The sequence below is a fragment of the Mchenga conophoros genome, linkage group LG8 (genome assembly GCF_057382185.1).
Source record: "Mchenga conophoros isolate Kocher_MC1m ecotype Shallow Benthic linkage group LG8, M_conophoros_male_GT1.1, whole genome shotgun sequence".
Taxonomy (NCBI): Eukaryota; Metazoa; Chordata; class Actinopteri; order Cichliformes; family Cichlidae; genus Mchenga; species Mchenga conophoros.
The window spans coordinates 29,728,176-30,140,675 of record NC_140533.1 but is presented as its reverse complement, the minus strand read 5'-3'; the positions used below and the strand labels follow the sequence as shown (position 1 = coordinate 30,140,675).

The window sequence follows — 412,500 nt, the reverse complement described above, 5'->3', positions numbered from 1 at the left end:
CCCAGGAAGAATAAAATATTCAGCTACACTTCATCTCTCCATTGACTCCCATGCATTCATACATTTAACATTTAGCCGGCCGCAGCCCTCTGGGGGCCCAAACATTATTCTGCTGTCAGTCACCCTGAAACACGGCCAGTAATGAGATTCCATCCAAAACCAACCTGCAGCATGAGAGGGAAATCACACCTACGCCCGCTAAATGATTGACAGCCCATCGTCCTCCCATAATCCCACGCTGCAGACACCAGAGACCCTCACAGACAGGAGATTGTACCCCCCCAAAAAATTTCTCACATCAGGTATTCAGAGCGAGAGCGTGTAAAGATGAGAGCTAGTTCCATCACCACCATCATCAGCAGCTACAAACAGGCAGACAGATCGACGGCGAGCTTTTTAAAGATGTGAACGTGACTGAAGATCATCGCATTAAAATGTTCTCACAGTCAGCGCTCAGAGGGGGATCGTCCCATCATCGATGACCCTCCAAAGCTCTTCACTCAGAACAAAGAGCCAGACGAGGTTCAGCCTGTGGGCTGGGCCCCTTTGGAGGCCGTGAGGGGAAATAACCTGCACAGAGTAATGGTTTACCGACGGGAACGCCACAGGATGCTCGACGGAGGAACAGTAGGCAGAAATCAGGTCACTGGTCTGAAACTACGCCTTCAGAGGATGAAGCAAAAACATCTGGGAGGGGAAATGTCTGTGCAGGTTCTCCGTCATCCAGGTCTGGATTATTGGACTTGACTCAGAGGTCCAAAACTAAGTGATGATCGCAGAAGTAAAAATGTGAATCGCTGCATGCAGAAAGCAGAAGGAAGCTGCAGCTCTGCATCCTGTCAGACAGTCGTCATGTTTGCAGATGATGCTGCGCTGTTCGCACCTCTGAGAGCTAATGGCTAAACGTGACACTGACAGGTATCCTGCACCGATGGCTGCGTTCACCGGCAGCAATAAAAAACTGACTCACGTCATTGTCTCGTTTACTGAAAATGAGACACATTTAATAACAAGTTCTCATTTATTGACACGTCACAGTGAAGAGTGTTTTTCTGTTTTATCCGGTCGTTCAGTCTGACGTCACTAGCCGTGTCTGGACCTAAACTCCGCTGCAGGTCCATATATCAAACGATCACTGTGGCATTACTGAGAGTTGAAAAACTGTCTAAAGTCTTTCATCTTTAATAAAATGATCAGCGTTCTGCTCTACCAGGTGTAACAATTGAGTTTAACATCCAGGCATCCATGAAAACGGAATTTATGACATTTAACGGAGTTAGAAGTTAGCAGGGAGTTAGCTCGCTAGCTTCTATCTAAATACAATATAGCATGTCCTGACTGCGGGGTTTTGGAAACAAATTAAAACGTACAGCTCTGCTATCACTTCCAGCATAAATGAAGACAGAAAACTAAACAGCAGTGACGTTTGTAGGGTTACTGAAGTTGGGCTAGCTGCTATATAATGATGTGCTACGTGACCGCTAGCGACACAGCTATATTAGCATAATATAAACAAGCTAACTTTTTTTCCACTGGATAAAAGTTAACGTGAGTGTTCTCGGTGGTCAGGAACAAATGTAATCGCATGGCAGGATGCTGTAAAAGGACCAAACTTCAGCCAGGAGAACAACTGAGATAATCCATCCACAATACGAGGTTAGTCATTCATATACTGCTGCATGGGCTGGGCTGTAGTTACATCCTAAGGTTTTAAAAACTGAGCTTAAATAAATGATTAGCGGTAATAAAAGCCGAGGGAGGTCAACAGTGATCACTGACTGTTTTAGGAGCTTTTTGAGATTAAATAGAAGAAAATACAAAACATAAAACATGTTAACAACACAAAAGCCATATTAAACGCAGACTACTTTAGGCCCGGAAGTAGGATTCGTCACGTCATCAATTAACAACCGGATAGTTGTTTTAAATCATCTTTATTTTATACAGCATTTCTGTGCGCACACGTACGAGTGAAGAAGGAGTTACAGTTGGCGGAAAGAACATGTTAAACGAAGCAGCTGTAAAATTCCTGCATATGTTTTATTGTTATTATTGTTGTTTTCCAGCTTCTGTCCTGTATGCAGAGTCCTAATAAACTAAAAGCAGTATGATCCACATTTAAGATATTTTTTATATATATTTTAAACGTTTGCTTAAAAATGGAAGCTGGAAATGAAAGGAAGAGATTAATTTATTCAAGTACATTGTCTAACCTTTAATGAGCCAAAAATCTGTGCGTGTTCAAAGACTTTAAACCCGTGGCTGCATCCTGCATCTTCCGACTGCGTGTCTGCTGGCTTTACTTCCTGTCTTTGTCTTCCTTTCCTTTGTGACGGCCCACCCTGCGCTCACTCTGTTCACCTGTCGGTTTTTTGGTGCATTTCTCTTTTCTGCCTCCTCACAGTTCATTTTTGATGCTCCTTTCTTGCACTTTTGTGCACTGTTTATGCGCCTTGTAAATTAACGCTTATCTTTAAAGCTGCGTTCAGCTTTTAATTCAGTTCAGGTCGACATGCTGACAGAAACCAGCGGTGGGTTCTGGAGTGAAGGAGAAGAAATGAAATGCTGTTGTGTTAGTTTTCTTGAAGTGAGAGCGAACGAATCGCAGTGTTTGTGCTCTCTCTGCAGTCTGACCCTGACATGTTTCCTGTTCACTGGACGCCGCCAAAAACACAGGAGACCTTCCCATCATGCATTTCAGCTGGCAGAGGGAGAAAAAAGAGCTGCTGTAAAAATCTCCACTTCTCTTTTCAAAGAGCTGCTGCAGTCACATCCATCCCTCCATCCATCCATACTCCCCCCTCCTCCGTCCACAGGGGAGAGGGGGAGGGAGGATTGAGATTAATACTCAGGAGGAGGACAAGAGCTGAGGAGAAGGAGGAAGAGGAGGGGGAGGTGAAAAGAGAAGAGCATAGCGTATGATTCCTCATGGGAGGCCAGGAAGGAGGGGAGGGGGAGGAATCTGAGAGGAGGATGAAGAGGAGGCGCAGGCTCAACCACATCAGCCCAGTAGCTCTACACGTCATCCTGTTTGAATGATTTAAAGCCGAGCTGCATTTAATGTTCACCTTTCATTAGCCCTTAAATTCACAGAGCTACTCAGCGTGAATCACGCTCCCACCGCACATAATCAGCACGTTCGTGTCACAGCTCACTTCACTTTTATTGATGTGGCACCAACAGTCACTTTACACTGTAAGGTAAAGCCCCAACAACAATGAGCAAGCACTTTGGCGACAGTGGGAAGGAAAAACTCCCTTTTAACAAGAAGGAACCTCCAGCAGAACCAGGCTCAGGGAGGGGCGGGGCCATCTGCCACATGGAAACATGATTGGACGAAACCCTGAGGAACGCCAGCATGAACCTTACTGTGTGACACAACAAGCTTCATTCATACTGTGCTGCTGTGATGTCACTACAGGTATGCTAACCTGAGCCTGGCAAAGGTAACTGACCAATAAACAAACCCAACCAGTCTGCTGTTTCTCACTGTGTGTGGCACCAAACTGCCTCTTCATCCAGATACGAAACCAGCAGGTGGATCAACAGAGTCACCTGAACGCAGCAGATCAGCTGACGTCTTTCATCACATCCTGCTAAAAACCTTCACGCAGGGGGCGCTACTCAACCTGCAGCTCCTCCTGTGTCTGTGACTCGGCTGGTGCTCTCTGGCGACTGATCGAGAATCTGCCGCTCGGGCAGAAGACAACCTTTAAACGTACGCGACAAGGCTGACAGGAATGCGCCGCGTGTCATCGGTGTCTGTTTGTCTTTGTTGCATCTGCTGCATGTTTGTTTGCGAGCGCACAAACAGTCTGACAGGTGTATGTGAGTGCGTGATGCTTCGTATCTGTTACCTGTCGATGATGACGGGGTCTGACGGCGTCTCGTTCCTGTTTCCACAGCTCTTCTTATCGCAGCAGCGGCTGACACGCACACAGAGAGACAAAAATGAAAGCAGACCCGTCAGTCACTGCAGAGCCTCGTATTTCTTTCAGACAGCTCAGGTGAGACACCTGCACACGCCCACTCTGTATGCAGGGAACAGGCTCCATCAGGGCACGAGTCACCGTGGACGTGAGGATACTGCTCTCAAACATCGAGACTTTTATTTGAAGCAGAGAAGAAGAACTACTCAGATCTGGTCGGTGTTTTGCGGCCTTACCTGCACATGATCTCGTGCGTCAGCAGAACTCGGCACATCTCGGGGTTTTTGTCCTGGCCTTCATAGATGATTGCCTGCACACACACAAACAGGTAAAGTGAAGATCACCTGTTGCGCTTCATCATGGCCCCGCCCACTGGCCTGCAGCAGAAACAGCTCCATTAAAGCCGGTTTCATTCGTCTCAATTAGAGCTCATTATTAGCGATTAGCCTGAGTGAGAGTGAGCGGGACACAAACATTTGATCCTCTGAATGTTTCATTACAGCTGCAGCCTGCAGATATTCACATGAAACAGCTGGAACCAAACGCATGAAACGCCTCTCTGTCACGGCGAGCGCCGGCTGACGGCGAGCTCGTTAAAGCGCGCTAATTGAATGAGTCGTAGGGTTCAAACGCTGCTGCTGCTTTTCATTAGAGACAAAACTGAGTGACCCGGCTGCTGATGGAGCGCTTCTCTATCACACAGGGACCACGCCCATCAGCGCCTCCTACAGACCACAAACGATCCTCGGTGCTGATGGAGTACGGCCCCCCGTCTGGCCTCAGCTATGAGCCTGGCTTTACACGGTACCACAGAAACCGACAGGGGACGTAACAGTGTCCATCTTTTCCAACCAGTCAGGATGAGCCTGATCGGAAAGCAGCAGGCGAGCGGGACCACACAGAGCTGACAGACACGTGCTCGCCACATTCCCGCCATCGTTTCAGACGATGAGGAAACTGCTCAGACGTGAAGGCGGCAGATGGCAGCGGCTCCTCACTCTCTCCGATCACATGTTTATTCTGGAAGTGGCGTGCTAGCACGAGTCTTTAACAGCTGATTTATTGACACTCAGAGACAAATGCAAACAAGCTGCGACACGACGTTCAATCTCTAATAAACTCAACACAGCGGCAGACCGAGCGCCATCAGGGCGCCGATTCTCAGGCGCGAGTTTGAACTTGGAACCGTCGAACAAACGCGAGCAACAAACTCTGTGATCAAAGGGTCTGTTTGACTTCAGTGGCTCAGCTTCCTGTTTGAGAAAATCCTGAAATATATCGAGGAGGAGGAGGAGGAGGAGGGGGAAGAAGAGGAGGAGGACGAGGACGAGGAGGAGGAGGACGACGACGAGGAGGAGGAAGAGGAGGAGGACGAGAAGGAGGACGAGGAGGAGGAAGAGGAAGAGAAGGAGGAGGAGGAGGAAAAGAAAGAGGAGGAGGAGGACAAGGATGAGGAGGAGGAGGAGGAGGAAGTGGAAGAGGAAGAGAAAGAGGAGGAGGAAGCGGAAGAGAAAGAGGAGGAGGAGGAGGGGGAAAAGAAAGAGGAGGAGGAGGAGGAGGACGAGGACGAGGAATAGAAAGAAATGAGGACGAGGAGGAGTAGGAAGAGGAAGATGAGGAAAAGAAAGAGGATGGAGGAGGAGGAAGAGGAGGAGGGGGAAAAGAAAGAGGAGGAGGAGGAGGAAGAGGAGGAGGGGGAAAAGAAAGAGGAGGAGGAGGAGGAAGAGGAGGAGGGGGAAAAGAAAGAGGAGGAGGAGGAGGAGGAGGAGGAAGAGGAGGAGGGGGAAAAGAAAGAGGAGGAGGAGGAGGAGGAGATGTCTGTCTGAAAGAAGTCGGCCTGAAACTCTGTCCGACACCTCGGACTGCAGCAGGAAGAAAAAGACGCTCTTATTGTGAAACGTCTGATTTTTGAGGTTCATTGATCAGACGAAACAATCGTCGCTGCCGTTGCTGTTATTGATCCTTCCCCTCTCGGTGCACATGCTGATGATCAGTCATCTCACCTGTTTGGTCATGGAGTCGATGAGGCGGACGTACAGGTCCTGCTCCGTCCTCACCCCTGCACACAAACCAACAGTCGGGGTTAGCGTGAGCGAGCAGAGACGGGGCTGTGCTGCTCATTAAAACAAGCGCACCCACCGTTACTGTAGAGCAGCTGCAGCTTGTAGTGGATCCCGTTGTTGGTTTTCTCGCCCGTCGGCTCCTGAAACAAAGTCAGGAAACAAACTGAGGCGTGGGTGCGTTTGGTTTCACCACCTGATGTGACCAAGCAGAAGTTCTGCATGTTTTAGTGCATTAGAGCGCGCTGGTGTGTAACTATTTCAACCTTTACACAAGCGCACACGTGTGAGGTGGCTGAGCCTGCTGCATAATCAGAGGGGAATATTTAAACTGATTATTCTAACCACACGTTGTTTGCTTGATGCTGAAATGAAGCTCCTGCGTTTAGAAAACATGCAAACTTTTGGAAATCGGCCGTGAAACTAAACACACCTCTCAGCTCTGTTTGGGGCTTCATTTTCCCTGCTTGGTGAATCACATTCACACTGGTCTGTCTGCACTGAGCCGAAGCTGTTGGGCTGATAAACATGAATCAACCTTCGGCACAGACGCGACTGTCAGAGGGAAAAACTGCTGCATTAAAATGACGCAAACTGCATTTTATTGTGTTTACTGTGCACACTACTGCCAAGCACACCTGTCACAGGTGCTGTTGTCTATTATACCGCTGTGGACATGTTACGCTGCTGGAGCTGCGGTATCAGTTTGATGAACGAAGCCTGAGCTCGGGATGCGGAGCTGACGGTCTCAGCTGTCCAGATAAATCTGCATTTTTATTTAAATGTAAAAAATATGAAGTGAGGTTCAAATAAAAGCCACGTGTGCGACGCTGATAAAATCAGCACTACTGTGTCACTGTGCTTGAGTTCAGCCTGAATGGCAGTCGCAGCGTTACGGCGCCTGGCAGAGGGTCTCCTTCCTGTCGGGATGCGACTGAGTCTCTAAAGTTCAGATTCCATCTCTGTTCTCCGTCATAAGAATGAGAGCGTCTTTGATTTCTGTCTTTGCACACTGTGCGGTGTGTTTGTTTTATGTCCCAGCTCCTCCCCGCATCCCTCTGAGTCTCACCTTCTCCTTTTCCACAAAATCGACGTAGGTGGTGCGTTCGATCTCGACGGGCTGACCCTGGCGGTCGTACAGAGCCAGCACGAAGTGGAAGAAATTGGACTTCCTCAGGTTGGACGGCGGCTGCTTCTCAAAGTGAGCGCGAGCTAACCCCACCCCGCTGAAAAGCAAAGAGATGGACAGAAATATAAAAGATGCAGGAGGACGAGGTCAGGTTTATTGTTGCAGTCGTCACAGAGCTTCCTGCGCTGTTATTTCAGCAGGATGACAGTTTCTTCAGCGTTTCTCTGTCTGGCTCATGTGCTGAAAAACAACGTATTACAGTAAAATGCACAAAGTGCTTTAAATCCAGGAAAACTTCCTGAAGATGAACAAGGTCAGAGCTCAGATTAGGACTCGCTGAAAAAAAACGCAGGTCGGACGTGATTAATCGCAGCTTCACGCGGTCGTCAGGCCGAGAAACACATCACACATTCACCGTATCAAAGTCTGGACGATGAACACGCGCTCAGCCTCAGCACAGACACACTTCAGTCTGACCAATTACACATTATACTGCAGTAATAATACAGCAGCGCGTTATTAGAGCTGTAGTAAAATTTGTGTTTAATTTAAATAAACACGTTTGAGTCGACTTTAAAAAGCTTCTCACGGGTGAAAATATCCAGAAGCTTTTCCTTGTTTCACGGCGAGAAGGTGACTGAGGAAAAACAAACTCTGCACTAAAAAAGAAAAATTCACATTTCATGAGTTTAATCATAATAAATCAGCTGAAACATTTCTGTTAAAATTAAACGGAGGATTTCGCTGCAGGAAAACCTGCACGATCCAATTTATTCATAAACGTGAGGATAAAAATCTTCATCATTCACCAAACATGCTGCACAACTTTAAACGGTCACATGGACGCAGCTTCAACATGTTAAAGAGAGAAAATCAGGTTCACACAAACTGTGAATCACATGCTCGATTTATTAATATTCAAACTGCAGCTTTGACCTCGACCGCGAACATCATCGCAATATCTCCCAGTGTTAAACCCGGACGGCGGCGCAGAGACAAACATGCTTTCATAGAAACAAGTCGTGCTTTTAATGTGAAATCTTTAAGGTCACAAAATGTTAGAAATGTTTTTGATGAGAATAAACTTGAATTTGTAGTTTATGTCATCATGAACTAAAATCATCGTGTCAGGAAATCTAACAAGAGAAAAGAGTTTGTGCTGAGAATTTAAAAATATTTCTAATAGTTTTTGTTTCATTTTTAAAATTATTTAAATGAATTTCCTGCAGATGTTCAGGTGGATTTAATTCTTTTTGTTCTATTTTTGAACATTAATGTTTATTTTCTCAGAGTGATTTTTGTGGCTCATCCTGAAAAAACTTTGTGGTATTTTCCATCGTTCTAATGCAGAAACAGATCCGACGGCTGAAGCTGCTAACGATGATAAACTGTGACGCTCAGCTGCAGGGCGAGCTCAGACCGCTGCCGACCCGTGCCTCGTTTATTACACGCAGCGCTTTAACCCCAAACCTTCGACGCCATCCAGAGAAACACGAAGTCAGTCTGAGGAAAAATAAAACGAGCTGCTCCTCGGCTCAGACAAACGTTTCACTTTGGGAAACAAACACAAGGAGAAGTCTTTGAGTCAAACTCTGAAAATTTAAAGATCAAATAGAATTATTTGGATGATTTTTGATAAGTGTTTCCTCGCTGTTTTTATTCACTTTAAATAACTCACATTTACAAAAACATTCTCCCTGTTTGTCTGTGAGCTGCAGGAATTTTCCTAAACTTCAGAAACATTTTAAAATCTTATTTTCAATCTGTCTGACCTTCAGAAACATCTAAATAATCTATTTTTTCCCCTCCAGCAAAATAATAATTAGTGTTTTTTCTGCTGAAGATTTAAAATTAAAATCTTTTCTTTGAGCTGCAAATTATTTTTCTTTCGAGTGAAATAAAACTGCTGTGGGTCCGTTGGGACTACAGCTCCCGGAGTCCCTGCGGGGTGGCGGGCAGTTTACCTCTGAGCAGCCGTGTTGGCGTCCACCACACCGGCCGAGTGCATCCAGGAGCGAACGGCCAGCGGCTCCTCCTTCATGTTGGCCGTGGCCCCGCGGGGCAGGTTGTCCTGGATCCCAAACATCTCAGGGGCCCGGATGCTGCGAGCGTCGCTGCTGCAGCTCAGCCGCAAAAACAAGAAGAAGAAGAAGCAGAAAAAGTCCAGCAGACAAAATGTGATCTACAGGACGGAGCGAGGCTTCTGGACGGGCGACATTTTCTTCACCCGCACGTCGAGGTCTAAAACGAGGCGGCGAGGACGAAGAAAAACAAGGAGTTTAAAATTCTGCTGAACTTTTCGTCTGATTTGCAGATTTAATTCAACTTTTCAGGGCAGAAATTTTTTTAAGTTTTTAAGAAGGTTTTTTTTTTATTCTTGATCATCAGTGACAGAAAAAAAGGCCGGAGGAGGAAACGGGAAAAGAGAAATAAAATCCTCAGAGGACGAGAAAACGAGGGGGAGAACAGCCGGGTCCGGACGGCGAATCAAGCAAAGTGTCTTTTTTCTTTTCCCCAAAGAGAGGAGGAGAGAGGAGGTGGGCTGGGATGGAGGGGTGAGGAGCGGAGGAGAAACTCTCAGCCCTGCGGCCCCACAGGACTGGACGGCAAAACCCAAAAACCCCACGGGTCTTCCTCCTTGCTGCTGACGACATCACGGCGGGGGTGGGGCCTGGCCTTATAAGGACAGGAGAGGTGAGAGACGATGTGTGTGCGCGGGTGTGCAAGAGCAAGATGAAGAGAGGGAGGAGGGGGAGGAGGGGGAGGAGGGGGAGGAGGTGCCAACCAACCAGAGCCAGAGAGAGAGGTCTTGATCGCCCCATGCTCTCGCTCGCTCTCTCTCTCAGTCTGAACTGGTTCCTGTTCATCCCATCACTTCGTGTGGCTGTGGTGAAAATCCGCTCAGAGATCCAGTCCTTGTGGTCCTGGGTCTGTTATCAGACCCTGAGCCAGGTCAGCGGGTCCCTGATGGTCTCTGTGGTAGCAGCTCAGGCCAGACGGAGGCTGAAAGACCCGACCGAGTTCAGACTCTCATCCAGGAGGTCAAGGTGGAACTATTCCTGACCCTGATCCAGAACCTGAGCAGCAGTCACCAGGGTCTAGTTCTGGTTCCGCTTCAGGACCAGGTCCCATCCTCATGTTTCTAACACAGCAAGTGTCTCCTGTGACTCAAGTTTGTGACCACTTCCTGCTTGCTCAGAGGGACCAATCTAAGCGCCGGCGGTACCGGAGGTGTTCGCTCGCTGAAACCGGGGTAACGTGAAGCCGGCACAGGTGTTAAAACCCCTGAGCTTAAATAGTCTCGCGCTCAATCGCCAGAGAGCGCTGTGACCTGGACACGAATAGGTTTGGGCTTGTTTTTCCCGTCTCAGAGGCGACTGCTTCAGAAATCCAATTATCTCTGAATCCTAATCATCTCAATCGATCATCTCCATCAGTAAATGTCCAATCAGCCGTCACGGTGCGTTCCTGCGTCCTGTGGTTCACTGAGAACAATCTTCAGTTGTCTGATGCTTCCTTCGCTTTTGTCTCTCGGCTGATTTTCATCACCTTGGTCAGAAACTTCCTCTGAGAGGATCTGACTGTCAGACAAGAAGCGAGGCAGGTTTTTCACAGGCACTCCAGTCTTCAGGGGCGAAGGCCTCCGAGGCTCCGAGGGGTGGACCGACAAGCAGAGGAAGGAAAAGAGAAGAGGAGGAGGAGGAGACAAAACCCATCTGCACAAACGAAGAAGAAGAGGAAAAACACAAGGAGGAGAATGAAATTATTTCCAGGAAATTCAAAGTGAAAATATGATGAAGAGGAGCAGAAAGGGAAGAGGAGAGGAGGTGATCTTTCTCCAGGATGAATGTGAGTGACGAAAATTGTAAACGTAAATAAAAATTTCAGCAACTGATCGACCAATAAACGATCGGCGAGAATAAATAATTATATTTAATAATAATTGATCAGCCTGCAGGTTCAAATTTAACAAAGTGAACAATGAACAAATGAGCTGCAGAGTACGGGCTGGCTGGGTGGGGTGGGGGTGGGGGGGCCACATCCCCGACCCGCTCGCAGGGTGACGAGAAACAAAGGGGGATGGACGTAAACACCCCGCTGCTTCACGTCCACATCAGCTGATGGTTTTTAGTTTTTGATTAAAAATAACTTTGTTTTTAATTTAATTTTTGCTTCTTCATCATCCTGCGGACGAACTGTTAATATGGACGTTCAGTAATTTAGGAGCTCGTGTATTGTAATTACATTAGAGACAGAAAATGATCCTTTAAATGAAATAAACATCGAGTTTCTCTTTTCTTTAAGCTGGAGAATAAAGAGCGGGCCGACGCTGAAGAGGGAAAAGAGTTGATTTAAAGCGAGGCTGTAAATGTGGGAGCAGAGGTCAGCAGAGACGCACTCCTGTTTCCACTGTGAGCTTTTATTTAAATGTGCTTTTATGATCTGATCTACATGAAGACAAACTCGGTTAGGGTCCGAGTCCATTCATCAACCGCAGGCGACCGATCCTGGCGTGCTCGCGCTGATGAATGCGATCGCTTATTCCCCATGTTTGACTTCATTATTGGAGCGTCTGAAGCCGTGACAAAGGTCTCACCTCTCAGTGATCAGGTTTATCAACACTTTATCAGCTTAATGTTTTTTGATTTTCTCAGAAAAATCATTTAAATGTAGGATTAAAAAAGTCTTTCAGCTCAAACAGATGAATCCAGACTGAAGCCTCATCTTTGTTTTTTGTTTGTGCCAAAATTAAAATTAGCTTTTTAGATTTTCTTTGAATGAAAAATGTAACATTGCTTGTCTGTTTTATTTTATTTATTAATCTGAGTGAAATCATTGGATTTCACTCAGATTAGTTAGAATATGTGAATTTAATCTTTTCAGATAAACTCAGATATGTTACCTCGTTTCTTCCTCTTTCTGCAGTTTTCCGAGGCTCAGCGCTGCAGCGAGTGTGTGTGTTACAGCCCCTCTGTATTGTGTGTCAAGTGTTTCCTTTTGTGTGTGTGTGTGTGAGACGCTGGGAGCACTCAGCACACACACATTTGCATTTAAATAGCGACATCAACCAGCGTTCACGGCACAAACCGGCGGGTTTCCCAGATGTCACAGCAAAGTCAGATGGCCCAGCTGTCTCTCTCTCTCACACACACACACACACACACACACACACACACACACACACACACACACACACACACAGCTGACTCTGTAAAAAACACTCCTGCAGCCTGAGCCGGTCTGATCACCTGAGTGTTTCCACCAGCAGCTCTCCTTTACAGGAACTCTGGATCTGTCCGGCTTCCTGCTGATCATCTAGACGTCCAGGACTCGTCCCAGGACCAGAGCAGGTGATAACACAGACAAACCTCTGCAGCAGCGTTAGGAAGATGAATATAACGCATGTTTCAATCTGTCTGTGACGTCTAAACATTTTAACTCGCCGTCTAAATTTCAGTAAATCGTGACGGTTCCAATTTTTCACACGTGCCGATTTTTGGTTCTTTCCCGTTTTGTTTCTGCTGCTTTTATGATCGTCTAAGCAGACGACTCGCTGCACACCTGCACCTGTGCACACATCAATACCTCAGTGTTTTCCAGCTTTATTTAAATTGTTATCGCAGGCTCATCTCAAAGATTCAGTTTTCCTCAAATAAAACATCTGCAAACATCTTACATTAAGTGTTGCCTTTGGGCACCTGTCTGTGTTGGGATCTTGTACAGCCACAAAATAAAAGACCCCGTCATGTCAGGTTATGTTATCACATTTTTCCAACGTTATTCTGACCTTGTTACCTTGTAAAGTTCATTTTATCTTAAGAGACGTACGGTTTCTGATCACTCGGCTTTCAGCGTGATTTCTTCTATTTGAATGAAAAGAGACGAGCTCGGTGTGAATGAGCCAGTGGCTCGAGTCTGACATCAGCCCGCTGTGGATGACGGCATCACCGAAACAGCTCCGAGAAGTTTGCGAAGACTCGGCTGTGCCGCGGTCAGTTTGAAGATGGCAATAAAATCAAAGACAATAATGTATTGAGCCTGACACTAACCCTGAGCTCGTATTGTCTCGTGCACCTCACATCTCAGCTGATCCAGTCAACCAGAGTCTCAGCTGTCAATCAAACTGCTGACTGCATCTGATTGGATAATGGCTGACAGTTCTCCTTTAGGTTCTCAGTCACACTCTACCGGCTTCAGCTCAACTCCTCAGTGTCCTGTCATCACTGACATTACCCTTTATTTTTCATCCGCTCGTCCCCATTTCATCTTTTATGTGGGCTTTTTCCCCTCACCTTCTCCTTTCTCCTCACGTCTCCACTGTATTTTATTTCAATGCGTCTCTATTGTTTGACTCTACTGCAGGTACTGAGGGAGTCAAACAAAAAGAGGACAAAACAGGAGAGAGAGCAGAAAAATGGAAATAAAACGAGAGGAAACAAAGCGCTCGACCTTCAGCACCAAACAGAAAAACACTGTGTGTGTGTGTGTGTGTGTGTGTGTGTGTGTGTGTGTGTGTGTGTGTGTGTGTGTGTGTGTGGGTGGGTGTGTGTGCGCTGCTAAGGGATTTCCAGGCATCCCAGTTCAGGGAATTCCCTCCATCCCAGCAGAGACTTGAGTGAGCGAGGAAAGAGCGACACCAGAAGGAGAAAGCGAGGATACGTTTCAGCTGTGAGTCTGAAATGATTCAGAATAAAGTCCAAGCATCATTAAAGACACGAGTCCAACAGCAGAAACCAAATCAAACTCCACAACACGAGCCATGGAAAATAACCCCAAACTCACCTTCATCATCAGCTTGGTCCGTGATGAAGACAGATGAGAATGAAGCTGCTTTCTGCTACAGAGCAAAGACACTGATCGGTTTATTTATTCAGTTCAAAGTTACAAAAGAAAAGAAACAATAGAAACAGTAGAAACAGTAGAACGATGATGATGACACACTGAGCCTCAAAGCCTCTGACTAAAAGGAAAAACAGCAGAAATTCTAAATCATGTTAACAGGAAATAAGAGCTATTTATTATTATCATTATTATCATTATTATTATTATTATTATTATCATTATTATCATTATCATTATCATTATTATTATTATTATTATCATTATTATTATTATTATTATCATTATTATTATTATTATTATCATTATTATTATTATCATTATTATCATTATTATTATCATCGTTATTATTATTATTATCATTATTATCATTATCATCATTATCATTATCATTATTATCATTATTATTATCATTATTATTATTATTATTATCATTATTATTATTATCATTATTATCATTATTATTATTATCATTATTATTATTATTATCATTATTATTATTATTATTATCATTATTATTATTATCATTATTATCATTATTATTATTATCATTATTATTATTATTATCATTATTATTATTATTATTATCATTATTATCATTATTATCATTATTATTATCATCGTTATTATTATTATTATCATTATTATCATTATCATTATTATCATTATTATTATTATCATCGTTATTATTATTATTATTATCATTATTATTATTATTATTATTATTATTATTGAAGGAATTACAAAGTGAAGCAGAGTTTCATGAAAAGAACCAAACTGATAAAAGAACAGACATGAATAATAATAATATTAAACACTTTATAATAACTGGTGTTAATAAACAATTGTTCATTTTTATAAATATATGATTTATTGTGAGGACACAAAAATGAATTTAGTGTTTAAGAGTGATCCAGAGTAGGGGTGGGTTTTGATGATCGATTCATCGATTAAAATCGATTCTGGCTTGGGTAACGTGATATCGATTCATTCAAATCCTGAATCGATTTTTTTATATAAATTTATTTTGCCTGAAACGCCAGAATCTCAGGTTAAACCTCACAAAATTTCAACAATCACCAAACAGCTAAAACAGTAAATGAGAGCAGGAACACGGCTTCTGCACAAAGACGTGAACACAAAGCGCCGACGCATCAGAATCAGTGAGATGTGACTTTCTCACCGACGGCACGGACACGGTCGCTGATTCTGATGTGTCGGCGGGTCGAGCTTTGTGTTCACGCCCTTCTTGCGCTGATTCTAAAGCTGCAGGTTTGATCTCTCTCCAAACAATATTGACCGAACCAGCAGCAAAAGAAGATCCAAACTACGCTTCACACAAACATGAACTCACTCTGACTTTTGCTGCTTTGCTTCCACCAGGATAAAATCACACTTCATGCACAGCTCTCTCTCTCTCTCTCTCTCTCTCTCTCTCTCTCTGTTTTCTTCATTATTCGCTTGCTTGTTACGCACAAGTCCACTGTTGTTTACAGCCTGTCAGCCGCTGTTTTTTTCCTTTTACTTACTTCTGAAAAGAAAACCTAACTTCTGCCGTTCAATACTGAACAAATTTACACTTTTTAAAATTATACAAAATTGCAAAACGCTGTGTCTCTAATAAAACCGCTGTAACTTTGCTCTGCTTCACGTCAGCAGCATCAGGTAACGTTCATGTGTTCATTAATGGTTTTCTTTACTGCAGAATATCTTTATAAAATCCAGGCCTGGAAAACCACCTTCATGTTTTTCTGTGTTTTATCCTCAGTTACTTTGACACAAAGGCCTCTGCTGTGATGCTCACACCTGTGATAAAGTCTCGCAAGTGTCAGCTTCCTTTTTATAGATATAAAAATATGGAAATGTACTGATGCATGATCTGAATTATAATATTTCTGACTGTCTGAGGCAAAATTTCCCCGATTTAAATAGAATCAAATTGAATCGAATCGATTCTAGAAATCAGTGACGATACCCAGCCCTAATCCAGAGGAACTATGATGCGTCCAGCTGACAGAGGTGGAGACGAGACGGTGTTTCATGAAAACACAAAGAACACTTTAAAGCATGAAGAGGACGAGCAGCTGCTGTGCAGGGAAGCAGGCTGGGGACGTTTCCTGAAACTGATGTGTGAAGGACTGTGGAATCTGATGAAGACGTTTCACTGACTGACTTTTAATTTCAAACATTTAAATATAAATAAAGCAAAATAAAATTCACTGCAAACAGAAAAAAAAACAGTCTCCCTGTTCTTCGTCCCGTACTCTCTGCGAAAACTCCTCTTCAAGTTTCAAACAAGCTCAAAGTTTAGCACTAGAACACAACAGTGTGGCCATGTTGTTCACGTTTGTGCATCGAAATAAAACTGCAGACAAAACATTTGGACACATAACCCGATTAAATCCTCATTTGTCCCAGCACAAGTCCCCCGTGTCCTGCACCTCAAAGTGGGAGGTGACGGTTTGTAATGATGTGATCAGCTTCAGGACCACTCACATCCTCTTTTCTTCTTCAGACATCGTATGAAGAGCTTCACATGAAAAGCTAATCAGCTGACATCACTGCTTGCTGATCCCTGCAATTTAAAGTTTAAGTCAAAGCTTCCCCTTCACAATAAAAGTCCCCATCTCTGTCCTGATGAAGAGGACAAAGAGACATTCAGAGGACGAGTTAGCAGGATACAAACTGAGGTTTGGACATCTGGACCTGCCATTCACAGCTGCATTCATTAACCTCGCTGTCAATTCATTAAAGAAGCGTCAACTTCCATTAGCAGCAATTAAAGATGCACACACACCGTAATCAAGCCTGATGGGCAACGCGCCTGCCAGGCCAGACTAAAGGATCAGTGACCTCACACACAAGGTGGAGAATTTTAGAACTATTATTATTATCATTATTCATTTTAATCACTTTTATAGTTTTGATTACGTCATTACTTCAACAACAATAATAATTATTTTAATTGTTATTTAAGTTTGTTAAAGCTATTGAATACATTCATTCATACTCTTTAAGGTGCTGTGGGTGGTGTTTGTGAGGAGACATTACGCCCCCTGCTGGGCAAAAACTTTATTTCCTCTTCTCCAACATCATGAGTTGTAATTATCTACACTAATTCACAAATGTTTGTTTTTAAATCTAAAACAGAAAGTCTGTGTTCAAATAAAGTATATAAACACCAAGTTTATAAACACATCATTCAAAACAAGAAATCCCAATCAGGTGACCCTCTATGAGCAAGCCCTTTGACAACTGTGGGAAGGAAAAAGCCCCTTCCAACAGGAAGAAACCTCCAGAAAAAAAACAAGGTTGAGGGAGGGGCAGGGCCATCTGCTGCGACCAGTTGGGTCACAGGTGGAAGACAGGAAAGAAGCATACTGTGAAAGCCAGAGATTAATAATCAGTAGCGGTTTTTGTTATGGGCAACACAGGCGGTTGCCCTGGGCGGCAAACAGGCTAGGACCGCCACTGTTAAGAATAACTAATGATTCAGTGCAGGGAGGTCTATTAACACATTGTGAGTGAAGAAGAAACACCCAGTGCATCATGGGAATCCCCCAGCAGCATAACTAAGGGAGGATTCAGGGTCACCTGATCCAGCTTTAGCTATATGCTTTAGCAAAAAGGAAAGTTTGAATCTTAAAAGTAGAGATAGTGTCTGTCTCCAGATGATTTTACAGATTATATTTCAGTCAACTTTAGATTTAATCTCCCATAATCTTGTGATATTTTGTGAACTAAAACTAACTATAATAATATTAAGGTAGAAGAATAAGGAATAAAGAGAAACAGGATCACAATACGGTGAATGCATCACAGCAAAGCAGAACTTTCTACTGAAAAGGGGTGAAGAAGCTCAATTCTGTGCTAAGAACTGATATTCTGCTTAAAAGGGGTGAATAAGCTAAAATGTGTGCTGAAAACAGGTGAAAATGTTGAACTGTCTGCTGAAAACAAATGATGCCATGGCTGAGATTCGAACCTGGCCCTCCTGCTCTGTAAATGGCTGCACATCTCACTGAGCTAAAACACAGCTCACCCCAGCAAACACACTTGTAGTTTGGTCCATTCATTTTAATGGGGCAAAAAATGGTATAAAAAGCCTCACGGCATTCATAGAAAAGGTAGAAGTAGAAAAAGTTGCATTTCCTGCGAAAATGCAGTGTGAATGCCGTGTAGTGGAATCTGATGAAAACAGCTGAAGAAGTAGAACTATCTGCTGAAAAGAAGTGAAGAAACTGAAAATTCTGCTGAAAAGAGGTGTAGAAGCTGTAGTGTTCGCTGAAGACAGCTTTATTTAAAAGGGTATACTGAGTGAGTGTCAAGAAAGCAGAATGAGTGCAAAGAGGGAAGATGTGCTGCAATACATGCCCAAATTTGTGCTGAAGAGAGGTGAAGAAACTGAACTTTCTACAGAAAAGGGGTAAAGAAGCAGAACTTTCTGCTAAAAAGAAGTGAAGAAGCTGAACATTATGCTAAAAAGATGAAGAAACTGAAAATTCTTCCTAAAATGGATGAAGAAGCTGAAGTTTGTGCTGAAAAGAGGTTAAAAAGTTAAACTGTGTGCTGAAAAGAAATGTTGGCAAGCTGAACTGTCTGCTGAAGACAGTTGTAGAAGCTGCTGAAGTCTGAATTGTAATGAATTAGCAAAAATATTAAACAAGCAACAGCTGAAAAAAAGCTGCACACGCTGAAGTTACGTAAGCTTGAACTGTCTGCTGAAAACACGTTGCCATGGGCGAGATTCAAACCTGGCCATCCAGCTCTGAGAATGGCCTCAATGAGGTAAAGTAAGGCTCGTGCCAGAGAGCTAAATCGCTGATCGCACTTGTAATGTGGTCCATTCATTTCAATAGGGTAAAAACAAGAAATTGCATAAAAAGCTTAATATTTCAAAAAGTATAACAGTTATGAGCACCAAAAGATATAGCAGGAACTAGCAGAAAGAGCTTAAAAGAAATAGTTGACAAGAGCTGAAAACTTTCTGCAGAAAACAGGTGAAGGACCTGAAATTTGTGCTCAAAACAGGTGAAGAAGCTGAACATTCCGGTGAAAAGAGGCAAAAAAGCTAAAATGGATATTAGAAAATTTGCTGAAATCATAAAAACATTGCAAAATTGCAATTAATTGGCAGAAATAATTAGGCTGCACAACCTAAAGTTCTGCCAGCTTGAAGTATCTGCTGAAAACATGTTGCCATGGGCGAGATTTGAACCCTGGCCTCCAGCTTTGAGAACAGCAGCTCATCTCACTGAGCTAAAACATAGCTCACCTAAAACCAGTGATCACACTTGTAATGTGGTTCCATGCATCTAAATGGGCCAAAAAAGTATCATAAAAGCTTAATATTTCAAAAAGTATAAAAGTTATGCACACTGAAAGATATAGCAGGCATTAGCAGAAAGAGCACAAAAACTGAGGCAGTAGTTAACCAGCAAAGAAACGGAGCAACTAGAATAATAAGGTAGAAGAATAAAGTTTAAAAAGAAACTGGATCACAATAGTGCGCCTCAGGCACTCACACAATTAAAGCTGGTTCTGCACTCTCTGTGATGATCTGATGGTGGCTGTTGGGACTGACTTTAAACCATCTGATGGAGTATGTCTCCATCTAGTGGAAGACCCGTAATTACAGGTGGAGAACAACAAACTTATTTTGGCAGCTGGATTCACAAACACAGACATGAAACACGCAAAAAAAGGGGGGGAGGCAGGTTCCAGTTTGGATTCAGGAGAAAGACACCGTGATGTTTACAGATATTTTATTTTGAAAAGGTCGAACGTGAGGCGGAAGGAAGTTAGTAGGAAAGGAACAAAAACGTTAGAGGAACAAGTTAGCGCTGCAGACTGTGTTGCTGCCGCAAGCCTGAGAATTAAAGACTGGAACTGAGAAATACTGAAGTTGTCATCATTAATGTTTGAGGCATGCAAACATTACAGACACTATCTCTACTTTCAAGATCAGGCTTCAAACTTTCCTTTTTGCTAAAGCATATAGTTAGGGCTGGACCAGGTGACCCTGAATCCTCCCTTAGTTATGCTGCAATAGACGTAGGCTGCTGGGGATTCCCATGATGCACTGGGTGTTTCTACCTCACTCACTGTGTGTTAACAGACCTCTCTGCATTGAATCCTACTTGTTATTAATCTCTGTCTCTCTTCCACAGCATGTCTTTATCCTGTCTTCCTTCTCTCACCCCAACCAATCACAGCAGATGCGCCCCTCCCTGAGCCTGGTTCTGCTGGAGGTTTCTTCCTGTTAAAAGGGAGTTTTTCCTTCCCACTGTCACCAAAGTGCTTGCTCCTTTCTGATGACAGATCCTACTCCATGACACTTATATTTTTATTTGTGCATCTCTGCTTAATCAGAACTACTACTAATAAATGCATGAACTAGTGTTTCAGCGTCACTCTGAGACAGGATATTTCTAACTTTAGAGATGTTGCACAAATGGAAGAAAGCAGTCTTACATATTTGTTTAATATGTGCTTTGAAGGACATGTCCTGGTCAAAAATGACTCCAAGGTTCCTCACAGCGTTACTGGAGGCCAAGGTAATGCCATCCAGAGTAAGAATCTGCTTAGATACCATATTTCTAAGATTTTCAGGGCCGAGTACAATAACCTCAGTTTGATCTGAATTAAGAAGCAGAAAGTTAGCGGCCATCCAGGTCTTTATGTCTTTAAGACATTCCTGCAGTTTAACTCATTGGTGTGTGTCTGTCTTTGAGTGTGTGTGTCTGCGTGAGAGTGTCTGCGTGTGTGTGTGTGTGTGTGTGTGTGTGACAGGCTAATCGAGTGACTGGTTAAAGACCAGCTGCGATGTTCTGAGCTGTGGGTCTGATGAACAGCTGCTCTGTTGTGATCAGATATTCATGCTCACAGAAAACTGAGTTCTGTAAGATAAAGAATAAAATTCTGTTACTGATCAAACACAAAGACTTCAGACCTCCTGCTGAGCTGAGGGAGCTGCAGGAGTGGTGACGCAGTTTCCTGAGATCTGATTGGTCAGTATGGGCGATTTCATACCTGCTGATGTTCACATAATGTTTTACGATTTGTCTTTATCTTTAATTGTAGATTTAAGTTTGGTGCTGGTTGTTGATAGTCACCATCACACAGATGAGTCAGCTGATCGATGAAGATTCAGGAAACATTATGTCGACATAAACTTTCTGGTAAAGCGAGGGCCGTAGAGGCAGCCTCAAACACAGAGGAGGGACAGGTGAGTAAGGAGGCCCACAGGCTCCCCTGCCTCTGAGTGGGTTAAATACCTGGTTACAGCTCAGAGTGATGTCACCTCATTGGCTGTCTGCTGTCACATGGGAAAGCTCACTGAGAGCGTTGGGGGTCTGGAGGTCCTAGACCCCCAAACACCTTAGTGCTGATGAAGAGGAGGAAGCTCTTTGCCATTTGTCTGGTCTCTGTTTGCAGCTCCATGTCCAACCTCGGAGCTCTCCTTCCTGTCACGTGGATGTTACTCCTCGCTCCTTTACCTCCACTGAGACACAGAAATAAAGGATTTACAGATTTCGCCTCCTGCTGAGACGTCTAAAGTAAGACTCAGCTTCCAGCACAGGTGAGTTACCTGCTGCCTGACAGGCTCAGCTCCAGACAACATGCAGTTCGGCCCACACAGGAAGTGAGTTTACTTTGGTTACACCTGTGAATGCAAGCGTGAGGAGACTACCTCAGGTCACTGGGAGCTGAGGCGACGCTCCAGCTTTCACTCCCACTTTGTGTTCTACAAAACTAAAGAAACCAACAGAGACCTCCAAAGCTCCTCCCCCTCCTCCTGCACCTAAACCTGGTTTCACCTTCAGCCTCTTTGTTCCGGTTTCCTTCCAGCAGAGGGCGTAACAGCTGAGTCGTGAGTTCGATCAGCCAGATTTTATTTCTTACAGATCGGTAGATGGACAGAGAGCAGCGGTTTGCAGCAGAGAGCAGCACAGTCCTGGGTTTTGTATTCAGGGCTTCTCTGTGTTGAGTTTACAGGTCCTCCCCAGGATCTGGTTAATGACCCTGAATTAGACAGTAGAAGAAGACGAGTGTCACCGATGACGTGGGAGTCACCCTCACTGCCCGTCTACATGAGTGTTAAGAATCACTTTTAAAATCATCAACTGAAGAGAAACTGAGCACTTGTTTGGAGCAGAACTACACCTCCCATGATGCCTCAGTGCAGCTCTCCTTGTGTCCCTGCAGAGGGAGGAGAGTGGGAGGAGGAGCATGGGGCGGAGAGGGGCGAAGGGGGAGTTTGGGAAAGAATGCGAGGAATTCATTTCCTGTAGAACAGCTCTGAGAACGAAGGAGGAGACGAGGAGTTCGTGGAGAAGGAGCTCTATCTCCTGCTCTCCTGCTGGATTACTGACTCCACTCTCCTCCCAGCACCTCCCGACTCAGGAGGAGCAGGAGGAGGAGAGGGAGGTGCACGATGGCTGAGCCCCTGCTGAAGAGGACCTTCTCCAGGCTGAGAGGCAGAGACAGAAGCCGCAGGAAGACCGACCCCAAACTGAGCGGTAAGCAGCTGAAACTCACTTTTCCTTCACTTACATGCAGCATGTGAATGCCTCACGCTACCTTTAATGTCAGAATAAAGTTTATGAAGGGCAGTGAACACCTCACGATGCCTTCATGTGATGAAGCTGCTTCCTATCACAGATTAAGGGCACTGTGAGCACGCTCACGGCAAGCTTCCCAAACTTGAGGGATGAACTGCTCTCATCCCTGAAGTGGGCGGGAAACTAAGGCAGAGGACCATTGTTATGAAAGAGCTTGTTTAAATAAAGTTCTGCTGTTGGAATCAGCATTGACCTCATGACCTCAGGCGTCTCAGGTCACATCCGAGTGGGCAAACAGTGTCTGATCAGAGCTGAAGCAGAGCACAGGGAGAGTCTATGTGACTTTTCTGTTTTCATCGCAGCCTTCATCAGGACACATGACCCTGACGCTCTGTGTTTGCGTTCTCAGCAAAGGGTGGAGGTCAGCATGACCCATGAATGAGCAGACGACCTCGTGCTAACACGCTAACAGAGGCCAAGGTCGGCGTCCTCGTCTCTGCTGTCCAGTCCTCAGATGTTTCGGGGTGAATGTCCACGCGTTTCCAGTCAACGTGGCCACCCAAACCATTCAAAACCATCAATCTATATTAGACGTGACCTTTTCACTCACATACCAGTAATTACATCAACAGCTCACTGTGTTGGTGTGTGTGGTGTGTATGTTGTTCAGTTGAATTCAATAGCCCCAAATCACAACAACAACAGTCGCCTCAGGGTGTTTGATATTGTAAGATAAAGACCCTACAATAATACATACAGAGAAAATGCCAACAATTCTATGACCCCTATGAGTAGGTACTTAGCATTAAGAAGGAAAAACCTCCCTTTTAACAGGAACAAACCTCCAACACTCTGGGAGAGGCGGGGCCATCTGCTGCAACCACTTGTGGTGAGGAGAGGAGGACAGGACAAACCTACATCTATTGCAGCATAACTAAGGGAGGATTCAGGGTCACCTGGTCCAGCCCTAACTATATGCTTTAGCAAAAAGGAAAGTTTGAAGCCTGATCTTGAAAGTAGAGATAGTGTCTGTCTCCTGAATCCAAACTGGAAGCTGGTTCCACAGAAGAGGGGCCTGAAAACTGAAGGCTCTGCCTCCCATTCTACTTTTAAATACTCTAGGAACAACAAGTAGGCCTGCAGAGCGAGAGCGAAGTGCTCTAATAGGGTGATATGGTACTACAAGGTCATTAAGATAAGATGGGGCCTGATTATTTAAGACCTTGTATGTGAGCAGCAGGATTTTGAATCCTGGATTTAACAGGAAGCCAAAACAGGAGAAACCTGCTCTCTCTTTCTAGTCCCTGTCAGGACTCTTGCTGCAGCATTTTGGATTAGCTGAAGGCTTTTCAGGGAGTTTTTAGGACTTCCTGATAATAATGAATTACAGTCGTCCAGCCTGGAAGTAATAAATGCATGAACTAGTTTTTCAGCGTCACTCTGAGACAGGATATTTCTAACTTTAGAGATGTTGCACAAATGGAAGAAAGCAGTCTTACATATTTGTTTAACATGTGCATTGAAGGACATGTCCTGGTCAAACATGACTCCAAGGTTCCTCACAGCGTTACTGGAGGCCAAGGTAATGCCATCCAGAGTAAGAATCTGCTTAGATACCATATTTCTAAGATTTTCAGGGCCGAGTACAATAACCTCAGTTTGATCTGAATTAAGAAGCAGAAAGTTAGCGGCCATCCAGGTCTTTATGTCTTTAAGACATTCCTGCAGTTTAACTCATTGGTGTGTGTTATCTGGCTTCATGGACAGATAGAGCTGGGTGTCATCTGCATAGCAGTGTAAATGTATGCTATGTCTTCTAATGATGCTGCCTAAGGGAAGCATGTATAATGTAAACAGAATTGGTCCTAGCACTGAACCCTGTGGAACTCCATAATTAACCTCAGTGTGTGAAGAGGACTCTCCATTTACATGCACAAACTGGAGTCTATTAGATAGATATGATACAAACCACTGCAGCTCTGAAAGCTGTTTCTGTGCTGTGATGAGCTCTGAAACCTGACTGAAACTCTTGTTGTGTCAAACACATCTGATGTTGTGTTGTCTGCTTCTTATAAAGTGTTTTTCTATTCTGAGCACTCAAGCACTTTATACTATGTATGTGTGTTCTGTCTAACATTCATGCTCTGATGGATCTATCAGAGAGCAACTCCGGGTTAGTATCTTGCCCAAGAACATTTGGCACGCAGACTGGAGCAGTCAGGGATCGAAGCACCAACCTTCAGATTAACAAATAACCTGCTCTCCCTCCTGTTCAACAGTCTTTGTGACCTTGTGCATTGTTGGAGCTTGTTTATAACATGTTTCTCAGCTTCGAACAATAAGAAACACGCGCTTTCCTGCAACTGGGGGTGTCGGAGAAGGTGAAGGTACACCTGCACATCTGGAACACCAGCACAGTACACTTTTACCTGAGCCAATCAGCCGTCACGTCACATCCGAGGGAACTCAGAGTGTGGATTTGCTGTGCTGTTTTCACTAATATGTACGTTAGATGCTTTTGTGAACGCAGTGTGTGCGCTGCAGAGCTGCATCAGAGACTGTGGAGAGGAAAAATGTTGCCACATGACCTCGGTTCTCTGAGAGAGTCCTCAACGAGCTTCCTCAGTGCATGCTCAGACCTCCTCCTCACTTTATTTTTAGAGCAGGTCTGCTCTGGATCAAGACTCTGGGCTCAGGGCCGAACTCTTACACACACACACAGAGCAGTGACGTCTTCTGTTTCTATAACAACGGACAAACAGCCAATGAATGGACCGAATGCTCGTGATGTCACTGCGATGTCACTGCTCAGTGCCGCGTGAAAACATGATGTCTCGCGCCGGATTTCTTCTGTGCAGAGCTTCATGCAGGTGCATCATGAGTTCATGGCTGTGTGCTCTTGTCCTGCTGTTTCATCAGCAGTTGCGGCCAAAGAAGTGAAGTGCTGAGACTTTTCCACGTCCGAGTCCTCGCTCTTTGTTGTGGTGAGGGGCAGACAAGTTTTCCATTTCTTTGTTCTTCCGCTCGTGTCCATCCTGATTGTTTTACTGATCTCTCTCTGACATCTGGGAGTCCTTACACTAAAGTAATGATCATTATCCTCTGATAACTTCTGAAAACCCAGAGGAAAAGCTTTAAGTAAACAGGAGGAACAGATGGTGCTCCACAGAGCGATCAATGACGCGACGTGTAGTTACACTTCCAGGTAAATCCTCAGTAGGGTTCAGGGTTCAGACTGAAGCAGTGTCAAAGGTTCTCCTCAGTCCTGGTTTGAAATCATGACCAGATCTAGATCCAGATCCTGGGGACAGTCGCACGTTGTTAGCTTTCTGTAGAAAATCTGGGTCAGTTAGCCACTTCCTGTCATTAGGCCTGTGTGTGGTTTCTTCCTGTTTATCTCTCTGGGATGTTGAGTAAAAGTTTGAGATATGAATCTCAGTGAACACGATGGCTTTATTTCATATTAACATTTCAAACATTATGTGTAAGGACTTTTAAAACCACGCAGGTGAACATGTAAACATGTGGACACAAACATGTAAACATGTGGACACAAACATGTAAACATGTGGACACAAAGATTAAACAGAAAACGAGCTCGATGGCTTCTTCCTTCAGCTCACACATGCTGACATGCACGCTGCGATTCATGGAGCGAGCCGGAGTGAACACATTAAACCAACGCGGAGGTTAGTCTGATGGTTCGAAGGTCATCCTGAAACTCACTCACTGAGTTTCTGATGTAAACATGTGGGTTAAAGGTCAAAGCTGTAGCAGACAATAGGTCAGAGGAGGATTTTCAGGGAACTGTCCCTTTAAGAGCCTTTAAACGAAAGTGTCTGAAACACATCAGTTTGTTTAGAAAGTGTGTGTGTGTGTGTGTGTGTGTGTGTGTGTGTGTGTGTGTGTGTGTGTGTGTGTGTGTGTGTTTGTTTGCAGGCTGTAATGAATAGTGAATAGACAGCAGTGTGTTTGGTTTTAAACACAGAGACTTCATTCACATCTGCACAGTCACAGCTGTTTATTCACCCTACCACCCCTCCACCCCCACCACTCCACTCTACGCCCTAACTCCCCCACCCCCGCCCCACAGTGATCGCTGTTTGTAGGACCGTTGAAATGAAAAACAGATGGACTATTATTAGCGCTCACGCTCTCGTCTCTGATGACAGGAAATGAGGGACAACCTCTGCAGAGTGTCACTTCCTGTCTGGGCCCGTTTTCAGTCCAAAGGGGCTGTGCTGAGAACACAAGGAGAACAGCTAGCCTTCGTGTTGTAGCTTGGTCCGATTCAGTCCACCTTTCATTCCTTTAAAGTGTGAAACAAATGCATTGAAAGGACCCCGCGTGTGCGTGACGATGTTTTAACCTGCAAAGTGAAAGAGAGTGATCCTAACCTCCAGGAGGGATTTCTTTAGTTCATCCTATTTAGCTATGATCCTGATGTCCTTTGGGACTTTGTTTAACTACAGTTTAACTACAGGAAACCACACCAGCCGATAACTGACCCTCGAGAATACTCGAGCACCATCCAAACTACTTTAAAACAGTTTGAGGGGTCCTGAATGCAGTCCTGAATTCGGACTTCTCTTAGATTCTCTTGGTGGGGGTGCCTGAATGCAGAGGACACAGGTTAAACTGCTGACTTTACCCAATAAGAAGTCACAATGGTGCATTCATGGCATTTAACAATTTCACACAAACGAGTTTAACACATGAACTCAGAACACACGTCACATTTACAGATGCTGAAACACACACAGAAACAAACAGAGTGTATTCATGAGGCTCAGACAGCTACTTTGCAGACCGTCACGAGGATCTCACACACACACACACAAACACAGTCCTCGTGCCTATGGTACGACAACTTTTCTCCGTGCCCCTGGTACACTGCGCAGGAGCATTTTGCTACACACACACACGCACACGCACACACACGCGCACACACACACACACACACACACACACACACACACACACACGCGCACACGCGCACGCACACACACACACACGCGCGCACACACACACACACGCGCGCACACACACACACACGCGCACACGCGCACGCACACACACACACACACACACACACGCGCACACACACACGCACACACACACGCACACGCGCACGCACACACACACACACACACACGCGCACACGCACACACACACGCGCACACACACGCGCACACGCACACGCACACACACACGCGCACACGCACACACACACGCGCACACACACACACACACAGGAACACTGGGTCTGCGCTGAGGGCTGGAACAGTAATCTACATGTATAGGATGTGACAGAGAAACGTTCCACTTTCCTTCACAGCAACAGCTGATCATATGACCATCAATAGGAAATCAGCTGAAAACAAAGGTCAGCTGAGAGCGCTTTATATGTCAAAGTAAAAACCCTGTAATATTACAGAGAAACTCCAACATGTCAGAAGGCTGTAGGTGTTGCATACCATGCGAGAGTCAGAGGAGTCATGAAGACAGACAAAGTTGAACTCTGGGATTTCCTGCATTCACTGCAAAGGTAAATCATAAAGTCCAAAAACAGAGGAAACGCTAGCAGAACACTGGGGTAAGGGGAACAAATGTTCTGTTGAAGGACAGTGACAGGAGGGTAACCAAGTGGAGACAGCTGTGCAGATGGAGACACAGCTGAACCAAATCACAGAGGACTAAAATCAAAGCATGAGGAACACTAACTCTCAAAGCAAAAGAGAAGTGAGCTCACTAAATGAGGACGACACAGATACATTAATGACCAAATACAATAATAATATGCAAAGCAAGGCAACCAGGAATCAAAACAAAATATTTCTACAAACCAAAACTCTAAAAAATGCTGGATAATCTGACACAACCATGAGACAAGAGCAGGCGAGCAACTGTCTTAGCAACAGTGCGAAAGAAAAACTTGTAACAGGAAGAAACCTCCGGCATAACCAGGCTCAGGGAGGGGCAACCACATGTGGAAAAATCAGTTTTGCTTCCTATCATCTGATCTGGACCAGTGTGTGCAGACAAACTCCACCTCACCACTTTGATAGCGCCAAACGTACTGATCCAGCCCATAATAATAGCTGTTTATTTACTACAGAGGCTCCAGTCCGGCCCGACAATGTCTTCCAGTCCTCTTCCTCACCATCGTCACCAACACTTACAGACCCCGACCCCCCATCGCCTCCTCGAAACCATATCACAGTGGCGAAGAAACAGCAGTGGGCGCGTCAGGGCTCTGCAGCTCCACCCACCTTCTTGACCTCAAGCTCCACCATCACACTCTCAGACCAGGAGAGACCCACAGGGATATCTCAGGATGCATCTGGGCAGGCCTTGAGCCATAGGCTGGTGCAAGACAAGGTAATAGCACACTATCTATATGATTGAGCCTTCACACTGCCATTCTCCTTTGTCCCTTCTTTTGCTAATAGTCAGACCTTTACTGCTGCTTCAGTTTTTGTTCTGTCCGCTTTGTTCTTGTCCTGCTAATAATTGGGCTTTATCTTCCTAGTAATCTTTAGTCTTTCTACTTCCACTGCTAATCCTTAATCATTGTTCTTCTCCTGGTAATCCTTAGTCTTTGTCCTCCTGGTAGTTCTCTATCTATGTTCTCCTCCTAGTATTCCTCCAGCTACGATGTCCATGGTGGTTGGGTCCCTTGTTCTTGTTCTGCTGCTGTTTATTGAACCCTTTCCTATGTCTCAATTCAGGTGCCTTCATTAATACGTTCCCACGTATTAAAACAATACAGTGCATGCACGTATTTGTGTTAGGCATGGATTTTTAACAGGGAAAACAGAGAAATATGTTCACTTCCCAGAAATAACAGTTGCAAGGTTGTTGGACAGAGATTGTGCTGCTGGTAGATGGACACCTCCTCCTGGATCTGATGGTGGTTTGACTCCTCACTCTATCCCTTCTCTCCCTTCAGTGATGTGTCCACTCGTTATTGTCATGGTTTGCAGATGCAGCAGTGTGCTGACAGGATGTGCACCAGTCTGGCCTGGGATAAGACCAGTGCGTCCTGTGTTAGCACAACAATGCAACAGGAATCCTACTACCCAGCAGGGGACCTCGCTGAATCTCCCTCCACCTCCGTCAGTGCCAAGCTGTCTGGCCAGCGCGCCTACCTGCAGAGCCTGGATCGCAGCAGCCGAGCCTGGGTGCTTTCTTCAGGAAAGACTGCAGATGAAGTGTGCGACCCTCAGGAGGACAGTGGCAGCAACATCTGGTACAACCCGATCCCCGAGGAGGAGGACTTAGGAGGTCTACGCCGGGACGAGGATGTATGGAAGCGGAGGGCAAAAAAAGATGAGCCTAGTGCTGGAACAGACATTGGCGGAGGTTGTAGCAGTGCCAGTCCACTGGAGGACTTTCAGTGCTCCAGCCTCCCCAATCCAAGTGTCAGTCACCATATCGATGACATCAAAGCAGAAAATACAGGTAAGACTTCCTGTTTCACCTGCTGTCACCACATTGCTCAGGTTTTGTCTTCATTGGCGTTCTTCATCTCACCCTGCTTCAGACTCTCCTCCAGACTCTAGTCCCGCCTCCCAAAAGAAAGGGGGTGTGTCAGGAAGTATGATTGACAGGTTGAGGTCTCCTGGTACGGTAAGAAAACTCTCTCTAAAGATGAAGAAACTTCCCGAGCTGCGCCGGAAACTCAGCCTCCGCTCATCTTCTCGGGCCCATCGGCAAACAAATGACAATAGAGGAAGCGGAGAGGAGTCGGCTGGTAAGAGCACGGCATCATTATTGGCGCTCTCCAACCAGAACGTGATCAGCAAGTATCATCTGGACAGCTCCACCTCTCCAGCCCGACCACAGCGACGGTCATCAAGAGGATGCTCAGCCAGTAAAGGAGGTAAACCGCTCGTGGGGGAGAAGAGGTTAGCTCAGATGTAGAGCAGGAACTTTCATGGCTCTGGGCAGGATTCAGGAGTAAACCGATAGTGAGAATGAGTACACAGTAAATACAAAGCGTCTGTGACTGTATTTCACAGAAATCTGTGTATCTTCCTGATATTTCTGACCTTGCCAGAACCACATTAAGGTCATGGATTCCATCTTCATCCATTTTCAATAAAGCGTGGGGAGTCTCAGCCTCTAAGTGAAATCCAGTGAAAAACTACTATAATAGAACGTGTGTCTTCCTGTCAGGGTATCTTAGTGACGGGGACTCCCCTGAACTACTGCCACGACAGCAGCCCTCTCAACACGTGATCACCCAGGATGGGCCCTGTGACGTCAGCTCATTCCAGCTGTACGTGGGCTCCGACCCGCCGAGATGCAGCCAACGGGTGACGGGTTTACTGACTGTCCACTTGCTGGGGCTGGAGGAGATGAAGACCAGCAGGTATAAACATACCTTCAAGCCTTTAATTCACTTCAACACAGAATCTGAACACAGCAGCATCCAGTGGACATTAAGAGAACTGCAGGTCAACAGTCTAAAGCTCAGACTGGCTGTTTTACCAGCAGCTAATTCATGACTGTATAGGGTATAAATCGTCTGAGTACAGGTCTGATATAAAACATTCTTCTAACCTGGATCTCTGGTATCTGACCAACAATATGTCTGCTGGGGTTACCAGCAGACCATACAAGAAGTCTGAGCTCCAGTTTTAGGAATTTACTTGGATGTTACTGAGTACTAATTAGCAGGTCGTCTGTGTCTATGTGATACACCGGACAGACCTGTACAGTCTAACAAACTAATCCACCCTCTTGGTCACTTCTGGCTCCACTGACAACATTTTTCTGTGAATGTTGTGTTCAAGGGGGCCCCCTGTTGGAGGGTTAGGTTCAGATTTGGAGCAGTCATTCTCTGTCTCTCTGGATGTTCGGTCTCAGGTCAGAGGGCAGTAAGGAAGTCTTCCTGGTGATACAGATTGATGGGGTGACGAGAGCGAGGACTGCCCTCCTGATGCTGCGAGGCTCGGCCCTCCCCTTAAACCACACTTTCCACCTGGAGCTAGAGCGAGCCAGGCAGCTCCGCATAGTGGTATTAACACCAGGTAATACAACAAAGCCGCATTCAGGCAGAACCAACGTTCCCTCTAATGTTTCACGTGTCTGAGCGAATGCACAAACTCCCTGAGCGTCCCCTTGGACCACTGTGAGCAACAGCAGACGTGTGCACTGTGGTCACGCCAGCATCGAATAAGTTACATGTTTATTAAAATAATCAAATTACAGCATTTATGTTAGACTACTTTTAATTAACTGCTTTAGCCCACTTACAATGAAAATTTTAAAAAAAAATCTTGTCCATGTGCAGCATGTTAACACTATTGGAAGGAAAAATAACTTGAACTCCAATTTTGAAAACACAACTTTCTATTTTTATTTGATCACGACCCCCCCCCCCCCCCCCCTCCCCTCCCCACACACACACACACATCATCATCATCATCATCATATTCTTTGGGTGTCCATTTAAATCTGCTCACAAATTTTTTTTCTCCCCTTTTTCAGTCTGTGGACCCAAAACAACATCTGAGCAGAGTCCCAACTCAGGTGGTCCAACTAGAAACCGGGTGTGCGGTCTGGGTGGGGTCTCCATCCCCCCTCTCTTCAAAGGTTCATTATACCACATTGTTCATTGTTAATGCAGCTGACACTATGATTATCATTGACGTCTGAATTGTATGCTGAGGATGTGTTTGGTTTGTCAGGGAGTCGCTGTCAGCAGCTCTGTGTGAAGCTGGAGCCCAGAGGACTTCTCTATATCAAACTGTCTCTGCAGGAGAAATGGGACACGCAGGTACATAATCCCACTGCTGCTGCTGATACATGCAGCTAGATTTAACTGGAACCAGCAGGTCACCTGGGCGGGGTCCCATCGTCCTGCTAGTCTGGACTGTTCTTCAAATAGCACAACTCGAAAACTTTGAATATACTAACAACGTATATAATGGTAAAAGTAAGCTTTCACATATTCATTACCAGAGATGGGCAGTAACGCGTTACTTGTAACGCGTTACTGTAATCTGATTACTTTTTTCAAGTAACGAGTAAAGTAAGGGATTACTATTGCAAAAACGGTAATTAGATTACCGTTACTTTCCCGTAGGAACGCTGCGTTACTGCGTTACTAAAACCGTGATTTTTTTGCGAGAATGTCTCACGACAGTGACGTAAGCGAGTGCGACGTTAGTGACAACAGCTGTGTGCAGATCAACAATGGATCATATATCGAGTGCAGAGAGAGTATGAGCGTGCAGCGTTTAAAGCGTGGAAGTACTGACCTTACTTTGAGTTTGATTCCATAAAAAGTGACAAAAACATTAGTGTCCGCTGTGCGTGGGAAGAAAACTTCTTTTTACAGCGAAAAAACCCCTAAACTTCCAACAAGCACCGAGTAGCTACGACGTAATGGGAAACTCACAGAGAAACTCGCGGATTCTTCCACTGACCGCGGCTCACCTGCACCAGGGTAACCCTCCGCCTGCCCCACTCCTGCTTTACAGGTGAAAATAGAGCAACAGGACCGCTGAGTCTTTGACTTTATTTATTTTCTGCTGTGTTTTACTTGCATCTATTTGAAAGACTGAGTGTAAACACACAAAATATTTTATTTTATGTGCTGGAATGTGCAGAAAATAGGTTTAAATGTTAAACTAATTTATTCAACTCAGAGAATGTTGCAGATAATTAAATCTTTGCTTGATGCTTAAAGTTAAAAGATTAAAACTAATAAAACAAGTTTTAAAAAGAGACTTTTCCATCTGATCACATTTTGTATGATGATTATGCAGAAAAAGTAGAATTGGGCTGAAAGATCTATCGCTTTATCAGCTACTCAGGTTGTAAATCGTGTTTTTAAAAAGTAACTAAGTAACTAAGTAATTAATTACTTTTGAAAATAAGTAATCAGTAAAGGGGATTACTTTTTTGGGGAAGTAATCAGTAATTAGTTACTGATTACTTTTTTCAAGTAACTTGACCAGCACTGTTCATTACACATAAAGTGAAATTTTTGAAGCCTTTTTTGTTGTTTTCATTTTGGTGATTGTGGTTGTGATATGGAAACGTCCAGCTTCTCAAGGGTGTGTTCACTCACACAGTCGGTACCTGGTGGGGCTCCTTCACCATCAATGCCTGCTGCAGTGCAGTGTAGCATAGCCACGGTCAGCCTGCAGCTGCTCCAGTATTACAGAAGCCCAGATAGGGGTTCAGGTCAGGTGAGCTGGCAGACCAATCACAGTAGCATCATGCTCAGCAAACCCTCTGGTAGGAGTTGCACCGCTGCTGAAAAGGGAAATCAGCATCTCCATGATGAGCATGAAGTGCTGTGAACTGTGGACCAACCACCGCCGCCGCTACAGACTCAATCATAAATTGTGTGTCTGCAGCCCAACGGCGACGCATCCACCCCGTCCTCTGTGTTTGGGGTTGAGCTCCACCACCTGGTGGAGAAAGAGGGCTCTGCAACTCCCGTCCCCCTGCTGATCCAGAAAACAGTGGCAGAGATCGAACGACGGGGACTGAAGGTTAGCGTGCAAGTCTGCTGTGACAAAGATGCCGCGGCTTCGCCGTCAGCTGATTATGTGTCTGTGTGTGTGTCAGGTGGTAGGTCTTTACAGGCTCTGTGGCTCTGCTGCGGTGAAGAAGGAGCTCAGGGATTGGTTCGAAAGGAACAGCTCAGCAGTTTGTCTATCTGAGGACCTCTACCCTGACATCAACGTAATCACAGGTAAGCACAGCAGAGAACATGTACTTGACCCCTGGCTCCTTACCCTGTCCCTGTGTCTGAGCTAGACTCTGACCCGACCTCTGATCGTCCTCATACTCGTTGTGACTGCACTCACCTGCCTCCTCAGGGATTCTAAAGGACTACCTGCGGGAGCTGCCATCCCCCCTCATCACTAGGACTCTGTACCAGGTGGTCCGGGAGGCCATGACCCTACGACCCCCACCTGTCCAACCTGCAACACCTGATCCCCAACTGTCCCAAAGGACCGTGGAGCTGCTGTCCTGTCTGCCACCTCCAGAAAGGGTAACAGCCAGTACTCCTGCAGTACTACTGTGGTAATCTTGCAGTGCACCAGCAGTATTCTTACAATGCAGCTTCCTGCTGTGTCCTCACAGTCAGCAGTACCTTGACTCAGTCTATCTGATGGACACTAGCCCACAATGTTCTTCCTCATGCTACTCTTCTTCTTCTGTGTGCAGGCCTGCTGTTGGTCCTGCTTCTTCCTGTCTCTGGGACACTACTGTGACCCAGCTGTGAGCCCTCTATGACCGCTCTAGTTTGCAGAGTTGGTGTAAGACAGATAAAGAACACACAGCGTTTACATTTAAAGCAAATGATGAAGGTTTGATTTCGTCTGATCGAGCATGTCGCGCTAGAACTGGCCAGTGACATAATTCCAGTAGTCAAGGAATTCTGCATGCACCAACTGCATTCTCATTGAGACGTTTCTTCTTCGTTAATGCAGAAGCTGCTGTCGCGGTTCCCGGTGCATTGTGGGTAATGTTGGCAGCAGCCTTTGAACAGGAAGAATAGTCTGGAATAATGAACGCATGCTTCCTGTTTACTTCCTGTATGAACACATGGTCCTACAGAGGGGTAGAAAACTGGCAGCTTCAGCTGCAACCTAACACCCTGACCTTTGACCTTTTCGCAACCTGGAACCTTTGAAGTAAAATAAACAGGCTGAATATTTTACATTCGGGAAAATTGAGACGAGTTAATCTGAAATCTGACATCAGGTCAGATTTCAGCAGGTCAACCGCTGAGTTGTCTACTAACTGTCCTCGCCATCTCTCGCTTTCAGGCCACTCTGTTGCTCCTGCTCGACCACCTCAGCCTCGTAGCATCTTTGAGCGCCGCCAACAGGATGACTCATCAGAACCTCGCCGTGTGCTTCGGGCCTGTGCTCCTCACGCCAACCCAAGATGCGTGGAGGGGGGGAGGAGGGAAGACGGGAAGAGGATCAACGAAGGGCTTCTATCATGGCGAGGAGATGGCGAGCGCCGTGGACTTCAAACGGCACATCGAAGCGCTGCACTACCTGCTGCAGCTGTGGCCAGGTAAGCCCTACAGACCTGCCCACATTCCTTACCTTGCCATGGAACCCATCGAGATCGTCCCAATTGTTCTTTGTCCTCAGTGCCGACTCATCGAGCACCAGCCGACGCCAATGCCTCGCCTCCTCCCTCCTCCACCCCTCACCAGAATCCCTTGGTGCAGCAGCAGCGGCATCCTGCGTTGCGCCTGGCTCTACCACAGAGCCCTGAAGAGGAGGTGGTGGTGTCACGGCGAGGGCGTGGCGGTGTGGCCCGGCTGGAGAGTCCACCGCCAATCAACAGGTACGCGGGAGACTGGAGCGTTTGCGGACAAGAGTTTCTGACCGGGCAGGATGCCGATTACGATGAGGTGGCAGGAAGCGAGAGCGATGCAGGTAAAAATCAGCTGATCGTCTACCTATACACATGGTTAACCTGCACAGGTGTCACTGAAACACCTGTTTGATTCCTGCTGGGTCACATTACGGCCTGAGAGGGTGACTGTAGAACTGACAGGTGTCTGACTGACAGCCCCTTCTCCTCTCTGACTCTGCTTCTTCCTCTTGGCTTTTCAGGGAGTGATGATGAAGACGAGGAGGAGAAGAAGAGGGCATGGCCAACAGGAGGGGGCGGAGCTCTGTACATGGATGACTTCCTGGACTTTGACGCTCCGTTTAACTGTCGGCTCAGCCTGAAGGACTTTGACACGCTGATTCACGACCTGGACCGCGAGCTCGCCAAACAGATCTGTCTGTAGAGAAGGAGGAGGAGCAGAAGGAGGAGCAGGAGCAGGAGGAGGAGGAAGATCTGACCTCATTAAATTTCAGATCAGCTGAGTTTTAAAGTGTTTGTCTCTGATGGTTTGAGTTTGTGCTTAAATGAAACTACAATGAAGTTTGTGTGGGAAAGCAGATCAGCTGTTAGCTTGACCTCTGACCTTTTACTCCATACCTGTTTTCAGCAATGAGAACAGAATAACTTTTCATAGCAACAGGGATGAACATTAATGATCGCTCAAAGTTCAGAGTTCATCAAAGAAACTTTTTATAACTTTTTCAGTGAATTATAATTAACGTTGAATTATTTAACGTAATGAAAAAAAACACCTGACGTGTTTATTTTCGGACTTTTAAAAAAGAGAGAAGAGTCATTTTACTCTGCAACACATTTCAAAAGCAAACATTGAAAATAAAAGAAAACATTTCTTGTAATAATAAAAAATAAATAATTAGCATGAAGAGAAAAACCTGAACTAATCTCGGTGCTGGTAAAATATGAGTTTTGTATTTCTCTGTTTTGGGCCTTAAAGAAGAATATTCTAGTTAAAATAAATGAAACAAATAGTTATCTGAAAAAAATGGGAAATGTTCTCATTGCCATGACTTTAAAGTCTTTTTCATTGTGAGAGTGTTTATATTGATTAACTATAAAGTTAAAAAAGGAAACAATTAAATGCCTGACCTTTAAATCATCTAAACTCAACCCTCCATTATCCCATCATCAGGGCTCAAAGTACCAATGTTCTCATTCCTCAAATGATAGAAAATAATCTTTAAATAAGGGGAAACTATAATCTGAAAAAGGTGATCATGGTGATGAAGGTTCTCAAATCAAGTTTCATTCAAAGCGTTTCTTTGGTGAAGTCTGAAGGTGAGGCTACGTCGCTCTTTAAACTGATTAAATCAGCTGCTCAGGACGTCTTGAAGGAGGCGCTGTGCCGAGAACCAAACAGAAATTTATTCCTTATTTGAACCAAACAGAAATTTATTCCTTATTTGAACCAAACGGGAATTTATTCCTTATTTGAACCAAACGGGAATTTATTCCCGTTTGGTTCAAAGAAAGGACTCAAAGCGTGCACGGTGACGGTCTCAGGGTGAGTCTAACGTTGAAACCAAAGTATGTGCCTCAGAGCCTGTGAGCTAACATTAGCTCACAAAGTCCAGTAATCAGTGACATCACCAAACGAGCAGCTCTCGACAGAGTCCGCATGAGGCTTCACAGGGGGGCGGCAGCAGAGCGCCAGGTCAGGTTAGACAGCACGCATACTGGGGTTATTAATAACAACTGCTCTCTGAGATTGTGGAGCTCCGAGTTCAGGCATGCCGTTCAGAGCCACAAACCGTCAACAAACTTTGGGCCTGACTGCAGCTTCAGTGTGAAGAATGGGTTCTCTGAGGCGTGGAGGAGGTACAGGAACCTCCTTTCACAGCAGCGAGCACCGGATATCTGGGTATCAGGGCTGGACTTCGGAGGATCTGGTGTTGTTTGCACTGTTGAAGCCATAATTTCTGTTTTGATGGTACAAAGTTTCTCACTGTGAGTTTGTGAAGTTTGAAGCTCTTTTCTCCTTGTTGTTGCTGACAGTATTATTATTGTTATTATTGTTGTTGTTGTTGTTACTCTGTTTTGCACATCTTCAATAAGCACTTGTGTTTTTTACAATGAAGACGACGTTTGTCTGCAGATGAAGTAAGCAAAGTGATGAAGCACAGTTCCTGTTGGAACAGAACACAGTCTGTATGTCTTATTACCCCAAACAGCTATTAAACACCTTATTAATGAAGCTTCTGTCTGCTGTGGTCAATATCATCACTGCTGTCACTAGACCTCAGTGCACCATTCACATTGTGTTGCACTTCGCTCTCGCTCTGCAGGCCTACTTGTTGTTCCTAGAGTATTTAAAAGTAGAATGGGAGGCAGAGCCTTCAGTTTTCAGGCCCCTCTTCTGTGGAACCAGCTTCCAGTTTGGATTCAGGAGACAGACACTATCTCTACTTTCAAGATCAGGCTTCAAACTTTCCTTTTTGCTAAAGCATATAGTTAGGGCTGGACCAGGTGACCCTGGATCCTCCCTTAGTTATGCTGCAATAGGTGTAGGCTGCCGGGGATTCCCATGATGCATTGGGTGTTTCTTCTTCACTCACTATGTGTTAATAGACCTCCCTGCACTGAAATGGCCTGTATTTGTATAGTGCTTTACAGCGCTCATTAGTTCTTATTAATCTCTGGCTCTCAGCAGCGTGACTTTGTCGTGTCTTCCCTAACCCCAGTCAGTTGCGGCAGATGGCCGCCCCTCCCTGAGCCTGGTTCTGCTGGAGGTATGTTTCTGTTAAAGGGTGTTTTATAAATAAAGTTGAATGTCTCACAGATTAAATCTACATCATGTGACATCACACGTACCTCTGACTCCTCACTAAACATCAGCGTCTTTCTAAAGCACTACAGGCTGCCCCTCTGCAGACTTCCTGAAGTCAGTCAATCAGAACAAACCCCCCTTAAAGGGAAGGCACTAAAACAGCTTGTTTTACGAGAATGGGGGGGGGGGGGCAAGGAGCTGCAACTAGTAACAGACAAAGAAGGATTATTCTGATCTTTGAATCATGCAAAGCTGCTGCTGCAGGACAGTCTAAAAGTCTAATCCTGTCCTCACCTCAGTTTCACGGTCTGCAGAGGAGGCAAACTGTCTGTCAGTCTGTTGATCATGTATGAGGCAGCTAAGGATGAAGCTTCCTCTGAGTTTACCTGTGAGTTTACCTGTTCACTGTGGGAACTGTCAGCCCTCAGTCTGTCTGACAAGACTCAGCGATTTCCTGAGGTCTCTGCAGCTGAAATCTGTAAGTAAAAAGGAAAGCAGCTTCGACCAGCCTGTGGGGACGTTTGTAGGACGGTCGTCTCGTCCATCTTTCAGCAGGTGCAGCTTCACCGCAGAAGACTCTGTCCTCATCAGTCCACCTTGATGACATTGACGGGATCAGAGACACATGAGACAGATCGAAATCATAACTTTGTTTATGTGGTAACTTTAAAAACAGCAAACTCTGTTTCAGGTACATGTGTCAGTTTAAGAGGGGCGGGTGGATGACGTACAGAAGCGTGATTGGCAGTGATCAGTGGCGTCTCTCACTCACTAACACCTGCATTTCTTCCTCTTAACTCACCTGTCAGTCAAAGCTCAGCGTGCATCAGGCCCCGCCCACCTTCTCCATCCCGATAAACGCGCTCTCTCCTTCACTCTCTCGCTCGCTCTATTTGGCGTTTCTCTGATTGGCTGTCAGTGTGACCAGCTGACGGTGCCGAGCGCTGATTGGCTTCTCCCTCTCCCCGTTCTCGGATTGTCAGGGGGCGTGTCGGTGCGCGCGGACAGGCAGTGGTCGGACTTTAAAATGGCGGAAAAATAAACGAAGAAAAAAAGTAAAAAAAACAAACAAACAAAAAAAAAACCGTGGACACGGAGGGAAGCCCCGCGGCTGTCCGGGACGGGCCGAACCGGGCGACAGGTTTCCATGAACTGCACCAGGTGAGCTGCTCAAATATTAAACTGCGCCACAGCCTTCATCCTCCTCTTCATCACCAGTCTGTGAACTCGAGCTGCAGGTCAGCCTGGCACTGATCGATAAGCGATGGTTCTGTCGGTTATTGGTTTCAAACATCGATCAGAAGAACCGCCGGGTCAGTCAGCTTTAAAATCGGAGAAGTGTTGAAATATTCATCACAGAGCTGCAGATTACAAATCAAGTCATCAATAATCTGGCTTTGACTGTTGACCATGCACTCAGTAATCAGATTACTCTGTCAGCACCGCTTCATGTGATATCAGAAACATGCAAACGTACCTGACTCGTGTTAGTCTCATGTTTGTGTGTCCGACATACCTGTTAGCTAAAGGTAACTAAGTAAAGATGCCCAATAATCAATCACTTGGTGGTTATTGGTTTCAAACATTGATCAGCAGAACCAGCCAATCACACTGCTGTATTGAAACCTGGCCCACAGACACACGCTGGAGTTTTTCTCACTTCCTGCATGAAAAAACGTTTGCATGTGACTGATTTTTAGACGCTGTATTAAGGCTCGACTTTTCCCAGCTCTTTAATTTGAACTTGGACCTGCAGTTCTATGATAGCGTCCAGTTTGTGTGTTTTCTGTGTAAAATCACCTCTAAAGACACCTGGGCCTCCTGCGCTCTTCGCCGTCTTCACACAGCCAAGTTTTTGAACAAAAGAAACGACAGGCAGGAAAGAGAATCTCTGAAAACCCACAGTCAGGTCTAAAGGTCAGTCCAGGACTCAGAAATGAGTGCTGGTCCTGTATGAGCACACCTGACGTACCTGCTTTTTAGGCAGTTTTAATGTATTAAGATCACAGAATGTTGACCATTTAATTCATTAACGAGGAAAGAATTATTTGATTGGTCACTTTTTCATCACGATTGATCACGGGCCGTCATCTCGAGCGCTCTGAACTTCGTCTGAGAGGCCATACGTAGTTCAGGTGTTTGGTGTTGCAGAGAGTCGTTATCTTCAGTGACTTTATTCAAATTAATGGAGATTTCTTCTTCTGCACTCTGAATACTGGCCCCCTCTGTCTTCCTCAGGGTCCTCCATGTCCTGAACCCTCACCCCGGGGGCCCATCTCCCATCATGCCCATCGACGTGGCCGTAAGGATCTGCCTGGCCAGCTCACCTCCTCTGCGCTCCTTCCTCGGGAACTGCAACAAGCGCTCCTCATCCTCAGTCGCTCTGCTGCCGCATTGCCGACCGCTGCGACCCTGCCTTACCTCCGCGATGGCGACGGCACCATCAGCGGGCGCAGAGAGCAGCAGCGGCAGCCTGGGGCTGTTAAGGAGGAAGAAGAGGAAGACCGTGGTGTTTGCGGACTCGCGGGGTTTGGCACTCGCCACTGTCCACGTCTACAACGAGTGCGAAGATGAGGCGCTCAGCGAGCTGCTGACCGAGATCGAGGGTGCTGCCTCCGGACTGCACCTGGCAGACATCAAAGGTGACGGAGGAGGTCACTGATACTTAACAACAAACAAATCAGTAATCTATTAATCAATACATTTGTTCTGGAAGCTTCTTTGTGCCGGGTTGCTTACTCACAGCCTGTTTTTCGCTCTTCTTTTTGCATCCCTGAAGCAGTTGGGAAGTCAGAACATTTCAGCTGAGCTTCATGTTCTTTATTGACACCTTTCTTCATCTCCTCCTTCCAGATCCAGCAGATTGTGGTTCTTGCCTGGTTCTGGCCTTCACCCAGCCAGCCGCAGACTACCTAGACTTGAGGAGTCGTCTCAAAGCCCAGCAGGTGTGCTTGGAGACCTGTTCAGTCCAGGAACACCTGCTCTCGGGTACTGTCCAGGTCCGAAACATCTGCTTTGAGAAGTCTGTCTGGGTGCGGATCACCTTTGACTCTTGGTGCTCCTTCCAGGACGTTCGCTGTCAGTACCTGAACAACGTCTACGGTTGCCCCGACACCGACACCTTCTCATTCTCCATCGCACTCCCAGAGCTCCTCAAGCCCTCTGGAAAAGTGGAGTTCTGTATCCGGTACCAGACTCAGGACCAGACGTTCTGGGACAACAACCTTGGGAACAACTATCGGCTGGCAACGGCCGATCGAAACAGTCGGAGCACGGCCGTTAAGAGTCCAGCTGGAGTACCGTTCCAGAGCGACCGCAGCGGAGACAAGAGAGATGAGATCCATTCGGACTTTGATCCGTTTGGAAGCCCTCGGACATCAGCAGGAATCTTTCCTGAATGGCAGAGCTGGGGCCACATAGAGACCACCCCCTACTGGTGAGACTGTCACAAGACACATTTTTAGGTCACACTCACTGGCTTTTATGATGTACAAGATCCACTCCAGCACTAAAGAAACACTTTATCCTCCAGCTGTGATCCAGATGTTTGTAGGATTCACTGCGCACTTCCTCACTTTACCTCACAGGAGTTCTCAGACAGATGTTTACCTCTGGATCTGTCTCATACTCTTTTACCCCATGCACCCAAAAACTGAACCTTTAACTTACACCCTGGTTCCCACGATCCCGGCGCCTAGCCGGATACCACCCGGGGCTCCTTCATACGCAGCACAGAGAGGCAGTCAGGAGGAACCAGGAGTTCCAAAGGGCTTTAAACCAGCATCCAAAGGAGACTTTGAACCGCGAGATGAGCTGACAGGCTTAAGATTCAGTGCTTTCTCAGAAGCTCCCAAAGATCCGTAATCAGCGCCTTACAAACGTTTTTTCCTCTGGTCTGCATGTTCTTCTTCTTCTTTTGGGTTTCACAGGACTTGGATGACCTTCACGTCTTCATGAGCATCCTTCTCTGGAGGACTCTGAAACACCAGCATGGTTAATGTAAGGGTTCCTGAGGGGCTCACCTTTTTTGGGTTGTTTTATATGAACTGAATCGCTTCTGTCGTCAGGACACAGCTTTGAGTTTCCTCGGTTCATGAACTCGACCGTGACGATCAGTGTTGTGCTGTAACAGGTCAGATTCAGGAAGTGTTTTAGCCGTTACTTTAGACGGCACGCACGTGACTCACTGCTAGTTATTATGATGATGGCAGGGTTTATGGAGGCGGAGCTGTGGCCACCTGAGCTGCTGCTGGTTTAGCTGGCACACCCTGTGGTCCGTCTCTGTTCAGACTGGTTTGTCGCTCTCTTATCGGAGATTTTTTTTGTTGCAGTTGTTCGCTACTGTGTCGACTCGGAATCGCTATAGGTATGTCAGTGAGCTTAGACTAACCGTTCTCGAGTCTGAACTTGTTTTAATGCTGAGATCTTGTAATATCTGACCTTTGACCTGTGACTTGGACCCTTCAGGGACTGGACCAGCTTTAGTCAGAGCTGTGCCTTCACGTCTCCCTGTGGGGATCCTGAGTTCCTGAAAATGTTAGCTTCATAGGCTAGTCCTTGAGCTAAAGTCACATGACCTCATACATGACCAGATTCAAGGTTAGCCTGATGACGCCGCAAACTTGTCCGACTGGTCAATGTCAAAACTATGGCTCATCTGTTACCGGGCAGATTTTAGCCATGCTTTTCCCCTCACTGATGTAGCTTTAAACGGTCAAAGGTCAGGAAAGCCTTGTCACGTTTAGTTGTTTTACTCTGACCCTCTGCTATGGGCGGAGTCACGTGACCTTTCACTTCCTCTTTGCTCCTGAAACCTTTACTGAACACTCCAGTGCTCTTACCTGTGTGTGCGTGTGTGTGCATGCGGGGACCATGTGACAAGAAGTAAGAGGGAAATGTGTTTAAAGTGAACGATGATGATGTCGATACTGATGGGCCCTGAAGTGTTTCCTGAAGGGCTTGTGCTGCGTTCAGGTGCTGTCAGCCCTGAGGCTTGGAGTTTTTGTATGAGCGACTGTATCGGGGGGTGGGGGCACAGTTCTGATTGTCCCTAACCACAGAACCCCGCCCTCGGCTCTGACTTATTGTATTTAACTTGGTTAGCTCGTGAGCTAACTAGCTGCTAGCACTGTAGCAAGGCTGTAATGTAATGTGAAATGTAATGATGATGTCTGTACCAGGAAGTGATGTAAGCAGGGAGTGTTTGTCTGTTCCTATTTTTGTGTATCATTTCATAATAAAAGTCTAACATTTGTAAAGTTTGATTCTCGCTTACTTTATTCTGAAAAACTGACATCATATGAAGAGATGAAAGATAAATAATGAATAATTGTTTTAAATTGGGATGTTTTCACCTGAAAGTGTCCTTGTTGTTCAACCAACTCTGAGGGTTTCAGTTAGGTTCAATAAACTCGAACATGCTCTCTGGGACAGGAGGAGGCTGGCGTGATGAGATGTGAGCTGATGGCTGTAAGCGTGATTAACATTCCTGGTTTTGTCTGATTAGAGTCCAGCTGACTGAACCGAGGGGAGAGGACGGTCAGCGAGTCAGAGCGGCCAATGGATCGAGCAGAATCTGTTCAATTAACAGGAAGTGAGATGCACGGTCTGTATAAGTTATTGATCCAGAGTGTGTGTGCGTGTGTGTGTGTGGATAGTTTCCACTGAGGGAGATTTATGCTTATATAAGCTTGTGCGCGCAGACGGGAAGTTAAATCTGGTGCTGTCAGATGCGATGTGGATTACATCGCTGCTGTCACATGACCTCAGAGGCCGTGAAGCTGTTTCTGTGCGTCCCTGGGTTGGCTGTAGCTGTACCACCACCTCTTCCTCCTGAGAGCAGCTTGTGTCCACAGGATGTTTTGAGTCTCATTCTCAGGCTGGAGTCACATGACCCCACACTGCTCATCACTTTCATGAGGTTTAAATATTAAAGAAGTGGAGCTGCTGTCTGACCCCAAGATTAAACTTTATTTAAAGCCTTCTTTCAGCGCTTTATTTTGAAAAGCTTTGTGAGGTTTAAAACAAAGCGTCCTCATCCTGCTGCTGTAGATTCATTGACCTGTAAAATCATCGATGTATCTTTTTGAGTTTTAAGTGAAAACTGATTGAACTGCTTTTTCATTTTTAGAACACTGCGATTGGCTAATGTCAGCGCTGACGGCACTCATCTGTTGCCAGGCAGACTTCAGCCATGCTGAGCCCTGACGTGCAGTTTGAACTTGACAGTAAACTTCAGATTATCCCATTTATATAAGAGGATCATCATCATAATGACTTGAATTCAGGCGTCTGATTGGCTCCTGACCTGAAGCCCATTTACTGATAATTTGATCCTTGGATCAATAATACCCAATAAGTTGACAGCATTGCGTAGACGTCTTCAGCACATGAAGTAAAGTCAGGAAACCATGGAGAAGTGGGAGGAGTCTGTTTCTGATCTGACCAATAAGGGGTCAGCGCTGGGATGTGAGGAGTCTAACTGTTAGCACGCTGAGGCTAACAAACATGTTTGATAAGAAAGTGATCAGTTACTGAGCATTTTTGATGTACTCTGATTACTTTCAGCATGTAATGTTAGTGCAGGTCACCTGTCCGTGGTTCTCCTCCTGAACGAGTTTGAAACATTTAATGAAATATTTTCACTGCTCCTGCTTTACTTCCTTGTTTATTTTCCATTTATCTCCTGATTTATTTACTTCCTGCCCAAATGGAGCAGCTGCTTTTTATCAGGAAGTTTGAGCCTTTTAGACGAGGCTCCATGTTTCTCACTGAGCGCTCTCTGCAGGCAGAGAAGAAGCTAACGTCTGCACGTCTGGAAGAACAGAGGTCTCTGAGGCCCATACCAGGAACGCTGACATCAGAGGCATTCAACATTTACATCAATATTTCAAATTCACATTTTAATGATCCCTGAAAACAAAATCTGACGAACCAAAACAAAGTTAAAAAAAAAAGACAAATTGATCAATAAAACAATCTGATCATCTCTGTATTGCTTCCATGATCCAGCTGATACTCTGACATCACTTCCTGTTGCTGAGCACTCAGAGCTCTTTTCGTGGCTTGTTTAACCCTGAAGATCGCAGAGGTCACGACCGCGACCTGCCTCCAACCATCAGCTGTTTCAAAGGCTCCACAGAAAGATTTGAACTTGGATTTAAAGAGCTACAGCTGATCTGAGACCAGCTGGGCGGTTGTTCCAGAGGTGCAGACACGGGGAAGGCACGGCGCCATTTCAGATGACCTTTAACTGCAGGATGGTCAGGAATGTGTGGACGCAGCAGACACGCTTTGTTCTGTAGTCACCGGGAGTCGACGCATCGCAGCAGTCATGTGACCTCTCTTTTTTGGTACCAGTCTGCAGCTTTTTAGACTCCTTGTAAGAGAGATGAGCGTGCGATGTGTTACAGGAGTCCAGCCTCGAGGCATCAGAAGCAAGTCTGATGGTTTTTAAAATGATTTCTGTCAAATGTCAGATTATCCCAAAGTGTGAATCAAAGCATCCTTCAGCAGACCTAAGAAACCGGTTCAATCATAAATAAATCTCTTCCTCCTCAGCGTGTCTATGAAGCCCGAACCTCAGAAACTTCAGACTCTAATTTTCTTTTTAGTCACTGTGAACTGAACGATTGATTATAAATTGCTACTGAAATGTCTGCATGACACCAAATCATGTGTATCTTTCTTACATGGAGAGAATCAGATTCAATTAATTGTTTGATTGATTTTGTGATGATCAGTGAAGAGAAACAAAGAGATCATCAGGAAGTGAAACACGAAGAGGAGGAACTCTGAAACCTATCAGACAGGAGGAAGAGGAGATGATGAGGCAGCAAACTGCAGGTCTGCTGAAAGTTTTTGTTCTTTTCAAAGCTAAAACAATCAAACTTGCTTTGCCCTTATTCATCATGAAAGTGATGAATAAGGGCGACCGTGGCTCAGGGGGTTGGGAATCGCATCTGTAACCGGAAGGTCGCCGGTTCGATCCCTGGGCTCTCTGTCCTGGTCGTTGTGTCCCTGGGCAAGACACTTTACCCTACTTGCCTACTGGTGTTGGCCAGAGGGGCCGATGGCGCGATATGGCAGCCTCGCTTCTGTCAGTCTGCCCCAGGACAGCTGTGGCTACAACCGTAGCTGCCTCCACCAGTGTGTGAGAGTGAATGAATAGTGGCATTGTAAAGCGCTTTGGGTGCATTGAAAAGCGCTATATAAATCCAATCTATTATTATTGTTATTAATAGAAACAGCTGAGCCTGCCTCGGTGCTGTCATTCAGTCCAGCCATGTTCTCTATCTGTGGGGGTGCACACTGTGCAGGGGGCCTGTCCTCCACCATGGTTCTCCTTGCTCCTCTTTCTCAGGTTTCTCCTGCCTAATGTATTCACTGATCACGTAGTCAGTTGTATAGATACATCTCTAATAATCAGCTATGTACCACAGGCCTTCAAGCTGGCTGTAGTTAAACCTTTACTCAAAAAGCATCTCTAGACCCAGCAGTCTTAGCTAATTATAGGCCAATCTCCAACCTTCCTTTATATCAAACATCCTTGAAAGAGTAGTTGTCAAACAGCTAACAGATCATCTGCAGAGGTTTATTTGAAGAGTTTCAGTCAGGTTTCAGAGCTCATCACAGCACAGAAACAGCTTTAGTGAAGGTTACAAATGATCTTCTTATGGCCTCTGACAGTGGACTCATCTCTGTGCTTGTCCTGCTAGGCCTCAGTGCAGCGTTCGATACTGTCGACCATAATATCCTATTAGAGGGAGGGGGGAGGATGAGAGAAGAAGAGGCAGCTGCAACGTAAAGACGCAGAATAACTCCAGCTTTGTGTCTTTTTCATTGTAGCTGAAGTCCGGGACAAAATGTTCCTTTTTCACCTCAATACCATTTTCTTCTGTTTTAATTTAATTTTATATATTTATATAGCACATTTAATTACAACAGGAGCGTTGACCAAAGTGCTGTACAAGAATACAACATACATAATAAAACAACTTAGAGTATTGATAGCAAACACCAAATATGAATTAACAAATAACTCTCATGCTGTATTAAAAGCCAGTAAATAAAAATGTGTTTTAAGATAAGATTTAAAAGGATTGACAGTGAAAGCCTGTCTGATGTGTAGGGGTAAATTACTCCACAGCTTAGGTGCTGCGACTGCAAATGCTCGACCACCTCTATGAACCAGCCTTGACCTTGGTACAGCTAAAAGCAAAAGATCACTTGATCTAAGAGATCTAAGGGGGGTATAAGTCTGCAAGAGCTCAGACAAATACCCGGGAGCCTGTCCATTCAGGGCTTTGTAGGTCAACAAAAATGTTAAAGTTAATTCCGAAGCGGACAGGGAGCCAATGGAGAGAGGCGAGCACCGGGGAAATGTGTTCACATCCTTTAGTACGTGTCAGAAGACGAGCTGCAGCATTCTGGACCAACTGCAGCCTTGCCAGGCAGGTCTGGCTGACTCCAGCATATAAGGAGTTACAATAGTCCAGCTGGGATATAATGAAAGCATGAATCACTCGTTCAAAGTTTTTAAAAGATAAAAATGATCACCTTAGATAAAAGGCTCAGTTTGAAGAAGGACCGCTGTACGACTGAGCTCAGCTGTTTTTCAAAGGTGAACTTGCTGTCAAATATAACCCCAGATTTTTGGCATGTGATTTGACAAAAGGCTCAAGACTGCGCAGGTTAACATTAGAGGTGCTGGGATAGCTGCTTGGTCCAAAAGTTAGCACTTCGGTTTTGTTCTCATTGAAGTTAAGGAGGTTAGAGGCCATCCAGGATTTAACTTCACCGAGACACTGAAGTAAGGGTTCTAGTGAGGCAGGACTGTTTCCCTTCAGCTGAAGATAGATCTGAGTATCATCAGCATATGAATGAAAACAAATGTTACATTTTCTAAAAATTAGGCAGCATATAAATGGAGAACAATATTGGCCCCAGTATAGATTCACCGCACCTGCTGTTTGATGAGCAGAAAGGTAGGGTGAGCATGGGGTGAAGCTTTCTGTTGACCCGCAGCTTAATAAGATAAGATAACCTTTATTAGTCCCACACGTGGGAAAGTGGTTTTGTCACAGCAGGAAGTGGACAGTGCAAAAGTTATGAAGCAAAAATTAGAATACAATGCAAATAATATACAGTACACAACTGTACAGAATAGAATGAAATAAAATACTATATACAGTAGAATAAAATATACAATAGCATAAAAATAGAATGCAAATTCTATATACAACTGAGTAAAAATACAACTTTGTCAGAAGTTTGTACAGTTTGATGCCGTAGGCTGATTCTGCGAGTCAACATCACCATTTGGCGTAATTATTGGTGTAACACTTTGTGAGTCGCAGGCATGTTCGTCTGCGCAGTCTGAGCACTTGTTAGGGCCCGAGCACTAAAAGTGCGAAGGCCTTATTGTATCTTTTATTGATTTGATTTTATTGATTAGCATCTCAGTGAATACAGAACAAAGATCTACCACAAAGAAAGAAAGCACGAGACAAGGCTAATCAAAAGGTCTTGGCTGAAGCTTTTGCTTATTACGCCAACCCTTTAACAAAAGATCTTTTTGTATGCAGCTCCTGTACACAGGGCTCGAAGCAAAGAATAAAACAAAGCAAAAACAAACAAAAAAAAAAAAGTTTCCCCCTTAGAAAGGTACCTACATCAAAGCAAAAGAGTCAAGAGTTTCAGTTTTATTATTTTTGCTCTTTTCATTCTTGATTTATATATTTTTCTAATATTTTTAAACATGTTTTTAAACCAGGAGAATGAACTCCACCTTTTTAAATCCCTGTCAGAACTATTCCACAGGTTACCTCCTCTAACAGAAACACATCTCTGCTTTATATTTGTCCTCATCTTGTTTTCCTTAAAGAAATCTCTTCCCCTTAAGTCATATTGACTCTCTCTGACTTTGAACAGCTTCTGAGTACTGCGGCAAAGCAAGTTATTTTGTGCTTTATACATAATCTGTGCCATTTTATATAGAATAGAATAGAATAGAATAGAATTCAACTTTATTGTCATTGCACATGCACAGGTACAGGGCAACGAAATGCAGTTTGCATCCATCCAGAAGTGCTTTAGTGATATAGATATATTACAATATATATTAGCAATAATATAGATATGTGAGTATATTACAGAAATGGGTCTATTATGGTATGTTATAATGTACACGGTATGAAGTATGTTGTGAATATTCTATAACTATAAGTATGTACAGGCTGTAGTGAGTACAAGCTATGTACAGGATATGAACAGGATATAAATATGAAAAACTATACAGAATATGAAATAAATAACTTTACAGAATCTGAGATATACAGCTATACAGAAATGGGAACTATGCAAGTTGTAAACAGTTGTAGAATTAAAAATTATTGAATGTACAGAATGATTGTTTACACAGAGCTATACAGTAGTGCAGTTAAGATAAGTGAGGGTGTAGATAGTTTCTACAGAGGTATATAAAGTGCTGGTGGTTGTGAGTGGTGGTTCAGTCCATGTTATTATTGTGTGTTTGAGGGTACAGTTGTCCATTGTGGGTGTGTGTATGTTCAGTCCATGAGTTAACGTGGGTCAGATGTCAGGAGGCAGAGTTCAGGAGTCTGACAGCTGTGGGGAAGAAGCTGTTCCGGTACCTGGTGGTCTTAGTCCGGAGGCTCCTGTAGCGCCTCCCAGAGGGCAGGAGGGTGAAGAGTCCATGTGATGGGTGACTGGGGTCTTTGATGATTTTCCCAGCCCTTTTCAGACACCGCTTCCTGTAGATGTCTTTTATGGCAGGAAGTGGTGCTCCGGCGATGCGCTGGGCAGTTTTCACGACCCTCTGCAACGCCTTCCGGTCCGAGGCAGAGCAGTTCCCGTACCAGACTGTTATACAGTTGGTCAGGATGCTCTCGATGGTGCAGCGATAGAAGTTCACCAGGATGTCTGAGGACAGGTGGTTCTTCCTCAGAGTCCTCAAGAAGAAGAGGCGCTGGTGAGCCTTCTTGACCAGCTTGGAGCAGTTGGTCGTCCAGGTGAGATCCTCGGAGATGTGGACTCCCAGGAACTTGAAGCTGCTCACACGCTCCACAGCCGTCCCCTTAATGTGGATGGGTGGATGTGGGTCAGCATTCCTCCTGTAGTCCACGATGAGCTCCTTGGTCTTCTCGGTGTTAAGCAGCAGGTTGTTTGTGTCGCACCACTCAGCCAGACGATCCACCTCCTCCCTGTAGGCGGAGGAAGTGGATTTATTCAACTAAATCGTAAAATTTCAGGGTATTCAGATTAATAAACACAATGTTAGTTGGTTCTATATAGTTTGATTGGTTTATAATTCTTATAGCTCTTTTTTGTAACTTGAAAATATGAAGAGTGTTCGTTTTATATGCATTACCCCATATCTCCAGACAGTAAGTCATATATGGAAGCAACAGAGTGCAATAAAGTGTGTATAAAGATTTTTTGTTCAGGACATGCTTTGTTTTATAGAGAATAGCAATGGTTTTTGACATTTTTGTTTTCACATGGTTTATATGAGACTTCCAACTCAGCTTATCATCAATCATCACTCCAAGAAATTTTATTTTCATTCACTCTCTCAATTTCAATTCCATTAACCCTGATTTTAGATACATTTTTCATTTGTCTAGTGCCAAAAATAATCAATTTTGTTTTCTTTATATTTAACGATAACTTATTTACATCAAACCAGTTTTTTAATATATTTAACTCCTTTTCCGCTGCAGTCAGAAGCTGTTCTGGGTTTTTACCTGAGCAGTACAGAGTGGTGTCATCAGCAAACAATACACATTTTAACAGTTTGGAAACACTACATATGTCACCTTATAAATACTAACCCCTTCCTCTTTCAAAAGAGTCTCCAAAATTACTGCAACACTTTCCCATTTATTTGGCCCAAATTCCCTGCCAAAAGCACCTCCAATCCCACGGCCCATCTCTAACAATGCAAGAGATGAAACCAACCAGACATCCAGCAAAACATGAAACTGTTCTGGAGTGCTGAGCAGGTTCATTCATTCAAGACGTTAACACCGGTGGCAGCAGTGGACGGACCTCTATTTGCTCCAGCAGCTGTGTGAGAGTCAGCAGATCGCTACAAACTGAAGATCATATGCAAGTTTTGGAAATTAAATTATGAATATTAACTTTGCTTTAAAACACAAAAATTTTAACTCATCTCAACATTCATTCAAACACATGACAAACTAATTGATACACCTGAGTCACTCACTTTCTTAAATCCACTCGCTCTCACAAGCTCGACTCCATCAGTGGCTGTTTGTTATATTAGCCACACTTATACACACTGCATGTAACTGCAAACGCTCTTCAGCCATGTTGATGTGTTACCTATATTGGCTGGAAATGTTCATTTCCAGACAACAGACACAGGCAGACTATGCTTACATGTTACAACACTGGTGAAATTTTTATGTGTAATATATTTGTTCAAGACATTTCTTTGTTATGGGAAACATTTTGAAATCATCATGAGCAACAGGAGCGGTGATTTCTATAACTGCCACAAGTTAATCTGTAGTGGTTTTGGTATCAATGTGACAGGAAGTAAATACGGGCCAGTATCGCCGATACCGATACTTTTCAATTAATAAGGTGGATGCGTCATTGAATTGCTAAATGTGAATTAATTTTCATGACCTTGAGTGGTTTTTGTGATATTTTCTTTTTTATTATTAAATAGTTAAAACCCAGGAAATAATTAGGACAAAGCTTCTAATTAGAAAATGCTTTATTGTGGCGGGGCATGGCCTGCGATGTCCATCTCACCTGCACGCCGGATTGTACCCTGTGCTCTGCTTGTGTTGTTGTAGGTGGTGAGATGAATGAACACAGGCTGCGTCCCATCATGCTTTAAACAAGCTGTAGTTCAGCCTCTTCTTAAAATACACAATCTGGACACAACTGTTCTGTCCAGTTACAGGCCAATCGCAAAGCTTCCTTTTCTGTCTAACGTCTTGGAGAACGTGGTCTCCTTACACGTGCAGGCCCACATTGATTTTAACAAATTCTCTGAAAAATTTCAATCTGGTTTTAAATCACTACATAGCGCTGACACGGCACTTAAGGGTTTTTAATGATATTCTTGTCCTGTTTTTCTTCTCTCGCCCCAACCAATCACAGCAGATGGCCCCGCCCCTCCCTGAGCCTGGTTCTGCCAGAGGTTTCTTCCTGTTAAAAGGGAGTTTTTCCTTCCCACTGTCGCCAAAGTGCTGCTCATAGGGGGTCATATGATTGTTGGGCTTTTCTCTGTATCTATGAAGCGCCTTGAGGTGACTTTTGTTGTGATTTGGCGCTATATAAATAAAATTGAATTGAATGATATTCTTTTAACGCGGGACTCTGGCAGCCCTGCTGCCCTTTTATTGTTGGACTTGTCAGCAACTCTTAACACGGTCGACCACGACATCCTGTTATCACGACTAGAATTTCACGGCTGCCCTAAAAGGATCTGCTCTTGTTTGCAATGCTGTGGTTTCGACTCGCCGCTCCTGTGTCAGTGCAGGCACACTTTGCTCCCCCTCCCCCCTCTTGTGTTTAGATGTTGCGTCGTAATGTGATGTGACTTAGACGCTTTGGGGGTTGTTGTTTACATATTATTTATATTTCCACCAGTTGTTTTTGTTGAGAGTTTTAATTCAAGTTTTTGTATTATAGTTTCTTGTTTGTTTTAATTTGTTTACTGGTTTGCTTGCACTTTTTAAAAGAAGAAAGTGTACTTTATTGGTCCCCGTGGGGAAATCCCTCTCTGCATTTAACCCACTCACTCAGTGAAGCAGTGGGCAGCCATTGGGCGCCCGGGGAGCAGTGTGTAGGGACGGTACCTTGCTCAGGGGTACCTCAAGGTAGCCGTTCAGTGGATTCGAACCACTGACCTTCCGATCATGGGGCCACCACTCTACCTACTGAGCTATCCCTGCCCATTTTTTTTGTTTCTTAAAAAAAAGAAAAAGAATTGATAACTGTGAACCACCACGGCAGACCCGATGGCATTTTCATGCTTCGCAGCATCGTTTATTATTACAATAATCACACGGTTGCTGTTACAGTACGTTCAATGGCTGCAGCTCTCCCGCTGCCAGCCGTACACATCACCACCAACAGCAACACAAGCAGAGCGCAGGTTTTAAGCAGCGAGGTGTGATTGTAGAGGCCGTGCAGGTGAGGTCATATCTGTTGACATATCTCCAAAAATGCACGTCATTGTGGAGAAACTGCACAGCGCAGCACAGTGGTGTTGTATGCGTGAGATCGGATCCACGACTGTGACAGAAAAGCCGATCAGCTGATCATTGATCATTTTCATGATTGAAGTAGCAACAGGAGAGGGAGGGGCTCCATATATCAGTTGTTAAGCTTAATGTGGGAATGCTTTACAAACATTCAGAGATGAACTGTACTGGTATCGGTCCGATCCAGTAATTTAGGTCAGTATCGGACCGATACGTAATATTGGATCGGTCCATCTCTACGCTGAACTCAACCCTGAGCCAATGTCGTTGTATTGATCATCCTCCGGAAATTAAAAACACAGTTCTCCACTTCATCTGTGGAGGACGAGAATATGACTATAGCATCTCAAAGGTCAAAGGGTATTCTCCTTTAACAACCGAAAACTCGGTAATGACCAAAATATTAGGCACGTTCTGCCCTCTTCTGCTTGTGTGACTGAAGATGCAGTTCAGAAATGTCACCACTAGATGGAGGCAAACGAATGTCAAAATGGAACTTGAGCCTCACTGGGCTGAGATTCACATTACAGGGCAAGACAAACAGAAACACACACAAAATAATCATTTTAAAAAGTGAAAACAACAATAACAATGTCCTTCTTGCGATGCATTATGGGTCCTCATAATGGCACCTTTTTTTTCAGTCATAACTCGGCTTCCATACCTCCCACATCTAGCACATGCTATATTGCCCCATGGCATTAATTATCCATAAAATCTCTGTAAGAATAAAATGAAGTTTTGAAGAGTGTTCATATTTAAGTACAGGGTTTAAAAGTAAGTGGAACCTGAACCACATTAAGTGCTAACATCACTAATGTCACATAACTTTACTGACATGTGGCCAAAAGTCATGTGTAAATGTTCTTTCATATTGGAATATGTCTGTGAAGGTTCTCAGTCATCCAGGTCATCGTAGTCTAAGGAGCTTGCAAAGAAAAGCGTCTGGACTTTAAGTTGCTTGAAGACGTTTCACCTCTCATCCGAGAATCATATTGGAACATTTGCATCGTGACATAAAACTCTTACTTACTGTTAAAGGTTTACTCTTCTTTCTTTCTTTCTTTCTTTCTTTCTTTCTTTCTTTCTTTCTTTCTTTCTTTTATATTATCCACCTTATAAACAGTACCTCAAGTGGTTGTTGATCAATGGTCTTGACAATTTGCATATAATTGATGAAGGAACTGACCTCACAGTCCATTGTTCCCTCCGTGGTGCTACTTTCAGTCATTATGCAAATGTCCTGTTTATGAGGTTGAAACCTGCAGTCACCTGATGATGAAACATTTCTCCCACTGAAAACGTCCAGATGAACAGAATCAACTGTTTGGGTTGACTGACCTGGATGATTGAGCATCCATCAGGACAGAAAAGAAACAACCATTACTTTCTTCAAAGCCATGATCTCAAACTCATCTTCAAATAGAAGATTTTCTCCCCATCTGCTTTTATACTTTTTAAAAATAGCTCACCAGTAGATTAATTCTAAGGTACACTGTGGTTTTTCTCCTTTCCTTCCTTTTTCAGAATAGAATAGAATAGAATAGAATAATCCTTTAATTGTCCCACAAGGGGAAATTTGATTGTAACAGCAGCCAGAAAGACACATATACAACAAACAGGACACAGGACAGAAACATACATGATTTTTCTTACATATTTACATTAAGGACAGTGGTTACTATAAACAGAGTACTGTACAGTTATTAAATAAAATAAAATTAACTACAGATAAGAGGCAAAGCAGGTTGTAGTGCTGGTTTTGTGTTGTGTATTTCTCCCATTGTTAGTTTTATTGTTTTGTTCAAGTTAGTTTTTTTATTTTACCTCACCAAATGGACCTATAACAGAAATAAATGGATAAATAATGATTAATCTTAGTTTGACCACATAATGATAATCCCTTCATCTGTGTCTATTCTTTGATAAATCATATAATAACTAATTGGCCTCTTAAATCCTCCCTGTTTTTTTGTCTTCATCCCCTTTCTGTTTAGGAAGGAGGGTTAGCTTCATGACGTGGACATTTGTGACATGGGGGTGGGGGACACCCGTTTGCTAATGCACTAGACCCACAAACAGTGGCAATATAAGACCTTGTTTCCCTTTAACCCTTTATTATCTTTCTGAGAAGACTGAGAAAGGCCCGGCTTCCACCACCGATCCTGACCACCTTCTATAGAGGAACTATCGAGAGCATCCTGAGCGGCTGCATCACTGTCTGGTTTGGGAACTGTGCCATATCAGACTGCAAGACCCTACAGCAGATAGTGGGAACAGCAGAGAAGATCATCGGGGTCTCTCTCCCCTCTGTTGAGGACATCTACACCTCACGCTGCATTCGCAAAGCCACCAGCATTGTGGCTGATCGGACACACCCCTCTCACACACTCTTCACACTCCTGCCATCTGGAAAAAGGTACCGAAGCATTCGGGCACGCACATCCAGACTGTGCAACAGCTTTTTTCCACAAGCCATCCGTCTCCTCAGCAAAAAGGGACTGACTGATAAACACGCACACGCACACATACACTAACATTATCACTCAGCTTAACTCAACTACCTCAAAACATTGAGACTGGACTGACTAATCAACACAAGCGCAAACACACTGACCTACACCACCAAACCATCGCACACACCAACCTGTAAATGCTCTTTTGCACAATATTATTACTGGACTTTCTGCACTAACTTCTGCACTTCCTAATCTTTGCTGCTACACTAAGGAATGTTTACTGTTTCCTGTTTATCCTTAGATAGTTAGATAGTTTTTTGTTAATTTATGTTGTAATGTATGTTAGGTCAGTCTGTCTTGTCTCTGCTAGCCAGCTAACTAGGCCTCTTAGTTAGCTAGTTTAGAGTTTTTCTGTTAAATTATGTTGTAAATTTATGTTGCATGTAGCACCTTGGTTCCTGGAGGAACGTTGTTTCGCCTCACTGTGTACTGTTAAACTGTATATGGTTGAAGTGACAATAAAGCCAACTTGACTTGACTATTGTGAATAAAAAACAAACTGGACAGTTGGGGCAAGGAGCTACCAAAACCTTTTCTGTAATTTTACACATTTATTTAGTTTAATTTAGTTACATTTTTTAAAGACTCATGCTGACAGATTTCTTTCTTTGGCGCACCACTTTTTTCTTTATCATGTAGAAAAACAGTTAAATATGTAACTTCTTTACACTCACATAAAGGGGAGATTCACTGGTCCAGCCCACTCAGGATTAAAGTAGTCTCTATGACGCCCATCTTATAACTCTGCATAGTCACATTTTTGCAACGGGGGGTTCCACACGCTAACTCGCTCACGCTCCAAAAGGCAGGTTGGGTAACAAGGCCGGGGAAACTGTTCACAGAAGAGGGAAGCTCACAACTAGGAAACAAACTCAAGGAGAAAATGCTTAAGAGACTTCACAAAAGCTAGAATCTTAGCACTAATGTGTCTAGCACGTTAGTGCGATCGTGGCTCAAGAGTTGGGAGGTCGCCTTGTAATCGGAAGGTTGCCGGTTCAAGCCCCGGCTCGGACAGTCTCGGTCATTGTGTCCTTGGGCAAGACACTTCACCCGTTGCCTACTGGTGGTGGTCAGAGGGCCCGGTGGCGCCAGTGTCCGGCAGCCTCGCCTCTGTCAGTGCGCCCCAGGGTGGCTGTGGCTACAATGTAGCTGCCATCACCAGTGTGTGAATGTGTGAATGACTGGATATGTAAAGCGCTTTGGGGTCCTTAGGGACTAGTAAAGCGCTATATAAATACAGGCCATTTTAGCACAATCATCTAGCGACAAGAGAATCTGAGCCCCGGCCTTAAATGGCACAGGAACACAACAGCAGAGTAATCGGAGACAGGTGCGTGGACCAAAGCCCGCAGTGATGAGAGAGACATATGTAGACTTACGGGCCGGCTGGGCAGACACAGTGACCATGACAACATTGTTTTTTGGACACCACTCAGACAGCCAGCAATGTGGCTAAACGTGTCATGCAGTGGGGGGCTACAGTACTTCAGATGCACTGGCCATAGAGGCCTGGCTAGCTATGACTTTTCAATGCCAGGGTCTCCAATTCAGCAATCCTGGTCTCCAGAGCTGCAAACAGGCTACATTTATTACAAGTATAGTTAAATATAGTAATTAGCAGGCAATCTGGATAAAGCAGGTCCAGATTACACTATGAAATAAGATGTTAACGCAAAGTTTATATTATATAAGTTATATAAGCAAGTTTAAAGGCGTTTGGCTTGTTGGCACTGTAAATCTGATGCTTCTTCAGTCTGAGCTGTGAGGAAATAAAAATGTTAACGACAAACAACAACAGGAACTTAGAGTCCAACTCTGAACTCTAGAGAGGAGAAAAGTTTGACAGTCAAAGATACAATCTTATTGATTTTAGTTTGTCTGCAGCCACGTTTGTGTTGTACTGTCACACACTAACACTAGGTTTGGATTTTCATTTGAAGCTGCTGTAAACATGTCTGCTTTAGTTTCTGTGTCTGTTTTCAGGTGATAAGGCTGCTCTGAAGTCATTTCCTCCTCTGGGACAAAACAGCACTGATTGGCTGCACAGTTCCAGATGAGACGCACACAATGGGCAATCCTTCTGCGTTTGTTTTTCTACTGCTGGATGTGGGGTGTAACCATGGTGACAAGGAGTTGTCATGGGGATTCTACATCCCTCTCATGTTTTCAGTCAATGACATCATTAAGCTTAAGTCCCACCTCCAGCTACAACCATAAATGACAGCAGACACCTGTGTGTGTTACAGTGTATGTTACTATGTTACCATGTATAGATCTATATGTTACACTGTGTGTTGTGCTTGCTGTGTGAGATACACTGTATGTGTTACAGTGTGTGTTTTATAGTGTGTGTGTGTTTCCATATGTGTCTCTTATAGTTTGTATGTGTGTTTTACCATGTGTATATAACTGTGTGTGTCTGTGTTTATGTGCGTGTTATAACTGTGTCTACGTCTGTGTTACAACTGGCTCACAGGTGGTAACATAGAATGGTGTCAATTGAATGGGAATTACCTTGTAGGCAGTGTTGGGAAGGTTACTTTTAAAATGTATTCCACGACAGATTACAGATTACATGCCGCAAAATGTAGTTTGTAACGTATTCCATTAAGTTACTTAATAGGAGTAATTTATTCCCAATGCTTTGGATTACTTAATATATTATCACTTATTACTTATTACTTTGTGCACCTACATGAATGTACTATTGCTGTGTGATTTATTACTATTATTGAAGGTTACTCTCCACACCAACACCAGCTAGATGTTTAAATCTTACTATAAATGAGTAACAGTAGGTGGACATTAGGTAAGGCTGCACTTCTTGCAGTGATCTCGTGTAGAAAACTACTCTGTATCAGTAATGCTTTCTTTTTGTCTGCAAATAATCATGTGGAACTGCACATGATTATTTGCAGCGATCAGGTTGTTAATGCAACAGCTTGTTAATACGTGGAGAGGCTTTTAAAATTTATCCTGGCTTCTACGGGCAACCAGTGAAGCTGCTGAAGAACAGCTAATATGAGCTCTTGACGGAGTAGAGTTATGACCCGAGCTGCAGAGTTTTGGAGAAGTTGGAGTTTATGAAGGAACTTTTTAGGGAGACCAAATAGGAGGGAATTGCAGTAATCAATAGGGGACGTAATAAGACTATGGACAAGGATGGCAGCAGCATGGGGAAGAAGGAAGGGGTGGAGTCGGTTAATATTACGGAAGTGGAAGCAAGCAGACCGGGTTATGTAATTAATGTGAGACTGGAATGAAAGAGTATTATCAAGTATGACAATCCAATCCAATCCAATTTTATTTATAAAGCACTTTAAAATACCCAGCACAGGAACAAAGTGCTGTACAGAAAATAAGTTAAAACAATAGAATAACAAAAAACAGCAAATTAAATAAATAAAACACATAAGACATAAAATTAAAACAGCCCTATGTTAAAGCAAAAACAAGATAAAACAGCATCGAATCACCTAAAAACAACTAAAATAAAAATAAAAAACCAACATCTCACGTGGTGTCAAAGGCCAGGGTAAAGAGGTGGGTTTTCAAGAGTGACTTAAAAACAGATAAAGAAGTGGCCTGTCTAATCTCTAAAGGAAGCTCGTTCCACCGTTTGGGAGCTGCTACAGCAAAAGCACGATCTCCTCTAAGTTTACGCCCAGTCCTGGGTATCTTCAGGAGCAGCTGATCAGCTGACCTGAGAGAGCGGGTGGGTGTATAAGGCTGTAGCAGCTCAGAGAGATAAGATGGAGCTAGGCCATGGAGAGCTTTAAAAGTAAATAAAAGAATTTTAAAATGAATCCTAAAAGAAATGGGCAGCCAGTGAAGTGAAGCTAAAACAGGGGAAATGTGCTCAAACTTTCGAGTGCCAGTTATAAGACGAGCTGCGGCATTTTGCACCCTCTGTAGATGACTAATATATAATGCACTGACCCCTATATAAAGTGCATTACAGTAATCCAGCCGAGTGCTAACAAAGGCGTGGATCACTGTCTCAAAGTGCTGCCGTGAAAGAATTGGCTTTATTTTTGCCAGCTGCCTGAGGTGAAAGAAGCTAGATTTTACCACGGCCTTAATTTGATTATCAAACTTTAGATCACAGTCCACGTTGACCCCCAGGTTTGTGACAGTTGGCTTAACATACTGTGCCAGGGAATCTACATACACATTGGGGGTCTCAGTGGGGCTGCCAAAACCCATCACCTCTGTCTTTTTATCATTGAATTTTAAAAAGTTAACAGACATCCAAGCCTTAATGTCATCGAGACACTGAAGTAATGGCTGTGTAAGGTATCTGCCTTTTTTCTTTAGAGGGACATAGATCTGACAGTCATCAGCATAAAAGTGGAAAGCAATGCTTTCTCAGTACAGAACCAAGAGGAAGCAGATATAAAGAGAAGAGGAGGGGGCCTAGAACTGAGCCCTGTGGGACACCACACAAGAGGGGAGCGGAGGACGACGCATAGTCACCAAGGCTGACACAAAAAGTTCGCCCCGTCAAGTAGGACCTGAACCACTCCAGTGCTGTGCCCCTAATGCCCACCCAGTGCTCCAAACGAGAGAATAAAATGGCATGATCCACGGTATCAAACGCAGCTGTCAAATCTAAAAGCACAAGAACAACACAGTCCCCAGCATCAGTCGCTAAAAATATGTCATTAAAAACTTTTAAAAGGGCTGATTCAGTGCTATGAAAGGGTTTAAAACCAGATTGGAAAACCTCTAAAACATTTTGCTTTTCCAGGAAGGCCATTATTTTTGTTGTAAACTACCTTTTCAAGAATTTTGGAAAGAAAAGGTAGTTTGGAGATAGGCCTGTAATTTGCAAGAACCATAGGATCAAGAGCAGTTTTTTTAATCAGGGGTTTGACTACTGCATGTTTAAAATCTTTAGGGACAACACCTGACATCAGACTATGGTTTACCAGCTCAAGCACCAAAGGACCAACTGTAGGTAACACCTCTTTTAAAAGTCGAGGAGGGACAGCATCATTTGGAGACCCTGCAGGCTTAAGATGACCAACAGTCTCCTTTAAAAAGGAAAGAGTCACAGGCTCAAACCTGTCAAAGACAGCAGAGCAGGAAACAGAGACTGAGAGGTCGTGAGCATGAGGAGAGATTTGAGCCCTTGTGGAGGAGACCTTCTCGATAAAAAAGTGTAAAAAATTTTCACAGGCTTCTGATGAGGGCTCAATACAGTCAGTATATGGTGCATTAAGAACAGAGTTAATAGTATTAAATAAAACACGTGGGTTGTGGCAGTTTGACAAAATAATGTCAGATAAGTGTTTTCTTTTGGCATCTTTTACAGTTCTTTGATATCGACGCCAACAGTCCTTCAGCATCTGGAATGACACTTGTAGTTTGTCCTTTTTCCACTTGCGCTCAGCTCGACGGCAGTCGCGTCTGACAGCTCGGGTCAAGTCGTTCAGCCAGGGCTCAGATTTAGTTTTAGGCAGTCTGGATTTTAATGGAGCCACAGTGTCCAAAGCAGTCCGACAGGTAGAATAAAACCATGAGCTCAGTTCCTCAGTCTGGCTGCATAAAAAATCCGGGATCTTACAGATCTGGTCAAAGACTGTTGAAAAGTGTTCAGCAGTGGAGGAGTTAAAAACACGACAGCGCTGAGCAGCAGCGCGAGTTTTAACTGAGGCACAGGCAAGAGGAACTTCAAACATCACAGGACTGTGGTCAGAAAACACAGCATCACAAATCTCTATGTTAAAAACAGAAAAACCATGAGATAAAACAAGATCAAGCGTGTGTCCACGTTCATGTGTGGGACCTGTCACACATTGCACCAGATTAAACGAATCAATAAGGTTTAAAAAGCCCTTCGCCATGGGCATGTCAGGACAACACACGTGAATATTAAAATCCCCAGCAATAAGAACACGATCATATTTTGGCATGAATTCAGCCAAGAAGTCAGCAAAGTCACTCACAAAGTCCTTATTGTATTTTGGAGGCCGGTAAACCACCGCACACAACACTGTGTGAGAGCAGCCCAGCTCAAACACAGACAGTTCAAAGCTGGTGAATGACGGGGTTGATAGCTGCTTACATTTAAAATGACTTTTAAAGATCGTAGCTATTCCTCCTCCTCGGCCCAACATACGTGGGGAATTAAAATAGCAGCAATCGCCGGGTAGAAGATCCGAGAAGATGCTGCACTCACCGGCGCTCAGCCACGTCTCGCACACACAAAGAAAATCCAGTCCTCGGGATGTGAAAAAATCCTTCAGGATAAACGTTTTGTTCGCTAGGGACCTAGCATTTACCAGGCCAATCCTGGCGGTAAGCAGCGGATCCCCGTCGCTAGCCGTCCTAGAAGCCCGACACAGAGGCCGCAGGTTCCGCAGATTCACACCACGTCGGCGGGGGCGAGGAGAGCAGGGTTTTCGGGACATCCCATCTAGGCCGATGACAGGTACCAGCCAGGCACAGACAGGTTCCAACGATCGCCGAGAGAAACAGAAGTTTGGCACCACTCCTTGTTTTCTGGACAAGGGCTTAAGAGAATACCTTAAAGAAGCTTTCAGCTTCACCAGGAAGCCAGCCCTTCGACCCCGGCGACGGCACTTTTGCCGGAGTGGTGGATCTGGAACACGGCACAGGTGAGCCGGGATCTCCGATATTAGCAGGGGCAAAGTTTTATGTTCAGCTTGGTTCCACTTTGCCCAGCCTTTGACAGAAGGTCGGAGATCCAGTAGGGTTAGGCGATCATACACCAAGAGAGAGTTGGCATTTATTACAATAGTCAATAAAATCAAAACAAACAAACATAACACTGGCAGTGATAGACGGCAAGCCACACGCACACCGGCGCCATCTTGGATCAATCCCGGATGACACCCAAACTCTTAACCTGAGGGGAGGGAAGGGTGGGAGAATTTTCAATGTTAATGGAAAAGCTGTGGGATTTGGTTAAGATAGATGGTGAACCAACAAGTAAAACTTCTGTTTTATTACTTTGAGAATTGGAGGAGAACCAGGATCTAATCTCAATAAGACAGTTTGAGAGGGAGGTAGGTGGGAGGGATGAATTGGGTTTAGAAGAAAGGTAGAGCTGGGTGTCATCGGCATAACACTGAAAATTTATATTATATTGTCAGAATATATGACCAAGAGGGAGCATGTAAGTAATGAATAAAAGAGGCCCTAATACTGAACCCTGGGGCACACCAGCAGAAACAGGACAGAGAGTTGAAGAATGGGATTTAAGTTGGATAAACTGAGTGCGGTCTGAGAGATAGGAGGTGAACCAGGCAAGGGGGGTATGACTAATGCCAATGGAAGCTCACCGGTTCAGGAGAATATTGTGAGAAATGGTATCAAACGCTGCACTAAGATAAAGAAAGATGAGGATGGATAGGAGACCAGAATCCACTCCCATCAGAAGGTCGTTGGTAATCCTTAGCAGAGCAGTTTCTGTGCTGTGATTGGGGCGGAAACCAGATTGAAATGGTTCATAGAGATTATGGTCATTGAGATGTGAATGAAGCTGGGCGGCAACAACTTTTTCAAGAATTTTTGGAATGAAGGGGAGATTTGATATAGGGCGAAGATTATCAAAGTTATTGGGGTCTGCACCAGGCTTTTTGAGAGTTGGGATAACAGAAGCCTTTTTCAGTGCTTCAGGAACAAGTCCAGTGTTCAGGGAGGAATGAATAATATTGGTTATGAGAGGAGCTAAAGAGGGAAGACAGGCTTTAACTAACACATTGGGTTAAGTTGATGGTGGATATCTGAGATTTTACAAGTGAAAAAAGAGATAAAAGAGTTGCAAAAATCAACAGAATACATGTGGGAGGGGAATGTGTCTGGAGGTTGTGTAATTTTACTGAACAATGAATAGAGGGACCTGGAGTTACCTTCATTAGAACTAATTAAACCAGAGTAGTAAGCAGATTTGGCTGAGGCAATGCCGTCCTTATAGAACAAACACGATCATTGTGCATTTCTTTATGTACAGTAAGTCCGGTTTTCTTGAATAGACGTCGAGTTGGAGTCCTTTAAGCTTTAAGGTGACGCAGGTCGGAGGTAAACCACGGAGCTGAACGGGAAAATGAGACAGTTCGATATTTAAGGGGAGCAAATATGTTAAGAAGGTTATGAAGGTTGACATTATAATGACAAACGAGTTCATGAGGGGTTGAGGAGCAGTGGATAGATGGAAGGTCGTGGACGGCAGATGAAAAAACAGCTGGGTTGATATTACTAATCTTCCTAAAAGTGATATTACGAGAGACACAGGTTTTGGAAGCGGTTATGTTTGCATCAAAAGAAATAAACATATGATCAGACTGGGGAAACAATGTGGCTTTACAATGGGCGGGGGTAATGCCAGAACAACAGACCAAATCCAGGATATGACCTTTAGAGTGGGTAGGAAATGTTATGTACTGTAGAAGCCCAAAACTTTCCAGGCAGGAGGTAAAATCTCTGGAAAGAGGGATTTTATTATTGTCCATAATGGCTGGAAGGCGATGTCCAGGTAGAAGTATAGAGCCACAGGTAGAGAGACAGCCAGGCAGAAACGGAGCCGCAAAAGATCCGTAGCAGAGTACTGGAGAAGAGCTGTCGCCGGGTGATGAACGATGGATAAAAAAAACCCAGGTGAGCCACACCAACACCCTGTGGATCCACATCTTAATCAGGGCCGAGCACTGAGCACAAACGGAGGGACCGAACAACCAGCTGACAGCTGTAGCACAAGCAATAGAAGCCCGCAAGTATTGCGAAAACAAGTCAAAACAGGGTCGCGCCTTAGATACTTGATTCAAATTGTCGTCAGCAACTGAAAAAAATTATAATAAAAATATAACAATAACCAGTGAGCAGCAGCAGCCAGGCGTGCCAGCGTTCACTCAACCGGAAACACCATGTTATGTGTAATTTCTATTGCAAATATTAATCACAGTTAAATTTAGAAGGGATGACAGTAAAAAATGTGATGTCATCACGCGCTGCGTTCTCGACACCGGACTCCCGTGTGAACTTACGAAGTCCGGACGAGTGAAAACGCGACTACGTACTTTATTGATTGAGAAACGGCCTAACAGTCTACAGTCTATGAACTAACCTCAGCTAACGCCAACTAACAATGTTAGCTTGGTGGCAAGTAGCCTTCATTAATAGTAATAAAAATCACACAGCAACAGTAGATCGAAGACACTGCCGTTTCGCCCATCCCATTTCCAAGTAAGAAATGCATTCCTGCCCATGCACTGCCGGCTCTGCTGTCTGACTGACGCCACCAGCATTAACAGGACGCTGACATTAGAGCCTTTTGTGTGTTTTGTTTGGGTTTCCAGCAATCAAAATCAGAGAACCTGTATTAGTCCCAAATGGAAATTAAGTTAAAAGAAAAATAACAAAAGAACTGCAAGTCGTACTCGAACCGGCCGCACTCAGCCACGTGATTTATGGCTACATGCTCATCCAACTGGGTTAAATCTGCGCCCGACTGCGTTTAATCACCAAAACTGAAGAAGGCATAGAGAGGGCATAGCCTCACATATGAAACCGGAAATGACCGTCATGTATTCTGTTTATTTCAGCAAAGTAACTGTATTCTGATTACCACCTATTTAAACGGTAACTTTAACTGAATACAGTTACTCATATTTTGTATTTTAAATTTACTGCCCCTGCAACAAAAATAATGGCAGATCAAAATGAATGTTGGTGGCAATCTTTGGCCCATCTAAAGGCCTAATTATAATAACAATGAAATATTACATCAAATGTATTTTATGGAAAATATTTAAGTTTTTCGTTTTTTTCGGCTAAAAAAACAGCGCGCTCATGTAAAGTAACTGGGATTGAAAGGGTTAAAACAACAAAAATATAATTAAAACTTGATGTGAATATTTTAGAAGTAGAAGGCAGAAGTAGTTTTAAAAGACTGACTCATTTAAAGTGGAAAAAAGGTGGATGTCTTTTTAAGGACCCTCCAAGGGCTAAATACACAACGCTGATACATGGACTCCGTTACTCCCCAACACTGCTTGTAGGCGAACTGCAGTGGGTGCGAAAACCAAATGAAGATTGATAAGGTATGTGCAGCGGATTGGAGTGGAACAGCAGCAGGAACTGGGAAGGCCTTGAGAGGCAGGGTTTTACATACTGTGTGTATGCTGTTGTGTTACACTACATGTGTGTGTTTGTGTTGCCTGAGCCCTCAGTTTCTCTAATTATAACAAAGCCTCGGGTTACCTTATATCATCACAGCGCCGTTCAGCGTATTAGGAAGTTTAAAAATAAAATGTCGATTTATGTTGAACGAGTGATATTTGTTCAAGTGTCTTGTTTGATTGTCGTAACTCCGTCACTATTTAAATTTGACTAATTTCCTGAGATGATGATGATGATGATGATGATGATGAACTGACTGTAGTTCATATAACTAAACTGCTTCTTGATGACTTCCTGTGCCATGCTCTCGACGATGTTTCCGCTTGACGTCTTTCAAACATATTTTTCGTTGATTTCTTAATCCCAAAGCTCTCCATGGTCGATAAGCACCGTCTTTGTGCTTCTGCAGCAGATCTTTGACAGCACATCTGGAAACAGCTGCATGCTATAAAATGTCTGCTGACCCTGTTGAGGCAGGACAACTGTGTCTCTTTGCTGTATTCACTGAAAGCTTCTCAGACCCCTCAGTCTTCTCCTTTTAGACTCCCTCTGATTGTTATTCACCTGCACAGCTGCAGCTTTTCCACTTCATGACTTCAGTTTAAGAGAAAATGTTGTTCGTGAACAGCGATTTGCTATAGTTTGCTCACACATCACATTTATTTTCTGTGGTTCTTTAATCTGGAACGTTTTTGAAAATGAATGTTTTTAACCTCTTCACCAGCACACGCTCATGGGGAAAATGAACCTTATATCTTATGATATAACATCTCCTGCTCACACATTGTTCACTGCAAAATAAATACATAAATACAAAAAAGCCCAAAGTCAAACATAATGAGCGTATTTTTCTGATGAAAGAGTTTCACACACACCTCAACCCTTCAGTTCTATTCTGAAGCTGCTCTGGGGACCATTATTTCACCTCGCTGCCCGATTTCTTTCTGGCTTGATGGAAAATTATTCTTCAGGGCTGAATTACTCATTAAGATCTTTTTTTGTTTCAAAGCAACAGATATTTTATTGAAATGTAATTTCAGATGGAGGCTCTCTGCTTGTCGTTGATTGGTTAATGAGGGTCTGAAAGCTTAACGAAGCATCATGCTCATTAACGGCTGTGATTCTGAGCCAAAAAAAAACGTCGTTACTCCTCTTTGTACGACGGGGATCTGCTTATTCTTTTTTCATAAGCTCAGCCACATCCCTGGAGATCAAAATCTCTTCTTCGAGAGAAGACTGCTCTAAAAGTACATTACAAAGTTGATGAATTGAAACATAATAAACTGAGATGCAGAGAAAAGTAAAGGACATCAAAATTACATTTCTAAAGACACAAAATAGGAATTTCAGCTTAAGAATATCACTGGTACTTTCACCCATGCATTTCTTTGTGAGCTTCAGAATGGTTTTACATTTCAAGCTTACTTTATTATATAAACCTGTGTTTGAAAGTCGCTTTTATCCATCCATCTTCTTCCGCTTATCTGGGGCAGCAGTCCAAGCAGAGAAGCCCACACCTCCTTCTTCCCAGCCTCCTCCTCCAGCTTATCAGGGGGGACATCAAGGCGTTCCCAGGCCAGCTGATCTCTCCAGCGTGTCCTGGGTTCACCCCGGGGCCTCCTCCCAGTGGGACATGCCCGGAACACCTCACCCAGGAGACATCCTTGTCAGATGCCCGAACCACCTCAACTGGCTCCTTTCGATGTGGAGCAGCAGCGGCTCTACTCTTGTGTGAAACTTGTATGAAAAGCCTACAAAAGTGAAAACAGATATAAGATCCCTTGAAAAATTATATAAATGAAACTTGTATGTTTTGGATACTTCCTAAAACAATATATGAAAGTAATGAGAAAGTGGCCACTCTTATTAGTAAATCATAGAAGTTTTTACTATTTCTTTTCCATATGGGTCTCCTTAATTATGTCTATTTTCCTACAACATTAATTTCACCTTCTTCCTCTGTTTCTTCGTCACATCTAACCCTAAAAAGCAGCAGCCTCTTATTACTGTGAGCACTGGCTAGCAGTTTGTTGCTCGTACTGTTGATAGTGCAGCAGCCAACAGCTAGCATGTTAGTTAATCTGACAAGTTTAGCTTATCTCTTAGCTTTTCAGCTCCACTTCTTCCACACTAAACTCTGTTCTGCAGTGTGCATGAGCACAGCGATGGTAGGGTAAGGGGCCAACTGCGTTAAGAGATTTGATCGGGCAATACAGTGACATTAATGTCATTGAACAATTGTGTTTCTGTCCACTGCGCGGCTGTCCTTCGATTGACACATCAGGCCCAAAGTGCATCAGCTCACTGGGAAAATACCCGGTGTGCTAGATTATCAGTTCAGGCCTGCTACCTACACTTCTGTAATTGAGGCATGGTTGGTTAGATGCTTGCTGGCTTCAATGGAAGAACCTTCCAGTGGGATTGTGTTCAGGACAGTTGGAGTGGTTTTGTGTGGTTTGTCTGTCTGTGGTTGTTGGTTTTAAGCTCTGAGTTTGTGTTTAAATGACCAGGAAAACAGCAAGTGGCTTTTTGGCCTGAATAAATTCATCTGTACACAGATCTTCACGTGTAAACGCCAATCCTGCTCATAAATTAGGACGATACATCACAATGGTAACAGCTGGGGAAACTACAACATGCTGTTTCCATGGAGACCATGAAGGAGAGGAGGAAAAGAGGATAATTGTGTTTTAGGAAACACTTTAACTAATCAGCTCTAGCTGACAGTCGGGGTAATGGGTGTGTTTTGTGTTGTCATGCCGACTGCAGCTATTTAAACAGCTTTCATCATCACAACATGACAACAGAGTGAGCGTGGGACACACGGACAGACGAGAGATGGAGATAATAGAGGAAAATAGGAGGTTTGAAAATGCTTCAGTGTAATAGCTGAGCCTCTCTCATGCTCTCTCTCTCTATTATTCTTTAGTTTCAGTCTCCAGACTGAAACAACTCAATTTCACCCCTCACTAACACTGTGTGTATGTATCTGTTAGTGTGTGTTGCAGTGTGTATGACCAGCAGTCATTTAAAACAATGACAAACTGCCAAACTCAGAGAGGAGAAGGAACAAAGAAAAATGATTTTTTACACATTTCAGGGTTTCTGTTTGAAATATTATCACGAAACACTTTTGAAAGCTGCTCATGTTCATGGGCTGGAGGTCGGAGGACTCAGCCTGCTCTCAGTCAAAAGGTAAACAAAAGCATCATTAACTCTGTGCTCATTATCCTCTGAAGCAGCTCCCACACAGCTGCAGTGCAAAACACATCAAGGCTGCCGTGTGCATGGCTCCTGTCTAACAGTGTCAAACACTATATATGTGTAAATGTGTGTCACAGGTTTGGACACGCCCTCTCATTTAACATTTTTTGAATGTTTTTAGGAAATCTGCAGAGGGAGCTGAAGGTTCGAGTTGCCAAACGTCAGCCACAAAACTTCAATGACTTGCAGAGGATCTGCATCGAGGACAAAACCCCCGACATGTAAAACTGACCTCTGTGACTGCAACAAAGGTTTTGCCACCAAGCACCAAAGCATCATGTATTTGTTTCATTCATGAAAATGTGAATAAATCAGTTTTGAAATGCATTTTTCTGGATTTGTTGGTTATTGTTCTGTCTCCCACTGTTCTAATAAAGCTACCATAGAAATGATGGACTGAGCATTTCTTTGTGGGCAAACTTACAAAATCATTCTTCCCTGACTGTATATGCTGATGATGTCAAGTCTATTTTAATGAAAAGTGACTGAGGTGAAGCTTTTTTAATCCAGTGGCTCCAGCTGTATTCTTTGACCTTCCTATTTGGCCCCACATGAAAAAACCAGCATTTACTGGTTTAGGTGTGAAATGGACCTGCTTCACCCTCACATGCCATCACGTAGATCTGCTAACCAGGAGCTTTGACCGTCCCGAAGACATTTTTATAAATCCACAGGAGACACAGCCTTTGCACTTTTGGCTCCTAACATGTAAAAGGAGCTGCCTCTGGAGGTCAGGCAGGCGCCGTCTCTTGCTGTTTTTACCGTGCTTTTAAAAACACGTCTTTTCTCTTTGGCCTTTAACTCAGTGTGAGTTGTCATGTGTGTTAAACTTTTGTATGTCACCATACTGATTTATTCGTTTATTCTTCTTCGCTCGTTAATACAAACTGGGCGTCACAGCGAACGCCGTCCCCACAGATACAGCGGCCAGGGAAGCACAAGTCAAGACAATTCTAGTGGCAAACTTGTCGTTCCAACCATGGTCAGCGTTACAGTACACAGCGAGACAGCGAGACAACGTTCCTCCAACGTTCCTCCAACATTCCTACATATGGCAGACAATCAACACAGGACTACATAATGTGAGAGACAAGTGTGCAAAAAACCCCAGAATGACACAAACACAACAGTGCAATAGAAATGTGCAGCAGTGGCAGTGGGTTTTGCAAACAGTGGTTGGTTGATTTATGAAGGTGTGTGTGTTCATCCAGTCACTGAGTGTTCAGGAGTCTGACGGCCTGGGGGAAGAACCTGTTCCTCAGTCTGGCAGCGAGGGCCCGGATGCTCCGGTACCTCTTTCCAGAAGCCAACAGGCTGAAGGGTGTGCGAGGGTGTGTGGGGTCCTCCACGATGCTGGTGGCTTTGCGGTCGGAGCGGGTGTGACAGGTGTCCGTGATGGAGGGGAGATCTTCTCAGCTGTTCTTACTATCCGTTGTAGGGTGTTGCGCTCTGATAGAGTGCAGTTACAGAACCGCGGTCGTTGATCAATGCTCATGAGAATTTGCATATTTAATGATCGAGGACCTGACCTCCCAGCCCATTGTTCATTCAGTGGGCTGGTGTCAGTCACTGTGTAAAGGTGCTGTTTATAAGGTTGGAAATAGGGCTGGGTTTCTATAATCGATTCATCGATTAAAATCGATCCTGGCTTGGACAACGTGAAATCGATTCATTAAAATCCTGAATCGATTTTTTAATATAAATTTATTTTGCCCGAAACGCCAGAATCTCAGGTTAAACCTCACAAAATTTCAACAATCACCAAACAGCTAAAACAGTAAATGAGAGCAGGAACACGGCTTCTGCACAAAGACGTGAACACAAAGCGCCGACGCATCAGAATCAGTGAGATGTGACTTTCTCACCGACGGCACGGACACGGTCGCTGATTCTGATGTGTCGGCGGGTCGAGCTTTGTGTTCACGCCCTTTTTGTGCTGATTCTAAAGCTGCAGGTTTTATCTCTCTCCAAACAATATTGACCGAACCAGCAGCAAAAGAAGATCCAAACTATCCATCCATCCATCCATCCATTCGCTTCCGCTTATCCTTTTCAGGGTTGCGGGGGGCGCTGGAGCCTATCCCAGCTGTCATAGGGCGAGAGGCGGGGTACACCCTGGACAGGTCGCCAGTCTGTCGCAGGGCCAACACACAGGGACAGACAACCATTCACACTCACATTCACACCTAGTGGCAATTTGTATTATCCAATCAACCTATCCCCACAAGCTGCATGTCTTTGGACGGTGGGAGGAAGCCGGAGTACCCGGAAAGAACCCACGCAAACACGGGGAGAACATGCAAACTCCACACAGAAAGACCCCGGCCTGATGGTGGAATTGAACTCAGGACCTTCTTGCTGTGAGGCAACAGTGCTAACCACCGTGCCACCGTGCTGCCCCCAGCACCCAAGATCCAAACTACGCTTCACATAAACATGAACTCACTCTGACTTTTGCTGTTTTGCTTCCACCACAATGCACAGCTCTCTCTCTCTCTCTCTGTTTTCTTCATTATTCGCTTGCTTGTTACGCACAAGTCTACTGTTGTTTACAGCCTGTCAACCGCTGTTTTTTTTCTTTTACTTACTTCCGAAAAGAAAACCTAACTTCTGCCGTTCAATACTGAACAAATTTAAACGTTTTAAAATGATGCAAAATGCAAAACGCCGTGTCTCTAATAAAACCTCTGTAACGTTACGTTGTGTTGATTAATGGTTTTCTTTTGTTTTTGATGGACTGCAGAATATTTTTATAAAATCCCAGAACAGGAAAATCAGCTTCATGTTTTTCTGTTTTATCTTCAGCTACTTTGACACAAAGGCCTCGCTGTGATGCTCACACCTTTGATAAAGGCTGGAAAGTGTCAGCTTCCTTTTTATAGATACAAAAATATGTAAATGTACTGATCTGAATTATAATATTTCTGTCTGAGGCAAAATTTCCCAGATTCAAATCGAATCGAATCGATTCGGGACCTTGTGAATCGGAATTGAATCGATTCTAGAAATTAGTGACGATACCCAGCCCTAGTTGGAAACCTGCAGTCAGCTGAGACTGAAGAATGTGACGAAACGTTTCTCCCACTGAAAACATCCAGACGAACAGAATCAACTGTTTGGCATTTACCATCCCAGCAACAGGGCAACAATATGAGAACAGGGGTCTGTCACACGAAGCGCTCCTGACATCAGCCCCACAGAGCTGATCAAGACAATAATCCAGAAATACCGATGAGGTGGAGGGCCCAAAACGTCTCTTCACTGACGTTCATCAGCAGGAAATGTAGAACGAAGTTTGCTGCTGCTCGATGGTTTTTTCACCTGACTGAAAGACGTTACTCCGAGTGATCAATAAACACATGAAGTGTTAGTACGGAGGACTTCTCTGTGTTTCCCAGGATTTTTATTTATCCTCCTCTGCACTGATCTGTCCTAGTTCCTATAAATATTTGTTCTGTGACTTTGTTTCACTGCCTCATGTGAAGTTTATTTTAATACTCGTGCCTTCAGCTGGAGTGAGTTTTTTTATGAATGCAAAGCCTCAGTCTCATTTACACCTCCACCAGGGATTAGCAGTTTTACATGAAACGGGTTAAACGTTCTCTGATATCCTCGGCTAATTTGAATTAATTAAATCAGTGGTGAAGCTCCACTCTGCTGCCAACCAGGGAAAATCATTTATTCATTTCTGAAGTTGCCAGTCATTAAGCTTCAGGCTGAATTTCAGTTTGTGCAGATTTGTCTCAGAAAATCAGATCATGTACCGAAAACAGGTTTCTGCAAACTTCCTCATTTTATCCACAGAGATCAGTTTGTCCTTTAAAATAGTGATGAGCTCAGATTTCAGTTTCTATCACAGAAAACGGGAACAAAATAGACACAATCTAGCACCTGATCCCTTAAGTTTTATGTCCTCAGTCATACTCCGTGTGAGATTTAATCTGTGACATTACTAGAAAATACTGCCGTACTGATTCATCAGAACTGTGTGTGCATGTGTGTCGATCACAAGCAAACACTCATTAGTGCGATAATGAAGACAGTTTATTCTGTACGTGTGAGTTTGTTCTGAGCACACGCACAATTTAATCCGACATATTCTGGTGACGAGTGTGTTTATTTTACCTGATATCAGTAATTGTTTCTGACTCGAGCGGCTCTGCTGTAATCTCTGCAAACACACACTGATATTGACAGACGGATTAACTGTCGCCCTTTCAGAGGAGATGCTCGCCGCTATGATCTACCTCATCATACGACATTTTTTTTGATGACTGACGCATGGAAAAAAGACACACCAAGAATCTGTGAATGTTGGCAGATTATTTTAAAGAAACCAAAAAGTTTGGGTTAGATCGGGGGTCTCCAACTCCAGACCTCGAGGGCCGGTGTCGTGCAGGGTTTAGACGTGTCCTTGATCCAACACAGCTGATTTAAATGATTAAATGACCTCCTCAACATCTCTCGAAGTTCTCCAGAAGCCTGGTAGTGACCTAATCATGTGATTCAGGTGTGCTTACACAGGGTCACATTTAAAACCTGCAGGACGGTGGCCCACGGGGCCTGGAGTTGCCCAGCCCTGGGTTAGATTCTGTTTTCTGCCTCAAAGCTTCATTGATTGGGTCACTTTTTTATTATCTTTATACATGAAAAACAACAATGAATGAGTGGGAGATGTAAACATTCACAGATACCTGAAAAAATATCACATGTGGAGAGTTTTTCCTTTTCTTTTAGAAGGTCAGTCGTAGTGGCTCTTGGGTGCACCAGAGAACAACATGGGGTTAGCATCTCGCCCAGGGATATTTGGCACACAGACTGGAGCACACAAGGATCAAACCACCAACCTTCCAGTTGGTGGGAGACCTGCTCTACCAGCTGAGCTACAGCCAATCTGAACTATGAGGCGAGCTCAGCATACCCAGGGCACAGCGCCGCTCTCTGAATTCACTTACACCAGGGGTGGTTTTACCCTGGGTCAGCACACCTGAATCACATGATTAGTTCCTTACCAGGCCTCTGGAGAACGCCAAGACATGTTGAGGAGGTCATTTGAAGCAGCTGTGATGGATCAGGGACGCTGGCCCATGAGGCCTGAGTTCCCCCACCCCTGACTAACACCAACATCAGAAATCAGAATCAAAGGTAAATGGCCTGCATTTGTATAGCGCTTTTCTAGTACAGAGGCGAGGCTGTAGGGGCGAGTCTGGCAGCCTCCGACCAATCACAGTTTTAGATAACCACTGGCAGGAGATCCTGACCCTGCTTCTAGCCCCGCCCATTTCAGTGAACATGCAGGTTAAACTGTTGGCCAACTTAGGAAGTGCTGGGAAGGAGCTACAGGTGAAAGGCGATCAGTACCGGAGGGGGGAGGCAGGAAGCAAAACTGAAACAGTCTTTCAAAGTAAAACAGAGCACAAGAGAAGGAAACACTAACAAACAGACAATGGAAGCGGAAACAAGGTGAGCAAAACAAACAGGTGGGAGGAGACCGAAGACACGAGCACAGAAACGAGACTCACGAAAAGATGCGAGTAAAACTGATGAGGAGGACAACGGGAACCACAAACACGATAACCGCGAATAACTCAAAGCTCCTGATTTTTACGGACCATCGATTATTACACGCACACGCGCGTGAAGGGGAGCGGCTCTTTGATCTGAGAGAAGCTCAGCTCAAATCCGTTTGTACCGGACAGAGGGGGGAGGGGGGAGACTCCGTGACGACGCGGAGCTGCACGCGGGCTCCGGTGTTTTTCAACCATCAGGCATCGCAGTGACACGCGCGGTGTGTCCGTCGGGTCTGTCTGCGTCTGTCTGTCGGTATTTCACGTCATGCCGCGCGCGTGCTTTCACCTTAACCGTATTGGAGGCTGATCTGCGGACCTCCGCGAGCTGCAGCCCGAAGAACGTGACCGGAGAGCAGAGGCTCGGTCCCGCCGGTGCGAGGAGCAGTTTACCGGATAGACGCCGGAGGAGCTCCGCGGGTCGGTAGGTGACTCTTACCGGATTTACCGTGATGTTCCGGTCAGCTGCAGGTCTGCATTATCATCCTCCTCCATTCATCATCGTCATCTTCAGCAGCAGCTGTTCACAGCTGGACTCTGCTGAAGACTTTGACTTCAGATATTTTTCATCACGTTTGTTTTTATTTAAGTCTGACTTTAATAAACAGACATACAAACTCTGTCATTAATGTGTGTGTGTGTGAGGACACCATGTTCACCGTCATGTTACATATAAAATAATATTAAGTGATTATTTTTCAGTTGAATGTTACTATTCAGAAAAGATTCAACAGCCACATTCATGCCTGTGTGTCGGCCTGACAGCACCAACTTCACGGTTCCTAATTCTGATATGATATTTATAGTGATTACTGATCAATACCTGAGTCCAAACACTAATCTGTAATCCAAGTGTGAGAAACCTCAGGCTTACATTAAGAACTTTACAATATACAATGTGAAAAAAGAGTAAAAATCATTAGTGAAATAATAAATGATAACAGAACAGAGAGGAGTGAAATAAAAATGTATTTAATCCAATATGACGGCTTGGAGCTCAGTGTGCGTCTTTGCTGCTACACAAAATCTCATTTTCTTTTTATAATAAAATTCATTTGTTAAGAACAACAATCATGTATTGATTTACAATCATAAAATGTGACTGATGATCGATTAAAATTATAATAAAAATGATAGTTTTTATAACTGATCAGTGAAGGAAAATGTTTGAATCTGCAGTTGATCGTGTGACCTAAACTGCTGCTGCCGACCGTGTCCGTGGTGAAGAAGATGTAGGAGCACAGAGAGGAACCTGTGAGGAACATCAGTCGGAAACACGTTGTGACTGTTTGTGGTTGGACGGATTCAGTAGAAAGAAGCTTCAGCTGATCCTGATTGTAGAGGCTAAGCCTACGCTTGAAGTCTCTGAGGTGTTCGTTGGCGGGGGTGACGCGATGCCACTGTTATGAATGAAACCTGTTACAGTCCAGCAACTCCAGCCGTACTTCTCCATTTAACATCTTTATTCCACTTCCATCAGTTGCATTTGTTGTTAACAGTTCTCTTCATCCAACACCATTCATGAGAACAGCACAGTGGTCACAAACTCTTTGCTCCTTCCCAACAACAACACACCTGCCGTTAATTACGTGCGCTACCTTAAAAACGTTCACATAGACACACCATATGGTAAAACACAAAAGGTAACAACCCATAAAAATGGCTCCTGCTCCGATCAATAAATCGCTAAAGGTTCATCAGTGTTTCAAAGAACAGGAAATGCTCGTGGTTGTCTTTCCATCAAAATGAAATTACTCACAACTCTGACAGGTGTGATGATGATTTTGAGGTGATCAGTATGATCGGATTGATAATCAGTTGGATCAGTAATGGTTTCCATGAAGAGAGTATACTAAATGCAACAGTAGAAACAGTAGAATTATATTCTATTGTTAAAGTGGAGTTCAAACACCAGTTGGAGACTTCAGTTTAACATTTAGTTCTTTAATAACTTTTAAATATTTATTGGTCTGGATTCGGAGGTGTTGGCAGCGATCCGTGGTCTGTCTGGACCAGGGGTGCCCAATCCCGGTCCTCGAGAGCTACTGTCCTGCAGCTTTTAGATGCATCCCTACTCCAACACAGCTGAATCAAATGGTTTGATTACCTCTTCAGCATGCCATCGTGTTTGGCAAAGGCCTGAAAACAAGCCATTCATTTGATTCAGCTGTGTTGGAGTAGGGATGCATCTAAAAGCTGCAGGACGGTAGCTCTCGAGGACCGGGATTGGGCACCCCTGGTCTGGACTGATTTTGGATGAAGATGCAGTGTTTCTGTGGAAGTGTCACTTTGCACTGATGAAGCTGATGTCACGGCTGTTGAAAGCATGTGCTCAACTCGGGTTTGACTCGTTTATGTTTTCTTTTTGTGTATTTTTTATTTGCAGATTGCTAACCTCAGCATTAACTTTTCTTTTCTTTTAGCATACGGTTTGACCCATGTGATCATACTGCTCAGCCCTAATTTGCCCGTTTGCCACTCAGATGGTGATGTCATCATGATGCTGCCAGTCACCCGGTTTAAAGGTCAGCCAGCTGGCATGGTAACCACCACCACACCCTGGCTGTCTGTAAGCACTGACCCCTCCCCCCAGTGGCTGTGGTTGGCCAGCTGGTCAGCTGCAACATACCAGGCCATGCCTCCTTTGGTGTTCTACCCCCCAGCTGTGTGGATACCTGAGCACGCACAACTGATGCAGGTAACGCTGTCTGCACATCCTGCTGTTACACACGTTTCAGTTTCCTACCACAGGCTGCTAACAGAGAAGCTCTTTGTTGAACGAATCCTCCAAAGCTGTCCCAGCACTCTACACCACAGGTGTCCAACTCCAGGCCTCGAGGGCCGGTGTCCTGCAGGGTTTAGATGTGTCCTTCATCCAACACAGCTGATTTAAATGGCTAAATGACCTCCTCAACATGTCCTGAAGTTCTCCAGAGGCCTGGCAAGGAACTAATCATGTGATTCAGGTGTGTTGACCCAGGGTGAGATCTAAACCGTGACACTGGCAGGACGCTGGCCCTCGAGGCCTGGAATCGGACACCCCCGCCCTACACCATCCTCATCGTGGTCTGGTGGAAGATTTGTTTTTAATATCAAGCAATGGCTGCCTTTCCCTCTGCTCTGTTTGAACCTGTTCTGTATAATCATTGTTAGTGTTGCCTGCTCACTCATATCTGGCACTGTTCTTGGTAGTTTGGGTGATTGGTGCTGATGTGCTCAAAGATCACTAGAAAATAATCGAATAAAAAAACCTGACAGTTTCTTCTCTTGTTTATGGGAGATCGTCATAATCAAATAATAATAATTATCAAAGAAAAGAAAAGTGAGAACTTCCAGAATTCTCAGGTAGTCCCGCACCTCCTCATACAGCAGAAGTGCAGACCGCAGAAAGCCTCAGCAGGAAGTGACAGAAAGCTTTTCACAGCTGGAAACGTTTTACTCTGCAGAGTCACGCTGGAGTCTCCTCTGAATTAACAACATTATTGATGAATTAACAGCGCTGAAGGCCCCCTGCCCTGCTGTGGACGAGTCAGGTCACACGGAGCGATGCACAAGGATTTGACTGGCTTAAAACAAGGAAACCAATCAAAAACATTGTCTGGAATTTAGGTTGCTGAATGAACGAGGCGTGTCCAGACGTAGGGACAGCTTCATTGTGTTACATGCAAATCAGTCCAACAGTTTTTCTTACATGTTGACTGCTATATATTCAGCATACACTATTTTAGTGATGCAAATATGTCCGAACGTATCCCCTCACATCAGCATTCGGATGGAATTTAATTAGCTCAAAGTGATTACATACAACAGTGAATGAGCCGAATCATGAGCAGCGCTGACTGATTACAAGACCTTCGTTTATTTTAATGTCTCATGTTTCATCTTGTCCCTGAAAGTGATTGATTTATATGTGAAGTGAAAGGGTTAAGGACATGATTTCCTCACATCGCTTCTTCAGTTTGATCTAAAGTGTCTTTAAGTGAGTTCGGCCTCCTCTGCAGTCTAGAGATAAGATGAAACTTTAATGATCCCTGAGGGCAAAGTGAATAATCGTCTGTTAATTATCGGTGTCGTGTTAATTATCTCGTGCTGCTCTTCTTTAATTCTTTCTGCATAAACTCCAGTGACAGAATTTAACATCTTATCAGCAGACCTTCTGAAGTAATTTTTCTTTTCAAAGCATGTTTGTGTCGAACAAAGAAAACTGTCTGAAATCCTGCACAGTGACATTAAATGGTGGCAAGAAAGGAAGGAGCTGCAGCACTTTGAATCACCTTGTTGTTGAATTGTGCTATACAAATAAACTTGCCTTGCCTTCTGTGCCTGGACTGAAAAGCCGCTGACAGATCTGGACCTCTGTGCTCTGACTGGCCTCTTTTCACTCGTGGACGATGGATGAAGGAGGTTTAGTTTTTATAGTGATAATGGATCTCTGACAGCTCCTTCACCTTGATGAAAAATCCTTTTTCAATAAGAGGATGATGAGTTCAGGTCCTCATTTTATTCTGTCAGCAGCTTCATCTGAAAGTCCTCCACTTATTTCTGCACACAGCACAAAGGTCAGGCAGGGCCAGGAGGACAAATTCTCCGACAGAAGGCTGCACCAGCACCTGTCTACCTGTCTGTGTGTCTGTCTGTGTTGGTGGAGCAGGAAGTTCATCCTAATTTTTTGTGGTTTCAGTGGGAACGTCCAGCAGTTGAAGTCGTTCCTCTCGTCCAGCCGTTTTATCAGTCTTCACCTCTTCACCATCATTGTCATCATCGTTTCCCAAAGGTACGGACGCGCACACACACACACACACACACACACACACACACACACACACACACACACACACACACACACACACACACACACACATACTGGAAAATGCTAATGTTGCTACTGTAGTTGCAGATCACTGATACCTGGTTCTCACCAGAGGAAGTGGGGGTGTTTCCAAGGAGACAGAAGCGCCTCCTATTAACCAATCGGATAATCCCGAGATCACGTAGACAAACCTCTGCGGCCAACCTGCTGTTGTTCCCTCCTCAGCTCTCAGGTAAGACAACACCTGCTGCAGATGTTGTGTTCGTGCTGGCCATCTTTTACAGTTTTATCTGGTGAGGATGCAGAAACGTGACAAACCAGGTGTCATGTGACATTTCTGTTCACTGAGTCATGTGACCTCTCAGTTCTTTACCTGCGATCAGTACAGTTGGAGTCAGGTATGTTTCCTTTATGAATCCACCTGATTATTCTGATCTGTTTGTTTAAACCAGCCCAGAGAGTTTAAGATTACACGCAGTTCATCCAATCAGATCAGGGACCTTCACGTCGAGGCGGGGCTTCTCATCTGGTCCTGTGCATTTAATCTGAAAGGCTCTGTGTAAAGGCCCGGCTAATCTGGAATCGAACCAACAACCACTGGAGGTTGGAGGTGTTTCAGGGATGCTGGATTCTCATTTGCCATGTTGCCATGACAACACGGCTCATTTCTGAGAGCTGAGTGGCTGTAGCTCGCTGCTCCGAGGTGAATGTGTTTTTACTCTCTCTCACACACACACACACGTACTGGTGTCAGTGTAATGGGAAGATGATTGGTCCATTTGAAATTACCCAATGAAGCATGATGGGAAATGTGTGCTATTCAGCCCTGAGACCGCAGGCATGTGTATTGATGAGCAGAAAAACCGTGACAGACATATGAACGAACGAGGTGGCGGTCTTATTTAAAGGTGGTGTTATTAGATAGACTGAATGATGGTAGGCCTATGTGAATGTGAATCGGTTCTGTTCTGACTCAGGTGGTGTCTGCGCTTTGGAATCAGCCTCACAGGGTGGGGTGGCTGTAAACAGTGAAATGTTTAAATGTTGGTTAAACATCAGCCTGCTGATCTTCTCCTTACATGAAGGAGGGTCAGAAGCTCGTATCAACTTCACTGATATTCACAGTGTTATTGCCCCTTGAAGTGGGATCAACTCTTCAGGAGACAAAAGTGAGTGTATACACTCTTAAATTTCTCCGGCAGCATGGCCTCGCCCAAGTAGGTTTGCCCCTGAATTGCCTCCTGCATTCCTGATTTTGTTGGTCTTCAATCCTCATGTCCTCACTTGTCTATACTATGGTGGGAGGTTAAGAAAAAATATTATTTTACTTGTACTTTTCGCTCCACTGCACTATTTGACAGATTTACTGTCCATTGCCCTAATACATGAGCATGGGCTGGGCCAGAAGTAACTGACCAGATGATTACAAAGAACGGCTGGGAGTATAGAGACTGAGGAGGTTGGTGAGATAGTCAGGGGCAAGGTTGATTAGGCATTTGAAAGTAGGCAGCAGAACTTTAAAATCAATACGAAATTTAATAGGCAGCCAATGTAAGTCAGAGAGCACTGGAGTAATACAGGCAAACTTTCTAGTTCCGGTTAGGAGACGATCGCAGCTTTCTGAATGAGCTGTAACCGTTGGAGGTGAGCGAGTTGGAGTCCAGAGTAGAGCGAGTTACAATAATCTAATCTGGAGGTCACAAAGGCATGTACCAGTTTTTCAAGATCTTTGTACGGTATTAAACGATTGACCATGGAAATTTGGAAGAAGCCAGATTTAACCACAGAGGAAACCTGTTTATCCAGCTTAAATGAGCTATCCAGGCAAACACCTAGATTACTTACAGTATCTGTAAGAAAGTAAGCAAAGGGAGCAAATCGGGCAGCTAGCTGGTCTCGTGGAGTGTGACTATCCTACACCATAATCTCAGTTTTCTTCTCATTTAAAATGAGAGAATTGGCTGACAGCCACTCTGTAACCTCTTTCAAGCTGTCAGACAAACGATTCAATGAAGCTGGCAGGTCATCACACAACTGGAAATAGATTTGAATGTCATCAGTATAACAGTGGTAGGAGATCTGATGTTTGTCAAAGATAGAACCCAGGGGTAGCATGTACAAGGCAACACTGGAGGGCCCAGCACAGACCCCTGTGGTACTCCACGGCAAACAGGGCAGTGGCGGATGAGTAGCAACCCATCATGAAAGAAAGTCCTACACGAGAGGTAGGATTTAAACCAAAGTGCAGAATCCTTGATGCCTATAACATGTTCCAGTCTCTCTAAAATCATTTTATGGTCTACTATATCAAAAGCAGCGGACAGATCCAATAAAATTAAAATGGGAGGGCAACCTGAGTCGGTAATTAAAAGAAGATCATTGAAAACCCTCAGCAGTGCCATTTCAGTGCTGTGGTGAGGTTTAAAACCAGACTGAAATTTGTCACTAATGTTATTTGCATTTAAGTAGGCCTGTAGTTGCAAAAGGACAGTTCTCTCTAATATTTTAGATAAAAACGGAAGTTTAGAGATAGGCCTATAATTCACAAGGTCAGTATGGTCGAGGCTAGTTTTCTTTAGGATAGGTTGCACCACTGCATGTTTAAGTGCAGATGGGACATGGCCTGCGAGTAATGATAAATTAGCCGAGCTGAGTTTGAACTTCTCAATTGATCAATTATGCTTTAAGAGTAGAAAGTGAGATTGGTTCAGATTTGTAGAAGTTGGACGGAGATCCTCCAGGAGGACGAGGATTCACCACAGGAAGATGAGGGAGTGAGGTTTTTAGAAGTGAGATTTTCCTCGTAAAATAATTAAAAAATTGCTCACAGAGAACTGGGGAGGCAAAGTCTACTTTATCAGGGCAAGGATCGATCGCAGAATTGAAAATTTTAAACAGGACCCGGGGCTTATGGGTATTAGTCACGATGATGTCGGACAAAAAAGCCGCTTTAGAAGTCTTAACAGAGTCCTGATATATAGTGCGGCTGCTACGTAAAAGGGATACCTGAAGCTTATCTTTTTTCCACCTCCTCTCAGATTGACAAAAGGTACGGCGTAACGTCTCGTATAGAGTCATTTAACTGGAGTTGAGTGGAGGATCTAGGACGCTTCATTTTCACAGGGGCCACTAGGTCCAAGGTGGTGGAGCATGCGGATAACATAGCATTCATAATCTCCAAAAGTTGATTATGTTCATCTGGACATAGCGTTTTGAGGCAGAAATGTTTCGTCACTCATCCAGGTGACTTCTTCAGTCTCAGCTGACTGCAGGTTTCAATCTTATAAACAGTACATTGCATAATGACTGAAACCAGCCCACTGAAGGAACCATGGGCTGAGAGGTCAGTTCCTTAATCTTAATTATGCAAATTCTCATGACCACTGACCAAAACCCACTGATCAAAGACCACTGATCACTGAGTCCCATTCACAGAGTTGGGGAATGGCTGCAATCACAGCATTGTAAGATGGTGACAGATGTACCCTTAGGCCCCTCCTCCATTCAGAGATGGTCTTTCCCTTTTCACGTAAATGGCCTCCTTGACTCCGCCCTCAAACCAGCGTTCCTCCCTGTCCAGGATGTTACATCCTCATCCTTGAAAGAGTGTCCACTGGCCTGTAGGTGTAAATATAATGCAGAGTCCTGGCCTTGTGAGGTGGCTCTGCTGTGTTGTGCCATCCGCTCCGCCAGAGGTTGTTTGGTTTCCCCGATGTTTAAATCCTGGCACTTACCAGCGTACACTATGTTACTCTGTTTGTGTCGGGGACCCGATCCTTGGGGTGGACCAATTTTTGGTGCAGCGTGTTTTGGGGTTTAAAAGCCACAGAAACCTGGTGTTTAGAAAAAATGTGTCTCAGCTGCTCCAATACTCCTGACACGTACGGGATCACTACAGATTTTCGCTTGGGCAGCGGTACCGGTCCGAGGCCCGGAGGTTGGGGACCGCTGATTAAGAGGACCCGAGGGAAGCTCGGAAAGCTAAGCAGAAGTTATTTGGAGAGGAGAGTGACTGCCGTTGGTTGAAAAGAGAGGTAAAACTTCAGTGGTGTGGAAACATTATGGGTTCAGTCAGACGTGGATCAAGTAGACACAGTGTGTAACTTTGCTACAGTGTAGCTGCACCACAGAGCAACACTGCAAAGTTCACTAAACACAGATGTTTACATTTTTCATTTATTTTTTATATTGCAAACATTTGCACTGTTATCAGTATTTGCACTATTTTATATTATTTTTTGACAATCTTTAAAGTCATTATTCAACACATTGTTATTGTTAAATAAATATCGTCAAATAATTGAGATTCAGTGAAAATAATCGTGATTATCATTTTTGCCATAATCGAGCAGCCCTAGAGCTGGGTGTCATCTGCATAACAGTGTAAATGTATGCTATGTCTTCTAATGATGCTGCCTAAGGGAAGCATGTATAATGTAAACAGAATTGGTCCTAGCACTGAACCCTGTGGAACTCCATAATTAATAGAGATGGCACGATACCACTTTTTTATGTCCGATACCGATACCGATATCATAAATTTGGATATCTGCCGATACCGATATGAATCCGATATAGTGTTTTTTAATCAACAAAACTGTTTAAAATATCTTGCTGCATTTTGCAAGTCTGCAAGTTCATACTCAAGTTTAAAACAACAACTACACTAAAGCTATTCTGTTATACCTGTATAAAAAAAAAATATTTCATAGTTCAGCAATACTGATCAATCTAAAAAACTTAGACCTACACCATCCTCCCTATTCTGGTATTTTAAAGAGTACTTAGCGTAAATATTAAGCAACCTAACTAATAGGGTTCCAACTCCCAGCAACAACAAAAATAAATAAATAAAAAATAGGGAACTACCCCTCACGCTCCACCTCATGATGCTTAATCGACGTAATCAACCTTAATTTGATGCAGTGTGAAAAAAAATGCACAGAAATCAATTATTTTTCAAGAAATATTAAATAGATTCAACATCTTTCTTCAACAAAATTGCAGACTGCACAGATGGTACCTTCCCAAAGGAAAAAGTACTATAGCTTACTAGGGTATATATATTAGACTTAATAGTTACTATATACAGTAATTGACTTCTATTCATTTTACATCAAATTAAAACTTTGTGTGTCAGATAATTATTTATTAAAAGCTAGACATTTTAAATGAGAATAAGAAAGAAAAGTATGTCTTTGTGCCCCCTTTTCCCAGTTAATGCCCTATCGGCCCCCCTGGTTAAACTTTGCTAGATCCGCCCCTGCACAGTTACCAGCGTCAGCTATGTAGAAAAAGATCCTGGAGTAGAAAGTAATAATAAATAAATTCTAACAACAGCTTATCAAGCTTAAACGTGCTGCTGTTGTTCAGCCGCTGGTTTCCTCTTTCTGGTGCAAAGTGGGCCAAAAACAAAGACGGACTCGCGACAGAAAAGCCGATCAGCTGATCATTTAAGCAGTTTCACGATTGAAGTAGCAGCCGGAGAGCGAGAGGCAGTCGCTCGTTAAGCTTAACGCAGGAATGCTTTACAAACATTCAGAGATGGACTTACACACTTGCTTTACTTCTCTCGGGATAACTTTGTCGGAGATGAAATGCCAGGTTGCTAGCGAAGCTCCAAATGCTATCCAGACCACCCACAGGTCCCGCATGCCACAGCCGCTCTATCACGTGATGCATACTGCTCCGAGTGCTAACGTTCTGAGGTGAGTTACGGCGTGTTGCAAGTTTTGTGAGGTGCTTTCGTGATATTTAATGGATCGGATTACATTTTTTTATTTTTCTCCGATATCCGATCCAGTAATTTAGGTCAGTATCGGACCGATACCGATACGTAATATCGGATCGGTCCATCTCTAATAATTAACCTCAGTATGTGAAGAGGACTCTCCATTTACATGCACAAACTGGAGTCTATTAGATAGATATGATACAAACCACTGCAGTGCAGTACCTGTAATACCTACAGCATGTTCTAATCGCTCTAATAAGTTCAGCGTTCAATACAATCCACCCCTCACAACTCATCAGGAAACTGACAGACCTGGGCATCAGTTCCCTCATCTGCAAATGGTCACTGGACTTCCTGACCAACTGCCCCCAACATGTCCGGCTGGATAACCGCTGCTCATCTACAATCACGATGAACACCGGTGTACCACAAGGCTGTGTGATGAGCCCTTTCCTCTACTCCCTCTTCACCCACGACTGCAGACCTGCTGATGGTTCCAACACCATCATTAAGTTTGCAGATGACACCACGGTGATTGGCCTCATCAGTGACAACGATGAGGCCGCCTACAGGGAGGAGGTGGATCGTCTGGCTGAGTGGTGCGACACAAACAACCTGCTGCTTAACACCGAGAAGACCAAGGAGCTCATCGTGGACTACAGGAGGAATGCTGACCCACATCCACCCATCCACATTAAGGGGACGGCTGTGGAGCGTGTGAGCAGCTTCAAGTTCCTGGGAGTCCACATCTCCGAGGATCTCACCTGGACGACCAACTGCTCCAAGCTGGTCAAGAAGGCTCACCAGCGCCTCTTCTTCTTGAGGACTCTGAGGAAGAACCACCTGTCCTCAGACATCCTGGTGACTTCTATCGTTGCACCATCGAGAGCATCCTGACCAACTGTATAACAGTCTGGTACGGGAACTGCTCTGCCTCGGACCGGAAGGCGTTGCAGAGGGTCGTGAAAACTGCCCAGCGCATCGCCGGAGCACCACTTCCTGCCATAAAAGACATCTACAGGAAGCGGTGTCTGAAAAGGGCTGGGAAAATCATCAAAGACCCCAGTCACCCATCACATGGACTCTTCACCCTCCTGCCCTCTGGGAGGCGCCACAGGAGCCTCCGGACTAAGACCACCAGGTACCGGAACAGCTTCTTCCCCACAGCTGTCAGACTCCTGAACTCTGCCTCCTGACATCTGACCCACGTTAAACTCATGGACTGAACATACACACACCCACAATGGACAACTGTACCCTCAAACACACAATAATAACATGGACTGAACCACCACTCACAACCACCAGCACTTTATATAGCCTCTGTAGAAACTATCTACACCCTCACTTATCTTAACTGCACTACTGTATAGCCCTGTGTAAACAATCATTCTGTACATACGATAATTTTTAATCCTACAACTGTTTACAACTTGCATAGTTCCCATTTCTGTATAGCTGTATATCTCAGATTCTGTAAAGTTATTTATTTCATATTCTGTATAGTTTTTCATATTTATATCCTGTTCATATCCTGTACATAGCTTGTACTCACTACAGCCTGTACATACTTATAGTTATAGAATATTCACAACATACTTCATACCGTGTACATTATAACATACCATAATAGACCCATTTCTGTAATATACTTGCATATCTATATTATTGCTAATATATATTGTAATATATCTATATCATGGCTAAACCACTTCTGGATGGATGCAAACTGCATTTCGTTGCCTTGTACCTGTGCATGTGCAATGACAATAAAGTTGAATTCTATTCTATTCTATTCTAATAGGATATTATGGTCGACAGTATCGAACGCTGCACTGAGGTCTAGCAGGACAAGCACAGAGATGAGTCCACTGTCAGAGGCCATAAGAAGATCATTTGAAAAAAAACACCTGGACTTCTTTAAGTTGCTTGAACACGTTTCACCTCTCATCCGAGAAGCTTCTTCAGTTCTGAACTGAAGAAGCTTCTCAGAATTATCTCTAATGATTGAAATTTTATTTGTGAAGAAGTTCATGAAGTCATTACTAGTTAACGTTAAAGGGATGGTTGGCTCAACAGCGCTCTGACTGTTTGTCAGCCTGGCTACAGAGCTGAAGAGAAACCTGGATTCTTATTTTCTTCAGTCAGTGATGAATAGTAAGATGTTCTGGCTTTGCGGAGGGCTTTCTTATAAAGCAGCAAACTATTTCTCCAGGCTAAACGATCTTCTAAATGAGTAATGAACCATGGGAGTTTGTGTTTGGTCTTGTTGTATTCTTTTCCTTTTTCTCTGTTTTTCTTTTCTTTTTTCCTTTTAGCAGTTTCTGGTTGGTTTATTCGTGTTGATAGTCCAAGGTCTTCTTAGTATTGGTATAGCTTTTGGATTCTGTTCATGTTAAAGTTTATATTTAAGTACCTGAGTTTTTGATTTAGTGTACCTCACCTCCCCTGTGTTATTTTTATCCAATTATCAAGTTTGTATGTTAGAATGTGCCGTTTACTGTTTCTTTATTTCTTACTTTGGGTTAGTCTCTGTTGGTATTTATCTCACCTGTGTTTCCCAGGTGTTTCCTCTCTGCCGCAAACACCCCTTTGTGTATGTTCAGTTGCTATCTGGTCCAAATATCTGCTTGCATGCCCTAGTGTTACCCGTTTCCATGTTTGCCTTTGTATGTGGTTTCATTTTCCCCTGTAGACTATGTAACTCATTAGCTAACTGGATTTCTGTTTTGTCTTTTGGACTTTTTATCAGCCTAAACGCACAGCTCATCTGTGTCGCACTTAGCCTGGTGGGGCTTAAGGCATTATCGTCCATTTACTTACAAATCAGTTGACAGGTTTGTAAACTTGTAGCTTTAGTTTGTTTACATGAAAAAAATAAACTAAACTGAAGAAGAAGGTGTTGTCTTTATGACTATTGGAGAACTTACGGGATTTACTTTGTGGCTAGCTGCTAGCCTGTACAGACCTTTGCATATCTATAGTAACAAAGCAGATGTGGCTACTGGAAGTTTTTTAACTCAAACTTGCAGCGTACACATGGTAGTTGGTTCAGCTCAGATCACATGTACACCATGAATGAACCCCTCTGGACCAAAATCACCTCCACCAAAGGACGTTGGTGCAGTTGTTTTAGGCCACACTCGAGTGCGCATACTGTGTTCGCATCTGCACAAAAGAGTAATATACAGGGTGAACCAGAGTACGACGAATGAATGAACCAGAAAGGAACCAGAGTATTATGGACTAAACACCCTAAGATTGAGGCTTTGAAGTAAAACTGTGTGTCGGTCTTTGGCTAATTAATAAGCTGGAGTGAAAGATTCACTCAGCCTTCAACTCAGCCTGTACTTTTTGTTAAATCATTTACTAATAGGACTTAGAAGAGAGAGGTCTAATGTCTGATACATTTAACTGTCCTGGTACAGTTGAAAACGGCTTTGTTTGTTTTCTTGTTTAGGTGGTCTGGGCCCAGACACAGTCTCTTGGTGGTTTGAGTTGGGTGTTTATTGCCACAATTCAGCCAAAATAAGTAAAGTCTGAATTTGCAGGTCCATGCCTATTGTAAGTGGGTTATGGTTTGAGAATGGCTTGGACACATACAGCTGCACCAGTCACCCAAAGGATTAGTGCTGTGATTGATTAGGCAATATAACCGTTGTTATATATAACCCAGAGAAAGGCGGAACATTTGAGTGCTATAAACCAGCGGTCCCCAACCCCCGGGCCACGGACCAGTAACAGTCCGTGAGTCGTTTGGTACCGGGCTGCGAGAGTTGAGGCTTGGGTGTGAAATTCACATTTTCAGGGTTTCCATGGGTCTTTTCCTGTGTGTTATGAACACATCTTTTTTCTTTTTGTACCGGTACTGGTTTTATTTTGTTGTATTTATCCGCGACACCTTAAAGGCCGGTCCGTGAAAATATTGTCGGACATAAACCGGTCCGTGGCGCAAAAAAGGTTGGAGACCGCTGCTGTAAACCATAAGATATGTTTGCCATCAACATGCAGGAACCAACTTGGTTATGTTACCATATACCATCCCTCCAGTAAAGCCCTCTGTGCTCCAGAAGCAAGTTAATGTTATTTATAATAGCCACCTTGTAGTCTCTACAGACTGATAACATCCAGGCAATCAAGCTGTGTAGGTGGACGAAACCAACCCCCTCCGTCTTTTGATATCAGATATCATTTGTCCCCAAATAGACTGGTTCAACTTGGGTTGGTTCTTTATAATCTCTGGGATCTTACCGGCTACTTCCGAAACCCCAGCACCAGGAAAATTATTTAGCAAAAGTTCAGTAAAAAAGAAAGGCCAGGAAACTTTTTAAGTCTGACACAGCTCAGGCCAAGAGAACAGAATTCATAAATATTCTGAATGAAGTAATATCAAAATTACTTCAACTTTCACCTGTGGTGCAGTTTTTTACGTTATTGCATTGCACTTTTCAAATGAATACTGAGTTGTTAATGTCCCTCTTTTATTGTATAATGTGGCATTATGTTTCTACATCATCTCCTGCTGAAATTTCTTCCTGCAACTTGTAGCATGATCATCTGCAGATGGTTTGTTGCATTGACATTTTAAGAGGTCTTTGTTGTGTGTCTTTATATTTTTATCTGCTGTTTGTGAGGAGCTTCCTGAGAACAGCTGCTGCCTTAAAGAATAAACTAAGGGGTGCAGGAACAGGTTATTGACTGGCTGCAGCCTGAGTCTGCATCACTGAAATAGACACAGATGTGTTTCTCTTGTCTAAATCCTCTGAGTTCATTTGTTTGAGACGATGTTCAGATGCAGTCAGAGGCTTTTGGAAGCCAACAAATGCAGATTAAATTAGCTTTTATTTAGTCAAACGTGGGTGTGTGTTCGTGTTGTTGATGTTTTCTGGCAGGAGCTCGGTTTCTCTTCAGTTTATAGTTTGTCAAGATTGATTTGTCTCAGATTGACACAACATGCTCACAGATGGAAACCTCCGCAGGAAATTCTGCTCTGCTGAATGTGGAGAGGAAATGAAAAACAGCTGAAAACTAAAAAATGTAATGTCTGCAACAGTGAGCATGTGTTGTTAAAATAATTTCTAACCTTATCATTCATCGGACTGTAAATGGACTGGTTCTTATCTAGCGCTTTTCTACTCTGGCTGAGCACTCACCATTCACCCATTCACACCAGCACTTTTTTGTCTATGCTGTCTCTAAGTGCTTACTATCTAACAGTCACACACATTCATACTCCGGTGGATGCATCGGAGAGCAACATGGGGGTTGGTATCTTGCGAGCATTGTGCTGCATCAAATATCCTTCCACAGATGTTTTATTGTCGCTGCAATGGTGCTGCCGTCAACAGATTTAGGTCAGTGTTTTCCTGAAAGGAGCGCAAACTCGTGGAGGCGGACTGATCTGCTGAAATATAACCATGCCACAAGCACACAGATCTTCATTAAAAGTGTAACTACATGAAACTTCAGTTAAGCCACAATGATATCAGCCACTTATAATGGCTGATTGCGGGGGTTTCCATATGGAGCCTCAGTGATGACAGATTTCTCTCTAATTATTTCAATGATTGTTTACTTCATTGAAGCCGGTATCAATCTGAAATTTATTCATTTGTTTTTCATGCGACTAGTTCTTTTGATTTATCAATTTAGATTCAGGGTGTTGTTGTGCTAAGAAGTATTATTGTAGGGTCTACCTTACAATATATGAGCTTCCTCCGAAGGGTGACTGGCCTCTGCCTCAGAGATAGGGTGAGAAGTTCGACCATATAGGAGGGGCTCAGAGTAGAGCTGCTGCTCCACATCGAAAGGAGTCAGCTGAGGTGGTTCGGGCATCTGACAAGGATGCCTCCTGGGCGCCTCCTGGGCGAGGTTTTCCGGGCATGTCCCACCGGGAGGAGGCCCTGGGGCAGACCCAGGACACGCTGGAGAGATTATATCTCTTAGCTGGCCTGGGAACGCCTTGGTGTTCCCCCGTACAAGCTGGAGGAGGTGGCTGGGGAGAGGGAGGTCTGGGCTTCTCTGCTTGGGCGACCCGGCCCTGGATAAGCGGAAGAAGATGGATGAATGTTTAATCTGAAGTGACTGCTTACACCCTCACTGTCAACCCTCTTTTTTATTCATTGGAAATCAGTTCAGCATTTGAACTCATACATACAAACTCTTCTCAGCTGTTCCTGTCGAGCTTGAATAAAATCTATTTACTAAGCAGAAAGAGCAGAAGACGTGGACACTCAGTTTTTAGGCTTCGTGAAATATTCTTCAATACACTGATGAAGATCAGAAGCATCCATTTCTTATTCTGTTTGCAGATCACATCAGGAGAGACAACACAAAGACAAGAGATGTCGAACCTGAAGACTCTTCTTCTTCCTCGCTCCCACTACACCTGCTGTCTTTGTCTCCTCTCCCTCTCCCCACAGCTCTTCCTCCATCAGGTGAGTCTGATTTGATCCTCATTGTGTAATTAGTGTGTTGGTGGAGTCACAATTGCTGCTTTCGCTAATTTCATAAGCTGTATATGGATCACGTGGTAAAGCCACTTCCTGTTTACAATGCTGTGTGTTTCCTGTCTGCAGTCAGAGTAAATCAAATAAGATAATCGTATAATCTATTGATAACAGGATCTGGTTGTGACACCATAGCAAGTTCAGGTTCTGGTTCCATGCTGTGATTCTGATTGTGCAGTAGGGCTGTGCGATATGACCAAAATCTCATATCCCTAAATAAGACGTATATCGTCCTGACAACGATATATATCACAAAAATTTGACATTTCCTGTTAATTCGCTGAATCTCGGCCAGCTCGACTCATGTGAAGTGTTTTCAGCTGGGCGTCGTTTACCTGGAGTCGAGTGGGTTTTTTTTCTTTCATAGGTGGTACAAGAGGCTTGTCCTGTTTGAGTCTGAGGCCAGTTTGCACCATAATTTGCATAGCTCAGTTTTCTGGTCTGCGTCAGACTTTTCATAAACAAACCATGTCCATGCTACAGAGGTAGGCCCTCGTTTAGGAATAAGGTCCTCGATTTGTTTTGACTGGTCCTTCTGTTTGTCACCATTTCAGTTTATTTGGAAAATCTTAACAGGATCTTGAGCTTTATTGTGAAAGGTTTATGTGGAAAATAAACAAGAGGATGGTGGAGCCACACAATGGTTTTACCGTCGTTGTTGCTAATGACAGCGCATAAAAAGAGTCACTTGTCTATCCGTAGTGTGGTTATAGTACCGTAATTGTCGGGCTATAAGCCGCTACTTTTTGCACAAGCTTTGAACCCTGCGGCTTTTAGTCAGGTGCGGCTTTTCTCTGGATTGTCCGTGATTTTTGTCATATCGTAAGAGGATTTGTTTTGTTTGTTCCGCTGTACGGCACTACGTTGGCTGGCGGAAGGGCATGTGATCAGACACACAGTATCGGGGTTCAAGAGTGGTATGTTGGTCACATGTCCATCCGCCAGGCAACATAGTGCTGTACAAGTAGCGCGAAAAACAAACTTCAAAGTAGCGCTACGCGTTCAGCGGGAGGCGTGGATGACCAGCGGCGATAAACTTGCGAAAAGCAAGTTATGCCCAACTCCACCGGTGGAACCTGACAGCGTGGAAAAGTGTGAAAACATCCACGATCACCAACGGATTTTGAAGGGCTGGACTGCTGCATGATGGAGAGGAGGACACCGCCACGGCCCTTCTGAGGGTGTTCGACACTGACAACGAGGATTTGTTTGGTTTTGTAAGTGACAACAAAGGAGAGAAGCGGAGAGTGGATGACGAAGCCACCCTGAGCCTGTTCGTGTCCGACACTGGAGGAGAGGACTTTGGTGGTTTCAGTGCAGGAAGAAAAGAAAGATGGTGAATGACTGACTTTTCTTCTTGTTAAAGCCGTGTCACTGCACCTGAGCCTAAAAGGTAGGCCGGATCTATTTTTCTGGTGTGCTGTAGGTTATTGTTATGTACTACATTTGTTACTCATTTATGAAGCACAGTACATGTTTCGTACTTGTAATTACCGCTACTTGTACATATACCTAAAAAGTAGGGCTGGGCGATATGACCCAAAATTTATATCTCGATATTTTTTAGCTGGATGGCGATATAAGATATGTATCTCGATATATTTTTTTTAAGCCATAAAGTAAGAACAAAAAGAGAGTTCTTAGTCAAAGCTGTGTCCCAGATGTCACACAGGCACTTTTATTAACATACAGCACAGATGTACATGAAAAATTACTCAAAATTAAATTATGAGCATTCATTAAATAATAATGCTCCATAAATAAAAGAAAACAAGGTTGTTTTTGTGCTAAACAAAGAGCTCACAATTGTGCAGTCAAAATGTAAACTAAAAGACGCTGAGCGTAATAACAAAGACAGACAGATTTCACAGCTGCTCTGTTCCCAAGTTTTACTGTGTGACTGGCAGCCTGGAGTTTGAAATCCGCTTCATAACCACGTCTCTTACAGGTGCCATTTATGGTCCTTATACACACACAATACGGTAATATTACGTTGATGCACAGTACGTATCACTCCGCGAAGCTCTTCGGTAGCCGTAATGCGCCGACAATCTATCAAGCGGTGCAGCTCCGTAGCTGACCAAAGTCGTACTCAAACATTTTTGACAGATTGCTGAGCGCCGTGTTCCACATAAAATCGGTTCGCGGCCATCAAGCACAACCAGAATTCATACATAAGGCGCGCTGTCAACTTTTGAGAGAATGAAAGGACTTTAGGGTTAGCGCTGTTAGCTCGTTAGCGCGGTTAGCTCGTTAGCATGTTTAGCTCGTTAGCACGTTGACGCCGTCCAGCCCCACGCATGGGGCGATGCGCAGTAACTCGTTAACGGAGATTTGCCGTGTCCGTCTTGTCGCTGCCTGCATGTGAAGCGATGGGGGAGGAGGGGGAGTTGTCTTCAGTGAAGGCGAGGCGGAGTAACGTTGCGTAGAGACAAAAGTGGACGAAAGAGAGGCAAACTTGCGGCTCCACAACTATAATTATAACGTAACATAGACTATATCGATATAAAGGATATTGTCACATCTTATATCTCGTATAAAAATATATCGATATGTTTTAAAAACTCGATATATCGCCCAGCTCTACTAAAAAGTTATGCAAATATGTACCCATAACTTGTTTTTCAAAATATTAATAAAAGGGGTGTGTCTCCAAACAGCCATCTCTTTCCTGACAATTCGCTTTGTGCATATTCTCTTACATATGATAAGTCAGCATTGAAACACCTGCAGCTTTTAGTCAGGTGCTGCTAATGTATGTACAAAACAGGATTTTCCCCTGATTTTAGCTTGTGCGGCTAATATTCAGGTGCGCTCTGTAGTCCGGGAAATCAGAATCAGAATACTTTATTAATCCCGAAAGAAATTAGGGTACAAATATGGTAAATATAAGAGAAAAAGAGAACTTTAATACAGCCACTACAGTGACCGTCAAAACCATGAAAAAATAGTACTGTAAACGGTTTATTTTGTAACACCACGAAACAAACGATAGCATATAATATGAAATGATAGATGTTTTCATATCATCATCCAATATATATTGTCATATCGAACAGCCCTGTTGTGCAGATCTCTGCAGGTGTGGTGATATTGAACAGCTTGTTATGTGTCTCCTCTTCTGGCTGCGTTCATCTGTTTTTCAGCTGCTCATCACTGCTGTTGTGTATTTTTCATTTTGCTTATTAAAATCCAGCCGTACTCGATTTGACGCTGTGTATCTGTTCTGGTTTTTTGCAGCAGCGAAACAAATCTGCAGCTCAGCGTGTCATTACTGAAAATAAAGTGACTAACAGCCTCACAGACTCAAAACAGATAATAAACAGCAGTGGGGAGTCTATCGTCCACTGAGGAGTATGAAAACAAATATTTTTCCACAGTTTCTGTCTGACATCAGGTAGCTGCAGTGTGTGACTGATTTTATTAGCATCTGCTGCTGATCACAGTCTTCTTACTTTGACTGCTATAGTCCCTCAAAAAGAAAAAAGAAAATCACATAATAATTCAAAAAAGTTTAGGGAAGTTAAATGTGTACCAGTGTTAGTCAGTCTCAGATGTTTCACTGTGTTTCTGCTGCTGTGTGCAAAATAACAGATTCATCAGCCTTTATAAAATGTAAAGCAGCTCATTACAGTGCCGCGTCTTTCAGCTGTGTTTGATTAGCCTGAGTGTGTGTGTGTGTGTGTGTGTGTGTGTGTGTGTGAGTGAGTGTGTGTGTGTGTGTGTGTGTGTGTGTGAGTGTGTGTGTGTGTGTGTGTGAGAGAGAGAGAGACTGAGAAGATTTCTCAAAGGCATTAGTTAATTTTCTTCCCACAATCCCTTGCTCCTCTGAGCCAGTCCTGTGTGTGCAGCTGTTACGTGTTTGCTACGATGCGTTTAAAGAAGATTTTTTTAAAGAAGTCATGGAAAGCAGTCAGTGTTCACCATTCACATTTTTTAGATTCCAGTCTGAGTTTAGACCATCAGAGAGCAGAAGTGGATGCTGAGCTCTCAGCTTGTATATTCTTGGGCTGTTGAATCATTGGTCACTGCATCCTGTTAAACAGACTGAGGCAACTGATGTGGCTGTACGTTAGTCCTATCGAGAGCATCTAATTCAATTCAATTCAATTTTATTTATATAGCGCCAAATCACAACATAAGTCGCCTCAAGGCTCAGGTTGTTTGGGGTGGAGGGCCCACTCCTGAAGACCTTCTATGACTCTGTGGTGGCTTCTGCTATCTTTTATGGTGTGGTCTGCTGGGGCGGCAGCATCTCTGCTGGGGACAGGAAGAGACTGAACAGGGTGATCCGAAGGGCCAGCTCTGTTCTAGGATGCCCTCTGGACCCAGTGGAGGTGGTGAGTGACAGGAGAACGGCGGCTAAGCTGTCATCCCTGTTGGACAACGTCTCCCACCCCATGCAGCAGACTGTGACAGCACTGAGCAGCTCCTTCAGTGGGAGACTGCGGCACCCACGGTGTGGGACGGAGAGATTTCGCAGGTCTTTCCTCCCCACTGCTGTCAGACTCCATAATAAAGACTTTAACTGATCAAGCACACACATCCATACATGTGCAATAACACTAAGTGCAATAATCCTTTCTGGCATCGTTGTATTTTTACTCAGTTGTATATAGCATTCGTATTCTATTTTTATCTTATTGTATATTTTTATTCTATTTTATTCTACTGTATATAGTATATTATTTTATTCTATTCTGTACAGCTGTGTACTGTATTTATTCTTATTGTATTCTAATTTTTGCGTCATAACTTTTGCACTGTCCACTTCCTGCTGTGACAAAACAAATTTCCCACGTGTGGGACTAATAAAGGTTATCTTATCTTATCTTATCTTATCTTATCTTATAGATACAGAGAAAAACCCAACAATCATATGACCCCCTATGAGCAGCACTTTGGCGACAGTGGGAAGGAAAAACTCCCTTTTAACAGGAAGAAACCTCCGGCAGAACCAGGCTCAGGGAGGGGCGGGGCCATCTGCTGTGATTGGTTGGGGTGAGAGAAGGAAGACAGGATAAAAGACATGCTGTGGAAGAGAGTGATTTTGATTGGCTGCCGTGCAAAATAAGTCAAGACAGGTCGATCCTAGATAATCGATTGCTTGTGTGGACTTGGGGCAGCCAGGTATCCCATAATGCATTTCAAATCACAGGCAGCAATGTTGGTGGTGTAAAGTTTTAAAATACCCGTTTTTCTGTCACCAGCTACACTTTTAACAGGGTTTTAGCCGCGAATGTTGCGCCGTAATCTTCACGTCTGGTCAGGTTGTCAACATAGAACATGTTTGTGCTCAGATGTTTTCAGAGATGTCACTCGCTCTGCTAACAGTAAGCTGACAGAGAGCACCGAGCTTCTCCTCATAAATGAAATGGTGAAGCATTAATTTAACCCCTAAAGGGGCTACACCTTCAAGTATATCATGCATGATATCAACATTTATGTTTTCTGTTGCATGAAATTAGTGAAGGTTATTCAGAGAGGAGTCCTCTTTCACACTTGCTTGGTTCGTTTAGGCTGACATGTTCCTGATAACTGTCTTTGGTGTGCAACTCAACTTTGTCTTCATCATATATCTGTCACGGCTGCCGAGGCGAGCCGTGTGGATTTAGAAGGAGGACCCAAGATGCAGGCAGTGGATGAGATACCGGTGGTTTTATTTACAGAGGTGTAGTGGCAAACAAACAGTGGGGCATAGCAAACAACTAAAGACACCTAAACTGGGAGAACTAAAAATAACAGACCTGGGAGCATATGACAACGGATGATGAATAGCAGAGAGACGCAGACGAGGAACAGGACACCGTGGAACACAGGGTAACAGACTGACACGGAGGAACACAGAGGAACACAGACGACGCCACGAGGAGCACAGGCAGACACCAACTATAAATACACACACCAGGTAATCAGGAAATGGCACACAGGAGGGGACACAGCTGGAACTAATGGGCATAACGAGGCAGACCTACAAAGTAAAACAGGAAACCCTAGACACATGGAACCAGACAAGACATTGAACTAAACAGACAGATTCACAAACAGATGGGGTGACATCATAGACAGAGGCACAGACGCAGACTCAAAGGCAGACTGAATATAACACATAGAACTCAAACCATCATCATCATCATCATCATCATCAACTAGAAAGTGAATACAAACTAAAAGCGCTGGGTCACTGACCCAGGACCATGACAGTACCCCCCCCTCAAGGGCTGGCTCCAGGCAGCCCAACAGAAACACAAAACCCGCCCAAAGCAAAACAGAAAACGACCCAACCAGGGCGGGCGGAGGTGGCCCAGGACGGAGGGACAGAGTCCAAAAAGGCCCAGATGGCCAAGTTCAGGAGGCCGACCATGCGAATGGCAGCGGGGCAGGTCCGGATGCCGGCCACGCAGTAGGCAGTGGCGCGGAAACAGTTCTGGGGGCCGGCTGTGCGGACGGCAACAGCGGCGTGGAAACAGTTCTGGGGGCCGACCGTGCGGACGGCAACAGCGGCGTGGAAACAAGTCCGGAGGCCGGCCACGTGGAAGGCAGTGGCGGCGTTCAGGAGGGCGTCCACGGTGGCGGAGATGCCCAACAGGCGGCCAGGCAGATGACCGACGATGTGGAGGTGGTAGTAGGGGACCTGAAGGCTGCGTGGCCCCTGCAGCCCCAGGTGAAGCGGAGGCTGGACCAGACGAGGCGGAAGCTGAAGCGGAGGCTGGACCAGACGAGGCGGAAGCTGAAGCGGAGGCTGGACCAGACGAGGAGGAAGCTGAAGCGGAGGCTGGACCAGACGAGGAGGAAGAGGCTGGACCAGACGAGGAGGAAGAGGCTGGACCAGACGAGGAGGAAGAGGCTGGACCAGACGAGGCTGATGAGGATGCTGAGGCCGGACCAGGCAAAGCAGCTGATGAGGATGCTGAAGCCGGACCAGGCAAAGCAGCTGATGAGGATGCTGAAGCCGGACCAGGCAAAGCAGCTGATGAGGATGCTGAAGCCGGACCAGGCAAAGCAGCTGATGAGGATGAAGCGGTGGCTGGACCAGACGAAGCAGCTGATGAGGATGAAGCGGTGGCTGGACCAGACGAAGCAGCTGATGAGGATGAAGCGGTGGCTGGACCAGACGAAGCAGCTGATGAGGATGAAGCGGTGGCTGGACCAGACGAAGCAGCTGATGAGGATGAAGCAGATGCTGGACCAGGCGATGCTGAAGCAGATGCTGGACCAGGCGCTGGACCAGATGCTGGACCAGGCGATGCTGATGAGGAAGCGGAAGCTGGACCAGGCGAGAGTAATGAGACTGCAGCTGGTGATGAGACTGCAGCTGGTGATGGGACTGCAGCTGAGGGCTGGACGGGCTCCTCGGGCCCCCCAGCTGACCAGGCAGATGGCTGGACGGGCTCCTCGGGCCCCCCAGCTGACGAGGCAGATGGCTGGACGGGCTCCTCGGGCCCCCCAGCAAAAACAGTCTCAGAACCAGTGGGCACTGGAGCCCCTGGCACACACAGAACAGAACCAGCAGGTGCGGAGACCTCTGGCAGAGACTGAACAGAACCAGCAGGCACACGGGCCTCTGGCAGGAACGCAACAGAACCAGCAGGCACACGGGCCTCTGGCAGGAACGCAACAGAACCAGCAGGCGCGGGGACCTCTGGCAGAGACAGATCAGAACCAGCAGGCACACGGGCCTCTGGCAGGAACGCATCAGAACCAGCAGGCGCGGGGACCTCTGGCAGGGACAGAACAGAACCAGCAGGCGCGGGGACCTCTGGCAGGGACAGAACAGAACCAGCAGGCGCGGGGCCTCTGGCAAACACATAGCGGCCTGCAGCTGCGCAGAGCATTGACCCTGCTCAGGCAGCGACAGCTCTGTGCAGTCCTCAGCTGGCTTCTTAAACTCCAGGGGTCCAGAGTCTAATGGGGGCTGAAACCCAGCCTCTGGGGAGGCCCTGGAGTGCATCTCAGTCTCAGAACTGGCCAGCCTTTGAGGAATGTTGACATTGTTCTTGGGTTTGTCTCTCTGCTTGGAGTACGGAGTTGTTGAACTGTCCGTTATGGGTTGGACTGACATGGCTTGCTGTACAGGAGGAGTAGGTGAAGGTGATGGCTGAACAGGTAGTGGAGCAACTGACACAGGATGCAGGGCTGGTGACTGCTGAACTGAGGATAAAGCTAATGATTCTTCTGCTAACCGGGCTACTGACTGGGCCATGGATTGTAACAGGGTTTGTAATAAGTCTGGCTGTGACTGTAATTGAGCTATGGATTGTGAGGCTGAATGTGGCGGAGGTGGCGACTGGGCTTCTGGCCGGGCGGCCAACTGAGCTTCTGGCCGGGCGGCCAACTGAGCTTCTAAACAGTTTTTGTCCTGTGCCGTACAGAACATCACCCCTGAGTAAACGGTCCCACAGTTCAGACCAACAATACTGTCCTGTCCACTCACCACAGCTGGCTGCTCGGAAATCCCCAGGTCCGACTGTGGCGAGGAGCGTCGGCAGCGTGAGCGCCGTTTCCCCCTCGAAGGCTGGGTTGACGGGCCGGGCAGAACACCCTCCGTCGGACTGGGCAGTGAAGCATGAGCTGCAGGGTGGGTGGTAGCAGCCGGGGGGTGAAGACGGAGTCCATTCAGAATGAAATTCTGTGCGAGCGGGTGAAGTGAGCTGAGCAGCCAGGGGAGACCAGAAACCAAGCGCTGTACCGATTAGCCACGGCTTGGCGAAATTCTCTCCCCTCGTGCTCCAGCCACGCGTTGATTAATTTGTCCACGGAGTAAACAATGTCCTCCCGGAGCTCCTTGGGCGGGTTGAATGCTGCTGGGTCCATAGTGGCCGGTTCGTACTGTCACGGCTGCCGAGGCGAGCCGTGTGGATTTAGAAGGAGGACCCAAGATGCAGGCAGTGGATGAGATACCGGTGGTTTTATTTACAGAGGTGTAGTGGCAAACAAACAGTGGGGCATAGCAAACAACTAAAGACACCTAAACTGGGAGAACTAAAAATAACAGACCTGGGAGCATATGACAACGGATGATGAATAGCAGAGAGACGCAGACGAGGAACAGGACACCGTGGAACACAGGGTAACAGACTGACACGGAGGAACACAGAGGAACACAGACGACGCCACGAGGAGCACAGGCAGACACCAACTATAAATACACACACCAGGTAATCAGGAAATGGCACACAGGAGGGGACACAGCTGGAACTAATGGGCATAACGAGGCAGACCTACAAAGTAAAACAGGAAACCCTAGACACATGGAACCAGACAAGACATTGAACTAAACAGACAGATTCACAAACAGATGGGGTGACATCATAGACAGAGGCACAGACGCAGACTCAAAGGCAGACTGAATATAACACATAGAACTCAAACCATCATCATCATCATCATCAACTAGAAAGTGAATACAAACTAAAAGCGCTGGGTCACTGACCCAGGACCATGACAATATCAGCTGTGCATCTGCTTTGTCAATCATGCAAAACTGACAGAATTTGTTTGCAGAGAAACTTACAAGGTAGCCACAAAGTGAATGAATTCCTTTTATGTTGTGTCTACATCTTCAAATATATTTTTAGCACTTTCAAACTCCTTCATTAATGCTTGAACAGCCTCGCTGTCTTGTGGTACATCCAAGCTACTCAACAAAGCAGCAGTTGACTGTTGCAAACAGTCTACAGTTTTCTCAAGCAACTCCTTTGTACAGTTTACACTTCTTGTAACATCTGTTAAAGTAATATTTGATGAGGCATACATCTGTGCCACAAAAGAAGCAGCACATTCACCAAGATCAGTATAGTTTTTTAACTTTGATACTGCACCTGCTACATCACCGGGCATCTCCAAAACATCAGGAACTACTAGATCATCAGTTTCAACTGAACAGTTTGATGTCTCTCCTTGGTAAGAAGGTTGAACTGAGTCAGCATCCACTGAAGATGAAGTAGAATGAGATCTATGCAGGTGCTTTGAAAATGAATTTAAGTTATAATACATCCTTGGGCAGCCATCTTGGCTACATATAATTTTCAAGTTTAGTCCATCTCATAAGCAGTGAATTTGACGAAGATGCCAAATGAGGTTTCTCACCTCTGTGAACAGAGACTCTCTACATTTTGGACAGGTGAACATTTTACTTGCATCCTTTAATCTGTGCAATCAGCTCCAGTACTTTGGTTTTCCTTTGGGTGGACAGTGGCAGGTCATAGACAAACTCAAAGAAGGTGAAGACGGAGCCAAGCGGTGCTGGATAGGACAAGGACCCAATACAGTTTGAAAAGCTTATCCACAGCACACGTCTGGCCATCATTCAGAGGAATGGTTGCTTTGTCATTCTTGGCAACAATGACGTACTGCCTGGTTGCACTGTTTAGATCCCCGATGCATATCGGCTGGGGTTGGTGTGTTGTGGATGATGCTTCAGGATCACTGCAAAGGCTTGGAGATGGGGAAGTAGAGCTGGGCGATATATCGAGTTTTTAAAAAATATCGATATATTTTTATACGAGATATAAGATGTGACAATATCCTTTATATCGATATAGTCTATGTTACGTTATAATTATACTTGTGGAGCCGCAAGTTTGCCTCTCTTTCGTCCACTTTTGTCTTTACGCAACGTTACTCAGCCTCGCCCCTCCTTCACTGAATACAACTCCCCCTCCTCCCCCATCGCTTCACCTGCAGGAAGCGACAAGATGGACACGGCAAATCTCCGTTAACGAGTTACTGCGCATCGCCCCGTGCGTGGGGCTGGACGGCGTCAACGTGTTAGCTAGCTAACCACGCTAACGAGCTAACCACGCTAACACCATGCAGCCCAGAGGTGCTGCACGGACTAAAATCCTTTCATTTTCTCAAAAGTTGACAGCGCGCCTTATGTATGAATTCTGGTTGTGCTTGATGGCCGCGAACCGATTTTATGTGGTACACGGCGCTCAGCAATCTGTCACAAATGTTTGAGTACGACTTTGGTAAGCTACGGAGCTGCACCGCTTGATGGATTGTCGGAGCATTGCGGCTGAGCCTCGCGGAGTGATACGTACTGTGCTTCAACGTAATATTACCCTACTGTGTATAAGGACCATAAATGGCACCTGTTAAGAGACGTGGTTGCGAAGCGGATTTCAAACTCAATGCTGTCAGTCACGCAGTACAAGTTGGGAACAGAGCAGTTATTGTGCTCAGCGTCTATTAGTTTACATTTTGACTGCACAATTGTGAGCTTTTTGTTATGCACAAAAACAACATTGTTTTCTTTTATTTATGGAGCATTATTATTTAATAAATGCTCATAATTTATTTTTGAGCAAATTTTATGTACATCTGCTCTATGTTAATAAAAGTGCCTGTGTGACATCTGGGACACAGCTTTGACTAAGAACTCTCTTTTTGTTCTTACTTTATGGCTTTAAAAATATATATCGAGATACATATCTTATATCGCCATCCAGCTAAAAAATATCGAGATATGAATTTTGGGTCATATCGCCCAGCCCTATGGGGAAGATAAAGATAGATTTTTAGAGAAGTATTCAGTGAGGTTTAGACAAATGCTTTCCTCAGGTAAATACTGTGTGAACCTCACTGAATACATATCAGTGCAAGAACAACCAAGTGCGTTATAGCTGATTTAAGGCTGCAACGACTGGCACCAACTGGTGGGAGCAGGTGTGTTAACACTACAAGGGCAGTGTAACAAGCCTCATCTAATGAAGAAAAGCAAGGTGTAAAATTATTCAAAATACAGAAATGTGTTATTTAATCAATTATGAGATGTACAACAAAAATGACTTTCTCTTTTGTGAATAGATGAAATCAGAAATGCAGAGGCTTAAGGCACCTCATTTGGCTTATATGTGCAGCCCAAGGCCACATAATTTAAATTCTTTAGTTTAGTCTAGTCTCTAGGAATCCACAATAAGAGACTGGATCATAATAATGCTCCTGAGAAAGAAAGGACAGAGGTATATGGGTAATATACACTCAACAAAAATATAAACGCAACACCTTTGTTACTGCTCCCATTCCCCATGGGATGGACGTAGAGACCTAAAATTCATTCCAGATACACAATATAACCATCCCTCCCAAACAGTGGTCACAAATCAGTCCAAATGTGTGGTAGTGGGCACATCTGCTATATTGAGATAATCCATCCCACCTCACAGGTGTGCCACATCAGGATGCTGATCTGACATCATGAGTAGTGCACAGGTGTACCTCAGACTGCCCACAACAAAAGGCCACCCTGGAATGTGCAGTTTTTTGCGCTATTGGGGGTCTGGGGACCCAGAACCGGTCAGTATCTGGTGTGACCACCATTTGCCTCATGCAGTGCAACACATCGTCGCATGGAGTCTATCAGATTGTCAATTGTGGCCTGTGGAACGTTGGTCCACTCCACTTCAATGGCTGTGCGAGGTTGTTGGATATTCGTGGGAACTGGTACACGCTGTCGTATACGCCGGTCAAGCACATCCCGAACATGCTCAATGGGTGACATGTCCGGTGAGTATGCTGGCCATGCAAGAACTGGGACATTCTCAGCTGCCGTCTGCCCTGAACAATGTGAACCATGATTCATCCGTGAAGCGCACACCTCTCCAACGTGCCAGACGCCATCGAATGTGAGCATTTGCCCACACAAGTCTGTTACGGCGACGAGCTGGAGTCAGGTCAAGACCCCGATGAGGACGACGGGCATGCAGTTGAGCGTCCCTGAGACGGTTTCTGACAGTTTGTGCAGAAATTGTTTGGTTGTGCAAACCAATTGTTCCAGCAGCTGTCTGGGTGGCTGGTCTCAGACGATCTTGGAGGTGAACCTGCTGGATGTGGAGGTCCTGGGCTGGTGTGGTTACACGAGGTCTGCGGTTGTGAGGCCGGTTGGATGTGCTGCCATATTCTCTGAAACGCCTGTGGAGACGGCTTATGGTTGAGAAATGAACATTCAATGCACGGGCGACAGATCTGGTTGACATTCCTGCTGTCAGCATGCCAATTGCACGCTCCCTCATTGCTTGTGGCATCTGTGGCATTTTGCTGTGAGACAAAACTGCACATTCCAGGGTGGCCTTTTGTTGTGGGCAGTCTGAGGTACACCTGTGCACTACTCATGATGTCAGATCAGCATCCTGATGTGGCACACCTGTGAGGTGGGATGGATTATCTCAATATAGCAGATGTGCCCACTACCACACATTTGGACTGATTTGTGACCACTGTTTGGGAGGGATGGTTATATTGTGTATCTGGAATGAATTTTAGGTCTCTACGTCCATCCCATGGGGAATGGGAGCAGTAACAAAGGTGTTGCGTTTATATTTTTGTTGAGTGTACATTATTAAATTGCTAAATTTACTTACAAATCCTTCCCCCTGTCCTGCCACTCGGACACTCAGTGGTGATGATGAGGGTAACTGGAAAACAAAGGTAACCTTTTTTACTTCTGTGCACTTCAACATTTTTAAAGGAAAACATTCATTGAAAATTTTTAACAAAGCACAGTAAGGTGCTATACTTACTAACCACACCTCTCCACCAGATCCCCAATGCAAGTCTTCACAAGAAGCTTCCACGATGGCACTGACAGGGTACCTGTAGTTTCATACTCCTTAAGAATCTGTGGGGCTTTCCTCTTGAGTAGTGACTTCAGGGGTTGACTTTGTTCTTCTGTGGTAATGGTAGACTGTGTGAAGGCAACACCAGACACTTTACCTCTCTGCAATAATCTTCAAAGTCATGACAGCAAATTTGCACAGAGCATAGAAGCACGAGTTTACTCAAAAAGCTGCAGCGGAAGAAGGCGGTTTCTTAATTACCGTGATTATAACGCAATGACTAAAAGAAATTCTGAATAATAATTCAATTGATTTTATCTTATAGTTGCTACTTGGTGAATAAATCTGATCCTGACTAATAGTTAATAACTGTTAAAACACAATTTTTGACTTGGGAAACTGGAGAAATGCAAAGTGTACCTGACTTTGTCTATTCTCCCCAAGACAGGTTTCCATCGGTGGCCCTCCGGCTGACAGGACGATATGGAATCTATCAAAGTCCTTAACATCTACCTCACTGTCAACATCAATATATTCCATGAAATCAGTGTTATACTTTAGCAACCTATCAAGCACACAGCCCATGTGCTGAGCTTGGCTTTGACCTATGATGTCTTTGGCACTGCTGACATGAAGAGTTTTTTTTACAAATCTCTTTCTCAGCTATAAAAGTGGTTACAAGGACTTTGACAGATTCTAAGTTGTCATATGTGTGCTGAAAAAAAGAAACACGTGGCTAAATAAATAAGATAATTTGCTTGGTCAAGTTGCTGTTGTTTGTTTTTTTTAATAACACTGACTATTACTTAGTCAGAAGTTCTGCATGAAAAAGAAACTATATCAGAGCATGTTTCCAGCAATAAGCCTTAAAAAAGAATGTGCACATACTCTAGTTAATCATACTAGATGCAAAAACTGCTTTAACTGCTTAAAAAATAATTATCTCTGTCAATATGAGGTATATTTCATGTTAACCAGTAGCAGAGCTCTAGACTAACTTTTTGCCATGGGCGTACCGGTACGCCTAACTTTAAAAAGTTAGGCGTACTCACAGCCTTGGCCAGCCGCTTGAGGAGGTACACCAGAGAGATAGAAGGCAGGAGAATAAACCAGCTGTTCTCCACAGAACCAGCAAAGGTGTACTCTCAGTGGCAAGGGAACAATAAGAGAACAGCACCACCAAGGCTGGAGACGGAGCAATACTGGAAGAGCATATGGGAGAAGGATGCAACCCATAACGGCAATGCTCAGTGGCTAGAGGATCTGAGGGCAGACCATAGCAACCTCCCTGAACAGGGTCCAGTAACCATCACAGTGGCAGATATCCAAGAAAGGGTCTCCAGTATGAAGAGTTGGACAGCACCAGGGCCCGGTTCTGTGGAGAACAGCTGGTTTATTCTCCTGCCTTCTATCTCTCTGGTGTACCTCCTCAAGCGGCTGGCCAAGGCTGTGAGTCTTTGCTTGGCAGTTTCCAAGGCCTCAGGTATGGACAGCTTGCTGTATTTCTTAGGCACCTTATTTGTCGCACCTTTCTGCAACTCCGTTAGTTGGCTAACCTCTCTCCGTGCTACTTTGATCTTGCCCTCTAGCCTCCTTCTCCATGGAGGGTACTGCCCCTTGTCGCTGTTCAACTTGTAGCCAAGCATCTCACTGATCACTGCTGCCGTATTGTAGATCAGCTTGTTAGTGTCGGTAATCGTGGCTGTAGGTATTGTCCGTAGTGCTGCATTAACATCATCTAGCAGACCTTCTGAGGGTACTTCACGTAATCTTGGTAACCGGCTACGGCGGATCCAGGTTTTAAGCTTGATCCTATTTTTCAGGTCAGTTCCTCTCGCACTCAACGATCCTTCTCCTATCGCACTTGGGGCTATGTACCCAATCTCGGGTGGGGGTGATGATATCTCCCCCCTGACCTGGCGTCCTGACTCCTCCTTGCCGTAGCATTTGTGTTGTACCTCGTCAATCTCTAGCTGTGAGAGCAGTCCCTTCTTTCGAATGTTGGAACACTGAGCTACTAGTTGTTTCGCCGTCATTGTGGATGTTGGGTATCGAAGAATCCATAGGTCCCTCATCCTATTCATGTAGCCCCTTCCGCCGGGGTTACTTGCGTAGTAGCATTCCAACAACGCCCTGTTTTCGTCTCTTGCCCACCGATGCCTTCTTGTTCCAGTAGCCCACTTTTCGTCAGGGTGCCCTGGTTCCTCAACACCTGACGCGGACCTTGTTGATCCGGGCGACGTCCGAGCGGGCATGCCTTCATATTTATCTGTCTCGCTCATGTTGCGGTAGGCTTGCTTAGCATAGGGGGTCTAGCCTTAGGACCCTTACTGGATACAGACGCCCCAGGCAGGAATTGAACTTGCGGTCCAAAGGCGTGTAGTCTAACCACTACGCTATCCAGCTATATATATATATATATAAAACACCCAGCACGCCCCTGCGGGCGGTTTATCCTTCAAGCTCGGGTCCTCTACCAGAGGCCTGGGAGCTTGAGGGTCCTGCGCAGTATCTTAGCTGTTCCCAGGACTGCGCTCTTCTGGACAGAGATCTCCGATGTTATTCCCGGGATCTGCTGGAGCCACTCGCCTAGCTTGGGAGTCACCGCACCTACTGCTCCGATTACCACGGGGACCACCGTTACCTTCACCCTCCACATCCTCTCGACCTCTTCTCTGAGCCCTTGGTATTTCTCCAGCTTCTCGTGTTCCTTCTTCCTGATATTGCTGTCATTCGGAACCGCTACATCGATCACTACGGCTGTCTTCTTCTGTTTGTCTACCACCACTATGTCCGGTTGGTTAGCCACCACCATTTTGTCCGTCTGTATCTGGAAGTCCCACAGGATCTTAGCTCGGTCATTCTCCACCACCCTTGGGGGCATCTCCCATTTTGACCTCGGGACTTCTAGGTTATACTCGGCACAGATGTTCCTGTACACTATGCCGGCCACTTGGTTATGGCGTTCCATGTATGCCTTGCCTGCTAGCATCTTGCACCCTGCTGTTATGTGCTGGATTGTCTCTGGGGCATCTTTACACAGCCTGCACCTGGGGTCTTGCCTGGTGTGATAGACCCCAGCCTCTATGGATCTTGTGCTCAGAGCTTGTTCTTGTGCTGCCATGATTAGTGCTTCTGTGCTGTCTTTCAGTCCAGCTTTGTCCAGCCACTGGTAGGATTTCTGGATATCAGCCACCTCCTCTATCTGCCGGTGGTACATACCGTGCAGGGGCCTGTCCTTCCATGATGGTTCCTCGTCTCCCTCCTCTTTCTTGGGTTTCTGCTGCCTGAGGTATTCACTGAGCACTCGGTCAGTTGGGGCCATCTTCCCAATGTATTCTTGGATGTTCGTTGTCTCATCCTGGACTGTGGTGCTGACACTCACCAGTCCCCGGCCCCCTTCCTTCCGCTTAGCGTACAGCCTCAGGGTGCTGGATTTGGGGTGAAACCCTCCATGCATGGTAATGAAACCCTCCATGCATGGTAATGAAACCCTCCATGCATGGTAAATATATATATATATATATATATATATATATATATATATATATATATATATATATATATATATATATATGCACATAATGTACATGCACGTTAAATATGCATCAATGGCAGACTCATACCTTGGGCCAACATGCCTCCAGTGTGGTCTTCTGGAAAGTACGCAGGCTATAAACAGCGAGCGCAGAGTCTTTGTTAATAAAATGGATGGTTACGCTCATGTAGGGCTACGTATCTCTGCTCGTCCATAGGTCAGAATTCAAGGCATAATGCACGGCCCTGCAAACATCCTTCCCTACTTTGGCCCGGCATGCATCATATAAGCAAGGCAACTCGACTTTACTGAAGTGCTTACGACCGGGCATAACGTACCTCGGATCAAGGACTTTGACGAGGTCACGAAAGCTGTCCTTCTCAACTACATAAACAGGGCCATGCCTTTACAAATATAACGTGAGATGGCTTCTGTGATTCTGTAATAATTTATAAAATTAGGTTAGAAACGATAGAAACGAAGAAAAATGGCATATTGCCCAGCACTATTAACCAGTGAAAAGTAATTATAACAAATATTTATCACAACACTACTAAATGTAGTCTATTAAGTGTGATAACAGAAGACAGAGGGCAACGTCAAACTAAAGTTAATCAGGCTTTAATCCTATTCTGTGCTAGCAAACGAATGGTCGCGGTGAACTGACTACATTTGCGATATTCAGAGCAAGGGCGTAGATTTCGTTTTGGCATTGGTGGGGGCGAATGATTCAGTTTTTTTTTTCCTTTTTGTCTTTGCTTCTTGATAACAAAAGGAGAAATGTACTTGCCTACATATGCTATTCTACATGCTTTTAAACCATTTAAAATTACAATTGATAGTTTTATATGCGAGTTATATAATGCTAAATTATAATTAAACAAATGAATAAGTATTTTAGACTTTAGTTTACTTCAGCCATATTCAATATAAATCAGGTATCATACAAAAATAAAAATAACTTCAAATTCAGCAGGGCTGGACTGGGACAAAATCGGCATTTTGACGAGTGACCAGCCCACCATGGTATTATAGGAAAAGTCATAAATCCTTTAAAGCCTTTATAATAAGCTTAAACCTATACCACCTTCCATATTCTGGTATTCTGAACAGTAACACCTAATTTATAATTACATATACCTATAACTGAAAGGGTTGCCAACTCCCAGCAAAAAAAGAAATGAAAAGAAGTAGGGAACCCCCCCCCCCCCCCCCCCCCCCAACCCACCCTCTGCCTCAAGATGCTTAACTAACAAAACCGATTTAAATTTAATGCACTTATACAACAAATGCACATAACTCTATTATTTTTCTCCAGTAATTAAATACATTCAACATCTTTCTTCAACAGAATTGCAGACTGCACAGATGGTACCTTCCCAAAGTAAAGAATACTATAACTTACTGGGGTATATACTAACTAGACTTAATATTTACTGAATACAATAATGCATTTCTATACATTTTACATCAGATGAAAACGTTTGTTGTAAGATTCAGATAATTATTTAATAAAAGCTAGACATTTTAAATGAGAATAAGAAAGAAAAGTATGTCTTTGTGCCCCCCTCTCCCTGTTAATGCCCTACCTGCCCCCCTGGCAACACTTTGCTAGACCCGCCCCTGCACAGTCACCAGCTGTCAGCTGCTTAGAAAAGGATCCTGGTGTTATTAGTCTCTCAGAAACAGTTCATAACTTCAACTCATCCATGTCACCTAAAAGGTAAACCTGTTTCTCCATCACCTGTTCAGCTCTGATGGTTCAGTAAGGACATCTCCTGGTTTCATCTTCATGTTTCCCTCTCACCACATATCCAAACCGACATCATGACCAGCAGCTTTCCAGCTGTGGCTCCAGCAAACATCAGCTGATACTAGAAATTAATATGAAATAAATTCTAACAACAGCTGATCAAGCTTAAACGTGCTGCTGTTGTTTAACCGACATCTGCTGGTTTCCTCTTTCTTGCGCAGAGAGAAAAGCCGATCAGCTGATCATTGATCAGTTTCATGATTGAATTAGCAACTTTCTAGCTGAAGTAGTGTGGGACAAATCGCGTTCCTTTTCACCTTAACTTTAAAGTTTGACCTCCTCAGCTGTAATTGGTCCAGCCCAGAGTCGATCATGACCAACTGGCCAATCCACCACCTTTCATTTATACTGTTAAAAAAAGAAAAGGAAAAAAAACCCATTGGCCCATAAAAACGAAAAATCACGAGCGGCCCACCGGGCAAATGCCAAGTATGCCCGATGGCCAGTCCAGCCCTGAAATACAGTCATGACAATAAACGAATATGAGTTCAAGGACTTAACAACATTACTTCAGTTACACCAACATCTCTGACACGTTAGCACTAAGGGAACACTGAATGACCTGGTGCTTTATGTCCATCTAAGATTACCACAAAGTAAAAGATCTCTCAGCAAAATTATGCAACATTTTAGCCACACTATCGCCCCGATCAAATCAGTGAGCTGGGATTTTTTATTCTAAGCTACTGTTACGGCAACAGACATTAATCCTACTGGTGTCCCACACAACAACTCAATGTCCACTATGTGAAGCTGCCAAACACAGGCCTTCTCCTCTCGTTAACTGAGATAAACTGCTGGCATATTGGTTTTACATCTATACTGTCCAGTGTCTCCTGGTGGACATACAGCAGCATTGTTTAATCTCATTTGAGTCATTTTTGACTTTAGCCATGTTTTCTGAGAGCACTGAAGCTTCTTTCAGCCTCAACTGAGGATACTGGAATGACTAAAAGCAGCCTGACAACTGTCATGATAATAAATACTAGTTAATCTATAGCACCACATCATCAGTCAGTCACCTGTGAGCTCACCTCTCCACCTCGGTCTGAGCGACAACATGGCAGAGCTGCCTCTGTCACCTGATGAATAACAGTGAGACACTCCACATACATGCAGTCACACATGTGCTTCAAATACAGTCATGAACCAACAAGTCATCATCCAGTTTCACCTGTGATCTTGTGTCACCATTACTCTCTGAGCTTTGTGTTGGTTCTGCTGTCACCTGACAAACAGGACATACATGACAATAAGAATAAAATGTGGAGCTGCTTCAGTGTTTCTGTCAAATTGTGCAGATCTTGACTCATCAGTAATGTTTGTAGGGTGAGTGCATTTTTACAACAATCTGTGCAAACTGCACTAAAATGAACCCTATGAATATGTCAGTGCCATTAGGATGAAATTATTGTGTCACCAACATTTTAACGTTAGACATATAATTTTAACAGCCTCTGTAAACTAATATCCTGGCTGCTCGAGGCTGCCGTTTTCTCCGACAGCTTAAATCAAAATTAGAAATGCTGCTCTAGGAGTGCTGCCTGTTGTGCAGTTAGTTTCCAAAACACGTTATTAATGGGTACATACAATTTTAGACAGATGTGGGCCAAAGCCTAGCATAGCCTGTAACGCTTTTATGATGGGCACATTTTACGAGTGAACTTGAGTTTAAGTGTCTTACAGGTTTCTTTGAAAAACACTTTCTTATATCCAGGTTTTCCTTTTTCCTGCCATCCTCTCCTCCTTGCAGGCCCTCGCAATGCAGGTTTGCCGCTGCTAAAACTAAACAGAGCTCACTGAAAGGCACAGCCAATCACATTGGCCATATTTGTCACATAACTCTTTCTGCACTACTGGGTGAATCTACGCCCTTGATTCAGAGCCAGCGACAATATTGTCATTTTACACAACACTGCTGCGGTTAGTTACTGACTCTGGCGTTGCTCATAGACACCAGAATGCCTGTCGGAGCTGCTGGCTCAGCTAAAACTCTGGTTCTAAGAGCAATTTCTGAATACTCTAATACATAAATAAAGTAAATAGATAAATACATGAATAAAGTAATACATAAAAGTACTACCAAAAACACATTAACTCTAATGAAGTATGGCACTAAAGCCAAGGTCTAATACTAAAATTAAGAGTAGAATATGTTAGCAAGACTGTTACGTTAGCTAGGTATAGTTAAGCAGTAATTAGCTTAAACTCAAAACTCCGACATAACTCCTATATTTTATATAAATTCAAAGTTTCACATTCTTCCAGAAACCCGACACATTTTCAGTACATTAAGATAAACTGGTAAATGATACTTACTGTGAGGTCTGACAACATACTAGGCGACGTAACGTCCATCTTTGCCTCCTTTGTCTCAGTGGCGCGAAAAGATAGCGCCCCCTTCCCGCCGCTGGTATGTCATGTTGCTGGGCAGAATTTGTTTCAATTTTCAGCATGTGTATTCTTACTCATTTAATTTTCTAATTTTACTTCAACTGTATTGCCCTAGTTCACATGTTACGGTCAAAATTAAGCCTGTTCTGTGTGGATATTTGTGGTTATAGTATAGCCACGGCCAGTAATTGGTATGCCATACATATTGAATCTTCCTTCAGAATTTTAGTACACCATACACACCTTGATGTTGTTTTGTTTGTTGAACGTAATGAGGAAAGGATTAAGGAAAACAAACAATAACTAAACATTTTATTTATTCAGTTAATATAGTTATAATACATTGTTAATGTACAATTTATTTCACTAAAGACAGGGCTAACCTCAAATTACTGAGCTGCTAATTTTAGGTCCTGTTGTTAGATTCTGAAAATAACACACAAAATGTGTTAAACTGTGCAACACATCAAGTGTGTTAAGCCTTTTACACATTTTTCCAAAGTTTACACATTTTCTTACACATGTTATGTTAAAATTCACACAAAATGTGTTAATAGTGTAACAACACATTTTTTGTGTCATTTTTTAACACATCCTTTAGGGGGACCTCCCTAAAGGATGACCTCCCTATTTATATCATAGTTTATGATATAGCACTGTTTTGAATATATTTCTGGGTCTATTATAAATTCTAAGGAGACAAATGGTAGAGAGTCCAAGGTATTAACTCCATACTAGGATTTGCTCCTTAAGAGGTTCGTTGACACTCTATTGATCATGTGCCCCAACTAAAAGGCAGTTTAAGCATAAACTTGCTCCTGGATCATAAATATATATCAATACAGAAAACATAATTAGGAGACGTTTGAAGCTTTAAGTCTAACAAAGTACAGCAAAAAAGATTACACCTGACCGAGAATATTAATCTTCTTCAGGAAAAGTCTGTTGGTAGAGAACTGTATGAGCAGCTTTGATGTCACGGCTCATCAGATGTACTGGTGATCAGTGTTTCAGAGGTAAAACTGTTTTTGCATGTGAAACCACCCCACCCACTCGCTGATCATTTACAGTGGGGAAAGAGAAGAACTGAAATCATCAGTAAACACACGCACACACAATGTTTGTCAGTAAACCTGCTGATCTCTGCTGTGTTCAGAAGCAGTTTGATAAAGTGACTCTATAAACTGAGAACAGAGCTTTCCTGAACACACACACACACACACACACACACACACACACACACACACACACACACACACACACACACACCTACAAGATGGCGCTGGAGTGACGGCAGCCTTTCCAAGTAGCTCTGCAACACCGCACCTTTTTTCTTAACTTTAACTTTTTTAGACTAGGCTTTTCAAAGTTTTTTTTTCACCTTCCTCTACTTATACCTCTTAGATATAGCGATACAAGATGGATAATGCACTTTTCAAAACTTCTGGAACCAGCTCCTTCATCTATTCGAGAGCGGAGCTGCTGGCACTAAGAACAAAGGGACAGACCGGCATGCGACACAACATCCCGGCCGAGCTAAAGAGGAGCTACAGAGGCTGCAAAGCTGGAGCGAGGAGAGCGGATCACCGGAGGCGATTCAAACCATCAATCCCGACAGTGATCATGGGCAACGTGAACTCGTTACAGAATAAGATTGATGAACTGTGCGCTCTGAACAACCACAGACTATACCGTGAGTGCAGCTTGTTTATCTTCACGGAGACGTGGCTAACCGAGCTAACGCCGCAGGCTAACGTAGACCTATGTGGTTTCACATCCGTGAGAGCCGATAGGGACACGCAGGCCAGCGGAAAAAGCAGAGGTGGGGGACTCATTGTCTACGTTAACAACAGATACTGTAACCCTGGACACGTCTCCGTTAAAGTTTCGGTATGCCGTCCGGACCTGGAGCTGCTAGCTGTTAGCTTGCGGCCATATTATCTACCTCGGGAGTTCAGTCATGTGATCTGTGTGTGTGTTTACATCCCTCCGAGGGCCGACGCAACAGCTGCCTGTGAGAAAATACACACAGTCACAGCAAGACTTCAGACACAAAACCCCGAGGCTTTCATTATTATATCTGGAGACTTTAACCATGCCACACTGGACTCTACTCTGGCTGCTTTTCACCAGTTTGTGAATTGTCCCACAAGGAGCAACAGGACAATTGACCTACTGTATGCTAATGTGAGAGATGCATACAGAGCCACCCCCCTCCCCCCACTAGGGAAGTCAGACCACAACCTGGTTTACCTACAGCCACAATACACACCCCTCGTCCAAAGGCAGCCTGTCACAACGCGCTCCATCCGGAGATGGACCCCAGAAAAGGAGGATGCTCTGAGGGACTGTTAAGACCCTGGAGCGGTTGGTCCTGGCTCAGCTTCGGCGCCTAATAAGCTCATCACTGGACCCACTTCAGTTTGCCTACCAGCCTGGCATTGGAGCGGATGATGCCGTCATTCACCTCCTACATCGTTCCCTCGCTCACCTGGAGACCGCTGGAAGCACTGTGAGAATCATGTTCTTTGATTTCTCCAGTGCCTTCAACACTATTCTTCCCTCGGTTCTAAAGGACAAGCTGGTGAACTCTGGAGTGGACCATCACCTCACTACCTGGATCCTGGACTACCTCACCGACCGACCACAGTATGTGAGGACTCAGGGCTGTGTGTCGGACAGGGTCGTCTGCAGTACGGGGGCCCCACAGGGAACGGTTCTGGCTCCGTTCCTCTTCACCATCTACACTGCAGACTTCTCCCACAATTCCACCCAGTGCTTCCTGCAGAAGTTCTCTGATGACTCTGCAATAGTCGGCCTCATCACTGATGGGGACGACAAGGAGTACAGAGGTCTGACCCAAGACTTTGTGGACTGGTGCCAGCTGAACTACCTCCAGATCAACGCCAGTAAAACCAAGGAGCTGGTGGTAGACTTCCGCAGGCACAAGCATTCTCCACTGCAACCACTGAACATCCAAGGTATGGACATTGAGGCTGTGGACAGCTACAGGTACCTTGGTGTTCATCTGAACAATAGACTGGACTGGACTCATAACTCAGACGCCCTCTACAGGAAAGGGCAGAGCAGGCTGTACCTGCTGCGGAGACTCAGGTCGTTTGGAGTGGAGGGCCCACTCCTGAAGAAATTCTATGACTCTGTTGTGGCTTCTGCTATCTTTTATGGTGTGGTCTGCTGGGGCGGCAGCATCTCTGCTGGGGACAGGAAGAGACTGGACAGGGTGATCCGAAGGGTCAGCTCTGTTCTAGGATGCCCTCTGGACCCAGTGGAGGTGGTGAGTGACAGGAGAACGGCGGCTAAGCTGTCATCCCTGATGGACAACGTCTCCCACCCCATGCAGCAGACTGTGACAGCACTGAGCAGCTCCTTCAGTGGGAGACTGCGGCACCCACGGTGTGGGACGGAGAGATTTCGCAGGTCTTTCCTCCCCACTGCTGTCAGACTCCATAATAAAGACTTTAACTGATCAAGCACACACATCCATACATATGCAATAATACTAAGTGCAATAATCCTTTCTGTCATCGTTGTATTTTTACTCAGTTGTATATAGTATTTGTATTTGTATTCTATTTTTATCTTATTGTATATTTATTTTATTTTATTCTACTGTATATAGTATTTTATTCTATTCTGTACAGTTGTGTACTGTATTTATTCTTATTGTATTCTAATTTTTGCCTCATAACTTTTGCACTGTCCACTTCCTGCTGTGACAAAACAAATTTCCCACGTGTGGGACTAATAAAGGTTATCTTATCTTATCTTATCTTATGACACCACAGACTGGGATGTGCTCCTGAGCCCACATGGTGAGGACATAGAGGGGGCGACACACTGTCTTACAGACTACCTCAACTTTTGTGTGGACACGGTCGCCCCTGCTAAGACGGTACGGTGTTATCCTAATAACAAACCGTGGGTAACACAGGAAGTCAAAGCTGTCCTCAACATGAAGAAGAAGGCTTTCAGGAGCAAAGTGAAGGAGGAGATGAAAGCAGCACAGCGGGAGGTGAAACGCTGCCTGAGGGAAGCAAAGGACACCTACAGGAGGAAGGTGGAGCAGAAGTTGGAGAGGAACAATATGAGGGAGGTCTGGAATGGTGTGAAAACCATCACAGGCCACAACACCAAGAAAAGCACAGTGGGGGGGACTGTGGAGAAGGCAAACGAACTCAACAACTTCTTCAACAGGTTTGACCAGCCCACAACCCCCCCACCCTCACCTTCACTACAGAGTCCTCTCCCCACTCTCCTGCCTCCCTCGCTTCCCCCCCTTCCTGACACCATGACACCCCCCTCCTCCAATCCCTCTCTCAGCAGCAAGACATCTCCCCCCCTCCCCTCCTCCCAAACATCTCCCAGTGTCACAGTGGATCAGGTCAGGAGGCAACTGAGGAAGCTTCGCCCCAGAAAGGCAGCAGGCCCAGACAAGGTGTGTCCTAGGATGCTAAAGGCGTGTGCTGCTGAACTTGGGGAACCGCTACAACGAGTCTTCAACCTCAGTCTGCGACTGGGGAGAGTGCCCGCCCTATGGAAGACATCCTGCATCGTCCCGGTCCCCAAAAGGAACCGGCCCAATGAGCTGAATGACTTCCGACCGGTGGCACTGACGTCACATCTTATGAAGACTCTAGAGCGGCTCTTCCTCAACCTCCTCCGACCACAGGTACAACATGCCCAGGACCCACTACAGTTTGCATACAAGGCGGGTGTCGGAGTGGAGGATGCCATCCTGTACCTCCTTCACAGAGCCCACTCACACCTGGATGGGGGAAAAGGCACGGTCAGGATCCTGTTTCTTGACTTTTCCAGTGCCTTTAATACCATCCGGCCCTGTATGCTTCAGGAAAAACTGAACAGGATGGAGGTGGACCCCTGCCTGGTGGCTTGGATCTCCGACTACCTCACCGACAGACCACAGTACGTCAGGCTGAAGGACATCACGTCTGACACTGTGGTCAGCAGCACAGGAGCACCACAGGGAACTGTGCTGTCCCCTCTTCTCTTCACCCTGTACACCTCTGACTTCTGCTACAACTCTGAATTATGCCATATTCAGAAGTTTGCAGATGACACGGCCATCATGGGGTGTATCTGGGATGATCAAGAAGAGGAGTACAGAAGTCTGGTGAGGAACTTTGTCGCATGGAGTCACACAAACCACCTGCAACTCAACACCTCAAAGACTAAGGAACTGGTTGTGGACTTCGGGAGGTCCAGAGAAGGTCCACTGCCGGTTCAGATAGAGGGGGTGGAGGTGGTCAACAAGTACAAGTACCTCGGGCTGTGGGTGGACAATAAACTGGACTGGTCATGCAACACAGAGCACCTGTATAAAAAAGCCCAAAGCCGACTGTACTTCCTCAGGAGGCTGAGGTCTTTTAACATCTGCAGGAAGCTCCTGAGGATGTTTTACCAGTCGGTGGTTGCTGGAGTACTTTTCTATGCTGTGGTGTGCTGGGGGAGCAGCACAGCAAAGAAGGACTCATCCAGGCTGGAGAAACTGATCAGGAGGGCTAGCTCTGTGGTCGGCATGAAGCTGGACACTCTGGTGACAGTGGCAGAGAAAAGGACATTAAAGAAACTGATGGACATTATGAACAATGCTGGGCATCCTCTGCACACGGCCATTAACAACCAGAAGAGTCTGTTCAGTGACATCATCATCATCATCATCAACTTTATTTATAAAGCACTTTAAAACAACCACAGCTGACACAAAGTGCTGTACATTGGAACTGTAAAATAAAATTACATGAGATATAAATAAAAAACAAATAAAAGAAGAGTGAAATCATTAATTAAATAACTACTGCATTAAAAAAGAAACTAAGTCTCACTGAGGTTAAAAGCCAAGGAATAAAAGTGGGTTTTAAGACGTGATTTAAAAGTGGACAGTGAAGGGGCCTCTCTAACATGCATGGGCAAATTATTCCATAATTTTGGAGCCACAATAGAGAAGGCCCTGTCCCCTCTGAGCTTCCTCCTGGATCTCGGTACCTCCAGGAGCAGCTGGTCAGCTGACCTGAGAGACCGACAGGGTATGTGGGGATGAAGAAGCTCAGAGAGGTAAGGCGGGGCAAGACTGTGTAGGCATTTAAAAACAAACATAAGAATTTTAAAATGAACTCTAAAAGACACAGGCAGCCAGTGCAGAGAGGCCAGCACAGGGGTTATATGCTCTCTTTTTTGAGTTCCTGTTAGGAGTCGTGCAGCCGCACGACAGGTTGCTTCTCCCCAAGACAAGAACTAACAGACTTAAAAACTCCTTTGTCCCACACGCCATCAGACTGTTTAACTCCTCTCTGGAGGGGAGAGGGAGGGGAAACAGGAGGACAAAGGAGGGGGGAACAACTAAGCTGTAGTGCCTCTTCACCTCACTGTACAATACCTTGTGCAATACTTTTTGTAAATAGTCAACAATGCAATAGACTCAATACTTGAAATGTGCAATTCACTTGTATTTTTATTTTTTATTCCTATTTATTCTATTTATCCCCTTTGTATATTTTATTTATATTTGTCTCTGTATATATGTGTGTGTGTGTGTGTGTGTGTGTGTGTGTGTGTGTGTGTTAGGGTTATTTAAACATTTGTATCCAGAAATTAAACACTGAGTTTCTGTGAATAAACTAAAACACTTTTTATTTAAATCAAACTGATTTCAATTCACCATGAACGATTATTGATCATTTTGCACCGAGCTGTCTGGCTGAACTCAAGCACAGGACTCAGGAATTAAAGTTCAATGAGTTTATTTACAGTGTTGGTGCAGATAGTGCTATATACAAATTATTTTTCAAGTGCTCAGTTCAAAAGTTCAATATGTGCAAACATCCAATGGAATGAAGCTTCAGGGAATCCAATCCTCTGAGTCTCCCGAACAGGATCTCATAACATCATCAATCACCAAAAACTCTCACAACTCCACTGGGCCACAACACTCGGGTGAAGACTGAAGTTAAGCTTAAATAGCAGACAGCTGATTGCCAGCTGGTGCTCGATTGATTCAGGTGGGTCCAGTACTGGGTCAAGATTCCAAGAGGATCCTGCAGTAGTCAAAACACTCACACACAGAGAGAAAGAGAGGGAAAACAAAGGAGAGGTCACCGAGCATGGTTTTGTTCAGGACTGCCGAACCTAGGAACGTTCTTCAGGGCCATACACCTCCCAGTCCACCAGATGTTGAAGAGCCCCTCTCAGTAAGTGAGTGAGACAGTAGACAGCGGTGAGGAGGGCTGTGCGAGTGCATCGCAAAAACACATAAATATGCCTGACACCCGTAAACGAAGCAGCATCTGGCTGCAGTTTAAAGGCTTTTTTGTCTCGGTCTTGGTTTCGTCTCGACTTTGTCTTGGTCTTAACTCGGTCTGTCTTGGTCTTGTCTTGATCTTGGTTTAGGCGGTCTTGACTACAAGTCTAGTGGGGGGAGGTTGGCCAGCAGGCTGCAGATAGAGGATTTTAACTGGGAGACATGATAGATGTTATGAAAGTGCATATTGCACTGAAGTTTTAGGTGAACAGAAACTGAGTTGGAGTAAATGGAGTCCAATAAAGTTTGGAGAGAGTTCGTGAGACTTATCCTGGACGATAGTGAGGTTCTTCGTTGTGGTGTTGGTCTGTGAGGAACTTGTTTTGCTCTTTTTGACACAGACCAGTTGAGTGCTCCAAGTGGATGAGTTAGATGATACTGCACATCAGAACAGCAGAACTTAGTGGGAAGTTAATTTAGGACCCTGACCGGAAACAATATCCACCGGGATACCATAAAGCCAAAACACGTGGTTAGAACCGGTTCCAGACCAGGGGCTCAATCTCCCAGGTAAGTAAACCAACTATACGGGTAGGAGGCAGGCGGTGGATTCTTCTGAGGAGGAGTCAGCAGTGTAGAATTGTCATGACAAGGCATCAGGTTTGATGTTGTTAAAGCTGGGGCTCTAGGTGATCACAAAGTTAAAGCAAGCAAAAAAGAAAGGACCCACCTGATTTTCACTCACTTGGTTGCTTTGACGTATGCAAGGTTCTTGTGATCTGCCCATATGGTAAATGGCCTGTATTTATATAGCGCTTTACTAGTCCCTAAGGTCCCGGAAGTGTTTTACACATCCAGTCATCCACACATTCACACACTGGTGATGGCAGCTACATTGTAGCCACAGCTGCCCTGGGGCGCACTGACAGAGGCGAGGCTGCCGGACACTGGTGCCACCGGGCCCTCTGACCCCCCCAAGGATACAACGACCGAGTCTGTCCAAGCCGGGGCTCGAATCAGCAACCTTCCGATTACAAGGCAAACTCCCAACTCTTGAGCCACGATCGTCCCATAAGATAAACAGGTGCTCAGCCCCCTCCATCTAATTTGCCTATTCCTCCAGTGCCTTTTTGCAATAGTTCCGATTACCGACATCATAATTGCGTTCTGCTGGAGAGAGACGACAAGAGAAAAAAGCACAAGGGTGGGAATTACCTTCCTTGGATTTTGAGAGAATGGCCCAGACTCCGGTATCTGAAACGTGCACAACACAAACTGTTGAGTAGTGTCAGGCTGAATGAATACCGATACAGTGGCAAACTGGTCCTTAATAATGGTGAAGGCATTATTGGCAGCACTGTTCCACACGAACTGCACTTTGGGAGAAATCAGAGTAATGAGAAGTAAAGCAATTTTACCGAAATTTTGCATGAACCGGCGGTAAAATTTGGCAACCCCAGGAAACACTGAAAGGTGCTTTGAGAAGTAGGTGTGGGCCAGTTCAAAACTGCCTGGATCTTTGCTGGATATGCCCTGCTGTGTCCTTTCTCAACCATATGACCTAGGAAGGAAATACTATGGGTGTGGAATTCACATTTCTCAACCTTAACAAAAAGTTTATTTTCAAGGAGATTTTGGACAACCATTTAGATTCTCTCCAAGAGGAGAGGATAATAGATGGATAATGCCACCTACCAGTGAATTGGTGATGTACTTATCCCTAGCTTGAAGCTATGGAAGAGTGTTAGGTACTTCAAAAATGCATAGTTTAATGTGTAAATGAGACTGGAAGCAGAACTTTGCAGAACTTTTCAATTTTGCCCATCAGTATTCCTACTATTACTGCCAGGCCCTGTCTCTTGGCCGATGAAGACGTGTGTCAATCAGATCTCCTTTTTTGCAGCAACAGAGGCACTCACTTGCTCAGTTGTGTCATGGGCAGACACAGCAGAGCTGGATCGGTTGCTCTCCGTTGTCAGAGTCAAAGTTCGGGGTCCAAGGCTCTTCAGGGGAAGCTCCTTCAGAGCCGGAAGCAGTGCAGCACAGGGACCACTGGATTTGTAGTTTTTCTTTGGGTGGAATTCACTTATATGATCTGAATACACAAGGTGATTGTCATGGACCCGGGCCATGTGGGCCCGGTATTCTCGGTTTTTGTATGTTTTGTATTTCATCCCCTAGTCATGCCTTGGTTCCTAGGTTCTTCTGTTAAGATGTTCCTTATTTGGTTACCTCCTGTGTGCCCCTGTGTAACTGTGAGCCCTCGTGTTTTATTCCATGTCTTCCTCAGCCCGTTATGTCTGTGTTTTTCCCCGTGCTCTCTCTCCTCCTGTTTGAACCTCTGTACTTCCTGTTTGACTCTGCCTGTCTCCCGTCAGTGTTATGTTCACCCCGCCCTGTCTCGTTATGGTTATCTGTGTCAGCTGTGTTCCCCGTGTGTTCCCACTTTCCTCGTTAACCCTCTGTGTATTTCTGTCTGCGTCTCCCTCTGTTCGGCGTCGCGTTCTCCCTCATGTTGTGTGTGTTCCTCCCTGTGTTTCTTGGCGAGCTTTGTATTTAGTTTTCCCAGTTTAGTTTCGTATTTCCTACGTTCTGCCTCTCCAGCATTAAAGCTGTAATTTTTGAGTTCATCCCCGTGTCTGTGAGTGTTGCATTTTGGGTCCTCCTCCTGCCTGCCACACAGCGATCCATGACAGTGATTAAGGTATCAAGAGACACAGGAAATTCTTTTGCAGATTTCATTTCATCAGATGTCCAAATATGCTCCTCATGGCGCTCGCTCCTCCATTCCTGCTTCCACAGCAAAAATCTAAACATCCACGGAATCATCCACAACGCTCCACTCACCTTGGCCTTGAGAAAATCATTTCTGGGCCGCTGCGTCTGAGTTGGTTGCCTTGTCGTAAACATTTCTGAACCTTTCTGAAGTCTGCGTAGGATAGATCGAGATGTGACTTTAGGACTGCCTGGGCCCACTGGAGACCTCGGTCCCAGTCAAGAGGCTCGTGGTGAACATGTGACCTTCACCTGCTCTTTGACTGGATCACAAGTCATGCCATCTGGACAGCATACACCATCGGGACAGGACCCACAATCAGGACAGGCACACCTTTACAGGGCGACACGCCATCAGAATATTACATGCTTAGGGATAGCATACACCATCATGAGGCAGTGGGTGTCCTGTCCATGATGTACAGATGTGTTACAAACGTGTCACACAGACGGGCATGTAAAACAGACTGAGTGCTGTTGTTTGGTTGTTTCCCGTCTCTTCATCTCTTCCAGCTGATTAATAAATGAAAGACGCGTGTGAATAAAACATGAAAGAAAAGGTGAAACTGCTGCACTTTTAAATTTTTTAACACAAATTCATCGACTTCCTGTTTAGTTCTAGTTGAAATAAACATCAAAATTGAGCTCAGGGCTGCTGGCTCTGATCATGATTTTGGGTTACTGATCCATCATGTGTAGTCTGAGTATTCAGTCAGGTGACCGCTGTCATCATGTGACACTTTAACCTTCTTGCTCCTCAGAACGTTAATCCCTCCGACTCCATGACTGTGCTTGAATGACACCATAAGGATGAACCACGAGCATCGCTCTGCCCTGCTCCTCTCCTCCTCTCCTCCTCTCTGCTCCCCACCCTTCCTCTCTCCTGTCCTCCTCCTCCTCATAGTTTTATTTCCTCTCATACTTCACTTCAGGATGTCATAAATAATCCTGACCGACTTTCTGTTTTTCAGAATAAAATTAGCAATCACCATCTGCATTTATAGCTTACCCCCCTCCCCCCCAAACACACACACACACACACACACACACACACACACACAAAGAAACACCCAATTTAGTGAATAATTTCACAGCAGGTTTGCTCATTACAACAAGACCAGAGTGGATATCACTGATTAGACATGCAGCACACACACATGCACAGAGTTCAGTGTGTTTGACTTTATTAATAATTAAGGAGGTGCAGTTTGGGGAGAAAAAAGCTGATTTATGACAAACCTTTCACCTCTCACCCTCACAGTATTAAGAAGCTACTCGCCTCTTCATGCTCGTCCTGCTCATTGGTCTCTCTCACTGTGGCCCCTCCTCCTCTTGTTCTGTTCTACTGTCATTGTTGTTGTCAGGGGAAATGTTTGTGTGTGTGTAATGGTTGTCATTAGTTAACAAAGCACTGTGATCGCAGCTCCTGGCCTCTCCTCTTGCTTCGATTGTACCTTCCAGGTGGAGGTGGTCTCATTCACACCTTGAAGATGTCCGTCTTCATGGGTGTCACATGTCACAGACTGTTGTCCCTTCAGTTTCTGTGTGAATGAAAACCCTGACCAAGGAGATGACTTGGAAACCTCCAAGTCACATACTGGACCACCTTAACCGGCTCTTTTCGATGTGGTGTAGCGACTTCCTGCGCGCTCCTCCTGAATGACTGGACTCCTTACTCGATCTCTAAGGCTTAGCCCAGACGCCATTATTCATTTCTGCTGCTCATTCTTTTGGTCACTCCCTGAGCTCGCGGTCATTGCTGAGAATCAACTGTTAAATTTAGCAGCTTTGCCTTCACGCTCCCCTGTCTTCTCATCACATTACAGCATCCGCAGCACTGCCGGCACTTCACCAATCCACCTGTCAATCTTTCATGTCTGAGGGTGAAGAGCCCAATACACTTGAAGCCCGCACTAAACCATCATCATTTGATGCCAACAGGAGACGCCCACCACTTCACCTAGAAATTTTGCATATACAATTTATGAACATAATCTGTGACAAAGTCCAGCCCTGACAGAGTAATACCAGTAATAACTGACCTACTGGCAATCCAAGCTCTCACCATCGTGGTGGTGTGGGGTTGAATGGCCCATGACAGGGGAGAGATACCCCACACTCTCTGAGAATCCCCCGCAGGGCACTGTGAGCCACAGAGTCCATATGTCAACAAGCAGGAACCGCCACTCAAGTCTGCCTGTGCAGATCCACCCTCCTCCACTTAAAGCATTTTGCAGAGTTGTACCAGCCAGGACAGACCCACTAATCCAGAGCCTTGAGAAACTTTATACTCCCCAACTGAGATTTTTTTAAACTACCTCAGAAATCTCTCAGTCAGAACATGCTATATCATGTTTAGGTGGAAGCTAGCGAGCTAACTTCCTGCTAACTTCTAACTCAGTTAAACTTCATAAATCCTGTTTTCATGGATGCCTGGATGTTAAACTTCATTGTTACACCTGGTAAAGCAGCAACGCTGATCATTTTATTAAAGATGAAAGAATTTAGACCGTTTTTAACTCTCAGTGATGCCGCAGTGTTCGTGTGACTTTGGGACCTGAAGCTGACGGAGTTTAGGACCCAGATTACTCTGTGAGACTTCTGACTACTGTAGCCGTAATGCTCAGGCAATCCAACAGCGGTGCGGCTTCGTAGCTACCAAAGTTGTACTAAAACATGATTTGACAGATTTTTGAGCGCCGTCTAGCAGATAAAACCGTTTCAAGGTCAGTAAGCACAACCAGAACTCATGCATAAGGCGCACCGATGATTTTTGAGAAAATTAAAGGATTTTAAGTGCGCCCTATAGTGCAGAAAATAAGGTAAGCTTGACTCACATCTTCTTTCATCATGACAGCTCCCTTCACCTCTGATGTCCTCCGCCTGCCACAAGCTACAGCCACAAATCCTTGCACCCATTCAAAGTCAAATTAATCTGTCCTGCTTTCAGTCAACTTTCAGATGCCACACCTGGTCAAAGTCCTGTGAGCGAGATAGCTCTGTTTGAGTGGGAACCCTGGACTTGTTCTGGTCTGCACTTGGTCATTCTGACACATTTATCCCAAATTTAACTTTAATTGAAAACTGGGAGAGCGTGGATGGAGGATAATAAAGGAGGTTGGAAAATAAAGAAATAAATGGGATTAGAAGAGGAGGAAGAGGAGGAGAAGAAAGAATGAAGAGAGGAAGTCAGAAAATTAGCCCTAGACACTTCAAACAGAACCAAGCTACCTACTGCTGAGTGTGTGAACATCAATGTGGTTTTAGACAAAGCTGCTTCACACGCACGCGCGCACACACACAGAGTTAATCTCCATTCAGATGCAGATGAATCGTCCTTTTATGCACTGACTGAAAACGGGCGAGCAAACCAGCAAAAATGGGGAGATGATGAAAGATGGGGTTTTTTCTTTTTCCCATGATGCACTTCAGTCAACTCAGGGAAAATATTGCTGGTCACAGTAACAACATACCTGTCAGTCACCTGTTATCAGTGTGTGGGTGCTCATGCAAAGCTGCGGTTTCTCTGAAAGCCTGCTGTGTTTTTAATACGGCAGGTTTTTAAAGAACATCGCTCACTCTCCTGAACATCACCAAACTCTGTGACTCTGTTTTAATCAATCTAAAATTTAACCGCCCTCAGAAATTAGTGACTGCGGCAAAAACAACCCTACAAACATTCAGAGGCTGACTTGTCATGGCTGCGCAGCCGGTGTGTTTGATGAAGGGTCTCAAGACCAGTGTTGGTCAAGTTACTTGAAAAAAGTAATCAGAACTAATTACTTCCCCCAAAAAGTAATCCCGTTACTTTACTGATTACTCATTTTCAAAAGTAATTAATTACTTAGTTACTTTTTAAAAACACGATTTACAACCTGAGTAGGTGATAAAGTGATAGATCTTTCATCCCAATTCTACTTTTTCTGCATAATCCATCATACAAAATGTAATCAAATGGAAAAGTCTCTTTTTAAAACTTGTTTTATTAGTTTTAATCTTTTAACTTTATGCATCAAGCAAAAATTTAATTATCTGCAACATTCTCTGACTGGAAGAAATTAGTTTAACATTTAAACCTATTTTCTGCACATTCCAGCTCATAAAATAAAATATTTTTTGTGTTTACACTCAGTCTTTCAAATAGATGCAAGTAAAACACAGCAGAAAATAAATAAAGTCAAAGACTCAGCGGTCCTGTTACTCTATTTTCACCTGTATAGCAGGCGGAGGTTTACCCTGGTGCAGGTGTGCCGCGGTCAGTGGAAGAATCCGTGAGTGTCTCTGTGAGTTTCCCATTACGTCGTAGCTACTCGGTGCTTGTTGGAAGTTTAGGGGTTTTTTCGCGGTAAAAAGAAGTTTTCTTCCCACGCACAGCGGACACTAATGTTTTTGTCACTTTTTATGGAATCAAACTCAAAGTAAGGTCAGTACTTCCACGCTTTAAACGCTGCACGTTCATACTCTCTCCCACAATCGATATATCAAATCAAATTTCAAATTCACATTTTTATTTGTCACGTACACAGTCATACACAGTACGATATGCAGTGAAATGCTTAGACAACTGCTCGTGACCTAAAGAAAAAAAAGGAAAGGGCTATGAATAAGATAGGGAATAAATATGAAAAACTAAAAAGTGTAAATTTAACTAGGAAGGAATAAAATATAAGAATATAAAAAATGAAATAACTGTACAACGCAAATTAGAATGAAGGGTAAATTTAACTGGGAAAGAATAAGATAAAATATATAAATTAAAGTTGAAAATAATAGCACACACTTCTGGAGCTGAAATTGGTTCTCAATGCTGAAAAGACAAAGCTAATGTTGTTTTCAACATGAAGAGATTTCCTCAAACTGTCCCCTTGGTGTCCACTCTTGAGGGAAACCTCATAGAAGTGGTGCATACGTATAAATATCTTGGCTTTTTAATTGATGATTCTCTGACCTTTAAACCTCACATAGACAATCTTGTGAAAAAACTCAAACTAAAATTGGGATTTTTCTTTCGAAACAAATTTTGCTTTTCTTTTGAGACAAAAAAGCGTCTTGTAAATGCTACATTTTTATCTGTTTTAGATTATGGTGATCTGCTGTACATGAATGCTTCCGCCCAGTGTCTTCATAAGATTGACTCAGTATATCATGCCTCCTTACGGTTTATTACAAACTGTAGGGCTTTGACCCATTGTTGTGATCTGTACGCTCGAGTGGGATGGCCTTCGTTGTCCTCCAGGAGGTTTGCTCACTGGTGCATCTTTATTTATAAGGCCCTGCTTGGACAAATGCCCACCTACATTTGCGATCTGCTCACACGGAGAAGTACTGTTTCTTACAGCCTGCGTTCAAGCGATCTTTTATTGCTCAATGTTCCATTTGCCAGAACTGAACTGGGAAAGAGGGCTTTTACTTATGCTGCCCCTTTCACATGGAACATGATGCAAAAAGACTGGAAGATAGCAGATCTTATTTCATTAAATGCTTTTAAGTCCAGATTGAGAGAGCCAGAGAAAAATGTTTTTAAAATGTAATTGTTATTTATAATATGTATGTAACTTTGTAATTTCAACGTGTTGTCGCCTCTTGGCCAGGACTCCCTTGCAAAAGAGGTTTTTAATCTCAATGGGACTTTTCCTGGTTAAATAAAGGTTAATAAATAAATAAATAAAATAACTGTACAACAAAATACACAATATAGAACTATATAAGAATGTATGAAGAAATATAAATAAATAAATATATATACACACACACAATAACAGCAGCTGTACAAGTATTAACTGGAAATGAAGAATATAGTGACCAGTGTTGTGCGATCCACATTATGATCCATTGTTGATCTGCACACAGCTGTTGTCACTAACGGCGCACTCGCTTACGTCACTGTCGTGAGACATTCTCGCAAAAAAATCACGGTTTTAGTAACGCAGTAACGCAGCGTTCCTACGGGAAAGTAACGGTAATCTAATTACCATTTTTGCAATAGTAATCCCTTACTTTACTCGTTACTTGAAAAAAGTAATCAGATTACAGTAACGCCCATCTCTGCTCAAGACACAAGAGAAAACTAAGCTTGATAAAAAGCGAGACGTTTATTTGGCTGAAAAACATGAAGACAAAAACAAAGCGAGGCGAACAGGGGGCGAGAACTAAAACTGAAACCTAAACTAGGAATGACTATGATAATTAGAACATGACAGTGAACGGGAACATGTGAAACGTGGACATGAAGAAAACTAAATCTGACATGCGCATGAACCTGAGGAGGAAGAGAAGAAGGAATGAAGAGAGGAAGTTTCTGTGACCTGACTTGAAATAAACAGACAACCCGAGGACTTAAATACACAAGAGGGTAGTGGAAACACCCGGGGAGACACAGCTGACACAAATGAACACGACGCCACAGAGAAAGTAAAACAAAACACATTGAACATGGAAACACTAGACTCTTCAAAACCAAGCAGGAAACACGGAGAGACGTGACAACACCAGCTTGACAATATGGAACACACAGACATACGCACAACTGAAAGTAAAACACTGAGGACAAGAAAAGACTTGTTATTAAGGAGTTACAGAAGAAACAAAAGCTAGAATGAAACACAACTAAATCCTAACTAATAATAGCAGCACACTATTTCCAATATAACAGAAGAAATCAAACTGTCTGAAACGTGATAAGTATCAATTCAGTCAGTAACATGGAGAACAGAAAATGTCGAGAGCCTGGAGATGCAGTTAGTTTGCCCCAAAAGAAATGATTTGGTAAAGGACTGCAGCTAGCCTCTGAGCCACATAGGCTGTGTGCACAATGCAGCAGTAACAGCTTTAGTTGATAATCAGCCAGAAACACGCATGCAGTGGCCTTTCTTTTCCAGGACAGGGGTACTAAAGGGTTAAAGTGTTTCAGCCATAAATGCAGATGCTGCAGATCCACACACACACACTCTGCCTGCACTGCGTGTTGCATTTAAATGTGACACTGATTTAATTTGTCAGCAGAGAAGAAGAGCAGCAGAAAGGAGGAGAAGATGATGTATCATTCATTGCTGAAGGAAGAACGAACACAAAGATGTTCTGCTTTTCTTTCCTGTCCTCTCTGAAAGATGCCCTCTGCTGGTTAGAGCTCATAACAACACTGACCTGGTCAGCTGATCCTTAAGCCAACACCAACTGAACCCAGATGTTCTGTTGTTCAACATACAAACTAAACACCTCCTGACCAGTCAGCTCGGTGTGCAGATTGAGATTGTCTTGTTAGAGACCGCAGTGACAGTCAGTTTTTGGGCGTCGGGCCAAATTAGGCTCACCTCGGGGGGAGGAATGTCTCACAAGCTGTTTTCTAACTCAGTGATCAGATCAATGAAAGTTTCCAGCTGTTTAAACTATTTGTGGTCTGAGGGTAGCCCTACTGCAAGCTAGAAAGAATAAAAGAAGCTGGAACACAAGCCTTTACCTGTTTGTTTGTTTTTACTTAATAAATATAGTTGATATAAAGCATCAAAGTTGTTATATTTGGTAAAACCAGATTAATGAAACATTTCCTGAATATGGTGAACAGGTTTTTAGTCCACACCTCTGAACTGCCCGTACACTGTCTATGGATCACCATGTTGCCTTTTCCTTGTTTTTGTTTTATATTGTTAAAAAATACATTAAAAATATTGTACATGTACAAGCATTACAGAGAGCCTCATGGCTTCCCAGCATGTACTGGGGCAGGGAACCGATCACTTTCATTTTACTGTTACTGGTCTAGCTTCCCCTAGTATTGACACGTTTGTAATAACATGCCTGATGTGACTGCAGGTGATGCATAAGCTTGTGATTACCGTCACTGTTTTGTTCCTTTGTTTTCTGTGGTGAGGGAGCTTAGTCTCAAATTGTAGCTCTTAATTTATCTGCCATTATCTGTCATCTGTATATATATGTAAAAACAACAACATCCAGCACGCCCCTGCGGGCGGTTTATGACATCCTCTGGTAGAGGACCCGAGCTTGAAGGATTGACCGCCCATATAATTATGCACAGTAATAATCACCTGCACACACAGATATCCCCCTAAAATAGCCAAATGGTAAATGGCCTGTATTTATATAGCGCTTTTCTAGTCCCTAAGGACCCCAAAGCGCTTTACATATCCAGTCATCCACACATTCACACACTGGTGATGGCAGCTACATTGTAGCCACAGCCACCCTGGGGCGCACTGACAGAGGCGAGGCTGCCGGACACTGGCGCCACCGGGCCCTCTGACCACCACCAGTAGGCAATGGGTGAAGTGTCTTGCCCAAGGACACAATGACCGAGACTGTCCAAGCCGGGGCTCGAACCGGCAACCTTCCAATTACAAGGCGAACTCCCAACTCTTGAGCCACGATCGCCCCGTAAAGCTAACAACAAACTAAAAACTACTTCCAAAAACATTCAGCTTTGATATTAATGAGTTTTTTGGGTTCATTGAGAACATGGTTGTTGTTCAATAATAAAATTATTCCTCAAAAATACAACTTGCCTAATAATTCTGCACTCCCTGTATATGTATGTATGTATCATGGCCAAGCTTGAAACCTGGATCCCGTGTAGCCGGTTACCAAGATTACGTGAAGTTCCCTCAGAAGGTCTGCTAGATGATGTTAATGCAGCACTACGGGCAATACCTACAACCACGATTACAATATGGCAACAGTGATCAGTGAGATGCTTGGCTTCAAGTTGAACAGCCACAAGGGGCAGTACCCTCCATGGAGAAGGAGGCTAGAGGGCAAGATCAAAGTAGCACGGAGGGAGGTTAGCCAACTAACGGAGTTGCAGAAAGGTGCGACAAATAAGGTGCCTAAGAAATACAGCAAGCTGTCCATACCTGAGGCCTTGGAAACTGCCAAGCAAAGACTCACAGCCTTGGCCAGCCGCTTGAGGAGGTACACCAGAGAGATAGAAGGCAGGAGAATAAACCAGCTGTTCTCCACAGAACCAGCAAAGGTGTACTCTCAGTGGCAAGGGAACAATAAGAGAACAGCACCACCAAGGCTGGAGATGGAGCAATACTGGAAGAGCATATGGGAGAAGGACGCAACCCATAACGGCAATGCTCAGTGGCTAGAGGATCTGAGGGCTGACCACAGCGACCTCCCTGAACAGGGTCCAGTAACCATCACAGTGGCAGATATCCAAGAAAGGGTCTCCAGTATGAAGAGTTGGACAGCACCAGGGCCCGACATGGTTCACGCCTACTGGCTGAAGAAGCTGACTGCACTCCACGAGCGTCTGGCAGCACAAATGAACCAGCTGCTAGTTAACGAGAGACACCCGGAATGGCTAACTGAAGGCCGGACGGTCCTGATCCCCAAGGACCCCAAGAAGGGACCGGTCCCTTCCAACTACCGACCAATAACCTGCCTCAGTACTACATGGAAGCTCCTGTCAGGCATCATATCGGCTAAGATGAACAGGCACATGGGTCAATACATGAGCGGGACACAGAAAGGAATTGGCAAGAATACCAGAGGCGCAAAACACCAGCTACTGGTAGACAGAACAGTCAGCCGAGACTGCAAGACCAGACTGACCAACCTGTGCACTGCCTGGATTGATTACAAGAAGGCCTATGACTCAGTGCCCCACAGCTGGATACTGGAATGCCTAGAATTGTACAAGATCAATGGGACCCTAAGAGCCTTCATCAGGAACTCAATGGGGATGTGGCGTACAACACTAGAGGCCAACTCCAAGCCCATAGCACAAGTCACCATCAAGTGCGGGATCTACCAAGGAGATGCTCTGTCCCCACTGCTGTTCTGCATAGGCCTGAACCCCCTCAGTGAGATCATTAACAAGACTGGCTACGGATACCGACTACAGAACGGAGCAGTTGTCAGCCACCTCCTGTACATGGATGACATCAAGCTGTATGCCAAGAGTGAACGAGACATCGATTCACTGATCCACACTACCAGGCTATACAGCAATGACATTGGAATGTCGTTCGGACTGGAGAAGTGTAGTCGGATGGTAACAAAGAGAGGGAAGGTAGTCAGAACTGAGGGGATTGAACTACCAGAAGGCAACATTGCAGACATAGAGGACAGTTACAAGTACTTGGGGATCCCACAGGCGAATGGGAACCATGAAGAGGCCGCTAGAAAAGCTGCAACCACCAAGTACCTGCAGAGGGTCAGGCAAGTCCTGAGGAGTCAGCTGAATGGTAAGAACAAGATCCGGGCCATCAACACGTACGCCCTGCCCGTGATCAGGTACCCTGCTGGGGTAATAGGCTGGCCAAAGGAGGAGATAGAAGCCACTGACATAAAGACAAGAAAGCTCCTTACCATGCATGGAGGGTTTCACCCCAAGTCCAGCACCCTGAGGCTGTACGCTAAGCGGAAGGAAGGGGGCCGGGGACTGGTGAGTGTCAGCACCACAGTCCAGGATGAGACAACGAACATCCAAGAATACATTGGGAAGATGGCCCCAACTGACCGAGTGCTCAGTGAATACCTCAGGCAGCAGAAACCCAAGAAAGAGGAGGGAGACGAGGAACCAGCATGGAAGGACAGGCCCCTGCACGGTATGTACCACCGGCAGATAGAGGAGGTGGCTGATATCCAGAAATCCTACCAGTGGCTGGACAAAGCTGGACTGAAAGACAGCACAGAGGCACTAATCATGGCAGCACAAGAACAAGCTCTGAGCACAAGATCCATAGAGGCTGGGGTCTATCACACCAGGCAAGACCCCAGGTGCAGGCTGTGTAAAGATGCCCCAGAGACAATCCAGCACATAACAGCAGGGTGCAAGATGCTAGCAGGCAAGGCATACATGGAACGCCATAACCAAGTGGCCGGCATAGTGTACAGGAACATCTGTGCCGAGTATAACCTAGAAGTCCCGAGGTCAAAATGGGAGATGCCCCCAAGGGTGGTGGAGAATGACCGAGCTAAGATCCTGTGGGACTTCCAGATACAGACGGACAAAATGGTGGTGGCTAACCAACCGGACATAGTGGTGGTAGACAAACAGAAGAAGACGGCCGTAGTGATCGATGTAGCGGTTCCGAATGACAGCAATATCAGGAAGAAGGAACACGAGAAGCTGGAGAAATACCAAGGGCTCAGAGAAGAGCTCGAGAGGATGTGGAGGGTGAAGGTAACGGTGGTCCCCGTGGTAATCGGAGCACTAGGTGCGGTGACTCCCAAGCTAGGCGAGTGGCTCCAGCAGATCCCGGGAACAACACCGGAGATCTCTGTCCAGAAGAGCGCAGTCCTGGGAACAGCTAAGATACTGCGCAGGACCCTCAAGCTCCCAGGCCTCTGGTAGAGGACCCGAGCTTGAAGGATAAACCGCCCGCAGGGGCGTGCTGGTTGTTTTTTATATATATATATATATATATATATATATATATATATATATATATATATATATATGTATATGTGTGTGTGTGTGTGTGTGTGTGTACAAGTAAATAAAAAAACATCTAATAAGGTTAGCAGCTCAGAGGAAAAACTACTCCAGTGCACCGAAAAAGTGGGTTTAGGTAGTTATATAAGCTCTCTGTCCTGTGAATGCCTCGGGAGAGATAAGAGATAATCAAATGATGTAAAGATTTCAGTCACCTCACATTCTCCTCAGCTGAAACCTCAGTTAAACCAGCCTGGAACCAGTTTAAACCACCTTCACAAGCATCGCTGTGAAGTCATAAAACAGCAGAACCGTCATCTACATCCTTAATAAGGATATTGTCAAGTTTCGTAGATTGGACTCACGCGCAGACCACTAGTGTCTTCAAAAGGTGCATTTATTTACAGTGTTTCCTACAGTGGAATTCATATATACACATAATGGTGTCAACGGAAAAAAGGGGTCGGGGTTCCAGGGTCCAGGAGTGAAAGAGGCAGGAGTCCAGGAAGGGAAGGTTTCCATTCAGTCCTAGCACATCTCCTCTCCTTTCCTCTATCTCTCTTGCTCCCGTTCAGTCGCCAGGCACAGGGGAAGAATAAGTCCAGAGGCAATCTATGCACAGGCAGAAAAAAAACATTAGTCTCCTGGTTTAGACATGCTCACAAACTGACTTTACAAAATACAGGACGACTGACGCTGATGGCTCAACGATCCAGCGACGAGTAGAGCAGACTCGCCCTCTTAAGAAGGGTTCCAATCTTTCATGATCAGCGACAGATGTGCTGATCACCTCCAGGTGCGTAGGCCAGGGGCAGGAGCCCATACTGAGCTCCGCCCCGGCAGGAGAAAGAGAGAATGGAAGAGGGCGAGAGAGAAAGGGAGAGCACAGGTGAGAGAGAAAGGTAAACAAAAACAAAGCACCTGACGGCTGTCAGCTGACGAGGAGCGGAGACCATGACAGATATCAACCATCTATTCTCTTCAGTTTATCCTTTTCAGGGCGTGGGGGGGCTGGATCTATCCCAGCTGTCTTAGAGCGAGGGGCAGGGCACACCCTGGACAGGTCGCCAGTCTGTCGCAGGGCTAACACATAGACACAGACAACCATTTGCACCTATGGGCAATTTAGAGTTTCCAATTAACCTATCCTCCCTCCCAGAGTACCCGGAGAGAACCCACACAAACATGGGGCGAACATGCAAACTCAACCCAGAAAGACCCCAACCTGATGGTGGACTGACTCAGGACCTTCTTTCTGTGAGGCAACAGTGCTATCCACTGTGCCACAGTGCTGAATATCAAGGACTCACTGAAACGATCTGTGTTGTGTTGTAGATGTAATGTACTGTGAATGGACCGGCCTTCACAAGCAGAGACGCAAGGAGGCGTGGCATCTCATTCTACCCAATCAGCATCGAAGAGTGACATGGCTCCGGCCAATGATAAGCTGTGAAAGTAGACCAACACCACCCATTCAGGTGAGTATTTATCACATCAATGTTACAAAGTGATCAACACAATGAACACTTTTTGATGCAGATGTGCTTCTAGCTAGATAGATAAACCCTGAACTGAATTATAAACTTAAATTACAACCCCCAAGTTACCTCTCAGCCTGATGGCTGGTGTTGGAGTAAGAGGAGCCAGATAAGAGCAAGATGTCCTGGTTAGAGATGTCTTGAATGTGTTGAACGGGAGTCAGGGTGACCTTATACGAGATGAGCAGCAGTTTCACCTACCTGGAGTTTGGAGGAATTGCTGTTCCTGGTGCTGAGTGGCTGATGTGAGACAGGTGAACAGGTGTTGTGGTCAGAACCCATCTCTCTCACGGTCTTTCAGCAGTGTGTTTCTGGACCTGTTCGTCCCTCTCAGCTCTGCACTGAAAAGTGTCCTGTGTTACCTCTCCAGGTGAGTCTCCAGCTGATCTGTCCATCAGTTTGTCTTTCTGTCCATTCAAGCTGTGCTAATCACATCTCTTCTCTTTCAGGTGATCAAAGAAGTTCAGCCTTTTTTTTCTTCACAATTTTCTTCCAGATTCACTTTGCTGACAAACTACAGACACAGTAAGACAGCGTGTCTCTCAGTATGTCTCTGTTCATCTGTTGTTTGTGTAAATGTGTGTGTCAGCCATAAACAGAAGCACACTGTGTGTATGAAATGCCTTTGAGCCATGAGAGCAGATTGAAACACTGAAATCTTTGTTTACGCGGACGAAATCAACCATGTGGCAAATGAATATTTCACTGTTGATTATGATGTGCTGTATAAAGTAAATGATGGCCATAAATATCTCGTGTCCATCATACACAATAATTCACTCCTGTTTCTGTCTGTGTTTTTGGCACAGATACATAGATATGTTGAAGGCCAGGTTGAGAGCTTTAGCCAGATGTTGAGGTTGATGATCCAAAGCTCTTAGACGGCACTAGCTACCCTGTCTTACATTTGAGTCCTGGGACTGACAAGGCTATCTGCTGCCTGCTTCAGTGAGAGAGGGATGGTGCATGTTGTAATGGAAATTAGGCATTTGTTGGAAACTTAAAGAGAAGATGCCACAGATACTCAGCGAGAAATTAATACTTTGTAAAACTGCCATTCATACCACACTGATATGCAGTTCAGGTACCTCAGCTGGAAGGGTTATACATCTTTTATTTTTATTTTTCTTTGGCCGCCTGTCCCGTTTGGTTCTTTTGCCATCAGAATTATTGTCTGAAGGCAAAGAGAGAAGCCCAATGGAATTACTTTACCAAGTGGACCTTCCCTGCCTTGCCGTATTGGTCCATTTGATTGACCTTTGTTGTTATTATTTATTTATTTTATTTTATTTTCAGTTGTTACAGACAGGACAGACATCACCGGGGGGAGGGAGGGAAACAACAGAGGAATAGTGATGAAGGGCAAAGAAGGGGGGGGGCAAAAAATGTATATCACCTGGATCACCTGTTAAGAGAAAAAAAAAGAGAAAACAAGCAAACAAAAACTAATAAAAAGCAATATAATAAACACAACACCATCGTGGTACTCTATGTGTATATAGCAGTAAATATTAAATATTGAATATTATTGTGCAGCATGTTAGATCAACAGCGTACAGTGTGCTTTGAGGTAGGAGGCAAAAAGGGTGTAGTTTTGAGGCATTGAAGATGATAACAGTGGGTGGATTATATTCTTAAATTTAGTTACAGCGCTTTCAGAAAGACATCTACTGTGATAAAGTCTACTATCCACTGCTGTGTAATCAATTACTGTAAATGTAAATGTTATGTTGGTCCCAACTTTTCTATAAGGCAGAGTAAATCAATCAATCAATCAATTTGATCATTTATTAAGTCATGTCCATGGCACAAAAAGGGTTGGGGGACCCTGGGTTAAATTATCCAGAGAGCAAATAGCCTAATGTACCTCTGAGGGTCCTGACTCTATTGCACAGCAAGTTCATGTTGGTAGCATCCCTTGTCTGTTTCCCTCTGAATGATTGATCAGAAAAATCTGCCCTACTTCTTTCCTGTCTACACCTCAAGGCAGATCCCATTGGAGTACAGATGGAGCTGTGTAAAATGTAAAATGACCTTCATGATCATTAGGTTTTTGTTTATACAGCACCAGTTCACAACAACAGCCATCTTAAGGCACTTAAAGCTGAAGGATGTTAAAAATAAATAAATAGCAAAGCAGGTAGAAAGAAGCCATCAAACATACTGATCATTTGCGTTTAAACTTCACCTGCTGTCTGACAGAGGTAAAGGAGCATGAAGTCATGAATCTATAAGAATTCTTTAAAAAGTGGAAATCAATGATTTTAGAGTAGAACTCCTTCTTGAATCAAATCAGAAGTTAACCCTTTAGTTCACCGTGTTTCAACTCTTGAGCAGTAAAAGTTAGGGTGTGAGTAGGTTTGGTCAGGATTAGGTTAGTCTGCAGAGCAAAACAGATCTGACTTCATCATCCTGTCACTGATCGTTTCTGACATCACGCTCCCATGACCCATGTTTCTGTTGTCACAATGTTTCATCTTCTCACAGAGTATCAAACATTGAGCCTTAGGAATTCTGTTCATCTGTCACATATTTTTAGCTTGTTACATTTTTACTCTCACAGTCAAACTAGGAAGAGAGTTGTTACTGAGCAGATAAATTAGAGTTCAAGGGTCAAAGGAGAGCCATTTGGCTTGTTTGACTGTTTTCCTTGCAGTTCTTCAATGAGTTCACCTGTTGGAGAAAGTCTGTGCTGCCCAGTTCAGATCCAGGTATCCTGTATGGGCAATACGTTTTATTTGTTTTGTTTGTCAGGGAAACGAGGAACGGGTGGAGGAAAGCTTTCCTATCAAGGAGCATTACTGCTGAGGACAAAGAAACCAGAAGACAGACAGGTGAGGATCCATTTAAATCAAAATAAAACTCAGATAATTCTAGCAAAATTACAACCTTTCTTTCTGTAAAGACACAGCTGTTTAACACAAAATCACCTGAAATGGGCATCTTTCCATTATCTGGGTTCAACATCAATCAGGATACTGAGTCACACAAAGCTGGCCACAGTCACACAAACCTGAAACCCAGTAGGCGACCCCCTGGCAACTGTAGGTCTCAAAGGAAATATGTATATTCCTAGACTGGTTGGTGAGTGGTTTTTGGAAGTTGTTAGGTTAAATGGGTCTTAAAGAGAAAGCTCCACCAAAAACCTCCTTAAAATCGCTTTGATCATTTACTTTAGCCCATAGCTTGTCTAGAAGAGATGCACTTGTCTGCAAACATTCACCATTTACTTTAGGAGGAGCTCTAATGAAGCATGAGATAGGACGATGCAAAGTAGAAAAGAGAGAACCTTCTCTATTTTCAGTTTGTGTTACACTTTCTGCAGTGTCATTACCACTTAGGGAATAGTTTCAGTGTTCACAGATAAAACAGCATCCTACAAACTACTAACAACCACATCAACATGCTAGCAACCAAAGCAACTGCAAGGCGTTTTTTTGTGCAGCACCATATACAGTATCTCCTTGAGGTCAATTTCATTCTAGCATCTGCCAGTAACTTTACTCAATCACTCTGGAACTGGTCACAGGAGGGACATCAAATGAATGACTAATGTTCATTTGATGAGGGTTATAGATGTTTTTCTTTTTTTTTCTTTTTTGCAGTCTGAAACAGTCTGAAATAGGGATGCACCGATACCGATACTGGTATCGGGTATCGGGACCAATACTGTAAAATGTGTGTGTACTCATACTCGTAAAAGTTAACCGATACCATGAACCGATACTAACTTATTTCATTAATCAGATGGTGGCATGTCATTTCTGTTGTAGTTCTTTAGATTGGCCACTAGGGGGACATCTCGCGCTAAACAGGCACAGGGTTAGGCGAGTCAGACTGGCGGCTCCAGATAAAAAAAAGAGAAACTGGAGGCTTCTGTAGTTAGACTAAAAACAAAATGTCAGCAGTGTGGACCGGAACAGCCAACTTTAACTCAGGTTTTGGAAAAGTGATGAAAAATGTCAAGAGAAAATCCACGGGCAGTTAAAACAACAGAGGCTCTGACTCATTTTATCGCTCTGGATGACCAGCCAATGCCAGTCGTGGAAAACATAGGATTCTTCTCAGCACACTTGAGCCGCGATATGAAATTCCCAGCCGCCCACACATCAGGGAGATAATGGTGCCAAAACTTTCTGAAGAGGTAAAGACAGCAGTATGTGCGCGATGTCAGTCCTCGGTTTAACGTCACAGTGGACTGATGATCCACGGGCAGATGGGGAGTTCGTCAGTGCCAAATACTTTCGTTATTTTGTTTGTTTGTTTGTTTACAATATGGACACTCTGCAATAATTTAACAGAAGTGCTTATTTTTCACTTGAAATTTTTTTGTGGTCATTTTTATTAAGATTTTATTTTTTATCGGCAGAGAATAAAATAAAACCTGTCTTTCAATTCATTGCATTTGTGTGTGTGTGTGTGTGTGTGTGTGTGTGTGTGTGTGTGTGTGGTAGAAGTATCGGTTTTTGTACTCTGTATTGGCAAGTACTCAGATCCAAGTATCGGTATCGTATCGGTTTGTAAAAATTGGTATCGTTGCATCTCTAGTCTGAAAGTAACGTCTTGATGCATGCTCAATCATCCAGGTAAGTTGATTCTGTTCATCTGGACGTGGCATTTTCAGTGGGAGAAACGTTTCGTCACTCATCCACGTGACTCCTTCCAACCTTATAAACAGTACCTTAAGTGTTTGTTGGTTTTGTTGTTGTTGTTGATGATGATCAATGGTCATGGCAATTTGCGTGTTACGTATCAAGGAACTGACCTTCCAGCCCGTTGTTCACCAGTGGGACAGTTTCAGTCATTGTGCAAATGTCCTGTTTATAAGGTTGGAAACTTGCAGTCAGCCGAGAGTGGATGAGTGATGAAACATTTCTCCCGCTGAAAACGTCCAGATGAACAGAATCAAACTTTTGGGAGTCTGAAAGTAAAGAATATGAAAACAGAATTCAAATATAGCCTTAGATTACTGTGTAAAGCCAAAAACTACAAACAAAAGCCCCATTTTTTTATCTATACTTTGATGCTTGTAGAGCAATAACATTGTTGTGTGTGTGTGTCTGCTGTAGTGTGTCAGTGTGTCTGTACACAAAGAAGAGGATGATGATGAAGAGGAGGAGGACATAAGAGAAGGAAGAAGGAAAGACAAGCGCCCTGTCGCCTCAACTCCTGTGCCTGGGTCCCCATGGTAACCATTGTTCTGTAACATTATTGTTGTCTCGGTCGTTGTGTCCTTGGGCAAGACACTTCACCCGTTGCCTACTGGTGGTGGTCAGAGGGCCCGGTGGCGCCAGTGTCCGGCAGCCTCGCCTCTGTCAGTGCGCCCCAGGGTGGCTGTGGCTACAATGTAGCTGCCATCACCAGTGTGTGAATGTGTGTGTGAATGGGTGGATGACTGGATATGTAAAGCGCTTTGGGGTCCTTAGGGACTAGTAAGGCGCTATATAAATACAGGCCATTTACCATTTACCATTTGTTATTGATGATTATTGATTTTTCAGACATGTTTTAGCCTAAATTCATTAAAAATTCATCAGTGGCTGATCTGGACGTTTCCACTGTTTGTACTGTGACTCCTCTCTGGTGTTACCAAGGCAACCATGAACCGATGCAGTCGTCTGGTTGTTTTGTGTTTTAAAGGTAAGACTGCAAACAAAAAATACAACGGCGCTGAGGATGCTGATTGTACAGACTGTCATCTGTGGGTCTGAGAAAAATCATGCCCCTCAGTCTGTAGCAACTATAACTTCACTTTTCTGTTTTTCAGGTCATGTTTGTGTTACTGTATGAATACAAAAGTTGAATCATTTAATCACAGAATATTTGTCTTGTTTTATTAGAGAATGACAGAGCAGTCATCCATCTTTACCATTATCTTCCACAGCCACTCAGCTCCTGGATTTAGTTGAACCATTTAAGCTCCTGGAGTCGTGAACCTGAAGTTACTGGACACTGTCATATGCCTCTCCCCTGTCCTGATTTATGTCCCTGTCCTGTCCATTTTCAACATTGAAGCCGGTGTACCCGGAGGGAACCCACACAAACATGGGGAGAACATGCAAACTCCACACAGAAAGAGCCCAGGCCTGATGGGGAAATTGAACACAAGATTCAAGATTCAAGAGCTTTATTGTCAATATAGTAGTATACACAGTGTACAGTGTACCAAAATGCTGTTTCACCCTAAGCCCCCCATGGTGTATTTATAAATATATAAAGGATATATCTCCAAGAGATATAAAACTAGGAATTAGAAATAAATAACATGCTAAATTTCGGTAAAATTAAGGGATAAAAAGGTACTAATTACTAACTATACAATTCTATACAATACTATAATGGTAACTATATAATATTAACTGTGCGATAAACAAAGACAGGACAGAGATAATACAAAGTGGAATGTGCAGTAGGTATTGAGCAGTGTTGGGACTAACGCGTTATTAAGTAACGCGTTACAGTAACTACGTTATTATTGTGGTAACGAGCACGGTAACTAGTTATTATTCCAAAATCAGGAACGCGTTACTCGTTACTGGGATTTAGATAGGGTCGTTACTCGTTACTTCGTGTGGTGGCATCGCGGAGCTTCCACAGATTCAGTAACATTAGCAAGTGTTGGAGGCCAGCAGGTGGATGAAGGAAAAGGGACGCAGAAGGAAAAGAGACCCGAGGCGGCCGCCGGTCCAAGTGTGAACTGAACTTCAGGTAAGAAGTTATGACCTGCAGTCTCTCTGGGTCAGATATAAACCAAGCTTAGGTGGAGTTTATTTTCGTTGTGCTGACTTTTTCCTACTGCGTGCTAGCTAGCATGACGGAGTTTCTATACAGCTGGGTGGTGCTATGATGTTACTGATGTTGAACTTTATTTTGTTCATAAGTTATTAGAGTTGCCAACCGTCCCGTCTGGTATTCAGAGAAAATATTACGCGTTTCTTATTGAGGTGAAAAGGAACAGTTTGTCCCGTAATTCAGCTACAATGAAAAAGACACAAAGCTGGAGTTATTCTCTGTCTTTGCTGCACAGCTGCCTCTTCTTCTCTCATCCTCTCCCCTCCCTCTCCTGTTTCTACTTCAATCATGAAACTGATCAGTGATCAGCTGATCGGCTTTTCTCTCTTGTTTATTTATCTCCCACTTTGCGCAAGAAAGAAGAAACCAGCGGATGTGGCGCTAAACAACAGCAGCACGTTTAAGCTTGATCAGCTGTTGTTAGAATTTATTTCATATTAATTTCTAGTATCAGCTGATGTTTGCTGGAGCCACAGCTGCAAAAAAGCTGCTGGTCATGATGCCGGTTTGGATATGTGGTGAGAGGGAAACATGAAGATGAAACCAGGAGATGTCCTTACTGGATCATCAGAGCTGTGATGGAGAAACAGGTTTACCTTTTAGGTGACATGGATGAGTTGAAGTTATGAACTGTTTCTGAGAGACAAATAACACCAGGATCCTTTTCTAAGCAGCTGACAGCTGGTAACTGTGCAGGGGCGGGTCTAGCAAAGTGTTGCCAGGGGGGCATGTAGGGCATTAACAGGGAGAGGGGGGCACAAAGAAATACTTTCTTATTCTCATTTAAAATGTCTAGCTTTTATTAAATAATTATCTGAATCTTACAGCAAACGATTGATAGATTGATGCATATATACCATCAGAACAGTGAACATCACTGTCACAACAGTGTTTGTTTTCATTCAAAGGCTTTATGAGTTTTCCTATAATGGCGGCCGGTCTCTAGTCAAAATGCCCGGGACGATTTATTTGTCGCAGTCCAGCCCTGTATGCAGCTCATCTGCAGTCTGCTGTTACCTACATCTTCCTATTCAGAAGGCAGAATTTCCGAGTTCTGAGTACAATCGAAAGCACCACGACTGCAGTTTTTGTGTTGGATGTAAAAGGCGCACATGACACTGTGACGTAGGCTAGAATCATGGCAGCAGTCAATGACGGTCCAGGCGTGGGATTTCTCTCGTGGAAATGTGCACATTATCTTTTCCTTTCTGTTGGTAGGTGGCACAGTGCACTGTGGCAAGTAAGCAAGCTAGAAGACTGGCAAAGTTATGGAAGCAACACATTAACAAGAGAATTCTGAGTAAAACCAAAGTTACTTTCCCTAGTAACTAGTTACTTTGAAAGTAACGAGTAACTTGAAGTAACTGAGTTACTTTTGAGAGAAGTAACTAGTAATGTAACTAAGTTACTATTTTAAAGTAACTTACCCAACACTGGTATTGAATACCAGTTTCAAGTTTTTGTCGTCCTTGCCTCTCCTTTCGAACCCTCTTTTTTTACTTTTGCATTGCACTCCTCATTCTCTTGGTATTATGCTCATCGCTCTTGTCAGATCGCTTAGCTGTTGGTGGCTCTGCTTTGTCGGGCAGTAAGTCTACCCAGTCCTCCCAGGACCTGGATAACGTCTTCCAGAGGTGGCGTGGATCACAGCAACCTAAGCCGTTTGCGACGCACTACGAGTAGAGACATGGCGCCCATGAAACAGATGGCTCTACTAAATGTAAGGTCGCTGGTGAATAAGACTTTTGTTTTAAATGGCTTTTTCCTCACCTCGGGGCTGGACGTTTTGTTCCTGACGGAGACTTGATTTCGCCCTGGTGAGTCGTTCGCCTTCTCGGAGGTTCTCCCTCCAGACTGTGCCTTCTTCAGCTCACCTAGGCTTACGGGCAGAGGTGGTAGCTTAACCTTGGTTTTTGAAAATAAACATAAAATTCGGCAGCTCCCCTCCCCTACCTCCCCTGCCTTTGGAGTTCAATTATTGGATATGGCCGATTCTTCTAAAACTCTACCGACCGCCGAAATACAACAAGGCTTTTATTCATGACTTTGCATGACTATTAGGATCTGTTCTTTTTAAATATGAAGAGAACTGTTAACAACAAATGCAACTGATGGAAGTGGAATAAAGCTGTTAAATGGAGAAGTACGGCTGGAGTTGTTGGACTGTAACAGGTTTCATTCATAACAGTGGCATCGCGTCACCCCCGCCAACGAACACCTCAGAGACTTCAAGCGTAGGCTTAGCCTCTACACATACATTTACATTCATATACATGTACCCAGAGTACTTCCATACAATACATACCCCATAATCGTTATACCATATTTAATAAGCAAACCTATTTATACTATAGTAAGTATATGTGTGTATCTACCCATCTATCAGTGATGTGGTTACTTTCATATATATCGATGTGCATGTACACGCCGAGGCAGGTTTGAAAGGAGCTGTTAAGTGCACAAAATATGTGTTATACAGACATTCTTTTATTTTTTCGATCTTTTGTTTGTATTCTTCTCTGTGAGACTGAAGCCGCACATAATTAGCTTGTCAGTAAGGATCAATAATCAGAGATGTTTCAGCCCTGTTTGACCTCCACCCTATCAAAAGTCTTCATGGGAGGAGACTCAAGATGGTGCTCAGGGTAGATGATTCACTTCTGAAGATTGGCCCTTATCTAGAGGGCAGTGAGGCTCATAGTATGACCCTCGTTTCGTGATTCACCCATGTGTGCATGTGTGTCTTCAGGTGTGTGGTCTGGACTGGAGATGACAGAGTGTTCTTCTTCAATCCCACAATCCATCTCTCTGTGTGGGAGAGACCAGGAGAGCTGATTGATCGAGACATCAGCCGCATCATCGAGGACCCGCCCCATAAGAGAAAGAAGACCTCACCTTCAGGTCTGACCCTCACCTCTCTATCCTTCACCTGTGTCTCAACTGTCTCACTTCACTCTTTAACTATGGATTTTACATCTTCCTGACAGAAATCAGCTCTAGCTGTCAATCAACTGGTCTCCATAGGAATGATGAAGATGAAGATAATGACCTTAAACACAGCACCAAGAGGAACAGGTGAGTCTAAACGATGCAGGAGGTGAAAGTGTTTTTGTTTATTTTGTTAGTAAAAGTAAAGATGTTGCTTTGCTGATGTCATCACCAACCTGTGGCTCAAGAGATGGACGTTTGTCTTGTAATCGGAAGGTTGCCGGTTCGAGCCCTGGGTCAGACAGTCTCGGTCGTTGTGTCCTTGGGCAAGACACTTCACCCGTTGCTTACTGGTGGTGGTCAGAGGGCCCGGTGGCGCCAGTGTCCGGCAGCCTCGCCTCTGTCAGTGCGCCCCAGGGTGGCTGTGGCTACAACGTAGCTGCCATCACCAGTGTGTGAATGTGTGGGTGAATGACTGAATGTAGTGCAAAGCGCTTTGGGGTCCTTAGGGACTAGTAAAGCGCTATATAAATACAGGCCATTTACCATTTTTACCATCATTGGTTCTTTATTTTTAGAACAGAGGAGTCGATGTCTCTCGTTCCCCATCCAGGAGGGGTTCAGCTCCTCCCACTGGAACTCCGGATCGCTCACTTCAAGGAAATGATGCTGGAGAGAGGGGTAACATTAAACTCAACACACATGCTGTACACAAGCACTCACTGAAGTACAATTACACCTGAAGTACAAATGTTTCACTGGAAATACTGTGAAAACTCTCAGGATACAGCAACATTTTACAGGTAAAAGAAGTGTATCTACGTGCATGAAAGCTGGTGCATCAACGGGACAATTATAAACAGTCACTGCTCCCCGAACCTCTACAGAGAGAGCTAACAGTAGTGATCATCACGTCTGTGTACATTCCACCTGATACCAATGTAAACACAGCGCTCTCTATCAGCGGGCCCACATAATTGCAGGTGACTTTAATGAGGCTAACATAAAGACTGTGCTCCCAAAGTTCTATCAGCATGTCGAATTTCCCACCAGGGGAGAGAAAACTCCAGACCATGTTTACTCCAACATCAAGCGTGAATATGGAGCCATACCCCTCCCCCACCTTGGCCAGCCGACCACCTCTCCCTCCTGCTCTCCCCCAGCCTACACTCCCCTCAGACGCAGTGCCAGGCCCACCACAAAGACTGCTTCACACCATCTTTGAACAGAGGCGGGGGTTTACGACACCAAATCAAATCAAATCAAATCACTTTTTATTGTCACATCACATGTGCAGGCACATTGGTACAGCACATGTGAGTGAAATTCTTGTGTGCGAGCCCCACAAGCAACAGAGATGTGCAAACACAACAACACAAACGAGCAAAATACAAGAATGGCCAACCTGAAACTAATAAATATATGTACAATATATAATAGTATATGCATTTCTGGATGTGTATACTAAATATTTTCCTACGTGTGTGTGTGTGTGTGTGTGTGTATACACATTTTTACAAATTAAATAGTAAAAAAATAAAATAAAATAATAATAATAATAATAATAATAAAATATATAAAATATACAGAGTTGAATATGTGCAAAACAAGTGGCATTTATATACAGTGTGGAGTGCATAATGTTGAAGTTCCAGTAGTGAAGCTGAGGTGTCTATGACGTGTTCAGCAGTCTGATGGCCTGGTGGAAGAAGCTGTCTCTCAGTCTGCTGGTACGGGACCGGATGCTGCAGAACCTCCTTCCTGATGGAAGCAGTCTGAACAGTTTATGGCTGGGGTGACTGGAGTCCTTGATGATCCTCCCCGCTTTCCTCAGGCAGCGCTTCCTGTAGATGTCTTGGAGGGAGGGAAGCTCACCTCCAATTATCCGTTCAGAGCACCGCACTACTCGCTGGAGAGCTTTGCAGTTGTAGGCGGTGCTGTTGCCGTACCAGGTGGTGATGCATCCAGTGAGGATGCTCTCAATGGCACAGTGATAGAAGGTCCTGAGGATGCGGGGGCTCATGCCGAATCTTTTCAGTCTCCTGAGAAAGAAGAGGCGCTGCTGCGCCTTCTTCACTGTTTTGTTTGTGTGTACTGACCACGTAAGATCCTCAGCCAGATGTACTCCAAGGAACCGGAAGCTGCTCACTCTCTCCACAGCAGCGCCGTTGATGGTGATGGGGGTGTGTACTTCTCTGCACCTCCGGAAGTCCACTATCAACTCCTTTGTCTTTGCGACGTTGAGGGTGAGATGGTTGTCTTGACACCAGTGGGTCAGGGCGCTGACCTCCTCCCTGTAAGCCGTCTCATCACCGTTGGTGATAAGACCCACCACTGTAGTGTCGTCCGCAAACTTCACAATGATGTTGGAGCTGTTAGTGGCTGTGCAGTCGTAGGTGTAGAGTGAGTACAGGAGAGGGCTCAGTACACACCCCTGTGGAGCACCAGTGTTCAGTGTGATGGGGGATGAGGTGATGCTGCCCAGTCTGACCACCTGGCGTCTGTCAGACAGGAAGCTAAGGATCCAGCTGCAGAGGGAGCTGCTCAGTCCTAGATCCTGCAGTTTCCTGTCCAGCTTCGAGGGAACGATGGTATTGAATGCTGAGCTGTAATCTACAAACAGCATCCTCACATACGTGTCTCTCTTCTCCAGGTGTGACAGGGCAGTGTGTAGTGTCAGGGCTATGGCATCATCAGTGGACCTGTTGTGGCGGTATGCAAACTGTAGAGGGTCCAGTGAGTCGGGTAGTGCAGAGCAGATGAAGTCCCTGACCAGCTTCTCGAAGCATTTGCTTACGATGGGGGTCAGGGCTACAGGTCGCCAGTCGTTCAATGAGGAGATGGTGGAGGATTTGGGTACAGGGACGATGGTGGCCATTTTGAAGCAGGCTGGGACTACAGACAGAGAGAGGGAAAGGTTGAAGATGTGCGTGAACACTCCAGCCAGCTGAGCCGCGCATGACTTGAGGACGCGGCCGGGAATCCCGTCCGGACCAGTAGCTTTGCGTGCGTTCACCTTCCTGAAGCACTTCCGCACATCCTCCTCAGACACAGTGTGCGCACTGACGTCATCCGCGGTGCGCACACTGTCCGGTCTCATGGTGTTCGCTGTGTCGAATCTAGCGTAGAATACGTTTAGATCCTCACACAGAGAGACCGTGGTCTGCGGTGTGCTGGTTTTCCCTCTAAAGTCTGTGATCGTGTTTAAGTCTGTGACTTAAGTCTGCCATCTATAATCCAGTTTTGAGATCCTTCCCAGACGCCTCAACGCCCACTCACATCCTGGGCCATCTGACCTCAGGAATTCGCATGATAAGGTGGGGCCAGGTTTCACAATGAGCTCACCCGAAACTCTGGCTGATTGGGACCCACACCCAGTTTCACACCTTGGCTCAGGCGATTAGAGGATCATCAGGGGGTCCTTTTGTCCCTCTGTGGGGGGAAACTCCCACTAGGTTTAAATCTGGGACTCTCCACCATTTGACCTTAGAACTGAAGAAGCTTCTCGGATGAAAGGTGAAACGTCTTCAAGCAACTTAAAGAAGTCCAGACGCTTTTCTTTGCAAGCTCCTTTGACTACGATGACCTGGATGACTGAGAACCTTCACAGACATACTTCCGGTTCCTTGGTGTCCTCATCTCTGCTGACATCTCCTGGACAGACAACATCTCAGCGGTCATCAAGAAGGCCCAACAGCAGCTGCACTAAGGCAGACAGTGAGACTTCAGAGTGTAGTCAAGGCAGGACAGAAGATCATCAGCTGCCCTCTAATTCAATTCAATTTTATTTATATAGTGCCAAATCACAACAACAGTCGCTGCAAGGCACTTTATATTGTAAGGTAGACCCTACAATAATACATACAGAGAATGTATTATTGTATTGTATCTCCCTTCCCTGATGGACATTCATTCCTCCCACTGCCTCAACAGAACAACAAACACCATCAAGGACAGTCCCACCCTGGCTTTGACCTGTTCAGCCTGCTTCTCTCAGGGAAGAGCTACAGGTGCATCAGCACAAAGACCCACAGACTGAAGAACAGTTTCTTCCCAAAGGCCATAACCATCAGTCCCACCCTCTGATTTTTCCCATGTCCGTCTGTAAACCACCACTGTGCAATACTAAATTCTATGTGCAATGACCCAAACTGTATTTATTTACATATGTACTTTTTTCTTTTTTACACCCAATTGTATATTTGTAGATTTTATACTTTTTTGTTCCTGTTGATGCTGTTCATATGTATATAGTGTTTTTCTTTCATTTTCCTTTACAATACCCCTGTTTATATTTTGTTCTAATGCCACTGTTGGCATGCTAGTCTGCTACGTACACATATATGTATATACTGTTTTACTTTATATAAGCACACATTCTTTCATTATTATTGCCTCTCCTACAGTTTGATTCCTGCCATGTACAAATGGAGGACAACAATACCTCAGCCTGCCTTTTTTGTGCTTTTCTTCTGTCCGTTTTTGTATAGTAAGATACAAAAGTAGTACAAAAGTATAGTAAGATACATCCTAGTTCCTCAATTTTATCTAGCAGAATATTGAAAATGTAGTGAGGCGGCAAGGTCTCACTATATTTTCATAGTGAGACCTTGCCGACATATATGTCGAGCACAATCAATGGTCTTAGAATTGTCTCCTGGAATGTGAGAGGTGTGGGGAATGCAACCAAAATTAACAAAGTTCTGGCACATTTACAGCAGCTTAAAGGAGATGTGTTTTTTCTTCAAGAGACGCATCTCTGCAACAAAGAAGTGAGGCAACTCAAGAGAAACTGGATCGGCAATATATATCATTCCAAATTTAACGCCAAGGCTAGAGGGACAACTATTCTTATTCGTAATAATATTCTGTTTGAGCAACATAAAGTTATTGTGGATCCAGATGGCCGTTTCACATTTGTGTCAGGAAACTCGCAGGGCTCACTTGTGATACTGGCTAGCGTGTACGGGCCGAACTGGGACGACGACTCTTTTATAGCTAAACTTTTCTCTTCACTTCCAAATTTGGAAAACTATCATCTTATTATTGGAGGTGAGTTTAACTTGGTTCGGGACGCTCTGCTGGATAGATCGTCAACTAAGGCCTGTTCCCTGAATAAATCTGCTAAAACCCCAGAATTTTTCAAAACTCAGCTGTGGATTGTGGATCCATGGCGACATGCGAATCCTACTACTAAGGCATTTTCCTTTTTCTCTCATCCCCACCATACATATACACGTATAGACTTTTTCCTTGTCGATATTAGGTTTCTCTGTAAAATTAGCCATTGTCAGTATCATGCTATCGCCACCAGTTTCTTTTGATGTGGTATTAGCGACCCCGTCTCGACCCATTAAACATTGGAGATTTAACTCTAGCCTGTTGATAAGGGATGACTACACAAATTTTTTGAGGTCACAGTTCTCACTTTTCCTTGAGTTGAATGACTCTACTGAAGTGTCAAGAGGTATTATGGGAAACGTCGAAAGTCTTTGTGTCAAATTTAAAGAAGAAAGAGTTATCTTACACGTCCAGTGTATTGAATAAGATCAAAGATCTAGATGGCAGATATGCATCGAACCCAGATCCTAACCTCTATACAGAACGTGTGAAAGTTCAAGCCAGGCTCAATTTAACCACCACCGCAACAGCTATGGTTCAATTAATTAAGACAAAGCAACGCTTTTTTGAATCCGGCGACAAGGCAGGGAAACTTCTGGCCTATCAAGCCCGTGCCGAAGCAACCTCCAAGCTAATCCCAAAGGTCAAGTCTGCTGCTGGTGACATAATATCGGACCCAGAGGGAATTAATGAATATTTGTTAGTTTCTATTCCAATCTGTACACTTCAAGCTCTCCCCCTCTATCAGAAGAAACTCTCCAAAATATACATTTTACAAGAATAGAGATCTGATGAAGGGATTAGGGGGACCTATTACTGTAGTAGAGGTACAAGAAGCCATTAAATCCTTAAAGACAGGTAAATTGCCGGGCCCTGACGGTTACTCTGCAGAATACTATAAAGCTAATTCTGATCTTATGGCACCATTGTTGAAAGAAATGTATAATGAAGCCTTTTCAAAATGTCAGTTACCCAAGACTTTGTCTGAAGCTACTATTTGTTTAATCTTGAAAAAGGACAAGGATCCTCTGTTGTGCAGCAGTTACAGACCAATTTCTCTTTTAAATATTGATTTTAAAATACTATCTAAAATCCTCACACTTAGGCTACAACGTGTTCTGCCACAAATTATCGCCTCTGATCAGACGGGATTTATGGCCGGCAGGCACTCATATGACAATTCAAGACGCCTCTTGAATATTATCCACACATCGTCCAACTCAATTCCAGAGGTTGTGGTATCTCTTTTTTTTTTTTCTTTTTTTTTTTTTCCTATAAATGTGTTTTTATTTCTCCCAAATGTTTCACAGTCAACAGGATACCAAATGAAACAGTTTCAAACGAGCTTCAAAATAAAAAAAAGTACAAACAACATGAAGCACAGAGGAAACACAAAGAAAACATGGCTGAAGTTCACGTGAATACTGTAGTGGCTCAGTGTGAAAAGATTTAGGAGAATGAAAAATTAAATTAATATGTTAAAGGACGAAATATAAAACTGCAAAGCAGCTGGGGGGTTTGTCTTTCAAAATAAAAGCACCTGGCCATTTTATTTTTAAAACATGTTTCAGGAAATGTTAAGGTTAGACTTCAGATCTTCAGATGTTGGCCTGAATAGTGAGGTTATAATAATAGTGAGGGAAGTTTTCAACTTTTATCCACAACGTTAACAATTCAAAGACGCTGATCTTTCCTGTCACTCTGACTTTTTAAACACTCAGATTTATGTTTCTTTGCTTGAATTTAAATACTTTTTTTTTATTGGAAAATGTCCCGTTGAATTGGTTAATCCAACAACAGCCGACATGCTTTTAACACAGAGGAGCTGAAGGCTCTGTTAGCCTGAGATGTGGTATGAAAGGAAAACAGAGCAGTTGTTATGTGCAGTGCGCTTCTCCTCTAACATTGGTTGGTAATAAATATATATCTAAAAATGAATTTGTTTCTTGGAAATTCACTGAATGGGACTTTTGTTGTGGCTAATCACTTCAAGGGATCTGTACTTACTAGTATAATGGACACTGAGCATGTGCAGTGTGTTTCTCCTCAAAACGTTGGCTGGCGTCTGAGAAAAATCCTGCTGCTATGAACGCTCTGCCAATGTATATATCACAGGAAAGCAAATCATTTTCTTTGACGTTTTACTAAATGTGACTTTTGTTGTGGTTAACCACTTCCAAGAATCTGTATTTACTAGAAGATAACAGAAGTTCCCGTCTTTGACATTAACTTTCAATCTTGTGCTTCCATTTAAAAAAAAAGAAAAAGAAAAGATTAATGGCCTGATTATAACTGATGGCTCCCTTCAGTCTAGTAAGACCAGAATGCCTCTTCCCCACAAAAGCTAATGACAGCACGACGCTGTAGAAAAACAACTCTCTGGGTTCACAGAGGCTGGAGAGACATTTACACAAAGGTGCAAACCCTGATGTCCGGAAAAGAAAAAATATATTCTGCAAGCGTAAGACTGACTCACACAGGACTCTTTATCTCATGCAGTCTTAAAAAGGTTGCGACAAAAGCGTCAAAAATGAGAGATTATCCAGCTAATTAAGCATATCTGCCTCAGAAGAAGAAATACTGATAACGTTTTCTCACCTGCTGCCCAAAATCACATTTATCTTTTTTTTTTTTTCTTTTTTGGCCTGTCCCGTTTGGCTCTTTTGCATCAGAATTGTTGTCTAAAGGCAAAGAAAGATGCCCAACGGATTTACTTTACCAAACTGACCATCCCAGCCTTGCCGTAATGGTCCATTTGATTCACCTTTTATTGTTTATTTTATTTTCACTTACTGAATACGGGACAGACTTGACTGGGGGAAAGAAGGGGAGAAAGAAAGAAGGAAAGAGAAACAGCTGAGAAGAGGGACGGGGGAGAAGGGCAAAAGACAAAAACCAACAGAACGGGCAGAGAAAAAAAATGCATATATCAATCACCTGGATCACCTGCTGAGAAAGAAAAAAGAGAACAAGCAGAAGAGAACAAGAGTAATAGAATAAACAACATCACAATGATATATGGGAATATGACAGTAAATACTAAATGTTAAACATTATTGTGCAGCACATAAGATCAACAGAACACAGTGTGCTTTGAGGTAGGAGCCAAAAAGGGTGTAGTTTGTGGGTGTGATCACCCGTGTGTACACCTGTGAGCATGGACGCGCTTGTTTTTTGTTTTTAAAAGGTTCCTTCATGTAATAATCTGCTAGAGGGTGTGGGGGGGGCCACAGCCCCGTCCTCCAGGGCATGAAGCAGGTATGGAGGAGATCAAAACTCCAGACATCCAGAGGCCCCCAGAACACAAGAGACCAAGGAAGACCAACAGAGGGGCAGCTGCGCCACTGTCCCAGAAAGAGCTGAGGAGAGTCCCAGATGAGGGCTCACTCAGCAGCCGCGGAGCAGAAGCCAGGGGGAGTTGCAGTGACGCGCCCGTGAGCTCCGCCGGCAGCCAGCCGTGCCAGAGTGACCGAGCCCCAGGCCGAGAGGCCGGGGGCACCCCACCTCCGAAGTGGCCCGAGCGAGCCCCAGGCTCCAGGCCCCGATAAGCGGCCGCCAAGGAGTGAGCCGGTGTGTACCTGGACGCCCATCCCCGGACACAAAGAACCACCAACGCACCGATGTCTGAGGGGGTCCGCCACTGGCAGGGGAAGTGGTGGTAGGGGGAGATAGGCCTCCAAACCTTGGAGGGCCTGAGATGTCCCCAGAGAGGTGGCGTCTGATACCCAACCTGACATATAGACACAGACATACAGGCACACACAGATACAAACATCCATTCCCACCCTCATGCTCTCATATGCACTTACTCCACACTCAACCAACGTGGAGACAGACATAAAGAGACGTTGTACACACGATCACACTCCCCAAGCGTACTCTACAAACCGGGTCTAGGTACTCTTGCCCCTGGAGGGGGGAACTGCACCCAGACCCAGGTGGTGTTTCCCTTTTCCCTGCGGTGGGGGGAGGCAGACCGCCCCGACTCCGCAGCAGCAGGAAGGCTCCACACTCCAGACCGCAGTCGGACGGCCAACTCCTCCTCCTAGTCCTAGCCCCCCTGCTCCAGCAGGTCGCAGAGAACGGGGGTGAGAGAAGACTCCGAACCTCCCTCCACCCGCTCATTGTAATGTTGATGCATGTGTGTTCTAAGGTGCATTTAAAACCCAGGAGGGCTTGGAGCTACCTGCCAGAGAGCAGCAGGTAAGCGCATGGTCCCTCCTGCTGGCCCTCAATGTCTACGTGTATTTAAAATTGAGAGGTGGGCAACGATGCCAGGGGTGGGGTGTACACCCTGATGGTACTTTGGACTCCGTGTATCGTGCCCACCCCCAAGATCCTATATGTATGTGTAATGAGAGTGTGAGTAATGTGAATGTCTAAGTTGTGGGATAAAATTGAGGCAGAGGCAGCCAGAAGGGGACAGAGGGGGGGGTAGCCTCCTCTGCACCCTGGTGACATACCCCCACTCCAAGGCCCTGCATGTGTGGGTGGTTGTGGTGGAGCGGGAAGAGGGAGGCAGCTGGAGATGGGGAGAGAAGGAAGGGAGGTTGTGGTATCTCTTGACGCGGAGAAAGCTTTCGACCGCGTCGAGTGGAGCTTCCTCTATGAGGTGATGGATAGGTTTGGCTTAGGGGCTGACTTTATTCTCTGGGTTAAGCTACTATATTCCTCGCCATCCATCTGTATTCGTACTAACAACAACTTGTCTTTGCCTTTTTCACTTGAGAGGGGCACTAGGCAAGGGTGCCCTCTCTCACCCCTCCTATTCGCCATTGCTATCGAGCCTCTTGCAATATGGCTGTGTTCAGAGGATAGATTTAAAGGCATTGCAAGGTCCGGTGTTACCCACAAACTCTCTCTTTATGCAGACAACTTGCTCCTGTACATTTCTGACCCTCTAAACTCATTCCCGGTGCTTTTTGACATACTGGACCAATATGGTACACTGTCAGGATATAAGCTCAATTATCAAAAAAGCGAGTTGCAACCCCTCAATTCCCTGGCCAGAGCCCTTCCCCACTCAATAGTGCCTTTTAAGTGGACAGAAACCGGATTTAGATATTTGGGGTTTTTTTATTTCCTCTTCTATACCTAAAATGATGAGGGAGAACTTCCTATCCCTACTAGAAAATGTTGGGAAAGATTGTGACTGTTGGACTTCTCTACCATTGTCAGTGGCAGGGAGAGTTAACCTGATAAAGATGAGTGTCCTCCCAAAATTCTTGTATCTTTTTCAACAGCATTCCTCCCGACTTGAACTCATCTGGCCCCCTCAAACAGGCCCTAGCCTTTACCACTTTACTAGCTCGGAGGCTTATTCTGTTGAAGTGGAAGTTTCCCCACCCCCCAACTCATAATCATTGGGTGAGAGATGTACTCTTTAACTTAAAGTTGGAAAAACTTAGATTCTCTCTAAAAGGTTCTATTAAGGAATTTAACCAAATCTGGAAATCATTTCTCTTGCTGGTGGACACCATCACTGAGTCTGAAGTGAACTGAGCGAAGCTACATTATAAAGTATTTTTTTTTTATTTCTTTTTTAAATTATTTTTTATATCTTTTTTATTTATTTTTTAAATCTTATTTATACCTTATCTACTTGTTTTTCCTTTTGTTTTGTTTGGTCCCTTCTCTGCTTTTGTTTTCTCTGTTTTTGTTTTGTTTGTTTTTGTTTGTTTTTTGCGGGGGGGTTGTTGTTTTTTGGGGGTTATGCTTGTTACGTATATGGGTCTTGAGATGTGTTTTTGGTTTTTTGGGGTTTTTTTTGTGTGTGTGTGGGCAGAGACTGGTTCTCTGCGGCGTCATGTCTAGTGTGGACCTGGTAGGGGGAGAATTCGGGTTAGGGGGGTTGGAGGGTATAATGGACATACAACTGTTCTGAAATCAAGATTGACTTTGCTGTTGCTAACTTTGTATGTCATTGTTGAAATCAATAAAACAAATTTGGAAATAAAAAAAAGAAAAAAAAGAATAAGATTCCCACCATAAACACGTACCTCAGCGGCATCAATTTCTTTGCCAAGCTGCTCACAGGTTCGCCATGCCCAACCATTATGTCGTCCCAGATATCATTACTCATCAAAGGTCTCCAGCGCCAGTCACCTGCCACGACCCTACACCGCTTACCCCTAACTTCAGATCTTCTACATCGCTGCATCTCTACCCTCCGGCTGAAGTAGCGACTACTTCCTGGCACGCACACTCCTGCTCGCCTTCTTCGGCTTCTTACGCTGTTCCGAATTCACCTCCTCATCTTCGAAATCCCATTCGACTCTTCACCCGTGCTTGAGCGACATCCACCCAGTCTTCGAAGACTGCCTCATTTTCTTCCTCAAACGAAGCAAAACCAATCAATCCGGCAGCCCCACGCCTATATACTATTTCAAAATAAACTCACCTTTAAGTCCCTTCGAATCAGTAACCCATTACCTCCACCTCAGAAAATCTCAGCACGCCTTACCTTCAGATCCACTGTTCATCACCGAATCTGGCCACGCCCCGACCAGGTCATCGTTCCTCTCACACTTTCGCCAAGTGCTCTCGTCTTCTGGGATTCCTCCAAATCTCTTCTCTGGCCATTCCTTTCTCATCGGCGCCGCAACTTCTGCCTCCCGCAAAGGAATCTCTGACCACCTAATCAAGCTCCTGGGTCGATGGTCATCACAAGCCTACCAGTTATACATTCGCAACAATCTCCAAGACCTCCGTAATGCCCAGTCTTCACTCCTGTAGGGGATGATTTCTTGGGGGTTCTGCCCGGCCCGAGAGCCGTCGCCGCAGCACCAGTTTTCACTTCCTCATCCCTCATCGCCCATCGTTACCGAGGATGTGGTCCCAGCTAGTGAAATGGTTATTAAAAAAGGGTAAAAGGTAAATGGCTGCAAATAACTTTGTTGTTTGCAAAACTTGTGCATATGATTTTAAAATTGACAATTTATATTTGCATTTCAAGTTATGAAATATGATTCAATAAACATGTTTGTGGTTGTTACAGTAAAAAATATAACTTTTTCTACTCGGATTTTATGTTTTTTGTCTGATTTTAGATCAATTGTGTTAATACAGTTTGTCAAAATGAAAACATAACTGTAAATTCAGACACGTGAGGCTGTGCTGAAAAGGATGATACCAAACAAGGCAAAGTAAATAGTTTTTGTAGGTGAAATGTAGCGGGACAATCTAAAAAATGGACAATTATACCCTGGTTAAACTTTTTTTTTTAAGGTAACGCAATAGTTACTTTTGAAGTAATTAATTACTTTTAGGATCTTGTAACTCAGTTACTAAGTCAGTTACTTTTCTGAAGAATTAACTAGTAACTATAATTAATTACTTCTTCAAAGTAACTTGCCCAGCACTGATTGTATCAGGTTTTGCTTCCCCTGCTTTGCCCTGATTTGCCCAGCTGTGTTTCCCTTCTGTCTCCCATTCACTGATTGCTCCCTCTGTGTCATCTCCCTGAGTTTCTCCCTCCGTATCAACAGGCTTTAGGTCTGTTTTGTCAGTTCTCCCAGTATAGGTAATCCTTAGGTTCTGTTTATACACTCTACTTTTCTGTTTGTACCATCATCCCACGCTGTGTGTTCCATCCATCTGCCTGCCAGTTTAGTTTCTGTATTCCCAGTTCAGCCAGTTTTTTGTTTTTGTCATGTGGTAATAAATCTTTGTTTTGAGTCTGCACTTTTGGATCCATCATTACTCCTATCCTGCTGGATTTGGTGGATCAGACCCCCACTATCTGAAAAACAATGATCGATCTTCATTCACTGAAAGACAGAATTGAGCTTCATCACAGCCACAATTCTCCGACTTAAAATTATGTTTTACGTGTATCTGTGTCTTTTTTGTATTTGTGTTTAAAATTGTTTCTTTTTCACCTCATGTTGGTTTGAAGATTAAAAAAACTGTATAGATAGCATTATTGATCTTAGTCAATATGTGTAATGCACCTCCATATAAATTAGATTTATTAAGAGTCACCCTGCCAGGATAAATACAGATTGAACCATTAAATTTAAATATTGACCTGTGGCTCTCCTCAGGTGTCTGCATTCTCCACCTGGGAGAAGGAGCTTCATAAGATGGTATTTGACCCTCGATACCTGCTGCTGACTTCAGATCAGAGGAAACAGGTTTGGCAAATTAAAGATTACTTTCATTTCTAACATTTTCATGCAATGTCATGATGTCACGATGACATCAGTGTTACCTGTATGCGTCCAGGTGTTTGATCAGTTTGTGAAGAGCAGGATGAAGGATGAGTACAAAGAGAAGAAGAGTAAATTGCAGAAAGCCAGAGAAGAGTTCAAACAGCTGCTGGAGGAAGCAAAGATCACCAGCAGGTATTCCTCATTCATTATTCAGAGAAGCACTCTTAATTATTCAGCTATGTTCCTGTAAAATATGACCTCACCTCGACTGGCAGCTGTTTATCGACCAGTCGCTGGGACAAACTGGAGATGCAGATGAGGTATTTCTACCAGAATAAAATTCATTGGAGAATGATTCATTAGCACCAAGAATTAGAGAACTAGGCTAATTCAGCTCCGGAAACAGAACTGTTTTATTGTTTGTACAATTCAAGTATTTATCAGATTTTGCATTTTATAACAACAAATACAAGAACCAAAAGCAAGAAGCAAACAAACAAACAAACAAAAACAACAACAAATAAAAATTATCTGCAAAAGTTGTCACCTTTTCCAAATTTTTCCGTAAACAGAAAACTCCACTCCGCCCTATCAAAAGCCTTCTGTGCATCTAAAGATATAGCCAATACAGGATTTGTTATTTCTATTCCGCCACAGCAGGTGTAGTAATGTCATATTATCGGAAGCAGATCTATTCTTGATAAACCCTACTTGATGGATAATTTGTGGTAGTACAAGCCTTGTTACTAAATCCTTGTCGCCTTTTGGGATTAGTGATATCACTGCCTGATTAAAACTTGCAGGGAGCCGTCCATATTCAAACGCGTCATGTAATACTTCAGTTAAAAGTGGACATAGCAAGTCTATAAATCTGTGATAAAACTCTGCCGGGAAGCCATCTATTCCCGGTGACTTTCCAGCTTTCATTGCATGGATACCTTCCTTACATCTACCTCAGTTAGGAGTTTCCAATTTGTCCCTACCCTCTTGTGAAATTTTTATTTATTTTCCTTTTATCAAAGAATGCATTTAGCCGATCCGTACTTGATCAAATATTTTAAAAATCATGTTGATCTCCGAAGAGGATGTAACTAATTTAGCATCGTTTTCATTGCTGTAATAACATTCTGATTGTTCATTTGCTTAAGTTGTCTTGCTAATAGCCTGCCTGTCTTCTCACCATTCTCATAAAAATTCGTTTTAAGATGAGGGGGCATATTCTCCTTTTTTGTTATAAATTTCATGAAGGATATACTTAAACTGACAAATCTCCGAGATCCAGTTCCGGGTCGCTGCTCTTTTTGTTGTTGTATTTCGCCGTCTACTCGGTATATTTGTATTATTTTCCTTTTCCTCATTTTTGTGATTTTTTCGGACTTGTTTCCAACACTTCAACATGACCCCAAGGCTCACCTACACCAGGGACTCCCTCATCCAGCTGCAGATGCAGCTGCAGCCCAGTCTCCGACTTTTCCGCTCGACGGAGAAGATCATAAAACAGCACATCGTAAGAGCAACTGACCCCTGATGGACTCACTCCAGTTTGCTTACCATCCATGCAGAGGTGTAGATGACGCAAAAATCTTCATCTTGGACTCCATCCACAAACATCTGGAGCTCCTGACTCCTCCCCCAGACTTCTGTTTGCTGATTTCTCATCAGCGTTCAACACTCTGCAGCCTCGTATCCTGCCCACTAAACTTTCCACCTGATGAGCAGCTAATCCTGTGGATATTGGACTTTTTGACCAACAGGACTCAGAAAGTTCGGGTCAACAACTCTCTCCGGTCTCCGTTCCACCTCCACTGGCTCCCCCCAGGGCTGTGTGCTCTCCCCCCTTCTCTTCATCCTCTACACCGATGACTGCAGATCCACACAGCCCACCTGTCACCTGGTTAAATATGCTGACGACTCAGTTCTCCTGTCACTGCTGTCAGGCCCCTCACAACACCACGGGTCCACTCTGCAGGAGTTTGTAGAGTGGTGTGACAGCTCCAACTTGAACTGAATGTGAGCAAAACCAAAGAGATGGTGGTGACCTTCTCCAGTAGGCAGAGGGATCTGGCTGCTTCAGTCACCACCACCATCCACGGGAAGCCAGTGGAGGTAGTTGAGGAGCACAAATACCTGGGAACCATCTTTGATAACCTCCTGAAATTCTCTGCCAACACAGAGAGATTCTCAGGAGGTGCCACCAACGGCTACACCTCCTTTGGAGTCAGCACAACCATCATGATGACTTTTTACTACGCCTTCCTGGAAAGCATCATGACCTCCATCAGCTGCTGGTTCCCCTCCCTCAGCCTTCATACAGGAACAGACTGCAGCGCACTGTATCAGCGTGCTCTACAGTCATTGGCCTACCTGTCAGAACTGACAGGTTTTCAGCCAACAGGCCCTCAGACAGGCAGCCAAAATCATCAACGACCCCTCTCACATTCTTCACCCCGCATTTCAATGGATCCCCTCTGGGCGACGCCTCCGATGCATTTCCTGCAGGACTGAGAGGAGGAGGAGAGAATATCTTTTATGTGAATGAGAATAAAAGGTGTATTTTCTTTCCATAGTGTGAACAACCCTCCAAATATCTACCAAACTGAGATCTTCTTTTAACACTAGATTTACTAAACCTGCGCAAATTTGCGTAACTTCCCTCAACCCAACAGTTTCCTGTTTTATTGTGAAGGTCCGTGTCGTATGTGAGTGTGCTCAGTTTACGTTTCCCCTGTCCCGTCAGCCCAGATTCCTCCCAGCTGTGTTGCCCTCCTGTCTCTCATCCCCTGATTACTGGTGTGTGTATTTAAGCCCTGTGTGTTCTCCTGCCTGTTGCCGGTTCGTCTGTGTTCCTCCGTGTCAGTCTGTGTTACTCTGTGTCCTCCTCGTCTCGCTGCCTCTCATCCCCTTTTGTATCATCTCAGGTTTGTCATTTAGCTTTCCCAGTTCAGGTCTTTAGTTTTGTCTTCCCTCTTGCCTGTTTGCCTTCTCACCCCTGTATAAATAAACTCACCTGAGTTAGAGGGGCTGCTATTGTGTGTGTGGATAATAGCAAACACTGAAATACAGCTTTTGCACACAGGAATGAATTTTGTTCACTCAAATTTAGCTTTTCTTCGCTCAAAATAAATTTCTACTCAAAATACAACACTTGCACCTGCAAAAATTTTTTACAAGCGCTCAGAATAGTGGCACAAAAATAACGCCATAAACACACAGTATATATACACGGAAGGAGACGAGGAATGGCAAAACAGGAGGAGCAGCTGATGCTATTTAATATGACGAGACAAGAGACACAGGGCTTCAATGTAAGACAGGAAATATACACTGACAAAACTCAGAGACACGATACCGACCGAGAACGGAAACTAAAACCAAAGAACTAGAACGTCTTAACCTGGATACGTAATCAGAATAAACTAGAACATAAGATCATAATAATAAACAAAATGCTGGGTCAAATGACCCAGGACCATAACAGTTTCTGGGTTTGAGCTACTTCTTTTTTCGAACGGTGGTACATGTCATGCAGGGGCCTGTACTTTCATGATGCTCTTGTTCTTGCTCCTCTTCTTTCTCAGGTTTCTGCTGCCTGAGGTAATCACTGAGCACACTGTGGTTCTGACACAACTATCTACAAGCCACACACGTCACATCAGTTGAATGTTTTAACACAGCTATACTGAAATGTATAAATAATCTCTGGGCACATGAAGGACATAATGATCATAAACCCTGTGAGACGTATTCACCATAGAGCGGGCGGGATACAGCACTAAGAGTCACTTTCCCCCAGAATCCTTCAAGTTTCATGTTTTAAAGTTTTACTCTCGCCATAACGTAAAGCATCTAAAATTTATTAAGCAATTTATACATTGTGCGATCGTGGCTCAAGAGTTGGGAGTTTGCCTTGTAATCGGAAGGTTGCCGGTTCGAGCCCCGGCTCGGACAGTCTCGGTCGTTGAGTCCTTGGGCAAGACACTTCACCCGTTGCCTACTGGTGGTGGTCAGAGGGCCCGGTGGCGCCAGTGTCCGGCAGCCTCGCCTCTGTCAGTGCGCCCCAGGGTGGCTGTGGCTACAATGTAGCTGCCATCACCAGTGTGTGAATGTGTGTGTGAATGGGTGGATGACTGGATATGTAAAGCGCTTTGGGGTCCTTAAGGACTAGTAAAGCGCTATAAATACAGGCCATTTACCATTCAGCTCAGTTTAATGCTTTTGGTTCCTCGTTCCTTATTGAGGTTCTCTTATTTGCAGTTAAAATAAAATATTTTTTCATGTAGTTTAATGAGCCAAAAAAGGGCTGCCATCAGAATTACTGTTTCCAGCTCTCATATCAAAATATGAATATTCCTGTTTTGTTTTTCTTCTCCAGAACAACTTTTAAGGAATTTTGTGTTCGTTATCGGGATGACCAGCGATTCAGCACTCTCACCAGGAAGAAGGAACAGGAAGTACTCTTTAGCCATTACATCACAGCCTTAAAGAAACGAGAGAAAGAGAACAGAACCAGACTGAGGAAGATGAGATGAGAACATGTCTGAGAAAGAACCTTACAGAACCATCTACAACATTTATAGAACCCTTTTAGGTCCTTCCAAATCTTCAGAAAACCTCCCGGGAACTCCTGTCTCACTGCACTCATGCCTCCCGATTCCTGGATTTAGACTCATGTTTTGAACTGGGACTATCAAACTGTCTGTGGTTTTGTTGGACAAACCTGAATGGGACCAGAACCATCATTCTCAGTAGATTCTCATGGTTCTAGACTTTGTAAATTGTCAGGTGAGTATGAACCTGAACCAACATTAGACCATTTTCTAGGGTGAACTGCACTTCGTCATCTGGATCTGCTGGACTGGATCTAATTCATAGTCTCATTCATAACTGACAGAAACGAAAACCAGAGCACAAAAACAAATGTTCATGTGTCTGACTGTTTCTTTGTCCTGTAAAGACTATTCATTCAAACTTTATCAACACCGCAGCTTCCTAGACTTAAAAATGGACCATAATAACAGATTAAAAACAATAACAAGTAGAAAAAAGACCATAAACAAAGAGATTAGTGAGTAAACACATTTTAAACCAGAAGGGCACTCTGAGGGCAGATAACTGTGTAAAGACAAATACTGAACTAATCTACAGACGAACTCAGAAAAGCCAAACTTCATTTGTGTAATCTGAGAAACAAACAAAAAACCCCAAAAAGGAATGAATACACGAGCTCTTTAGAGGCTCTCCCTCCTCTGTAAAGGTAAGCATGAATGCAAAAACAAAGAGAATAGAGAGCCACAATCCTCTGACCTTTCATATGCAAAGGGAAAAAGGTGGGAAAGATATGATAACATCAAGCTTGCAAATATCAGCGAGTTTAGTCAGGTGCTGATAATGCTGGGCATACACTGTGCGATTTTTTTTGGCTTGTTTTGGTCATCAGCCCGAGTTTCGCCTTCATTGTGTGGCGTGCATCGTGTAGTATACGTGGGGTAACGAGAAGCGATTAACACCTCACGACCAGCTCCCGATCATCAATTGCTCGGTCGTAAGAAAATCAAACCTGTTTGAAATCCCATCGGCCGTCGAGAGGGCGTCACCGCAGCCTCTCACGCTGCGCACGCGCAAACACAGAAATGAAAGTGAAAAGAAGCAGCACGGCAGTGCAGCGTGTGATCTGGACACAAGCGATGGAGGCACAACTTGTAGAACTTTGGAAAGCTCATCCGAGCCTTTTTGATGTGGCCTCACAAAATTATCACGACCACAATAACCGTGAAAATAGTTGGATTTACATGCTGCTCAATCACAGCTGCCTGATCATGTTTTTCATTAGCAATTTAGCAAAGTTGATGGTGGTGGTGTGTGTGTGTGAGTGAAAGACAGAGAGAGAGAGCGAGAGACAGATTTTCTGTTATAACCTTCATGTTATGGAGGCACAGTGTGAGCACTCAGGTCGCATCAGAGCATCGGGTCGTATAGTGTGAGACCTGCATCGTGACCTATGAACTTCTCACCCCTGCGAGTCAACCGTGCAGTTTGAGCAGGAGCTGAATAACACGAATGAAAAAATTGCACAGTGTTTGCCCAGCTTAAGTGGAGTGCTTCCAGGAAACAGACTCAGCAACCCTGAGGACTTGGTGTCAGGTACCACAAGGAACCTTAGAGGTCTGTCACGTCCAGGCCCATGGAGTCCTGCTGTGCAGTGTGCTGGTCTTTGGATTCTTGGTCTGTAGAATTAATGTTTATGGAGTCTACGTCTATGAAGATCTGACCTTGGTGGCTCTCAGCTTTTGCACTTGTTTTTAATAGTGTGTTTTCTGTTCAGTGTGTGTTTACAGTGTGATCCTTTAACTTCAGTTTGTGTTTGATTCCTGGAAACAAACCTATAGACCCCATTAAGAAATCTGACTTTTACAAGTTTTCCAGAAATTCTCATCTGCTGTAGAAAATGGCAAACTAGGAGACTTGGCAGTTTGATTGGCCATTCGATGTACTCTGGGAGTTGTAGGGGATGTTGGTGTAGCTCCTTCAGTTTCTCAAAATACCGCCTGATTACTAACCGAGATTGAAATTATCAAGGGCTCAAAATGTCATAAAAAGGAAGTGACAACCCTTCTCAATTGATCACATGATGTTAAACTGCGTTTTGGGACTTTTTGCCACTGACTTGAAGTCTTCCAGACTCTCTACTCACACAGTAGAAGAAACACAACAATGATCAATGGGGTTTTTTAAGGTGGCATGATTAATAAAATTGTTATTAATAAATTTACACTGTAAGATTTAAAAAAAAACATTCTGCATTCCTCTAACATCTTTATTTCTGGCAAAATCAGTTCTTTCTTACTAACCTTTGTATACATTTTTACATTTTTTCAGGGTTCTTGTCGTTACTTGATACTTATTGTCACAGCACTATAAACTGTATGTAATTTTCTGTCTGTAAAAATGCTGAATTACAAAAATGTCTGTGTGAATCCCTCGTGGTGATCTGATGTCACCGTCTTAGCAGCAACAAACTTCAACAAGCATCTGAGAGCAGAGACCCCGGGAACAGGAACAGGAAGCACCTGCTCACACTGTTTGCCCCGAGGACTTGGCCAGCAGAGAGACAGTCCCTCAACCACCACATGTGCACCTGACTCACCTGTCCCTTCTGAACAGTTTCACCTGACCCAGCTTCATTTATAAAGTGTGCTACTGTTTGTGGTCAACAAACAAAACCCATTTGGTGTAATCCCTGCCCTCACCAATGGGCACGGTGCGCTGTTGTTGAGCAGGCTTTGTGTCACGATGTCCTGATTGGGTGTTTCGTTTTTTTGTCTTCTCATTGGATGTCTGTGTTGAAATAATCTGTGTGTTCTAATGTTTCATTGGCTGTTGGTCCTGCCGTGTTTTAAATTAAACTGTCAAAACTAAACTGCTGTGTTCTTTAAGATGATATTGCATTTCTGTTTCAGGTGAAATCTCGGCCCAGACCCGCACTAAACTGTGGGGTTAAAGTCTTCAGTTTAACTTGAGCTGAAGGTCGTTGAACATGAGCTAAATTTGACAAATATTCACTTCCTGTTTCTAGGGTATGCCAGCTGTTCCTTCCTCCAAAATCTGACATGACATTATTTGGATGATGTATATCAATGAAAGCCCCCCAAAAATCTGAACATATGGAATTTTTTTAAACCATAAACAGCAGCACAAAGCAAATGTAAGAAAAAAACACATACATGTGATTGTTTTATAAAAAGAAATGTATATTTTTCTTTATTTTTTAAGTTGCTTTCACAAACACATTTTTCTTACTTTGTGTGTGCATGTGTTCCTGCCTGAATGTGCACATTTGAGAAGAAATGTCCGTGATCTTCATAATATCCATATCCCCAATAGGCCAGCAAAGTGCACCATGATGAGACCTGGAAACCAGATTTTCAGGGCCGAGTACAATAACCTCAGTTTGATCTGAATTAAGAAGCAGAAAGTTAGCGGCCATCCAGGTCTTTATGTCTTTAAGACATTCCTGCAGTTTAACTCATTGGTGTGTGTTATCTGGCTTCATGGACAGATAGAGCTGGGTGTCATCAGCATAGCAGTGTAAATGTATGCTATGTCTTCTAATGATGCTGCCTAAGGGAAGCATGTATAATGTAAACAGAATTGGTCCTAGCACTGAACCCTGTGGAACTCCATGATTAACCTCAGTGTGTGAAGAGGACTCTCCATTTACATGCACAAACTGGAGTCTGTTAGATAGATATGATACAAACCACTGCAGTGCAGTACCTGTAATACCTACAGCATGTTCTAATCGCTCTAATAGGATATTATGGTCGACAGTATCGAACGCTGCACTGAGGTCTAGCAGGACAAGCACAGAGATGAGTCCACTGTCAGAGGCCATAAGAAGATCATTTGTAACCTTCACTAAAGCTGTTTCTGTGCTGTGATGAGCTCTGAAACCTGACTGAAACTCTTCAAATAAACCTCTGCAGATGATCTGTTAGCTGTTTGACAACTACTCTTTCAAGGATGTTTGATATAAAGGAAGGTTGGAGATTGGCCTATAATTAGCTAAGACTGCTGGGTCTAGAGATGCTTTTTGAGTAAAGGTTTAACTACAGCCAGCTTGAAGGCCTGTGGTACATAGCTGATTATTAGAGATAGTTGATCATATTTAAGATCGAAGCATTAATTAATGGCAGGACTTCTTTGAGCAGTTTTGTAGGAATGGGGTCTAAAAGACACGTTGATGGTTTGGAGGAAGTAATTATTGAAGTTAACTCAGAAAGATCAATTGGAGAAAAAGAGTCTAACTTAACATCAATGGCACTAAGAGTAGCTGTAGATAATATTACATCTGTGGGATGATTACTGGTAATTTTTTCTCTAATGATAAAAATTTTATTTGTGAAGAAGTTCATGAAGTCATTACTAGTTAACGTTAAAGGGATGGTTGGCTCAACAGAGCTCTGACTGTTTGTCAGCCTGGCTACAGAGCTGAAGAGAAACCTGGGGTTGTTCTTATTTACTTCAATCAGTGATGAATAGTAAGATGTTCTGGCTTTGTGGAGGGCTTTCTTATAAAGTAACAAACTATTTCTCCGGGCTAAATGATGATCCTCTAAATTTGTGACACGCCATTTCCTCTCCAGGTTACGAGTCATCTGCTTTAGGCTACGTGTTTGAGAATTATACCACGGAGTCAGGTACTTCTGATTAGAGACCTTAGTTTTCACAGGAGCTACAGTATCCAGAGTCGTACGTAGTGAGGAGGTGAAATTATTAACAAGATAATCGACCTCTGTTGGAGCAGCGTTCAGATAGCTGCTCTGCTCTGTGTTGGTACAGGGCATTGAAGATGATAACAGTGGGTGGATTATATTCTTAAACTTAGTTACAGCGCTTTCAGAAAGACATCTACTGTGATAACGTCTACTCTCCACCGCTGTGTAATCAATTATTTCTGTCAATCGCAAGAACTGTGAGAGTGGGTTTCGCCTGCTTGGCTGGAAGACTAATTGAGGTTATGTCAGAAAGCACAAATGGTGTGATGACTGGATTCTGCAGCCAAAGATGGAGGAAAGCTTTCAAGCCAAAAGTGCTGAGCTGGTGAGCAGAGTCATAGTACATAGAAATATGTGTCTGTGGTGTTTTGAGCAACTGGCAGACAGTTGGTATGTTGGTATATAAGATAGCCGTTCACAGTGGACACAGATGCTTCTTTTACTCCTCTTTCAAACCTGTCCTCTCTGTCCAACATGTGAACATTTGCATCCTTAAAGCAGTGACCTTTGTCCTTTAGTACAGCCGAGCCTTGTCCCGTGGAGGTGGCTCTTCTATGTTGTGCGTTTATAAAGTGGATGTTTGGTGTCTCCAGTGTAGAGGTCTGAGCACTCCTCCCTACACTGTACAGCTACGCTACATTGTTGAGGTTGTGTGTGGGATGAACCAGTTTGTGTCTGAGTGTGTGGCTGGGTACACTGGGATGTCGTGCTTGGGGAAGACTCTCCTGAGTTTCTCTGATAAACCTGCCACATGAGGGATGACAGTTGTTCTGTTTGTCCTTCTGATCCTCTCCAGTTGGTGTCTGACCGTCTTTGCTGTGCATCTTAGTTGATTTGATGAAAGCCCAGCTGGGATAACCACATGTTTATGAGCTTTGGTAAATGGTAAATGGCCTGTATTTATATAGCGCTTTACACATCCAGTCATCCACACATTCACACACTGGTGATGGCAGCTACATTGTAGCCACAGCCACACTGGGGCGCACTGACAGAGGCGAGGCTGCCGGACACTGGCACCACCGGGCCCTCTGACCACCACCAGTAGGCAGCGGGTGAAGTGTCTTGCCCAAGGACACAACGACCGAGACCTTCCAAGCTGGGGCTCGAACTGGCAACCTTCCAATTACAAGGTGAAAGCTACAATTGCCCGGGTGGTGGGAGTCAAAGAGGAGGTACTGGTCCGTGTGTGTGGGCTTCAGGTAAACTTTGCTGTTAACATTTCCATTCTCCCCAGTGTGCACACTACAGTCCAAAAACAGCAAACTGTTATCTTTGTGTCTTCCTGGTGAACTTTATGTTTCTATCCACTGAGCTGATGTGAACCATGAAGGTGTCTTCTTCTTGGGTTTTAATTTTGTTCCAGGTTTCTTCCATATATCTGTACCAGTGGCTAGGTGCTAGAGAGTTCTTTGAGAGTTTGTGCTCGGGATGAACCAGTTTTTGTTTCACAGTGTTGCTGGGTTGGAAGTGCACTGGGATGTCATGTTTCAAAAACTTGAAGTCCAGTCATCTTCTTTTCAAGCTCCTTAGACTACCATGAATAAGAACCTCCACAGAGATGTGGAGGAGTTCCTGTCTATGTTCTCCCTTGGTTCTTCAGCTTTCCTCCACAGTCCAGACACATGCCTGATAGATTAATTTGTGTTTCCATATTGGCCATAGATGTAAATGATTGTTCCTCTCTTTGTGCTAACCCTCAGATCACCTGTGGAGGTGACCCCACCTCTCTTCCTGTGACAGCTAAACGTACCCTAAATTGGTTAAGCTGTAAAGAAAATGGATGGCAAAAACACACCAGCGGGTCGAGACAGCCGTCTCCTTCTCTAAGTAATCACTATCATCCAGCTGCTCTTTGTCTGTTACTATGGCAACCTGAGATCATGGCAGAGGAAACAATTATGGGCTGGTAGACACACACACAGTGCGGCAGTGTATGTGTATGTGAGAACATCCACATGTGGTCACCCAGATGTAGTATTGAGCAGGTCAAAGAAATCAGGAAACAAAGCCCAGCCTTGACATTTTTGTCCTGCCTTGTTCACACATGATGTGGCCCAACTATCATCACATCTCACGGCTGTGGCACAGCTGAAGCCCTGGAGGTGAGAACATGGTCATCACAAACATGATTTCTGAGTGGCGACTCCACCCATGCCAGCCTCAGTACTGACACAAAGAACAGGTCTGAGTCTGAGACGCTGCGGGCTGATATACAGTCACTGACCTGAGTCCAGCTGGCCTTTCTTTTCCTTCTCCTCCACCTCACACCTGTCAAACCAGTTTGACCGCAAAGGTGTACTTTCCGCTTGTTGTGTCCAGGTGAGACAGGTGACATTGTCTATGTGCTGAGCTATTTTAAAGATAGTGTAGCTCCTAAATTAGATAACTCCTGGTTAATGCCCACTCTTACTACACTATTACTGCATTAAACCAAAGTCCTAGTTATTTTGAGGCATCATCTATATTACCTTTAATAAAGGACATAACGCCTGAATGTAAAGAATCACCAGAAAAACCCAATAAAAAAGTCTTCCACAGATTTAAGGCCACATCGCTGCTGAACTTTGGTGCAGCACTGACACCTGTTGCTTTTTTGATGTGGCAGCAGCAGAACATTAAAACAGCTCATTTATTCAACTTTTTGTTTTTCTGGTAAAAATCCAATTATATCAAACATTGATATTTTATTAACCCTTCAGAGCCCTTAAACCCCAGAGGTAATAAAAGAAATCCCCCCTGAGATTTCAGATATTTGTCTTTGTCAGCAGGTGGTTTCTGCCTATTTAGTACTGACCATAACAAGAATTTAGAGGAAAAGGGGGTGGGACTCATTTCAGTTCAATTTTATTTATATAGCGCCAAATCACAACAACAGTCACCTCAAGGTGCTTTATATTGTAAGGCAGACCCTACAATATAAAGCATACAGAGAAAACCCAACAATCATATGACCCCCTATGAGCAGCACTTTGGTGACAGCGGGAAGGAAAAACTCCCTTTTAACAGGAAGAAACCTCCAGCAGAACCAGACTCAGGGAGGGGCGGGGCCATCTGCTGTGATTGGTTGGGGTGAGAGAAGGAAGACAGGATAAAGACATGCTGTGGAAGAGAGACAGAGGTTAATAACAGATATGATTCAATGCAGAGAGGTCTGTTAACACATAGTGAGTGAAGAAGAAACACCTAGTGCATCATGGGAATCCCCGGCAGCCTACATCTATTGCAGCATAACTAAGGGAGGATTCAGGGTCACCTGGTCCAGCCCTAACTATATGCTTTAGCAAAAAGGAAAGTTTGAAGCCTAATCTTGAAAGTAGAGATAGTGTCTGTCTCCTGAATCCAAACTGGAAGCTGGTTCCACAGAAGAGGGGCCTGAAAACTGAAGGCTCTGCCTCCCATTCTACTTTTAAATACTCTAGGAACAACAAGTAGGCCTGCAGAGCGAGAGCGAAGTGCTCTAATAGGGTGATATGGTACTACAAGGTCATTAAGATAAGAAGAATAAGCCCTCACTAACCTAGGACAGCATACTACCAGGGTAAACTAATTTCCCCTTGTGGGACAATAAAGAAATTGAATTGAATTGAATTGAATTGAATTGAATTGAATTGAATACTAGCTGTCATTGATCTTCATAAAAAAGAAACAGCCCCATGCCCCCTGTTGAGCCACACACTGCAATAACCTGAACTAGTAATGACTATATGAATTTTTCTACAAATAAAATTTTAACCATTAGAGGAAAAAGGTATTTACAGCGGTCCCACAAATCTATAATTAAGTGCAGCAACTTTAATGATTTTAATAATCCATCCATTATCTTTGGCTTAAATGAAATTAGGTCATGGTGGTAGCTGGAATACCGTGCTTCTCCCCAACACATCCCAGCTCTCCTGAGGGATACTGGGGCTCTCACAGGTCAGATGAGAGATGGAATCTCTCTGGTGGGTTCTCGTCTACCCCGGGGTTTTTTCCTGGAACACATCCACATGGAGGTGCTCTGGAGGCACCTAACTTGCTACTACATCCACCTACCTTGCAGAAGTAGTGGCTCTACTCTAAGGCTGATCCCAGCCACCCTGCAGAATAAGCTCAATTTAGCTGCTTTTATTCACAACCGTGCTCTCTTGGTAATTACCCAGATTTGATGACCACAGGTAAGGGTTATGATGTAGATTAACTGATAAACTGGAAGCTTTTTCCATGGTCTCTCTGGCTGGCTCACACTGGCTACCAGAGATGGGCAGTAACGTGTTACTTGTAACGATTACTGTAATCTGATTACTTTTTCAGGTAACGAGTAAAGTAAGGGATTACTATTGCAAACGGTAATTAGATTACCGTTACTTTCCCGTAGGAACGCTGCGTTACTGCGTTACTAAAACCGTGATTTTTTGCGAGAATGTCTCACGACAGTGACGTAAGCGAGTGCGACGTTAGTGACAACAGCTGTGTGCAGATCAACAGTGGATCACATATCGAGTGCAGAGAGAGTATGAGTGTGCAGCGTTTAAAGCGTGGAAGTACTGACCTTACTTTGAGTTTGATTCCATAAAAAGTGACAAAAACATTAGTGTCCGCTGTGCGTGTGGGAAGAAAACTTCTTTTTACAGCGAAAAACCCCCTAAACTTCCAACAAGCACCGAGTAGCTACGACGTAATGGGAAACTCACAGAGAAACTCGCGGATTCTTCCACTGACCGCAGCACACCTGCACCAGGGTAAACCTCCGCCTACCACACTCCTGCTTTACAGGTGAAAATAGAGCAACAGGACCGCTGAGTCTTTGACTTTATTTATTTTCTGCTGTGTTTTACTTGCATCTACTTGAAAGACTGAGTGTAAACACACAAAATATTTTATTTTATGTGCTGGAATGTGCAGAAAATAGGTTTACATGTTAAACTAATTTATTCAACTCAGAGAATGTTGCAGATAATTAAATGTTTGCTTGATGCATAAAGTTAAAAGATTAAAACTAATAAAACAAGTTTTAAAAAGAGACTTTTCCATTTGATTACATTTTGTATGATGGATTATGCAGAAAAAGTAGAATTGGGCTGAAAGATCTATCACTTTATCACCTACTCAGGTTGTAAATCGTGTTTTTAAAAAGTAACTAAGTAACTAAGTAACTAATTACTTTTGAAAATGAGTAATCAGTAAAGTAAGGGGATTACTTTTTGGGGGAAGTAATCGGTAATTAGTTACTGATTACTTTTTTCAAGTAACTTGACCAACACTGCTGGCTACAGGTTTTGTTTTCTTTCTTTCCCCCCCCCCTCACTCACTGTACATGTATAGCACTGAGGTGTTCCATATTGTAAATAAACCGTCTTTGTTTGTGTGCAAAGAACTCTGTCTGCGCTTGAGTCCGTCCAGTAGCCATGACAGCTTTGCCTTCTGGCTCACCTCTGTCTTCATCACTGCAGTCCGGTACAATGCCTTCATTACTCTGCACCAATGTGCTGGTCCAACTCCAAAAGGTTTAAGGCTTCTCCTTCACTTGAGCCAACCTCTCTACCCCAACCCATAGGAAGCTTTTGACTGTTTTCCAGCCAATAATCATGGTATCAGTCTTGGAGGTTCCAACCTCAGCCCAGTCAATACACACTCTCCAAGTCTACAAATCAAATGTAGGCTGAATGGGCGAAGTCTCATCATCCTTCCATCCACCTTGGAAGGGTGAAGATCTGGACCACTATGTCTGTGTAGGTTCTCAGTCATCCAGGTCATCGTAGTCAAAGGAGCTTGCAAAGAAAAGCGTCTGGACTTCTTTAAGTTGCTTGAAGACGTTTCACCTCTCATCCGAGAAGCTTCTTCAGTTCTAAGGTCAAATGGTGGAGAGTCCCAGATTTAAACCTAGTGGGAGTTTCCCCCCACAGAGGGACAAAAGGACCCCCTGATGATCCTCTAATCGCCTGAGCCAAGGTGTGAAACTGGGTGTGGGTCCCAATCAGCCAGAGTTTCGGGTGTGTTCATTGTGAAACCTGGCCCCACCTTATCATGCGAATTCCTGAGGTCAGATGGTCCAGGATGTGAGTGGGCGTTAAGGCGTCTGGGGAGGATCTCAAAACTGGATTATAGATGGCAGAGAGTTGGTGTCGTAAGCCCCGCCTCTGTTCAAAGATGGTCGCTCACAGTGGACATAGATGCTTCTTTCACTCCTCTTTCAAACCATCTGTCCTCTCTGTCCAAAATGTGAACATTGGCATCCTCGAAAGAGTGACCTTTATCCTTTAGATGCAGATGGACTGCTGAGTCTTGTCCTGTGGAGGTGGCTCTTCTATGTTGTGCCATGCGCTTGTGAAGTGGCTGTTTGGTCTCTCCAATGTAGAGGTCTGGGCATTCCTCGCTGCACTGTACAGCATACACCACATTGTTAAGTTTGTGTTTTGGCGTTTTGTCTTTCGGGTGAACCAGTTTCTGTCTGAGCGTGTTGCTGGGTCTGAAATACACCGGGATGTCATGCTTGGAGAAAACTCTCCTGAGTTTCTCTGATACACCGGCTACATAGGTGTACCATCTTTGAACAGAGGCGGGGTTTACGACACCAACTCTCTGCCATCTATAATCCAGTTTTGAGATCCCTCCCCAGGCGCCTTAACGCCCACTCACATCCTGGGCCATCTGACCTCAGGAATTCGCATGATAAGGTGGGGCCAGGTTTCACAATGAACACACCCGAAACTCTGGCTGATTGGGACCCACACCCAGTTTCACACCTTGGCTCAGGCGATTAGAGGATCATCAGGGGGTCCTTTTGTCCCTCTGTGGGGAGAAACTCCCACTAGGTTTATATCTGGGACTCTCCACCATTTGACCTTAGAACTGAAGAAGCTTCTCGGATGAGAGGTGAAACGTCTTCAAGCAACAAGTCCAGACGCTTTTCTTTGCAAGCTCATCTGGACCACTGTTCCACAGCCAGGTCAGAACCTGCATTTCTACTACCACATCCAGTTTTCAGCAGTTGGCTGGATCTTCTTTCCCTGCAGTCTGGAATAAACTTTTCCCAGGAGACTGAGCAGAGCCATGCCCCAGTAATTGAAGCACACCCTCCGGCCCACCTTTTCAAAAATGGGAATCGCAGCCCTGATCTACCATTCTACAGGCACCAGATGAAATCAAATATAAACAGGCATTACAGTGTTAATACTTACATGCTGATCGCCCTTTTTTGCCAACCAAATGCTTCAAGCTCCCCCCTGGCCTGGCTCACTGAGAGTTCTGGTTTCACCAAGGTTCAGCTGTGTGGCAGGTAAGGCAGGACTCAAACCCAGCACTTGGAAACCTAGGGGTTTTCAATTTGGGGTGAAGTTAAGCAGCTTGAACAGATTCATTCTTTCTCTTCTATTAATCTCTCTAGTGCAGGGGTCGGCAACCTTTCTGATGACGAGTGCATCTAAAATTTCCTCAGAAGTCAATGTGCCATATGAATTTAATAACACTCTATTAACAGTTACACACTACAAAGAACAACTTGGAATTACATTTGTTCGCAGATGTTGGCAGCTATCAGCGAATAGTTCTCAGCTATTTGGAAACAAAAAATAGACACTTTAACATGAACATAACAGCAAATGAACCGTACAACAGAAAATGCAAATGCTATTTATGGTCTCCTCACAACAGTGATAAGAAAAATAAACTGGGCCAATATGGCATGTTTGTCAATACAGGGATACACATGTTAATGTGATCTCTGGTCTCCCACTGAGAGACACAGGTCTCCGAGTGTCCAGCATTCAGACGAGACTTACAAATGTGTGCAATATGATCCAGAAATGTAAAGTTGTCTCTACAAATGTGCACGAGTGTGTTACATTTGAAGCTTTGACCGCACCCGCTTCCATTTATAAACACGTGAAAGAGTCGCCTGAGACCGAATGATCACGTGACATGCCCACCTGGCTTTACGTTTCCGTGACTTTAATAATGAATGTTTCCTACCTGGAGCTTATCTTGAATATCATGTTTTTCCTCTTTTTATTAACATTGTGCTTCTTTTTAGTACAAGTACCATCCATCCATAAACAAGTAAGATACTCATGTCTTACAATTGTTAGTTTTAACCATTTTAAAAACGAACAACTTAGGGCAAAATAAGCAAAAAAAAAACACAATGCAGTGCAATACTAATGTTTTGTTTTTTAGACCAAATCCCTTATACAGTTACAGACTCTGATGATGAGCAACCTCCAAAATAAAGCTTCCTCAGGAAAGTGCCAGGTAATAATGTAATGTTTAGTGTGTGTGTATATATATATATATGTGTGTGTGTGTGTGTGTGTGTGAGAACAGGAACCTTTGTAGACGAGTTGTGTGTTAATTTTTTAAACATTTTTCTAAACAGCCTCGGCCGCTCTGCAGTCTGCCCCCAACATGATGCCCCGGGCAGCTATGCGACCTCCCCAGCAAATAGTCTGCGTTCAGTTCCTTCTCTAACGACGGTATGCTTTGAAACAACGAGCTGCATCACAATTTCATTGTAATCTTAACTTCAAAACACTAATTTATGCTGCTGAATGTCATCATATTTTGCTTGTTTAGATTTCTGAGGCAAGTTCTAAAATGTTGTACTTTGACATTTTGCATAGGATTTCATGTATGTTAAAAGGCTAAATTGTAAACAGTTTTAACAGATTGAACTACTCAAACCTAAATGCAAAATGTGAAAAATTATGGATAGTTATATATTTTTTTGTCATCACAATGCTTATCCAGTTTATCACAAGCCAGTATTTGTTGTGTTATTGTTCTTTTCAACAGATGCAGCCTTCCAAAAGCTTATAATCATGGTGACAGAGCTGATCAGAGAAGTCAGGGACCCCGGCGAGGAGTTCAGAGCCCCCGTTAATCCTGCAGCACTGAACCTGTTGATGCTGGGGTATTGCCTCTGGATTAGCCTTTGCACAACATGGATGAGATGAACAACTCTGCAATGACTGGAGGCAAATGAAGCAATGGTCAGTTCTTAAAGGTTATGTGACTTTTGTAACCCTGAACTTTAGAAATTGTCAAATTCAGTTAAACTGCTTAAAAATGTCGTCAAGCAACTTAAAGAAGTCCAGACGCTTTTCCTTCCAAGCTCCTTAGACTGCTTAAAAATGGCCTTGTCCTGTATGTTCTGCTTGAATATACAACATCAGGCTGTCATTGGAAGATCTAACAAGCAGGAATAAAAATGCATTTCACTGCAAATAGTTTTTTGCCTCTAGCAAATTGGGCTTTGAGCTTTTCAGCTAATGGGCTCTTTGGGAATCAAAGTCAGGCAGCAGTTTACTGATTTCTGCCTTGTGACTTTCATCTTAATCAGCCTAGTAGTTTAGATGCTTTCTCCCTGCTGAAGACAACTGACAAGAGGTTATTCATATTTAAGCTCTAATTTGGCCTTTTTTCCTTCTTTCTGTTTGTTTGTGGCCTAGATGGCCCGACTCAGCACGTGGGGGTAAACGCTGTTTCTGAGTTTGCCTTCGCCCAAGCAGAGCAGAAATGTCTCCACTACGCTCCAGATCAGATGGGTGGTGCAGAATGGTCGATATTCAGCCCGAACCCCGAGTAAACTTTAAAAAAAAAAAGTGACTTGTAACCAATACATGTAACACAACTTTTTAAAAAATATAATAAATTACTTTGTTACTGATACAGAGATGTCTTTTTTTTTTGCATATAATGGGTTTCCTGTTTGTGGATCATACACAATTGTCTTTTTTGCAGGTTTAAGTATTGCTGGTAATTTGCAGCAGTTTAGTATTGATAGAAATGCCTATTAAGTACAGTTTTTTAAGTACTGAGTTTTAATCATGATTTTATTGTTTCAATAGTAACTAAGGGTGCAAAGTGATAGAAAATCAACATCAGAGTTCAGTGATTCAGTATCAGACTCTAACATTGTTTCAACATTAACAGTGTTTGACAGTTTGACGTTAAAACAATGTCAGCGTTCAACATTGATTCAATATCAAATTCTGATGTTTCAACATTAACAGAGGGTGCAAACGTGACGTTACATCAATATCAGATTGATTCAATAGAATTGCCTGATATTGATTTAACATTGTTTCAATGGATATTTTCTATCTGGGATTGTTCCCTCATCCACCTGCTGTCTCGTGGAAGCTCTGCTATAGCCACACAGCAAAATCTCCAGTGTTAGATTAACACTGGAGATTTTGCTGTGCACCACCAAGAAACTGAGTTATTTTTACACATCTGCCAGCATCTGGGCAATCCACCACTTTTCATTGTTTATACCGTTCCCAACGACAAAAAAAAAACTATCGGCCCATAAAAAGGAAAAATCACCATCAGGATGATTGCCTGATGGCCAGTCGAGCTATGGTTAGCTATGGTTAGAGCCCACTCCTATCATATTTTTCAGTAATTAACACTTCAATAGTAAATATGAACAAGTCATCTTTATGAACCAGCTGTCGTCTTTATTCATTTTCTGCCACTTCCTGTTCTGATCTTTATTCTGCAAACCTGTGTCCAGTTTGCTCATCACCTGTGTGTGTCAAATCACAGTTTTCACGTTGTTCCTGTTTCATGATCATTTTTTATCATGAAGACAAAAGCCAGCCTTTCATCAGCCATGTGGAGATGAGGAGCAGCAAGAAGCAGTGAGGTGTGGTGGAGGTGAGTGACCAGCAGAGGGAGACATAACTCAGAGGACTCAGCTTCCAGAGTGAGGGATGCTGGGAGGAGGAAGAGGAGGAGGTGACACCAGCAGAGGCTGCAGAGATGCTAACAGCTCAGACACACAAACACACTCTGGCAGGAGCTAACTGCTAACACACGCAGAGAGACAGACACTCACACAGGCAGAGAGACAGACAGACACACACACACACACACACACACAGGCAGACAGGTAAAGGCAGGCTGAAGCTGGCAGCACACACACTTTGTGTGAACTAGCTGCTGTTAGCATGCTGTGGAGAGAAGGCTAATCTACTGACACACACACACACACACACACGCAAAGCAATGCAGTGTCCAGGGCTTTCAATTGGACGGTGAGTGATTTATCAGTTAGACCCTTAGGTGTGTGTGTGTGTGTTAATATGTTGATGACAACTGCTATGTGCTGCTGCTGTTGCCATGGAAACAGTCATGTATTTGTTCTGTCAGAGAAGTCACCTGTCAGACATCGAACATGTGATCAGTGCCAGGTGAGTAAGAAGGTGTGTAGCTGTGCAGCCACAGTTGCAGAGTGCTCCTACCTCTGTGTACTGCTTGGTACAGCAGTATGCAGCTGCGCTACCACACTGAAGTCTAGTTCTCCTTTGCCGGTGAAGATCTGGAACCTGCTCGCTAGAAGTTTAACTTCCAGGGAAAAGCTTCTTTATTTTGGAATGACGTCAGACACTTACAGAGGTTTTCATCAGATTTATCAACCATGATTCTGGTTTTGGTTTCCTGCGCTGGATGAGGTTTTTGTGTTTGATTGATTGCTCTACACTCTTGGTGTAACTGCAGCCCATGGCCACCAAACGTTAGAACGCCTCAGAAGAGAATCCCTGTCAGTGTGGACGTGAAGCTGTGTGCAATCTAAACCATGCCGCAGCAGATTAATGACTGCCCTCATGTTGTGGACATTCTCAGACATTCTCTTGGCAGACGTGTGGTCCATTTTTTGGGATATTCTTCAGTAGTTTGGGTTGGGATCATCACTGCTGGCAACTAGGAGTTAATGCAGTGTTTCAAAATAACTACCCAGAGAGCTGCCTGGAGAGATCTCAGCATGGTCACCAGTAGTGTAGTAGTGTGACGTGCTTCTACTTATACTGACTGTGTGTTCTTGGTTGTGTGTGCGAGCACAGGTGCAGATGTAGTCAAACCTCAGATTGACAAACACTTGAGTGGGGGGCGGAGCCTGCAGGTGGTGATGTCAAAGCGAGGAGCAGGAGGGCGGGGTAAGGGGGAGCGACTGGACACCATGGCAACTCTTCAAGCAGCCAATGAGGAGCTCAGAGCAAAACTGACAGAGATCCAGATCGAACTACAACAGGAAAAGAACAAGGTAAGGACTACAAAACCCAGAGTATCCCAAAAAGTTGATCCTGTTTATTTGGACGTTTTCAGTGGGAGAAATGTTTCATCATCAAGTGACGTCTTCAGTCTCTGCTGACTGCAGGTTTCCCCAAACTTATAGACAGTTCATTGCACAATAACTGAAAGTAGCCCACTGAATGAACAATGGGCTGTGAGTTCAGTTTATGATCATTAGTATGCAAAGTGACATGACCACTGATCAGTGTCCATGAGTACCTTTCACAGAGAGTTGGAGAATGGCTGCAATCACAGCATTGTAAAATGGTAAATGGCCTGTATTTATATAGCGCTTTACACACACATTCACACACTGGTGATGGCAGCTACATTGTAGCCACAGCCACCCTGGGGCGCACTGACAGAGGCGAGGCTGCCAGATACTGGCGCCACCGGGCCCTCTGACCACCACCAGTAGGCAACGGGTGAAGCGTCTTGCCCAAGGACACAACGACTGAGACTGTCCGAGCCGGGGCTCGAACCGGTAACCTTCCAATTACAAGGCGAACTCCCAACTCTTGAGCCACGATCGCCCCCATGGTGACAGATGGACCCTTAGGCCCCCTCCTCCATTCAGAGATGGTCTTTCCCCTGACTCCGCCCACAAACCAGCGTTCCTCCCTGTCCAGGATGTTACATCCTCATCATTGAAAGAGTGTCCACTGGCCTGTAGGTGTGAATAGACTGCAGAGTCCTGGCCTGATGAGGTGGCTCTTCTGTGTTGTGCCGTCCTCTTAGCCAGAGGTTGTTTGGTTTCCCCGATGTATAAATCCTGGCACTTAACAGCGCACACTCTGTTACTCTGTGGGGGGAAACTAACCTCACAGCCCATTGTTTATTCAGTGGGCTGGTTTCAGTCATTATACAAATGTCCTGTTTATAAGGATGTAAACCTGCAGTCAGCTGAGACTGAAGACGTCACCTGGATGATGATGAAACGTCTCGCCCACTCAAAACATCCAGATGAACAGAATCAAACTTTGGGATTTTCTTACCTGGATGATTGAGTATGCATCAAGAAAAAACTCAGAGTACCACAAAGATTACTGCAAAAATTTCACAGTACTCAGAGTAATGTAATGATAATACTGAGTACTGTAGGTGAGCCGACTGGAGAGGGAGAAAAGTCAGGAGCTGAAGGCAGAGCATCACCGGGCGGCGGTTGCTGTGACTGAGCTGAGGACCAAACTCCACGAGGAGAAGCAGAAGGAGCTTTCACTCACCCGGGAGACGTTACTACGGCAACATGAGATGGAGCTCATGAGGGTCATAAAGATCAAAGATGGTGAAATCCAACGTCTTAATGGACTGGTGCTCACCTTAAGGGATGGATCCACAGACAAGGTGAACCACCTAAAGCACACCTGTCCGACACCATCCATCTGTCCATATTGTGTTCACTGCATTAAGCTCCTCCTCCACTGTACACACATATTATATGAACTTGGCCACGGTGATGTTTGTCTCTTGAGACAAATATATTTGGATGAGGGTGGAGTGCTAAGTTATCAGCTAATGCTAGCTAGCTTGGTTAACGAGTTGCACCTGGGTGCATCACACTGCACAAATGACATAAGAGGTTGGCAAAGAGTGAATTTAACTCAAGCATGTGACACAAGCAGGCCATGAAGCAGGCCAGCAGATCAGCTGTTCTCAGCTTCTGCACATCCCAGTAATAAATATCATTTACTGCTGCTGCCTCTGCAATTTCACTGTAGAAAAAATGTAGTCTGTTATGTTTAATTTCAAACACTTCTCATTTTAGGCGTAGTAGCTGTTGGAAAATAAAGCTTTAGCTGTTTAACATACAACCCCTCATAATGTATTCCCGGTTAGATACCATATTTCTAGGCTTTTCAGGGCCGAGTACAATAACCTCAGTTTGATCTGAACTAAGAAGCAGAAAGTTAGCGGCCATCCAGGTCTTTATGTCTTTAAGACATTCCTGCAGTTTAACTCATTGGTGTGTGTTATCTGGCTTCATGGACAGATAGAGCTGGGTGTCATCTGCATAGCAGTGTAAATGTATGCTATGTCTTCTAATGATGCTGCCTAAGGGAAGCATGTATAATGTAAACAGAATTGGTCCTAGCACTGAACCCTGTGGAACTCCATAATTAACCTCAGTGTGTGAAGAGGACCCCTGCAGCACAGTAGCTGTAATACCTGCATCTGGGCTGTATTCGTTCTTTACCGCCAGAGGACACCATTGGCTCTTTGTTCTCATGCTATTCAGGTGAGGAGCGCCCTGCTGGGGGAAGTGGAGGAGGCGAGAAGGAGCTGGGAGGCGGAGCGTTGTCGCTTCCAACACGAGATTCTTGAGCTGAGAGGAGCAAAGAGGAATGCTGAGGAGGCGCTGACATCGGCTCAGCAGGCCTGCCAGGCCAGAGCGGCCGAGCTGCGATCAGCTCATCATCAACACCAAGAGGAGCTTAACAGGACCAAGAGAGACTGTGAGAGAGAGATTCGCCGCCTGGTAGGAGCCTGTGACGCACACATGACTGTTTACACATTCATGATAGCTACACATAACCAGGCGCTGTGTGTTCAGGTGGCCGAGCGGCTCATCTGCTAATCAGAAGGTCGGTGGTTTGGATACTGAAGCGTCTGACATATCACAAACATGGACAGCTTTACTATTAGCATTACAACTAAAGGTAAACCTAGAAAATATAAAGAGGTTAAACACAGAAGACAGAATGAAAGAAACACAGCTGCTGCACACAGCACTTGTGTGCTGTATGAGCATAATCGGCCAGCTGCAGCTGCTTCGGCCTCATCCCGTGCAACATCTAAGGTGGGTAGATGATCTATGAAAGTCCTCCGCCATGTTGCTCGGGGGCGGCCTGGGTTGCATCTTCCGTGGACATGACGACCCTGGGCAGTCAGTGCGGGAGTTGGCGTAAAATGTGACCTCCAAAGCATGTGAGCACGTGTGTGCTCTAAACACTTTGTTCAGTATAATTGGAGAAGGTCTACTAAAATAATGAAGTTCAGCTCATTTGAAGACAGGAGACTAAAAATGGCGACTGTAAGTAAACAGATTTATCAGATCACAGCTCTGTCGTTAACACACAGTAGAATTTGATGGATTAGAATTGAGTGTCTCACTATATTAATGTTTAGAGACAATTTTAGTTGTTTATTCTTCCACTGCAGGTTTGGTGGAGTTGTGTAATGTTCTGATGAAAAAATAAAAACAGAATTTAAATGTAGAATTAGACTTCCTGCAGATTTATGCTTATTAAAAACTCAAAAATGCGTTCTGGCAAAAATGAAGTCCCGGTTAAGATGAAATTCCCAACTGCTGTGACTCTGGAAACATGGGAATCATCAATCCAGCGGCATTTTTTTAAATAGAAAACGAGCGTGAAGGGTCGTTTTCTGTTTGGATGCAGAGTTTAAACCTGACCAAAGCATTGAGCAAGCAGCTGTCGTTGTGCAGTCAGTTAAAAATATTAAACCATAGACATCGTGCAACTTGTCTCTGAATAAGATGAAAAATGTGAAACTGGCAGATGAATGAGCCACTAAAACTGGAGCGTTCCTCTGGTGGACTCTGATGAATAAATGCATTATTATGAAAGTGAATACATGAGTAACACGGAGTGGTACGACACAAACACAGACTGGTGCAGTACAGAGGCTGAACACCGGCTCACTGAAACTCCGCCGGGGACAACGATGACCTAAGACATCAACCTAAGCTGCTGGCCCAACTTATTTCTCTCAAAGTTAAAAAATCTGTGATTTTATCACGTACACATTAGTAAGATACGGTATCACGTACAAGGTTCATGCCTCAGGCCATGGAACGAAAACTTTTCAAGATTTCATTTTGACCACTGTCCTCGGTCCCGAACCCTCCCTCACATACTTCCTTTAAGGTAGAACGGACAAATTCGTACCCCAAGACTTTGTGTGGGTGGTTACCAGGTTACACTAATCTCACCTTTTAGGTTAGTGAGTAAGTAAACGTACTGCTCGCTTACATATGATGGGGTTGGAAGTTCACAGTAAAATCACAGATGCAAACTAGATCCAGCACCAAAGCAGCTGCACTAACATCCTGCAAAGGTTACCTGAGACATCAGCCAAAATAATTTATCATGGGCAGAGTCACAAAACTTTCTGACTCTAGCTTGTTTATGAGCGTGTGCACCTGCAGATTTCTCTGGACAAACCCGAAGCTCAGATACTCAGTGTGCTATACACGAGTCATTCAGGTACAAAAATCACCTGCTTCATTTTACATTACAAAGACTAGAAAGTTGTTTCTGGACCTGACTCTCACTTGTGTGTTTGAAATAACCCAAGCCTCAGTTCTCACCCCTCACCTGTCTCTGATAAAACAAAGACAGCTGACTAACCTTGCGTCCTCTAATCTGTCTCGCTGTCTGTCGCTCACCTGTCCGTCTCACCTGTCTGTGTCTCACCTGACTGAAGAGAGAGAAAACCGAAGGACGTAGCTGACTAACCCCGTCTCCTCTAACCTGTCTCAATGTCTGTCTCTCACCTGTCTGTGCGCAGATGGATGAGATAAAGCTGAAGGACAGAGCTGTCAGTGTTTTGGACAAAGCCCTCGGTCTGCAGGCTGGACACGCCCACCGCCTCCAGCTGCAGACTCAGGCTGCTGAACAGCAAATTGCAGCCCTGAGAGATGCACAGAGGGCGGGGCTAAACCACCCCACTCTTAACCCTAACCCCAACAACGCTCCTCACATTGTAAGCTCCGCCTCTTCCTGCTTGTTTAAACTGCATGTGAAAAAGCCATCTCATTTGCTTCATGTCACAAAAGCCCCAGAGCATTACAGTGGGAGTTCCTGTTTGTGTTGTGCTACTGATTCATGACTTATATACTGTGTCACCCTCAGCTGTGTGCCAGGCACAAGCCTGCACCAGTGCAGAAACAAAGCAGATTCAGCAACCACTGGGACTGAGCCTGTCGTCATGGCTGCGATTTATGATTGTGACTTTAGTGATACAAGCCTGCTGTATTCACCGAATATTCACAGCACCACAGACCAAACCGCAGAAGTCAAAGACAGGATAATACCTACAGAGCAGCTGGATGCTGCTAGAGATCAGCGTCTGACAGTAGGCAGCATCTCCCTACTGTGGTGTCTGCAGTGTTTCCCTTCACTGTTCACATAGACCAGAAGGAAGGCAGCAGTTTAGCTAAAATAATCCAGCAAACATTCCCCAATGTCAGCTCTCAGGGGCTCTGTGTATTTTTTAACATCCCACATCAGGCTCCTTCTTCATCAACTATCAATATACTCAACATTCACTGAGCCATCCAAAAACCTGCACAGGTGTATGTGTTCAGGTGACTAATACTGGGAGGACAAACAGCATCAGGGACCACAGCAAGTACCAATACCAAGACAGTGCTGTGGTCTTGTGTTGAGACAGATTTTTAAAATGTCACAAAACTGAAGCCTAATTTTAAAAGTAGAGTGAGTGTGTACAGAAGAGGGGCCTGAAAACTGAAGGCTCTGCCTCCCATTCTACTTTTAAATACTCTAGGAACAACAAGTAGGCCTGCAGAGCGAGAGCGAAGTGCTCTAATAGGGTGATATGGTACTACAAGGTCATTAAGATAAGATGGAGCCTGATTATTTAAGACCTTGTATGTGAGGAGCAGGATTTAGAATCCTGGATTAAACAGGAAGCCAAAACAGGAGAAATCTGCTCTCTCTTTCTAGTCCCTGTCAGGACTCTTGCTGCAGCATTTTGGATCAGCTGAAGGCTTTTCAGGGAGTTTTTAGGACTTCCTGATAATAATGAATTACAGTCGTCCAGCCTGGAAGTAATAAATGCATGAACTAGTTTTTCAGCGTCACTCTGAGACAGGATATTTCTAACTTTAGAGATGTTGCGCAAATGGAAGAAAGCAGTCTTACATATTTGTTTAATATGTGCATTGAAGGACATGTCCTGGTCAAACATGACTCCAAGGTTCCTCACAGCGTTACTGGAGGCCAAGGTAATGCCATCCAGAGTAAGAATCTGCTTAGATACCATATTTCTAAGATTTTCAGGGCCGAGTACAATAACCTCAGTTTGATCTGAATTAAAAAGCAGAAAGTTAGCGGCCATCCAGGTCTTTATGTCTTTAAGACATTCCCTGATGGGTAGATAAAGTTTGGTATTATCCTCATAGCAGTAAAAATGTATGGCAAGCCTTTGAATGACACTGCCCTGATACTGATATTTGCCCTAGTGCAGAACCTTGTGGAACTTTATAATTAACCTAAGTGTGTAAAGAAGAAATTGGAGTCTGTTATTTAGATATGATTAAAGAAACCACAGCAGTGCATCGTCTAATCGCTGTAACTGCACTGAGGTCTACTGGACAGATCATTTGTAACCTTCACTAAAGCTGTTTACTGTGATGAGCTCTGAAACCTGACTGAAACTCTTCAAATATAGTTCATATAAACTGTGTTTGAATGTGTTAACACTAACCCTTTCCAAACTGTTGAGTTGGTATCTTGATGCATGCTCTATCATCCAGGTAAGTAAACCCCAAAAGGTTGATTCTGTTTATCTGGACGTTTTCAGTGGGAGAACCTTTTTGTCACTCATCCAGGTAGGGCTGCTCGATTATGGCAAAAATGATAATCACGATTATTTTCACTGAATCTCGATTATGTGATGATATTTATTTAACAATAACAATGTGTTGAATAATGACTTTAAAGATTGTCACAAAATAATCTAAAATAGTGCAAACACTGATAACAGTGCAAATGTTTGCAGTATAACAAATCAATGAAAAATGTAAACATCTGTGTTTAGTGAACTTTGCAGTGTTGCTCTGTGGTGCAGCTACGACACCGAGGAAAGTTTACACACTGTGTCTACTTGATCCACGTCTGACTGAACCCATAATGTTTCCACACCACTGAAGTTTTTTTCCTCTCTTTTCAACCAACAGCAGTCACTCTCCTCTCCAAATAACTTCTGCTGAGCTTTCCGAGCTTCCCTCGGGTCCTCTTAGTCAGCGGTCCCCAACCCCCGGGCCTCGGACCGGTACCGGTCCGTGAGTCGTTTGGTACCGGGCCGCGAGAGTTGACGCTCAGGCTTGAAATGTCTGGTTTTCAGGGTTTTTATCGGTTTTCAGCGTTATTTTGTTATCGTTTTTATCGTTTACTCTGTTTTCCTGGGTCTTTTCATGTGTGTTATGAATAAATATATATAAATATAAATATATTTATTATATAATATAATATATAAATATAATAAATCTTTTTTTTTTTCGGTACCGGTACTAGTTTTATTTTGTTGTATTTATCCGCGACACCTTAAAGGCCGGTCCATGAAAATATTGTCGGGCATAAACCGGTCCGTGGCGCAAAAAAGGGTGGAGACCGCTGCTCTTAATCGTGGTGACACGTGTTGGAAATGCAGAGAGGTGCGCTCGATTTGCCACACGGAGCAGCGCGAGAGTAAAGCACGAGGGAGGGGCTAATAATCGGCTCAGTCATTTTTAATGATCGTTGAAAGCCCAGATCGTAATCGAGATTAAAATTCGATTAATTGAGCAGCCCTACATCCAGGTGACTTCTTCAGTCTGACTGCAAATTTCCAACCTTATAAACAGTACGTTTGCACAATGACTGAAACTAGCACCACTGACGAACAGTGGGCTGGGAGTCAGTTTCATAATCATTGTTGAGATGGTACTTGACCTAATGACTGCTCTGTGACTGCTAATATCCAACATGTTTTAAATAACACAGTATAATACCCCCTAATAGTTAGACTGAGTCACGCTGTACTTCTCTCAAAGTATACCACCAGAGGCATCTTTCTTATAAATAATACCCCAGTTGCCCAGCAGAGTGTTTCAGGGCCTTCCTAGCCATCCTAACAGTCTTGAAGTGTACAGCATGGTAAAGTCCTGAGTTACCATCCAGGCTAATTTGAGACCGGAAATTAAGGCCAATAACAGGTTGACTTCAGCCAAACTTTTTGCTGTTTCACCTCAAGAAATGTGGTGTCTACACAAACTACATGTGCAGTCTTCTTCTACAGACCAGGCTCAAAGGGCTAAGGTAGACAGAGAGAGACAGAAAACTTAGGCTTTTAAAACAAACTTGGAGCTAACCAGACCTTTAACACTCTAGCAGAAAGATGCACTCAACTTTCTCATGGACCTTTTAAAATTTTACTGACTAGTTATCAGAGAGTGATAGAACACTAAAATGGGATGTCTATAAGTAAAAGTCCTCTGTAAAGGTTTGTTGACTTTGTGCCAAAGTTCCTTAGAGGTTCACCTTTTAACACCATTTGTACTGTTACTGAATTCTCTTAAGATTTCAGTTTGTTCTGTTTGATTTTCAGTTTGTTTCAAATTATATTTTTAGTAATTCAGTGTTGAAGAAATTCCTATTGTATGAAAATACAAAAGAAACTTTAGATTTTTCATGTGTTTGCATGCTACCTCGCTGATGATGCTTGAATGCAGTTTGCAGTTAGGCATTTGGTTGGTGGCTGACCTTTGACCTGGGCTGTCGTTCTTGTGCTCAGTCTCAGGAGGATCGTGACACTCGGAGGTTTCAGCTGAAGATAGCTGAGCTCAGTGCCGTCGTCAGGAAGTTAGAGGATAGAAATGCTCTACTGTCAGAAGAACGCAACGAATTGGTAAAGCACACACACACACACACACACACACACACACACAAAACCTTATATTCGACCCATTGCTCATTTCTTTATTTATCTCTTTACCTGTCATGTGTGGTAGTTTTAGCAAACAGAATCATGGCCTGAATGCTTTGTTGTGCCAAACACATTTGTTTTACCAAGAGGAGAACTATGGCCTCTCTGTAGGCTCCTATTGTTAATCTTTTTTTTGTTTATATATATATATTTTTTTACATTATTATCAGAGTGGGTGTTGTGCTGAAGCAGACAGGAGGTTGGAGGCCAGTTTGGTGAAGGTGGAGAGTCTAGGTTGATGCAAACAGGTTCTCCAACTGCTGCATCTGTAACAAAACACAAAGCACCTGAAAGACACAACAAGGCAAGATTCTCAAACATACAATTTTGTCATATGTGGGAGAAGATTGTGAGCGTTTGTATGAGCAGTATGTTTCTTTTTATGTCAGTGCAGTGGTGGCCTGTTGGGTGAGTGTGGAAATTAGATGCGATTAGATTTGAGGAGACATGAGCAGATGGTCAACAGTGCTCATCGCCGCCTCATAGGGCTGCTTGATTATGGCAAAAATGATCATCATGATTATTTTCACTGAAATTAAGATCTCGATTATTTGACGATATTTATTTAACCCTTTAAGACCTACCATAGAACCAAGTCCGCCAGAGCTTATATTATTTTTTTTACATGTTGTAGTGCCATTTGTGGGAGCATTTCAAGTTGCTATACATCAATACAACTGTTATAGCCCATATTTTAATAATATGTATGCATTAAGTCCATAGTAACTACATTAATTGCAAAAAAGTGCAAAAAACTACAAAAAAATTGAAAATCGTTTTTGTTTTTTTTGCATATATTTCTACTTGGAGAAATTTAAGAGGCTCATCCCTCAAAACTTTAAATACAAAAAAGTTGTAAAAAATAGTTTACAACAACAGGAAATTTATTTTGAGTGTCTTGATAGTTTTATTTTGGAGATACAGCAATTTTTATATACTGCAGGAAAAACGAAAAACAATCCTATGATGCAAATTTGCAAAGAAAACAGCAGGTGCATCAAAATAAACTATTTCCAGCAGAGCAATTTGAGTTCCAAGCATCCCAGAAACTATTCAGAAAAGTCAAACATGACTTATAAAAACACCAGTATAGGCTTTTAAGGCCTACAAGTAAAAAACTACATTTTCTGCGAAAATGACGTCACTTCCGGTTTCGGGCAGGAAATGGCGGACATGCGATAGTTCGCGCTGACCTCCTTTTCAATGTGGGAAGTGTTACGAACAGCTGATCGGATCGGCAAAGCGTGTTTCTGGAATATTGTGTTTTTGTTCCTGCAAGCGCTTTTTATGCAATTTTTGCAAAGCTTTATGTGGAAGGAAACCGTGACCGAGGACAAGCTGATGGCATCAGATGTAAGTACAACTCCTCCGGTTTCATATGCAAAAAAATTATTGCGCTAGCTTACGCGGTTCAGGTTCTACAGGGATTTAAAAATAGTTACGCAAAATGGAGCGTGCTGCTCTGACCGGCTTTAAAGGGTTAACAATAACAATGTATTGAATAATGACTTTAAAAAATAATATAAAATGGTGTGCAAATACTGATAACAGTGCAAATGTTTGCAATATAAGAAATCAATGAAAAATGTAAACATCTATGTTTAGTGAACTTTGCAGTGTTGCTCTGTGGTGCAGCTACGACACCGTAGCAAAGTTTACAGATTGTGTCTACTTGATCCACGTCTGACTCCGCGAACCCATAATGTTTCCACACCACTGAAGTCTTTTTTACCTCTTTTCAACCAACAGCACCCACTCTCCTGTCCAAATAACTTCTGCTTAGCTTTCCGAGCTTCCCTCGGGTCCTCTTAATTGTTGTGACGCGTGTTGGAAATGCAGAGAGGTGCGCTCGATTTGCCACACGGAGCAGCGCGAGAGTAAAGCACGAGGGAGGTGCTAATAATCGGCTCAGTCATTTTTAATGATCGTTGAAAGCCCAGATCGTAATTGAGATTAAAATTCGATTAATTGAGCAGCCCTACCGCCTCAGCAGCCCACCCACCAACCTCTGGGTATCACATATGTCCCCAGACGTCCTATGTGTATGGTTATGTGTCCTGAACTGTAATGACTACAGTGTAATTAATGGCTGTGCAGCACAGTGAGCAAAGTCCTACCGATTGAGGCCTGTGAGGCATATATTCCCCCTCGTGATATTACGTGTGTTAGTGTTGTGCTGTCAGAAGAAGCGGGGAAGGAAAAAGCATGTAGTTCTCAGCACATAAGCCTGCAGGTTCTCAAAAGCCCCCAAGGCACAGACCGGACATCTCAGTGTGGGCCTACCCACCCCACCAGGTGAAGCAGCCAAGGGGATGCAATGCACCCCCACACAAGCACGGTCCCAACCAGAAAATGGGCAACCCCAGCACCAGGGCCCTGGACCATGCACACAAAGAGAAGAAGCCTGGAACTCTCTGGAACACAAGGAATTAAGGTCAGAAACAAACTCAGTTACTCGCCTCCCTCAATGCTACCCGGAGCATCTCCTTCCCCCTCAGAGCCCCACGTGCTCCACCTGCCAAGCAAGCAACTCAAACCAATCTTCATCTACCTCTGGTTCACCTTCTAACTATGTTCTCCTTTATTTGCAGTTACTCCACATCCGAACACACTACATTTCCCTTCCTCATGTTTCAAGTTTATTTTCGTGTTTGTAATAAAGCCTGTGAGAAATCTATCTGCTGTCTCCATGTTTGATCTGCGCTTCGGTCCACGTTCACATACTGGCTCCCGGGCCCCCTTCACACAGTGAGGACTATGCGATGTATTTGTTTCCATATCTAATTCACTTACATCAGCTAAGATGCACAGCTTGGCTGAGGTTGGGATATGTCAACTAAACCATGTGGATAGGTCTCTGCCAGGCACGTGCAGAGGGGGGGGCTAGAGGGGCTTGAGCACCCGCCCCTTTAAACCTCTGCACGGCCCTGGTCTCTGCCACAACCTCTGAACAGGTGTACAAGACCATATACGGTAGTGTGTATATAGTTCTCAGTAGAGTTACCTCTGCAGTGTTTGCATATGCTAGAGTCTGCAAGACCTTTGTGGAACATCCTTTGTCCTGTATAGTTTGTTCTATGGAGAGTTTTGTATTGTATGAGTTGCTGCATTACAAAAGCTTTTTCCAGATGTGTTCTCCCTGCTGCCCCGTCATACCACTCTCACAGAGCGCTGTTTTGAAAAGCACCCTGAGTGACTGTGCATGCACTTCCCTATAGATTCCCCGAACATAAAAGGCAAATAGCTCACACTGTATTGGCTGCTATGCTGGAGATAGGGGTAACAGAAGAATCCCACAGTTCCTGGTGTAACCCCATAGTTCTTGTAGTTCCTGTGTGGATTATCACAAGGTAAATGAGGTATCACAGTTTGATGCTTATGCCCTGGGTCGATGAGCTCCTAGACTGGTTAGGTACTGGATATATCCAGGGGATAGATCCTTGTCTCCAGAGTCTAAGTAAAACGGGCCTTCTCCACTCTGTATGGTTTGCACGAATTCATCACACTTCTGTTGTTCTGAGCCCCAGTCACCTTTCTCATGGACCAAGTGCTGCATCCAAACACTTCATATGCTGCTCCCTACCTGGATTAGATTATGATCCATAACAACATCTATGTGGAGCATGTGCCGGTGGTCCTGGAGTGCCTGAGGCAGGGCTGACGGCCAACCGGAAGAAGTGTGTGGTTGGACAGAGGTACAGTATCTGCAGTGCCACCTGGGAGTTGGATAAGTGTGTCCACAGATGGAGAAAATACAGCTATAACATCCTGCCTGCGTCTCATGACCAAAAAAGACGTGAAGTGGTTTTTGGGGCTGGCTGTTTGTGTCTGGCTTCATGAAGCTGACCAACACTTTGGCTGATCTCACTTGAGAACGTGCACCAGAGGATGGGTCAGTGCCAGGCAGCATTTGACCTGGTCAAAGAGGCTTTTTGTGGGGAACCTCTGCTCCACACCCCTGACTTTTCCCTTTCTTTCATTCTGCAGATGGATGCCTCAAACTGGGCTCGGGGCTGTTTTGCCCCAGCAGGTAAGGGGGGTCGACTGCCCTGAGACAGAGGCCATATACAGCACAGTGGAGAAGGAATGTCTGGCAATTTGGTGGGTGGTCGACTGCCTTCGTTATTATCTCTTGGGATGTTCATTCAGACCAAAAACTGTTGCAATAGCTTCACCGCATGAAGGATCTCAATGTCTGGATCACCCAGTGGTATCTGGCTCTCCAGCCATTTAAGTGAAAGGTGCTCTATAGGCTGGAGGCACAGATGGTCATGGCTACGTGGCGAGTTCTGGCCTGCGGCTCTGCTGGAAAGGAGAGGCTGTGCAGCGGGCTCGGAGGCAGTTCCATGAGGGCTGGCAGAGCAGTTGGGACTGATTGTTTAATCGTGCGCTTTCTATTTTAGTAGACAGCTAGGACCGGAGGAGGTGACCTGAACAGAGTTGATCCAGGTGATTGTAAGGAGCTTGGAAAGAAAAGCATCTGTACTTCTTCAAGTTGCTTGAAGACATTTCACCTCTCATCTTCAGTTCTAGGGTAGATGGTGGAGAGTCCCAGATTTAATTAATGTCACCTGACCGTACTGGAGTGGTGGAGCAGTTCTGAAAATTACAATTCAAAGGCAGAACTGCTGATTTGCTTCAGCTGATGGAGTAGTATAATATTAAGAGTGTCTGTCCTCAGAAAAGAGGTTTGTGAGTTACCACGCAAAAGTAAACATCAGCAAATAAGCTTACTGTATGGTCTGTATTTCCAGTTTGAATTTCTCTAATATCTACATTGTGTCTGATTGCTACTGCTGGTGGTTTGATGAAAATGACAAAAGCAACGGGGGAAGCAGACAGCCCAGTCTGGTGCCCCTCTGTAGATTGAAGCTGGGGAGTAAGGTTGTTTGTCCTAGCTGATGTGCTTCGAGAGGTGTATGAATTTCCAGTTTACCTGGTCAAATGGTTTCCTTATGTAGGGTCCTTATGTTGGCTGGTTTAAGAAGTACACTGACAATGGCAGAGTTCATTCTGAATTTGGTTTACCATTCTGAAAAAAGTGGGTGCCAATGTTGATGAAACTTTGCTGGAAAAGCGTCTCGACCTGGGGCTTTATTGTTTGGGAGATGCTGTAGGGCAGGGGTGCCCAATCCCGGTCCTCGAGAGCTACCGTCCTGCAGCTTTTAGATGCATCCCTACTCCAACACAGCTGAATCAAATGGTTTGATTACCTCTTCAGCATGCCATCATGTTTGGCAAAGGCCTGATAACAAGTCATTCATTTGATTCGGGTGTGTGGGAACAAGGATGCATCTAAAAGCTGCAGGACGGTAGCTCTCGAGGACCGGGATTGGGCACCCCTGCTGTAGGGCTTTGTGAAATTCAGACACTGGAGAGGTGAATCCAGAGCTGTCATTGTTTGCCGTTTAGTTTCAGTGGATTTATATTGTTAAGAAATTCTTCAATGTCAGCATGGATTAATCTGGGGTGAATATACGTTTCCTAATTATTTGTTGTGCAGTACTGTTCTCCGTTGAATCCTTATAGATGTTTTTTCTTAATTTATCTTTAACTGGTTAGTAAGGAATTTTCCAGATTTATTGCCATGTTTAAAGTTCTTCAAACGCAGCATTTGTGTCAGAAATTGTGTTTTATTATTATTAATTATTTCATTTAACTATAGTTTTAGTTTTCTCAGGTTGTTAATTGTATGTTAATAGGGAGCTTCTAATGATTACATTTTCGGTTCTATTTTATTTGTGTATTATTTTGTCTTTCCTGATTTTCAAAAAAACACCGTTATATTCCTGGAAGGTCATTATTATCTTTCCCACTCTGATGTCCACTGATATGAACACCAAACATCGCAAAGACCAAAATCACTCATGTGTTGTTTGAGAATGTCGGTAGACTTCCAGTTCCTTTGACTCACAGCTGTACTGAGCATATCAATTTGTGGATTAAATACCAGGTTGACGTCTCCTCCTATTATAGGAGTGATGTCAGAGTGATCTGAAAGTGAAGTGAAGATGTAATAAAAAGGAGGGCCTATCAACATTTAGTGATCCATATTTTGAAAACATAAATTAAGTATTATAAATCCACCTTCTGGATCTGTAATACTGTTGCTAATGGTCAAGTTTATTTTTCTGCTAATTAATATGGCTACATGTCTTTGTTTTACCGTATTTACCGCACTATAAGGTGCACGTAAAATCCTTAAATCTTCACAAAAATCGACAGTGCGCCTTATAATCTGGTGCGCCTTATGTATGAATTTTGGTTTGTGCTTACTGACCTCGAACCGGTTTTATGTGGCACACTGTGCTCAAAAATCTGTCAAAAAAAGATTTTTAGTGCCACTTTTTGGAGCATTACGGTTACTGTTGCCAGGAGCCTCGCGGAGTAATACGTACTGTGCTTCAACACAACATTACCGTGTTGTGTGTGTATAATGACTCCAAAATGGCACCCGCGAAGAGACACGCTTACGAAGCGGATTTTAAACTTCGAGCAATTAGTTATGCAAAAGAAAATGGAAATAGAGCAGCTGCCAGACAATTCGGCATTAATGAGTCGATGGTGCGCAAGTGGAGGAAGCAAGAAGATGACCTAAAACAAGTAAAGACAACCAAAAGGAGTTTCCGAGGGAACACGGCGCGATGGCCGCAGTTAGAGGACAAAATTGAACAGTGGGTTATTGAACAGAGAACAGCAGGCAGAAGTGTCTCTACAGTCTCTATTCGACTCAAGGCTACAGCAGCACGTGACGTGCAGATTAACAACTTTCGAGGGCGACCTTCTTGGTGCTTCCGTTTTATGAAAAGGCATAATCTCTCAATCCGCACAAGAACTACCATCTCACAGCAACTGCCAAACGATTACAAAGAAAAGTTGGCCATTTTCCGCACCTACTGCCAAAATAAGATCACTGAAAAGAAGATCCGGCCAGAACACATCACTAGCATGGACGAGGTCCTCCTTACCTTTGACATCCCCGTGAACCGTACTGTCAAGAAAACAGGGACCAGTACGGTATCTATACGCACCACAGAGAACGAGAAGTCATCCTCCACTGTAGTTCTGGGCTGCCAAGCTAATGGCCAGAAACTACCACCCATGGTCATTTTCAAGAGGAAGACTTTGCCAAAAGAAAAGTTTCCGGGCGGCGTCATCGTGAAGGCTAACTCAAAGGGCTGGATGGACGAGGAGAAGATGAGCGAGTGGCTGAGTTTATGTCAAGAGACCGGGTGGCTTTTTCCACAAATCTCCGTCTCTTTTGATCTACGACTCCATGCGCGCCCATCTCACCGAGGCTGTCAAAACCCAAGTGAAGCAAACTAATTAACATTGTATGTGACAAACCTCAGAGCGTTCATGTTTAAAGTAACTGGTGGGGTGTTGAATGTTCGCTAAATCGCTGTGTGTGTGTCTGTCTGCTTGTGTATGTACCTGTGCTGTGTGATTGTGAAGTAAATCACAGCATTGGAGGCAGAGCAAATACAATGAGTGCAGAGAGAAATGGTGTGAAAACTGAGATGTGCAGCCACCAATGAACCATTCGCAAGTGACGTTATATCAACAACAACAAACAAATAGAGGGGAATTTAAGAAAAAACAACACGAGAAAACAGGCTGTGGTCATTAAACCAGCATGAATTGTTCTGTGTAGACATGTCTATTAAACAGGGGAAAAGGATATGGAAAAGAATGAGAAAGAGGCCTTAGTATAGCTACAGATGGTCTAGTCACGATAAAGCTGCCACTGATGCACAGTTTATAGACCACAGTGACAGCTCGGGAGCCTCCGTGGATGAATTTCTTTCAGATCAGGAACAGGACTTTGCATTGCTCCAGGAGCTCTTTGAGAAACCGAAGTTTGTTGCTGTCAGCTCCCAGCCATGGCTCTACACCAGCTCTTTCTGTTTAAAGTTTTCCAATTTGGACACAGTTGGTCTGGGTCTGCGTCCATCAGCTTGCTTACGTCCCAGATGATGGACATAATGGAAGCTGATGTTTTACCATGTGGAGTTTGAGGTGGATCTAGATGTAATGTCTCACTGTAGTTTGCAGGTCCTTTGCTGCCTTCTCTAGGATGCCTCCAGGCCTAGCATGCTGCAGGCCTGGAGCTCGACGACAGTTTCCTTGATTTTTTTTAATTTTCGTCTGAGATCTGGGTCATACCGTCGCTGAGGGATTACCCCGACTCTCCCCGGCCACAGCAGTGAGTGTGTTCACCTGCGGCTGGCTGAACTCCACGGACTTACGCAGCACCTGAAAGTCTTTATGCAAGATTTCCAGTGGGGGCAGGTATATGTCAAAGCTCGATGGTTTTTTTTTATCTATGGACACCAAAATCTCCATCATGTTGCTAGTCTGAGGAGAAGCCCGTTCCAAACATGTTTCCTTTGCTGCTGGATGGAGTCAGTGTCTTGTTTCCCCTTAACAATGGACCTGAAACACTTGCAGGTATACTGCTTCTACTGTCCCGGTCTTCTTTGTGGTCCTCCAGAGTGCTTAAGTTGGTTGAAACACAGTTTTCAAGCTGTATAGGAGTAAGTTGGCAGAGAAAGCTAGTGACTGAAATGTTCTCAATCAGTAGCACGCCCGGTGAGATTCACGCTGGGTCTCGTGTTAGCGCCTCCTTCCCTTTATTGTCCTAACTCTAACCCAGGCTGATCCTAACTAATAAGGCAGCTACACCTGTAGAGGGTAATGTTGAGTAAATTAATTGTTACATTCCACCTTATGCAGCTAATGAACCGCAACTCATGCAGTGCCTCTCCAGCCCAGGAAACAAAATATGGAGCTTGAAATGAGACCGTAAGCTTAATGGACTCCAATCATAAGAACTACAAACACTGTAGGGCACTGTCACCCTAATGTTATCTTACCTGGGGCTAATGAATTACTTGATAAAATCCTTGTCCTCTTCCTGCCTGTATGTTTTTATTTTTCGTGTGTTCTGCAGTTGAAGCGCCTGAGAGAGGCCGAGAGTCAGTTTCTTCCTCTTCTGGACAAGAACAAGCGTCTGAGCCGCAAAAACGAAGAGCTGGCTCTAGCGCTGCGTCGACTCGATAACAAGCTTCGCTTCGTCACCCAGGAGAATCTGGAGATGGTAACTATGGTAACCTCTGACTCTAACACACCGTATTCTGTATCAGTCAAACTGGTGATGGTGTTGGAATTGATGTGATGTCCAGCTTCCACACGCAGTTACTGCTTTTTACCAGCAGGTGTCAGGATTCACTCACACTTCAGGGTTTAGGTACTTCATTGACAACCCAATTACAAGACTGAAGTTTAATTTGTCATTTTATTTGGATCTTTCACCTCTTACACCAATGATCCAAAAGATTGAATGATTCCGATTATAAACCAGGATGCTGCTGGAAGGCTCTCGGCCACGCTTGACCCTGGCAGGACTCTTGGTGTCTTGTAGAATAGAATAGATCTGTATTGTCACTGTTACAAGAACAATGAAACACAGTTTGGCATCTCTCCGTTGGCAGGATGTAGATTTACATTCAGTTTTTGGATAGGAGAGGAAGATAAGATAGACATAAGTTTAAGGGTACCTACTGAGGGAGTGTGTGTAACACACAATAGCGTAACACAGGCTACACAGTAACACAGGCATTTACACAAAAAAGATATGTACAAGGAGTACATACGCATACACACATACATACCTACCTATATACACAAACATATACACAGATATATACGTACGTTTTAACAATTAATGTAAATCTATCTCATATACAGGGACGCCTCTGAAACAAAGTGTCGTCCATTCTTCAAATTTCTGTCCCTGGATAAATGAAAATATTCTGAATTTTAGAAAATATTGTCGCAAGTTAGAACGTTTATGGAAGGCTTCCAAGCTCGAGGTTCATGGGATACATCTCAAGGAATCAATTTCCTCACTTAATGACATGATTAAAAAATGCTAGAACTGAATTTAAAAAAAGAACCATCCCAAAGTGTTGTTTGATATCCCTCATGTACCAGTCTATACTAAATCTGATTGTAATGAATTTTTGAACTATTTTGTAAATAAAGTCGCTGCCATCAGGTCTATTATCTCTCCATCATCCTCTCAGTATCACACTGAAAATATCAAAATGATCATCTGTGTCAAAGATCTTGGAAAAAAGAGTTGCAGAACAACTGAACAACTTTTTGGAGAAGAACAATGTTCTGGACATTTTCCAAGTCTGGTTTCCACAAATTGCACTCGACTCAAACCACTTTACTTACAGTGTGTGGTGACATGTTGATGGCAGCAGACTCTGGGGAGTGCTCGTACTGGTTATACTGGTTCTCTCCTCAGCTTTTGATGCTGTTGATCACAGCATCCTGATAAATAGGCTAAAGGACTTGTTCAGGATTACTGGTGTTGTTTAAAATGGTTTATGTCGCATCTATCTGAGAGATCTTTACTGTCTGTATGAATCATGTGTTGTCTGAAACATCAGCTCTGCCTTCTGGGGCACCTCAAGGATCTGTTTTAGGTCCGATTCTCTTTTTGCTGTATATCCTCCCTCTAGGCCAAATTATCATCTCCATGCTGATGACATTCAGTTATACTGTTAAGCTTCTGAGTTTTATGAATTGCCTTGTTTAAATAATTGTCTGTCAGAAATCCAACAATGATCAAATGACAATTTAATCACAACTTTGATTTTTGGTCCTGACCATATAATCTCAGAAATTAAGCAGCATATCAGTTTTTTACGCCCTCCTGTTCAATCGAGTCTCAGAAACTTGGGCATCATATTTGACAGTACAGTGTGAATCTTTCCAAACAACTAGTCCAGAACTGTTTTTATCATCGAAGAAACATTTGTCAACTCAGACTACTGGTGTCAAAGACAGAACCTGAGATGATTCATGCTTTTATTTCTTCTCGTTTGGATTATTGTAACGGTCTTTGTGCTTCCAACAAATCTGCTCGGGATCGCCTTCAAACTGTACAGAATGCTGCGGCGAGACTTTTAACTGGCACTGACAAGAGGTCACACATTACTCCAGTTCTGGCTTCTCTTCACAGGTTGCCAGTAAATTTTAGGGTTCATTTTAAAATTTTAGTCGTAACTTTTAGAGCTCTGCATGGTGAAGCTCCCCAGTCCATCTGACCTGTTGAAACCTCATGCTCCATCCCGAGCACTTAGGTCTTCAGGTCAGAAGTTACTGTTGGCCCCATGTACTGGGTTCAAAACAGGCGCCGAGGCTGTGGAACTCTCTTCTGTTGGCTTTACGGTGTTTAGACTCAATTGACTCTTTTGAAAAGCAGCTGAAGGCATTTCTATACAAGCTTTTAATTCATTTTCTCATTGTTTTATATTATTTTATTTAGCACTTTGTGATTTTTATCTGTGAAAATACATTTTACTTACTTTTACTTACTTACTGTAATGGAAATTACACTAAAGCAGAAACTGTTATAGTTAGGGCTGTGCGATATGACCAAAATCACATATCCCTATGTAAGACAAAAATTTAACATTTTCTGTAAATTCTGTGAAATTTGGTCCACTCAACTTGCGTGAAGTGTTTTCAGCTGGGCGTCGTTTACCTGGAGTCGAGTGTTACATAAGTTGAAACGGACGCAATTTTCTTTATGGGCTCTTTCTTAGCTTATCGTCCGTAAACACTCTTGTCCGAAATACTTTGCAGTTTCTTTTGAAAAATCTCAACAGGATCTTCAGTTTTATTGTGAAAGGTTTATGTGGAAAATAAACAAGCCACACGATGGTTTTACCATCGTTGTTGGTAATGACAACGCATAAAAACAGTCACTTGTCCACTGTAGTGTGGTTATATTAAATATAAGAGAAAAATAGAGCTTTGGGAAATTCTACCGTGACCATCAAAACCATGAAAAAATATTGCTGAAAACTGTTTATTTTACCACAAAACAAACGATAGCGTAATATGAAACCATAGACGTTTTTATATCGTTACATCGAACAGCCCTAGTTATAGTATACTTTATTCAAACACAGTGAAACAGTGCTGCATCAGCTGCTGAGCATTTCTTCCACATCTATTCATTTTAGTTATATTTCTATATGAAAGAAAAGACAACCCATCATGGCCGAGCACTTGGTGACAGTGAGCATGAAAAACCATCAAACTGCAATCGAATACTTTAGCGTACCATTGCTATGGTAACAGCCATGCTTTTGTGGTCCACAGAGGAGGCCAAGTTCATTAAATGATCTGGACCGCAGCCACTCCACCAGTTACCATGGTTACAGTCAGGACGAGAGAGAGATGGAGTTTCTGCGGTTACAAGTCCTGGAGCAGCAACACATCATTGATGACCTGTCCAAGGTACCCATACTACTGATTCAGTTCAATTCAGTTCAGTTTGTATAGCGCCAAATCACATCAGTTGCCTCAAGGCGCTTTATGTTGTAAAAGAAATACCCTACAATAATACAAATAAACCAGAGTAAATCTCAACAATCATATGACTGCCTATGAGCAAGCACTTTGGCGAGAGTGGGCAGAAAACACTCACTTTTAACAGGAAGAAACCTCCAGCAGAACCAGGCTCAGGGAGGGGCGGGGCCGTCTGCTGTCAACAGGAAGAAGCCAAAGATTAATAATAACTAGTAATTAAATGCAGAGAGTTGTATAAAAACATAGTGAGTGAAGAAGAAACACTCAATGCATCATGGGAGTCTCCCAGCAGCCTAAGGGAGGATTCAGGGTCACCTGGTCCAGCCCTAACTATATGCTTTAGCAAAAAGGAAAGTTTGAAGCCTGATCTTTAAACAATCCAGGGTCTACCCTGTCTCCTGCCCTAAGACAGCTGTGATAGACTCCAGCCCCCCCTCCCCCCCACGACCCTGAATTGAATAAGTGGAAGAGGGGGATGGATGGATGGACACACATAAGCCCATATGTGTTCATTCATAGTTTTGATGCCTTCAGTGAGGAACCACAATGTGAAAAAACCCATTAAGTGAGCAACTGTGTCCATACAGACGACAAGTAATACTGTTACTGCTCCTACTAGTACTACACACACTCACACATTTATACTTGTACTACAGTTCAGTACTTCACTGTAATAAGACTTAGTTTGTGTTTACAGGCTCTGGAGACAGCTGGTTATGTGAAGAATGTGATTGTAAGTATTGAATCGTACCAGTGTTAATACAGTTGTTGGTGTGTCCTGTGTGATGGATTGTGAGCTTTGTATCGAACATGCATAGAATCAGTGATAACCCTGAGAGTAAGGTCTTTCTGTTAATAGTGAAACATGCTGCTGTCTGTCTGTCTGTAGGAGAGAGACATGTTACTGAGGTACCGGCGTCAGGAATCAGGGAGGAGGAAACGGACCTTCAGAGCCTGCAGGGTGAGGCCAGGCCTGTACCCCGATATTTCTTTGTTTGTGTGTAAGAGATGTGCAGAGAAGTGTATGACGAAGCCAGGTTAATTCTTTAGCGAGCTGTTTACCTATTGAATCTCCATGAAAACCGAGGCTGACCAGCTTACCTGATCAGAAGCAGGTGACCCTCAGCATTTCTTTCATGTGCAGAACGCTTTCAGTGTTTTGTGTGCAGCTTGTTCCTGAAAGCAGCAAATGAAGCCCTGCTGCAAAGCTCCAGCAGCTCAGACTGAATGTGCATCCCATTACGTAAAGTGAAGTTGGAGCGACGTCTTTTATAAGTCATTTTTGGACCTCCAGTTTTGGTCCACTGAGAGGGTCCACTGTAAAACCAGGTGACAACTTTTTTTTAAATGTCTGCTTAATGTTGTCGTCAATAGAAACGACATGTAGGGGCTATTTATGGCACATTGAGGAGGATGGAAACCTCAACGTTTACATTTGCTGGAAACCCACAAACACAGACCAGTACCTACTCCCCACTTGACTTCCACCACCCTCTGGAACACAAACTTGGGGAAATCGGGATCCTGCAACCCTGGAAAAACATCCCCTCTAAGCCAGAAGGGGAAACAAAGGAACACACATGTAAAGAAAGCTCATAAACATGTGGTTATCCCAGCTGGGCTTTCATCAAATCAACTAAGATGCACAGCAAAGACGGTCAGACACCAACTAGAGAGGATCAGAAGGACAAACAGAACAACTGTCATCCCTCATGTGGCAGGTTTATCAGAGAAACTCAGGAGAGTCTTCTCCAAGCACGACATCCCAGTGTACCCAGCCACACACTCAGACACAAACTGGTTCATCCCACACACAACCTCAACAATGTAGCGTAGCTGTACAGTGTAGGGAGGAGTGCTCAGACCTCTACACTGGAGACACCAAACATCCACTTTATAAACGCACAACATAGAAGAGCCACCTCCACGGGACAAGGCTCGGCTGTACTAAAGGACAAAGGTCACTGCTTTAAGGATGCAAATGTTCACATGTTGGACAGAGAGGACAGGTTTGAAAGAGGAGTAAAAGAAGCATCTGTGTCCACTGTGAACGGCTATCTTTGAACAGAGGGCGGGGCTTACCACACCAACTGTCTGCCATCTATAATCCAGTTCTGAGATCCTTCACAGAGACCTTAACGCCCACTCACATGGGTGAGTTGATCTCAGTATGTCACATGACTCACGATGGTTCAGCTAAGGTTCAAGGTTCAAGGTTCAAGGTTCTTTATTTGTCACATGCATAGTTATACAAGTATAACACAGTGAAATGTAGCCTGACACGCTCCTCGACATGTGCAAAAATTGGGGGGGGGGGGGGGGGTAGAGGAAGAACATTATATATATATATATATATATATATATATATATATATATATATCTATGTGTGTATATATATGTATGTGTATGTGTATACACATACACATACATATATATATATATATATATATGTATGTATGTATGTGTATACACAAAATTCATGGTTCGGTTCGATACTTTGGTGTCACGGTTCGATATTTTTTCGATACAAAAAATGTTCATGCCTTTTTAATTTGTCATTTATTAAAATTATAAATATATATTTTAACTCAAAAGTACAGTTTTTAAATTTAACCCTAACCCTTGTGCGTGTTTTTTATTTTGACAGCGAATGCGCACCTGCGGACCACTTATGTGCAGCCCTGGTTATTTAGCTCATCATATCGCAGCCACAGAAATTCTTTTGTCCATGAAACCATAAAGCTGCACTTTCTTTTTGCCTTATAGTCTGATTTGTCATAACTTCTCCGTTTTGTGGTAAGCTTTTCTTTGGCTGTCACTTCTTCACCCTGACCTGTCTTATTTGGCTCAGCAGAACTGAAATATATATCCTGCTGCTTTTACACACGGACTCACATAAGCTCAGCGATTCTCTGCGCGATCAACCTCTCACATGTTTAAGCTGCGGGAGATTTCACTTGTCATGTTTGCGTAGTAAGCTAACGATTAATAAGACGATGTCAGAGGAATTGGTGCACAAATTATCATCACTCACAGATCAGTGCTGTCGCTCTCTATACACAGTTCGCACGATTGCAAAGTGAAAGCAAAAAACAAGCGCAAATTCAAACGCGACTTCAATATGTCACATATTGACAGTGGCTCACCGATGCCAATGACATAATTACCCAGCTACATTTCTGAAAGAATGCAAAAGCATTGACATATATTTTTCCTACAATAGCCCGACGGGCAGGGCAGAGAGATTTTTGTAGCCCGACTGAAAAAAATCGCTAGCTCCGGGACGTCGGGCTAGCGATATTGCGAGCCCTGTATCTGATTGAGGAATCACTCATCTTTGGAAAAGAGAGTTTATTACAGAGAAATGTCTCTTTCCAAAATAAAAGCTATACTATCCGCTTCTTCCGGGCTATATTCTCAGCAGCATAAGGAGAATCACGTGCTAACAGCTGTCTAAATGACTCGGCTAAAGTTAGTAGCATGCTTGTTGTTTTTGTCTTTGCACTAGGATGATGTCGGTGTAAATGTGCAGTCATATTCGTTGTGTTCCCACTAGTGCTTTCAGGTTAATCTCGTTGAAATGACCTTAACGCCACAACACGGCAAATCTCCGTTAACGAGCTACCGCCGATCGCTCCGTGCATGGGGCTAGACGGCCAACACGTTAACGAGCTAACTGCGCTAACACACTAGTTCACACCAATGTAATTGAGCATTGCATGGCACATCCAACATACTGTTTTACTTTAGTCCATGACTCGCTTACCTTCAGGGTCATACGTCACATGAAAACCAAAATAATTCCAAACGCCAGATCTGAATGAGGGTGGGGGAGGTCCATTTTGCAAGGAGAGCTTAACTTCTGTCTCGCTAGCTTGCCCTGCGCTCTTCCTTCTGCCTATGCTGTCTGTGTTGAGCGCTCAGTGGATCTGCGCTCGACAGTGCAGCCTAGGCGGAGTAGTCGAACGCAGATTCACTGAGCGCTCAACACAGACAGCATCGTCAGAAGGAAAGTTGATAAAATAAATTACAAATGTTGTATTGTTCGATACATATGCGTACCGAACCGAAAGCACTGTATCGAACGGTTCAATATCGATACGAATATCGTTGCACCCCTAATATATATATGTAGTATATACACTGGGTGAATGTGCAGCAGTAGCAGCAAGCAGGTGAATTCTGTACATTAATATGAATAGATATCTGACTATTTTACAGGATAGACAATATAAACATATTTAAAATTAAAGGAATTGAAATGTACATTGTGCCTTGGTTTAGTGTCTGGAAGAGTCCTGTCTCAGTCAATTATAGATGATGTGAGAGGGCGGGTGTGTGTGTTTAGGGCCCGGATGGCTTGGGGATAGAAGCTCCTCTTGAGTCTCTCTGTCCTTGCCCGGAAGATGCGGAACCTTCTACCAGATTGCAGAAGTTGGAACAGTTTGTTGGCAGGATGGGACGGGTCCTTCAGTATCTGCGCTGCTCTAGTCCGGCATCTCCTGGTGTAGGTGTCCTGAAGCGGGGGGAGAGCAATCCTGCAGCAGCGTTCTGCTGTACGGATCACTCTCTGGGGAGCTTTTTGGTCCTTCACACAGCTGTTCCCGAACCACGATGTCATGTTCTGTGTGAGGATGCTCTCTAAATGCTCTCGCTAAACCTCTGCTAATAGCAACTACACCTTTTTTCACACTTTGGCTCCTGTGATGAGGGTAATGATCAAATAAGGGACACGCCACTATTTGGTTTTACAGCTGAAGAAGCGTCTTGGATGAAACTTGAAACATCTTCAAGAAACTTAAACGAGTCCAGTCGCTTGTGTTTTTACAAGCTCCTTAAATTAAGTCACCATGGTGACAGACATTCAGTGTTTTCTGAATAATGATTGAAATATTAAAAGGTCACAAACTAAACGTCGTTTACTAATTCAGAGTCTTCTCCTGTCACAGCTCCAAATTAAATTAGCTTTGACCAATCAGGTTACAGCCCAATCATCAGATTTCGATGATTTCATGTAAACATACTGAGAGCTGGTTGGACCAACTCTGGTCAGCTCTTCTGGACCAGAAATCAGATCTCTGATGATCTGTAAAGCATCCTGAACTGGGCATGATGTAGAAAAATGGAGGATGTCTTGATGGTGTTATGGCACTTTGTGGTGGGTTTTCAGAACTACGTTGTGTCTCTGTGTGTTGCCTGCAGGTCATTGAGACGTTTTATGGCTATGATGAAGAGGCGTCTGTGGATTCTGATGGCTCGTCTTTGTCCTTTCACACTGACAGAACTCCAGATACTGAACCAGACGAGGTACGCACACACACATACACACACCCACTGTTTCCAAAGGTGAGGACATCCAAACGTGTCCTTAAGTCCAGTGGGATGTAAAAGGAAACAGCTGGTAGTTTCTGACTCTTGGAACAGACAGCGCTCAGCCTTTGATGGAGAGCCGACAGAAAGACAAAACCTTCAAAGATCCACCTTTGCTAGATTTTAAATAATAATTCATATAGTAACAACAAAACATCCTTCAGGTACTTTAAGTTGTAACCTGCTTAAGCTGCCAGTGTTTATAACAGGGGTGTCCAACTCCAATCCTCGAGAGCTACAGTTCTGCAGCTTTTAGATGCATCCCTACTCCAACACAGCTGAATCAGATGGTTGGATTACCTCTTCAGCATGCCATCAAGTTTTGCAAAGGCCTAGGAACAAGCCATAAATTTGATTCAGGTGTGTCGGACCAAGGATGCGTCTAAAAACTCTCGAGGACTGGAGTTGGACACCCCTGATCTATAAACAGTTAACTGCATCAGTCCTAATAGAGTCATTAAATTAAAAACAGAGCTGAGTTTATTTCTGAAATAGCTTTTAAATCGGAAGTGGCACGATATTAGCCATGTTTTTTATACGTCCAGCAGCGACTTGCAAGTGTCTGATTGGCTGATATGTGTGTAGTTGTGCATGATTGGTTGTGCTATCTGTATTACGTTTCATGATGACAGCAACAATGAGAGCTTGAGACTGTTTCAGTTACTGCTCTGACTCGCTGGTCTGAAGTTGGGGTTTTGTGTGTTTTAGTTATGCGTGCATGAGGAGGCGGAGCTTCGTTACCGTCAGCTGACTCAGGAGTACCAAGCGCTGCAGCGAGCGTATGCTCTGTTAGCGGAGACGAGTGGCGGAAACTACGATGCAGAGAAGGAGATCAAGGTGACCCCGGTGGGGGCACAGAGGGCTGCATTAGCTGCAATGAAGCAAGGCACTAACAGGTTGACGGTTGTATTCTTTGTGTTTCAGACCAGAGAGCAGCTGCTGAGTGAGATCAGTCGATACCAGAGCAGAGTTTCAGATCTGGAATCAGCGCTGAAGCAGCAAGGACTGGTAACATGCAAAACTGTTGAGTTTCTAAAACGCAGAAAAATTACAGAAGGATAAAACCAAGAGGAGGCAGGTGAATGAGAATATTATCTGCATTCTGATTGGTTCTAGGCTAGAATCCTGCAATAAAGGGGTGTGTCTTCAAGCTAATCAAAGAACCAATCAGAGCCATACAGAGGTAGAGTAAACTACAGTTGTACTCCATAGAGAGCCAGCAGGAGGCACAGCTGTGATACAGTCTCCACTCACAGTGACAGGCAGGTCGTATCTCCTCCTCGAGCTCTGACCTTAACGTCTGGAGAAAGAGGCAAAACCTTCATGTTGGTGCTTGGTGGGTGTAAAACCTCCACATCCAACAATTTGGTGTGTCCAAAGCACTGTTTTTCCTGTAGGTTGAACCTCTACTGCACATGCCCAGAGTTACACAACATTACAGCTCCATCAGCTGCCATTTCTGCTGGTGCAAACGGTTGGAGAGGTAGTTCAGGAGAGCACGCCCTGACTTTTCTTTTTCTTTTTCTCTCATAAATATGGATAAAGGTGAGAGGAAATCTTTGAATGCTTGACCAGATCCATGTTCATCCTGAAGATCTGTTAGACCAGGGGCCAGCAGCCTTTCTGATGAGTGCCATCTAAAATTTCCTCAGAAGTCAATGTGCATTAGCAATAAATTTAATAACGCTCTATATGAACAGTTACACGCTATATAGAACAACTTTATAGAACTAGAAAAATTTGCATTTCCTGCGAAAATGCTGTGTGGATGCTGTAACGCTGAAGCTGTCTGCTGAAAATAGCTGAAAAGTTGCACCAATGGTAATAACTTTGCAAAAGCATAGGAACTTAGCAAAAATGTAATTACTTAGCAGAACTGCAATAACGAAGAGGAAAAATAATACTTGGCAGAAATATTTTAACCTAGAAAAAGTTGCATTTCCTGCGAAAATGCTGCATGAATGCCGTGTAGGGGAATCTGCTAAAAACAGCTGAAGAAGTAAAACTATGTCCTGAAAGTAGGTGAAGAAACTGAAAAGAAACAGAATGTTGTGCTGCGGAAGTTTCTGCTGAAGAATCTGGAATTTTTCCCGAAAAGGAATGAAAAAACTAATAATTCTGCTGAAAAGGGGTGAAGAAGCTGAAATTTGTGTTGATAAGTTTAACTGTTACCTGAAAAAAATGTTGCCATAGGCGGGATTCAAACCCGGGCCTCCCGCTCTGAGAACGGCTACTCATCTCACTGAGCTAAAACACAGTTCACCCTGGCAAGCAAAATCAATGACCACACTGATAATTTGGTCCATTCGTTTCAATGGGACAAAAAAATTGCATAAAAATGTAATATCTCAAAAAGTATATGAGCACCAAAAGTCATAGCAGGAAAGAGCAGAAATAGCAGAATTTTTAAATGTTTGAATGGTGAAAATCAGATAAAAACTGTGGGACTAGTTAAGTGCCAGAAAACGTACAGAAGTAACTAGAATATAGTGGAATAGAGAATAAATGGTAAATGGCCTGTATTTATATAGCGCTTTACTAGTCCCTAAGGACCCCAAAGCGCTTTACATATCCAGTCATCCACCCATTCACACACTGGTGATGGCAGCTACGTTGTAGCCACAGCCACCCTGTCGCACTGACAGAGGCGAGGCTGCCGGACACTGGCGCCACCGGGCCCTCTGACCACCACCAGTAGGCAACGGGTGAAGTGTCTTGCCCAAGGACCCAACGACCGAGACTGTCCAAGCCGGGGCTCGAACCGGCAACCTTCCAATTACAAGGTGAACTCCCAACTCTTGAGCCACAATCGCCCATAAAGAGCGAAATAAAGAGAAACAGGAACTCAATAGTGTGGATGCTGTAGGAATCCACACAGTTATATTTGTTAGCACTTACTGAGAGGACGGACGCACGCTCCACTTGACTGTCGTGTCTCTCATCCTCTCTGTTTTTCACATAATGATGTTATCCTATAACCTCGCATGTGATTGGCCACAATATGGAGGGATTGGAGCATAGCTGAGCAACTGTGTGAGAGCTGAGCAGCGAAAGGAGGAGCCGGCTCTTGTTCATGGGAGTCAACTCTTCTGATTCACTGCAAAGCACTCTGTAAGCACGGCTCTTAGAGCTGATGCTTTTGCGCATGACACATTATCGAATGTTACGTTGTGTGTCATGGACACTGTTGACTCCAGAGGCAGAGCCAAACACTTTATACACCCGGGGCTTAGGCCTAAAGGGTAGTATGTGTAACACTGATGAAGCGCTAATGAATTAATACAGGCTAGGTATTGAGTGAAATATTAGGTTATTATTAATCAGAAGATTTAGGAATGCTACTGGAGCTGATGGGCAGTAATTAATAAATACACACAACACAAAATGCTTTTGCAGGTACCATGTATTTAATCGAAAGCAAAGAAAAATAACAAGAAAAAAAAAAGTTCCCCATAAATAACACATGTTAACATCAAAAACACTGATCCACACTGAAGTCAATGAGTTTTATCTGAATGTTCATGAGAGATGTCCAAGCGCTATTGTCCATAAACGGGGGAAATGGTGTGTATGATTGTGGAAATCAGTGTATTCGGAAAATGGGGACAGAGCGTCATCTTTGATAGCTTCCTACCAGTATAGTGGAAGCTTGAATGCAGAATGAGTCCTGCTCCTAGCCGTTCATTGGCTCACCATCCTTTTCCATACCCAAAAAGGTTCACCTGGCCTGCATTAAATAAACAAGGCCAATAAGAAATCACAAGAATAACACAAAAATGTCAGCCAGTTAAGCTAAATACATTCTTGTTCCTGTGTACACAATTTATAAATAAATAAACAAACCATATATTTAACCAATAAGGATTTAACTAAAACATTTCAACTGCTATATACATATTATATAGCTTCACAACATTTGTTATTCAACAACTATCAGTCAAATCAAAAATCAAATTGTTTGGACCGGCAGCAGCCAATTAGTGTCAGCACACCGGTGTTGGCACATAAGGACGCTGTCATAGCCTGTCAACCACGTTGATTAGCTGCGTATATACGAATGTGAATCGCATCATTGGCTGGACTGTGGGATAAGGTGGCATCGTTCCCATACGGGAGCAGCCAGTCACTGACTAACACTGCAAAACAGAATTGTTGAAGTTTTAATTTTAATTTCAATTCAGGTTAGATTATTTTTTTTGTGCGCAACGCAGATTTTCTGTGTGCAGAGACCGTGCCAGCAGTTGCAATTGTGCACATGCGCAGCTTGGAGTGTAGTGTTCTGTAACAAGTAGGGGTGCAACGATACACAAAATTCACGGTTCAGTTCGGTTTGATACAAAAAATGTTCATGCCTTTTTAATTTGTCATTTATTAAAATTATAAATATATATTTTAACTCAAACGTACAGTTTTTAAATTTAATGTTGCTGAAACAACAAAGTAATAAAATAATAATCTATCTGCTGGAGAAATCACTCATCTTTGGAAAAGAGAGTTTATTACAGAGAAATGTCTCTTTCCAAAATAAAAGCTCTACTATACGCTTCTTCTGGGCTATATTCTCAGCAGCATATTAAACATATCAGGTCCCCATAAGGAGAATCCTGTGCTAACGGCTGTCTAAATGACTCGGGTAAAGTTTGTAGCATGCTGCTTGTTGTTTTTGTCTGCTTCTACTTGTCTTTGCACGAGGATGATGTCGGCGTAAATGTGCAGTCATATTCGTTGTGTTCCCACTAGTGCTGTCAGCGTTAATCTGAAATGACCTTAACGCCACAACACGGCAAATCTCCGTTAACGAGCTACCGCCGATCACCCCGTGCGTGGGGCTGGATGGCCAACACGTTAACGAGCTAACTGCGCTAACACACTAGCTCCCACCCATGTAATTGAGCATTGCATGGCACATCCAACATACTGTTTTACTTTAGTCCATGACTCGCTTACCTTCAGGGTCATACGTCACATGAAAACCAAAATAGTTCCAAAGGCCAGATCTGAATGAGGGTGGGGGAGGGTCAGTTTGCTATGTTGCAACGAGCTTAGCTTCTGTCTTGCGCTGCGCTCAGTGAATCTGCGTTCGACTACTCCGCCTAGGCTGCACTGTCGAGCGCAGATCCACTGAGCGCTCAACACAGACAGCATCGTCAGAAGGAAAGTTGATAAAATAAATTACAAATGTTGTATTGTTCGATACCTGTGCGTACCGAACCGAAAGCACTGTATCGAACGGTTCAATATCGATACGAATATCGTTGCACCCCTAGTAACAAGGTAAACAAAAATTTAAAAAAAATAAACATACAAGTATAAAAGCTAAACAAGGTATAAATAGACTAAGAGTCATGATGAGAGGTATGCAATCCTGAATAGATAGTTTTCAATATATATCTGAACATATAACAGCAAAACCAGTGGTTCTCTGTGGAACACAGCCGAACACGTGTGATGAGAACAGAGAACAGGTCTGAAAACAAATCACACGATCACAACATTGACAGTGCGGTCGCTCTGTCTGTGTCTCAGGACCTGAAGTGGGTGGAGGAGAAGCAGGCGTTGTATCGGAGGAATCAGGAACTGGTGGCGAAGGTGAATCGCATTTGTCAATCGTGACGTCTCAGTAAATATACACACAAATTCTTCTGAATCAAAAAGAACAACTTGCATTTGGTATATTTGGTATTTGGCTGAGAATAGACTTAATGTCACACGTAACAACGGATGGTTTGCAGGTCAGGCAGATGGAAGGTGAAGAGCTGCGACTGAAAAACGACATCCAGGATGCCAAAGACCAGAACGAGCTGCTGGAGTTCAGGATCCTGGAGTTAGAGGTGAAAACGTTGCAGATGCCAGTAACAGCATCTCAAACTTCCAGACGTTTACCTGTGATTTCTGTTTGCTGTTCAGGAGAGGGAGCGGCGCTCACCCGCCATCAATTTCCAACAGCTCCATTTCCCTGAAGGCCTCAGTCCTCTACAGGTTTACTGTGAGGCAGAGGGAGTCACTGTGAGTACATCCGTCAGTACACCTGAGTGCACCTGTAAATATCTCTGAGGGGTGCACTGCCAGCATATTCAGCATATCCAGGCTTTCGCTGTGTTAGCTGGCTGAACTAAGCTACACTTTCACTGTTAAACTGGGCCTGAAAGGTGCGTTTGATTTGTCATTTCATTCTCTTTACAAATGGATCAGCTGAGCTCCTTTTGCTCCAGTGAGAGGAGTTATTAGAGGAATGCTGACAGAGCTATAAAAATGTAAAAGAAAATAAAGTGCTGCAAAAACGATGACAGCAGCGCTGCAGAAGATTATTGAATTTGTGATCATCAAGCAGCAGTGAGATAAATCTATTATAGCCATCCGTTTTCTTTATCCAATTCAGTGTTGTGGGGGGACTGCAGCACATCCTCGCTGTCATAGGGCGATGGGCGGGGTACACCTGGACAGGTCACAGGTTTGTCACTGGGTTAATACAGAGACAGACAACCATTCACAGCTTTTTATTTCTAGGGTTCACGCTGCATCTGTGAACCCTTAGGCGCTGAAGTTTGGTCAGTGTTCAGTCACAGACGTAGAAATTAGTCTGTCACAGATTCAAGGGTCAAACCGCCTCCAAACACAAGTCGTCGCATTCACATCAGAGGCCGGTAGAGTCGCAGCAGCAGATCTGGATTAAGAAAAGCTCAGGTTGGAGTTTAGAACAAACATCCCTGTGATGCAAGATAACTAAAAATCATCCTCAACATGTCGATCCACATCCACTCTGCCATAGCTCGGCTACAGACTCAGCACCCGAGTGCCTTTATTGTGATCTCGGGTGACTTCAACCATGTATCACTGGACAATACACTACCAACATTCAAACAATATGTGGACTGTCCCACCAGGGGAGAGAAAACTTTAGACTTACTGTATGCTAACGTCAAGGATGCATACAGCTCCTCCTCCCTCCCCCCACTTGGTAGGTCAGATCATAACCTGATTCACCTCACCCCCCACTATGTGCCAATTGTGAGGAGGGAACCTGTGACCACCAGGACTGTTAGGAGGTGGTCAGAGGAGGCAATAGCAGAACTACAGGGCTGTTTCGAGGTGACCGACTGGGAAACACTCTGTGAGCCTCACGCCGAGGACATCAATGGGCTTACTGAGTGTATCACAGACTACATAACTTTCTGCACCGACTCCATTGTTCCAGCTCAGACTGTTCATTGTTACCCAAATAACAAGCCGTGGGTGACTAATGACATCAAAGCCCTCCTCAACAACAAGAAGAGGGCTTTCAGAGGGGGCAACAAAGAGGAGGTGAGGAAGGTCCAGGTGTTACTAAAGGACAAGATCAGAGAGGCTAAGGACAATTACAGGAGGAAGCTGGAGTGGAAACTCCAGCAGAACAGCATGAGAGAGGTGTGGAGGGGCATGAAGACCATCACTGGATTCAGGCCAACCAACAGCAGGGGAGCTGAGGGAGGTGAGAACAGAGCCGACGAGTTGAATCTGTTTTTCAATAGATTCGACACCACAGTGTCTGCTCCCACCCCCACAACCTCACCTGTAGTCAGCCTGGAATCCAGAGCCACACCACTGTGCCAGCCTCTCTCTTCACATGTTGCCTCCTGTGAGATTCCTGACACCCCTCCCCCACCCATCACCTTCACTCAATACCAGGTTGAGATGCAAATGAGGAGACTTCACTCAGGCAAGTCTGCTGGACCAGACGGAGTGAGTCCCCTTGTCCTCAAGGCCTGTGCCCCCCAGCTGTGTGGAGTCTTTCATAAACTGTTTATGCTGAGTCTGAGTCTGCAGAGGGTCCCGGTGATGTGGAAGACATCATGCCTCGTCCCTGTACCAAAGACGCCTCGTCCCAGTGGCCCCCAGGATTACAGGCCCGTGGCACTGACCTCCCACATCATGAAGACCCTGGAAAGGCTCATCCTGGACCAGCTGCGACCCATAGTAAGACCACATCTGGATCCCCTTCAGTTCGCTTATCAGCCTCGTCTCGGAACAGAGGACGCCATCATCTACCTGCTCAATCGTGTCTACACCCATCTGGACCAGCCGGCGAGCACTGTGAGGGTCATGTTTTTTGACTTTTCCAGTGCTTTCAACACCATCAGGCCGACCCTCCTGGGTGATAAGTTAGCAGCGATGCAGGTGGATGCTTCTCTGGTGTCCTGGATTGTTGATTACCTGACAGGAAGACCACAATATGTACGTCTCCCACAGTGTGAGTCTGACAAGGTGATCAGCAACACAGGGGCACCACAGGGGACTGTCCTCTCCCCCTTCCTCTTCACCCTCTACACCACAGACTTCAGCCACTGCACAGAGACCTCCATCTTCAGAAGTTTTCTGATGACTCTGCGGTGGTTGGATGCATCAGCAGGGATGATGAGACAGAGTACCGGGCTGTGGTCGACTCCTTTGTCACGTGGTGTGAGCAGAATCATCTGCAGCTCAACGTGGCAAAGACCAAGGAACTGATCGTGGACTTCAGGAAGACCAGGAAACACTTGACCCCTGTTTCAATCCAGGGGGTCAGTGTTGACATTGTGGAGGACTATAAATACCTTGGAGTACACATTGACAATAAACTGGACTGGGCTAAAAACACCACAGCACTTTACAGGAAGGGCCAGAGTCGTCTCTATTTTTTGAGGCGACTGAGGTCCTTCAACATCTGCCAGAAAATGCTGAGGATTTTCTATGAGTCTGTTGTGGCCAGTGCGACCCTCTATGCTGTTGCATGCTGGGGGAGCAGGCTGAGGGTCGCAGATGCCAACAGACTTAATAAACTGATCCGTAAGGCCAGCAATGTTGTGGGGATGGAGCTGGACTCCCTCAAGGTGGTGTCGGAGAGGCGGATGCTGTCCAAGATAAAGACAATGTTGGATAACACCTCCCACCCACTCCATGACATGTTGGTCAGTCACAGGAGCTCGTTCAGTGAGAGACTGAGATTACCGAAAAGCACCACTGAACGACACAGGAAATCATTCCTGCCTGTGGCCATCTCCCTGTACAACGCATCCACTTAACACACTGTTTGCTGCTACAGCTACACATGTTTCTTTTCCAACTATTTATTTATAAGTGACTTATGTATGTATGTATGTATATATATGTATATATTGTACTATTCTTAGTTAGCGTATTGTCTGTCTTGTCTTAATGTTGGTTTAAAATGGAGCACTGTAACAAAAAATAATTTCCCCCAGGGATCAATAAAGTATTCTGATTCTGATTCTGATGCTGTTTGTGCTGAATACCCCTGAATACACCTTTAACCTGTTTCTTGGTGCACTGAAGTAGTGTCCCGTCTGAAGCCTCGACATAATAAGTCTTTGACACCATTGGACCTACTGTCTGATTATTAACACCATGCCGTGTACTGGATCAATCCGGCGCCCGTTGCTCGGTCAGGCCCCTTCCAGGGGTGGGGGGCTCAGTCCCCTCTTCGGTTGGCGGCTGCTGGCGGAGCCTGTGGCGATCTCGCCACAATGGTGATGTACGCAGCTGCTCCTCCGGTGCTCTGGGGGGCCTCTGGATGTCTGGGATCATCTCCATGCCTGCTTCATGGCTCGCAACACCTACTATTACAAACAAACAAGCTTTGTCAGTAATAGCCCTTTGGTCCATGGCTTTGGTCCCTTTGGACCCTTAGTGGATACTGGGTGGGAATCGAACTTGCACCTCCCACTCCAAAGTGGGATGTGTAGTCTTACCACTACACTATCCAGCTGCACTTACATGGAGGAACCTTATGAATACAAGTGCGCTTGCACACACAGGTGTTCACACCTGAGTACCTGTTTGTCCACACCTGTGTTCACAGAAACACACTTCTTCCTTGGCTGCTGCCTCCATGCGTTGTCGTTGTGTGCTGCTCCGCTCAGTTTTTATTATTTACTGTTAGTTCTGCTTATCTAGGTTGTTGCTGTGGTCTCCTCTTTCTGCCAGCAGGTGATCCAGCTGATCTTTTCTCTCTGTCGCGCTTCCCCTCTGCTTTTCTTTCCCTCTCCTTTTTTGGAAGGTTGCTTGTCTTTGTCTTTCCCTTTTCTATCCACGGGTCCTGTCTGTTCCAATTGTAATAACTTAAAAGAATAAATAATTAATAAAGATCAATCAAGTGGATGAATAATGATCCACTTGGAAAAATAAATCAGGTGGGCATCACCAAATTTCCCCTTGTGGGACAATTAAAGGATTGTTCTATTCTGTTTCTCTTGGCCTTCAAACTATAATTCATGTTGCCAGAGTTCTCTGAGCTCCCTTTCGTGTCCAAAGTCCTGGAGAAAATTGTCTGCGTCCAGCGCCAGGCTCAAAGCGCTACACAGCACTGAAACTATGCCTTTAAAAGTTTTTAATGATCTTTTATTAATGCCATTTAAGTGCTTTTAGACCTGAGCACTGCATTTGATAAAGTGGGTCATGGTGTTGTAGTGTCCAGACTGCTGTGGGTATTAAGGCACCTGCCCTTGATTGGTTTAGATTCTATTTAAGCAGCAGAATGTTTTCTGTCAGGTTCATCCATCCATCCATGTGGAGTCCCTCAAGGATCCACCCTTGGCCCAGCATTTTCTCCTTTCACATGCTCCCATTAGGCTCTGTTTTCAGAAAATATGGATTCTCTTTTCACTGTTTTGCTGATGATTCACAAATCTACTTTCCTCTTAAAAAGAATTCTACAGACTTTGAAAGTTTTGCGTGACTGTCTTCATGATATTAAATCATGGCTGGCATTAAATGTTTTGAATGTGAACAATCAAAAAGCTGAGATTGTCCTATGTGGACCTTCTGACCCTCGTTCTTCTCTTAAGGGTGACCTTGACCCTCTGGGAAAAGCAGAACTGCCTTTGCAAAATTCTGGGAATGTTATTTGATGTTTCTTCATATTGAGAAACTGCTGTTAAAGGCTTTGAGAGAGTAGCTAATGCGAGTAATTGATCCAGACCTGGCAGCAGCTCTCTCATCTTCAGCTCTCGCATGTTTACGTGTGCTCCTGACAGGCAGGCGTAAACGCGACCGTATTTCCCCGTCTAGGCTTGTTTGCGTTCTGGCTTCCAGCACGTTATAGAATTGATTTTAAGATGTTATTGCTTGTTTTTAAGTCTCTAGGTGGATAAGCTTCGCCGTACCTCTCTGATCTTTATCTCATGCTATAAACTGAAGGCTGCTTCTGACTGAAACACAGGAGGGGCCTTTGCTGTGTGTAAACTTTGGAACAGTTTGCTTCTTCAAATTAGGGTCTCTCCATCTGAAGACACATCCTTACTCTCTAGCTTTTAATTGTGACTGAGTTGTTTTGCTTTTGTGTCTTGCCGTCTACTTGTGTGTGTTTATTTTTTCACTGTGTAATGGTTGTTTTTGTGATTTGCCGATCAGGACATTGTGATGAGTGAGCTGATGAAGAAGCTGGACATTCTGGGAGATAACGCCGTAAGTGTATGTTGAATTTATTTTGTACATGTCTGTGTCACTGAAACATGTGATCCATGTAATCCGCTTGTGGCTTCACGTGTGTTGAATGTGTGCATTTTGTAAACATGCTGTTTAGTAACCGTGGTGACACGTTCCCTGTTTCATTAGTGAGTCCTTTCTGATGATCAGTGAATAAATCTGAGTTTGTGTCGGGACAACAATACTTTCCATGTTGAGCGTGTTGTTTATATATTGCTGACATGTTGTTTTTCTGTAGAATCTGTCCAATGAAGAGCAGGTGGTGGTAATACATGCCCGGACGGTACTCACTCTAGCAGAAAAGGTGAGCGTCCCACCTGTCAGTTCTCAGAGAGCTGAGGTTTCTGCTCTCTGACAGGATGCAGATAAAGTTTCTTATTCTTTGCACCTCTCAGAGTTATTGGCACAGGGAAAAAGCAGGTTCGCATAGTGAGATTGAGGACGTGGAATAACTGACGGCTCATCAAAGTTTACATAAGATCAGTCCGATCTCGTAAAGTTGCTGTTGATCTCGGCAGGTATCAGGTGAACAGTCAGACAGCTCGTCGCTATTGTTTCACAAAGTTGTTTGCTCTGTCTCTGCGAGGTAACAATATGAAATGTGTGCACATGCAAAAATACCATGTGATTCAAGAAACATGAACACCAGCTAAGTTGGCTCTTACCATCATGTGTTTGTTAATGGACTAGAATAAATTCAAACAACAGGTACTTTGCATGTCTGCAGGATAGGGCTGCCATGATTAGTCGACTAGTCACGACTGATTTAATAGTCGACGCGTCGTTTGAAGCTTTGTAAGATCCCAAAAGACGCAGGAATAATAGCAGGATTTAAGAGTGTAATAACGGACTGGAACAGAAGATGGCAGCACTGCATGTACAAGGATGCCAGCTGCCGTTAAACCCCGAAGAAGAAGAAGAAGCTGTGTCCCAGAATTCATAGCGCGGCCCAGCTCAGTTTCCAACAATGGCGGCAGCTAGTTAGTTTTAATATTACTCTTATTATTCTTTCTGGGTCATAAAATAAACGTTTAACATATTTTCAGAATGTAGCTGTGTAAACCTCAAATATCTGCTCAGTTTATCAGGACACCGCATATTTTCAAAAGCGCTCCAACGTTTTCGGAGACGTCTGTTACCCACTAGCTCGATAGCTAGCCGGGGGCTAGGCTCACTAGAGCCGTGAGAACACCGGACTCCCGGCAAATTGTTTTCAAACCCACCGCCGTTTTTTGCTACTCAGGTTAAACATGATATATGAGTCACTTAGATAACTTAAAAATGTTATTGTTTGGCTTTTTTCAGTGTTTTGTTCCTGAGTAAATCGGTTTGTCTGAGATTAAAGTTATAGTTTTTACACAGCTGAATAAACGTCAAGCAGACAGCTGATTATCAGAAGTGTGAGATGCTGCAGAATTTACTCCGGTGTCCTGTTATATTTTAGATAGCAAGGAGTTTATTAAACTTCACCGAAACAATCTGCAAATTTCATTAAAATTATAATATAATAAATAATATAATAAACTATCATCTTGTCTTTATTTTTAGTTAGCACCTTAAACACTTAAAGCTGTAAGCTAATGATAGTTATATAAGAGCAGATGCTGCTGGTGCAATAAGCTGTACGTTTTACGTCCAATGGATGATGATCTGATTAGTCGACTAATCGCAAAAATAATCGGTGAGTAGTCGACTATCAAAATAATCGTTTGTGGCAGCCCTACTGCAGGAAGATACAGAAAAACAGAAAAGTGTCAGAAACATTTAAAAACAAGTCTTTAGGTGAGATTTAAAGATGCTGAGTGTTGATGAGGTTCCCAGATTCTCCAGCATCTGTGGGTTAATAAAAGCTTTGAAAAGTAGTACTCAGTATACTCTAGTATCCCGTGACACAGCCCGGTCCTCGTCGTTTGTTCATATGCGTCACCTGAGGCTCCTAAACTGTTTGTTTGGGATGAACGAGTTCAGGTGAGAAACAGTTCACACAAATCTGTGTGAACTCTGTGAATAAAGCTGAACATACACAGAAATTTAAAGATGAACTTGGATTGATGAGGAGGACAGACAGTGCACAATCAATATCTGCTTTACGACCAGCCTGTCTCTGTCTACCTGTCTGCTCACCTGTCTCTCTTTACCCCCTTTCAGTGGCTGGAGTCCATTGAAGTGACAAAATCGGCCCTGCAGCAGAAAATGTTGGACATCGAGAGTGAGAAGGTGAAAGACAAAGTGTATCTGGTCTCTGTTGGGACTTTTTTCTACTTGCTGAAATCATGTGATCTGATCTGTGGTCTGGTCAATGACACTAGATCCATCTGAATTATGAGGCTAAAATAAGTGCTCTGTGGTGAGTCGGTCCAGTAAGAAGAGCGTGGTGATCGCGAGCTGGACAGGAAGCTTTTAGTTTCAACTCTTTCATATGTCGGAGTCTGTTTGTACAGAAAACATTAAAAGGCCTTAGCGGTTTGTAAAGCAGCTGTATCCATGTTGGGAAGTTGTTGTCTGGGGTAAATAAATGTGGTGCCAGTGAAGATGCTGTTGTTTTCTAGGAGCTGTTCAGTAAGCAGAAAGGTTACTTGGATGAAGAGCTGGACTACAGGAAGCAGTCGATGGATCAGGCCCATAAGGTCAGTGAATAGCTGAACCTGTACTGTGGAGAGGTCAACCAAATAACTGAGAGCAAGTCTTTGAGCCTGTTCTGATATCATTGGCCCGTTGATCAGTGGGCTGTGATCAATGGTTGTCAATCTATGGCCATGACAATCTGCATATTAATGATCAAGGAAATGACTTCACGGCCCGTTGTTTGTTCAGTGGTGCTCGTTTCAGTCATTGTGCAAATGTTCTGTTTATAAAGTTGGGGAAACCTGCACCTGGATGAGTGACAAAACGTTTCTCCCACTGAAAACATCCAAATGAACAGGATCAACATTTTGGGATTTCCTTAGCTGGATGATTGAGCAACAACAATGACAGCGCAAAAATGTTTCTTTGATCCAGAGGATCCTGGAGCTGGAGGCCATGTTGTTTGAGGCTCTGCAGCAGGAAGAGGAATCCAGGATAGAGGGATTAAAGATGGAGGGTCGACTGTCTGAGAGTCTGACAGAGGGAGAGCGAGAGGAGCTGAGGAGAGCCATGGACCAGTGGAAACGAACTGTGATGTGTGAGCTCAGAGAGAGAGATGCCCAAATCCTTCGAGAGCGGATGGAACTACTGCAGCTCACCCAACAGGTAAACCACTGAAATGAGCACAGGTACACTATTATGATTTCTCCTTTGTAGTCTGTAATCAATGATGTTGTGTTTGTCAGAGGAACAAGGAGCTGGAAGAATTTATAGAAGCACAGAAACGACAGATTAAAGAGCTGGAAGAGAAGGTAAAGACAAATCGAACAGAAACATGTATGTAAAAAACTGCTTCCTCTGACATCGACAGATTCTGCACTGCTTTCTTCTTCTTTCAGTTCCTTTTCCTGTTTCTCTTCTTCTCTTTGGCCTTCATCCTATGGTCCTAACAGCAGCAGGTTGGTCACACTTTCCCAGGTGTGCAGAGTTTACCTGTTGGATCTCTGTGTAGTAAAATGTTTGCTCTGCTTTAGTGTGTGCAGACCACCACAGTCCAGCAGCTGAGTGGCCAGGTCAGCTCAGTCTGGATCAGACCAGGAGGACCTGAAAGGATTCCTGGAACCAGCAGCTCACCAACCGAGGGTCTATGGGTTCTCTGTTGCCAGCCAATCAGAGCAGAGCCCAGCTGTCAGCTGGCTCTCAAACTATCCTGTTACACGTTCCTAGAATGCCACTGTGCTGTCTCACAATGACTGATGGCTTCGTTTCAGCTTGCTGATGTTCAGCTAAGTAAAAGAGTCTGGCCCAAACTGGTGTTGGACTCTTACTAGCTAAACTAGGTGACACCCTATATGATTAGCTTAGGTCGCTGATTTTGAAGTTGTCAGATGGGGTTGGTTCAGTAACCTGTGACAGAGCTGAACCTGAGCTCAGCAGAGTTAGGCTGAAGAGCAAAATCTCTATAAGAACTAGACATAAAAACATCAGAAACCAGCCTGACAGAAGTTTAGTTCAATAATTCTTTGTTCTGATTGGCTGTTCCACCTGAAGAGCAGACAGTGAATTTAGCTCCTCCCGCTTTATTCACAGAGCTAAGGTCACACCTGGTTCGTCTGCAACAGAAGAAGGACCTCCACAATGTCAGGAGGTCTGTTAGGAGATAAGAGTGAAGTGAAGTGGTCCAGATAAACCAGGTTCAGCAGGTCCAGATAGACCCGGTTAACCAGGTCCACATAAACCAGGTTCACTGGCGTCCGGTTAAATACTGCATCGATTTCAAGATACTTTTGTACACATTCAAGGCTACCCATCATCTCTCACCTTCATACCTCTCTGACCTGGTTCAAATCACCATTCCTTCTCCGTATCTCAGATCCTCCTCCTCTCTTTCTCTTCCATCCCTTCCCCCCGACTAGCCACCGTGGGGCGCAGGGCTTTCTGTTGCTCTGCCCCCGACTTTGGAACATCACTTCCATCCCTCTATATAAGTCCAGACTCAAAACTCACCTATTCACATTAGCCTATTCCACATAAATCTTTCCATCCTGCTACTTTAATTTATTTGATCTATTTGCTCAACGTTTTATCATTATTATTTTGTAAATTGTTATGTTTGTTGTTGTTATTGCTTGTGTACAGTGTCCTTGAGTGTTTTGAAAGGCGCTTTCTTAAATAAAATGTATTCATTCATTCATTCATTATTCATGAGGTCCAGATAAACCAGGTTAACCAGGTCCACACAAATCAGGTTCATGAGGCCCAGATAAATCAGGATCAGGAGGTCAAGATAGACCAGGTTTACTGGGTCCAGGCAAACCAGGTTGATGAGGTCCAGACAAACCAGGTTCACCAGGTCCAGGCAAACCAGGTTCATGAGGTCCAGATAAACCAGGTTCACCAGGTCCAGGCAATCAGAATCAGAAAGGGTTTCATTGCCAAATGTTGAGCAGGTTTACAACATTAGGAAATTGTTGCGGTGCTTCAGTGCAAACATGCTGTTATAAATACTGTTATAAATACTCAAAGGAGCTTGCAAAGAAAAGCGTCTGGACTTCTTTAAGTTGCTTTAAGTTGCTTGAAGACGTTTCACCTCTCATCCGAGAAGCTTCTCGGATGAGAGGTGAAACGTCTTCAAGCAACTTAAAGAAGTCCAGACGTTTTTCTTTGCAAGCTCCTTTGACTACGATGACCTGGATGACTGAGAACCTTCACAGACATATTGTTATAAATACTGTTATAAATTAAGCTTAAATAGACATGAAAATAAAAATGAGAATAAGAATTAAAAGTGCTAAGTAGATAGATATATACATGATATATACATGAGTGCAGGTGGTGATCAGTGCAAACATGGAATGATGCAGTGAACACAGCGTAGGGTCATGTGTTAGTGGTGGGAACAGTCATACGGTTATTGTTCATGTGTCCAACAGCAGAGGGGAAGAAACTGTTCTTATGGCGAGAGGTTCTGGTGCGAATGGACCGGAGCCTCCTGCCTGAGGGGAGCAGGTCAAACAGACTGTGTCCAGGGTGAGAAGGGCCAGCTGAGATCCGAGCTGCACGCCGCAATGTCCTGGAGGTGTACAGGTCCTGCAGAGATGGGAGTCTGCAGCCAATCACCTTCTCAGCAGAGCGCACAACACGCTGCAGTCTCTGTTTGTCCCTGATAGTGGCTCCAGCGTACCACACAGTGATGGAGGAGGTGAGGATGGACTCGATGATTGCAGTGTAGAATTGCAGCATCGTCCGTGTTGGCAGGTTCAAACCAGGTTCATGAGGTCCAGATAGACTAGGTTCACCGGGTCCAGACAAACTAGGTTGATGAGGTCCAGATAAACCAGGTTCAGGAGGTCCAGATAAACCAGGTTCAGGAGGTCCAGATAAACCAGGTTAACCAGGTCCACACAAACCAGGTTCATGAGGTCCAGGCAAACTAGGTTCATGAGGTCCAGACAAACCGGGTTCAGGAGTTCCAGATAGACCAGGTTCAGGAGGTCCAGATAAACCAGGTTCACCGGGTCCAGACAAACTAGGTTCATGAGGTCCAGATAGACCAGGTTCACCGGGTCCAGACAAACTAGGTTCAGGAGGTCTAGATTAACCAGTCTCACCGGGTCCAAACAAGCCAGGTTCATAAGGTGCAGGCAAACCAGGTTCATGAGGTCCAGAGAAACCAGGTTCAGACTGTGTTTAATTTGATGGAGAGAAGCACAGCAGTGGTCTCTGACCTTGAGGTGCTAGATATCTTGGATTTAGGTCCTGGAAATGACTCCCAATATGTTTCTGTTCCTAAATCCATATCTAAATAATGTCACAGAACTAAAACTAAACTATATCACAATATATAATATATGATTAATTAGTATTACATGAAATGATGCACCTTTTCACTTTACACTGAAGTTACCAGATATTGTTAAATAAAAAGTTTAATTATAAAAAAGCTAAAGACTTTGTATTTTGGTTAATACCTACATTACATTAATATTTTTAAAGCTTTTGTTTCTTTTGGGTTTCTGCCAGCAACCGTATTTGACTTCAAATTCTGCACTTTGTCATTTTGACCATTTACCATTTCTCTGAGTTATCCTCAGTGTTCAAATGAAGCAGTATCAGAATCTGTTGTTTTAAAAGTTGCATCCTGCTGTTGTACTTTTATTATTCCAGATGATATTTTTCTATCCCTGCTGTGAGTCTAAACACTGAACATCTGAAGAGTTGGCGATTAAAAATGGAAACCGAACAAGGAGCAGTCTGTGTTTTGTTGCTTATGTTGGATTATTGAGTCCAAGTGCATTTTCACCAGAATAATCCAATCCAAATCAGTTCAGCATCATTCAAAGACCAGTAATTCACAACAACAGTCAACTAAATATACTTTAATAAGGTAAAGACGACACAAAATTAGTCAGAGCACCTATATAAGCATCAATGGTGACAGTGGGAAGTAAAAACTAGAGTAGAATAGAATAGAATGCCTTTTCTTTACTGTGTTTGGATCATCCAATAACCTGATGTTTGTTGTTACAACCTTTGTTTACTTTCTGACTGCGGTCGCCCTGCATTCAGTTTAAGAACTCTGAGCAGATACTCTGACTTCATTTTCAAAGAGGAAAGCTTCATGTGGGCATGAACTACAGACTTTGTTACAGTTCACTGGCTGTGTGTGTGTGTGTGTGTGTGTGTGTGTGTGTGTGTGTGTGTGTGTGTGTGTGTGTGTGTGTGCGCGTGATTAGATGGACTAAATCTGACAGGCAAAGAAATCAAGTTCAAACTGCAGCAACTTCAGAGCATCAGCAGTAATGAGCACTGACGTGTGTGTGTGTGTGTGTGTGTGTGTGTGTGTGTGTGTGTGTGTGTGTGTGTGTGTGTGTGTGTGTGTGTGTGTGTGTGTGTTGGTCACGACCTTCGTCTGATTCTAAGCTGATAAAGTCAGAGATATCAGTGAGTGAGGAGGTGTGAGGGTATGCTGAGCAATAAAGATGAACTCCTGAGAGAGAAAAGGAGACAAAGGACAGACCTGTGAATCTGATTGGTTGAAGGTTTGTGTTCTCCTCCTCCTCCCTCTTAATCTTACTTTGGGCCCATGACCTCCTTTCTTCCCTTCTTCCTCCTCCACATCCTGTCGGTTCGTTTATCGTCTGAGATCTTCATCCTCCCCGCCGCCTCCTCCTTTTCTTCTCTTGCTTGTTTCTGATCAGGTCACATCTCTCCAGGATGTCTGAGAGGAGGTGCTCCCCGGAGGACGACTGCTCTTCTCTCCTTTCGCGGCTCGGCTCAGACTCTCCTCGACCTCGGATGAAGTATGGCGGGATGTTCTGCAATGTCGAGGGAGCGTTCGAGAACAAGACACTGAACTTTGAGTCGTTGGGTCTGCGGCCGCAGCGATGCCAAGCCACTTGCACCCACAGCCGAGATGGAGGCCACGCCGCCAGAAGAGGACACACATCTGGACACACTCGGGAAAATTGTGGCAAGAGAGAGGTTTGTATTATTTCTAGTGAATTGAAAATGTGAGTTCTGTTTATCCTTGTAATGCTCATATCCTGCTGATCTCACCTTTCAACCTTCACACAACTCAGAGTTACTGACCATCAGATGGTGAGTGTTTATTTTGCTTCAGTCATTTGTTACAGATAAGTATAGTCATGTGACACATCATTGATAAGACGGCTTGGAACAACTTTGTATCGTATTACAAAGTTCATGGGCATACAGTTAGTGTGACCCCAGGCTGTGGAGACTTCACTTCATTTCCAGTTTTTCTTCCTTCCACTTCGGTTTCTAATGAAATGTCACAGACACAGTTCACGATTCAGTTTCACTTTAAAATAATTATTCAGCAATTCATATCCTCCCCACGGTCACAGCAGACAGGTCTGTTACATCACGTTCTCATCCCTCGTGCAGTAAATCACAACGATTAATTGCTCTCAGAAGTTAGAGGCTGATTGTAGATTTGTTTCTTCTATCCGCTCATCTCATAAATAATTCAAGACTTCATTCACTGTACTGTGATTACTGAGCGTACTACAGTAACACCTCCCTGGGTAATGCTATATTTTAGTACGATACCGAACTAAATATCAGGGATGGGAATCCTCGTGCCGCTCCCTACAGTACTGACTAAAAACTAAAAGAACTGAGAACCTGAAACAAGGCTCAGCAGCAGGTACACTCAGGTGTGGTATATTTAGGTATTTGAGAGGAGTTACTTGTTACATGTAAGGAAATATCAGTCTGATATCAGCAGCATATCAATCAGACACACATCTCCAAAAGTTGACTTGGATGAGTGACGAAACGTTTCTGTGTGTGTGTGTGTGTGTGTGTGTGTGTGTGTGTGTGTGTGTGTGTGTGTGTGTGTGTGTGTGTGTGGACTAAGAGTCAAACTACAGATGAAGGTGAGGATAAACAGATCCTTCAGGCCTCAGCAGATAAAGATTCCTTTACTGTCGTTGTACTTACAGAGAAATTGGAGCAGACTAGCACACGTGCATTATTACATGCTTTCACTCGTGATTCATTCTACAGAATAAAATAACAATAAAATAAAAATAGACAGACTAATAAACAAAAGTATGCGTACAGTTCTACTAAAAGGATTAAATGACAGTGCAGCCATGCAGCATGAGTGTTATTGTTCTGTACTGTGTGTAATTATATCCAAATAAAAAATATCCAACTCACATCACTCAATAAATCTGTGACCACTAGTTGACACTAAGAGCCAATCAGAAGCCACGAGAGGTCTAATCTCCTTTCAGAATAAAAGGCTGTTAATTTGCTCTAAAACCTGAGGAGTTTAAATATCTGAAAGTTGATGTTGATGAAAAAGTTCAAGCTGAGCTGAAGCTGCTCTTTGTTTAGTCACCGGATCTCCTAATTTAATAAAAACACAGCAGCATCTGCTCAGTTCATAGACTCGAGGTGGACTCGGAGAGAAATCAGTTTAAAGCACTTAAAACATTATAAACACTTTAAAGCATTTGATCATTTTGACTCGTTGCTGTTAGTCTGAACTGGAACCAGACATCATTCTGAGGAGATGACCGTTGTTTCAACGCAAACTGACTGCCGAGGCTGCAAGAACCTGGCATCTGACCAACGATTTCACTTGTTCAGATCCACTCCTGCGACGGATGCAGCTTCCCTGATGTCCGCGCTGTTTATGAGCGCCTCAGTGTGTTACAGCAGCCGTTTAACTCCACATTTCCACTCTCATCTCGAAACTTCGACTTTATTCAAAAAATGATCAATAAAATATATATTTTCTTAATGTGCCTCCAATACTCGTACTCTTACTCTGATTACTCTAAGAAGACACGTTCGGGAGATTTACTTTGAAGCTCCCACCGGAAGCTGTGTCAGGCTGTGTTGTCGGAAACGTGACGTCAGTGTCGACGGGCGCAACAATAGCTGCTGTGTCTGTGTGCGTGTGTGAGCGGATCAATCAGCTGATCACAGATCGATCGGGATGTCGTTCCAGGCCAAGAAGAGCAGCGCGAGACACGCGGTAGGTCCACCCGAGCCGGGCCGAGCCGGGGCAAACCAACCGGTGATGCTGCGGCTCCGCCGGTCAGTCAGAAGCATACCGAGGCTGGGAAGCGAGCCGGGCCGGGCGGGGCGGGGCTGATTAGACACGTCTACCTCGGCCTGGCTCGGCTTGGCTCGGTTTGCAGAGGTCACGGATGCTGACAGGTTTTTTTCACGCTGCCTTCAGGGGAGGTCGATAAAAATGCACGGGTTAAAACCTGAGCCAGTTCCAGTCCTGGCACAGCACGGTTCGATTTGTTTCAGTTCACCTGTCAGGTGACAGGATCCACGTTTTACGCGTGTTTTTAAAAACAGTTCATCCGTCCTGCTCACCTGTGGCAGTGGGAGGGGCAGTATTTGGTCTATCCAGGTAATTCAGGGTATATCACCATGGTAACTGATGCTGTAGACCCAACCTGCTCCAGAGCAGAGATCAGCAGGTATGAACTCACCAGCACTAACCAATCAGATCTTTCAGAGCTCAGACGGCTGGAGCGTCTGAAGTGTTTTAGTTTAAAACACTAATCTGCTGTGTTTTCATATTTCTCCATACTGGCGACTTTATTTCTGTAAATGTATTTATTGGTATAGTGAAACTGCAGGACTGCGGTTTCACCACTTTGAGCCACGTAGCGTATATTTGTTCTTTGTTCTTATTCTTTCTTCAGTGCGATAAACCCGAGTAAGGCTGCAGGCCACAGGAGGAAACTACAGCTGGCCTTAATGTTCAAACACTCGATATTTGATAAAACCCGTGCTCACCAGTTTACCTCCTTTACTTCCTGCTTCATATAAACTTTATTCACACAGCAGCTCGTTTACAGTCTGACCGCAGTGTTTACAGCACTCACACATGCTTTATCTCCCTTTGTAAGGTCAGGTGTGCAGTCACCATCAGCTAAAAGCTGATTGGCTCTGAATGATGCTAGCATACATTAAAAACATGTAGACAGCGATAACTGTTCGCTGACAGCTGCCAACATCTGCGAACAAATATGATTCTATAAAGTTGTTCTATATAGTGTTTAACTGTTCATATAGAGCGTTATTAAATTTAATGCTAATGCAATCATGTGGCACGTTGACTTCTGAGGAAATTTTAGATGCACTCATCATCAGAAAGGTTGCCGACCCCTGGTCTAGTGGGTGACGTTGGGGTGGCAGCCTCCATCTGTGTTGTATCACGAGATTGGATTGCACCAAACAGATGTTCAAGTTCAAGAAATCCAGGCTTTCTTTGAGTTACTCCTCCAATCAGGGACCTCATCAGAGGCGATGCACATCTGTAAAACTGTGACTGCAGATAATCGGCTGAGATTAGTGATCAGAGTTCAGTCCACTCTGAGGTCATCGTCCAGGATTTGCCATGACAACGGGTAAATACAGAGCACAGCCTCCGTTTTAATCTAGAGAAACACCGGCTTCATCTTCAGAACCGGAGACTCGTTTTTACCCGTCTCACATGGATAATAACTGTATATGTGTAATATGACATCATATAATATACATTTTTATATGTTATGAATATTATAAATATTCACGGCCCAGCATAGGGCACTCAGGAGGTGACTGAGGGCAAAGGCATGTTATTCATGCACACAGACACACCGAGTGCTAATGAGGGGAAACACCTGTAACATGCAAAGTAAAAATAAATACAAGACACGAGACTATCAAAATAAAACAGGAAAGAACATAGATGCCAAACACAGAGATAAAGACTAGATCAGAAGCTACAAGGGGACGCAAGGAAGGCAGGAAACAACTAAAACATCAGGAATCAAATAAAAACTGTGACCCTGCCTCCTGACCAACGGTAGCTGAGATAGCCCCATCCCCAACATAATAAGGACAAGCGGAACGAGGATCATTTTGTGAGGAAGAAGAGTCACGTGACCTGTGAAATGCCTCTTTAAACATGAGCAGGCTTAAATTCTAAAGCAGAGAGTCAGAATTACCAGAAAGATGATAATGTGGTGGGAGCTGCTAACTCTGATCCAGCTAACTCAAAGAAAGCGTTCTCAACTTGCTTGGTGGCCACACCTCTCCCGTCGACCCCGTCTGAATCTGCAGTCAGAAGCTTCTTTCCTATGATCTATGCACCATCCTCTCTGTTTCCAGGGCGACCGTCTGATCATCAAAGGAGGAAAGATTGTCAATGACGACCAGTCGTTCTACGCTGATATCTATATTGAGGATGGGACAATCAAGTAAATATATTCTCTTTTTTCTCACTGATGTAATCATTCTGATTTAAAGAGGAACAAACATGTCCTCGTGTTCCACACATGGCAAACGAAACACGCAAATTCACTGAAGAAAAAACGTTTTCCTCATCTGAAGAACAACATAGCCCTTCATGTTTAAAACCAAGTTTTCTTTGACTCAAAAAGGTCAATGTTTCAGGTATATGTTGGGGTTATTGGTTCCTCTGATGGAGCATTTGCAGTGTATTTTCTGTAATTAGTTGGGTTTTTTTAGTGGGGGGCATTTGGTCATTGAGAAGACCAAATTTCACTGTGATCTTGAAAGTTCATCGATATTTGTTCACGTTTGTACTAATGCTGACACCCTGGATTCAGAGCAGGAGAGGCAGCTTCAGTGGAGTTTCTTAACAAATCATTTCCTCTGCGTCTCTCTGAGCTCTTCCTGAAACGGTTGGATCTTTGTGTCAAACCAGATGTTCTCATCCGAGTCATTGCTCACGTATGTCTGTGATAGGCAGCAGAATTTGGATCATACTGACCTTCAGTCTAAAGGCTGCATCTGAAAACTGGTTTCCAGCTGTTTGGACCGCACTGAGTTCTTCACACATAATCTTTATTTCATTTAATTTACTTTTAAAATCTCACTGGTTGGGTGTCAGGTTTTTACTTGTGGTCGGTGTGAATCGCCTTCACTTTGTCCCTGTGTTTGAGAATCTTCATAATCAACCTTCCCAGTGTGGCCTAAGCATCTCCCCATCCCGTCGTGGTGCTCTCTCCACACTGAGCAGCTCTTTTGTCCATTTTTATCCAAAGACCAGCACATCTGGTCCTTCAGCCTCTGCCACTTGAGGCGGCTGTAGCTCAGGTGGTGGAGCAGGTCACCTACTAATTGGAAGGTTGGTGGTTTGATACCCATCTGCTCCAGCCTGCATGCTTTAGGCAAGATATCAACCCCCATCTGCTTTCTGATGCATCCACTGGAGTATGAATGTGTGTAAATGTTACATAGAAAAAAGGCTTAAAGTGCTCAGAAAGAGTAGAAAAGTCAATTTACAAGCTTTAGGGTGTTCTTCATGACGTCTTCAAGCAAAAGTTTATCTTCCAAAGTTTTATTCCTAAACTCTCTTTACTTCAGAGAATCAGCATCATCTTGAGCTGTAGACAATCACAGCTCAGTCTCTGACAGAGCAGTCCTTCATCTGCTTCCTCATCTTTAAAAAAGTCAGAGATGAGGTGCTGGTTTCTCTTCTTTGGCCATCCCGAGCTCCAGTCGTCTTCTCCCAGGGTGTTCTTAGATCTGCTTCATTGTTTTTAACCTTTTGCTTGCTCATCTTACCAGAAGTGAAAACGAGAAAATCCAAAAGCCCGGTTTACTGTAAGTCAGGGGTGTCCAACTCCAGGCCTTGATTTTAGATCTCACCCTGGGTCAACACACCTGAATCAAATGATGAGTTCATTACCAGGCCTCTGGAGAACTTCAACACATGCTGGCGAGGTCATGTAGCCATTTAAATCAGCTGTGTTGGATCAAGGACACATCTAAACCCCGCAGGACACCGGCCCTCGAGGCCTGGCGTTCCCCACCCCTGCTGGAAGTATACTAGTGGTCTTCATCGAGCACTGGTACAACACAGCAAAGTATATTTCATCAGGTTACTCCTATAGTCAGATGTCGAGTGAACATTCTAATCGATAATTACACCAATGATACCTCGGACTTCCTGTTGTGTCCTGATCAGACAGATCGGCGAGAACCTGATTGTCCCGCCCGGCGTGAAAACGGTGGACGCATATGGTCAGCTGGTGATCCCTGGAGGAATCGACGCCAACACAAACCTGTACTCACCGCAGAAAGGCCTGAACCCGGCAGATGACTTCTACCAGGGAACTAGAGCCGCCCTGTCCGGAGGAACCACCACCATTAGTCAGTAACCAATACTCGATCAATACCATCTGGCCTCAGTGTGATGTGCTAACGGTAAGCTGGTTGTGTTGGCAGTGGACCACGTGCTGGTGGAGCCGGGGACTAGTTTACTAACGGCATTTGACCAGTGGAAAGATGCGGCAGAGCAGAGGGCGTGCTGCGACTTCTCCCTCCATGTGGACATCACCCGCTGGCACGAAGGGCTGTACGAGGAGCTGGAGACACTTGTCAAGGACAAAGGTCAAGATTGCCAAGCAATAATCAATAAGCTCATTATCAATTATAGTCAGATATCGCAAGACACAGAGGGTGAACTGTAGTCTGGCTGAGTATAAACTGCAGTACTCTGTGTTTCAGGTGTGAACTCCTTCCTCTTCTTCATGGCCTACAAAGATAAGTACCAGAGCTCCGACTCTCAGGTGTGCAGACAGAGTAACTTCTCATTAATCGTTTCTTTTTGTTAGTTTTGCTTTCATTTTACCGTTGTCATGGTTTCAGCTCTATGAGGCCTTCAGTGTCCTCCGTGATCTCGGAGCCATCGCGCAGGTCCATGCTGAGAATGGTGACATCATTGATGAGGTAACTGAGCAAAACTCTGACTGTTCATTTAATAAAGAGCAGAAAACTGAAAGTTGGTGTTTCACAGTTGGCTTGAATCAGTTAAATGAGTCCAAACTAAGGATGAGCATAATGCAAACAGAAGCTGGAGACAACTGTTTGTGTCTTGAGGTGACTGTTGATGTGATTTGGCGATATGTAAATAAAACAAAATTGAACTGAATTAAGTGTTGTAGTCAGAAGCAAAAAAAGGTTGTTTTTTTTAGTGTTTATTGAAGTTATGCATGAAATAAAATGTACATTATTTGATGGCTTCCTTTGTTCTAAGACTCATATATGTACAGTAGTCTGGGTGACCGCCATCACTTCAAGTACTTTTTCTTCAAGCAGGTACGAAAAAAGAGAAAGAAAAGAAAGCACACAAACAAACATATCTAAAGACAGATACAGTTTGTAACTATCCAGAGAGAGAGCAATTGCAAAGCCAACACACTCAGTAGCAGATGGTGACATAGCATTAGTACATGTTATTATAACAAACAAAAATTTAAACAACCATTCCTTCAATGATGAATATCATCACATAGCGGAGCCATTCTCCCCAGTGTTTTACAAATTTCTCATACTCAAAATTCACTAAAAAAGTTATCTTTTCCATCTTATACATCTCAAAAGTTACATCAATCCAGCTGTTTAATGTTGGTGGATCCTATGTTAGCCATCTTTTGGTCGGTGCCTTTTTACTTGCAGCTAGCAGTTCACATAGTTAGTATTTATCTATACACTTTATGTCTGAGGCTATGTGTCCTAAAAATATGGATTTGAAATCAAAGGCTAAATATGTACTAAAGATGTTTTGCATCACTTTATGGACATCTCTCCAGTAGTTATTCTTACAATCCCAAAATACAGTGGCTTGCAAAAGTATTGGGCCCCCTTGAACTTTCCCACATTTTGTCACATTACAGCCACAAACATGAATCAATGTTATTGGAATTCCAGGTGAAAGACCAACACAAAGTGGTGCACACGTGAGAAGTGGAACGAAAATCATACATGATTCCAAACATGTTTTACAAATAAATAACTGAAAGTGGGGTGTGCGTAATTATTCAGCCCCTGAGTCAATGCTTTGTAGAACCAGCTGCAGTTCCAGCTGCCAGTCTTTTAGGGTCTGTCTCTACCAGCTTTGCACATTTACAGACTGAAATCTTTGCCCATTCTTCTTTGCAAAACAGCTCCAGCTCAGTCAGATTAGATGGGCAGCGTTTGTGAACAGCAGTTTTCAGATCTTGCCACAGATTCTCGACTGGATTTAGATCTGGACTTTGACTGGGCCGTTCTAACACATGGATATGTTTGGTTGTAAACCATCCCATTGTTTCCTGGCTTTATGTTTAGGGTCGTTGTCCTGCTGGAAGGTGAAGCTCCGCCCCAGTCTCAAGTCTTTTGCAGACTTCAAGAGGTTTTCTTCCAAGATTGCCCTGCATTTGGCTCCATCCATCTTCCCATCAACTCTGACCAGCTTCCCTGTCGCTGCTGAAGAGAAGCCCCCCCAGAGCATGATGCTGCCACCACCATATCTGACAGTGGGGATGGTGTGTTCAGAGTGATGTGCAGTGTTAGTTTTCTGCCACATAGTGTTTTGCATGTTGGTCTCATCTGACCAGAGCAGCTTCTTCCACATGTTTGCTGTGTCCCCACATGGCTTGTGGCAAACTGCAAATGGGACTTCTTATGGTTTTCTGTTAACAATGGCTTTCTTCTTGCCACTCTTCCATAAAGGCCAACTTTGTGCAGTGCACGACTAATAGTTGTCCTGTGGACAGATTCCCCACCTGAGCTGTAGATCTCTGCAGCTCGTCCAGAGTCACCATGGGCCTCTTGGCTGCATTTCTGATCAGCTCCTTGTTCGGCCTGTGAGTTTAGGTGGACGGCCTTGTCTTGGCAGGTTTACAGTTGTGCCATGCTCCTTCCATTTCTGAGTGATGGCTTGAACAGTGCTCCGTGGGATGTTCAAGGCTTGGGAAATCTTTTTGTAGCCTAAGCCTGCTTTAAATTTCTCAATAACTTCATCCCTGACCTGTCTGCTGTGTTCTTTGGACTTCATGGTGTTGTTGCTCCCAATATTCCTTTAGACGGCCTCTGAGGCCGCCGCCGCCGTCTTCTTCTTCTTCTTCTTCTTCTTCGTGTTTAACGGCGGTTGGCAACCAACAAAAAGGAGCATTACCGCCTCCTACTGCTCCGGAGTATGGGTCAAACCTCTGAGGCCGTCACAGAGCAGCTGTATTTGTACTGACATTAGATTACACACAGGTGCACTCTATTTAGTCATTAGCACTCATCAGGCAATGTCTATGGGCAACTGACTGCACTCAGACCAAAGGGGGCTGAATAATTACGCACACCCCACTTTGCAGTTATTTATTTGTAACAAATGTTTGGAGTCATGTATGATTCTCGTTCCACTTCTCACATGTGCACCACTTTGTGTTGGTCTTTCACGTGGAATTCCAATAACATTGATTCATGTTTGTGGCTGTAATGTGACAAAATGTGGGAAAGTTCAAGGGGGCCAATCCTTTTGCAAGCCACTGGATGGTAGTGGTGAGCTGTGTCATAGCCACAGTTCCTCCAACATTCACAGCTTCCATTACCATAATGAGCCTTTAAAGCTGGGGTGTCTCTGGTCTGACACCCTGCAGCGAACCACTACTATGGTTTGCGTGTGGTTCACAAATAGCTTGTAGGTACACTGCTGCCTCCTGCCAGAATGTGACATCCTCTAATGACATGGCAGAGAGAGATTTTAACACAACAAACAGACTCACACCCTTTGATTTTGTCATTTTACCTGTTCCTGGAGAATAAGGTTCATGCTCAGTTTCACTGTTTGGTTACCCGAGGCTTTAACTGGTGTAAATATGTTTTAACTGGTATATACTGGTTTGTTTCAGGAGCAGAAGAAGCTTCTCTGTCTTGGCATTACTGGACCTGAAGGACATGTTATATCGCACTCAGAAGAGGTACGCACACCTGAGACACACTCCTGTGCAGATTGTGGCTGATGTGTTGGCATGTTGCATATTTCTGATGTGTGTTTTTGTGTGTGCTTCAGGTAGAGACTGAGGCAGTGTATCGGGCCATCACCATTGCCAAACAGTCCAACTGCCCGCTGTACATTACCAAGGTAATGAGCAAATCTGCTGCTGATGTCATCGCCAAAGCCAGGAAGAAAGGTGAGGGCGTCAGCTTCGTCCTTTTGGCCTTTAATCCAGATTTAACAGGTTTCATTCAGACCCTTATTTGGGGTCCTGAGCCTTCAGAGTCAGAGGGTGAATGCTGAGCTCAGCTGGTGGTCCTTCTGTTTCCCGGCTCACCCATCTCTACAAGGTCTTAAATAATCAGGCCCCATCTTATCTTAATGACCTTGTAGTACCATATCACCCTATCAGAGCACTTTGCTCTCACACTGCAGGCCTACTTGTTGTTCCTAGAGTATTTAAAAGTAGAACGGGAGGCAGAGCCCCAGTGAAGCCCCAGATCTGTTGTTCAGTTTTTTCGTAAAGATCTGGCCTAATGTGCAATAGACCTTCTTCCCATAGCTTCGCTACCTACAAGTCATAGTTACAGTCTCACCAAACCTGAAAATGGAAAAATATATTACCAAGGGTTTCACAGCTGGCACATTTGCACTTCCACTTCTCCTGTAGGTGCAGGGTTCTTTTCTGTAGAGAAAAGGACAAGTCTCTTTGTCCATCAGTTACCAAGGTCTAAATAATATCACCATCCAAAACAAATATCCACTCCCCCCACTGCTGTATCCCCCTTTTAGATAGATTTTATTTTTTTATTTTATTTCAAACATGCAAATATAACTAAAATAACAAGAGAAAAAACAAAACTTAAAAAACATCAAGTTTGAATGTTGAATTCCCACAGAGCACAACGGTGTTCTTTAAACTGCGAAACACCTTGCATCCAAAGAAGAGGATGAGTGGAAGACTGCATTTAGTAAAGATTTAGGACATTTTGAATACCTCGTAATGCCTTTTGGATTAATCTGTGCACCATCTGTGTTTCACATGGTCCGTGACTTCCTGAACTGTTTCTCCTTTGTCTACTGAGATGATAACTAGATTTCAATCCAGGGGGGCCTTCTTCCCAGGCTTTAATTTCACAATTACTCATCGACCAGGTTCTCGGAATGCAAAGCCCGATTTTCTCTCTGAGTTTCACTCACCTCCAAGATGAAGTCACTGATCTGAATTGCCAAAAGGGATGAATTTTATCCAGGTGGCGGTCCACCCAACCGGCTGTATGTTCCATCCAACATCCATTAATGAGTCATCCACTGGCTCCATTCCTCTAAGTTGGCCTGCCATCCCAGTAAGAACCGGGCTATCACTCTTCTTCAACGCTCCTTCTGGTGGCCGTCCTTGATCAAAGAAGCCTGGTAGCATTTTTCTGCATGTCTTCTGTGTGCTCAAAACAAATCTGTCAGTTCACCTCCAGCCAGCCTCCTGCACCCTCTTACAACCTCGGAACAACCTTGGTCTCACATCCCAGTGGACTTCATCATTGGTCTGCCTCCCTCGGAGGGTAAAACAGTCCTTCTCACCATCATAGACTATTTTTCAAAGGCTGTACATATTTTCGCCCTCTCCAAACTCCAGTCTGCGCTAGAAGCTGCTCAACCCCATGGTCCACCATGTTTTCCGATTTCACGGTATATTTCAACACATTGTGTCATATCGTGGCCCACAATTTACACCTCGAGTCTGGAGAGACGAGCAGGTGAGCTTGTCTTCTGGTTTCCATCCACAGACTAAAGGGCAGGTGGAGAGGGCACGTCAGGAGCCGGAGGCTGCTCTTCAATGTCTTGCATCCTCCAATAAGGCAACTTGGAGCCAACCAATTTCTTGGATCGAATTTGCTCACAATTCGCTGGCATCTTCTGCTACGGGTTTGTCATCTTTCGAAGTGTCTCTGGGCTACGTCTGTTTCCAACTTTTGAAGGTGAGATTTCCTTCTGTTCAACTTCATGTCCGTCATTGCCGCAGGATCTGGAGGGCCACTCGAGCAGCCCTGTTATGGACAAAAGAACAAAACAAGTTTCCTGACAGCCTTTGGCGTACCACTGTTGCTACCTATCACCCAGGTCAGAAGGTATGGTTGTTCTTAGATTCTGACATTCTCAGGTCAGAATCTGATTAATACACCTAGCAGAGATTTGGTTGTTAGCCGGTTCCTATTTATGCTGGAAGAAGGCAGTCTCTGAATGTTTGTGACGCTGGGCTTCCTCCATATCTGGTCATTTGTCTCCTTCGTTTGCCAAACCAGCCACTTACCCTCTGCTCCTGTTCACGCAGGAATCCTGGACTCTGAGAGAGGTCTGAGTGACTGTTCTGGACTGTCAGTAGTTTGGTGCCAGTTTCTAGAGTTGTCGCTGGCCGCACCTGTGGCTTGGATCAGGAGCCTCTGGATTTCCAGCTGTCCTGAAACACAACATTTACATTTTTCTGGACTGGATGTCGAGCTGTCTGAGCTTTTCATTTGGTGAACTAACCACCATGTTCAAGTCATACAGAGAAAGGGGTCACCTAAGCCAGTTTACTTTGACAGACTGCACACAGCTCTGGGGTAACTTGTTACCATAAACAACACCCCCAGCCTCAGGTACTGATACTTTAAAAGCAACTTGGTGCCCTAAAGTTGAACTTCTTTGTCCTCAGGCATGGTGGTGTATGGGGAACCAATCACAGCTGGCCTGGCTACCGACGGCTCCCATTATTGGTCGAAAGACTGGGCCATAGCTGCTGCCTTCGTCACAAGCCCGCCCCTTAACCCTGATCCTTCGACTCCGCAGTACTTGACCTCCCTGTTAGCATGGTAAGCATTTCATGGGGCGATCGTGGCTCAACAGTTGGGAGTTCGCCTTGTAATCGGAAGGTTGCCGGTTCGAGCCCCGGCTTGGACAGGTCGTTGTGTCCTTGGGCAAGACACTTCACTACTGGTGGTGGTCAGAGGGCCCGGTGGCGCCAGTGTCCGGCAGCCTCGCCTCTGTCAGTGCGCCCCAGGGTGGCTGTGGCTACAATGTAGCTGCCATCACCAGTGTGTGAATGTGTGCGTGGATGTGTGGATGACTGGTTGTGTAAAGCGCTATACAAATACAGGCCATTTACTACCCCTCACCTGAACCATTGAGATGTCACAGGTGACCCTTACAAGTGCTTGCTGTGTGTTTTCCAGTGGAGACCTCCAAGTAACCTCCAGCGCTCAGGCCAGCTTTTCCACCGCTCAGAAAGCTGTTGGTAAAGACAACTTCACTTCGATTCCAGAGGGAACTAATGGCATAGAGGAGAGGATGTCTGTGGTCTGGGACAGAGCAGTGGTAAGAAAACTTGACCCTCAGTCTCATGGTATCATCAGTGTGAATGTACTGATTCTCCTCCTCCTGATCTCCATCTCTCTGCTTTTACTGTGAGTCCCAGCATTCATGCTGTTTCCACTGTGTTTCTCAGGCCACTGGAATGATGGATGAGAATGAGTTTGTTGCAGTAACCAGCACCAATGCTGCAAAGCTCTTCAGCATGTATCCACGAAAAGGTATGACGTCAGTCACAGGTAAATGTTGTAAAGGATAAATACACCAGATAAATACTGGAGACAGGTTTCTGGGACAAGAGGACAAATTTCAGGGGTGTCAAATATAGGATAGGCCAGGTGAAGACTCCAAGCCACCTCATTGGATGGCACTGAAAAATGTGAATAAATATATATACAACTTTTGCTGCTAATGAATCATACTAGGTCAAAGTAATTACGTAATAAATAAACAATTCAGTGACAATGGACAACAAGTTACCAGATTTTACACAAGCATGTCTTACAGCCCAAAGAGATGTGCTGACAAATTTCTTTCATTTACTACAGCAGCATTTCTTTTTCATCCAGAAAAATTGAGATACATTGCTAAAATTGCTCTTTTTAATAATTCGATATCTCAGAGATTGGCATGGTTAAAACTTCTTTACACTCACAGAGAAGAGAGATTCTTTGGATCAGTCCAAGGACATACCGGCTTTACATCACAAAACACTCCGGCCATCCTGAAGAACAATCTTACAAAGTCTTGCAGCCCTTTCTTCCCCAAACATTAGCTGTTTTTAAGGATTGATGCTTCTGTACACTCAGGTCGGATCGCTGTTGGATCTGATGCTGATATTGTCATCTGGAATCCGAAGGAGACACGAATCGTTTCTGCAAACACTCACAACCTGGTAATAACACCGCTATAAATCATTTACATCTAGGGTCAAACCTCTTCAAAACTTCTCATCATGATCAATTTCCTGTGTGCAGAACCTAGAGGTCAACATCTTTGAGGGTTTGGAGTTTCGGGGAGTGGCATCGGTGGTGATCAGCGGCGGACGAGTTCTTCTGGAGGACGGAAAACTCAACGTGACCGAAGGTTCAGGACGCTTCATTCCCAGGAAGGCTTTTCCTGATATCGTGTACAAGAGAATCAAAGCCCGTAGCAAGGTAACCGGCAGTTAGCGGCCGCTGAGAGGTAGTTAGTGACAGATGCATGGTAACAGCCTCCACCTGTCCAGTAGGCTAAATGATCCAGTAATCTGGAGGTTTATTTCTTCCCGTTTCAGATGGCCGAAACTCGCGGTGTCCCCCGTGGAAACTACGATGGTCCAGTCCATGATGTCATCAGCATGACTAAATCAGTCCCACCCACCCCGACCACCAGGGGGCCCCCATGTCCAAAAACCCTGACTGGCCCCCGAAATCTCCACCAGTCGGGATTCACCCTCGCAGGTGCTGTTTTCTGGTCAATAATCTGACCAGTGTAAGGTTAGCAATAAAAAACACGATAACAGTGACACTGAAATGATCATCTTCTTGTTTTTCTGTCCAGGAACTCAGATTGATGACCACATACCACGGCGCTCTACTCAGAGGATTGTGGCACCTCCTGGTGGACGATCCAACATTACGTCATTATCCTAAAACTGGAAGAATGAAGCAGTCGCTGTGAGACTGTCCAACAGTCCTTACAATGACTACTAGCGCTTCATAATAGTAATATTTCATCATGAACTCAAATGCAACCCTCCAAACAACCCTACAGCTAGTCTTAAAATCTTAAACTACTAAATCCTAAATAGAAAGCTCCTGAGTCGTCTAATTGTACTTTTATAAAGCTGTAGTATTTCAGCTAGTAGAAAATGGCAATGCAACTCGATAAATACCAGTAAGCCCTGCTTACACTGAACTACTTCACGTTTCTAAGATAGCAGTACTCCAGCATATAAAAGCATCAAGTACAACTAAGACTGCAAGTTACTAAACAATAGGGGTGCAACGATACACAAAATTCACGGTTCAATATTTTTTCGATACAAAAAAAAATGTTCATGCTTTTTTAATTTGTCATTTATTAAAATTATAAATATATATTTAACTCAAAAGTACAGTTTTTAAATTTAATGTTGCTGAAACAACAAAAATAATAAATCTATCTGATGGAGAAATCCCTCATCTTTGGAAAAGAGAGTTTATTAGAGAGAAATGGCTCTTTCCAAAATAAAAGCTCTACTATCCGCTTCTTCTGGGCTATATTCTCAGCAGCATATTAAACATATCAGGTCCCCATAAGGAGAATCCTGTGCTAACGGCTGTCTAAATGACTCGGGTAAAGTTAGTAGCATGCTGCTTGTTGTTTTTGTCTGCTTCCACTTGTCTTTGCACTAGGATGATGTCGGCGTAAATGTGCAGTCATATTCGTTGTGTTCCCACTAGTGCTGTCAGCGTTAATCTGAAATGACGTTAACGCCACAACACGGCCAACACATTAACGAGCTAACTGCGCTAACACACTAGCTCCCACCCATGTAATTGAGCATTGCATGGCACATCCAACATACTGTTTTACTTTTGTCCATGACGCGCTTACCTTCAGGGTCATACGTCACATGAAAACCAAAATAGTTCCAAAGGCCAGATCTGAATGAGAGTGGGGGAGGGTCAGTTTGCCGACTACTCCGCCTAGGCTGCACTGTCGAGCGCAGATCCACTGAGCGCTCAACACAGACAGCATCGTCAGAAGAAAAGTTGATAAAATAAATTAAAAATGTTGTATTGTTCGATACCTGTGCGTACCGAACCGAAAGCACTGTATCGAACGGTTCAATACCGATACGAGTATCGTTGCACCCCTACTAAACAAGTATTACATCAGACAGAGTGGTACCTCTACAAGTACTAAAGCTACCTGACATAAAGGAAGGGTTATAAATTATATGCCATTAGTACTTCAGCTAGTATTTAACCCAGTACAAACCCCACAGTTACCACTAAGTACCACATCAGCATTAGAGCTGTTAGTACTCTGCCCTAAAACTACATAACGACTGTTTTACACCATACAGCAAATACTTTATTCTATAATAGTACTTTACCTAGAACTATGACCCTATAATACTTTAGCCTACTGACTCATTCTGCAGTAGAAGCCCAACAGCAACCCCTACAGTGTTAGTGTAACTAGTACTACACCCTAGAAACATGGTACTGAATGTTTTTGGTATTCTCATCTTCATGTCATTATTTGTCACTCCATCTGTTCTGTCAGCTCTGATAAATGCAGTAGTTGTAGTTTCAGTCGTAGTAGCAGAATTATAACCGAACATTTGTGCTTTCTGTAGTGCTCTTTGATTAGCAGGACATGGTCATGCCACTTCATCGTGAGAGAACTGTCGCAGTCGCACCAGTATTCCTTCAGGTCAGGTTTCTGTTCCAGGTGGAAGCTCCTCTGGTTGCTTTCAGCTGTTGTCTGCGACAGCTGGTTGTGTCAAATGCTTCTGCTTCCTGTTTGTTAGACAGGACTCGTGCCTGTCCGAGTGCCCTTCTAATTCATTCATTTAATGACGTTCTGAAAATCTCCGAATCAGAATTAAACTCCTTCAGATTCACGCAGATGTTCTCTTCTCTGGCTGTGAATGGTGCTAAGAAATCCAGATAGCCTGCAAGTAGCAATCCCTACAAAGCCCACCTCCCAAAGGAGGCTAGCACAGCCACATAATATCATTACACTACAGCTTGATCTGATCTGCACATTCTCAGTAGGATTTCTGACTCTTTCATTGGACTTTACATAACGGCCATTTTTCTCCTTCTTGGAGTGAAACACCGGGGCGAATGCTGAGCCATCAGTTAGGGTTACGTCCATGATCAGATCCTGCTGTAAGTATCCACCATGACCTCTGACCTTTGTCCTCTGATGACCTCAGATTTTTAACAGTGTGTTAGACTTGTACAAAGTTCATTTTGTATTTTTTACACTTTTTGTATCCTGGAAGTGTTAGCATCAGTTAGCTCACAAGTGTCCACGCAGCCCATGGCAACCATGTTTGTGGCAGGCTGTTGCTATAGTAATAAGATGTTGTTTTTCATCTGCACAGCAGCTGGTCAGTCTAGTATGAAGCCAGGCTCAAAAATGGTATCTGTGTCGTGCAGTGTGTTTCTGTAGCAGTCGAACATCTTTCCGTCCTTACAGGTGCACCGGAGCCAGCATAGAGGGCATGAAGTCCTGGTGCACACAGGTCAACATTGTTGTTGTTGTTTTGTTGGTGAATGAAAAAAATTGTTCCAGATGTGATGAGAGCTGCATGAATAAAGGAAGAAGAGAAAAACTGACCATAGAGATGTGTGTTTCCTGAATGTGATGGAATCTTCATCATTCAGACTGAAGTAAGAGCGCTTCGGCGAGCAAGTTTCTATTTTAAGTAGAAATCCAAACGGCACTCGGCCTTCTTCTGGTTTTGGATCCAGGTCCGTTCCTGACACCTTCCATGGTTCAGCTTGTGGGGGGATGTATCGAGTGTGTCGCAGAGTGCGAGGTTTAAGATCAGATTCATTCTCCTAAAACTGGAGACTCTTTTATGTCCTACTTCTTTTAAACGACAGCTTAAGTTGATTTAGATACTTTAGTCATTTTGACTACACAAGGAAAAGGGAAATAAAAAGAAGATCGGACTGAGAAGAAGCAGGATTTGGTCTCATCCAGGTAACGGTAAAGCCTGGGGTTTTGCACTACAAGCTCTTTCGCCTCTCACTGGGGTAAATAACTATAGCACAGGGGAGGACAAAATTATTAGCCGCACTATGAAATTTGTTGAAGGTGCTTTTTCAGCAGAGCATTATTTCAGGAAAAAATAATCAGTGTCAGGCACAAGCCATCGATGGGCTTTACCTTTGTAATACTCAAAGCTGTAAAATCAAAATAGAGTTAACACCCGATTTACACTCAGTTTAAAAACTTCAGCATCATGCCAAGAACTAAAGAAATCAGTTCATCAGACTACAGAGAAAGAACTGTTGATGCTCACAAAGATGCATGTAAAAAGTTATTGCAGTGTTGTCGACCGTGAAGAACTGGAGTGAGTGATCGAGGAATTCAAAAACAGCCACACAGAAGAAGCCTGGCAGGAAGGTAGGAAGCAAAGAGTTCAACGGCACTGGAGAGAAAACTAGTGAGTCTAAAAGTCCCAGAACAACTGCGGAGACACTCCGCCTTGTCAGGAATCCTAAGCTCAAAGACAAGGATAGAGCTTTGCACAATCATTGACTGAGATGAGGCTGGCCCAGCCCATGGTTCCTTCAGTGGGCTGGTTTCAGTCATTATGCAAATGTACTGTTTATACGATTGAAACCTGCAGTCAGCTGAGACTGAAGACGTCGCCTGGATGATGATGAAACGTTTCTCCCACAAAACGCTACGTCCAGATGAACAGAATCAACTTCTGGGGGTTTCTAAAAAAAAAGCATTTCCAGACTCCAACACAGCTCTTAGAAGCTGTTGATGAAATCCTGTACTGTGGCATATTTCAGACTTTTGTTTGTTCAGTAAAACTTCAAAGGAGAGGAAAATATTTTGTTACTGGTAACTTTTCTTACATTATTTCTATATCATTATTTAATTCCAGAGGTTTTTAAGTTCTTATAGAGGTTTTAAGAGGTTTTGTAAGTTCAAGTATTTTTTGCACTTGCTGACTTGTAAAAGCCTGAATGACGTTTTTATTTCACCATTCATTAACTGCACAGAGAAGGCATCGTTTAAATATGTTCAGATTTTCTTTAAGCAAATCTAACATGTATTCTGTTTTTTTGTTGTTGTTGTGTTTTATCCATTTTATTTTCGTGCCGTCTTTCGCTGAGCGTTGGGGGGGGGGGGGGGGGGACTTGCGGTGAGGTCACGTCCCCGATCGTTCCTGCATAAACCTGCCTTGCAGAGCTAGACAGGTGAGGGCGGGGTTATTGATCAGTGATAAGAAACAGCTGCTGTGACGTCTGTGGCCACGATGTGACTGAAGCCTGTGCACGTGTCCTGGACGTGAAACTCTGCGTCACTCAGGTCAGTGTCTCTGTTTCTGCGCTGTGCACATCGAAAATAATAATGGATTGGATTCATATAGCGCTTTACAACGCCACTATTCATTCACTCTCACATTCACACACTGGTGGAGGCAGCTACAGGTGTAGCCACAGCTGCCCTGGGACAGACTGACAGAAGCGAGGCTGCCATACGTTATTTATAAACGTTATTTAACCTGCTGCTTTAATTAATGTCCTGGCCGTCCTCAGGTTGTTTTCACGTGTCTGACAGGAAGGTGACGTCACCTGTCACAAAAATACATAATTAGGGTTAAAACGAAATGTGCAAATCTCGAGTGGAAGAAGACTGGAATCAGCAATTCCGTGTTACTGCACAGTAAGTGTGTGCTCTGATGGCATCGGCTCTTAAAGTGTCAAACACATCCTCCAACCCCACACACACACACACACACACACACACACACACTTTGTTTTCAAACTCCATTGCGGTTTATTTCACACTTACTAAAAAATTAAGCAAATACAAGTAAACTGCAATAAATTACAGGTAGTAATAAAATAAACTACTAACTCTTTTACGCTGCGTCCGCACCTACACGGGTGTTTTTGAACACGCAGCTGTTTCGTCCACGTAAACGGCGAATCACCGAGAACGGAGATTTTTTAAAAACTCCTTTTTTGCGTTTACGTGTGGATGAGGAATACAGAGTTGGTCACACAACATCAAAGGTATGTGCCTTTTTCCACGTCACGCTGTGGCCACGTTATTGTTTACATGAGATGAATTGCAGAATGGCAGAAAGAGACGAAATACTGTTAATCTGACTGTCTGCAGGTTTACACGCAGTTACTGTCCCTCCATTTAGAAAGGCAGAGGCGTCACAGTGTCATTATTTTACGTGTAGTTGTTTTTTCCTGTGTAATAATGTTCAACATTGCTGTCAATACATTTTTAAAAAATGCCTCTCTGTGCAGAATGGGTTTAAAAACATAAACAGCTGTAGGATACTGTTAGTCTGTGATTTGAACCGGGGGAACAAATCGTGGCAGGATCAGCCTGATGTTATTTGTATCCCGCTGTAACTTTACTGTATAAAGAGCAAACATCTCCAACATGTCAGGAGTAGTTAGTCATTACAACAAGTGTTTGTGAACTAAAAATCAAGAATATGGGATACTGTTTGTCTGTGATTTGAAGAGCCCAGCGAAAACCAACCCTGCAGGGAGACCTACCTCGGCACTTGTGCAGGTGAAGCCAAAGGGAAGATTTGCTTCAGCATATTTTCTAGTCTTTGGCCTGGGGCCCAAACCATCAAATACCACCGAATAAAATGTTACACAATGAGTTGGATGCAAAATGTCCACATAATGTGGCTCTTCCATCCACAATAAGGTTTTACAATTCTGAAAATATAAGCATGTAAATATCAAAAATTATAAAAAACACTCAAACAAAATACACAATTTCCATTACAAGTGACATTACCCTCTTACAACATTTACAAATAAATTAAAAACTGCCTAAATAGGCTTTTAGGTGATTTTTAAAATTATGAATAGAAGCCAATTCTCTAATTGCATAAGGCGACTTATTCCACTGAAAAGATGCTTTAAATATAACAGAGTTTTTCAAAAAGTTACTTTTAACTCGAGGAGTTACTAAATTGTGGTTAGTTGAGAATTGTGTAGCATGATTATGTATTTCATCTGGATGCTGCAGCTGAGCATAAAAAAAAAAAAAAAAAAAAAAAGTGGTGTGTTTACCAGTATTGCTTTCTTTAAAAATACAAGTAAGCCATAGTATAATTTAGCTTGTACAGAAAGCCAAGAAAGTTTATCGTGCATTTTATCAATACTTGTATAATGTGAACACCTTAACACTAATCCGGCCGCCCTATTTTGGACTAACTGTAGTTCAGATCTGTCTTATTAGCTGCAGACCAAATGATTGAGCAGTACTCTAGATGAGATAACACTTGTGCATTAATGACATCTTTCATAATTGAAGAAGTGATATAAAAGGAGCATTTCCTAGCTATAGCTATGCCCTGTCCCATTTTCCTTATAACAGAGTTGATGTGCTGAGACCATGAAAGGTGGTGGTTTATGGTAACACCAAGTAATTTAGTCTGGGTGACCTGTTCTAATACCGATCCAGCTATGGAAAGGTTTAGCTGTGGGCTGTTGACTAAGCGTCCTCTACTTCCTATTAACATGGATTTGGATTTAGACATGTTTAAAATCACGTTGTTTTTACTTATCCAGTCAAATATGTTCAGCAAATCTAGTTGTAACACGCTGGTCAATTCAGAGTAGCTACTGGCTGAATAAAACATGGTGGAGTCATCAGCATACATTACAAGATGAGATTTATCCAGGACGTACGGCAGATCATTCGTGGAGACTGAATAGAGAAGTGGACCGAGGCAGCTGCCTTGGGGTAGAGCACAGTTCATTTCACAGCCCTCCGAGAAATAACCATTATAATAAACCTGTTGCCTTCTTTCAGACAAAACTTTCCATCCAGCACAAAGCAGCTGGTGAAAACCCATAACATTGTAGTTTATCTATCAAAAGATCATGATTTATCAAATGCAGCACTAAAATCCAAAAATACCACCCCGGCCAAATTCCCATTATCTAGATATTTATACCAGTTATCTGTTATGTGACTGAGAGCTGAGCTGGTGGAATAACCAGGTTTGTAGGCATGTTGAGCGAGTAACTGATTTTCTGTTAGGTAATGTTGGATTTGATCATAGACGATCCTCTCCATAATTTTACTTAGACCAGTAATCGGTCTGCTATTGACACCATTAAAAACGTCATTCTTGTTTTTAGGGATGGGAATTATTTTCGATTCTTTCCACTGCAATGGAAATGAGCTGCATGCCAAAGATCTATTACATATGTGACATAGGGACACAAACTTGGCTGCAACTTTGAGCAGTTTGCTGTCTGTGTTATCAGAGGATGTATCGTCAGGAAGTGATATCAATAAGCGCTCTACCATCTCAACACTCACTGCCTCAAACTTAAATTGGCTTTGCTTATTATTCACGATAACATCCTGTATAAGTGATAAACTGGGATCGCCTCGGCTCATATTAGATTTTAAATGTGTTATTTTATTGCTGTAGTAATTAAAAACATTATTGGCCTTAGCTTCACTTATAAACGTTCCACCTGTGTAGATGTGAGACACCACCGGAGCAAGATCTCTACCCGTTATATTTAAAACTTCCCACACCTGCTTTCCGTCCTTATCGGCCTCCTTGAGCTTCAGTTGATAATATTCTTTCTTCTTGCACATATTCAATTTAGTTACTTGATTTCTTAACTCGCGATATCTTGCCCACTCTTGTGGACTGACAGACTTATGTGCTTTTGCTTTATCTCTTTCTGACGTTGCAGCCTTAAATTCATTATCTAGCCAAGTTCTTCTTAACAGTACATCTCCATACGGGGGCATGTTTGTCAGCCAGGTAGCAAAAGTTTTCAATAAACATAGATAATGCCATTTCAGGGACACTCTCGAGGCAGGTGTCAGTCCAGTGAATTTCCTTTACGTTGTCTGCATTGAAATTTTTGTATGATCTGTGAAAAATAATCTTTTGTGCAGTTTTCAGTGGTTTCGTTTTCTTGGTCAAACCTACAATATTATGGTCACTATAACCAACTGGAACAAACGATATTAGAGCAATGCTCAGGAACATTTGTATACATATGATCAATACATGATGACCTATGACAGTGTTGACCGTGACCTGGGTGGGAATGTTGACGATCTGAGACGGGCAACAAGCCGACGCTGATGAACTTTTTCCCTAAAGGACAAGAAGGAGCTGACCAACTGATAAAGTCTCCTAATAAGATCTTGTCTTTGTTTTCCTCAGTTACTCTTTCCAGCATTTCACAGATTCGTTCTACATACAACATATTGCTACTCGGCGGTCTGTAGCAGCAACCTGCTGATACAGGCCTGCCATAAAGCGGGTGTAACTGAACCCACACAGTTCCCAGGTCGTCAAACATTAAGTCCATACGTAGTTTGCTTTGCTATCATTAATGTATCGGGCTGTTTCTGTCCTTCCTATACAACTTGTAACCGTTTATTTCAAATTCATTATTCTCAAAGGCAGCATCTACATGTGTCTCAGAAATAGCCAGCACACTTATCGTATTTGTTGACAACAGTGACTGAATTTCCTGAATCTTATATTTAAGGCTACAAATATTGACATGAGCCACTGAAAAACCTTTACCGGAGAATCCGGGAATAAGTATAAGGTCGGACATTTGCAGACCGATCGATCTCAACAGCTACAAATGGCAACATTGCTGAAGTCTAAATATTAATTCCGGCGTTCTGTGGCCTCGGTTTAACAATTAATTTGTCATATTTCAGGACGGCAATATCACCTGTCTCTGGCCGCTCTCAGCTGTGGTAACAGTTCTTTCCTCTTCTTCCTGATGGACTCTGAAAAATCCTCGTTGATGTAAAGATTGGTACCTTTCAGTTTTTTGGCAGATGAGAAAATTGTTTATCTTTAAATCTTTGTAGTCTGACCACAATCGGCCCGGCTCGTCCATTTTCCTTGTAGGGACGGACTCTGTGAGCGCGTTCAGTTTGAATGCTGTCACTATCCAGGCCCAGCTTGTTCTTCAGCATGTGTCGGACTTTCTCCTCTGATCCTTCCCACGTTTCTGCTTTTTCATCTATTAATCCATCCACCACAATGTTGTTCCTTCTCGATTGATTTTCTAAATGTTCCTCGCGTATGCTGCTGACCGCCGATTCAAACTCTTTTAGTTTGCTTTTATCCCAGCCTTGCCATAATGGCAAGGCTGGGATGGTCAATTTGGTAAAGTAAATCCGTTGGGCATCTTTCTTTGCCTTTAGACAACAATTATGATGCAAAAGAGCCAAACGGGACAGGCAGAAAAAAAAAGTTTGCTTTTAATGCGCCTCTCTTCAGTTTGCAGCTCGGTCACAACCCCATCCATGAATTGCTGGCTGGATTTAACATCCTGTGCATCCCTTAGAATGCTGTCCAACGTTTGTTAGTTCCATCCATGATTAATTGGACAAATGTCTTAAAGTTATCTTGCTGTTGGTGAATCAGATCTTTGTAAAAGTCCCGTTGCTGTTCCAGCATAGCGTTCAGCGTGCTAACACTGACATAGCTGTCATCTTCTGCCGGTAGCGCCTTAACGGCCTTCGGGGCCATATCGACCAGATCGTTTTGCCCCCCCACCCGTGAAGATCGCTTCGTGTACAATGGAGTTCACAAAAACGACTTCTGCCGACGAGCTGCGGGCCAGCCCAAGCCGAGCAGCAGTTATGACAGTTACCAGCTGTCAGCTACTTAGAAAAGGATCCTGGTGTTATTTGTCTCTCAGAAACAGTTCATACCTTTTAGGTGACATGGATGAGTTGAAGTTAAACCTGTTTCTCCATCACCTGTTCAGCTCTGATGATTCAGTAAGGACATCTCCTGGTTTCATCTTCATGTTTCCCTCTCACCACATATCCAAACCGACATCATGACCAGCAGCTTTACAGCTGTGGCTCCAGCAAACATCAGCTGATACTAGAAATTAATATTAAATAAATTCTAACAACAGCTGATCAAGCTTAAACGTGCTGCTGTTGTTTAGCGCGACATCCGCTGGTTTCCTCTTTCTGGCAAAGTGGGAGATAAACAAACAAGAGAGAAAAGCCGATCAGCTGATCATTGATCAGGTTCATGATTGAAGTAGAAACGGGAGAGGGAGGGGGGAGAATGAGAGAAGAAGAGGCAGCTGTGCAGCAAAGACACAGAATAACTCCAGCTTTGTGCCTTTTTTCCATTCTAGCTGAAGTCCGGGACAAACTGCGTCTCTTCTCAGCTCAACACGAAACGTGTAATATTTCCTCTGAATGAGGGACCATCCCATTTTTTAAGGAGCCGTTGGAAACTCTACTAACTAACCTCATGAATAAAATAAAGTTCACTATCAGTAACATCATAGCACCCACCCAGCTGTATAGAAACTCCGTCATGCTAGCTAGCACCTCTTACCTGAAGTTCAGTTCACCTGATACTCGGACCGGGGGCCGCCTCGGGTCCCTCCTCCTCCTGCCTCCCCTTCCCTCATCCACCTGTTGCCTCTGTGGAAGCTTCGCCATAGCCACCACCAGAGATGGACAGTAACGTGTTACTTGTAATGCGTTACTGTAATCTGATTACTTTTTTCAAGTAACGAGTAAAGTAAGGGATTACTATTGCAAAAACGGTAATTAGATTACCGTTACTTTCCCGTAGGAATGCTGCGTTACTGCGTTACTAAAACCGTGATTTTTTTTTTTTTTGCGAGAATGTCTCACGACAGTGACGTAAGCGAGTGCGCCGTTCGTGACAACAGCTGTGTGCAGATCAACAATGGATCATATATCGAGTGCAGAGAGAGTGTGAGCGTGCAGCGTTTAAAGCGTGGAAGTACTGACCTTACTTTGAGTTTGATTCCATAAAAAGTGACAAAAACATTAGTGTCCGCTGTGCGTGGGAAGAAAACTTCTTTTTACAGCGAAAAAAACCCCTAAACTTCCAACAAGCACCGAGTAGCTACGACGTAATGGGAAACTCACAGAGAAACTCGCGGATTCTTCCACTGACCGCAGCACACCTGCACCAGGGTAAACCTCCGCCTACCCCACTCCTGCTTTACAGGTGAAAATAGAGCAACAGGACCGCTGAGTCTTTGACTTTATTTATTTTCTGCTGTGTTTTACTTGCATCTATTTGAAAGACTGAGTGTAAACACACAAAATATTTTATTTTATGTGCTGGAATGTGCAGAAAATAGGTTTACATGTTAAACTAATTTATTCAACTCAGTGAATGTTGCAGATAATTAAATGTTTGCTTGATGCATAAAGTTAAAAGATTAAAACTAATAAAACAAGTTTAAAAAAAGAGACTTTTCCATTTGATTACATTTTGTATGATGGATTATGCAGAAAAAGTAGAATTGGGCTGAAAGATCTATCGCTTTATCAGCTACTCAGGTTGTAAATCGTGTTTTTAAAAAGTAACTAAGTAATTAATTACTTTTGAAAATAAGTAATCAGTAAAGTAACGGGATTACTTTTTGGGGGAGGTCATCAGTAATTAGTTACTGATTACTTTTTCAAGTAACTTGACCAGCACTGGCCACCACCAAACAACTGAGTTATTTTTACACATCTGCCAGCATCTGGCCAATCCACCACCTCTCATTGTTCATGCCGTTACAAAGAAAATAAGTCATCAGCCCACCGGGCAAATGCCCGGTATGCCCGATGGCCAGTCCAGCTATGTTAACCTATGTTTTGCCGAAAAATAGTTTTCTGCGGTGCCGTCTTTCGTGCTTGGCTCCTCCTACCTTTGCTAACATGATGCTCATAGTGCAGAAGCCAATGCTGCATTCACTTACACTCGGATATCTGAGCTTCACTATGAAAACATAATCATACATTTGATATTTCATAGATTTTAATCGTTTTAGCTTCAGGGTGGCACCTGGGGTAGCCAGTGTGGTTGGGGAGGTGGCCTGTGGCCCCCCCCAGGCCACCCTGCTGGACACGTCACTGCTTCTTAGATGGGATGGCTCATGCTACCTGGTTACAAAAATAGAGTAAAATCGATAAATGGGTAAAGAATATCTTTTTCTTTTTTAAATTAATCGCATTTCATGAAATTCTTTTAGCTGACAGAAATAATACAACGCATCAGATTTCTGGTAAGATGCTTCAGTCAGATTCACTGACTGTGTTCAGCACTGATGATGTGTTGTTGTTGTTATACACCAGCGGTTGATGGCAAAAGTCAACAACACACCTGTAAAATCAACACAACAACGTGCTGCTTCAGCGACACCAACCCATGTTTTGTTTTGGAGTGGTATACTGAAGCAGAGGTAATCAGTGACACTGAGCGAGCTCAGGCCCACTGCTTCATCATAAAGAAGTATGGAGTTCAAAGCGTCAGTGTGGGAGGTGATCTGAGGTTTGATTCCATCCATCGTGTCCATCATCAGTGTTTGCTGCTTTTCATGTTGTTTTCTTGTGCTCGGGTTTCTGGGAAAGGTGTCAGTGGGACTTGCTGTAAAATAAGCAAGGGTTCAAGACTTTGCTGTGACCTCCCCTTCTCTGGGAGCTCTGGGCTCTCTTACTGCTGCGTTACAGCTACCGCCCTCTCTGACAGGTGGAGGCACATCCGGTCGTTGATGGCGGAGTCTCGGGTCATTGTGGAGGAGCTGCTGGCTCTGTGTCTCCAGAGGATCACTATGGAGGAAAACAGCATGCGCACTGAGCAGGGTGAGAACAACACTCGACACCAATCAGCTGTCAGTAGATCACATGACATAACCCCTAAACTCACCTCATTCGTGGATAAATCTGCATGTGGGCGCTCTCTGCTGACCTCTGACCTGTTTTTATATAAAATGCCAAACTAAAATTCGACAGGTAAGACGGGTTTGGTAGTTACATACTTTTAATCGGTCTGCTCTCCCAGAGACAATCGAGCTGGTGAAAAACTTCGAGGAGGTCAGAAAGAAGTGGCTGCACGCCGAGCTGGAGCTGAAGAAGTACAAAGAGCTGCTGGTGAAGTCGGACGTGGCCAAAGCCGCTCTGGAAGTGAAGCTGAAACACGCCCGCAATCAGCTGGACGTTGAGATGAAGAAACGCTACAAGGTGGAGGCCGACTACCAATACCTGGTGAGGCGAGACCTCAAGGTTAGAGGTGGAAATCACGGCTGGCAGGTTTACATGTTTCTGATTCGTGTTTCATGTAACACGGGGACGTTTCTGCAGCTGTTGGATCAGTTGTTGTTTTGGAGCTAGTTCACTGTCTGAGCAGTTAAACCATGTTAATGCGCTCTGAGAACACGAAGAGCTTCTTTGGCACTGACAGAAAAACACACAGCGCAGTCAGCCGACACACAATCTTGTCTTCTGCCGCATAATGCTGCATTTTACTAAAACTCAGAGCAGCAATGACCTTAACCCCGGTTGCTTTTTCTCAGTAGTTTACACACAGAGCCACTTCTCTCTGCTAAATCCAGAAGATACACGTGAAATGCCATGAAAGTTTGAATCCCGTGTAAGTGCATTAGATTATGCCTGAATCTTAATTAAATGGGGATATTAAAAATAAAAAGCCCATGTGTCACAGTAACCTGAGTTTGAATCCTCAGAGCTCTTTGCAGTGATTTCTTTCAGCAGAGGTGTTTCTTGAATCAGAGCTTTGGGGGTGCTGAGCATCAGGAGAGCTGCCCACCCAGGCAAGATAAACTTTACTCGTCACGATGAGACGTCTTCCCCGTCTCTGTCAGTCCCTGCATCCCTAAATGCCTCCAGTTGTCCCAAATTCCCTCTGACTGTCTCCTTGGTGCATTTAAACCCCTGTTCCTCCCTGTCCTCGTCGTCTGCTGTCTTCGTCTCTGTTATCAGTCATCATAATGTTACCATCTCTGTGCAAGTCTGCAAATTTCTTTATTCTTAAATCCATCAAGCCTCTCTGTGCCTGGGTCCTCGTCACAAAACATGACATCACTGTCTTGTACATTTAAACACAATTTAATCCCACATTTGTGAAAGAAAAGAGAACTTTTTCTGAAAAGTCTGTAACAAAACCATAGAATCTGATCAAGCTTATTGGAATAAAAAGATTGGAATAAAAACAAAAAATACATATCCTAACCTTAATTACTGGGGAGAATAATGAATGATGCTCACAGTGAGTAAAAAGTAAACTGAGTGCATTTTTTGGACAGAGATTCACTTTTAATGTGTGTTTAATATAAAACAGATGGGGAAAAAAAACTCCCAAAACAGAATAAATTATTACAAAATATTATATAGAGATATCTATATCATCTAATAAAAGATATAAATACTAAAACACTGATCCAACATTATCCTTTATTGATGGATCATTTGATTTTACACATTTACCTGAATGTGGCTCCTTTTTTGGAAAAAACTTCCTCATATCCATTATGAACCTGGCTGTCTCTCTGTACACACACACACACACACACACACACACACACACACACACACACACACACACACACACACAACAGGAGTGATAAGGTTAATGGGCATCCAGTTAGTTAGTTGGTATCCATTTCAAACAGGACAGTGGTAACAACAGCAGGCTACGGACAATTTTATGTTTTAGATTTTAAACAGGCTGTATACATTTCAATGTTAGCAACAGGGCGGTGAAATGTCGCTGATTTTACTACAGAGCAGGACGGATTGTAGGGCAGCAAACATCGTCGGAAAACACGTTTCAGCACTGCAGGTTACCTGGTGTAATGTTTTTCAGCCAAAAAGAAACATGGCTCTGATTCAGCACCCCCAAAAATGGACTCAAATGGCCCCTGAATCAAAGCATATTTATCCTCCGTCAGCCTCTCGTTGATCTACACTGCCTCGCTGTTTTCAGACTGAAACACAGTAAAATGAGTGCACCATGGTTTATTTCGTTTGTAGGCCTTCATCACTCTCTCCCTCATCAGGTCTGTTTATAATGAGCTGTTCAGCCTGTGGGGGGAGCTCACAGACTTCTGTCCTGTGCTTCCAGCAGAGGCAGATGCAGCTAATGTGCGACATCCTCGTCCACGACACGAAATCCAGCGCCTGTCTGAACGATGAGCAGAAGTCTCTCTTGGCCACGTTTGAGCACAAAGGGGGGAACATGACACTGCAGAGGAGCACCAGACGGTGAGGTGGCGGCCAATCACGGTCCTTGCTGACGAGTCCGACACTGGTGAAAGTGTTTTCCAGGTTTACAAGTTAAATCGTTGTTGAAATGAATCTAATGATAAAACATCAAGACTGTATAAAGAAGATGGAAGCAGCTACTGTGACATCACCCCCGATTCATGAAGCCCACTTAAAAGAAAAAACATAAACAACAAACAACAAAACCCCTTTTTGAAACTAGATTAAACATGCTGTGGGTACACCTGAGGGCACCTGTACGCTCACACGGCAATCACAGGTAGCCCCGCCCATAATCTGCCTCCTGCTCCTCTCTGACTTTAACAGGACCATGATATCAACAATCTCAATTAGAGATGGACCGAGCCGATATTATGTATCGTGTCGGTCTGATACTGACCTAAATCACTGGATCGGATAGCGGAGAGAAATAAAAAATGTAATCGATCCATTAAATATCAAAACGTCCCACACGGGTAACTCTGCTCATAACCGTAGCTCGTCGCAGCAGTGTGGTCACGTGATAGAGCAGCTGTGTGTGTTTGTAGCCTCAAACCAGCATTTCATCTCCGAGGAAGTGATCCCAGAGAGAAGTAAAGCAAGTGTGCAAGTCCATCTCTGAATGTCTGTAAAGCATTCCTGCGTTAAGTTTAACAACTAATATATGGAGCGACTGCCTGCCTGCCTCTCTCTCTCTCTCTCTCTCTCTCTCTCTCTCTCTCTCTCTCTCTCTCTCTCTCTCTCTCTCTCTCTCCTGCTGCTACTTTGAAACTGATCAATGATCAGCTGATCGTCTCTCTTGTTTGTTTTTGCACCAGACAGAGGAAACCAGTGGCTGAACAACAGCAGCACGTTTAAGCTTGATCAGCTGTTGTTACAATTTATTTAATATTACTTTCTACACCAGGATCTTTTTCTACGTAGCTGACGCTGGTAACTGTGCAGGGGCGGATCTAGCAAAGTTTAGCCAGGGGGGCCGATAGGGCATGAACAGGGAAAAGGGGGCACAAAGACATACTCTTCTTTCTTATTCTCATTTAAAATGTCGAGCTTTTAATAAATAATTATCTGAATCTTACACCCAAAGTTTTAATTTGATGTAAAATGTATAGAAGTCCATCACTGTATATAGTAACTGTTAAGTCTAATATACCCTAGTCAGCTGTAGTACTTTTTCCTTTGGGAACCATCTGTGCAGTCTGCAGTTCTGTAGAAGAAAGATGTTGAATCTATTTAATATTTCTTGAAAAATAATTTATTTCTGTGCATTTTTTTTCACACTGCATCAAATTAAAGTTGATTACATCGATTAAGCATCATGAGGTGGGGGGTGGGGGGGTTCACTATGTTTTTTTTGTTTTGTTTTGTTTTTTTGTTTGTTTTTTTTGCTGGGAGTTTGCAGCCCTGTTAGTTAGGTTGCTTAATATTTCTAAGTACTCTTTAAAATACCAGAGTAGGGAGGCTGGAGCAGGTTTAAGTTTATTAGATTGATCAGTTTTGCTGAACTATGAAATATTTTGGGTGCAGTGTGTTTTTCACACACAGGTATAACAGGATAGCTTTAGTGTTTGTACTGTGTTTTTAAACTTGAGTATGAACTTATACAAAATGCAGCAAGATATTTAAAAAACAGTTTTATTGATTAAAAAACACTATATCAGATATCAGACATAAAAAAGTGGTATCGTGCCATCTCTAATCTCAATCAGACCTTAAAGCAGGAAAGAGTTTACTGAGCTCAGGGACCAGTAATAAGGTCAGAGCTGCCACCTGCTGGGCATTAGAGAGAATGCAGGTTAAAGAAGCAGAGTCCTCCTCTGTAAAGTCTGTTTGAAACGGAGTGAAGACTTTTCACTAAAGATGATAAAACTCTTTGTCAGGTTGCCTGTGATCGATGAGTCGTCCTTCCTGTCTCACTCTGACATCAGCTACGATCGCACCGACGACGATGTGGTACGAACATTAACCCGACACGTGCACCATGCCTGCAGTGTAAGAACACTTTAACGTTCTTTGTCATGGTGTTTCAGGATTTGGACACAACTGTGATCCAACCGCTGAGGTCTCGAGCGAGAGAGAGGAGGGTAACACGTTGTCCTATATTTACTTATTTGTTCATCCATCAGATTTTGCGTGGAAACATTTCGCCGGTGGTGCAGGGTGCAGCCTCTGCTCCCCTGGCTTTCTGATGATATGCTGTTCTCCACAGCGTTCCTCGATGGGTCTGCCTGTTGGTGCTACGGTCAGGAAACGAAGCAGAGGCAGGAACTTGTCAGCAGAGCTTCTGGAGAGGAAAACTGTGGAGAAGGTGAACCGACTGAGATGTTATGTTCTCACTTGACCTCGCCTTGTTAGTACTCGGCTGGGCCTTGTCTTAATTCTTTATGGGGCAGATTAACAAAGAGCTGGGAGGAACATGGCAGAGATATATGATTAGAAATTACAATTGGCTAGCTGCCGGGACAGGTGGGTCTTCTGTCTCTGTAAACTCGGAGATGGTTGGTGGAAAAATCCCAGCAGATCAGCAGTTTCTGAAATGCAGACCAACAACAATTTAAGTTCAGACTCACTTAACTCACTTTCTGTTCTGAATGATTCACTGCTGTGTGATTGTTAATGCAAGTATCTGATTAACCAATCAGTTGAACAGTTGTACCTAATGAAGTGGCTGGTGATTTGCCATGTTTATTATAAATCTACCACAACAAAGTCATTAATGAACCAAAGAATTAACTGCTTAAAGTTCTGTTTGTTCCTGCTGTACCTGAACGTTTCTGATGCCTCCACTGACTCAAACTATGAAAGTCGTCCTGATAGCCTCTGCAGAGGAACCGCCATAAAACAACATGTTTCTAAAGGCTCTCCTGTGGCTCTGATTCTTTGAACTTACTCAGGAGGTGGAGACCGTTGTGAAGGCCTCCATCATTTCTAATGACACTGGAGGCCAGGTCCACATGGTGCTGGGAATCACTCAGGAAACCTCCGAAAACTCTCCCCAGACTATCACCCAGGAGTGTAGCGTCTCAGCAGGAGGTCAGCTCTACATTCAAGATATAAGATGTTTATTGTCACGTTCGCAGAGCGAATTCTTACTTTGCAGATTCGATTCACACAACTAAAAGAAGGTAATAATAAGTAAAACAGTGCTTTGTAGATCTTGTAGCTTATATGTGGGTGTAAACAGAATTGAAAGTGCAAGTAGTTTCAGCATTCAGTCATAATATATACAGAGCATGCAATATTAAGGTGTCTGTGCAGTCTTAAACACAACCCAGTTTGTAGCACCAAAGCAGTCCTGAAGCACCGAATCATACTCTTCACTCCAAACTTTAGTAATTTTACTTACTGGGGGGCTCGTTTGAGGGGCTGCCTGTATGCTGGATGGATAGATATTTAATTCATTTCAGCTTCATGTCCAAATGTGTCCAGACCAGTGACGGATTAATGACAAGACCTCTGCTTTTAAAGAATGAGGATCTACCAGGTTCACTACAGTTGGACTGCTTTGGACATCATGCTTTAGACGACCGATCAGAGAATCAGTCAGAGGAGTTCTGAGTTTCTCTTTTAGCCTCTTTTTTGTTTGTTTGTTTGTTTCTTTTAATCTGTTGCTGTCAGAACAGGTGAGAAAACCCGTGTTTTGCACTCTGTCCTTCAGGCCAGACCTCGGTGTGGTTTCCCTGCAATGACTCGGTCCCCGGTCCTGAGGGTGAAGCTCTGGTCGAGGAGAAAGTCGGGAACATTGGCAGAGACCAGAAAGCCTCCAAACACACCTTTGTGTCAAAGACGGTACGACGAGCGTTGGGCCATTTACTTTTTTGTGGAAGTAACTGAGTTAGTAACTTGGTTATGGTAATATAAAAGTAACATTTGCGTTACTTTGAAAAAATGTTTACTATACTTGACTATATACATTTTAGTATGTTCAGTAGTTTATTATAAAACTGAATACATTGAAATAAATGAACTTACCAGAAGGAAGTAACAGGAAACACAATCTAAACTGTTCAAAAGTCACTGTGACGATATTATAGACACAGGTTGGATATCATGTAACTGGTGTGGAATTATTTCCATATGTTGTAATTAGAGATGGCACGATACCACTTTTTTATGTCCGATACCGATATCATAAATTTGGATATCTGCCGATACCGATATGAATCCGATATAGTGTATTTTAATCAACAAAACTGTTTTTTTTTAAATATCTTGCTGCATTTTGTATAAGTTCATACTCAAGTTTAAAACAACAACTACACTAAAGCTATTCTGTTATACCTGTATACAAAAAAAATATTTCATAGTTCAGCAATACTGATCAATCTAATAAACTTAAACCTACACCATCCTCCCTATTCTGGTATTTTAAAGAGTACTTAGCATAAATATTAAGCAACCTAACTAATAGGGTTCCAACTCCCAGCAACAACAAAAATAAATAAATAAAAAATAGGGAACCACCCCTCACGCTCCACCTCATGATGCTTAATCGATGTAATCAACCTTAATTTGATGCAGTGTGAAAAAAAATGCACAGAAATCAATTATTTTTCAAGAAATATTAAATAGATTCAACATCTTTCTTCAACAAAATTGCAGACTGCACAGATGGTACCTTCCCAAAGGAAAAAGTACTATAGCTTACTAGGGTATATATATTAGACTTAATAGTCACTATATACAGTAATTGACTTCTATTCATTTTGCATCAAATTAAAACTTTGGGTGTCAGATAATTATTTATTAAAAGCTCGACATTTTAAATGAGAATAAGAAAGAAAAGTATGTCTTTGTGCCCCCTTTTCCCTGTTCATGCCCTATCGGCCCCCCTGGCTAAACTTTGTTAGATCCGCCCCTGCACAGTTACCAGCGTCAGCTACGTAGAAAAAGATCCTCGAGTAGAAAGTAATATTAAATACATTCTAACAACAGCTGATCAAGCTTAAACGTGCTGCTGTTGTTCAGCCGCTGGTTTCCTCTTTCTGGTGCAAAGTGGGCCAAAAACAAACAAGAGAGACGATCAGCTGATCATTGATCAGTTTCATGATTGAAGTAGCAGCAAGAAGAGGCAGTCGCTCCATATATCGCTTGTTAAGCTTAATGCAGGAATGCTTTACAAACATTCAGAGATGGACTTACACACTTGCTTTACTTCTCTCGGGATAACTTTGTCGGAGATGAAATGCCGGGTTGCTAGCGAAGCTCCACATGCCACAGCCGCTCTATCACGTGATGCATACTGCTCCGACGTGCTAACGTTCTGAGGTGAGTTACGGGGTGTTGCAAGTTTTGTGAGGTGCTTTCGTGATATTTAATGGATCGGATTACATTTTTTATTTTTCTCCGATATCCGATCCAGTAATTTAGGTCAGTATCGGACCGATACCGATACGTAATATCGGATCGGTCCATCTCTAGTTGTAATAATAGAACAATAAAAAAAAACAACCTTTTTTATATTTATTCCACGTCAGCAGGCTGCACCTGGCTATGTAATAAGTGTACAATAAAACTTTTATGCTTTTTGAGCAAATTAAAGAAGCCAAACTGTCACAACGTCAGATCGTCGTGGCCGAACAAGTGTTCCACACTAAAGTGATTTCAGTGTAATACTGAAACAAATAGGTTCACTGTATAACAAAACTAAGGAATCAAAATGTAACATCCATGGCTGTCTTTGACAATCCATCTCAAGTCACATGAGTGCTGTTCTCACGGTAGAGTCGTATTAGAGTTTCCTGTTTTAATGTCCTCTGCTTATATTCAAATATAAAGCATTCTTATTGGCCACATCCATCCAACCATCCACTGTAGATAAAGCAGCATGTTCTTGATGACATACCTGCCGCTCAGGCTGTTTTAATTCCGTCCGTGTCACAGATGTTTGTGGAGGAGAGAAATCAAGCTTGGATGGTGTCACCTTGTTATTCTCCGCGCTCGTGTTAGCCTCATCGGGGTTTGGGCTGCGGCTGCTAGCATCACCATCGCCCTCATTCTTGGCAACTAGTTTTGTTGAAGCATGTGATGTATCATGAGATTCAAATTGCTTACACATTCTTACAGTTTCTTGCCTTTTTATTTAGACAGAAAAGTGATGTCTGTACTTCCACTTAAATGCTTCCTTTGAATTGTTGTTTATGTGCTCACTGTCCATATCTGTTTGTACGTGAATGGTAAATGGCCTGTATTTGTATAGCGCTTTTACTAGTCCCCCAATGCACTTTACACACCCAGTCATCCACCCATTCACACACTGGTGGAGGCAGCTACAGGTGTAGCCACAGCTGCCCTGGGGCAGACTGACAGAGGCGAGGCTGCCATATCGCGCCATCGGCCCCTCTGGCCAACACCAGCAGGCGGTAGGTGAAGTGTCTTGCCCAAGGACACAACGACCGAGACTGTCCAAGCCGGGGCTCCAACCGGCAACCTTCCGATTACAAGGCAAACTCCAACTCTTGAGCCACGATCGCCCCACACCTAAGTTTAAGTTGGCTGGTTTACCATGGCTACTGTACTCTTTCTCAGCCAATCAGCAGCACTCGTGCCCACGCTGCATTTTCATGTTGGTAACAGCATTGCAACAATAGGGTAATGCCGATATTCCCATCATGGGGTGCAACCTCCTTGATGTTTACATTCAAGCTGCTCCGACATCACCTCTGATGGAGTAACGTGTCATTTCCCTCCAGGTGATCCGGCCGGAGACCTGCACGCCGTGTGGGAAGAGGATCCGCTTTGGTAAGATGGTGGTGAAGTGCAGGAACTGTCGCGTGGTTGCTCATCCGGAGTGCCGACAGAAGTTCGCTGATGGCTGCACAGCCTTCAATGCCACGGCAGGAAGTACAACTCAAACGGCAGCTAAGGTGTGAGCTGGAGGGAGGGGCTTCACTGTGACATCATAATATGCATCACAATAAACCTGCGGCAGTCATTTCAGTTGGTTGTGTTCATGGACGACAGGGCGACTTTAGTGAGCTGGTTTAGTTTCCGTCTGTTTTGCTCGTCACTCGATTACTGTTGTATGTTTGGACATTTCTAGAAAAAAAGGTTCCTGGTGCAGGACTGTTTAAACCTTCGTCATAAATTGATAATTAAATGCACAACTCTGAAAGGCCAGTAGATCCCATCTTGAAATTGAACAGCTATTTTATTTTCAGGGATGGCTCTTTAACTGCTCAGGTGAAATACAATTCAGTTTTATTTACACGGCGCAAAATCACAACAGTTGCCTCAAGACTCCTTATATCGTACAATGATACAGAAAACAATCGGACGACGCCTTGTGAGCAAACGCTTGGGGACAGTGGGAAGGAAAAACTTCCATCAGAACCGGGCTCAGGGAGGGGAGGCGATCTACTGCGACAGGTTGGGGGTGAGGAACAGAGGTGAAACAGCTGGACAACAGCTGTGTAATTGAAAGCCTGCGCTTGTACAGCCCCAAGACTTTTAGATCAGTTTGAAATCAGGAAAAACCCGTTGGGCTGGATTGTAGATATTTTAACAAATGGGTCACAAAGACTGAGAATGAATGGGGGTTCAGTCTGACCCAGTGTTCTCCTCCACAGGTTCTCCCCAAGGGTGCGTCTTATCGCCCTTATTATTCACTCTCTATACAAACACGTGTCATCATTAAACATGCAGGTGACTCTGTTATTGTCCGCTTACTGAAAGAGGGTGAAACTGGCTACAGTCCAGTCATTGATGGCTTTGTTCAGTGGTGGGAGGAGTCTTATCTCCAATGAACATATTTAAAACTAAAGATGAAGTTATTGATTTTAAGAAACAAAAGAATGGGCACGGAGTCACTTTAATTAAAGGTCAGCAAGTCAAGTTCAATCATATAAAAATCTTGGGACCATAATCAATGAAAAACTGAACAAAATTGCGAATCAGTTTGTAAAAAGGGTCACCAGCTCCTTTATTGCCTCAGGAAACGTGCTCATTTGACACTGACTGAAAAATGTTAACTTTGATATTTTCATGAATGATAAAACATTCTCAGTCAGTTTTATCCTTTTGTTTGATGGCACGGTTCAGTCAGACCTCTGTCACAGAGAAAAACTCGCTGAATCAGTGAGACGGTCCAGTCGTCTGATAGGTGAGCCACAGTCTCCCTGTACTCTAAGCAGGTACAGAGGATCAAGCCTTAAAAATGGTTCCCATCCTCTACGGGGTGAATTTCAGCTTCTTTCCTCAGGACGGAGGTTTTCATTTCCAAGATGCAGGACAAAGCGTTATAAAAACAGCTTTGTCCGTGTTGCTGTCACTGAATTAAATAAGAACTGCTTTTCGATTTGAAATGTTTAAAGTACTATAGTCAGGTTTTTATTAGGTATGTGTGTTTTTGAAGGGATGCCAAATGCTATCTTTTTTTTCCGTAAAGCAAATTTAGCTATGGGTATAACTAAAGTAACCTTGTTCAGGACTCGTTGGAGGACTTTGCTCCTCAGACTCATCCCAGAGTGCCTCAGCTGATTGTGGACTGCGTGGCCGAAATCGAGAGGAGGGGCCTGCAGGAGGTGAGCCGTTACGGTTTTGATCATTTGGGTTTATGGATGTATCAATAATAAAGACAGCTGTTTGTTCTGATACTCTGGGAATACATGAGGGTTGGATCCTCCTGTAGTAGAGGGCTGTGCATGCAAGGATGTGGATAAAGAAAACTTACTGGAGTCCTGTCCCCAGCATGCACTTCCTGTATGTCTAACCTGTGTCTGCAGAGAGGCCTGTACAGAGTTCCTGGAGGTGAGCGTCTGGTAAAGGAGCTCAGAGACTGCTTCCTTCAGGGGAAATCTGCTCTGATGCTCAGTAAAGTCCAAGATGTCCATGTGGTCTGCGGACTGCTGAAAGACTTCCTGAGGAAGCTGAATGAACCTATGATCACCTTCAGACTGCACAGGACCTTTATGGAGGCTTCAGGTATGTTCAGACCTTTAAATTCCAGAGCTGAGACAGCGCCTAATGTCACGTCTTTTCAGAGCTGACTGATGAAGACAACTGCTCAGCTACCATGTATCAGGCCATAGCAGAGCTGCCAAAGGCCAACAGGGACACCCTTGCCTTCCTCATGATTCATTTACACAAGTAAGTCCTTCCACGAAGTCTCCACACAGAATTCGAGTACACCTGAAGAGCTGCAGATGAGCACTTTGGGATTTTAAGGCTTTTTCTTTCTGAGCTTTGGTGCTTTCTGGGTCCTTTTTCAGAAGGTGGTCACCTCAAGGCAGCTGTTGTGACCTAATGTAATATAAATAAATCACCAAAGTAAATTTTGTGTGTGTGTGTGTGTGTGTGTGTGTGTGTGTGTGTGTATTTCTCTTTTTTTTTTTTTTTTTATTTAAACTGCTCTTAATGTTTGAGGGTGATGAGGAGTCCTCAGTGCCAGATGGACCAGAATAACTTGTCCCGGGTGTTCGGCCCAACCATTGTGGGTCACGGGATGCCTGAGCCATCACCCAGCACCATCTTGAGAGACACCAACACTCAGCTGAAGGTCAGCCTCTCTAAATATCCAGACCGGAAGGCGGGGCGGGGGGGGGGGGGGATAATCGAGTTGAATTTTGGATAACGGTTGGTTTCAGTCACGATAAAGTACAGACTGAACCGGTCACTGCTAGCATTTGATATCTGACCTCGTAGCTGCTATATAGTCAGAAAAAGTTTCAGTAACCCTAACCCTGTTGCCCCCCCCCCGGCTCTTCAGGCCTGACACAGTCTCAGTCGGCGGCTCTGCTCCGGACTTTACAGTCTGCACAGTTAGCGACCTGCCCACTCCTGAACACCTTCACTACGTGCTCTGACCCAGCTCTGCATCCACCTGTGATCCGTTCAGTCCAGCAGTGATGTCGTCCATTCTGCCTTGATTTAAGCTTTCGTATCACAGTTTGTGCATGTGTTCAGGCCCCACTATGATGGGCGCGTAGCCAGATTACGATCCTGTAAAACAGGAGAGAAAGTGAACACAGGCGACACGCTGCCTGGTCAGTCTTGCCAGAATGGAAAACTCAGTTCCCAAAGCACGCTGCTGCCCCCTACTGTCCACAGTGTTATACACTCTCCTGGCAACAGGGAACTTACATGACATTGTGGATTTAAATTACACCAATAAACCAGCAAAATAAAACATGCATAATAATCTCCATATATCACAACACTTAACTCACAATTGTGACCACATTTCTGTGTGGCTCACACATGCAATGTGAAAAGTGTTTCTAGGTAACACTGCTTTCAAATGTCTTTATAGTATTAATTTCTCTATCCTCTGCATCTTCAGAGTTCATTTTGAGTGCTCTCGTTGCTCTCACTGCAGGTTGTCTGCCGCCTGTTGTCCCTCCCTGAAGATTACTGGAGGCGTATCCTCATTGGCCAAATCCCCCCCTCTTCCTCCACCAGTAAGATGGGCCAGAGTGAAGGGCAAGGTGAGTGTGCACCTTTTTTAATTTTTCGGGAAACCCGAGGCTGTTTAACCATCGCTGTGAATCGTCCGACTGCCTCAGCCTCCTTTGTTTTCTTTCACAGTGTAACTGGACCTCTTAATACAAAGAAGGAAGCACTGAACCTTGTTTTTGTTTTTTAATATATATAAATATTTTCCTCTCAGGTCGTTTCTTCCAGCCGCTGACATCTCCAGAGTTAAACAGTTACCAAGCTACAGCAGGAAGATCTGTGAGAGGGCGAGTCAGGAACCGGGCCAATGCGTAAGACCACGCCGCGTTAACGCAACATCCACAAACTCTTGAGCAAATACTGAGGAAGATCATGGGGCTGATGCGTATTAGTAAAATTAACTTTAGTTCTAAGACTGGGAGAACTTCTGGGTTTTAGTTTTCCCAGTATAAGTGCAGCCCTTTAATGCAAGTTAAAGATATTAGCGTTGTTGTTTCAGTTCTCTCATGTCATGGTTTGTTTGTTTTGTCCTCAGAGGTCGACCAGAGCCAGCGAGGAAATTCTTCACGTCGCCCAGCTGACAGATGTTGAACCTCTAACCTGTTTGAGCACACACTAATGCTGGACCTTGGCCTGATGATCATTTTTATAGATTTCATGCTAACCACATGAAGTTTGTTATCGAGGCACTTTAAAAAATTACAAGTTGGAATAAAACGTGATGTCCTATTCTTTGCTGTGACTTTCATTTCATTTGAAACCATTGATCTCCTTCCTGTCGAGATCAGCCCTTTTGGTTTTTTACTTCCTGGACACCTTTTTCTCCTTTCCTTCCTAGTCTCTGGGTTTCACATGAAGTTCGTTGATAATGACCCAGTAAACAAAGGGTCTGTTCTGAACAGAGATGGGCAGTAACGCGTTACTTGTGTATATATATTTTTTTCTTTGTTTCTGCAGGTGATGCTGACCCTCAGCTGTGCAAGAACTGATGTCTTCAAACATTAAACATAAGAAAAATTGCATTGACTGTCAATCATCTTGGTTTTAGATGTTGCAGTGTGCTGCTAACTCTACGGACAGTGAACCAAGTCTTCTAAATACAATAATGTTCACTGAATAATGGGTATTATGGCCTGTAAATAAATGCAGCAGGATAACTGGGTGCCAAAATTCTACTGCTAGTGAGCTGAAAATACATTCCTGTGTCTAAGCCGCTCCCCAAGTAACACAAAAACATTGCTGGCATGAGTAAACCCATCATATGTTCCTACATCAGGTTTCTTACAACTGTGTATTGAACAGTAAGAAGAAAGTCGAGTTAGTTTTGTTCACCATTTTTTCTGATTTGGTGAACATGAATTTCCTGAATAACCCATAACTATCTCGCTGGCTGACGAACTTTGCCAACCCGCTATCTGCAACCACAACACTCAAGTTTGAGCTGAGCTAACATTAGCTGGTTTTGTTGATGCTGTAAGGCTTCAGATGTGCAACCGTAAATGTCCTATGAATTTTTAGCACAACATTAGCATAGCTGTAGGATTTAAATATACCGATATGAGGTATATTTTCAATGCAAACTCAGTGCTATATTGATCATTCATTTTTTCCATAATTAACCTCTGTGCTCATGTTTTAATTCAACAGTCCAGTGTTTGGACTGTCACTTCATCTTTGTTGGTGTAACCCTCTGAACAAAATGTTCAAAAAGCAAGTCTTGCAACTCCACAGCCATCTGAAATGCCTGGAAGGACTTAAAATGTTGGTTTTTGAAACATAATCTAAATTAAGTTTAAGTGTTCATTAAAACATATGAATTGTACGTTCAGAATCATGGGTCATATCTATGGAGGCTTGTTTCCTGCACTGGGAAAAAACAAAAGTATAAGTCAGAAATGTTTTTTAAAAATAGCTTTTATGTTATCTTAGATTTTCAATTTATCCCAATATTTCATTTTTAAGTCAAAGTTCCACAATACTAACCTGAAAATATTGACTGTTTGAAAAAAAGAAAATAAAAAGCAGGCAGTATATAAACAATATAAGATTAGGTTGACAACCTGTTCCCCTTGGAGGGTTACACTCATTTGCTCCCAACTGTTCAGTAGATAGGTAAAACACTTCCAAGTTGCAAGCTAAATGCAGGTTTTACCAGGTGTGGTTAATCACTGTAATTGCAACTGCACCAATATAAAGCGAACAGCAACCACACACCAGTTAAAGCACAAACCTGCAGCGCCCTCATGGTTTTCATCCCAACTTGCTGTAGATGAGTCGTGCTGCTTTTTGAGTCAGACATGGGGCTCAAGCTTGTTTTGAAGTGAGTAGTGAAATTTAATGCTGTCTGATTTAGTAGTTTATCTACAGAGACTTGTTTGTTTTTTCACAGGGTTTCCTGCATTTGTTTCCTGCTTTTCAGCAGTGGATCTTGTTTCCCTCAAACAATGAAAGGTAAGCTATTCCTTCAACTTCAGAATGCCTAGAAGCTTAAATTAACTTGGTTTTACAAGCTTACATTTAGTTGAAATCTTTTAATTCAGGGCAAACTAGTCCAGCTGTAACTGCCAGTGCTAGAAGTGCTGGCACTAACCCTGGACATGATGGCTCTATTGGCGGAGAGGCTGGTTCTGGCCCTGGATCTAGTGGTTCTACTGGAGAAGAGGCTGGTTCTGGCTCTGGACCTAATGGTTCTACTGGAGGAGAACTCAATTCTGGCCCTGAACACAATGGTTCTGCTGGAGGGGAAGTTAGCTCTGCAGGAGGCTGGTCCTTTGGCTCTGGCAGCTCCAATGGAGGTGGAGTTGATCCTGGATCTGCTGGCTCCACTGCCGGAGGGGTTGGCCCTGGCAACTCTGCAGGAAGTTGGTCCATCAGCCCTGGGAGCTCCACTGGGGGAGGGGTTGGCCCTGGCAACTCTGCAGGAAGTTGGTCTTTTAGCCCTGGGAGCTCCACTGGGGTAGCAGTTGGCCCTGGCAGTTCTCCAGGGAGTTGGTCCTTTAACCCTGGGAGCACCAGTGGAGGAGGGATTAGCAGCTCTGCAGGACATTGGTCTTTTATTCCTGGGAGCTCCACTGGGGTAGCAGTTGGCCCAGGAGGCTGGTCCTTCGGCCTTGGGAGCTCGAGTGGAGGATGGGTTGGCCCTAGAAGCTCTCCAGGAGGCTGGTCCTTTGCTCCTGTTGGCCCCATTGGAGAGGTTCGCCCAACGTGGTCTAATGGTTATTCATTCCTTGGTGGTGTTCCTTATCAAAATTATCCTGTATTAAGTTCTTCTTTCCTTAACCACCCATGGAACTGGATGCCACCACGTCCCTTCCCTGACTTCAATGCCTGGTCTACTTATGAGGTGCCACTAGGTATGGTTGCGCTGCTCCCTCAGGTACCTTCATTGCCTTCGTCCCATCTTGTCCAGACTGGAACTGGCTACCAGCGAGGAAGAGAAGTACTTTCTCACTCCAAATATTCTAATAATATCTTGGGCCACCATCCTCTGAGTCCTGTACTGCCACAGTACCCAAGACGTGCGAGTGGATTTCAAGGGATAAAAGTCTAATGAGGTAACTACATGCAGTGACGCATTAATGACTGAAGGTCCTTTTTAATTGACTTATTTCTGCTTAATCTTGCAGGTGAAACTAAAGAGCATGTATCTGCTTTCAAGAAGCCTTTTGGATATGGAATAAAGACTTTAATAAAGCTGAGTGTTCTGTGCATTTGATTGTAATTCGATGTTTAAATTATTTGTTTCACTTCTATCAAGTAACTGATCCCAAAGGCTACAGCCTGAGCTGCTTGGTGTGCTCCAACAGTGCTTCTGGCTCTAGTTGCAAAGAAAAGGTATCCCATGGATTTTCTTGCTCCTTTATTATACAGTGTTGAAAGTAGGCATCAAAATTCTGCTGGAAAGTGCTTGATCATCTGACTCTTGCATTGACTTGAAGTTGTAGGGTTTTCAACTTTCAATATTAAGCACTTTGGGGCAGCTGTGATTTGGTGGTATTAAAAATAGAACTGATCGTTAACCCCCCCCCCCCCCTTGCATTAAAAATGCAGGAAAGCATGAGGTTTGGAATACAGAGACTTCCCCTATCATACGGAAGCTATAGTAATGATGGGCATAATCTGGCTGGTACTCCACAAAATATATATATATATATATGTGTGTGTGTATATGCCCTGTTTTCGTCTCTTGCCCACCGATGCCTTCTTGTTCCAGTAGCCCACTTTTCGTCAGGGTGCCCTGGTTCCTCAACACCTGACGCGGACCTTGTTGATCCGGGCGACGTCCGAGCCGGCATGCCTTCATTTTTATCTGTCTCGCTCATGTCTGCGGTAGGCTCGCATAGCATAGGGGGTCTAGCCTTAGGACCCTTACTGGATACAGACGCCCCAGGCAGGAATCGAACTTGCGATCCTCTGTTCCAAAGGCGTGTAGTCTAACCACTACGCTATCCAGCTGCTATATCAGGAAGAAGGAACACGAGAAGATGGAGAAATACCAAGGGCTCAGAGAAGAGGATGTGGAGGGTGAAGGTAACGGTGGTCCCCGTGGTAATCGGAGCACTAGGTGCGGTGACTCCCAAGCTAGGCGAGTGGCTCCAGCAGATCCCGCAACAACATCGGAGTTCTCTGTCCAGAAGAGCGCAGTCCTGGGAACAGCTAAGATACTGCGCAGGACCCTCAAGCTCCCAGGCCTCTGGTAGAGGACCCGAGCTTGAAGGATAAACCGCCCGCAGGGGCGTGCTGGGTGTTATTTTTATATATATATATATATATATATGATCTGAAAGATACATTGAATCAGTTTGTTAAAAATGTCATTTGTCTGGTTTGATGCACTTAAGGTTAAAAATGAAACACGAGCACTATCCTAATTCTCACCTATTTGGGGCAATAAGGCCTTTGACCCTGGTTGGAAAGATTCTGGTTTTAAAATGTGGGCTGCCAGAGGTTTGTGCAAAGTTGCAGACCTGTTTGACAAGGACACCTTAATGTGCTTTAATGACTTGACATGGAAATTTGGCATTCCAACCAAACATTTCTTCAAATTTCTACAGATCAGAAGCTTCATTTCAAAAATCCCTAACACTGCCCACTCTAAACTCATTAAAGGACACAGCAATAAACCATCAGCTGAAGAAGGGTATAACATCCCGTCTTTATAACAACCACAGGGACAGCTCTCAAACGTCCTCAGAAAAAAAAAAAGATTTAAATGGTGTCAAGACTTAAAGTGTAGAATAACCACAGCGGAATATCAAAAAGCCTACTTGAAAGCCCAAACACAATCTATAAACACCCAATTTAAACTAATCCAGTATAAATGGAAAATTAGGACATATATCACCCCAAGATTATTAAACAAATTTGACCCTAACGTTCCGGACATGTGTGTTAAATGTGGGGATAAAGGTACACTGATGCATTGCCTATATGAATGTCCAGAAATCCCAAAATTTTGGACAGAAGTTTTAGATGTATTAGTGCGTATTACAAGTGTTAAGCTGAATCCATGTCCTAAATCCTAGCGATTTTCCCCACTGAGCAAAGTTCACTAAAAACCACAATCATCTCCCTGTTGCAGGAAAAATATAGCATAGCATGGGAGATGGGTGGTCTCGTAGGGTGTCTTGCATTGAAATCTGCTGCAGTGACCCGGTTACTGCGTTCACCAGATATCAACACAATTTCGATCCGTTCCTCACGTGTTAACCTCTTCGACATGTCAATGGCTGTGAACAAAGAGAAACTTGTAAATAACTCATGAAAGAATAAAGTTACGTTGAAACCAAGCACATCATTGTTTTTCTTGTGACATTACCAATAAGTCTGATGTGTCACATGGCCCTCTTCCTATTGCAAAAACAAAAGTTGTATCCAAGATGGCCAATTTCTAAATGGCCACCATGGTCACCGCCCACCTTGAGGAGTTTGCCCCCTCACATATACTAATGTGCCACAAACAGGACTTTAATATCACCAACCATTCCCCTGTTATTACGCTGTATCCATATAAATGGCCCACCCTGTAGTATTACAAGTAGGAGCTCAGGCTTCTTCTTCTTTAAATTATTTATTGGTGGTTGGCAAACAGCAAAACGGTGCAATACTGCCACCAACTGGTTTGGAATGTGAACCAAAATGTTAACAAAATAAATAAATAAATTTTTACAAAAAAATTAAAAATTAAAAACCTCCCAAACAAATGAGTCTGCCATAAAAACCAAATATGGTCTGATAACTTTCCCTTCTCGAGTTCTTATGAAACAAATCAACCAAGCCCAGTTTCACTTTCATATCACCAAGCATATCAATTCTTCTCTCTGCATCATATTTCTGACAATGCATCAAAACATGTTCTGTTGTTTTTTCTTCTCTATTGCAGTCAAACTTTCCTGTGCGGGGTTCGGTATTGTTCAGATTCCAGGCTCAAAAGAATGCATCATTGACTGGGGAGTGATGGGCACCAGGTGAAGTGAATGAATTTAACGAGAGCTGCCAGCATGTTGAGCACCAATATAAGCCATGCATTTGCTGTCAGCTAGTTAACGGATACTGAGTTGATCTGTAAGCAGCTGGCAGTGTGTTGATACCAGCCTGCTGTAGCGGACCTGTAATCATGGTGCTTGTCTTTATGCTGAGGTTAGTTGTGCTGTTTGATGTCTCTTTTATAATTTAAGTTTTTTTTTTTTTTTATATATATATATAAAACATGTTATATCTTTAACAGGGTTTCCTGGATTTGCGTCCTCCTTTTTGGCCGAGGTGCTTGCCTGCCTGTTTTAGTTAAAGGTAAGTCTTCCTGTCTAATCTCAAGAGTTAGTCTTGGAAATATAGCTGTAGCAGAACTGAACTACCCCCCCCCCCCCCCCTTTTTTTTTTTTTTCTCAGGAAACTGTAATTTTATACTTGACTGAAAAGCTTGGTCTGCTAAACCAAGTAATAGAAGGGTTTTTTTTCAGTGCTACTCAGAGCAAAATTTGCAAGAGCTTCATTGCAACTTGACAAGCTCAGTTTCAGTAAAAACTTATTTCTGCTTTCAGGTCAGTCTGGTGGCACTGGAAGATTGGGCCACCTTGGCTGGGTACCTGGTACTGGAGGGGTTGGTGCTGTCAGATGGTTCCCTGGAACTGGATTGCGTGGGGATGGTAGCACTGGATCTGTAAGAGTTGATACTGGTGACTGGGCCTCTGGTGCTGGCAGAGCTGGTGCTTTAAGTGTTGGCACAACTGGGGTTGGTCGTGACACCTCAGTTACTACAGGGCTTGGTGTTGGCAGCTCTGGTACTAGTGGGGTTGACGTTGGCAGTTCTGTTACTGCAGGCGTCGGTGCTGGTAGCTCTGGAGGGGTTGGATCTGCTGGCGGCTCCGGCTCTGGAAGGGTTGGTATTGGTGGCTTTACTGGATCCTCATTTTTTGCTGGCTTTCCATGGGTAAATGCTCCTACAGGGGGAGCTCCTTCCTCCTTTGACCCACAGTACTGGATGCCCTCTCAGACCTATCCTGACTTTAATGCCTGGTATACCTCTCAAGTGCCACTTGGCATGTTTATGGCTCCACCTGCATTGCCTTCATCCTACATCATCCAGAACGGCGATGGTTACCAGCGAGGAAGAGAAGCCTTTTCTTACTCCAAATACACTGACGATGTCTACAGCCCCTTTCCTCTAAGCCCTGTGCTGCCACACGATCCAGAAAGTGTCCCAGTGGTTGATTCTCAAAGGATAAAGGTTTGAGGTAAGGCACAGTTACGAACCAACTTGCTTAAATTTGGAGAAACATGTGTAGTGACTTTTTGTTCTTGCAGGTCAACTTGATGAGCTGAGCCTGGGCCTCCATGCATCATGTGGTCATTAAATGCACTATAACAACAAAATCTGTTCTCCAGTCTTTTACTGGGCAACCAGTCATTAGGTCAGCTTTAGGTTTTTGTGGACAATGTCAGACACTTTGACGTTTACACATTCAGCATAGCCCGACTCTGCCTTAACTGGCTGAACCTGACACCATCACGGTCAGAGGTGATGGGTAACAACTTTCTTTAAACTGGCTGATATGCATGGACACAAAGGTTGTCTTGCAGGTCACGTGATTCTGTCACATTGGATGAATGATGATGAAAAGCATAATGAAGTGAAAGGCAACACTAAAGCAACTACAACTCAAGACTTAAAATGGTGAGAATAACTCAAATGTACTGAAAATACTCAACCAAGACCCCAGATCCCAAAGTCAAACCATGGCCTGACAATTAAAGCTACAGTGTGTCAAAGTTTAACAGATGTCAGCAGCTTGCAGAATTCTACTGAATTACCTCCAGAAACTTATTTGCGTAAGCCTGGCTACAGTGGCTAGGATAACTTATTTTCATCTGTCAGAGACAACCTTAAATTTCAACTGTAGAAGACAGTCAGTCCGCTGTTTACCTCAGCTTTCAGACGCAGCTGAACGATTTATCAGCGGGAAAGTGACTGTTAGGGCATTGGAGCCTAATGTTAGCGTATAACTGGCTGCTGTTATTTAGCTCTTGTCAGCTTTCCAGAGATGAGAGGGTCACGTGTCTGACCTGGGAGCGTGTTTTTGTGTTAGAGCTCTGACTTAAATGAAGACAACATTTTAATAAGGTGCCGGTGGCGTTCTCTTTCCTTGTGTTTGTGTGAAGGGGCTAAAATGTAGGGTATGACGGTGCAGAAGTGAATCTAAATGTACCTTACGCAAACACCCGTGACTTCTTTCTCCTTTGGTTTGCACATTGCATCTCCGCTCTCTAGCACCACATACGTAAAACACCATTAGTTGCAAGGCAGATGTCCTTTCCCTCCACTGTATTCAGATATAGTGGCTTCCACAAACTGCCAACCCACTGATGTTTATTCTAGATTAATTATATGGGTCCGGTTAATGGAAGATGTAATTAGACACTTGTCTGTATATTTGAGTACAGTATCCTTTTTACTAAGAAATTACTGATTTTACATTATTATCTTTGTTATATCATGAAGGCAGAAGAAATGAATCAAATCTACTCTATTTTATTCTAAGAGAGCGAATGAAAGGAGGCATGAGCACAATCCTGGCCGCTTTCTCCTGGAGATGAAAGAGTGTGTGTCACAAAGAGCTCTTAAGTGTGGTTGTCTGTTTCTCTGTGCAACCTTTCACCTCTGCTGCTGCTGTGGCTGCTGCAACATTTCTACATGTGGAACACAAGCTTCAAACAGGGGAAGCTGGTGCAATACTGAGCACTTTTTCTGTTTATTTAACAAAATGTTATCAAAGAAGGCACTAAGCTGACCAATGAGGTGTCGTAGTCACATCTTCATTATGTTAAACATAAGCATAGTGATGTGTGTTTGAGTGCACAGAGCTCTGAATGTAATGTGACAGAAGCACCTTCATAACTGAAACGTTGAATCAGCATTATGTATATAATAAGGGCCTCAATACAGAACCTTGTGGCACACCATAGGTGAGGGAAGTGGAAGATGACTGTACTTAAAACCTCAGCTTGGATAACAGATTCTGGTTATACTTCTTAGATTAAAATATATTACAGATATAAAGTTATATGCAGACGACAGCGTTTCATCGTGTCATCCTGCTGATTTATGAGCACAAACTTGGATAAATTTGTGATTTGCTCAGTTGCCTTGATGCTGCTGCTATAAACACTCAAGAGGTTTCACATAGTCCTGAACCTGATGGAGACTCCATATTGATATTGGGAACAGTGGAGCAGTTTTCACTGACTGAGTGCAGACTAACAACTGTTTAGAGCAATCTGAAGGCAACACAAACATCTCAAAGATCTGTTGCATATTCAAATGGAGTTTGGATTTCTGGCACTTCATCGCCTGGAAGAAGTTTTACTTCTTCAATTATCCAATTCAGGGTGCTTGTTAATTGTACATATTACTATTAAGATATTTCTCTCTGATTTCTGCCAGTGCTGGACCCACCCACTATGCATCATATGCTTTATTTCCAGAAGTTTCTGATTGGAGCAAATTCCAACTTCACAGCCTGTACATGGCTGATTACTGCAGGGAATAAGTGAGATTTGTGGGCATGCACTGGGCTGAAAATCAAGTTGTTGATGCAGTGGTTGAGCATTACACAGGCTGCAATAATCATGATCATGTGACTGTGCAACATGGTTTCTCTGCTTGTGTTTATTACGTGTCTGCCTCACACATGTAACATTTCAGTCTGGGCTGACTGATGTTCATCGGGTAGAAAGAGCTGCAGTTTTATAAAAGAGTGAAACATTTCCATAATGGCACAAACAGATTTCTGTGTTTGCTGCTAATAACCTGAAAAGTTTGTGGTTAATATGATTTTTGATTTTCAGCTTTTCCTGTTGTACATGTTTCTGAGAGATGGAGCGCCACACTTTCAGCGCCATGCTGGACCGTGATGTGCTGGGATTGGCTGCTCGGTGTCTGTCAGTAACTATTTAATAGCAGAGACATGTAAATACTTTGCATTACATTTTGAATCCACTACCTTAAAAGAGCTTCAATTTACAGACAGAAATGTCAAAAATGTTACAACTGTCCCCGGTCTCCCCTACTTCTAATTTATTTTCCCAAACCACGCGGAGCCGCAGTATAAGGACTAAGGAGCCGCGGCTCCGGACCCCTGATATATACCAACAACAGTGTCACTGTCACAGCATTGTCAGTTCAGCCTTTTCTATTATGTTTAACCCGAGTGACCGCCCGGTCAGCTGGTGGGTAACAGGCATCTCTAAAAATAAACAGAGCCAGTGAGAGTGAGTGGATTTAAGAAAGTCAGTGACTCAGGTGTGTCGCTTGGTTTGTCATCTGTTGTTGACTCTGGAGGAGACGTAGAAATTGTTTGTTTTAAATCTTCGTTGGGAAGGTTCCTGTTTCTAAAGTTTCTATTGTTTTATTGCAGGTTTTTGATAATTCTGAGTGGATTTACACAGTACGGGTCAAAATGACTGCAACAAAATCAATGTCACTTTTTTGTTTTTCAACATAATACAAGGGTTCATTTCCAAAACTTGCTTATGATCTTCAATTTGTAGCAGCTCCACTATCACACAGCAGCTGGAACAGTCTCCAGTGGAGGTCAGTCCACTGCTGCCACCTGTGGCCAAGTACCACAGCCTACTGACACATCTGCACCTGCTGCTATGATCACAGTGAGTAGAGGCTGAGTGGCTGCACTAACCCCTGGTACATCTACTCACCAACATGTTGAAAGATGCAATCCCAGCAATGTGGATTGTCAACACTGAAAACAATCAGTAAGCAAAGACAACAGGGATCATTTTTTCTGTTTATTTAGCACCCACAACATTTGTAGTCGCCTTCTGCACAGGGGAAGTCCACACACACCGTGTGGTACCACTTTCCACAGAAGGTGCATTCAGTCTGCAAGACTGAATGAGATCGTCAGAGTCATTGTCTGACTGTTTATTACTGATCACCTGCTGTACATTCACAGTAACTGCCATCTCCTTACACATGTTTATTAGAGTAACCACACTTATACAGACTGTATAGACATATAGAGATAGATATATAAAAGACACAGGCAGACTCTGCTTACAGGATGTGATGTGACAACACTAATGAAATATTGATGTGTCATATTTGTCCAAGGCGTGTTTCATTGTTATGGAAAAAGAGAATATCAAAATCATGATGACCAATTGGAGTGGTGATTTCTATGACTTTGTGTATATAATTTGGAATTTTGTACAAATGTAGGCCAATAAAAAAAAAAATACATGATATCATTTCAATCATTTCAAAGGCTTATTTGCACGACGCACAAACAGACACAATTGAAAGGCACAAACGTGTTGTGCAGATGTGTGTCAGGCTGATCTGGCTGTAGGCTGTGGCACTTGGCCAGAGGGGGCGCTGGTTGACTCGAGTCCATGTTAGTGCACAAAGCAAACTGCTCGCTTTACTCTTGCTGTCCTGTGAACAACATCGGCGTGGTGTTAATTGTTTGCTGTTTTCGCGATCGCGTCGCGCGTGAGGATATCACCAGGTAAACTCGCGACATTTTTAAACATTTTGTTGTTCAACAGCATCAAGACTGACGGAGTGTGTTTGAGACAACCTCACAAGTGTCACAGGTGACACATTTGGCGGTTTTTTTGCTGGTTTGTCGGTAGCAGCTCCTGAAACGTTATATACTGAAACTGCCACACATCTGTTCCACCAACGCCAGTAGATCTAAACGCCAGTAGATCTGGAACACCGGCCACGAAAGGGTTTTGTTTACAGCGTCCGCGTGACGTCAGAGTCAGCTGTGCCTCGCGCAAGCGCTGTCCGCGTGCACGCGCGTGTGTGGATGATTCAGCAGCAGCGGCTCGAGCTCTGAGCATGTGCGGCACAAACAGACTGCACGCGGACAAAAGGCGTTCACGTTAGCGTCTCCTCTCCGTCAGGGCGCGCGGAGGTGATCGTCGGCAGCGCGAGACCCGCCGAGCCCGGGAGGAGCATCCACAGGCCCCACAGCTCAGCGCCGTTTACCGGGACTCTTACCGCCGCCCGGCCTCCAGCACACCGCCAGCGGTCGGATATTACCTCGGCACAGCCCGGCTCATAGCCCGGTACATCCCGGCTCACAGCCCCATTGCACCTCGGCTGTCTTCATCCAGCCGAGCTGCATATTTCCGCATTTCGGCGTCAGATGCTCCGAGTGGTTCGCAGGTGAGTGTGAGGAAACATCTGCTGAGAGGACGCACACACACACCCCACGTCCAGGCTGTGTGTGTGTGTGAGATAGAGACCTGAGGGTCAGACAGAAGATCTGTTTCACAATCGATTAATTACTTAGATTTTCTGTCAGCTGGTCAGGTGTGTAACTTATCTGACGTCAGAAAAGGTTACGGGTTGTTTTTGATCATTTTGTCCTAAAGATAACGAGACTTGAGACAGTTTATTTTAATGAACTGATCGAACAATTAATCGATCAGTCGGTCTCTTTCCGGTGAAGCAATCACTCACACAGCTCAGAAAGTCTCACAGGACGGTGAAACTTTAGTTTGGTGTTGTTTCTAAGAGCCTGACGTCACACAGCAGTTATCATTACTGGTTAAACTAACCTGGTAATAACATAACTGCTCTCTGTATTACTCAGATCAGCTGATTGATTAGTGTGCTGTTTATAAAACATCAGATGTTTTTACTGCAGCAAACCGTCTCTGTGAATCATTACTGACGACTTTATTGGACTAATTGATTATTCAGTTAATCAATGCTCAGCTGATTTCTTTTATTGATCAGTTGGGTAAACGCTTGCCTACAAAGAGCCAATCAGCAGCTGATGTGGGAGTCATAACAGCCAATCAGATTCAGGCACAGAACAGACCGCTGAGGTGAAGTCACCAAACTTGGGCTCGATTCCAGTTTATTGTAGGAATGAAATGTCAAGTTGAATTCATTTATAAATCACACATTTGTTTATTTACTTTAAGCTCAAGTTCTGCCTCCTAACGAGCTGCAAGCACTAAGTTAATAACATGGACAGGTTCAGCTTCCCCTTTCTGAGTAAGTTTCATTCAGTGGATGGTGATGATTTATTGACTGCTCGGTGCTAAAGCACACAGACAGGAAACATGGAGTTTGATTTTCTCCGTCAGCATGAAGAGAAAGTACAGCAGGCCTCAGCAGTGAGTGTGATGGACGGCGGAGAGTCTAATGCATCATCCGGGCATTTAACCTGAGTCTTAAACTGGAGCACGAGCCCCGGAGTCTGCAGTCATGGAGGAAAGGCAGCGCGGTGAGCTGATGTGGGTTGGCCGGCAGAATCAGCAGCTGCAGAGGCGAGTCCCCTGCTGCTCTGTGGCGCTCTCGCTGCCAGCTTCAGCAGCTCTCTGAGGGAACCTGCTGACACCGAGACCGATGGCAGGAGTCCAGTCTGTCCGCCCATCTGTCTCTCTGTGTGGCGTTTCCACCCGGCTGGACTTCATTCCTGCCTTTCTCCTCCTCGCCCTCTCCCTCTGAGACGAAGAGCCCGACGGATAACGGAGAGGGGATGAGTCACAGCACAGAAAACAGAAGCCCTGCTGGTGCTTTCATTAGTTTTGTGCCTCCTGTTCAGGTTTTTGTTCACATACCAATGAAACAGAAGCTAGTTTCATAGACGGGTCCCGGCCTTTTGTGTCTGTAGCCCGCTCTCACCCCCGAGGAAGACAAAGGAGCTGCAGAGGGAGGAGTTTGGATCCAGCTGATCAAACATTAATTGTTTCCAGACTGTTGGATGAATAATTGAAGTGGAAGGTGTAGTCCTACCTGCAGCCTGAGCAGGTTTAACTTTGCTGTTTCAAAGTCGTTTCCTCAGGCTAATGTTTTCCATCAGGCCTTCAGCACAGATGGCACAGTTAGTGTCCTCTGTGGGCTGGCAAATCAAGATAGTGGAGTCCCCGTGTTAGATGAAAACAAGTTTGTGTGTGCGTGTTGGAGGCCGAAACGCTCTGCTGGGGTTTGGGTGGAGGTCACCTTGGTGTCAACCCAAAGATTAAAATCGTGCTTGCTGAGGCAGCATTTTGTAACGTGTTGTGTATCAATGAAAGAAAATGAGCATTTAACTCCAATTTTTATTTTTTTAAAAGTAATTCCCCCCAAAGGTCAGCGTTACATCTGACCTCTGATTTGATCTCAGTCCTCATCATCCTGTGTCATCTTTGTAAATGAAATCTGAGCTTTTTGTTTCACTGGTGGAAACTTTCTTCTGCATGTCGGAGCTCAAATCGCAGCTCTGGTCGTGCGTTGGTGCCAAGCTAATGCTAACAGCGGATGGCGGTGTCTCTCTGTGCAATCCTCGTCCTCCGCTGTGAGCTTGTTGGAGCGATATCTGATGCCCTCTCCGTCTGTGCTGATGGAGGTCAGCAGCAGGAAATGTTTGGTGAATCTGTGGATCTCTAGCTGGGTGGTGTCTGCCTGCTGCTTCCTCACTGATCAGATCATGTGAGCCGAGCTCGGCGAGGACGAGCGTGGAGGAAACGGAACATGTAAACAAAGGCTGATGTAGTGATGTAAGTGTAGTTATTGATGCAGAAACAAATTACATCAGGACATGAGAAGGGTTCATGTAGAAAATTCATTCCTTTTAAAGTTTAAAGAAAATCAGTGAGACTGACTCCAAGAAGCCAGAAATCTTTATTTATTGAATTCATTTTTTAACTGCTTAGAAGAAATGAACCCAAAAACAGAAGAAAATACAATCTCTGAAAAACGAGCAGTAAAAAGAATATATGTCTGGAAATAAAGTGGAAATTGACTTAAAAATATTATTAAAAAGCATGAAAAACGAATCTAAAATTAAATGAATGGGAAATAAAAATTACTTTTTAAATCAAACGTGGCCGAAAAATATGAAGTAAATATTTCCTAATAAATACTGAAACATTCTCTGATCAAACTTTATTGACACAGAGGCGATAAACGCAGATCGAGTCAGAGAACAGCAGAAACCAATCAAAACATAAATATTTATTTATTTTTAATACGACTAAAAATAAAACAAAACATAATAAAAACAAAAAAGAAAAATTCAAAGATTAAAAAATAAAGTTTTAAAAGAAATGTAATAAAATTAAATGACAAAATCAGATGATCACACGCTAAATAAAAGAAAACAGAATAAATGATAAAGTACAATAAAATATTATTCATTATATAATATGAATGTAATAATAAGTAAAATAGCATCAGTTTCCCTCCACAGATCCATGTCAGGCTCACAGAGGACCTGTTGAGTTAGTAACGAGTCGCTTTCTTCAGATAGATGAAACGTGTTGTTTCTCAGAGGGAGACTCTGACGGGCTCTTCCTGTTTGGGGGAGAAAATACTGAAATATTAACATTAGATTTTATATCTCTTTCAGTCTTTTGAAAGAGCTGAAGAGACGAGCACAGAAAGCTGTCGATGCTTTAAACAACGACCAGCACAAACACATTTGTTTATGAAAATGACGAGAATCTCCTCCTGGATCCTCGCTGCCGTCACCGCCCGCTGGAGACCAGTCAGACCTGAAATCCCACGACACCGTCATCAGTGTGACTTCAGACTGAAAACTGTGGGAAAAGTTTACACATCCTCCGTGTGTGTCTGTGTTGGACGAGGGTGTGTTTGTTGGTCTAACAACCACCCGGGCGGGGCTCTCCTGCTGTGTGTTTGCCTGCGTGGAGGTGGTAGAACCTCAGGCAGTTAATAGTTGACACAAGGCAGGATGATCCAGGAACTCACGTTCACGCCACGTTCTGATCCTACCATCTGAATGTTGCCATGTTTCCACGTCTGGTGTTAAACGTGCTGAGCCTGTGAACCGCAGCCTCAGCTTCCTGTTCTCAGCTGAGTGGGTCCCACTCAGTGGGGTCTGCAGCTGCTGCAGCCCTGTTTCATGTGCTGTGTGTTCAGAGAAGCTCTTCTGCAACCTGCCTGTGCATATTAAAATGCTAATTATTTAAAATAGTTTTTGCTGTTTTGATCAGTTTTTCGTATTTTTGAATAAATGTAAATTTTGTGCATAATGTTAATTTGTTGTTAAACTGGTTTAGGTGAATGTAGGAAAATAAATACACAATAAATGACTAAACTCCTCATATAACTCCAATATTTTCCAACAGCTACATAGTTGGTAGCAGCATATGAATAGAAACAAAGCAATAAGCTGTCATCAAAAATGAGCTAAATATAATAATAATAATAATAATTCACAAAACAACAGCCAGCAAAGCTGCACGTCAGGCTTTTTGTCCATCACACAGATTTGAATGTTACAGCCTTTAAAATAATAAAGTAAATGAGGTCAGAGTTTTATTAAATTCGTATCTTTCCTGCGTGGAGCGCAGTAATGCGTGCGAGCCCGCCTCTTTCTTTACTGCCCGAGTATCTGGGCTAACAGCGTGGACATCAGGCCTGCAAGAAACCTGCTGCTGAGTCTGTGCGGATCGAATGATGACTCTCACGGCCTGCATCCGAGCGGCAGCCATGAATAATAAAACGGCTCGGCTAAATGTGGCTCTGTTGTTTTGATGGGGAGCCATCCTGACTGAGGAGGAGTCAGAAACCACACCGTGACCTGGACTGACGGAGAAACGATGACTCACTCTGACTTCAGGCTTCATTAGAGAGCCGCTTTCTTACGACAAATTGACAGTCTGGCTCATGTTTAAATGTCATGTCTGTTTAATTCACATGAGCTTGAGATGTGTAGGTCACTTAAACAGGGTTTTATATGTCTGGAAGATTAGTGCAGCTTTTTTGTGCTCAGTGATGGAGGCAGGGCGGAGGAGGAGGTAATGTTAGTCTGCCCTGAGCCAATAACATCTGTCCTCGGGTGATCTGCACGCACGGACGTGGAAATAAAGAGTCTGAGCTACAGCTCAGGAGCATTGTTATTGTTCTAACCGTGCAGACGTGATTATCAGGCTGCCATGTTTATCTGCGCTGCCTGCTTCTCAGCAGTCCTGTCCTCATTACCCATAAGGCTTTGCTGTTTGGGGTCAGTTTCATTTGGCACAGTTGGTAAATTTACGGCTGTCCACTGTAAATAAAGGACTGATGTTTTCTCTTGTTGTTCTTTTGGAGCCAGAAGTGACCATATTTGGACAAGAGGGCGGAGTCCCTGTTTTCTTGCTAATGCTAGTTAGCCTGGTTAGCAAGCTGCGTCTACAGACTGTGCAAGCGTAACGCAGACACAGTTACCTGCTAATTAGTGCTCAGCAACATCCAAATAATAAAACACTGGAGCTCGGACTTCTTGGACGCTCTGAGTTCACAGCAGCCATATTATTAATCAGCTAATTGCATTAGAAGGAAAGGCTAGCAGACCGCTAGCAGCTAAAGTCACTTGTGCCGCCATCTACCTGCATAATAAGTGAGATTTAATAAAGAACTAGCTTTAGAGCTAGCTACATTCATATCAGGCTGTAAATGTGTTTATTAGCGAGCCACAAGTGGACATTAGAAGAACTACAGTTTTTGTTGATGCACATGAAGTAGTTCATCACCAGCTGGTGGGACTCCTGAAAGCTCGAGGAGCTCAGATATGTCCTGCTGTTTTTTCCTCACCTGGACAGACGTGGGGAACCCCAGCAGCAGAGTTCAGATAAACCTGTGAGTGTTTCTGGTGTAACAACAGCAGCAAGCGTGTCCTCGTGAGTGCAGTTACATCACATCTGGCCTTTAAACCCTCCACAGCAGCACACAGTTCTCTTTATCTTTAAGAAGGCTCAGAGGCAGAGCGTTCACATGCAGTCTCTCCTGTTGTTATTTGAAGCAATTTAATAGGTCAAATATTACATAACAGACTCAGGCATTGAACGTAACGTGTGAATGAGGTGTTGTTTTTTAGCATCTTACAGAGAAGGTTTTATTGACACATTCGTTTATGCAGGCAGGCCAGTGAAGTGAAGCTTTGTTTCCCGTGTCATAAGCGGTATAACACGATGTAGCAGCAAAACATACCTGTAACTAACAGTTACATGCAAAACACAGGAAAACTTTAAATAATGTTCTGCACTGTACAGATTATTACCCTTTGCAAAATAAAATGAAAATTCAAATGTAAACCTTACTTTTTGTTTTTTGAAACTCAAGTTATGTGTAGTAAAAGTAGCATTTCTCTAATTATAGTCTTTAGATTCCATATGACGTGAAAAATAAGAGGACCTAAACTCGAACCCTGAGGAACTCCGCTGTTTTATATTTTGTCCACCGGCTGCTGGTGGTGATGTGATGTGTTCAGTTTTCCTTGTAATCAATGTAAAATAGAAAAATACCCTGCGATACCTTCTTTTGTTGTGCTTGTTGGTCAGGCTGAGAGTAACAATTGACTGATTATGGAAGATGATCCTGCTGCAGGAGCTGCAGATTCATTAAAATTCTCTCCTTTTAATGGATCGTCTTACTTTTTGTGACTTTTTGTACTTGCTGTCAAAGATTTGTGGTGTCACGTTTCGTGCACGCAGCGAGCTGCATCCACACCATCTGTTGTGTCGCGGGTCCATCTGTGAGCTCTGCTCCAGCAGCTTTTGGCCTTTCTCACTCCGAGTGTGAATGAAATCTGACCCCGTGGAGCGGAAACGTTCACCTGAGAATCTGAGAGAGAGCGCCGTCTGTCAGGAGACGACGAGGTCGTCGTTCCTGTGAAATAAACCCAGACGGGCAGAGTCCGGACTCTCGGACGTCTGACTCAGAACTCATCTTTAAGAAGTTATTGGCCAATGTCTGAATTTGTATAAAACAGTGATGAGTTTTGGCCCTGCTTCATTATACATGAAGTATTCTTTGGTTTGTGGCATGCATGGGTGCTTTTTGGTGGGTTTGGGGATTTCGATAAACCATAAATGAATATATTCCTTTATAATCTCCAGATTATTTGATGATGCCAATACTGACTGTTTGCAGCAGACCCCCTGCTCAGGACAGCGGTCCACAGTGATAAGTAAAGTAGCTGCGTGCATCCTGGCTGAACTGATTTCAGATTAATCGTTGTAGGACCTGCGTCCACATATGTGGACGTCACATTTTGGGTTATTTAGACCAAAATACTCAATTTTGCTCTACAAGGGCCTGATATCCACTTACGAGGACATTATGCTGCTACTGTTCTATCAAAATTTTAAACGCATATCCTCGTATGTGGCTCCTTTTCTCTTAGAAACAAAAATCAGGTGGAAAAAAAAAATCAAATTTGTTTTTATATTCATCGGGTCCCAATCAGCCTAAATATCAAAGAGAAATTAAAAATGCTGCTGTGGAAGAGTTCGGGTCTTAGGAGGTTAAAGATGGACGTGTTTGACCTTTCCTGGCCGTCTCGCCGCCAGCCCTCGATTCCTCTCAGCTGAGTGAGCGGAGAACTGGAGCATGAAGACATCGATAGCTCAGAGCATGGCTGCATGGACGTACAGTAGAGGAAGAGGAGGGGGAGTAAGAGCAGGGGGGAGTCAAAGGAGGAGGCGGCGGCTGGTGAAGGGAAACAAAAGATGCTGTTTCATCTAGATTTTCACTTCACAGTTATAATTTTTCTGTAACATCCAAAGTTTGTGCAGATATGGAATTAAAACCATCTCAGACACGAGACCTCGCAGTGTAGCTACGCCCTCAGCGTGCGTGCTCTCGTTCTCTGACGGTTTTCCATTCAGTTACAGAGCTGAGTATGTTCTAGTATGTTTGTCTCGGCTGTCCATTAATCACATCCGTCTGGATTCACAGAGGCGCTCAGCACCTGTTTGTAGCTGCAGATGTCTTTTCTGATCGTTTCACTGATTGTTGGAGCTTCATAAGATAAACGCTGGATGCTGATTCCCAGCAGCTCTGTTTTCTGGCTCATCTTCTGTGAACTGCATTAGTGAAAGTGACTCATAAGCACAGTACAGTCAGTCTCGGGCTCAGATCACCCCGGTATCCTTCATGGATACGCTCTGTCGATAAGAAAGCCGTCAAGGTCAGGACACGTAAGCAGCACTCGGGCTTCTCTGCAGATTTCAGATCCAGACTCGGAGTTTAATGGAGAGCTGCTCAGATCATTTCCAGCTCTGTGTTCGTATCCTGGGCCTCCAGAAGCAGCTTTGCATCACTGACACTTTTAAAACTTCCTTTCATGCAAAGTCTGTTTTCTATATAAATGAATGAAGGTAACTGCCGGTCCATGATTCACTGGCTTCAGCTCCAACACGAGCAGCTCAGATTCACCGATGATGGCAGACACCTCAGCACTCAAACGTCGTCTTTGGGGGGAAAAGCTGCACGTTTGGTACGGAGCCCACAGGAAGCTGCAGCTGAAATGGTGCAAAGTTCCGACTGGTTTGCAGTGAATTAAGTTACGTAAACTGGAACAATGGAGCAAACGTGGAGCTGCCTGTAATCCAGCCTCAGAGGGAGTGCTGTATTTCTCGAAGCCCACTTTTAACTGTGCATTAGTCCACTTGTGCTCTGCTAACACTACGTGTGGGAATTTGAAGGATACGGGCGTCTGTAGTTTTTGGTGCTGAGAATGGTTTTTATCTTTGCTCTTGTGAGGTTTGCTGCTGTAATCAGAGTTCACTCGTTTCTTATCCAAACGAACAAACAGCGAGTTGACTTTACACCTGGATTTTGATTCATTAATTCAAATGGACTCTGTGGCTCACAGCCAAACAGCCGAGGCCTTATCCACACCGCTCACACTCTGAGCTGACTTATCCTCCGTGTGTTTGCTTCTCTTATCTTAAACACACTTGTTCATCCGGCTTAAATCTCTCCTGTAAGTCATCCAGCAGCCTGACACCAAACTGGATTATGTGTGAGGCTTTAAAGACCCACGCAGAGAGGTCGGGGAACACCAGCGAGCGCTGACGCGGCAGGTCGTTGGTGCAGTGCACGAGAGGAGGTGAGGGAACCGACTGGACTTTCCTCGTCGCGGCTCACATGCAGACACTTTGGCACCGTGTTTGTTCAGCATGTACCACTTCAGATAGGCTGCACGGTGTCTTTATCTTGTGTGTTCAGTTATCTAACATGTGTCCTGGACTGTGGACAGTGACCACGATGTAAAACTACTACAGCTGTGTTTTTGATTGATAAGCACTCGTTTTGATCCGTTCGGACACAAAGGTTATTGCTGAATGGGAACTAATGGTTGAGAGAATCATCAGTCATAAATCAGAGGTTCAGGAACCACTGTGAAACACTGTGATAAAGGGCCCGTGTTTCATTTCCAGCCCCACGTTTTTGTTCCTGAACCCTATGAAGGTAGCTTTGCATGATTCACAGTTGGAAATAAGCCTTTTTCCTCTCATGCTGGGCCTTGCTGCACTCAGTTGTGTCTGAAAACCGCACTTCCCTGTTATCCAACTTTCTTCTGACAGACTTTTCTTTGTAAACTTGAGATATGAACATCAGGTGGGCGGAGCTTGTGAGTGATCCCCTCTCTGAGGTCACACGGAGTCAACAATAGAACAAGCAGTGCACAGTTGTGTGTTTTGAGTAGTGTGCAGTCTGAGCATAAACAGCTCACTGTTTGAAACTCTGGCATGTTTAATATGAATGTTTGTACAGGAACCATGAAGTGTTCGGAGCATCAGTGCCAGCACAACACTGTCAAACATTCTGTGGGTCGGGATTGTTGCTCAGCTCAGTTTCAACTTGAAGAGAATCCAAATTAACAAGAGGCCCAGTGATGGAGAGATGCTGATAAATAACACAGGATGAAGAGAGAGAGACACAGTGTGCAGACACAGACGAGAGCGAGGAGAGAGGATCTCATTATGATTCTGCCCTGACCTCGTTCATCAGTCTTCATTCCTCCTGTGTGTCCTTGGTATCGCAGCAGTGCTTCTGCTGCAGTACAGCTGCACTCAGTCCTGCTCGCAGCACTTCAGAGGACTTTACACCAGCTTACATTCAATGCTTCAAGTCGTGGATTTGTCCTTTGTCCACCAAAGAGAAGTCGAGTCCCCACAAAGTGACCGATAGTTTTATGTCCCCACAACATTGGTAATACAAACGTACACACGCACACACACACGCACACAGGAGGACAGTACTGCTGCAGGCTTTGTGACATCATCATGACTGGAGTTTTTGAGGACGTGGCTACGTGTCAGTCAATGTGACACAAGTGTAGAAAAACTCCCACCTGAACAGTTAATCGGTCTTCATCCCTAATCTCACCAGCCTGCAGCTGAAGCAGCACATGAATCATGTGACCTTAATCTGGACGTTAACCTTTTCACACTTATTTACCATCAGATGATGAAAACATCAGCGCTGCCCTGGTTACCTTTTTTAGCTCCACAGTAATAGTCCAAGCTTTGCCTTTGTGAGCACAACTCAACTACCTCGCAAGCTAACGGAAGCCATGGTTACCATTGTTTACACCCCCATGCTAACGTTAGCGCAGCACTCAACCAGCAAACAGCAGCGAGGGCACCCTTAGAGGAGCTCCTGGTGGGTGGACACCACACTGATCCACCAGGCGACCTCATGTGCCACCTTTCCATCACTCGTGACCATGACACACTTAAACTTCCCCCACAGAAATTCATCCTCAAAGCAGAAGCAGTAACGTAAACCTGCTGCTGGAAAAAGTGGATTTAGTATTATATTTACATTGATGATGATGAGAGCGTTGGAAAGTCTGCCTCACAGCGGCGCTGTGCACAGAGTCTTCTACCTGAATTATTCATAAACCTTTATTCTGTGGATAAAATAAGAGTGTCTCATAAATGCAGTACTATACAGGTGAAGTGAACGGATACACGATGGTGCCTCACTGAGGCGCTTTGCCCTCTGGCCACAGTGACGGTGACGTCCAGCTGTGCCCGAGTTCATCGTTCTTTACCAGCTGTGAGTGTTTGATGGGAAGCTGTGAGTCAGCTTTCTGCAGCATCTCTTTCTTCACATCAGTGACAGCAAACATGTTCTCAGTTTAGAGGTGAGACTTGATGCTGAATAATGTTGTTACTGTGAGGGAAGCACGTGGCCGCGCGGCCTAAAGCGCGGCGAGCCTTCGGGCCGTGCAGATGATCCAGCAGCTGGCCGCTGAAGTCACAAGCTCTTCGGCGGTCTCGCCTTACCTACCTCGCTCCTCCATAAGCACATCAGCTGTTTGATTTCAGGCCTCCAGAAAAGCTCGTGATGCTCAGTCGAGTTGAGGGCGAGCTCGGAGGGACGGTTCTGGTTTTAGCATCAGCGCAACGTGAGAGGGAGGCTTCGCTCCGACGCCAGAGTAACTGGCTGTAAATGACTCGTCGGTCTGTAATCTGTGCAACGTGTCTCGCGAAGGAGATCAAGTCATTTCCTTGTGACAGTGTGCAAAGTGACTTTGATGCGTCTTTATGTATCCCAGTAAAAAGTGCCATTGAAGGCCAAGAGGGCAAATCTAACAGCTCAGAGCTATAAGGATATTTGAGAGTGATTATAATGCACACTAATGTAGAGTCAGTGATACTTATAAACTGGTGGATCAGGAGTGTTCGGAGGTCTGACCAACACCAGCATGTGATGGAGGCTGTGTGGGCTCAGGAACACAGGTGTGTGGGTCCTGACAGAGTGAAGAGAATCGTCTCCTTCCAAAGAACAAAGTTATAAAATCAGAAGTTTTCATGCATTTTAAAGAGTAATTTAGCTGCTGCTGCTTCTTTAATTTGATCAACACATTTGTGATGATGTTTTATTTACGTTTTATTTTCTTGTCTAGTAGTACACAGTCACCCTGACCTTTATTTTGAAAGTTCAGTCATTTGTAACCATGTGATCCGTGGTTCGCCCGCTGCCTCTCGTCCCACGCTCAGCTGATCCAGAGCCTGCAGCAGAGTTCAGCCACTTTTAAACTTTTTCATCTATATAAATGATTTGTTTGATTATTTGAGCTCTGCAACAGCAGCTGCTGTCTGTGTTTGCAGCATTTAAAACCGTGACGTTCCTGAGCTCTGAGTGCTGACTCCGTGTTTGCTCTGCATTCCTTTCCAGTTGAAACGAGAGTCTCCTAAACTTAATTAAGATGCAGGAACCAGTGAGGCTACACCCTGTGGTCACATGTCTGTGTCTGTGGGAATTACTCACATGCACTCGTGTGTGTGTGTGTGTGTTGACACATTTGAGTTATGTGTACTGAACTCTTGTCGCTGTGGTTTTATGAACTTCTGCAACCAGATACACAAACCTGCGACCTGCTGCTGCAAGACTTCATGCAGCAGCAGGTCGCAGGTTTGTGTCCCTGCAGCTTCCCGGCCTCTGGATTTGCATGCAGTCTTACCTGTGTGTGTGTGTGTGTGTGTGTGTGTGTGATGGGTGTGGCATACCATTAATGTGTGTCTGTGTGCAGGAACAGCAGACTGTTTTTATTAGGGGCGGAGTGCATTTAAGCATTATCTCCACGCCAGCGCAAACGCACACACGCACACACGCACACACGCACACGCACACGAGCCGGCGGCGCTGAAGCTGCAGAGCGATCAGCTGCCACATGTTTCAGCTGTTAATCACTGGCAGGAGTCAGAGCTGCTCCTCTCCGGATTTTTCCGCTCCCTCAGGGCTGTAATTTAGTTTCTGTGCAGACGCCGCAGCTCGGCTCTCTGCAGGAGGGCGGGGCCTGTCGGCTTCACACCTTCATTATATTTCATCGGGGTAGCTGACGTCATTGGTGCTGAGAAACTTCTGGAAATTTGCAGCATGCATCATCATCACCAAAATGAATGAAACTGTTGTCTTTGTTCAGCAGGTTCAGTCTGGGCTCAGCTGTGGATGCTGACTGGGATTTAAAACCTGCCAACATGTTTGTTAGCAAGCAAACTTCAGCAAACTCTTAAACTTAGCTGGTTTATTGTTCTACCCACGTCAAGGACTAATCCCAAAGTGTAGGCCGGGGACCCCTGATGGGCCGAGAAGGTACTGCAGGTGACCGACAGTAATAACAGTTTGTTATGGCTTCAAAACATGAATGAAAACACAACAAGGAGTTGTTCATTTAAACAGTCCTGCAGCACTAACACGTATCTACAGTTAAATCCATTTTTCACTTTGTTTGAAAAAAACACACAATAGCTTTTATTTATAATACAGCGAGCCTCGCAGGTGGAAACATATTAAAAAATAAGGATCACAAACTGAGCTCTGCAGATTTCAGAAACTGAATTGTTTGCAAAAAACAAGTTTTGGACGCTGGTTTATCTTCACGCTGTCAGTGCACGACACACGTGCAGCTCCGTGTTTCTGCACGCGCATCACAGATGGTGTCATGTCAAGCTAACAATGCTAATGCTATAAAAGCAGCCTATCACGTAGCTGCTGTGGAGCAGAGCGACCAGCAGAAACTCAGACGACCACTTTCAGCGACTGTTTCTGGAGAGTCAGAGGGAACGGTTGGTGTTATGAATACCAACATATGTGTGGGCTCAGCGGGGGCCAGGAGGGGGGGCGGGAAGGCTAAAAATACACGTTTGGAATAAACATGCGTCCATCTCACCTCCATCAGGACTGAACCCACATCGAGGCTCGGAGGCTTCTTCCTGTAACGTTGCCGTTCAAACCTGCAGTCTGTAATCAGGGTGTCTGAAAGCTCTGCTGTGCCACAGCACCGCGTGAGAGTTACCCATCTATCCACCCAGTCATCATCCACGTATTTGTTATTGATCTTATTTCTTACTGTGTAATCTTTTGCTTTTTTAAATCTTTGTACAGCACTTTGGCCAACATTTTGTTGTTATTAAATGTGCTTTATGAATAAAGTTCCACAGCACAGCTCCACAGTGTCACTCGAGCCTGTAAAGTTCAATCCCTGAACCTTCTGTAGTGATTCTTCCTCAGAAACTTTCTTTAAACCAGGAGAAAAGTTTGCTCTTAATGGGAAACTGAATATGGTGACCTCATGGAGGCGGGCTTTCCTTTACCATCAGAGGGATCATGTGATCACCCACTGTGGGTTGCCAGGCTTTTTTTATATCTCACCAAAGTGTCCCAGGCTGCTGCAGCTTTGTCCTGATCCTGCAGCTCTGCTCAGTGAGGAGCGCCTGCAGACGCTGCGCTGAGAGCTGCTTTGTTGTGCTTCAGAGAAACCGCAGCAAACGGGCGTTTGAAAGGTTTTCCAGTAAAGGTCCTTCGTAGCTCTACATGGAAGCGTTCTCTGAACTGGTTCTTGCTTTGCGTGATAACAAAGCTCCACCTGCAGCCTGTCGGTCTGCACTGAAACACAAGTGTCACACAGACTAAGCTGCAAAGTGCACGTGAAGCTAACCGAGGGAACCTCGCAGGACTCGTTTGACTCCACGTGTCCAAACTTTGCTGCTGAAATTTGTCTTTTTTGTTTTTCTTTGGAAAACAATTTAAAACATTTTTTAATTTAATCAAATTTCATCACTGAGAGTTTTAGAAGAATAGTTTTCAGAACAGTTGACCTTTCTGAGGTCGTGACCTTTAACATCATCTTTTCCTGTCTTCTGTCCAGATCCTCTGACTCTGTGTCTCCATGGTGAAGTGGGCGGGGTTTGATGTCAGCCCCTCATCTCGTCGACCCTCCCGCCATGCCCACCATGGTCTCTAGGTTGCCCAAGTTTGGTTCTCGGCCCAGATCTCAGACGGCTCCCGCCGCCACCGCCGCTGTCAGCACCAGCGCTGCTGCTGCTGCTGCCGCCAGCGCCGGCACCCGCCTCACCAACGGGTTCTACCACCACCCTGGACCATCAGGGGGCAACGGCGCCCTAACGGCGCCCCCGTCCTCGGCTAAACAGAATGGATTTATCCGAGTGCCGAGTTCGATTTCTGTGAAATTGAGGAGAGAAAATGGATTGATGGTGGACGGCGGCGGTGATGGGGAGAGGGCGTGGAGCCGGGGGAAGGGCGGGTGGAATCGCAGCAGCGTCCAGCAGTTTTACTCCCAGCGTGACGCCAAAAAAGCAGCCTCTGTGGAAAAGGGGCGTGGCTTTGGCCTGCCTGTGCCATCATCATCATCGCCGTCTCCACAGTCCAGCCCCAGCACACCTCCTGCTTCCAAAATCAGATCCAACAAACTGAGTCCATCAGGGCCGACCAACGGCGCCAAACACGCCCTGAACGGCGTTTCGGGGCCCAAACCGCGGCCCGGACCCAGCAGCTCTCTGAGACGGCCTCAGAGTTTCCTCTCTCGTGCCGGCGGTTCTGGTCCTGGATCTCGAGCTGGTTCCCCGTTCCAGAAGAAGACTCCAGCCAACCGCTCGTACTCCAGCGACAGCCTCGGCTCCGCTGTCTCCGTCCGGCTCACTGAAGACGATCGCTTTCGCTCACGGAGCCTCACCCAGGTCCGACGGCAGCCCTCCCCCACCCTCACTCCTTCCTCCGCCTCCTCCTCGTCCCTCCCTCAGTCCCCCTCCACCAGCAGGGCTCCACCTAAAGGCAGCCTGCTGAAACCACCTGTTAGCAGCCAGGCAGGTAGAGGCGGAGCCAGTGTTGGTTCTGCTGCTTCAGCGAGGTCGGGGGTCCCCTCCCTCCTGCCTCCATCTACCTTAAAGAAACCTCTCCTACCCAGCCTGAGCCCCACCTCCAGGCCCAGTGGCATCAGCTACAAGATGTCACGCCCAACACTCATCAAGCAGTCCCGCCCACTGCGAGCGACGACGGCCAATCAGTGTGTAGACGACCAAGGACTGAGCAGACGGAAGGACTCTGTAGAGACGCCTTCGACGACAGAAAACAGCCCAGGTTCAGCTTTTAACTCTTTATTTTACCCACAGCTTTTTATTTTTGTCTGTTTGTAGTTTCTCTCTAACAGCTGCTCGTCCTCCTCCAGAAAACACTCCAGAGGCTCCGGACGCAGAGGAGCTGCCGGCAGAGCCTGCATCCCAGGCAGAGGTGTCGATTTTAGGGGAGACGCTGGAGGACATGTCCCTGTCTTCCACCTCCTCTCTGGATAGAAACGACACCAGTCAGGAGTACATGGACGACTTTGACAACCTCGGTGAGATCAGATTTCTTATTTTATATAGATGTCAGTAAATTAGAATAATATCCGACTTCACGGCGACGCTTGTCTGCTGTTTGCAGGAAACGGAGGCGTCGGCATTCTGCTGCTCTCCTCCAAAAACGAGGAAGACGACTCCGGGCTCGACCAATCGTGCGCCAGGTTTGATGACGACAAGGTGGTCGCTAATTGTGTCACCAAGGCGACCGGGCTGTGTTTTCTGGATGATGGTATCGACTGGAGCAGCGTGAGACTCACAGGTGAGTTTTATGAGGAGCAGGAGGGAGGAGAAAAAGTGTCGAGACGACTGCTTAAAAAAAATAATCCTGCTTGTGTTCAGGTGAACGAGGAGACCATCAGCTGACCCGACTCTCCCGCCGGAGACGGTCCAGTCAGCCGGACTACCACGAGCAGGTAGCGCCATTAAACCCATACAAAGAACTTTCTATCCACCAATCAGAAGGAGCTATCAGTGCCCACAGCAGCAGCTCTCTTTATAAAACCACAGTCTGCCAACCTATCGGCTAATGCTGTGGCTTAGCCTGTGCTAGCGGCCATATTCCTTGTAGTTTTGGGCCAACACTTCCTGTTACATTTGCCAGATTTTGTTTTTTAATTAGAGAAACCAATAAAAGCCAGTAGGCTGCTTCATTTGTATGAAAAAATAGAGTCTAACAGCACAAACACAGTCCGGAGGTCCAGTTCAGGGACTCCAGTTAGCTGAGGTGAAGCTAGCAGACAGCTAGCAGCTACAGCCGCCTGTGTCACCATTCACCTGTCAGTCAAAGAGGCCACACCCCTAATAATGCAGACTTTAAGCCTTAAAACAGTTTAAAAAGGTGAGTTGTGAAAACAGTTGATATGAAGAGTTTCTGTATGAGGCCGTCAGCATGTTTCTTTCTGCTGTAGAGCTTTAACACTGAGTCAGCCTCTAGTGGACATTAGAGGAACTGCAGGCTTTGATATCAGCACAGGAGGATGCTGCTTGGCCTCACCCTCCCTTCAGCCTCACCTCATAGACCCACTTCAGATATTTAGCCTCTTGAATTGTCACAGTTTCCTCCATTTGTCAAACCTTAAACCCATTTCCAGAAACATGACATAATCTTTGAGTCATACTTTGACCTGACTCACAGCTCAGCTGCAGCAGGTGAAAGCAGCCCCACACGTGGACAGTTAACAGGCAGGGTGTAGACGTGGTTTCTGTCCCTGAAAGCCGGGCGAGGCAGGACGCTGTTGGGAAAGACAGAGGAGGACGTCTGTCCTGCTCTCATCTGCAGTCATGAACGTTTAATAAAAGCTGAAAAACTCCACGTGGTCTGAATCAAACATGTCCGTCCCCTCTGCAGGGCGGCTCGTCCCTGGACCTGTCCCCCTCCGACAGCTGCGGGTCTGGGGGCACCTACATGTGGGACGAGGAGGGTCTGGAGCCCCTGGGGGGCGTCGCCACAACCGCGTCCATTCACACCAGCAGCAACACCACCCACCACATCGGGAGCTTCGACTCCGACCTCAACAGCATCGTAAGGACAAACCTGCAGCTCACACACATTTGCCCCCAACCTTCCTCCAGGCTGGTTTGTAGTTTGGATGATTTCGTGGCAGCGCAGCAGAGAAATGACAAAGAGGAGCGTTTAACATTCAGGAGGCGTCTGCTGTGCTGCTCCGCTGAGGTTTGCTTCCACAGAGACGGCACAATGGAGACGCTTCATCGTGATGGAGTCACGTGTCCGATTAGCACAAAGTTTTTAAAGTCTGAGCTCGAGGCCTCTCAGGGGAGCTCAAAAAACAGCTTCACTCAGACTGATCTTGTGTTTTGATTTCATTGATTTGAAATGTCCAAAGTTTAGTCAGAGTTCATGTTTAACCCACAGTTTCATTTATCAAACTGAAAATCAGACATTTTAATCTCACGATGAATGCTGGTGTCACGTTTCAGCTCATCTAAGTCTGCAGGAAGTCCTCTGGCTCCCTCTTGTGTCCACTCTGTGAGTTACACTCACGGCCGATCAGATGTCCTGTTCTTCTTCTTGTTCTGCCCTTTCTTCATTTCTCTTTAGAAATTATAGAAGATTATATATATTTATATTATATATATTTACATCATGTTGTTGTTGTTCCTTTTATTCTTTGTACTCCTCTTTAGTCTCGTCCTCACTCCACCTTTCTTCTTCTTCTTCTGATTCTTCTTCTACAGTTGAAGGGATGTTTATACTCCCTTAAATCCAGCTGCGGTTTCTGTATTTGTGGTCAGGAGTTTCTTTTTTACTCCGCAGTGACACGTTCAGTGTTCAGCATCTCTCTCTCTTGACCTTCCTCATGCATCCTTTCTATTTTTGAACAATATCAGACATTTATTCAGTAAAGTTTGTCTCCAGCTTCCAGTGTCCACTGAAACTTTACAGACACTGATGTTCATGAGATGATGAGAGAAGCTGGAAGCTCCCATTCTTCTCACGGTTTTCCAGTTTTAAGAGCATCTCTGCTAAAGTCCGACTGGTTTATCGGTATTATGGACTGTAATGGTTACAGATGTATGTGTCGGTGTCAGCTTGTATAACAGCCAATAAATGAAACCTTATAACGTGGATAAAAACACCGTTCGACCATGTTATCAGTGCGGATGTTGCATAATTTATCCACCAGAGGGCACTCTGCAACCTCCCTGATGAAAACACAACAACCAGCTGAAATAAATAAATAAATAAACTGGCACAGGAAACAGGAAGTCAGTTTAAACATCCTGTATCTGTGCGGCTTAAACGCCACCCGGCCATTCTGCTTGTTGCAGGTTAATAAATCGCACTTCGTTAGCATCAGTGTTTACTGGGAGCTACAGCTGCCATAAACGACTAATGTTTCTGTCTTCTTATCAGACATGAAGTGAGCATCTGGGTGGTGTTACACAAAGCTGAAGGCTAACAGTCAAAGGGATTCAGATGTGTTAAACTGCTTCGAGCCGTGGCTTCATGTACGCTCTGTCCTGTTGAGTAAAGTTAATCTCCATCCTGAATGATGCTGAGAGGCTGTTAATGAGCTCCCGTCTCAATGTGCCCTCTGCGTTAATGAGCTGTGGGCCCAACGAGTGATTGATCGCAGTGAGCTGAGGGTCTTAATGATGTGAGGACATTAACGAGCTCTGGACTGATGGCTCAAGCCTTTCTCGTCTTTAAGCTTTAACCTGATTGTCTTCTGTTTGTTGGTGGATGTGAAACTGAAATTATCATTAGAAATGTTTGACCCGACCACCAGGGGTCAGTGTTGCCTCAGGGGAAAGCTTTGCTCTGTTTGTTTTAACAGACGGGTCAGGACAACGACGAGGTTTCTGTGTTTTCATCAGAGCGAGGACAGAAAAAGAGGAGGAGTAACGATGATCACAGGGGGGCGTGGCACGAGGAGAGTTTAAGAAATGTTATGAAACAAAACTAAAATTTTTAACTCTCCAAAAGTTGATTCTGTTCATCCGGATGTAGCATTTTTTTTTTTTTTTTGACTGTTCATTAATGCAAATGTTTAATCAATTAGTCACGTGGCAACTGCTCTGTGCATTTAAGCTTTTATGGTGAAATTCTCCCCTCTTTATTTATAAAGTTTTGCACATGTAATTTAACATATCAGGCCCAATACAGCAAGTATCAACCGATATAAAGACATATATCAAAACAAATTAGGCCATCGAAATTCGGATAATAACAATAAAACAGAAAAAAAAAAAAAAATCAACTCCCTCCCAAAACCATAACAGAAGGGAACCCTGTGGTACAAAAGTTTAGTCTATTGTAAGTGTTTTCAACGAGTTAAAGTAAGTGATAAAAGGCTGCCACATCTGTGAGAACTTATTAACATTTCCTCTGAGTCTAAATTTTATTTTCTCCATTTTTAAAAAGAATGTAGCGTTTTGTGGGGGAAACGTTTCATCATCATCCAGGTGACGTCTTCAGTCTCAGCTGACTGCAGGCTTCAATCTTATAAACAGGACATTTGCATAATGACTGAAACCAGCCCAGTGAAGCAACAATGGGCTGGGAGGTCAGTTCCTTCATCTTAATTATACAAATTCTCATGACCATTGATCAACAACCACTGACCAAAGACCATGTTAACATTTTTAACCACTTTTTATTCTACAATAAAAGCCATAAACAGAATTGGCAGATAAGAAGTTGCTTCCTGTTTAGGCTGGATTAATACGGAAACAAGAGCAAGCCGAGAGCTCAGCAACGTGTTTCAGTTTTATGTTTTTATTACAACATGCTGACGTCGGCCTTTTGATGTCACTGTGATGTCAGAGGGCATCTTCTTCATGCTCTTCCTGTTTCCTCCTGTAGAGGGCAGTGCTCGTTATTACATCTTTAGGTTGAACCTTCTCATGATTTATTGATTATAAAATCAGTACATACTATAATGTTGTGTTGTGTTCTCCTGTCATGGACTCGGTTAGCGCTAAAGTAGCGTTTAATCCCTGGGGGCAGGGATAGCTCAGTAGGTAAAGTGGTCGCCCCCATGATCGGAAGGTCGGCGGTTCGAATCCACTTAACGGCTACCCTGAGGTACCCCTGAGCAAGGTACCGTCCCTACACACTGCTCCCTGGGCGCCTGCTTAGTGGGCTGCCCACTGCTTCACTGAGTGAATGGGTCAAATGCAGAGAAAAACAAGTAATTTCCCCATGGGGATCAATAAAGTATCCATTATTATTATTATTATTATTATTAATGACGTTACTTTAGCTTCTGTGCTCACAGCTCTATGAAATACCCTGAAGTCTAAATCAGTGATTTAGTTTCTTGTTGATACGTGTTTTTGTGAATGATGTGGGCAGAAGAATGAGAGAGAAGGAAAAGGAAGAGAAAAGAAGGGAAGAAGGGCAAGAGGAGGGAGGTGAAGTGACAGGATGGAAGTAGGAGAGGAAGAGGTGAAGATGACAAAGAGGAGCAAAGAGATGAGGGAGCAGGAGGAGATTAGGAGGCGGTGCGTTGATGTGGATGACTGCTCTCAGCCACCAGGGTGTGTGAATGCGTGCGTTTGTGTGTGTGCGTGTGTGTGTGTGTGTGTGTGTGTGTGTGTGTGTGTGTGTGTGTGTGTGTGTGTGCGTGTGTGTGTGTGTGTGTGGCTGTGGCTGAGCACATGCAGGCAGCTGCTTCTGCATGAAGCAGCCTCCGAACTCTTGCACAGACAGAAGAACTCAGAGCTGATCAGCAAGCACAAAAGACCTGCTGACGACGAGGGGACGGTCTGTGCCTTTTGTCAGCTGCTTCGTTAAATTGTTGTTGATTTTTTTTCTTTGGTCTTTGTGTTTCTTCGAGGTCGGCGGTCTGTGCAGCACGGCACTTTGTCTGATCACCTTGTGCAAAACTAGAATCAAATAGAGAATTATTCAATAAATGTTCTTTTTCCTCTAACACACAAATATCGAGATACTATCAAGTTTTCCGACCGCTGTCCTGGATGATAGAAGGATCATCTGCTGCTGTTTTCTGATGACGCTCGTTTATTTTTTCAGAATAACTTTAAAAACACGGTCAGCATGTGTCCTTCTGTAAATGAACGGAGCTCAAAGCTGATCCTTAACCTGTAGCCTGCAGATGTCCTGTGACATGTTACACAATACAAGGTAAAACCTACTGTTCAGGTTTAACTGATAGATATGATTGATTAGTTATAGATATTTATCCTCAGAGCTCTGACAGCAGTCAGACAGAGAACGTTTCTTTGTTTTAAAGTGATGCACCGTTTCTTCCTCATGGCTCTGCTAATAAAAGTTTTTATTAAATACATTTTAAAGCTGCATGAAACTCTTTAGTTTTGGAGCTGCGTGGATTTGTGAGTGGTCGTGTTGTTGTCGTTAACCAGCTGCAGTAACAGGTGACCCAATGATGTGAAAGCCGCTCGCTCAGTGAGTCGTGCTTGTATCCGATTTTATCAGCTGATGTTCACACTAACAGCAAAATCTGCTGAGTTTAGGTTTGAGGAAAGGAAATCAGGGAAGCAGGGTCCAGATTTCCAAAAACGTGTTTTCTTTATTTACAAGATAAGAAAACGGAGACGTCTCGGTGTTCTTTCTTTATCTCCTTTTAATGTTTCTTTTCCAAAATAAAGGACAGGAAGCTGTAACTGTTCAGTCGGGATAGGTTTGGACCTAAACAACACTTCACTGAGTGGATCCGTACTCTCATCTTTCCTGTGTGGTGCTCCGTGGAAAGGAGCATTTGTATTTCCAGCTCTGGATGCTCTCGTTCGCTGTCTGCACGCTGACGTTAGAAGTTCCTGAAACATTTTCTGCTCATTGAATTTAGCCCGGTGTGTTTTCTTGGAGTCGGCTTATTAAAGACCGCGTGTCTCTGTCGTACGCTGTCTTTCAGGACATCCTGAACAACCTGGACTCTTGCGATCTGGCTGATGATGATCTCATGCTGGACGCAGACTTCCCAGAGGATGGCTCTCTGCACAGCGGTACGTCTGAACATGTGCAGATATCACTGATACCTGTAAAGTGAAATGATGGATCCCAGTAAGGACGTAAAGTTAAATTTTATTCATACAGCGTCAAATCACATCAAAGGTCACCTCAAGGTGCTTTGTATTGTAAGGTAGACGCTACAATAATGCATCCAGAGAAAAACCCAACAATCATATGACCCCCTATGAGCAGCACTTTGGTGACAGTGGGAAGGAAAAACTCCCTTTTAACAGGAAGAAACCTCCAGCAGAACCAGGCTCAGGGAGGGGCGGGGCCATCTGCTGTGATTGGTTGGGGTGAGAGAAGGAAGACAGGATAAAGACATGCTGTGGAAGAGAGACAGAGGTTAATAACAGATATGATTCAATGCAGAGAGGTCTGTGAACACATAGTGAGTGAAGAAGAAACACCCAGTGCATCATGGGAATCCCCCAGCAGCCTACGTCTATTGCAGCATAACTAAGGGAGGATTCAGGGTCACCTGGTCCAGCCCTAACTATATGCTTTAGCAAAGAGGAAAGTTTGAAGCCTAATCTTGAAAGTAGAGATAGTGTCTGTCTCCTGAATCCAAACTGGAAGCTGGTTCCACAGAAGAGGGGCCTGAAAACTGAAGGCTCTGCCTCCCATTCTACTTCTAAATACTCTAGGAACAACAAGTAGGCCTGCAGAGCGAGAGCGAAGTGCTCTAATAGGGTGATATGGTACTACAAGGTCATTAAGATAAAATGGGGCCTGATTATTTAAGACCTTGTATGTGAGGAGCAGGATTTTGAATTCTGGATTTAACAGGAAGCCAAAACAGGAGAAATCTGCTCTCTCTTTCTAGTCCCTGTCAGGACTCTTGCTGCAGCATTTTGGATCAGCTGAAGGCTTTTCAGTGAGTTTTTAGGACTTCCTGATAATAATGAATTACAGTCGTCCAGCCTGGAAGTAATAAATGCATGAACTAGTTTTTCAGCGTCACTCTGAGACAGGATATTTCTAACTTTAGAGATGTTGCACAAATGGAAGAAAGCAGTCTTACATATTTGTTTAATATGTGCGTTGAAGGACATGTCCTGGTCAAACATGACTCCAAGGTTCCTCACAGCGTTACTGGAGGCCAAGGTAATGCCATCCAGAGGAAGAATCTGGTTAGAGACCATATTTCTAAGCTTTTCAGGGCCGAGTACAATAACCTCAGTTTGATCTGAATTAAGAAGCAGAAAGTTAGCGGCCATCCAGGTCTTTATGTCTTTAAGACATTCCTGCAGTTTAACTCATTGGTGTGTGTTATCTGGCTTCATGGACAGATAGAGCTGGGTGTCGTCTGCATAGCAGTGTAAATGTATGCTATGTCTTCTAATGATGCTGCCTAAGGGAAGCATGTATAATGTAAACAGAATTGGTCCTAGCACTGAACCCTGTGGAACTCCATAATTAACCTCAGTGTGTGAAGAGGACTCTCCATTTACATGCACAAACTGGAGTCTATTAGATAGATATGATACAAACCACTGCAGTGCAGTACCTGTAATACCTACAGCATGTTCTAATCGCTCTAATAGGATATTATGGTCGACAGTATCGAACGCTGCACTGAGGTCTAGCAGGACAAGCACAGAGATGAGTCCACTGTCAGAGGCCATAAGAAGATCATTTGTAACCTTCACTAAAGCTGTTTCTGTGCTGTGCTGAGCTCTGAAACCTGACTGAAACTCTTCAAATAAACCATTCCTCTGCAGATGATCTGTTAGCTGTTTGACAACTACTCTTTCAAGAATGTTTGATATGAAAGGAAGGTTGGAGATTGGCCTATAATTAGCTAAGACTGCTGGGTCTAGAGATGCTTTTTGAGTAAAGGTTTAACATAGCTGATTATTAGAGATAGGTTGATCCTATTTAAGATCGAAGCATTAGTATAGCTAATAATAATAGCTGCTCTACTCTATGTTGGTACAGGGCATTGAAGATGATAACAGTGGGTGGATTATATTCTTAAACTTAGTTACAGCGCTTTCAGAAAGACATCTACTGTGATAAAGTCTACTCTCCACCGCTGTGTAATCAATTATTGTAAATGTAAATGTTATCAGGAAATGATCAGACAGGAGAGGGTTTTCAGGAAACACTGTTAAATGTTCAGTTTCTATGCCATATGTTCAAACAAGATCTAGAGTGTGATTAAAGTGGTGGGTGGGTTCTTTTACAGTTTGAGAGAAACCAATCGAGTCTAATAACAGATTAAATGCCATGTTGAGGCTGTCATTTTTAGCATCTACATGGATGTTAAAATCACCCACAATAATTATTTTATCTGAGCTCAGAACTAAATCAGATAAAAAGTCTGAGAAATCAGACAGAAACTCTGTGTAAGGCCCAGGTGGACGATAGATGATAACAAGTAAGACTGGTTTCTGAGTTTTACAGCTGGGGTGGACGAGGCTAAGCATCAGGCTTTCAAATGAATTAAAAGTCTGTCTGGGTCTTTGGTTGATTAATAGGCTGGTGTGAAAAATTGCTGTCACACCTCCCCCAGTTTGCTAACAGCTGCTGGACACTTGGGATCATCATGCTGGGGGCGGGGCTTAGTGCTGGCGTCATTTAAAAAGTATTGTAAAGGGAACCAGAGTGATGCAAGCTTTCAGGATGTCCTACAAAAACAATCATCCTCTGTTTGGAGTTAAATCCTTACTGGTTGTCATGGTGATCTGCACGTCGCGTCAGTGCGAGCAGCAGGATCTGTGCAGGGCTCAAAAGCTTCAGCGGTGACCACAGCGCCGCGTCTCCGGTCAGTGTTGACTCTTGTTTGATTTTTCGGCTGCAGACGGAGACGGGCTGTCCCACATGGCTCAGTGGAGGAAGAGGCAGCTCTGCTGGGGGACGCAGGACGTCCACAACGACAATGAAGGGTGAGTGGAGCTCGTTTGTCTATCAGCTCAATTTATTTGATTTTATGTAAGGTTTTTTTTGTGTCTGTGTACCTCATTGTTTTTGATATTTGTAAATTCTGATTATTTTAGTCTTTTCTTTTAATTTCTCGTCATTTAAACACAACTTTTAGTGGATTTAATAGTTGTTTTAAATGGAAATGATGCCCTGGGGCACAAAAGATTTAACCCATAGAAGTACTGAGATTATTAGTATCAGCCTGATTATGTTGTTATTGTTGGTGAGAGAAAAGGACTGTCCACGCTGAGGGCTCGGGGTCAGAGCGGGTCATTTAGAGGTCGAGATCGATGTTGACTGTGAGGAAAATGTCACAGATTGAACAAATGGATTATCGCTTACAGCCGTTTGTGTGTCTAATAAATCGTCTCATTAGAAAACTGAGAAGCTCGGCTTGCTCGGTGCACACCTGGAGCAAGCTAAAGTGTGCTGCAGAGAGATGCTCTACACCAGGCCGCCGGCCACTTCTGGCACCGTCATCTCATTGGAGGCCACTTTAGTGTCCAAGTAGTACAAAAAAACACCATTAATATTTCCTAAAATGTAGTGTTTGGTTTTTTATTTAATTCTCTTTCTGGTCAGACACGTGGCAGCACTTTTGCTACAATTATGTTTGTATTTAACAAAATAAAAATGCAGGTATAAGCGTACACATGAGTTTTTGACTGCAAGTGAAAATAGTTTTCTTTCCAAATAAATCTGTCGCTGAACTAACACAGCCCTCAGCATGTTTGCACTCTCGTTACCTCGGCCAGGTCCGCGGCTCCGAACCGCGGTAAGGAAACTCTGGCTAATACTTTGGGTTCATGTCGGGCTCGTAGCCGGGAACTAGCTTTACTGTCTGGGTCAGCTTTGCTAGCGAGAGACAGAGAGAGGCGTTGAAAGGCTGCTCCAGCAGAACTTTGTTTCGGAGGAAAACACGAACACAGTGTAGAGTCGAGTCTTAACAGCTTACTTACAGCTGGGCTCGTCAGGCTCTCTGTTTGGCTGCATGTTATTATTATATTTACATGCTTCCAGCTCCCGTTTCTGCTCGGTGACAGCTCGTACTTTTCAATGTTCCTTTTTCTCCCTCACGCTCACACACGCAGCGGGAGGGGCGGTCCCACATGTTCTCCCTGCAGCACGGACTACACCACCCATGAGGCTACAGTCTTAAAGGGCCATGCCTGTAACACTCTGCTGTCGTATTAAATCATTTTTCGTGGAATAGTTTTTAAAAAGTATTTCTTCACATCTATATGCGGGCTGCAAGTAGAGGTGACGTGGGCCGCAAATGGCCGCGAGTTTGAGACCCCTGCTCTACACTGTTCATACAGCCATGATGGGACAAACTGTGTCTGCTGTCGTGTTCTGACGATCATCACTAAACCTCGTGCATCGTTTGTCTTTCTCTTCTAGCCTCAGCAATTTTCAGAGCTACAAGCTCACCGAGGATCCTGGGAATAAGAGGACGGACTCAAACAGGGACGGCGAGCTCGTCCTGGACCTCTGTCCTCCTACGAGGTGATTCAGCACATCCTCAGTTTCTGTCCTCAAACCTCAAAGTTCCCGTCTGTAGCTTCAGCAGCATGTTTTCTTAGTTATCTGATGATGAACCTGGCCTCATGTAGCATGTCCTGAGGCGGGGCCTGAGCTAGCCCTGAAACGTGATTGGCTCTCTCGTGTATCCTCTGCCTAAAATGAAATGTGTGAAAAAGTGTTTTTTGCATGTGTAAACTTCTGAGGTGCGTTCAGAGTTCAGCATAGGCTCTGATATTTGTGGGCTGTGACCTCTGACCTCCCCCCTCCCCTTAGCTCCACCTCCCCGTCTCCTGGTACTCCCAGTCTGGGTCTGGATGTGGAGGAGCTGGCTGAAGACTGCTCGGCTGTCAGGTGTCAGCTGGAGTACCTGCAGAGGTTACTGCTGCAGGTGAGCTGTGGGCTGGTGTACTGGTCCAGCTTTCATCTGTAACATCGACTTGTTTACTGTTTGTTGTTGTTGTTGCTGCGTTTGTGATCAGGAGGACGACGGCGATGACGACACTCTGACCACAGACACTCTGAGTCCCGAGGCCAACGACTCTTCGTGTAGCTCCGACTCACAGGTTGGCGCCTTTCAGGCTTTTCTTCTCTTCTTCTATCGTCTCTTATGTTTTCCTGCATTTCCCAGAATGCCTCTGCTCAGCCGCCACCTGTGTGTGTGTGTGTGTGTGTGTGTGTGTGCGTGCATGCAGATCCAGGCTCTCCTGCAGGAGGTGCAGCAGCTCAGAGAGGAGCTGCGGAGCCGTGACCGAACCATCGCACAGCTCACCCAGCAGCTGGTGGGTGTCCCGCCCTCTTCCTGCCTGAGCCAATCCAAACTCGTTATTTCCATCAGTGGTTAGCGGCTGAGAACTGTCCCGACCAAAGGGTTTACATTTTATTCACTTTTATTTCATTTATCCTTTTAAAAACAATAATAATAATAATTAATATTATGATAATAAAACATGCTTTAATTAAGTTAAAATGACATTAAATGTCGTCTGTTTGGGCAAATTAATGAAAATTAAAAATATATTTGATGCGAGAGGCTCTGACTGCAACGGTACTAAAGCATCTTAATAAACATCCATGACCGTACACGGCTGTCACACCACTGAGTGCTCAGCATTAAAGAGCAGCTGGAGACTTTGTTTCAGTTTATTAGTCATAATGTATCAAACAAAAGCTTTTAGGTTTAAGTCTTTCTAAGCTCTGATGTTTCTGTTCGTCAGGTTTGAGCGATTAACTGAATGTTTCTTGTTATGAAATCATCAAACTTTGACATGATCGATGAATCTGTGTTGATCAGTGTGACTGATGTGGGACGATCGAAGATGTCCAAGTATTCATAAGGGGTGTGCGTGTGTGTGCGTGTGCGCGTGTGTGTGTGCGTGTGCGCGCGTGTGCGCGTGTGTGTGTGTAGACTGTTCCCATGGTGACCACCAGGTGTCGCTGCCATGAGATGACGGCAAAGACGGATCAACAAACGCAGACGAGTGTGACGGAGAGAGAGAGCACGGGCTGGACGCTGTGGAGAGAGCGCACGGTGAGCGTGCACACAGACAGACACACACACACACAGACACACACACACACACACACACACAGACAGACAGACACACACACAGACACACACACACACAGACACAAACACAGACACACACACACACAGACACACACAGACACACACACACACACAGACACACACAGACAGACAGACACACACAGACACACACACACACAGACACACACACACAGACACACACAGACACACACACACAGACAGACACACACAGACACAGACACACACACAGACACACACACACACACAGACACACACAGACAGACAGACACACACAGACACACACACACACAGACACACACACACAGACACACACAGACACACACACACACAGACACACACACACACAGACACACACACACAGACACACACAGACACACACAGACAGACAGACACACACACAGACACACACAGACACACACACACAGACACACACACACACAGACACACACAGACACACACACACAGACAGACAGACACACACAGACACACACACACACAGACAGACACACACAGACACACACACACACAGACACACACACACACACACAGACACACACACACACAGACACACACAGACACAGACACACACAGACAGACACACACAGACACACACACAGACAGACACACACACAGACACACACACACACAGACAGACACACACACAGACACACACACACACACAGACACACACACAGACACAGACAGACACACACAGACAGACACACACACACACAGACAGACACACACAGACACACACAGACAGACACACACACACACAGACAGACACACACACACACAGACACACACACACACACACAGACAGACACACACAGACAGACAGACACACACAGACACACACACACAGACACACACACACAGACAGACACACACAGACACACACAGACAGACACACACAGACAGACACACACAGACACACACACACACAGACAGACACACACACAGACACACACACAGACAGACAGACAGACACACACAGACACACACAGACAGACAGACAGACACACACAGACACACACACACAGACACACACACAGACACACACAGACAGACACACACAGACAGACACACACACAGACACACACACACACAGACAGACACACACACAGACACACACACAGACAGACAGACACACACAGACACACACACACAGACAGACAGACACACACACAGACACACACACACAGACACACACACACACACACACACAGACACACACAGACAGACACACACACACAGACACACACAGACACACACACAGACACACACACACAGCCTGTGTCTGTCTGAGAGCTGATAGGTCTAAACAAAGACAGAAACAAGCAGCTGTTCGGTCACATCCAGCTGTCACAGCTCTGGGCGTCTCTGCTCGTGTGAGCCGGGCTCAGACAGGAAAAGGTTGAAGGCATTAAAAAACCTTCTCCTGGTGCAGGTGAAGGTTTTGTGTTTCTTGGCTCTGATTGGTCATCTTCAGAGATCCCGCTTCCTGTAAAACGTTTGTTATGGAGGCCCCTCCTCTCTCTCCTCTGTCTTTCTGCTCTGTGGTATGCAGACACGTGATGAACTGTTGTCCTTCCAGTCCTGCTTTTGTCCGTCTCTCTCCGTCTTCTTGTCTTAATGTTGTAAATCAGCTTCCGTCCCTGCTCTCTCCGTCTCCTCTCCGTCTCCTCAGGCTTTTCCTCCTGTTCCTTTCCTCTCTCCGCCCTGGCAGTATCAGCGCTCCAGGCCTTACAGGGGGAGGCCCAGGCCCAGCATCCCCTCCCACCTCGCGAGAAAACGTGAGTCACACCTCACCCTAACCTGCTGCTCCTCTTCCTCCCCATCATCATCCCCTTCTCTCGCTCCTCGGACTGAGATGTTTTTGTGTTTTGGTCCATTTTTCTGTCGACGCTTCAAACACATCTGTAGAAAAGTGTGTTTATGTTTCAACGACGTGAAAAGAGTCTGCAGAGTGAGCTCAGTCACGCTGAAGTGCTGCTCAAAGGGGCTCATATGATTGTTGGCTACTCTGTATGTATGATTGTAGGGTCGACCTTACAGTATAAAGCGCCTTGAGGCGACTGTTGTTGTGATTTAGTGCTGTGTAAATAAAACTGAATTGAACTGAATATAAATGCATTGCACAGAACGACAGCGTGCAGAGGAAGCAAGTGAAAGGTTTCAGAGTTGTGACTGAATACCACAGAACGAGCGATTGGTGAGTTAGTTGTCCGAGTCAGGAGTTGTCGTCTGAAATATGGCCGTCATTAGGACCCTGCACAGGAACGAGCCGAGAGGTCGGAGAGCAGGAAAAGCCAAGGAACGCCGCCCCCCCAGCGTGCGTGACAACCTGTAAAAACTTTAGCCAGACAAAATCTGCAGTGGTGACAGAAAAGCTCAGACTGTCTCTATTCTCAGTTTAAAGTCTGAGATTTCAAAGTTGAAGCCAGCGGGTTTGATTCTACGTTTCTCTTCAGTTTATTTCACTTTTAACTGCAGAACGAATCGAATTTAGTCAGTAGACGGTTTGTGCTGTGAGGCGTTCAGGGATCCAGGATTTTTCAGCTCTTACAGCTGCAGCACTGCCGAATGAAAGGAGGATGCAGATCTGCACACGCTAACCTCCAAAGCTGTTTAAAGCTCCAGCGTTCAGAGTTAACCAAAGAGGTGAAAGGTCAGAGGTCGAGGCAGGAAGTTTTAATGGACGCGTGGAGACTCGGCGGCACAAAATGACTCGAATATGATTCTGAGAATTAGTCTGAGCTGAGATAAGACGCCACTGAATCCAGACGCTCAAATTAGAAGTTTCTGGTTTAAGTTATTCATGAGGACGAACGTCAGTGGAGCCACTTCAGAGCGGAGCAGACCGAGTTCAGGCAGGAGTTTAATCCGCCGACTTCACCCCAGCATCGCGTTTACCTCCTGCCTCCCTCAGCCTCGCTCTGGTTTGTTTCACTCCTTCCTGATGAGTTTGTTCTTCCTCGTTTGTCACCTTCAGCCGCTCCGTGTGTCTCCTCAGAAATCTGTCACTGACTGTTTGTCATTTCTCTCCTAACTCTGCTCCTCTTCTCTGTTTTTTCTCCTCTGCGCCTTCGTCCAGGAGTGGAAAATCTAGTGCTTTACTTCAGTGACACAGCGTGGTACGGTAGCAACTTTTTAATCTTCCTCACTTCATCCTCCTCCTCCTTCTTCTCTTCTTCGGTCACATAAAGCGAGCTGTTCTGTTTGTACTCAGATGTGTTTGATGCGTGTCTTTAGCAGGGAGGTGATGCTTGTTTTGACGGTATCGCAGTACAACACACGTAAAACTGTTTGGTATTATCGTGTAATAATGTAACAGGCGTCAGTGATAAACTCTCAAACACAAACTTAGTACCGTAGCTGTGCTCAGACCTACACTGGAGAAACCAAACAGCACTTCATAAACGCGCAACGCAGAAGACCCGCCTCGACAGGACAAGACTCAGCTGTACACCTGCATCTAAAGGTCAAAGGTCACTCTTTGAGGACACCAATGTTCACATGTTGGACAGAGAAGACAGATGGTTTGAAAAAGGAGTGAAAGAAGACATCTGTGTCCCTGTGAACAGCCATCTTTGAACAGAGGGCGGGGCTTATGACACCAGCTGTTTGCCACCTGTGATCCAGTCTGAGATCCTTCCCAGATGCCTTAACGCCCACGCACATCCTGGGTTGACAGGGTGGGGCAAGGTCACCTGAAACCCACACCCTACACACCGTGGCTCATGTGATGAGTCACATGATCAACAGTGGGTCAACGGACACTCCCACTAGAGTTTAAATTCCTGGGACTCTCCAGCATTTGGTCTTAGAGATGAAGTCCAGTCGTGTTTCTTTCCCAGCTCGTTGGACGTCGATGTGTTTCCATGTGTGGATCGATTCCATCACTGTGACGAGAATAACGACGGCCCGCTAGCATGCGCTACCAGAAATAGTGCTTTGTTGTGTATCTGACGGACGAAAGCTAAACCAGTTCCACACCAGTGAAGCTGCAGCGTTTTTACAAACCAGTTCTGGTTCGTTTCATTCAACGATCCGCTCTCGCCCTCCTCATTCTGCGTCGCCGCCATGTGCGTATGAAAACAAAGCATGCGTCTTTTATCCATATTCTGTCGCAATATTTCATTTTCTTCTCGTTGCCCGACATACCGGTGATACCGTGAACGGTAGTATTATATTTACATTGATGATGATGAGAGCGTTGGAAAGTCTGCCTCACAGCGGCGCTGTGCACAGAGTCTTCTACCTGAATTATTCATAAACCTTTATTCTGTGGATAAAATAAGAGTGTCTCATAAATGCAGTACTATACAGATGAAGTGAACGGATACACGATGGTGCCTCACTGAGGCGCTTTGCTCTCTGGCCACAGTGACGGTGACGTCCAGCTGTGCCCGAGTTCATCGTTCTTTACCAGCTGTGAGTGTTTGATGGGAAGCTGTGAGTCAGCTTTCTGCAGCATCTCTTTCTTCACATCAGTGACAGCAAACATGTTCTCAGTTTAGAGGTGAGACTTGATGCTGAATAATGTTGTTACTGTGAGGGAAGCACGTGGCCGCGCGGCCTAAAGCGCGGCGAGCCTTCGGGCCGTGCAGATGATCCAGCAGCTGGCCGCTGAAGTCACAAGCTCTTCGGCGGTCTCGCCTTACCTACCTCGCTCCTCCATAAGCACATCAGCTGTTTGATTTCAGGCCTCCAGAAAAGCTCGTGATGCTCAGTCGAGTTGAGGGCGAGCTCGGAGGGACGGTTCTGGTTTTAGCATCAGCGCAACGTGAGAGGGAGGCTTCGCTCCGACGCCAGAGTAACTGGCTGTAAATGACTCGTCGGTCTGTAATCTGTGCAACGTGTCTCGCGAAGGAGATCAAGTCATTTCCTTGTGACAGTGTGCAAAGTGACTTTGATGCGTCTTTATGTATCCCAGTAAAAAGTGCCATTGAAGGCCAAGAGGGCAAATCTAACAGCTCAGAGCTATAAGGATATTTGAGAGTGATTATAATGCACACTAATGTAGAGTCAGTGATACTTATAAACTGGTGGATCAGGAGTGTTCGGAGGTCTGACCAACACCAGCATGTGATGGAGGCTGTGTGGGCTCAGGAACACAGGTGTGTGGGTCCTGACAGAGTGAAGAGAATCGTCTCCTTCCAAAGAACAAAGTTATAAAATCAGAAGTTTTCATGCATTTTAAAGAGTAATTTAGCTGCTGCTGCTTCTTTAATTTGATCAACACATTTGTGATGATGTTTTATTTACGTTTTATTTTCTTGTCTAGTAGTACACAGTCACCCTGACCTTTATTTTGAAAGTTCAGTCATTTGTAACCATGTGATCCGTGGTTCGCCCGCTGCCTCTCGTCCCACGCTCAGCTGATCCAGAGCCTGCAGCAGAGTTCAGCCACTTTTAAACTTTTAAACGCCGCCCAGCCCCACGCACGCGGCGATCCGCGGTAGCTCTTTAACGGAGATTTGCCGTGTTGTGGCGTTAAGGTCATTTCAGATTAACGCTGACAGCACTAGTGGGAACACAACGAATATGACTGCACATTTACTCCGACATCATCCTAGTGCAAAGACAAGTAGAAGCAGACAAAAACAAGCAGCATGCTACTAACTTTACCCGAGTCATTTAGACAGCTGTTAGCACAGGATTCTCCTTATGGGGACCTGATATGTTTAATATGCTGCTGAGAATATAGCCCAGAAGAAGCGTATAGTAGAGCTTTTATTTTGGAAAGAGCCATTTCTCTGTAATAAACTCTCTTTTCCAAAGATGAGGGATTTCTCCATCAGATAGATTTATTCTTTTTGTTGTTTCAGCAACATTACATTTAAAAACTGTACGTTTGAGTTAAAATATATATTTATAATTTTAATAACTGACAAATTAAAAAGGCATGAACATTTTTTTGTATCGAAAAACTGTTCATGCATATGTATGTATGTATGTGTGTGTGTGTGTATATATATATATATATATATATATATATGCGCGCGTGTATATATGATGTATGATATGGCCCAGCCCTAGTCATGAACAAATCCCTGAGGTGCTCCTGCACTCGTCCCTCACGCTCCGGCTCACCTCTCAGATAAACTCAGTTCTTCAGTTTTGGTTCCTCTGCCTCTGTCAGTTCGTGTGAACGCTTTCTTAATTTCACAGAAGAAACAGGGAATTCATTAAAAATCCAAAATGGAAATAAGCTTAAGTGAAAGCAACTTTTTGATATCAGTTTTGGTTTTAATGAATTTTATTTGTTCAGGCAGAGAAGAAGGAGACAGAAACAGGAGACGGACCGAGCTCTTAATAAATGAGACGAGCTGAGATTTAAGATTGATTATAAAAGGAATCGACGGGATGAAGTAACGTGGCTCGCATCCAGTGATGATAAAACAGTCGATCAGTATTCGTGTGTAACGTCTCTAAGTGACTGTCTGCACGCTTTTACCCATGATTCACTGCTGCCTGCAGGACAGGTCACACCTTCTCCTTCACAGTGGAGCGAGTGCGCGGAGTCCAGAGGCCCATCAGGAGGCGGCGCCGAGCTAAAATTATCTTTGTAAATGACTCTTAAATTTTGGATTAGATGAGGTGCGCTACATTCTGGGAGTTTGGTGTGTTAGAGGGGCGTCGCTCTCTGATCAGCTTCAAACCTCAGTGACCTGATGTTTTTAGTCTTTGTGAGTGTCCTCATGTATTGAACTTCCAGCTTGATTAAAATCCGTCCCACACATGAGCAGAGACGGACGCCACCTCCGCACATCACACTGACGCTCTGACTGAAGATCACATGTAGTGTTTTATCTAAATAACGTCTCCGCTCCCTTCGTTCTCTGCTCACCTCCTTTAGTGTGAGGATGTAGTTTTCAGAGTGGAATTTTTCAGCCTCTAAATCTATAAAAAGCTTCATTGATTTGGGTGAACTGTTGAACAGCCCAGAGGGACACATGTGGCCGTTTCCATCCTTTGATTTTTTTCCATCCTTTAGTTTAGATTTGATCCACGATCAGTATGAAGACAGTGCGGTGAGGTCAGCTGACCCCGCCTGTGTTAGTGCTAACCTTCGAGGGTCGACGGTGACCTGCTGGACGTTAGGAGGCTTCGGCGCCGGGCTGCCGTTTCATATTCGACGTGGATTTCTGGAGCGCTGCTGCTAACGGCGACGATCGGATCAAAGAAAATAAAAAAGAATGAACGAGTGCTGCTGTCAACAAACCTGCTCATCAAAGGTTCGTCCTCAGCAGACAGCACAGGTGGGGGCGGAGACTGAGACAATGAAACAGCAGGAAGAGCTCCTCCTCCTTGGCGAGGACGCCGTGTGATCGCTGAAACACATAAAAACCATAGTTATCGAGTATAAAACCGTACGGAGCAAAGCTGCTACCACCGAATATTCACTCATTATTGTTCTGATTTTAATATTCGAGCTTCGCAGTGATGTTATGATGGATTATTCATCTAACGAGCCTCTGGGGGCCAATAAGACGACAGCTAAGACGAATGTGGGTGGATGTGGACGCAGTTTGGGTGGATCAGCATTTTATATGCCAGGAAAGTGTGTGTGCGTGTGCGTGCGTGTGCGTGGTAACACCGTGGGGACGTCCTGTGAGTCGGCGTCAGAGAAGTAGAATAAAAACAGTGGGGCAGTGGAGTGTTTCCCTCCCAAGGTGAATGCTCCTGGAGGAGAGCTGCGTGTGGTGGAGGACGCCCTCCACCTCCCTCCTCTGTCCTCCTCCTCTTCAGTCTTTCTGTCCTTTTTCCTCATATCTTTCTTCCTTCTCTCGCTGCCTTTAATCCACCCATCCTGCCTTGCATTATTCATGAGGTGAATACACCTGAACGTCCCAGAGAGGCTGCAGTACCACTGCCCACCACCAGATGTCAGTGTTTACCAGCAGGTGTTTCTGTTCTGTTGAGAGCAGTAAAAACGTTTTCTTTACATTCAGCATAGGCACTCAGTGTGGCCCCCTGCTGGACCCGGCTGGAGTTTAACAACACTAACAAAAGGTTTCACTTTTGCTTCCTGTCAGCAAAATTATTAAAAACTGCCCGAATACGTCAAGTGTGGACCAATCAGCATTCAAACCCTCAAGCAACACAATATCTGATCTGCACAGAGCTACGAGAGTGCGTTGGATTACTCAGCTGAGCTGTCAGGAATCAGAGACCAAGTTATGATTTCTAAGACGTCTGCCATTTTTGTTTTATGCGCCACTGATTTTTGGAAGTTACTGAACCTTTTCTGTTCTCCTTTAAGTGTTTTTTATCTTTAGCAGTCACCAGTGGGAGCTAAGAGCCACAAACAAAGCACAGATATCATGAATTCACACACTGGGATCCAAAGCATGAATACTCTTGGTATTTAATAATTATTCGTTTGTTCGTTCAGTCGAAAGTTTGTTGTCTTTAATTAAAATTGAATTACTTTAAAATTTAATTTAAAATTGTGTCCGAATATGGCTTTATGATGAGTTTTAGAGCCCTGGAAATTTCTAAAACTCATCAAGCAATGATGTGTAGCTCAGACTGATTGGAGGGGGGGGGGGTGAGTTCGTGAAGGATGCTGTGGGGCTGTCGTGGTTCATGTGCTGGATTGGTAAACTGTGGTGGCGGCTTTTAACCAAGCAGGTCAGAGAGCGTTTCCAGGCTTTGATGGTATCCCACTCCTCAGCCTCCCTGGGAAGCTCCACGTTGGTGGGAACCTTGGATTTGTGGGAAAATAAGTTGTTTTCATCCTGGTGGTGCTGCTGGATCAGCTCTAGACCCTCTGAAAGATATTTGAGGGTCCACAGGAGTCTGCATGTGTTTTGTGGACTTTGAGACCGGGGTGGTTTTTGAGGGGTTTTTTGTTACGACCAATCTGGCCACAGTGGGTGTTTGGGTTCTGGGGGTGTTTGGACTCAGACATTTAAATGGCAACGATTTGAAACGATCAGCCCAACAGCAGCCAGTTTCTGGTTCGCTGGTCTCAGGATCGCCTCTCTGCTTTTGCTGGATGATGTGGTCCTTCTGGCTTCATCGGTCTGTAGCTTCCAGCTGTAATTGCAGTTACCACCTCCACGTCTGAGCTCACAGTTCTTAGCCAGAAATGGGTAGAGGGTACACTCCAAAATCCTGCCCCAGGAGGAGTTTGAGTATCTCAGGAACTTGTTTGGCGCTGGTGGGAAGGAAAAGGCAGAAGCAGCAGAAATGTGCCTCCTCTCTAGGGTCTCTGGGCAGGACTGTTATTTAAGAGAAGGTGTGAGCAGGATGCCTCCTGGATGCTTCCTAGGTGAGGTCTATCGGGCATTTCTGATTGGAAGGAGAAAAAGGAAATGCTGGAGGTTATGTTTCTGGGCTGGCTCGGGAATACCGCAGTGTCTTCCCCAGAAGAGCTGCAGGTGGTGAATGGGGAAGAGAGACTGAGCATCTCTGCTGAGACTGCTGTCCCTGTGACCCAGACAGTCAGCTTTAGATGAAGGATCTACCAGCGCCACACCGAGCTAACATCTGTAGATCCAGATGAGCTTCATAAGTAATGACAACTCAGTTGTAACATGTAACAGGGTAAAATGAGGAGCCAGGATCGGGGTGTTGAATGCCAGCAGGTAAAGATATGACCATGAATCTGTAAATGAGGTGCGTCTGCTCTCAGACGTCTGAAACGTTGAGACTTTTGCAAAGTGAGTGAGATACTTGTGTTCAGTGGAGAGAAAGCTGACATCACCTGTACCTGAGTGAGGAAGTGAAGCTCAGTGCTGCTCTGCACACTTTAATCCTGCAGCCAGCTCACATCTGCACGCTGTTAATCTGATTTATCAGAGGGAAGGTGAAGAAACAGCAGTGAGATCCATCATGTGCTACAATCTCAGCTTACTGATCCTGGCAAACTTGTGTGAAGTCATAACTAATCTGCTGTTTTATCCGTCTCTGTGCTGCTGCTGCTTTTCCCACCTGCTTAAGTTCTCTCACATAAATATGGCGTCTGCTTTCTGCACGCCTCCACCGCTCAGTTATCGAAGGCGCTCTCGTAGCTCTGTGCAGATCAGATGCGTTACACGAGGATTTGAATTCAGCACAAACTCCAGACGACTGTGGACAGAAATGAGAATTCTTTGAGGACAAATCAAAACAGCCATTTTTAAGTTGTTTCAAAGAGGCCTGCAGCGTGCGCTCCTCGGACCTGGAAGCTGCGCTCGTCTTTCATGCGCAGATGAGACGGCGAGCTAAAACGCACAGTAACGTGTTTTTCAAACGTCGCCTTCCCGCTGAACCCCGCCTCCCGATGCGAGAAACTGTTTGTGTTGATCGTTTCATCAGCGTTTCCTTCGTCTTTGAGCTGGAGCGTGAAAGTCCACAACTTTTTAAGTACAATGTGCTTCTGTTGTTTCTCTTTGAAGCGCACAGATCAAAGCAGACGGCCACACACGGCGAGCGCGATGACCTCGTCTGCAGAGCAGCTCCTGCTTTTGTTCTGCTCGTTCTCCAACACCCTCACTGCTTTTGTGCTCTCACCTCCAACATGCCATCAATTATACAACAAAGACGCTGCTTCATTGTTAAGCAGGTGGTGCACGCAGCAGTGAAGTTATCCAGGCTTGGATAACGTGATCTCCACGCAGGTTCTTCTCTGTTTCAAATCAGGAGAATGACTGATGCTGCAGCGCGGCAAGTTATGGAGTCGGGTTGTAGAGCAGGGGTGGTGTCCTTGATCCAGCACAGCTGATTTAAATGGCTAAATGACCTCCTCAACATGACCTGAAGTTCTCCAGAAGCCTGGTAATGAACTAATCATGTGATTCAGTGAGATCTAAAACCTGCAGGACACCGGCCCTCGAGGCCTGGAGTTCCCCACGCCTGTTGTAGAGTCTTCGCCGTAGACTTTAAAGCACCTTGAGGCGACTCGTTGTGATTTGTTGCTATAAAAATAAACCTGACTTCTTGGATCTCTGCTTGAAGTGAGCTTGTGTAGTTGGTGCGCTGTAATGTGAATTCTGCACAAGTCGTTGCACAGACGTCTGTGCAGGCCTGACGCTCGCCGTCTGAGGATAAAATTTATGCCACTGCTTAGTAACACTGAGCGTTGAGGTGTTCAGATAACTGTATTTTTTTGTATTATTACACATTAGACATTAGGGCTGTCACGATTAGTCGACTATCAAAATTGTCGACGGCTGATTTAATAGTCGACGCGTCGTTTGAAGCTTTGTAAGATCACAAAGGACGCAGGAATAAGTAGCAGGATTTAAGAGTGTAATAACGGACTGAAACAGAAGATGGCAGCACTGCATGTACAAGGATGCCAGCTGCCGTTAAACCCCGAAGAAGAAGAAGAAGCTGTGTCCCAGAATTCATAGCGCGGCCCAGCTCAGTTTCCAACAATGCGGCAGCTAGTTAGTTTTAATATTACTCTTATTATTCTTTCTGGGTCACAAAATAAACGTTTAACATATTTTCAGGCGAGAATGTAGCTGTGTAAACCTCAAATATCTGCTCAGTTTATCAAGACACCACATATTTTCAAAAGCGCTCCGACGTTTTCGGAGACGTCTGTTACCCACTAGCTCGATAGCTAGCCGGGGGCTAGGCTAACTAGAGCCGTGAGAACACCGGACTCCCGGCAAATCGTTTTCAAACCCACCGCCGTCTTTCGCTACTCAGGTTAAACATGATATATGAGTCACTTAGATAACTTAAAAATGTTGTTGTTTGGCTTTTTTTAGTATTTTATTTGTTCCTGAGTAAATCGGCTGAGTTTATTAAACTTCACCGAAACAAACTATCATCTTGTCTTTATTTTTAGTTAGCACCTTAAACACTTAAAGCTGTAAGCTCATGATAGTTATATAAGAGCAGATGCTGCTGGTGCAATAAGCTGTAGTTTTACGTCCAATGGATGATGATCTGATTAGTCGACTAATCGCAAAAATAATCTGTGAGTAGTCGACTATCAAAATAATCGTTTGTGGCAGCCCTATTAGACATATTAGTCATCATAAATGAACATATCAGGATAAAGTCTTGGAAAATGTGATACTTAGTCCAAAAACTTTACGTGGACCTTAAACCCAACAGGAAGGAACAAGAACATGAAATCGAGGTGGAGCATAAAGTATCCTGATGTGAGCTGAGGGAACGTCCTCCCTGGTTTATGCGTTTCCTCTACTTTCCCGAGAAAGCAAAAGCAAAAACACATAAAAGACGTCACATCTGAAGTCACAGTCAATGCTGCGCTTCACGGTTTTAAATAAAGTGATCCAAAATGTTCTCAGTTCTTCCTCCACCTACGCTCCACCTCTCCACCAAGCACAGTTAATGAAATCCGCTCAGTGACTTTGGTGTAATCTCACCGACAGACGGCTGCAAACATCTCTGAGCCCCGGCTCTCGCCGTGAAGCAGAATAATGTTGAAGATCTGATTCAGTGAAACTCTACATTTGTGTGTTTGAGATATTTGAGTGAATCCTGACTCGTGTTTGTTCTTCAGCCACAGATACTTCACTCCTCCAATCAGGAAGACCAGGAGCCACTGACAGGTCAAGTCCCGACGCCACCGCGAACTCAAGCTCCACCTTCCACTAACATCTGCCCCGCACATCCCGAAACCCCTGCTGACAGACTCCGCAACCCCCGAGCTCCCAGTTCCACCCATCCAGCAGCCCACGTAGGAGAGGATGACGGGGAAAAGCAGAGGAAGGTGGAGGAGACGAAGTCGGGGGAAAGGAAGAAAACCCACAGCAGGTACCTGCAGCCGCCGCAGCCCTCCAAGCTCCGCCTCTTCCCAAAGACGAGGGCAGCACGTGACCCCGACACCAACAGCACCTCTGGACTGAATTTCAGAACGCTGGCCTTCACCTCCACCTCCTCCCGCCTCCCCAAACCAAAGAACCACTGAAGCGTCCGACTCCTTCCTAACACGCAGCGACGCGAGCGCCGAACTTCCTGTAAAATAAAACGAGAGCTGCAGATTATCGAAGCTTTAGCCGAGGCTGAAATGGACACAGTTAATTTATTTAACCTTATTTTAAGAAGTTGTTGACAATAAAGGTTTTAGTCTGAGTACTTTGCACAGAAACGGTTTCTGCAGTGAGTGGGAGGGGCCATCAGGTTCATCTGAAGATGGAACGGAGGTATGTGAGGTTTTGGCTCTTCATCACAACCTTTAAGGATCTTTAAATGTCAGGGTTTTCTTTTCTTTCCAACACGCTTCGTTTATTCTAGCATCAACACTAAAACTGCACCGAGAGCGTCCGTTAACCAGACGGAAACGCCTCCGATCTCGTCCTCTGATCTCGCCCTCTGCTGTTGGTTTCATATAAAACATCGGTCCTCTTCCCTCAGAGGCTCGCTCCCTCTCGCTGTGTGTTAGGAACCGATTGTACAGCTCCTGAACTTCCTCCGACTCCTCCATCCTTCCCTGAAGTCCAACCACAGTGAGTCTTCCTCAGTGGAGAGGCATGAATGACGTGCATCCACCTTAACCCCCATCACCACCGCAGACTGCATCCTCCTCCAACCTTCATCTTTACAGACTCTCATCATCTCGAAGGTCAGAAAGTTCCAGGACCTTGATCTCGTCGCCCGTCCGTGTGTTTTCAGTTCGGTGTTCACTTCACTGTGTTTCGTTTAGAAACCTGTTGGTTTTCAGACAAGACTCCGATATGAGGCTGAAATCTTCGTCCAAATAGCTGCTGGTTGGTGTAAACACCTCCTTCCTCCTGCATCAGCTGTGAAAGTGTGGCAGTCTTTGTTCCCATGAAAGCCGATGGAAGAACATCTGTGTGCTTGAAGAGTCCTGAAGTTGGAGGTTTTTTACCATCTGGCAGTGATTTGAAAATCAGTCCAGCAGAAGTCTGGATGGACACAAAAGTCTCAGCATGCTGCAAGCGCTCCAGCTCTGTTCTGACTTTAATGGTTTGGGGATGTTTGTTTCAGTCTACTGTGACTGTCCCCCAAAAACCCTCCAACTAAAATAAAATCAGAGCTCCAGATGTGACTCCAGGCTTTGCTGTTTCTGCAGAGGAAGCGTTCAGGCGCTCAGCAGAGACATCTGCTGAATCTGCTCTGAGCTTTGAGCTCTGCTGTGGAAGCAGAAATCACAGCGTGCAGGAGGAGGAAGGTTTCCTCCCAGGTCAAAATAATCCCTACTAATCTGATACTGGAACGAGATGTTTTAGCTCCTCCCCCTTTGGTGTGAACTAAAGAGCCACACCAAGAGATGAAGGAGCTCCAATTGGTTTGCTTTTTAGGAAACGGCTGAGATGAGCTCGGCAGTATGGTGTGAAGCATGCTGAGGCCTTCTTGTCTGAAGGCTGGAGTCATTTCAGACACTCAGTAAATGAATAAAAGGCTAGAAAGTTCAAATAATTTTCGGATTACAGGTGATCAGAGGAGCAGCTGGTAGCTTAAGTGTTTTTCCTTGAAGGCAAACTGACATTTCAGCCCGTCTGTCAGTCGTCCTTTGAACATTTGGACATTACTGCGTCTCACTCGTGCAGTCAGGATCCGCCTGCTGAACCACGTTCACGTTCATTCTTCTACAGGACAACGAGTCTCCCTCATACCTGACAAATCAAACATAGTCTCCCTTCTGTCAGCGATTAACTGTCAGTGCTGCTCGCTTTGATATTAGTAACCGTATATGCAATAAAATATGCAACAAAGTCGCAGGTTCAAGCCCTAAAAGAGGAAACTTTGTTGCATTTAAAATATATGCAAGACCAGCTCAGCTTAGTTCCACGTTTCACGAAGAAGAGGACGCTCGCTGTCTCTACAGACAATCCGGGAATCTGCTAAATCCTGCATGTCCGGTGCCGAGAAACGAAGTAGAAGCGGTTTTGGGGCGATTACTGAAACCACGAGGCGGCTCGGTGTGAAGAACGACGGCAGACTGAGGAAACCGCCCGGCTCCAGCTCGCATCTACCCCAACAGCAGAGTCTGACTGTGCTGGCGTCAGGTTTGCTCACATTTGACTGATCAATGCATTTAAATGCTTTAAATCCTCGTTCAGCTCTGAGCCGCAGCGACTTTAACATGAGCAGGTTTCAAAGACGTCTGCTCTTAACTTTCTGCTGCGTCACTGCTCAGGTGGAGTCGCTTGTCTCCTTTAGATCTCGTCGTTCGCTCCCAGTGGGGAAATCGGAGCCGCCTTAATTCATGCGAGCGACACGAAGCCCAGCAGGGCGCGTTCGCAGCAGAGCTTCAGCTGCTGCTGCTCTTAAAGTTCATCATCAAAGTCCTGGAACACACAGAATTTGCAGGAACGCTGTGATTGATGTTCCTCGGTGAGCCCCTCATCGACGGGGGGAAATTAAAGCAGAAGGCAAACAGGGAATGTCCGTTTGAAATGAAAGAGGAAAATAAATTAGTGCACTGTGTTTATTTCATCTGGTTCAAACAAGGTTTGATGTTTTCTTTTCCACCTTTTCACCAAAAACGACCAGAAAAAATGAAAAAAATCAGCCTCCTCAAGGCTCCGCCTCGGCCTTCGTGTCTCTGTCTGCGCCTGTTTGTCTAAACCCTCCAGAAGCTGAAATAATGGAAGTGAGCAGCTCTGAGCGAAGACTCGCTGAAAGCTGCTGAATCTGAAACAAGCAGCCCATCACAGCTGTTTGTTTGATATACCTCCTGTAATCATGGAGACTAATCGGGGCAGCTGAAAACAAGCATGTCCAATCAGCGCAAAGCACGAAAGAAAACCTTCAAAGTAAAACAGGAAGTGAACTAAAGACACAGAGCAACCAAAACCTCTAAAATCTGAAACAAAACCCGGAGCAGGACGGTTACAGAAACTCAAGGCAAAAACCAGGAGCTTAAAATAGTCCAGCTTTGTCTCTGAGGCGTCCTCTGCAGTCAGAGGAGGTCGTGTCTCAGCGTCTTCATCTGCTGCTCGTCTTCACACCGTCGTGTCTCAGGTTTAATTTTAAAGTTTGCCCCTCATCGTTATTCAAACATCCAATCAGGTTTTATCAGCTGCCGAAGTTTAAAAGTGACTAAAACCACCCGGGGAGAGAAAAACCTTCTGCCCGGGTCACAGAGTGTGAACCATGAAGTCGTGGTCATGTACATTACACAGAGCGTTAGTGTGTTTGTCTCACAGAGTTTTTAAATCATTATTAAACTCGATCACATCCGCTTCATCACTTATTTGACTGCTTTTAAGAAAACTCTGCATTTTCTTCTGTGCTTTCAAAATAAAAGTCTTCTGTGTAGGGAGACTGTACACTAAACATTTTTTAGTCCTTACAAATAACTTGAATACATTTATTTACATCCATGTAATTTAGTTGCATAAGTACAGTTTAAAATGTTAACTTGACTGCTATACGTTCAGTTTACACCAAGCACATTTTCCTTAATAATTACTTATTTAAATCAATGAAACTTTGACTTTTACATATTTCAGCTGCACTTAAAATTGTTGCTTATGCTTATTAAGAGTGAAGAATCATTATTTGAGTGTAACTTTAAGTTCTCAGACTGGTTTTATTGTGACACACCTGTGCAGGAAGTACTGAGATTCACTAACAGCTCAACAACAATTATAAGAAACAATTTCACAATAAAAGCCAATAATCCTGAATGCTTTTACTGTGAAATAAGGGGGTACAGCAGTTTCTTTAAAGCTAGCTTAACAGTGACAAAAACACACAAGGTAGAAAACACTGATGATCAGCAGAGAAACACATTTAAAGTGTTTTTATCAGGATGAACGTTACGCTCGATCCGTGAAGTCAGCCCTGCTGTGGAAAACCTCTCTGTTGTTGTTTGAAATAATTAAATTATTGAAGGCTTTATGAGTAAAGTGCTGGGAATGTTTTCATGTTCACTTTGAGATGACTCTAATATTTCATAATCGTCTGTATTTAAACTGTATTTAAACGATTCAGTGGAATACTCTGAATAATGTACTCACGCTGTCTGTCTTCTACTTCCTCTCTGCTTTTATTTTGAAAACTTGAACTTTTGTTTGTTTCCTGGTTTTGGTGCAATAACTGACGTATTTATGTGATGAAGCGTGTACGTGGTGCGGACTGTAACGTTGTTGAAGCGCCGAGAGGAAAAAGCACTTTAAAACAAGCGTCTCACCTGCTGAACTTATTTTTTGTCTCATTAACGTTGATGCAGCGTTCAGGTCGTACCAAGTGAAAACGTAGCGCCTGTATTCCTGTCAGCGAGGCTCTTTGCAGCTCATTGGTTGATATTTACGGTCCTCTTCTGTCATTGGCTGACATTTCTCTGATGCTGCTGAAATAAAATTAATCGTCCCCAGCTCTCGGTGTGTCCTCCCTTCTTTCTCCAACTGTGCCAAAGTCGAGCCACATTAGAGCGGGAAAGGGTGATGTCGTTCATGGGCGGAGTCTGTGAAGCAGAGATGTCAGGTAGGATCTCCTCTGCCCCGCCCACATGTGGCACAGATGTGCTGGGACAAAGTAAATTAGACGTTTATCCTTCACAGCATGAAAATATGAAAACTGGCTGTTCAAAATGGCCACGCCCCCACCTGCCACGCCCAATTATTACACCATCTTTAATGATTTTTAAATGTGTTTATATCAGTCATTTGAGAGTCAGTATCGGTGTAAGAACGGACGGAGAAATTGGGCCACGCCTCTTTGAATTCCGTCGTTTTCAATTCCACAGGTGTGAAAACCACAGCAGCTCAGCCAGGAAGTGTTAGAGCTGGTGAACTTACATGGCGGGGTCACAGAGCGGAGGTTCACGCCCCCTCCTGGCTTTAACATCAGCACAAAGTAAACTGCAGAGGAGCTTCGTGTCATTAGCGTCAGAGATAACGGTGTGTTTAAGGCAGAGGATCCACCAACCGTCCCCCCTTCACGTGTTTAAAAGGTAAGTGTGACTCTGGACACGCCCACTCTGTTTCTAATGATGAGTTCTGTCGCCATGGCAACCTGGAGCCTGCATGTACAGTAGGCTTCCTGGCTGATTCTGTCTGTGGGAAACTGGAGCATTTCATCATTAGCTCAAATAATCAGCTGGTGCTTCATCGTTGAAGGAAGCGCTCCTCAGACGGTTTCCTGTTTTGGATCTGCGGTTCCTTTGGCGGGCGCTCAAATTAAACATGTGAGCTCAGGTGTTTCATGTGGTCCTAATAGCCCCACCCACCTACCGTCCAAGCTTTGTTTCCCTTTAAAAGGGGAGGGACTAAAGGTGTCGGCTAAAGAAGGGTTATTATTAACTTATGCACAGCTGACCAAAAGTAAAAATCAAGAGCTGGAAATGAGCAGGAGGAGTTCACTTAATTTTTTTCCTTCAAGAATACACTGTGTACTTTTGTCTCCAAACTTTATTTTATGCTCTCTCTCTCACACACACACACACACACACACACACACACACACACACACGAGTAAGAAAGAATAAAAATCATCATCGTTGTCAGAAGTTGACTTTAAGTGTTTCTGCTTGACAAACAGCAGCTCTGGGGTTCATTCTTCTTCTGTGGTTATTGAGCTTCAGTGAAGTTAAACACAGACACACACATGATGCTCTCTGTGTGTGTCTGTGTGTGTGTGTGTGTGTGTGTGTGTGTGTGTGTGTGTGTGTGTGTGTGTGTGGCTACAGTGATTAATTCCTCCCAGTTTGAAATCTGCAGACTCGACTTTTTCATCCAGCTGCTGAAGATTTAGGGGAAATAAAGCAGCCAAATCCTGATGGACGCTCAGCAGGAAGCTCAGCTCAGCTCGGCTCAGCTCGCCACTCTTCCTCGGAGAATGCAGCTTCATGAACCTTCATAGGGGCGGAGACAAGGTTCCACCAACCAATCATATTAAACATTAACCTGTGCCCAGTTTCTAACCTCACATTCAAACTGACATCTGTGTCCACAAACAATATCTCAGAGGAAGAATCATCCTGAGCCTCCTCATCATCACCTCTCAGCTGTAACTCAGCGTCCTGACAGCCCACTCTTCATCCTGACCTCAGTGTGTGTCCTCGTCCTTCGGCCCCTCATCATCCTCGGCTGGTTTTCAGAATCTGAATTCTGAAAAATGTTCCCATTTGTGACATTAATATAAGTGAGTGTGACAGCTGACTCCACCTACACCTGCCACACCACGACACGTGTTTGTGCACGCCCACATTAAACCATTCATACCTGACGATAACTCCCAGCTCAGAGCTCCTCCTCCCCGCTGCAGTCGCCGCATTTCAGATCCATAAAGCAGTGAAGCGGAGGACTCCTCTGCAGTCGTCCTTCCTTCAAATAAATGATGGTAAAGTTACCTGCTGCACATCTAATGGCTTCTTCACTTCAGGGCTCAAAGCAGTAAAAGCATCTCAGAGAGAGGAGAGGGGGATTCACTCTGCCGTCGCCCTCACTAATGAACCACCTCATTAATGACTCACTAAAACCCGTCTCAGTATGCTAATAGGGTGGAGTTAGCCACGCCCCCACAGATGAAAAGGCAGAGGAAAGAAAAAGTTCAGAGAACAACTGACGTGAGCCGGCGGCCAAATACCACGAGGTCAGAGTTCAACTCTGACCTCGTGGCCCTTTGCTCTCCACACTATCATCTTCAAATAACAGTTATTATGTCCCCGAAAAGAGAACAAATGAGAGGAGCAGAGACAGTCTGCTCTACCAGGGGGGCTCTGAGGGGGTCCCAAACCTGCTCCTGTTTTGAAGCCTCACTTCCAGGGTTAACTCCGTCATCATCAACAGCAGGTCCACATCACTGAAGATGCTGCTTCAGTCCCTCTGCTGATCTGCAGCTGCTCTGACTCATGAAGAAGATTCTGAAAATCCTCCAGTTGGGGCAGGAGCTCTTCCTTGAGCCTGAGGAGGCGGGCACCGGAGCGTGAGCTGAGACGTCTGCTTCCAACTCGTCTATGAACCTCCACCGAGTGTCATTTTGTTGATCCGGTGCTGCTGGAAAAGAGCAACGTGATGATTCCTGCTTTAAAACTGGCCCTGAGATCTTTCACACAGCAGAGGCCGCTCGCTGCTTCATGATTTCCAATGTTTTCCGTCGTGTTTTAACTTTTCACTAACTTTCAAGGCCTTGCTCGGCGCAGCTGGCTGGAGGAGAGCTGGGGCGTCCCTGTAGACGGGCGCAGGAAACCCCAGAAATGACTCAGCAGCATTTGTTTGTAATAAGCAGCAATGAGCGCTGAGCAGATTTCATTAAACTCCCAGTTATTCATTAATAAGTGATCCTCACTGTGGAGCGCTATCTGCAGCTTTACTCACCTCATGATGTGCAATAACAGTTAAAGTGGATTCATTAAAAACACATTTATTCACCTCGACTCTGCAGGACACACACACACACACACACACACACACACACACACACACACACACACACACACACACACACTGTGGTGACGATGCTGATGTCAGCGCTGGCTTCGGACCTTCGTAATGAGCTCAGATAAGTTTAAGAGAACGATTTGTCGGGGAAATTGGCTGACGACGCTCAGGATTTAGAAACGCAGCATTTGCTGTTTCAGGAGATGAGCTGATGGGAGGACATTCATCTTTTTATCTCGCAGGAGCGATGGCAAAAACAGCATTTCCCAGAAGTTCTTGCTCCATCTGTCTCCTGCTCCGTGCAGCAGGAGTTAAGCAGGAAAAATATTCATGCAAGGAGAGAAAGCAGCTCGTGGTTTTGTCTGTTACCCTCGAGGCCGTCTGCTGGCATGCTGCGTGTGCGACTGACGCCTTCAACTTCATTGTTCACGGTTAAACGGAAGTCGAAATCTTCCCTCCTCAGCCTCACAGGTCACTGCAGGGCACACCGAGGTGATGTCCTGGAGATGGGTGGGACCAATGTCCCCTATAAGCTGCGTGCGTGCTGGCGCGATCTCTGCGCACAGAAAATCTGCGTGGCGAACAAAAAAAATCTAACCTGAACTGAAATTAAAATTAAGTATAGTTTTGTTGTGTGTCAGAACAATGAGGCGCCTGCTGAGTGTTACAGGTGTTACAGCAGTGACACATCTGCTGCTGTCAGGCCTGCAGGTATCAGGCTGATGTTCTCCTTCATCTCATAGTGGACAGAAATTATTTTTGGAGTTACACAAATAATTTGTGTGGCATCAGATTTGATGCAGAACAGCTGATTGTTCTGTAAATAGTTTGAAATGTTTGTTTAAAAAACGCCTTGGCTGCATTTTTAGGTAAACAGCTGCAAAATACTTTGTTGTTTGCATTACTCAGTTACTTTTTTGAAGAAGTAACTATATAATTAACTGCCCAACATTGGTCATTATTTACTGTATTTGCAGACAGAGTTACAGACTCTCTCCCAGACCACAGACTCATAATACAGTCACAGCTTTATATAAAAGAAAATAAAAAAATAGAAAGTTGTGTTTTCAAAATTGGAGTTGAAGTTATTTTTCCTTCCAATAGTGTTAACATGCTGCAGGTCATCAACAAGATTGTTTTAAATTTTCATTGTAAGTGGGCTGAAGCAGTTAATTAAAAGTCGTCTAACATAAATGCTGTAATTTGATTACTTTAATAAACATGTAACTTGGATGGATTCGATGCTGGCGTGACCACAGTGCACACGTCTGCTGCTGCTCACAGTGGTCCAAGGGGACGCTCAGGGAGTTTGTGCGTTCGCTCAGACACGTGAAACATTAGAGGGAACATTGGATGGGACTCCATCTCTCTGCAGATGTTCCTCTCAGAGTTTCCAGCAGCTGCTTTGTCATAAGGTAACAAAAGTACTTTGGACCCCGGTGTGGCCCCGCCCTGTTTTTGATGCTCATGGGCTCAACCGAAGCTGTTAGCCAGCTGTGGATCTGCATACAGAGGCTCAGGAAGTCAAACCGGCCTCTCTGCATCTCCATGGTGCTGACAAACCCTCCAAACCATCATTTCTCCGCTCAGGCACAAAGCGTTCTCCTGCTGACATTTACAAGGTCAGTACACTGTGCAGTCAGTCAGCGACTGCATGCAAATGCACAGACAGCATCTCATCAAAATACATTTACAGACAGCAGGATTACCTTCTGCTCTTTGCTCCTTAAAGTCGACTCCGCTGAGTTGTGACCTCCTTCCCGCCAGCAGCGTGAAACAGCCGTGATCGGGAGCTGCGCCGTGTTGCCGGCGAACAGATCAGACCGTACGGGAAGACCAAGACGAGGAGATGAAAGCTGATCGATAAAGACCGAAGCACGGTGAAATCTGAGGGCCCAGTTTGAGCCGCTGCAGCGTGAAGTGGAAATAATGCAGAAGGCTGAGAGCAGCTGATCTGACCATTAATAACTCAGAGTCACAGAAAGATGACGAGTTATTCAGGTTTACCAAAAACTGGACACGAGGAGATTTAAAGCCGAGCTCCTTCGGCTCTAAAGTGACCAGCTTGACCTCGACTTTGAGCCATCAGGTGGTCACTGTGTGGGAGCTTGATCAAATTTGGACCAATCCTGTCACTGTTTGGACAAAAGACTTTAATAAACTTGTCTCACGATACACGCGGGACAGTCTGCCACGCATCCAGCATGTAGAGACAGGACCATCTAGCTGGGCAGGAGACGGTCGGGTGTACAGCTCGGATCCTTGGAGGACCAAGAAAGAAAGAAGTGATTCAGAGGTCAAATGCATGTAAAGGAGAGAGAGCCTTTAATCGTCTTCACTTTGTTATTTATTTGCCTTTGTGATGATTTCTCGATGTGTTCAGTAAAATGAAAAATGTACATTTCAGAAAAGTGGAGTAAATACTGAAGGAAATTAAAACATAAATATTTTATATCTAATTATAATTAATTATTATATATTTATATGATATAATTTCATATAATATTATAAATAATCATTATTTACATTGAAACTTTTGGTGTCATATTAATCAGATGTATTAATTTCTTCATTTTTCATTTTGCCTCAGCTCTCCTTAGACACTGTAAACTCTGCTGATCACAAAGAAGCTGTTACAAGATGTGCTGGAATTTTACCTTAAAGAGTGTGTGTGTGTGTGTGTGTGTGTGTGTGTGTGTGTGAGAACCACAGGAGGATGGCGCGTGAAAGTGATGATGAGGATGTGAAAAACATCCTGAAAATGAATCTCTGTGGTTTTAAGTTTTTATCAGAGACTTGAAGGGAATCAAATCTGGAATCATGGAAGTGAAGTGAGTCACCTCCATGTGGCTCAGTCACACTGCAGTAAACACAGGACAGCATCTTCCTTGTGAGGAGGAGTCTGACTGCAAGTAACTGTGGAGGCCAGCTGATGGTCCAGAGATGAAGGTGTTGGACCCACAACCTCCGGGAGACCACTGTCCATCGTGTCTCCAAAATCCTGGTCTGACTCAGACTGACTGCAGTCGCTCTCAGACAGGTTAGCAAAGATCTGCAAATAACTGCCGTCTGAAAACACATCGGCAACACGTTGGAGTCAGTCTGCCGATGAGCAAAAGGGACGTATGTCTTTGAAATCGACAGATTTAAATATGGTCAATTCTAGTTCCAGAAACCCAAGATGGCGATGGCCATGAAGCGAACACGTGACAGAGGCTTTCTGGTGCTTTGCTCATTAATAACTGTCAAAGCATCCATCCAGGAGCTTGCATTAAATTACCAGGAGCCACCCTGTAATGTAGGCAGCTGTCCAAACATCTGCAAACATGTCTTCAGCACAGCCTTCATCAGCTGCTGCTGCTGTTTGTAGAAGAAACAACGCGGCGTGGACGACACTGGAGGATTTTCTTCTTCAGCGTCACACACGCTAAGGCGACGGCGCCGCCACTCATCACCTCTTCGCTGTCAGCTGAAATGTCACATCAGCTGCAACGCCGCTTGATTTCCAGCTTCCATCTGTTGGGGATCAACTGAGGTGTGTGTGTGTGTGTGTGTGTGTGTGTGTGTGTGTGTGTGTGTGTGTGTGTGTGTGTGTGTGTGTGTGTGTGTGTGTGGTTATGGCCTTACTGAGACTGGTCTGTTGCTCTCAAGTCATCATTTTCAGTCTGTTTGGTGTCATGGGCTGTTTCCCAGTTCAGGCTCTGCAGCCTTAAAGGCCGCATTTCAAGGCCGATTACGTCACAGCGATGCGCCGAAGGCTGTCCCAATTCAAAGGCTGCTCGAAATGCGTCCCTCAAATGCGTCCTTCATTTCCCTGAATTTTAAGGCTGCGGCAGTGTAGACTTTGTGGCCCAACATATCCCAGAATGCATAGCGCGGCGGTGGGTGTGGATAATTTTGCCGAAAAAAAACGGCGGATGAGGGGCGGCCGAAGAGTAAACTTTAAGTAAGTACTGAATATTATGTCACTTATTTATGTGCAAATGTTTAATAACGAAGAACATTAAACATTACTGTTGGCCACATGTCGGCAAAGTCATGTGACATTAGTGACGTTTGTACTAACTTGGTTTTAAAGCCTTTACTTTAAAATATACGCCGTCCAATAGCTGAGCTTAATCTCACAGAGAATGATCAAAGCTCATGTAGAAACAAACAAACACATGAACAAAAGATTTTCTCCTTTATTTCTGTCAAACACAGCTGTATGACACGTTTCCAGCTGTTAGTATCATGGTTGCTAGGCAACCTGGGCAGCGCAACGGAGGCTAGACCGTCCCATTTCACAAGCCTCGCACTTCCGGCCTTAGCGGTCTTTGAGTACGCGGCCCTTGAGGATCGTTGAGGCTGCGTACTTTAAGGCTGCAGACCCTGAATTGGGAGACAGCCACGGTCTGGGTGTGTGGCTGTAAAATTCCACTGAAGGTCTGGACCTCCCTGGTATCCACCCATGGGCAGGGCCTACAGCCTCCCTCACCTGAAGCTGATTGAGGCAATCAGGTTGGTTGCTGATGCTGCTTCCTCGCCAGTTCGTCCACTACCCTATGTTGGTAACCAGGCCTCATGCTTCATGTCTATGAATCTCAAGTGCTCTACTAACCTTGCATCTTGTGTTCTAGTTACTCCTGGAAATTCCATCACACTGAACCTCTCGTCTTGGAAATCTGGTTAACCCGCCTGCTTTCAGAATCATCTCCTTGCCTCACCTGCCTGCCCTCCTGCCCTTACACCACCTCGGGCCCTTCACCGCTCAGGACAGCTGTCACACACCACCAAAACCACCTGGACCGCACCACCTCTCCTTCAACGCTTCCATCTCCCACCTGCACAGTAAGACGAATATTTTCATAGCTTCCACCCTCTCCAGAACTCCTTGGCTACCGCTCTAACACTGCTCTCCTCTCTTCCAGTACGTACCTAATCACCAGCAGCTGCCGTTGCTTTCTTGGACCTGTCCCCTTGCTTATCCTTCTCCCCTGGCCAAGACCCTCACGCCCCATGTGTCAAGCTTTAAGTCAAGTACTATCATAAACGTCATTTTTGTGCTAGTTAATAAACCTTTGTTAAACCCCTTCCTCAGCCTCCGCTTTGGGTTTCCTGCACGTTGATTTTTGGTGCTCGGCCTCCAGCCGTTTTGTGACATTTGAAACTAAATTCTGATCATTTCCAAATATAACAGGACATGAAACAGCGTCTCTGAGCTCTTAAAATAGAGTTCGCCTATTTTGTGTGTGTGTGTGTGTGTGTGTGTGTGTGTGTGTGTGTGTGTGTGTGTGTGTGTGTGTGTGTGTGTGTGTTGATGTCGATGTAATGCAGGCAGCCTCTGATAACCAGTGACATCTGAGGCCCCGTGGATGAGATCGTGCTGGTTCTGCATGTCCCAGCGGGTCTCTTTGTTTGAGTCCAGTTCAGACTGGTTTATATGAGCTTTACCCAGCGAGTGCCCTGTAGGTGAATTAGAGACGAACAGGAAGTGAACAGGTGCAGTTTTCATGAGCAAACATGGCGGCTGGAGGAACGGAGCGGGCGCTTCAGATGACCTGTCGGAGTAAAACCTCGACCCTGTAATGGCCCGCATTACATTACACAGGTGTTCCTAATAAAGTGGTCAGTGTGTGAACAATATGTCAGTACTTTAGAGGCATTAAAGATTTACAGAAGATCGAATTCAAGTTTTAATAATTGAAGGAAACCCCACATACTGCTATTAAAGAGGGAGGTGAACTTGTTATATACAAGCAGCATTTTTACAGTTTTTAAATTTTAATTTATGATTTCATCCTAATAAAACAAATGGCTTCCTTGATATTAAACATCTGGCTCCAGGTGTTCATAGATTACCACCATGGTGTGTAATCAGTGCGATTGTGGCGACCTGGAGTAAACGTTCACGAGTATCTTAAGGACTGCGACACGACAGCGAGCATGTTCAATCCACCTTAAACACTTTCATCCATTAATAAACATAAACTGGGGAGCTTACAACAAACAGAAGAAGCAGATGTTCTTCCAGCTGTGAGACGTTCAGAGGTCAGCTGTGGGTTTAACACCACTATCCAAACACATCAGCAGGTTACATGTTCACAATTAACATGTACATGATCTGGGATCAGTCCTGTTGATGCTCTCATGAATAGACGGATGGCGGTAACGTCGCTGGGAATTATGGGATGGAATTATTTCCTCTCTTTTCCTGAAGGATGGTCCAGCGTGTCCTTAAGCGTCAGGGTCAGTCAGGATGCACGGTGGCGTGTACTACCTGAACACAGAGCGCCTCGCTCAGGTTTTATGGTAACGCTCGCATCACATGACAATACTGTCTCTCGTCCCTGAGCCCGAGCTGAACCAATCAGCTTCTCCCTGTGTGTAAACACATTCCTGGTATATTAAATAGTGAAGCTTTTGCATGTTTGCGGCACATCGTTTCTATGGCGCCGTGCTGGTTATTGAACAGAACTGAATCTACCGTGAAGTATTCCCAGTACTACATTTCTCCTCCATTTATGGAATTCAGGATCCGGTAACATCCCAGGAGGAACAGAAAATCTCTCGGGACCCCAAAACCAACAGGAAGTCCAGTGTTTGGAGTTCAGTGTGATTTTTGGCACAGTTCTCGGCACTTTCTGGCTTTATGCTTAAAAAACCTCCTAGAGAACCAATCAGACTTCCTGTTTGTTCAGTCTAAGGCCGTCTGTGACGGGGTGGCTCATTCCCGTGCTTTAAATCTTAAACTTAGCCGAAGGCCAAACGATAACCGAAGCCGACTCTCACTCGCACAGGAGGTGTGCAGAGCTTCCGGCGTCTTTGCCGAGTGCGAGGGGGAAACATCGATTGACAAACTTAATTACACATCTGCAGAACTGGAATAAAACTGAAAACAGCTTTTCGTCTGAGAAATAACCAGCAATCATCCTCTCAGCAGACGTGTGGAAAACATCAACACTCGAGTTTCCTCTCGTTTCCTTTCATCAGCAGGTGAAATCGGCTCCATCATCACAGCGAGAGCCTTTAACTGCGCCTCGGTGCGCCACGTTTAATGCTTTTTTGTCCACATATCAAATCAAAGGCTCGTTATTGGATTAATCATTACGAGTCTACTACTTTCTTTTCCTTATGTGCCAATAAATTTCTCGTTGTTGTGTCCTGCTGGAGAAAACAAGAAATCTGAAGACATTAGTTTGAGGTTTCATTCATTAAAACAGACATTTTAATTTCTGTTGCAGTTTAATTAATGACATTTCCATTATTGATGGAATTACAAAGCAAGTAAACAAAAAGCTCCAGAAGGAATCGATCGTCTGCACTGAAAAAAGAACACGTTGGATTTACTACATTCAGTCGAGGACGTTGTTTCACGCAGATGTTTTGCTTTGGCAGCAACTTAAACAACTTTTAATCAAATCAAAATCAAAGTGTAATCAGCACAACATATTCATATTCAATAACCCTGTGAAGTTTGTGCTGATAACATGTGACCGAAACATGTTTAGATAAAGTCATTTGAGCTTTTCGAATATTTTAATCCTTCATATTCTGTCACTTTATTCCAACACTGTTCATTCACGTTTACTCTAATTCTACTTGGTCACTTAAAAACTACATTATCTTCGTATTACATAATGTTCAACAAAGTCTAGAGTCTGGTTGACATCAAAGTTTAATGGATTTATGACGACTTCCACTGCATCCATCCTCCTCACTTCCAACATAAATGAAGACAGAAACTAAACAGCAGTGATGTTTGTAGGGTTACTGAAGTTGGGCTAGCTGGTATATAATGATGTGCTACGTGATTGCTAGCGACACAGCTATGTTAGCATAAACAGTGAAGCTGGAGGATGAACGCTAACTTCTTTCCACTCGATAAAAGTTAACGTGAGGGTTCCTGATGGTTAGAGACAAATGCAATCGCATGGCAGGATGCTGTACATGGACCAAACTTCAGTCAGGAGAACAACTGAGATAATCCATCCACAATACGAGGTTAGTCATTCATATACTGCTGCTGGGGCTGCAGTTACATCGTAAGGTTTTAAACACTGAGCTTTAAAATGAACAGTGGTAACAAAAACAGGTCGACAGGGATCACGGACTGTTTTTAGGGGCTCGTTCAGATTAAATAGAACCAGATACAGAAAATTAAAACATGTTAAAAACACAAAAGCCTTATTAAACTCAGAGCAGTTTGGACCCAGATGCAGGGTTCATGCGTCATCACTTAAAGACTGGATTAGCCCAACCCCAATAACTGCGTGACCGTGGGAGCAAACCAGAGAGAACCCACTGTAAAGTAGCTGGATTGTGGATTTGAACCCAAGATCATCTTGCTGTGAGGCAACAGTGTGAACCACTGCACTGTCAATCCAGATTTAACAAAAGTAGGAAAGCTATGATTTCAAGCCCTTAACAGGTCAACACTAGCATACACATGTGTGCAGGTGTCTGCCCCTGATAACTGCTGTGATTTCCCTGTGGGTCGAAATCTCCTGTGATCTTGTGAATTTCGTGAGTCCAGGTAACCACTCTAACTAGATCATATCAGGTCATCTCAACAAGAACGAAATAAGTTGATGAATTTCCTGCATATTAAATTACGTTCATCATGGAAACAAGAAATTATGTGGTTCAAATTACAAGTCAGACTTTTTAAATGTAACAACCTCCCAATGTCCTTGTTTTGAGGTTTTGTCCCAGGAATGATGTGATCGAGCAGATCAGAGTGCCCCTGCTTGTTCCTGCTGCTCTTCATCACAGACATTAAACTGTCTGACTGATACATCTCATGATCCTGATGCTGCAGTGATGAACACAGAGCAGAGTTTGGACTGTGACAGCTGCGGTTCTTAAACAGAGCTGAACATGTCACGTGGATATTTGTAGTTATGAGATTACAGGGACTTGAAGTGACCTCCTGTGGGCTTTGCCTGTGACGTGGAAAGTTTTAAAAGCAGATCAAATTTTGCATTGCTTCATTAAATATATTAAAGTTACTGTGATTCAACATTCATGACTGTGAGGAGCTCAGGTCTGAACAGATCTGGTTGATTTTATGTGAACCAAAGACTTCAGTTTAACATGTTCACTGTAAAATATTTAAACATTTATTATATGACAGATTTAGTTTTTCTGATCAGCTGACTGAATAAAAACACCGGAGGATTTCATCATGGACAGTTTTCCTCCTAAAAACAGAGACTTTAGTAACAGGAAACTCTCGTTTCCCATTCTTCCTGTTTGTTTGAACGCAGCAGCACACCTGTGCAGGTGTGCCACATTAATCTGAGCTCTGTGGAGACAGGAAAGTAAAAGTTCCTTCACAGCTTCTGATGGTGTCTACGGTCTGTCTCATAAACCTGGCTGTGACCAGCGTGATGAAGAGTGTGCTGATGAAGGTGATGATGTCATAAAGGTAAGAAGCTGCTGTTCTTCATGTTTTAAAAGCATCTCGTTCAGCTGACGATGGCTTGGAGTGTCTCGGCTGTTTGCTCCGTCTGCTTTCTTATTAACTGTGTGGACATTTACACACACACACACACACACACACACACACACACACACACACACACACACACACACACACTAGGGCTGGGTATCGTCACTCATTTCTAGAATCGATTCGTTTCTGATTCACAAGGTGCCGAATCGATTTGATCCACGATTTGATTTAATTCGATTCGATTCAATTCGATTTGAATCTGGGAAATTTTGACAGTCAGAAATATTATAATTCAGATCATGCATCAGTACATTTATATATTTTTATATCTATAAAAAGGAAGCTGACACTTGCGAGACTTTATTAAATGTGTGAGCATCACAGCAGAGGCCTTTGTGTCAAAGTAACTGAAGATAAAACACAGAAAAACATGAAGGAGATTTTCCAGGCCTGGATTTTATAAAGATATTCTGCAGTAAAGAAAACCATTAATGAACACATGAACGTTACCTGATGCTGCTGACGTGAAGCAGAGCAAAGTTACAGCGGTTTTATTACAGACACAGCGTTTTGCAATTTTGCATAATTTTAAAAAGTGTAAATTTGTTCAGTATTGAACGGCAGAAGTTAGGTTTTCTTTTCAGAAGTAAGTAAAAGGAAAAAAACAGCAGCTGACAGCCTGTAAACAACAGTGGACTTGTGCGTAACAAGCAAGCGAATAATGAAGAAAACAGAGAGAGAGAGAGAGAGAGAGAGAGAGAGAGCTGTGCATGAAGTGTGATTTTATCCTGGTGGAAGCAAAGCAGCAAAAGTCAGAGTGAGTTCATGTTTGTGTGAAGCGTAGTTTGGATCTTCTTTTGCTGCTGGTTCGGTCAATATTGTTTGGAGAGAGATCAAACCTGCAGCTTTAGAATCAGCGCAAAAAGGGCGTGAACACAAAGCTCGACCCGCCGACACATCAGAATCAGCGACCGTGTCCGTGCCGTCGGTGAGAAAGTCACATCTCACTGATTCTGATGCGTCGGCGTTTTGTGTTCACGTCTTTGTGCAGAAGCCGTGTTCCTGCTCTCATTTACTGTTTTAGCTGTTTGGTAGTTGTTGAAATTTTGTGAGGTTTAACCTGAGATTCTGGCGTTTCGGGCAAAATAAATTTATATTAAAAAATCGATTCAGGATTTTAATGAATCGATATCACGTTATCCAAGCCAGGATCGATTTTAATCGATGAATCGATCATCAAAACCCAGCCCTAACACACACATACACACACACAGAGTTCTGTGGGTGTATAGTGAGAGTAGTGAGTGGTGGGGTTGGAGGGCTTCTGCTGCACACACACCTCCACACTCGCTGTTTGTTGGACCAAATTTTAACAATAAATGTGGCAAACTGATGAAAATGTTGTGATGATGCAGCTCTGCCTCCTTTGAAATGAGTTCAGTAACTAATCAACGTGTAAAGCTGATCGTTCACATGTCAGGTGAAGCCTCGTTTCTTTTTGTGAGCTGGGCACACACACAGACCGAGGGTTTCATTGTGTCTAATGAATGAAGTGCAGAGGAGGCCTGGAGTTGTTCTCTAAACGGCTGCACATTTCGTTTGCTGTTGTTCTCAGTTGTTTTGTGTCCTTTGATTTTCTGCTCCATAAAACAGCTAATGTGCACATGTCAGCTTAAAGCTGAGAGGAAATGCAAATCACAGACTGTAAAACTCTGTGAGAGGAGTCGAATATGAGTCAGTGAAGCTCACGTGTGACTCATGACAGCGAAACTGAGGTGAGTTGTTCATGATATCCTGAACTTTTCTGTCAGTAAGTGCTGCTGTTTTTGTCTCTGTTAGCGGCTGTTAGCCGCTGTTAGGCTCTGTTAGCCACGGTCAGCCGCTGTTAGCCACGGTTAGCCGCTGTTAGCTGCCGTTAGGCTCCCTAAGCCGGCCTTAGTGAAACACTTCAAATTTGATCACCATTGTTGTACTCAGTCTTGAATAATCTCTCATATGACGTGAGAATGTGATCAAACTGTTTATCAGAGAAAAAGTGTGATTAATTCTTTTAGGGCACTCGAGCCCAACATTAGCTTATAGCTTAGCTTATAATGAGCTGTTGTGTAGTTGGCTCTTCTGAAGTTCTCAGAGACAGCTGTCATCTAACCTGCTGAAAATAAGTAATTGTGACAATATTAGGAATAACCACGCCGCCGTCATCTCGTCCGCGGTTCAGCACTCCGTCCGCCAGGAGGGGGTGCAATAAAACGAAGAAAAAACTTAACATTATGAAAGATTAACAATGATGAAACACAGTAGCTCATGCAGAATGATGAAAAACACCAAGTTAAAACATGGCAATCCCACCCTGTGACACAAACTCCATGTGTTTGCACTGCAGCTGGACTGCAGCTGTTTTGCTTTTCTTTTCACTTTAAAATTGGAGGAAATTTTGAATTTGTTTTTATCTCTTGTCGTGTGATGTGCTGCTGAGGCCGCATGTTTTCCCGTGACCACGCCGTCAGTGATTTACATTCCATTTACATTTAGATGACTGCTGCTGCTGCGGCTCTGATGACGTGACGCACGCTGAGCAGCTGGTAAACGACTTTGTTTCCCGTCTCTGGTTTCCAGTTAAAGCCTCCTTCCCTTCTGTGTCAGAGCTGCTCAGGTTCACTCTGGATAATGAGGAGCTCTCCCTCTGCCGTCTGTCAGGGTCTTGCTGTTAATGTGAGTTTCTGCTGAGATCTTTCAGAGATTCTGCTTCTGTTGGTGTTACAGTGACACAGGTTAGAGACTGCTGGCAGACTCGCATCTACACGTTGTAGCTGTGTTCTGTCACCAGGGGGCAGTGTCAGAAATAAGCAGAAGGAAGTTCATTGGGCTGCTCTTCTTCATGTTTGCTAATATCGTAGCATCGTAACCCCCCTGGAGCTCACACACGAGCGAGGTGTCGGCCGGTTGTCGTCTCTCCGTTGCTTCCTGCCTTGTTTCCACTGTGTGCCACAGCAGCCCGGCGCCGCTCTGTTAGCGGTGACCCTGAACAGTCTCTGTGCCCAAAACCACGCCCACATTGACATCACTGCACAGTCTTGTAGCTGACAGTTGAATACTAGCTAACATTTTAGACTGGGGTTCTGTACTTAAACCGTGAATGGTCTCCTTCACTCCCATTGGTTGTTGCTTGAGCCACTCGCCAACGTGTCGCCAGTTTCCTCCTCTGCAGACGATAACAATGCTCCTGATGAACACACGTCCACCCTTCAAAGTTTAAAAGAGACACAATTCAGCCTCAGTTTGTTTAAGGTGTGTGTGTGTGTGTGTGTGTGTGTGTGTGTGTGTGTGTGTGTGTGTGTGTGTGTGTGTGAGATTTTGTGAGAGATTTTGAAAACACTGTTTGGTTCCATTTGTGGGCATAATCAGGACGTTACTTTTTATAAATTCCAACACATCAAGCATGTTTTGGTCCCGATGATATAAAAGTGGAGGTGAGTCACCTTTAGCGTGCGTGCGTGCGTGTGTGTGTGTGTGTGTGGTGCAGCTGCAGCCAATCATGAAGCCAATCTCTGGCACCTGTCTTTCCATCAGTGCAGCCATAAAAGTCGAGGTGGCGGTAAAGCGGAGTGACTGATTTAAGAGCTGCCGCGGCTGATTTTTATTGCCACCATCTTTGTTTTGGGCGCTTTGCTGTGGATCACACACAGACACGAGCGTCATTACCAGGCCGTGTGACATCCGTCCTGATTTTCAGTGTCTGATCCACAGGACAGCTGGCAGACGGTTGCAGTTTTACGATGGAGTCCTGACTTACAGGTGCACATTTAAAAAAACAAATTAGTTTTCTAACAGAGCAGCAGCAGTCTAAGCAGGAAGCCCTGACCTCACCCTCGCCTCCTGCAGCTCATCTGGGAAACATTGATTCATATTTTTAAAAAATGAAGAAAGGCAGGCGGGTGTGCTGGGAGTTAAAGCTCTGAGGCTGATATGTGGTCATAAAGGAATCCTCATCATGTGGGATGTGAAGTATGACTTAATGTTCAATCAGGATGATCTGGAATCAAACATCTGCCTGATATTCGTTAAATCACTTCCACCTTCCCGTGCTGTCAAACTCAACAATGACATCACTACTCCAGTCCAATCAGCTTCTGGCCTGAAGCCTCCCCCAGCGTTTAGACTCTGGGGTCCTCCCCCACATCCTGACACCGGTGGGATTCCTGACTTCCATGATGTGTCATCAGATAAATAATTCATTTCTGCTCATGCAGCTCTACCTTCTTAGACCCCGCTCTGCTCTGCAGCCTCGGTGAGCTCAGCATATTCTTTCTTTCCCCCCACACACAGTCTCATAGCTTTAAATCTGGTTGCCTGATCAGCTGAGACTCAGGTGACTGAGGTTAATATTCAGTAGTTGTTGTTGTTGTTGTTGTGTAACCACACGTTCTCCTGCTGCCTGTGCAGGTGGTGCCGGGAACACCAAACAGCTCAGGTTGTGTTGAGTTTGGTTTGAACTCAGCTGGAAGAGTTTCACCGACTCGTGTTTTCCGTGTGATGCTGTGATCATGTTTCATGCTTTCATATTTAAACTGTGGCTCACATGCATGAAGCTCACAGGACAAGAAAACCTGCTCAGTCAGATGAAGTTCATCTGCTGACAAACTTCATTTGCTACATTTCCACATCTCCTGTGGGACAGTGACCTTTAACCTTTAATGTTTACGTGACTGCAGGTTGAAGGCTCTACCACATAAACAGCCGCACAGAGAGCACGCTCAGACATAGCAGTGCCTATTTCACAGCTCCGTGTTAGATCATCGAGTTTCTGCATCTTATTTGCAGCAGTGTTAGTGTTACAGATGTTTTCTGTATACCATCATCATCACCTGTAACATCATCATCATCTCCGATTGGAGCAGGTGGCACCCACGTGCCCCTTTTTAGTGAGCGCGCTCAGTGCCTGAAGGAGAAAACAAGGCTTGAGAGCCAAACTTGATCGCCGTTGTTGTGTCGTGATGTTTCTGATGTTAACTTTTGCTGAGACGGCAGCCGTACCAACATGACACCATGGAAACCCTCCAGCCGTCTCCCAGTCAGCCTCTTCTGTTGGTTCAGATGTTTGAACGCTGACTTTAGATCATTTCATGAAACTCTTTGTTTTAGCTGAAATGTGATTTGATGAGGTTTTGAAAGCTGCTGCGTTCGACCGACACGTGCTTCAGCTGCAGGGTCAGAATGTAAACATGAACACATAAAGCTCCAATTAGCATCATTAGCACGAGCGTCTTCTTCTGATCGCTGAATTAAGGACTCACACGCTGCGACACGCTATCGCTGAGCTAATCGCCGCCTGCGCCGTCTTCTTACACTAAAGGGATAATCTGCTGCTCTTTATCAGTCGCAGCAAATAATAGGATTTAGGAGTCCACACACACACACACACACACACACACACACACTTGTCCTGAGGCGGAGCTTTTTACATTAATCTCTTAATGAGAAAAATCACAGGGCTGTGTGTGTGTGTGTGTGTGTGTGTGTGTGTGTGTGTGTGTGTGTGTGTGTCTTAAGGCTCTTCCACCAGTATCTACTCGGCCCGGCTCTATCCTACTCTCACCTGTAGGAGGCGCCACAGTGGCTCTGCCTCCATCTTGTCCTATCCCAGCATCCTCCTCTGTCACACCAACCCTCTGCACGTTTCCGCTCAGCGTCTGAGAGGCGCACAGTAAAACGTTCAGCCTGACGAGGCTGATTGGTCCCCGGGGGCTATCGAACCTGCAAACACGTTGGTTATTCCAACAAGTGGCTGAGCAGATGTTGCTGTGACACAGCACAACAGAACCTGAGTGGGACCCAGAAACAGGCAGTCGCAGAAATGAGCAGAGGGATTATTTTTGGATCTCACAGACATGATTCAGTTTGACCTGCTTGTGTTTCACTCAGGCTGAACAGCTGGACTGAAATCAGGTTTTGACATCTGCATCACAGATGCTGACGGCCAGCCTTTAAAGACTGATGCTGGGGTAGAAATGATCTTTAAGATGAGACATTTAGTCAAATTTAGTCCACTGCCACGGGGGTGCAGAGGATGTGTCGGCAAAGGTGTGTCCTGTTTTTGTGATGTCATTAGAAAAGTGAAGCTTTTACATTTTGAATAATCAGTACATGTGAAACACCCTCCTCATGCCCCTTCGTATGATGTATTAGTCGATATGGTTTCCTGAACTTTGACCTTGGAGCGCTAACAATGAAGGTAAATAAATACAATTTAAAGTTTTTCCTGATTTTTCACGTTTGATGTGACCGATGTTCACCAAAATGAAACCAGCTTCAGTTTGATGATCACAGCTTTGTCACCAAAATCAGTCGTGCAGTATCTGAAACTATTAGAATGTTTATTCTTGATTTAAACTCTGGGTAAATGCGTTACTGCATCATCATCTGCTCTGCTGAGGCTCCTGAGGACCAGGTTTTGGCAGAAGGATTCAGCTCGTCTGTATTTTGGGGTCCGGTGTTTCTCGTCTTCCTCCTGACAACAGCTCAGGTTCTCTGAAAGGTTCATGTCAGCGGAGCTGGCCGGCACAGAGGGGATGGTCAGAAAACCGTTTGGTAGTGCTGTGGCATGACGGGCAGGTGGTCAGTGCTGCTGGAAAAGGAAATCTCCATTAAGCTTTCTTTACTTTGCATTGAGAGGAACTTCACAGTGGATTTCAAACACTCGTCCTCCAGACTGTAAAAATGTGCTTTAATCAGAAACAGAGACTTTAGTCCAGGTGTCACGGCACACTGTGACACCTGCCTCCGTCCAATTCAGCTGAGTTTTCCACACTAACCTGGTTGTTCTCCCACTTTTTTTCTTTCCACTCAGTTTCCCATTGATACACTAGCTGACCTTCTTGCAGGATCACTGCAGCTGAGTTAAATCAGCTGGTTATTCATTATTACAGATACGGTTGTGATAATGGATTCCTTTCTTTAGGCGATTACTTTTGATAGCACCAGCTTTTCTTTTAGCAGTGAAACTGATTTTATGTCAGAATATTAGTTGGTGGAAAAAGCAAAGGAAATGTGACCGACAGGAAATGATGAGTGCGTCCCGAGTTATCATCCTTTCGTCGTACTTTGAGGCATTTTCAGAAGCTTTTAAGTTTAGTGCAGATGCTCGGAGTTACAACCCTCCTGAGGTCTTTTATTGGAGTTATGAGTATTTTCAGTCTGTACTGCTTCACTAACACAGCCTTCATCATTGTGGTTTTAAAAATGGTCTCCTGGGTGTTACAGCTCTAATATCAAAAATGAGAAATCTACTCGGGCAGGAGGGAATCTCACACAGCACCATGGGGATGTGAAATCGCGGAGAATGAAAGGATGACCTTTCGCACAGGTAAATCTTTCTTTGGTGGGGATGAAAAGTACCTCAGCTTTCCCAGTCTGACTTGTCTGCTGCTGAGGTCATGTCTGAATAACACAAACCCTTCGGCGTGACTCACATCGCTTCTCTGTAATCAAGAAACCCCGGATGCCACCTGGAACGTAACGCTCGGCCTGCGTACGCTCTGCAGCACCGTCTCCGTTTGTTTGACCTCACGACCCGCAGACTAAAATCCTGCAGATAGCAGCTCACTGTATTCGGTTTTCCACTGCTTTGTAACCTTTCTCATTCAAAACCTGTAATTCACTCAGAGTAAAAATACGCAGAGTAACCTTGGAGGAATAACCAATATATAAACAATCCAACATCTCATGTTTGTGAAGGAGGAAGCCGATGCCATCCTTTATTCTTCGTGGCTCTAAAGATGTGATGAATGCTGGAAAAGATCATTTTTCACACGTTCCTACAGTCGAAAACCATTTTAAGTAGAATTTTATCGCTTTGAGACCAGTTTGAGGGGTAAAAACTCCCCAAGGTCGTCCCCAAAAGACCCTAAGGTCAACGTTTCTGACAGTCACCTGGGATTTTCAGATTTTACACCATAGGTGCATCTACTGAGACGCTGAGGGGGTAGCGCTGGTGGCATTTCATCAGTTTTAGTCTTTGCATTTTAACTAGTTAGTTATTAATCTCTGTCTCTCTTCCACAGCATGTCTTTATCCTGTCTTCCTTCTCTCTCCCCAACCAATCACAGCAGATGGCTCCGCCCCTCCCTGAGCCTGGTTCTGCTGGAGGTTTCTTCCTGTTAAAAGGGAGTTTTTCCTTCCCACTGTCACCAAAGTGCTGCTCATAGGGGGTCATATGATTGACGGGTGTTATTGTAGGTCCTTACCTTACATTATAAAGCGCCTTGCAGCAACTGTTGTTGTGATTTATATAAACAAAAGAAGCACTGATCACTGTCAGAAGATGAGTTTGAGGAGACGAACAAGAAGCAAATATTGGGATTATTTTGGACACTGCTGACAAAGGAATTCAAGACGAATGAAAGCCCTTTGTTTGAGGGAGAACTATTCAAACATCGTAAGCAAAAGTTTTGTTGCTTTCCACGTCAAGAACAAAATACACCTCGTCTATGAATTGGTGTTCTGGTCCAGCCTTTCCTATGACACAGTGGGATTAATGTCTGCCAAAGGCAAAATGATAAACGTGCATTAAATACTGCACAAACAGAGGGAAGGCAACATCTGTCTTCATTGTAAATGTGAACATAAAGTTACAAAAGTAGAAGCTGCAGAGAGGCGAGGCGGGGACATAAAGGAAGTGCACTTGAACATACAGACATTTATCAGCCAACTTGTGACTGCTACACGGACAAACAAGACATCTGCCATAAATCTGGACAGGCGCTGTGGGTGCAAAGACACATAAAGGACACCTGACTACGGAGACGGGCCATTTCAGGACTCGTAAAGCTGGAGCAAAGTCAGAGAAACCATAAAGAGTTGACGACACGACGTAGGGGGAACGAGATGCTTGGCCTCAGACAAAGAAACATCGTCAGCTCGCACTCAGTTCTGCAACAGCTGATGCTGCCGAGAGAGTCTAAAGATTTCCCAAGAGCTCGTTGTGTTTAGTGATGGTAAATTTGATTCTTTTTACTGAATCGAGTTTAAATGAGTCACTCACCAAAGTGAATCGGGTTTCTTGAGTCATTTGAGTCACTGAGTCATTTGACCAGAGAGTGCAAAAATGTACATTTTCACTCAAACTTAATTTGTTTCTCTTTTAATGTAAATCCTACTGCTAAGATGAGTGATTGTAAAAGAAAACAACTATTTTATAGAGCAAAAAAGATTCTACAGGGAACATTTATTTATTTGTATTTTATTTTATTAGTATTTTCCTTAATTGTGTCAAATATATATTTTCTCATCTAAATGTGCACTGAGCTGTGAGCCAGGGGGCGGTACAGTGCCTTAACATTGGTTGCCAACCAAGCAGAAGAAGAAGAAGCTGTGAGCCAGGAGGGAGGGGGTGAGCAGCTCAAATGTGCTTGTCACTACCCGATCCGTACCGGAAACCCGATCCGTACCCTGCATGCGCAAAAGGTGTCTACTTCCGGTCGAAGCGTTTTACGATAGTTACAGGTCAGAGTATCTGTTAAGATGTTAAGAATAACAAGTATCTCTTAAAATGTTTCCGATAATGAAACATTTAATATAATGTAGACAAAAATAAAAAGATAGTGACAGATCGTTACTGCGCATGTGCAAAGTCGGACCGTACAAATCGGGTCTACCCGATCCGTACCGCACATGTGCAGATGTTTTCTTCTTCTTCTGTTCGTTTAATGGCAGTTTACTCCCCAGTGTACGAGGATACCGCCACCTGCTGACTGAGCAAATGAACCCTATTGTAAACTGAATTAGCGTCATCACAAACGTGTGTTAAATTTGATGTAGTGATAGTCGAGTGTGTTTATGCTTGTCTGTGAGGAGAGGATTGTTGGAATAATGATGATGATGTCCGCTGTCACTGTCAGTTGTCAGTAAACACTTCATCTGGCTGCTGAATCATCACGTGACATATTATAAAGTCTGTATTATTAACTCTGTAATTAGGCGCCATTCTTCTTATTTTACGGCGCTGTTGTTCAATCGGGGGACGCTCTCTGTTGAGGAGAGAAGCATTAATTTGTTGCGGATACGGATTATTCATTGTTTAAATGTCCCGGTAGTCGAAAAGGAGGCAGAGCTGCTCAGAAATGCTAGGAGCTAACTGAGCGCTAACCGTGTCATTCAAATATATTGAATGTCGCAATGTTGGCAAAGAGAGGAAGTGACATAAGATTTGCCCATGCGAGGTACGGATCGGGTTTCCGGTACGGATCGGGTAGCGACAGTGTTGTTAGCATGTTAGCTGAGCGCTGCTACTGTGAACCGAGGAGCTATTGTCTTGATGTGAGCTTCTACTCTGGGTTTTTTCTTCCAGTTCAGAGCAGAAATGTTTTTGTTAAGAAACTGGCTGTTGTTTTTTTCCCCACAATTTTAATTATAAGCTAGATATGACTACCTCCCAGTAGCACTCACCCCCATCATCACAAAGTGCTTAGAGCAGCTGGTCCTAGCACACTTCAAATCCTGTCTCCCCCCCACCCTGGACCCCCACCAATTCGCATACCGCCAGAACAGGAGCACAGAGGATGCAGTCTCCATCGCACTGCACTCTGTCCTCTCACACCTGGACAACAACAACACCTACGCCAGAATGCTGTTTATAGACTTCAGTTCAGCGTTCAATACAATCCACCCCTCACAACTCATCAGGAAACTGACAGACCTGGGCATCAGTTCCCTCATCTGCAAATGGTTACTGGACTTCCTGACCAACTGCCCCCAACATGTCCGGCTGGATAACCGCTGCTCATCTACAATCACGATGAACACCGGTGTACCACAAGGCTGTGTGATGAGCCCTTTCCTCTACTCCCTCTTCACCCACGACTGCAGACCTGCTGATGGTTCCAACACCATCATTAAGTTTGCAGATGACACCACGGTGATTGGCCTCATCAGTGACAACGATGAGGCCGCCTACAGGGAGGAGGTGGATCGTCTGGCTGAGTGGTGCGACAGAAACAACCTGCTGCTTAACACCGAGAAGACCAAGGAGCTCATCGTGGACTACAGGAGGAATGCTGACCCACATCCACCCATCCACATTAAGGGGACGGCTGTGGAGCGTGTGAGCAGCTTCAAGTTCCTGGGAGTCCACATCTCCGAGGATCTCACCTGGACGACCAACTGCTCCAAGCTGGTCAAGAAGGCTCACCAGCGCCTCTTCTTCTTGAGGACTCTGAGGAAGAACCACCTGTCCTCAGACATCCTGGTGAACTTCTATCGCTGCACCATCGAGAGCATCCTGACCAACTGTATAACAGTCTGGTACGGGAACTGCTCTGCCTCGGACCGGAAGGCGTTGCAGAGGGTCGTGAAAACTGCCCAGCGCATCGCCGGAGCACCACTTCCTGCCATAAAAGACATCTACAGGAAGCGGTGTCTGAAAAGGGCTGGGAAAATCATCAGAGACCCCAGTCACCCATCACATGGACTCTTCACCCTCCTGCCCTCTGGGAGGCGCTACAGGAGCCTCCGGACTAAGACCACCAGGTACCGGAACAGCTTCTTCCCCACAGCTGTCAGACTCCTGAACTCTGCCTCCTGACATCTGACCCACGTTAAACTCATGGACTGAACATACACACACCCACAATGGACAACTGTACCCTCAAACACAATAATAACATGGACTGAACCACCACTCACAACCACTAGCACTTTATATAGCCTCTGTAGAAACTATCTACACCCTCACTTATCTTAACTGCACTACTGTATAGCTCTGTGTAAATAATCATTCTGTACATTCAATAATCTTTAATCCTACAACTGTTTACAACTTGCATAGTTCCCATTTCTGTATAACTGTATATCCCAGATTCTGTAAAGTTATTTATTTCATATTCTGTATAGTTTTTCATATTTATATCCTGTTCATAGCCTGTACATAGCTTGTACTCACTACAGCCTGTACATACTTATAGTTATAGAATATTCACAACATACTTCATACCGTGTACATTATAACATACCATAATAGACCCATTTCTGTAATATACTCACATATCTATATTATTGCTAATATATATTGTAATATATCTATATCACTAAGCACTTCTGGATGGATGCAAACTGCATTTCGTTGCCCTGTACCTGTGCATGTGCAATGACAATAAAGTTGAATTCTATTCTATTCTATATATTGCTGCTAATGGAATTAGTTTGCTAACAGCAACAGGGATGAGTCAGTGAGTCAGTTGGACTTTTGAATCATGATTCACGAGTCAGTGAAGTGATTCTCGAGTATTGAACAATTCGTTCACGAATCGAACATCACTAGTTGTGTTTCCTTTAACCCTGCACTGTTCTCACGTCTCATCAGCAGGGATTTATTTCTTAATAACAGAGTTATCGTGTGGACGCTGAGAGCCGAATGCTGCAGTAGACAATAGCATAGACACAGTACTTGTATATTTACATATACTACTGTGTGTGTGTGTGTGTGTGTGTGTGTGTGTGTCAGTATAAAATGGGTCCTCTTTGAACCTGACATATAAGAACATTAGTGTTTAAATATTGTTTCTCATCATGCGTCACTGACTCATCTCTTTGTTGTGGCCTTGCAGTCTTTTCCTTTGAGCATCGGTTAACTGAGAGATAAGGCCATGGACGCAACAGCAGGTCTCAGAGCAACTTTAATTTCAGCGCCTTCTCAGTATCAGTGAGTCAGGAGCCTCGTACAGTAAAGAGTAAACGTGTTCCTGCTCTCTAACCGGGTTCAGTGTTAAATGTTTTTGTACTTGGTTGTGTGGATTTTACAAAGTGCTGCGTTCCTCTATGGCACAAGGAGCATGTTGGCTTTATCCATTTAGACTCTGCTGTATGAAAAAGTGTTAACAGTCTTAACTTCAAAGCTTTTTTATTGCTGGTGTCTGAATGGAAAACCTTTGAGTGCCTCTCTTCTGCTCTTGGCATCAACAGTGAGCAAGTTGCTGTTATCATTTCTAGCTTGAAATAATTACAGTAAGAAGATTTACACAGCTTCTTTCAAGGAATCCAAGGCTGCGTTACACAAAAACATTGAAGGCCTCAGTGAATCAGTGACAGCATGTTATAGGAGATGTGCGACTAGGATCCAGTGGAGGTGCAGGAGACCGGTTCAAACCTACTGCAGCTTTTCCAGGACTTTGATCCAGGACGTAGGCAGACACCAGTGTTGTAGTCCTGGCAACAGGAACAGCCACCGATGTCAAAGTAAAGAACAAACCGCTTTTCTGAGTAATGACTGAAACCACAACCAAGAGAAACGGAGTCGGATAATCACTAATGTCGCCAAACGGCACGATGAGCCGACACACTGCGACCCGGCTTTTTGAACAGCAACAAACTGTCTGTGAATGAGGTGCCAGAAAGAAGAAGCAGCTCAGGCCAAAAGATTGAGACCTTACCGTTGTTGAGATTGTATAAAAGGTACTGAGTCCACGCCACTCTGTCCTAATGTGGAAGATTCAACTTCATCAGTTGAGGACAAGGACGGGAACCTGAAACCACAGCTGAAAGAAACGACTGCAGAAAATCTTCACGTCCTTCAGCTGGTGATGAATGCAGCCATCTTTCCTGAAAACTTCAAAGACAGTTGTGCCATAAAAATGAAGTTCAGCTGTCATCCACACCCACAGCTGAGGATCCAGCAGGCACGATCAAGAAAGTGTGACGGTGTACGACCCTCTTACATGGAGGAGAAAAATGAGAACACCTCAGCTCACCTGTGCCTCGGAGCGGGCGTTTGGCACATGGAGGTTCATCTGTAACCCAACTTAACGAGGAGCACGCTGATGCTCTTGTTCGCAAAGCCCATTCAGGGCAGCTAGCCCGGCTGGGTGGTCGAATGCTGCTGTGTCGAGCATCGACTGGAGCGCGCTGCATTCTGAATGGTGGGTGTTTTAATATTCTGTGCACTTTTTAGCCTCTGGCGTTTTGAACACGTGAAGCCAAAACACTGTTTTACAAAGAGGCTGATGTTGGCGAGCAGTCTGGCAGGCGATCTCTAAACTACTGTTCTGGTAGGTTTCGTGCAGCGCACACTGAACAAAGGAACACTTTCATTAAAGTTCAGTTAGTGTTTTTATTTTTCTCTATCTGACCTGAAAAACTGAAAATATTCGTTGTAGGTTTGTAGTTTTTATGTTGCAGACAAACTAAAATACTCGTGGTCACTGTTGCTGCCTGGCATTAGATTTTAGATTCTTTATTTTCCATCACAGGACAATTCGGTCTCATGTTTTGGTATTTTTCCTCTGTGGTATTAAACGGTATCGAGTGTGTTTCTGGTTATTGTTTTAACATAACCCCCTTTTTTTTTTTTTTTTTTTTTTTTGTCAGGGTAACCCTCCGCCTGCCCCACTCCTGCTTTACAGGTGAAAATAGAGCAACAGGACCGCTGAGTCTTTGACTTTATTTATTTTCTGCTGTGTTTTACTTGCATCTATTTGAAAGACTGAGTGTAAACACACAAAATATTTTATTTTATGAGCTGGAATGTGCAGAAAATAGGTTTAAATGTTAAACTAATTTCTTCCAGTCAGAGAATGTTGCAGATAATTAAATCTTTGCTTGATGCTTAAAGTTAAAAGATTAAAACTAATAAAACAAGTTTTAAAAAGAGATTTTTCCATTTGATTACATTTTGTATGATGGATTATGCAGAAAAAGTAGAATTGGGCTGAAAGATCTATCGCTTTATCACCTACTCAGGTTGTAAATCGTGTTTTTAAAAAGTAACTAAGTAACTAATTACTTGTGAAAATAAGTAATTGATTGATTGATTGAATCTTTATTTTGAACATGTTGAAAAAGTACAACAAAATAGAATTAAAAGAGACAAATGAACAAAGCAAAACAAAAGGAAAACGAGCAACCACAACTCCAAATAAAGTTCATGTTCAAAAAGGAGCAGGAAGAAGCATAAGCTTATTTAATCCCACCCCTTTTCCACTATATAGTATCAATAGACTACAAAAATACCTCCTTTCAATTACATTATATGTCATGTGTAATTTTATTTTATTTTTTAAATATATACATATATGTTTCTGTCTATCCATACATACAGTACGTATATACACATACGCACATATACACATTTTCACCTCAAGGATACACAACCTACAAATATATATATATATATATATATATATAATATACCCATACCAACATACCCGTGCACCCGCACACACATGAAAATATTAGACAAGAACACCCTATCAAATCTCTACCTTTCCCTGTACCCTGTAAAAACCATATCCTTAAACCGCTTTTTAAACTGCGCCATGCTCGGACATTGCTTCATATCTTTACTTAGTCTGTTCCACAGCTTCACTCCACACACAGAGATGCAAAAACTTTTTAATGTTGTACGGATACAAGGATGTTTTAAATTTAATTCCCCCCTCAAATTGTATCCCCGTTCCCTTTTAGAAAACATCAGTAATCAGTAAAGTAACAGGATTACTTTTTTGGGGAGGTAATCAGTAATTAGTTACTGATTACTTTTTCAAGTAAGTTGACCAACACTGGTCATGAATACTTTCGTCACGTTTACTGTCTAGGCGCTAGGAAGCCAAAGAAAAGAAAAAACACCACTTTTCCTATTGGTGGAAAAATGTACCATGTTGACCAATAAAATGGCAACATGACATTTGGTTGTTCAGGACGAGGGGGAAGTTTTAGGAGTGACGGCAGTGAGAGTCACAAACGAATAGCTTTGTGCAGGAAATGGCATCATTAGTCCAAAGTAACTAATTACCAAGTTTGTTTATCCATCCGCACTGACACACAGGGATACAGTATAGTAGCCTCTAAGCTAAAGAAATAGGAACAAATCCCATGTTTGAGTGCAATAACAGCAACGTCTAGAGAAAAGCTCTGAAAGAAGAAAGTCAGGCTGACATAAAGAAATGAGGACTTTTCACTGCATTGCACATACAAGAGATCACATGACCGTGCAGGACTGTCTTGTCACAGTTTTGGTTGACGGTTGCTTGCACACAGCGCGTTAGCATGACCCACTTGCTTGCTGTCATCTCCTTAAAGAAACATTCGGTCCAGAAAAATCCACACACATTTACTCCACAGCTGAAACACTGGTAGGACCAAACCGTGAGAAATGTAGAAGCTAAAGAAAGAAATACATGAAGAGTCTGTTCTCGAAGTTCCAGGCTTCAAACACTCGTACGTGTCGTCTTCCTGCCTGTAATCTTTGTTTCCCTGTTGTCACATGAAGCAGAAATAAAACCATCACGGTGATAAGATGGAGACCAAGTGGCTTGAAATGGGAGCTGAAATCCCGTCTGTGTCGAGCTCCCACACTTGGCTAGTTAGTAATGAATGTCAAACAGCAGCTCATTTGTTTTTGTTTGTTAGCCTTTCCAAACAATGTTCCTGTGCAGCAGATTTAATTTTACAGTTGGAGAGCTTCATTTCCACGCTCCGAGAAATATTTCCTTCTTCGTCTCATTTTCCCCGTCCGCAAGATACTGGCCTGTAAAAACACACACACACACACACACACACACACACACACACTGCTGTGTGTAATGAACTGTTTGGTTTAATTAACTGGGCGTTTAGACTTCATTGACGGGAGATGAACTAATGACTTTTCCCCTCTTTGCTGGTTCTGTGGTGACACTCAGGACTCCGTCATCTTGATTTTAAAATGTTTTGTGGTTTTATGAGGTTGGCTGTATTTCCGAGTCGCTCTGCTGACCGCTCAGACTTTACATCCCTGCTGTGTAAACTGTTCATACAGCTGATGGAGTTAAGTGTACCTGGCTAACAACACTGCGCTGCTAGAACACAAAGCAGCTGCCATGACGGTGGCTGATGGCTCAGATAAGGATGCTGCTGCGGGTCTACGTCACGCACCTGCTTCTCCTGATGGAGGACAGACGAGGTTCGGGGTCTCCCCGTTGTTGTCTGTGTTCATTCATTCATCCAAAACTACCTCAGCTGACTCTGATGCTCACAGTGAGCCCAGACACCGTTCAGACTGGCAAAGCGTACCGATCCACTCTCTCCACACTTGTGAGCGAGATCCTGAGATACTTGAACTTCCTGCACTCGCAGCTCGACTCCAAAAACCGGTCAAATTAAACACTGGACAATATTTAACCTGAGCCTTTGTCTTTTAGGGGGTTTTTGCCATCGTACTGCTGCTTTCACAAACTCTGTTACGGTTACTTCCTGGTATTGGGTGCATCACGGTGGCACAAAGCATTGACGAGGTCTGACCGTGTGTGCTTCACGTTGCTGTGACTCCTTCACCATTTCAGGCTACAGAGGAAATTTAAAAGGTTCCTGAAAGATTTATTTAAGGACAGGCCGGCCATGGCAGAGCGCGGTTGGTGTATAGGAGCGATTTTAAAGCTGCTGCAGGTTTCTGATATCACTGATGTGAAACTTTTAGGACTGCGTGTCTTTGAAAGCTGCAGAAATGCCAAAAACTCGAATCCCTCACAGCTCAGAGGTTTTTTCCATATGAAAGCAGGAGGCTTCTCGTAAGCAGGGATGTAATAGGCAGTATGTGAAGTGTGTTTGAGGTGTGAATGAGAGATTCATCCACAGACAGAAGAGGCTTCTGCTGTTTGCTTTGTCTGCGGAGAAAGGAAGAGGACGGCCGGAGCCAGCAGGGAGGAAATGAGCCTGCACTTTGGGAGACTTCCCAATAACTTAAATATCACAGACAATAAGAAAGGACTGAAGTTTGTCAAACATTTTCAAAGCCTTCGCCGATATACTTTCTATACAGGATAGGGAGGAGGCAGAGACAGGTGGAGGAAGTCTGAGCGAGCGATTTATTCCACAGAATGTGCCGGCTGTACAGATTTATGAGGACGAGTTCTCTCTCCAGGAGGCTGAGCAGCCCAAAGCTTTCATCCTGTTCACATGTAAACCGAAGCAAAGTGTGAAGCCGTGGGCTGAGCGAGACGTGGAGTGGAGGCAGATGATGAAGATGATGATGTGTACCGTGTATGGGAGAGTCTGTGAGGGCAGTTCCACAGCAGGGTTCACATTTCTAATAATTACAATTCGGTTGTGCACAATATGCATTTTATTCATTTTCTTTTTTGCTACAGTTTATAAAAACGATTGATCTCAAAAAAGAATTTTATGTAGTTTGAAAGGACTTTGTGCAACTTTTTTTTATTAACAATTTTGAGCCATGTAGCTTTGACATTTTTGTATCAAGAAAAAACCGTGAAGAACAAACGTAAACCACGTTCACTCCGTTTACCCGACGCCACGGCGATGCGATGGTGGTTGTGTCTGCAGTGGAGAGGACCGCACTCAAAAACAACGTTCGGTTTGAGATGTTTGGGGGTTAATGTTCCCCGTGTCTCACGCTGAAACGCAACCCTCGACCTTTAACACACGGGAGGCGTGCTTATGAAAAATGGAAGCCCTCCTCAGCGTGTTGTTTACGTATCATGCGGGTATGAAGAAGCAGCGGAGGGTCAGCAGCACCACGAGCCGGGCCTCCTCCTTTCACGACGTCTGAACATTATTCATGAAGCCGAGCTGTAAGTGGCCTTTTTTCTCCCAAAGTGCTGCTTGGAGGAAAAAGATCAATTCTTGCTCACGTTTGGCAGCGAGTTTCATTTTTTATTTTTTTGCAGAAGCACACGCGGCGCCTGCTCAACTATTCACACGGACACACAGGTCACGTAAACACACAAACACACAGACACCATCTAAATTCAGCTGTGATTTAAAAACACCGACACAGCGGAACAGCTTTGGTCTGAGACCCCACCCTGCACCAACCAGGCTGTGGGTGGGTTGGTTGGTTTTGACAGGGTAACATCCCATTCTGAACCAAAAGGGTTTAATATGACATCGGCCCACCGTTTGCTTCAGCTGTTCTGGGAAGTCTTTCCACAGGTTAGGAGTGTTTGTGGGAATTTCTGACCGATCTTCCAGAAGCACATTTGTGAGGTCTGCTAATCAGTGCTACAGCTGTGCTCACACTGTAAAGACTCGTAGCAGCGTGGTGATCGCAGATCGCACAAAGTGAAAACCTTAAAATGATGTGCAGCGTTCTGGCATCAAACATGTGACGTCTTGTTGTTTTCACTATCAGTTTAATCTCCCGATACTGAGATATAGCTGTGTGAGATATGTATCTCGGTCTTTGAGAGATATAGATACAGAAGTAGAGAGATATGTAGATATAGAAGGTAAACAGAAAGGTTAAACATCTTTGCACTCCTGTTAAATCATTTTTGACCACACATACAAAAGCAGGTTTTCTTCAGCTCACCGCGCAGTATGAAAATATCACTGCTTCTGTTATTTATTCAGGAAACGCCAGTTCTGCTGCTGTCTGCTGTTACTATGGTTACTCATTGCTCTTAGCGGCTCGCCTCATCTGCTCTGCAATGCTAAACAGTCCCAGTCAGGTATGCTGCGGCCGGGCAGAGCCGAGGTCGACTTCTTACACAGTGCGAGTGTTGTGTTGCGAGCACGAGCGTGGCCGCCGTGCAGAAACGCCGCTACTGAAATATTCACACGGCATCGTGGGAAATGCTTGAAGTTCTTCTTTTTTCCTTCTGTTTTTTCTGTCCTCTTTGTGTTTTTGTTTCATGCAGATTATTCCCTCGCCTGGAGTGTTTGTCTTTCTCCTGCACTTTGGATAAAAAACATTTCCAAACCGGCGTTTCATAACGTCCTGTTTATGGATGCGCCGTGGACAGAACGAGTGAGCGTTCAGCATGTTAATGATGTGGTCTGAAAAACTTCAGGAGACTCTGTAAACTCTATCCCACTTTGGATCAGTTGGAGTAAAACCAGTCTAACGCCTCGGCGTCAGATACAACACCAGTTAAACCACACAATCTAAAAATGATAGATGGAAATGAGTCTGTTTCCCACGCATCTGCTGCGCTTGAACGGGATTTTGAGCTTCAGGAAAGCTAACCTGATAAAGCAGGAAACTGAGATACACCAACATCAATACATGACCACCTCAGATGAGATTGGTCAGTCGCACAGATTCCTAAGTATAGTTCGCCTGTGAACTCAAACTCTTCATAAGCAGATTGTTTTTCAGAGGTTCGAGTGCATCTCTCGTTGGGTCTGCATTCCCCAACGTAGCTGCTAAAGTGTTCAACCTGTCCAAAAAGTCCTGAACACAAAAACCATGACGAATTTAGCTCTGCGGTTTTCATATGTTTGAGTTTATGAACTCATATTTCATTTCCACCCCACAGTCTTATTCGCCGTCCTGTTTGATTTTTTCCTTTAAGATAACAACAAAAGTTGCAGCAAATTGAACTTTCCTGGATGGCTCGGTGTTGTTTTGCTGGACCCCCGCTGTGCAAACTCTCAAATGCTTCACAACTTTCTGCAGCTACCAGCGTTTATCTTCATTTCATCTAGAAATAGCGTGAAATAAGGCCCCGGTGAGTGCAGAGCAACAAAGTGGAGAATCAAAGGAGGACCAAAATATCGACCGCGCAGGTCACTGATGTTTTCTCGGCGTCTTCCTTTCATGTGAGAAGCAGGTCAGAGTCTCTCCCGTCCCACTTCTGAACTGGGTCACTGAGTTTTGCTTTGGACTTTTTGACCGTCTTCTCTTCATCAGTGTGAGGCTTTCAGGTGACTCATCCCCACTAATAACTGCCACACGCACACTGTCAGAAACATGTGCATGTTACTGCACGCCACACACACTCTTGTTCTGCTCGAGTGTGTGTGAACGTTACCAAACAATAGATGCATGAGCATGTGTGTATTTTCCCAGAATTTAATCCCAGTAAGCGCGGCGGCTTTAAATCAGGCTTAACAACACAGGCCGTGGATCAGGAGTTGCCTCCTCTCATCGAGCCGTGATCCAAGCCGATGATCCCAACAAGACAAAGGCCTTGAAGATGGGTTTCTTTCTTCTATAAAGGGCTGCTTCTTTAGTCTTTTATTGGAGAGGTATTTGCAGTGATTAGAGAGGGGACTCGTTTGGTTGGATGATCAAAAATGAAGAGGCTTAAACTGGGATGAAGGTGATCAAAGGCGATTTTGTGGCACTCAATGGTGTCGAACTCGAGAGGTCAGACAGAGAGAGGGAGGGGAAACGAAATAATACGGCTAAGAAGGAAACAACCGGAGAGGAAGGAAGGAAGGAAAGAGTAAAGGTGCCCAGTGGAGGCTTCTCACAGGCAAACTAAGCTCTAGTTTCAGGGCTGCGTCGAACAACGTGATGAATCATTTCTTCTGGGGCTGCAGGATATTGGAAAAAAATAATGGTACAACATAAATAATACATAAACAGCTCTATGTGGAAAAACATGAAGCACAGAAAAGAATAAAAAGGTGTTAAAATCTGCTGTGAAAAGTGTGAACCATCCTTTCTTGAGCTTAGGGTTGATTTCACTGACACTGAAGGGCTGAGGACGAGAAGCCGTTTCCTTCTCTGGCGGCTGGTTGATGGTGGATCTACTATTATTGTTTAAACTGTATAAATATGGCTCTCTGTCTAGTTTGGTACATGCAGCTACGGTCGTGGCGTGGGCGCCTGCATCGGCGTGGCGGCGATCAGCTTTTTAGCTTGTCTCTGTTTTGGGTCTCTTGAGCTGGCTGGTCAGTCAGTCGCTGTAATAACGTGGTCGGGTGTTAGGCAAGGCGGACAGGTCTCACAGGATAAATCATGTGAGCAGATGGAAGCGTGGAGTGCTGTAGACGCTGCATTGACTTTGGTCTTGATTAAACGTAGTGGACCAACCACCAACACCAGCAGACGACATGCCACCCACCAACACCGGCCACAGTCTGCTCCTTCTGAAGCTCTCAAGAGTTCTTGGACCCTCTAAAGCAGGGGTGTCCAACTCCAGGCCTCGAGGGCCGGTGTCCTGCAGGTTTAGATGTGTCCATCACAGCTGATTTAAAAATGACCTCCTCAAAATGTCTTGAAGTTCTCCAGAGCCCTGGTAATGAACTCATCATGTGATTCAGGTGTGCTGACCCAGGGTGAGATCTACAACCTGCAGGACACCGGCCCTCGAGGCCTGGAGTTGAACACCCCTGGGGAACTTCACCACAACAGGTACAGCGTCCTCATCACCCCTAATGTAAGACGCTGGACTGTTGATCAACTGCAAGTGATAATCAACATTTAAAAAGACATTTGGAACAAATAAAAGTCTCAAATCTTTTGATTGCGCTGGTATATTTGTCCATGGAACAATAATTTTTATGTTAGCTGTATAATGTGGTGAACAATAATAATAATAATAATAATAATAATAATAATAATAATACGTCACTGCTTATGAGGATTGTGGAGAATTCTAATTACATGGCAAACAACAATACTGTTTGAAAGTAATCTCGTTTGGCTTCAGCAAAAAAACTAGAAAAAGTAGAAGGATTTGTTTATTCGAATGAGCAAATATGAAATTATGTCTGAACAAGCTTTCCACCCATACAATCTGTTCAGGAGCTGTGGCAAGCAGCCAGACTCCACACAGAAGTCTAACTTTACTGAATTGGCTGGTAAAATATTAAAAGTAGTCCTGGGATTGTGGGAATTATCCGCTGCTGCGGTGGACAGAAATACATATTTGCTTCATCAAAAGTTCGACCCTGAACTACAGAAATAAACAAGACTGTGAGCCGATCATGTAACAATGACTACGAGTCCCCCGAGTGGCAGGAATTACTGCCGAGCTGCGTCCCAAAATGAGAAATGTTTGACCGGCGACGCCGGGAGACTTTAAGAGAAGTTTCCGGCTCTACTTTCCTGTTTCTCTGACTCTGACTCTTTTCATAAGAGGCTGCAGTCCGAGTTCATTAGAGAATATCTGCCTCAGTGAGTAAGTATTTGAGGAACGGTGACATTGTTCAACATTTTCTGTCAGAATTATCTCCGTATCACCCCTCTTTGATATTCCTCCCATTGGTGGCATTGTGAGGAGGCAGAAGCCCGAGCGCTCCTCGGCTCTCAGATGTGAACAGCTCTCTGGTGGCCCACACAGGAATGAGAGGAGTTGTTTTCATCGCCGCGTGGGAGGAACCTCCTCTTTAATGAGCTGTAACACGTTAAAAGAAGGCTTTGGATCATAACTGGCTTCAAATCCTTCAAACTCTCACTGAAGAAATGAGTCATCGCAGCTTTGGTTTGTCTTTTTGAGTTTTACACTCACTTTATCACTGGTGTCACATTCTGCTATGAGATGGATTTTATTCCCATCCGTAAAGACTCAGTTTCAGCAGATACACAAGAAAGGTTTACCCTGCAAAGCACCAAACTACTAGCTACACTCCCCAGCCACTTCATTTGGAGTGCATTTTGGCTGAACTGTCTTATTTCTTCGTGGAAAAGGTTCAAAACAATACTCGGAGGTTCTGGTCCATGTGGACATGATGCTGCTACACAGCTACTGCAGATCTGAGTACAGCAGGTGTCACCATTTTTAAACGATCCTTGTGATCTGGTGTAGAGAGATGGCGCACTGTGGTCATAAAGATATGAACATGGTCAGCAACAACACAAATCCGGGAGGCTGCGATGTTTAAATGATGCTCAGGGCCCAACACGGTCACACCAGCTGTAAATACTGTTAAAATGTTAAGTTACATAATTTCATGAATATATATAGTTTGCGTTGAAATGTCTTTATTTGAAATGTACATGTGTAAGGTGAGAGCTAGTGTCTCGTGAGAATACCCTTAACGAGAGCACACGAGACTTTTCATGGACTGCGAGGGAGCAGATGTCTCTCATGAAGCGATTTAAGCTAAAAGTTTACTAAAAGAAAGGGCAATACAAGGACTTAAGGACCTCTTTTCAGGACAAGCAGCCAACGAGGTATTTGTCATTTGAGAAATGTTTTTTATTTGTGTTTGGACTTAATATGTGTACTGTAAAGTTGCTAATTGTTTGTACTGTTCGCTCGTGACCAGTTCTCACGGCGTAATGGCGTATCGGCGTACTGGTGATGGTGAAGCTGAGGAGAGAAGGCCCAAGTAATAAACGCCCGTTTCAAAGAACCGACCTGTGTCTGTGTTGTCGTGAAGAGAGCTACAGTGAGAACTCGCCTGCTCAACACGGGTAGGAGAGGACAGGATCGCCGCGGATGACGAAACGACGCGGATCCGGTGCATCACGTCAGATAAGCAGAGTGCATAACGCATATCGGCACAGCATTAACAAGCAACGGTGGTTAGACTGAGTTAAAGCGCTAATTTTCACGTTTAAGATCAGGAGAAGCTCTACCACAAAGTGAAGTTAAGGTGGTGTGAGAAGTGGTTAAATGTGAAAATTGCAACTAAGGGACTCCTCTGTTATTCTTGCTTGCTTAATGTAGAGATTAATCCAATGTGTTTGCATTTATAGTTGTTGTACATCACAAGGTTTATAGAACAAACAAGTAAATATTTAACAAGCTCACAGGTTATGAGTAATTTTGAGTTATACAAAATCTGCTGAGTTTAAAGGGCACCTTATGTGAATTTTAAAGGGGTACTATACTGATGTGAAAACTTGAAAACCTTTAGTAATGTAAATGATAAGGATTTAAGGTATTTCTAAGTACATTTACACTGTTATTGTATATTTGTGATAAGGTGATTTTTGTTGTTCTTGTCTGTTTGAAACTTAAGTTCAGTATTGAAGTCAACAGTGTGTTGGAAGACTCATACATACATTTATGAACCTTAATTCAAATTAAGTTTATTGCAACTTTCACTTACACATAGTCCAGAAGAAATCTAGTTGAAGTTTAATAGCTGCACAATCACACTGCTATAATCTCAACATGTCTAACATAAGCAGAGAGACCTGCCATAAAGATGCTGAACAATCCGCTCAAGCTGAAGCTACTGTCACTGAATCTGCAGCAGAACTAGAGGGGGTTCGAAGAAGTGAGAGGGCGCGTACCCTAACAGAAAGGGGAAGAGCATACCAAGATGAGAGAATAAAGACATTTCAACGCAAACTATATATATTCATGAAATTATGTAACTTAACATTTTAACAGTATTTACACCAGCATTAGCCTGACATGTCCATACAAGGCGGGACGTTTCCTCCAAATTCATCAACGCTGCAGCAGAAACGGAGACTCATCAGAGCAGGCAGCGTTTCTGAGCCCGTGTGAATCGTAGCCTCGGTTTCCTGTCCTGACAGAAGTGACACCCGGTGTGGTCTTCTGCTGCCGCGGACCATCTGAGGTTTGACGACCTGTGCTTTCAGAGATGCTCTTCTGCATACCTCAGGAGTAACGAGTGTTAGTCATGGTGTGGGCCTCACAGTTTCTGTGGTACAAACAGTACCATAGAAACTTTGTGTTTCCGCACACGTAAAGTCCTTTTACTTTTTTTTTTTTTTTCTAAATGACATCAGAAACAGCAGTATGCGACATTACGTGATGGCAGAGCTTCAGTTCATCCTTTGTCATTTTTTTTTTTTTTTTTAATAAATAGGACAGGGGGAATGAATGAGAGAAAGAAAGAAAACCAAAGGGGAGAAGAGACGGTGAGAAGGGGGAGGAAGAGAGAGAGAAAAAAAAAGAACTCCTGGGTCACCTGTATGGAGAAAAAACAAACAAACAAACAAACAAAAAAAACAAACAGAGTAGACAGCAAACAACAAAGAGTAACATAATAATAGAGAAAACAAAGCACCATCACAATAAACTAGCTAGTCATAGATATCAATATTTACTAAATAATAAACGATATTGTGCAGCACGCAAGATAGACAGCGCACAGTGTGCTTTGAGGCAGCAGCCAAGAAAGCTTTAGTCCGTGTCTGTGAATACCCATGTGTGCATACCTGTGTGGATCAGCATGCTTGCATTCCAAAGGTTTCTCCATGTAATGATCTGCTAGGGAGTGTGGGGGGGCCACAGCCCCGTCCTCCAGGGTGTGAAGCGGGTATGGAGGAGATCAAAACTCCAGACATCCAGAGGCCCCCAGAACACAAGAGACCATGGAAGACCAACAGAGGGGCAGCCGCGCCACTGTTCCAGAAAGAGCTGAGGAGAGTCCCAGATGAGGGCTCGCCCAGCAGCCGCGGAGCAGAAGTCAGGGGGAGTTGCACTGACGCGCCCGTGAGCTCCGCCGGCCCCCAGCTGCGCCTGAGTGACCGAGCCCCAGGCCGAGAGGCCGGGGGCACCCCACCTCCAAAGGGGCCCGAGCGAGCCCCAGGCCCCAGGCCCCGACAAGCGGCCGCCAAGGAGTGAGCCGGTGTGTACCCGGACGCCCACCCCCAGACACAAAGAACCACCAACACACCGACACCTGAGGGAGTCCGCCACCGGCAGGGGAAGTGGTGGTGGGTGGAGATAGGCCTCCAAACCTTGGAGGGCCTGAGATGTCCCCAGAGAGGTGGCGTCTGATACCCAACCTGACATATAGACACAGACATACAGGCACACACAGACACAAACATCCATTCCCACCCTCATGCTCTCATATGCACTTACTCCACACTCAACCAACGTGGAGACAGACATAAAGAGACGCTGTACACACAATCACACTCCCCAAGCGTACTCTACAAACCGGGTCTAGGTGCCCCCGCCCCTGGAGGGGGGAATTGCACCCAGACCCAGGTGGTGTTACCCTTTTCCCTGCGGTGGGGAGAGGCAGACCACCCCGACTCCGCAGCAGCAGGGAGGCCCCACACCCCAGACCGCAGTCGGACGGCCAACTCCTCCTCCTAGCCCTCCCGCTCCAGCAGGCCGCAGAGAATGGGGGTGGGAAAAGACTCCAAACCTCCCTCCACCCGCTCATTGTAGTGTTGATGCATATGTGTTCTAAGGTGCAATTAAAACCCAGGAGGGCATGGAGCTACCTGCCAAGGAGCAGCAGGTAAGCACATAGTCCCTCCTGCTAGCCCTCAATGACTAAGTGTATTTAAAATTGAGAGGTGGGCAACGACGTCAGGGGTGAGGTATACACCCTGATGGTAATTTGGACTCCGTGATTGTGCCCACCCCCAAGATCCTATATGTATGTGTAATGAGAGTGTGAATAATGTGAATGTCTAAGTTGTGGGATAAAATTGAGGCAGAGGCAGCCAGAAGTCCAAGTCCTTTTACTTTTGATACTTGAAACCTGTAGTGTTACTTACAGTTATAGGTTCTCATATCATGGTATTTGGACTAAATGACTTAAATAATTATTTTGGGTTGGAAATCAGAGATTATATCTCTCGGCTGGCCTGGGAACGCCTCGGTGTTCCCCCGGATAAACTGGAGGGGGTGGCTGGGGAGAGGGAGGTCTGGGCCTCTTTGCTTAGGCTGCTGCCCCCGCGACCCAGCCTCGGATAAAGCGGATGAGGATGGATGGATGGATGGAAATAGTTTGGGGACCACTACCACAGTATTAATCAGAGCACTTCTCAAGCTGGGAGGGAGCGGAAAGGGTGACGAGAGCAGAGAGCAACACGATTCAGAAAACTGCCAGCAAAAAAGAAGTCCATAAAAAATGAAATCATGAAACGAAGTTTTCTTCTGATCAGTTTTTCCTCGTTAAATCATCTTCAGGTTACACACAGGCTACAATAACCACAAGCTTGGTGCTAACGAATAAGGACCTTTATGCTTGTCTTGCCAGGCTAAGGACTAAACTGCCACTCGGGTTACATCCAAGTGTGACTGGCCCTCGATATATCGATAGCTCTCGCGATATCTTAAAGTCAGTTCTAGAAATTCTGTCATTTGTTTTAATGAGTTCAGCGGCGCGGTCCATAAACACCTTTGAGTTTCAGTTTCATTTCTAAGGTCATAAACTCGGTGGTTATTTCAGACGTAAAGGTTGTGAGCGTTTACCTCCTTTTGTTTTCATGGCTTTGTAAACTTTTTGCCATCGTGTCCTAGAAATATGGAACTGTTTTGTGGAGTAAATTTTATTCCGATGGAAAACAGAAAACTCTGCGACTGTGACTGAAAACCGCCGCACGTCTGGCGTGTTTGTGACGGATGGCCGGGCATCACAGCAGCTGTTTGGCCAGATGTTTGTCTCCTGCTGCCCGCTGTTTGGATCCCAAGCTTTGACTCTTCCACTGAAACAGCTCTGATCCAGCAGCTGGCAGTGCACAGAGAGCTGGACCTGACAAAAAGCTACTTTAAACTTAAAACACAAAAAACCACCAGCTCTGCTGTCAGACCCACACAGCAACACGAGCGCTCGCAGCGCGGCGTCACAAACTAACACAAGTTCCACACAGTGAGTCGGTAAAACGTACTTTACACCCTTTAGTTAGCACAGAGAGTTTGGATTAAACTGGCGACTGTGTGAGGACGTGCAGTGAGTTTGTGGAGGATGATGTCAGGTTTTTGTGCCCTGGTCCACGACCCAAACGAACAACACAAACTCTTGTGACCACAGGTGATGGTAGGAACGATCGGTAAATCAGCTGTGTTATTTTTATGCTCGGCTCCATCTTCACCGTCTGGTTTTCTCATCACCCCCATCTACTCCTCCACCTGTGGGGTGACTCATCCCAGACCTCCTGCCTTGTGGCTTCAGTACCCTTTGTCTTGTACTTCCACTCTCTCACTCTCACCACGTGTCCAAACGATCTCCACCTGACTTTTCCTCCAATCCGGTCCCTCCTGCTCACTCCGCTCGGCCGCCTCCAGCTCCAAATCCTTTGCTAGCGTCACCGTCTCCAAACCATCACAGCAGGTCTCACTAGCATCCTGCAAATCTTCCCTTCACTCTTGTTGCTCTGTCATAAATCATCCCAACACTGGTCTCCACCCACTCCACCCTGCCTGGACCACCTTCTTCACTGCTCTTGACACCATCTGTTGGTTTGGATGCTGAACTATATCTAACGTCGTCCACCTTCACCACCTGCTTCTTCAGAGCATGTTGCTGCATATTATGGAGACGGTGTGCAGCTTATTAAGCTCACATTTTTCCACATCTTACTTTTTTCTCAAAACTGAAAGCGAGTGTCTCATCAGATTTCCGAACCTTAACATCGACGCATGTAGTGACGCTTTTATTTCCAGAGAAGTCCCCAAAGACTCCTCGCCACAGAAGTCATTAGCATGCGCTGATGAAGGCCTTCTCTTTAGACAGCTTTCTCTCTGCGCACATCATTGGCCAGACAACATAAGAGCACCATATTGGCCCAGACTGTCCACTTTTGTCCCTGCTGGAAACATTTTAAGCCAATCATGGTCATCAAAGACATAATCTGCACAGCTCACTGGCATCAAGCACAAGGATTCGACAGTATTGGGGGAAAAACAAGTGGGGAACATCAAATATGCGGCATTATCTGTGTGCGCGTCCGTGCTGCCAAAACGACCGTAAAGCTTTGGTTTGCTTCCAACAAAATACACAGAATACATGTCTGTTTCACAGCTATGACGAAGGTGTGTGTGGTTATGGGCTCGCTGTCTTCACATTTAGACTTCAATCACTCCTCAGGTCTTTGAGAGATTAGAGGAAGTGAATTTTACCCAAAATAATACTGAAGGAACTTTAGAATCATTTAAAAAAGCTGTTCTGCAGAGATTCCAGAGCAAACATGCACTGTAACGATGAGCAATGTTCAATATAAAATATCCTGAGCAGCTGGATGTGCAGCTTCCAATCAGAGTAGTTCATCAGGTATGAAGAAACCACCTCAAGCTTTCCGATGCTTTCAGAAACAGTGAGTCAGCCTGCAGGACGAAGGACGACGTCCAACCTGAAAATCCTAAAAATGCTAAAAAAACACAACAAAAACACAAGAACCAGCTTTCACTGAATCATCATCATCATCATCATCAGTGTTGGTCAAGTTACTTGAAAAAAGTAATCAGTAACTAATTACCGATTACTTCCCCCTGTGGAGCAGGGAAATTATTTTACTGCTATTGTTAAATAATTATCATCAGTACCATTGCATTAATAATATAATCTGCAGTATGATCATTGCTTTAACAATGTAACAGATAGCTTTAAGAAGGCCTTAAGATGTTTATGATGATGTTAACCTTGTATTCCAGATGCAGTTATAACTATTTTATACACAATGCATATCTGTGCTTATTTGAGTTGATGTTCAGGTTCTTTAAAAGGTTTAAAGCTTCACTGACGTGACTGTTCAGATGATCCATGTTGAGGGAAAACTAGAACATAGAAGGATAATTGCAATACATGCTTACAAAACACTTATATCAGGTTATTTTATATTAAGGTTTCATTAGAGGTTTTTGATTAGAACATTTATTTAGTAGAAGACATACACATAGTCTCAGTGAGCCTCGGTCCTGGTGAAAGGTCAGAAGTGCAACAGGTGAATTGAGAAAGAGCATTTGAGGACGAGACACAGACAGTTAGTAGGTGAAGAGGTGACATAGACGCTGAGTGAGGTCAACACACACACATGAGTTAGAATTATTTATAGGAAAGAGGTTCGTCATGTCTGGGTGGAACTGCGAAAGTGTCTCGGTAAAAGAGGAACCGTCCTTGTCGTCTCGGCAAGAAAGAGGAACTGAAAGGTAGAAAGGAAGTGCCGGCCATGAAAATAGAAGATGATGTTCTGTCTTAAAAGTCATTGTGGTGTTGATTTGACGTATGTATATATCCTGTCTGTGACGTATGAAGGGGCGTCAGTAAATCAAACCCTGATGCTATAAAAATCTGTTTATGCTTTGATTAAGTTGAAGATCACTTGCTGTCTGCGTACAGAGTGTCTTCCCACACGTGTGTAGTCATTAAAATCATTGTTTGACCAAGAGCTTCTGGACCATGGGTGGTTTGTACTCTCCTTCCTCAATTTTGAACCTTAACACCCCCAAAAGTAATCCTGTTACTTTACTGATTACTTATTTTCAAAAGTAATTAATTACTTAGTTACTTAGTTACTTTTTAAAAACACGATTTACAACCTGAGTAGCTGATAAAGCGATAGATCTTTCAGCCCAATTCTACTTTTTCTACATAATCATCATACAAAATGTAATCAAATGGAAAAGTCTCTTTTTAAAACTTGTTTTATTAGTTTTAATCTTTTAACTTTATGCATCAAGCAAACATTTAATTATATGCAACATTCTCTGACTGGAAGAAATTAGTTTAACATGTAAACCTATTTTCTGCACATTCCAGCACATAAAATAAAATATTTGTGTGTTTACACTCAGTCTTTCAAATAGATGCAAGTAAAACACAGCAGAAAATAAATAAAGTCAAAGACTCAGCGGTCCTGTTGCTCTATTTTCACCTGTAAAGCAGGAGTGGGGCAGGCGGAGGTTTACCCTGGTGCAGGTGTGCCGCGGTCAGTGGAAGAATCCGCGAGTTTCTCTGTGAGTTTCCCATTACGTCGTAGCTACTCGGTGCTTGTTGGAAGTTTAGGGGTTTTTTCGCTGTAAAAAGAAGTTTTCTTCCCACGCACAGCGGACACTAATGTTTTTGTCACTTTTTATGGAATCAAACTCAAAGTAAGGTCAGTACTTCCACGCTTTAAACGCTGCACGCTCATACTCTCTCTGCACTCGATATATGATCCACTGTTGATCTGCACACAGCTGTTGTCACGAACATCGCGCTCGCTTACGTCACTGTCGTGAGACATTCTCGCAAAAAATCACGGTTTTAGTAACGCAGTAACGCAGCGTTCCTACGGGAAAGTAACGGTAATCTAATTACCATTTTTGCAATAGTAATCCCTTACATTACTTGTTACTTGAAAAAGTAATCAGATTACAGTAACGCATTACAAGTAACGCGTTACTGCCCATCTCTGATCATCATCCATAAAAATTGAATATGTATTTGTGCTGGACTCGGGTAGGAGGCTGTTGTGCTTCCCTCTAAACGTCTCTGTGGACGGAGGATGATGTAAATTTGTCTCCCCGACTGTTGTGAGGAGAAAAGCACAGATTGGACTGGAACCAGCGCGGCGACTCCTCGGGCTGCGATGAGGTCGGAGAGGTTATTTTGTGCATTGTATTATTTTTCTCGTGTGAGTCTATGATATAAAAGAGCAATAAAAAGTTCCAGCGGTCGGGCGATAAAATGGCAGCGGAGCAGAAGAATAGATTTTCAGCTTGTAACCGGAGGGCCGCTTCATGTAAGAGAGAAACGCCGCCTTCGTTCAGCGGTTCAGCTCAGCTTTTATTCCCAGCTGCAGGGAGATTGGATTTTATATAAAGTCAGAGAGCAAGAGAAAATAAGCCTGCATACATACATGAACAGGATATACTGTTTTACTCAAACACAGAACCACAGAATTACATCTGTGCGCCACAGAGGATAAAATAATAAGAACAAGAAGCTTGTATCTGATATTTGCAATAGCCTCAAACGTGAAGATCGACCGATGACAGCACCAACAGAAATGAAGCGGGGACGGCTGTGCTCGGGGGGGTCGGGGCAACAACGTGACGGAGAAGGTGCAAACAGCTGAAATCTACCCCAGTCGATCCTCAGGGAAACATCCAAACCTCTCCAGTTCTGTTTCTTTTATTGTTTTTGTGATGTTATCGTGTAAAAACGGGATCGGGATGATTTTAGATTCTGCTGGTGTCTCGAGTAGAAACGGCGTTTTGTACAAAAACAAACTGCTGTTGGAGTCTGTCTGCGTTCTCATCCGTTCTCAACACTCAGAAATATCGTTTCAAAGAGAGAGACGCTCTGCAGGAATACTAAAGACAGGAAGTCGGCTCGTTGGCTGAACTTCTGCTCAGCTTCGTCCCAGAGCCCCATCGCATGTTTTAAAGAAGCGTCCTGCTAAAGTTTCATTCGCTGCTGCTGAGTAGTTTTGTTGAATACAGATGATCATTGAACAGAAATACATCCACTTCTGTCCTCTTGGTCCTTCTTCCACCAGATTTATTACAAATCAGCAGAATCTATATCTTCATCGTTTAAATCCAAGAATAAAACGATGCCGTTGGATCACCGCGGAGCAATAAGGAGGAAAAACAAACAGAGCGATTTGTAAAGGAATCAGCGAGTGTCAGTACAGTGACGGAGCTGCTGCACGCACCCACCACAGAGCAAAGGCCTCGCTGTGGATTTCCATCAGTTTACAGGAAGCTCCTCCCCACGGTCGCTGTAGACGGGCAGACCAGGGCTGCACAGCTGCATCCTAACACAGGGTCACATGTTTCTGCCATCAAATTCAAAATGAACTCATATTTTTCTTCAAACAGTTCATTTTCATGCCTTTAAACATTTGTTTGTATTTGATGTATTGGGAATAAAATCTGAGTTTATGGAAGCTGCGAATCTTTGCATTTGTTTTATTTACATTTTGGACGCCGGCTTTGGAGTCTGGGTTTATTGATTTGAGAGTATGCACCAACTATGGACCGATGTGACAGAACAGATGAACAGACGTGTTCTTTCATGGATGGAAGAGCTTCAAAATAAATCCTCACACTTCTGCGTATCGAGCGTTCTACTTTTAGGCTTCAGCCGCTCGCTGCGTGGACGTACTGAGAAACTGTTGGCATTGAAACAAACTTTTCAGCTCATTAAATATTCATTTAACTCAAATGTTTTTTATTCTGTTGAGCAGAAACTAAAGTGTGCCGGGTTGTTTCCCACTCTTACCCACAGCGACCACTCCTGAGCGCACGCACAGTCCCCGGATGACGAACTCGCCGCTCCGATAACATTTGCCAGTTGATGAATTTAGTTTGAGTCATAACTCGATAAATAAAAGTAAACGGCTGCAGTGACGTTTCTGGTTTTTGTGTCTCGCCGCTAAACGATGAGTTGTTTCTGACGCTGAAAGCCTTCGCATTGTAGAGCCGGTGTAACAAACCGACACCTTAACAAGTGTGTCTGCAGATCCTTCGGGCGGCGGAGGGAGAGACGGCGTGCGATGGTAGGGCTCCTCGCCCTTCTGATTAACAGTTTTCTCTCATCTGTCTTTTGCTGGGCTAATTAACTAGATAATTAGCAGACGTGATATACAACACAGTCGATGTAAAAGCATCGTGTGTGTCCGCTGAGCGATCCTTTGAAGATTCACACCATAAACCGTGGCTGCTGTTTACGCAGCCGCAGACGATTCAGCTCCTTCGAGACGCAAACCCTGCACGGCGAGGCCGGACCAGAAGCTCGCAGCATGTATCGGTTCTCAGACAAACAATACAAGATTAACATAAAGCCATCTTAAAAACAGAACAAGTCGAATTTAAATGAGCGGGGCATTAAAAATGCATGGCCGCGAGACCGGGCAGAAGGAATCAACTCTCTGAGCTGCTTTAACACATCGAACCGCCCGAAAGCTCTAAAAGCAGGGAAATGAAAGCAGGGAGAAGTAAAGTTCACTGTAAACTTTGTTCCAAACACACACTGTGTGTACAGCTAACAGCTTTCAGCAGCAACACAAAGGCTCAGACGGCGACGAGCAAAACTGTGATTTCATCAGAAGACTTGCTCAGGCTGCAGACTGGATCGAAACGACTCAACGTGAGTTTGAAGGTTCTCAGTCATCCAGGTCATCGTAGTCTAAGGAGCTTGGAAAGAAAAGCGTCTGGACTTCTTACAGGTTCTTTAACCCTCGGGGGTCCAGGGTGTAAGTGGCTGTTTTTGATTTTGACTCTATTTCACCTTTAAAAACCGATTACTTTGCCTTGTTTGGTATCATTCTTATCAGCACAACCTCAAATATCTGAAATTGGAGTTTTTCATTTTGACATACTGTATTAGCACAATTGATCTAAATTCAGACGAAAAACTTAAAATTGGAGAAGAAAAAAATTATAATTTTTACTGTAAAAACCACAAAAATGTTTAACGAATCAATTCATAACTAGAAATGCAAATATAATTGTAAATTTCAAAAAAAAATTATGCACAAGTTTTGCAAACAACAAAGTTATTTGGTACTATTTACCTAAAAATGCAGCCAAGGCCTCAGATGTTTTTTATATAACCATTTAACCTCCAAACACGCTAAAAGTCTCTCACGTAACAAAAAGCCCTCTTCCCAAACAACCAAATGCCACGTTTCCATGTCGTGTTTTGATTGGTCGACATGCTACATTATTCCACTAATAGAGAAGAGGTGCTTTTTCTTTTTTTCACTTGCAAGTGGAGAGTGCTTGCTAACGCTGTCCTTAGAAAAGGCCGTTTTTACCGTTTCCTTCCGCTGTAAACAAACACCAGTTTTATTCAGGAAAAAACATCACGTGTTTTGTATCATAACTCTTGTTTTGCGTGGCCTATCGACACGATTTAAAAACTGGTATATAGTTTGCAGTCTGCACTTTCGACTCAAGTTGAAACGGAGACTCTGGGTCGCTGCATCTTGTTACTGCGTCACCTTAAATTGGTCACGTGATTTCGACACGCCTGTGTGCCTGTCGACCTCCAAGGGTTAAAGCTGTTTCACCTTGTGAAACGTCTTCAAGGAAATGTAGACAACTCAAAGTGAAGTCAACATGGACGTGCTTTCAACTGCAGTTCTTCCTCACGATCAGCAGGGGGCGACTCCTCAAAAGCATGTCAGACTATGTAAAAGTCTAGTAGACGGATCCCTTTGCCTTCCCCGATCTTTGACCTCATTAAACATTTGTCTTTGCGCGTGTTTGGATTCTGGGTGTCTTTGTGGTGCATTTTGGTCTCTTGGATATGCATATTGGATATATTTGGCAAGATCAAGTTAACCCTTTAAAGCCGGTCAGAGCGGGCACGCTCTGTTTTGCGTAACTATTTTTAAATCCAGGTAGCTCTGCAACCACTAAGCTAGCGCAATAATTTTTTTTGCATATGAAACCGGAGGAGTTGTACTTACATCTTATGCCATCAGCTTGTCCTCGGTCACGGTTTCCTTCCACATAAATCTTCGCAAAAACTGCATAAAAAGCGCTTGCAGGAACAGAGACATAATATTCCAGAAACACACTTTGCTGATCTGATCAGCTGTTTGTAACACTTCCTATGTTGGAATAGACGTCAGAGCGAACTATCGTATGTCCGCCATGACCTGCCCGAAACCGGAAGTGACATCATTTTCGTGGAAATGTAGTTCTTTACCATCAGGGCCTTATGAGCCTATACTGGTGTTTTTAAACACGTTGGTTTTTAAATGTGCTCTATAAATAAAGATTGTTGTTGTTGTTGTTGTTGTTTAAAAGTTATCTTTGACTTTATGACTTTCTGTGTCGTTTCTGGGATGCTGAGGACTCATATTGCACTGCTGGAAATAGTTTATTTTGATCCATATGCTGCTTTTTTGCAAATTTGCACTATAATATTTATTTTCGTTTTTCCTGCAGTGTATAAAAATTGGTGTATTTCAAAAACAAAACTATGAAGACACTTAAAATAAATTTCCTGTGGTGGGAAACTATTTTGTGCAACTTTTTTGTATTTACAGTTTTGAGGGATAAGCCTCTGAAATTTCTCTAACTAGAAATATATGTTAAAAAAAACAAAAACGATTTTCATTTTTTTTGTAGTTTATTGAACTTTTTTGCAATTTATGTAATTACTATGCACTTAATGCATGCATATTATTAAAATCTGGGCTATAATGGTTGTATTGATGTATAGCAACTTGAAATGCTCCCAAAAATGGCTCCACAGCAGGTAAACATATAATATAAGCTCTGGCGGACTTGGTTCTATGGTCGGTCTTAAAGGGTTAATGATGACTCCCCGTGACTCTGATGAAGTACCTGCAGAGTTGTCTGACTGGGTGACAGCGAGCGCACTTTGAAATCAGTGCAGACGGCTTGCTGTTAAGCATGATTACAACCCTCACAATATTTTTCTGAAAACAGCGAGCGCTCCGAGCACCCATATTATCGTTTTGTCTGATTCTACAGATTTGAAGCTTTGATGCTAATTACTGTCTTCTCTGTTCTCAGTGGTGAAAAGTTTAAGGTACCAATTTTATTCATTTCTGGCTCTGACGAGAGGGTCAATTATTCCACTTTAGGTGTCTGCGCCCCGTCTCTCTCTCTTCTCACCTGCTTCCCACCTCTTCCATTTCCTGTGAAATTGCCCTCGCGCTCGGCGGGGATAAAGGCCCGGGAGCTCGTAACGTCCTCCAGACATTTTATCACATTTCCTCACTCTTCCCTTCTTTCATCAGTCGGTCTTTATTACCATCTCTCTTCCCTTCGTCTGATCTGACATGTCGGGCTTTCATGAAGGACTTTTATCGGGAAGTCAAAAGAGCCAGGAGACAAGAACAAAGCACATGAAGCAGGTCGTGTGGACCATCAGGCCTTCCTTTAGTTCTGTAAAGATGATAATTGTACCAACTGCAGGAATCCTCTTGTACTTCTGCCTTTTTATTGGATGCTACAGATTTATAGATGACACAAACCTAATTGTAACGGCCACGGCTGCGGTTTACACCAACTGCTGTCTGGATCTTCTGAAGAGGTTCAGAGATGGAGAAGCTTGAACAGTCATTTTGTGGTTGGCTGTATTATTCATGTGTTTGGAGGGACATCCGAAGGCTTTCAGCGCTGCTGTTTCAAACATCATGCTCGACGTGGCTGTGAGGGCCATCATCACCGTAGGTGCACGACTCACAGGTGTGAGCGTGGCGCCAAAACTTTAGTCCGTCTCATTGGTCGTCACTTGTGCACACAAACCTGCCTGTGGGTGACTATCTATGGTACACTGCCACATCCCAGAATGCAAAGCGTATCCGATTACAGGAGGTCGTTTAGCTCCAACTTGCAGCAATAAAGAGAAGTTTTCTCTCTCTCGTGCATTCCACCTTAATGTTAAAGCTACCAGTGTGGTTCACTCGGATTGGTCCTGCATTAGATTAATGTTTGACTCTCACATTAAAGTCATTCAGGGGTGAATGAATGAATTTCAGGATGTTGCAGAAACATCTGTAGATGTGCTGATTACCTGTTTGTTGTCCACTGTGTGTCAGATTCTTTCCTTTGACTTTACTCGATACCTGCATCCTGACACTGTGCAGCAGAAAACGAGCATGCTCTGGACACAGATGGAGTAATGTCATTGATAATGTTGGTGATGGTCAGCTGTTATAATACATGCATGTTGGCTCGCCATCTACATTTTCATACAGTTTGTGGCGAGAATCAAAAGCATAAAACTTAAAACTGCTTACAAAGTTTTTGTTTTGTCTGTACTTTAATGATTCCCTCTTCAGCTCATTCACACTGGTCACTACAGACATGAATCGGCTGCGTCTGTGGTGATAAATTGGTGTCAGTGAGTCACCTGCAGGCTGCGAGCCTCAGGCTAATTCGCTCTCCCTGAAGTTTACAGTCATTAACATAACCTCAAAGATGAATTTTTCACAACTGGACAATCAATAAAACTGAAAGTCGGAAGCAGATTCATATTTCAGCGTTATAGGGCCTTGGTTTTAGAGATGAAAGTCCCTTTCATGTTTTCAGCAGAAAAGCCGCTCTCAGAGCTCAGGTTGTATAAAAGATGACCAGCTGTGTTATAGATTACCAGCTTTCTTTGGTAAAATGTCACAGGCACATAAAATACTTTGACAGGCGCAGTTAACGACTCGCATCGAGCATTTTGTGGTAACGTGTGAAACCTCATTGCACCAACGCCAGCGAAGCTGGGAGGAAACATGGATTATCTCCTTTTGCACAGGTTGTACTCTCTGCACACAGGTGGACCAAAGCAGAAGTGTTTACTGATCAGAGCCCCACAGAGGAGAGCGGAGACAAAGATGTAGCGAGCACCATCTGCTATCCCGACCATCCCATCCGCTCCACGGCCTCGTCACATGTTAAAAACACGGATCTTCTTCAGAGATTACACGGAGAGCAGCCACCGTGGAACCTCTGGAAACGCTGCTCTGACAACCTAACATGAGGCCATTAGTGGGGTCAGAGAGACCGTTGGTAGCTTCCATCAGTGACGCGAGGCGGCCAGCATCTCACACACCGTGACTGTCTGTGAACCAAACGCCAATCCAATTCTATGGAACTACTCATCATCACAGTTTGATGAGTTCAGTTCAATATCAGAATTAATGTTTCATTTATACGGACTCATCTGCGTACAGGGCCCACAGGAAGTTGGCTCACAACTTGCTTTGGCACGCTCTTGACATTAGGATGGAAGAAAACTTTGAAGTGGGCGTGGCCTTAATCACACATTAGACTGCATGCTAACTGTCTATCAGTCCACAAATAAGGTGCCTCACGAAGGAAGCTTGTTTTTTTTACGTACTCCATCTGAGCAGCTGTCATTTAAATTAACCCTTTAAAGCCGGTCAGAGCGGGCACGCTCTGTTTTGCGTAACTATTTTTAAATCCCGGTAGCTCTGCAACCACGTAAGCTAGCGCAATAATTTTTTTTGCATATGAAACCGGAGGAGTTGTACTTACATCTGATGCCATCAGCTTGTCCTCGGTCACGGTTTCCTTCCACATATAGCTTTGAAAAACTGCATAAAACCACTTGCAGCAACAAAAACATAATATTCCAGAAACAGCTTTGCCGATCTGATCAGCTGTTTGTAACACTTCCTACGTCCATCAGCATGAACTATCGCATATCCGCCATGACCTGCCTGAAACCGGAAGTGACATCATTTTGCGGAAATGTAGTTTTTACCATCAGGGCCTCATGAGCTTATTCTGGTGTTTTTAAAAGTTATCTTTGACTTTATGACTTTCTGTGTCGTTTCTGGGATGCTGAGGACTCATATTGCACTGCTGGAAATAGTTTATTTTGATGCATATGCTGGTTTTTTGCAAATTTGCACTGTAATATTTATTTTCGTTTTTCCTGCAGTGTATAAAAATTGGTGTATTTCAAAAATAAAACTATGAAGACACTCAAAATAAATTTCCTGTGGTGGGAAACTATTTTGTGCAACTTTTTTGTATTTACAGTTTTGAGGGATAAGCCTCTTAAATTTCTCTAACTAGAAATATATGTAAAAAAACAAAAACGATTTTCAATTTTTTTGTAGTTTATTGCACTTTTTTGCAATTTATGTAATTACTATGCACTTAATGTAGACATATTATTAAAATTTGGGCTGTAATGGTTGCATTGATGTATAGCAACTTGAAATGCTCCAAAAAATGGCTCCACAGCAGGTAAACATATAATATAAGCTCTGGCGGGCTTGGTTCTATGGTCGGTCTTAAAGGGTTAATCAATTAATAAATCAGCTGATTATCCAGTTGACCACGCTCCACGTCAGCAGCTTGTAGGAGATCCTGGCTGAGTGTCAGTCGCTCCACATAGACTAAAATGTTAAAATGTCCAACTACACTGCTGAAATTAACATGTTTACAGCCTGATAGGAAACAGTCTTAGGGGCGTGGCCTCTTTGACTGACAGGTGGAAGGTGACACAGGCGGCTGTAGCTGCTAGCTTTCTGCTAGCTTCACCTCAGCTAACTGGAGTCCCTGAACTTGACCTCTGGACCATGTTTGTGCTGTTGGAGCCTTTTTGGCAAAGATCTGACCGACCATGGCCTGACAGAGTGCCTGAAACCAACACGGCAGCAGGAAAACACTAACCAGTGGCTATGTCACGATGGCTATCCATGTGGTATGCAAAAATAGGAGCTGTGTGGAAGCGCTGACAATAAAACGCGTCTTTATCCGTCTGTGTTTTCCTGAAAGGATTTCACTCCAGAGACGTTAGAAGAACGACTTTGTGGAAGCAGGCGCCTCATGGAGGCTGCTGCTGGTTTGTGTTAAACGCAGATCAACAAAAGGAAAACTTTTGCAGTGTGAGTGCTGTCACTTAGCTGTCGCTCCCCTCTGTGTATGGAAAAACATAAAACAGGTATTGTGGCGAGCAGCGATTGGCCACCGCAACAACACTTCAGTTCATTCTCTTATTTTTAGGCTCAACCTGCCGTGCGGTGCACTCAGACTGTGATTACACCGTCTTTACTCTCTCTGCAGGAGACGCACTATTCTTCCTCTACTGTTCCTTTTGCATTCCTGTTCTCCGCACCTGCAGGCTCACCTGTGCTTCCTGATGGATTTTGATTGTAATCTCTGCTCCACTTCAGATGTAGAACGCCTTAAGTGGTGCAGGTTTATTTATATAGCTGCACTCGGCGCCTGCCTGGCTGTGCAGAAGGCACAATGTGCCCCCTGCAGGCGGCAGGTAACAGGAAGGCCGATGACCCCGTCAGCGCCTCGCACGCCCGCTCTCTGCTGACGCTGCAGCTCGCTCCTCTTGTTCATTTACAGTGAAGCGCTCGATGTGAGATCACGTTTATCAGCGTGAATAATATTCATACGCCCGGAGGGACGATTTTCAAAAGTGCAAAATGCAGCCACGTGTTTCTGTTTGCATCGTTGGCTAAAGTAGGAATGCGTCCTCTTCATTCCTGCTCTCCGGTTGTCCTGGGACTCCTGCTGTGATTGACACTGTTCTGCTGTGTGGTTTCTGTTATTTTAAAGCGCTATCGAACGCTTTATGTAAGTCAAGGAAGCAGCGTCTGTATATTGAACATTCTGCAGTTAATGTTTTCATCAGGAATGCTGTTTGAAACGGCGCTGACTCAAAGCAGCCATGATGCCGTTCTCCGGTCTTTGATTAGCGCTGAAATCCATCAGCTGAGTGAAATCTGAAGACGCGAGCGCTTCTCGAGGAACATTTGAAGTTCCCCTCACAGCCGGCGGCGGCCCTGCGTGCTAACGATAGCTCTCTGCTTCAATGACGGGACGGCGCTTCATCCTCTGAGTGAAAAAGCAGCGGCGTCTGCACGCTCACGCGGGCGTTCAGCGTTTGCTCAGCTGTCAGTCATTAAGAGCAGGATTGAATATTTTCCAAACCTAATCTCAGACGCGCCGTTCCCTCCTTGTTTGGCAGCTTGGCTTCGTTTCTGCTCGGAGAAGCTCTGGGCAGCCTGAGCGGGACAATCCATCAGAGTTAAAGCAGCCTCTGTGTTTTTATCATTGTGAAACACACAGCAGTGACATCCTACAACTGCGTGATTATCTCATTCATGGAGCAGCATCCTCCAGCTGATGGATGAGTCTTGTTCTGCAGGTCGTTGCCATAAAAATGAAATTCAGACTGATGACAGAAGCTATCAGACAGAAGGTACGTGCAATTTAAGACGACTCAGAATTACTGAAGGAAGCGCGGCTGGTCATAACAGCGCTGAGTCGACACTTCAAGCCGCTTTAAGATATAATTGTGAACCTTTGCTGCCAGCTGCCTTCTGACAGGAAACGCTCCCTGCAACGAAGCGTCAGCGCAACCTCAGCAGCTGACGTTACCGGCAGCCTGTCCTTTGTCTCCGTGCTGGAAATGTTAATTAAAAAGCTTCACGCCCTTTCTTCATCATCGCTTTAACGATGACAGCCAGCTGCTCCATGTAAAACGGCGCGGCGCTGCCCCCGGTGTTGATTTGTGTACCTGCGCTTGTAAAGCAGCATATGGTGCGTGCTCACAAAATATTCAAACCTGCTTTGTTGGAGCCGGAGGCGACTGTGCATGCAGGGCAGGTGAGCTGATTGTACGTCCCTGTCGGGGCTGCGCGTTCAAACACACATTTCACCTTTTTGCAGCCTTATCTCCACTTTTCAGACCAGAAAACTTGAATATGTTTCTGTGCTGCATTCACAGGACACTGATTCGGCCCAGCTGGACACACACGGCCGAGCACTGAGCAGGAGCCACAGGTTTTTATATGTGGAAGCATCAGGTGATTCCATGTACACTTTTCTCTCTGCACACATTTTATTTGGCAACTTCTTTTTCATCATCAGCTGCCTCTCCAGACAGTCTCTCATCCTACAGCTGAGCCTCATCTCCACCTCTGGACTCCACCTGCTGGTCAGCTTTCTACTCTGCACCATCAGCACATGAGGCTCTCCACCTGCTGCAGTCACAGAACCTGGTGGTGGGATTGTTGGGACTGTGGGTCACCAAAAATGGGGACATAAACCAGGAATACAGAGAAAACGCACCAAGCAGACAATCGCCTATGAGCAAGCACTCGACCTCCGACAGGCTCGAGGAGGAGCTTTTAAAAACACTAGCTCATTGTCGTTATCCATTTCCAGTAATACGATCTTGTTGCAGTCAGTCACATGATACCCTGACGCCCAGGAGGCGGGGCTTTTTCTGATTGGTGATCTCCTCCATGTTGTTTTTAACGTAGCGCTCCTCGGGTAGCTGTTAGCCGGTGGACGCCATATGGAACGCTTTAATCGTTAAAACAGCTCACAGGAAACGTGCCCATCCCTCCTGCTCTGTTATTCCTGCAGAGGAGAAACTAAAGAGGCCTCCTGGGAGGCCCGGCAGTCATCTGCATTCATCAGGAGGGAGGGAGGAACCAAGAGGAAAGATTATTATTAACAAGAAGAAGTGAGGATGGATCAAATTAAGGAAGTAAGATGGAAATGGAGGAAAGGAAAGTAGAGGGGAAAGAATATAAAATCAGCGAGGAGAGAAGGAAAAGGTGGATATGAGAGGGCGTGAGGGCAGCAACGAAGGTGAAAATGACCTGACATTTGGAATTGCATTAAAGAAGAGGAAGAAGTGGCGTTAGTGATAATGATGGTTGATATTTTGCTCCCCTCTGTGGCTTTGATCCCTCTGGAGCAGACTCTCTGCTTTGATGGAGAGCACACGGGGACGGAGCGAGAGGAGGAAGAGGAGCTCTTTCCTTAAGATCGCTTAAACTGCTCGATCAGATCGCAGCGGAGAGAAAACCCACTTCCCCCTCAAACGGCAGTTTCATTTAAATAATTTAAAATCCCCACTGTGTTCAAATATCTTTGCACATTTATATTAACTGCTGACTGGAGAGAAAGGTTCATTATCCAAGCAAAATACGTCTTTTTTTTTTAAGGCTGGATATCTTAAACTGTTCGGGTCACTTCACAATCACAGCATATATAATATATATGATAATTAAAGCTCGCTGCCACTTTGAGAAGTTTCAAACTTCTTTTAACACATTAACATCTTTTACTCGTAGGCCTCTGCAGCAGAACCACAGAGAGATGAAGCTGATGGGTCAAGTTTGTCAGGTGGAAAATCTGGAGCCACACTGACAACATCTGTCTCACTCATGGATTCCACTTCTTAGATCTTATTTTAACAAAGTTAAAACTCGGAGAAGCTCTGGGGGAAAGCAGCTCGTCGCAGCAGTTTATTGAACTTCTACAAAAAGAGCAGAGTCGATAAACAAGAGATAACAGCAACGCGACCCCAGGGTGTCAAACATTAAACCAACAAAGGGAGCGAGAGACGACACAGCGAGGAAGCAGCAGCTCTGCCGCCTCACTGCTGCCTTTCTTTGGTTCTTCAGCATGAAGTGAGAACCATTCAGTCCAGTATGTGACTCATAACTACGCCCATCAACTTACTGATGAAGAACAGAGGTGATGATCAGTGAGCAGCAGTGTGTCTTTGAGGATCTCTCGTGATGAGAGAGGAACTGTTAGTCTGGCAGAGGAGTAGGTGAGGGTGGTGCACCACATGTATGAGGACGCTGAGACGGTGGGGCTGAAGGTGGGGGTGGGATTACATCAGTGATCTGAGCTCCTCCTTTGCAGTGGTGATGGACAGGCTAACAGATGAGGTCAGGCAGCAGTGTCTGTGGATCGTGATGTTTGCAGACGACACTGTGATCTGTTAGATGACGGAGCTGGTGGAGGAGAGCCTGGAGAGGTGGAGGTGTGCTCCAGAGAGGAAGAACAAAAGTCAGAAAGAATACGTGTGAGAATGAGAGGGAGACAGGTGGACATGGAAGGAGCAGATGCAGTGAAGGTGGTCCAGGACGTGCAGAGGAGGAGGAGCTTTCTGATTGGTCGCCCCTCCCTGAGCCTGGTTCTGTGGGAGTTTTCTTCCTGTTTAAAGGGGGCGTTTCCTTCCCACTGTGTTGGGGTCATCTCATATCCACGTGAAGTGTTTGTGTGGCCAGTGTTTCAGACTGTGGTCCATTTTGAATGCTTATTTTTGTTTCTCTTGTTTAAATGTGCCACACTGCAGCTTTCAGATAGCAGACGATCAGAGTCAGCGCAGGGCTGCTCAGCGTACTGACCCCTCCCTCTGTCTACCAGAGGACAACAAAGCTAGAGGATCAAAGAAGACATAGAAACGTATTGTTTCAGTTCTGGTTTGCTTTTAGAAGATATTTGTTGTTGGATCATCTCAGCACTTCTCATCCTGGTAAAGCCTACCCAGCAGCAGAGTTCAGGCCTCTAGTCTCTCTATTCTGAGGCTCCCGGACATCTTCCTCTCCTCTGGGACTTTTGTGTCTCTTTATTTCACCTGAGAGCTCAGCCCGGTCAGGGCGCTATCACTATTCTGCCATTCATGTCTGCAGAAGGAGATTAGAGGCACTTTCAGCTGTCGATGCTGCTGCTTTGTCACCAGCTGTAACTTCCCCCGAGGGAGTGGGAGCCCTGCGGGGACTCCTTTCACCAAATACAGAATTATTAGCCTCAGATGTCCGTCCCCACATGTCAGAGGCAACCTGTGCTTACAAAGGATGGACGAGAGCTTTCACCCTCTGCCAGGCTGAAGAGTCACTTAAAGAAATGGAAAACAGATGTGGGGAGTGACGGTTCTCACAGAGGCTTCTTTGCTGTTACTGATCTTTTAAGGAAGAATGTCGGTGTATGTGTGTTGTGTCTGCATCCATCACTTTTCAGCATAGTTACAAAAGTTCATGTGAAAAGCTTAGCAGTGGGATATCAAGCAGTAATCTATGCTCCTTAAAAAAGCCCACATGCAGTTTCTCTGATGCCCACTTGAGGCTCCACACCGGAGTCACTGTGTTAACCTCACAGCAGAAATAATCGACTTAGCCCAAACCTGCTAATGGTGATGAATAAGTTTGTAACTCCTCTACTTAAACTGTTGTTTCCTCACCAGAAGTCAGGTTGAATTAGGTTGCACTGGTAATGTTGCCACTATAATGCTAATGGCTAATCATTAGCTTTATTACATAGTATTGATGTGTAAAAACGATTGTCGGGAACAAAGTGCTAACAAACGTAGGTTTAAGTTGTCCTCTGTTATAATCCAAACTCTAGCTCTGCGTTTTTATAATATTTACTTAATTTCTACAAAGTTTTAGCAATCGGGGAAGAAAGAAATTCAATTCAGCGCCAAATCACAACAGTTGCCTGAAGGTGCTTTATATTGTAAGGTCGACCCTACAATAATACATACAGAGAAAAACCCAACAATCATATGACCCCCTATGAGCAGCACTTTGGCGACAGTGGGAAGGAAAAACTCCCTTTTAACAGGAAGAAACCTCCAGCAGAACCAGGCTGAGGGAGGGGCGGGGCCATCTGCTGTGATTGGTTGGGGTGAGAGAAGGAAGACAATTATTGTAACTTGTATTATCCAAAAACATCCTTTTATAGGTCTCGTCCAGAATGGCCTAGGTTAGTGTTAGATGGTTAAACTCAACTGAATTACTTTTTTCCTTTTTGTTATTCTTATTGTAGAGAAAACTGTGGAGTGAAAAAAGTACAACAACGTGTAAATACGTTGGACTCTCGTTCCCTTTGAAATGCTTGTTTCAACTTTGGGAAGTCAAAGTTCAGCTTTGACAGCAATTAGAATAAGTCCGTCTGCAACCTGTTTGTGAATCAACTGTGAAAAAGAGAACTGTAAGTCTTTTATTATCAGATTACCTTTAACTACTCTGCTACAGCATGGAGTTTGTACTACAGAACCTCAGAGCCCTGAATTTGAAATCGCTCCACTGATGGTGACGTAGTTGCTGCACGATGCCTGTTCTAACGCTGCTTAGCAACAGGACACGAGCAGCTGAGTCCCCACATCCCAGGCTCATCGATGATAATCGACTCAGATCGATTACAACATGCAGGCAAACTGTCTTTGTTTAGACATGATTCACGAGTTGGTTTTAAACCTCCGCAGATCCATCTGAGAGTCTCACAGTGATTGTTGGCAGACAAGTTTTCCTTGCAGTCAGAACTGGCGGCCCAAAGCTGACCTGTGGGTGAACAGCTGTTACAACTATTTGCAGTTGGTCACCAGATGTGAAAAAATCAGTGCATCACCAGTAACCACCAAACTTCCCTAATAGACTATGTGCACGTTAGCATATGCTACTTCCGGTGCGGAAACTCCTGTGGGGAGCTTTGTTTCCGGTGTCCTATTCGCGCCTGGTTTACGGTCCAAAACAAGCAAATGAATGAATCAAGCGGCGATTTACATTTCTATAGATGTCTCGGGCATTTACCCAATATATCTGTAAATGATGTTCATCGACTTGTCGATATTTTTCCCCCGCGCCTCAGAGCAAAAGAGAAAATGGATTCAGATGTTATATTTCTCAGCTGTCCCTCGTTTATCGCGGGTGTTATGTTCTAAAAATAACCAGCGAGAGGTGAAATCAAGGAGCCGATTTTATTTTTGACGGTGCAAAACGTTTGGTGGACATCGTGGACATACAGCGCTGCACTTCAGAGTCACACTGCTAGCATCGATGCAGCGATTCTGTGCTGTACAGGAGAGACGGAGGAGATCGTCTGCAGCGATCAGGACGCAGGACACAATGTGACGTAAAAAAAAAAAAAAAAGCAGCAAACTTGCACTAAAAAATCTGCGAAACAGCGAGGTGAAAGGTGAACCGTGTTATAGCGAGGGACCGCTGTAATTTTTAAGCTAAGTCACAACATACCCTTCGTACATACTAATGTATAGAAACCGTTACAATCATTCATTTTTGTGTGGCTTTTTTCAGGGTTTGTTAACATGCTGTGTAGGTGTGTACTGGACTAGCTGATATCAACATAACGGGAAACATCTGGTTTGACTATTCTTCACCTGTAGTCTGAATGCTGAACATTGGCCTGTTTAAATCATGAGACCAGTCACTACACAGAGAGATGCTTCTGCATGTGGACGATGTGTCTTCTGCTGCAGTGATGCAGTTCTGCTTTTGTTGAGTGATGTAAACAACTGATCGATCTAAACTCTTTAAATGTCAAAATTGATCATTAGATTTTTTATGACACAACAGCGGTGAGCGTTCCCACCTTCTGCTCTTTGTAACTTAACGCAATCTTTCTGTTTTTGAGGTTTGGACATGGTTTTGGAGGATATCTTCGCAGCAGCGATTGACCGCAAAGTAAAGCTACCAGAAATGCACAACCCCACATCCGGTCCCAAACCAGGAAGTTAGCATTTTCTCGTGCACAGGGTCTCTTCTAAAAAGATTGCTGTCCTGTTTTTGTTCCTTGGAAAAGTGATTTTTCACAGGACAAACAGATTAAGTTGTATCGAAAAAGCCTATAAAAGTTTGAAATGCAGCTCATTTATACGTGTAGACACCCTGTGTTTGGACGAAATCAGAGATTCAGAGAGTATGAGAAGAGGAGGAGGGACTATTGAAAGAGGGGGGAAGATGAAAAGAGCAACAAGGACAATGTGAAATAAGCTGTAATGTGAGAAGAGACGAGTCAATGGAAAAGTGTGTATTGTGCATGTGAGTGGGAGTCATAACTTCCTTTGAAATATTCATGCTTGTTGGCCGAGGTGCGAACATCTCGCTGTGACATCAAACAGCCGCCGCCAAAAGCTTATTCTTCTGCGAGCGCGTGCTTAGTCACGGTCCCATAGAACACGCATTTTATACTGACTCCAACCTTTCCTCCATCACCGGCCGGCGCACAATGGTCCAATCCTCCATGAATAGTGCATGACATTGTGTCCGTAACCTTTGGAAAGGTGCCGACAGGAATTCAGAGGAGGAAGCGAAAGATGAATTCGCTGCTCTTTCTCGAACAGCAGGACTTCTTCCTTTCAATAACCTCCTTCAGCACAGTCCAATAAAAGGTGTGTATGTCTTCAAGGTAATTATTTCTCTCTTGGTCTCTGAAATTGGGGTTCAGATAAGTTTGGTGTGCGTCTTCGTGCGCGTCTTCGTGCGCGTCTCCACTCGCGCCGTCTTCCACCTTGATTTCACGCCACAGAAGAAAACAACAAAGATAATTTTGTGGGTTGTTTTTCCATCGCCGGCTTTTCAGACTGCAATTTCATGAAAGTTTTTCACAGGAATTCAGAAAGTAAAACTCATCCAGCTGTGTTCAGTGGAGCGTGGTGGAGAGGCAGAATCACACAGACGCCGTCCGTGTTTGTAAATGAAGCAGCTGGGCCGAGCGCCGCCTGATTACCTCAACGTCAAACTGTGTGCAAAAAGTCAAGTTGAAAGTAAAATGACTCCAAAACCAGTTTATTATAGTAATATCACTCAGTCAGTATTTTAAAGTGCTGAAACTTTGTATTTTTGCTTCTGTGCTGTGATTTGTGAAAAAAAAACACAAATATTATTAAAGTGAAATTTTTGCGACGCGTGTAGAAAATGTAAAAAATGTAACGTCTTTCAACTAAAGTGACGCATTAACTGGACTTAGAGCCTATTCCATACAACACCCTCCAGGTACTATATCAACCCAGCATACTTTAAATATACAGCTGGCTCTGCAGTCAGTGGACCTTTACTACAGCCTCCGTCAGTGCATGGTTGTGGGTCTGTGGTGTCTGGTTTAATCACTGAACGGCTGCTCTGTTGGGTCATTATCTGTTTGCACTGTGGAAAGTATAACCCACTGGTCTCACTTTGCTTCTATGAGTCCCATCATCTGTAAAACACCAGTGACCAGTTCCACTGCCACCTCCAGCCTGTCTGACAGATGATGTGGGGCGCCTCAGATCGTCGTCTCTTTGATCTGGTGGCCTGATGCACCTTCCTCCCTGAGAGAGCTCTCGACTTGGTTTGATTTTGTTGTTTCTTCAAGAAACTTGAAAAATCCAATCGTTTTTTCTGTCCACGCTCCTTAGAAATCATTGAATTCAGGTGTGCTGACCCGGGGTGAGATCTAAACCTGCAGGACACCGGCCCTCGAGGCCTGGAGTTGGACAGCCCTGACCTACACAGATCCTCCACTGTAGTGTTGTTCTGGGGTCTTTCAGGCCTTTGTGTCTCAGTTATTGTGAAAACACTTAAAATAAATATCTTATCATCGTGTTTTATTAATTGATTCACAACTGTACTGTATTCTTGTGAACACCAGCCGCTCCTACCTCAGTGAATAACTCATTACTGTTACTAACTGAATGTCTTTAAGTTCTTGTTTTTGGAGATTGGTGATCAGATTTTTAACCAGCATTTAATTTTTGAGCCTCACATCTGTGAGCTCATCCAGTCTTGTTTCTTTGTTGATAAGAAAAACTCAAAAGCTTTGCTGTCCGCAAAGAACTTTGAACACTTTTCTCTAGCGTACGTGAAGACGTAAGCTAGTCTCCTTATCTAATGTGTCGATGGTCCACCGTACGGCAGCTCGGCTGCCAGCAGGAACTAGCCTGAAAAGGTGGTTCTGTTCCTGTCTGCTGCAGTCTGCATGCCAAAGTATCCTTGGGCAAGGCACTGAGCACAGAGTTGCTGAATGCAGTTGGACAGAAAACAGTGAAACACAGACAAAATCACAGCGCAACATAAACACAAGTCCATTCAAGTTTTCCTTCATGCTTTGACCTGATTTCTGGTTGCAGTTCACAGCAAATGTTGGCACTGAAGTATGTGTGAAATGATACTAATGATTCTATTCAAAGCAAAAAATAAAGAACTGAAGGTAATATTCAGAGTATGTTTTTTTGAAAGAAGGAAGTTATAATTCAGAAGCTCAGAGGGGATCGGGCGTTTGCGGTGGCAGCACCAAAATTGTGGAATGAGTTGCCTTTACATGTTAGAGAGGCAGCTTCCTTATCTGTTTTTAAATCACGTCTTAAAACATATTTATTAACCTTGGCTTTTAGCACAGCAGGACTTGTTCATGTCTCTTAATATGTTTTCTTATTAATTATATTGTTTTCAATTTTAAGATATTTTAAACTGTTTCCTCTCTGTTTTATATTTGTAGCACTTTGGTCAACATTGTTGGATGTAAAGTGCGTTATAAATAAAGATGCTATTTAAGGGGTTTTTGTAACTTTGTACTGCAAGAAAAAGCTTTTGTTTCTGTGCGTGGAGTGAAACTGGAACAGTTTGAAGCAACATAAAACAGTTCAAAAAGAGTTATAAAAATATGATCTTCTCAAACTATAAAGAAAAAGAAAATACTGAAATTAAGTGAATGTCACTATTTAAAAAATTTCATGATGTGATATTATAGTATATCAGAAATCTGTTCACTGTTTTTATTACAGGTTATATCAGTAAGGAAGCTGACTAAACATTAACTTATGGCAAAGGGGTGGGATTAAATAAGATGTACTTCCTCCCACTTCCTTTCAACTTGTAAATGAATCAGTACGGTAGCGATATTGAAATGTATTGACTTTTCTATATATTTTTTTCTCTCTGTTATTTTCTAAATGTACCTGCATGTTGTTTACATGTTTGAAATAAATAAATAAATTAACAAATCCTAGCACTTCTGCCCGACTGCATTTATGCTGACACGTGTGTCAAGAGAACACGGAGCAGAGTGACTGTTCAGGGTGTGCCAGGTGCTCTGACGGGACGTAGGGGCAAACCGATGAATGCAGCCGTCACACACTTTTTCATTGGTCAACACGCTCCTTGCTCCGCGAGTGTTGCAGCGCAGCAGACGATCGCTGACGCAGAACTGACGTCGGCAAAGATTCACTAAATCTTTCCCACCAAGAGTCATATCCAGCTCCTTATAGAAAGATTTACACAAACAGGCAGCATTGTTTTTAACTGCGGGGGCTCCGGTAATGTCGTTTTCACTGCTGCACTTTATTGAATTGATTCCTTGCAAAGTATCCTCTTTGTGATTATTACAGCATTGCATCCGTGTGGGAGCGATAGTAGTTACTGGACCAAGAAATCGACTCTTGAGCTGGCGGCCTCTTCCTTTGTCAGGTCCGGTACTGTCCGGATCGATAGAGCACTCTGCGCTGTAATTTTTTTTAAGTGCTTCCCATTTTCACTCTCTGTGCCTCGACTCTTTCAGGGGTTACTTTCTTACGCGCCTGACATATTTCTCAAAATTAAATGTCTCCTCAGTAATTCTTCTAAGAATCGCAGTGATTGATTAAACCTGCAGATCATTTATTAAAACTGCTGATGTGCACTGTCCTCAACAGTTTTTCTTTCAGGCAGACTTCCCCAAAACTCTAGAGCAATACACTCTGTCAGCTCCCTCCGAAATCCTTAAAAATCAATCTATAAGTCGGTTTATGGCCCGTCAGAACTCGTCTGTGAGACGTGTCCGACCACGCAGGAAATCAAAAGGGTTTAAAGTTGTTACGAACAGCCTCACTTGAAGATGGAGTGGAAATCCGTCCGTCATTGCGAGCGGGGAGCCGTGATATTGTTCAAAGGTGATTTTCAGACACTCTCTAGTCATAGCGTTGTTCACACGAAGAGTTGAGCTCTGTCCTTTGCACACCTCACCGGTCGCAGATTGAAGAGAGTGTCGGGGGGGTGAGTCTACTTCCTGGCCGAGGTTTTATGCTGACCTTTCTGTCTGCTCTTTGAAATGACATTAAATATCCTTGATATCACTCGGCCCTCCTCCCCGTCTGATACCATCAGGCCGGAGTGTTGAAACCGGAAATTGAAACCTGCAGTAAAGCTCCGGCTCCCAGCAGCTCCGCCGGCGAGGCTGCAGGGTGTGCAGACTTGATGTCACGGAGCGAACGATTCAATTATCTGATATTATTATCGGTGCCGATGCCCGTATCTGACTTCAGAGTCGGACGCTGCGAGTTTTCTGCCTGTATTCAGACTGACTGAAGGTGTGACGCCGTGTGTGAGCGACGTGTTAATCTGGAATGTGCTGAGGTGGTTGGATGGATATATCAGCGGCTGTCGAGACATTTATATCAAAAGGTATTTTCAGCCTTTTTTTGCCGTTTTCTTTTGCTAATTTAGATTTTTTTTTAAAATCTGGCCAATTTGAAATCATAGAAATGAACCCTGCAGATAACGAACTGCTACAAAGCACCAGAAGGTGGAGCCGCTTTCTTCTTGAGTGGTCAGAGCGAGAGCTGCTGATCCACATTCATCATGCATGTGTTCATTCATTTTATCTGCGCTGACTTTAAGATCAAATAATTAGGAGGCAGAAGCTCGGGTGGTGTCCCCGCACTGGCTCGTAATTGGTTATTTACAAGTGCTGATGGTATTAGTTTATTTTGGACCAGTCACTGCTGTACTGTAATGTTAACTTAACTTTAACTCCAACCTAACATTTTCTTCCATTTGAGTTCAGCTCATTCCTTTTGATCAACTTGAGCTATTTTGAATATGAAGCACCTGCTTTTTAAAAGTTACAATACGTATAATTGAAACTGGACACACAGGTCTGTGTTCTCGGTGACATCAAGAATCTGTGGAAGATTCATTTTCTGTGCTAAATTTCTACCAATGAGCTAAAAATATGAATGCATGTAAATACCGCAGCTGGTTATCTGTAGCTGCGGCTCATCGGACTATCCTGTTCATCCAGTGCTGTGGAAACACTTTGGGGTTCTGGTGTGATCGCTGCACAAGCCGAGCTCCATGAACATGTTGTTGGATAGGTTTGGTGTCGTGGAATCAAACATCTCTGAGATGAACCAGAAGCATCAGTGTCTGACCACAAATGCTCCTCTGGATGAACAACATTTCCCACAGACTCCAAAAGCATGTAGGAAGCCTTCCCGGAAGACAGTCACAGCTCCAAGTACATATTAGTGCCCGCGGGAATGCAATGATAAAAGCTCCTGTAGGTCAATTAAAGGAACACCTGTGTGCTTTGGTGGTTTAACAGTACACCTGCTGCTTCTCGTTTAGGAGAAAACTCCAGAGGGAAGCTTTTAATTTGAAGTTCAGGATTAAATGTAAATCAGTCTTTGTCATGGTTCTAGCTTGGTGCGCTGCTATTGGTTAGAAACGTCCGTGATTCAAGTTCCCGTTACTTCGACTGCAGCTCTTTCCTCCTCTCTGTGTTCAAACCATCAGCTTCAGCCCAGAGGGGATCTTGCTGGGCTGCGCTCTCTACGGTGTCCTGTGGTTTTCAGGGCTCCGCAGCTTCCCTCACACCTTTGTCTTTATTTTCTCACCGGGAACAAAGAACACGCAGCTCTCAGGTGAACACAAAGTCTGAACATGGAGCTTGTTTCTGCTCCTCTCTTTTCTCTCTGGGCACCTTCCTTCCAGCTCTCTAAATTGCATGCCTCCTCTGCCAGTCAGTAGAGGAGGCATGCAATCATTTGTTGTTATTCTCTGCTGGAAATTGCCTCCATGTTGATTTCAGAATAGCTCTCTCGCAGCAGTCTTTCCCTCTGGGATGTAGTGGACGTGAAAACGACCCGTCGCTGACTCGGAGTCCCGCTCGAGTGCAAGCTATCTGTATGCACGCCCTCCGTTGCACGCGTTAATTACATGTTTGGTTCTGGTGATTTGTTTCAAGTCATCACGGCGATCGATTGTGTCTCACTTACTTGAGCTCGCGGTTCTACTTTTATGACCATTGAAACAGCCTCTTGTGGCTTCAGTGACTTCTTCAGGAGGGCACCTGTCCAGTGCATAATGCAGAGACTAGAAGACTTTAATCCTGTGATAAATCAGATCCTAAGAGTTCAGTTCAGTTAGAGTAGGTCTGAACTCGACTCGACTGCACATGTTCCAAGTGTAGCAGACTCCTGGAAGCCAGTTGAGACGTTGCAGTTACCTTAGAATAGAATAGAATAGAATAGAATAGAATAGAATAGCCTTTATTGTCATTGTACAGAGTACAACGACATTGGAGTGCCACTCCCTTGGTGCAAGTTTCAATAATAAATATAAATATAAAAGGACAAAAAAAACAATCGTAAGTACTCAAACAATAGTATGTACAATATATACAGGATAGCAGCATTAATATAATGACAGTATGAATAGCAGCATAATATAATGACAGTGACGGTATGGAATAGGTTCAATTGTTTTTGTGCTTATTTACTACGGTGATAGCTCTGGGAAAGAAGCTATCCCTGAATCTGTTTGTCCTGGTTTTATGTGACCTGTACCGTCGGCCTGACGGTAATAGTTCAAACTAGGGCTGCTCGATTATGGCAAAAATGATAATCACGATTATTTTCACTGAAATTAAGATCTCGATTATTTGACGATATTTATTTAACCCTTTAAGACCTACTATAGAACCAAGTCCGCCAGAGCTTATATTATTTTTTTTACACGCTGTAGTGCCATTTGTGGGAGCATTTCAAGTTGCTATACAACTGTTATAGCCCATATTTTAATAATATGTCTGCATTAAGTCCATAGTAACTACATTAATTGCAAAAAAGTGCAATAAACTACAAAAAAAATTGAAAATCGCTTTTGTTTTGTTTACATATATTTCTACTTGGAGAAATTTAAGAGGTTTATCCCTCAAAACTTTAAATACAATAAAGTTGCAAAAAATAGTTTCCCACCACAGGAAATTTATTTTGAGTGTCTTCATAGTTTTATTTTGGAGATACAGCAATTATTATATACTGCAGGAAAAACAAAAAACAATCCTATGATGCAAATTTGCAAAGAAAACAGCAGGTGCATCATTTCACTGTGGGAAGTGTTACGAACAGCTGATAGGAACGGCAAAGCGTGTTTCTGGAATATTATGTTTTTGTTCCTGCAAGCGCTTTTTATGCAATTTTTGCAAAGCTATATGTGGAAGGAAACCGTGACCGAGGACAAGCTGATGGCATCAGATGTAAGTACAACTCCTCCGGTTTCATATGCAAAACAAATTATTGCGCTAGCTTACACGGTTCAGGTTCTACAGGGATTTAAAAATAGTTACGCAAAACGGAGCGATGCTCTGACCGGCTTTAAAGGGTTAACAATGACTTTAAAAAATAATATAAAATAGTGTGCAACACCACTGAAGTTTTTTTTAAACTCTCTTTTCAACCAACAGCAGTCACTCTCTCCTCTCCAAATAACTTCTGCTTAGCTTTCCGAGCTTCCCTCGGGTCCTCTTAATCAGCGGTCTCCAACCTTTTTTGCGCCACGGACGGTTTATGCCCGACAATATTTTCACGGACCGGCCTTTAAGGTGTCGCGGATAAATGAGGGAGGGGCTAATAATCGGCTCAGTCATTTTTAATGATCGTTGAAAGCCCAGATCGTAATCGTGATTAAAATTCGATTAATTGAGCAGCCCTAGTTCAAACAGTTGGTTGCTGGGGTGAGAGTGGTCCTTGATGATATTGCCAGCTCTGCTGAGGTACCGAGAGTTTGCAGTGACCTCCAGGCTGGGCAGAGAGCAGCCAGTGATCTTCTGGGCTGTGTTGATGACCCTATGCAGTACTTTCCTGTCTGCAGCTGAGCACCCTGCATACCATGTTGTTGTGCCGTACGTTAGGATGCTCTCTATGGTGGCTCTGTAAAATGTCACCAGCAGCCTCTCCTCCAGGTTGTTCCTCCTGAGCACTCTCAGAAAGTGGAGACGCTGCTGGGCCTTTTTAACCACCGCTGTAGTATTTGCAGTCCAGGAGAGGTCATCGGAGATCTGCACGCCCAGAAACCTCATGGAGTGTACCCTCTCCACACAGCTCCCGTGGATGTAGAGTGGGGCCGGGTCTGCTCTGCCCTTCCTGAAGTCCAAGATAAGTTCTTTAGTTTTCGTGGTGTTCAGTTGGAGGTTGTTAACTGAACACCACTCAGTCAGTCTGTTGACCTCATCTCTGTAGTCCGACTCATCCCCCCTTGAGATGAGTCCAACCACTGTGGTGTCATCCGCGAACTTTATGATGGTGTTTGAGAGATGGGTAGGGGAGCAGTCGGATGTGTAGAGCGTAAACAGGAGGGGACTCAAAACACATCCTTGTGGAGACCCGGTGCTGAGTGTGATGGTGCTGGACCGGTGGGGGCCGAGTCTGACAGACTGTGGTCTATTTGTCAGGAAGTCCTTGATCCAGAGGCAGATGGGGGTGGAGAGTCCCAGGTGAGACAGTTTCTGGACCAGGATCTCCGGGATGATATGATTGAATGCTGAGCTGAAGTCCAGCCTTCAGCCTCGTGCTGGGATGAGTTTAGTTAGTAGCTCCTCTGGGGAGCTCTTACTCCTGCAGAGAACGCTCCTGCGCGTGGGATGTTCTTAAAGACGGAGGCCACACAGAAGTGTTTAAGGTTGGCTCAGGTTCAGGAAACCTGCGGACATGAGCGAGCGGGAAGAACAGACTCTTACTCACAGGTCGGGTTCGTGTTCACACAGAGAAAATCTCATTGTTGGTTCTCAGAATGGACCGCAGCGCCTCTATCCTCTGTTGCCATGGTTACAGCAAGCATCACCACAGTGACCTTAATCACATTCCTGGTGAAGTAAATGAAAATCCTCTCCGCCTCTTCTCTGCCTTCCCTTTTGCTCTCTTCCTGTGGCCGTCCTGTGCTCCATCACAGCTTCCCTCCTGCTCGTTCTTCCCTCTTTTACAACCTCCTCTTTTCTTTTCCTCTCCATCATTTCCACACAAATCAGCCTTCACCGTGAAGCTCGCACGGCAGCCCTCTATTGACTCTTTCACGTATTTTAATCTGTCTGCTTTTTAATGGAATAAATATTTAGATGTGTTTCCGAACAAAGAGAGAAAAAGCTGCTCCAGCTCTTCACCACCACCCTCACGTTCATCATAACTGCCTTTAATTCAGTGCTTTCTCTTACATGGAAGAGCCGCGCTCCGGCACAGGTGACAGTCGCGCTGCGTACCTGCTACCTGAACTACACCTTCATCGCCACTCTTCATTTGTGGAGACCTGTACTTCCTGTTAAACGGCAGTGTCTGAGTTATACTGCAAAGTGAAATACAGAAGCTTTGGATTGGAGCTGCTGGACAACCGACCTGATTATTTGTTCTGTCGGTGTTTTGTGTGAGGTGCAGCAGGCCGCGACCTCCTGCGGGCTGTGAGGTGGAGAGGCTAAAAGACGGGAAGACGGGAAAAAGAGTCAGACATGAAGGAGGGACGAGAGAGAGAAATGGGGCCGTCACAAAGAGCACTTATTAAAATAGACTGAAAATTACTAGTGTGATTTATAATCATGTAACTTTGTTCTGAGTGATCCAGCCAACGGTCCTCGGTACGGGTAATTATATCTGACAAGCTGTGACACACACACACACACACACACACACACACACACAGAGTGGGGGGATAATTGGGTTTTCAGGCCGACTCTTTATTCCCGGCCTCAGCTGGCAGAGTTCATCTATCACACTGAGAAGTTGTGTGAGACTGAGAGGAGGATAATGTGTCGGCCCGACTCTCAGCAGGAAGGGAGGGTGGGGGGCGAGTCGGGGCTAAAGGTGCAGCAAGCAACATTTACTCCATCATATCGTCAGGTTAGGGCGCCGTTATTACGTTAAGATTCTGGATTCTGAGAAGATTTAAAAGACATATTTTTGAATGAAGCGTGTGCTCGTCACTAATAGCCAGAGTTTGCTCGCTGACTCTGCTCATGAATGTTCACGTCAGCGAGAAAATCGTTTGGATTTATGAGATCCTGATTATGGTCGACCCTCACTGCCTGCGGTCGCTCGGTTGAAAGGTGCTTTTTAAATAAATACATTCAAATTCAAAAGTCGCAACATGAAGTTTTGGAGGTTCATTTGGTCGCAGTCACGAGTGGTTTCTCGGCGGCTCCCATCATCATGTACGGCAGATCTCCAGGGCAGCACAGACATGTGTGATGTCACAGAGAGAAGATATCGACGTGGTCATCTGACCACAAAGCTCGTGAGCAAAGAAACTACAGCCTGCTGCTGCTGAAACCTTCTGTGTGTCAGAAGAGGCCAATCAGAGTGAGGCATTAAAAAGGGGAGGAGCTAAAATGGCTTGTTTCACACCGGTATGAGATGGATGAGGATTATTTTGAACTGTGAATCATGCAAAGCTGAAGATGATCAGGATGTTGTCACCTGACCTGTTTTGCACCTGTCTACAGGTGGAGCAGCGCAGCCTCCACCATCCTCAAACCAGAGTTACGATTTATTAATGCTGTCGTTTATTTAATGGCGTGCGTGTCATGAAATCGTTCCCCGATCAAAGCCTCACAACATGACCTTTGACCTGCTGTGTGTGGTTAAATCTTCACCTGTTTCCTGTTTCTGTGAATCTTAAACGGAGTCCAACACCGTCCTTAAAAGTTGTGGGTTTTGTTATCACAAGGAGACGGCCCTGCAGGAAGCTGCTCTGAGATTTTAAGGGACAAGAATTTCTCCAAATAACAACAACAGAAGCTTTTCCTCTTCGGCGCTCTCTGCGATGGCGACTGAGAAACCTTCGTACCGCATCGATCGGGTCGGAGGGCAGGAGGCAGCTCCTCGTGGGAACACTGACCGCATGCCAATAAACCTCATAATTGGCTCTGCTAATTGAGAGTGAAATGTTTCCACAGGCAGGGTCTGTAATTGCTCTGAGTGTGTGGCTGCAGCTGCTGTTTGGGGATTCAGACGGCGCCGAGTCACGAACAAAGCAGCAGCAGCCGGCCTCGTTAAAGCCGGAGCTCCTTTTCTGCAAAGTGGGAGGCTCCCTGATGTTTCACAATTAACTGAGTCGTTCAAAGAAATGACTCTGGCTGTTGTTTTAGTGGAGCAGACGCTGACTGAGAGCTTCTGTTTGCAGAACTCGGCCGATTTCTGTCATCGGCATCGATGACGTCAAGTCCGAAGTGCTCCAATCCTCTCAGGCAGTTTGAGCACCACGAGGGCAGGAGCATCATTTCCATATATTCGAGAGAAAGCAGCCATCGCTGCAGCTGGTATCTCCTTAAACCAATAAAAATAAAATAATAAAAGCAGTTCAGCAAAGCTTGGAAATCCTTGGTCTGTTATTCAGAGTGCTGGCACCATGTTCTGCACGACTTCACCGTAAAAACATGGTGGGACTATGAGATGTGTCTGAAAGCTCAGATGTAGATCAGAGTCCATCAGTGTCATGAAAATAACTCAGTCAGCCTCAGTTTCACTCATTTCTCTCTTTGACTTTCTTCTTCATGCCTTCCTCTGCCTCCTCTCCTCCTCACCCCACCGTCCCTGCATTGTGTAACCCCTATAGACATGGTTACTAGTATTTTCTTGTTTTTACCTGGTATTATTATTTCCGACACCCCTTGAACACACTTTGATTTTCCGTAGTTCAGTGAATGCAACAAAAGCACGTTGCTGCATTAAGCTAGGCAAAACGGAGCAAGACACCGAGAGCAAATAACAAGCTACACAGTGAGTCTTTTGGTATAAAATAAGTGTTATTTTCAACAGTCTCTAACTTAAAGTTATGTACTTTTCAGAGGCCTTTATGTGTTTTACTCTCGACCAAAACCAGGCAGAGCGTGTATTTGTTTCTTGGGAATTCCGGTGAGTTACTAGAGATGATAAGTTAGCAGGAAAACTTATGCTAATTGTACATGTGGTAAACACTGCAACAGTGCGAATTCCGTATTGTCTAAAAAAAAGCTAAAACCAGTCGGAGTACTTGAATCGTGTGTGAAATGGAATGTCGTATTTTATTTTATTGTCTATTTGATTGGGCATCTTCACAAATGCGCAAAACTAATGCAGGATGCACTTTTCTTTTAGCCATAAATGTTGTGCAGTGCCTTTTCTGCACTTTGTCATTTCAGTTATAGGTTAATACATGTAAATAAGTTATTTAAAACTAGTTACGTTACAAACATTTCATGATGTGATTACATATGCCTTAAAAAGGGGTATTTAAATACAATTGATTGTAATGCTGTAAAGCAATACAAATGGAATTCATAGAGACAGAACAATGTTAAAACAACAGTGTACTTGATTTTGAAAACTTTATGAGATCTCATTTTATTTAGAAAAACTGTTAAGAACTATTCTGTTTATTGCTCTGTACTGTATGTGCAGACTGGTTTTTTGTGATCCTGGATCTGAAGTGGTTCTGGATATGGATGGCGAGCCAGACCCTGTGAAAACTCTTGGCGAATCCAAAAGCAGTGTGGCCAGCTGTTCTGGATGCAGGAGTAGAGCTACAGTCTGAATTACTTCGAATCGCAGGATTTCAGATAAGCAAGAGCAAAAACTGCTTACTTCATACGGATTGTTTCTCTGGGAAACTATTGAACTCCCAATATCCTGCTCATCAGGAGTCAGGTCTAAAGAGACTACTTATTTTATTTTATTTTGTTGTTATTTTCAAAAGAGCGCTCTTCTCTGTTGATCTTCTGTTAATTTTCTATGCTGTTTACATTGGATTATTGCACCACTGTAACATTGTAATAAATCTACCGGCTGTTCAACACTCAATTCTCTCAAATTTATTTTACTCCTCTCGAATCTAGTCTATAAGTTTAACCCTACTATACTAAGCAGGTGTTACATAAAAGTGGCGAGCCAGCCAGGAGGAGTTTGGCTATTTAATGCCTTTAATCCAATCATTGGCACACAGTTGGCAGTTTTATGACAATTTTTGCACATTTTTCCACTGAAGTAACATGGATGTCATTGAACGTGAACGTATCAAGGTACCAAATGCTGTACTAATCAGTGGGTTTTCTGGTACAGAGACTGATGAAGAAGTTGTTAAGTTTTTGCAACACTATGGTTCTATTGCACGAACAGTGAAAATTGCTAGTTCTGACCCTGACTTTAAAGATACAGTTATAGTTGAGTTTGAGTATGGCACAGCCATTGAGTCGATTCAGGGTGAACTACCCTGTCACAGAACAACATCTGACCCAAATGTAGTTCACAGCATCCAACTCTTATCCCCAATTTACAGTGCTAAGCTAACGGCTAGTACTACAGAGTCTTACCTTTCTAATTTAAAGGGTATTGCTAAGGTGAGTGGGGTAGATTATGAGAAAATGCTACTTAGTGAACTTAACAAACTTCAGGCCTCTGCTGGGGAAAGGGAGGGTACAGCCCCCTCTAAGGTCATTTCAGTAGATGACCCAGTCCCTTTAATACCTGGTTCTGTTTTGAGACGACCAAGCAGTGAAACTATCCCACCCACTCTGACCACTGACACCATCAATCCTTCCCTTACTGACAGACCAGCTCCTATTCTGAACCCTGAACACTTGACCACACCTGAAGTCCAGAGGGTCATTGTGGAGCACATTGTCAAAAGTACTGATATGTCCCAATCCTATCCAAGCTCTGTAAAATTCAGGTCCTTTTCTGGAAAAACTCCATGCCCTAATACGGAGGTTGACTATGACACTTGGCGAAGTCATGTTGAGTTTTATCTTGCAGATTCTTCTGTTCCTGAAAGACAAGTAGTACGGAAGATCATTGACAGCCTCTTACCGCCAGCTGCAAACATTGTTAAACAATTGGGTCCCTTGTCCAGCCTCAAAGACTTTTTGAGCTTGCTTGATTCTGCATATGGAACTGTAGATGACGTTGATGAGCTGTTCGCAAAATTCTTGAGTACAAACCAAAATGCTGGCGAAAAACCTTCAGCCTATGTGCACAGGCTGCAGACTACCCTTGACAAAGTTGTAAAAGGGGGAGGAGTCCCAGTTAGTGATTTCGATCAGCAGCTTTTGAAGCAGTTCTGTAGGGGATGCTGGGATGATAACCTAATCGCTAGCCTCCATCTAGAGCAAAAGAAATCCAGTCCACCCTCCTTTTCTGAGCTGCTTTTACTCTTGCGAACAGAGGAAGATAAGCAGGCAGCCAAGTCAACTCGCATGAAGCAGCACTTGGGAATTTCAAAAGTAAAGGTGCAGTCCAATCCTTTAAATGTTTACCCAACCACTGAGTTTCAAGCTGCTGCTGCTACTGGCAGCTCCGCTCAAGCATCTGCCAAGAAACTGCAAAAACAAATTGCTCAACTGCAAGAACAGTTAAGTTCCTTAAAAGCTTCAATGGAAACCATGGTTGCAAAGAAACCTCAGGCAAAGTTCCCAAAAGCTGTAAAGAAACAGCAGCTAAAGGAGGCACAAACACAGAACTCTCCGTTGAAAAATGAAGGCTTTGGCAAAAACAAAAAGCCTCGCCCATGGTTCTGCTTTAACTGTGGCGAGGATGGCCATATAGCTCCCTCTTGTGACAATGAGCCGAATCCCAGTACTGTTGAAGCCAAGCGGAAAGAGCTAAGGGTAAAACAAAAAGCTTGGGAAGACCAATGTGACTCTGATTTAAACTAGTTCCTGTTTCAGTTGAGGGACAAACTGGAACTAGAAGCAACAAAAGTCCCACTCAAAACCGCCCAACAAAAAAGTGTTGTGTACGAACAAGTATGCGTCATTCCAGCTTTCCAAAGGGCTTAATTGGCAAGAAGTGCACAGCTAATGTCAACATAGCTGGAGTGAGTTGCAATTCTTTGTTAGACTCTGGGTCGCAAGTAACGACTATTTCACACTCATTTTACCAGAGACATTTGTCTGATCTTCCCATCCAGCCAATCAGTGACTTAGATGTTGAGGGTGCAAATGGACAAGTTGTACCTTATCTAGGGTATGTAGAAGTTCCAATTGGCTTTCCAAAGGAGTTTGTTGAGTCTGAGCCCCAAATTTCTACATTAGCTCTCATTGTCCCTGATTTACGTTCCAGCACAGACTTACCAGTTTTAATTGGTACAAATGCCCTTGATGTTTTATATGAGGAACACTGTAGGGATACTCCTATTTCATCAGCTGTCTATGGCTATAGTCAGATTTTAAAAATCCTTGAACATAGACATGAAACAAAAAGCACAGGAAAGCTTGGACTAATGACACTGAGGGGCAACACACCTTACGTAATACCAGCTCATGAAAGGGTTTGCCTAGAGAGTTACGCCCACCTAAATTCACCAACCACTGACAGATGGGCAGTTGTAGAGCAGCCAACTTCCTCAGCCCTTCCGGGAGGAATCTTTGTCGATTGCTGCCTTATCACAGTGCCACGTCAAAGTCCTTACAAGCATCCTATTTGGATCAGAAACGAAACCGATCATGACATCATCCTTCCTGGCAACTGCGTTCTTGCTGAACTACACATTGCAGACCAAGTCCTTGAAACTCAAACCACGTCGAGTGCAAACTCTGCAGGCTGTTGCAGCCTGTCTGCAGACTCATGTTCATTACCCAGTGACCAGTTGACCTTTGATTTTGGCGATTCACCTCTGCCCAAGGAATGGGAAAGTCGGGTCACGCAGAGTCTTAGTGCCTACCGTGACGTTTTTGCATGCCACGATCTCGACTTTGGCCATGCCACTAAAGTTAAGCATAAGATCAAGCTTAAAGACGAAACGCCTATAAAACAGAGATCGCGGCCCATTCATCCAAATGACTACGAAGCAGTCAGGAAACACCTTAAAATGCTTCTCGATGCTGGGGTAATAAGACAGTCAGAATCTCCCTTCTCATTCCCCATCGTTGTAGTCAAGAAAAAGAATGGTGAGGTACGCCTCTGTGTGGATTACCGCAAGCTTAATGTGCAAACGGTAAAAGATGCTTACGCGTTGCCAAACCTCGAAGAGACCTTCTCCGCCCTATCTGGTTCAAACTGGTTTTCTGTCATGGACTTGAAGTCAGGCTATTACCAGATAGAGATGGAGGAGGAGGATAAAGCCAAAACAGCCTTTGTATGCCCACTGGGGTTTTATGAGTTCAATCGAATGCCCCAAGGCATCACAAATGCTCCCAGCACCTTTCAGAGGTTAATGGAGAGGTGTATGGGAGACATTAATCTCAAGGAGGTACTCGTCTTCCTAGACGATTTGATTGTTTTCTCAGACTCCCTCGAGCAACACGAACAGAGGCTAAAGCATGTTTTGGACCGTCTTCGTGAATATGGCTTAAAGTTGTCCCCGAAAAAATGTCGCTTTTTCCAGACATCAGTTAAATATTTGGGCCATATTGTCTCCAAAAATGGTGTGCAGACTGATCCTGAAAAGGTTGCTGCTATCAAGACCTGGCCAGTGCCACAAAACTTGAAACAGCTGAAGTCATTTTTAGGGTTCACAGGCTATTATCGTCGATTTGTTAAGGACTATTCAAAGATAGTCCGGCCCTTAAACGATCTCACATGTGGCTATCCACCTCTCAGAAAAGGCCAGAAACAAACAGGCACTTCTAAATATCTCAATCCTCGAGAACCCTTTGCAGACAGATGGACACCTGTTTGTCAGTCAGCCTTTGAATGCATTAAGGAGAAGTTAACATCATCCCCTGTATTGGGGTTTGCAGATCCAAAGCTCCAATATGCTCTGCACACTGACGCTAGTACCACGGGCCTGGGTGCCGCTCTTTATCAGGAGCAGGATGGTAAAATGCGCGTCATTGCCTATGCTAGTAGGGGATTGACACCAAGCGAGACCAGATATCCAGCTCATAAGCTAGAATTTCTAGCTCTGAAATGGTCCATTGTCGAAAAATTCCATGATTACCTTTACGGTAACGAGTTCATCGTTGTAACGGATAACAACCCGCTTACATATATTCTGACCACGGCAAAACTTGACGCAGCGAGTTATCGCTGGTTAGCAGCGTTGTCTACCTTCAACTTCCAAATCAAATACAGAGCTGGGAAGGCTAACCAGGATGCCGACGGCCTATCACGGAGGCCTCATCAAACTCTGGCTGCAGATAGTGTGACATTGGAAGAGGAAAACAGGATTCAACAACTCACCTCACGCCTTCTCGGATCCCTTCCAAGCTCTAACAGTGTATGCCCTGACACTGTAGCAGCTATATGTAATAAGCATCTTCTCAATGAGAACAGTGAGAACTCACCTTGTGTCATTCTGGTTGAGTCCTTGGCTATGAGTGCTGATGCCATTCCTGATGCATACAGTGATGCTGAAACATCTGGTCAAGTAGCTGCTCCCTTGTTTTCTGAGCATGAGCTTAAAGAACACCAAAGATCTGACCCAAGCATAAACCACGTCATTCAGTTACTAGAATCTGGTGCTGATGTTCCATGCGAAAACAGGTCTGAAACATTTGACATAAAACTGATGCTCAGAGAATGGAAACGTTTTGAAATGAGAAATGGCCTTCTGTATAGGAAACGACAGTGTGACTCAGTTACAACTTACCAGCTTGTACTCCCTGTCTCTCTTAGGTCTACTGTTCTCAAGCTGCTCCATGATGATATGGGTCATATGGGGTGGGAGAGGACTCATGATCTAGTGAGGGCAAGATTTTATTGGCCTAAGATGGGTGCTGATATTGAGACTAAAATAAAGAACTGTGGTCGTTGTGTTAGAAGGAAGTCCTTGCCTGAAAAAGCAGCACCACTGGTTAACATCAAAACCACACGCCCAATGGAATTGGTGTGTATGGACTTTCTTTCTATTGAACCCGACAGTAAGAGTACCAAAGACGTGTTGGTCATCACAGATCATTTCACGAAATATGCAGTGGCCTTGCCCACCCGAGACCAAAAGGCAACCACTGTGGCCAAAACCCTTTGGGAAAACTTTTTAGTTCACTATGGGTTCCCCGAACGCCTCCATAGTGACCAGGGGAGGGATTTTGAGTCACATGTGATTAGGGAATTGTGCTCAACCACAGGCATTAAAAAAGTAAGGACCAGTCCTTATCACCCAAGAGGTAACCCCGTTGAGCGATTCAATCGCACCCTGCTTGGTATGCTGGGCACCCTGAAGGATGAGCAAAAGATTCATTGGCGTGATTTTGTCAAGCCTCTTACCCACGCCTACAACTGTTCAAAGAGTGAGGTTACTGGTTTTAGCCCTTACGAGCTAATGTTTGGTCGAAAACCCAAGTTACCAGTCGACCTTGCCTTTGGGTTGCCAGTTACAGGGGACTCACCAACATCCCATTCCCAGTATGTGCGCAATCTGAAAGCTAGGCTTGAGGAAAGTTACCAGATTGCACTCGAAAACTCCAAGAGAGTTGCTGAGCGAAACAAGAACAGGTTTGATAAAAAAGTCAGAGAGTCCACACTTCAAGCTGGGGACAGAGTCTTAGTCAAGAACGTTCGTTTGCGCAGTAAACACAAACTTGGCGATAAATGGGAACACATGGTGTACCGTGTTGTTAAGAGACTGGAAAATGTTCCTGTGTATGTGGTCCAACCGGAGAAGGGTGGTGGTCCGAGCAGGACTCTTCATCGAGACCTTTTACTTGCATGTGGTGATCTCTCAGACATTGAGGATGAGGTTGAGACAAAGCCCAAACCTCCACGTCGACCTAAGACTCGGCAGAGCCCTTCTGAACCTAAAGATACAGAAATGTCAGAGTCTGAGGAGGAGTATGAATGCATTTCAGGTCATCCCTCAATCCAAACCGAGACGTTTATCAGGATTTGTGACCAAACTCAAAACCATTCCAATGTGCAAAATGAGACAACAAGCTCCGAAATTCAAAATGATCCATGTACGCTCGAAAGTGACAACTCTTTGCTTCAACCAATAGAGACAATCTCGGACAAGAATGACCATGGACAGGGAAATCAAACTGAACCTGAACTGCTGAATGAGGAATCTCACTCTAACATCATGGGAGAGAATCATAATGTCCAAGTTCCAGGAGAACCAGATGTTGAGATAGAAAACACAGAGCATAGTGAAAATATCACTGACCAACATGCTGAACAAACACCTGAAATAACTCCTGAAACACCTCAAGTGAGAAAATCTGAGAGATTAAAGCGACCCCCAGGATGGTTTCATTACCCCCAGTTGGGTCAACCCCTTATATCCTTTGCACAACGATTTCTGGATAACTTTAACCAAGCTCTTGAGTCGTTTAGTAGCTATGAAAACACTCAAATCTATGATGTTTAGATACATTTTAAGTACATGAAGGGACTCATGTTTATTCAAAGGGGGAGGGTGTAACCCCTATAGACATGGTTACTAGTATTTTCTTGTTTTTACCTGGTATTATTATTTCCGACACCCCTTGAACACACTTTGATTTTCCGTAGTTCAGTGAATGCAACAAAAGCACGTTGCTGCATTAAGCTAGGCAAAACGGAGCAAGACACCGAGAGCAAATAACAAGCTACACAGTGAGTCTTTTGGTATAAAATAAGTGTTATTTTCAACAGTCTCTAACTTAAAGTTATGTACTTTTCAGAGGCCTTTATGTGTTTTACTCTCGACCAAAACCAGGCAGAGCGTGTATTTGTTTCTTGGGAATTCCGGTGAGTTACTAGAGATGATAAGTTAGCAGGAAAACTTATGCTAATTGTACATGTGGTAAACACTGCAACAGTGCGAATTCCGTATTGTCTAAAAAAAAGCTAAAACCAGTCGGAGTACTTGAATCGTGTGTGAAATGGAATGTCGTATTTTATTTTATTGTCTATTTGATTGGGCATCTTCACAAATGCGCAAAACTAATGCAGGATGCACTTTTCTTTTAGCCATAAATGTTGTGCAGTGCCTTTTCTGCACTTTGTCATTTCAGTTATAGGTTAATACATGTAAATAAGTTATTTAAAACTAGTTACGTTACAAACATTTCATGATGTGATTACATATGCCTTAAAAAGGGGTATTTAAATACAATTGATTGTAATGCTGTAAAGCAATACAAATGGAATTCATAGAGACAGAACAATGTTAAAACAACAGTGTACTTGATTTTGAAAACTTTATGAGATCTCATTTTATTTAGAAAAACTGTTAAGAACTATTCTGTTTATTGCTCTGTACTGTATGTGCAGACTGGTTTTTTGTGATCCTGGATCTGAAGTGGTTCTGGATATGGATGGCGAGCCAGACCCTGTGAAAACTCTTGGCGAATCCAAAAGCAGTGTGGCCAGCTGTTCTGGATGCAGGAGTAGAGCTACAGTCTGAATTACTTCGAATCGCAGGATTTCAGATAAGCAAGAGCAAAAACTGCTTACTTCATACGGATTGTTTCTCTGGGAAACTATTGAACTCCCAATATCCTGCTCATCAGGAGTCAGGTCTAAAGAGACTACTTATTTTATTTTATTTTGTTGTTATTTTCAAAAGAGCGCTCTTCTCTGTTGATCTTCTGTTAATTTTCTATGCTGTTTACATTGGATTATTGCACCACTGTAACATTGTAATAAATCTACCGGCTGTTCAACACTCAATTCTCTCAAATTTATTTTACTCCTCTCGAATCTAGTCTATAAGTTTAACCCTACTATACTAAGCAGGTGTTACAATTGCATCATCCATTCCCTCCCCCCTCCCTCCCCAGGAGCCCATAGTTCCTCTCTGACTCCCTCTAATTGACAGCAGTGCATTAAAAAGCCATCTGAGTCGCGTCCAACCTGAGACGCAACTTCAAACTCTTCTGACCTCTGTTTTTGTTTTTGGCTGTGTGTGTGTGTGTGTGTGTGTGTCAGCTTGTTTAGTGTTTCTGTCACCAGTGGGTGCATATGGACCTCCCTGGATCTTTGTGGCACAGATTCAACGAGGTGCTGTGCGACATGACCAAAATCTCATATCCCGATCGTCCCGACAACGACATTTATCACACAAATGTTACATTTTCTGTAAATTCTGTGGCTCTCGGGCAGCTCGAGTTGCGTGAAGTTTTTTCAGCTGGACGTCGAGTGTTTTGAGCGATGCATGAAGCTATACATTTGTAGACATAAGTTGAAACAGTTCTTTGTATTTATTACACGTCGTGCTGCGGGGAAAGCCTGTTCTAACGTTGGTGTCTAAGGTTTATTTGGAGCACCTGAGGCACTTTTTATCTTCTCGTCCGGAAACACTCTACAGACTATTTCACGTGATTCAGTTTATTTTGAAAACTCTCAACAGGATCTTCAGCTTTATTGTGAAAGGTTTATGTGGAAAATAAACAAGCGGACGGCGGAGCCACACGATGGTTTTGCCGTCGTTGTTGCTACAACAACAGTCAAAATGATGAAAAAATATTGCTGTAAACCAGCGGTCCCCAACCCCCGGGCCTCGGACCGGTACCGGTCCGTGAGTCGTTTGGTGCCGGGCCGCGAGAGTTGAGGCTCGGGTGTGAAATGTCTGGTTTTCAGGGTCTTTATCGGTTTTCAGCGTTATTTTGTTATCGTTTTTATCGTTAACTCGGTTTTCCTGGGTCTTTCCACGTGTGTTATGAATAAATCCTCTTTTTTTCGGTACCGGTACTACTTTTATTTTGTTGTATTTATCCGCGACACCTTAAAGGCCGGTCCGTGAAAATATTGTCGGGCATAAACCGTCCGTGGCGCAAAAAAGGTTGGAGACCGCTGCTGTAAACAGTTTATTTTGCGATACCACGAAACAAACGACAACGTACAATGAAACGATACATGTTTTCATATCGTCATCCTAAATATATCGTGATATCCAACAGCCCTAGTTTGGTCCATATGACCTGACAACATCACGCAGCTGCTGATTGGTTGGCTGCACATCCCAAAGGTGCTCTGTTGGACGGAGACATGACGTCGGCTGTCCTGGTCGATATGAAGCACATGGATATATTTCCCTGTTATAGACTCTACATTTGAGTTTTTTTGATGAGCTGACATAAACTGTGTGAACAAACGCACACCTCGACACAATCCCACACCACTGAAATGCTTCGTGTTTACTTTACTCGCTGCTCTCGACTTCTCATCAGGAGGCCACGAGTCGCTCTCACAGAAGGACGTCCACCTCCACTCTGAATGCAGATTCTTAACCCACCTGTAAGCTCTGCAGCATCAGTGCTGACAGGCGATGCCGACCCCCCGGGGTCAGCGCCGAGACTCACACTGTCAGACAGAAGGAGACTCGAGACGAGGCGCTTCAGCGTGATGGGGAGGAAGATATTAAAGCCTTGTTGGTCTGAACCTGTGGCAGCGATGGGAAACCATCTGAATTCAGAACGCAGCGATTCAGACAGGAGGAGAGCTCAGGGTGTTCAGCGCCGTTTAAGAAGAGAAGGCACAGGAACGCGTCCAGAGACGACAGGCGGCGGCGGGGATTTTCTTCCCCCTGCTGTGATGTGAACATTAATCGCTGTGAAGGTGAGAGACGGGCTCAGTGCAGTTGTGATTTTGTTGTTGTTGTTGTTGAGGCTTCGCTGACCCCTGAGGAACCGGAGAACCGAGCTGGAATACTAACACCGCCTCCTCCTCCGCCGCCCGTCTGCAGGGAGACGGGGTGTGATCCAGAGGCAGAATGCTCCATCAGCGTGGGTCTTTATTAACCCCTTTAGCCTTTGTTTTCTCCTTACATTTCCCCTGTAAGTCCTCAACCTCGGCACGTACACGCACGTCAACAAAGCAACAGTTTTTCTTGACCATAAAACTTTATTTATAATTAGAAAACTTTCCAAAGAGCCTGAATTTCAGAGAAATACACCGACTCGACAGCAACTTAACAGATTAAAACTTTCAGCCTCAGTCCAAGAAAGACCCGACTAATATTTAGTTTGCAGGGACATGAATGATGATGTGTGGATATCGAGTCTCTGGGCACATCAGGCTGTCGAGTTCCCACGTGTCGGCTCATAAACCCTCCTTGTGGGAACTAAAGAGGGAACACATTTGCCTAAATGCAGTGAATGGAGGAAAATTTCTGCTTTTGTCAGGTTTTTGAAATGAACCTTGTTTTGAAGAGCATGACTCTCACCTGGAATAAAGAGTCCTCATCCTCATATCTGCAGCATACATGCAAACATTTGGTTGTTGTCCTCAGAAGCTACACCAGCTGACTGAGGATTGTTTCAGCCGTTCTGTCATTAAAATAAAAAAGCGGTGAATAAAAGGTGGAGCCGTGCAGGGAGGGGCAGCCAGCTGCAGTCATACAGATGTGCAGGACTTTACTAGATATGATGTAGATGCAGGTGTGTGTCGAATCTGCTGTTACTGTTTCACTTCCACCATGGAGAGAAAGTAATGTGGGCTACATCTATCCTGGTTAAGCTCACAACAGGTGATGGCAGCTTGTCTGAGGATAAAACTTGGTGCTGACATCCTTGTTTACATCCCACACATAATCCCTCCTAACAGCCAATCAGAAAACTGCTTCCTTTTAGCCATACAGCCAATAGAGTCGTTTATCTGTAACACATCGTCACAACATGAACAGAGCCAGGAAGTGGCTACAGTTTCATTATTTTAAGTCTTCTTCTGATCTTATTGTGTCCCTAAAACAGTTTTTGTTTAGTTTGGTGCTGATGTGAAGAGAACACATGGGCCTCTTTTAACGTTTGTATTTATTTGCAAAGATGAAAACAAAGGTTTTACTCCTGAGACCCCACAGAGGATTAGTTTGGGCCTCACAGGCTGCAGGGCTGAAACCCTCGACAATAACGGGAGGGTGGGCGTACCTGATGTGTGGTGGGGTTGTCATAGCAGCAACCAATCACCTTCACCTGTAATCCCTGAGATGTCCCACAGTGGCGTGTCTCAGTTTTTCCACATGATAACAAAAAAAAGATCGCATGTTGATTAGCTGCATCAGTTTGGTGCAGTATGAATGACCATGGGGGTGGTCTTTATCTTTCTATGAAAGCTTAAATACTACAAAATACTTAAAATACATCTGAAAGTCTAAAACGTTGTGCCCTCCTTCACATCTTCCAAAGATATCTGTGGGCTGGATTGGAGTCTCATGTTTGACAACCTGACATAAGGCTCACTGGCTTCACCTTCATTGGCAAATGACAGAGTGGGGATATTTTTATGATGTAGTCTGATTGGCTGCTGGCAGATCCACAGTTTAACGATGCAACAGTCAGAGTAGAGAAACAGACTGAGGCACAACAAAAATGCTCACAGTCAGCTGCCGTCTTTAGTGCATCAGCACACCAATGAAATGTGAATGAGTTGGAGTCTGTGCAACTGTGTTGTGGATGTTTGTGGTAACACAGGACTTAGCTTTGAGTCGTCATCCACACGGAGTTCCTCAGATTAACGGCACGTTGGACATTTGAGTTTATAAACTGTGATTATTTGCCAACCTGAGTGAGACTGACTGCAGTCAGCCTGCGACAGGTTGCCTCCGCCCGCCGACATGTGCGTGCAGCGATCAGAAACAGAATGCTGAAAACATCAGCGCTACACATGACATCACATCATTCACACTAACAAAGAGACAAAGTGGCGCAGTGTTAGGCCTGTTGAGTGCGTGCACTGCATTACTAAGTTAAGCCTTAAAAACCCAGATTTTTGGCGTTGTGCTAATCTGACTGTGACCATGGTCACAGCTGGACAGCTGCTCCTGTGCTGCTGGCAGAAACAGATGCATGAAGCAGTGCTGAGGCTTTTTCTGCAGAGTTAGTGAAGGTGCAAACACACTGACACATCAGATGTTTTATTGATACCAAACTCGAATACCAAACTCCCCGAAGTTCCATCGGCAGCAGCGAAACAAAGCTTCTCATCGTTCCTGGCGAATCACGCCGAGCTGTTTTTATCGCTCAACTTCTGGCTTCAGCAAACAGCTGCAGAAGAAAAGTGTTTTTCTCCCCTGCAGCACAACTCCACTTGTCATCGAACCCATTCTTTCTCCTCTTTGTTTCCTCCCTTTTCACGCATTGTTCTCCATTTCGCCTCCTTTCATATAACTTCACATCAATGGTGCTGAGATTGATTCAGCCCAGAACAATGCGACAAAGCGGTGAGCAGCTTTTCTCTGTCAATAGCGCTGTGATTTTAGCTCTTTGCATCTCTCCTCTAATACTCCGCAGCGCCACACCGAGCTGCTGCTCGCCTCGTTTCGACACCATTTGGGGGGGAAAGAGCCATTCACGCTCGTCGCCGGCCGTGTGAAGTATTTGTGTGTTTGCAGCTGAAAGGAAGAAGAAACACACAATTCCTCGCTGTTCGGCCTCGAGACAAAACATTGCAGGTTTTCAGATCTCGGTACTTCACCGACTGGCCTCATTTCAGCTTCATGCCTTCCCTCGGGTCTTTGCAGCCACTCGAGAGGTGAGGCGGTGGCGTCCGAAAGCTCTGACTGCTAACAAGCCGAAATCGACCGGCAGGATGAGAGGATAAGATGAGACCTGAGTGATGGAGAGGCGAAGGCGGGCAGACGGCTCTGAGAGGTTTCTGATTGAAGCAGAGGTTAACGCGGCAGCAGAAACAGACATTTACGGGACACGAGTGTGCTCCAGAGGCCTTCGGGCTTTCCTGCTGTAGTTTAACTTTTAAGCACGTGTTAAGTGTTCGCTCGTAAGAAATTGGTTCACTCGTTACCAAGGTACATCACCATGGCAACGTGCTGCAGACCCAACCTGCTTTTGTTCGAGATGAGAGATCAACAGGCGTGAAATGACCACCTACCGACCAATCAGCTCTCTGGAAAATAAAGCAACGTACCTGAAAAATCACTCGAGCCTCAGTGTGCAGACTCACAAGTCCAAAGCAAGAACAACACATTTATTCTGTATGCTTTTATTCCTGCTGCGAGCAAATATTACCTAAGTTCAGGGCTGGACTGGGACAAGAAATCATTTTGACTAGAAACCGGCCAACCAGGTATTAAAGGAGAAGCCATAAAGCCTTTGAATGAAAACAGACGCTGTGGTGACAGTGATGCATGCCATCTTGTTGGTATATGAATATTTATTATACATTTTACATCAGATAAAAACTTTGGTTGTAAGATTCAGATAATTATTTAATAAAAGCTAAATATTTGAAATGAGAATAAGAAAGAGAAGTATTTCTTTGTGCCCCCCTCTCCCTGTTAATGCCCTACCTGGGCCC

The 412,500-nt window shown here is 44.2% G+C and overlaps 11 protein-coding genes and 3 long non-coding RNA genes across 39 annotated transcripts in view; 12 read left to right on the top strand and 2 right to left on the bottom strand.

Annotated features, from left to right (window-relative positions):
* Positions 1–9,818, bottom strand: part of ebf3a (EBF transcription factor 3a) — a 59,313-nt gene extending 49,495 nt beyond the window's left edge. For all 4 annotated transcript variants that reach the window (XM_085285525.1, XM_085285528.1, XM_085285527.1 and 1 more), the window contains exons 1-6: positions 9,083–9,818; positions 7,059–7,215; positions 6,069–6,132; positions 5,933–5,988; positions 4,166–4,239; positions 3,858–3,926 (exon numbers count right to left, since the gene is read on the bottom strand). In XM_085285525.1, coding sequence (XP_085141651.1) covers positions 3,858–3,926; positions 4,166–4,239; positions 5,933–5,988; positions 6,069–6,132; positions 7,059–7,215; positions 9,083–9,204 — 542 coding nt within the window. In that variant the 5' untranslated portion in view covers positions 9,205–9,818. The remainder of the gene's footprint in view (positions 1–3,857; positions 3,927–4,165; positions 4,240–5,932; positions 5,989–6,068; positions 6,133–7,058; positions 7,216–9,082) is intronic.
* Positions 9,819–22,236: 12,418 nt separating this feature from the next.
* syde1 (synapse defective Rho GTPase homolog 1) lies at positions 22,237–38,123 on the top strand. Its single transcript, XM_085285524.1, has 14 exons — positions 22,237–22,480; positions 28,641–28,903; positions 29,509–29,986; positions 30,069–30,407; positions 30,704–30,899; positions 31,397–31,560; positions 32,021–32,125; positions 32,221–32,309; positions 33,901–34,038; positions 34,115–34,241; positions 34,369–34,544; positions 35,326–35,581; positions 35,662–35,952; positions 36,133–38,123. The coding sequence occupies exons 1-14, from the start codon at positions 22,396–22,398 to the stop codon at positions 36,312–36,314; spliced, it is 2,889 nt and encodes a 962-aa protein (XP_085141650.1). The 5' UTR covers positions 22,237–22,395; the 3' UTR covers positions 36,315–38,123.
* A 1,528-nt stretch (positions 38,124–39,651) lies between these two features.
* On the top strand, positions 39,652–56,902 carry LOC146569177 (protein phosphatase 1 regulatory subunit 3C-B-like). 3 transcript variants are annotated; one of them, XM_085285519.1, is made up of 4 exons: positions 39,652–39,857; positions 40,935–41,338; positions 41,550–42,132; positions 55,963–56,902. In XM_085285519.1, the coding sequence occupies exons 1-4, from the start codon at positions 39,844–39,846 to the stop codon at positions 55,973–55,975; spliced, it is 1,014 nt and encodes a 337-aa protein (XP_085141645.1). In that variant the 5' UTR covers positions 39,652–39,843; the 3' UTR covers positions 55,976–56,902. The 3 variants fall into 3 exon arrangements, with proteins under 3 accessions (XP_085141645.1, XP_085141647.1, XP_085141646.1); XM_085285521.1 differs by lacking the exon at positions 55,963–56,902 and adding an exon at positions 44,203–45,490; XM_085285520.1 differs by lacking the exon at positions 55,963–56,902 and having other exon boundaries at positions 39,653–39,857; positions 41,550–43,954.
* An 18,412-nt stretch (positions 56,903–75,314) lies between these two features.
* On the top strand, positions 75,315–167,215 carry tcerg1l (transcription elongation regulator 1 like). 4 transcript variants are annotated; one of them, XM_085285517.1, is made up of 16 exons: positions 75,315–75,357; positions 77,945–78,159; positions 80,143–80,235; positions 80,353–80,503; positions 92,317–92,442; positions 136,603–136,745; positions 137,107–137,175; positions 137,255–137,330; positions 139,560–139,639; positions 141,875–141,993; positions 146,347–146,498; positions 146,585–146,672; positions 147,104–147,206; positions 159,692–159,781; positions 159,873–159,991; positions 164,172–167,215. In XM_085285517.1, the coding sequence occupies exons 2-16, from the start codon at positions 77,959–77,961 to the stop codon at positions 164,326–164,328; spliced, it is 1,767 nt and encodes a 588-aa protein (XP_085141643.1). In that variant the 5' UTR covers positions 75,315–75,357; positions 77,945–77,958; the 3' UTR covers positions 164,329–167,215. The 4 variants fall into 4 exon arrangements, with proteins under 4 accessions (XP_085141643.1, XP_085141641.1, XP_085141642.1 ...); XM_085285515.1 differs by lacking the exon at positions 75,315–75,357 and adding an exon at positions 75,617–75,885; XM_085285516.1 differs by lacking the exon at positions 75,315–75,357 and adding an exon at positions 75,617–75,885 and having other exon boundaries at positions 77,885–78,159.
* LOC146569168 (uncharacterized) lies at positions 97,473–326,293 on the bottom strand. Of its 4 annotated transcripts, none has more exons than XM_085285523.1 (4): positions 326,007–326,293; positions 315,548–315,656; positions 304,972–305,152; positions 97,473–97,546 (listed from the first exon to the last, which is right to left on the bottom strand). In XM_085285523.1, exons 1-3 carry the CDS (start codon positions 326,089–326,091, stop codon positions 304,978–304,980), a joined length of 369 nt encoding a protein of 122 aa, XP_085141649.1. In that variant the 5' UTR covers positions 326,092–326,293; the 3' UTR covers positions 97,473–97,546; positions 304,972–304,977. The 4 variants fall into 4 exon arrangements, 2 of the variants coding, with proteins under 2 accessions (XP_085141649.1, XP_085141648.1); XR_014893695.1 differs by lacking the exons at positions 97,473–97,546; positions 304,972–305,152 and adding exons at positions 301,902–302,323; positions 325,400–325,672 and having other exon boundaries at positions 326,007–326,277; XR_014893694.1 differs by lacking the exons at positions 97,473–97,546; positions 326,007–326,293 and adding exons at positions 301,902–302,323; positions 325,400–325,540.
* Positions 176,006–178,634, top strand: LOC146569175 (uncharacterized). Its single transcript, XR_014893537.1, has 4 exons — positions 176,006–177,306; positions 177,431–177,527; positions 177,847–178,043; positions 178,503–178,634. It is a non-coding gene; the product is annotated as an uncharacterized LOC146569175 (long non-coding RNA).
* On the top strand, positions 179,782–223,842 carry jakmip3 (Janus kinase and microtubule interacting protein 3). Of its 5 annotated transcripts, none has more exons than XM_085285503.1 (24): positions 179,782–180,095; positions 180,903–181,102; positions 182,233–182,475; positions 183,368–183,607; positions 185,662–185,856; positions 189,670–189,783; positions 198,815–198,961; positions 202,048–202,185; positions 202,955–202,990; positions 203,147–203,218; positions 207,460–207,564; positions 208,336–208,464; positions 208,552–208,635; positions 213,154–213,216; positions 213,360–213,458; positions 213,535–213,633; positions 219,013–219,072; positions 219,326–219,391; positions 221,236–221,304; positions 221,637–221,714; positions 222,088–222,318; positions 222,399–222,464; positions 222,552–222,611; positions 222,687–222,823. In XM_085285503.1, the coding sequence occupies exons 2-23, from the start codon at positions 180,968–180,970 to the stop codon at positions 222,600–222,602; spliced, it is 2,520 nt and encodes an 839-aa protein (XP_085141629.1). In that variant the 5' UTR covers positions 179,782–180,095; positions 180,903–180,967; the 3' UTR covers positions 222,603–222,611; positions 222,687–222,823. The 5 variants fall into 5 exon arrangements, with proteins under 5 accessions (XP_085141629.1, XP_085141628.1, XP_085141627.1 ...); XM_085285502.1 differs by having other exon boundaries at positions 198,815–198,970; positions 219,013–219,066; XM_085285501.1 differs by having other exon boundaries at positions 198,815–198,970.
* On the top strand, positions 224,273–244,588 carry dpysl4 (dihydropyrimidinase like 4). Of its 2 annotated transcripts, XM_085285506.1 has the most exons (16): positions 224,273–224,854; positions 226,854–227,136; positions 231,310–231,398; positions 233,135–233,319; positions 233,395–233,559; positions 233,677–233,738; positions 233,818–233,898; positions 236,835–236,903; positions 236,996–237,116; positions 239,613–239,769; positions 240,130–240,271; positions 240,402–240,486; positions 241,075–241,160; positions 241,243–241,422; positions 241,542–241,707; positions 241,808–244,588. In XM_085285506.1, exons 2-16 carry the CDS (start codon positions 226,870–226,872, stop codon positions 241,897–241,899), a joined length of 1,947 nt encoding a protein of 648 aa, XP_085141632.1. In that variant the 5' UTR covers positions 224,273–224,854; positions 226,854–226,869; the 3' UTR covers positions 241,900–244,588. The 2 variants fall into 2 exon arrangements, with proteins under 2 accessions (XP_085141632.1, XP_085141633.1); XM_085285507.1 differs by lacking the exons at positions 224,273–224,854; positions 226,854–227,136 and adding an exon at positions 229,032–229,168.
* On the top strand, positions 246,197–268,167 carry LOC146569172 (rac GTPase-activating protein 1). 4 transcript variants are annotated; one of them, XM_085285500.1, is made up of 17 exons: positions 246,197–246,304; positions 254,514–254,626; positions 254,826–255,028; positions 256,905–257,044; positions 258,925–258,997; positions 259,075–259,128; positions 259,254–259,352; positions 259,939–260,077; positions 260,703–260,833; positions 263,737–263,910; positions 265,471–265,566; positions 265,768–265,966; positions 266,026–266,131; positions 266,408–266,540; positions 267,360–267,468; positions 267,651–267,747; positions 267,972–268,167. In XM_085285500.1, exons 2-17 carry the CDS (start codon positions 254,536–254,538, stop codon positions 268,015–268,017), a joined length of 1,890 nt encoding a protein of 629 aa, XP_085141626.1. In that variant the 5' UTR covers positions 246,197–246,304; positions 254,514–254,535; the 3' UTR covers positions 268,018–268,167. The 4 variants fall into 4 exon arrangements, with proteins under 4 accessions (XP_085141626.1, XP_085141623.1, XP_085141622.1 ...); XM_085285497.1 differs by lacking the exon at positions 246,197–246,304 and adding an exon at positions 246,547–246,661 and having other exon boundaries at positions 256,908–257,044; XM_085285496.1 differs by lacking the exon at positions 246,197–246,304 and adding an exon at positions 246,551–246,661.
* Positions 269,629–271,200, top strand: LOC146569171 (uncharacterized). Of its 2 annotated transcripts, none has more exons than XM_085283458.1 (4): positions 269,629–269,756; positions 269,826–269,887; positions 269,977–270,990; positions 271,063–271,200. In XM_085283458.1, exons 1-3 carry the CDS (start codon positions 269,734–269,736, stop codon positions 270,984–270,986), a joined length of 1,095 nt encoding a protein of 364 aa, XP_085139584.1. In that variant the 5' UTR covers positions 269,629–269,733; the 3' UTR covers positions 270,987–270,990; positions 271,063–271,200. The 2 variants fall into 2 exon arrangements, with proteins under 2 accessions (XP_085139584.1, XP_085139585.1); XM_085283459.1 differs by having other exon boundaries at positions 269,651–269,756; positions 269,804–269,887.
* On the top strand, positions 273,967–275,308 carry LOC146569170 (uncharacterized). The gene is made up of 4 exons (XM_085283457.1): positions 273,967–274,075; positions 274,164–274,225; positions 274,477–275,169; positions 275,240–275,308. Exons 1-3 carry the CDS (start codon positions 274,053–274,055, stop codon positions 275,166–275,168), a joined length of 777 nt encoding a protein of 258 aa, XP_085139583.1. The 5' UTR covers positions 273,967–274,052; the 3' UTR covers position 275,169; positions 275,240–275,308.
* Positions 279,398–325,582, top strand: LOC146569169 (serine-rich coiled-coil domain-containing protein 2-like). Of its 6 annotated transcripts, XM_085285512.1 has the most exons (16): positions 279,398–280,127; positions 294,352–295,580; positions 295,669–295,836; positions 295,923–296,099; positions 296,180–296,253; positions 297,189–297,362; positions 302,200–302,290; positions 305,104–305,188; positions 306,627–306,731; positions 307,023–307,137; positions 307,229–307,312; positions 307,442–307,528; positions 308,155–308,277; positions 310,007–310,112; positions 311,414–311,453; positions 320,798–320,992. In XM_085285512.1, exons 2-16 carry the CDS (start codon positions 294,395–294,397, stop codon positions 320,841–320,843), a joined length of 2,661 nt encoding a protein of 886 aa, XP_085141638.1. In that variant the 5' UTR covers positions 279,398–280,127; positions 294,352–294,394; the 3' UTR covers positions 320,844–320,992. The 6 variants fall into 6 exon arrangements, with proteins under 6 accessions (XP_085141638.1, XP_085141636.1, XP_085141637.1 ...); XM_085285510.1 differs by lacking the exon at positions 320,798–320,992 and having other exon boundaries at positions 311,414–314,232; XM_085285511.1 differs by lacking the exon at positions 311,414–311,453 and having other exon boundaries at positions 279,399–280,127; positions 320,798–321,024.
* A 71,673-nt stretch (positions 326,294–397,966) lies between the features above and the next one.
* On the top strand, positions 397,967–399,637 carry LOC146569167 (uncharacterized). Its single transcript, XR_014893536.1, has 3 exons — positions 397,967–398,133; positions 398,202–398,268; positions 398,794–399,637. It is a non-coding gene; the product is annotated as an uncharacterized LOC146569167 (long non-coding RNA).
* A 5,930-nt stretch (positions 399,638–405,567) lies between these two features.
* On the top strand, positions 405,568–406,878 carry LOC146569166 (uncharacterized). The gene is made up of 3 exons (XR_014893535.1): positions 405,568–405,861; positions 405,930–405,996; positions 406,522–406,878. It is a non-coding gene; the product is annotated as an uncharacterized LOC146569166 (long non-coding RNA).
* The last annotated feature ends 5,622 nt before the right edge of the window (positions 406,879–412,500 follow it).

Excerpts from the sequence above, each read along its gene's own strand:
- syde1 (XM_085285524.1), top strand. The coding sequence starts at position 22,396 with ATGGCTGAGCCCCTGCTGAAGAGGACCTTCTCCAGGCTGAGAGGCAGA. Across the intron at positions 22,481-28,640 it reads GACCGACCCCAAACTGAGCG|AGGCTCCAGTCCGGCCCGAC; the intron begins GTAAGCAGCTGA and ends TATTTACTACAG. Across the intron at positions 34,545-35,325 it reads GTCTGCCACCTCCAGAAAGG|GCCACTCTGTTGCTCCTGCT; the intron begins GTAACAGCCAGT and ends TCTCGCTTTCAG.
- LOC146569177 (XM_085285519.1), top strand. Across the intron at positions 41,339-41,549 it reads GCACCTGGCAGACATCAAAG|ATCCAGCAGATTGTGGTTCT; the intron begins GTGACGGAGGAG and ends TCCTCCTTCCAG.
- tcerg1l (XM_085285517.1), top strand. The coding sequence starts at position 77,959 with ATGATGCTGCCAGTCACCCGGTTTAAAGGTCAGCCAGCTGGCATGGTA. Across the intron at positions 137,331-139,559 it reads GCTGACAAACTACAGACACA|GGAAACGAGGAACGGGTGGA; the intron begins GTAAGACAGCGT and ends TTTGTTTGTCAG. Across the intron at positions 141,994-146,346 it reads CCTGTGCCTGGGTCCCCATG|GTGTGTGGTCTGGACTGGAG; the intron begins GTAACCATTGTT and ends GTGTGTCTTCAG.
- jakmip3 (XM_085285505.1), top strand. The coding sequence starts at position 180,968 with ATGTCAAAGCGAGGAGCAGGAGGGCGGGGTAAGGGGGAGCGACTGGAC. Across the intron at positions 221,305-221,636 it reads TGGACATCGAGAGTGAGAAG|GAGCTGTTCAGTAAGCAGAA; the intron begins GTGAAAGACAAA and ends GTTGTTTTCTAG. Across the intron at positions 221,715-222,087 it reads CGATGGATCAGGCCCATAAG|AGGATCCTGGAGCTGGAGGC; the intron begins GTCAGTGAATAG and ends TCTTTGATCCAG.
- dpysl4 (XM_085285506.1), top strand. The coding sequence starts at position 226,870 with ATGTCTGAGAGGAGGTGCTCCCCGGAGGACGACTGCTCTTCTCTCCTT. Across the intron at positions 227,137-231,309 it reads AAAATTGTGGCAAGAGAGAG|GGCGACCGTCTGATCATCAA; the intron begins GTTTGTATTATT and ends CTCTGTTTCCAG. Across the intron at positions 233,320-233,394 it reads CGGAGGAACCACCACCATTA|TGGACCACGTGCTGGTGGAG; the intron begins GTCAGTAACCAA and ends TTGTGTTGGCAG.
- LOC146569172 (XM_085285496.1), top strand. The coding sequence starts at position 246,606 with ATGTGCAAATCTCGAGTGGAAGAAGACTGGAATCAGCAATTCCGTGTT. Across the intron at positions 265,967-266,025 it reads GACCTTTATGGAGGCTTCAG|AGCTGACTGATGAAGACAAC; the intron begins GTATGTTCAGAC and ends ACGTCTTTTCAG. Across the intron at positions 266,541-267,359 it reads ACACCAACACTCAGCTGAAG|GTTGTCTGCCGCCTGTTGTC; the intron begins GTCAGCCTCTCT and ends CTCTCACTGCAG.
- LOC146569171 (XM_085283458.1), top strand. The coding sequence starts at position 269,734 with ATGGGGCTCAAGCTTGTTTTGAA. Across the intron at positions 269,757-269,825 it reads GGGCTCAAGCTTGTTTTGAA|GGTTTCCTGCATTTGTTTCC; the intron begins GTGAGTAGTGAA and ends GTTTTTTCACAG. Across the intron at positions 269,888-269,976 it reads TTTCCCTCAAACAATGAAAG|GGCAAACTAGTCCAGCTGTA; the intron begins GTAAGCTATTCC and ends CTTTTAATTCAG.
- LOC146569170 (XM_085283457.1), top strand. The coding sequence starts at position 274,053 with ATGGTGCTTGTCTTTATGCTGAG. Across the intron at positions 274,076-274,163 it reads GTGCTTGTCTTTATGCTGAG|GGTTTCCTGGATTTGCGTCC; the intron begins GTTAGTTGTGCT and ends TATCTTTAACAG. Across the intron at positions 274,226-274,476 it reads CCTGCCTGTTTTAGTTAAAG|GTCAGTCTGGTGGCACTGGA; the intron begins GTAAGTCTTCCT and ends TTCTGCTTTCAG.
- LOC146569169 (XM_085285508.1), top strand. The coding sequence starts at position 294,395 with ATGTCAGCCCCTCATCTCGTCGACCCTCCCGCCATGCCCACCATGGTC. Across the intron at positions 302,291-305,103 it reads GGATGGCTCTCTGCACAGCG|ACGGAGACGGGCTGTCCCAC; the intron begins GTACGTCTGAAC and ends TTTCGGCTGCAG. Across the intron at positions 306,732-307,022 it reads GACCTCTGTCCTCCTACGAG|CTCCACCTCCCCGTCTCCTG; the intron begins GTGATTCAGCAC and ends CCCTCCCCTTAG.
- LOC146569168 (XM_085285523.1), bottom strand. The coding sequence starts at position 326,091 with ATGACACGAAGCTCCTCTGCAGTTTACTTTGTGCTGATGTTAAAGCCA. Across the intron at positions 315,657-326,006 it reads CCGCTCTGTGACCCCGCCAT|CGATCACACGGCGTCCTCGC; the intron begins GTAAGTTCACCA and ends TATGTGTTTCAG. Across the intron at positions 305,153-315,547 it reads GACGAACCTTTGATGAGCAG|CAGAGCTGCCTCTTCCTCCA; the intron begins GTTTGTTGACAG and ends TGCGTCCCCCAG.